The sequence below is a fragment of the Podarcis vaucheri genome (assembly GCF_965113315.1).
Source record: "Podarcis vaucheri genome assembly, chromosome: Z".
NCBI classification, from domain to species: domain Eukaryota; kingdom Metazoa; phylum Chordata; class Lepidosauria; order Squamata; family Lacertidae; genus Podarcis; species Podarcis vaucheri.
In genome coordinates, this window is record NC_138758.1 from 20,077,744 (window position 1) to 20,654,459 (window position 576,716).

General features: G+C 43.6%; 8 protein-coding genes, 4 long non-coding RNA genes and 7 pseudogenes across 34 annotated transcripts in view; 6 read left to right on the plus strand and 13 right to left on the minus strand.

Annotated features, from left to right (window-relative positions):
• LOC309523645 overlaps nucleotides 1–8,882 on the plus strand; it is a 10,755-nt gene extending 1,873 nt beyond the window's left edge. The window contains exons 1-4 of one of the 4 annotated variants that reach the window (XR_014215475.1): nucleotides 798–814; nucleotides 1,781–2,120; nucleotides 5,582–5,711; nucleotides 8,650–8,882. This is a non-coding gene — a long non-coding RNA (uncharacterized lncRNA). Of the gene's footprint in view, nucleotides 1–797; nucleotides 815–1,293; nucleotides 1,313–1,377; nucleotides 1,393–1,780; nucleotides 2,121–5,581; nucleotides 5,712–8,649 lie in introns of those variants that run through there. The other 3 variants (XR_014215476.1, XR_014215477.1, XR_014215474.1) reach the window with 3 other exon arrangements.
• Nucleotides 8,883–11,156: 2,274 nt separating this feature from the next.
• Nucleotides 11,157–45,927, plus strand: MPP1 (MAGUK p55 scaffold protein 1). The gene is made up of 12 exons (XM_082207580.1): nucleotides 11,157–11,498; nucleotides 25,760–25,903; nucleotides 27,269–27,347; nucleotides 29,303–29,388; nucleotides 30,356–30,424; nucleotides 37,085–37,281; nucleotides 39,378–39,484; nucleotides 39,908–39,988; nucleotides 40,749–40,829; nucleotides 41,726–41,928; nucleotides 42,726–42,800; nucleotides 44,635–45,927. The coding sequence occupies exons 1-12, from the start codon at nucleotides 11,397–11,399 to the stop codon at nucleotides 44,809–44,811; spliced, it is 1,401 nt and encodes a 466-aa protein (XP_082063706.1). The 5' UTR covers nucleotides 11,157–11,396; the 3' UTR covers nucleotides 44,812–45,927.
• Nucleotides 45,928–48,461: 2,534 nt separating this feature from the next.
• Nucleotides 48,462–64,381, minus strand: DKC1 (dyskerin pseudouridine synthase 1). The gene is made up of 15 exons (XM_082207579.1): nucleotides 64,266–64,381; nucleotides 62,404–62,468; nucleotides 61,831–61,917; nucleotides 58,370–58,461; nucleotides 57,331–57,515; nucleotides 57,134–57,198; nucleotides 55,701–55,827; nucleotides 54,712–54,842; nucleotides 53,490–53,633; nucleotides 52,885–53,005; nucleotides 51,464–51,582; nucleotides 50,837–50,943; nucleotides 50,409–50,472; nucleotides 49,489–49,647; nucleotides 48,462–48,991 (listed from the first exon to the last, which is right to left on the minus strand). The coding sequence occupies exons 1-15, from the start codon at nucleotides 64,279–64,281 to the stop codon at nucleotides 48,923–48,925; spliced, it is 1,551 nt and encodes a 516-aa protein (XP_082063705.1). The 5' UTR covers nucleotides 64,282–64,381; the 3' UTR covers nucleotides 48,462–48,922.
• Nucleotides 64,382–70,309: 5,928 nt separating this feature from the next.
• LOC309523620 (40-kDa huntingtin-associated protein-like) lies at nucleotides 70,310–80,020 on the minus strand. Its single transcript, XM_082207587.1, has 2 exons — nucleotides 75,577–80,020; nucleotides 70,310–71,163 (listed from the first exon to the last, which is right to left on the minus strand). Exons 1-2 carry the CDS (start codon nucleotides 76,637–76,639, stop codon nucleotides 70,961–70,963), a joined length of 1,266 nt encoding a protein of 421 aa, XP_082063713.1. The 5' UTR covers nucleotides 76,640–80,020; the 3' UTR covers nucleotides 70,310–70,960.
• A 10,925-nt stretch (nucleotides 80,021–90,945) lies between these two features.
• On the plus strand, nucleotides 90,946–394,180 carry LOC309523627 (putative G-protein coupled receptor 34). Of its 12 annotated transcripts, none has more exons than XM_082207603.1 (5): nucleotides 90,966–91,906; nucleotides 93,900–94,047; nucleotides 206,278–206,425; nucleotides 390,420–390,535; nucleotides 393,126–394,180. In XM_082207603.1, exon 5 carries the CDS (start codon nucleotides 393,130–393,132, stop codon nucleotides 394,138–394,140), a length of 1,011 nt encoding a protein of 336 aa, XP_082063729.1. In that variant the 5' UTR covers nucleotides 90,966–91,906; nucleotides 93,900–94,047; nucleotides 206,278–206,425; nucleotides 390,420–390,535; nucleotides 393,126–393,129; the 3' UTR covers nucleotides 394,141–394,180. The 12 variants fall into 12 exon arrangements, with proteins under 12 accessions (XP_082063727.1, XP_082063729.1, XP_082063731.1 ...); XM_082207605.1 differs by having other exon boundaries at nucleotides 90,966–91,735; XM_082207598.1 differs by lacking the exon at nucleotides 90,966–91,906 and adding an exon at nucleotides 92,193–93,489.
• Nucleotides 117,138–117,976, minus strand: LOC309523730 (DNA-binding protein inhibitor ID-3-A-like; annotated as a pseudogene). Its single transcript has 2 exons — nucleotides 117,780–117,976; nucleotides 117,138–117,708 (listed from the first exon to the last, which is right to left on the minus strand). The product of its transcript is annotated as a DNA-binding protein inhibitor ID-3-A-like (transcript).
• Nucleotides 121,186–124,778, minus strand: LOC309524242 (uncharacterized protein; the record flags this gene model as incomplete). The annotated part of the gene is made up of 2 exons (XM_082208707.1): nucleotides 124,162–124,778; nucleotides 121,186–122,256 (listed from the first exon to the last, which is right to left on the minus strand). Exons 1-2 carry the CDS (start codon nucleotides 124,531–124,533, stop codon nucleotides 121,186–121,188), a joined length of 1,443 nt encoding a protein of 480 aa, XP_082064833.1. The 5' UTR covers nucleotides 124,534–124,778.
• Nucleotides 151,188–153,946, minus strand: LOC309523657. Its single transcript, XR_014215500.1, has 2 exons — nucleotides 153,660–153,946; nucleotides 151,188–151,649 (listed from the first exon to the last, which is right to left on the minus strand). It is a non-coding gene; the product is annotated as an uncharacterized lncRNA (long non-coding RNA).
• LOC309524243 (Krueppel-like factor 9 pseudogene) lies at nucleotides 177,600–180,192 on the minus strand (annotated as a pseudogene). Its single transcript has 2 exons — nucleotides 180,160–180,192; nucleotides 177,600–178,251 (listed from the first exon to the last, which is right to left on the minus strand). The product of its transcript is annotated as a Krueppel-like factor 9 pseudogene (transcript).
• LOC309524244 (Krueppel-like factor 9 pseudogene) lies at nucleotides 182,474–183,564 on the minus strand (annotated as a pseudogene). Its single transcript has 2 exons — nucleotides 183,547–183,564; nucleotides 182,474–183,125 (listed from the first exon to the last, which is right to left on the minus strand). The product of its transcript is annotated as a Krueppel-like factor 9 pseudogene (transcript).
• Nucleotides 185,521–191,535, minus strand: LOC309523842. The gene is made up of 3 exons (XR_014215662.1): nucleotides 191,494–191,535; nucleotides 189,413–189,455; nucleotides 185,521–185,654 (listed from the first exon to the last, which is right to left on the minus strand). It is a non-coding gene; the product is annotated as an uncharacterized lncRNA (long non-coding RNA).
• Nucleotides 254,227–255,011, minus strand: LOC309523534 (DNA-binding protein inhibitor ID-3-A-like; annotated as a pseudogene). The gene is made up of 2 exons: nucleotides 254,906–255,011; nucleotides 254,227–254,815 (listed from the first exon to the last, which is right to left on the minus strand). The product of its transcript is annotated as a DNA-binding protein inhibitor ID-3-A-like (transcript).
• On the minus strand, nucleotides 268,314–268,868 carry LOC309523732 (DNA-binding protein inhibitor ID-3-A-like; annotated as a pseudogene). Its single transcript has 2 exons — nucleotides 268,763–268,868; nucleotides 268,314–268,672 (listed from the first exon to the last, which is right to left on the minus strand). The product of its transcript is annotated as a DNA-binding protein inhibitor ID-3-A-like (transcript).
• LOC309523398 (DNA-binding protein inhibitor ID-3-A-like) lies at nucleotides 283,398–283,966 on the minus strand (annotated as a pseudogene). Its single transcript has 2 exons — nucleotides 283,861–283,966; nucleotides 283,398–283,770 (listed from the first exon to the last, which is right to left on the minus strand). The product of its transcript is annotated as a DNA-binding protein inhibitor ID-3-A-like (transcript).
• Nucleotides 370,098–373,526, minus strand: LOC309523626 (RNA binding protein fox-1 homolog 2 pseudogene; annotated as a pseudogene). Its single transcript has one exon. The product of its transcript is annotated as an RNA binding protein fox-1 homolog 2 pseudogene (transcript).
• An 11,114-nt stretch (nucleotides 394,181–405,294) lies between the features above and the next one.
• On the minus strand, nucleotides 405,295–432,294 carry TMLHE (trimethyllysine hydroxylase, epsilon). Of its 2 annotated transcripts, none has more exons than XM_082207585.1 (8): nucleotides 432,033–432,294; nucleotides 421,245–421,426; nucleotides 420,468–420,644; nucleotides 416,771–417,050; nucleotides 414,850–414,969; nucleotides 411,199–411,435; nucleotides 409,742–409,880; nucleotides 405,295–407,031 (listed from the first exon to the last, which is right to left on the minus strand). In XM_082207585.1, the coding sequence occupies exons 2-8, from the start codon at nucleotides 421,423–421,425 to the stop codon at nucleotides 406,900–406,902; spliced, it is 1,266 nt and encodes a 421-aa protein (XP_082063711.1). In that variant the 5' UTR covers nucleotide 421,426; nucleotides 432,033–432,294; the 3' UTR covers nucleotides 405,295–406,899. The 2 variants fall into 2 exon arrangements, with proteins under 2 accessions (XP_082063711.1, XP_082063712.1); XM_082207586.1 differs by lacking the exon at nucleotides 432,033–432,294 and adding an exon at nucleotides 425,457–425,738.
• Nucleotides 432,295–436,618: 4,324 nt separating this feature from the next.
• Nucleotides 436,619–462,776, plus strand: LOC309523636 (uncharacterized protein). Its single transcript, XM_082207619.1, has 4 exons — nucleotides 436,619–436,957; nucleotides 437,123–437,256; nucleotides 438,118–438,205; nucleotides 460,704–462,776. Exons 1-4 carry the CDS (start codon nucleotides 436,814–436,816, stop codon nucleotides 460,881–460,883), a joined length of 546 nt encoding a protein of 181 aa, XP_082063745.1. The 5' UTR covers nucleotides 436,619–436,813; the 3' UTR covers nucleotides 460,884–462,776.
• A 21,348-nt stretch (nucleotides 462,777–484,124) lies between these two features.
• Nucleotides 484,125–496,249, plus strand: SPRY3 (sprouty RTK signaling antagonist 3). Its single transcript, XM_082207614.1, has 2 exons — nucleotides 484,125–484,243; nucleotides 494,139–496,249. The coding sequence occupies exon 2, from the start codon at nucleotides 494,186–494,188 to the stop codon at nucleotides 495,077–495,079; it is 894 nt and encodes a 297-aa protein (XP_082063740.1). The 5' UTR covers nucleotides 484,125–484,243; nucleotides 494,139–494,185; the 3' UTR covers nucleotides 495,080–496,249.
• A 43,845-nt stretch (nucleotides 496,250–540,094) lies between these two features.
• Nucleotides 540,095–546,753, plus strand: LOC309523648. The gene is made up of 3 exons (XR_014215487.1): nucleotides 540,095–541,014; nucleotides 541,234–543,939; nucleotides 544,990–546,753. It is a non-coding gene; the product is annotated as an uncharacterized lncRNA (long non-coding RNA).
• Nucleotides 546,754–576,716: the final 29,963 nt, after the last annotated feature.

Sequence of the window (576,716 nt, forward strand, 5' to 3'; positions counted from 1 at the left end):
ACTCCCGAGCCTCCCCTGATCTGTTAAAACAAAGGGGGAAGGGGGAAGGAGATCGGGGAAGGCTCAGGAGTCACAGGCACGCGGAGTGCCGTTGCCCAGTTTTTTTAAAAAACTCGCATTTATGTTTCACGGTGAGAAAGAAGGGCTTTACTCCTTTATACAATATGCATGTGTGCTTGGGCCCAGGGTCTTTTGCCTCACCATCCCCACTACTGACTCCTTGTTGTTACCCAGCTTCAAAAAAAGAGTGTCCCCCGATTCATTGGGGGAAAAATCTGGTAACCATACTTCAACCATCATGGGCAAGTGTGCTGGTGACCTAGAACTGGACGACAGAGTGCAAGGGTTGCCGGGCCAGGATAGTCCTACACGCTAATATATCAGGGACCAAACCTGAGGCTTAGGGACTGCCCTTGGTGATGACAAGGGGATGCCCCCCTGCTGATGTAATGGGAACAGGCCCTAGAGATGGAGGTTAATTGGGAGAGGGGAGGGCAGAGCCACCCCAGTATCTGTGCTAGAATTTGTAGCTGGTTCCTGCGGAGTTGAAGCTTACTGCATGCACAGCCTTCTTAATAAATGTTATTTTATTTTATTAAAGGCACTCTCACCCACCTGGAGATTCAGGCCTGCCATTTGCCACTTAGAGGGGGCCAGGCAAGCCTGGAGATTCCAGGTCAGACCTTGGAGGTAGGCAATCCTAGTCATGGCCCATTGCCATGCGGTCAGTGGACCAGGGGGACTAGGCAGAGGGCCTTCTCGGTAGTGGCGCCCACCATGTGGAATGCCTTTACATCAGATGTCAAGGAGATGAGTAATTATCATCATCATTTTTATTATTATTATTTGTATGCTGCCTTTCCATAGTTGAAACTATGCTCAAGGCGGCTTACAACATGACACGATTGACATAATTACAAACATAACAGAAGTCATAATAAATAAAACACATCAAAAAGTACACAACCAAGTGGAAACAATTTCCACGTAAATCATAAGATCTAAAACTAAAGATACAACAATAATATCAATAACAGCAACGGCTCTCTCAACCCCCCATAAATAATACGCCAGCCCAAGAATCTGTTCAACAGCCTCAGCTTTTGTAGCTGGAGTCAGTCAGCACTCCACTCTCCCAGGCCAGATGGGAAAAGGCCAGCAAGGCAGGGTGCAGGTCTTCCAGGGCTCACAGCCAAGATGGTCTCATTTAAAACAACACAGATAAAAATAAAAACGATTTAAAAGAGGAGCCCTCCTTGCTAAGCAGCAGCCGCAGTCCTTGTGAGGCCTGACAAGCCCTACCCCAAGCCAGGTGGAAAGAGGCAAGGGGCAGGGCCCTTCAGGCCTTTAGGAGACATCTGAAAGCAGCTCCATATAGGGAAGCTTTTTAAGGTTTGATGTTTTACTATGTTTTTATATGTGCTAGAAGCTGCCCATTTTTTTTTTAAAAAAAACTTCCCTATACAGGATTGCCTTCAGACAGCTCGGGAGTCGAATAAATCCATACCCTCCAAAATTTCTACAATGAAAATAGGGACATCCTAAGGAAAAGGAGGATTTTCCAGGATCCAGTCAGAAACCGGGATGTCTTCTCTAAATCAGGGACACTTGTCTTCCTGATGTTTGGTAGGAGCCTCCTTTCTTGTAACTTGAATCTATTGATTGGAGTCCTACCCTCTAGAAGAGCAGAAGAGAATCTGGCTGTGTCTGCCATGTGGCAGTTGCTGCATTTGTCCTTTCCCTCATCTCCTCCTAACACCCATTCACTTGTGTTTTTTAGATTCTTCTGGCCTCAAAGACGGGGGTTTGCTCAGCCAAGACGGCTGTATGTGTGTTTATGTTTTGTGTGGACAGTCCAGAGAAATCACTAGGCTTGTCAGAATCCCTGCAGCCTGCAAAAGCCATGGATTTGACACGGCACAAAATAGTGCATGCCCACATGCTGTGCCTGGCAGTTTGTACCTCCTGCATCCAGGGCATCTCCTCCCCTGCAAGGATTTCCCGTGCATTTGTCACTCTCAATGGGTTTAGAAGGCGCACCGCTTCAAGACAAATCAGGAGGCCTCCTCTGTCTCTGCAGTTGAACACAAAGGAAATGGATCCGGGCCTTGAAATCCACCGTAAGTTTTTAAATTTTATTTGAAGAACAGCTACATAATAACTAGTGAGGAAATTGCATAGTTGTCTTATTATTTTTTCATTGTTTATTAATTTAAATGCTGCTTTCATGCCCAAATGACTTCCAAGTGGTTTACAGGTATAAAACCACAGGACCGTAGGCTTTATACTGATGGGATGTGGGTGGCACTGTAGTCTAAACCACTGAGCCTCTTGGGCTTGCCAGTCAGAAGGTTGGCAGTTCAAATCCCCAGGGTGAGCTCCCGTTGCTCTGTCCTTGCTCCTGCCAATCTAGCAGTTTCAAAGCATGCCAGCGCAAGTAGATAAATAGGTACCTCTGTGGTGGGAAGGTAGATGGTGTTTCCATGCGCTCTGGCGTCCGTCACGGTGTTCCATTGCACCAGAAGTGGTTTAGTCATGCTGGCCACGTGACCCAGAAAGCTGTCTGCGGACAATTGCCAGCTCCCTTGGCCTGAAAGCGAGATGAGCACCACAACCTCATAGTCGCCTTTGACTGGACTTAACCGTCCAGGGGTCCGTTACCTTTACCTTTTATACTGAGTCAGACCCATTGGCCCATCTAGCTTAGTATTTTCTATAGAAGCAGCCTAAAGTTTACTCGCACCCGATATGTGAATGATCACATGCATCACGCTGAACCCAGAAGTGACCCAGAGACATCATAAAGATGTCATGGAAACATCACCGAAAGGGCGGAATGGGGGCAGACTGGGGTGCTTGCAGGCTTTTTCAATGCATTTCAATTATCTGCAATTTCACTGACTGTAGCAGTGCTCTTCAACCTCGTGTGCAACTCCCACCTTCCCTGACCACTGGCTAAGACCACTGGATGTTGTAATGCAATAATATATGGGCACCTAAGTTTGAAGAACACTGGTCTATACTGACTGGTAGTTGTTCTCCAGGGTTTTAGGCAAGGAACATTCACAGCTCTACCTGGCGGTGCGGGGATCAAACCTTCTTCATGCCAACTTGAAACCTTCGTGCAAAGCTAATACTTTGCCACTAAGCTATGATCCTTCTCCAGTTTTATAAATCAGTTGAAAAGGCAACACATCATTAAAATACAAAATAAAGCACTGAAAACAAAATGTGCCTCAAAGCAAGCCAATTAAAAAGCATAACTATTAAGAGAGGAGGTAAAACAATTAAACCAGGAAGTTTTGCAAGGCGACAGTGGGGAACCTTTGACTCTCCAGATGCTGCTGGACTCCACAGCTTGGATCAGCCCCAGCCAGAGTGTGCAATAGTCCAGGATGATGGACAGTGTAGTCCAGCAACATCTGGAAGGCTGCAGGTTCCCCACCCCCGTAACGAAATCTGGCTCCAGTGTGCTATCATTAGGCACACAGCCAGCCCAGGGCATTTTGCTGCCCTAAGCAAAACTGAAAATGCCTCTGCCCATCCACTCACCTGCTGCTACACACCCACACAGAGCTGCTCACTTGCACGCCACCTGAGGCAGCTCAAGGAGGCAGGTGATGGTGGTGGCAAACAGGCAGAGGGTAGGTCGACCACTGGCAGGTGGGATCTACTGCCTGAGGCCGGTCAGCTCTGCCTTAGGGTTCCATATTGGTCAAGAACGTGCAAAGAATATGAGCTCAGCATTAAAGCCTACACTTTATATAAATACATCTGAAGGCTCAGCAAATGAGATCAAGGATCTCAGGCAGCAGTTCTGGGGAAAAACCTTTGCCTCCTTGAGATGCTGACACTAATAATGGGTCAAAGGTCTTCCAGACTTTGACTTTCATACTGAAAAAACACACACCATGAAATTTCTTTTTAGTTTGTCAATTGGAACCACTCAGTGAGTTTTGAGCCCCTGGCTGTTCCAAGCTTAGGTTGGCCAAAATTCTTCCTGAGCGTAGTTGATTTACACTGTCTTTTGTGATTTTACCTTTGTTTTCTTGTGTTTATTTATTTTTTCTTTCTTTCTCTCTCTCTCCCCCCCCCTTGTGTTTATTTATTTTTTCTGTCCTCTACCACAATATATTTTATGGTGGGCAGTTTATACCATACTTAAAAAAAATACAAGAACTAATAAATAAAAGCCCCAGGAACAAGAGGATGTCTAGGATTCTGCAATCACAAGAGATGTACAGTATTTGTGTCATTCCCTAGTCAGCAGCTATCTTCAGCCAATAACACAAGGGCAGCCAACATGGTGCATTCCAAATGCTGTCGGACTACAACTCCCCAAACCCCCATCAATTGGCCTCACTGACTGGGACTGATGGGAACTGGGGTCCCAACAAAGATGTGAAGGGCACCACGGCTACCTCTGAATTAATACATCTCTCTGGGGAAAATGTATAATTAGGAGCATATACAACCCATCCCCTGGTGCCGCAATGATACTTCTGCTACTATGCGCCTTTTGCCTGTTCTAGAGAAAAAAACCACAACAACAATGGTTTGAATCCAGAGAAGAGCTAGTGGAACTCTGCTTGTGCAATATGCACTTATTTTGCTTTGCGCCAGGCCAAAATCCACTCCTATGGGTTGAGAAACCTCTGGAAAAGAATGGAATGGGGCATGGAGAGTGGAGCAGGGCAAGGAAATCTGAAGAATTTGGATTAAAAAGTTGTTAAAAATCAAACAAACAAACATCTATTGTTTTCAGTAAACAGTATGCCATAACCAAAAAGTAACAAACAGACCACCAAGAAGAAGAACAAAACAAAACAAAACAAAACAAAACAAAACAATAACACCATGTTAGATCACTCATAGAGCTTTTGTATCAGAATTCACGAGATTTTTTTTAAAAAACCCGAATTTGATAGAATCACCTACAAATTTTTATTTTTATTTTTGTATACTTTTCAGATATATACATTTTACTGATTTTACAATCATTTTGACATTTTAAAACTTGACTTCCTTCCCCCTCTTTCTGCGGTTCCTTAAATTTATTTTTAATATCTTCTGCATATCCAAATTAACTTAACTTACTCATTCACTTATCTTCTTTATATATATACTCTTATGTGGCTGCAGGTTGTTACAATAATCCTGCCAGTGTTTTTATCTGTTTACAATTTATCTGCAAATATTCGATAAACCATTTCCATTCTTTTATAAAAAAAATTGTTACCTTGATATCTTATTCTTCCGGTAAGTTTCACCATTTCTCCATATTCCATAAGTTTTTGTATCCATATTCTTTGCTGGGACGACTTCTTTCCATTTTTGGGCAAGTAACATTCTTGCTGCTGCTGTATACATGAATAAATTTCTATAAAATTTAGGTAGAAGGGCTCTAGAATCACCTAGAGATGCAAACAGAATCAAATTTCCTTCCCAACTAGCTCTGGAGGGTGAGTTCTTCAGGTGAGTTCTTCCAGCCACCAGAAGTGGTCACATAGGGAGCCAATGAGACCTGTGTCTGTTCACATTGTCAGTTTTATTTTTTGTGCCTTCACTGTCTCCCCTGCAGGTGTTCGCCGGTCCTGGCTGTCAGATTACCTGGATGATGTCTGGACTCATGTCTTCCACTCTTTCCCAAGGTCGGCTCTGTACGCCTTCCCGGTTGCTTTGGGGATCCTGTTCCTTCTCTGCTGTGCCACGTAAGTGTCATGGAAAGGGATTTATTCCACCTCCCAATGTCTGAACTAAGGTAGGGATGAGGGCCTTGTAGACCCTCCAGCCATTGCTGGATTACAACTCTCTGATCAGATGGGGCTGGTGGGAATTGGGAGTCCAGTCCAGTTCCCTGATCAGTTTAGCAGCCAATCCCTCTTCCCAGGAAATTCTGTGAATTTTAGCTCTGTGAAAGTAATAGAGACCAATTCACAGCATCCTTAATAAATAAACTACAGCTCCCAGAATTCATTCTTTTTCCCCCCGGTGGGTGGAAGGAAACCATGACTGTACTGTATAAAGTGGTATAATATTTATTTAAATGTAAGTGCAGATGGGCCTGAGATATGAAACTTGTTTTCCTCTGAATGACCTGCAGTAACTTTGTCCAAAGGTTGCCCTGGCTTGAACTTCCTCAATTAGACTGTCTTCTTGCGCAATTCTGTCAGATGTCTGTAGTCAGAGGCAACCAGTCAATGCTGCCTTTCTGGTGACCAGCTTTAAATAGCACTCACCTTCAGAGAGAGGGAGGCTCACAGAGGCAGATGGTGGTGGGGAATATTGAAATATAAGTAAAAAAGACCCTAAGGTAGTAGTGAGGCAAAAATACAGGGGACCCACTGCCAGTCAGTACTCAGTATATGGTCTGGCTCAGTATAAGGAAGCTCCCTGTGTTCTTAGGAAATATTTTCTCAGCTTTTATGTACTCCACCTATCATTGCACTTATGCTCAGAGGGTCTCCTGCAGATATCATCACATCAAATGATCTGCCCATGCAATGTAGAAATTAGGCTTTTACTGTAATGTGGTGTTCCCTACCCTTTAGAACTTTTCCCCAGTCCATTGCAGTTGGGCCACATTTCTATTATATTTTTGGTACCTTGTGAAGACTTTACTTTTTCAACGAGCCCTCTAAGTGGAGATTGTTGTTCCTGTTGTCAATATCCTTACGTTTATTACCCTGCCTTCACCAGCAGGTCCCAAGGCGGGTTACAACAATTTAATATTCAGAAATGAAAATCAGTTTCAACAAATTAGTTTCAGGAATAGGCAGTGTTTTTCTCTCCCTCAGGAGGTACTCAGGGGTATGTAGTACCGGTACCTTTTCATTGTTGGTGAAAAGTGTGGCATGTACCTATTTTTCTAGAGAAAAAGCACTGGGAATAGGGTTGTAATTGTATTGGATTTGAAACTTGAACACACACACATTTTTAAAAAAAAATAAATTATTTTTGCTGTTAACCACTTCAGGGTATTAAATTGGATACATAGAGTAAATGAAACATTGAAAAAAAGAAATTCTCTCAAGACAGCAAAAGGCTTTTGTTCTCTCAGAGTACAAGGGAGGGGGTCTTATTTTGCTCTTGTTAAGTTGTGAGTGAACATATCAGACGACACAGTGTTTCTTCAAACAGCTCTTCTTTATTCAGAGGCCACAACAGAAATGAACTGAAGGGCTCAGTCAGCCTATTTATATAGAGCTCCAGTACAATGTTACTGTAGCAACTTTCTAAAACTTTCCAATCACTGAACGTCACTTTCAATCCTTCATTTGCATAACTATCTACAGTATCCATCCAATCACTGAACGTCACTTTCGATCCTTCATTTGCATAACTATCTACAGTATCCCCCTGCTGGCCCAGGGTGAAAACTTCAGTACATAACAGCTCTCAACTGAATAATGTTGGGGAATGCTGTGAAACCAGTGAATTTTGATTTCAGTAAGGCTTCTGACAAAGTCCCTCATGATATTGTATTCTTGCGAAGAAGCTGGTAAAATGTGGGTTGAACGAGGTAACTGTAAGGTGGATTTGTACCTGGTTGACTGACAGAGCCCAAAGAGTGCTTGCTAAAGTGACAAGTGGGGTGCCATAGGGTTCTGTCCTAGGCTCATAGTTGTTCAACGTCTTTATAAATGGCTTAGGTGAAGGAATTGAGGGGGTACTGCTTATTCAATTTGCAGATGACACAAAACCGGGAGGGGTAGGTAATACTGCAGAAGAAAGAATTAGGGTTCAATATGACTTTGACAGATTGAAGAACCAGGCCCCAACTAACAATGAATTTCAGTATGGAGAAATGCAAGGTTCTGCACTTAAGCAGGAAAAAATGAGCAGCACCAGTATAAAATGGGGGACATCTGGATTCTAAGTTCTGCCAGTTTTCAGTACTGTGTGCAGGGCCAAATTTAGGTTTCATGAGGCCCTAAGCTACCGAAGATAATGGGGCCCTTTATATGTCCAGCTGTCCTCTGTCAACAAATTGTCACTGTTTTTTGTGTTGAATACAGTGGTACCTTGGGTTACAGATGCTTCAGGTTACAGACGCTTCAGGTTAAAGAATCCGCTAACCCAGAAGTAGTACCTCGGGTTAAGAACTTTGCTTCAGGGAGAGAACAGAAATCGCACGGTGACGGGGCGGCGGCAGTGGGAGGCCCCATTAGCTAAAGTGGTACTTCAAGTTAAGAACAGTTTCAGGTTAAGAACGGACATCTGGAATGAATTAAGTTCTTAACCCAAGGTACCACTGTATATGCTATATGGTAATTTATGGACCTAATAGGTATCTATAGCCATTTGCACATAACAAAATATGTATTTTATCAAAGTATTTTTTGAACTTCTCTTATATTTTGGAAATGTACATCCAGGTTTTTTTTCCCTTTCATTTTTTTGGGGTGCCCCAAGAGAGTGGGGCCCTAAGCTATAGCTTGTTTAACTTATACGTAAATCTGGCACTGACTGTGTGGTTTGGAAGGAGTTGGTAAAATAAAGAACACTGCCTTCACTCTTCTGTGTATTTCCACAATTCTGGGGGTTCCTGCTTTTTCTTAGGCAATCAGTTTCTATTCTTTTTATAGTCCATTTACGCATACGCGAATGCATTTTTCCTCAGTGTGGCCTTTTGTGTGTGTTTTCCAGAGTCCTTATGGATTAAGGAGGTGCTGCCGGAGGCGATCAGCATATTTCAGCCATCAGTTTGAATATCTTTGTGATCCTTCACCAGGTTTGAAAACTCAGCCCCATCACTAATCTCAGCAAAATCCTGGATGGTCACATTACCTGATCTGATTATTCAGAGGGGGGTGGGGGTGGGAAACCAAACAAACTACTGTTGTTACTCCTTTTGAATAAATGTTGTCATTTCACATGCAGCAGTGCTAGCATAAACTGTGGTTGTTAGGCTGATCACAAAGGGTAAGAAATAAGGAAATTAGGTCATCAATCTACGGTATACGTTTTGTATGAATATTTTGAAAAGGACTGGGGCTTTAAAATGCTGTTGTGATGGTTCCTGTTAATCTCCTCATACATATGGGATAGCTGCATCTTCCCACATTGCAAGGAGTTGGACTTGATGATCCTCAGGGTCCCTTCCAACTCTACAATTCTGTGATTCATACTAATTATGGCAATTGTCGCATGGTTATCAGGAGAGGCCTTTGGGGCAGAAACCAAGCCCCTACTTAGGGGGATGAGGAGGATCTCAAATGGCTGACTACTGCATTTTGAAGTAAGGGAAGTAATGCACATTGCCATCTAAAAATACATTCCCATAAGAACAATAAGCCTAGTAATTAATATTACCTAACTGCACCACCACTGGGCATTTGAGGCCCAGCCAAAACCCCAAGAGTATCTGGCAAACAGGAAGCTGTGTGGCTCTCCCATTACCTGTATCACAACTGTTGCAGTTGCAACAGCTCCCAGGTGTGGAGAAAGTGGTTTCACAGGCTTGCAGTTCCTTGCTGGGGGCTATTGTACTCTGTGCAAAATATACCAACTGTACACCAATTTGGGCTTGTTATGCATGCTTATTACTCTGCTTTTGGGGTGGAGGAAGATTAATACATGGAAATGGTGAATGAAAAAGGATCAAGCTTTCCATTTCAGGATTATGAAAGCATGCATACTTTTCAATAGCTTAAAAAGATGGAAGTTTCCCCATGGATCAAAAACTAAATTTTTCTGCAGCGCAGCTTTTACAAATGAACTACGGAATGATGGAAAATGAACTACAAAATGAACAACAACAAAAAGAGAGCGTTGGGGGTCCCTCAAGACTAAACTAATTTATTATGGCATAATTTTTGGGGGACTAGAGCCCTCTTTATCAGATGCAGGAAGGGTAATCCATGCAGGGCGCTGGTGAGCCAATTTACACATGTAAGATGATAAAGATCCATTGTCCCTATTTAATCCACAAGTGATAGTGTTAAATCTCTTTAATTCAGCAGTTTTACATTTCAGTTTCCCTTTGTTTCAATAAGGTCATTATACCAAATAAGGATATTATACCAAAATCAAGTTGGGGAACATTTCAACATCTCTGCAGTTAAGCATTTCCTTGGGAAAAGGGCCCTGTTCCCACAGGCATACAATACTTAACACCTGATGACAGCCCAACATCAAGTGATGACTTGCACAAGCTGGAAGGTTCACAGCACACAAAAGTTCTTTACACAGTACATAGTTAAACTATGGGATTCACTCCCACAAGAGGGATGACTTTAAAAGATATTAGGCAGATTTATGGACCAGCCACTGACTACTAATCCTGGTGACTGTTCTTTCCTCCACAGTTGGAAGGCAGTAGGTCTTGGAATACTGAGTGCTGATGCACTCAGTTTCTCCTTGCAGCCCCACTGAATTGAATGGGACTTACTCCCAGTAAGTACAGTACAGTACATGGCTCACTGGTAGTGCACATCCTTTGCATGCAGAAGGATCCAGGTTCAATTTCTGACAACTCTAGGTAAGGCGGGGAAGGACCCTGGTTTGAAATAATGGGAGTGCCGCTGCCAGTTCGTGTAGACAGTATTGAGCTAGAATGACCAAGGGTCTGGTTCTGTACAAGTCAGCTTCCTAGATCGCCGATCACCAGTTGAATCGCCGATTGCCACGCAACCACAAAAAGTACCGTATTTATGCATGAATTAATGGGAGAGCGCCTGTTCTGCAGACGTGGAGACCAAGTCCAGTTACGGACACTGTCCACAGAAGGCCGAGGAAGACCCCTGCCTGAGAACCAGGAGAGCCGCTGCTGCCAGCGAGTGTTACTCGCCCGAAGGCAGCCCCCTCTGTTCTTGAGGTGACGTCGCTTATCGGCCCCCAAAACAATCGCTGCTGCTTGCACGGCCCAGCTCGTTCAACACTGCAGACAGAGCCTCGTGCTTTGCGTAAGCGAAGCGGTGGCTCTGGCAGGCAGCAGAAAGACACTCGGCTCTGGCAGGAGGGGGCGCAGGAGGGCGCGCGCGCGGTTTGGAGAGGTTGGATAGGGCTTGCACCGCTGTCCCCAGCGCTCGGCGCTCGGCGGCGCTAAGTGGCTAGGGGAACGTAGGGCTGCTGCTTTGGCAGCCGCTGTGGGCCGGGTGGAGAGATCCCTCCCTATTTAGCCACTCCCAGCGGGCGGGCCTGGTCCTCCCCTCTGCTGCCTTCTCCGGCGCACGGTGACTCTGCAACCCTTTCGGTTTAGGACGCTCCGGCCGGCTGTAGTGCGCGCGCGGGGTCTACTCGGCTCCAAAAGCAGCAGCGGCTTGACAGCGATCGCGCCTTGCGGGTGGAAGCAGAGCCCCTCGGGCCGCTGACGAGACGCCTTTCGACTCCGAGTCCCAGAGCATCACACTACCCCGGGGTGCTTAGCTACTCGCGCCTGGCGCCCACCAACCATGACGCTCAAATCCAGCCGGAGTGACAGCGTGAGCAGCATGAGGACCGCGCTGTCCGACCTGTACCTGGAGCACCTTCTGCAGAACAGGCCTAAGGCCGAGGTGAGAGGCGCTTCTGGAGATCGGGGCATGCGGGGGTGGCCGGTGGGAAGACGTGGCAACGACCGCTGAACGCGCCGTAGCGCTGGAGGTGGGCAAGCCCCTCCCTCCCGCTCATGTTTAAAGCAAGGAGCGGGTTGTTACCTTTCCGATGCAGGGCGGGAGGCCCCCACCCACCCACGTTGTCCACTTACTCTATATGCTGATCAATGCAAATGCATCGCTTGCCTGTTACTTAACACATATCCCTTTGGGGTGGATAAATTTGGGCATGGACTAGGTGGCCCCAACCGGTCTTGAGTTTTATGTGACTTCGCAAGTGAGACTTCGGGCTGCAATTCTGAAACCCATTGACTAGAGAGTAAACGCTGTTGCACGCAGTGGGGTATACGTCCCGTTAAGCATGCGAAGGTCTGCCTATGCCATTTGCGTTACCTGGGTACCAGCAATGCTATCTAGGAAGCAGAATGGACCAGCTTAGGCCAGCTGATGCACGCGGAGATGTACTTTTGAATCCACCTTTTTTTTTTAAAAAAAAAAAAAGGAACGTGGGGAGCTTCTGCCTGATGCGTTGACAGACCAGTGACCCCATGCAGTTTGGTATCACCTAAGCAGAGTAGCAGGCACGGGTCCTTCTTCCAGCCTTGCTAGAGATGTGGTGGGATTGAATTTGGGACCTTCTGTATGCAAAACAGGGAAGAGCTGCAACTTAGTGGCAGAACAACTGCTTGCATGGAGAAGGCACCAGGCTGAATGCCTAGCACTGACTGGGAGAGACCCCTCTCTGAAATCCTGGAGAGCTGCTACCAGTCAGTGTAGGCAGTATTGAGCTAGATGGACCAGTGGTCTGACTCTGTAGACAGCAGTTTCCTATGTTCCTGTCCTCCGTCACTAGGCTAGGTCCCTTCCCTTTGGAAGTGGGAGAGTCTGGTGGGACACGATTGTCTGTGGGATCCAGGTGATGATAGATTTCCCTCTTCCACTTTCATTTCGAATAACTCCAGTGATTTTTGCTCTTGTGGTGGCTGGACACCACCACACTCCTTGCAAGTGGTGGAGGACAGTTGTTTTAAGTGGGTTACAGTACATGGTCTATTGGGGTGCTTCTCAGTTTCATGCTTTTTGGCTGAGATCCGAACACAGTCCCTTGCGTGGAACCAATGTTTTTTCTGCCTGTACTCTGGGGTTTCCGGATTTCTCTTCTAGCAATAGCTCTGATACATTGGATTGAAAGCTGCTGTGGAGGATACCCCATTTTTTTTCTAGAGTGGCACTTTGGAAATCAGTTGGAGAAGACGCATTGGGAAATTTGACCTCTGGACACTTTCGACTAGAGCAGTGTTTTCCAAACTTTTCCAGGTGTTTCAGACTACAATTCTCATCATCCCTAGCTAGCAGGACCAATGGTCAGGGATGATAGGAACTGTAGTCAAAAAACAACTGGAGACCCAAGTTTGGGAAACCCTGGACTAGAGCTATTCCTTGACGCAAAGGTGCTGAGATCTGCAGAACACATTCATGAATGGCTATTCAGAACAGAAAAGCCAGCTGTGGAGCCATCCAGGTAAACAAGAATCCCAGGACAGATTGGGGTGGATATGCTGTGCAGCTCATGCATCCTGCTGCAAACAGCAAAATCCTCTTGCAAGTTGGATCTCTTTTGTGGCTTTCCCTATGCAAAGACCACAGTGGGGGGACAGAAGTGTGAGGACAGACCTCCATCAAAGAGGGTCATGTGCAGGTGTGCAAGGTGTTCCGCACATTGGAAAAACATGATGTGCTGGGTTACTGTTGCCAAGTCCATAGATCATTCAGACAATTTGAATGTAGTTGGTGGAATTGTGGCTCTCAATCCACACTTTTCTTTCTTTCCGGAACTGTTACAGCAAGTACATTTTAAGGGAGACCATGGAGACTGACCCTTTTAAGGGAGGGGGCTTGTTTTTTGCTTGCTTTTCTCTTGTTGCCTGTGTGTCCTCCTCCCTTGTTGCCTATTGGCAAGCTAATAACAAGTATTAAGAGTCTGGGGGCACAGCTGCATCTTGCAGCTGGTCATCTTGTCCCTTTGCTTCTGAGTGGAGCCTGTGCGTATATTGTGTATGTGAGAAGGATTCAGTGCTTTACTTCAGAGGAAGTTGTCTCTCTCTCTCACTCTCGCCCTCTCTCTCTCTGCTGCAAAGTTACATCTGGTCAGAACTGGAAGCGGCAATTGCCTTGTGCTGATTTAGCTGCAGAGCTATCCAGTTTGGGGGAAGTGATGATAGGAACATAAGAAGCTGTCATATACTAGGTCAGTTTTCTTTGTACATCTCTCCCAGCACTTGCTAGCAATGGCTAGAGATGTGAAGGCCTATAAAGAAAATAAGGGGAAACTTCTTTGGGATTTTTCCCCCTTTCTGTTTTTCCATGCCTTCACAATCTCTGACATTGGCTCTTCAGAATCTCATGCAGGGCTCTTCCCCACCATTGATAAGACTATCAGTGTCTGCTAGACATAATGGCTAGCTTCTGCCTCTACTGTTGGGGGATTCACAGGTCCGGAGAATGCTGTTGTACTCAGGTCCAGCATTTGTGCTTTCGAGCAAGTCCAAAACAAGCCAGGACTCTAGGAATGGGGAGCCTGTGGCCTTTCAGTTGCTGTGGAACAACTTCCATCATTCCTGGCCATACATGCTGGGCCTGATGGGAGTTGAAGTCTAATGACATCTGACAGGCCACAGGTTCTCCCACCAATGCACTACTGTTTCAGCTTTTTCTCTCCTTGCCTCCACACTCCGACCTGTGCTATTTAATACGATTGGTCTGCCTTATGAGGCTGTTGTGCGAATGACTGAGTTCACACTTCTGAAGTGCTTTGGATACTTGAACTTGTTGGCATCTGTCTTCCTTGGGAGACAGTGGAGGAGTGTGCCTTTGGGGGAGTGAAGTCAAACTGTTGTGGCTGTAGAGACCGATACGGGAGAGACATGTTTTGTTGCAGCTGGGCCAGATGAAAGCGTCTGGTTTTGCTGCTACAAGTGCACCATGGTGTTCTGTGCTCCTCCCAGCAGTCATTTCTCCTCTAGTCACTGCTTATGGATACACAACCTGACTGTCTCCAGGAACTTGGTTGTCTGTAAGGGATTTGCAGACAGCAGGGTTGAAATTGCCAGCCTTCCTGTCATGTTTGCAGACATATTTGTAACACAGAGTATTATTAAAAATATATAAACACTTTTTTAAAAATGCAGTACAAATCTCTTCTTCCTTTAATCACCAGCTGCTGCTATAAACAAGTCTGAGCAAAAAAATAATTTTGCATTGCTCCTGGACTCTCACAAGGTTCAGGCCCTAACAGGCTTCTTGGTGTGTGTTTTTTATTCTGGGAACTATTGCTGCTTTTGATGCTGTTGATATACAGATTAGGGGCAGTCAAGGAAAGCAAGTTTTCCCAGCAGGTCTCAATGACCACAGTGGAACAATAGTGGGAGGAGTAGATACCTCTCTGATAGCTCACTGATGTGGCACCAATTCATGGTAAGAGAAGTGTTATCTTGAAGTTGTTCCAAAAAAATACTGGCATGGTACAGACAGCAACTTGGGGAGTATTTAGATCAGGGAAATAGCACGGAAGGAAATGGTTGAACACATCCGCTGTTTGAGCTGCTTCTTCTGTCCAATTTTCCTTCCCTCCCCACTGCCTTATAGCTGCTTTTAAGTTAACGTAAATATGTTGGGAGACCCAGTTGCAGATCTCCTGCATAGTAAGTAGTTTAGCTTGGATAATGTCTAGCTTTTATGACTTGGCAATGGGGGAATTTGGCTTTTTATCAAATCTATGTAGTGTACCTTTTGGCAACTTGCCCCTGTGCAACCCTTTTTTCCTTTGAGCTAAAGATACCCAGCTTCTTCGATCTTCTACCACATGACTTGGCATCCTCGAGACACTCATTTTTTGTCACTCTCCTCTGAAAACCTTCTGACTGGTCAGCACCCTCTTTTGAACCGTGTGGCACATGCAGAACTGGAGACAGTGCTGCAAATGAAATCGCCTTGCTGTGAAGAGTAGTCCAGTTGTTGTTTCTTGGGGTTTTTGTGTGATGCTCCTGTTAAATGCACCATTGTTGTATAATGTTTCATGTTTGGCCTGATCTGCACAGAGAATGTCTTTGGATGGTTTGCTTATGATGCCTTAGCTGCGAAAACAGTTGCTGCATGACAGTGGGAGCCATGTGAAGATCCATTTGTCCATAGAATCCAACCATTTGGTGAATTAAAACATGGCTCAGCAGTTCTATATTTCCATTTGGCAGTGACTGAGGATGGGGGAGAAATAGACTATCATATTTTTCTGCTATATGTTAAAACAGCTCTGCTCCATACAATGTGTAGGTCATACAATGAACTAACATAATTCTAGTCAAACTGGGGAGCTAGAATGGATGCCGTACTGTGCAAGTTACATCTAAAATCATGTGAAATGCATGTCAATATGTACACAGGCATCACCCCCCCACATTTTTTAGATACATTTCATGTTATGCCATGTTCATTAATCTATCTGCTGTGCTTATATTCCAATTTTATTCCATAAATCTCAAGGCATGATACATAGTATTCCCAGGCAGTTTCTCATCCAGGCAATGAACAGATCCAGACCTGCTTAGCTTCAGCAAGGTATCATGTGCTTTCAAGAGGGTGCATTGCTGAAGTCAACCCTGAGCCATGCTTTGCTCTTTCTGCAACCTCAGAGTCATCCATGACTGGACCTAATGGTCAAGGGTCCCTTTACCTTTACCTTTTTAATGACTTGGAAATGAATAGTCTTGTTAATGTTTAAATATTTTAATGCACTGCTTTGCATTTGACTGCTTTGTATTATAATGAAATCCTTGATGATGGGAGAAGCTGTTTGTTCCTTTCCAAGGTTTCCATCTTTTGCTGTTTTGCCAGAGCTGCAGAGCATCTCCCGAACTGGGAGCAGCAAGACCTGCATCTGTTTGTTGGATTTACACCTGAGTCAGGTGACCTGACCATTCACATACTGGAGAGAGGCAGCCATTGCCTTTGCTTCTTGAATCTTTTTTTTTTGGGGGGGGGACTGTGTTTACAAGGCAATGCGAATGAAGCACCATCTTTAAAAATCAAAAGCAGCCTTGCTCATTTCTCCTTCCTTGAAAAAAAAGCTGCTGTTTGTTTAAATACCCACCTAAAACTGCACTAGGGTAGCACTTTTGAGTGGTAAATGGCAACAGAGAAAGAAGAAAGCACTATCTTTTGCTGCTGTGCCTCCTCTCATAATAGCCACCAAGGCTGCTTTTGGGTTGTTTGGTTTTTTTAAAACTGCCGCTAAGATGTGTGTAATGAAAAGAAATCTCTAGACCAGCTGTCAGCTTTGGATACACAGCAAAAGTCCTTGGGTTTTGTTTGCAAAAAGACAGCAAGAGCTGGCTGCTGCTGCTGCTGTTATAATTCCTTCCTACAGCAAACTTGGATGGTGAATGCCATTAGAAACTGGGGTCCAAATGAGAAATGAGAAACTGGGGTCCAAATGAGAAATAAGGCAGTGGTATTAGCATACAGTGGTGGCTCGCAAGACGAAAAGAATTCGTTCCGCGAGTCTTTTCGTCTTGCGATATTTTTCGTCTTGCGAAGCACGGTCCGTCGCAACTGCGCCTCTTCAAGCGGCTTTAAAAAAAAAAGCGCAAGACGTTTTCGTCTTGCGAAGCAAGCCCATAGGGAAATTCGTCTAGCGAAGCAACGCAAAACCGAAAAACCCTTTCGTCTAGCAAGTTTTTCGTCTTGCGAGGCATTCGTCTTGCGGGGCACCACTGTAGTCAAGGAAACGCCAAGATTTGCAGAAGTTCAAGAGAACTAACAGAATGAAACATAAACGTGAACGGTCTCAAACCCTCAAAATACATCACAGAGAAGATAGATCATGTTCATCTATTACGGAGTACCGGTTGGTGGTTGGAAAGAAAATAAGAAAATGGAGAAGTCATTGGGGAGAGGAATGCCCTGTTTGGAGTGAATGGCTGGCTTGAACCTTGAATGGGGCACTCCTGCAAAAATCCCCCTTCCCTAGTTCCCACTTCTTTTGTGCAGTTCCTCCTACTGTGAATCCCACTGATAATGTTTTGAAAGTGCTGTATAAATACTAAAGTTTGTCTTGCCTACTCACCTCTGTGAGTAAAAATATGAGGAGAATTCAACATCACTCCTCCCTAAATGTTCTGTTGGCACAAGCATTTCAGCTTGCCCGATGGAATGGGACCTTCCCTCACGTGCTGTTCTAGGAGTTCTCCCAACCCCAACTTGAGGGAGGTCAGGGGAAAGCCCCATTGCACTAGCTGAAGTCCTTACATGGGCTTCCACTAATGGGACTGGTCAGTTCAATAGCCCATTGGATGCCACCATTTCAGTCTTTTCCACCTGTCCATTGTACCGGTGTAGTGAGTGACCAAGGCACTGATTGTCCAGAAGCTTTGATAGAGACCTCCTCGTCTGTTCTTACCCTAGGGTTTCCCTGGGATAGGGAACTTGTGGCTCTCCAGAAAAATTGTGGACTATGACTCCCAGCAACCCATAACCAGTGGGTCATACTGGATCTAATGGGGGTCCAATGAGATCTGGAGGGTCACAGAAGCCGCATCTCTATCCTAGACATAGCAGGGTATCTCAGACCATCTGGACCCTTGGTCACTTCCTCAGTAGCTACTATTTTGCTGCTGCTGCTGAATTCTGCTGAGCTGGCCTGTCTCTGACATGCTTTGTTGCATCTGGCAAGTTCTGGGAGTTGTCTGTGACAGCTGTAACCTCATGCAGCTGTATCCTCCCTTGAAAAAGAAAGCTGGGGGTGGCTGGGTTGGGCACTGGCACAATTGTCTACAATACTTGAGTTTCAGGAAGCCCTGAGAAGATAATCCAAGTGCTTACGGCATCAGCATCACGTTTCTCTGCCTCTTGGCAGAAAAACATATTCCCTTCAGGTCCAACTTCCAAAAGGACAGTGTCAGATCAAAGACTAAACTGTGCAGGAGAAAAACAACTGGTCTGTTTTGGGGGGAGATCATGATGGGAGAAATGGACCCGATTGTGGTGAAAAAGTTTGGAATGCATTTAGATCACGGATGGGAATCGTCTTCTGTCCAAGGAAGGGCCACATTTCATTATGGGCAGCCTCTCAGGGGCCGGATACCAATAGTGAGTGGGACCAGAGGCAAAAATAGTGGAGCAGTGAATGTAAATCTCTACTGAGTTTCAAAACATTTTATTTCAGGAGGCCTTTGTACCTTGAATGCTTTTCAGATTTTTTTTTTTTTTTTACATTTTAAATTCTTGGGGCTTTACGTTTAGGAGTTTTAATTTGTTTTTTTCAATTTTGTGCATTATGTATCTGATTGCCCTAAGCCTCTTTGAAGAAGTGAAACGTGAGATGCAGATTTTAAAATAAAATATATAAATAGATATCACTTTTGTACATTAGGCTGATTTGTACACATACGCCTACACCCCTGTCTATACCGGCAAACAACAGGCATTTTCAGGGTTAAAAGGCACGTTCCGGACTACCAAAATGCTCATGGAGGTTGGTGTTGGGAAGGGTGTGCAGCCTGGAAAGAATCTTGAAGACCAGATAGAGAGAGCGGCATTTGGAACCTCTGATTTAGATGGCAAAGCACAGCACTTTGTATGTTCCACAGAGACTCATCCTTATACTTGCCAGAGTGGCACATGCTCTAATTATCTCTTGCATGGACTACTGCAGTGTACTGTATGTGGAGCTACCTTTGAAAGTGACCCGGAAACTACAACTAATCCAGAATGCAGCAGCTAGGCTGGTGACTGGGAACGGCCGCCAGGACCATATCACACCGGTCCTAAAGGATCTTCACTGTACACTTCTGAGCACAGTTCAAAGTGTTGGTGGTGCTGACCTTTAAAGCCCTCAATGGCCCTATATACCTGAAGGAGTGCTTCTATCCTCATCATTTAGCCCAGACATTGAGGTTCAGCTCCGAGAGTCTTCTGGTGGTTCCCTCACTGCGAGAAGAGAAGTTACAGGGAACCAGTGCATTGATGGGAGAACCTGTGGCCTGTCAGATGTCATTGGGCTTCAATTCCCATCAGCCCCAGCATGCATGGCCAGGAATGATGGGAGTTGTTCTACAACAACTGAAAGGCCACAGGCTCCCCATTCCTGGTTTGTTTTGGCCTTCTCAGTAGTGGCACCCTCCCATCAGATGTCAAGGAAATAAACAACTATCTGACTTTTAGAAGACATCTGAAGCCAACCCCGTTTAGGAAAATTTTTAAAAACAAACAAACAAACAAACAAACAGCTTACTGGTTGTTGTTTTTTTTAAAAATACTATGTCAGAAGCTGCCCAGAGTGCGTGGGTTGTGTGTGCTCTTTTGTGATGGTGAGCAGCTGTTACCCCAGCAAACGCACTAGAGTTTTGATGCCCTAATCACCAGGCATCTGCTGCAAACATGGCAGGGATTCATTCCTTCTTCAAAAGTGAGGCAAAGTTTAAGCTTGTCCGTGCTGTTGATCAAGAGCCAGGAGGTTACAACCTAGAATTGCTTCCCAAGAATTTCAAGCCAAGGAGTTGGAACTGTTTATTGCTCAGGCAAAGTCCTAGCCTGACCCAGAAGGCTTCTACAGTATGTCAGGGGAGTCTGATGGCCGACTAGGGTGGGTGGAGCCACTTCAGAGCCCAGAAACCCTTCTCTGCCCAGAGAAAGGAGGCCTCCTCCTGGTTAGAAAGTGCTCTGAAGTGAGTCCCATTCCATATTGGTGGGAGCCCTTGATGAGGGCTGGCTGCTGCTACACAGGTGCCTAATTTCCCTGGCAATAGCAGCCAGGTCTGAGAATCTGCCCACCATTTCAACAGTCCCTCAGAGTGTTGCTGCGTGACCACCTCTGGGTCATTGTGGGAAATTCAAAATGGAGGGTGGTTTCCCTGCTGCTGCATACTCTTCTGGGAAGGTGCTTGGGTTTCTGCTGCTGCTGCTGAGGTTGCTGACCCTCAAGGATAAGCTTTGTTGTCCACAAATCCCCAAGTTCCTGCTTCTAGCCCTCATTTCTCCTGATTACATCCGGATTATCTTCAGGACAAGGCACTGTTTAGCCAAAAAGCAAAGGTTGGGGACATGAGCTTATCCAATCAATGCAAAATACTTAACTAACTGAGGTTCTGCCTAAAGCCTGCACCCCCCAACATAAATCCTGGCTGCACCGATGGTTGGGGGAAAGACAGTGTAGGGGGTGGGGACATCTTGACTAGGCCAACCTTTGAGCCTAATGGCCTGGAATGTGCTGCACTCTGGGGAAATCTTTGCTGAGCCCAGAGGTCTGGCACTGAACTGTGTGACAGGCTGCTTCAAGGAAGGAAGAACAGATAAGAGATGACTCTAGGCTGAGTCAGCTCCCCTGACGGGCACTTTGAACCCAGGCCAGGGTTGCCACCAGCAACTTCGCTGAGGCAAAGGGAAAGGACATAAGAAGAGTGCTGGATCAGACCAAAGACCCAGCTAGTCCAGCATCCTGTTCTCACATAACCAACTAGTCCATCTTCTTCCGCGCTGTATACCCAGAGGATCTCTGTTCCCTTCTAGATCAGCCCAAAGGCCCACTGCCGCACAATTGTCCATGGGTGTGGTTTTGGTATGAATGTTGTTTCCTTTAGGCCAGGGGTACCCAATGTGACGTCCTCCAGATGTGGTGGACTCCAGTTCCCATCAGCCCCAGCTAGCTTGACCAGTAGTCAGGAATGATGGGAGTTGGAGTCCAAGAACAGCTGGAAGAAAGCACATTGACTTACCTCTGCTTTAGGCTATGTTTGCAGATGTTTAATCACTACTGGTACAAAGCAGTTAAGAATCACCTTCCTAGGCTAGCAACCGTTTCTGTGTGGATGGGCAGAGCCTGCTAAATGAAGCGGTAAAACCCATAGGCTAATATCTAACCAGGAACATCTGGGTTTGTTTGCATTAGCTTGGAGAGGCTCAGATTGGAAGGTCGTGGTTCTTCAGCTATCTCCAGAGGAATGGTAGAAAACACGAGCTGAACACGCAGTGAGATGTATGCCAACAGCCCTGGGCAGGGGTAGGCCAAGGGGGCTAATGAGGAGTGCTGCAAACTGAACCTGGTGAGGTTAGCTCAGAAATAGTAAATGGGCGAGAGTATTGTATTGGTCAGAGAAGTCAGTGAGTGTGTGTGTGTATTCATCCAAATTGGACAGGAGGTAGGAAATCTGTTGACTCTTTAATGGATGTGTGAATAAGACCTGAAGTTGGTTTGAGCTAAATCTGGGGTCTTCAAGGTTTACCTCGCCTGGGCCGGTTCACTCCAGTGGAGATCCCTCCATGGGCCGGATTGTGCATTCACATGAGCGCGTGCACCCGCAATTTCCGGTGTCTGCGTCTGCGCAGATGTGATTTCTGGTGCCGCGGAAGTGCTTCCATGCACCTCACTGGTTTAGTGCAGCAAGCGGGGACTGCCGAGTGGGTGGCTCGTGGGCCAGTTAAACAACCCCTGTGCACCGCTTGTGGCCCATGGACTTTAGGTTGCCGACCCCTGAGCTAAATGTTCGGTGATTGTAAGGGTTGAAGCAGACTCTAATGAGCCTTAGTCAGTGGTGGACTGTCAGTGACAACTGTTATAATTAGACGGAGCCTCCATTCTCCAAGGCAGTATAACTTTGGTTTCTTAGAGAAGTAGTTCCCAAATGCAGTGGTCCCCAGGGGGTCCACGTAACCCACCCAGAGTCTCTGGCAACATTCACATAACAAAAACTACCATAGAAATAGCAACATTTTCAAAAGTAGGGGGCCCGTGGCTTGGCTTTTGAAAGACAAGGGCTCCACAGTACTTACGGTAGCTAATTGGGAACCACTCCCTTAGGGGACAGATGTGCAATCTGCTTACCAGGCCCCCATCTGTTGTGTTACCCTCCACCCCCAGAGAGAGGAAGGGAGAATATGAATGGATGGCAAATGAATAAAGGTGAGAGAAAGAAGGGGTGGTCCACAATTCTGCTTCGACCCTTCTCACTCCCACCAATATGTAGAAACACATCCTGTAGAATTCCATCCATGATATTTTATCTGCACCACCAGAATGAATTTCAGGAACTAAAAAGTCATACTGAAAAGAATGACTTTTGAGCCATCTGGTCAAAAAGTGCAACTAAGCATTTCATTTTGGTGACTAACCCTGGTTTAAGGAGCCATTTGGCGCCTAGCTTATACAGTGGTGCCTCGCAAGACGAAAATAATCCGTTCTGTGATTCTCTTCGGCTAGCGGTTTTTTCGTCTTGCGAAGCAAGCCCATTGACGGATTAGCGCTATTAGCGGCTTTTAGCGGCTTTTAGCGGCTTTTAGCGGCTTATTGACTTATCGGATCAGCTGATAAGCGGCTTAGCAGCTTAGAAAAGGGGGGGAGAGGAAAACCCCCCCGCAGGAACTCGCAAGACATTTTCGTCTTGCGAAGCAAGCCCATAGGAGATTCGTTTTGCGAAGCACCTCCAAAACGGAAAACTCTTTCGTCTAGCAAGTTTTCCGTCTTGCGAGGCATTCGTCTTGGGGGCACCACTGTATATCTGAGTTTCTAACACCACCCCCAACTATTTGCCTCCAAGGGATGTGGCCCTTGATCTCTCCAAAAGATTACCCATCCTTGCTTTAGAGGCCTGGGTTGGTGTAGATGGGTTTACTCTTATCTCTTGAGAGGATGGTGCCATTTTAGCAGAAGTGGGTAGGGGAGGAGAAGACTTTGTCCCCAGTTCCCCCAACAGTCTAGCACCAGCCTAATGAACTAAACATATCCACCTTTCCACCCTGACATTGAGATGGAAAACAGTCAGTGCTGTTTATATATGCTCAGTTGCTTGAAACCAGCTTATAGTCTAGAAGAGATAAGACATTTCCAGGGACTGTTAATATGTTTTTGTTGTGCTTTTGTTCTTTAACAGGCTTTAATCACCAATCCATTGCGTCCTTTGTCTGCTTCTGGAAGATAAGAGCAAGAGCAAGGGCTAAACTATGTGAAAGGACTCTGGTTAGGGGGTATCCTTCAAAATTTGGCTTTGTGCATGGGTGAGCTTGGGCTGCTGTTACTGGAATGAAGCAGAATATATGTTTGTCATCCAGTCTTTTGAAGTTGTTGCTTTTTTACCCTAAAAACAGCCATTCTGAGGTTGACCAGATCTCTGGTTCGTGGTTTGTGTGTGTTAACTCTTCTTCTCCTGGGATTTGCAAGACTCTGGTGACAACTGAGAGTGTAGCGTTTGAAAGCTGGTTCAAGTGCAGGCCTGTTTTTCTTGAGAGAAGGTTCGGTGCCAGACCAGTGCACAATCTGCAGTACTATCCAAGTTCAGGCAGTATGATTGGAGTCCAGAATTCAGCATCTGAGAATCTGGGGTTTCCTCCCCCTCCTCCTTTTCTTTCGTTACACACAACAAGATTCTATCTTATGTATGTAAATTGCAATCATAGGTTTGATGATGTGTGGGCAATTGCTGGCAAAGCCTCAAAAGCTGTAGGAGCTTTTGGAACAGTTGGTTGTTGAACATTAATGCTGACGTGTTTGTACAAAACTTGCACAGAGGTCACATAATGCTGCCTGTTTGTTGAGCGTTCATCCTGGTAGGTTCATGCAGAGGCTTAGAATGATGTTGCCAGCATCTGGTTGTTATTCCACACTTTCCAGCGTGCCATTTCCCTTCACTTTTCTTACCAGACTTTTTACAATTAGAAAATGTGAAGGCATAATTGTGCTAGAAAGTGCAGGTTAGCAACTTCCTTTTTTATTATTAATAAGCAGCCCATCTGCAAGTAGCCCCCATCCCGTCTGTAAAAGAACAACATTTAATGTGGGTTGGGTGGGTGGGGGGTAAGAGCTTAAGTGCATATGTTTTCAAAGCACTGGTTGCAACTGGACACAAGTAAAACTTAATCCCTTTTGTAAGTGCACCTCAGCTTTTAGCTGACAATTCCCCCTAGCCCCATGCCAGTAAAGTGTAAGAGCACAGGAGTGTATAGTTCTTGGACAACCAGAACCCCATGTTCCCCAAAAGCTTCTTACTCAACTTAAAGATAAAATCAAGCAAATGAAATGAAACGGATCAGTCGTTCCTAAACCTTTTCGTCCATAGAGTCTTTGAAAATTGCTGGGGCATGGTGGAGCTGGCTGGTTTGCTCAGACTGCCTGATAGCCCAGTTAGGACAGTACCATCCATGCAGTTGTAGGCTTGTTCCCATGTTACACTGGACACAGGTACAGGATGTCTCCACACATGTACAAATGCTTGTGTGAAAGAGTGCACACTTGTCAGTTTGTACAGCTCAGCTGCTATGTACACAGCCTGCTATGTACACTTGTAGAACATTACATGTTAATAACTGCACAACTGTACAGCTAAATTATTTTAGTATGCAGGTACACATGTTGTAGACTGGTTGAATGTAACATGTGAACAACCACTAGAGCAGTAACAATTTCATGGGAAGGAAAGCTGTTTTGCTTCTGGATTAAGTATGAAGAAAATAAACGTTTCTTCTGCGCCATCTTCATTGTTAAAACTAGCTCAATATTATTAAAATCATGGACTCCAGCCAGGGACTTGCTAGTGTTTTCGATAATCGGGCCCTAAAAGGACCTCGATCTCTGGCAGGAAAAGAAAAGCGTAAAGGCAAGTATGGATATTCTACCCTGTTCTGTGACAGTTTCTGTGAACCACCTGAGTCTCAGAACCGCTGAAACAGATTGTTCTAAAAAGAACTGGTCTTAAATTTGGGCTCTCTTCTGTCTTGGCAGAGTTGGTCATGCATAGAAAGTACACTCCTGATATTTTTGCTGAATATAAGATGAGGAAATAAGCATTCCTTGGTGCAAGATTTTGACTTATTCATTCATGTTAGCCAAGAGTATATGACAGCCATGATTGTGGCCAATTTGACTTGTCATTCCATGGCTGCAATGTTTTCAGAAACAGCTGAGTGCATTGAAGGTGACCGTCTTCAATCACTAAAGGCTAGAAGAGAGAGAACATGTAGCAGCTAGGCAGCCAAAACATAAATCCATGCTGTGTTAGGGCCCAGCAGCTGCCATCATGAGCACGATATTGACTCAGGGATAGGAGCAGGGAATGGATGGCTGAGTTTAATACTTCTTGGGCTAAAGTTTCCAGTTTGGTGTGGCTTCTGGGAGACCAGGATACAGCAGGGCCTGGGTACTGCTCCTAAACTTGGGGTTTTGTTTTGTTTTGCCTTTACAGGCAGTTCCATCCTCAATGAATGCAGTGTCCGAGGATATTTACTCCAATGGCTCAGCCATGCTGGGCAGCCCAGCCCACACAAATGGCCGGGAGATACGGAAAATGAGGTTCATCCAGTTTGAAAAGGTCGCGGAGGAGCCCATGGTGAGCTGGTGAAGCTAGAGTGCTTCAAGTCCTTGCGGTTGTAGGCAGTGGGGTGGTGGTGGTGGAATATTTCTCTTGCTCCTGGGCAAACTCCTGGGCCCACACCAGCGGTTCTCAACCTGTGGGTCCCCAGATGTTGGACTACAAATCCCATCATCCCTGAGCTCTGGCCTTGCTAGCTAGGGGTGATGGGAGTTGTAGTTCAACAACATATGGGGACCCACAGGTTGAGAAAGGCTGGCCTAGACGGACAGAGGTGGAAGACTTTAATGAGCTCAAAGCTTCTGGCTGTGTGCAGCTTGACTGAAATTGAGATTTCCTCTTCACTTGAGAGATGTTCTATCCCTAACTGTCTTGTAGCCACGGAAGGAGTCTCCAGGAGCAAGACCTAGAACATGAGGAACGTGTAGCCCTCTGGATGTAGCTGGATTATAATTCCTATCATGCCTGACTATTGGCCATACTGGCTGGAGCTGTTGGGAGTTGGAGTCCAGCAACATTTGGGGGGCTACAGGTTTCCCCATTCTTGTCCTAGAAGCAGTGCCAGTTCCCATTTTTCGGAATTACCCCCAGTGCCTCCCATCCCCAATGAGTCTAGTTCCTTGTTGCTGCCATCTGCAGCTCCTCCTCCTCCTCTAACCTTATTATTGCTACTGCCAGCCAATTGTAGAATTGTAGAGTTGGAAGGGACCGTGAGGTTCATCTAACCCAATACCCTGCAATGCAGCATTATTTTGCCCAGCTTGGGGCTCAAACCCATGGAAATTAAGAGTTTCACACTCTAGCAACTGACCTATACAGCAGCTATCAACAAGGAGGCAGTGGCATCAACTGCTCCATTGCTGTCTGGGCCAGAGTGAGGCTGCCCATTGGTCCACCTAATTACACTGACTGACAGCATCTCTCCAGGCTTTCAGGCAGGGGACATTCCCAGTCTTATCTAGGGATGCCAGTAATAGAGCCTGGGGCCTTTTGCATTCAAAGCAGATGTTATACTACTGAGCTGGGACCCATTCTCTGTGAAAGGCAGATGAGCAAACAGGTTGCAGCAGTGAAGAGGATGAGCCAGGCTCAGAGTATTCTGGTCAGCTGCATGGATCCCCCGCTGGGGTGCAGGGCCCTTGGCAGATCCCAATCCTTGCCAACCCTTTGTGCAAGTTCTGACCTGGAAAGTGAAGTGTTAGCTGGCAGCTGTTACGTACAAGGGAAATGAACAGAGATTGAGTTTGGCTAGCAGTCTCCCCTCCTGGATGCATCTCCTGGGGCTGCCTCTGGTACAGAGATAGGCCAGGAAGAGCCTCTGCAGAGAAGCAGAGTCTTCACACTGTAGCTTTGATCCAGATTGTCACAGACTTTCTGTTCCAGGGTATCACGCTGAAGCTGAATGAGAAGAAGAGCTGTATGGTGGCCAGAATCCTCCATGGAGGCATGATCCACAGGCAAGGTAAAGAGCAGTAGCAGGCCTGGAAATATATATATTTTTTAATCCCTAGGAACCAGCGCCAATGGAAGCTGATGTCTATTGGGCAGAAAGGAAGGAGACCCAACAGTTGGCAGAGCCTGAGCCCAATTCCACTTTTGGAGCCAACCAGTTCTACTTTTTGTGTCTCTCTTCCTACCTCCTGAGTTCTGCCGGCCAAGCCCACTTATTTATTTAATTTATTAATTTATTGAATTTTATATACCTACTGCCCTTTACCCAGAGGTCTCAGGATGGTTCACAGAACAAAATCAAAATATCAAACCACAAAATGTATATAGTAGTACCTTGGAAGTCGAACACCTTAGTTCCCAAACATTTTGGCTCCCAAAGGTCACAAACCCAGAAGTGACTTTTCCAGTGTGCAAACTATTTTTGGAAGCTGAGAGTCCGATGGGGCTTCGGTTGCTTCCGATTGGCTGCAGGAGCTTCCTGAAGCCAATCAGAAGCCACACTTTGGTTTTCTAATGTTATGGAAGTCGAACAGACTTCCTGAATGGATTCCATTCAACTTCCAAGGTATGACTATAATCAAAATAAAAGCAACCACCCAATAACTTCTTGGGTGACAGTCCTGTCATTTCCTCCTCCAGCTCCTGGTTGCCATAGATGCTTGGAATTTTTTTTGTCCCTCTTCTGAGAATATGATGAGATTTTACACTGCATGGAAAGGCAAATTCTTCCTTTCCCCATTAGATGGAATGGAGAGTTTCCCGTCTGCCTTTAGAATAGAGATGTTTTAGTGGTGGGGGAAGAGAAGGACTTGGACAGCTAAGCACCCCAATGGAGATCAGAGTAGATCTCTCTTCCTTGTACCAGAGAGCAAGGAGTTTGGGCCAGTGGTGGGACCTCTGCCTGGTGCTGCTATTCATTGCTGGACATTTCTCCCTCCATCACCAGTCTCTCAGCTGCCAGGCATCTGGTCATGTTGCACTGGTGAGCAATGGCAGTGGTTTTGAATGGGACCCAAGCCAGTGCCTGGCTTTGACATGCCACCTGCCATGTTAGATTACGAGGTCAGGCATTGCATTTTAGTTATTCCAATATGGTGGGTTGGGGCTCCAACTCCTGGGAGCAGAGCCCTTTTGGGGCCCCCAGTCAGAGGGTGGAGGCGGCCAAGCGCTGTGCCAAGTGCAGAGTGGCTTCAGTGACTAGCTCCTCCTCTTCCTCCTGCTGCTGCTGCTGTGGAGTGGCAGAAGGGTCAAAGCAGCCCCTGCCATTGACAACAGCAGAAGGAGAAGGCAGTGGCCATTGAAGCTGTGCTGCTGTCATATTCAGCTTCATTGATGTTGCACATGTGACATTGGCCTCTCTGTGATGGTGGCACCTGTGATGGTGGGCTTGGCTCTCATTCACAAGTCTTGCCAGCGCCCAGGTGAGTGACTGCTAGAAGCAGCATGGGTTGGCAGAATGAGGCCAGTCAGCGATGAGGGCTTCTGAGTCCTGGAGCCCTTGCGAAGTCCCTGGCCGTGCCTGCTTGAAAGGAGCTACCCTTCCCTCCTGTCCAAAACAGCTGTTAACTCTCCAAGGAAGAACTTAGGAAGTGAGCTCCTTTTGCATGAATAGCAGGAATAGCTCAAGTAGTGGGTTCACAGTGTGTTTTTATAAAAGCAAACCCAATTCTGAAGCATTTCAGGCATATTCACTCATGTGAATTCATAGTTTAGTTTTTTTCAGTTCAATAATGCGAGTTCCACAAGTAGCATGTTTAAACTGCTGCTAGTGATGTGCTTCTTTAAAAAATCATTTTCATTTTTACTGCAATCTAGTAAAAGTGTAGCCTTTGCCTAGTCCCAGGAGTTGCCAGTGTGGTGCCTGTTTATCAGTAGCTGTTGTCCTCTCTAGCTACTATTAAGACTCCTATCTGTTGCTGTTGGCACTGCTTTGCTTCATGAGGTTCATGTCTCCTACTCTGCCAGGCTCCCTTCATGTGGGGGATGAGATCCTAGAAATCAATGGGAAGAGTGTCGCCAACCATTCTGTAGACCAGCTGCAGAAGATACTGGTAGGTACCAAGGATGGAGGGACCTGAGTTTTCTCTTTCAGGAGCAGCAGCCTGCTGTGATTCTTCCTGACCTTTTAAAAGATAATTGAGCATGAATTATTCCAATCTGTAGGAGCCGGTGGACCTTAGGTTCCATCCCCACACCTAACGTGAGGGCTAGCCGGCGAAAAGAGGGCAAGCCCCCTCAGCACCGGCCCTAAATAGGACAGGCCTCGCCCCCCCAGCCAGCTGGTTGGCTGGCTGGGGGGGGGCAGGCCCGGCCGGGATTCCCCTGCTCTCGCGGGGGCTGCAACCAGCCCCCGCTCATGTGGGGTGGGCGTGAAGCCCGCAACCCCACCTCCTGGGCAAGCTGGAAGTGGCTGAAATCAGCAAGGTGTAGAAAAGACGGGGCTCATATGAGAGCCAGAAGCAGGCTCGACTGAAATATCCTGGAGAAACCAAAAGCCGGCAGTAGCCCCAATTCTTTACTGCAGAGATATTTTAATGTTTGTGTAACTGGTTTTTATACTTTGTAAACTGCTTAGAAGCCTAGTTTGGCAACAGGCAGTACATAATTGATGATAATGATCACGGTTATGGAAGTTTTATTTATTTATTTATTAGATTTATTTATTTATTAGAAACCTCTGGGCTGATATTAGTAGTTGTAGTCCAACAAGCGTGGGGAGAGTCAGAGGTTGCACACCTCTGTGGGCACAGAATGCCTGGGCATCTCTGGGCACTGAAAGCTAAGTATAGAAATTTAAGACGGGGAAACTAGAAGTACCATCAAGGAAGCACCATCTCCCTGTCTCTTATGCTTTTCACGGTTGCACTGAAGAGAGAACTTTAGCTGGTGCAGCTTTTCTCAGTTTTAGGAGACAGGTTGCAACTGCAGGAACCCTGAGCTATGCAAGAAGAGGTTGTGATCTGCCTTGTGTGGTTGATTTAGCAGAGGTTGATTCTCTCCTTTTCCTTTGTCCATCAGAAAGAAACTAAGGGAACCATTTCCCTAAAGGTCATTCCCAACCAGCAAAGCCGCATTCCTGCCCTCCAGGTAGGTGGTAGTACTTCCACCTTCAAAGCAGTGGGTTGGTTGCTTGAGCTTAAATTCTGTACCTCTAAGCCAAAACTCTGCATTGCAGAAAGATGAATTCCGCAGCTGGTATGTAAAATAGGTGCATATTCGTATGTTTCCCCCCCCCTCATTCTGCTTTTGCCTAATCATGGAGTGGGAGAAAGAAGCATGTGGTGTCAGGATCTCTGCCTGGGAATCCTATGCAGTCTCCACCACCCCTATCCTAATCCTTTGATCATCTCCACACACTTAGGGCCACATTCACATCATACATTCAAAGCTCTGTGACGCCACTTCAAACAGTTTATGGCTTCCCCTAAAGCAGGGGTCTGCAACCTTTAAGACAAAAAGAGCCACTTGGACCCGTTTTCGAAGAAAAAAAAACCTGGGAGCCGCAAAACCATTGCGACATTTAAAACAAATATATCTCCGGAGCCGCGATCTGACAGCGGGCGGGAAGGTGATGTCAGGACAGTGTGTGACTAACGCACGCACCGGCCCCATGCGATGTCACAGCCAGTACAGCGCCCGCCACAGTGGGGAGTGTCGGGGCGCACAATGCGCCTCCTCCCCTCGCTAGTATCCGCCCCGGAGCCGCAGCAAAGGTGTAAAAGAGCTACATGCGGCTCCGGAGCCGCGGGTTGCAGACCCCTGCCCTAAAGAATCCTCGGTACTGTGGTGATGATGATGATGGTGATGATGGTGATGATGATGATGATAATTTATTACTTATACCCCACCCATCTGGCTGGGTTTCCCTAGCCACTCTGGGTGGCTTCCAACAGGAGATTAAACATACATTAAAACATCAGTCATTAAAAAAACTTCCCTAAACAGGGCTGCCTTCAGATGTCTTCTAAACATCAGATAGTTGTTTATTCCTTTGACATCTGATGGGAGGGCATTCCACAGGGTAGGAGCCACTACCCAGAAGGTCCTCTGCTTGTTTCCCTGTAACTTTGCTTCTCACAATGAGGGAACCACTAGAAGGCCCTCGGTGCTGGACCTCAGTGTCCGGGCAGAACGATGGGGGTGGAGACACTCCTTCAGGTATACTGGGCCAAGGCTGTTTAGGGCTTTAAAGGTTGGCACCAACACTTTGAATTGTGCTCAGAAATGTACTGGGTGCCAATGTACATCTTTCAAGACCAGTGTTATGTGGCCTCAGTGGCTGCTCCCAGTCACCAGTCTAGCTGCCATATTCTGGATTAGTTGTAGTTTCCGGTAGCCCCACATAAAGCGCATTGCAGTAGTCCAAGCGGGAGGTAACTATAGCATGCACCACTCTGGGGAGATAGTTTGTGGGCAGGTAGGGTCTCAGCCTGCGTACCAGATGAGCTGGTAGACAGCTGCCCTGACACAGAATTAACCTGCGCCTCCATGGACAGCTGTGAGTCCAAAATGTAATTTGTTAAGGATGCTGAGAGTTGTTGGGAGACCCCTGTTCCTCTCAAAGAGCTACAGTTCTCAGAGTGGTTTAACAATCTATCCCTCTTCCCAGGGAACTCTGGGAGTTGTTGGAGTAGAGATCTCCTAACAACTCTCAACGCTCTTAACAAACTACAGTTCCCAGGATCCTGGGGGGGGGGGGAGGAAGCCATGGTGTTTAAAGTGTAATAATAGTGCTTTAAATGTAGGGCTTAAGATTGCTTGATAGGGGGAATTTGGTATGTGTATGGAAAATAATTGATCTATCACCCAATTTCTTCCCAAGCTGCACCCACCTGCTTTAATCCTGGTGACATCTCTTGCATCCGGTGCAGGGCAGGTAAAGACTGGTGGGTGTTGGCTACAAACCTCGGTGCCTTTGCCTGATATTGAACTGCGCAGGCAAAGGAGAAAGTGTCACCTGATGTCATGGTGGGTACAGCAAGAGGCAAAAGCGGCCAAGGCAACTGATGTACATATTCCCTGTGTACAGTAGGGTGCTTTGTACACAAGCAAGCAAGAGGCATTATCAATGGACTTCTTTCACCCAGTCAAAAACACTCAAGGTGTGGAGCAAGGCCGATGAGAGGTGTGCTGTCCCTAGGGGCAGACAGAGGTTGGAGGGTCGGATTTGGCCTCTAGGCCTGAGGTTCCCCACACCTGCTTTGGATAGCCAAGGTGGTGCCTTCCAGGTGTTGCTGAATTTCATCTCCCATGACTATTGGCCATGATGGGAGTTGTAGTCCAAAAACCTCATTGGCAACCCCTGGCTTAAAGCTGCAGAAAGCTATAGGTAAAGGTAAAGGGACCCCTGACCATTAGGTCCAGTCGTGGCCAACTCTGGGGTTGCGGCGCTCATCTCGCTTTATTGGCCGAGGGAGCTGGTGTACAGCTTCCGGGTCATGTGGCCAACATGACTAAGCTGCTTCTGGTGAACCAGAGCAGCACACAGAAACACCGTTTACCTTCCCGCCGGAGCGGTACCTATTTATCTACTTGCACTTTGACGTGCTTTTGAACTGCTAGGTTGGCAGGAGCAGGGACCGAGCAACGGGAGCTCACCCCGTTGCAGGGATTTGAACCGCCGACCTTCCGATCAGCAACCCTAGGCTTTGTGGTTTAACCCACAGCACCACCCGCGTCCCCCTGCAGAAAGCTATAGTCACCCATAATTTGCCCAGTAGTCCTTTTAGCCAGACATGTGAGTGAGCAGAAGTTAACACCTGTCATGGTAATATAGATAGCCAGACAGTTCCCAAGTCATCCTCTTTTGCTGGGCCAAACAGGAAATAGCAGGCTTATGGCCTTCTGTGTGTGAGAAAGTGTGTGTTTGGGTGCCTGTTACCTTTGTGCTCAGGTATGGTTGCCTATCAGTTGCCCTCCAAAGCAGGATCTGCTCCACTCTTTCATGCTGTTTTGTCATCCGCTAACACTGTATGGGATGTGGGATTGGTCAATCTCTTCCTGAAGAAATCAGCCCACTCGTGGTACTGTTGAGGCTGTGCAGCTGTTACCAAGACAACGTAGAGGCCTCTGATGTGCTTCTGTTGCTAAGGCAATGCAGATGCCTGAAGTTGTTGGGCTGCTGTTTTCCTCCCCGGGCTGTTAATTTCCCAGGTTCGGGGTAGTTGCATTCCTTTGTTACAGCAAAAACCAGTGGCAAAAATAGGAGACTTGTAGCACTTTAAAGTATAATAGTATTTTATTGTGCCGTATTAAATTCTCCAATAAATCTGTTATAAAATGCCAGGAAATTCTTTCTCTGCACCAATTCAGTTTTTTGAGGGGTGGGTGGGTTCAAGAATGTGTCTCTATTTTGCCATTTTTGTACCCACTTGATGCAGCACAATTATTTTAGTAGCCCTCGTGTGAATTCCACTAGCTGCAGAACATCCAGCCAGTCTCTTTTCTCCTCTCCTTCTGAGTTTGTCTAATCTGAGGCAATTAGACTGCTGTCCTATTTTTAGTGCTCATTCCTCATTAATTACTTCCATATGGCAACAGTGCTGTATTCTTTGCTTTAAAAATAATAGTCAAATTCTGCACCAATAGAACCCACGTTTTAAGCAAAAGAAAATGAAAAGAACAAACTGAATTTCTGCATCTGGGAAAATAATTTGTACAAATTAGACATGCTGTATCTGTATATTGTTGCTCTTCTATCCATTATCAAAATCCGTTCTGCACCTCTCAAAATATTAAAGGTAGTTTACACCAGGAAAAAATGCATGCAGCGGTCATCACATATACTTATTGTGGTCTCCGATCTTTGAGAGCTGGTCCTTATGTAGCCAGCAGGGAACAAATCCCCGCCTCGCCCCCACCCCCCATTGTGGATGACCTGTTGATCATTGGGACTTAATGCCCTGCATGAAATGGAAGACTACTAGAATAAAACTTACCGGTACTCTGCTGCCCACCTTACAGTGAGCAGTGATGGGGCCAGGCAGATTTCTCTTGGAAGGTTGTTCCAAATCTCGGACAGCACCGCTGAAAATATCCTGTTCAGACGCCCACTTTCCATATCTCTTCTGACAGGGGGGCCCAAAGCAAGGCTCTAGAAAGCAAACAGAGTTTTGGGGCAGCAGAGTCACATGCAGAAAGATGACTCTGGAGTCACTTGTGCAATTCTACTCTTCCTACTCGTAGGGAAGGGGAAGTTAGTATTCAAGTAGCTAAAGCCCCACCCACTAACCACTGCTGAACCCTCTGAGGCGATGATGCTGGTTTCTGGGATTACACAATATGTTTCCCATCCACTCCCAAGCCCACAAAATGCATTTTCTCTCACACTTCCCTCCGCCCTTCCTGGCCTATTTAACCATTGCCTGGAAAGCAGAAACTCTGCAGGGGACGCTTTTCCTTAGGCATGGCGACCCAGTGCTGAGAGAAATGCCCCTTCCTTAATGCCCTCTTGCTCTGTAGCTGTTAAGAGGTGCAGTTGGCAACCTTCACTCTACATGAGATGGCCAGGACAAAGGATGGTAGGGAAGAGACCAAAGCAGCAAATGAGACTAGTGTGCATTGAGTGTTGGGCTGGTGTGGAGATTGCAGCCTGGGTCCCCTTTGCACTGTGAGGTCCAAGGGTTCTCACCAACCCATGCACTGAAGGAAGCCTGAGGAAGAAGAAGAAGAAGAAGAAGAAGAAGAGTTTGGATTTGATATCCCGCCTTTCACTCCCTTTAAGGAGTCTCAAAGCGGCTAACATTCTCCTTTCCCTTCCTCCCCCACAACAAACACTCTGTGAGGTGAGTGGGGCTGAGAGACTTCAAAGAAGTGTGACTAGCCCAAGGTCACCCAGCAGCTGCATGTGGAGGAGCGGAGACGCGAACCCGGTTCTCCAGATTACGAGACTACCGCTCTTAACCACTACACCACACTAGCTCTGGAGGAACTGTAGCTCTGTGAGCATATACTTTCCCAGACTTTATCCCTGGCATCTCAGTTTTAAAAGATGTGCCAGGTAGCTGATTACAGTGAGCAATTTTTACCTGGAAACGCCCCGGCCACAGTCCCAACCTGGATCACTCCATCCCTTTCTGCAGTCCCTTTTGTTTGCTTGCTTGCTTGCTTTGAAAGAAACACAGATGGACAAAGTGTCTAACCTGGCAGCTTTCTGTGTTTCCTAAAGTGTAAAGGTAACATGAGAAGGGGGGCGGGGAGGAGTTTGAAAGAGAATGGAATTCCAGTTCTGGCAGTGCTGTTTTTCTAGGAAAAGAGGTGCCAGAACTCAGCATGTATGCCTCTCTTGTTCTCTTATAATGGCAATGGCACCTACCTGAGAGGTGTCGGAACTGAGTGAGTTCTGGCTGAAAAAGGGTCCTGGGTGCTGGAATAGAGAAGGCACATATTGGCACAACTAAAGCTGTGTTCAGATGATACATTTTTCAGAGACAAGACTCCAAGTGCAGCCCTGACATTGCAAATTTCTCAACCTTGCTTAAATACGTTCAGGAGTGGGGCATAAGCTTGCATAATCATTCTTTTACTTTTCCTCCTCCCTTCTCTGGAGGAGTTTCCTCCCTCACTTTCCAGTACCAACCACAGTTTATGTTACACCTATTAATGCTGCAAGCCTTGGCCCACTCAAACAGAGGTTACCATATGAACCAGGTATTATGCACAGGATTCAACTTGTGCAATGGGGCTTCCTCCCCTCTTCTCCTTCCATGGAGCCCTGCTCTCTGCCAAACCCAACCCCAGAAACCCTGAACAGTGCACAGGTGGAGTAGAGGAGGGGTGTTCTGTCTGACAAGCCACAATGCTTGCCCTAACGGAACCACCGCCATTGAAATCTATAGTTTGTGGTGGGTTTGCAAACCAGGGTTTTGAGGGAATGTGGCTTTTGTTAACTGTGGCATGTGCTGGTGTGCATGCAGTGTGAGATCATGATGATGCATAAAGAGCGATCCCCAACGATATTAATTGGACTGAACTTTCAGCGTTTTTGCCTATAGTTGTGGAATTTGTGTTTAATCCAGAGTTTAGCTGTATTAAGGAAGTTCCTGAAAATCCTACAACAACGTAGCCCATGAAGTATGTCCTTTCAAGCGAAAAATAAAAACAAAACCTTGTCTCTAATTTTGAAGGTATCCAAGAATAGGCATTAAGGTCAAGTGGACTCATGTTCTGATTCTGAGACGACAAATTGCTCTCGGCAAATGCGGGTGTTCTTGTTTTTCGTTTTACAATTTTAGCCCATATAGGGAGCCTTTAATACGTGGTTTTTTTTCTGTTCCGGCTAAGCAGTTAAACACAATAGTCCTTGTTCACCCCAGCATGTATTTCATGTTTTACAAGGGAAGTCTTAAGACTTAAGAGGTCAGCTGTGTATCCTGCTAACTTCAGATAATAAGCTGCCCATCTATTTGGCAGCAGCTTTCTCTTTACAATGGGATAAGCAGTGGCTGTATTGCAGATCAGTAACATCATCATCATCATAGAATCATAGAATCATAGAATCATAGAGTTGGAAGAGACCACAAGGGCCATAGAATCATAGAGTTGGAAGAGACCACAAGGGCCATCATCATCATCATCATTTACTGCAGACAGACTTATAAACAATTATTAAAATTTTGGCTGCCCTACATTCCAGTCCTTCTTGCATCCAGTTTAACAACCTTGCCTGCCTAAGCAGTGCTACCTCCTGCAAGTTGAAGGGTATTTCCTGACTTTAATCTTGAGCTCTGGTTCTCTCTTTCGCTACAGATGTTCATGAAAGCCCAGTTTGACTATGACCCCCAGAAGGACAGCCTGATTCCTTGCAAAGAAGCTGGGCTGAAGTTCCAAACAGGAGACATCATTGAGATCATCAACAAGGATGACAGCAATTGGTGGCAGGGCCGGGTGGAGGGCTCCTCCAATGGATCTGCAGGACTCATCCCTTCCCTGGAGCTACAGGAGTGGTATGTCCTTTGGATGAGGCCCCTGCCTGCCTAGTGCCCCTCCCTTCCAGGTTCCCAGCTGGATCTCTTCAGGCTCCTCCCATCTTGTGATAGGATCTCTGGTGTTGCCTACAGCAGGCATCTTCAACCTTTTCTGACCCAGGACCCACTTTTAACCCAAACATGCATTGGGGACCTATTTATTTTTCCATATTTTTTGCTTGGTGGTAGTGCTCCTGTTGTGACCCACTATACAAAGACCAGTGGCCTGAAGCATCTTCATATTGGCATTTGGGTTCCTTGCCTTCTCTTTTCATGAGTATTCAAAACTCTTAATTCCACCCCTTCCAGTTGTTGGTTTTGCATCAGTCCTAGAGCCTGTCTTCGATTTAGCAGAGTGCGCTTCAAATCTCAGAGACAGAAATAATGCTATAGATTTGTTGGCTTCAGAAGAGCTAAGGTGCTCCAAAGGCCAAAACAAGACCTCAAATGTTTGAGGCAACCAATGCGTCCTCATTTTGACCTACGAATCATTACACTTGCCTTTTGATGTTCCTGAAGATCCATGCCTCAGTTCTACAGAAGAGATGTGGGGAACTTTTTGCCCTCCAGATGTTGCTGAGCTTCAATTCTCATCACCCTTGGCCTTTGCTTGCTTGGGCTAATGGGAGTTGTAGTTCTTCCTGTTTGTCGAATGCTTTCCCTGGGGAGGCTTGCCTGGCGCCTTCATTCCATATGTTTTTTTTTTTTTATAAAATTTTTATTGGTTTTACAAAGTTTTTAAATAACAAACAAACACTTAAAAAGACAAACATACACGTATAGTTTCATACCATATTTTCATAAACCTCTTTTCTTGGACTTCCCCTCCCCCCCCCTTTCTGCATCCCAATGTCCATAATTTTTAGCAACTCCCAATTGTTACTTCCAACCTCTGTCATCTTAGTCTTCTCTATATTCTGACCTTATATCACTGTATCCCTTTGTCTCTGAAAACCACAACACTTTAACATTCATTAAGTTTATAATAGTCCTTAAGATAACTTTTAAATTTTCTCCATTCTTCTTCCACCGTCTCCTTTCGTTGGTCGCGGATTCTGCCTGTCATCTCAGCCAATGTCATATAGTCCATCACTTTCATCTGCCATTCTTCCAGAGTGGGTAGATCTTGTGTCTTCCAATACTTCGCGATGAGTATTCTTGCTGCTGTTGTGGCATACATGAAAAAAGTTCTATCCCCTTTGGACACCAATTGGTCGACAATGCCCAAGAGAAAGGCCTCTGGCTTTTTAGGAAAAGTACATTTAAGTACCTTTTTCATTTCATTATAGATCATTTCCCAGAAAGCCTTAATCTTCGGGCACGTCCACCAGAGGTGATAGAAGGTACCTTCAGTCTCTCTACATTTCCAACATTTATTATCGGGTAAATGGTAAATTTTTGCCAGCTTGACTGGGGTCATGTACCACCTATAAACCATTTTCATAATATTTTCCTTTAGGGCATTACATGCCGTGAATTTAATACCGGTGTTCCATAACCATTCCCAGTCAGCTGACATGATATTGTGCCCAACATCCTGTGCCCACTTGATCATAACCGATTTGACTGTTTCGTCCTGTGTACTCCATTTCAGCAACAAGTTATACATTCTAGATAGCCTTCATTCCATATGTTTAGGCACCAGGTGAAAACGTTTTTCTGTAACCAGGCCTTCAGCTGATTAAACATTCTGTGGTCTTTTAAATGTGTTTGTGGCATGGTGATTATTGGTTTCTTTTGTTTTAATTTTATTATGGAATTTGTATCTTTATGTTGTGAACTACCCTGTGATCTTTGGGTGAAGGACACTATAGAAATTAAATGAGGTAATCATCATGACCGTCATTCAGCAATATCTGAAGTGCCAAAGTTTCCCCATGTCTGCCATAGAAAGTCCTCAGACTTGTTGTTCCTCTCCCCCGCCCCCATACTTTGAAGGACAAAGATCATTGCCTTGATTAAGCCATCAGTTTGAAGCACTGCTTCCAGGCTTTGGTCAGGGAAAGGAAAAGAGGAGGCCTGATTTTATCACCACTTTATTTTTACTACAATATACTTTTTCCCTTTTCCCGTAGGCGCGTTGCAAGCATGCCCCAGGGCAACTCCAGCGGAACCCAAAGCTGTAGCCCTTTCGGAAAGAAGAAGAAATGCAAAGACAAGTACCTGGCAAAGCACAGCTCAAGTGAGCACCTCCTTGTCCCCCTCCTCCTCCACTGTTGTCCCACATTCCTTTTTTCCCTGCCTTCAGGGTGAAACCAGGGGTTGGGAGCTTCTAGTCAGTGGGTCAAATTTGGCCCAGAACAGGTGTTAATTCAGCCAAACCACATGCACCATATGAGATGTCTGGTGCAGGGCAGGGAGTGATGCAGCTGTTCGTCAAGAGTTCCTCAGGGGGAAGATCCATGCAGAAGGCAGGCTTTAAGTCACCACCCATTGTTCAAGCCTGTTGAGCCGTGGTGCTTCAAAGATCTTTGCAGTCCCTGCATGGTGCTTTGAAGTCCTGACGTTTGCCTCCTGGTGTCATTGTGATGTCAGGTGATTGACAGGGTGTGGGGACCTTTGGGGCTCAGTGAAGGATCTTATTTTCTGTCTCTCTCTCTCCTAGTTTTTGATCAGTTGGATGTGGTGTCCTATGAGGAGGTGGTGAGGCTGCCAGCTTTCAAGCGGAAGACACTGGTGCTTATAGGTATGACACAGTGCAATCCACAGAGTACTGACTTGTCTCTAAATGATAAAGGAATAATGAAATATGCAACACGTAGTCACAGCTATATGTGCTCTTATACCCAGCCACACTCCAGCAGCCAATGGATTTCAACCCAATGCTAGTTCTGCTCTGAGTAGACGTGGTAAAGTTAATGGACAAAAAAGGATTTTGGAGTGCGGAGAGATCAGAGGCTAGATAAGGTCATTTATATTCTGGTTAAAGCTGGTCAGTGGTGTAGGTTTAAGATAGTCAGATAAGCGCAGGGAATGGATGGATTGGTCTGTGTCTGGTCTATGTCTCCTCTTTGTCAGCTTTAATGAGTGCACCTATAATTGTTCTGTCCCATTTCTGCAAATGATCTTGACATAAAGAAATGTATGAAAATGTTTATTTAACTAAGTATTTTGTGATTACTCATAATTAAGAATTATCTTAATGTACACATTCATTAACACATTACGCACATGCACATGTGCACAAACACAAATTACACACTTTGGTAGTATTTTTGGGTGGGGTATCACAAATATGAAGGATAATAGCATTCTGATCCAGCTCACTTAAAAATATGCAGACGAAAGAAAATTATTCATCCTTAGAGAGAGGGCAAAAGAGGCTGACTTTGACATTACATTGTGATGTGTCCTTTCCCTGATGTAAGTGGAAGTTCTTTGGTTATGAGAAAACGGAGCTGTAGCATCATTTTCCTTTTATTGTTTTTCTCCCTTTCTTGGGCCAGGGGCCAGCGGAGTTGGCCGAAGCCACATTAAGAACACCCTGCTCAGCAAGAACCCGGAGAAGTTTGGATACCCCATTCCATGTAAGTCACCCAGAACGCAAAATTTTCCGCTGTGGCATTTATTTAGCATTGCTTAGCCTCTGTCCCAGCTTCTTCCTAGACTTGTAAGTTAGCATATGTGCTCCTTTCCCCTCTCCATATTATTCTCACAACAGCTCTGTGAGGCAGGTTAGGCTGAGAATTTAGGACTGGCCCAAGGTCACCCAGAGAGCATTGTGGCCAAGTGGGAATTTGAACCCTGGTCTCCCAGACATAATTATGTCCAGCACTTGAACTACAGCACCAGACTGGCTCCATTACACGTTTCTTTCGGTTGCAGTGTGTCCCCAAAGTAGCATATGGTATAGAAGACATTGGGCCGTATCCAGTGCTGCTGTGCTGCTAGTGTAGCAGACCTCCTCTTGCATAATGTAATTTTCCCCTCCTCTCTTCTCTGTCCAAACCTGCTTCAAAGCATTAGAGGACTCTCCAGAGCAGATTTAATAAAACACTACACCTAACCATGCTTATCCAATAATATTTTTTAAAGGACCTCTGTCCACCCCACTGAAAGATGAGCATTAAAATCCCCCCCCCAACACACCCATAACACACAACTCTCTAAATTAACAGTGAAAGGCCTGGGTGAATAAAGTGTTTTAGTCCAGTGTGCTTCCCTGGGGAGAGCATTCCAGAAACGGGGGGCTACCACTGAGAAGGCTGGTTCTCATGTCAGCACTTTCCAACATGCGGAGAAGGTCCTCTGATGACTAATGCACTCTGCTCTTCCTCCTCCACTTGAGATTGTAAAGAATTCCCTCCAGTTGTGTTCTTCCTTCCCCGAGCTCCCAAATAACCCAAACTGGACCTGTAGGCAGATTTGCTATCTCCTTGCAGCAGCCCAGCTCCCATGTCTCTCTGTGCCCCTTCTTCTGCAGACACCACCCGCCCTCAGAAGAAGAACGAGGTGGATGGGAAAGACTACCACTTTGTCACCACGGAGGAGATGACAAAAGACATCTCTGCCAACGAGTTCCTGGAGTTTGGGAGTTACCAGGGCAACATGTTTGGCACCAAATTTGAGACTGTGCACAAGATTCACGAGCAGGACAAAATTGCTATTCTGGACATTGAGCCACAGGTAGGAAAGTGCAGCCTGCTGCTTGGAAAAAATATATGAAGTGTTCTGGGAGCACCTTTGTACCTTTAGCTTCGGGATGGGGAGCGTGTGGTCCTCCAGGTGTTGTTGAACCCCCTCCATCTCAACATCCCCAGCTACTTAGCCCTGCTCTCCCTGCTCCACAGTTTAGCTTGTTGCAAACCTTTGTAAAGGGACAAGAGCTTAGGAGCCAGAGGTGGAGGAGAGGGCAATATTAGCCACAGAATGTTCTATGCTGAAGGTGCACAGGAAGGGAATGGGAGTAGGATCAAAGGGAAGGGGATTGGTAAGTGAACAGCAGCTTGTTTTAGCCTCTCCTCTGCCCCGCTGAGCCCAGGAGAAAGTGCTAAAGAGACAGGTGTATTTAAACTCCTTGAGAACCTGGCATGGGTGAATGAACAGTGCGAAAGTCAGAGTTGTGCACATGTTTACTGAAGTGCAAGGACTGCTGATTTCCTTGCCTCACTTTTTTTGGACACATTCACACTATGTATTCAGAGTGACTTGAAACTGGGGGGTACTGTGCTAGCTTTGTCTCTAAGTCAGATGGGAACTGTAGTAGCATTTTAGATGCTTTAGTGAGAGTGTGTTCCCCATTTCTTGAAGAACAAAACTGAAAGGAAAAGATGCTGCAGGAGCATCTTGCCCTAAAATGAGGTAACACTAGTCTGCAGCATCCTGGACAGGCTTGTCATTCAGGCAGGCAGGGAGGCGTGTGGGTATGCAGCCCTTTAGCTTTGTAGGAACTATGCCCCAATGGCTCTTTTCTTTCCCCCCAGACACTGAAGATCATACACACAGCTGAGTTCTCTCCTTTCATTGTGTTCATCGCTCCCACAGACAAGGCAGATCAGGTAAGAGGTGACAGTGTTACATTAGATGCATGACATCTCCTTATGCTCCACCCTCATAGTACAGTTGTACCTTGGTTTTTGAACAGCTTCATTCTTGAGCGTTTTGGTTCCTGAATGACGCAAACCCAGAAGTGACTGTTCCAGTTTGTGAACTGCTTTTGGAAGTCAAGCATCCAACTGGGCTTCCAATTGGCTGCAGGAGTTTCCTGCAGCCATTCAGGATCCGTGCTTTGGTTTCTGAACATTTTGGAAGTCAAACGGATTTCCGGAATGGATTCTGTTTGACTTCCAAGGTACCTTTAGATAAGTCACACTTAAGCCTCTACTATGGAGTGCCTGCGGGACGCGGGTGGCGCTGTGGGTTAAATCACAGAGCCTAGGGCTTGCTGATCAGAAGGTCGGCGGTTCAAATCCCCGCAACAGGGTGAGCTCCCGTTGCTCGGTCCCTGCTCCTGCCAACCTAGCAGTTTGAAAGCACATCAGTGCAAGGAGATAAATAGGTACTGCTCTGGCGGGAAGGTAAACGGTGTATCCGTGTGCTGCTCTGGTTCGCCAGAAGCGGCTTAGTCATGCTGGCTACATGACCCGGAAGCTGTACGCCGGCTTCCTTGGCCAATAAAGTGAGATGAGCGCCACAACCCCAGAGTCAGCCACAACTGGACCTCATGGTCCCTTTAGCTTTATGGAGTGCCGGCATGTAGCAGTAGATTCTGGGGCATGGTTCCTTAGCAGAACACAATGACAACTTCCCCCCAAATGGGCCATTGGACCAAACAAGAGGGTGGGGGCTGATGACCACTACCTTAACCTTTCTTCCATACGTCTTGCCAGAGAGCAGTTTAATGAAGCCAAGATCTCTTTTCCCTTAAGATGCAACTTTCGGTAGAGTGGGTTTAATCTGGCTATATCCACCCATTCTGCCACACAGCTCCTTTGATTTAGAGCAAGTATGTTGCTTACACCACCAAAATTGTTAGGGATCACCAGATAACCTAGCAGCCAGCCTGGTGCCCTCCAGCTCTTGTTGATTACAGATTGTCTTATTCTTGTCCACATGCCATATGGTGGGTGGGGTTGGACTCAATTATCTAGAAAGTTACAGGTTGCCCACTCCTAACCTGGTGCCTGCTTGGATTCTTGCAGAGGGGGATTAGGTGATTTGACCCAGCAAAGAATGCACTTGGGGGGGGGGGGCGAACTGATTAGTATTAAAAGATCCTAAGTGTTGAGAGGTCTGGTGTTTGTACGCATGAATTAAAATGCATAGAGCTAATGAGTGGACCATGGGAATTTATCACTAAGGCCACCCAGGACTAATCGGCACATTTCAAGAACCACCACCACATATACCGTATTTTGCGCCCCATAGGATGCTCCGGCCCATAGGACGCATCTAGTTTTTTGGGGGGGAAATAAAGAAAAAAAAAATTATTTCCCCCCCAGGTGCGGGGCTGGAAGAACCAGGTCGGGGAACAGTGGGAAGGCACGCTCTGCCTCCCTGCTGTCCCCCGAGCTTGTGAGGCTGGCGATGGGGAGAAGTGCGCAGAGCTTCCTGAAGCCTGGAGAGCGAGAGGGGTCGGTGCGCACCGAAAGCATTCGCCCCATAGGACGCACCCACATTTCCCCTTCATTTTTGGAGGGGAAAAAGTGCGTCCTATAGGGCGAAAAATACCGTATGCAGCCTAGCCATTTTGCAAGGAGTTTAGCAAAGTTCTAGGCTGCATCAAGGCCGTCGCATGCTGAACTGAGAAACCCCGCAAAGTATACAGAGCAGCTTCGGCTAGGCTGTCTACCTGATGTCACTAACTGCGAACAATTCCTCCTTCCTTTGCAGTCGGATACTTTGCTGCAGCTTCAGAAAGATTCAGAGGCCATCCGGAGCAGATATGCTCACTACTTCGACCTGTCGCTGGTGAACAATGGTGTTGACGAGAGCCTTGAGCAACTCCAGGCGGCCTTTGAGCGCGCTTGCAACTCTCCCCAGTGGGTTCCTGTGTCTTGGGTGTACTGAGCTGGCCTGGTAGCTCCCAGATCCCCTCTGCCTGCCCTCATTACAGTAAGTTGAGGACAAAGAGGGTCACCCATTTGCCTGCTCTGTGCTTTGTCCAATGCACAACCCCCTCGTCCTGTCCCCATTCCTCAGGGCAGCTGTTGCTCTGTTACTGCCAGGGCAAGAGCCCCATCCTTCCAGCTGCAAACACCCTCAGAAGAGTATGTGCATGGCTTGTGCTTAGCACAGGGTAGCCCACACATACAAATGTTGGCACATAAGGAGGAAAACCCCTATCCAAAACCATTAAGATGTCTTCAGGAGTGATATTAAGAGCACCTTCTGGTGTGAAAGCCATATGCTGTGAATGCCAAGATGCAGGCTGAGCTGTGTTTTAAACTGAACAGTGCCACCTGTTTTAGAACCCTAATTTCTTTAGATCTTGTCAAGTGAGATTTCCTTACTGTAATACACCACTGCTCCTTCAAGCTCCCCACATATGACACACTAATCTTCTGAGTGGATGCTTCATTGAATTTTACACATCTGCTATCACCCACTGTAGGGTGATCAGGCAGCTAGTGATCAGTATCTCCTTCCCCAGACATGTGGACCATTGTCTCTCTACAGACTTGTACTTGTCCAACTGTTCATGCTCAGAATCAGTAAAGTTGTGAATAACACACTCTTGGGAGCCAGAGTAGATGCTATTAAGTTTTAACTGGCAGCTCATGACGCAAGGAGGGAACAGGAAATAACTCAAGACTCTCAGCACCTGCATGCTGTGCTCTGTAAAGAAATTGATCATGGCACATTTCTCACGTTAGGGTGGCTCACTTGTTATATGCAAAATAACTGCCCTCCCTCCCATATTTGCCTTATCAAAAACGATTTAACAGAGCAAGTTCATTCCACCTCCACCTGCAAGCACAACCTTTGTGGGAGGTTGTTATTCAACTAACTGTCCATGTCTAAAACAAGATTGAGATATGTAAGTAGCGGTTAAGGGTGTAAGCTTGACCTGCATTGAACCTCATACCTTTGAGGATACCAAAAAGACCCAAAAGATGTGCAATAGGGGCCTTTGGTTGAGTCCATTACAGGGAAATCAAGCAGCAATAAAGTGTTGAAATATTGCAGGACTTGTGTTTGTTATTACCCCCACTACTCCCCAGATGGCAGAAGACGCTTACCCACGAGGACCAAAAACGTGCCAATTTAAAAGCTGCCCACCTGCAGCTGGCGGTATCCCCCACTAGACCGGCATGGTCACTCACAACAGCCAACCACCATTGCTCCTAGGAGACAAATGTATGGTTGTCGAGGCAGGCTTGAGAGCCAGGTTCTGATTAAATCTCCATCCCTTGGAGCAATTGTGCCAGCAATTAAAGCAGCCACAAGTGGTACCTTACAGCCTGTCCACTGAACCATGCTAGTTCCCTTTTTACTCTTTCTACCACATTGTGAAAAATACTTGGGGAAAATGGGCTTCTCTGGCAGACATACCTATATTATTTCCCCTCCTCCAATGTTGGACACAGAGGCATCTACATTAGCTTTGGTTGCAGTGGTTAAGCAATTTGGAGAGCCTGCATCACTCCTTTGAGGAATGTCTTGCAGAGCATTATCCCCTACCAACATTAAGCTCTTTTCATCAGAAGGGCAAGGTACACTAGGCTGCTATTCCTGGAACCTAGAAAAGGCCTATTATTTGTCAGTTGATTTGCTAGGCTGTTTCTTTCTCTCTTCTGAGTGAATGTTTTTAGCAAGTTCTTTGATCGCTGCCTGTGTAAACTGTGGGTGCAAGATGAGGGCACAAAGACAACTTATCGAAAGTTAAGCTGGCAGAAGCAGCAGTAGAAACACTATGCCCAAAGCTTGTTTATGTGGCATATCCTCTGGTGGTTATAGTTTTAAGTGTGGCACCATGGCCCAAACAAAACAATACAGCAATTTCCCTTAGCATCAAGCTCTATCTAGACCACCTCCTGACTCAGATCCAAAGAGGTGGTGGCATGAGCTAGCATCCAAATATTTAGGCAGCAGGACCTCAAAGCAAGCCTGGTAAATCCTGCCTTGGGAACCTTGTAGTGGCCATCCTGGTGGTAGTGTAAATTTTGGAGAAGGCATATTCCATTTTCAAAAGTGCACTCCCCAACTGTACAAGCTGCACCTGCTAAGCCCCAGCCTTCTACAGCAGTTGGAGAATCTCAGGACCATCACATAGTCCTTCAAGGCCTCTTAATTGGTTCTGAGGACTTCCCAGGCACACCCTTCTTGAATGCTCTTGGGAGCCCAATGAAGTGGACTAATGCCTGTTGCTTGTTTGGAAGGAGGGTAGTGTGTGGTTTCTGCATAGTTGGAATGTAACCTACTGCCCCAAAAGGTAGGCAGCAAAAGGCCATTGTTCTATTCACTTTGGCATCTGGTTCCACCAACCACTGACATGTGCTCCCCCCCCCCCCAGGTTTTCCACAACAGAATACCACCCTTGGGATGAAAAAAACCCTGCCTAATACAATACTAGATCACAGCGCCACCCTCTTGGGCTTGCCAATCAGAAGCTCGGCAGTTTGAATGCCCGCTATGGGGTGAGTTCCCATCGCTCTATCCCTAGCAGTTTAAAAGCACGCCAGTGCAAGTAAATTAAATAGGTACTGCTGCGGCGAGAAGTTAAACGGTGTTTCCGTGCGCTCTGGTTTCCGTCACGGTGCTCCGTTGTGCCAGAAGCAGTTAAGTCACACTGGCCATGACATGGAAATCTGTCTGCAGACAAAGAGCCAGCTCCCTTGGCCTGAAAGCGAGATGAGCGCCGCATCCCATAGTCACCTTTGACTGTCCAGGGGTCCTTTACTCTTTTAACACATCACTACTGCTTCTACTTCAAGGTTTTGCCTATGTCACTTCACCATTGGCCTGCGACAAAGTCAGTCAACATATAATTCCTTTTAAATGGTTGCACTGTGCGTGGAACCCCCACCGCTTGTGAAAACCCAACATGGAGCAGTTAACTGAAAGCATAACAAAGAAGTCAAGATAGAAACTGGCCTGACTCTCCCCCCACCTTCTGTAGAAGCTTCCACCACCACCACAAGAAACCAAAAGTAAGAGTTGGAAGTTTTGTAATTTAATAAAAAAATTAAGAACCATCCCTCCTTTTAAAATCAACTTTGGTACGCTGGCTAAAAATGGATGTGTGTGGGGAAATAAAAGGAAAACGGGTGGGAATAGACCACACCATCTGCCCCCAAATGTGACAGCCATATGCAGAGGTTCCCTGACCTCATGTGCATGTGAGCACAGGGACAGGTACAGACTTCCAATCGTTTTCTCAGCCCAGTCAAAAAAGCTGGACGGAAGGCTTGATCCCCTATAAAAACTATGTGGGATAAAACACTGATCTGGACTATTGCTCTGCTTCAGCATCTCTTTTCAACAAGCCCCAACCAGATTAGGAAGCAAGACAATTTTGCTGAATGAAAGACATCTGGGACCAAGGAGAATGTGAGCTTGCAAGGACCAGAAGCAAGTCTTCCAAGACTTGTAGGTGTGATCTCTCCTCCCTCCCAAAATCAGTATCTGCTTTAAAAAGCAACAGGAGGCGTTATGGTACCCTGAGGGGAAACGTTTGGATTCTGGCTCATTGAGAGAGTCAAAGTAAGCACAAGGAGGTCAATACAAAAGCATTATTTTTAAAGTGAAGCATCTGACCACTCACAACAAAACCCCTTTTCACCCCCACCCATAGACAAGCTGGCGCTACCATTCAGCAGCTCCTGCACATTCAAGCAGAGGGAAAAACGAAGAAGGCAGGAGGGGCAAAGGAAGACTCTGCTACTAGTGCCAAAATCAGGGGCTGCCTTGTGTTACCCCCAGAAAAGGAGTCTCACAAGCTCAGGGCAACTCCTCACAGTCACCAGGGCCTGAGTGGGTTTGTGGCCTCCAATTCCTCCAGCTATCCTTAGAACAGGACAGAGGGAGCTTGTCATGCTGGCCCCCCCACAAAAGTACATTAATTTGCACAGCAATCAGGTCAAGTCTCTGCTCAATGATCCAGTCTGCACTTTCATGAAGGCCTTCAGATTCTTTCTTATGCTGGCCCAGGCTGCCTGCTCTGGATGGTTCTTGCTGGTTACTCTGAGCTCTCAGTTTCTTCTTGCTTCTTTTTCTTCTTCTTCTTCTTCACACTTGTGTTACTGCCCTGAGAGGAGAAACAACGAGAGTTCAGAAGAGCCACCCTTTTTTTGGCTACCTCTCTGGTATTGGGGATGAGTGTTTTTTTCCTGCTGGGAGTAGGTCGCGCAGGAGTTGGGCAACTGTAAGAATGGCCACGGGTCAAAAACAGAATCATTGCCTTTGTCTCCCTTGTCACCCTATACACAATGGGCTGCAAGAAATTGAATTCATTGCTTGCAGAGGACTCCCCCTCACTTTCTCCTTCTATCATTCCACATATCCATGTCCCTTGCCCCAAAGGAATTAAGAGACACATGCAAACTACATAATTAGAAGCTACTGTGTTCATGAGTTATCAGAAAGCCACAACTGAAAGTGAGATTCTTCCTAAATGGAAGATAAATGCTGAGCTGTTCACAGCCATTGGCATGCACATATGTGTGCAAATCGATTTTTCTTTTAAGTGTGCATATACCAGCTGATTCCTTGGCACACAAGCACAGTGGGTTACACAAGGCCTACCATTTCGCTTAGCTCCCTGCCACTCTCAGAAAGCTCCGACTTCCTCTTCTCTTTCTTTTTCTTCTTCGCTTTCTTGATTTCTGCTTGCAGCTCTGGAGAGGTTGGGGGAGAGGAGGCTGCTGCACCAGGTTCCCCATCACTTTCAATCTCCCGCTTCCGCTGAGTGGGAAACAAGACACATCAGACAGGCTTCAGCCAAGGACAGGGTACTACTATACAGGCTGCTCTATGGGAGCATTTTAAGACAGATCTTGCAAAGGAGCTCATGTTTGGCACCTGCATGTGTCAACAAGAGATAAAACCAGGGATTTCAAGCCATTCACATGCAGTTACCTGCAAAGCAAGGTGCAAAGTGCACTACTTTAGGGTTTTGATTGTACTGTTAGCTGTGAGAGAGAGGATGAAATAAGGCTGCTCACCCAGCACCAGGAGACATCATCTCCTCACTTGACAAAGACTAGGTGGTAACCTGGGCAGAACTGGAGGGTGCTGGGCAAACGTCTAATAAGACGAGAGATCAGCCTGTAACCATGTTACCTATCTATATGATTGAGTAGAAAGAAGAGAGGTGGCAAGAATATTTGCTTGCACACACACACACACACACACACACACACACACACACACACACACCCCTCCAAGAGAACTGACAGGTTTTTCAACCTCCCTTGCCACACAAAACAGTTTGAATTTGACCAAGCTTCAGTGTGAATGATGGTCACCAGTACTGCAGGCAGCTACAGGTGGCAGCAAGCTTTTAATGATCACACCACCCACAGCTACTCTGGAGATCTTTACCTGCTGTCTTCTCAATGCCCCCCCAAGCCCCCCACATTCAAAACAATACTAAAAGGTAGTCTCTAACAGACACTGCCCAAATAAAAATATAATGCTGGAATGCAGTCCTGCAGCAAACAAACCTTTGGTGGCCTTTCTGGCTCCTCTTGGGCGACTTCCTCTTTTACCTTTTCCTTTCCAGCAACCCTGGGAGGAAAACAGGAGCTTGGTTTGCATCTTTCAGCCATCTGGTGCATTATGTACAATTCTACCCTGTTCCACCTAACTTTTTATACTAGAATTGGAACATTGGTGTTGGTGATGTTCGGAAAGCTGGTAAACACACCCAAAATGCATGGGGGGCAAGCTGCAGTTTTCCTTATTTCATTTAGCAGGCTGACTCCCTCTAGAGCCATAGAAAGGAGGCTAGAAAGGGATAACTGCCTGCTTCTCCCGCCCCAAGGAAATAGCAACCCCTGCTCTGCCTTTTCTAGCACAATGCACTTTGTACACCCCAAACCAGCACACCTACCCCACCCCCACTTAAGGCAATGGGAGCTGCAAACATTACCTATTATAATCCACATAATCCGTCTTCCAGGCCTGGGGAGTTTTCTCATTGGGCTTGCCATGTGTGTCCAACAGGCCTTGCTTGATCATCATCTTCTTCTGAGAAGCCTATGGGGAAATAAGCAGAGGAAACACATGCCACAAGGCAAGGACATGTGCTTTCTTATTGCTGCCATTTCCATAACCCTCAAGGTCCACAAGCAGCAATAAAACAAATCTCTCTTGCTCTTATGGGACTTGAGGACCCAACACCCCTTATGTCTACACCCTAACAGAGCCATCAGTCTTGGGTGATAGATCTGGGTCATCTTTGCACAGAGTGCTCTTGAAGTCTACTTTAACATCATTTGGCTCGTCTCACCAACAGCAAAAGCAACCATTTCAAGTGACGAGAGATTCTACCCATTTCTGTGGTAGCAAGGTGCGGCCAAGATCTTTGAAAGTGCAGCCAAGTATGTACAACTTGATACAAAGCTGAGGCACCAAGCAAACAGTTCAAACATACGCCCAGTGGGATGATGCACCCAGTTCCCTGAAAATTCTGTTGCTCCAAGAGCAAGCATCAAGCTGCTCTTCTGAATCTGCTCCCCTGTACAGCCAAATGGCGCAGTGCCATCTCAATACTCACTTTTGGGCCAAGTCCCCACTTGCGAGGGTACGTGTCTCTTTCCATGATCACACGCTTGATTTTTGCTACAACTCCATGGTCACAAGTAGAGATCACTGCAGTTGTCATCAAGGCAATGGCTGCAGGAAGAAGAGTACAGGTTGAGCACCCTAAGGAATGACACAGTACAGAACCTGGCATTGCCCAACACATGCTCTTTCTGTAACCCACCAGAGTGAGACTTACAACAACATCCCCTGTAGCATCCCTATTTACTACTAAAGGAGGTTCTCCCTCTAGAAAGCAGAATATATGTTTTTGGTGCAAACAACACATGCACATGAAGTGTGTAAGCAGGACACAGGTTAACACCCACCCACAAGGGTATTTTAATGCCATTTGCCCATATTCTTGCACTCAGATTTTTTACGTTTGGAAAAGGCACACCAGAGCAATATGTGATCAGACAGTTTCATTCTTCCTGGTTGAGTCAGAGCCCCATAAAGGCCTCTGACCCTGCTTGTTCCACCCAGGCCCTGCCAGCAGCCAGCCAAGCATCCCCATGCCCCCCAGTAGAACACTGGAAGGCTTAAAGGTGCCTGGAGGCCACTCAACACCAAGACCCAAGAACAGGAATCAAGATGTGGCAGGAAGGGCAGAGCAGCAACACTCAGAGAATGGATAAACTTCATCATCACTTCACATGTGGCCCTGAGCAAGTGCAGGCAGGTGGGGAAGTTGAAGAAAGCTGTTTAAAAGGGGAAGGCAATTTGCAAGATTACTATGTAGTTCCAAACACACTTGGGGAGTCAGCAGGAAAGATGGGCCTCATTTCTCAGTGGGAGAGAGCTAAGCTGCATAGTTGTTCCCACTGTTTCACATTCTCATTCACCAAGACACTTTGCTTTTGCCCAACCCAAGGCAGATGTCCATAATCTGAGGTCGCACTTGCAGGACCATTTTTCAAAGCTAGAGTGTGGAGTTGAACACGCATCTTCTCTCCAACAAAATATGTAATGCCGCCCATTCCATTTTTATTTCATTTCATGAGCACTTTCCTACTGAAAGTACCGAACCCAGAGCAGTGCATAATAGGAGACGTAATAGATCGAAAAAAGTACAGTAAGAAAACTATGTTTTGATTAGCCACTAGATGGCACTGTAGCCTCATGTCAAATAGGCATATTGTCACTGCAATCCATTCTAGTACTGGAAGAAGGAAACTGATTGCACTCCACAATTAAGTGTTGATCCATAATCACCCGCCAATGGAGCCTGATAAAAGGGCAGCAGGGGAGAGAAACCTCTGCTGGATATGCTGAAATCTGTGTTGCTAGCTGGAATTCTGTAGGTGTTCGGGCACCCAGGGAGCCAGCACCTATGTTTGCAATAACTCAGTTAAAACAACCTAAGAAGACAAGTGCCTAGCTGCCAGTTCTCACCTGTGCAGATGGCCTCTCCTTTTGTGGTGATAACAACTATTTCCTGATTGAGTTCGATGCCATCTTCATACCGCAGCAGGCCAGGAAGCATGATCTTTGCACCATAGCAAATGGCGTTCACCTGAGCAGAAAACAGTAAAAATGATCATGTTTCAACCAACAGCTATCACTGTAAAATTCTGTTCTTCAGTTTTCAATGCATGTACTCCCAAGTCTTTGGAGTTACGCCCACAAAAATTATACCTCCTCACCAAGAGGCTTGCATGGCGTGGTGGTAAGAAAAGCTCCATACTGGACAGCATCCTGCACCGTCAATACTGTAACTACCAACAGTGGCATTCACTCCCTTAAGGTACCTGCCCCCACCCCTCCCACCTTTAAACAGCCCCGGAAGCAGAAATTAGGACTAAAGCAGTCAGGCTGCATCATTTTCTTAAGATTCTTAAATAAAAATACTTTTGCAGACAGTGAAGCATCATCTTAGAAGGCTGCAATCTAAGAAAATGAGGAATGCCTCTTCTAAGAGACAGTCTGACAAAAAAGTGACGTTGTTAAAGCAGTAGCGATGGATTGTGGTGCCTTGGCTATAAGTCCCGGGAACTCACCGCGCTGTCCTTCATAACAAGTCGCTTGTGGGATGTCAGCAGCTTCTCCAGGGGGAAGATCACCCTCCTGAGGTACGTCTCGTCCTTGTTGTTGTCATATTGCCATTGGGCATCCAGCACATCATGCATAGTCACCATGTGGTCCTAGAAGCAGAAACCACCCCAATATATTATATAACTGGGAATATTGAAAGCAGCCTGACATAAAAGCCAGGGTGTTTTTTTTTACCATCCATCCCAACTATTGCTACTCTGATGGGCAGCAACTCTTAAGTTTCCATCACTGCAATCTGATCCTGCACTGGCTGCAGATGCCAAGCATTTGAGCTAGAACCATCACTGAGCCATAGCCCCTCCCAGCATGCAGGCCACTGCCTAAGGCAAAAGGGCTGGGAGAAAAGAAGATAGTTCCATGTACAAGCTTCATGTCCTGAACACACTGGGAATTGGGGTACAAACACAAAAGCAAGTGTTAGCACAGACAAAAACAAAAGAGTGAATAGTGAAGAGCCACAAGGTAAAGCAACCCCCTCATCTTGGTGCTCTTCCTATGTTTTTGGCTACAATCCTCACCAGCCCCAGCCAACAAGGAATGGTCAGGGATGATGACAGCTGCAGTCTAATATATGCACTGAAGACACCAGATTGGGAAAGACAGCATTAATGCCTCTCCTTTGCAATTCCATACAACTATTTAAGTTTGACCATTCATAAATTCTACAGCATTCTCTTCACATAGCCTAAAGCTCTTTCCCCACGTGGAAGATATCACCAGCAAAGCTAGCCTGCTCTGCAGAACTTTGCAGAAATCACATGCAGGGAAAGGTTTGTACTACTGAGCGGTTGTTTGTTCCCCACTCTAGAGAACTGCAGAGAGCAGCCCCACACAAGAGGACTGAATATGAGTTGGAAGCCAAGTTTCTGCGGAGCTGACATGAGCTTAGCAAACATAAAGTTATCAAAGTTCCAGAAACACTAGTTTTATTCACCTGTAACGAACAGTCAATAATGGATTCTGTGCAATTAGTCTCATAGGGGCCATGGGTAATTTTTGTGGGTTGGGGGGACAGAACTGGCAGAAACAAAGCTTCCTGCCTTTGACATCTCCCAACTACTCACTGTCCCAAAGTTTAATTACCAGAACAGGGGAGTCAGCCCTGTACTGAACTCAACACTTTGGGTAGTGACAATCATATGCTCTGAAGTACACCTTGCAACGTACCTTCTCTCCCATGACCCCGGATCGCACTCGCCGGAGCTCCTGCATCTGACCGCCAACTCCCAGCAACAAGCCCAGGTGCACACACAATGTCCGGATATAGGTCCCAGCTTCACAGCTCACCCAGAAGATACCTGAGAACAGGGCAGAGTCACAGCAGATGTGTGAGTTATGGAGTTCTGTTGACTTAAAGAGTTCGAACAGAAAGCATCCATGAGCCATCAGCATTGGGTGATAGATGTAAGTCATCTTTGCACTGTGTGCTATGCAATCTGTTTTACATCATTTGGCTCAGAAAACACCTCCAACCAGGGGTTGCTAACCTATGGCCTTCCAGATGTTGCTGAGTTGCAACTCCCATTGTACCTGAACATCAACCATGCTGGCTGCGGCTATTGGGAACTGTAGTTCAGGAACAACTGGAGGACCACAAGTTAGCCACCCACGCTTTAAACATCCTAAGAAAACACAAGACTTCAAACTGGTCAAGGAAGTGATCTAGTCACCCAGAGCAATGTATAAAAAATGGGAGAAGAAAGGCTGGAGAGGCTTAGGAAGTAACCTAGAAAGGGTCTCCGTGTTGGGGGGGGTGTCACTTTTTCAATTTCTCAAAGCTCAGCTTCTGCTTTGCAGATGTGATTTGAGCATAAACTCATGATTTAAGGCACATTAACTTGTGGCCCTTCAGATGCTGGTGCACTCTTCAATCAGCAGCAGCTAGCATGGCTAATGGTGGGGGATGAAGAGAACTATAGTCCAACAGTATCTGGAGTGTCCCTGGTTCCCAACCACAGCTCTTCAAGGAGTGCATTAAAGGGAAACCAGTCATACTGCACAGTGGAGGAGCTTCATGTTCCGGTACCGGGGGGCGGAGAGCAGGTGGGGGCGATGGCACCCCACTGGAATAACGCTGCCGGGGGTGGTGCACTGCCCCCGCTCCCCTCTTCCTCCACCAGTGATACTGCAGACCTCATACAAAAGAGTTTCATTACCCAATCTTCTTTCTGGATCATATTCTACCAATTTGCTCTCATAGATTGTTCGGACTCTCAGTTGCCTCTTCACTGCAGCAATGAGTGGGGGCCGCTGGAAGAGGGCACCAGTCAGTGTTTCTATTGCCTGCAGAAGGAAGCAGATCAGACACCACTTTAAAATGCTTGCGCCCTTGTGGTAATACATGATTGACACATGCAAGGAAGGACGAAATTTTATCAATTGCATTCACCAAGTAAATTTAACTTTGGTTTGGTACGATGTGGTCCTAAGGTTATGGTAATGCAAAACCATGAGTTGGCAGAACATCTGGCTAAATCAAGGCAAGCAGGGAGCTGTACTCATCAACTAGTCACCAAGGTTACCAAAGAACAAAATGAACTCCAATTGCTACCTGCAGTGCTGAGCAATGGTACGCACTCTGCTTCACAAGTATGCACAGAATGTTCCTGGGAAATTCCAATTGATCTTTGAAGAAACCACCACCATGCAGGCAGCTCGACTTCTTTAAAGTGGCTATGAACCTGCTCCCAGATCATAGAGACCACTAAATCAATATTTGTTGTTGTTGTCCCCTGCCCCCAGGCATCTCTAGTAATGACAAGGGTAGCTTCAATACCATGCGGCTATAGGCAGTCAGAGCTGTCATTAATCTTAGAAAACCAAGGCCCAAATAAAAGGAGCCTCAATTCTGCTTGCTCTATGTCTACTCTGCAGGCAGCTGGAAGCTGCACAGCACCAAGAACCTAGAACAGGAATCCTGATGTTGCAGGAAGGATAGAACAGCATCACTCAGAGAATGGATAAAACAGCATCATCACTCTGCCCTTCCCATACATGTGAACAGATTTCAAGGGACACAGAACTACAGTCCAAAGTATACTTCCCATAGCAAACAAGTTAGACTGAGACTGACAATTTGAGCTCTGATTCACAACAAAGAGAAACATTCCAAAGATTATAAGCCAAAAAAGTATGCATTCATTTTTAAATATTTATATCCTGCCTTTTTTCCATCATGGAACCCAGAACAGCATACCTCTGGTTCCTAGAAAGGTATCTACCCAGCAGAAAGTGAAACAAGCAGCAATTTGCTTTGTGCTGCCACTTTTGGTCTGAAGAAACAGTCAATTACTCTTGAAAATTGAAACTTACTCTGATTTGTTTTTGCATCTAATTTTTGTTTGTTTTTATTTTAACAGTGATTTATTTCGGCATTTTAAACAACATTCATGCCTGTTGCATGCTACCCTGATATCCATGTGAAGAAATAGTTGCTCTCATCGTAAACCCCTACAGCTAAATTTAATTTGGGAAAAGTTTCTACTGCCATCATTCACACTGATGTTCATGACTACACACACACACACACACACACACACACACACACACACACCTACCTCTCAAATTTTCCTGCCTAGCAGAGACTTACCCTTGACAGCTGAACCTCACTCTCGATTGCATTGTGCAGCCGAACGATTCCCACATACTCTTTGCCTGGAAGACGACAGAAGAGTAGTCAGGAGAGGCCACTTTAATTTACTTTTTTCACCATACCGGTGATTGTGCTGTTTCTATGTCTAGCAATACACTTCTAGGCTTGATAAAGAGACAAAGCAGATGGTATACCTGCACTCTGTTGAGACTTGACCAAGCGTGTTGCTCGCTCAATGCATACAATCAGGCACCCAGTCACTTTGGGGTCCAATGTGCCACTATGCCCTGTCTTCTCAACACGTAGGATGCGGCGGATCCAGGCCACCACTTCGTGGGAAGAAGGGTTAGAAGGTTTGTCCAGATTGATGAAGCCCGTCCTGGAAGAGAACCACAGGGACTGTTAACAATAATTTACATAGGTGTGGACTCTGCTTGCTCTTCAAAGAACAAACCTGAATTAGGACCCAAATCTACCTTAAAACAAGACAGATTTGCATTACCAGCAACTAGGGATTTCAAGCAGGATACAGTGTCCAAGGCAATACTGAATTGTGGTGCTAGTTTTGTGCTTGATATTTATGCCACATTTTTTTGGCATGCGGTTGTAGTAACACAGCTTCAACTCTTTTGTACCTACCCTCCTCCCAGTTTGCTAACTAGCAAACAGTTTGTGACTAACAATTTTTAGATTATAAATTACATGGCACAGTAAAAGTTAAGAGACATTGTGCCAAACAAAAGCATTCATGGATGGAACAAAGAAACAACGGTAACTGGCAGGTATTAAATAAGAATAAAAAACCCTCCAAAACATAATAGTAGGGTCAAGAGAATATCCAGCACCCTAAACTCTGCAGCTGTGATACAAAGCAATATGTAAGGACCAATGTATGCAAGTCACTATACAGGTGGCAATCATTTCAGGCACGTCCAAATGGTGTGCAATTGCCAACATGCAGATCCTTTTGAACCTGGAAAAGGGAAGAATGGGGTCAAAACAAGTTGCACTTATGTGCACTCGGCCGACGTGCATGGAAGACGGTAATGGTTGTCACCTCTAGAGAAAATCCTGGAAGAGTTAAAGTGGGCAGTGGAGGCCCATCCAAAACTTGTGTTCATCTAAGCCTCATTTGTGGCTTTTCCAAGTGTTTAATAACTAACCTACCTCCCCCAGATTACAGAAGGAACACCATGTGGGGGAAATCTACTCTTAAGCTCTATCTTGCCTTACCTTACATATTCGGCAATCTCTCTTTTTAAGGGATTACAACCAGAAGGAAGGGGTGTGTAGTGTGCTGTCCTCACATTCAGCTTGTCAAAGTTCTACAAAAATCCAAAGCAAGCAAGAATTAATGAACAATTAATGCTGTGGAGTTCTTAGGTTGGAGCCAAATCTCAATGTCTTAAAACTCATTGGAACTATTTGATATAGAACAAGTTGCTCGGCCAATTAAAAATCACATAACTGGTTAAGATTTGCTCTCAAAAGGAAAATCAATCCTCCTTTAGATGGAGATTGAATGAAGACATATTAGATGATAAAATGTTTTTGGAAAAAGCAAAAAAGGTTCTGGGAGACTATTTTGATTTGAATCTTAACAAGGTTACCAGGCAGCAAGTAGTGTGGGATGCTAGTAAGGCAATGATGTGGGGACTGTTTGTCCAACAAAATGCAACTCCAAAGATTAAAAGAAAAAAGAAATTAAACGAAAATTAAATGAAAAAAAGAAAAGAGAAAATTTGGATGCAATATTAGAAAAAGAATTAGTTAAAAAACCAAAGAAAGAATCAGTTAAACAAGAAATCAAATTATTACAAATACAATATTCAATTACTATTAATGAAGAAATAGCGTGGAAAATTAAGAGAGTGAAACAGAAATATTTTGAATATGCCAATAAGTCAGGAAAACTGCTGGCATGGCAAATGAGGAAAAATGAACAAAAAATATATAGATAGAATAAAGTTGAATGGAAAATTTACAGACAAAAAGGAAATAAGAGAAGCCTTTGTTACATATTTTACATACTTATATAAGAAAGAATATGAGAGCAAAAGTAAGATAGATCAATATTTAAAAAACAGTAACTTACCAAAAAGAAAAGAAAAACTCAGACTTTAACATAACCAAATAACAGTGCAGGAAGTGTCAGAAGCAATAAACCAAGCAAAAACAAGTAAATCTCTAGGTCTGAGTGTACTCTCAGCAAAGTATTATAAAAAATTGGGTGAACAGCTTGTGATTCCCCTAAAAGACACTATGAATGAGATCTTAAGATCAGGCAAAATCCCAGAGACATGGAAAGAAACATATATAACATTAATTCCAAAGCAAGATTTGGATTTAACCCTAGTAAAAAATTATAGACCTATTTCATTATTAAACAATGATTATAAATTATTTGCATACATATTAGCTAATAGAATGAAAAAAGTCCTGCAAGAATATATTCATCAAGATCAAGCAGGGTTTTTACCAGACAGACAAATTAAAGATAACATCAGGAGTATCTTAAATATAATAGAATATCTTGAAGTAAGAAATGAAAAACAAACTGCCTTAATGTTTATAAATTTGGAAAAAGCATTTGATAATGTCTCATGGGATTTCATGAAAAAAATTCTTGAAGAAATGAATTTTGGAGAAAAACTGGTAAGGGGAGTCCAAGCTGTTTACTCACAGACGATAATACTGTTGATTGTTAATCAGGTGATAACAAATCAATATACAATACAAAACAGAACCAGACATGGTTGCCCCCTATCACCGCTTCTGTTCGTCATGGTCCCAGAGGTATTAGCAAGGAATATAAGAGCTGATAAAGATGTTGTAGGAATAAAAACAGGTAAAAGTGGATTTAAACTGAAAGCATTTGCTGAAGATTTAGTAATTACAGTAGAAGACTGACTGCTTGCGCGCACCCAGAAGCTTGGGGCGCACTGAGCTCCACACGCCCCAAGTTTCTGGATTAGCGCAGCGGTCCGCTAGCCCTGGGAGAGCCGTGCGGCTCTCCCACGGCTAGCGGAGACCTTGCCTGCACCCAGAAGCTAGGGGCGCGCTGAGCTCCGCACGCCCCAAGCTTCTGGGTGCAGGCAAGCTCTCCGCTAGCCCTGGGAGAGCTGGGTCTCCCACAGCTAGCGGATAGCTTCCTGAAGCCTGAGCTCCGCACGCCCCAAGCTTCAGGATTAGCGCAGCGCACCTAGAGGGGAAATAATTTTCCCCCCTTTATTTTCCCCCCAAAAAACTAGATGCGTCTTATGGGCCGGTGCGTCTTATGGGGCGAAAAATACGGTAATAAAAACAAGTCCAAATTATTAGTTAAGAACTTAAAAGAATCAGAGAAGAAAGACTTGTCCCAATCCATAAACATAGAGATTCATAAAAAGGTGAAATATTTAGGAATATGGTTATCAATTAAGAATCTTAATATTTATAAAGATAAATATAAAAGATAAGAAAAACCTCAGCCACAAAAATTTAACAACTTTTCTTTTTGCCAGTAAATTTAATGGAATTTTGAGAGTTAATTATACTGTAAATTAGTTGCTCTAGTTAAATTTAATTACAGTGGTGCCTCGCAAGACGAAAAGAATCCGTTCTGTGATTCTGTTTGTCTAGCGGTTTTTTCGTCTTGCAAAGCAAGCCCATTGATGGATTAGCGGCTTTTAGCAGCTTATCTGCTGATCGGATCGGCTGATAAGCGGCTTAGCAAAAGGGGAGGAAAGGAAAAAAAACAACCAGCAGGAACTCGCAATACATTGTCGTCTTGCGAAGCAAGCCCATAGGAAATGCATTTTGCGAAGCACCTCCAAAACGGAAAACTCTTTCGTCTAGCGAGTTTTCCGTCTTGCGAGGCACCACTGTATATCATAAGCTTTATATAGAACACTAATAAATACAGTGGTGCCTCGCAAGACGAAATTAATCCGTTCCACAAGTTTTTTCTTCTTGCGAGTTTTTCGTCTTGCGATGCACGGTTTCCCATAGGAATGCATTGAAAATCAATTAATGCGTTCCTATGGAAACCGCCTTCAGACCAGGTCCGGGGACAGTCTGTCCCCCGACCTCTTCTGAAGGCTGGGGGGGGGGGCAAGGGCTTTTCTTCCCACCCCCATCATTTTAAAAAACCCCGGGACAGCGGAGGACTTCTCTGAAGGCGGGCGGGGGGCGAAAGTCTTTGCTCCCCACCGCCTGCCTTCCAAAGCCGTCCGGGACAGCGGAGAAACGTGCTGCCTTTCTCCGCTCTCCGGGGAAGGCAGGCAGGGGGGAGCAAAGACTTTCGCCCTGGACCTCTTCTGAAGGCGGGCGGGGGGCAAAAGTCTTTGCTCCCCCCCGCCTGCCTTCAAAAGCCGTCCGCGATAGCGGGAAGCGCTTCCCTGCTATCCCGGACTGCTTTTAAAATGCTGGCGGTGGGGAGCAAAGCCTTTCGGCCCCCGCCGACCTTCCTGGACCTCTTCTGAAGGCCGGAGAGGGGGGGAAGGCTTTGCTCCCCACCACCAGCATTTAAAAGAGGTCCCCAGAGATTTCCCTATGGGCTTTCGTCTTGCGAAGCAAGCCCATAGGGAAATTCGTCTTGCGAAGCGCCTCCAAAACAGAAAACCCTTTCGTCTTGCTGGTTTTCCGTCTTGCGAGGCATTCGTCTTGCGAGGTACCACTGTAAATATGTAGTTCATTTACACAGTTCTGTTTACCTTGAGAAGTAAAGGCCATTGTGATGTGTCCAGTTGAGCCACTCTGGATTCAGGCTTGATAAAGAATTCTTCAGAATACTGTATATCCTAGGAACAATCAAATAGGCAGATTAGCAACTATAACTGCCAATGAAGCATGCTGGCCACCATGTTCCTTTACTCATCAAGTTTGGAAGTTAACAATATTCTCTAGTCTAGACACAAAGAGCAAATAATTAGAACTGCACTCTTCATGTTGCTGTTTTTCCTCATCATGCAACAATTTTATCTATAAGGGGCCTTCTACAAAGAGAGCATACTATCACTATTAGCTCCTGCCCAGAATGCGTGCCTCTACACAATCGATTGCCCTCATCACATATCAGCCAAAGTCATAACTACAGTGCTGAACAGGAGAGGGAATGTTTGCACACCCATGGGAACAGCATATTCCCAGGAAAAAAATGGTGGGAACTGTAGTCCAGCAAAATCTGCAAAGCACCATGTAGGCTACAGGGTGCAGAGGGGTTTAAAAGTTCTTGCCCTAAATAGAATTCTAGTATGGAAATTAAGCAATATCACAAAGCAACTCACAGCAACATCTTCCTCTACCAGATATTTCTGTTCTTTCTTTTTCTTGTGCTTCTTAGAGACAGAGCCTACAGAAAGACAAAAAAATAAAAGCAATGCTACAAATAAATGGAACTAGAAGTAAACTTGGCATTGTTCACCCACCTAAAATCAAACCTAAAATTAGTAATCTGATTTCAAATTTTAGATCAGATAGGAAACTTATGACCTGGAGTCCAAATGCAACCCTCCAGTCTCTCCATCTAGCCCTGTGAACTCTTCCCAGGCCATACATACTCCCCAACCCACAGCCTTGCTTTGTGCTTTTGCCTGTCTGGAACCCATTCTTGAACTTGGCTCATGCTTCTTGCTTGTATCGAGCAAAGCATGAAGAAACTAGCTTACTGTACAAATCTGCATTTAATGCTCTGCCCCCTTTTGCCTCTGGCCCCACCTACCACTAGCACATAACACCTAGAAAGGAATAGGGCATGAAAACGGGTTGTAAGAGTTTACAGTACAGTACAAGATTCCTTATATATGGTGCTATTAGTTAACACCATTATTCTAGGTTTGCAAGAGCACCGTTGCCAGGTGCTGCAAATAACCATCACTCCAACCCAAGAGGAACCAAGAGCGTGCTGTGGGTGACCAAAGAAGCCTGCAAGAGAGGTACTGGAGGAACAGTTGCGTGGGATAAATTGGCTGCAGTCAATGCTCATGCAGGCCACCACGTGGGCAAGCGCCTTAGTGCCTTAAGTGGGCAAACTGGAAAGCACTAGCCCGTTTCCTCAAATGCAATTTTTCCTGCAGCCACGGAATATCGATAGTTCCTGCGAATCTCCCCCCCCCCCTCCAAAAGGAAACAAACATGCTGTGAAAAACTGAACACGTTACAATCGGCTCCAAGGTGGGAGAACAGCAACCTCTCCCCCCCCCCACCGGCGCTGAGAAGCGAACATCCCCCGTAAAAGCGGTTTTTGCCCCGTGCACTCTTACCCGGCGGCGAAGTTTCCCCAACACCCTCCTCCCCAAAAAGAAAGACGGAGGCGCACGAGCGGAGACAGGCGTTAGAGAAGGAGGAAACAACAGAGTTGGAGGGACATGATAACAGATTTGGTTGGCATGCATATCTTTGGTATGGAAAAGGTAAAGTACATAAAGGGTTCTATAATCACATAATAAAAAAATCACTGATGAAAGTGTGGGGGAAATATAAAGATTTATTAGAACCCAAAACCCCATGGTGGATATCTCCTATTGAAACATCACCACTTAAGGAGCTTGGCCAACATACAGAGATTTATTAACATAACAAGAAGGGAAGTGGAAATTGAAGGAATATGAGGACTTAAAGAAGCATGTTCGGACTTGGCAGCACCATGGAGTAAAAACGGTTTTTGCCCCGTGCACCCTTACCCGGCGGCAAAGTTTCCCCAACACCCTCCTCCTCAAAAAGAAAGACGGAGGCGAGGGCCAATCTCGCTTTGTGGAATCGCTCACCCCCCACCCCCCCAAAAAAACCCACTACATCCGAGCATGCACAGAGAGTCGTTTCCAAACACTGTACAAGTAGCCACGTGCTTCGCCACGATCGGACTCAGGACAGGGCTGAGAAAGCTAAACACTACCCTCCGCTAAATCTGTGAACTTCAGCAACTCTTCCTACGCTCTCATTCCCCCCCTTAAAAACTAAGCATTTAATTCCCGTTCTTCCCCGGAGGCGATCCTCTCCGCGACCCGAGAGAAGCGCGATCCCTCCTCATGTTACAGGAGGCCCCACTGCGCCCGCATGGAGGGCACCCGAAAAGATCAGATCCACGCCCGAAGCTCGCCTCAGGTCCGGAGAAAGCAGCCCTCACCCCGAGCGCACACCGCGCACCCACCTGGACCGTCCGCCATCTTTCCCTCGCCACGCGCTGCCTCTGAGAGACGCGCGCACCTCGCCTCCCGCCAGCGAAAAAGGGATCCCCTCGCCCACTTCCGCTCCCTGTCCCGACAAGCAGCGCGGCGCGGCGCGCGGGAAAAGAGGGACGGAGCGGCGATTGGGTGAGCAGGGAGCTGGTGGGCGGGGCGGGCGGGTGCACCATAGAGGGCAGGAAAGCCCTAGAGAGGCAAGGTGCCGTCAGTCCCCCCCCCTCCCCTCCGAGAGGCGGGTTTTTAAACAGCGCCGGAGTTCAGGGTACGAAGGGACTCCAACTCCCAGCAGCCCCCAGCCAGTATAGCCAGAGAACTAGGGAAGATGGGAGCTGTAGTCCAAGAGGCAGAGGCGGGGTTTTTTTTGTAAATTACCCAGGTTTTGCAAGAACCACATGTCAATAAAACCCCGCTGGGGGAGGTGCAGGGCTGTACAGAAAGCGGGGATCGCGTGGAAACAAGGCTCAGGCGGTTTGTCGAAGTGGATAATGGGGGGTGATCCTAGGTGTGTAATCAGGATTGTGTGTTGAGCACGTTATTTTATAGTAGAGAAACGTGGGCAAATTACACCTGCCAGGCGTATTATGAAAATTTCTAGAAATCTCTCACGCTTCCACACATTTTTTATGGTATTTCGGCCAGTCCTCATAACGGTGTCCTAATAAAGATGTTTGATTTTGAAAATGATAGACCAACATATTAGGGTGGGACATCTGTGTGAAAAAGAAACAGCAAATCAAGCGACTTCTTCCAACTGAGCATTTATTGCATTCCCTTTGCAGCCTGGAAATCCAAACCATTCAGCAACATATAATAATCAGATGTGGAGAAGCAAAGTAATCACATCATAGCTGTCAATGTTTCCCTTTTTCTAAAGGAAATTCTCTTATTCCGAATAGGATTCCTCGCAAGAAAAGGGAAAAGTTGACAGCTATGACCTACACTACGTTTTAACACCACTTGCACACCATAAGGCTTAAACTGCACATAATTTTTAAAAATATTTGTCTACTATAAAATGAAAAATCCTCCAGAAAGTGGCCTGAAAAGGAAGATGAGTGCTGCAACCCATAGTCGCCTTTGACTGAACTTAACCGTCCAGGGGTCCTTTACCATTACCTTTTACTTGTACTGTTTTTAAAAACTATTTGCCTTGATGCACATGTTTGTTATAGGAAAATCCTCAGGCTCACTAGGATTACCAAACAAAGACACCAGCCAGGAATATAGGAAAAAAACAGCAGCCAGTAGGCCTGGTCTTCATTGAAATAACTGTTGTAACAGGACTTCCACCCACCACATGGGAGAATGGGGAAGAAGCGGAGAACAAAGGGTGGCTCCCACTTTTATCAGTTTTACAAAGATACCCACAACACCCCTAAAATTACATCATGCATATATCACAAATACATCACATGTTGGAAAGGTCTGGCGACAGAAACTTGAGCATCAGGGCTTGCCCCTCCCTTACCTTGACCTCCACCAAACACAAGAGATGTCCCTTTTCCCCAGCTAAGTTAATCACAGCCTTTTGTCTTGATCTGGGTTTGCTATTGTTTCTGGAATGGCTACCTGCAAGATGGAGCTGTTTCGCCTGGCCTTTGGCATGGACTCACTCTGATCCCGTATATGGGATTTCGCATGTAAATTTCCACTTGGCTTTTTTGCTGGCCCATGTAGGACCAGCATGAATAGCTGGCTCGGGTGAATATCTGATGTTTCCTCCCTTTATGGTCTTGATTTATGGGCTACACTAAAATGAGGCTGTATTTTAAGTTGTATTTTGATTAACTCTTTGCTTTCTATTATTAATAAATTAAAACATTCTCTTTTTCTATTGGTGCAGTAGTGTTGCTTTATCCCATTGCATTTGTATTCCTTCCTTCTCTAGGCAAATCTTAAAAAATGTAGTATAAACATCAACAATTGGGAAACACTTGCCTGCGAGCGCTTCAGTTGGAGAACAGCCTTTACCAAAGGTGTCATGGGCTTTGAAGACACTCAAACTCAGGACGCAAGGGAGAAATGTGCTAAGAGGAAGACACGCTTGGCAAATCCATACCGTGATCAACTCCTGTCTGGAGACTAATGTCCCTACTGTGGAAGGCCGTGTGGTTCCAGAATTGGCCTCCACAGTCACTTACGGACTCATTGTTAAAACCGTGTTTATGGAAGACATTCTTACTCGGCTGTGAGTGATCGCCAATGAAGTATTCCTTCCTTTAAACGTTGCATTGGGAGTTAGAGGAGAAAGCGAGTTCCAGTTCGTATCTGGTTTCCAATAAAAAAAGCCAGTGGTGTGTGCCTCAAATCCAATGTGCAAATGCCGGACTCACAGCCAATGTATAATCAAGAAACTGTTGATTATTAATCTGAGACTTCGTCCTTGAGTATGTGACATTATTGTCATGATTGTTTTCTGATAAGTCATATCCTGTTTGTCTAATCATTGTTCTTGTTAGGAAAAAATAAGATTGAGGAGGGTGCCATTCAGGATATGCAATTGGGCAAATCCCCAGGGCCAGACGGACTGACTTCCAGATATTACAAATCCTTAAAGGAATGGCTAATACAACCGTTAAAGGAAGTTTGTAACGAGATCTTAGAGGGAAAAAAGGCACCCGAATCGTGGAAAGAAGCATATATCTCACTCATACCAAAGACAGAGACTGAAAAGACTCAACTGAAGAACTACCGCCCAATTTCGTTATTGAATGTGGATTACAAAATTTTTGCAGACATTTTAGCAAAAAGATTTAAAAGAGTATTGATGGAGAAGATTCACAGAGACCAAGCAGGCTTTCTCCCAAAAAGACACCTCTCAGACAATGTTAGGAACATAATAGACATTTTGGAAAAGTTAGAGGTGAACATAAATACTAAAGCAGTTTTGATATTTGTGGATGCGGAGAAAGCCTTTGACAATATTTCGTGGAGTTTTATGAAAAAGAATCTTCATGGGATGGGGGTAGGACAAGGATTTGAGAATGGTATGGGTGCAATATATTCAGAACAAAAAGCTAAGTTGATTGTAAATAATGTAATAACTGAGGAACTTAAGATAGAAAAAGGAACACGACAGGGGTGCCCAATTTCCCCATTGCTTTTTATTTCGGTCCTGGAGGTGTTGCTGAACATGATTAGAGATGACCAGCAAGTTAAAGGTGTACAGGTCGGAACTAAACACTATAAGTTAAGAGCGTTCGCAGATGACCTTGTATTGACCTTGCAGGAGCCAAATACTAGTACAAAAAGAGTGTTGGAAATAATTAAACAATTTGGACAGGTAGCCGGATTTAAATTGAATAAACAAAAAACTAAAGTCTTAGGGAAAAATCTAACAGATATGGAAAAGAATAAGTTTCAGGAAGAGACAGGTCTGACGATGGTTAAGAAGGTGAAATACCTAGGGGTTAATTTAACATCTAAAAACTTGAATCTGTATAAGGACAATTATGAAAAATGTTGGTCAGAAATTAAAAAAGATCTAGAAATATGGTCAAATTTGAGATTGTCAATGTTAGGCCGAATTGCAGTGATTAAGATGAATGTATTGCCTAGAATGTTATTTTTATTTCAAACTTTGCAGATTATTGACAAGATGGACTGTTTCAAGAGGTGGCAGAAAGACATTGCGAAATTTGTCTGGCAGGGCAAAAAGCCCAGAATAAAATATAAAATATTAACAGATGCAAAAGAAAGAGGGGGATTTGCCCTGCCGGACTTAAAATTGTACTATGAAGCAGCAGCATTCTGCTGGCTGAAAGAGTGGATGCTCCTCGAGAATACAGATATCTTGGATTTAGAAGGTTTCAATAACGCATTTGGCTGGCATGCATATCTATGGTATGACAAAATCAAAGTGCATAGTGCCTTTAAAAATCACATTGTAAGGAAAGCGTTGTTTAATGTTTGGATGAGATATAAAGATCTGTTGGAAAACAAAACCCCTAGATGGTTGTCACCCTTAGAGGCTAAGGCCCACAAGAAAGTCAATATGGAGGCCGGATGGCCAAAGTATTGCGAGATTCTAGAACAGGATGGAGAGAAACTGAAATTAAAGAGCCATGAAAAACTAAAACCCAAAGTACAAGATTGGCTCCACTATTATCAAATAATGGAGGTTTTTAAACAAGACAGGAAAATTGGCTTCCAGGTGGAAAAATCAAAACTTGAGACAGAATTGTTAGAACCCAATACTAAGAATTTGTCAAGAATGTATAACTTGCTGTTGAAATGGAATACACAAGACGAAACAGTTAAATCAGTTATGATTAAGTGGGCACAGGACATTGGTCATAATATTATGTCTGCTGACTGGGAAAGGTTGTGGAACACCGGTATTAAATTTACGGCATGTAGTGCCTTAAAGGAAAATGTGATGAAAATGGTTTATAGGTGGTACATGACCCCAGTTAAGCTAGCAAAAATTTACCATTTGCCTGATAACAAATGTTGGAAATGTAAGGAAACTGAAGGTACTTTTTATCATCTTTGGTGGACATGCCCGAAGATTAAGGTTTTCTGGGAGATGATATATAATGAAATGAAAAAGGTATTTAAATATACCTTCCTTAAGAAACCAGAGGCCTTTCTCTTGGGCATTGTCGGCCAATTGGTGCCAAAAAAGGATAGAACTTTTTTTATGTATGCAACAACAGCAGCAAGAATACTGATCGCAAAGTATTGGAAGACACAAGATTTACCCACCTTGGAAGAATGGCAGATGAAAGTGATTGACTATATGACATTGGCGGAAATGACGAGCAGAATTCGTGACCAGGGAAAGTAGACTGCGGAAGAAGACTGGAAGAAATTTAAGATTTATCTTAAGAACTATTATAAACTTGATGAAGTTTAGAATGTCGAGTTTTTACAGAGAGAAAGGGTTGCAGTAATATAAGATTAGATTAAGAAAGGACTATGATAAATTAGGGTTGGAAAAAACATTTATAAGTTGCTATAAAATTTGGACATGAGGATGCAGAAAGGGGAGGTATGGGGAAGTCCGAGGAAAGAAGTTTATGAAAGGACATTTTGAAATTATATTTGTTTGTTTGTCTGTTTTTCTTTTATGTTTGTTTGTTATAAAAACTTTTGTAAAACCAATAAAAATTTTATTAAAAAAAAAAAAAAGGAAAAAATAAGATTGAGGAATGGTACCATTCTTCAATCGTTTTTTTCCTGGTCTGTTTTAATTTTGTTATAACTTAGGCCTGGTTTTTTGTTTTGTTTTTTTAAAAACTAGTTTACTTGAGCCGGACAGAAAGTGTAGGCTTCTAAAAAGTTGTTATTGATGCCAGGGGCTTAACTATCCTTTGAGGGTAAAGTATTGGAAAAGTCTCTTGAATGATTAATCTCTTGGGTTCTCATTTCACTTTTATGCTATTAAAAAACCCCTCTGTTGTTTTATTACATGAGTGTTTGAGTTGATTGATTTCATATTCTAATGATTTTGTACTCATGGTGAGCTGCATAGAAAGTTTTCTGAAGTGTCAGGTTATGTGTATATTTAATAAAACAATAGGTAAATGAAGTGCTTTCCCCTTTATTTTTAGCAATGTATATGGACCTAAGGCAGGAGTAGCCAGTAGGTCCAATATAGGGCTATTCAGATGTTGCTGGAATACAAATCTAAGCATCTCTGAGAATTGGCCATGCTGGCTGGGGCTGATGGGCGTTGGAGCAAAATAGAGGAAAAAAGTTTGGCGGAGGGCAGTGTTCACTACCACTGAACAGAATTTTCATTGTATGGGGCTTGGACCCCCTCATTTTTAGATCTTGGAGCTGATGTATTCATCATGGCTGCAGAGACCTCACTGCAACCTAGAACTTCCATGCTTCACATCACAGCATTGAGCATGGCTGTGAGAGAGGTACCAGAAGCAAAGCTTAAAATGATCCTTTGCAGTATTCAAAGGGTAAAGCATTGGCATAAATGATCAGCTCTGCGTAGTTGTGTAGTGGGTTGCCAAAGTCATGGCTTGCAAAAATCAATAACTGCTGTTTTGGGTTGTTATTTTTTAAAATAATCATATTTATTTATTACTTTCACAAACTGACATGAACTTATAAGATACAGAACTAAGAACACAGAATAAGAACTAAGACACAGTTCCTGGGGAAACAGAGGCAGAGAAGGGTTGAATATATGAAGCAGTGAAATCAACCACCCCAAGAGAAACTATTCTCTCTCAAACTCTCTGATCTGCTATCTCTGTAAGCACATTCACCCTACCCAACTCATAAGGGTTTCATCAGTTACAAACACAGTTCCTGCTGCCACCACCAAAATGCCCAAGAGACCAACTCTTCTTCCAGCATATCACATTGAAAACGCCCCCTCTAGGAAGGGCAGGTGCCTAAAGGAAGATGTCCCTTCTGGTCTCCTCAGGCAAATCTTGGAGACCTTGGAGTTCATGCAAGCCCTCTAAAACCATCTTAATATTGGCTTTGAACTTGGCAGAGTCTTTGGTAAGGGCTTCACTGAACTCTATTAGTAGCTTCTTGTTCTTCTCAATGAAGGCAAGCACCCCAGGAAGAGTCAACTCCACAAATAACCCATAACCCAGTGCTACAAATATGGTGGAGACATCAGGCACTTCTACATTGACATAGAAATTGTAGCCTAGATCCACTTGAGTCGTCAGCTCCTGGCTTCCTATCACCTGCAATCACTCAATAATATTCTTGAGCTGAAGTTACTGAGCCACATTTTCATAGACCTGATCTTGCTGCTCCAGAACCCTCTGGAGACCCCTCTGCAGAACTTCACCGACGATAGCTTCGCACTGGAGCACCTTCTCCTGTACCTGCCGCTCACCTGGCATTCTGGCGAGGTTCCCGCGGGAGCTTTCATGCCAGAGCCTGGAGGGGAGATCAGTGGGACTGTTACTCACTGTAACTCTGGGCCCTCCCGCCTTCCTCCCACAGAAACAAGAAGCTGGACGTTCCGCAATCCAGTTGGGAACTGAGGGGCTGGGTGAGGGAGTGGAGGGCCTGGGGGGGGGAGACGTGGGCAGGTGGGCGAGGGAGGCTACCCTCCCTCCACGCGGATGCTTCCACAACTGTTATGCTACTGATGAATTGGTGAATTCACTTTGAGTCCAAGTAAACAGGGAATAATGTAATTCCTCAAAACTTGAAACTCAAGACAATCTTTCCGCCAAGCCAAGCTAGTGCAACTGTAATAAACAGTGATTTGCTTAAATGCATCTCACCACTAGTGTTAAAAATTATCCAGGCACCAGGTGCATTTTGCACCTGACTATCAACCACTTGCAACCAACTGAAGATACCTGGACACCAGGATGGTGCCTGACATCTCCAACATCTGGAGGTACCTGCCTGGAGATCCCTGGATCTTGACTGTTTTCACATACTAATACCACATCCTATATAATTCCATCAGTTATATTTTATCTGCACAATTAGAATGGATTTCAGAAACCAAAATGCTTTTTCTGTGCAGCCTGAGCTGGAGCAGTGGACAACGTTATAGTTAATGGTTGTCACTTGTCTTCATTTACCCCACCCCACTGCCCTGCTCACAACTGTGAAGAATATTCCTACGCTACGAACTGTCTGTGTCACCATTAAGAAAAAGAGGTAGGAATAGCCCAGTGTGGACTGTCTATGAATAAAGTGATTTTTTTCCCTTTTATGTTCTCAAAGTTCTTAACCTAGTTCAAGGTTGTCATCTGAACTAGCCAGATGTTTAACTGAGAATCAATCAGTCTGTCCATCCTTTGAAAAATAAGACTTTTTAGAGCCATCTTGCCCAAAAATGGCAAGATATTCCATTTGGGCAACTGTAACCTTGGCTTAAGAAGCCATTTTGTGCCTAGCTTATATAACTGAATTTATAACACTGCTCACTACAATCTAGTGATAGCTAGGCATTTACACATAAAAGTAGATGCTAGTGCACCTGTTATATAATAAACAGATTTGCTTAAATGCATCTCATTTTGCATCTGGCTATCAGCCACTTGCAACCAAGTGAAGATGCCTAGGTGCCAGGATGGTGCTTGAAGTCTTCTTGGGGTTTTTTTTTTGGCACCTGACATCTCTACCATCTAGGATGCATATGACTGAAGCTGTGTCCCAATAATAAAACAAGGCTGACATTTGAGTTAACTGGTTTAGGATTGGTAAAGGCACAAAATGCTTACCTTACTCTCTGTAAATTCCAAATAAAGCAAGTTATTTTTACAATCAAAGAGGAACAGGAATTCTCTTTAGTTAAGAAGGGTAGAAAAAAAAGACAAAGGAAGTCTCATCATTATAAGCCCCAACATTCTATAGAATATCTGAGGAACACCACATTGTCTGTCCTACATGATCTACCCATTGTGGTCTATGAATATGCCAAATTTCAAACTGATTATTTGTGTGGCACAACACTAAGAATGAAAAAGTTTTTCATTCTGGATTGGAACTGCAACATGAATAAGAAACATTTATTACTTCCATCACATATATGCTGCCAAGATACCTGAGATTGCTTTGGCACTAGAGTTGTTTGGTGGTGATAAAGCAGTCTGGGTGGTATAAAGAAGTGAGTAGAAGCACCCTCTTCCACAGGGGTACCAACTTAAATAAAATATTGGGGTGGGAGCAGGTAAGCCCCACCATGCATAACCAAACACATAACATAGCACACATACACTATTTGAATGGCAAAGTCCATCAATGGGGGTGGGGTGGGGTGTGGACCCCTCAAATATTTTATTACAGGGCCCAAACGGACCTCAGCCCCAAGAAACTGGCTCTTATGCTCTTCCAACACTTCTTTTATTCAGACTCTAAACTCACAACATGGGCTAAGATTTGTGAGCTCAGTTGTCTAACTTGACACTTCATGTAACTTCCAGTGAGTGACTTTTAAAGTAGAAAAGGCATGAGCCTAAAAATGGATTGAAATACAGGGCACCCCCCCCCATTTAAGTGGTGGTTATGTTCTGAGGCACCGCGCATGTTAGTGAAATCATATATTTGAAACACCATTGAAAAAGCCTGTGCACACACCCCCCCCCATTCCACCCCTTTTTTGGAATGTTTTAAGTCATTTCTGGGTTCGATGTGATGCACGTACAGTGGTACCTCGGGTTACATACATCAGGTTACATACACTTCAGGTTAGACTCCGCTAATCCAGAAATAGTACCTCGGGTTAAGAACTTTGCTTCAGGATGAGAACAGAAATTGTGCGGTGGTGGCGGGAGGCCCCATTAGCTAAAGTGGTGCTTCAGGTTAAGAACAGTTTCAGGTTAAGAACGGACCTCTGGAACGAATTACCGTATTTTTTGCACCATAACACTCACTTTTTTCCTCCTAAAAGGTAAGGGGAAATATCTGTGCCTGTTATGGAGGAAATGCCTACGGGTGGCATGCCTACGGATTTTCCTCCTCTAAAAACTACGTGCGTGTTATGGTCGGGTGCGTGTTATAGAGCGAAAAATTCGGTAAGTACGTAACCAGAGGTACCACTGTATGTACAATTGCACACCTACTGAACATGCATAAGTAAGGGGTTGCCTGCATAAATAATTAAGCAACCTATTCCTGTTCAAAATCTGTACTTTAACCACTTCCCAGATGCATCTTTTGCTGTTGCCTCTTTTAAAGTCTATGATATCTATAAAGGGATTATTTTCAAAAGTTACTACATATATTATCATTAGCATCATCAGCGATTACAACAGTACAGTCATACCTCGGAAGTCGAATGGAATCTGTTCCAGAAGTCTGTTCAACTTCCAAAACGTTCGGAAACCAAGGTGTGGCTTCTGATTGGCTGCTGGAAGCTCCTGCAGCCAATTGGAAGGTGGGTTCCAAAGAACGTTTGCAAACCGGAACACTCACTTCCAAGTTTGTGGCATTCAGGAGCCACAACATTCGACTTGTAAGGTGTTCAGGATTCAAGGTACGACTGTACTAGGAAATAAGACTGCACACACCTCAAGCATTACCAGTACCACCCTCATCCTTTTCTGCAGCAGAGAAGACCTCCCCCTCCTACCCATTACTTACTGATATAAGTAATAAATAGGCTTGCTCTCTAACAAAGCTTCATAAGGCAATACAAGACCAGGACTATATGAGGCATTTATGCAAGTCCAAGGCATTTTTACTCTCATCTGGATTTAAGGCTGGAAGGCAAAGGAAAAGTGTGGTGCACTAAGGCTAAGCTTCAAATCAGCAACTTGTGACACTGCACAGTATCATTTTTATTTTGCTCAGTTTTCACCACCAAAGTGATCTGCCTGGGGCACAAGCACACATTAAAGCATCAGCCTTGGTTTTCAATTTGTTGGCTTTATGCAGTCTAGGCCTACATGAAAGTCTCTTAAATCTGATTTTAAACGGACAGGATTTTTTTGATTCTTGAATAATGATTACAGTAAGCCTGCAACTTAAGTGCAATTAACTTCTGTGCATTCAGCTTTACGTGCGACAGCAATTTGTGTATATATGGGGGAAATGACACTGGCAATCCCATCTGCCACTGAACCAGGTGTGAAGCCCGGAATGTAACTCCTGCATATGTTGTGGGCTTACTGTAATGAATTTTGTATTCAAACACTAAAAAAGCCTTCCCCAACTTGGTACTCTCCAGATGTTTTAGACTACACTACAGTTTCCATCAAGCCATGCTGGCTGGGGCTGAGGCAAGTTGGAGTCCAAAGCAATCCAATAACATAAGAAGAAAACTGGCAGCATAGTTTTCAAGCAAGAATCCAGCAGTTCAACACAAAGCCCTGTGCAAAAGAACACAGCTACCTTTCACATGTGTACTTACACTTTAAAATGTAAAATATAAATAAGTATCAACATTTAAAATTTCGCAACATTACTTTCAAGTTTACAATGTGTAATAAATTGTGTAATTTCTGGAACCAACGATGAAGAAAGTGTTTTATAAAGTCCAATATGATAAAATCAGCCCAACAGCGGGGGGAAATGTGGGACACCTCGTGTTTTTCTCTCAAGTCCTTGGTGAAGTCTAAGTAATGTTAGGAAAGAATAGATGTGGGTAGGAAGAAAGTAAGCCCCAATAGAATGAAAGGCAGTGCTTTGCCACCGTGTTTCCTTCATGCAGAGAAAAGGTGCAGTAGACTTAATGGAAAATGCAGGCTGGAAGCTAGGAGGACAGAGACTGAAGTGTCACTTCCATCAGCAAAGCAAACCTTCTTTGCAACACTTCTGTGAAAAACAAAAAAGGGTCGTCTAAGAACCATACGCTATACCAAAGTACCCTTGGTCATATCCCCTGACCTGAGGGACTGATCATTTCCTGTACCACCAGATGGAGGAGGTGATTCTGCTCCGGAGTGAGTAGCGGCCAGAGTTCCTTCTGCAGCACCTTGAGCGCCTCCAAGTCTTTTTCTTGGCAAGCCATGACAGCGGACTGCAGCAGCAGGAAGAGCTCGGAGGGCACGTAGCCCGGCGAGGCATCCAGGGCCTCCCAGGAGTACTTCTCGAGGGTCTTGGCGTGCTCGGGCATCAGCTTGGAAGGCGGAGGCTGGAGCAGTAGGAGGAGAAGGACGCGGGCCACCTCGCAGTGCAGCAGCTCGTCGAGGAAGGCTCCCGGCGGCGGGCTGACCGGAACGGAAGAAGAAACGGCTGCGGCAGCCGAAGACGACGATCCACCGGCAGAGGGTCCTGTGCCGGCCTGAGCCATCAGCTGAGCCTGGGTGAGCACAGCCAAAGCACCATCGTGGTCGCGGCAAAGCAGCAGGCAGGAGGCCACGTCGCGTAGGCAGCGCAGAGCCTCCAGGGGCAGCTGGGCGACCGCCAGGAGGTCGGCGGCGCGCAGGAGGGCCGGCACGGCTTGGCCCGGCTCTCCGCCGGAGCGCAGCTCGTTGCCCAGCTCGAGCCAAAGCCCGGCTGCCAGCGCGGGCTGGCCCAGGTCGAGGCGCAGGCGGGAGCCGAAAGCCACGCAGCTCTGGGCAGCCGGCAGGTGTTCAGACAGTCCCAGCCCGGGGCCTTGGCGCAGGCGGAGCTCCCGCTCGTGCTTGAGCCAGAGGCGCGCCGCTTCGCCCAGCGCCGCCGCTTCTCCAGGCGCGTGCCCGAGGCTCTGGGCGCAGCGCGCCACCGCTAGCTGGCACCAGGCCGCGTACGGGAGGCTCTCCTGGGCCCGCAGCTCCCTGGCCAGCGCCGCGAACTGCTCGGCCGCCTCAGACACGTTCGGCTTGCGCAGGAAGCGCCGGCGGAGCTTGGCCGACACGAGCCGGTAGCGGGTCAGGAAGTCGCCTCCGCCGCCCGATCCCGACCCAGATTCCCCTCCGCTGAAACCAGGCGACAGGCCGCCACCGCCGGTACCCGGGACGGACAGCATCTTCCCGACTCCCTCGGCTTCACCGACAGCTCTCCTATGCTAGGCCCCGCAGGAAATGGCGACAGAGGGTTGCCGGGCGACGGAACAGGAAGTGAAAAAAGGCGTTGCTAAGGGTTGTGTAACCATGGCGACCGCGGAGGCAGCTGTTCCCATCCCTGGGCTCCATCTCTGGGCTCAGCTCAGCGCACTCCTACCTGTACTTTGCTTTCCAGGCGCTGATCCAGGTGGAACAAAAAGGGAAGGTTTTCACAGGGAAAACGCTGGGGCAAAACAACCAACAACATACCAGACGCAGCACTTTAAATCACGGAGCCTGTGCCTAGAAACACAGCACAAAATGATGTGTCTTTCTGGGGAAAATGACTCACTAGCGCTCAGTCGAGTTGAGTTTTCCGCGGGATAGCAGTTGAGTTTTCCGCGGGATAGCCGTTTTCTCCTGTTTGAAGTTAGAGTGGGTTTTCCGTGGGAAAGGAGCAGGGCAAGGGGGTGTTATGGGAATTGTAAGGTTTCAAATATAGAATGAACGTTGATAACTGCACAAGGTAAACACACATACATAAGTATATGAACCACATGTCTAAAACAGTACAGGAAAGCAATCCAAAAGCCATCTTGACTCTCCTAAAGACTCTAAATATTTCCTCTGCCTCCTTAATTCCCCTTGCCTGAGAACATCAGGGGAAGTTCCTGAAAGGATTCCTCTCCTACATCTATGAACCTCCTTTGTATTGTCATTGTCTGCCCAGATGCTCCGCATTGAGGGATGGGCATCCTGATTGTCTCATAAAATGCTAATGTTTTGTGTAAACTGTGTCTCAGAAAAGTAAACGACCCCTGACAGTTAAGCTCAGTCTCCAACGACGCTGGGGTTGCGGCGCTCATATTGCTTTACTGGCCAAGGGAGCCGACATTTGTCCGCAGATAGTTTTTCTGGGTCATGTGGCCAGCATGACTAAGCCGCTTCTGGCAAAATCACAGCAGTGCATGGAAATGCCGTTTACTTTCCTGCTGGAGTGGTACCTATTTACCTACTTGCACTTTGACGTGCTTTCGAACTGCTTGGTTGGCAGGAGCAGGGACTGAACAACGGGAGCTCACACCGCCGATCTTCTGATCAGCAAGCCCAAAGCTTGGTTTGGTTTACACCACAGTGCCACCCGTGTCCCAAACTGTGTCTGGAATTATGCAAAACTTGCTAAATCCTCAAGAATATCACACTTCAGCCTGCCTGAGCCACAGGAACCCCACCTTCTGTGAGATGTAATTTCTGACTGTTTGTAGAGGGGGTTTCTCCTTCTCCACGCCAAAATGCAAACCCTTAAAAGAGATGTTTCTTCTGGGTTCTGGGTCTCTTGCCTCCTTTCTAGGAGGGGAAGGAACTCTGTTGCAACTGAAAAATAAAGATCTGCCTTGCTTTCACTGCATTCTGCCACCATTCATCTCTGACGGTTCATGGACTTAGGGGACTTAGTCCCTTGGGGAGTTGGGCAGCAAAAGCCAACCACCCCTATTTTTTCTATATCAGGGGAAAATGCTGAGACCCGTTCTTTCTTGGCACTGGACAAGTGGAAGTATGGCGGCACCATAAAGTGGCCTGGTCCTCTTAGGTTGCAATTAGACATGTAGGTGATGCTATGTTAGTTTTCCTGATTGCAACACTGGCACTTCTGTCTGAATTTATGTTCTCTTTGTGTTATCTATATTTTCTCTATATATTTTAAAATAATTTTTATTAATATGTTGTGACAATGTGTGACCAAAACCGTTATGCATCAAAAGTTCTTGCTTCTCATGCAAAATAAAATAAAAAAAGAGGGAAGAAATGGAAAGGAAAAACAAGGAAATGGCATATGAAGAGATAAACAACATAATAAAAACTCTATCAAAGTGTGAATAATTTAAAAGAAAAAATATGATTTACTTTCTCATTCCAGAAATATAAAAACAAGACCTACCTTCCCCCAAAACTGTTGTGCCTCCCTGCAAACAATTAAGAATGGTATGCTGACATACTGTTCCAACTCTCATCACCTGACACGTGTGATTTTTTTCTGCGTTAAGGGGGCTGCAAATAGATTTTTTGTGTAGAATCAAATAACACAGAAATGAGTGCTAAACATTCTCTGTTTTCTATTTTCTGGAACTAGTTTTCTCCTTGTGTTAAAGTTCAAAGAGAATGCCATAATTAATAGTTTGTTTCTTAATTTCATTTATATCCCACCTTTTTTCACCAAAGAGCTCAAGATAGCACACATAGTTTTCCACCTCCTCATTTAATTCCCACAACAACCCTGTGGTGTAGGTTAGGCTGAGAGGCAATGGCTGGGCCAATGTCACTCAGTGAGCTTGATGGCTGAGTGAGGATTTGAACCCTGATCTCCTTGGTCCAAGTCCAACCTAACCACTATACCACATTGTCTCTAATAATGTTAGGGAAACACTGGGGAAGTGGAATGAACTGCCATGTGAATGGAGTCTAGATGGGCCATTTGGCTGGTGCAACAGGCTCATTATGTTTGTGAGTGTGTGTTCACAACTGATAATTCTATTATATTTGAATTGTGTTTATCCTTAATGCAATACTGTTGACAAATGGCTGAGATTCTACATATAGAAAACTGATGCAGGAATCTGGGGGTCTCTCCAAACTGTCAGTATTATGCAGGACAGATTTAAGAGTGTACTAGAACTTTAGCTTTCTACAATTGAAATTGATTAAAGCACTCTGGGTTTGTCCACACTTTTGCTTGACCTGTATTTTGATTATGTTGTGTAGCAATTAACTCCAAGACCTTTTCTCATTGCTCCACGACTGTGCCTTGTGAAAATAGGAACTTACTTGCTGAATTGGATTTTAATCAGATGTGCAGAAAATCTGAAGACAGATTTTGCTGGTCAACCTTCTGATTCAGCAGATAATATTGTTTTTTTCCCCTAAGACAGCTGTGGAACAACGAGAAAAGCTCTCAGACCCAGATAAACTGATCAGTACACAAATAGGGTAAAAATACAGGACAAGCAAATTTAAATAAATTGAATGATTATCTAGTTAAATTTGTTAAGTTAAATTAATTGAAAATAGCTTGCAGATACTTAATTGGCTTAGAATTTTATTTAAGTTAAATGATGAATTAATATGTTTAATTCCATAAGGTGAAGATTTAAGGATGTTAATGTTTAAGTTAAATTTCATAAGAATTGGGATTTGGAAAACTGTTAAAAGGACATGCAATGAAATTCAACCAAGGGGAAGCCAGGAAGTCACTTAACGAAGTTAATAAGTGTAATTTTCAATAAGGCTATGATTTATGTTTGTTTGTCTTGTGTGTTTGTTTGTTTGTTTGTTTATAATATTGTGAAAACTAATAAAAATTTTGGAGAAAAAAATACAGGACAAGCAAAGTGTGAATAACAAGTTCATGTTTAAAAAAACAACAAAAAATACACATGTATTTTTCTTCTGTGAGAAAAGTGATGGGAAAATTCACTAGAAAGTGTGGGATGAATGAATGGCTAATGAGAAAACACCCCACAAGCAAATCAGGATGAATGCAGGTCATTGTCATGTAACTCCTACAAACATATCAGAACAAATAGTAGATATTTAACATAGTCGAATTGCTGTGTAAGCAAACCAGGATGACTGCTGAAAAACAAGCACTATGTGATCATGCGCACCTGGCAGAACCATCCAGATTGCGCCCCCCTAGTCAAGGGTACCCCCCTCTGGAAGTCCTTACAGTGGTGGCACTGGCCCTTCCTTCCTTCTCCCCACCCCCAACTTCCTCACACAACTCCCCATCCCCTTTCCTCTTTCAGCAACACCAACATGAAATTTCAGTAGCCCTCTGGGTGATTTTCAGACTTGGGTGTGAGGAAAAGCCTCTCAGCCTAAAAAAGCATGGGGGGGCATGCATATCTGTGGTATGATAAGGTTAAAGCACACAAAACCATATTGTCAGAAAAGCACTGTTTATTGTCTGGATAAGATATAAGGACTTGTTAGAAAATAAAACCCCAAGATGGCTGTCACCAATGGAAGCAAAGGCTCAGAAAAAACTCAATATGGAGGCCAAATGGCCGAAGTTTTGGGACATTCTGGAACAAGAGGGAGACAGATTAAAATTGCAGAGTTTTGAAAAATTAAAAAACAGAGTGCGAGACTGGCTCCATTATTATCAAATAATGGAGGCATATAATTTGGACAAAAAACTAGGCTTCCAGGTGGAAAAATCAAAATTGGAAACAGAATTGTTAGACCCCAAAGTTCAGAATTTGTTAAGAATGTATAACTTGCTGTTGAAATGGAATACTCAGGATGAAACGGTGAAATCTGCTATGATTAAATGGGCACAAGATGTTGGACATAACATTATGATGGCTGACTGGGAACAGTTATGGACCACAGGTATGAAGTTTACGGCATGTAATGCCTTAAAAGAGAATTTAATGAAAATGATTTACAGGTGGTACATAACACCAGTCAAGCTTGCAAAAATCTATCATTTGCCCGATAATAAATGCTGGAAATGTAATGAGACTGAAGGTACATTCTTCCACCTTTGGTGGACATGCCCAAGGATTAAGAACTTCTGGGAGATGATTTATAATGAAATGAAAAAGGTATTCAAATATACCTTCCTGAAGAAACCAGAGGCCTTTCTCCTGGGCATGGTCGGCCAATTGGTGCCAAAAAAGGATAGAACTTTCTCTATGTATGCCACAACAGCAGCAAGAATACTTATCGCAAAGCATTGGAAGACACAAGATCTACCCACCTGGGAAGAATGGCAGATGAAGCTGATGAACTACATGGAATTGACGGAAATGACTGGCAGAATCCGAGACCAGGGAGAAGAGTCGGTGGAAGAAGATTGGAAAAAATTCAAAGTATATTTACAGAAATATTGCAAAATTAATGAATGTTAGAAGGATGCTGGAATGGCTTTAGCAGAAATGTTATAAAGAATTAAGCAAAAATAGATTGTTAATGGGCTAAAGTGGAAATTTAAGGTCAGATTGTGTTAAGATAAATTATAGAACAAAAATTGAGAAAGATGGAAAGGATTTGCTGAAATAGATAACTGAACTAGAATACAAAAAAGGGAGATGTGAGGAGATCGATGAAACAAGTAAATGAAAGGTAAAGATATGGAAATATTGAATGTGTTTTTAAATGTTTTTGTTTTTTGTTGTTGTTTTGTTGTATTGTCTTTTGTTTTTGTTTTTCTTTTTGATGTATTGTATGGTATTGTTTTGTTCTGTTTAACTTTTATTGTTCCTTTCTTATTTTTTCTATAATTATTAAACCTCTAATAAATATCATTTTTTAAAAAAACTTGGGGGGGGGAGGAGGGGAGAAGAGAAGAAGGGGAAAATAATAATAATAATAATAATAATAATAATAATAATAATAATAATAATAATAATAATTTTATTTATACCCTGCCCTCCCCATCCAAGGCAGGGCTCAGGGCGGCTAACAAGCAATAAAAAAATGGATTGAAATAAAACTTAAAAAACAAGATTAAAATACATTAAAAATGCAGCCTAAAAGGTTTGCTGAGGGGTCAAGAGGTGAGGAATTTGAGTCTGGTCCTTCCACAGGTTGGGAAGAAGGAGGTGGGAGGCTGTCTCCAATCTGAGAACAGGACAGCGCTTCCTTCTCTTCCCTCCACCGCCCCCTTCCCGCCACTAGTGTACCTCAGAGCAGCTTGTTATTGGTCCTGGGGAAGGCAGAGAGGAGGTGGGGAGGGGAAACGGGATACTCCCCCCCCTTTCCTTGGGAAAAGTCAGTGGACCCAAAGAGAGGCCGCCAGCGCCCGGCTGTCAAGGAAAGTGAGGAGAAACAACCTGGGAAACCTTTTATTCCTGGGAGAGCGAAGCAACCCGTGTGTGTGTGTGTGTGTGTCTGAGGCACATTTTCGCGGGTGCTCTTGAGGTCCCTTCCAGGCTGGTTGAAGCGGCACATCAGTTCAAGGCGTCCAGGCACTGTTGGAGAGAAAGACTGAGGGAAGGGAAATTTCTCCGCTCACTTGTGGCCCCACTTCTCAGCTTCTTCCCCGCCACTGCCCTCTACCTGAGAGGGTAGCTGAGAGGAGAAGCAGGGCTAGCGGGCAGATGTGGAAGGTTAGTGCAAAGAAACAGTGGACACTTTAAACACTGCAGTTTTTAAGTGCCCTTCCTGGGTTCAGAATGTGTTGGTACTGCACTTATGAAAATGGTATACAGGTGGTACATGACCCCAGTCAAGCTTGCAAAAATCTATCACTTGCCCGATAACAAATGTTGGAAATTTAAAGAAACTGAAGGTACATTCTTTCACCTTTGGTGGACGTGCCCAAGGATTAAGGCTTTCTGGGAGATGATATATAATGAAATGAAAAAGGTATTTAAATATACCTTCTTGAAGAAACCAGAGGCCTTTCTCCTGGGCATAGTCGGCCAATTGGTGCTAAAGAAGGATAAAACTTTTTTTATGTATGCTACAACAGCAGCAAGAATACTTATTGCAAAGTATTGGAAGACACAAGATTTACCCACTCTGGAAGATGAAGGTGATTGACTATATGGAACTGGCGGAAATGACTGGCAGAATCCGAGACCAGGAAGAAGAGTCGGTGGAAGAAGATTGGAAGAAATTTAAAGACTATTTACAGAAATATTGTAAAATTAATGAATGTTAGAATGATGTTGGATAGAAACTAAGTGGTTTTTAGCTGCAATACTATAAGGGAATATGAAAAATGGATTACGAATAGGTAAAGATTTAATGTTACAATATTTTAAGATTAAAGATTAGGATAAACAAAGAGGGGAAGGATTTGCTGAACCAACAAACTGAATTTGAATACAAAAAAGGGAGGCGTGAGGAGGTCCGGGAAACAAGGTAATGAAAAATAAGTAATGGAAAGATTGAGTTGTTTTTAATTGTTTTTATTTTGTATTTTTCTTTTTTCTATTTTTATTTTGTAATATTTTGAAAATTTTAATAAACATCTTATTAAAAAAAAAGAACGTGTTGGTACTGCACAATTACTATTGTTGAGTCCAATGGGGCTTGCTCCCAAGTAATTGTGTGCTGGCAGCTAATTTCAGCCAGGGTCACAAAGTCCCAATGACTACTAGAATGTGCAGAGTGCCACCTTCTCCCACCTGTGTAGTGTCAGCTCCTATTTAGCTGAGATTGGGGGCAGAGAGGCAAATAAGAAACAGAAAAGTTTTACGGGCTTAATTCTTGTTTGTGTGACTGCTGGTTAGAAGACCCAGACGGACAGCTGGTCTTTCCTAGAATCGCCACACTAAACGCCGGATGTTCTTTGGAAATCAGATTATAGATTTTTGCCAAAGCTCCTGTATCTTTCTGCTGTGCCTGTGGCTCCCACCTGCATGCTTAAGTCAGCCTTCGCTAACCTGCTGTCTTTCAGCCTGCCAGGTGTGCCTGTGCCTTTAAGGGAAACGCAGGGCTAGAAAGAAATCTGCAGGTGACAATTCCGGGGACAGAAAGGGAAACAATGGAGCCTCAAGGCAGGGTCTGGAGGAGGCTGAAAAGTTGGCGGTCATGGGGTCTTTTGGATTTCCTTGGGGAACCAGGCTATAAGCTTGAATGCACGTGTATTCGCAAGATATAGGGGCTTTAATTTATTGGAGGGTCCCCGTGGGGGTGAAATGGGGAAGCAGAGTCCCTTTAACTCGCTGGAGTTTAAACTGGCCAGGGGGCGGGGCTGCGGATCTCTGTTTCTAACAGCTGGGGAGTCCTCGGCGTCTTCTCTACTTCCATCTGCCTGGCGCTGCGGGAGGGAGGGTGGCAGTGGGTGCTTGGAGCTCGCTCGCTCCTGCACCTCCTGCACCACCTCCTCCTCCTTGGCGAAGGGTGCGCTCCTGGCCGCGGCTCCGCTCAGCATCCGGGCGGAGCGCATCCGTGCCCTTTTCCAAGTGCGGCGGGACGGCGGAGAGTCCTGGGGTAGGTAGGGTTCTGGCGGGGGTTAGGGGCGGGTGGGGGGGGGTGGGGTAGCCGCCTCGCTCAGCCAAGCAACTTCGTTGTGGCTTTGGGGATGTGTCCGGTCAGGAGGAAGGGCTGCTGCGCGGAGGTAGAGCTTTGCGGTGTGTCTGTGTGTGGGGGGGGGTGGGAGGAGAGGGAGGCCAGGGTTACTTTACCCGCAGTATTTCCAGGCAGGGCTGGGGATAGAGTCGGGTCTGAAAATGCGGAGAGCACGTGTGTATGGACATGGGCGGTGGCGTGTGGGGTTGGGCCGGAGGAGGGTAGTCCCAAGCGGGCAACTTTTAGGGGGCGGGAGCCAGGCGCCCCCACGCAGGGAACCCCGTCCGGCCCTGAGTGCCGCCAGGACTAGCCGTTGCGCGTCCCAGGCCAGCGTGGGGGAGCGGGATTTGCCTGCCGACCAAGCTTCTCCTGGCAAGGGCAGGCAGGGGCGAAGCGCAGCCCCGCTTGGCTCTGGTGGCCAGGCTGAGTTGGCGCGCGGAACCCTTCGCGCCCTGGGCACGTGTGCCCGACAACGTTGGTGGCGAGGGCAGCGCCTGGCGCGGTGGGTTGTGTTGGCCGCGCGCACTCCAACGCAAAAAAAGGGACGCAAAGCCGCTGCGTCTTGGTTTTCCCCCAACCAACCCCCCACTTTTTGGCTTGAGCACCCCACGTCCCATCCCCTCCTCCTCGGTGCCTTTAGCTTCTGTGGGGAAGGTGAGGTGCAGGCAGAAGTTCCACAGGATAATCCCTGCCTCTTTGGCTAGGGTAGATTTCTTCTGGCCATGGAGGTTCTTTTACGTTATCCTTGGTTGTGATGGATGCTAGATGAACCCTATGTCTTCTTATTTGGGAGCAAAGCCTGCTGCGCTCGCTGCAGTTTACTCCTAGGTAAAAATGTGTAGGATTATGTTGCTGCTCTATGATAGTTTCTTTCCTTTTAAAAAACAGCAACACGCTTTTCTGTACACTTAGAGGGGAAAACGTGTGCGAGTACTGCACATGGAAGGCTGGAAGCCATAGCAGCTTCTGTAGGGGAGGGGAGGTGCAGGCAGAAGTTCCACAGGATAAGCCTCGGCCTCCTTGGGTAGGGTTGGGAATGTCCCGTTGTCTGATACTATGGTGGGCTCCGCACAGTCAGTACAGAACTCTGGATGCACCTGTGGTCAGATTTGGTACAACACAGCTCCTCTTTATGTTGTGTTCTTGGTTTTCCTCGAAGTGTTTTTTTTCTAGAGCCTAACTGCTAACCCAGAGCAGCTGCAGAGGAGCAGGAACTTTTGTCACTAGGGGGCACAAGTCTCTAGAAATCTTAAGGGCTGCCTTTCACCAGCCTCTTAGTTCTCCTTAGTCCTTTGAAGTGCAGCAGCCTGTTGGCCCTGGAGAGAGGCTTTCTGCAGTGCAGCTATGCTGTCCATATCCTGCGTATGCTTACTTGGAATTGAGTCCTGCAGTGCTCAGTGGGATGTACTGCCTTGTCAAATGTGCCCAGGAAGAAAGCTGGCATGTGCTCCTGGGTGGCCTGGCTCTCAATATCTGGCTGCTGCTGGGCTCTCCATGGCTGAACTGGGAATAGAGAACTCTCCTGCCTGGACTTTTCTGTTGAGCTGACTAAGATGGTTTGAGTTTTCATCTGGCATTATAGTTCTTCCTCCCTTGCAGGGTTGGAGTGACCATGTTCTGAGGCAAGACGTGCAACTTGTCTTCAGCAGCAGTGTATAGGAATGTCAGAGGAGCCTTTTGCACCAGGCCAAAGGGGGACCATTTAGTTGAGCATCCTGTTCCCACCGTGACCACCAAGATGTCAGCCAAAGACACAGGGGCTGCTCTGTGGATGGGCAGAGCTAATGCACAGGGAAGAAGCCTCTCTGCCTGTCAGCAGTGCTTGCATGGGCAGGACAGGAGTGCTTCTGAATCCCAGCTGCTGAAAACCGCAGGAGGGGAGAGTTGTTCTTGCGCTCCTGTCCTGTTTGTGGGTTTCCCTTAAGTAGCATCCGGGTGGCCACTGTGAACAGGATGATGGAGTAGAGGGGCCAGTGGCCAGATTCAGTAGACTCCTCTTACTTTCTTCCTTAAATACTTTCTTTTCTTTTCAATTTTTTATTGGTTTTTACAACATTATAAACAAACAAACAAACAAACAAACAAACAAACAAACACATAAGACAATCAACCATAAATCATATCCTTATTGAAAATTACACTTATTAACATTGTTAAGTGACTTCCTCGCTTCCCCTTGGTTGGATTTCATTGCATATCCTTTTAACGGTTTTCCAAATCACAGTTCTTATAAAATTTAACTTAAACATTAGCATCCTTAGATCTTCACATTATGAAATTAAACATATTAATTCATCACTTAACATAAATAAAATCCTAAGCCAACTGAGTATCTGCAAGCTGTTTTCAGTTAATTTAACTTAACATATTTTACTTAGTAATCATTAAATTTAATCCACTCTTCCTGATACTCCTCCTCCTTCTGGTCACGGACTCTTCCGGTTAGGTCGGCTAGCTTCGAAAAATTCATCATCTTCATCTGCCATTCTTCTATCGTTGGTAATTCTTGGGTTTTCCACTTTTTAGCTAACAAAATACGAGCAGCAGTTGTGGCACACAAAAATACCATCTTTCGTGGGCAATTCCAAACCTATTATTCCAAGAAGAAAGGCCTCTGGTTTCTTTATAAATGTATATTTCAAGATTTTTTTCAATTCATTATAAATCTTTCCCCAGAAGTCTATCTCCTTGGGACAGGTCTACCACATATGAGAAAAGGTTCCTTCCTTTTCTTTTCTTTACATTTCCAACATAGATTGTCACAGTTATGATATATCTTTGCTAATTTTACAGGAGTCAAATACCATCTGTACATCATTTTCATTGTATTTTCCTTTAACACAGTACATGCAGAGAACCTGACCCCTTTCTTCCACAATCTTTCCCAATCCTCAAACAATATTATGTCCTACATCTCTTGCTCAATCTATCATCACAGATTTAACTTGTTCATCTTTTGTATGCTACTCCAACAATAACTTGTACATTTTTTTATTGTGTTTATAATATTTTTTTAATTTTTTTTATTTTATTCAGGATTTTCTTGTTTTACAGAAGTGTAGTGCCTCGTATTTTTTTCCCATGTAATATTTTTACAAATCCATTTTTCTTATCCAATTTATACAATTCATTAATCTGGTGATAATATAACCAATTTAACTTATCTTTACCTCGATCAAATGGTTTTAATTTCTAACCTTTTTCTTCTTCTATTAATAAATCATAATAGTTCAACCATTTGGTATCCATATTTAGTTTTTTCTGGGTCTTTGCCTCCATTGGTGAAAGCCATCTGGGCATCTTTCTTTCTAAAAGATCTTTATATTTTGTCCAAACATTATACAACAATTTCCTAATTACATGGTTTTTAAATGCATTATGGGCCTTTACTTTGTCATACCATAAATATGCATGCCAACCAAACACATTGTTGAATCCCTCCAGATCTAATACATCTATGTCTTCTAATTGCATCCATTCTTTAATCCAGCAAAGTGCAGCAGCTTCAAAATAAATTTTTAAATCTGGCAAGAAAAATCCCCCTCTTTCTTTAGAGTCTGTAAGTAATTTATATTTAATTCTGCGTTTCTTCCCCTGCCAGATAAATCTGGATAGTGCTTTCTGCCATTCTTAAAAACATTTCACTTATCTATAATTGGGAGGGCTTGAAACAAAAAAAGCATCTTTGGCAGCACATTCATCTTAATCACAGAAATCCGGCCCATTAATGACAATTTTAGGTTCGACCATATCTCCAAATCTCTTTTAATTTTAATCCATAATTTCTCATAATTATCTTTATATAAATTCAAATTTTCCCCAGTCAGGTTCACCGCCAAATATTTAACTTTTTTCACAAAATCTAGGCCCGTTTTTTCTTATAATAGTTTTCTTTCTCCATTATCCAGATTTTTCTCAATTACTTTGGTCTTGCTCTTGTATAATTTGAATCCTGCTACCTGACCAAACTCTTGTATCAGCTCCAGTGCTTTGACTGCACTGGAGTCTGGATCTTGTAATGTCAGGACTAGATAATCAGCAAAGGCTTTTGATTTATATTGTTTTGAACCTACTGTAATACCTTTGACTTGTTCATCCTTTCTAATCATACTTGGCAAGACCTCCAGGACTGAAATAAACAGCAGAGGGGAAAGTGGGTACCCTTGCCTGGTTCCCTTCTAAATTCTAATTTCCTCTGAAACCACATTATTTACAGTAATTTTAGCCTTTTGTTCTAGATAGACAGTTTTAATACCATTTAAAAAAACATGGCCTATCCCCATACTCTCTAAATTATGTAACATAAAACTCCAAGATACATTGTCAAAGGCTTTCTCTGCAACAATAAACATTAATATTGCTCTACAACTCTTTCTTGCTTCTAACTTTTCCAAAATATCCCCAACATTTCTAATGTTGTATTTCATATGTCTTCTGTAAATACTTTCTTATCCACTCTGAATCTTCCTGCATTGGTTCCTGCACGAGTTCTGGTGTTATGAGAGAGGGAGAAAAACACTTTTCCTACCCACTTTCTGCAAGTCTTGCAGGATTTTATAACCTCTGGTTCCATTGCCTCTAACTTGCTTTTCCTCTAAACTTCAAAGTTCTGAAAGCTGCATATTTTCCTCCTAGGGGAGTTGTTCCATTGATAGGGCTGATCTTACGAAAACGTCCTGCTTGCATTCTCTTATGTACCTGGTACTAAAGCAAACGTTTTGCTCGGTTGGGTTAAAGGTGCCACTTGGAAATATTTCCCCTCTTTTCTCCTAGATTATTTCTGTTCAAAGTGCAATAATGCCATTTTTTTCACATACACCCTGTGTTGGACGTTTGCCAACATAGTGCCCCCCCCGAGATGTTTTGGGCTATACCAGGTTGGCGAAGCCTTCTCTAGAACCTGGGTTTGGCTGAGTCTATCAGTGGTCAGTGGCTTGAATAGCCAAATAGAACTTCCTGTTGAAGGAGCAGTCTACCTCTGAATATCAGCTGCTGGGGAGCCACTTAAGAACATCCAGGGGGATCAGGTTAGTCCTTGATGGAAGCAGGGTGCTGGACTAGATACACCTTGGCTCTGACAGAGAAGGGATGCTCTTTTGAGCAGAGGCCTCACTGTGCAGCAGCTTTCACCAAGTTTGTGTCTTCCAAGTGTTTCAGATTGCAAATCCCACAAGGCCCATCATGCTGACTGGACCTGCTGGGAGTTGTTCAAAACATATGAAGAGTGCCATATTCACCATGGTTCTCCTATAAGCCCTTTCTGTTACTCGTTTTGTTAAAAGCAGATTTTGAATACCAACAGACCCATCAGATGGGAATGGGGATTTCATAGAATTAGAAGGGACCTGAGGGGTCATCTAGTCCAACTCCCTGCAATGCAGGAATCCCAATCAATGCATCCATGACTGATGGCCACCCAACCTCTACTGACAAACCTCCCAGCAAGGAGAGCCCACATACCTCCCAAAGCAGGCTGTCCCACTGTCTAAAGAGCTCTTACTGTCAGCAAATTCTTCCGGATGTTTAGTCCGAATCTCCTTTCATGTACCTTGAAGCCATTGGTTTGAGTCCTACCCCCCAGAACAGGAGAAAACAAGCTTGCTCCATCTTCCATGGGGCAGCCCTTCAGATATTTGAAGATGGCTTTTATATCACTTCTAAATCTCCTCTTTTCCAGGCTAGACACACCCAACTGCTTCAACCGTTCCTTCTAAGACTTGGTTTCTAGACCCTTGAAAATCTTGGTTGCCCTCCTTGGCACAGGTTCCAGCTTGTCAACATCCTTCTTAAATTGTAGTGGCCAGAATTGCACAGTATTGCAGGTGTGGTCTGACCAAGGCAGAATAGCAAGGAACTATTCCTTCCCTTGATCTGGACACTATACGTCTGTTGATGCAGCCTGGAACAGTGTTAGCTTTTTTGTTGTTGCTGCTGCATCACACTTTTGATTGGTGTTAAGCATGTGGTCCACCCTTGATTGGTGGAAAGAGAGGAAACTGTGTCAAAAATACAGCCACAGACTAAAGACTTGGCTATACAGATGTGTATACAATGTATTAAGTGCACTATACAAATGTGACACTAGATGGTGAGGGTGAACTTATGGCAAATTCAATATATTTTTCAAAACACTTTAAAATTATTTTCTTTTTTCAATTTTATATTTTCAAAGTTTCAAAAAAACCACAACATTTTTACACACACACACACACACACACACACACACACACACACACACACAGACAAACATGCTTACATTACATCACAGTCCATATCAGTACCTTTATAGTGTTCCCCCGGACTTCCCTCCACCCCTCCCTTGGCTTCCAAGATTTATCTTCCTTTTTAAACTGCATCTAATTGCATTTATCCAAATTATGGTATTTCATTTTTATCCTTTGTTATTTTAAATTACAAGTGCTATGTCAATCCTGCCAACACTTTAAAATGATTACAGTGTTCTTTAATATATTCTTTAGAGGTATGTCATTCTTTAGTAAATTTGTTAAACTCTTGGTGCCTGATTTTCCCGGTCCGCCTTGCCATCTCTGCATAGTCCATCATCTTCATTATCCATTCTCCTTTCGATGGGGCTCTTTCTTCTTTCCATCCCTGGGCAAGTAGCATTATTGCCGTTGTCATCGCATACATAAACAGTACTTTCTTATCCTTTGGTAATTCTTCTCCTACCAAACCTAATAAAAAGGCCTCTGGTATTTTTTAAATATGTGTTTTACTAGTGGTTTTTTATGTGTATCTAGATTCCACCTTAGAGCTGTCCAATATTCCTCTTTGCCAAAGCGCCCCAAGCCTCTGAGCACCCTAGGTTCTGCCTCTCAGTTTAGAGGACAGGCTCTGTGCTAGCAAAACGTTTCCTGGCGTTCTTCTCACAGGACTGTATTTGCAGGGATGTATCCCAAGACGCCTGATGCAGTGCTTCTGGAAGATGGAGGGGAACTCCCAAGCCATGGTCTGTTCCATCATGAAGCTGCTCTTCCCATCGGCCGGTGTGGAGTTGACATTCTTCGCCACCCAGAATGCAGTGGCACTCCCAGGTAGGTGGCATTGTGGCATTGTGGGTCTTCTTCCAGGCAGGTGGAGCTTCTGCTGAGAAGTCCTAAGGCCTTCCAGCTGGATTTAGGCACACAAGGCTGGGTATGTTCAGAGGGTCAGGAAGTACACACACGCCCATCCTTCTTCCTGAGTTTCTGAAATGTGGCAAAAGTGTAAATATTTTTTAATGTCTTTTTTATTAACGATTTCTTGCTTTAAAAAAGTACGTGCAATGTTTCTTTTTTCAAGTTACATTTTCTACAGGTCAGTTTCATTTTTTTTTTAATTTATTTTTAGTAAAGATTTTCTTGCTTTACAAAGATATGTGCAATGTCTCTGTCTTGTATTCCCCCCCCCCCCCCGGATAACACATTATCCCCTCCCCATTTGTTGAGACATTAGGAAGACTAGGGGGAAAGAGGTGGAGGAGGGGAAAGATGAGTGGGGGTGGGGTGGGGGTCATTCTATTTTACTTAATATATGTGGGGTTTTGTGTCAGCGTTGCTTGTGCATGTTCTTTGCTGTTCACTTGTGTTCCTTTGGTGGTGAGAGAGGTTGGGGTTGGCCTAGGGTGTGGCTGTTCATTTGTGGTTGGCTGTGGTGGTCTTTGTTTTCGTGGGGTGGGTGGGTGTTTTGGATCAGGTTAGCCATATTGATTTGTATTCTTTTGGTGGATTTTTGTCATTGTCTTCTTGGGCTATATATGTGATAAAGGGGAGCCATACCGGGGTGAAAGTGTCTTTTTCTATTTGTTCCCGTGTCAGTTTCAGTTTATTGGTTAATTTTTCTAGTAGGGCTAGAAAAATATAGGACGATTTTCCCATAGTTTTTGGTACCATTGGTCCATGTTTACTCCTGACAGGTCTCTCAAGTGTCTGGTTATGATGTTTCTGGCTGCTGAGAGTAGTTGGGTTATGAGTTCTTTGTGGTGTGTTTATGGGGTTTGGTGCTGTCATCTGCAAAGAGTCCTAATTTGTAGGTTTTGCTTTTTATTTCCACCCCCTTCATGTCTGTGGTTGCTCAGATTCAGATTTCTAAAGGTTCCAGAGCCAGGATGAATAAGAAGAGAGACAGTGGGAATCCTTGTTTTGTGCCTTTTGGGAATGCTATGGTATTGGAGTCCCAATTGTTAGTCCTCCATATTGCTGAGGCTTGGAAGTATATTTGTTTGAGGATTTGCAGGAAGTTGGGGCCAAATTTCATGTTAGTACTGCTAATAGGTATTTCCACTCTAAGCAGTCCAAAGCATTGAGGATGTTTATGGACATAATTGTCAGTGGGCATTTAGTTGCAATCATGCACTGTGTGCAATCATGTTCAGTAGTTTCCTGATGGGGTCTGTTATATTGCGACCAGGGACAAATCCAGTCTGGTCTGGGGCTATTAATTTGTGTAGGAAAATTTTTAGGCAGTTAGCCAAGTTTGCTGTGAATATCTTGAAGTCTTGTCGTCTTGGTTTATTAATGAGATTAGGCGGTCTGATTCTACTTTGAGGCTGTCTTTCAGTGTTTTTCGGATGGACAATATTTTGGAGTAGGTCCAGGTTTTGGGAATGTGCCCCCCTTTTATGATATCATTGGATAGGCAGGTCATGTAGGGCATCAGGGGTTCTTTGAATTTCCAGTAGAATTCTGCTGCAAAGCCATCTGGGCCTGGAGCTTTGTGTGGCTTGAGGTTTTTGAGGACCATATCTATTTCCTCTTGGGTGATAGGACTGTCTATGAATTCCTGTTCCTCATAAGTTAAGGTAGGCATAGTCAGTCCTGGTGTTGATATATGAAGTGATGCATTTTCTTTTGATGTGCTTTCCCAATTTATGCCATACAGACATAATTACATGTAATTGCTTTTAAGCTAGCTATCTTGCTTATCTACAGTATAGGGTGATTCCCTGCCAACCCGTCCGGGTTGCCCTGTCTCTCTCACCTTCTATTGTCTATCGAACCAATGGAGTTGTGCTGTCCTAGAGTGTGGTGGGTGGGGGAGTAGGGGGTTAGAATTAGATTTTTGTTAAAGAGTCGGCGGGGGGATAGATTGCAGAAAATATCCTACATGTAGTCATATAGGTTTTTATTTGGGGTTTCTTGGGCCGTCTGGCATTTGGCTGTTTGGTCCTTGGTCTAACCTGGTGTGGAGGGCCTTGTTTTCACAGGACTGTATTCCCAGGTATGTATCCCAAGAAGCCTGATGCGCTACTTCTGGAAGATGGAGAGGCAATACCCAGCCATGGCCTGGTCGATCATGGAGCTGCTCTTCCCATCGGCAGGTATGGAGTTGAAGTTCCTTGCCACCCAGAATGCAGTGGCCCTACAAGGTAGGTGGCATTGTGGGTCTTCTTCCAGGCCGGTGGAGCTTCTGCTGAGAAGTCCTAAGGCCTTCAAGCTGGGGTTAGGCACACGAGGCTAGGTATCTTCAGAGGGTCAGAAAGTACACACACACCCATCCGTCTTCCTGAGTTTCTGAAATGTGGTGAAACTCTTAATATGTGAGCTTAGCAAAATGAGTAATTCCTTTTTAAATAGACCTTCATCTTTTAACCAACTGTGGACTTCTAAGGTGGGCGGGATGTGGGTTTCCTTTCAATTCCCCCCAAACATTTAATATATAGTGATTTGAAACAATAATACGCAATCTAGGTCAAAATCAGTAGAATATCATAAAGGTAAAAGTAGTGGCCCAGGGGCCATTCTAGACAGTATTACCTGAAAGTCGATTTGATTTATTTATCTGGTTATCAAAGCAAACACTGCTGTTTTCTTGCAGGAATTCACATTGCGTGCCCTCTGAATTAAGGGGGGTTTGACCTGTTTCTGGTTCAGTAATGTGAACAGTTCTAGTGTGTGTCCATGTCTTACTAAACACATAACAATGTGCTGTACAAATTCATTGAAACAATGAATTTCGTACAATAGTTTATTGTACAAAACTCACACAGAGATGTACAAAACTCACAGACGTGTACATTATTAACAGATATGACCTCCACTATTTTTAAGCAGCATTTGAACATGGTTTGGCATGGGGTCTACTCATTTTGAACAGTTACTGTTGATTTTCGGATCCCTGTACCACACTTGAATCAGCGCCTGAATGAGTTTCTCCATAGTCATACAATCTACAGCACATAGGTGACTTTTGCATATAGCCCATGAATTCTCAATGGGATGTACATCCGGGGAATTCCCTGGCCAATCAAGTACCTGTATTTGCTGCTCTGTCATGAATTTCTTCCCCACTTTTGATGTGTGACAGGGGGCTAGGTCCTGCTCCAGTATCCCAGTACTCTCAGGATACTGCTTTTCCAGCTCTGGAGTAACTCTTTCATAGTACCATTGGTGGGACATATTTTCAGGATGGAGCGCTACCATGACCAACATTTTAAATTCGCTTGGCACCTTATGACTATACTTCTATTTGGTATTTTGACGTTGCTTATATTAATGTGTATTCTATACCGTTATATTTAAGTTAAAGTTTTGTATGGAAAAGTGGGGAAATTTTTTTTACTCAGAGGGGGAAGGAGGAACAGATTAGCTAAGCATGGAAGAGGTGACCATATTAGACCAAGGGGTGGAGTTTATGGGCAATCTATCCAAAATACATTTGTATTTCGAGGAGTTAGTGATTTGACATGGTTACCCTTCCTGCCTTCTCTTCCTTCTCCCTCTCTATCTCCTGAGCTGTGTATCAGGAGATCTTTACTGCTGGGTGTTTTTAGATATGCTCTAAGCCCCACAGAATCCCTTGGGAAAGCCATGCAAATGGGTGGGTTATAAAGATGATGATGATCATGATGATGATTTATATATACATATAGCTGATGTCCATACAGAAACTGTGCAAAAACTTGCAATGTTTATATTTTAAAAAGATGAATACTAGAGTCATAGTTGCAAATACTTTCTTTTTGCATGGTTCCTAGTCACTGAGCTAAGTGACAGCGGACTTCTGTATAGGAGCTACTGCTGGGTCACACTGGGTTGATGGTATTCACTGTGCCATCAACTCAATATTTTTTTAAAACGACCCCCCCCCATGTGGGGTGGAATTTAGTTCACAAGAATGGTCACTTTAAACTGGACGAAAGAGTAGTGGAATTCCCTCTCCTTGTTCATCTTGCAGAAATAGTCTGTCCTGTGGTTGGCAGCGTAGTCTATGGACCTCAGGGATGTCAGTGAGCCCGTAGAGCTTGCCCGGGAGCCCTGGGAAGACAGTGAAGAAAGCAACCGAGCACTAGATGAAGTTGAAATGGCCTTCCTAGAAATGGGAGATACTTCTTTAGATAGCAGCCTCTGACTGTAAAACTTAATGGTTTAGATGTGGTGATTATTGCTTTGGTGTTCCTGATTATTCTGTTAGCGCTTCTGTTATTTTTTCCAGTGTTTCTTTCACACTACATTACTTGTTTTGCCATGTTTTTCTATCTTTTACAAAGGAAATGGGGCTGCTGCAGTTGGAAAGATGCCTTACTTGGTCATATGGCACAAATGGTTGGAGCCCCATGGTATTAAAGTTTAAGACATGCCTGCAAGGAGCACTCTGAATGTTCTGACATTTGGGTGCAATCAAACTGCAGAATCTGAACTACACATCTGAACTTCCCATTCCTCTTCCTCATCTACGACTAGCGGGCCATTTCCCTTGCCAGTCCCACTTCTCTGTGAAGTTATATCTCTCAATGTGGCCAAGATGTGTCCTTCCACATCTGTTGCATGTCCCGCTCGGCTCCCTATGGCATGTGTCTCTTGCAGCTGATGGTGGCTGTCATTTGCATCCCCCATAACAGTAACCCAACGGGGGATGTTGGCCCCCTCAATATTGGATGGATTGAACCCCCATGGCCAGGATTCAACCCAGATGGGAATGCATTTTATTATCTGTGTTTTCCAATAATTCTTTTTTAATTTTTTTTAAAAAAACATTATTTTATTTTCAATGCAAAATCATTATATAAACTAGCATTTTTAAGATCAAAACCTTAAAAAAAGTATTGAAAGTACCCTTATAAAAAGAGTACAAACAGAATTTAAATAAACCCATCTCAGCATTTTAGTTGATTAGGTTAATATTTTGTATACTATAGCTAAACCTACTAAATAACTATACCATTAGATGAATACATAATATTACAGTTTCACATCTAAGGTTGTTTTCTTTAGAGTGCAGCATAGTACAACATTCAAAATAAATGTATCCTTAAATGGCATTACAATTAAGGCACAATATAACCCACTTAGCATTAACCCTTGAAGAACTGCAATCTCAACAAGCAGCTTCATGAGAGACCTATGCTTTTGTAACAAAAATTACAAACATTAAATCCAAAATAATACTGTATAAACAAGAAAGAAAAACAAAACATACAAAAAAGAAAGAAAAACAAAGTAAAAAACAAGACAAAAAGGCATACATCTACAATTAAAACCATATCATCATTCTAATCTAATCAATACATACATAAAGACATATTGACATCCTTCCTTTGTCCTAAAACCTCAAATTTTTTACTCTTACTGTATTGTTGTGTCTAATGTAGATTACTTCCATCTTTGTACTTTAACCCTGTAAAGCATCATTCATTACATACCGATAAGCTTACTCCAGAGCAGTGTTTTTCATATACTCTTTAGCACATCCCCATTCTTTTAATAATTTCTGGTCCGATTGTCCCCTTATGAATGCTGTGTGTCTTGCCAGATTTATACATTCACAAAATTTAATTTGCCATTCTTTCATTGATGGAATTTTTCTCCCTTTCCAGTTTTTTGCTATAAGCATCCTGGCAGCTGTCGTTGCATAAAGGAATACTTTCCTTTGATTGTCGGGAATATTGTTTGTGATTATACCTAAAAGGAATGCCTCCGGTTTTTTTACTGAAAGATATTTTAAACATCTTTCTGATTTCTTCCTAAATTTCATTCTAGAATTCTTTAATAGGTCGACATTCCCACCACATGTGAAACATTGTTCCTATTTCTTTTTTGCATCTCCAGCAGGTATTTGATTTTAATTTGTAAATTTTAGCCAATTTTACCGGAGTTAAGTACCATTGGTACATTATTTTCATGAAATTTTCTTTGATTGTATAACATGCCGTAAATTTAATATCCCATTTCCATAATTTCTCCCATTGGTCCAGCCGAATTATGTATCCTATATCGCATGCCCATTTAGTCATAACTTCTTTTACTTGTTCATCCTTTAAGTCCCATTCTAATAATAAATTATACATTTTGGTTATATTCTTTTTTGAGTTTTGTAATAATTCTTTTTGTAATTTTGATTCTTCTTTTTCAAATCCTATTGCTTTATCCTGATTGAATATTTGGGCAATTTGGTGATATTGTAACCATGTGGTGCAGTATTGGGTCACCTCTTCGTATGGTCTTAGTTTTAATTGGCCCTGTTCCTCTTTTAGGAGCTGCTGGTATGTCACCATTCTTCCTATCGTATTTTTCTTTTTAACCAATGATACTTCTAACGGTGAGACCCACCATGGGATTTTCGGTTCTAACAACCTTCTATGTCTCACCCAGAGCTTATATAATGAATTTCTAATTACATGACTTAGAAATTCTTTATGTACCGCCACTTTGTTGTAAATTAGATAGGCATGCCAACCGTATCTGTTGTTCCATCCCTGCAAGTCTAAAATGACATTATTATGTAACTTAATCCAGTCTCTGATCCAACTAAAGCATACCGCATCATAATATATTCTCAGGCATTTGACATCTGTCGCATGTCCTGCTCGGCTACCTATGGTGTGTGTCTTGAAGCTGATGGTGGCTGTCATTTGCTTCCCCAAAACAACAACCCAACAGGGGATTTTGACCCCCTCAATATCGGGGAAATTGAGCCCCCATGGCCAGGATTCAACCCAGATGGGAATGCATTTAATTATCTGTGTTTTCTAATAATTCTTGTAGCTTCCCCACCACTATCGTCTCCACCAGTTTGCCCCAGATTTTTTTTGGGGGGAGGTTAACATTCCAATTTCTCCTCCATCTTTGCCTCGCTGGCCAGTCCCATTTCCTTGGCACTGTGTGGTCAAGTTTCTCAATGTGACCTAGATGTGTTCATCCAAATCTGTTGCATGTCCCACTCGGCTGCCTGCACCCTGAGCCAAATTAATTGTTTGGTCCCTTAGGCTGGCTTAAGATGCGGTTTAAAAATACTGAGGATTTTGCTCTAGTTTGCTCTAGTTAGAGTTGCCAATCATTCTGGTTCCTTCCTCTTGGTTAAAAGTTGTTTATTTGTTTGGAAACCTGTTATGGTGAGAGGAATAAATATAGTAAAGGAGGAATAATTCAATCTTGGTGTAGAAAAGCCCCAAAACCTGTGCAAAACCCTGTAATTCTATATTTGAAAAATAGTACCATTGAAGTAGCAAATATTTCCACTGACTGTAAAACTTAGTTAATGACACATGGCCTGAGGGGTTGAGGTTTGCGCTTCATCCTGGGGTTTTAGTTTAGACCTTTGCCACTGCTTTTCTGAGGGGAAGGGGGGGGGAGAGAGACGCAGTGGAATAAAGGGTTGTATATAAGAGTAAGAGAATGCTTGTGCAACCAGTCAAGCAATAAAGAAGCTCTTGACTGTGAATTTGAGTAGGACTCCTCTTCTTGTCTGGGGAAAACACTGCTACAAACAGTGAGAAGCACACCAGAGAAGCAGGAAAGGGCAGAAGAAGTGTGTGGGAGAAACCTCTAATAGTTTCTCCTAGGGTTGACCTCCGTTACTGGCAAGTAGGCGGGTGTGGAGTTAGGAGCCAGTGTTGTGAGTGTGGTTGCTTGCATTGCCTTCTTCTGCCTGTCAGTGACCATCCGGGAGAGGGTGGGAATGAACCACCCCCAAACTGAGCTGCAGCGGAACGAGGGATTACGGTTTGCGAAGGAGAAACAGGACAAGCCATTCCTTGGACCTCCGTCACCCCCCCCACCAGTGCTCTTCCAGTAGGGGAGAGGACATAAGAACTTAGTGGATCCTTTGGGGGGGGGGAAAGAGTTGTAGGGGTTCCTGAAACCTCTAGCTGTCTTTCGAATGGACAGTGTTGAATATGAATGCTGGTCTGTATGATCACTATCAATAGTTTTTATTTTTTCCTCATTTAGTGGGGCTTGAAAATAAAGTTATTTTTTCAATCCAAAAAACAAACAAACAAAAAAGAAAAACATTTATTTGGATTTTCATTCTCTCTGCAAAAGGAAAGAAGAAAGGTTCATTCAGGGATTAATTAACAAAAAAGAGGAGGGCATCCTAACAGCCAGAAAGGGTGCTCTGCTTAGAAAACAGCAAAGAGCTGGCTGCTCCATCCCTTCCCACTGCTGCTGCTGCTGCTAATGGAGGTTTGAAGGAAAACGGGCCGAGTTCTGGGATTCGTCAGGTGGCAGCTGCCATGCCGCCAGATTCCCCCTGTGGTCCGTGCTCTGCCGGTCTATGTGGCCATTTGCAGAGGAGTGATTTCCACAGTCCCTCACCATCACCCCCCCTTCCTCTAGGCGAGGGAAATAAAATTGCAGGAGTTTCCAGTTTCTGTACGTACATCAGCAATAGGTACACTTCAGTCCTTTCTACACCAAAACAGATTCTCTTTCGAACATGCCATCAGGTGGTACCGCCACACAGCTCACACCCGCCCTTTATGAACTTTTCAGCTACTTCAACCACTCCACTTTTTCCACGATCTGCATGTTCTTTTCACTCATTTTCTACAACTAGATGAAATCCTTGCTAGTCTTGCATCAATAGGAGCCCCACAACCACCACCCCGTCCCTCCAAATATTAGAAATATTTATATATATATATATATATATATATATATATATATATATATATATATATCACAAATCCGTATATCTATATATCTAGCAGGGTATCCTCTCCCCTCTTTTCTGCAGCAATGAATCTCTTGTAACTTCAATAATGGAAAGCATTCTGTGGTTACCAATCTTGAGATATTCCTCTTCCTCTTCTTCCTTCTCCTCTTCATCTCAATATTCCAGTGGTTCTTCCTCTCCACCCCCCTTTTGAGAAAAGGTCTTAGTCATCTGAAAAATCTACCTGCAAGACAGAAGTCACTGGCTTGTTGCGTGGCCTGTCCCTTTAGCTTCCTCTGCCCCTATGTGTTCTGAGGTGTGCATCCTCAGAAAAGGTTGAGTGTTTTAAGTGAGACAAAAGTTATTTGATGGCAGGGTGTGAATTGTGGAGGAGATTATACATTAAATATCAATTTTCCTTTAGGCTGGATGAGATTTCCCTTTAGTTTTGATATTTCTCCAGCAAACCCAGCAAACTCAAAACCAGCAGCAGGATGGGACGGAGCAGCCAGCTCTTTGCAGCTTTTCAAGCAGAGCACCCTTTCTGGCTGTTAGGATCCCTTCCTCTTTTTTGTGAATTAATCCCTGAATGCACCTCCCTAATGACTGTGCCAGATGTAGCATTGTCTTTCACTTCTCTCCTCTGGCATACAGAATAATACAGATAAATATGATTGGGATTCTTCAAGTCCAGAATCTGGCTCTTGTGGATCACTTGCTGATTCCAGTGGCTGCAAATGGTTTCATTGTAGGAGGATCCCCTCCTAACAGTCATTCCAGGCTGATGCTGGTAGAAAAGGAATGAGAAAGTACATGAAGATTGTGGAAAAACTTGGAATGTGTCATAATGTACTAATATTGCCGAGCAAAACAAGCCAAGCTAAGAACTCACTCAGGATATTCAGGATTGAACCACACACCTTTGGTGGGACATCTTTTCAGGATAGAGCCCTACTACGGCCAACATTTTAAAATTGGCTTGGCACTCTGTAATTATACGGATTTTTGGTATTTTGATGTTGCTTATATTAGTGTGTATTTTATATGTTAAATTTAAACATTTGTATGGAAAAAAGGTATAGGTATTTTTACTCAGAGGGAAGGAGGAACAGATTAGCTAAGCATGAAAGAGGTAACCGTGTTGGACCAAGGGTGGAGTTTATGGGCAATCTATCCGGAAGACATTTGTATTTCGAGGAGTTAGTGGTCTGATATGGTTACCCTTCCTGCCTTCTCTTTCTTCTCCCTCTCAATCTCCTGAGCCCTGTAACAGGAGATTTTTAATGCTGGATGTTTTTAGATAAAGATGATGATGATGATGTATTTATAAATATACCTGACGGGCATACAGAAACTGTGCAAAAATTTGCAATGTTTATATTTTAAAAGGTGAATACTATAATCATAGTTGCAAACACTTTCTTTTTGCATGGTGCCTAGTCACTGATCTAAGTGACAGCGGATGGCTGTATAGGAGCTACTGCTGGATCACACTAGGTTGATGGCATTCACTGTGCCATTAACCCAATATTTTTTAAAAAACGACCCCCCCCCCAATGTGGGGTAGAATTTAGTTCACAAGAATAGTCAATTTCAACCCGGTGCTTTTCATAAACAAGGGGAATAGTGAAGAGAGAAATGAGAGCCGGTTTCAGCCTTCTCAGCCCATTGAACAAGGCACCTACATAGGTGAAGAGCCACATCCACAACACAAACTTCAGGGATTTCACTAAAAACAATTTTAAAAGGAGCCCTAAGATATGGCAATAGCTGTTGGAAAAGGTACGAGTCACTGCACATTGTTTTTGTCATTGTCTTTTTTTAGCCATCTGTTATCAGGCCATCAACTACAGGGTCATAAACTGGGACAAAAAGAGAGAGGCACTAGTGGGTCTTTTAAACGAACTAAACAGCTAATATTATTGTTCCTTGATAAAACCAAGTTACCCCATGATTTCCTAGACCAAAAAAAGCACCAGAAAAGCAACGTTTGTAAGGGCAGTACAGAATTGACCAAGTGTGAAGGTTGGAGCACTTACAAGTGATGCACACAAAATGTAAGCCACAAAGAGCAACGTGAAGGTGTTTCCATGCGAAGTGTGTCCATGTCTTACTAAACACATAACAATGTGCTGTACAAATTCATTGAAACAATGAATTTCGTACAATATTTTATTGTACAAAACTCACACAGAGATGTACAAAACTCACAGACGTGTACATTATTAACGGATATGACCTCCACTATTTTTAAGCAGCATTTGAACATGGTTTGGCATGGGGTCTACTCATTTTGAACAGTTACTGTTGATTTTCGGATCCCTGTACCACACTTGAATCAGCGCCTGAATGAGTTTCTCCATAGTCATACAATCTACAGCACATAGGTGACTTTTGCATATAGCCCATGAATTCTCAATGGGATGTACATCCGGGGAATTCCCTGGCCAATCAAGTACCTGTATTTGCTGCTCTGTCATGAATTTCTTCCCCACTTTTGATGTGTGACAGGGGGCTAGGTCCTGCTCCAGTATCCCAGTACTCTCAGGATACTGCTTTTCCAGCTCTGGAGTAACTCTTTCATAGTACCATTGGTGGGACATATTTTCAGGATGGAGCGCTACCATGACCAACATTTTAAATTCGCTTGGCACCTTATGACTATACTTCTATTTGGTATTTTGACGTTGCTTATATTAATGTGTATTCTATACCGTTATATTTAAGTTAAAGTTTTGTATGGAAAAGTGGGGAAATTTTTTTTACTCAGAGGGGGAAGGAGGAACAGATTAGCTAAGCATGGAAGAGGTGACCATATTAGACCAAGGGGTGGAGTTTATGGGCAATCTATCCAAAATACATTTGTATTTCGAGGAGTTAGTGATTTGACATGGTTACCCTTCCTGCCTTCTCTTCCTTCTCCCTCTCTATCTCCTGAGCTGTGTATCAGGAGATCTTTACTGCTGGGTGTTTTTAGATATGCTCTAAGCCCCACAGAATCCCTTGGGAAAGCCATGCAAATGGGTGGGTTATAAAGATGATGATGATCATGATGATGATTTATATATACATATAGCTGATGTCCATACAGAAACTGTGCAAAAACTTGCAATGTTTATATTTTAAAAAGATGAATACTAGAGTCATAGTTGCAAATACTTTCTTTTTGCATGGTTCCTAGTCACTGAGCTGACAGCGGACTTCTGTATAGGAGCTACTGCTGGGTCACACTGGGTTGATGGTATTCACTGTGCCATCAACTCAATATTTTTTTAAAACGACCCCCCCCCGATGTGGGGTGGAATTTAGTTCACAAGAATGGTCACTTTAAACTGGACGAAAGAGTAGTGGAATTCCCTCTCCTTGTTCATCTTGCAGAAATAGTCTGTCCTGTGGTTGGCAGCGTAGTCTATGGACCTCAGGGATGTCAGTGAGCCCGTAGAGCTTGCCCGGGAGCCCTGGGAAGACAGTGAAGAAAGAACCGAGCACTAGATGAAGTTGAAATGGCCTTCCTAGAAATGGGAGATACTTCTTTAGATAGCAGCCTCTGACTGTAAAACTTAATGGTTTAGATGTGGTGATTATTGCTTTGGTGTTCCTGATTATTCTGTTAGCGCTTCTGTTATTTTTTCCAGTGTTTCTTTCACACTCCATTACTTGTTTTGCCATGTTTTTCTATCTTTTACAAAGGAAATGGGGCTGCTGCAGTTGGAAAGATGCCTTACTTGGTCATATGGCACAAATAGTTGGAGCCCCATGGTATTAAAGTTTAAGACATGCCTGCAAGGAGCACTCTGAATGTTCTGCCATTTGGGTGCAATCAAACTGCAGAATCTGAACTACACATCTGAACTTCCCATTCCTCTTCCTCATCTACGACTAGCGGGCACAAATGGTTGGAGCCCCATGGTATTAAAGTTTAAGACACGCCTGCAAGGAGCACTCTGAATGTTCTGCCATTGGGGGGCAATCAAGCTGCAGAAAGCTTTAGCTTTCTCTGTCCCTATGTGTTCTAAGGTGATTTTATCTAAGGTGGGCTGCTGCAGTTGGAAAGATGCCTTACTTGGTCATATGGCACAAATGGTTGGAGCCCCATGGTATTAAAGTTTAAGACACGCCTGCAAGGAGCACTCTGAATGTTCTGCCATTGGGGGGCAATCAAGCTGCAGAAAGCTTTAGCTTTCTCTGTCCCTATGTGTTCTAAGGTGATTTTATCTAAGGTGGGCTGCTGCAGTTGGAAAGATGCCTTACTTGGTCATATGGCACAAATGGTTGGAGCCCCATGGTATTAAAGTTTAAGACACGCCTGCAAGGAGCACTCTGAATGTTCTGCCATTGGGGGGCAATCAAGCTGCAGAAAGCTTTAGCTTTCTCTGTCCCTATGTGTTCTAAGGTGATTTTATCTAAGGTGGGCTGCTGCAGTTGGAAAGATGCCTTACTTGGTCATATGGCACAAATGGTTGGAGCCCCATGGTATTAAATTTAAGACATACCTGCAAGGAGCACTCTGAATGTTCTGCCATTTGGGTGCAATCAAACTGCAGAATCTGAACTACACATCTGAACTTCCCATTCCTCTTCCTCATCTACGACTAGCGGGCCATTTCCCTTGCCAGTCCCACTTCTCTGTGAAATTATATCTCTCAATGTGACCAAGATGTGTCCTTCCACATCTGTCGCATGTCCCGCTCGGCTCCCTATGGCGTGTGTCTCTTGTAGCTGATGGTGGCTGTCATTTGCATCCCCATAACAGTAACCCAACGGGGGATGTTGGCCCCCTTAATATTGGATGGATTGAACCCCCATGGCCAGGATTCAACCCAGATAGGAATGCATTTTATTATCTGTGTTTTCCAATAATTCTTTTTTAATTTTTTAAAAAACATTATTTTATTTTCAATGCAAAATCCTTATATAAACTAGCATTTTTAAGATCAAAACCTTAAAAAAAGTATTGAAAGTACCCTTATAAAAAGAGTACAAACAGAATTTAAATAAACCCATCTCAGCATTTTAGTTGATTAGGTTAATATTTTGTATACTATAACTAAACCTACTAAATAACTATACCATTAGATGAATACATAATATTACAGTTTCACATCTAAAGTTGTTTTCTTTAGAGTGCAGCATAGTACAACTTTCAAAATAAATATATCTTTAAATGGCATTACAATTAAGGCACAATATAACCCACTTAGCATTAACCCTTGAAGAACTGCAATCTCAACAAGCAGCTTCATGAGAGACCTATGCTTTTGTAACAAAAATTACAAACATTAAATCCAAAATAATACTGTACAAACAAGAAAGAAAAACAAAACATACAAAAAAGAAAGAAAAACAAAGTAAAAAAAGACAAAAATGCATACATCTACAAATAAAACCATATCATCATTCTAATCTAATCAATACATACATAAAGACATATTGACATCCTTCCTTTGTCCTAAAACCTCAAATTTTTTACTCTTACTGTATTGTTGTGTCTAATGTAGATTACTTCCATCTTTGTACTTTAACCCTGTAAAGCATCATTCATTACACACCGATAAGCTTACTCCAGAACAGTGTTTTTTCATATACTCTTTAGGACATCCTTATTCTTTTAATAATTTCTGGTCCGATTGTCCCCTTATGAATGCTGTGTGTCTTGCCAGATTTATATATTCACAAAATTTAATTTGCCATTCTTTCATTGATGGAATTTTTCTCCCTTTCCAGTTTTTTGCTATAAGCATCCTGGTAGCTGTTATTGCATAAAGGAATACTTTCCTTTGATTGTTGGGAATATTGTTTGTGATTAAACCTAAAAGGAATGCATCTGGTTTTTTTACTGAAAGATTTTAAACATCTTTCTGATTTCTTCCTAAATTTCATTCTAGAATTCTTTAATAGGTCGGCATTCCCACCACATGTGAAACATTGTTCCTATTTCTTTTTTGCATCTCCAGGAGGTATTTGATTTTAATTTGTAAATTTTAGCCAATTTTACCGGAGTTAAGTACCATTGGTACACTATTTTCATGAAATTTTCTTTGATTGTATAACATGCCGTAAATTTAATATCACATTTCCATAATTTCTCCCATTGCTCCCATTGCTCCAGCCGAATTATGTATCCTATATCGCATGCCCATTTAGTCATAACTTCTTTTACTTCTTCATCCTTTAACTCCCATTCTAATAATAAATTATACATTATTATACATTTTGGTTATATTCTTTTTTGAGTTTTGTAATAATTCTTTTTGTAATTTTGATTATTCTTTTTCAAATCCTATTGCTTTATCCTGATTGAATATTTGGGCAATTTGGTGATATTGTAACCATGTGGTGCAGTATTGGGTCACCTCTTCGTATGGTCTTAGTTTTAATTGGCCCTGTTCCTCTTTTAGGAGCTGCTGGTATGTCGCCATTCTTCCTATCGTATTTTTCTTTTTAACCAATGATACTTCTAACGGTGAGACCCACCATGGGATTTTCAGTTCTAACAACCTTCTATGTCTCACCCAGAGCTTATATAATGAATTTCTAATTACATGACTTAGAAATTCTTTATGTACCGCCACTTTGTTGTAAATTAGATAGGCATGCCAACCGTATCTGTTGTTCCATCCCTCCAAGTCTAAAATGTCATTATTATCTAACTTAATCCAGTCTCTGATCCAACTAAAGCATACCACATCATAATATATTCTCAGGCATTTGACATCTGTGGCATGTCCCACTCGGCTATCTATGGTGTGTGTCTTGAAGCTGATGGTGGCTGTCATTTGCTTCCCCAAAACAACAACCCAACAGGGGATTTTGGCCCCCTCAATATTGGGGAAATTGAGCCCCCATGGCCAGGATTGAACCCAGATGGGAATGCATTTAATTATCTGTGTTTTCTAATAATTCTTGTAGCTTCCCCACCACTATCGTCTCCACCAGTTTGCCCCAGATTTTTTTGGGGGGAGGTTAACATTCCAATTTCTCCTCCATCTTTGTCTCGCTGGCCAGTCCCATTTCCTTGGCACTGTGTGGTCAGGTTTCTCAATGTGACCTAGATGTGTTCATCCAAATCTGTTGCATGTCCCACTCGGCTGCCTGCACCCTGAGCCAAATTAATTGTTTGGTCCCTTAGGCTGGCTTAAGATGCGGTTTAAAAATACTGAGGATTTTGCTCTAGTTTGCTCTAGTTAGAGTTGCCAATCATTCTGGTTCCTTCCTCTTGGTTAAAAGTTGTTTATTTGTTTGGAAACCTGTTATGGTGAGAGGAATAAATATAGTAAAGGAGGAATAATTCAATCTTGGTGTAGAAAAGCCCAAAAACCTGTGCAAAACCCTGTAATTCTATATTTGAAAAATAGTACCATTGAAGTAGCAAATATTTCCACTGACTGTAAAACTTAATTAATGACACATGGCCTGAGGGGTTGAGGTTTACGCTTCATCCTGGGGTTTTAGTTTAGACCTTTGCCACTGCTTTTCTGAGGGGAAGGGGGGAGAGAGAGAAGCAGTGGAATAAAGGGTTGTATATAAGAGTAAGAGAATGCTTGTGCAACCAGTCAAGCAATAAAGAAGCTCTTGACTGTGAATTTGAGTAGGACTCCTCTTCTTGTCTGGGGAAAACTCTGCTACAAACAGTGAGAAGCACACCAGAGAAGCAGGAAAGGGCAGAAGAAGTGTGTGGGAGAAACCTCTAATAGTTTCTCCTAGGGTTGACCTTCGTTACTGGCAAGTAGGCGGGTGTGGAGTTAGGAGCCAGTGTTGTGAGTGTGGTTGCTTGCATTGCCTTCTTCTGCCTGTCAGTGACCATCCGGGAGAGGGTGGGCATGAACCACCCCCGAACTGAGCTGCAGCGGAACGAGGGATTACGGTTTGCGAAGGAGAAACGGGACAAGCCATTCCTTGGACCTCCGTCACCCCCCCCACCAGTGCTCTTCCAGTAGGGGAGAGGACATAAGAACTTAGTGGATCCTGGGGGGGGGGAGTTGTAGGGGTTCCTGAAACCTCTAGCTGTCTTTCGAATGGACAGTGTTGAATATGAATGCTGGTCTGTCTGATCACTATCAATAGTTATTTTTTCCTCATTTAGTGGGGCTTGAAAATAAAGTTATTTTTTCAATCCAAAAAGAAAAAAACAAACAAACAAAAAAGAAAAACATTTATTTGGATTTTCATTCTCTCTGCAAAAGGAAAGAAGTGAGATGCTGTACTTCATCTCGCACAATCATTAGAGAGGTTCATTCAGGGATTAATTAACAAAAAAGAGGAGGGCATCCTAACAGCCAGAAAGGGTGCTCTGCTTAGAAAACAGCAAAGAGCTGGCTGCTGCATCCCCTCCCACTGCTGCTGCTGCTGCTGCTAATGGAGGTTTGAAGGAAAACGGGCCGAGTTCTGGGATTCATCAGGTGGCAGCTCTCATGCCGCCAGATTCCCCCTGTGGTCCGTGCTCTGCCGGTCCACGAGGCCATTTGCAGAGGGGTGATTTCCACAGTCCCTCACCATCACCCCCCCTTCCTCTAGGCGAGGGAAATAAAATTGCAGGAGTTTCCAGTTTCTGTACATACATCAGCAATAGGTACGCTTCAGTCCTTTCTACACCAAAACGGATTCTCTTTCGAACATGCCATCAGGTGGTACCGCCACACAGCTCACACCCGCCCTTAATGAACTTTTCAGCTACTTCAACCACTCCACTTTTTCCACGATCTGCATGTTCTTTTCACTCATTTTCTACAACTAGATGAAATCCTTGCTAGTCTCGCATCAATAGGAGCCCCACAACCACCACCCCGTCCCTCCAAATATTATATATATATATATATATATATATATATATATATATATGCAGGTTTTGGTGTCTTCGGGTGTCTTCCCGTGTAAGAGTCGGGGTGTCTGGGCGACGTTTCGACGAGGTCTCACTCGTCATCTTCAGGCTGGTGCTTTCGGCTTCTTGTTACTGGAACAGAGCAGAATCTGGTGTTTGAGTTTCTATAAATACTGTTGAGGGGTGTGGTGTATAGCCTCCAACGTTCTGGGCAGAGAGGAAGTTCCTAGATTAGTGTGCCTTTTCTTCTTTTGTTCCTTAATTACTTGAGGGATATCTTGAGTGATTTCATGAGTGATATTCTGAATACCACTGGGTGGGTCATTAAGTGTAGATTAGTTGCTAAAGCTTTCGTGTCTTGACCTCTTGAGCTTGTGAAGAGTTTTTCTGAGAAGATGGCTGTGCTGCATTTAGTTGTGCTCTGGCTTGGCTTCGTGTATAGGGGCGAGCTGTGATTTTGTGCCTTGTGCCAGCCAGATCTGTGTAGGGATTGCAGGGGGGTGCAGCATCCGGAGGTGCCACTATCTACACTATCTACACTATCTTGCAGGGGGGTGCAGCATCCGGAGGTGCCACTATCTACAAAAAACCTGATGGCTCCCTAGGACACACTATCTACCGGAAAAAAACACACACCAACCGCTACTTACATGCACAATCACACCACCACCCTGCACAAATAAACTCCGTAGCCAAGACTCTCATCTCCAGAACCAAACGCCTGGCTGACAAAGACCACTTGACAACTGAGTTACAGAATCTCTCAAATGTGTTAATCGCCAATGGATACCAGAAAAACAGGGTTACTAAGCTAATCCAAAAAGAAACACCCCCAAAAAACCAAGACACAGAAGAAAACAATGGCATGGCCCTCCTTCCTTATATCAAGGGCACTACAGACAAAATTAGCAAAATCCTCCATAAACACAATATCAAAACAGCCTTCTGCACCAACCAAAAAATAGCCAATAACCTCAGAAACCCAAAAGACAAAATCCAGCTGGAAAACCAAGGGGTCTATGAAATACCCTGCAAAGTCTGCCCAGCCACGTACATTGGACAAACAAACAGACGAATAAATGCACGTATCGCAGAACACAAGAATGCCGTCAAAAAAGAAGAAAAAACTTCCTCTCTTTTCCAACACATGAAAGAAACAGGACACGAAATTAATTTTGCAGATTCCAAATTGCTCTTTAACATGGAACATCACCACAAGAGAATAATCATGGAAGCCATCGAGATAGAGAAACACCCTCACAACATGAACAAGCGTGACGACACGTCCCGCCTGCCAGACATCTGGAAATTAGCCCTCCCCACAAAAACCGACACCAGAACCAGAGGCACACAGAACGCCGTCACCAATCAACCACACCAGACCCAAACCCAGACCCTCTCCACAGACATATTACAGACTCCATCCAGTAGCCAAACTATAGTGGCACCTCCGGATGCTGCACCCCCCTGCAATCCCTACACAGATCTGGCTGGCACAAGGCACAAAATCACAGCTCGCCCCTATACACGAAGCCAAGCCAGAGCACAACTAAATGCAGCACAGCCATCTTCTCAGAAAAACTCTTCACAAGCTCAAGAGGTCAAGACACGAAAGCTTTAGCAACTAATCTACACTTAATGACCCACCCAGTGGTATTCAGAATATCACTCATGAAATCACTCAAGATATCCCTCAAGTAATTAAGGAACAAAAGAAGAAAAGGCACACTAATCTAGGAACTTCCTCTCTGCCCAGAACGTTGGAGGCTATACACCACACCCCTCAACAGTATTTATAGAAACTCAAACACCAGATTCTGCTCTGTTCCAGTAACAAGAAGCGGAAAGCACCAGCCTGAAGATGACGAGTGAGACCTCGTCGAAACGTCGCCCAGACACCCCAACTCTTACACGGGAAGACACCCGAAGACACCAAAACCTGCATATATATATATATATATATATATCTCACAAATCCGTATATCTATATATCTAGCAGGGTATCCTCTCCCCTCTTTTCTGCAGCAATGCATCTCTTGTAACTTCAAGAATGGAAAGCATTCTGTGGTTACCAATCTTGTGATATTCCTCTTCCTCTTCCTCTTCTTCTCCTCTTCATCTCAATATTCCAGTGGTTCTTTCTCTCCACCCCCCTTTTGAGAAAAGGTCTGAGTCATCTGAAAAATCTACCTGCCAGACAGAAGTCACTGGCTTCTTGTGTGGCCTGTCCTTTTAGCTTCCTCTGTCCCTATGTGTTCTGAGGTGTGCATCCTCAGAAAAGGTTGAGCGTTTTAAGTGAGACAAAAGTTCTTCGATGGCAGGGTGTGAATTGTGGAGGAGACTATACATTAAATATCAATTTTCCTTTAGGCTGGATGAGATTTCCCTTTAGTTTTGATATTTCTCCAGCAAACCCAGCAAACTCAAAACCAGCAGCAGGATGGGACGGAGCAGCCAGCTCTTTGCAGCTTTTCAAGCAGAGCACCCTTTCTGGCTGTTAGGATCCCTTCCTCTTTTTTGTGAATTAATCCCTGAATGCACCTCCCTAATGACTGTGCCAGATGTAGCATTGTCTTTCACTTCTCTCCTCTTGCATACAGAATAATACAGATAAATGTGCTTGGGATTCTTCAAGTCCAGAATCTGGCTCTTGTGGATCACTTGCTGATTCCAGTGGCTGCAAATGGTTTCATTGTAGGAGGATCCCCTCCTAACAGTCATTCCAGGCTGATGCTTGTAGAAAAGGAATGAGAAAGTACATGAAGATTGTGGAAAAACTTGGAATGTGTCATAATGTACTAATATTGCCGAGCAAAACAAGCCAAGCTAAGAACTCACTCAGGATATTCAGGATTGAACCACACACCTTTGGTGGGACATCTTTTCAGGATAGAGCCCTACTACGACCAACATTTTAAAATTGGCTTGGCACTCTGTAATTATACGGATTTTTGGTATTTTGATGTTGCTTATATTAGTGTGTATTTTATATGTTAAATTTAAACATTTGTATGGAAAAAAGGTATAGGTATTTTTACTCAGAGAGGGAAGGAGGAACAGATTAGCTAAGCATGAAAGAGGTAACCGTGTTGGACCAAGGGTGGAGTTTATGGGCAATCTATCCGGAAGACATTTGTATTTCGAGGAGTTAGTGGTCTGATATGGTTACCCTTCCTGCCTTCTCTTTCTTCTCCCTCTCAATCTCCTGAGCCCTGTAACAGAAGATTTTTAATGCTGGATGTTTTTAGATAAAGATGATGATGATGATGTATTTATAAATATACCTGACGGGCATACAGAAACTGTGCAAAAATTTGCAATGTTTATATTTTAAAAGGTGAATACTACAATCATAGTTGCAAACACTTTCTTTTTGCATGGTGCCTAGTCACTGATCTAAGTGACAGCGGATGGCTGTATAGGAGCTACTGCTGGATCACACTAGGTTGGTGGCATTCACTGTGCCATTAACCCAATATTTTTTAAAAAACGATCCCCCCCCAATGTGGGGTGGAATTTAGTTCACAAGAATAGTCAATTTCAACCCGGTGCTTTTCATAAACAAGGGGAATAGTGAAGAGAGAAATGAGAGCCGGTTTCAGCCTTCTCAGCCCATTGAACAAGGCACCTACATAGGTGAAGAGCCACATCCACAACACAAACTTCAGGGATTTCACTAAAAACAATTTTAAAAGGAGCCCTAAGATATGGCAATAGCTGTTGGAAAAGTTACGAGTCACTGCACATTGTTTTTGTCATTGTCTTTTGTTAGCCATCTGTTATCAGGCCATCAACTACAGGGTCATAAACTGAAAATATTTTTATATGTTCCTATATTGGGACAAAAAGAGAGAGGCACTAGTGGGTCTTTTAAACGAACTAAACAGCTAATATTATTGTTCCTTGATAAAACCAAGTTACCCCATGATTTCTTAGACCAAAAAAAGCACCAGAAAAGCAGCATTTGTAAGGGCAGTACAGAATTGACCAAGTGTGAAGGCTGGAGCACTTACAAGTGATGCACACAAAATGTAAGCCACAAAGAGCAACATGAAGGTGTTTCCATGTGATGGCTACCTTTTTGCTGCAAGGTATAATGTGCATATTGGTTTGCATTCCAAACCATTCTTCTCCATGGCACGGCAAAGCCTGAGAAAGGCTTGCAGTATCACAATGATGGCTGGGTAGTCAAGTTAAAAAAACAACCACTACCAAGCCAGCAGCACCTCCTGTATGGCAGTTATGTGTGCCAGCTCTCATGATCCTATTTCTCAGAAGCAGTTATTTGATGAATACAGTGCAAAGTCTGAAGTTTATGAGGCTTGTGCTGATCCACTGCTAGGCTTTAACTTGCACCTCATTGGGCGGCAGCCTATGTCATTTTCTGCCGCATTGCCCCTCCTAGACAGCATGGAAACCATGTGATTCAGGTTAGACTGGATGACAGAGTAGTGGAATTCAGTGAGCCCGTAGAGCTTGCCCAGGAGCACTGGGAAGACAGTGAAGAAAGCGACCGAGCACTAGATGAAGTTGAAGTGGCCTTCCTAGAAATGGGAGATACTTCTTTAGATAGCATCCTCTGAGTGTAAAACTTCGTTATGGACACATGACTTGTGGGGTTGAGTTCACCCTGGGGTTTTAGCTTGGACTTTTGCTGAGGGGTCAAGAGGTGAGGAATTTAAGTCTGTTCCTTCCACAGGTTGGGGAGAAGGAGGTGGGAGGCTGTCTCCAATCTGAGAACAGGATGGCATTAGATTTCCCCTTAGTTTTGATATTTCTCCAGCAAACCCTATTTTCCTTGTCTTTCATTCAGTTGGAAGTATTGGAGCCAGCCTGTCAAGTATATATGGATTTCAATGTTCTTAATTTATTAATTTCCCCCCTCTAATAACATTTTATATGTTGCCCAATTTCCCTTCATGTTTTTCTTCTTAACGCCAAAGGCTTCGATGGGTGAAATGCAGCAAGGGGCTGTATGTTCCAGGAGATATTTATATTTTATCTATGGTTTATATAAGGTCTGAGTTGTGTGGCTGCACCTTCTGGTACGGTGTTGGCAAGGGATTGAATCGGGGTGCAGAAAAGGAGAAAGGACAGTTGTGTTGAGGGGTTTTGGAATTCCCAGCTGTGAGTAAAATGTGCTTGGAATTCTTCAAGTTCAGAATCTGGCTCTTGTGGATCACTTGCTGGCTGATTCTAGTGGCTGCAAATGGTGTCATTGTACCTCCTGAAGGAGGCATTCCTGGCTGAGAGGAAGGGTGTGAACTGTGTGGCTATACCACCTGATTGCATGTTTGCAAGGGAATCAATTTTTGTGCCGAAAAGTGCTGAAAAGGACATTTGCCAGTGTTTAATGTGTTTATAAGCCAAACAGTCGCCTTTGTTTAAAGAAACACAAGTACAAAGTCAACAGTAAAATCACAAAAATAATGAACCGCATGTTCATAACATACAAAAAATTGCCGCCTACTCAGTAGGTAACTACAACATTCCAAATGCTGAATATATTTATACATTTTACACTTCTGTAACAAAAATAGACTTTTTGAGAAGTTCGGGGTTTTGTTTTGCTTTGTTTTGCTTTTTTGCTTACATTCTGTCTCCCGGCTCCTTTCCCCCTTTTCCTGTGTGTGTGTGTGTTTGTTTGTTTGTTTTTGAGCCTCAGAGTCCCTTTCCCCCCACTTTCCCTTTTTTCACCTTAAGACTACATGCAAAGCATCCAATCGCAGAGTTGCATGACTTCAGCAGGGCTTCACAAAAAGGCACCAAGACTTGGGACGTGTTTTGTTTTTTTGTTCTCAAAAGGAAAAACAACAAATCAAACCAAACGAAAACTTTTCACCTCGCAAGGGTGTTTCATCCTCTAGGTGATATTTACAAAGAACATCACACTCTGTTGACATGCTCAAATACATAGTTAAGTGCTGCTTTTGTTTGTTTGTTTGATTCCTCCCCCACACCCCCAAACTAAATTGTAAAACCCAGTACAGCTTTGTCATCACGAAAAGAGCGAAAAATTACCATTTATACAAAAAAGAAAGAGCACGCGCAAGAGAGATGGCCCTTCGTACTCCAAAGAATGCAATATGAATATGCAAAGAGGTTGTTCACCTCAAGAACCCAGAAGGAAAGCAAAGCCATGGCACATAATACAATATTACATTGTCTATGCATGGATTCCCCCCCCCCCAAAGTCCCATTGCTCCCCCCTAAGGAATGAATTGGAGGCTGGGGAAAAATCATTGCGGAAGAAAAAACCCCTCTCTCATCCATGCAGAACAGAAGTGGAGAGGACCTCTGGTGTCCGGGAGCTTGTGTCTTCAGGCAGTTGAAGTTGAAAGATAAGTCCCAACCCCAGCCCACCCCCCGGCTGCTGGAAAGCTGGGGGGCCGGGCTGGCTTGCGAGGGAGTCCACTGTTCAAGTGCCGGAGGAAGATTTGTTATTTGCACCCCACCCTCCCTAGACGGGGTGGGTGGGTGTCGCGAAAGTCTTGGTGGTGGTTGTGTGTGTCCCCCCATCACCCCCTTTTCTCCTCTCAGCAGATCTCGATTGTCCTGGGTGAGAAAGTGGAGGCCATGTCAGAAAGTGCAGAAGTCACTTGCGAGCTGAAGGGGCTGCCGAGGCCCCCGGGGATGGGAACGGGGTAGCCACTGCCTGGCTCTGGAAAGTGGAGGAGGCCATGGAAGTGTAGCTGGTGGCCACCAAGGGCGAGGGGAAGGAGGGGAAGGGCAACATCACGGGGGAGGCGTGAGTCCACAAAGTCATCCATTGGGAAGAGGCAGTTGAACTCCTAAACTGTTCTGTTGAAAGGGCCAAGCAGCATAAGGGTGTTTCTTTGGACAAGCAATATCTTAATCTAAGTAAGCCCTTAATGGATAGCCAATCCAAGGGCTTTTCGAAAAGGGGTTTGATCTTGGTGCAGAAAAGGAGTGATGAGTACATATAGCTTTGCTCCTTTCCAGGCAGAGCACCCTCTCTGGCTGTTAGGACCCCCTCCTCTTTTTTGTTAATTAATCCTTAAATGAACCTTCCTAATGACTGTGCCTGATAAAGCACTGCCGTTCACTTCTCTCCTCTTGAAGCATAAACTCTGCTGATGTATGTTGAGAAACTGCAGCAGAAATTGCAATGTATGTGTGTGTGTGTGTGTGTGTGTATTTGGTTTTTTTAAAGAAACACCAGCTTAAGATTTATTATGCAAAAAGCTTTTATGAAAAGTTTTTTTTTTAAAAAAAAACACACACCAAAGGAAGTACAATTCATGGATGAAGAAATCAACCTTCCTGCCAACCTTCCTGTTCTCTCTATTAGGGTTCAGCAACAAAAACCATGAGGCAAAACAGCCCTAAGACACCTCAGTTTTCATGTTCTTGAAAGTCCCCTTCACCCCCAAAAAATGATGTTAAAAAACTATAATCCAAAATATACATAAAAGCTGCATATATGCAAAGTTGTTTTTTGTTGTTGTTGCCCTTTTTTCTGAGCAAATGACAGATCACTCCACATTTGTCACAAGCTGATTCAATGTTGGAAGTGTGCGATTTCAGTAAGAAATCTCCTGACCAGTAAACTAGCATGAAGAAACTGAGTGTTCGGAGCTATAATAATAATAATAATAATAATAATAATAATAATAATAATAATAATAATCCGTCCAGTCTCACTCACACACAAACCCCACAAAATTTCTTCTTGTGCAGTTTCTTCTTGTTTAATACAGCCATACGATAGTTATTAAAAAGTGGGCTTGCTTTCACCGCCCCTCTCCCCGGCCTGCAAATTTTGTTTTCAGGCTGTTGGATGAGAATAACAGATTGAGGGTAGAAGGTTGTTTCTGGAAGACCAGTCAAGGCATCTGAAACTGCCTAGCCAGATCCATGTTCTACAGTTTATCTGGAAGAGAATGGTGGAGTTCTCTCCATTACTGGATGCACAGGGTTAAAACATCTGATACTTTCCCCCTGTTCAGGTCTTTATTTTCTCTCTTCTTCTATCACCTGTCGCACTGGAGAGAACCAAGCGCCAGGATCCCACACTTGCAGTCTGTTTTAAGAGGTTAGTGGCAGAGATTCCTCTCCTCTTTTGAGCAAAGTTTGGATGCCCGCTCTGCAGCTTTTAAAGAGAGTAGGGAAGTCTCGGCTGAGGGCAGATCTTTCCCCTTCTTCGCCTGTTCCTCTAGCATGATCTGCAGGTCAAAGATATAGTCGATGACATGCTGCAAGATTTCCACTTGGCTGACTTTGGGGCCTTGTGGGATCCTCGGCACCAGCTTGCGCAGCTTGGAGTAGCAGTCATTCATGTTGTAAAGGAGGTTCTTGGGCCCCTCCTGAGCCGGGCTCTGGTTTTTTGTGTTTTGTTTTGGCAAGACTCATCACATTTTACTGAAGGCCTTTGCAGCAGGAGTCACTGGCCAAGGGGCTTCGTTCTGTTGTTCGTTCCCTGGGTAATGGTGAGGCTCTGATCAGAGAGGCAGCACACAGCTTGCTTCCTAGCAGATCCTGACTGATCTGACTGGGCTGATTCCTTTCATGGCCATGAAGGAGGAGAAACCAGCAGGGATTTGCAGAAGGGCAAGATTTCCTTCCTTAAGGCAGGAGAAGCAAGCAAGCAACCTCGAGAAAGAGAGAGATCGATACTGCCCCTTGCTTGGCAGCCTTGTTGATTCTCTATTGTGTGCACACAGAAAATGCTTCTCTTTGCAAAAAAAGCCCCATGTATATATTTTAAAAACAGAAATGCTACCTTTGCAGTAGCAAATATTTTCTGATCCTTTCCCCAGTCAAGGTCTTTTCTCTCTCTCTTCTTCTATCTTCTGTACAACTGCAAGATTTCCATGGCTGACTTTGGTGCCTTGCATGTTAAGACCCCCCAAGACCTCCCCAAATAAATACACAATTGATGTTAAATTTAGTTTACGGTTATTGGCATAATTTTGGCCAGAATAAAAAATGAAGATAAATGTGCTTGGAATTCTTCAAGTCCAGAATATGGCTCTTGTGGATCACTTGCTGGCTGATTCCAGTGGCTGCAAATCGTTTCATTGTACCTCCTGAAGGAGGGATTCTTGGCTGAGAGGCATGCAAATGCACCCTCAGCAAATGTGGAGTGGTTGAAGTAACAGAAAAGTTCAGTGCTGGCAGGGTTTGAGTTGTGTGGCTGCTGGTATCTGATGGGGTGTTTGCGAGGGACTCAGTCTGCTTGGAGAAAAGGAATGAGAAAGTACATGAAGATTGTGGAAAAACTTGGAATGTGTCATAATGCAAAGTACTAATATTGCTGTAGTAAAACAAGCCAAGCTAAGAAGAGTCTCTCAGGATATTCAGGATTGAATCACACACCATTGGTGGGACAGCTTTTTAGGATAGAGCCTTACCACGTCCAACATTTTAAAATTGGCTTGGCACCTTGTGATAATACTGGTTTTTGGTATTTTGATGTTGCTTATATTAGTGTGTATTTTATATGCTAAAGTTAAACATTTGTATGGGGGAAAGGTATAGGTTTTTTTCCTCAGAGAGGGAAGGAGGAACAGATTAGCTAAGCATGGAAGAGGTAACCGTGTTGGACCAAGGGTGGAGTTTATGGGCAATCTATCCGGAAGACATTTGTATTTCGAGGAGTTAGTGGTCTGACATGGTTACCCTTCCTGCCTTCTCTTCCTTCTCCCTCTCTATCTCCAGAGCCGTGTATCGGGAGATTTTTAATGCTGGATGTTTTTAGATATGCTGTAAGCCCCCCAGAGTCCCTTGGGAAAGCCAGCCAAATGGGTGGCGTATAAAGATGTTGGTGATAATTTATTTATTACATATAGCTGATGTACATACAGAAACTGTGCAAAAACTTTCAATGTTTAGAAAGACGATCACTACAATCACAGTTGCAAACACTTTTTTTTTTGCACTTTCTAAACTGAAAATATTATTGTTCCTTGAGGAAACCAAGTTAGCCCATGATTTCTTTGACCAAAAAAGCACTAGAAAGCAACATTTGTAAGGACAGTACAAAATTGACCAAGTGTGAAGGCTGGAGCACTTAGAAGTGATGCACACAAAATGTAAGCCACAAAGAGCAACGTGAAGGTGTTTCCATGCGATGGCTACCTTTGTGCCGCAAGGTATAATGTGCATATTGGTTGGCATTCCAAACCATTCTTCTCCATGGCACGGCAAAGCCTGCGAAAGGCTTGCAGTATCACAATGATGGCTGGGTAGCCAAGTTAAAAAAACAACCACCACCAAGCCAGAAGCACCTCCTGTATGGCAGTAATGTGTGCCAGCTCTCACGATCCCATTTCTCAGAAGCAGTCATATGATGAATACAGTGCAAAGTGTCTGAGGTTTATGAGGCTTGTGCTGATCCGCTGCCTAGGCTTTAAGTTGTACCTCACTGGGTGGCAGCCTATGTCGTTTTCTGCCGCATTGCCCCTCCTAGACAGCATGGAAACCATGTGATTCAGCTTGGACTGGATGACAGAGTAGTGGAATTCCCTCTCCTTGTTCAGCTTGCGGAAATAGTCTGTCCTGTGGTTGGCAGCATAGTCTATGGACGTCAGGGATGTCAGCGAGCCCGTAGAGCTTACCCAGGAGCAGTGGGAAGACAGTGAAGAAAGCAACTGAGCGCTAGATGAAGTTGAAGTGGCCTTCCTAGAAATGGGAGATACTTCTTTAGATAGCAGCCTCTGACTGAAAAACTTCGTTATGGACACATGACTTGTGGGGTTGAGTTCACCCTGGGGTTTTAGCTTGGACTTTTGCTGAAGGGTCAAGAGGTGAGGAATTTGAGTCTGTTCCTTCCACAGGTTGGGGAGAAGGAGGTGGGAGGCTGTCTCCAATCTGATAACAGGATGACATTAGATTTCCCTTTAGTTTTGATATTTCTCCAGCAAAGCCTATTTTCCTTGTCTTTCATTCAGTTGGAAATATTGGAGCCAGCCTGTCAAAATATATGGATTTCAAAGTTCTTAATTTATTAATTTCCCCCTCTAATAACATTTTATATGCTTGGACTTTTGCTGAGGGGTGAAGAGGTGTGGAATTTGAGTCTGGTCCTTCCACAGGTTGGGAAGAAGGAGGTGGGAGGCTGTCCCCAATCTGAGAACAGGACAAGGCAGGTTCACGGATGCAAACGTCAGAATGGGCATTGTGATTCTGCTCTCTTCTCCTTCCAGCAGTTTTCTGTAGGTTGCAATCTCAATATCAAGAGCCATCTTTACATTCAGCAGGTCTTGGTACTCGTGCTGATGTTTTGGGTCACCTCCTGGAGTCGAGTATTGTTGTCTTGGTAGTTAGCAGCTTCAAGATTAAAGTTCTCCTCCATCTCTCGCATCTGACATTCCAGGGATTCGTTATTTCCTTTAAGTGCATCCACTTCACAGGTGAGACTCTGAATTTGCCTGCGCTACTTATTCGCTTCTTGTTTGGCCTGGCGCAGGGCATCATTGCTCCTGGCTTGCTTTTAGCAGCCAGGATGGACAAGGATCAAGAAGACAGGTGGTTGGTTTCACTCGTCCAAGCAGCCTGTCTGCATCCTAAGAGGTAACAGATTGGAATTGATCCCATATAACATGACTAGACAGGACTCTAGCACTCTCCTGCCCTGGCCCTGCTCCCACGGTGGAGTCTACCTCCTTCCAAATCTGAGACCCATGTTCTACAGTTTATCTGGAAGAGAATAGTGGAGTTCTCTCCATTACTAGATGCACGGGGTTAAAACATCTGATCCTTTCCCCTGTTCAGGTCTTTATTCTCTCTCTCTTCTATCTCCTGTCTCACTGGAGAGAACCAAGTGCCAGGATCCCACACTTGCAGTCTGTTTTAAGAGGTTAGTGGCAGAGATTCCTCTCCTCTTTTGGACAAAGTTCGGATGCCCGCTCTGCAGCTTTTAAAGAGAGTAGGGAAGTCTCGGCTGCGGGAAAATCTTGCCCCTTCGGTAATGATGCAACCGTTCTTAGGGTATGCACGGTGTGGTTGTTCTCGGGGTTGATTTGCAGAATTTTCCCGATTTCCCGGCATCGATGGTGTTATCTGAATTGCTGGTACCATTGGGGGGTCTTCGTCAAAGATAATTAAATCTGTCTCTGGCTTTCTATGTGTCCCATTTCCCTTGGGAGGGTTGTCACTTGGCATTGGCTGATCAGATTCCAGTTGGGATAGAGGGTGATGAAATTCTGGATCTGCCAAAGGCGCAATAGAGTGTCCTATCTTTGAATTATCTAGATTGGGCTGGCGTTCTTTGTGTGTTTGACCTTTTTGGTCTGATGTTTTCCTCTCCAAGTGAGTGTTGCAGCTGGGTTCACCGCACATATTCATCTTTGACGGCCCTTCCGAATGAATCATGGCCCTATGGCGAAAGCCCTTCGGCAGAGAGGGTGCTGATTGCTTGGGGTCGGTCCAGCTATACGACAAGTTTGGCAGTAGTTGTTTTCGTTCTGTGTCTTTAAAAACACGCCTCAAAACAATATCATAGTCCTGTAAAATGGCCCTATATTTCAGTAGCATTTTAGGGGTAGCTGGGTCAGAAAATGTCAGCATGAGTCTCGTGTGCTGGGGGTCCGTGCAAAGCAAGTTTATCGCGATCAGAGTGTTGCAATGGATATTTAGTAAAAGCTTAAAGTTTCTCTTCACACTGTCGATTGATTTCCAGTAAGGCAGCATACGATTAAAAGGATATATATCTAGAGCTACTTGAGTACTTTGTAGGATCAGGTCCCTACTTTTGCTTTTGTTGTTTTTAGTATTTGTAGTCTCTCTGTTATCAAGTCCAGACTGGTTGCACCCCTGTACATGATGGTCCAGAGGGAGGGCAACGCTATGGTCAGTCTCTTTAGTACTGAGTGGGCTATTTTTGGCTGCCAGGAGCACCAACTCCATCAGGAGAGACGTTACCTTTTCTAATTTTTTTTTTTTTTGCAGCAAGAGTCCCAGTTTTATTTTTATTTTTTTAATACATTTTTATTAAAATTTCACAAATTTTAAACAAACACAAAAACACAAACAAACACAACACAAATAACAAGTATAGTTTCAGATCCTTATTTTCTTAACATCTTTCCCTGACTTCCCCACACCTCCCCTTCTTGTATTCCAATAGTTAGCTCAGCAAGTTCTTGTCCCCAGCTTTAACCTTATTATTATTATACTTAATTCATCTTAATTAACCAATTTTAACTTATAGACCTCAATTTAAACAACAGTACTCATTCTTTACACCCTTTTCTAAGGTCGACCCAAATTCCCTTCCATGAATTTCCCAATTTTTATATTAATTACAAAACACAATAACAGAAAGACAACATATAATTATACACCCTTTGGATTCCAAAACTCTCACCCCCCCTTTCCCGGTTTCGATCCCCAAAGAATGACCATCAGTCCATCAACTATCAGCCTGGAGATCTCACGTCCGAGGCCCTCAAATCTCTCTCAGTCCCCCTCTGCCGGCTTTTTTGGTAGTCCTTTATATTAAACCTCAAGTCTCGGAGAAGCTCTGTCCCCAAAGGGTCTATGTTTCTTCCAACCAGACCTCCATGTTCAAAAGTGGAGCCCAAATCTTGTTTCTTGTTGCTTTTAAGTCCAAATGTCCCAAATGTCCCAAAGGCTCCAACTTTCACCTTGATCAAATTTGTAATCCATAGGTCTTCAACTCTCCCCATAGGGAGATCCCTCCATTCTTCATTCTCCAACTCAAACCAAACTCTCATCATCCAGGTCTTGTTTTTCGCATCTGTCTTAGCAGGCCTCTGGCTCTCCTTTGTCGTCTGCGGCATTTCAGCTCCTCCTTCCCACTCCTCTGGAACAGCACATGTCTCTTCTTGTTCAGCTGCATAGGTTTCTTGAGTCAAGTCCTTGACACATTCAGCAAGTTTGTTTACTTTTAAATTCAAAGTTGTAGCATTTGTAGCCAAAGCTTCACTCTGACCTTGTAACTTTCCCATGAGAAAAAACGTTTCTATCCAGCTCAGCCTGTATTTTTCCACTTGCAGCCATTGTAATGTCTCAGAACCCCCTCTAGAGGGATTCTAGTTACTTAATATTCCTTCCAACTCCAATCCAACATTCAAGTTAATTTGTTTCAATTCTTCTTTATTTTCAACAGTTTAAAGTCAGATTGTAACAAAAATAACCAGCAAAGGTAGCAGAAACCAATTTTTTTTCCTTTTCCAGCTTTGACAGCTAATTTGACAGCTGTCAACCTCTTTATGTCTCCTCAGCAGGCTCTCTCGCGGATCACTCCCGGGTCCCGGGGGGTTGCACTTCAGCTCTTAAAATCAGTTCTTATCCTCCAGCAAAGTTACTTATACTGCCAAGTCGTGGAATTAATATCTTTTATCCCAAAAAGAGAAGGATATTCTCTCAACCTTAATTATCAATTCTTGCTTTAATTTATCTACAGAAAGGGGAGACGGACTTCCTTTTAGCAGCTTCCCCGATCGTGCCAATTTTTTAAAAAATAACTCACGGGTTGTTACTTATAGAGTCCAAATGTTCAAAGAAAGAAGTCAGCGCTCTCTGGCTATGGCATGCAGCTTCGCTCCGTAGAAGAAGCGGTCTACTCTCAGCACCATGCCACTCTCCGTCCCCCGTTCCGAAGCCTTTAAAAAGGCTTCTTTGTGGGTCAGGGAGGGCGCAAATGGTGCCCGCCGAGTCACCAAGTCCACAGGCTTCAGCGCCTGTGGTTTCTGAGGGTCCCCGCGTCGCCACCACGGCAAGATCCATCTTCTACAGAGCCGATTCCCTCCGGAGCTTGGAGGGAATCCGCCATTAGCCTTTCGCGCTAACCCGGATGTCTACCTTTTCTAATTTGATGTTAATTTTCTCCACTGTTCTTGCAGTCAGCAGACAGTGGTCCGCGAGTATTTCTGCATAGAGCAGTGCCCCCTCAGATGGTAGTTCATGGGATAATTCATGAGTGCTCATCTCAGCATTCTCCCCTGGGTGATCTCCACCCATTAAAGCATCCCCACCTACCTGGGAATGAATTCTATTTGGTGTGGTAGGTTCTGAGTTCTGTGCTTTTACAAAATCGTCCATTTTGCTCTGCTTGCTCTTCTGTGGGCTCCCTTCTGGAGATGAGGCCGGTCGTTTCTTTTTCCTAGGCATTTTCCAGGGATAGAGCCGCTGTAAATCAGAGCAGCTTCTGCTGTAAATGAGGAAGCTCGGCATCTACCCACGATAGGGCGTCTAATCTCCACTCCTGCTGAGCCGTAGCTAATTAGGGCCTTCTCCGGAGCTTTCCAGACTTTCTGTAACTCAGGCCCTTGACCTAAGCTTTGTAAATTAATAGCTGCCAAGTAACAAAGATAAAGTACTGAGGTTGATAAAAGCTAATAAAAACTGATAAAAAAGCTAATAAAAACTGATAAAAATAATAAAAACAGCATCAACTGATGCGGAGCTCAAGTCGACGCTACTACTAACCACAACGTCAAATTATATTATAAATGATATTATAGGTTCCCATATGCCCCCTCTCCCCTTCACCCCTGTGTGATCTCAATATTTTACTTCCATCTTTTTGTGTTGTTATAATTTAATAATTATTCAGTTGATTCTATTATTTTCTTGCTTACCCCTGCATGTTTTACACATTCTCTATTAATATTACAATTCCGGAACCATATTTTTTCATGTATTCCTTCACTCCATCCCACTCTCTAATTATTCTCTGTCCCTATGTGTTCTGAGGTGTGCATCCTCAGAAAAGGTTGAGCGTTTTAAGTGAGACAAAAGTTCTTTGATGGCAGGGTGTGAATTGTGGAGGAGGTTATACATTTTAGATAGATATTTTCCTTTAGGCTGGATTAGAGTTCCCTTTAGTTTTGATATTTCTGCAGGAAACCCTATTTTCCTTGTCTTTCATTCAGTTGGAAGTATTGGAGCCAGCCTGTGAAATATACATAGATTTCAAAGCCCTTTCCTCTTTATTTCTTAATTTCCCCCACTAATAACATTTTATATGTTGCCCAATTTCCCTTCATGTTTTTCTTCTTAACGGCAAATGCTTCGATGGGTGAAATGCACCAAGGGCTTGTAGGTTCCAGGAGATATTTATATTTCATCCATGGTTTATATAAGACCTGAGTTGTGTAGCTGCATCTTCTGTTTTGTGCCATAGGCTGTATTTAGATGTGGTGATTATTGCTTTGGTTTTCCTGATTATTCTGTTAGGGCTACTGTTAATTTTTCCAATGTTTCTTTCACAGTACATTACCTGTTCTGCCATGGAACTGTGTTTTTTCCATCTTTTACAAAGGAAATGGGGCTGCTGCAGTTGGAAAGATGCCTTACTTGGTCATATGGCACAAATGGTTGAAGCCCCAGGGTATTAAAGTTTAAGACACACCTGCAAGGAACACTCTGAATGTTCTGCTGTTTGGGTGCAATCGAACTGCAGAATCTGAACTACACAGGGGCTGATAGCCTGGTATGCACCATTGAATTTTTCTGGAAAAATCTGTGGGCGTGGTGTGACACAATATCAAATTTCATTGGACAACATTGCTGTTCACACATGTATGCTTCTCTTCCCCCCTTAAAATGGAAGCAAATAAGTAAAGAGAAGGGCAGGAGGGGAGGTTATCTCTCCTACTGCTTTTCTAACCAATATTCTAAATTGCTAAATCATGGTTTGATTTTTATTAGCTGCTTTGAAGTTTTCAGAAGGAGGGGGAAAGTACAAATACAGTGGTGCCCCGCAAGACGAAATTAATTCGTTCCACAATTTTTGTCGTCTAGCGAATTTTTCGTCTTGCGAAGCACGAAATCCCATAGGAATGCATTGAAAATCAATTAATGCGTTCCTATGGTCAAAAAAAGTCCAAACAAAGCCAAATTTGGTACAACAACAGTTTATTAACTGCTCTTTAAAGTCACACATACTGTAAAGAGCAGTTCAAAAATTTAAGGGAAAATAAATTAACTTTATAAACAAAACATGTCTTTGTTTTTAGTCAAAGAAAAAAAGTTGCGAGACGTTTTCGTCTTGCGAAGCAAGCCCATAGGGGAAATTCGTCTTGCGAGGCAAATCGCGAACGGAAAAAACTTTCGCCTAGCGAGTTTTTTGTATTGTGAGGCATTCGTCTTGCGGGGCACCACTATAAGCCAATACATAAAGATATGAAAGGAACCTATTGTTTCTGTATACAATGTTAATGTTACCATGAAAAAAACCTTTTATTTAATTTTTGTTTATTGGTTTAGAAACATTGTATGAAGCCCTGCAGCATGCAAATAATATACAGATGGATACATTGAATGTTTCCCATTCCTCTCATCTACGACTAGCGGGCCATTTACCTTGCCAGTCCCACTTCTCTGTGAAGTTATATCCCTCGATGTGACCGAGATGTGTACTTCCACATCTGTCACATGTCCCGCTCGGCTACCTATGGGGTGTGGCTCTTGCAACTGATGGTGGCTGTCATTTGCTTCCCCATAACAACAACCTAACGGGGGATGCTGGCCCTCTCAATATTGGGGGGGTTGAGCCCCCATGGCCAGGATTCAACCCAGAGGGGAAAGCATTTAATTATCTGTGTTTTCGCATAATTCTTGTAGCTTCCCCACTGCTATTGTCTCCACCAGTTTTCCCCAGATTTGGGGGGGGGTTAACATTCCAATTTCTTCTCCATCTTTGCCTCGCTGGCCAGTCCCATTTCCTTGGCACTGTGTGGTCAAGTTTCTCTCTCTCTCTTTTTTTTTTTTTATAGAAATATTTATTAAAGTTTCCAATTTTTAACAAACAAAAAGAAAAAAACAAACATAAAAATATTAAAAAACACATTAATTTCACAACTTATTTTCTTGTAACTTGTTTCCCCGACCTCCTCGTACCTCCCCTTCTTGTATACCCAGTTTGAGTTGTTTATACAGCAAATCCTTATCTCAACATCTTAAATTGTTGTAGCTTTAAATTCTTACTTACAAAAAGAAAAAGAAAGTCATTTTATCATAATTACAGCTTGAAACCCCTTAGGTTCAATCCAACATCATTCAACATTCCTTAATTTTACAATATTTTTGTAAATAGTCCTTAATTTTTTTCCAGTCTTCTTCTGCCGACTCTTCTCCCTGGTCACGGATTCTGCCATTTCTCCTCCATCTTTGCCTCACTGGCCAGTCCCATTTCCTTGGCACTGTGTGGTCAAGTTTCTCAATGTGACCTAGATGTGTTCATCTACATCTGTCGTATGTCCCACTCGGCTACCTGCACCCTGAGCCAAATTAATTGTCTGGTCCCATAGGCTGGCTTAAGATGTGGTTTAAAAAACTGAGGATTTTGCTCTAGTTTGCGTTGCCAATCATTCTGGTTCCTTCCTCTTGTTTAAAAGTTGTTTATTCGTTTGGAAACCTGTTATGATGAGAGTTGTAGGGCAAGGAGGAGTAAATGGGGAACATAAGGAGCCTGGGAAGACAGACAACCACACCCACCCGGCATGTTCCAGCCAATGTTCTCAGTTGCAAACACCTTTTCCTTGTATGTTGTCTTGTCTCTGATCCAAGTGACAGCAGACGGCTGCATAGGAGCTGCTGCTGGATCACACTGGGTTGATGGCCTTTCTGGAATTGCACACTTCCCGGAGGTGTCCAGTGTTCTAAAAGTGGGCACTGGCAGTTCAGTGAAATACTTGCAGGACACTTCAAAAGCGTCTTGACAGGAGTTCTTTAATTGCAGGGTTTGAGTTGCGTGGCTGTACCACCTGATGGCATGTTTGTAAGACAATCCTGGTATAGAAAGAGGGAGAAGTGTACATATAGCTGATGTACGTACAGAAAAAGTGGGAAAACGTGCACTTTTATATTTTAAAAAGAAGAATAGTACAATTGCAGTACCAAAGATTTGCACTGACTGTAGAACTTGACTTGAGGGGTTGAGGTTTGCGCTTCATTCCTGGGTTTAACTAGGGACTTTTGCCAGTGCATTTCTGACATTCTGGTTCACAAGAATGGTCAATTTCCACCTGGTGCTTTTCATTAAGAAGGGGAATAGTGAAGAGCGAAATCAGAGCCAGTTGCAGCAGTGTCAGACCATTGAACAAGGCACCCACATAGGTAAACACCCACATTAATTTTTTTTTGGAAATTATTATTTTTTGTGTGTACCACAATACTTTTATTATTACCACTGCCACCACCATTTTGAAGGGAAACCCTTCCAGTCAATTGGTCCTTTAGTCATCTGCAATCCCCACCCCCACAGCAGTATCAATTTTGATATACAAAAGTGCCAAACACACTGAGAATATGTTAAGTTTGCAAAATCATAAAAAAGCCTGGAATACAGAAAATCCATTCATATGCAGCTTGTACAGCCATACAGCTTCTAATAAGTTTGGCATGCCTACTTTCCATTTGCAGCATTGAACATTCGTTCCTTTATCATCAGCTCCAATTTAACTGCATCAGCAGCAAACTTTCTGATTCTACAAGACAACTTCTCCACTGCCATTTGGTCCTCATTATGGAGCCAACGGATTGTCTTTTCATTTGTACTAAGCTTTTCATTTTGTCAGAATGCATCTCTTGTAACTTCAATAATGGTTCAGTGCTGGCAGTTCAGTGCTGGCAGGGTTTGAGTTGTGTGGCTGCAGGTATCCAATGGGGTGTTTGTGAGGGAGGAGGAAGGGACGGAGCAGCCAGCTCTTTGCTGCTTTCCAAGCAGAGCACCCTTTCCGGCTGTTAGGATCCCCTCCTCTTTTTTGGTAATTAATCCCTGAATGCACCTACCTAATGACTGCGCCAGATGTAGCACTGCCTTTCACTTCTCTTGCAGAGAGAATGAAAAATCCAGATAAATGTGCTTGGAATTCTTCAAGTCCAGAATCTGGCTCTTGTGGATCACTTGCTGGCTGAAGAAAAAAAAATTACAAACATCAAATTCAAAATCCATATTCATTTTCTAACTAAGGCCTGTTACGTAATTACCTAAATTAAAATATATAAAAATACTCTCGGCTTCCCTTTGCTGTATGTAAATACAATGCAATCAACAGATTATATTATAAATGATATTATTATTTCCCATATACCCCCTACTTCACCCCCCAAAAATGTTCAGATCAGTCCACATTTGTCACAAGCTGTTGCATGGTTGGAAGTGTGCGATTTCAGTAAGAAATCTCCTGACCAGTAAATTAGCATGAAGAATCTGAGTGTTCAGAGCTTTTTAAAAAAATAAATAATAATCCGCCCAGTCTCTCACACAAACCCCACAAAATTTCTTCTTGTGCAAAGTTTCTTCTTGTTTAATACAGCCATATGATAGTTATTAAAAAGTGGGCTTGCTTTCACCGCCCCCCCCCGGCAAATTTTGTTTTCAGGGCGTTGGAAGAAAATAACAGATTGGCCAGAATGAAAAATGAAGTTAAATGTGCTTGGAATTCTTCAAGTCCAGAATCTGGCTCTTGTGGATCACTTGCTGGCTGATTCCAGTGGCTGCAAATGGCTTCTTGTTCTTTTTTTCTTTTTATTAAAAAAAAAATCAAAGGTCTGGTCACTGTGCCCTGCCTTGTACCTGCAGCGGGAGATTCTGACCAACTGAGGCAACAAGTCCTCAGCAGAGATTTAGCTCTGCTGGGATCAGTAGATTCGGCAAATAGCAGGAGCATGAAAAATTTAATGGTTTTGTGTCATGGGCTGTATTTAGATGTGGTGATTATTGCTTTGGGTTTCCTGATTATTCTATTAGGGCTTCTGTCCCCCCCCATGTTTCTTTCACACTACATTACTTGCTTTGCCATGTTTTTTCTATCTTTTACAAAGGAAATGGGGCTGCTGCAGTTGGAAAGGTGCCTTACTTGGTCATATGGCACAAATGGTTGGAGGCCCATGGTATTAAATTTTAACACATGCCTGCAAGGAGCACTCTGAACGTTCTGCCATTGGGGGACAATCAAGCTGCAGAATGTTTTAGCTTTCTCTGTCCCTATGTGTTCTGAGGTGTGCATCCTCAAAAAAGGTTGAGCGCTTTAAATGAGACAAAAGTTCTTTGATGGCAGGGTGTGAATTGTGGAGGAGATTATACATTCTAGATAGATATTTTCCTTTAGGCTGGATGAGATTTCCCTTTAGTTTTGATATTTCTCCAGCAAACCCAAAACCAGCGGTAGAAGCAGGACAGGAAGGAGCAGCCAGCTCTTTGCTGCTTTCCAAGCAGAGCACCCTTTCTGGTTGTTAGGATCCCTTCCTCTTTTTTGTTGTTAAATCCCTGATTGCACCTCCCTAATGACTGCGCCAGATGTAGCACTGCCTTTCACTTATCCCCTTTTGCAGAGAGAATGAAAAATCCAGATAAATGTGCTTGGGATTCTTCAAGTCCAGAATCTGGCTCTTGTGGATCACTGGCTGGCTGATTCCAGTAGCTGCAAATGGTGTCATTGTACCTCCTGAAGGAGGCATTCCTGGCTGAGAGGAATGCAAATGCACCCTCAGCAAATGTGGAGTGGTTGAAGTAACTGAAAAGTTCAGTGCTGGCAGGGTTTGAGTTGTGTGGCTGCAGGTATCAGATGGGGTGTTTGCGAGGAATTCAGTCTGCTTGGAGAAAAGGAATGAGAAAGTACATGAAGATTGCGGAAAAACTTGGATTGTGTCATAATGCAAAGTACTAATATTGCCGTAGCAAAACAAGCCAAGCTAAGAAGAGTCACTCAGGATATTCAGGATTGAACCACACACCATTGGTGGGACATATTTTCAGGATAGAGCTGTACCATGACCAACATTTTAAAATTGGCTTGGCACCCTGTGATTATAATGGATTTTGGTGTTTTGATGTTGCTTATATTAGTGTGTATTTTAAATGTTAAAGTTAAACATTTGTATGGGGGAAAGGTATAGGTTTTTTTACTCAGAGAGGGAAGGAGGAACAGATTAGCAAAGCATGGAAGAGGTAACCATGTTGGACCAAGGGGTGGAGTTTATGGGCAATCTATCCGGAAGACATTTGTATTTCGAGGAGTTAGCGATCTGACACGGTTACCCTTCCTGCCTTCTCTTTCTTCTCCCTCTCTAGCTCCTGAGCCATGTATTAGGAGATTTTTAATGCTGGATGTTTTTAGATATGCTGTAAGTCCCCCAGAATCCCTTGGGAAAGCCATCCAAATGGGTGGGGTATAAAGATGATGATGATGCAGTGGCGTAGCATGGGTTGTCAGCACCCGGGGCAAGGCAAGTAATTTGGCCCCCTAACCCTAACCCCCAGATGTTGCGCCCGGTGCGGCCGGCCCCCCCTGCACCCCAATGCTACGCCACTGTGATGATGATTTATTTATTACATATAGCTGATGTGCATACAGAAACTGTGGAAGAACTTGCAATGTTTATATTTTAAAAAGATGATTACTATAATCACAGTTGCAAACACTTTCTTTTTGCACTTTCTAAACAGTTAATATTATAGTCCCTTCATGAAACCAAGTCACCCCATGATTTCTTAGACCAAAAAAGCACTAGAAAGCAACATTTGTAAGGGCAGTACAGAATTGGCCAAGTGTGAAGGCTGGAGCACTTAGAAGTGATGCACACAAAATGTAAGCCACAAAGAGCAACGTGAAGTTGTTTCCATGCGATGGCTACCTTTGTGCTGCAAGGTATAATGTGCATATTGATTGGCATTCCAAACCATTCTTCTCAATGGCACAGCAAAGCTTGAGAAAGGCTGCAGTATCACAAAGATGGCTGGGTAGCCAAGTTAAGAAAACAACCACCACCAAGCCTGCAGCACCCCCTGTAAGGCAGTAATGTGTGCCAGTTCTCACGATCCCATTTCTCAGAAGCAGTTATTTGATGAATACAGTGCAAAGTCTGAAGTTTATGAGGCTTGTGCTGATCCGCTGCCTAGGCTTTAAGTTGTACCTCACTGGGCGGCAGCCTATGTATTTTCTTCCACATTGCCCCTCCTAGGCAGCATGGAAACCATGTGATTCAGCTTGGACTGGATGACAGAGTAGTGGAATTCCCTCTCCTTGTTCAGCTTGTGGACATAGTCTGCCCTGTGGTTGGCAGCATAGTCTATGGACCTCAGGGATGTCAGCGAGCCCGTAGAGCTTGCCTGAGAGCACTGGGAAGACAGTGAAGAAAGCGACGGAGTGCTAGATGAAGTTGAAGTGGTCTTCCTAGAAATGGGAGATACTTCTTTAGATAGCAGCCTCTGACTGTAAAACTTCCTTAAGGGCACATGACTTGTGGGGTGAGGTTTTACACTTCACCCTGGGGTTGTAGTTTGGACATTTGCTGAGGGTTCAAGAGGTGAGGAAATTGAGTCTGGTCCTTCCACAGGTTGGGGAGAAGGAGGTGGGAGGCTGTCTCCAATCTGAGAACAGGACAGTGCTTCCATCTCTTACCTCCTTCTTCACCCCCCCCTTATAACATGCGGTGAATCTTATGTCTTCCCTCCACAGCCTTTCCCAGTCATTTTGATATTTCTCCAGGAAACCTCATTGTTCTTGTCTTTTATTCAGTTGGAAGTATAGGAGCCAGTCTGACAAATATTTATGGATTTCAAAATCTTTTGATCTCAGTTTATTATTTTGCCCTCTAATAACATTTTATATGTTGCCCTATTTCCCTTCATGTTTTCCTTCTTAACAGCAAAGGCTTTGATGGGCAAAATGCACCAAGGGGTTTTAGCTTCCAGTAGTTATTTTTATTGTTTTGTCCCATAGGCTGGCTTAAGATGTGATGATAAAACAAAAGATATTGCTCTAGTTGCCTGTCATTCTGGTTTCTTCCTCTTGGTTAAAAGTTTTTGTTTGGAAACCTGTTAAGATGCCCTGCAGTATGCAAATAGATAAAATCCAATGTATCCCCTTCCCTCTCATCCATCTTCGCCTCACCTGCCAGGTGTGGCCATTCACATTTGCCACATGTCCCTTGCTGCTAACAGGCCCTGGGCTTCCCGCGGCTGCTGGTGACAGTCATTTGTGGCCCCATAGCAAGAGCCCGGCAGTGGGGGATGCCGGGGCCCCAATATTGGGGGAACTGAGCACCCTGTCTAGAAATACAGAGGAGGCTAAAGCCCGGGGTGGCCAGGAGGTCTGCTCAGTGTGCCCTGCCTTGTACCTGCAGTCCGTGATTCTGACCAACTGAGGCAACAAGTCCTCAGCAGAGATTTAGCTCTGCTGGGATCAGGAGATTCTGCAAATAGCAGGGGCATGTAGAATTGAATGGTTTTGCGCCGTAGGTTGTATTTAGATGTGGTGATTATTGCTTTGGTGTTCCTGATTATTCTGTTAGGGCTTCTGTCCCCCCCCCCCATGTTTCTTTCACACTCAGTTATTTGTTGTGCCATGGAACTGTGTTTTTTCCATCTTTTACAAAGGAAATGGGGCTGCTGCAGTTGGAAAGATGCCTTACTTGGTCATATGGCACAAATGGTTGGAGCCCCATGGTATTAAAGTTGAAGACATGCCTGCAAGGAGGTGTGGGCCAGCTCTGATGCAGAGCACTCTGCATTTTCTGCCATTTGGGGGCAATCAAACTGCAGAATCTGAACTACACACGGGCTGATAGCCGGGTATGCACCATTGAATTTTTCTTCAAAAGTCTTTGGGTCTGGTGTGACACAGTATCAAATTTCATTGGACAACATTGCTTTTCACACATGCATGCTTCTCTTCCCCCCCTGAAAATGGAAGTGAATAAGTCAAGATAAAGGGAGGAGGGGAGGTTATCTCTGCTGTTGCTTTCCTAACAAATATTCTAAGTTGCTAAATTGGTTGATGCACAAGGTTGTTGTCTTAATTACAAAAAATTCAAATTACAATATAATACAGAGACTTTTTACACACAGAAGATTAGAATGGTTTCCTACCAGAAGGTAAAGAAAAAATATTATTTTTTCCTTTCTTTATTAATAAACCACTTGTTTGTTTTTTAAGCAATTGCTATACAAACTTGCAGGTTCATGCACAATTTTCCCTCAATAGGGTTTGCTCTTTCCCCCACCCCCCTTTTCTTATCTTTTCTTTTTTTGCTAAGTGCAAATACTAGATTTCTCTCTCCACCTTTTAAGGCAAGTTAAATGCAACAGTGCAAATTGAAATTCCTTCTTTATATCTCCAGCACAGTATAATCTCAGTACTTAACAATCCTGAGACAGCAAAACTCACAGTATCAGGGGCACACATTGTCTTACTTCCAACCTTGTTGTCAGCGTGTGTGCTGAGAGTTTGTGTTGTGTGTGTGTGTGTGTGTGTGTGTGTGTGTTGGGTGTGTTGGGTGTGAGTGTGCTTTCCTTGTACGGACATTGCAGCCTGCAACCTCCTTCCTTTATTTGCATCTCTAGTGGACACCAATCAATCCTAGAGTGTCACTCCTACACACTAAAGAAAATTCTGGAACCCTTTAAAAAGTTTTCCAGGAACTTTTATCTGTTTCTTAAAGAACGTTTTCATAACGCTCTGTATTTTGACGTGGTAATTATTGTTTTGGTGTACCTGATTATTCTTTTAGGGCTTCTGCCCCCCCCCCGTTTCTTTCACACTGCATTACTTGTTTTGCCATGTTTTTCTATCTTTTACAAAGGAAATGGGGCTGCTGCAGTTGGAAAGATGCCTTACTTGGTCATATGGCACAAAGGTTGGAGCCCCATGGTATTAAAGTTTAAGACACGCCTGCAAGGAGCACTCTGAATGTTCTGCCATTGGGGGGCAATCAAGCTGCAGAAAGCTTTAGCTTTCTCTGTCCCTATGTGTTCTAAGGTGATTTTATCTAAGGTGGGCTGCTGCAGTTGGAAAGATGCCTTACTTGGTCATATGGCACAAATGGTTGGAGCCCCATGGTATTAAATTTAAGACATGCCTGCAAGGAGCACTCTGAATGTTCTGCCATTTGGGTGCAATCAAACTGCAGAATCTGAACTACACATCTGAACTTCCCATTCCTCTTCCTCATCTACGACTAGCAGGCCATTTCCCTTGCCAGTCCCACTTCTCCGTGAAGTTATATCTCTCAATGTGACCAAGATGTGTCCTTCCACATCTGTCGCATGTCCCGCTCGGCTCCCTATGGCGTGTGTCTCTTGCAGCTGATGGTGGCTGTCATTTGCATCCCCCATAACAGTAACCCAACGGGGGATGTTGGCCCCCTTAATATTGGATGGATTGAACCCCCATGGCCAGGATTCAACCCAGATGGGAATGCATTTTATTATCTGTGTTTTCCAATAATTCTTTTTTAATTTTTTTAAAAAAACATTATTTTATTTTCAATGCAAAATCCTTATATAAACTAGCATTTTTAAGATCAAAACCTTAAAAAAAGTATTGAAAGTACCCTTATAAAAAGAGTACAAACAGAATTTAAATAAACCCATCTCAGCATTTTAGTTGATTAGGTTAATATTTTGTATACTATAGCTAAACCTACTAAATAACTATACCATTAGATGAATACATAATATTACAGTTTCACATCTAAAGTTGTTTTCTTTAGAGTGCAGCATAGTACAACATTCAAAATAAATGTATCCTTAAATGGCATTACAATTAAGGCACAATATAACCCACTTAGCATTAACCCTTGAAGAACTGCAATCTCAACAAGCAGTTTCATGAGAGACCTATGCTTTTGTAACAAAAATTACAAACATTAAATCCAAAATAATACTGTATAAACAAGAAAGAAAAACAAAACATACAAAAAAGAAAGAAAAACAAAGTAAAAAACAAGACAAAAAGGCATACAACTACAAATAAAACCATATCATCATTCTAATCTAATCAATACATACATAAAGACATATTGACTTCCTTCCTTTGTCCTAAAACCTCAAATTTTTTACTCTTACTGTATTGTTGTGTCTAATGTAAATTACTTCCATCTTTGTACTTTAACCCTGTAAAGCATCATTCATTACATACCGATAAGCTTACTCCAGAGCAGTGTTTTTCATATACTCTTTAGCACATCCCCATTCTTTTAATAATTTCTGGTCCGATTGTCCCCTTATGAATGCTGTGTGTCTTGCCAGATTTATACATTCACAAAATTTAATTTGCCATTCTTTCATTGATGGAATTTTTCTGCCTTTCCAGTTTTTTGCTATAAGCATCCTGGCAGCTGTCGTTGCATAAAGGAATACTTTCCTTTGATTGTCGGGAATATTGTTTGTGATTATACCTAAAAGGAATGCCTCCGGTTTTTTTTACTGAAAGATATTTTAAACATCTTTCTGATTTCTTCCTAAATTTCATTCTAGAATTCTTTAATAGGTCGACATTCCCACCACATGTGAAACATTGTTCCTATTTCTTTTTTGCATCTCCAGCAGGTATTTGATTTTAATTTGTAAATTTTAGCCAATTTTACCAGAGTTAAGTACCATTGGTACACTATTTTCATGAAATTTTCTTTGATTGTATAACATGCCGTAAATTTAATATCCCATTTCCATAATTTCTCCCATTGGTCCAGCCGAATTATGTATCCTATATCGCATGCCCATTTAGTCATAACTTCTTTTACTTGTTCATCCTTTAAGTCCCATTCTAATAATAAATTATACATTTTGGTTATATTCTTTTTTGAGTTTTGTAATAATTCTTTTTGTAATTTTGATTCTTCTTTTTCAAATCCTATTGCTTTATCCTGATTGAATATTTGGGCAATTTGGTGATATTGTAACCATGTGGTGCAGTATTGGGTCACCTCTTCGTATGGTCTTAGTTTTAATTGGCCCTGTTCCTCTTTTAGGAGCTGCTGGTATGTCGCCATTCATCCTATCGTATTTTTCTTTTTAACCAATGATACTTCTAACGGTGAGACCCACCATGCTATTTTCGGTTCTAACAACCTTCTATGTCTCACCCAGAGCTTATATAATGAATTTCTAATTACATGACTTAGAAATTCTTTATTTACCGCCACTTTGTTGTAAATTAGATAGGCATGCCAACCGTATCTGTTGTTCCATCCCTCCAAGTCTAAAATGACATTATTATGTAACTTAATCCAGTCTCTGATCCAACTAAAGCATACCGCATCATAATATATTCTCAGGCATTTGACATCTGTCGCATGTCCCGCTCGGCTACCTATGGTGTGTGTCTTGAAGCTGATGGTGGCTGTCATTTGCTTCCCCAAAACAACAACCCAACGGGGGATTTTGGCCCCCTCAATATTGGGGAAATTGAGCCCCCATGGCCAGGATTCAACCCAGATGGGAATGCATTTAATTATCTGTGTTTTCTAATAATTCTTGTAGCTTCCCCACCACTATCGTCTCCACCAGTTTGCCCCAGATTTTTTTTTTGGGGGGGTTAACATTCCAATTTCTCCTCCATCTTTGCCTCGCTGGCCAGTCCCATTTCCTTGGCACTGTGTGGTCAAGTTTCTCAATGTGACCTAGATGTGTTCATCCAAATCTGTTGCATGTCCCACTCGGCTGCCTGCACCCTGAGCCAAATTAATTGTTTGGTCCCTTAGGCTGGCTTAAGATGCGGTTTAAAAATACTGAGGATTTTGCTCTAGTTTGCTCTAGTTAGAGTTGCCAATCATTCTGGTTCCTTCCTCTTGGTTAAAAGTTGTTTATTTGTTTGGAAACCTGTTATGGTGAGAGGAATAAATATAGTAAAGGAGGAATAATTCAACCTTGGTGTAGAAAAGCCCAAAAAACTGTGCAAAACCCTGTAATTCTATATTTGAAAAATAGTACCATTGAAGTAGCAAATATTTCCACTGACTGTAAAACTTAGTTAATGACACATGGCCTGAGGGGTTGAGGTTTACGCTTCATCCTGGGGTTTTAGTTTAGACCTTTGCCACTGCTTTTCTGAGGGGAAGGGGGGAGAGAGAGAAGCAGTGGAATAAAGGGTTGTATATAAGAGTAAGAGAATGCTTGTGCAACCAGTCAAGCAATAAAGAAGCTCTTGACTGTGAATTTGAGTAGGACTCCTCTTCTTGTCTGGGGAAAACTCTGCTACAAACAGTGAGAAGCACACCAGAGAAGCAGGAAAGGGCAGAAGAAGTGTGTGGGAGAAACCTCTAATAGTTTCTCCTAGGGTTGACCTCCGTTACTGGCAAGTAGGCGGGTGTGGAGTTAGGAGCCAGTGTTGTGAGTGTGGTTGCTTGCATTGCCTTCTTCTGCCTGTCAGTGACCATCTGGGAGAGGGTGGGAACAAACCACCCCCAAACTGAGCTGCAGCGGAACGAGGGATTACGGTTTGCGAAGGAGAAACGGGACAAGCCATTCCTTGGACCTCCGTCACCCCCCCACCAGTGCTCTTCCAGTAGGGGAGAGGACATAAGAACTTAGTGGATCCTGGGGGGGGGGAGAGTTGTAGGGGTTCCTGAAACCTTTAGCTGTCTTTCGAATGGACAGTGTTGAATATGAATGCTGGTCTGTCTGATCACTATCAATAGTTGTTATTTTTTCCTCATTTAGTGGGGCTTGAAAATAAAGTTATTTTTTCAATCAAAAAAAAAAAAAAGAAAGAAAAAAAAAAGAAAAACATTTATTTGGATTTTCATTCTCTCTGCAAAAGGAAAGAAGTGAGATGAGGGCATCCTAACAGCCAGAAAGGGTGCTCTGCTTAGAAAACAGCAAAGAGCTGGCTGCTGCATCCCTTCCCACTGCTGCTGTTGCTGCTAATGGAGGTTTGAAGGAAAACGGGCCGAGTTCTGGGATTCATCAGGTGGCAGCTGCCATGCCGCCAGATTCCCCCTGTCTTCCGTGCTCTGCCGGTACACGAGGCCATTTGCAGAGGGGTGATTTCCACAGTCCCTCACCATCACCCCCCCTTCCTCTAGACGAGGGAAATAAAATTGCAGGAGTTTCCAGTTTCTGTACATACATCAGCAATAGGTACGCTTCAGTCCTTTCTACACCAAAACGGATTCTCTTTCGAACATGCCATCAGGTGGTACCGCCACACAGCTCACACCCGCCCTTAATGAACTTTTCAGCTACTTCAACCACTCCACTTTTTCCACGATCTGCATGTTCTTTTCACTCATTTTCTACAACTAGATGAAATCCTTGCTAGTCTCGCATCAATAGGAGCCCCACAACCACCACCCCGTCCCTCCAAATATTAGAAATATTATATATATATATATATATATATATATATATATATATATATATATCTCACAAATCCGTATATCTATATATCTAGCAGGGTATCCTCTCCCCTCTTTTCTGCAGCAATGCATCTCTTGTAACTTCAAGAATGGAAAGCATTCTGTGGTTACCAATCTTGTGATATTCCTCTTCCTCTTCCTCTTCTTCCTTCTCCTCTTCATCTCAATATTCCAGTGGTTCTTCCTCTCCACCCCCCTTTTGAGAAAAGGTCTGAGTCATCTGAAAAATCTACCTGCAAGATAGAAGTCACTGGCTTCTTGTGTGGCCTGTCCTTTTAGCTTCCTCTGTCCCTATGTGTTCTGAGGTGTTTTAAGTGAGACAAAAGTTCTTTGATGGCAGGGTGTGAATTGTGGAGGAGACTATACATTAAATATCAATTTTCCTTTAGGCTGGATGAGATTTCCCTTTAGTTTTGATATTTCTCCAGCAAACCCAGCAAACTCAAAACCAGCAGCAGGATGGGACGGAGCAGCCAGCTCTTTGCAGCTTTTCAAGCAGAGCACCCTTTCTGGCTGTTAGGATCCCTTCCTCTTTTTTGTGAATTAATCCCTGAATGCACCTCCCTAATGGCTGTGCCAGATGTAGCATTGTCTTTCACTTCTCTCCTCTTGCATACAGAATAATACAGATAAATGTGCTTGGGATTCTTCAAGTCCAGAATCTGGCTCTTGTGGATCACTTGCTGATTCCAGTGGCTGCAAATGGTTTCATTGTAGGAGGATCCCCTCCTAACAGTCATTCCAGGCTGATGCTTGTAGAAAAGCAATGAGAAAGTACATGAAGATTGTGGAAAAACTTGGAATGTGTCATAATGTACTAATATTGCCGAGCAAAACAAGCCAAGCTAAGAACTCACTCAGGATATTCAGGATTGAACCACACACCTTTGGTGGGACATCTTTTCAGGATAGAGCCCTACTACGACCAACATTTTAAAATTGGCTTGGCACTCTGTAATTATACTGATTTTTGGTATTTTGATGTTGCTTATATTAGTGTGTATTTTATATGTTAAATTTAAACATTTGTATGGAAAAAAGGTATAGGTATTTTTACTCAGAGAGGGAAGGAGGAACAGATTAGCTAAGCATGAAAGAGGTAACCGTGTTGGACCAAGGGTGGAGTTTATGGGCAATCTATCCGGAAGACATTTGTATTTCGAGGAGTTAGTGGTCTGATATGGTTACCCTTCCTGCCTTCTCTTTCTTCTCCCTCTCAATCTCCTGAGCCCTGTAACAGGAGATTTTTAATGCTGGATGTTTTTAGATAAAGATGATGATGATGATGTATTTATAAATATACCTGACGGGCATACAGAAACTGTGCAAAAATTTGCAATGTTTATATTTTAAAAGGTGAATACTACAATCATAGTTGCAAACACTTTCTTTTTGCATGGTGCCTAGTCACTGATCTAAGTGACAGCGGATGGCTGTATAGGAGCTACTGCTTTATCACACTAGGTTGGTGGCATTCACTGTGCCATTAACCCAATATTTTTTTAAAAAACTATCCCCCCCCAATGTGGGGTGGAATTTAGTTCACAAGAATAGTCAATTTCAACCCGGTGCTTTTCATAAACAAGGGGAATAGTGAAGAGAGAAATGAGAGCCGGTTTCAGCCTTCTCAGCCCATTGAACAAGGCACCTACATAGGTGAAGAGCCACATCCACAACACAAACTTCAGGGATTTCACTAAAAACAATTTTAAAAGGAGCCCTAAGATATGGCAATAGCTGTTGGAAAAGTTACGAGTCACTGCACATTGTTTTTGTCATTGTCTTTTGTTAGCCATCTGTTATCAGGCCATCAACTACAGGGTCATAAACTGAAAATATTTTTATATGTTCCTATATTGGGACAAAAAGAGAGAGGCACTAGTGGGTCTTTTAAACGAACTAAACAGCTAATATTATTGTCCCTTGATAAAACCAAGTTACCCCATGATTTCTTAGACCAAAAAAAGCACCAGAAAAGCAACGTTTGTAAGGGCAGTACAGAATTGACCAAGTGTGAAGGCTGGAGCACTTACAAGTGATGCACACAAAATGTAAGCCACAAAGAGCAACATGAAGGTGTTTCCATGCGATGGCTACCTTTTTGCTGCAAGGTATAATGTGCATATTGGTTGGCATTCCAAACCATTCTTCTCCATGGCACGGCAAAGCCTGAGAAAGGCTTGCAGTATCACAATGATGGCTGGGTAGTCAAGTTAAAAAAACAACCACTACCAAGCCAGCAGCACCTCCTGTATGGCAGTAATGTGTGCCAGCTCTCACGATCCCATTTCTCAGAAGCAGTCATTTGATGAATACAGTGCAAAGTCTCTGAGGTTTATGAGGCTTGTGCTGATCCGCTGCCTAGGCTTTAAGTTGTACCTCACTGGGTGGCAGCCTATGTCGTTTTCTGCCGCATTGCCCCTCCTAGACAGCATGGAAACCATGTGATTCAGCTTGGACTGGATGACAGAGTAGTGGAATTCCCTCTCCTTGTTCAGCTTGAGGAAATAGTCTCCCCTGTGGTTGGCAGCATAGTCTATGGACCTCAGGGATGTCAGCGAGCCCATAGAGCTTGCCCAGGAGCACTGGGAAGACAGTGAAGAAAGCGACCGAGCACTAGATGAAGTTGAAGTGGCCTTCCGAGAAATGGGAGATACTTCTTTAGATAGCATCATCTGACTGTAAAACTTCGTTATGGACACATGACTTGTGGGGTTGAGTTCACCCTGGGGTTTTAGCTTGGACTTTTGCTGAAGGGTCAAGAGGTGAGGAATTTGAGTCTGTTCCTTCCACAGGTTGGGGAGAAGGAGGTGGGAGGCTGTCTCCAATCTGAGAACAGGATGGCATTAGATTTCCCTTTAGTTTTGATATTTCTCCAGCAAACCCTATTTTCCTTGTCTTTCATTCAGTTGGAAATATTGGAGCCAGCCTGTCAAAATATATGGATTTCAAAGTTCTTAATTTATTAATTTCCCCCTCTAATAACATTTTATATGCTTGGACTTTTGCTGAGGGGTCAATAGGTGTGGAATTTGAGTCTGGTCCTTCCACAGGTTGGGAAGAAGGAGGTGGGAGGCTGTCCCCAATCTGAGAACAGGACAAGGCAGGTTCACGGATGCAAACGTCGGAATGGGCATTGTGATTCTGCTCTCTTCTCCTTCCAGCAGTTTTCTGTAGGTTGCAATCTCAATATCAAGAGCCATCTTTACATTCAGCAGGTCTTGGTACTCGTGCTGATGTTTTGGGTCACCTCCTGGAGTCGAGTATTGTTGTCTTGGTAGTTAGCAGCTTCAAGATTAAAGTTCTCCTCCATCTCTCGCATCTGACATTCCAGGGATTCGTTAGTTCCTTTAAGTGCATCCACTTCACAGGTGAGACTCTGAATTTGCCTGCGCTACTTATTCGCTTCTTGTTTGGCCTGGCGCAGGGCATCATTGCTCCCGGCTTGCTTTTAGCAGCCAGGATGGACAAGGATCAAGAAGACAGGTGGTTGGTTTCACTCGTCCAAGCAGCCTGTCCGCATCCTAAGAGGTAACAGATTGGAATTGATCCCATAAACATGACTAGACAGGACTCTAGCACTCTCCTGCCCTGGCCCTGCTCCCACGGTGGAGTCTACCTCCTTCCAAATCTGAGACCCATGTTCTACAGTTTATCTGGAAGAGAATAGTGGAGTTCTCTCCATTACTAGATGCACGGGGTTAAAACATCTGATCCTTTCCCCTGTTCAGGTCTTTATTCTCTCTCTCTTCTATCTCCTGTCTCACTGGAGAGAACCAAGTGCCAGGATCCCACACTTGCAGTCTGTTTTAAGAGGTTAGTGGCAGAGATTCCTCTCCTCTTTTGGACAAAGTTCGGATGCCCGCTCTGCAGCTTTTAAAGAGAGTAGGGAAGTCTCGGCTGCGGGAAAATCTTGCCCCTTCGGTAATGATGCAACCGTTCTTAGGGTATGCACGGTGTGGTTGTTCTCGGGGTTGATTTGCAGAATTTTCCCGATTTCCCGGCATCGATGGTGTTATCTGAATTGCTGGTACCATTGGGGGGTCTTCGTCAAAGATAATTAAATCTGTCTCTGGCTTTCTATGTGTCCCATTTCCCTTGGGAGGGTTGTCACTTGGCATTGGCTGATCAGATTCCAGTTGGGATAGAGGGTGATGAAATTCTGGATCTGCCAAAGGCGCAATAGAGTGTCCTATCTTTGAATTATCTAGATTGGGCTGGCGTTCTTTGTGTGTTTGACCTTTTTGGTCTGATGTTTTCCTCTCCAAGTGAGTGTTGCAGCTGGGTTCACCGCACATATTCATCTTTGACGGCCCTTCTGAATGAATCATGGCCCTATGGCGAAAGCCCTTCGGCAGAGAGGGTGCTGATTGCTTGGGGTCGGTCCAGCTATACGACAAGTTTGGCAGTAGTTGTTTTCGTTCTGTGTCTTTAAAAACACGCCTCAAAACAATATCATAGTCCTGTAAAATGGCCCTATATTTCAGTAGCATTTTAGGGGTAGCTGGGTCAGAAAATGTCAGCATGAGTCTCGTGTGCTGGGGGTCCGTGCAAAGCAAGTTTATCGCGATCAGAGTGTTGCAATGGATATTTAGTAAAAGCTTAAAGTTTCTCTTCACACTGTCGATTGATTTCCAGTAAGGCAGCATACGATTAAAAGGATATATATCTAGAGCTACTTGAGTACTTTGTAGGATCAGGTCCCTACTTTTGCTTTTGTTGTTTTTAGTATTTGTAGTCTCTCTGTTATCAAGTCCAGACTGGTTGCACCCCTGTACATGATGGTCCAGAGGGAGGGCAACGCTATGGTCAGTCTCTTTAGTACTGAGTGGGCTATTTTTGGCTGCCAGGAGCACCAACTCCATCAGGAGAGACGTTACCTTTTCTAATTTTTTTTTTTTTTGCAGCAAGAGTCCCAGTTTTATTTTTATTTTTTTAATACATTTTTATTAAAATTTCACAAATTTTAAACAAACACAAAAACACAAACAAACACAACACAAATAACAAGTATAGTTTCAGATCCTTATTTTCTTAACATCTTTCCCTGACTTCCCCACACCTCCCCTTCTTGTATTCCAATTCCAATAGTTAGCTCAGCAAGTTCTTGTCCCCAGCTTTAACCTTATTATTATTATACTTAATTCATCTTAATTAACCAATTTTAACTTATAGACCTCAATTTAAACAACAGTACTCATTCTTTACACCCTTTTCTAAGGTCGACCCAAATTCCCTTCCATGAATTTCCCAATTTTTATATTAATTACAAAACACAATAACAGAAAGACAACATATAATTATACACCCTTTGGATTCCAAAACTCTCACCCCCCCTTTCCCGGTTTCGATCCCCAAAGAATGTCCATCAGTCCATCAACTATCAGCCTGGAGATCTCACGTCCGAGGCCCTCAAATCTCTCTCAGCCCCCCCTCTGCCGGTTTTTTTGGTAGTCCTTTATATTAAACCTCAAGTCTCGGAGAAGCTCTGTCCCCAAAGGGTCTATGTTTCTTCCAACCAGACCTCCATGTTCAAAAGTGGAGCCCAAATCTTGTTTCTTGTTGCTTTTAAGTCCAAATGTCCCAAATGTCCCAAAGGCTCCAACTTTCACCTTGATCAAATTTGTAATCCATAGGTCTTCAACTCTCCCCATAGGGAGATCCCTCCATTCTTCATTCTCCAACTCAAACCAAACTCTCATCATCCAGGTCTTGTTTTTCGCATCTGTCTTAGCAGGCCTCTGGCTCTCCTTTGTCGTCTGCGGCATTTCAGCTCCACCTTCCCACTCCTCTGGAACAGCACATATCTCTTCTTGTTCAGCTGCATAGGTTTCTTGAGTCAAGTCCTTGACACATTCAGCAAGTTTGTTTATTTTTAAATTCAAAGTTGTAGCATTTGTAGCCAAAGCTTCACTCTGACCTTGTAACTTTCCCAGGAGAAAAAAACATTCTATCCAGCTCAGCCTGTATTTTTCCACTTGCAGCCATTGTAATGTCTCAGAACCCCCTCTAGAGGGATTCTAGTTACTTAATATTCCTTCCAACTCCAATCCAACATTCAAGTTAATTTGTTTCAATTCTTCTTTATTTTCAACAGTTTAAAGTCAGATTGTAACAAAAATAACCAGCAAAGGTAGCAGAAACCAATTTTTTTTTCCTTTTCCAGCTTTGACAGCTAATTTGACAGCTGTCAAACTCTTTATGTCTCCTCACCAGGCTCTCTCGTGGATCACTCCCGGATCCCGGGGGGTTGCACTTCAGCTCTTAAAATCAGTTCTTATCCTCCAGCAAAGTTACTTATACTGCCAAGTTGTGGAATTAATATCTTTTATCCCAAAAAGAGAAGGATATTCTCTCAACCTTAATTATCAGTTCTTGGTTTAATTTATCTACAGAAAGGGGAGACGGACTTCCTTTTAGCACCTCCCCCGATCGTGCCAAATTTTTTTAAAAAAGGATTTTTAGTTCCAATTTCCGTACTACTCACGGGTTGTTACTTTTAGAGTCCAAATGTTCAAAGAAAGAAGTCAGCGCTCTTCGGCCATGGCATGCAGCTTCGCTCTGTAGAAGAAGCGGTCTACTCTCAGCACCACGCCACTCTCCGTCCCCCGTTCCGAAGCCTTTAAAAAGGCTTCTTCGCGGGTGAGGGAGGGCGCAAATGGTGCCCGCCGAGTCACCAAGTCCACAGGCTTCAGCGCCTGTGGTTTCTGAGTGTCCCCGCGTCGCCACCACGGCAAGATCCGTCTTCTACAGAGCCGATTCCCTCCGGAGTTCGGAGGGAATCCGCCATTAGCCTTTCGCGCTAACCCGGAAGTCTACCTTTTCTAATTTGATGTTAATTTCCTCCACTGTTCTTGCAGTCAGCAGACAGTGGTCCGCGAGTATTTCTGCATAGAGCAGTGCCCCCTCAGATGGTAGTTCATGGGATAATTCATGAGTGCTCATCTCAGCATTCTCCCCTGGGTGATCTCCACCCATTAAAGCATCCCCACCTACCTGGGAATGAATTCTACTTGGTGTGGTAGGTTCTGAGTTCTGTGCTTTTACAAAATCGTCCATTTTGCTCTGCTTGATCTTTTGTGGGCTCCCTTCTGGAGATGAGGCCGGCCGTTTCTTTTTCCTAGGCATTTTCCAGGGATAGAGCCGCTGTAAATCAGAGCAGCTTCTGCTGTAAATCAGGAAGTTCGGCATCTACCCACGATAGGGCGTCTAATCTCCACTCCTGCTGAGCCGTAGCTAATCAGGGCCTTCTCTGGAGCTTTCCAGACTTTCTGTAACTCAGGCCCTTGACCTAAGCTTTGTAAATTAATAGCTGCCAAGTAACAAAGATAAAGTACTGAGGTTGATAAAAGCTAATAAAAACTGATAAAAAAGCTAATAAAAACTGATAAAAATAATAAAAACAACATCAACTGATGCGGAGCTCAAGTCGACGCTACTACTAACAACAACGTCAAATTATATTATAAATGATATTATAGGTTCCCATATGCCCCCTCTCCCCTTCACCCCTGTGTGATCTCAATATTTTACTTCCATCTTTTTGTGTTGTTATAATTTAATAATTATTCAGTTGATTCTATTATTTTCTTGCTTACCCCTGCATGTTTTACACATTCTCTATTAATATTACAATTCCGGAACCATATTTTTTCATGTATTCCTTCACTCCGTCCCACTCTCTAATTATTCTCTGATTTGAGTGGCCTCTAATAATTGCCGTCAATTTTGCCGTTTCTGCAAACTCGCCGAGTTTGTTTTGCCATTTTGATAGTGATGGGATTTTATCCTCCTTCCAGTTTTTTTGCAATTGTTGTTGCAAAAAGCTGTTGTTGTGTAAAGGAGTAGATTTTTCTTGTCTTTGGGGATGTCATTAGATATTTGGCCGAAAGCTTTCATGAGGTGATCTACAGCAGGGTTGAGCAGGATAATAGCCCAAAATCTTTGACAAAGAACTTGTTCCATGGAACTGTGTTTTTTCCATCATTTACAAAGGAAATGGGGCTGCTGCAGTTGGAAAGATGCCTTACTTGGTCATATGGCACAAATGGTTGGAGCCCCATGGTATTAAAGTTTAAGACATGCCTGCAAGGAGCACTCTGAATGTTCTGCCACTTGGGGACAATCAAGCTGCAGAATGTTTTAGCTTTCTCTCTTTTTTTAATAAGATATTTATTAAAGGTTTTTAACAATATAACCAACTTCACATTCACAACCAAAGAAAAAAAACACCATCACAATCAATACAAGAAAAACATACAAAACATACAAAAAAAACAGAGAAAAAGCATAAAAAAACATGAAAAAAGAAAAAGATTCAATTTCTTAAGTATTATTTCCATAACCCTCTTTCTTGACTCCCTCACATCTCCCTTTTCTGTGTTCTCATTTACAAGATCTTATTCACCTTCTTTCAAATCTTATTTTATATTATACATTTCAACTATTTATGTCTCCAACTTTTCCCCCTTTATTATCAATTATTTGAGCTTGACATAATATTGTTCGGATTTCAACTTTGTTCTTATAAACCACTTTTGCATACTCCTTTCAAATATGTTACTAATGCCATGTTATCTTCACATCCTGCATCATTCTAACATTCATACAGTTTACAATACTTTTGCAAATAGTCTTTAAATTTCTTCCAGTCCTGTTCCACTATTTCTTCTCCCAGGTCTCGGATTCTGCCAGTCAATTCTGCCAAGAATGTTTTAGCTTCCTCTGTCCCTATGTGTTCTGAGGTGTGCATCCTCAGAAAAGGTTGAGCGTTTTAAGTGAGACAAAAGTTCTTTTATGGTAGGGTGTGAATTGTGGAGGAGGTTATACATTTTAGATAGATATTTTCCTTTATGCTGGATTAGAGTTCCCTTTAGTATTGATATTTCTCCAGCAAACCCTATTTTCCTTGTCTTTCATTCAGTTGGAAGTATTGGAGCCAGCCTGTGAAATATACATAGATTTCAAAGCCCTTTCCTCTTTATTTATTAATTTCCCCCTCTAATAACATTTTATATGTTGCCCAATTTCCCTTCATGTTTTTCTTCTTAACGGCAAATGCTTCGATGGGTGAAATGCACCAAGGGCTTGTAGGTTCCAGGAGATATTTATATTTCATCCATGGTTTATATAAGACCTGAGTTGTGTAGCTGCATCTTCTGTTTTGTGCTATAGGCTGTATTTAGATGTGGTGATTATTGCTTTGGTTTTCCTGATTATTCTGTTAGGGCTACTGTTATTTTTTCCAATGTTTCTTTCACAGTACATTACCTGTTCTGCCATGGAACTGTGTTTTTTCCATCTTTTACAAAGGAAATGGGGCTGCTGCAGTTGGAAAGATGCCTTACTTGGTCATATGGCACAAATGGTTGGAGCCCCAGGGTATTAAAGTTTAAGACACACCTGCAAGGAACACTCTGAATGTTCTGCCGTTTGGGTGCAATTGAACTGCAGAATCTGAACTACACAGGGGCTGATAACCTGGTATGCACCATTGAATTTTTCTGGAAAAATCTGTGGGCGTGGTGTGACACAATATCAAATTTCATTGGACAACATTGCTGTTCACACATGTATGCTTCTCTTCCCCCCTTAAAATGGAAGCAAATAAGTAAAGAGAAGGCGAGGAGGGGAGGGGAGGTTATCTCTCCTACTGCTTTTCTAACCAATATTCTAAATTGCTAAATCATGGTTTGATTTTTATTAGCTTCTTTGAAGTTTTCAGAAGGAGGGGGAAAGTACAAATACTTTAAATAAGCCAATACATAAAGATATGAAAGGAACCTATTGTTTCTGTATACAATGCTAATGTTACCATGAACAAAACCTTTTATTTATTTTTGTTTATTGGTTTAGAAACATTGTATGAAGCCCTGCAGCATGCAAATAATATACAGATGGATACATTGAATGTTTCCCATTCCTCTCATCTACGACTAGCGGGCCATTTCCCTTGCCAGTCCCACTTCTCTGTGAAGTTATATCTCTCGATGTGACCGAGATGTGTCCTTCCACATCTGTCACATGTCCCGCTCGGCTCCCTATGGCGTGTGTCTCTTGCAGCAGATGGTGGCTGTCATTTGCTTCCCCATAACAACAACCTAATGGGGGGATGCTGGCCCTCTCAATATTGGGGGGATTGAGCCCCCATGGCCAGGATTCAACCCAGAGGGGAATGCATTTAATTATCTGTGTTTTCCCATAATTATTGTAGCTTCCCCACTGCTATTGTATCCACCAGTTTTCCCCAGATTTGGGGGGGGGGGTTAACATTCCAATTTCTTCTCCATCTTTGCCTCGCTGGCCAGTCCCATTTCCTTGGCACTGTGTGGTCAAGTTTCTCTCTCTCTCTTTTTTTAAAAGAAATATTTATTAAAGTTTCCAATTTTTAACAAACAAAAAGAAAAAACAAACATAAAAATATTAAAAAACACATTAATTTCACAACTTATTTTCTTGTAACTTGTTTCCCCGACCTCCTCGTACCTCCCCTTCTTGTATACCCAGTTTGAGTTGTTTATACAGCAAATCCTTATCTCAACATCTTAAATTGTTGTAGCTTTAAATTCTTACTTACAAAAAGAAAAAGAAAGTCATTTTATCATAATTACAGCTTGAAACCCCTTAAGTTCAATCCAACATCATTCAACATTCCTTAATTTTACAATATTTTTGTAAATAGTCATTAATTTTTTCCCAGTCTTCTTCTGCCGACTCTTCTCCCTGGTCACGGATTCTGCCCTTTCTCCTCCATCTTTGCCTCGCTGGCCAGTCCCATTTCCTTGGCACTGTGTTTTCAAGTTTCTCAATGTGACCTAGATGTGTTCATCCACATCTGTTGTATGTCCCACTTGGCTACCTGCACCCTGAGCCAAATTAATTGTCTGGTCCCATAGGCTGGCTTAAGATGTGGTTTAAAAAACTGAGGATTTTGCTCTAGTTTGAGTTACCAATCATTCTGGTTCCTTCCTCTTGGTTAAAAGTTGTTTATTTGTTTGGAAACCTGTTATGAGGAGAGTTGTAGGGCAAGGAGGAGTAAATGGGGAGCATAAGGAGCCTGGGAAGACAGACAACCACACCCACCCGGCATGTTCCAGCCAATGTTCTCAGTTGCAAACACCTTTTCCTTGTATGTTGTCTTGTCTCTGATCCAAGTGACAGCAGACGGCTGCATAGGAGCTGCTGCTGGATCACACTGGGTTGATGGCCTTTCTGGAATTGCACACTTCCCGGAGGTGTCCAGTGTTCTAAAAGTGGGCACTGGCAGTTCAGTGAAATACTTGCAGGACACTTCAAAAGCGTCTTGACAGGAGTTCTTTTATTGCAGGGTTTGAGTTGTGTGGCTGTACCACCTGATGGCATGTTTGTAAGACAATCCTGGTATAGAAAGAGGGAGAAGTGTACATATAGCTGATGTACGTACAGAAAAAGTGGGAAAACGTGCACTTTTATATTTTAAAAAGAAGAATAGTACAATTGCAGTACCAAAGATTTGCACTGACTGTAGAACTTGACTTGAGGGGTTGAGGTTTGCGCTTCATCCCTGGGTTTAACTAGGGACTTTTGCCAGTGCATTTCTGAGATTCTGGTTCACAGGAATGGTCAATTTCCACCTGGTGCTTTTCATTAAGAAGGGAATAGTGAAGAGCGAAATCAGAGCCAGTTGCAGCAGTGTCAGACCATTGAACAAGGCACCCACATAGGTAAACACCCACATTAAAAGTTTTTTTGAAATTAAATTTTTTTTTGTGTGTACCACAATACTTTTATTATTACCACTGCCACCACCATTTTGAAGGGAAACCCTTCCAGTCAATTGGTCCTTTAGTCATCTGCAATCCCCACCCCCACAGCAGTATCAATTTTGATATACAAAAGTGCCAAACACACTGAGAATATGTTAAGTTTGCAAAATCATAAAAAAGCCTGAAATACAGAAAATCCATTCATATGCAGCTTGTACAGCCATACAGCTTCTAATAAGTTTGGCATGCCTACTTTCCATTTGCAGCATTGAACATTCGTTCCTTTATCATCAGCTCCAGTTTAACTGCATCAGCAGCAAACTTTCTGATTCCACAAGACAACTTCTCCACTGCCATTTGGTCCTCATTATGGAGCCAACGGATTGTCTTCTCATTTGTACTAAGCTTTTCATTTTGTCAGAATGCACCTCTTGTAACTTCAATAATAGTTCAGTGCTGGCAGGGTTTGAGTTGTGTGGCTGCAGGTATCCAATGGGGTGTTTGTGAGGGAGGAGGAGGAGGAAGGGATGGAGCAGCCATCTCTTTGCTGCTTTCCAAGCAGAGCACCCTTTCTGGCTGTTAGGATCCCCTCCTCTTTTTTGGTAATTAATCCCTGAATGCACCTACCTAATGACTGAGCCAGATGTAGCACTGCCTTTCACTTCTCTCCTCTTGCAGAATGAAAAATGAAGATAAATGTGCTTGGGATTCTTCAAGTCCAGAATCTGGCTCTTGTGGATCACTTGCTGGCTGAAGAAAAAAAAATTACAAACATCAAATTCAAAATCCATATTCATTTTCTAACTAAAGCCTATTACGTAGATTACCTAAATTAAAATATATATAAATACTCTAGGCTTCCCTTTGCTGTATGTAAATACAATGCAATCAACAGATTATATTATAAATGATATTATTGGTTCCCATATACCCCCTACTTCACCCCAAAAAAATGTTGTTAAAAAACTATATTCCAAAATATACATACAAGCTGCATATATGCAAAGTTGTTGTTTATTTGTTGCCCTTTTTCTGAGCAAACGACAGATCAGTCCACATTTGTCACAAGCTGTTGCATGGTTGGAAGTGTGCGATTTCAGTAAGAAATCTCCTGACCAGTAAATTAGCATGAAGAATCTGAGTGTTCAGAGCTTTTTAAAAAATAAATAATAATCCGCCCAGTCTCTCACACAAACCCCACAAAATTTCTTCTTGTGCAAAGTTTCTTCTTGTTTAATACAGCCATATGATAGTTATTAAAAAGTGGGCTTGCTTTCACCGCCCCCCCCCCCCGCCCGGCAAATTTTGTTTTCAGGGTGTTGGAAGAAAATAACAGATTGGCCAGAATTAAAAATGAAGTTAAATGTGCTTGGAATTCTTCAAGTCCAGAATCTGGCTCTTGTGGATCACTTGCTGGCTGATTCCAGTGGCTGCAAATGGTTTCTTTTTCTTTTTTTCTTTTTATTAAAATAATAATATCAAAGGTCTGGTCACTGTGTCCTGCCTTGTAACTGCAGCGGGTGATTCTGACCAACTGAGGCAACAAGTCCTCAGCAGAGATTTAGCTCTGCTGGGATCAGTAGATTTGGCAAATAGCAGGAGCATGAAGAATTTAATGGTTTTGTGTCATGGGCTGTATTTAGATGTGGTGATTATTGTTTTGGGTTTCCTGATGATTCTTTTAGGGGTTTCTGTCCGCCCCCCCCCAATGTTTCTTTCACACTCCGTTACTTGTTTTGCCATGGAACTGTGTTTTTTCCTTCTTTTACAAAGGAAATGGGGCTGCTGCAGTTGGAAAGGTGCCTTTCTTGGTCATATGGCACAAATGGTTGGAGGCCCATGGTATTAGATTTAAAGACATGCCTGCAAGGAGCACTCTGAAGGTTCTGCCATTGGGGGACAATCAACCTGCAGAATGTTTTAGCTTTCTCTGTCCCTATGTGTTCTGAGGTGTGCATCCTCAAAAAAGGTTGAGCGTTTTAAGTGAGGCAAAAGTTCTTAGATGTCAGGGTGTGAATTGTGGAGGAGATTATACATTCTAGATAGATATTTTCCTTTAGGCTGGATGAGATTTCCCTTTAGTTTTGATATTTCTCCAGCAAACCCAAAACCAGTGGCAGAAGCAGGACAGGATGGAGCAGCCATCTCTTTGCTGCTTTTCAGGCAGAGCACCCTTTCTGGTTGTTAGGATCCCTTCCTCTTTTTTGTTGTTAAATCCCTGATTGCACCTCCCTAATGACTGCGCCAGATGTAGCACTGCCTTTCACTTATCCCCTTTTGCAGAGAGAATGAAAAATCCAGATAAATGTGCTTGGGATTCTTCAAGTCCAGAATCTGGCTCTTGTGGATCACTGGCTGGCTGATTCCAGTGGCTGCAAATGGTGTCATTGTACCTCCTGAAGGAGGCATTCCTGGCTGAGAGGAATGCAAATGCACCCTCAGCAAATGTGGAGTGGTTGAAGTAACTGAAAAGTTCAGTGCTGGCAGGGTTTGAGTTGTGTGGCTGCAGGTATCAGATGGGGTGTTTGCGAGGAATTCAGTCTGCTTGGAGAAAAGGAATGAGAAAGTACATGAAGATTGCGGAAAAACTTGGAATGTGTCATAATGCAAAGTACTAATATTGCTGTAGCAAAACAAGCCAAGCTAAGAAGAGTCACTCAGGATATTCAGGATTGAACCACACACCATTGGTGGGACATATTTTCAGGATAGAGCTCTACCATGACCAACATTTTAAAATTGGCTTGGCACCCTGTGATTATAATGGATTTTGGTGTTTTGATGTTGCTTATATTAGTGTGTATTTTAAATGTTAAAGTTAAACATTTGCATGGGGAAAACGTATAGGTTTTTTTCCTCAGAGAGGGAAGGAGGAACAGATTAGCAAAGCATGGAAGAGGTAACCATGTTGGACCAAGGGGTGGAGTTTATGGGCAATCTATCCGGAAGACATTTGTATTTCGAGGAGTTAGCGATCTGACATGGTTACCCTTCCTGCCTTCTCTTTCTTCTCCCTCCCTAGCTCCTGAGCCATGTATTAGGAGATTTTTAATGCTGGATGTTTTTAGATATGCTGTAAGTCCCCCAGAATCCCTTGGGAAAGCCATCCAAATGGGTGGGGTATAAAGATGATGATGATGCAGTGGCGTAGCATGGGTTGCCAGCACCCGGGGCAAGGCAAGTTATTTGCGCCCCCTAACCCTAACCCCCAGATGTTGCGCCCGGTGCGGCCGGCCCCCCCTGCACCCCAATGCTACGCCACTGTGATGATGATTTATTTATTACATATAGCTGATGTGCATACAGAAACTGTGGAAGAACTTGCAATGTTTATATTTTAAAAAGACGATCACTACAATCACAGTTGCAAACACTTTCTTTTTGCACTTTCTAAACAGTTAATATTATAGTCCCTTGATGAAACCAAGTCACCCCATGATTTCTTAGACCAAAAAAGCACTAGAAAGCAACATTTGTAAGGGCAGTACAGAATTGGCCAAGCGTGAAGGCTGGAGCACTTACAAGTGACGCACACAAAATGTAAGCCACAAAGAGCAACGTGAGGGTGTTTCCATGCGATGGCTACCTTTGTGCTGCAAGGCATAATGTGCATATTGGTTGGCATTCCAAACCATTCTTCTCCATGGCACGGCAAAGCCTGAGAAAGGCTGCAGTATCACAAAGATGGCTGGGCAGCCAAGTTAAAAAAACAACCACCACCAAGCCTGCCGCACCCCCTGTATGGCAGTTATGTGTGCCAGCTCTCACGATCCCATTTCTCAGAAGCAGTTATTTGATGAATACAGTGCAAAGTCTCTGAGGTTTATGAGGCTTCTGCTGATCCACTGCCTAGGCTTTAAGTTGTACCTCATTGGGCGGCAGCCTATGTATTTTCTTCCACATTGCCCCTCCTAGGCAGCATGGAAACCATGTGATTCAACTTGGACCAGATGGCAAAGTAGCGGAATTCCCTCTCCTTGTTCAGCTTGTGGACATAGTCTGCCCTGTGGTTGGCAGCATAGTCTATGGACCTCAGGGATGTCAGCGAGCCCATAGAGCTTGCCCAGGAGCACTGGGAAGACAGTGAAGAAAGCAACTGAGCGCTAGATGAAGTTGAAGTGGCCTTCCGACAAATGGGAGATACTTCTTTAGATAGCATCCTCTGACTGTAAAACTTCCTTAAGGGCACATTATCCCCTTCCCTCTCATCCATCTTCGCCTCACCTGCCAGGTGTGGCCATTCACATTTGCCACATGTCCCTTGCTGCTAACAGGCCCTGGGCTTCCCGCGGCTGCTGGTGACAGTCATTTGCGGCCCCATAGCAAGAGCCCGGCAGTGGGGGATGCCGGGCCCCCCAATATTGGGGGAACTGAGCACCCTGTCTAGAAATACTGAGGGGGCTAAAGCCCTGGGTGGCCAGGAGGTCTGCTCAGTGTGCCCTGCCTTGTACCTGCAGTCCGTGATTCTGACCAACTGAGGCAACAAGTCCTCAGCAGAGATTTAGCTCTGCTGGGATCAGGAGATTCTGCAAATAGCAGGGGCATGTAGAATTGAATGGTTTTGCGCCGTAGGTTGTATTTAGATGTGGTGATTATTGCTTTGGTGTTCCTGATTATTCTGTTAGGGCTTTTGTCCCCCCCCCCATGTTTCTTTCACACTCAGTTACTTGTTGTGCCACGGAACAGTGTTTTTTCCATCTTTTACAAAGGAAATGGGGCTGCTGCAGTTGGAAAGATGCCTTACTTGGTCATATGGCACAAATGGTTGGAGCCCCATGGTATTAAAGTTTAAGGCACGCCTGCAAGGAGCACCTTGAATATTCTGCATGCTTCTCTTCCCTCCTGAAAATGGAAGTGAATAAGTCAAGATAAAGGGAGGAGGGGAGGTTATCTCTGCTGTTGCTTTCCTAACAAATATTCTAAGTTGCTAAATTGGTTGATGCACAAGGTTGTTGTCTTAATTACAAAAAAATTCAAATTACAATATAATACAGAGACTTTTTACACACAGAAGATTAGAATGGTTTCCTACCAGAATGTAAAGAAAAAATATTATTTTTTCCTTTCTTTATTAATAAACCACTTGTTTGTTTTTTAAGCAATTGCTATACAAACTTGCAGGTTCATGCACAATTTTCCCTCAATAGGGTTTGCTCTTTCCCCCACCCCCCTTTTCTTATCTTTTCTTTTTTTGCTAAGTGCAAATACTAGATTTCTCTCTCCACCTTTTAAGGCAAGTTAAATGCAACAGTGCAAATTGAAATTCCTTCTTTATATCTCCAGCACAGTATAATCTCAGTACTTAACAATCCTGAGACAGCAAAACTCACAGTATCAGGAGCACACATTGTCTTACTTCCAACCTTGTTGTCAGCGTGTGTGCTGAGAGTTTGTGTTTTTGTGTGTGTGTGTGTTGGGTGTGTTGGGTGTGAGTGTGCTTTCCTTGTACGGACATTGCAGCCTGCAACCTCCTTCCTTTATTTGCATCTCTAGTGGACACCAATCAATCCTAGAGTGTCACTCCTACACACTAAAGAAAATTCTGGAACCCTTTAAAAAGTTTTCCAGGAACTTTTATCTGTTTCTTAAAGAAAATTTTCATAACGTTCTGTATTTTGACGTAGTAATTATTGTTTTGGTGTACCTGATTATTCTTTTAGGGCTTCTGCCCCCCCCCTGTTTCTTTCACACTACATTACTTGTTTTGCCATGTTTTTCTATCTTTTACAAAGGAAATGGGGCTGCTGCAGTTGGAAAGATGCCTTACTTGGTCATATGGCACAAATGCTGGAGCCCCATAGTATTCAAGCTTAAGACATGCCTGCAAGGAGCACTCTGAATGTTCTGCCATTGGGGGGCAATCAAGCTGCAGAAAGCTTTAGCTTTCTCTGTCCATATGTGTTCTAAGGTGATTTTATCTAAGGTGGGCTGCTGCAGTTGGAAAGATGCCTTACTTGGTCATATGGCACAAATGGTTGGAGCCCCAGGGTATTAAATTTAAGACATGCCTGCAAGGAGCACTCTGAATGTTCTGCCATTTGGGTGCAATCAAACTGCAGAATCTGAACTACACATCTGAACTTCCCATTCCTCTTCCTCATCTACGACTAGCAGGCCATTTCCCTTGCCAGTCCCACTTCTCTGTGAAGTTATATCTCTCAATGTGGCCAAGATGTGTCCTTCCACATCTGTCGCATGTCCCGCTCGGCTCCCTATGGCGTGTGTCTCTTGTAGCTGATGGTGGCTGTCATTTGCATCCCCCATAACAGTAACCCAACGGGGGATGTTGGCCCCCTCAATATTGGATGGATTGAACCCCCATGGCCAGGATTCAACCCAGATGGGAATGCATTTTATTATCTGTGTTTTCCAATAATTCTATTTTAATTTTTTTAAAAAAACATTATTTTATTTTCAATGCAAAATCATTATATAAACTAGCATTTTTAAGGTCAAAACCTTAAAAAAAGTATTGAAAGTACCCTTATAAAAAGAGTACAAACAGAATTTAAATAAACCCATCTCAGCATTTTAGTTGATTAGGTTAATATTTTGTATACTATAGCTAAACCTACTAAATAACTATACCATTAGATGAATACATAATATTACAGTTTCACATCTAAAGTTGTTTTCTTTAGAGTGCAGCATAGTACAACATTCAAAATAAATGTATCCTTAAATGGCATTACAATTAAGGCACAATATAACCCACTTAGCATTAACCCTTGAAGAACTGCAATCTCAACAAGCAGCTTCATGAGAGACCTATGCTTTTGTAACAAAAATTACAAACATTAAATCCAAAATAATACTGTATAAACAAGAAAGAAAAACAAAACATACAAAAAAGAAAGAAAAACAAAGTAAAAAACAAGACAAAAAGGCATACATCTACAATTAAAACCATATCATCATTCTAATCTAATCAATACATACATAAAGACATATTGACTTCCTTCCTTTGTCCTAAAACCTCAAATTTTTTACTCTTACTGTATTGTTGTGTCTAATGTAGATTACTTCCATCTTTGTACTTTAACCCTGTAAAGCATCATTCATTACATACCGATAAGCTTACTCCAGAGCAGTGTTTTTCATATACTCTTTAGCACATCCCCATTCTTTTAATAATTTCTGGTCCGATTGTCCCCTTATGAATGCTGTGTGTCTTGCCAGATTTATACATTCACAAAATTTAATTTGCCATTCTTTCATTGATGGAATTTTTCTGCCTTTCCAGTTTTTTGCTATAAGCATCCTGGCAGCTGTCGTTGCATAAAGGAATACTTTCCTTTGATTGTCGGGAATATTGTTTGTGATTATACCTAAAAGGAATGCCTCCGGTTTTTTTACTGAAAGATATTTTAAACATCTTTCTGATTTCTTCCTAAATTTCATTCTAGAATTCTTTAATAGGTCGACATTCCCACCACATGTGAAACATTGTTCCTATTTCTTTTTTGCATCTCCAGCAGGTATTTGATTTTAATTTGTAAATTTTAGCCAATTTTACCGGAGTTAAGTACCATTGGTACACTATTTTCATGAAATTTTCTTTGATTGTATAACATGCCGTAAATTTAATATCCCATTTCCATAATTTCTCCCATTGGTCCAGCCGAATTATGTATCCTATATCGCATGCCCATTTAGTCATAACTTCTTTTACTTGTTCATCCTTTAAGTCCCATTCTAATAATAAATTATACATTTTGGTTATATTCTTTTTTGAGTTTTGTAATAATTCTTTTTGTAATTTTGATTCTTCTTTTTCAAATCCTATTGCTTTATCCTGATTGAATATTTGGGCAATTTGGTGATATTGTAACTATGTGGTGCAGTATTGGGTCACCTCTTCGTATGGTCTTAGTTTTAATTGGCCCTGTTCCTCTTTTAGGAGCTGCTGGTATGTCGCCATTCATCCTATCGTATTTTTCTTTTTAACCAATGATACTTCTAACGGTGAGACCCACCATGGGATTTTCGGTTCTAACAACCTTCTATGTCTCACCCAGAGCTTATATAATGAATTTCTAATTACATGACTTAGAAATTCTTTATGTACTGCCACTTTGTTGTAAATTAGATAGGCATGCCAACCGTATCTGTTGTTCCATCCCTCCAAGTCTAAAATTACATTATTATGTAACTTAATCCAGTCTCTGATCCAACTAAAGCATACCGCATCATAATATATTCTCAGGCATTTGACATCTGTCGCATGTCCCGCTCGGCTACCTATGGTGTGTGTCTTGAAGCTGATGGTGGCTGTCATTTGCTTCCCCAAAACAACAACCCAACGGGGGATTTTGGCCCCCTCAATATTGGGGAAATTGAGCCCCCATGGCCAGGATTCAACCCAGATGGGAATGCATTTAATTATCTGTGTTTTCTAATAATTCTTGTAGCTTCCCCACCACTATCGTCTCCACCAGTTTGCCCCAGATTTTTTTTTTTTTTGGGGGGGTTAACATTCCAATTTCTCCTCCATCTTTGCCTCGCTGGCCAGTCCCATTTCCTTGGCACTGTGTGGTCAAGTTTCTCAATGTGACCTAGATGTGTTCATCCAAATCTGTTGCATGTCCCACTCGGCTACCTGCACCCTGAGCCAAATTAATTGTTTGGTCCCTTAGGCTGGCTTAAGATGCGGTTTAAAAATACTGAGGATTTTGCTCTAGTTTGCTCTAGTTAGAGTTGCCAATCATTCTGGTTCCTTCCTCTTGGTTAAAAGTTGTTTATTTGTTTGGAAACCTGTTATGGTGAGAGGAATAAATATAGTAAAGGAGGAATAATTCAATCTTGGTGTAGAAAAGCCCAAAAAACTGTGCAAAACCCTGTAATTCTATATTTGAAAAATAGTACCATTGAAGTAGCAAATATTTCCACTGACTGTAAAACTTAGTTAATGACACATGGCCTGAGGGGTTGAGGTTTACGCTTCATCCTGGGGTTTTAGTTTAGACCTTTGCCACTGGTTTTCTGAGGGGAAGGGGGGGGAGAGAGAGAAGCAGTGGAATAAAGGGTTGTATATAAGAGTAAGAGAATGCTTGTGCAACCAGTCAAGCAATAAAGAAGCTCTTGACTGTGAATTTGAGTAGGACTCCTCTTCTTGTCTGGGGAAAACTCTGCTACAAACAGTGAGAAGCACACCAGAGAAGCAGGAAAGGGCAGAAGAAGTGTGTGGGAGAAACCTCTAATAGTTTCTCCTAGGGTTGACCTTCGTTACTGGCAAGTAGGCGGGTGTGGAGTTAGGAGCCAGTGTTGTGAGTGTGGTTGCTTGCATTGCCTTCTTCTGCCTGTCAGTGACCATCCGGGAGAGGGTGGGAACAAACCACCCCCAAACTGAGCTGCAGCGGAACGAGGGGTTACGGTTTGCGAAGGAGAAACGGGACAAGCCATTCCTTGGACCTCCGTCACCCCCCCCCCCACCAGTGCTCTTCCAGTAGGGGAGAGGACATAAGAACTTAGTGGATCCTGGGGGGGGGGGAGAGTTGTAGGGGTTCCTGAAACCTCTAGCTGTCTTTCGAATGGACAGTGTTGAATATGAATGCTGGTCTGTCTGATCACTATCAATAGTTGTTATTTTTTCCTCATTTAGTGGGGCTTGAAAATAAAGTTATTTTTTCAATCCAAAAAACAAACAAACAAAAAAGAAAAACATTTATTTGGATTTTCATTCTCTCTGCAAAAGGAAAGAAGTGAGATGCTGTACTTCATCTCGCACAATCATTAGAGAGGTTCATTCAGGGATTAATTAACAAAAAAGAGGAGGGCATCCTAACAGCCAGAAAGGGTGCTCTGCTTAGAAAACAGCAAAGAGCTGGCTGCTCCATCCCTTCCCACTGCTGCTGCTGCTGCTAATGGAGGTTTGAAGGAAAACGGGCCGAGTTCTGGGATTCATCAGGTGGCAGCTGCCATGCCGCCAGATTCCCCCTGTCTTCCGTGCTCTGCCGGTCCACGAGGCCATTTGCAGAGGGGTGATTTCCACAGTCCCTCACCATCACACCCCCCCTTCCTCTAGGCGAGGGAAATAAAATTGCAGGAGTTTCCAGTTTCTGTACATACATCAGCAATAGGTACGCTTCAGTCCTTTCTACACCAAAACGGATTCTCTTTCGAACATGCCATCAGGTGGTACCGCCACACAGCTCACACCCGCCCTTAATGAACTTTTCAGCTACTTCAACCACTCCACTTTTTCCATGATCTGCATGTTCTTTTCACTCATTTTCTACAACTAGATGAAATCCTTGCTAGTCTCGCATCAATAGGAGCCCCACAACCACCACCCCGTCCCTCCAAATATTAGAAATATATATATATATATATATATATATATATATATATATATATATATATATATATATTTGCTTTCGTAGATTTTCACGGGTACAGGAATGCAGGTTTTGGTGTCTTCGGGTGTCTTCCCGTGTAAGAGTCGGGGTTCCAGTAACAAGAAGCCGAAAGCACCAGCCTGAAGATGACGAGTGAGACCTCGTCGAAACGTCGCACAGACACCCCGACTCTTACACGGGAAGACACCCGAAGACACCAAAACCTGCATTCCTGTACCCGTGAAAATCTACGAAAGCATATATATATATATATATATATATATATATATATATATATATATATATATATATATCACAAATCCGTATATCTATATATCTAGCAGGGTATCCTCTCCCCTCTTTTCTGCAGCAATGCATCTCTTGTAACTTCAAGAATGGAAAGCATTCTGTGGTTACCAATCTTGTGATATTCCTTTTCCTCTTCCTCTTCTTCCTTCTCCTCTTCATCTCAATATTCCAGTGGTTCTTCCTCTCCACCCCCCTTTTGAGAAAAGGTCTGAGTCATCTGAAAAATCTACCTGCAAGACAGAAGTCACTGGCTTGTTGTGTGGCCTGTCCTTTTAGCTTCCTCTGTCCCTATGTGTTCTGAGGTGTGCATCCTCAGAAAAGGTTGAGCGTTTTAAGTGAGACAAAAGTTCTTCGATGGCAGGGTGTGAATTGTGGAGGAGACTATACATTAAATATCAATTTTCCTTTAGGCTGGATGAGATTTCCATTTAGTTTTGATATTTCTCCAGCAAACCCAGCAAACTTAAAACCAGCAGCAGGATGGGATGGAGCAGCCAGCTCTTTGCAGCTTTTCAAGCAGAGCACCCTTTGTGGCTCTTAGGATCCCTTCCTCTTTTTTTGTGAATTAATCCCTGAATGCACCTCCCTAATGACTGTGCTAGATGTAGCATTGTCTTTCACTTTTCTCCTCTTGCATACAGAATAATACAGATAAATGTGCTTGGGTTTCTTCAAGTCCAGAATCTGGCTCTTGTGGATCACTAGCTGATTCCAGTGGCTGCAAATGGTTTCATTGTAGGAGGATCCCCTCCTAACAGTCATTCCAGGCTGATGCTTGTAGAAAAGGAATGAGAAAGTACATGAAGATTGTGGAAAAACTTGGAATGTGTCATAATGTACTAATATTGCCGAGCAAAACAAGCCAAGCTAAGAACTCACTCAGGATATTCAGGATTGAACCACACACCTTTGGTGGGACATCTTTTCAGGATAGAGCCCTACTACGACCAACATTTTAAAATTGGCTTGGCACTCTGTAATTATACTGATTTTTGGTATTTTGATGTTGCTTATATTAGTGTGTATTTTATATGCTAAAGTTAAACATTTGTATGGGGAAAAGGTATAGGGTTTTTTACTCAGAAAGGGAAGGAGGAACAGATTAGCTAAGCATGGAAGAGGTAACCATGTTGGACCAAGGGGTGGAGTTTATGGGCAATCTATCCGGAAGACATTTGTATTTCGAGGAGTTAGTGATCTGACATGGTTACCCTTCCTGCCTTCTCTTTCTTCTCCCTCTCAATCTCCTGAGCCCTGTAACAGGAGATTTTTAATGCTGGATGTTTTTAGATAAAGATGATGATGATGATGTATTTATAAATATACCTGACGGGCATACAGAAACTGTGCAAAAATTTGCAATGTTTATATTTTAAAAGGTGAATACTACAATCATAGTTGCAAACACTTTCTTTTTGCATGGTGCCTAGTCACTGATCTAAGTGACAGCGGATGGCTGTATAGGAGCTACTGCTGGATCACACTAGGTTGGTGGCATTCACTGTGCCATTAACCCAATATTTTTTAAAAAACGATCCCCCCCCCAATGTGGGGTGGAATTTAGTTCACAAGAATAGTCAATTTCAACCCGGTGCTTTTCATAAACAAGGGGAATAGTGAAGAGAGAAATGAGAGCCGGTTTCAGCCTTCTCAGCCCATTGAACAAGGCACCTACATAGGTGAAGAGCCACATCCACAACACAAACTTCAGGGATTTCACTAAAAACAATTTTAAAAGGAGCCCTAAGATATGGCAATAGCTGTTGGAAAAGTTACGAGTCACTGCACATTGTTTTTGTCATTGTCTTTTGTTAGCCATCTGTTATCAGGCCATCAACTACAGGGTCATAAACTGAAAATATTTTTATATGTTCCTATATTGGGACAAAAAGAGAGAGGCACTAGTGGGTCTTTTAAACGAACTAAACAGCTAATATTATTGTCCCTTGATAAAACCAAGTTACCCCATGATTTCTTAGACCAAAAAAAGCACCAGAAAAGCAACGTTTGTAAGGGCAGTACAGAATTGACCAAGTGTGAAGGCTGGAGCACTTACAAGTGATGCACACAAAATGTAAGCCACAAAGAGCAACATGAAGGTGTTTCCATGCGATGGCTACCTTTTTGCTGCAAGGTATAATGTGCATATTGGTTGGCATTCCAAACCATTCTTCTCCATGGCACGGCAAAGCCTGAGAAAGGCTTGCAGTATCACAATGATGGCTGGGTAGTCAAGTTAAAAAAACAACCACTACCAAGCCAGCAGCACCTCCTGTATGGCAGTAATGTGTGCCAGCTCTCACGATCCTATTTCTCAGAAGCAGTTATTTGATGAATACAGTGCAAAGTCTGAAGTTTATGAGGCTTGTGCTGATCCACTGCTAGGCTTTAAGTTGCACCTCATTGGGCGGCAGCCTATGTCGTTTTCTGCTGCATTGCCCCTCCTAGACAGCATGGAAACCATGTGATTCAGGTTAGACTGGATGACAGAGTAGTGGAATTCCCTCTCCTTGTTCAGCTTGCGGAAATAGTCTGTCCTGTGGTTGGCAGCATAGTCTGTGGACCTCAGGGATGTCAGTGAGCCATAGAGCTTGCCCAGGAGCACTGGGAAGACAGTGAAGAAAGCGACCGAGCACTAGATGAAGTTGAAGTGGCCTTCCTAGAAATGGGAGATACTTCTTTAGATAGCATCCTCTGAGTGTAAAACTTCGTTATGGACACATGACTTGTGGGGTTGAGTTCACCCTGGGGTTGTAGCTTGGACTTTTGCTGAGGGGTCAAGAGGTGAGGAATTTAAGTCTGTTCCTTCCACAGGTTGGGGAGATGGAGGTGGGAGGCTGTCTCCAATCTGAGAACAGGATGGCATTAGATTTCCCCTTAGTTTTGATATTTCTCCAGCAAACCCTATTTTCCTTGTCTTTCATTCAGTTGGAAGTATTGGAGCCAGCCTGTCAAGTATATATGGATTTCAATGTTCTTAATTTATTAATTTCCCCCCTCTAATAACATTTTATATGTTGCCCAATTTCCCTTCATGTTTTTCTTCTTAACGCCAAAGGCTTCGATGGGTGAAATGCAGCAAGGGGTTGTATGTTCCAGGAGATATTTATATTTTATCTATGGTTTATATAAGGTCTGAGTTGTGTGGCTGCAGCTTCTGGTAAGGTGTTGGCAAGGGTTTGAATCTGGGTGCAGAAAAGGAGAAAGGACACTTGTGTTGAGGGGTTTTGGAATTCCCAGCTATGAGTAAAATGTGCTTGGAATTCTTCAAGTCCAGAATCTGGCTCTTGTGGATCACTTGCTGGCTGATTCTAGTGGCTGCAAATGGTGTCATTGTACCTCCTGAAGGAGGCATTCCTGGCTGAGAGGAAGGGTGTGAACTGTGTGGCTATACCACCTGATTGCATGTTTGCAAGGGAATCAATTTTTGTGCCGAAAAGTGCTGAAAAGGACATTTGCCAGTGTTTAATGTGTTTATAAGCCAAACAGTCGCCTTTGTTTAAAGAAACACAAGTACAAAGTCAACAGTAAAATCACAAAAATAATGAACCGCATGTTCATAACATACAAAAAATTGCCGCCTACTCAGTAGGTAACTACAACATTCCAAATGCTGAATATATTTATACATTTTACACTTCTGTAACAAAAATAGACTTTTTGAGAAGTTCGGGGTTTTGTTTTGCTTTGTTTTGCTTTTTTGCTTACATTCTGTCTCCCGGCTCCTTTCCCCCTTTTCCTGTGTGTGTGTGTGTGTGTGTGTTTGTTTGTTTGTTTTTGAGCCTCAGAGTCCCTTTCCCCCCACTTTCCCTTTTTTCACCTTAAGACTAGATGCAAAGCATCCAATCGCAGAGTTGCATGACTTCAGCAGGGCTTCACAACAAGGCACCAAGACTTGGGACGTGTTTTGTTTTTTTGTTCTCAAAAGGAAAAACAACAAATCAAACCAAACGAAAACTTTTCACCACGCGAGAGTGTTTCATCCTCTAGGTGATATTTACAAAGAACATCACACTCTGTTGACATGCTCAAATACATAGTTAAGTGCTGCTTTTGTTTGTTTGTTTGATTCCTCCCCCACACCCCCCAAACTAAATTGTAAAACCCAGTACATCTTTGTCATCACGAAAAGAGCGAAAAATTACCATTTATACAAAAAAGAAAGAGCACGCGCAAGAGAGATGGCCCTTCGTACTCCAAAGAATGCAATATGAATATGCAAAGAGGTTGTTCACCTCAAGAACCCAGAAGGAAAGCAAAGCCATGGCACATAATACAATATTACATTGTCTATGCATGGATTCCCCCCCCCAAAGTCCCATTGCTCCCCCCTAAGGAATGAATTGCGGGCTGGGGAAAAATCATTGCGGAAGAAAAAAGCCCTCTCTCATCCATGCAGAACAGAAGTGGAGAGGACCTCTGGTGTCCGGGAGCTTGTGTCTTCAGGCAGTTGAAGTTGAAAGATAAGTCCCAACCCCAGCCCACCCCCCGGCTGCTGGAAAGCTGGGGGGCCGGGCTGGCTTGCGAGGGAGTCCACTGTTCAAGTGCCGGAGGAAGATTTGTTATTTGCACCCCACCCTCCCTAGATGGGGTGGGTGGGTGTCGCGAAAGTCTTGGTGGTGGTTGTGTGTGTCCCCCCATCACCCCCTTTTCTCCTCTCAGCAGATCTCGATTGTCCTGGGCGAGAAAGTGGAGGCCATGTCAGAAAGTGCAGAAGTCACTTGCGAGCTGAAGGGGCTGCCGAGGCCCCCGGGGATGGGAACGGGGTAGCCACTGCCTGGCTCTGGAAAGTGGAGGAGGCCATGGAATTGTAGCTGGTGGCCACCAAGGGCGAGGGGAAGGAGGGGAAGGGCAACATCACGGGGGAGGCGTATAAAGTCACGGGAGAGACATAGGACATCACGGGGGGAGAGTAGGAGGTCGGCCCCGGCAATGGGTAAGAGGAGACGGAGGCGGGGGATGGCTAGGAGGCCGGCGAGGCGGAGAAGGGTGCCAGGGAGGAGGCGGCCACAGAAGGTGCCATCGGGGTGCATTTGCCAGTGCCTTTTTGAGATGCAGTTTCACTAGAATGGTCACTTTTAACCTGGTGCTTTTCATAAATAAGGGGAATAGTAAAGAGTGAAATCAGAGCCTTTGAATAAGACACAAACGCAGGTGAACAGCCACATCCACACCAGAAACTTTAGTGAGTCCACAAAGTCATCCATTGGGAAGAGGCAGTTGAACTCCTAAACTGTTCTGTTGAAAGGGCTAAGCAGCATAAGGGTGTATCTTTGGACAAGCAACATCTTAATCTAAGTAACCCCTTATGGATAGCCAATCTAAGGGCTTTTCGAAAAGGGGTTTGATCTTGGTGCAGAAAAGGAGTGATGAGTACATATAGCTTTGCTCCTTTCCAGGCAGAGCACCCTCTCTGGCTGTTAGGACCCCCTCCTCTTTTTTGTTAATTAATCCTTAAATGAACCTTCCTAATGACTGTGCCTGATAAAGCACTGCCGTTCACTTCTCTCCTCTTGAAGCATAAACTCTGCTGATGTATGTTGAGAAACTGCAGCAGAAATTGCAATGTGTGTGTGTGTGTGTGTGTGTGTGTGTGTATTTGGTTTTTTTAAAGAAACACCAGCTTAAGATTTATTATGCAAAAAGCTTTTATGAAAAGTTTTTTTAAAAAACACACACCAAAGGAAGTACAATTCATGGATGAAGAAATCAACCTTCCTGCCAAATAAGATGCATGTGTTCTCTCTATTAGGGTTCAGCAACAAAAACCATGAGGCAAAACAGCCCTAAGACACCTCAGTTTTCATGTTCTTGAAAGTCCCCTTCACCCCCAAAAAATGATGTTAAAAAACTATAATCCAAAATATACATAAAAGCTGCATATATGCAAAGTTGTTTTTTGTTGTTGTTGCCCTTTTTTCTGAGCAAATGACAGATCACTCCACATTTGTCACAAGCTGATTCAATGTTGGAAGTGTGCGATTTCAGTAAGAAATCTCCTGACCAGTAAACTAGCATGAAGAATCTGAGTGTTCGGAGCAATAATAATAATAATAATAATAATAATAATAATAATAATCCGCCCAGTCTCACTCACACACAAACCCCACAAAATTTCTTCTTGTGCAGTTTCTTCTTGTTTAATACAGCCATACAATAGTTATTAAAAAGTGGGCTTGATTTCACCGCCCCCCTCCCCGGCCTGCAAATTTTGTTTTCAGGCTGTTGGATGAGAATAACAGATTGAGGGTAGAAGGTTGTTTCTGGAAGACCAGTCAAGGCATCTGAAACTGCCTAGCCAGATCCATGTTCTACAGTTTATCTGGAAGAGAATGGTGGAGTTCTCTCCATTACTGGATGCACAGGGTTAAACATCTGATACTTTCCCCCTGTTCAGGTCTTTATTTTCTCTCTTCTTCTATCTCCTGTCTCACTGGAGAGAACCAAGCGCCAGGATCCCACACTTGCAGTCTGTTTTAAGAGGTTAGTTGCAGAGATTCCTCTCCTCTTTTGAGCAAAGTTTGGATGCCCGCTCTGCAGCTTTTAAAGAGACTAGGGAAGTCTCAGCTGCGGGAAAATCTTGCCCCTTCTTCGCCTGTTCCTCTAACACGATCTGCAGGTCAAAGATATAGTCGATGACGTGCTGCATGATTTCCACTTGGCTGACTTTGGTGCCTTGCGGGATCCTCGGCACCAGTTCACGCAGCTTGGAGTAGCAGTCATTCATGTTGTAAAGGAGGTTCTTGGGCCCCTCCTGAGCCGGGCTCTTGTTTTTTTGTTTTTTGTTTTGGCAAGACTCATCACATTTTACTGAAGGCCTTTGCAGCAGAAGTCACGGGCCGAGGGGCTTCGTTCTGTTGTTCGTTCCCTGGGTGATGGTGAGGCTCTGATCAGAGAGGCAGCACACAGCTTGCTTCCTAGCAGATCCTGACTGATCTGACGGGGCTGATTCCTTTCATGGCCATGAAGGAGGAGAAACCAGCAGGGATTTGCAGAAGGGTAAGATGTCCTTCTTTAAGGCGGGAGAAGCAAGCAAGCAACCTCGAGAAAGAGAGAGATCGATACTGCCCCTTGCTTGGCAGCCTGGTTGATTCTCTATTGTGTGCACACAGAAAATGCTTCTCTTTGCAAAAAAAGCCCCATGTATATATTTTAAAAACAGAAATGCTACCTTTGCAGTAGCAAATATTTTCTGATCCTTTCCCCAGTCAAGGTCTTTTCTCTCTCTCTTCTTCTATCTTCTGTACAACTGGAGAGGACCTATGGAATCTATGATGTGCTGCAAGATTTCCATGGCTGACTTTGGTGCCTTGCGTGTTAAGACCCCCAAGACCTCCCCAAATAAATACACAATTGATGCCAAATTTAGTTTACGGTTATTGGCATAATTTTGGCCAGAATGAAAAATGAAGATAAATGTGCTTGGAATTCTTCAAGTCCAGAATATGGCTCTTCTGGATCACTTGAAGCTGATTCCAGTGGCTGCAAATCGTTTCATTCTACCTCCTGAAGGAGGGATTCTTGGCTGAGAGGCATGCAAATGCACCCTCAGCAAATGTGGAGTGGTTGAAGTAACTGAAAAGTTCAGTGCTGGCAGGGTTTGAGTTGTGTGGCTGCAGGTATCAGATGGGGTGTTTGCGAGGAATTCAGTCTGCTTGGAGAAAAGGAATGAGAAAGTACATGAAGATTGTGGAAAAACTTGGATTGTGTCATAATGCAAAGTACTAATATTGCCGTAGTAAAACAAGCCAAGCTAAGAAGAGTCTCTCAGGATATTCAGGATAGAATCACACACCATTGGTGGGACAGCTTTTCAGGATAGAGCCTTACCACGACCAACATTTTAAAATTGGCTTGGCACCCTGTGATAATACTGGTTTTTGGTATTTTGGTGTTCCTTATATTCGTGTGTATTTTATATGTTAAAGGTATAAAAGGGGAAAAGGTATAGGTTTTTTTCCTCAGAGAGGGAAGGAGGAACAGATTAGCTAAGCATGGAAGAGGTAACCGTGTTGGACCAAGGGTGGAGTTTATGGGCAATCTATCCGGAAGACATTTGTATTTCGAGGAGTTAGTGGTCTGACATGGTTACCCTTCCTGCCTTCTCTTCCTTCTCCCTCTATATCTCCAGAGCCGTGTATTGGGAGATTTTTAATGCTGGATGTTTTTAGATATGCTCTAAGCCCCCCAGAGTCCCTTGGGAAAGCCAGCCAAATGGGTGGCGTATAAAGATGTTGGTGATGATTTATTTATTACATATAGCTGATGTCCATACAGAAACTGTGCAAAAACTTTCAGTGTTTAGAAAGACGATCACTACAATCACAGTTGCAAACACTTTCTTTTTGCACTTTCTAAACTGCTAATATTATTGCTCCTAGATGAAACCAAGTTAGCCCATGATTTCTTTGACAAAAAAAGCACTAGAAAGCAACATTTGTAAGGGCAGTACAGAACTGGCCAAGTGTGAAGGCTGGAGCACTTAGAAGTGACGCACACAAAATGTAAGCCACAAAGAGCAACGTGAAGGTGTTTCCATGCGATGGCTACCTTTGTGCCGCAAGGTATAATGTGCATATTGGTTGGCATTCCAAACCATTCTTCTCCATGGCACGGCAAAGCCTGAGAAAGGCTTGCAGTATCACAATGATGTCTGGGCAGCCAAGCTAAAAAAACAACCACCACCAAGCCAGAGGCACCCCCTGTATGGCAGTAATGTGTGCCAGCTCTCACGATCCCATTTCTCAGAAGCAGTCATTTGATGAATACAGTGCAAAGTCTCTGAGGTTTATGAGGCTTGTGCTGATCCGCTGCCTAGGCTTTAAGTTGTACCTCACTGGGTGGCAGCCTATGTCGTTTTCTGCCGCATTGCCCCTCCTAGACAGCATGGAAACCATGTGATTCAGCTTGGACTGGATGACAGAGTAGTGGAATTCCCTCTCCTTGTTCAGCTTGCGGAAATATTCTGTCCTGTGGCTGGCAGCATAGTCTATGGACCTCAGGGATGTCAGCGAGCCCATAGAGCTTGCCCAGGAGCACTGGGAAGACAGTGAATAAAGCGACCGAGCGCTAGATGAAGTTGAAGTGGCCTTCCGAGAAATGGGAGATACTTCTTTAGATAGCATCCTCTGACTGTAAAACTTCGTTATGGACACATGACTTGTGGGGTTGAGTTCACCCTGGGGTTTTAGCTTGGACTTTTGCTGAGGAGTCAAGAGGTGAGGAATTTGAGTCTGTTCCTTCCACAGGTTGGGGAGAAGGAGGTGGGAGGCTGTCTCCAATCTGAGAACAGGATGGCATTAGGTTTCCCTTTAGTTTTGATATTTCTCCAGCAAACCCTATTTTCCTTGTCTTTCATTCAGTTGGAAATATTGGAGCCAGCCTGTCAAAATATATGGATTTCAAAGTTCTTAATTTATTAATTTCCCCCTCTAATAACATTTTATATGCTTGGACTTCTGCTGAGGGGTCAAGAGGTGTGGAATTTGAGACTGGTCCTTCCACAGGTTGGTAAGAAGGAGGTGGGAGGCTGTCCCCAATCTGAGAACAGGACAAGGCAGGTTCACGGATGCAAACGTCGGAATGGGCATTGTGATTCTGCTCTCTTCTCCTTCCAGCAGTTTTCTGTAGGTTGCGATCTCAATATCAAGAGCCATCTTTACATTCAGCAGGTCTTGGTACTCGTGCTGATGTTTTGGGTCACCTCCTGGAGTCGAGTATTGTTGTCTTGGTAGTTAGCAGCTTCAAGATTAAAGTTCTCCTCCATCTCTCACATCTGACATTCCAGGGATTCCGCAGTTCCTTTAAGTGCATCCACTTCACAGTTGAGACTCTGAATTTGCCTGCGCTACTTATTCGCTTCTTGTTTGGCCTGGCGCAGGGCATCATTGCTCCCGGCTTGCTTTTAGCAGCCAGGATGGACAAGGATCAAGAAGACAGGTGGTTGGTTTCACTCGTCCAAGCAGCCTGTCCGCATCCTAAGAGGTAACAGATTGGAATTGATCCCATATAACATGACTAGACAGGACTCTAGCACTCTCCTGCCCTGGCCCTGCTCCCACGGTGGAGTCTACCGCCTTCCAAATCTGAGACCCATGTTCTACAGTTTATCTGGAAGAGAATAGTGGAGTTCTCTCCATTACTAGATGCACGGGGTTAAAACATCTGATCCTTTCCCCTGTTCAGGTCTTTATTCTCTCTCTCTTCTATCTCCTGTCTCACTGGAGAGAACCAAGTGCCAGGATCCCACACTTGCAGTCTGTTTTAAGAGGTTAGTGGCAGAGATTCCTCTCCTCTTTTGGACAAAGTTTGGATGCCCGCTCTGCAGCTTTTAAAGAGAGTAGGAAAGTCTCGGTTGTGGGAAAATCTTGCCCCTTCTTTGCCTGTTCCTCTCTAGCACAATCTGTAGCTCAAAGATATAGTCAATTACATGCTGCAAGATTTCCACTTGGCTGACTTTGGTGCCTTGCGGGATCCTCAGCACCAGCTTGCGCAGCTTGGAGTAGCAGTCATTCATGTCGTAAATGAGGTTCTTGGACTCCTCCTGAGCTGGGCTGTGGTGTTTTGATTTGGCAAGACTCATCACATTTTATTGAAGGTCTGTGCAGAAGTCACGGGCTGAGGGGCTTCATTCTGTTGTTCGTTCCCTGGGTGATGGTGAGGCTCTGATCAGAGAGGCAGCACAAAGCTTGCTTCCTAGCAGATCCTGACTGATCTGACGGGGCTGATTCTGTTCATGGCCATGAAGGAGGAGAAAGCAGCAGGGATTTGCAGAAGGGCAAGATTTCCTTCCTTAAGGCAGGAGAAGCAAGCAAGCAACCTCGAGATACTGCCCCTTGCTTGCCAGCCTGGTTGATTCTCTATTGTGTACACACAGAAAATGCTTCTCTTTGCAAAAAAGCCCCATGTATATATTTTAAAAACAGAAATGCTACCTTTGCAGTAGCAAATATTTTCACTGATCATAAAGTTGAGCAGTAGTATTCCTCCTCTTCCTCTTCCTTTTTTAATTTTTTTAATTGGGTTTTACAGTTATACAATGTTAAAATCAGCATAATCATCTTAAACATAAGAAGAGAAAAGGATGAAATAAAATCCAGTTCTCCCCCCACCCAAAGACTCCCCTCAACTTCCCCTTCTGGTTCTTTAAGTATTTACTGATTCTGCTTACATTATTTTATCTCAATTTGAGTCTTCTAACTAAATGCTCTTATAGTATCATTTTTATACAATATTATTCGATTTCCATTGTACACCTGGTTGTTTGCCCCTCTTCCTCTTCTTCTTCTTTTAAGGGTTTTTTTATTTTTTTATTTTTCAAAGAACAAACTCTTCCATGGCTGCAGTTTAGGATTCAAAATAACATCAACCATCGTGCTCTGACCCTCTCCCCAGCTTGCCGCCTTTACCAGACTGCAACTTCTTTCCCCTAGGTCACCCATTGTAAAGACTCTCCTTTCAAACTTTGCTTTGTTTTCTGAACTAACTCTGAACTGCAGGAAGGGCCCCACCCAACAGTTATCTGGTCCAGAAACCCATTCTCCTTTACTTTTCTTAATGGCTCATTCCTTCCTTCTTTTCTTCCTTCCACCACATAATTATTTTCTTATTAACATTTTAAAGTTTTTCAGTTGCAGAAAATAAAGTTGTACAAAATAAAGTTGTACAAAACAATGGTGTGGGAGCCATGGCTCATCTCCCAGGCACTTTCTCAACATGGGGAAGCTGGCCTGGCTTGTATTTTAATACTTGCTAAACCTACTGTCTGGCATCCTGGGCTCATAAGTCAAGCTCAAAGGGGTCTGCTCAGGGTGGGTTGAAGCTCAGAAGGGATCAGATGAGGCTGACTCTGCCTTCCCAATGGCCCAGATCCCCTCAGAAGGAAGCATGCTGACAAAGCCTTTGCACTTGACAGACTCTTTTGCAACCCCTACGGCCCAGGTGGCCCATTCCCTTTACTCCTTCTCCTCCTCTTCCACCACCACCTCCCACCAATATCATCCTGAGGTGAATTTTGCATGGCCCAGCACGTAGAGCATGCTGTCGAATCTCCCAGGGTTGTCCAGCGCGTCCTGCCTTTTTTCTTCTTCTCAAACTCTTCAGGTTATAACAAGAAAAGGGTGTTCTGTTACTGGCTCCAGAGTGACACTCACTTTGTTCAGTGCCTGCATTGGTAGCCCTTTGCATTTCTCCATTATATCCTTCAGAAATGAATTTTTCTGAGTGTAAATTATGAGTCTCTCTTCCATGCCTGGAGAGAGTCCCAGCAGTGTCCGCCTTCTTTTCAACTCCTGCAACCTGGTCGCCGTTGTCCCGATGCCCTTTGGAACTCAATAGCGGCCAGTTGGCAATTCTTCTCCATTTCTGTGCGTCTCACACTGAGACCGGCGATATCCTCCAAGAGCTTGATGATATTTATTTCCTTTTTCTTCTTCATCTCCTTCTCCAGATCCTCCAGTTCGGTCAGCCAAAAGCGCTACAGCTCCTCCAGGAAGTTGCACATCTGCTCAAAAGCGCCCATGATCTTGTTCTTCTCCTCCTCTAGCTCTGCTGGATATGCCTGGCTCTTTCTTCTTCAGCCAGTTTCAATTCCACAATCACTCGTCTCTCTTGCACCAGAAACTGGACTATTTGCTTCAACCACTGTGAAGCCTGGTCCAGATTAATCAGTTCATGTGTTCTTTCGACCTCTTGCAAACAATGCAGATGGGGGCCGCACAAGCCCTGCAGAAAAGGTGCAAGGGTTCCCCATGTCACTCACAACCGGCTCTCCCCACCTGATGGGTTAAGTTCTTCTTTTCCCCCAATTTTTTAAAATTAATTTTCAACATTTATCACAAACATAACATATAACACACACACACACAAAATATACATTACAATACTAAAGAAAAAAACACCACAAAAATAATAGACTTATTACTTCTAAAACCCAATTTTAAATACAACGCAATTAACAGATTATATTATAAATTATATTATAGGTTCCCATATACCCCCCACTTCACCCCAAAAAATGTTGTTTATTTCAAAATCAAAAAATATTACAAACGTCAAATTCAAAATCCATATTTGTTTTCTAACACAAGCTTATTACATAGATTACCTAAATCAAAATATATCTAATTCCTCTAGGCTTCACTTTGCTCTACATAAATACAGCACAATTAACAGCAGGGTTAGGCAGGATAATAGTCCAAATACCTAGAAACATAATCAATTATAACACAAATATATTGCTTCCCAGTACCGGTTTTAATGGTTTTGTGCCATAGACTGTATCTAGATGTGGTGATTATTGCTTTGGTTTTCCTGATTATTCTGTTAGGGCTTCTGTTATTTTTTCCAATGTTTCTTTCACATGACATTACTTCTTGTGCCATGGAACTGAGTTCTTCCATCTTTTACAAAGGAAATGGGGCCACTGCCGTTGGAAAGATGCCTTACTTGGTCATATGGCACAAATGGTTGGAGCCCCATGGTAATAAGTTGAAGACATGCCTGCAAGGAGGTGTGGGCCAGCTCTGATGCAGAGCACTCTGCATTTTCTGCCATTTGGGGGCAATCAAACTGCAGAATCTGAACTACACACGGGCTGATAGCCGGGTATGCACCATTGAATTTTTCTTCAAAAGTCTTTGGGTCTGGTGTGACACAATATCAAATTTCATTGGACAACATTGCTTTTCACACATGCATGCTTCTCTTCCCCCCTGAAAATGGAAGTGAATAAGTCAAGATAAAGGGAGGAGGGGAGGTTATCTCTGCTGTTGCTTTCCTAACAAATATTCTAAGTTGCTAAATTGGTTGATGCACAAGGTTGTTGTCTTAATTACAAAAAATTCAAATTACAATATAATACAGAGACTTTTTACACACAGAAGATTAGAATGGTTTCCTACCAGAAGGTAAAGAAAAAATATTATTTTTTCCTTTCTTTATTAATAAACCACTTGTTTGTTTTTTAAGCAATTGTTATGCAAAGTTGCAGGTTCATGCACAATTTTCCCTCAATAGGGTTTGCTCTATCCCCCACCCCCCTTTTCTTATCTTTTCTTTTTTTGCTAAGTGCAAATACTAGATTTCTCTCTCCACCTTTTAAGGCAAGTTAAATGCAACAGTGCAAATTGAAATTCCTTCTTTATATCTCCAGCACAGTATAATCTCAGTACTTAACAATCCTGAGACAGCAAAACTCACAGTATCAGGAGCACACATTGTCTTACTTCCAACCTTGTTGTCAGCGTGTGTGCTGAGAGTTTGTGTTTTTGTGTGTGTGTGTGTTGGGTGTGTTGGGTGTGAGTGTGCTTTCCTTGTACGGACATTGCAGCCTGCAACCTCCTTCCTTTATTTGCACCTCTAGTGGACACCAATCAATCCTAGAGTGTCACTCCTACACACTAAAGAAAATTCTGGAACCCTTTTTAAAGTTTTCCAGGAACTTTTATCTGTTTCTTAAAGAACATTTTCATAACGTTCTGTATTTTGATGTGGTAATTATTGTTTTGGTGTACCTGATTATTCTTTTAGGGCTTCTGTCCCTCCCCCCCCATGTTTCTTTCACACTACATTACTTGTTGTGCCATTGAACTGTGTTTTTTCCATCTTTTACAAAGGAAATGGGGCTGCTGCAGTTGGAAAGATGCCTTATTTGGTCACATGGCACAAATGCTGGAGCCCCATAGTATTAAAGCTTAAGACATGCCTGCAAGGAGCACTCTGAAGGTTCTGCCATTGGGGGGCAATCAGACTGCAGAATGTCTTAGCTTTCTCTGTCCCTATGTGTTCTGAGGTGATTTTATCTAAGGTGGGCTGCTGCAGTTGGAAAGATGCCTTACTTGGTCATATGGCACAAATGCTGGAGCCCCATGGTATTAAAGCTTAAGACATGCCTGCAAGGAACACTCTGAAGGTTCTGCCATTGGGGGGAAATCAGACTGCAGAATGTCTTAGCTTTCTCTGTCCCTATGTGTTCTGAGGTGATTTTATCTAAGGTGGGCTGCTGCAGTTGGAAAGATGCCTTACTTGGTCATATGGCACAAATGCTGGAGCCCCATGGTATTAAAGCTTAAGACATGCCTGCAAGGAGCACTCTGAAGGTTCTGCCATTGGGGGGAAATCAGACTGCAGAATGTCTTAGCTTTCTCTGTCCCTATGTGTTCTGAGGTGTGCATCCTCAGAAAAGGTTGAGCGTTTTAAGTGAGACAAAAGTTCTTTGATGGCAGGGTGTGAATTGTGGAGGAGATTATACATTCTAGATAGATATTTTCCTTTAGGCTGGTTGAGATTTCCCTTTAGTTTTGATATTTCTCCAGCAAACCCAAAACCAGCAGCAGAAGCAGGACGGGATGGAGCAGCCAGCTCTTTGCTGCTTTTCAGGCAGAGCACCCTTTCTGGCTGTTAGGATCCCCTCCTCTTTTTTGTTGTTAAATCCCTGATTGCACCTTCCTAATACATTTTAGATAGTTATTTTCCTTTAGGCTGTATTAGAGTTCTCTTTTGTTTTGATATTTCTCCAGCAAACCCTATTTTCATTGTCTTTCATTCAGTTGGAAGTATAGGAGCCAGCCTGTCAAATATATATGGATTTCAAAGTACTTTCATCTTAATTTATTAATTTCCCCCTCTAATAATAACATTTGATATGTTGCCCAATTTCCCTTCATGTTTTTCTTCTTAACGCCAAAGGCTTTGATGGGTGAAATGCACCAAAGTTTTGTAGGTTCCAGTATGCCTTTCTCGACAATGGTTGTCTCCCCACCCCCACTGTAGTCTGTTATTCAAAAGGAGGCAGAGCTGGCCTTTTTAGATCGCTTGATCATGCTGGGGTGGAACTCGGTGTGGCAACGCGCATGCTTTGTCAGGTGGTTGCTCCTCATGAACCGCTTCTCACAGAGCGGGTATCGGAACTGCTTCTCCCCAGTGTGGGTTCGGTAGTGTCGCGTCAACTCATCAGAGCGTGAGAACTTTTTAAGGCAATCGGGCCATGTGCAAGGGAACGGTCGCTCACCTGTGTGCACTCGGTAGTGGGCTTTCAGGTGGGACGACTTGCCGTAGACCTTGCCACACCCACTGTAGGGGCACTTGTGTCTCTTTTCGGCGGCCAGCTTCCCCTTGGCGGGCGCCGCGCCACACAGCAGCGAGAGTGGGTGGGACCCGCCGCCTGCCTCCTGCCCCTCGGCGGGGCTGTGCGAAGGGCTGGAGCCGGACTCAATGGTCACGTCGCTGTTGGATCCCGCGTCCTCGTCGGGGCTCTCCACGCTGTCGCTGCAGATGGAGGGGGTGGGCAGGGGCCGGTACTTGTTCAGGTCCAACAAGCTTTTGGCAATGGTCACCAAAGTGCAATAATCCTTCCAGGCATCCCGGGGGTCGTTAGGAAAATGGTCAGAATCATCAAATCTTCCAACGACCCCCTAACCCACGCAAAGCTCATAGATATTAAAAGGACATAAAGAAATATGATTCATCGCAAGAAACAGCAGCACATCCTTGAGGCTTGGTCCATTCTTCGTTCGGCTGTAGAGAGGCATGACTCCCGCTCCTTCTGGTGCTTAGTTAGACCTTCGGCACCATTCAATCCAGCTACCCAGATTTCCGTTGATGAATGGATTGCCTATTATTCAACCAGTTTCGCACACACACACACAAAATATACATTACAATACTAAAGAAAAAAACACCACAAAAATAATAGACTTATTACTTCTAAAACCCAATTTTAAATACAACACAATTAACAGATTATATTATAAATTATATTATAGGTTCCCATATACCCCCCACTTCACCCCCCAAAAAATGTTGTTTATTTCAAAATCAAAAAATATTACAAACGTCAAATTCAAAATCCATATTTGTTTTCTAACACAAGCTTATTACATAGATTACCTAAATCAAAATATATCTAATTCCTCTAGGCTTCACTTTGCTCTACATAAATACAGCGCAATTAACAAATTATATTATAAATGATATTATAGGTTCCCATATACCCCCCACTCCCCTTCACCAATGTGTGATCTCAATATTTTACTTCTTCCATCTTGTTGTGTTGTTATAATTTAATACTTATTCAATTGCTTCTATTATTATTTTCTTGCTTACCCCTGCAAGTTTTACACATTCTCTATTAATATTTCAATTCCAGGACCATATTTTTTCATGTTTTCCTTCACTCTATCCCACTTTCTAATTATTCTCTGATTTGAGTGGCCTTGCCGAATTTGTTTTGCCATTCTAATAGTGATGGGATATTCTGGCAGCTGCTGTTGTGTAAAGGAATAGATTTTTCTTGTCTATGGGGATGTCATTAGATATTAGGCTGAAAGATTTCATGAGGTGATCTACAGCAGGGTTGGGCAGGATAATAGTCCAAATACCTAGAAACATAATCAATTATAACACAAATATATTGCTTCCCAGTACCGGTTTTAATGGTTTTGTGCCATAGACTGTATCTAGATGTGGTGATTATTGCTTTGGTTTTCCTGATTATTCTGTTAGGGCTTCTGTTCGTTTTGTAGGTTTGTAGAGATGAATAAAGACAGACAACAAGATATTTTCTTTCAGAGAGCTTGCGTGTGTGCCAGATGAAGGTGAGAGAGAGAGAGAGAGAGAGATCTTTTTTTTTCTCCGGCCCACAGCATCTCCTTTTATTCAGAGTTACAAAAGCATGGCCACGAATGTGCTAGTGGCTGATTGGCTTAACACAAGACAAAGAAACTGAAATCTTATTGGCTCATTTGTATGTAAGGCGGGCTTACATCGTTCCATAGATCTTTGGCACATGAAAGCCAGAATGTTAGAGCTGTATTTAGACAGGCATATAAGCTCTTAATCCACCTATGACTAAGATTGATAATGTTATAACGAAGGTGTTTACTAATGTTTAGATTGTTATATAAACTCACACAATTAATTATACATTGAGGATTAACACATCATTGTGATTTATACATCATTGTGAACTAAAGGTGAACTAGAAGAGAAAAAAGTGTGGTATGCAAAGAATGATATACAAAAGGATCTGTGCCAGGCACAGACTTGTAGCTCTGTGTATGCAAGAGAGAGGAAGCGTGATTGATTATAAACAGGTCTTATAGTCTGTTTTAGAAGCAAAGGAGCTAGAAAGAATTCCCAAAATGCAGGGGGGGAAATAACCCGTGTTTTACTACACTGGGACATAGAAATAACATGTCTACAGGCTTCTGTTATTTTTTCCAATGTTTCTTTCACATGGCATTACTTGTTGTGCCATGGAACTGAGTTTTTCCATCTTTTACAAAGGAAATGGGGCCGCTGCCGTTGGAAAGATGCCTTACTTGGTCATATGGCACAAATGGTTGGAGCCCCATGGTATTAAAGTTGAAGACATGCCTGCAAGGAGGTGTGGGCCAGCTCTGATGCAGAGCACTCTGCATTTTCTGCCATTTGGGGGCAATCAAACTGCAGAATCTGAACTACACACGGGCTGATAGCCGGGTATGCACCATTGAATTTTTCTTCAAAAGTCTTTGGGTCTGGTGTGACACAATATCAAATTTCATTGGACAACATTGCTTTTCACACATGCATGCTTCTCTTCCCCCCTGAAAATGGAAGTGAATAAGTCAAGATAAAGGGAGGAGGGGAGGTTATCTCTGCTGTTGCTTTCCTAACAAATATTCTAAGTTGCTAAATTGGTTGATGCACAAGGTTGTTGTCTTAATTACAAAAAATTCAAATTACAATATAATACAGAGACTTTTTACACACAGAAGATTAGAATGGTTTCCTACCAGAAGGTAAAGAAAAAATATTATTTTTTCCTTTCTTTATTAATAAACCACTTGTTTGTTTTTTAAGCAATTGTTATGCAAAGTTGCAGGTTCATGCACAATTTTCCCTCAATAGGGTTTGCTCTATCCCCCACCCCCCTTTTCTTATCTTTTCTTTTTTTGCTAAGTGCAAATACTAGATTTCTCTCTCCACCTTTTAAGGCAAGTTAAATGCAACAGTGCAAATTGAAATTCCTTCTTTATATCTCCAGCACAGTATAATCTCAGTACTTAACAATCCTGAGACAGCAAAACTCACAGTATCAGGAGCACACATTGTCTTACTTCCAACCTTGTTGTCAGCGTGTGTGCTGAGAGTTTGTGTTTTTGTGTGTGTGTGTGTTGGGTGTGTTGGGTGTGAGTGTGCTTTCCTTGTACGGACATTGCAGCCTGCAACCTCCTTCCTTTATTTGCACCTCTAGTGGACACCAATCAATCCTAGAGTGTCACTCCTACACACTAAAGAAAATTCTGGAACCCTTTTTAAAGTTTTCCAGGAACTTTTATCTGTTTCTTAAAGAACATTTTCATAACGTTCTGTATTTTGATGTGGTAATTATTGTTTTGGTGTACCTGATTATTCTTTTAGGGCTTCTGTCCCTCCCCCCCCATGTTTCTTTCACACTACATTACTTGTTGTGCCATTGAACTGTGTTTTTTCCATCTTTTACAAAGGAAATGGGGCTGCTGCAGTTGGAAAGATGCCTTATTTGGTCACATGGCACAAATGCTGGAGCCCCATAGTATTAAAGCTTAAGACATGCCTGCAAGGAGCACTCTGAAGGTTCTGCCATTGGGGGGAATCAGACTGCAGAATGTCTTAGCTTTCTCTGTCCCTATGTGTTCTGAGGTGATTTTATCTAAGGTGGGCTGCTGCAGTTGGAAAGATGCCTTACTTGGTCATATGGCACAAATGCTGGAGCCCCATGGTATTAAAGCTTAAGACATGCCTGCAAGGAGCACTCTGAAGGTTCTGCCATTGGGGGGAAATCAGACTGCAGAATGTCTTAGCTTTCTCTGTCCCTATGTGTTCTGAGGTGATTTTATCTAAGGTGGGCTGCTGCAGTTGGAAAGATGCCTTACTTGGTCATATGGCACAAATGCTGGAGCCCCATGGTATTAAAGCTTAAGACATGCCTGCAAGGAGCACTCTGAAGGTTCTGCCATTGGGGGGAAATCAGACTGCAGAATGTCTTAGCTTTCTCTGTCCCTATGTGTTCTGAGGTGTGCATCCTCAGAAAAGGTTGAGCGTTTTAAGTGAGACAAAAGTTCTTTGATGGCAGGGTGTGAATTGTGGAGGAGATTATACATTCTAGATAGATATTTTCCTTTAGGCTGGTTGAGATTTCCCTTTAGTTTTGATATTTCTCCAGCAAACCCAAAACCAGCAGCAGAAGCAGGACGGGATGGAGCAGCCAGCTCTTTGCTGCTTTTCAGGCAGAGCACCCTTTCTGGCTGTTAGGATCCCCTCCTCTTTTTTGTTGTTAAATCCCTGATTGCACCTTCCTAATACATTTTAGATAGTTATTTTCCTTTAGGCTGTATTAGAGTTCTCTTTTGTTTTGATATTTCTCCAGCAAACCCTATTTTCATTGTCTTTCATTCAGTTGGAAGTATAGGAGCCAGCCTGTCAAATATATATGGATTTCAAAGTACTTTCATCTTAATTTATTAATTTCCCCCTCTAATAATAACATTTGATATGTTGCCCAATTTCCCTTCATGTTTTTCTTCTTAACGCCAAAGGCTTTGATGGGTGAAATGCACCAAAGTTTTGTAGGTTCCAGTATGCCTTTCTCGACAATGGTTGTCTCCCCACCCCCACTGTAGTCTGTTATTCAAAAGGAGGCAGAGCTGGCCTTTTTAGATCGCTTGATCATGCTGGGGTGGAACTCGGTGTGGCAACGCGCATGCTTTGTCAGGTGGTTGCTCCTCATGAACCGCTTCTCACAGAGCGGGTATCGGAACTGCTTCTCCCCAGTGTGGGTTCGGTAGTGTCGCGTCAACTCATCAGAGCGTGAGAACTTTTTAAGGCAATCGGGCCATGTGCAAGGGAACGGTCGCTCACCTGTGTGCACTCGGTAGTGGGCTTTCAGGTGGGACGACTTGCCGTAGACCTTGCCACACCCACTGTAGGGGCACTTGTGTCTCTTTTCGGCGGCCAGCTTCCCCTTGGCGGGCGCCGCGCCACACAGCAGCGAGAGTGGGTGGGACCCGCCGCCTGCCTCCTGCCCCTCGGCGGGGCTGTGCGAAGGGCTGGAGCCGGACTCAATGGTCACGTCGCTGTTGGATCCCGCGTCCTCGTCGGGGCTCTCCACGCTGTCGCTGCAGATGGAGGGGGTGGGCAGGGGCCGGTACTTGTTCAGGTCCAACAAGCTTTTGGCAATGGTCACCAAAGTGCAATAATCCTTCCAGGCATCCCGGGGGTCGTTAGGAAAATGGTCAGAATCATCAAATCTTCCAACGACCCCCTAACCCACACAAAGCTCATAGATATTAAAAGGACATAAAGAAATATGATTCATCGCAAGAAACAGCAGCACATCCTTGAGGCTTGGTCCATTCTTCGTTCGGCTGTAGAGAGGCATGACTCCCGCTCCTTCTGGTGCTTAGTTAGACCTTCGGCACCATTCAATCCAGCTACCCAGATTTCCGTTGATGAATGGATTGCCTATTATTCAACCAGTTTCGCACACACACACACAAAATATACATTACAATACTAAAGAAAAAAACACCACAAAAATAATAGACTTATTACTTCTAAAACCCAATTTTAAATACAACACAATTAACAGATTATATTATAAATTATATTATAGGTTCCCATATACCCCCCACTTCACCCCCCAAAAAATGTTGTTTATTTCAAAATCAAAAAATATTACAAACGTCAAATTCAAAATCCATATTTGTTTTCTAACACAAGCTTATTACATAGATTACCTAAATCAAAATATATCTAATTCCTCTAGGCTTCACTTTGCTCTACATAAATACAGCGCAATTAACAAATTATATTATAAATGATATTATAGGTTCCCATATACCCCCCACTCCCCTTCACCAATGTGTGATCTCAATATTTTACTTCTTCCATCTTGTTGTGTTGTTATAATTTAATACTTATTCAATTGCTTCTATTATTATTTTCTTGCTTACCCCTGCAAGTTTTACACATTCTCTATTAATATTTCAATTCCAGGACCATATTTTTTCATGTTTTCCTTCACTCTATCCCACTTTCTAATTATTCTCTGATTTGAGTGGCCTTGCCGAATTTGTTTTGCCATTCTAATAGTGATGGGATATTCTGGCAGCTGCTGTTGTGTAAAGGAATAGATTTTTCTTGTCTATGGGGATGTCATTAGATATTAGGCTGAAAGATTTCATGAGGTGATCTACAGCAGGGTTGGGCAGGATAATAGTCCAAATACCTAGAAACATAATCAATTATAACACAAATATATTGCTTCCCAGTACCGGTTTTAATGGTTTTGTGCCATAGACTGTATCTAGATGTGGTGATTATTGCTTTGGTTTTCCTGATTATTCTGTTAGGGCTTCTGTTCGTTTTGTAGGTTTGTAGAGATGAATAAAGACAGACAACAAGATATTTTCTTTCAGAGAGCTTGCGTGTGTGCCAGATGAAGGTGAGAGAGAGAGAGAGAGAGAGATCTTTTTTTTTCTCCGGCCCACAGCATCTCCTTTTATTCAGAGTTACAAAAGCATGGCCACGAATGTGCTAGTGGCTGATTGGCTTAACACAAGACAAAGAAACTGAAATCTTATTGGCTCATTTGTATGTAAGGCGGGCTTACATCGTTCCATAGATCTTTGGCACATGAAAGCCAGAATGTTAGAGCTGTATTTAGACAGGCATATAAGCTCTTAATCCACCTATGACTAAGATTGATAATGTTATAACGAAGGTGTTTACTAATGTTTAGATTGTTATATAAACTCACACAATTAATTATACATTGAGGATTAACACATCATTGTGATTTATACATCATTGTGAACTAAAGGTGAACTAGAAGAGAAAAAAGTGTGGTATGCAAAGAATGATATACAAAAGGATCTGTGCCAGGCACAGACTTGTAGCTCTGTGTATGCAAGAGAGAGGAAGCGTGATTGATTATAAACAGGTCTTATAGTCTGTTTTAGAAGCAAAGGAGCTAGAAAGAATTCCCAAAATGCAGGGGGGAAAATAACCCGTGTTTTACTACACTGGGACATAGAAATAACATGTCTACATCTCCTCCTTTTTTTTCTTCTTTGCGAGGTAAGGCAACTAGGTGAATAATAAAGCAACAATACTTCCGGATTAGTGGTTTGCCATCAAATGCCGGAAATAAAACTGTTAGGGTGGATGGGGCAAAAGTACTTCAAGATTAGTGGTGTGCCAACGAATCTCAAAATAATCTTACCCACATCTCCCCTTTTGTTTTTGTTTTTTTCTTACTGGTGGCGTTGCCATTTCGCATAATAGGCTGCAAGGAGCGCGCTAGGTGGTGGTGGAGGAGAGAGAAGGCGAGAAAAAAGATTTGTAAGGTTAGGAATGCATTGGAGAAGGCAACAAAACAAAATTAATATACATACAATAACAATGGTATAATAAAAGACATCGCGTAGCCATTTGAGATTAGGTAGCCACGCCGTCGACCACAAGGAAAAGGAATCCCAGAGTCCTGAAAATCCGATATCCTTTTTAATGTGGTGAGTGAGATTTTGTAAATGAGAAATTTGCCTTTGAACGGCCTTAGAATTATCAGTGATGTTAAAACAGCACATCTCCTCGAATTGTTCGCAACCATAATGATGTACCATGAGTAGGTAGTCCAAAGTAGCTTTCGACTTTAATAAACCATTGCGAAGTTCAGCTTGCTCTGTGTTGAGAAGATGAAGCGCCTTAGACGTAATATTCAGGGATTTTGCTGCAGAGCAAGCTAAAGAATTAATATTTGCGCTATTACGTACAGCCAAACCTGGAACACCTAAGAGAGAAACAGCTAAAGAGATGTATTCAGACCTGCTAGGGAGAGAGACAAGATCATCACAGTCCTCAGACAGTTCAACACTGCGCTGATATCTAGAGTAAGAGAAATGATGTTTCTCGGGCAATATGATAGACAGACGGCTTAAGCAGCAAGGTGTACCGTGGTTAATGTTCGCTGGAATGTAATTGAATGTGTAACCTGGGCAGGACCAAAACCAGCCTGCTGGTAGTTCTGTGTACTTATATACATAAGAAATGTTTACATAATCAGAGCAATTGAAGTTATTTTTGCCCATTTTTATGCAATTTGTCTTTTTACAATTTACCATACGGGCGCAGCTGACGTTGTAAGAAGCCACATATGGTGTTGTCAAGTCAATTGCTAACGGTGGGCGTTGGCGCACTTGAGTGCCCCAATTATGGTAGCCAGTATATCCAAGAGTGCGAAGTGAATCATTTTGAGGTAGGGATGTGTAAAACCAAGTATCATTTTGTATGTCATGAGGATCATGGCAAACAGGAATGAGACAAGATCCAAGGATATCACCAATGGCTACTTGCTGAGTAAGGCAAAATGCTGAGACATTGAGCGTTCTTGCAAACGATTCCCATACATTTAACGATGTGGAATCACCAATAGGGAGAGCTGAAGTAGAGAGAGGCAAAATTAAAATACTGAAAATGAGAATTATCATGGAATTCATATTAAGACAAGCAATGAGGGATAGAAGCTGATTAGTAGGGCTTGCTTCCAGCTGCTGTTCTCTCCTATACTGTTCAGCTTGAAGAGAGAGTGATTTTATTTGGCCCCACGTCACTGGGGGATTGCGATGTCCCCGCTTACGAATCCTGGGGGGGCTGGACGTCACATCGCTGGTGATCTGGAGTTGGTGGTTGAATTGAGGCAGTGGATCTAGAAGAGCCTGTCGCCATGCCATGGTGCAGTCGAATACAACGTGCAGGAACCCACCGAGCACCCTGTGGAGTAGAAACTGCAGCGTAACCCTTACCCCATGTAATCAATTTCACTGGTTCACTCCACTCATTAGAGGGTAGAATTTTATAGCGCACCAGTGGAGCTGGAAGAATTTCCTTTTGCTGGAAATGCTTTTGAAGACGTGTGTAAGAGTGATGATCCTGTATGGAGATATTCAAATGATTAAGAGTGAAAAGCACACTAGACAACCAACTTTCCTTTTCTGAAAGTGAGTTTGGAATGCCTGCTTTCTTTTCCTGCCTGATCAGTGCAGTTTTCAGGGTACGATGAGAGCGTTCAACTATAGCTTGGCCTTGAGAATTATAAGGGATGCCAAACAGATGATGAATATCCCAAGTTTCACAAAACTGAGCAAAGCCTTTTGCACAATATGCTGGGGCATTGTCAGTCTTTATAGAATGAGGCTTGCCCATAACTGACATTGCACGAACAAGATGATTGCAAACATGCTTAACTTGCTCACCTTTTTGAGGCGTGGCCCAAAGGTAGCCAGAGTATGTGTCGACAGAGACATGCAGAAACTTCCAGGGTGAAAAAGGGGCAAAATGAGTTACATCCATTTGCCACAACTGATTTGCTTCCAGTCCACGGGGATTAACCCCAGGGCTGGGATGGCCAATCTGATTGCTGCACTGGGGACACTGCTGAATTATAGCTCTTGCCGCTTCCAATGAAATTTGAAATTGGCGGCTAAGGGCTTTTGCATTCTGATGATGAAAGGCATGACTTTCAATAGGAGAGACAGGCAAAATTTTTAGCAAGGAATCTGCTTTTGCATTTCCATCTGATATGAAACCTGGAAAAGGTTGGTGAGAGCGAATGTGGACTACAAAGAGTGGGTGAGAGCGAGCAGAAAGAAGCATTTGTAAAGATAGGAAAAGACTCAACAAGTTATCATCCAATAAAGGACTTACATAACTGCCTTGCATTCTACATATGACGTTTGAAACATATAAGCTGTCAACAATCAAGTTAATTGGTTGTGAAGAAAAATGATGCAGAGCTTTTACAGCAGCTGCAAGTTCAGAACGCTGAGCAGATTTTTGTGGGAGAGTGTACAGGCTATGCCACTCCTCATTCTGTTGCCAAGCAACAACTCCCCTAGACGGAGCCCCGTCAGTGAAAACAGTCAGGGCATTCAAAGGAACAGGGGACAAAATAGAAGAAAAAGACATAGGAAATTGCTTGCTCATTTGCAGGCGAGTATCGGGTGGAATATGACAATCCACCTGACCCACAAAATCAGCTAAAGCACACTGCAAATCCATGCTAGTGGAGAGAGCAGTTTCCCATTGTTCTAAAGGCATAGGCACAATGATCTGATTACAGTCAATACCAAAAAGATGCTTACAACGCCGTCGTCCCTTGCAAATGAGCTGAGCAAGGAGATCCACTAAAGGGTTTATTGTATTCCTTGGTGCATGATGTAAATAAAGCCATTCTAGTATGTGAATTTTAGATGGACCCATCTGTATAATTGCAGCAAAAGGTTGTACAGAATCTGTCATTATGACTACATCAGGCATAACATTAGGGATTGCTCTATCAACCCATTGAGTACGCATGATTCCTTTCAACTGTGCAACAGTGTTCAGTTGATCAGAGGTCAAGGTGATTTGCTCACCAGGAGACCGATGGCCTTTTAAAGCTGAGAACAATGGCTTTAGCACTTCAAGAGGGATTTTAAAATAAGGCCTTATCCAGTTAATATTTCCCAGCAATTGTTGCAGTTGTACATATTTCATTGTTTTTGAAATATGAAGTTCAGGGATTATTGGAATAGAATAGCTAGCTATCATTTTATGTCCTAGATACTGAAAGGGGGGGGATTCCTGGACTTTCTCTGGAGCAATTTTTAAGCCATACATAGACAAACAGATTATTAAATCATGTTTCCAATTAGGGGGAAGGACTGGAGAATAGAAAACAAGATCGTCCGTATAATGACATATCTGAAGATGTGGATACTTAAGACGGAAGGATTGAAGTGCCTTATCCACAAAATATTGACACATAGTGGGGGAATTTATCATGCCTTGAGGCAGAACCTTCCAGTGATATCTCTCAGATGGTCTACAATTATTTAATTCTGGAATTGTAAAAGCAAAAAATTTGCGATCCTTTTCATGCAGGGGAATAGAGAAAAAACAATCCTGCAGATCTACTATAGCCAATTGATATGAATGTGGAATCATATTTGGATTAGGCATACCACATTGCAAAGGCCCCATGGGTTCAATAATACTATTTATGGACCTCAGATCGTGCAAAAATCTATATTTTCCATTTTTCTTCTTTATTACGAAAACTGGGCTATTGAAAGGGCTGACAGAAGGTTCTATATGGTCAGCTAATAATTGCTGATCGACCAATTGTCTCAAAGCAATCAATTTCTCTGTAGTAAGAGGCCATTGCGGAATCCATATAGGATCAGTGGACTTCCAAGTAAGTGGAAGCACAAACTTACTCATTTATTTGAATCGTTGCTTGTAATTGTTGCAACAAATCTCTTCCCCACAAATTAAGATGGATTTTGAGCACACAGGGCTGAATATATGCAATAACTTCAGAGCTATCGGGCAAAGAGACAGGCAGCCACTGTGCGCTTTTGTAAGAAGTCTGATTACCTCCCACGCCCCACACTTCAGGAGAAGTTTCAAGCTGCCAAGTTTGTTCCCAAAAATTACTGGAAATAACCGAAACTTCCGCACCAGTGTCTATCAGACCCTCTAATATTTTTCCATTAATTTTATACTTACGAAGGAGTTTCTCTCTTCCAATACGTTGGGTCACAGCTAGAAGCTGTGGGGAAAAAGATAAAGAGAGCCTGTGAAAATTAGTGTCAACAGCAGAAACAGCATCAGGTGGAGAAGGCAGCATCACCAATTGCGCCCAAGATTCTCCTTTTGTTAACTGCATGGGCATATGGCTCCAAAATTGAACCATGATTGTGCCCACATAGTCAGGAGACAGGACACCTGGGATGACCTGAATGCCTTGTTTTGCAGCAGAAAATTTTGGTAAAATTAAACCTGTGACTTTAGAAGGAAGTGGGCCTGCCATTTGGCTGGCCATCATTACAATTTCACCAGGTAATGCAGTGTATTTGGTCTCTTGATTTATCAAATCAATAACAAATTCAGAAGGCACATTTTTAGAAACCTTTGCAGCAGCAGAAACTAAAGGCTGACAACTCTCTATTCTTGGGGGCCCGAGAGTTGGGGCCCTAAGGAGTTTCCCTGAGACCTACATTGATTTGCCCAATGATATCCTTTCCCACACTTTGGGCATTTTTTGGAAGGCCTGGTCGTGGTATTTGCAGTATTATCCTTACGTGCAGTTCCCCTTGGGGCTGTGCACTGTCTGGCAAAATGACCCGGACGCAGGCAGTTAAAACAATTTCCTGTTGGTTTCGCTGAAGCTTGGATTGCAGAAGCAAGCAATGACATTGTATGTGAATGCGTTCCAATTTCTGCACACGCCTGTATCATGTCTGCAAGACTAAATTTTGAGCGAGTTACAACAGACTGCAGTAGTTTTTTAGAATCAGAATTAGAATTCTCATAAGCCAATTTTTTCAGCAACTCATCCTGAGCTGTCACATTGTCAATTTCTCTAGTAATCGATTCTTTTAATCTATCTATAAATTGATGGTAAGGTTCTGTATTATGTTGTTTAACATTTACAAAGGAACTCTGGGGCTGTCCTGAAACAGGAATTTTACGGAATGCACGCTGTACACAAGTTGCTGTGCGTTGAAAGTGTGAAGGTGACAACACGGCTTGGGCAGCCAAGGTATCAAAAGGTGGAGCACCAAAAAGCTGGCTTGCTGTATGCATTGGATCAGCCAGAGCTATGGCAGCATGTTTAAATTCATTTTCAAAAACTAAAAATTGCGCTGCAGTCAGCATCATCCTCATTAGATCTTTCCAGTCACCCGGAATCATTGTATAAGAGGTGGATATGCCCTCTATGATACCCGTAACATAAGAAGATTTAAGACCTGAATCACTAATGGCTTTCCTTAGGTCCTTCATTACAGCATAAGGCAATTTCTCATGATATACCTGTAGCTGATTACCTCCAGGAGCATTTTGATAAGTGAGAGGAAAAATTAATGGCATTTCACCAGCCCAAGCAGCTGTTTCTTCCAATGAAAAAAGCCCATCTTGCTTAGCTTGTAAAAGCCCAGCACGGACGGCTCCATATTGTTTTGGCAAAGCAGCATGTTCAGAAGACAAAGAGGAAGGGACAAAGGCATGCTGATTTGCTTGTTTAGGCAAAGAAGGGGGGTGAGGGGGGATGGGGGGGAATTTGTAAACTGAGACGGTTCAGGAGCAATGGAAGGAGAGGAAAAAGGAGGGGGGTTTTGGCTGGGTGATGAAGGAGATAAAGGAGGCAAAATCAGAGGGTATGGTGGGGGAGGTGTTTCTGCAGTTGCCAGCAATGGAGAAATTGAAAGAGAGGCCTGTTCTAATTTCGCAATGGCCGTTGTGCATTTTTGCCATGTGAGTAGACAGCTGATTGGAGCGCGTGGCTCAGAAAATAAAATTTTGCCGATTTTCTCCCATGTGCTAATTTGCAATGAGCCTTCTGCTTGATAAAAAGGACATTGATGATTTATTTCCTGTATTAGCTGTTCAATCTCTTTTAGAGAAATTTGAACTTTGTCTATTGTCTGTCTTACTAACGAAAGAAGTTCTTTCGCGTGAGCCATTTGCACCTTACTTAAATCCCCTCCCATACTAACGAATTAAGCGCTTTAGACTTTTCCCAGTCGGATTAGTATGAGGAATGCTTTTGGCTTTAAAGGGATCTCTATGGGGATCTGATTACTTACCTTTCTTCAGAATCACGTCGGGGTCACCAGATGTTCGTTTTGTAGGTTTGTAGAGATGAATAAAGACAGACAACAAGATATTTTCTTTCAGAGAGCTTGCGTGTGTGCCAGATGAAGGTGAGAGAGAGAGAGAGAGAGAGAGATCTTTTTTTTTTCTCCGGCCCACAGCATCTCCTTTTATTCAGAGTTACAAAAGCATGGCCACGAATGTGCTAGTGGCTGATTGGCTTAACACAAGACAAAGAAACTGAAATCTTATTGGCTCATTTGTATGTAAGGCGGGCTTACATCGTTCCATAGATCTTTGGCACATGAAAGCCAGAATGTTAGAGCTGTATTTAGACAGGCATATAAGCTCTTAATCCACCTATGACTAAGATTGATAATGTTATAACGAAGGTGTTTACTAATGTTTAGATTGTTATATAAACTCACACAATTAATTATACATTGAGGATTAACACATCATTGTGATTTATACATCATTGTGAACTAAAGGTGAACTAGAAGAGAAAAAAGTGTGGTATGCAAAGAATGATATACAAAAGGATCTGTGCCAGGCACAGACTTGTAGCTCTGTGTATGCAAGAGAGAGGAAGCGTGATTGATTATAAACAGGTCTTATAGTCTGTTTTAGAAGCAAAGGAGCTAGAAAGAATTCCCAAAATGCAGGGGGGGAAATAACCCGTGTTTTACTACACTGGGACATAGAAATAACATGTCTACAGGCTTCTGTTATTTTTTCCAATGTTTCTTTCACATGGCATTACTTGTTGTGCCATGGAACTGAGTTTTTCCATCTTTTACAAAGGAAATGGGGCCGCTGCCGTTGGAAAGATGCCTTACTTGGTCATATGGCACAAATGGTTGGAGCCCCATGGTATTAAAGTTGAAGACATGCCTGCAAGGAGGTGTGGGCCAGCTCTGATGCAGAGCACTCTGCATTTTCTGCCATTTGGGGGCAATCAAACTGCAGAATCTGAACTACACACGGGCTGATAGCCGGGTATGCACCATTGAATTTTTCTTCAAAAGTCTTTGGGTCTGGTGTGACACAATATCAAATTTCATTGGACAACATTGCTTTTCACACATGCATGCTTCTCTTCCCCCCTGAAAATGGAAGTGAATAAGTCAAGATAAAGGGAGGAGGGGAGGTTATCTCTGCTGTTGCTTTCCTAACAAATATTCTAAGTTGCTAAATTGGTTGATGCACAAGGTTGTTGTCTTAATTACAAAAAATTCAAATTACAATATAATACAGAGACTTTTTACACACAGAAGATTAGAATGGTTTCCTACCAGAAGGTAAAGAAAAAATATTATTTTTTCCTTTCTTTATTAATAAACCACTTGTTTGTTTTTTAAGCAATTGCTATACAAACTTGCAGGTTCATGCACAATTTTCCCTCAATAGGGTTTGCTCTTTCCCCCACCCCCCTTTTCTTATCTTTTCTTTTTTTGCTAAGTGCAAATACTAGTTTTCTCTCTCCACCTTTTAAGGCAAGTTAAATGCAACAGTGCAAATTGAAATTCCTTCTTTATATCTCCAGCACAGTATAATCTCAGTACTTAACAATCCTGAGACAGCAAAACTCACAGTATCAGCAGCACACATTGTCTTACTTCCAATCTTGTTGTCAGCGTGTGTGCTGAGAGTTTTTGTTTTTGTGTGTGTGTGTGTTGGGTGTGTTGGGTGTGAGTGTGCTTTCCTTGTACGGACATTGCAGCCTGCAACCTCCTTCCTTTATTTGCACCTCTAGTGGACACCAATCAATCCTAGAGTGTCACTCCTACACACTAAAGAAAATTCTGGAACCCTTTTTAAAGTTTTCCAGGAACTTTTATCTGTTTCTTAAAGAACATTTTCATAACGTTCTGTATTTTGATGTGGTAATTATTGTTTTGGTGTACCTGATTATTCTTTTAGGGCTTCTGTCCCCCCCCCCCCATGTTTCTTTCACACTACATTACTTGTTGTGCCATTGAACTGTGTTTTTTCCATCTTTTACAAAGGAAATGGGGCTGCTGCAGTTGGAAAGATGCCTTATTTGGTCACATGGCACAAATGCTGGAGCCCCATAGTATTAAAGCTTAAGACATGCCTGCAAGGAGCACTCTGAACGTTCTGCCATTGGGGGGGAATCAGACTGCAGAATGTCTTAGCTTTCTCTGTCCCTATGTGTTCTGAGGTGTGCATCCTCAGAAAAGGTTGAGCGTTTTAAGTGAGACAAAAGTTCTTTGACGGCAGGGTGTGAATTGTGGAGGAGATTATACATTCTAGATAGATATTTTCCTTTAGCCTGGATGAGATTTCCCTTTAGTTTTGATATTTCTCCAGCAAACCCCAAACCAGCAGCAGAAGCAGGACAGGACGGAGCAGCCAGCTCTTTGCTGCTTTTCAGGCAGAGCACCCTTTCTGGCTGTTAGGATCCCTTCCTCTTTTTTGTTAATTAATCCCTGATTGCACCTCCCTAATGACTACGCCAGATGTAGCATTGTCTTTCACTTCTCTCCTCTTGCAGAGAGAATGAAAAATCCAGATAAATGTGCTTGGTATTCTTCAAGTCCAGAATCTGGCTCTTGTGGATCACTGGCTGGCTGATTCCAGTGGCTGGAAATGGTTTCATTGTACCTCCTGAAGGAGGCATTCCTGGCTGAGAGGAATGGAAATGCACCCTCAGCAAATGTGGAATGGTTGATGTTACTGAAAAGTTCAGTGCTGGCAGGGTTTGAGTTGTGTGGCTGCAGGTATCAGATGGGGTGTTTGCGAGTGATTCAGTCTGCTTGGAGAAAAGGAATGAGAAAGTACATGAAGATTGGGGAAAAACCTGGAATGTGTCATAATGCAAAATACTAATATTGCCGTAGTAAAACAAGCCAAGTTAAGAAGAGTCACTCAGGACATTCAGGATTGAACCACACACCATTGGTTTGACATCTTTTCAGGAAAGAGCCCTACCATAGTATGTATTTTAATGTTAAAGTTAAACATTTGTATGGGAAAAAGGTATAGGTTTTTTTACTCAGAGAGGGAAGGAGGAACAGATTAGCTAAGCATGAAAGAGGTAACCGTGTTGGACCAAGGGGTGGAGTTTATGGGCAATCTATCCGGAAGACATTTGTATTTCGAGGAGTTAGTGGTCTGACATGGTTACCCTTCCTGCCTTCTCTTCCTTCTCCCTCTCTATTTCCAGAGCCGTGTATCGGGAGATTTTTAATGCTGGATGTTTTTAGATATGCTGTAAGCCCCCCAGAGTCCCTTGGGAAAGCCAGCCAAATGGGTGGCGTATAAAGATGTTGGTGATGATTTATTTATTACATATAGCTGATGTCCGTACAGAAACTGTGCAAAAACTTTCAGTGTTTAGAAAGACGATCACTACAATCACAGTTGCAAACTTTCTTTTTGCAATTTCCAAACTGCTGATATTATTGTTCCTTGATGAAACCAAGTTAGCCCATGATTTCTTTGACCAAAAAAGCACTAGAAAGCAACATTTGTAAGGACAGTACAAAATTGACCAAGTGTGAAGGCTGGAGCACTTAGAAGTGATGCACACAAAATGTAAGCAACGTGAAGGTGTTTCCATGCGATGGCTACCTTTGTGCCGCAAGGTATAATGTGCATATTGGTTGGCATTCCAAACCATTCTTCTCCATGGCACGGCAAAGCCTGAGAAAGGCTTGCAGTATCACAACGATGGCTGGGCAGCCAAGTTAAAAAAACAACCACCAAGCCAGAAGCACCTCCTGTATGGCAGTAATGTGTGCCAGCTCTCACGATCCCATTTCTCAGAAGCAGGCATTTGATGAATACAGTGCAAAGTCTCTGAGGTTTATGAGGCTTGTGCTGATCCGCTGTCTAGGCTTTAAGTTGCACTTCACTGGGCGGCAGCCTATGTACCATATTTTTCGCTCTATAGGACGCACCTAGTTTGGGGAGACCAAACAAGAAAAAAAAAATAATTCTGAATCCCAGAAGCCAGAACAGCAAGAGGGATCTGGCTTCTGGGATAGCCTCTTGCTGTTCTGGCTTCTGGGATAGCCACTGGGATACCCATGCCCTGCGGAGGCTTTTTTTTTTTTTATAAAATTTTTATTGGTTTTACAAAAGTTTTTATAACAAACAAACATTAAAAAAAAAGACAAACAAACAAGTATAATTTCATAATGTCCTTTCATGAACTTCTTTCCTCGGACTTCCCCATACCTCCCCTTTCTGCATCCTCATGTCCAAATTTTTATAGCAACTTGTAAATGTTTTTTCCCGTCCTAATTCATCATAGTCCTTTCTTGATCTAATCTTATATTACTGCAACCCTTTCTCTCTGTAAAATCTCGACATTCTAAGATTCATCAAGTTTATAATAGTCCTTAAGGTAAATCTTAAATTTCTTCCAGTCTTCTTCCGCAGTCTCCTTTCCCTGGTCACGAATTCTGCTCGTCATTTCCGCCAATGTCATATAGTCAATCACTTTCATCTGCCATTCTTCCAAGGTGGGTAAGTCTTGTGTCTTCCAATACTTTGCGATCAGTATTCTTGCTGCTGTTGTTGCATACATGAAAAAAGTTCTATCCTTCTTTGGCACCAATTGGCCGACAATGCCCAAGAGAAAGGCCTCTGGTTTCTTAAGGAAGGTATATTTAAATACCTTTTTCATTTCATTATATATCATTTCCCAGAAAGCCTTAATCTTCGGGCATGTCCACCAAAGATGATAGAAAGTACCTTCAGTTTCCTTACATTTCCAACATTTGTTATCAGGCAAATGGTAAATTTTTGCTAGCTTAACTGGGGTCATGTACCACCTATAGATCATTTTCATCACGTTTCATGCCCTGCGGAGGCTTCGTGGGGCTATCCAAAAGCCAGAATAGCTAGAGGGAGGACTGCGCAGCACTTCCTCTAGCTGTTCTAGCTTCGTGCGAAGCCTCCGCAGGGCACGGGGAGCCTTCATCCCCGTGCCCTGAGGAGGCTTCTGGGACAGTCCATGAAGCCTCTGGAGGGCAGCTGGATGAAGGCACCCCGCTGCCCTGCGGAGGCTTTGTACAGCTAACCCTGAAGCTTTTGGAGTGCAGTGCGAGTTCCTGCTGTGCTTTGAAGGCTTTGGGTTCCTTTCGCTGAAGCCAGGAGTCCCTGGCAATGCGTAGCCTCCGGAGTGTGGAGGGAGCGCTCCCTCTGCGCTTTGGAGGCTTTGCGTTGCTTTCGCTGAAGCCAAGGAGCCTGCATTCGCTCCATAGGATGCACAAATATTTCCCCTTAATTTTTGGAGGGGGAAAAGTGTGTCCTATAGAGTGAAAAATACGGTAGTTTTCTGGCACTTTGCCCCTCCTAGGCAGCATGGAAACCATGTGATTCAGCTTGAACTGGATGACAGAGTAGTGGAATTCCCTCTCCTTGTTCAGCTTGCAGAAATAGTCTGCCCTGTACTTGGCAGAATAGTCTATGGACCTCAGGTATGTCAGTGAGCCCGTAGAGCTTGCCCAGGAGCACTGGGAAGACAGTGAAGAAAGCGACTGAGTGCTAGATGAAGTTGAAGTGGCCTTCCTAGAAATGGGAGTATGGGATGCTGCAGGAAAAGGAATAGCAAGGCTGCTACTTTTCAGGGGAAAGCGGTGCTTTAAACAGCTGCGCAGCAGAACTGGAAGGGGAGGAGTGTTTTATTTGCATAGAGGTGCTAAGGAGTATTACCTGTGGGTTCCTGATCATCAAAATAGGATGGCTGCCTCAGGCAGCTGATTTTAGATGCCCTGAGAGGGGTAACAGGTTGTTCCTGATTTTAATTTATTATTATTGTATGTTTTATGGACAAGGACCAGGAGAGCACTGTCCCTCAGACCTTGTGGGGGGCTGGACTAATTTTTTTGGGGGGAAGGAATTCCTATGCCCCACAAATAACCTAGAGAGGCATTTTTAATAAAAGGACACATTCTACTCATGTGAAAACACACAGATTCCCGGTCCGTCAGCAGGCCAGATTTAGAAGGCGATTGGGCTGGATCCGGCACCCGGGCCTTAGTTTGCCTACCCATTGTTTGTTGCTTTTCTGCCTTGTGTGCTAGAAGAAACTGGCCACTCCCTTTCCCTCAGCAAAATGTCTTAGATCAGCTCTCAAAAGTTCAGTAGGCAAGCATGATTTCATAAAGTGGATATTCCTCAAGTTTGTGCTTCTTCAGATTAATTCAAAGAGTGAAAAGTAGTGTGGCCCTTACCTGTTCTGATTCTCTCCCTATCCTCCACTTTTGCAAAGAAACAGTGGACATTTTAAACATTGCAGTTTGGTTAATTCTTAGAATTTAAGTGCCCTTCCTGCGTTCAGAAGGTGTTGGAGCTTCACAATTACTATTGTTTTTTTGTTTTTGATTTTTAATTGAAGATTCTTACTGGAAGGTTTTTATTTTATGGGAATCACTCTGCAATTTTCTAAATTCAAAGCAGTGTAACCTAGTCTCTCTAATCCCCCAGCAGAACTACAAAACCTGAGGGATCTTTAGTGGAGTTGTTAATTAAGACGTAGCTACCATCTTTAATGCTGCTTTTAGACAACAAATTGTGGTCATGATGCTATAGCTAAATGGTTATGTCAAGATTCAATCTCTAACATGAACAGGCTTCCACAGAAACAAGAGGTGGCATTAAATTTAGCATTTCACAGCCTTACTAGCAGATCAGTAGTCTCAATATATGTAACGATGTATGAAATTAAATTGGTCAGTTCTCCTCCTTACAGCCAGTTGCTTTGAAAGCATCACATCCCCAAACTGGCATTTCATTCTCTCATTCAAACATCTGACACCTTTGCAGTTGAAGGATTATTGTTGTTGGAGCCTCCTTTGGAATTCATTTGTTCCTGAATTTGCCCTCTCTTGTTCCAGTGTGGGTAATGTGTCCAAAGTTCATGGGTTCTCCTAGCATGTTTCTGTCAAGGCTTGGAGGCTTCTTCACTTTGAGCTGGTCACCAATGCAACAATTAAAACAAACCAGGAGCATTGTAGCACTCAGTGGCAGCCAAGTCTGCTAAACCAGCCACTCCTCTAAACACTGTAGTTTTTCTAAAATCTATTGTTGAGTCCAATGGGACTTACTCCCAAGTACAGTGGTACCTCGGGTTAAGTACTTAATTCGTTCTGGAGGTCCGTTCTTAACCTGGAACTGTTCTTAACCTGAAGCACCACTTTAGCTAATGGGGCCTCCTGCTGCCGCCGGAGCACGATTTCTATTCTCATCCTGAAGCAAAGTTCTTAACCCGAGGTACTATTCTGTGTTAGCGGAGTCTATAACCTGAAGCGTATGTAACCTGAAGCGTATGTAACCTGAGGGACCACTGTAATTGTGTGCTGAAAGCCAATTTCAGCCAGGTACCCAAAGTCCCATTGACTACGAGAATGTGCAGAGTGCCATCTTCTCCCACCTGCGTAGTGTCAGCTCCTATTTAGCTGAGATTGGGGGCAGAGAAGTGAGTAAGAAACAGAAAAGTTTTACGGTTCTTAATTCTTGTTTGTTTGGCTGCTGGTTAGAAGACCCAGATGGACAGCTGGTCTTTCCTAGAATCGCCGCACTAAACGCCGGATGTTCTTTGGAAATCAGATTATAGATTTTTGCCAAAGCTCCTGTATCTTTCTGCTGTGCCTGTGGCTCCCACCTGCATGCTTAAGTCAGCCTTCGCTAACCTGCTGTCTTTCAGCCTGCCAGGTGTGCCTGTGCCTTTAAGGGAAACGCAGGGCTAGAAAGAAATCTGCAGGTGACAATTCCGGGGACAGAAAGGGAAACAATGGAGCCTCAAGGCAGGGTCTGGAGGAGGCTGAAAAGTTGGCGGCCATGGGGTCTTTTGGATTTCCTTGGGGAACCAGGCTATAAGCTTGAATGCACGTGTATTCGCAAGATATAGGGAGTTTAATTTATTGGAGGGTCCCCGTGGGGGTGAAATGGGGAAGCAGAGTCCCTTTAACTCGCTGGAGTTTAAACTGGCCAGGGGGCGGGGCTGCGGATCTCTGTTTCTAACAGCTGGGGAGTCCTCGGCGTCTTCTCTACTTCCATCTGCCTGGCGCTGCGGGAGGGAGGGTGGCAGTGGGTGCTTGGAGCTCGCTCGCTCCTGCACCTCCTGCACCACCTCCTCCTCCTTGGCGAAGGGTGCGCTCCTGGCCGCGGCTCCGCTCAGCATCCGGGCGGAGCGCATCCGTGCCCTTTTCCAAGTGCTGCGGGACGGCGGAGAGTCCTGGGGTAGGTAGGGTTCTGGCGGGGGTTAGGGGCGGGTGGGGGGGGGTGGGGTAGCCGCCTCGCTCAGCCAAGCAACTTCGTTGTGGCTTTGGGGATGTGTCCGGTCAGGAGGAAGGGCTGCTGCGCGGAGGTAGAGCTTTGCGGTGTGTCTGTGTGTGTGGGGGGGGGGGTGGGTGGGAGGAGAGGGAGGCCAGGGTTACTTTACCCGCAGTATTTCCAGGCAGGGCTGGGGATAGAGTCGGGTCTGAAAATGCGGAGAGCACGTGTGTATGGACATGGGCGGTGGCGTGTGGGGTTGGGCCGGAGGAGGGTAGTCCCAAGCGGGCAACTTTTAGGGGGCGGGAGCCAGGCGCCCCCACGCAGGGAACCCCGTCCGGCCCTGAGTGCCGCCAGGACTAGCCGTTGCGCGTCCCAGGCCAGCGTGGGGGAGCGGGATTTGCCTGCCGACCAAGCTTCTCCTGGCAAGGGCAGGCAGGGGCGAAGCGCAGCCCCGCTTGGCTCTGGTGGCCAGGCTGAGTTGGCGCGCGGAACCCTTCGCGCCCTGGGCACGTGTGCCCGACAACGTTGGTGGCGAGGGCAGCGCCTGGCGCGGTGGGTTGTGTTGGCCGCGCGCACTCCAACGCAAAAAAAGGGACGCAAAGCCGCTGCGTCTTGGTTTTCCCCCAACCAACCCCCCACTTTTTGGCTTGAGCACCCCACGTCCCATCCCCTCCTCCTCGGTGCCTTTAGCTTCTGTGGGGAAGGTGAGGTGCAGGCAGAAGTTCCACAGGATAATCCCTGGCTTTTTGGGTAGGGTAGATTTCTTCTGGCCATGGAGGTTCTTTTACGTTATCCTTGGTTGTGATGGATGTTAGATGAATCCTATGTCTTCTTATTTGGGAGCGAAGCCTGCTGCGCTCGCTGCAGTTTACTCCTACGTAAAAATGTGTAGGATCATGTTGCTGCTCTATGATGGTTTCCTTCCTTTTAAAAAACAACAACACACTTTTCTGTACACTTAGAGGGGAAAACGTGTGTGAGTACTGCACATGGAAGGCTGGAAGCCATAGCAGCTTCTGTAGGGGAGGGGAGGTGCAGGCAGAAGTTCCACAGGATAAGCCTCGGCCTCCTTGGGTAGGGTTGGGAATGTCCCGTTGTCTGATACTATGGTGGGCTCCTCACAGTCAGTACAGAACTCTGGATGCACCTGTGGTCAGATTTGGTACAACACAGCTCCTCTTTATGTTGTGTTCTTGGTTTTCCTCGAAGTGTTTTTTTCTAGAGCCCAACTGCTAACCCAGAGCAGCTGCAGAGGAGCAGGAACTTTTGTCACTAGGGGGCGCAAGTCTCTAGAAATCTTAAGGGCTGCCTTTCACCAGCATCTTAGTTCTCCTTAGTTCATCTTAGTGCAGCAGACTGCCTGGCCCTGGAGAGAGACTTTCAGCAGTGCAGCTATGCTGTCCATATCCTGCGTATGCTTACTTGGAATTGAGTCCTGCAGTGCTCAGTGGGATGTACTGCCTTGTCAAATGTGCCCAGGAAGAAAGCTGGCATGTGCTCCCGGGTGGCCTGGCTCTCAATATCTGGCTGCTGCTGGGCTCTCCATGGCTGAACTGGGAAGTGGGAACTCTCCTGCCTGGACTTTTCTGTTGAGCTGACTAAGATGGTTTGAGTTTTCATCTGGCATTATATTTATTCCTCCCTTGCAGGGTTGGAGTGACCATGTTCTGAGGCAAGACGTGCAACTTGTCTTCAGCAGCAGTGTATAGGAATGTCAGAGGAGACTTCTGCACCAGGCCAAAGGGGGACCATCTAGTTGAGCATCCTGTTCCCACCGTGACCACCAAGATGTCAGCCAAAGACACAGGGCTTCTCTGTGGATGGGCAGAGCTAATGCACAGGGAAGAAGCCTCTCTGCCCGTCAGCACTGCTTGCATGGGCAGGACAGGAGTGCTTCTGAATCCCAGCTGCTGCAAACCGCAGGAGGGGAGAGTTGCTCTTGCGCTCCTGTCCTGTTTGTGGGTTTCCCTTAAGTAGCATCCGGGTGGCCACTGTGAACAGGATGATGGAATAGAGGGGCCAGTGGCCAGATTCAGTAGACTCCTCTTACTTTCTTCTGTAAATACTTTCTTATCTGCTCTGAATCTTCCTGCATTGGTTCCAGCACAAGTTCTGGTGTTATGAGAGAGGGAGAAAAACATTTTTCTTACCCACTTTCTGCAAGTCTTGCAGGATTTTATAACCTCTGGTTCCATTGCCTCTAACTTGCTTTTCCTCTAAACTTCAAAGTTCTGAAAGCTGCATATTTTCCTCCTAGGGGAGTTGTTCCATTGATAGGGCTGATCTTACGAAAATGTCCTGCTTGCATTCTCTTATGTACCTGGTACTAAAGCAAGCGTTTTGCTCGGTTGGGTTAAAGGTGCCACTTGAAAATAATTCCCCTCTTTTTCTCCTAGATTATTTCCGTTCAAAGTGCAATAATGCCATTTTTTTTCACATACACCCTGTGTTGGACCTTTGCCAACATAGTGCCACCCCCCCCCCCCGAGATGTTTTGGGCTATACCAGGTTGGCGAAGCCTTTTCTAGAACCTGGGTTTGGCTGAGTCTATCAGTGGTCAGTGGCTTGAATAGCCAAATAGAACTTCCTGTTGAAGGAGCAGTCTACCTCTGAATATCAGCTGCTGGGGAGCCACTTAAGAACATCCAGGGGGATCAGGTTAGTCCTTGATGGAAGCAGGGTGCTGGACTAGATACACCTTGGCTCTGACAGAGAAGGGATGCTCTTTTGAGCAGAGGCCTCACTGTGCAGCAGCTTTCACCAAGTTTGTGTCATTTAGATGTTTCAGATTGCAACTCCCACAAGGCCCATCATGTTGACTGGACCTGCTGGGAGTTGTTCAAAACATATGAAGAGTGCCATATTCACCATGGTTCTCCTATAAGCCCTTTCTGTTACTCGTTTTGTTAAAAGCAGATTTTGAATACCAACAGACCCATCAGATGGGAATGGGGATTTCATAGAATTAGAAGGGACCTGAGGGGTCATCTAGTCCAACTCCCTGCAATGCAGAAATCCCAATCAATGCATCCATGACCGATGGCCACCCAACCTCTACTGACAAACCTCCCAGCAAGGAGAGCCCACATACCTCCCAAAGCAGGCTGTCCCACTGTCTAAAGAGCTCTTACTGTCAGCAAATTCTTCCGGATGTTTAGTCCGAATCTCCTTTCATGTACCTTGAAGCCATTGGTTTGAGTCCTACCCCCCAGAACAGGAGAAAACAAGCTTGCTCCATCTTCCATGGGGCAGCCCTTCAGATATTTGAAGATGGCTATCATATCGCTTCTAAATCTCCTCTTTTCCAGGCTAGACATACCCAGCTGCTTCAACCGTTCCTTCTAAGACTTGGTTTCTAGACCCTTGAAAATTTTGGTTGCCCTCCTTGGCACAGGTTCCAGCTTGTCAACATCCTTCTTAAATTGTGGTGGCCAGAATTGCACAGTATTGCAGGTGTGGTCTGACCAAGGCAGAATAGCAAGGAACTATTCCTTCCCTTGATCTGGACACTATACGTCTGTTGATGCAGCCTGGAACAGTGTTAGCTTTTTTGTTGTTGCTGCTGCATCACACTGTTGATTGGTGTTAAGCATTTGGTCCACCCTTGATTGGTGGAAAGAGAGGAAACTGTGTCAAAAATACAGCCACAGACTAAAGACTTGGCTATACAGATGCATATACAATGTATTAAGTGCACTATACAAATGTGACACTAGATGGTGAGGGTGAACTTATGGCAAATTCAATATATTTTTCAAAACACTTTAAAAAAGTATTTTATTTTTTAACTTTTTATTTTCAAAGTTTCAAAAAGAAAAAACACATTTTTTACACACACAGAGAGAGAGAGAGAGAGAGAGAGAGAGAGAAACATGCTTACATTACATCACACTCCATATCAGTACCTTTATCGTGTTCCCCCGGACTTCCCTCCACCCCTCCCTTGGCTTCCAAAATTTATCTTCCTTTTTAAACTGCATCTAATTGCATTTATCCAAATTATTGTGCTTCATTTTTATCCTTTGTTTTTTTAAATTACAAGTGCTATGTCAATCCTGCCAACATTTAAAAATGTTGACAGTGTTCTTTACTATATTCTTTAGAAGTATGTCGTTCTTTAGTAAATTTGTTAAACTCTTGGTGCCTGATTTTCCCGGTCCGCCTTGCCATCTCTGCATAGTCCATCATCTTCATTGTCCATTCTCCTTTCAATGGGGCTCTTTCTTCTTTCCATCCCTGGGCAAGTAGTATTCTTGCTGTTGTCATCGCATACATAAACAGTACTTTCTTATCCTTCGGTAATTCTTTTCCTACCAAACCTAATAAAAAGGTCTCTGGTATTTTTAAAATACAGTGGTGCCTCACAAGACGAAAATAATCCGTTCCGCCAGTCTCTTCATCTAGTGGTTTTTTTGTCTTGCGAAGCAACCCTATTAGCGGCTTAGCGGATTAGCGCTATTAGCGGTTTAGCGGATTAGCGGCTATTAAAGGCTTAGCAGCTTAGCGGCTAAAAGGCTATTAGCGGCTTAGCGGCTTAGAAAAAGGGGGGAGCAAAAAAAATCGAAACACTTGCAAGACGTTTTCGTCTTGCGAAGCAAGCCCATAGGGAAATTCGTCTTGCGAAGCAGCTCAAAAATGGGAAACCCTTTCGTCTAGCGGGTTTTCTGTCTTGTGAGGCATTCGTCTTGCAGCGCACCACTGTATGTGTTTTATTAGTGGGTTTTTTATGTGTATCTAGATTCCTCCGCAGAGCTGCCCAATATCCCTCTTTTACTTTGCCAAAGCGCCCCAAGCCTCTGAGCACCCTAGGTTCTGCCTCTCAGTTTAGAGGACAGGCTCTGTGCTAGCAAAACATTTCCTGGCGTTCTTCTCACAGGACTGTATCTGCGGCTTAGTCATGCTGGCCACATGACCTGGAAGCTGTACGCTGGCTCCCTCGGCCAGTAAAGCGAGATGAGCGCCGCAACCCTAGAGTCAGTCATGACTGGACCTAATGGTCAGGAATCCATTTACCCTTTCCCTATTTTGTCTGAGAGAGTGAAGTTGATGTTGTTCCATCTCTTTAGGTCTTTGTTAATTTGCCACCAACAAGGGGTTGTAATTGTGAAGGTATACTTTATTGAGGTTTCTGGTTCTTTGTACCCTATGGTATCTGAACTTGGTGTGGCAAAGTTTTATCTTGGTGACGTTAGCGAGGCCTTTTTGTGTGTGGGAAGCACATAGCTTCCGACTATGCAAAATTTACCTGTAGGCCCAACACCATTGCAAATGTGTTGAGTTCTCTGATTAAGGAGGTTGCTGTGTTTATGGGGTCTGGTGCTGTCATCTGCAAAGAGTCCTAATTTGTAGGTTTTGCCTTTTATTTCCACTCCCTTGATCTCTGTGGCTGCTCAGATTCAGATTGCTAAAGGTTCCAGAGGCAGGATGAATAAGAAGAGAGACCGTGGAAATCCTTGTTTTGTGCCTTTTTGGATTGCTATGGTATTAGAGTCCCTATTGTTAGTCCTCCATATTGCTGAGGCTTGGGAGTATATTTGTTGGTGGATTTGCAGGAAGTTGGGGCCAAATTCCACGCTAGTACTGCTAATAGGTATTTCCACTCTAAGCAACCCAAAGCATTGAGGATGTTTAGGGACATAATTGTCAGTGGGCATTTAGTTGCCGTGCTGTGTTCAAACACGTTCAGTAGTTTCCTGATGGGGCCTGTTATATTGCAACCAGGGACAAAGCCAGTCTGGTCTGGGGCTACTAACTTGCGTAGGAAAATTTTTAGGCGGTTGGCCAAGTTTGATGTGAATATATTGTCGTCTTGGTTTATTAATGAGACTGGGCGGTCTGATTCTACTTTGAGGCTGTCTTTAAGTGGTTTTGGGATGGAGACTATTTTGGAGTAGGTCCATGTTTTGGGGATGGGCCCCCCTTTTATGATACCATTGAATAGGCAGGTCATGTAGGGCATCAGGGGTTCTTTGAATTTCCTATAGAATTCTGCTGTAAAGCCATCTGGGCCTGGAGCTTTATGTGGCTTCAGGTTTTTGAGGACCATATCTATTTCCTCTGGGGTGATAGGACTGTCTATGAATTCCTGTTCCTCACAAGTTAAGGTAGGCATGCTCAGTCCTGGTGTTTATATATGAAGTGATGCATTTTCCTTTGATGAGTTTTCCAAATTTATGCCATACAGACATAATTACATGTAATGTAATTGCTTTTAAGCTATCTTGCTTATCTACAGTATAGGGTGATTCCCTGCCAACCCGTCCGGGTTGCCCTGTCTCTCTCACCTTCTATTGTCTATTGAACCAATGGAGTTGTGCTGTCCTAGAGTGTGGTGGGTGGGGGAGTAGGGGGTTAGAATTAGATTTGGGTTAAAGAGTCGGCGGGGGGATAGATTGCAGAAAATATCCTACATGTAGTCATATAGGTTTTTATTTGGGGTTTCTTGGGCCGTCTGGCATTTGGCTGTTTGGTCCTTGGTCTAACCTGGTGTGGAGGGCCTTGTTTTCACAGGACTGTATTCCCAGGTATGTATCCCAAGAAGCCTGATGCGCTACTTCTGGAAGATGGAGAGGCAATACCCAGCCATGGCCTGGTCGATCATGGAGCTGCTCTTCCCATCGGCCGGTATGGAGTTGAAGTTCCTTGGCACCCAGAATGCAGTGGCCCTACAAGGTAGGTGGCATTGTGGGTCTTCTTCCAGGAGGGTGGAGCTTCTGCTGAGAAGTCCTAAGGCCTTCCAGCTGGGGTTAGGCACACGAGGCTGGGTATCTTCAGAGGGTCAGGAAGTACACACCCACCCACCCATCCTTCTTCCTGAGTTTGTGAAATGTGTTGAAACTGTTAATATGAGAGCTTAGCAAAATGAGTAATTCCTTTTTAATTCGGCCTTCATCTTTTAACCAACTGTGGACTACTAAAGTGGGTGGGATGTGGATTTCCTTTCAATTCCCCCCAAACATTTATTATATACTGATTTGAAAGAAAAATATTCAGTCTAGGTCAAAATCGGTAGAACATCATAAATCTAGAAGCAATGGCCCAGGGGCCATACTATATAGTATTACTTGAAAGTCAACTTGATTTATTTATCTGGTTATCAAAGCAAACACTGCTGTTTTAGTGCAGGAACTCACATTGTGCGCCTCTGAATTAAGGGGGGTTTGACCTGTTTCAGGTTCAGTAATGTGAACAGTTCTAGTGTGTGTCCATGTCTTACTAAACACATAACAATGTGCTGTACAAAATAATTGAAACAATGAATTTTGTACAATAGTTTATTGTACAAAACTCACACAGAGATGTACAAAACTCACAGACATGTACATTATTAACAGATATGACCGCCACTATTTTTAAGCAGCATTTGAACATGGTTTGGCATGGGGTCTACTCATTTCGAACAGTCACTGTTGATTTTCGGATCCCTGTACCATACTTGAATCAGCGCCTGAATGAGTTTCTCCATAGTCATACCATCTACAGCAGAGAGGCGACTTTTGAATATAGCCCACGAATTCTCAATGGGATGTACATCCGGGGAATTCCCTGGCCAATCAAGTACCTGTATTTGCTGCTCTGTCATGAATTTCTTCCCCACTTTTGATGTGTGACAGGGGTCTAGGTCCTGCTCCAGTATCCCAGTACTGTCAGGATACTACTTTTCCAGCTCTGGAGTAACTCTTTCATAGTACCATTGGTGTGAAATCCTTTCAGGATGGAGCCCAACCATGACCAACATTTAAAATTGGCTTGGCACCTTGTGATTATACTTCTATTTGGTATTTTGACGTTGCTTATATTAATGTGTATTTTATACCGTTATATTTAAGTTAAACGTTTGTATGGAAAAGTGGTGAAATTTTTTTTTTACTCAAAAAGGGAAGGAGGAACAGATTAGCTAAGCATGGAAGAGGTAACCGTGTTAGACCAAGGGTGGAGTTTATGGGCAATCTATCCGGAAGACATTTGTATTTCGAGGAGTTAGTGATCTGACATGGTTACCCTTCCTGCCTTCTCTTCCTTCTCCCTCTCGATCTCCTGAGCCGTGTATCAGGAGATCTTTAATGCTGGATGTTTTTAGATATGCTGTAAGCCCCCCAGAATCCCTTCGGAAAGCCAGCCAAATGGGTGGGGTATAAAGATGATGATGATGATGGTGTTGATAATTTATTTATACATATAGCTGATGTCCATACAGAAACTGTGCAGAAACTTGCAATGTTTATATTTTAAAAAGATGAATACTACAATCACGGTTGCAAACCCTTTCTTTTTGCATGGTGCCTAGTCACTGATCTAAGTGACAGCGGATGGCTGTAAAGGAGCTACTGCTGGATCACACTGGGTTGATGGCATTCACTGTGCCATAAACTAAATATTTTTTTAAAAAATGACACCCCCCCCCCGATGTGGGGTGGAATTTAGTTCACAAGAATGGTCAATTTCAACCCGGTGCTTTTCATAAGGGGAATAGTGAATAGAGAAATGAGAGCCAGTTTCAGCCTTCTCAGCCCATTGAACAAGGCACCTACATAGGTGAACAGCCACATCCACACCACAAACCTCAGGGATTTCACTAAAAACACATTAAAAAGGAGCCCTAAGAGATGGCAATAGCTGTTGGAAAAGTTACAAGTCACTGCACATTGTCTTTGTCATTGTCTTTTGTTAGCCATCTGTTATCAGGCCATCAGCTGCACGGTCATACACTGAAAATATTTTTCTATGTTCCTATATTGGGACAAAAAAAGAAGAGGCACTAGCGGGTTATTGTCTCTTGGTAAAACCTAGTTAGCCCATGATTTATTAGACCAAAAAAGCACTAGAAAGCAACATTTGTAAGGGCAGCACAGAATTGACCAAGTGTGAAGGCTGGAGCACTTAGAAGTGATGCACACAAAATGTAAGCCACAAAGAGCAACGTGAAGGTGTTTCCATGCGATGGCTACCTTTGTGCCGCAAGGTATAATGTGCATATTGGTTGGCATTCCAAAACATTCTTCTCCATGGCACGGCAAAGCCTGAGAAAGGCTTGCACTATCACAAAGATGGCTGGGTAGCCAAGTTAAAAAAACAACCACCACCAAGCCAGCAGCACCTCCTGTAAGGCAGTTATGTGTGCCAGCTCTCACAATCCCATTTCTCAGAAGCAGTCATTTGATGAATACAGTGCAAAGTCTCTGAGGTTTATGAGGCTTGTGCTGATCCACTGCCTAGCCTTTAAGTTGCACGTCACTGGGCGGCAGCCTATGTCATTTTCTGCCACTTTGCCCCTCCTAGGCAGCATGGAAACCATGTGATTCAGCTTGGACCAGATGACAGAGTAGTGGAATTCCCTCTCCTTGTTCAGCTTGCGGAAATAGTCTCCCCTGTGGCTGGCAGCATAGTCTATGGACCTCAGGGTTGTCAGCGAGCCCGTAGAGCTTGCCCGGGAGTACTGGGAAGACAGTGAAGAAAGCGACCGAGTGCTAGATGAAGTTGAAGTGGCCTTCCTAGAAATGGGAGATACTTCTTTAGACAGCACCCTCTGACTGTATAACTTAGTTAAGAACACATGATTTGTGGGGTTGAGGTTTACACTTCACCCTGGGGTTGTAGCTTGGACTTTTGCTGAGGGGTCAAGAGGTGAGGCATTTGAGTCTGGTCCTTCCACAGGTTGGGGAGAAGGAGGTGGGAGGCTGTCCCCAATCTGAGAACAGGACAGCACTTCCTTCTCTTACCTCCTCATTCACCACCCCCTTATAACATGCAGTGAATCTTCCCTCCACAGCCTTTCGCACTCATTTTGATATTTCTACGGGATATTTCTACAAGTCCTCAGCACAGATTTAGCTCTGCTGAGATCAGGAGATTCTGCAGATAGCAGGGGATTACCTATATTAAAATATATCTAATTGCTCTAGGCTTCCCTTTGCTCTATATAAATACAGCACAATTAACAAATTATATTATAAATGATATTATAGGTTCCCATATACCCCCCACTCCCCTTCACTCATGTGTGATCTCAATATTTTACTTCTTCCACTTTGTTGTGTTGTTATAATTTAATAATTATTCAATTGCTTCTATTATTTTCTTGCTTACCTTCAAGTTTTACACATTCTCTATTAATATTTCAATTCTGGGACAATATTTTTTCATGTTTTCCTTCACTCCATCCCACTTTCTAGTTATTCTCTGATTTGAGTGGCCTCTAATAATTGCCGTCAATTTTGCCGTTTCTACAAACTCGATGAGTTTGTTTTGCCATTTTAATAGTGATGGGATATTCTGGCAGCTGCTGTTATGTAAAGGAATAGATTTTTCTTGTCTTTGGGACTGTCATTAGATACTAGGCCGAAAGATTTCATTAGGTGATCTACACAGCAGGGTTGGGCAGGATAATAGCCCAAATACCTAGAAACATAATCAATTTATTTTTATTTCAAAACCAAAAAAAATAAAATAAAAATCAAAGGTCTGCTCAGTGTGCCCTGCCTTGTACCTGCAGTCCGTGATTCCGACCAACTAAGGCACCAAGTCCTCAGCAGAGATTTAGCTCTGCTGGGAATAGGAGATTCTGCAAATAGCAGGAGCATGAAGAATTTAATGGTTTTGCGCCAAAACTGTATTTAGATGTGGTGATAATTGCTTTGGTGTTCCTGATTATTCTGTTAGGGCTTCTGCCCCCCCCCAAGTTTCTTTCATATTACATTACCTGTTCTGCGTTGGAACAGTTTCCTCGCCATCTTTTACAAAGGAAATGGGTCTGCTGCAGTTGGAAAGATGCCTTACTTGGTCATATGGCACAAATGGTTGGAGCCCCATGGTATTAAAGTTTAAGATATGCCTGCAAGAACTCTGAATTTTCTGCCATTTGGGGGCAATCAGATTGCAGAATGTTTTAGCTTTCTCTGTCCCTATGTGTTCTGAGGTGTGCATCCTCAGGAAAGGTTGAGCGTTTTAAGTGAGGCAAAAGTTCTTTGATGGCAGGGTGTAAATTGTGGAGGAGAATATACATTTTAGATAGATATTTTCCTTTGGGCTGGATTAGAGTTCTCTTTAGTTTTGATATTTCTCCAGCCAACCCTATTTTCCTTGTCTTTAATCCAGTTTGAAGTATCGGAGCCAGTCTGTCAAATATATATGGATTTCAAAGTTCTTAATTTATTAATTTCCGCCCCTAATAACATTTTATATGTTGCCCAATTTCCCTTCATGTTTTTCTTCTTAATGCCAAAGGCTTCGATGGGTGAAATGCAGCAAGGGGTTCTAGGTTCCAGGAGATATTTGTATTTTATCCATGGTTTATATAAGGTCTGAGTTGTGTGGCTGCATCTTTTGGTAAGGTGTTGGCAAGGGATTGAATCTGGGTGCAGAAAAGGAGAAAGGACACTTTTGTTGAGCGGTTTTTAAGCGTTCATATTTCTGTACAGACATCAGCTACATGAACGCTTCCAAAACCCCTTAACACAGAGAAAGCTAAAACATTCTGCAGCTTGATTGCTTCCCAATGGCAGAACATTCAGAGTGCTCCTTGCAGGCGTATCTTAAACTTTAGTACCATGGGGCTCCAACCATTTGTGCCATATGACCAAGTAAGCAGCCCCATTTCCTTTGTAAAAGAAGGAAAAAACACAGTTCCATGGAACAACAGGTAATGTAGTGTGAAAGAAACATGGGGGGGGGGGGGACAGAAGCGCTAACAGAATAATCAGGAACACCAAAACAATAATACCACATCTAAATACAGCCTATGGCACAGAACCATTCAATTCTACATGCTCCTGCTATTTGCAGAATCTCCTGATCCCAGCAGAGCTAAATCTCTGCTGAGGACTTCTTGCCTCTGTTGGTTAGAAACACTGACTGCAGGTACAAGGCAGGGCACACTGAGCAGACCTCCTGGCCACCCAGGGCTTTAGCCCCCTCAGTATTTCTAGACAGGGTGCTCCATTTCCCCAATATTGAGTGATGCACAAGAGCCAGATTCTGGACTTGAAGAATTCCAAGCACATATATCTTCATTTTTCATTTTGGCCAAAATTATGCCAATGACCTTTAACTAAATTTGACATCAATTGTGTCTTTATTTGGGGAGGTCTTGGGGGTCTTAACATGCAAAGCACCAAAGTCAGCCATGGAAATCTTGCAACACGTCATAGATTCCATAGGTCCTCTCCAGTTGTACAGAAGATGGAAGAAGAGAGAGAGAAAATATCTTGACTGGGGAAAGGATCAGATGTATTCTTCATGCTAATTTACTGGTCAGGAGATTTCCTACTGAAATCCAACATTGCAACAGCTTGTGACAAATGTGGACAGATCTTTTGTTTGCTCAGAAAAAAGGGCAACACAAAAAACCAACAACTTTGCATATATGCAGCTTGTATGCATATTTTGGATTATAGTTTTTTAGCATCATTTTGAAAGGGGACATTCAACAACATGAAAACTAAGGTGTCTTAGGGCTCTTTTGCCTCATGGCTTTTGTTGCTGAACTCTAATAGAGAGAACACATGTATACAACCTTTGGACTGTGCCTGATGAAGCACTGCCGTTCACTTCTCTCCTCTTGAAGCATAAACTCTGCTGATATATGTTGAGAAACTGCAGCAGAAATTGCAATGTATGTATGTGTGTGTGTGTGTGTGTGTGTATTTGGTTTTTTAAAGAAACACCAGCTTAAGATTTATTATGCAAAAAGCTTTTATGAAAAGTTTTTTTTAAAAAAACACTCACCAAAGGAAGTACAATTCATGGATGAAGAAATCAACCTTCCTGCCAAATAAGATACATGTGTTCTCTCTATTAGGGTTCAGCAACAAAAACCATGAGGCAAAACAGCCCTAAGACACCTCAGTTTTCATGTTCTTGAAAGTCCCCTTCACCCCAAAAAAATTATGTTAAAAAATTATAATCCAAAATATACATAAAAGCTGCATATATGCAAAGTTGTTTTTCGTTGTTGTTGCCCTTTTTTCTGAGCAAATGACAGACTAGTCCACATTTGTCACAAGCTGATTCAATGTTGGAAGTGTGCGATTTCAGTAAGAAATCTCATGACCAGTAAACTAGTATGAAGAATCTGAGTGTTCGGAGCTTTTAAAAAAAATAATAAATAATCCGCCCAGTTTCACACACAAACCCCACAAAATTTCTTCTTGTGCAAAGTTTCTTCTTGTTTAATACAGCAATATGATAGTTATTAAAAAGTGGGCTTGCTTTCACTGCCCCCCCCTCCCTGGCCTGCAAATTTTGTTTTCAGGCCGTTGGAAGAGAATAAAAGATTGAGGGCAGAAAGTTGTTTCTGGAAGACCAGTCAAGGCATCAGCAACTGGCTGGCCAGATCCATGTTCTACAGTTTATCTGGAAGTGAATGATGGTGGTCTCTTCATTACTGGATGCACAGAGTTAAGACATCTGATCCTTTTCCCAGTCAAGGTCTTTTTTCTCTCTCTCCTTCTATCTTCTGTACAACTGGAGAGAACCTATGGAATCTATGACGTGTTGCAAGATTTCCACGGCTGACTTTGGTGCCTTGGTGACCATCTGGTAGAGGGTGGGAACGAACCGCCCCCAAACCAAGCTGCATCGGAACGAGGTATTACGGTTTGCCAAGGAGAGACGGGACAAACCATTCCTTGGACATCCGCCAGGATCCAGGAGGAGTCACCCCCCCCACCAGTGCTCTTCCAGTAGGGGAGAGGACATAAGAACTTAGTGGATCCTTGCGGGGGGGGGGGAGTTGTAGGGGTTCCCGAAACCTCTAACTGCCTTTCGAATGGACAGTGTTGAATATGAATGCTGGTCTGTATGATCACTATCAATAGTTGTTATTTTTTCCTCATTCAGTGGGGCTTGAAAATAGTTGTGACAAATCACATGTACAAAAAACTAAAAAGAAAAAGAAAAGCATTTATTTGGATTTTCATTCTCTCTGCAAAAGGAAAGAAGGGAGAGGCAGTACTTCATCTCGCACAATCATTAGAGAGGTTCATTCAGGGATTAATTAACCAAAATGAGGAGGGTGCTCTGCTTAGAAAGCAGCAAAGAGCTGGCTGCTCCATCCCTTCCCACTGCTGCTGCTAATGGAGGTTTGGAGGAAAATGGGCCGAGTTCTGGGATTCGTCAGTGGCAGCTGCCATGCCGCCAGATTCCCCCTGTCCTCCGTACTCTTCCGGTCCATGTGGCCATTTGCAGAGGGGTGATTTCCACAGTCCCTCACCATCACACACCCCCTTCCTCTAGGCGAGGGAAATAAAATTGCAGGAGTTTCCAGTTTCTGTACGTACATCAGCAATAGGTACGCTTCAGTCCTTTCTACACCAAAACGGATTCATTTTCGAACATGCCATCAGGTGGTACCACCACACAGCTCACACCCGCCCTTAATGAACTTTTCAGCTAATTCAACCACTCCACTTTTTCCACGATCTGCATGTTCTTTTCACTCATTTTCTACAACTAGATGAAATCCATGCTACTCTTGCATCAGTAGGAGCCCCACAACCACCACCCCGTCCCTCCAAATATTATATATAATATTTTATATATATATATGATTAATCCGAAAGTCTATATATCTAGCAGGGTAATCTCTCTCCTCTTTTCTGCAGCAAGATTGAACAAGGCACCAACAAAGGTGAACACCCACACTACAAACTAAGTACTAAGCTTTTCATTTTGTCAGAATGCATCTCTTGTAACTTCAATAATGGAAAGCATTCTGTGTTTACCAATCTTGTCGTACTCCTCTTCTTCTTCCTCCTCCTCTTCATCATCTCAATATTCCTGCGGTTCTTCCTCCCCCCCCCTTTTGAGAAAAGGTTTGGGTCATCTGAAAAATCTACCTGCAAGACAGAAGTCACTGGCTTCTTGTGTGGCTTGTCTTTAGCTTCCTCTAGCTTCTTTTTTTTCTGTACTAAGCTTTTCCAAAACCAGCAGCAGAAGCAGGACGGGACGGAGCAGCCAGCTCTTTGCTCCTTTCCAAGCAGAGCACCCTTTCTGGCTGTTAGGACCCCTTCCACTTTTTTGTTGTTAAATCCCTGATTGCACCTCCCTAATGACTGCGCCAGATGTAGCACTGCCTTTCACTTATCCCCTTTTGCAGAGAGAATGAAAAATCCATTTGTGGGACATCTTTTCAGGCTAGTGCCCTACCATGACCAACATTTTAAATTTGGCTTGGCGCCCTGTGATTATACTGGTTTTTGGTATTTTGATGTTCCTTATATTAGTGTGTATTTTATATGTTAAAGTTAAACATTTGTATGGGGAAAAGGTATAGGGTTTTTTACTCAGAGAGGGAAGGAGGAACAGATTAGCTAAGCATGAAAGAGGTAACCGTGTTGGACCAAGGGTGGAGTTTATGGGCAATCTATCCGGAAGACATTTGTATTTCGAGGAGTTAGTGGTCTGACATGGTTACCCTTCCTGCCTTCTCTTCCTTCTCCCTTTCTATCTCCAGAGCTGTGTATCAGGAGATTTTTAATGCTGGATGTTTTTAGATATGCTCTAAGCCCCCCAGAGTCCCTTGGGAAAGCCAGCCAAATGGGTGGGGTATAAAGATGATGATGATGATTTATTTATTACATATAGCTGATGTCCATACAGAAACTGTGACAAAATTGCAAAGTTTATACTTTAAAAAGATGAATACTACAATCACAGTTGCAAACAATTTCTTTTTGTACTTTCTAAACGGCTAATATTATTGTCCCTTGATGAAACCAAGTTAGCCCATTATTTCTTTTACCAAAAAAGCACTAGAAAGCAACATTTGTAAGGGCAGTACAGAATTGGCCAAGTGTGAAGGCTGGAGCATTTACAAGTGACACACACAAAATGTAAGCTACAAAGAGCAACGTGAAGGTCTTTTCATGTGATGGCTACCTTTGCGCCACAAGGTATAATGTGCATATTCTTCTCCATGGCATTGCAAAGCCTGAGAAAGGCTTGCAGTATCACCAAGATGGCTGGGCAGCTAGGTTAAAAAAACCACCACCACCAAGCTTGCAGCACCTCCTGTGTGGCAGTAATGTGTGCCAGCTCTCACGATCCCATTTCTCAGAAGCAGTTATTTGATGAATACAGTGCAAAGTCTCTGAGGTTTATGAGGCTCTTGCTGATCCTCTGCCTAGGTTTTAAGTTGCACCTCACTGGGTGGCAGCCTATGTAGTTTTCTGCCGCATTGCCCCTCCTAGGCAGCATGGAAACCATGTGATTCAACTTGGACCAGATGGCAAAGTAGCGGAATTCCCTCTCCTTGTTCAGCTTGTGGACATAGTCTGTCCTGTACTTGGCAGAATGGTCTATGGACCTCAGGGATGTCAGCGAGCCCATAGAGCTTGCCCAGGAGCACTGGGAAGACAGTGAAGAAAGCGACTGAGTGCTAGATGAAGTTGAAGTGGCCTTCCGAGAAATGGGAGATGCTTCTTTAGACAGCAGCCTCTGACTGTAAAACTTCCTTAAGGGCACATGACTTGTGGGGTGAGGTTTGCACTTCACCCTGGGGTTGTAGCTTGGACATTTGCTGGGGGGTCAAGAGGTGAGGAAATTGAGTCTGGTCCTTCCACAGGTTGGGGAGAAGGAGGTGGGAGGCTGTCCCCAATTTGAGAACAGGACAGTGCTTCCATCTCTTACCTCCTTCTTCACCCCCCCCCTATAACATGCGGTGAATCTTATGTCTTCCCTCCACAGCTTTTCCCAGTCATTTTGATATTTCTCCAGGGAACCTCATTGTTCTTGTCTTTTATTCAGTTGGAAGTATTGGAGCCAGTCTGACAAATATTTATGGATTTCAATGTCTTTTCATCTCAATTTATTAATTTGCCCTCTAATAACATTTTATATGTTGCCCAATTTCCCTTCATGTTTTCCTTCTTAACAGCAAAGGCTTTGATGGGCAAAATGCACCAAGGGGTTTTCATCATCATCAACCTTTTATTCGACCGTCAGTCAGAAAAAAGTACATTTGTCAAAACACAGTTAAAAGCTCCAGGAAGATTTTAGAACTTAGCCAACACTAAAATGGGCTAAACAGATAGCCCCATGTCAACACAGTCAATTATAGTCTTGCGACGCTTAAAAGCTAAAAAAAGAAATTTGGCCACCAAGGAAGGTATAGCTCTAGTGACGTTATTCAGCAAGTATAAAACCTGGTTTTCTCCGGATAGGAAGCTAGATTGACATAGGAGTGGGTCTATAAAGTTTTGTCTAAGCTCTGCATAAGAAGGGCAAGTCAAGAGGATGTGTTCGGTGGACTCAACCACACTCACGGCACAATGACAGGTTCTCTGGGCATATGGTACTCCCCTGTACCTTCCCCACAATATCGCAGATCAAGGACATTTAATCTAGCCACTGTAAGAAGTCTACAGTATTCCACATAGTGAATTTCTGCAAAGTAGGGGGCTGGTATGGTCCGATAAATCTGGTCCCCTAGGAACATCCCTGGTTCACTCAGTCTCCGGGAGATCAGAACTCTAGCTTGATTGTACGTCATAGACTCAAAGTAAAGATGAGACAATCCGCAGGATTGAACCTCGTTAGTGACCTCCCTTTCCCACGATGATTGGAAATCGTCCCTCAATATCAAGGGGGCAATACCCACTGGTTTAAAACAAAGCTTGAGCCATAGCCAGAGCTTCGTCTTCAAGGCCACATGCCGTAGAGCTTGCCAGCCGACCTCTAATCTCATAACCGCACCCACTACCGAGGGGGAGAATCCTAAGGATGGCTTTAAGGAATCGCATTTGGTTAGAATCCAATTTCAAAAAATCCCTACGGGAGCCTAAAGAGATGCCCACCAAAAGAAGGGGGAGGACTTTCATTTGAAAGAGTCTCAACGCTATCTTCACTGATTGAGCCTGATTCTTAGCATATAGGGATCTAATCTGGATGGCTGCTTTAGATGCATTAGTTGTTATATAGTCTCCCTTCATGTTTTCCTTCTTAACAGCAAAGGCTTTGATGGGCAAAATGCACCAAGGGGTTTTAGCTTCCAGTACTTATTTTTGTGGGAATGTTCAGGGATGCAAGAGAGGATATATTGTCTGATTATATCCTTTTCCAACTTGCGTTAACAAGTTCCACAATTTAGCAGAGTAGCATTCCCCTTTTTTAAAACTTGCAGCGGATGCGTTTGCTCAGGCTCACTAAAGTATAAAAAGGTTTACTCACACATTCTGTTTATAATTGGATCCCAGAGGGCAGACTTAGAAAAGTAACATCTACTTGGAAACTATTCCATAAGAAGACAGTCCTTTTGTCTTGGCTGGAAGTCAAGAGGGCATCTTTGGCTAAGCAAATGTGGCTTCTTCGGTGCATGTGGAGAAAGAGAGAGAGATGGCTGCCCTGCCCTGCCCATATTTTTTCATCTATTCCTTCACTCCATCCCTCTCTCTAATTATTCTCTGATTTGAGTGGCCTCTAATAATTGCTGTCAATTTTGCCATTTCTACAAACTCACCAAGTTTGTTTTGCCATTCTAATAGTGATGGGATTTTGTCCCCCTTCCAGTATTTTGCAATCAATATCCTGGCAGCTGCTGATTCACAAAGGAATACATGAATACATTTTTATTGTGTTTGGGGATGTCATAAGATATTAGGCGGCCTAACAGAAAAGCCTCTGGCTTTTTTTGTAAACAAAATCTTAAACAATTTTTTCAGCTCCTCCTATACCTCATTCTAGATTTTTTTTTACAATTTTAGCATTTTGAAGGGGCAGGCACAGCCAATCCATACCTCTCCACCAACCAATTCCTAAACCAATGCCTAACTGCCAATCAAGCACTGAAGCTCGCCGCCCAAACCACTCACAATTTCAACCCTTCCTTCAAACCCAATGCAACAGCAGCCAACCAGGTGTTTTTTCCTGAAGGGAAAGGTGCACCCCATCAGCTCTAAAGAGGGCAGCAGCCTTGAAGGTAATCACAGGGTGGTGATTATTGCTTTGGTGTTGCTGATTATTCTGTTAGGGGTTCTGTTATTTTTTCCAATGTTGCTTTCACATGACATTACTTGTTGTTCCATGGAACTGTGTTTTTTCCATCTTTTACAAAGGAAATGGGTCTGCTGCAGTTGGAAAGATGCCTTACTTGGTCATATGGCACAAATGGTTGGAGCCCAATGGTATTAAAGTTTGAGATACACCTGCAAGGAGCACTCTGAATGTTCTGCCATTGGGAGACAATCAAGCTGCAGAAAGTTTTAGCTTTCTCTGGCTCTATGTGTTCTGAGGTGTGCATCCTCAGAAAAGGTTGAGCGCTTTAAGTGAAACAAAAGTTATTTGATGGCAGGGTGTGGATTGTGGAGCAGATTATACATTTTAGATAGATATTTTCCTTTAGACTGGATTAGAGTTCCCTTTTGTTTTGATATTTGGTATTAAAGTTTAAGACATGCCTGCAAGGAGGTGTGGGCCAGCTCTGACGCAGAGCACTCTGCATTTTCTGCCATTTAGGTGCAATCAAACTGCAGAATCTGAACTACACACGGGCTGATAGCCCGGTAATGCACCATTGAATTTTTCTTGAAAAATCTGTGGGCCTGATGTGAAACAATACCAAATTTCATTGGACAACATTGCTTTTCACACATGCATGCTTCTCTTCCCCCCTTAAAATGGAAGAAAATAAATAAAGATGAGAGGAGGAGGGGAGGTTATCTCTGCTGCTGCTTTCCTAACAAATATTCACAATTGCTAAATCATGGTTTGATTTTTTGTTAGCTGCTTTGAGCTTTTCAGAAGGAAAGGAGAGAGAAAGTACAACCAATTTAAATGAACCAATACATAAAGATATGAAAGGAACACGTTGTTTCTGTATACAATGCTAATGTTACAATGAACAAAACATTTTGTTCATGTTTTGTTTATTTGTTTAGAAACATTGTATGAAGCCCTGCAGCATGCAAATGATCTACAGATGGATACATTGAATGTTTCCCATTCCTCTCCCTCATCCACGACTAGCGGGCCATTTCCCTTGCCAGTCCCACTTTTCTGTGAAGTTATATATCTCCATGTGACCGAGATGTGTCCTTCCACATCTGTCGCATTTCCCACTCGGCTCCCTATGGCATGTGTCTCTTGCAGCTGATGGTGGCTGTCATTTGCTTCCCCATAACAACAACCTGACGGGGGATGTGGGCCCCCTCAATATTGGGGGCATTGAGCCCCCATAGCCAGGATTCAACCCAGAGGGGAATGCATTTAATTATCTGTGTTTTCCAATAATTCTTGTTGCTTCCCCACCGCTATCGTCTCCACCAGTTTGCCCCAGATTTGGAGGGGGGTAATTTATTATATACATAATTTGCTTTCAGACTGCACTTCAAATGTGCAAAAGCATACACTCTGACACCACCAGGGGAAAAAAAAGGTTAACAGTTTTTACCTGATTAGTCACATTGTGTTAAACACAATGAGCTTCATAAAAAAACAGAACATGGAACCTAGAAGCATCCTAAGTTATATGCTAGCACTTGATTGTAGTCATCACAATTAATTTACTAGTCTCTTCAAGACTGTATTTTCTTTCCAGTGTTTTGGTCTCCTGCTATAAATGTAGAAATACACTTTGGGTAATTAAATTTACAGAAAGCCAAAGCCAAATAAAAATTAGTTATGCTGGGGAAAAATCGGGGGCTTATAAAAAGTAAGATTTTCTTCATAGCTTCCCCACCGCTATTGTCTCCACCAGTTTGCCCCAGATTTGGAGGGGGCGGTATTAACATTCCAGTTACTCCTCCATCTTTGCCTCGCTGGCCAGTCCCATTTCCTTGGCACTGTGTGGTCAATTTTCTCAATGTGACCTAGATGTGTTCATCCAAATCTGTCGCATGTCCCACTCGGCTGCCTGTGCCCTGAGCCAAATTAATTGTTTGGTCCCTTAGGCTGGCTTAAGATGTGGTTTAAAAAAACCAGGATTTTGCTCTAGTTTGCTCTAGTTTGAGTTGCCAATCATTCTGGTTCCTTCCTCTTGGTTAGAAGTAATATATTTGTTTGGAAACCTGTTATGAGGAGAGTTGTAGGGCAAGGAGGAGTAAATGGGGAGCATAAGGAGCCTGGGAAGACAGACAGCCATGCACACCCGACATGTTCCAGCCAATGTTCTCAGTTGCAAACACCTTTTCTTGTATGTTGTCTTGTCTCTGATCCAAGTGACAGCAGACGGCTGCATAGGAGCTGCTGCTGGATCACACTGGGTTGATGCCCTTTCTGTAATTGCACACTTCCCGGAGGTGGCCAGTGTTCCAAAGTGGGCACTGGCAGTTCAGTGAAATACTTGCAGGCCACTTCAGAAGTGTCTTGACAGGAGTTCTTTAATTGCAGGGTTTGAGTTCTGTGGCTGTACCTCCTCATGCTGTGTTTTTAAGACAATCCTCGGATAGAAAGAGGGAGAAGTGGACATATAGCTGATGTACGTGCAGAAACTGTGGGAAAACCTGCAATTTTATATTTTAAAAAGAACAATAGTACAATTGCAGTACCAAATATTTGCACTGACTGTATAACTTGACTTGAGGGGTTGAAGTTTGCGTTTCACCCCTGGGTTTAACTTGTGACTTTTGCCAGTGCATTTCTGAGATTCTGGTTCACAAGAGTGGTCAATTTCTACCTGGTGCTATTCATTAAGAAGGGGAATAGTGAAGAGTGAAATCGGAGCCATTTGCAGGAGTGTCAGACCATTGAACAAGGCACCTACATAGGTGAACACCCAAACTATAAACTTTTTTTTTGTACTAAGCTTTTCGTTTTGTCAGAATGCATCTCTTGTAACTTCAATACTGGAAAGCATTCGGTGGTTACCAATCTTGTACTCCTCTTCTTCCTCCTCCTCTTCATCTCAATATTCCAGTGGTTCTTCCTCTTCCACCCCTTTCGAGAAATGGTCTGGGTCATCCGAGAAATCTACCTGCAAGACAGAAGTCACTGGCTTGTTGTGTGGCCTGTCCTTTTAGCTTCTTCTGTCCCTTTGTGTTCTGAGGTGTGCATTCTCAGAAAAGGTTGAGTGCTTTGAGTGAGACAAAAGTTCTTTGATGGCAGGATGTGAATTGTGGAGGAGATTAAACATTGAATGGTTTTGCGCCATAGGCTGTATTTAGACGTGTTGATTATTGTTTTGGTGTACCTGATTATTCTGTTAGTGCTTCTGTCCCCCTCGCAATGTTTCTTTCACACTACATTACCTGTTGTTTCATGGAACTGTGTTTTTTTTCATCTTTTACAAAGGAAATGGGGCTGCTGCAGTTGGAAAGATACCTTGCTTGGTCATATGGCACAAATTGTTGGAGCCCCATGGTATCAAATTTTAAGACACGCCTGCAAGGAGCACTCTAAATGTTCTGCCATTTGGGTGCAATCAAAACTGCAGAATCTTTTAGCTTTCTCTGTCCCTATGTGTTCTGAGGTGTTTTAAGTGAGACAAAAGTTCTATAATGGCAGGGTGTGAATTGTGGAGGAGATTATACATTTTAGATAGATATTTTCCTTTAGGCTGGATTAGAGTTCCCTTTAGTTTTGATATTTCTCCAGCAAACCCTATTTTCCTTGTCTTTCATTCAGTTGGAAGTATTGGAGCCAGCCTGACAAATACATATGGATGTCAAAGTCCTTTCCTCTTAATTTATTAATTTCCTCCTCTAATAACATTTTATATGTTGCCCGATTTCCCTTCATGTTTTTCTTCCTCAAGCCAAAGGCTTCAATGTGTGAAATGCACCAAGGGCTTGTAGGTTCCAGGAGATATTTATATTTCATCCATGGATTATATAAGGTCTGAGTTGTGTAGCTGCATCTTCTGGTAAGGTGTCGGCAAGGGATTGAATCTTGGAGCAGAAAATGAGAAAGGACACTTGTGTTGAGGGGTTTGGGAATACCTGGCTGCGAGTAACACAGGTGCATCCTCCGCAAATTTGGAGTGTGTGCAGTAACTGAAAAGTTCATTAAGGGCAGGGTGTGAACTGTCTGGCTGTACCACCTGAAGGCATGTTTGGAGAGGAATACATATTGGTGTAGGAAAGGCTGAAGCATACAGATTGCTGATGTATGTACAGAAACTGTGGAGAAGCCTGCAATTTTTTATTTCAAAAGGAAAGATAGTACTTGAGCAGCAGCTATGAAGAGGAAAGCAGAAACTGGGGGAAATCCTGTAATTCTATTTACATAGTATAGAGGAAGGGGGTGGGATGGTGGGGGGCTGCGGAAACCACCCTTCTGCAAATGGCACCGATGATGAAGCCAGGAACTCGGCCTGCTTTGCTCCAGGTCTCATTAGCAGCAGAAGAAGAAGGAGGAGGAGGAGGAGGAAGAGGAGGAGGAGGAGGACAGGACGGAGCAGCCAGCTCTTTGCTGCTTTCCAAGCAGAGCACCCTTTCTGGCTGTTAGGATCCCCTCCTCTTCTTTGTGAATTAATCCCTGAATGCACCTCCCTAATGACTGCGCCAGATGTAGCACTGCCTTTCACTTCTCTCCTCTTGCAGAGAGAATGAAAAAGCCAGATAAATGTGCTTGAGATTCTTCAAGTCCATAATCTGGCTCTTGTGGATCACTTGCTGGCTGATTCCAGAGGCTGCACAATGTGTTAGGTTTCTCTGTCCCTATGTGTTCAGAGGTGTTCATCCTCAGAGAAGGTTGAGCGTTTTAAGTGAGACAAAAGTTCTATAATGGCAGGGTGTGAATTGTGGAGCAGATTATACATTTTAGATAGATATTTTCCTTTAGGCTGGATTAGAGTTCCCTTTAGTTTTGATATTTCTCCAGCAAACCCTATTTTCCTTGTCTTTCATTCAGTTGGAAGTATTGGAGCCAGCCTGACAAATACATATGGATGTCAAAGTCCTTTCCTCTTAATTTATTAATTTCCTCCTCTAATAACATTTTATATGTTGCCCGATTTCCCTTCATGTTTTTCTTCCTCAAGCCAAAGGCTTCAATGTGTGAAATGCACCAAGGGCTTGTAGGTTCCAGGAGATATTTATATTTCATCCATGGATTATATAAGGTCTGAGTTGTGTGGCTGCATCTTCTGGTAAGGTGTCGGCAAGGGATTGAATCGGGGTGCAGAAAATGAGAAAGGACACTTGTGTTGAGGGGTTTGGGAATACCTGGCTGTGAGTAACACAGGTGCATCCTCCGCAAATTTGGAGTATGTGCAGTAACTGAAAGGTTCATTAAGGGCAGGGTCGGAACTGTGTGGCTGTACCACCTGAAGGCATGTTTGGAAAGGAATCCATATTGCTGTAGGAGAGGCTGAAACATACGTATTGCTGATGTATGTACAGAAACTGTGGAGAAACCTGCATTTTTTTATTTCAAAAGGATAGTACTATAGCAGAAGCAATGAAGAGGAAAGTTTTATCATATGGAGGAGGAAAGTGGGAGTAAAAGAGGGTGGGGGGAGGCAGAAAACCACAGATGTCCAGCACAATCAAGTTGACGGTTTTGCTGCCACCGTAGCAAATGTGGAGTTGTTTAAGTAATGGAAAAGTTCTTGAATCACAAGCTTTGCTTTGTATGCCTGTAGCACTTGATGGCGTGAATCCATCTTGCTATAGAAGAGGGCTGAAGCGTTCATGTAGCTGGTGTCTGTACAGAAACTGTGGGAAATCCTTGAATTCTATTTACCTAGCATAGAAGAAGGGGGGTGGGATGGTGGGGGTCTGCGGAAACCACCCCTCTGCAAATGGCCACATGGACCAGCAGAGCAGGGAGGACGGGGTGAATGTGGCCCCATGGCAGCCATGATGAAGCCGAGAACTCGGCCGGCCTTGTTCCAGGCCTCCACTAGCAGCAGCAGAAGAAGAAGAAGGAGGAGGAGGAGGAGGAAGGGACGGAGCAGCCATCTCTTTGCTGCTTTCCAAGCAGAGCACCCTTTCTGGCTGTTAGGATTCCCTCCTCTGTTTTTGGTAATTAATCCCTGAATGCACCTCCCTAATGACTGAGCCAGATGTAGCACTGCCTTTCACTTCTCTTCTCTTGCAGGGAGAATGAAAAATCCAGATAAATGTGCTTGGAATTCTTCAAGTCCATAATCTGGCTCTTGTGGATCACTTGCTGGCTGATTCCAGTGGCTGCAAATGGTGTCATTGTACCTCCTGAAGGAGGCATTCCTGCCTGAGAGGAAGGGTGTGAACTGTGTGGCTATACCACCTGATTGCATGTTTGCAAGGGAATCAATTTTTGTGCAGAAAAGTGCTGAAAAGGATATTTGCCAATGCCCTTTTTGAGATGCAGTTTCACTAGAATGGTCACTTCTAACCTGGTGCTTTTCATAAATAAGGGGAATACTGAAGAGGTGAAATCAGAGTCTTTGAATAAGACAGAAACGCAGGTGAACAGCCACATCCACACCAGAAACTTTAGTGAGTCCACAAAGTCATCCATTGGGAAGAGGCAGTTGAACTCCTAAACTGTTCTGTTGAAGGGGCCAAGCAGCATAAGGGTGTATCTTTGGACAAGCAACATCTTAATCTAAGTAAGCCCTTAATGGATAGCCAATCTAAGGGCTTTTCGAATAGGGGTTTGATCTTGGTGCAGAAAAGGAGTGATGAGTACATATAGCTTTGCTCCTTTCCAAGCAGAGCGCCCTCTCTGGCTGTTAGGACCCCCTCCACACACCAAAGGAAGTACAATTCATGGATGAAGAAATCAACCTTCCTGCCAAATAAGATGCATGTGTTCTCTCTATTAGGGTTCAGCAACAAAAACCATGAGGCAAAACAGCCCTCAGTTTTCATGTTCTTGAAAGTCCCCTTCACCCCCCCAAAAAAGATGTTAAAAAACTATAATCCAAAATATACATACAAGCTGCATATATGTAAATTGGGGTTTTTTGTTGTTGCTGCCCTTTTTTCTGAGCAAATGACAGATCAGTCCACATTTGTCACAAGTTGCTGCATTGTTGAAAGTGTGTGATTTCAGTAAGAAATCTCCTGACCAGTAAACTAGCATGAAGAATCTGAGTGTTCAGAGCTTTAATAATAATAATCCGCCCAGTCTGACACACAAATGCCACAAAATTTCTTCTTCTGCAATGTTTCTTCTTGTTTAATACAGCCATACGATAGTTATTGAAAAGTGGGCTTACTTTCAATGCCCCCCTCCCCGGCCTGCAAATTTTGTTTTCAGGCCGTTGGAAGAGAATAACAGATTGAGGGCAGAAAGTTGTTTCTGGAAGACCAGTCAAGGCATCAGCAACTGGCTGGCCAGACCCATGTTCTACAGTTTATCTGGAAGAGAAAGATGGTGGTCTCTTCATTACTGGGTGCACGGGGTTAAAACATCTAATCCTTTCCCCTGTTCAGGTCTTTATTTTTTCTCTCTTCTTCTATCTCCTGTCTCACTGGAGAGAACCAAGCGCCAGGATCCCACACTTGCAGTCTGTTTTAAGAGGTTAGTGGCAGAGATTCCTCTCCTCTTTTGAGCAAAGTTTGGATGCCCGCTCTGCAGCTTTTAAAGAGAGTAGGGAAGTTTCGGCTGCGGGCGGATCTTGCCCCTTCTTCGCCTGTTCCTCTAGCATGATCTGCAGGTCAGAGATATAGTTGATAAGGTGCTGCAAGATTTCCACTTGGCTGACTTTGGGGCCTTGTGGGATCCTCAGCACCAGCTCGCGCAGCTTGGAGTAGCAGTCATTCATGTTGTAAAGGAGGTTCTTGGGCTCCTCCTGAGCCAGGCTCTGGTTTTTTTGTTTTGGCAAGACTCATGGCATTTTACTGAAGGCCTTTGCAGCAGGAGTCACTGGCCAAGGGGCTTCATTCTGTTGTTCGTTCCCTGGGTGATGGTGAGGCTCTGATCAGAGAGGCAGCACACAGCTTGCTTCCTAGCAGATCCTGACTGATCTGACTGGGCTGATTCCTTTCATGGCCATGAAGGAGGAGAAACCAGCAGGGATTTTCAGAAGGGCAAGATTTCCTTCCTTAAGGCGGGAGAAGCAAGCAAGCAACCTCGAGAAAGAGAGAGATCGATACTGCCCCTTGCTTGGCAGCCTGGTTGATTATTGTGTGCACACAGAAAATGCTTCTCTTTGCAAAAAAGCCCCATGTATATATTTTAAAAACAAAAATGCTACCTTTGCAGCAGCAAATATTTTCTGATCCTTTCCCCAGTCAAGGTCTTTTCTCTCTCTCTCCTTCTATCTTCTGTACAACTGGAGAGGACCTATGGAATCTATGACATGTTGCAAGATTTCCACAGCTGACTTTGGTCCTTTGCGTGTTAAGACCCACAAGACCTCCCCAAATAAAGACACAATTGATGCCAAATTTAGTTTAAGGTTATTGGCATAATTTTGGCCAGAATGAAAAATGAAGATAAATGTGCTTGGAATTCTTCAATTCCAGAATCTGGCTCTTGTGGATCACTTGCTGGCTGATTCCAGTGGATTCAAATGGTTTCTTTTTCTTTTCTTTTTCTTTTTATTTCAAAAAAAAAAAAAATTACAAACATCAAATTCAAAATCCATATTCATTTTATAATTTAAGCCTATTATATAGATTACCTAAATTAAAATATATCTAAATACTCTAGGCTTCCAATTGTTGTATGTAAATACAACACAATTAACAAATTATATTATAAATGATATTATTGGTTCCCAAATACCCCCACTCCCCTTCACCCATGTGTGATCTTAGTATTTTACTTCTTCCATCTTGTTGTGTTGTTAAAAATTTAATAATTATTCAATTGATTTTATTATTATTTTCTTGCTTACCCCTGCATGTTTTACACATTCTCTATTAATATTTCAATTCCGGAACCATATTTTTTCATTTATTCCTTCACTCCATCCCACTCTCTAATTATTCTCTGATTTGAGTGGCCTCTAATAATTGCCGTCAATTTTGCCGTTTCTACAAACTTGCCGAGTTTGTTTTGCCATTTTATTAGTGATGGGATATTCTGGCAGCTACTGTTGTGTAAAGGAATAGATTTTTCTTGTCTTTGGGAATGTCATTAGATATTAGGCCGAAAGCTTTCATTAGGTGATATACAGTATTGTTGGGCAGGATAGTAGCCCAAACCTATCTAGAAACATAATCAGTTATAACAGAAACATATTGCTTCCCAGTACTGGTTTTCTGCAAGGGACCCGACCAACCAAATCCATCCCTGTTCTTTTTTTATACTAAGCTTTTCAGAGAGGGACAGGTGCGCAAAAGGGTTGCAAAACATGAGTCAAACAGTAGTATGATACAGCCTTTTTTGCTGTTAGGTTCCACTCTTTTGTTGTTGTTAATTAATCCCTGAATGAACCTCTCTAATGATTGTTGTGCCTGATAAAGCAATGCATCTTTCTTCTCTTCTTTTGCAGACAGAATGAAAAAACAAATGTTTTTCTTTTTCTTTGTGTTTTTGGATGTGAATAATAACTTTATTTTCAAGCCCCACTGAGTGAAGAAATAAGAAGAACTATCAATAGGGATCATACAGACCAGCATTCATATTTGATAAAGCTCTGTTTCAACATTGTCCATTCGAAAGATTACTAGAGGTCTCAGGAGCCTTCCCGTCAATTGGTCCTTTAGTCATCTGCAATCCCCCCCCCCGCACAGCAGTATCAATTTTAATATACAAAAGTGCCAAACAGAATATGTTAAGTTTGCAAATTCATATAAAAAGCCTGGAATACAGAAGATCCATTCATATGCAGCTTGTACAGCCATACAACTTCCAAAACAAGGTGTTTATACCGTTCATAGTCTAGCGCGTGGGACAAAGGAAGATGCCCCATGAGATCCACCAACTCCCCACTAATCAACGTCTTCAGAATAGACATATACAGTCTTGAAGGGAGCTCCAGTTCCCGGCAGGTTAGTTCGAATAAAGTCAGATAGCTCAGGACATGCATGGGGGGTTTATACGCAGGGAAAAGACGTAAGTCAAAATCCCTCAGGGTAAACTCACGAGTAATGCGCCTTGGAACCACATCTCGTGGCTCTTGGTCATAGCTGTACCTTGGGGCAGGGCGATAACTCAGGCTCGTCCATCCGGACGCTGAGGTTCCTGCCCTTCATACCTGTAAGAGGGTCTGGGATGCAGCCCGTACACCTCCTCTTCTTCGTACCACCGAACCGGCTCGTGGGGCTCCCAAGACCTTTCTGGCGAATATATCTGGGCTGCGCTAGGCGGTCGATACTTCATTGGTCAGCGACTTTCCTGGGGTGGGCGCTCCGGCTCTCAATAGTCGTCCTCTGCCCGAATCTCCCTTGGTCATTGCGGTGGTCCCTTGTAGTCATACTCCTGCCGTCTAGTCTGTGGGGCTGCAACAATGGAGTGACCCACTCGGGGATACTTTTCCCAACATAGGAATCCTCCCTGGGTACGGCCCTGCACCCACTTGACTGCTTGGCCAGGCAAAAGCTCCATTCCCCTCAGCTGGGCCATCGGCTCTGAACTTTACTTGAGGGGTTGAGGTTTGCGCTTCACCCCTGGGTTTAACTAGGGACTTTTGCCAGTGCATTTCTGAGATTCTTGTTCACAAGAATGGTCAATTTCAACCTGGTGCTTTTCATTAAGAAGGGGAATAGTGAAGAGCGAAACCAGAGCCAGTTGCAGCAGTGTCACGCCATTGAACAAGGCAACAACATAGGTGAACACCCACACTATAAACCTTTTTGTTTGTACTAAGCTTTTCATTATTTTGTACTAAGCTTTCCTGAGAGGGACAGGCACACGAAAGGGTTGTGAAACACGAGTCAAACAGTAGTATGATGCAGCCTTTTTTGCTGTTAGGATCCCCTCTTCTTTTTTGTGAATTTATCCCTGAATGAACCTCTCTAATGATTGTGCCAGATGAAGCACTGCATCTTTCTTCTCTCCTTTTGCAGACAGAATGAAAATTCAAATGTTTTTCTTTTTCTTGGTTTTTTTGGATGTGAAAAATATCTTCATTTTCAAGTCGCACTGAATGAAGAATTGTCCCAGGAATGGCTTGTCCCACCCTCTACTGGATGGTCCCTGAGAGGCGGACCAAGGCAATGCAAGCCACCACACTCACAACACTCAACACGGTGAATGAGAGCGGCAGGAAAAAGCTCTTTAAATTCTTTTTTGTTCTTTTTTCTGAAAGTGCACAAGGTTCTTGTCTTAATTAGAAAAAAATCAAATTACAATATAATGCAGAGACTTTTTACACACAGAATATTAGATTGGTTTCCTACCAGAAGATAAAGAAAAAGTGTTCTTCTTTACTTTCTTTATTAATAAAACACTTATTTGTTTTAAAGCTATTGTTATACAAAGTTGCAGGGCATACACAAATTTCCTTCGATAGGATTTGCTCTTTCCCCCGCCCCCATTTCTTATCTTTTCTTTGCTAAGTGCAAATACTAGATTTCTCTCTCCACCTTTTAAGACAAGTTAAATGCGACCCTGCAAATTTAAATTACTTCTTTATATCTCCAGCACAGTATAATCTCAGTCCAGGAATTAACAATCCTGACACAGCAAAACTCACAGTATCAGCAGCACACATTGTCTTACTTCCAACCTTGTTGTCAGCGTGTGTTCTGGGAATTTTTGTGTGTTGGGTTTGTGTTTGTGTGTTTGGAGTGAGTGTGCTGTCCTTCTACGGACATTGCAGCCTGCAACTTCCTCCCTTTATTTGCACCACCAGTGGACACCAATCAATCCTAGAGTGCCACTCCTAGGCACTAAAGAAAATTCTGCAACCCTTTTTAAAGCCTCCAGGAACTTTTATCTGTTTCTTAAAGAATGTATTCCTAACACCCCCTATCATTTGAACAGAAACAATACAGTATTATAAACATATTCAAAAGTATTCACAGATCATACAACACAATTCCCAAATTTATAGCCATTTGTGCATGTTGTTGCTTTCAGTGGTTGTCTTTCTTTCACTTAACAAAAATCTTCCATCACTGGATCTCTTGACCAAGATAGTTTTTTGCTGGTCCACATTCATTTTCTAACATAAGCCTATTGCATAGATTACCTAAATTAAAATATATCTAAATACTCTAGGCTTCCATTTGTTGTATGTAAATACAACACAATTAACAAATTATATTATAAATGATATTATAGGTTCCCATATGCCCCCTCTCCCCTTCACCCATGTGTGATCTCAATATTTTACTTCCATCTTTTTGTGTTGTTATAATTTAATAATTATTCAGTTGATACAATTATTTTCTTGCTTACCCCTGCATGTTTTACACATTCTCTATTAATAATTTTAATAATTAATTTTTACTTTTTAATCATTAATATTTCAATTCCGGGACCATATTTTTTCATGTATTCCTTCACTCCATCCCACTCTCTAATTATTCTCTGATTTGAGTGGCCTCTAATAATTGCCGTCAATTTTGCCGTTTCTGCAAACTTGCCGAGTTTGTTTTGCCATTTTGATAGTGATGGGATTTTCTCCTCCTTCCAGTTTTTTTGCAATTGTTGTTGCAAAATGCTGTTGTTGTGTAAAGGAGTAGATTTTTCTTGTCTTTGGGGATGTCATTAGATATTTGGCCGAAAGCTTTCATGAGGTGATCTACAGCAGGGTTGGGCAGGATAATAGCCCAAAATCTTTTACAAAGAACTTGTTGTTTCATGGAACTGTGTTTTTTTCATCTTTTACAAAGCAAATGGGGCTGCTGCAGTTGGAAAGATGCCTTACCTCGTCATATGGCACAAATGGTTGGAGCCCCATGGTATTAAAGTTTAAGACACGCCTGCAAGGAGCACTCTGAATGTTCTGCCGTTTGGGTGCAATCAAACTGCAGAATCTGAACTACACACGGGCTGATAGCCTGCTATGCACCATTGAATTTTTCTTGAAAAATCTGAGGGCCTGGTGTGACACAATATCAAATTTCATTGGACAACATTGCTTTTCACACATGCATGCTTCTCTTCCCCCATTAAAATGGAAGAAAATAAATAAAGATAAGAGGAGGAGGGGAGGTTATCTCTGCTGCTGCTTTCCTAACAAATATTCTCAATTGCTAAATCATGGTTTGATTTTTTGTTAGCTGCTTTGAGCTTTTCAGAAGGAAAGGAGAGGGAAAGTACAACTACCTTTGTTTAGAATGTGGAGTGGAACGGCTGAAGTGAAAGTGATGGCGGGGCTGACAGGTTTCACCATGCTACGTGTCTGTAGTGTTTCTTTAGGCATGTTTGGTGGTCTTTCCCTGGCAGCCATTTTGAATTCCTTTCTGGGATCTTCTAAATGCACAGTGCAGAAACATGTATATTAAGCACAATGAATAGCAGATGATGCTAGGAATCGGGAGGTTAGCAGCAGCAGCAGCAGTGCTTCATTTCACAGCTCATTAAATAAGCACGGTGTTTTTTTCTTCCTTTTTTTCTCCAAAAATAAGTAAAGATAAGGGAGGAGGGGAAGTTATCTGTGCTCCTGCTGTTGGCCCCCTCAATATTGGGGGAGATTGAGCCCCCATGGCCAGGATTCAACACAGATGAGAATGCATTTAATTATCTGTGTTTTCCAATAATTCTTGTAGCTTCCCCACTTCTATCATCTCCACCAACACAGGTGAACAGCCACACTATAAACTTATTTTTTTGTACTAAGCTTTTGATTTTGTCAGAATGCATCTCTTGTAACTTAAATAATGGAAAGCATTCTGTGGTTACCAATCATGTCACAGTCCTCTTCTTCCCCCTCCTCTTCATCTCAATATTCTAGTGGTTCTTCCTCCCCCCCCTTTTGAAAAAAGGTCTGGGTCATCTGAAACATTTACCTGCAAGACAGAGGTCACTGCCTTGTTGTGTGGCCAGTCCTTTTAGCTTCCTCTGTCCCTATGTGTTCTGAGGTGTGCATCATCAGAAAAGGTTGAACGCTTTAAGTGAGACAAAAGTTCTTTGATGGCAGGGGGTGAATAGTGGAGGAGATTATACATTTTAGATAGATATTTTCCTTTAGGCTGGATTAGAGTTCCCTTTAGTTTTGATATTTCTCCAGCAAACCCTATTTTCCTTGTCTTTCATTCATTTGGAAGTATTGGAGCCAGTCTGTCAAATATATATGGGTTTCAAAATTCTTAATTTTTTTTAAGAATATATATTTATTAGCATTTTATATAATGAAACAAAAACAAAAATAAACAACCACAACAAAAAAAAAACAAACATACAAAAATGTAAACCTTAAAAACAATTAAAAACACATAAAGTTTCAATTGCTTATTTCTTTTAACTTATTTCTCAGACCTCCTCACACCTTCCCTTCTTGTATTCCAATTCCAATGATTAGCTCAGCAAATCCTTATTACTTATTTCTTAACTTTAACTTAATAATTTAATTTAACATATTATTATTTTACTTTTTCTCTTTCATCCCTTTCCTCAATTTATTTTTGCTAACCTTATTTTCATTTAATTTAGTTCATTTAAAAAAAAACCAATTTTACCTTATCCAAACTTAAACATCAATACTTATACATCAATACTCATTCTTAAAACATTTTTTCTAAAGTTGATCCAAATTCCCTTCCACGAATTTCCCAATTTTCATACAAATAACAAAACAAAATAAAAACAAAACAAATTATAATTATAATTATATACCCTTTGGATTCCCAAACTGCACCCCCCCTTTCCCGGTTTCAGTCCCCAATAAATGTCTATCAGTCTTAATCTACTATCAGCCTGGAGATCTCACATCTGAGGCTCTTAATTCTCTCTCAATTCCTCTCTGCCGTTTTTTTTGATAGTCCTTAATATTGAACACCAAATCTCAGAGAAGCTCTGGCCCAACGGGATCCATATTTCTTCCAGCCAGACCTCCATACTTAAAAGTGGAGCCCAAATCTTGTTTCTTATTCCTTTCAAGTCCAAATGTCCCCAAAGCTCCAACTTCCACCTTAAGCAAGTTTGTAATCCTTAGGTCTTCGGATCTCCACATAAGGAGATCTCTCGATTTTTCAATCTCCAGTTCAGGCCAGATTTTCCACATCAAGTTTTTATTTTTCTTTGTTGCCATCATGTCTGGCCTCAAGCTCTCCTTTGTCATCTGCAAAATTACAGCTCCTCCATCCTTTTCTTCAGGGACAACATATATCTCCTTCTCCAAATTCTCAAAGCTCTCAAGTTTCTCTTTTTGTCCAGTTGAATAGACTTCCTGATTCAAATCCTTATCAAATTCAATAATGTTATTTACTGTTAAGTCCAGAGTTGTAACATTTGTAGCCAAAACATCAATTTGGCCTTATAACTTTCCCAAGAAAACAAAAACTCTGTCCAGTTCAGCCTGAATTTGCCCTCCTCCAGCCATTCTTGTAATGTCCCAGAACCCCCTCTAGAGGGATTTTGGTTCCTTGATATTGCTTCCAGTTTGAATCCAAAAATCAAGTTAGTATGTATCAGCTCTTCCTTGTTTTCAACAAATTGTAAGAAAATTGTAACAATATAACCAGCAGGAGCAACAGAAACAAAGCTCGCTTTTTCTGTCTTGACAGCTAATTTGACAGCTGTCAAACTCTTCAGTAGCTCATCAACAGGCTTTCCCACGGAGCACTCCCGGGTTCAGGGGGGTGGCACATCAGCTCCCAAAATCAGCTCTTTATCCTCCAGTAAAATTTCTTAAACTGCCAAACCATGAAATTAAAATCTTTTATCAAAAAAGTGGGGGGGAACGGGTTCACTTGACCTTAGTTAGCAGGTCCTTGCTTTAAATTATTTACAAGGAGGGGAGGTGGAATTCCTGTTTACACCTTCCCCGATCGTGCCTAATTCATAAAAATTTTCTTTACAATTCCAATTTCCGTACTACTCACGGGTTATTTTAAAGTCCAATTGCTCACAAGAAGAAGTCAGCGCTCTCCGACAACGGCAGTGCGGCTTCACTCCGCAGGAGAAGCAGTCGACTCTCAGCACAGCGCCGCTCACCCCGTCCCTGTTCTGAAGCCTTTAAAAAGGCTCCTTCGCAGCTTGGGGGCGCAAATGGTGCCCGCTGAGTCACCACACTCACAGGCTTCACCGCCTGTGATTTTTGAGGGTCCCCGCGTCGCCGCAGCAGCAAGACCCGATCCTGCGGAGCCGATTCCCTCCAGAGCGCAGAGGGAATCCGCCATTAGTCGATCACGCTAACCCGGAAGTCCTCCAAAATTCTTAATTTATTAATTCCCCCCGCCCAATACCATTTTATATGTTGCCCAATTTCCCTTCATGTTTTTCTTCCTAATGCCAAAGGCTTCGATGAGTGATATGTACCAAGGGGTTGTAGGTTCCAGGAGATATTTATATTTTATCCATGATTGAAGGTCTGAGTTGTGTGGCTGCATCTTCTGGTCAGGTGTTGGCAAGGGATGAATCTGGGTGCAGAAAAGGAGAAAGGACATTTGTTTTGAGGGGTTTGGGGATACCTGGCTGCAATATAATACAGAGACTTTTTACTCACAGAATATTAGAATGGTTTCCTACCAGAAGGTAAAGAAAAAACATTCCTTAGGCTGTTTTTATCTGTTTCTTAAAGAACATTTTCCTAACACCCCCTCTCATTCGAACAGAACCAATACAGTATTGTAAACATATACAAAAGTATTCACACATCATACAACACAATTCCCAACTTTATAACCAGTTGTGCATGTTGTTGCTTTCAATTATTGTCTTTCTTTCACTTAACAAAAATCTTCCATCACTGGATCTCTTGACCAAGATAGTTCTTTGCTGGTCCTAAATATTTTACTTTGAACCATTTCCTTAATTGTTTTGCAAACTTCTTTCCCCCAAGAATTCTTGTAGCTGCCCCATTGCTATCGCCTCCACCAGTTTGTCCCAAATTGGGGGCGGGGTTAATTAACATTCCAATTTCTCCTCCATTTTGCCTTGCTAGCCAGTCCCATTTCCTTGGCTCTTTGTGGTGAAATTCCTCAATGTGACCTAGATGTGTTCATCCACATCTGTCATACGTTCCACTCGGCTGTCTGTGCTCTACACTAAATTTATTGTTTTGTCCCATAGGCTGGCTTAAGATGTGATGATAAAACTAAAGATTTTGCTTTAGTTGCCAATCATTCTGGTTCCGTCTTCTTCGTTAAAAATTGTTTATTTGTTTGGAAGCCTGTTATGATGCCCTGCAGTATGCAAATAGATAAAATCAAATGTTTCCCCTCCTGTCTCCTCCATCTTTGCCTCTCCAGCCAGGCGTGGCCATTCATATTTGTCGCATGTCCCTTGCTGCTAACAGGGCCCTGGGCTTCCCGCGGCTGATGGTGACAGTCATTTGCAAACAAACATCAAATTCAAAATCCATACTCATTTTCTAACACAAGCCTATTACATAGATTACCTAAATTAAAATATATCTAATTGCACTAGGCTTCCCTTTGCTGTATGTAAATACAATGCAATCAACAGATTATATTATAAATGATATTATAGGTTCCCATATACCCCCCACTTCACCCCCCAAAAATGTTGTTAAAAAACTATATTCCAAAATATACATACAAGCTGCATATATGCAAAGTTGTTTTTTTTTTTGTTGCCCTTATTTCTGAGCAAACGACAGATCAGTCCACATTTGTCACAAGCTGTTGCAATGTTGGAAGTGTGCGATTTGAGTAAGAAATCTCTTGACCAGTAAATTAGCATGAAGAATCTGAGTGTTCAGAGCTTTAAAAATAATAATAATAATTGCAAGGGATTCAGTCTGCTTGGAGAAAAGGAATGAGAAAGTACATGAAGATTGTGGAAAAACTTGGAATGTGTCATTCTGCAAAGTACTAATATTGCCGTAGTAAAACAAGCCAAGCTAAGAAGAGTCACTCAGGATATTCAGGATTGAACCACACACCATTGGAGGGACATCTTTTCAGCATAGAATCCTACCATGACCAACCTTTTAAATTTGGCTAGGCACCCTGTGATTATACTGGATTTTGGTGTTTTGATGTTTTGATGTTGCTTATATTAGTGTGTATTTTCTATGTTAAAGTTAAACATTTGTATGGGGAAAAGGTATAGGTTTTTTTCCTCAGAGAGGGAAGGAGGAACAGATTAGCTAAGCATGGAAGAGGTAACCGTGTTGGACCAAGGGGTGGAGTTTATGGGCAATCTATCCGGAAGACATTTGTATTTCGAGGAGTTAGTGGTCTGACATGGTTACCCTTCCTGCCTTCTCTTCCTTCTCCCTCTTGATCTCCTGAGCCGTGTTGTTCGGATGCCCGCTCTGCAGCTTTTATTTTATTTTATTTTATTTTATTTTATTATTAATGATTTTTATTGAAATTTACAATCACCAACCAACCCCCACCACCCACCACCAAAACATCACATCTTGTTACATGTATCCTACTTTGTGTTTCATAGATCCATTAGCTTCCGTCCTTCCCTTCCACCAGTTTTCCTATTCCATTCTATAGTTTACAGATTCTTTAATTATAAATTATACCATAACATGAGATTTATTTCAATCCTTCCAACGTTTTCATATTTGTACTATTCTCACTTACATAAACCATAAATTTACTCCATTCTTTTTGGTGCTTTGTCTCCTCCTGATTGCGAATTCTCTGTGTCAATTTAGCCCTCTCAGCATACTCAACTAACTTTATCTGCCATTCTCTTATCATCGTCATCTCCTGTTGCTTCCACTTTTGAGCTATCAAAACTCTGGCTGCAGTTGTTGCATATAAATATAATCTTTGATTTATCTTTTTAATCCCTTCTCCCACCAAACCTAGCAAAAATTCTTCCGGCTTTTTGGGAAAACTGTACTTAAACATCTTTTTTAACTCACTGTAAACCTCATCCCAAAATTCTTTTATTTTATTGCAAGACCACCACATATGATAGAAGTCGCCGTCTTCTTCCTTGCACTTTCAGCAGGTTTTACTACTTGTTCTATACATTTTTGTCAATTTGGTGGGAGTGAGATACCAACAATAAACCATCTTCTTAACTTTTTCTTTTAAGGCAGAACAAGAAGTGAATTTTATGCTCTCATTCCAGAGTTTGGCCCATACATCATATTCTATGTTATGTCCTAAATCAATAGCCCATTTTATCATAGCCTCTTTTATGAATTTATCTTTTGTGTTCCATTCTAGTAAGAGATTGTACATTTTTGATAATAGCTTGGATTTACTCTCTAAAATATATATTTGAAATTTTGATTTTTTATCCTCAAATCCTATTTTTTATCCTCTTTAAAGACATCATTGACTTGATGGTATTGCAACCATCCTGTCAATTTTTCAGCAATACACTCGTAGGGCTTTAATTTCCAACCTTTTTCGGCCTTCATCAAAATTTCCTCATATGTATCCCCTCTCCCTAGTATGTTCATGTTAATATATCAATTGGTGAGAGCCACCACGGTGTTTTCCTTTCCAACAAATTCTTGTTTCTTTCCCAGGCTTCAAATAAGGCACCTCTTATCACTTGATATGTAAACCCCTTATGCACTTTTGCCTTACCACATACAAATCTATTGTAGAACCCCTCCAAATCTAACAAGTCTAGGTTCTCCTGAGTTATCCAGTCCTTTGTCCAACATAAACATGGCTTTTAAAGAGAGTAGGGAAGTCTTGGCTGCGGGCGGATCTTGCCCCTTCTTCGTCTGTTCGTCTAGCACGATCTGCAGGTCAGAGATATAGTTGATAACGTGCTGCAAGATTTCCACTTGGCTGACTTTGGGGCCTTGTGGGATCCTCGGCACCTGCTTGCGCAGCTTGGAGTAGCAGTCATTCATGTTGTAAAGGAGGTTCTTGGGCTCCTCCTGAGCCGGGCTCTGGTTTTTTTGTTTTGGCAAGACTCATGGCATTTTATTGAAGGCCTGTGCAGCAGAAGTCACTGGCCGAGGGGCTTCGTTTTGTTGTTCGTTCCCTGGGTGATGGTGAGGCTCTGATCAGAGAGGCAGCACACAGCTTGCTTCCTAGCAGATCCTGACTGATCTGACTGGGCTGATTCCTTTCATGGCCATGAAGGAGGAGAAACCAGCAGGGATTTGCAGAAGGGCAAGATTTCCTTCCTTAAGGTGGGAAAAGCAAGCAAGCAACCTCGAGAGAGAGAGATTGATACTGCCCCTTGCTTGCCAGCCTGGTTGATTCTCTTGGTCCAACACGGTTACCTCTTCCATGCTTTGCTTTTCATTCTGTCTGCTTCATCAACTCTAGGACACACAGAAATGGAGAAGAAGTGCCAACTGCCCGCTATTGAGTTCCTGAAGGGCATCGGGACTATGGTGACCAGGTTTCAGGAGTTGAAAAGGCGGCGGACACTGCTGGGAATCTCTCCAGGCATGGAAGAGAGACTCATAATTTACGCTCAGAAAAATTCATTTCTGAAGGATACCATGGAGAAATGCAAAGGGCTACCGATAGAGAACTTTGGCTCTGACCTCCATTACTGGCAAGTAGGCGAGCGTGGTGTTAGGAGCCAGTGTTGAGAGTGTGGTTGCTTGCATTGCCTTCTTCCGCCTGTCAGTGACCAGGAGAGGGGTGGGAACGAACCACTCCCAAACCAAGGTGCAGCAGAACGAGGGATTACACTTTGCCAAGGAGAGACAAGACAAACCATTCCTTGGACATTCCTTTGGAGGAAAATGGGCCGAGTTCTGGGATTCATCAGGTGGCAGCTGCCATGCCGCCAGATTCCCCCGTCCTCCACGCTCTGCCGGTCCATGTGGCCATTTGCAGAGGGGTGATTTCCACAGTCCTCCACCATCACCCCCCCCTTCCTCTATGCTAGGGAAATATAATTGCAAGAGTTCCCAGTTTCTATACATACATCAGTAATACGTACGCTTCAGTCGTTTCCTACACCAAAACGGATTCTCTTTCAAACATGCCATCAGGTGGTACCGCCACACAGCTCACACCCTGCCCTTAATGAACTTTTCAGCTACTTCAACCACTCCACTTTTTCCACGATCTGCATGTTCTTTTCACTCATTTTCTACAACTAGATGAAATCCGTGCTACTCTCGCATCAATAGGAGCCCCACAACCACCACCCCGTCCCTTCAAATATTATACACACAGACACACACACACATATATATATATGATTAATCCATATATCTATATATCTAGCAGGGTATCCTTTCCCCTCTTTTCTGCAGCAAGTTTCAACAAGGCACCACCATAGATGAACACCCACACTACAAACTTTTTTTTGTGTACTAAGCTTTTCATTCTGTCAGAATGCATCTCTTGCAACTTCAATAATGGAAAGCATTCTATGGTTACCAATCTTGTTGTACTCCTCTTCTTTCTCCTCCTCTTCATCTCAATATTCCAGCAGTTCTTCCTCTCTCCCCCCCCCTTTTGAGAAAAGGTCTGGGTCATCCGAAAAATTTACCTGCAAGACAGAAGTCACTGGCTTGTTGTGCAGCCTGTCTTTTTAGCTTCCTCTGTCCCTATGTGTTCTGAGGTGTGCATCCTCAGAAAAGGTTGAGCGCTTTAAGTGAGACAAAGGTTCTTTGATGGCAGAGTGTGAATTGTGGAGGAGATTATACATTTTAGATAGATATTTTCCTTTAGGCTGGATTAGATTTCCCTTTAGTTTTGATATTTCTCCAGCAAACCCAAAACCAGCGGCAGAAGCAGGACAAGACGGAGCAGCCAGCTCCTTGCTCCTTTCCAAACAGAGCACCCTTTCTGACTGTTAGTATCTTTTCCTCTTTTTTGTTAATTAATCCCTGAATGCACCTCCTTAATGACTGCGGAGATGTAGAACTACCTTTCACTTCTCTCCTCTTGCAAAGAGAATGAAAAATCAAGATAAATGTGCTTGGGATTCTTCAAGTCCAGAATCTGGCTCTTGTGGATCACTTGCTGGCTGATTCCAGTGGCTGCAAATGGTTTCATTGTACCTCCTGAAGGAGGCATTCCTGGCTGAGAGTAATGCAAATGCACCCTCAGCAAATGTGGAGTGGTTGAAGTAACTGAAAAGTTCAGTGCTGGCAGGGTTTGAGTTGTGTGGCTGCAGGTATCCGATGGGGTGTTTGCGAGGGATTCAGTCTGCTTGGAGAAAAGGAATGAGAAAGCACATGAAGATTGGGGAAAAACCTGGAATGTGTCATAATGCAAAGTACTAATATTGCCGTAGCAAAACAAGCCAAGCTAAGAAGAGTCACTCAGGATATTCAGGATTGAACCACACACCATTGGCGGGACATCTTTTCAGCATAGAATCCTACCATGACCAACATTTTAAATTTGGCTTGGCACCCTGCGATAATACTGGTTTTTTGGTATTTTGATATTGCTTATATTAGTGTATATTTTATATGTTAAAGTTAAACATTTGTATGGGGAAAAGGTATAGGTTTTTTTCCTCAGAGAGGGAAGGAGGAACAGATTAGCTAAGCATGGAAGAGGTAACCGTGTTGGACCAAGGGGTGGAGTTTATGGGCAATCTATCCGGAAGGCATTTGTATTTCGAGGAGTTAGTGGTCTGACATGGTTACCCTTCCTGCCTTCTCTTCCTTCTCCCTCTTGATCTCCTGAGCCATGTATCAGAAGATTTTTAATGCTGGATGTTTTTAGATATGCTGTAAGCCCCCCCCCCCCGAGTCCCTTGGGAAAGCCAGCCAAATGGGTGGGGTATAAAGATGATGATGATGATAATTTATTTATACATATAGCTGATGTCCATACAGAAACTGTGCAAAAACTTCAAATGTTTATATTTTTAAAGGTGAATACTACAATCACGGTTGCAAACCCTTTCTTTTTGCATGGTGCCTAGTCACTGATCTAAGTGACAGCGGATGGCTGTATAGGAGCTACTGCTGGATCATGCTAGGTTGATGGCATTCACTGTGCCATCAACCCAATATTTTTTTTAAAAAATCCCCCCCCTATGTTGGGTGGAATTTAGTTCACAAGAATGGTCAATTTCAATCCAATGGTTTTCATAAGGGGAATAGTGAAGAGAGAAATGAGAGCCGGTTTCAGCCTTGTCAGCCCATTGAACAAGGCACCTACATAGGTTAACAGCCACATTCAGACCACAAACGTCAGTGATTTCACTAAAAACAATTTTAAATGGAGCCCTAAGATATGGCCATGCATGTTGGAAAAGTTACAAGTCACTGTACATTGTTTTTGTCATTGTCTTTTATTAGCCATCTGTTATCAGGCCATCAGCTACAGGGTCATACAATGAAAATATTTTTCTATGCTCCTATTTTGGGACAAAAAAAGAGAGGCCCTAGCGGTTTTTTAAACAAACTAAACAGCTAATATTATCGTCCCTTGGTAAAACCAAGTCACCCCATGATTTCTTAGACTAAAAAAGCACTAGAAATCAACATTTGTTAGGGCAGTACAGAATTGACCAAGTGTGAAGCCTGGAGCACTTACAAGTGGCGCACACAAAATGTAAGCCACAAAGAGCAACGTGAAGGTGTTTCCATGCGATGGCTACCTTTGTGCCGCAAGGTATAATGTGCATATTGGTTGGCATTCCAAACCATTCTTCTCCATGGCAAGGCAAAGCCTGAGAAAGGCTTGCAGTATCACAACGATGGCTGGGCAGCCAAGTTAAAAAAACAACCACCACCAAGCCTGCCGCACCCCCTGTGTGGCAGTAATGTGTGCCAGCTCTCACAATTCCATTTCTCAGAAGCAGTCATTTGATGAATACAGTGCAAAGTCTCTGAGGTTTATGAGGCTTGTGCTAATCCGCAGCCTAGGCTTTAAGTTGCACCTCACTGGGTGGCAGCCTATGTAGTTTTCTGCCGCATTGCCCCTCCTAGGCAGCCTGGAAACCATGTGATTCAGCTTGGACTGGATGACAGAGTAGTGGAATTCCCTCTCCTTGTTCAGCTTGCGGAAATAGTCTCCCCTGTGGTTAGCAGCATAGTCTATGGACCTCAGGGATGTCAGCGAGCCCGTAGAGCTTGCCCAGGAGCAGTGGGAAGACAGTGAAGAAAGCAACTGAGCGCTAGATGAAGTTGAAGTGGCCTTCCGACAAATGGGAGATACTTCTTTAGATAGCAGCCTCTGACTGTAAAACTTAGTTAAGGGCACATGACTTGTGGGGTGAGGTTTACACTTCACCCTGGGGTTGTAGCTTGGACATTTGCTGAGGGGTCAAGAGGTGAGGAAATTGAGTCTGATCCTTCCACAGTTTGGCAAGAAGGAAGTGGGAGGCTGTCCCCAATCTGAGAACAGGACAGCGCTTCCTTCTCTTCCCTCTTTCTTCACTGCCCCCTTATAACATGCATTTCCCTCCACAGCCTTTCCCAGTCATTTTGATATTTCTCCAGGAAACCCCATTTTTCTTGTCTTTCATTCAGTTGGAAGTATTGGAGCTAGTCTGCCAAATATATATGGATTTCAAAGTTCTTAATTTATTAATTTTCATTAGATTCTGCAAATCATTAGATTCTGCAAATAGCAGGAGCATGAAGAATTTATTTTCTCCGTTTCCGTTTCCAGCAATCTATAAATAAGGACATTCAATGAACCACGTCAAGAAGTCATTCAAATAAGTTTGCAGGCTGCATGCAGTTCCAGGCTTTCTCTTGTTAATGTTTTTCTTTATTAAAAAAATAATAATATCACAGAGCCCAAGAGAGAATCTCAAGGAGGAAGTATCTCTTTGCTTCAGTTTCACGTTGACTCCTGAGTTGTTTGGTTCACACAAGTGCTTGTTCCAACGGCGGCTGCTTCGCACTGCAGATCTGGAAGACGGGATTTTGCTGTGTAACGCTTTTGTGGAAATGTCACTTACTGGCAACATTCACTGGGCACTGAGAGAGATAAAAAGCTGCAATCCAGTGACCACCTGGATAGTACACGGGGGGGACGGACCCTGCTCACGGACCTGCACTGGATCCCACCATGCAGGGGAGAGGGAGAAAAAGGAGAGAGCCATAGCACTCTGACTGGGGATCCTTGCCCAGGGAAAACGAGATGCCAAACTGCACCCACATCCAACGTCTGGGTTGACATTCACCAAGTACATCTGTCTGCATGCAAGCATCCTTGGATCCTGGCCTGTAGCTTTTCCGGCTAGTCCTTTATTTAGATATGGTGTGTGACTATGGGTTTTTTGGGGGGGTGGGTGGGGGCGAGGGTGTTCCTCTTTTCTTTTCCATTGTGAAGTACAAAAACAACAACAACAAACATTTAACCATTTCTCCCCTACGTACATGTTCAAGTAGAATCGATAACTGGTTAGCATATGTACAAAATCTTTACAGAATTCTATCTTGTAGCTTTAAAAAAATATAAATATGGATATTGTTCAAGACAGCAGGTCTCTCATTAATATTTCAATTAAGGCTTCATTATTGTATATCCGCCATTATTTTAACGACTGTCAGGGGCTCAGAGGGGGGAGGGGGGCAAGACTCCTTCAGCAGGGACAGCTTGAGTTTGTTTATAATTAGCTACTGACCTCCCCCGTAGAACCTGCAGCCAGTCTCTTCTGCATCTTTCTTGGCCACAAGAATCCAATGTATTCCAAACAGATTTAAATCGTGATCTCTGGGAGACGATGAAGAAGAAAAAGAAATCTTACTGTGCTGTTTATTTCCCCCGCACCCCAACATTAATTAAATAATAATAATTTAATCCTCCCTCTATTCTTTTTTTAATAAAAAAGTTAAAAGAGGTTTCTGATTAAATAATTCTGAGAAGAAAAGGTTTGATGCAGCCGCGTCTGGAAGGGTCAGAGCGAAGATGCTGGTGCGGGAGGTCGGCTGGTCCCGGTGGCTGATGGAGGTTCTGCTCCCCTTCTGCTGCTAAGCACGAAGTCCGTGGGGAGGCTCTCCAGAAGGCACTTGAGCTGTTCCTGCCCTAGCTTGATCTTGCTGGCCAACTCGCGCTGTTCCAGATTTCATCTTCACGAAATGCTGGTAGTCTCGGAGCTGCTCCCCCGAGAGGTAATTGCATAGGATGTCCAAGACCACGTGCTTTCGCCGGTCCAGGTTCTCCTTCAGCTCGCGGGCGTCTTCGTGCTGGCCAGCCAGCATCTTCCGCTTCTTGTTCAGAGAGCTCCATTCTTGGTTATCCACATCCTCACTGTCGCATGTCCCGCTCCGCTACCTATGGCGTGTGTCTCTTGCAGCTGATGGTGGTTGTAATTTGATTCCCCATAACAACAACCCAACGGGGGATGTTGGCCCCCTCAATATTGGGGGGATTGAGCTCCCATGGCCAGGATTCAACCCAGAGGGGAATGCATTTTATTATCTGTGTTTTCCAATAATTCTTGTAGCTTCCCCACCGCTATCGTCTCCACCAGTTTGCCCCAGATTTGGAAGGGGGAGGGTAATTTATTATATACATAATTTGCTTTCAGGCTGCACTTCAAATGTGCAAAAGCATACACTCTGACAGCACCAGAAAAAAAAGGTTAACAGTTTTTACCTGATTTGTCACATTGTGTTAAACACAATGAGCTTCACAAAAAAAGAACATGGAATCTAGAAGCATCCTAAATTATATGCTAGCACTTGATTGTAGTACTCTGACCCAACAAAAGAAATAGAAACCCAACATAGTCATCACAATTAATTTACTAGTCTCTTCAAGACTGTATTTTCTTTCCAGTGTTTTGGTCTCCTGCTATACATGTAGAAATACACTTTGGGTAATTAAATTTACAGAAAGCCAAAGCCAAATAAAAATTAGTTATGCTGGGGAAAAATCGGGGGCTTATAAGAAATATGATTTTAAGATTTTCTACATAGCTTCCCCAATGCTATCGTCTCCACCAATTTTTCCCAGATTTGGAGGGGGGTATTAACATTCCAATTTCTCCTCCATCTTTCTTCCTCTCCCCCCCTTTTGAGAAAAGGTTTGGCTCATCCGAAAATTTTACTTGCAAGACAGAAGTTATTGGCCTGTCCTTTTAGCTTCTGTTGTCCCTTTGTGTTCTGAGGTGTTCAACCTCAGAAAAGGTTGAGTGCTTTAAGTGAGGCAAACGTTCTTTGATGGCAGGATGTGAATTGTGGAGGAGATTAAACATTGAATGGTTTTGTGCCATAGGCTGTATTTAGAAGTGTTAATTATTGTTTTTGTGTGCCTGATTATTCTGTTAGGGCTTCTGTCCCCCTCGCCATGTTTCTTTCACACTACATTACCTGTTGTTTCATGGAACTGTGTTTTTTCCATCTTTTACAAAGGAAATGGGGCTGCTGCAGTTGGAAAGATGCCTTGCTTGGTCATATGGCACAAATGGTTGGAGCCCCATGGTATTAAAGTTTAAAACACGCCTGCAAGGAGCACTCTAAATGTTCTGCCATTTGGGTGCAATCAAACTGTAGAATCTTTTAGCTTTCTCTGTCCCTATGTGTTTTGAGATGTTCATCCTCAGAAAAGGTTGAGCGTTTTAAGTGAGACAAAAGTTCTTTGATGGCAGGGTGTGAATTGTGGAGCAGATTATACATTTTAGATAGATATTTTCCTTTAGGCTGGATTAGAGTTCCCTTTAGTTTTGATATTTCTCCAGCAAACCCTATTTTCTTTGTTTTTCATTCAGTTGGAAGTATTGGAGCCAGCCTGACAAATACATATGGATGTCAAAGTCCTTTCCTCTTAATTTATTAATTTCCCCCTCTAATAACATTTTATATGTTGCCCGATTTCCCTTCATGTTTTTCTTCCTCAAGCCAAAGGCTTCAATGTGTGAAATGCACCAAGGGCTTGTAGGTTCTAGGAGACATTTATATTTCATCCATGGATTATATAAGGTCTGAGTTGTGTGGCTGCATATTCTGGTAAGGTGTCGGCAAGGGATTGAATCTTGGTGCAGAAAATGAGAAAGGACACTTGTGTTGAGGGGTTTTGGGATACCCCGCTGCGAGTAACACAGGTGCATCCTCCGCAAATTTGGAGTGTGTGCAGTAACTGAAAAGTTCATTAAGGGCAGGGTGTGAACTGTCTGGCTGTACCACCAGAAGGCATGTTTGGAACGGAATCCATTTTGGTGTAGGAAAGGCTGAAGCATACAGATTGCTGATGTATGTACAGAAACTGTGGAGAAACCGGCAATTTTTTATTTCAAAAGGAAAGATAGTACTTGAGCAGCAGCTATGAAGAGGAAAGCAGAAACTGTGGGAAATCCTGTAATTCTATTTACATAGTATAGAGGAAGGGGGTGGGATGGTGGGGGGCTGCGGAAACCACCCTTCTGGAAATGGCACCGATGATGAAGCCAGGAACTCGGCCTGCTTTGCTCCATGTCTCATTAGAAGCAGAAGAAGAAGGAGGAGGAGGAGGAAGAGGAGGAGGACAGGACGGAGCAGCCAGCTCTTTGCTGCTTTCCAAGCAGAGCACCCTTTCTGGCTGTTAGGATCACCTCCTCTTCTTTGTGAATTAATCCCTGAATGCACCTCCCTAATGACTGCGCCAGATGTAGCACTGCCTTTCACTTCTCTCCTCTTGCAGAGAGAATGAAAAAGCCAGATAAATGTGCTTGGGATTCTTCAAGTCCAGAATCTGGCTCTTGTGGATCACTTGCTGGCTGATTCCAGAGGCTGCACAATGTGTTAGGTTTCTCTGTCCCTATGTGTTCAGAGGTGTTCATCCTCAGAGAAGGTTGAGCGTTTTAAGTGAGACAAAAGTTCTATAATGGCAGGGTGTGAATTATGGAGGAGATTATACATTTTAGATAGAAATTTTCCTTTATGCTGGATTAGAGTTCCCTTTAGTTTTGATATTTCTCCAGCAAACCCTATTTTCCTTGTCTTTCATTCAGTTGGAAGTATTGGAGCCAGCCTGACAAATACATATGGATGTCAAAGTCCTTTCCTCTTAATTTATTAATTTCCCTCTCTAATAACATTTTATATGTTGCCCGATTTCCCTTCATGTTTTTCTTCCTCAAGCCAAAGGCTTCAATGTGTGAAATGTACCAAGGGCTTGTAGGTTCCAGGAGATATTTATATTTCATCCATGGATTATATAAGGTCTGAGTTGTGTGGCTGCATCTTCTGGTAAGGTGTCGGCAAGGGATTGAATCTTGGTGCAGAAAAGGAGAAAGGACACTTGTGTTGAGGGGTTTTGGGATACCCCGCTGCGAGTAACACAGGTGCATCCTCCGCAAATTTGGAGTGTGTGCAGTAACTGAAAAGTTCATTAAGCGCAGGGTGTGAACTGTCTGGCTGTACCACCTGAAGGCATGTTTGGAAAGGAATACATATTGGTGTAGGAAAGGCTGAAGCATACATATTGCTGATGTATGTACAGAAACTGTGGAGAAACCTGCAATTTTTTATTTCAAAAGGAAAGATAGTACTTGAGCAGCAGCTATGAAGAGGAAAGCAGAAACTGTGGGAAATCCTGTAATTCTATTTACATAGTATAGAGGAGGGGGGTGGGATGGTGGGGGGCTGCGGAAATCACCCTTCTGCAAATGGCACCGATGATGAAGCCAGGAACTCGGCCTGCTTTGCTCCAGGTCTCATTAGCAGCAGAAGAAGAAGGAGGAGGAGGAGGAAGAGGAGGAGGAGGAGGAGGAGGAGGAGGAGGAGGACAGGACGGAGCAGCCAGCTCTTTGCTGCTTTCCAAGCAGAGCACCCTTTCTGGCTGTTAGGATCACCTCCTCTTCTTTGTGAATTAATCCCTGAATGCACCTCCCTAATGACTGTGCCAGATGTAGCACTGCCTTTCACTTCTCTCCTCTTGCAGAGAGAATGAAAAAGCGAGATAAATGTGCTTGGGATTCTTCAAGTCCAGAATCTGGCTCTTGTGGATCACTTGCTGGCTGATTCCAGAGGCTGCACAATGTGTTAGGTTTCTCTGTCCCTATGTGTTCAGAGGTGTTCATCCTCAGAGAAGGTTGAGCGTTTTAAGTGAGACAAAAGTTCTATAATGGCAGGGTGTGAATTGTGGAGGAGATTATACATTTTAGATAGATATTTTCCTTTAGGCTGGATTAGAGTTCCCTTTAGTTTTGATATTTCTCCAGCAAACCCTATTTTCCTTGTCTTTCATTCAGTTGGAAGTATTGGAGCCAGCCTGACAAATACATATGGATGTCAAAGTCCTTTCCTCTTAATTTATTAATTTCCCCCTCTAATAACATTTTATATGTTGCCCGATTTCCCTTCATGTTTTTCTTCCTCAAGCCAAAGGCTTCAATGTGTGAAATGTACCAAGGGCTTGTAGGTTCCAGGAGATATTTATATTTCATCCATGGATTATATAAGGTCTGAGTTGTGTGGCTGCATCTTCTGGTAAGGTGTTGGCAAGGGATTGAATCTTGGTGCAGAAAAGGAGAAAGGACACTTGTGTTGAGGGGTTTTGGGATACCCCGCTGCGAGTAACACAGGTGCATCCTCCGCAAATTTGGAGTGTGTGCAGTAACTGAAAAGTTCATTAAGCGCAGGGTGTGAACTGTCTGGCTGTACCACCTGAAGGCATGTTTGGAAAGGAATACATATTGGTGTAGGAAAGGCTGAAGCATACATATTGCTGATGTATGTACAGAAACTGTGGAGAAACCTGCAATTTTTTATTTCAAAAGGAAAGATAGTACTTGAGCAGCAGCTATGAAGAGGAAAGCAGAAACTGTGGGAAATCCTGTAATTCTATTTACATAGTATAGAGGAGGGGGGTGGGATGGTGGGGGGCTGCGGAAATCACCCTTCTGCAAATGGCACCGATGATGAAGCCAGGAACTCGGCCTGCTTTGCTCCAGGTCTCATTAGCAGCAGAAGAAGAAGAAGGAGGAGGAGGAAGAGGAGGAGGAGGAGGAGGAGGAGGACAGGACGGAGCAGCCAGCTCTTTGCTGCTTTCCAAGCAGAGCACCCTTTCTGGCTGTTAGGATCCCCTCTTCTTCTTTGTGAATTAATCCCTGAATGCACCTCCCTAATGACTGTGCCAGATGTAGCACTGCCTTTCACTTCTCTCCTCTTGCAGAGAGAATGAAAAGGCCAGATAAATGTGCTTGGCATTCTTCAAGTCCAGAATCTGGCTCTTGTGGATCACTTGCTGGCTGATTCCAGAGGCTGCACAATGTGTTAGGTTTCTCTGTCCCTATGTGTTCAGAGGTGTTCATCCTCAGAGAAGGTTGAGCGTTTTAAGTGAGACAAAAGTTCTATAATGGCAGGGTGTGAATTGTGGAGGAGATTATACATTTTAGATAGATATTTTCCTTTAGGCTGGATTAGAGTTCCCTTTAGTTTTGATATTTCTCCAGCAAACCCTATTTTCCTTGTCTTTCATTCAGTTGGAAGTATTGGAGCCAGCCTGACAAATACATATGGATGTTTTTATTTTAAAAGGAAAGATAGTATTCTGGCTCTTGTGGATCACTTGCTGGCTGATTCCAGTGGCTGCAAATGGTGTCATTGTACCTCCTGAAGGAGGCATTCCTGCCTGAGAGGAAGGGTGTGAACTGTGTGGCTATACCACCTGATTGCATGTTTGCAAGGGAATCAATTTTTGTGCAGAAAAGTGCTGAAAAGGACATTTGCCAATGCCCTTTTTGAGATGCAGTTTCACTAGAATGGTCACTTCTAACCTGGTGCTTTTCATAAATAAAGGGAATACTGAAGAGGTGAAATCAGAGTCTTTGAATAAGACAGAAACGCAGGTGAACAGCCACATCCACACCAGAAACTTTAGTGAGTCCACAAAGTCATCCATTGGGAAGAGGCAGTTGAACTCCTAAACTGTTCTGTTGAAGGGGCCAAGCAGCATAAGGGTGTATCTTTGGACAAGCAACATCTTAATCTAAGTAAGCCCTTAATGGGTAGCCAATCTAAGGGCTTTTCAAAAAGGGGTTTGATCTTGGTGCAGAAAAGGAGTGATGAGTACATATAGCTTTGCTCCTTTCCAAGCAGTGCGCCCTCTCTGGCTGCTAGGAGCCCCTCCTCTTTTTTGTTAATTAGTCCCTAAATGAACCTTCCTAATGACTGTGCCTGATGAAGCACTGCTGTTCACACACACACATATGTGTGTGTGTGTGTGTGTGTGTGTGTATGTATATGTAGATATATATGTGTGTGTTTGTGTGAGCAAATATATATATATATATATATATATATATATATATATATATATATATATGCAGGTTTTGGTGTCTTCGGGTGTCTTCCCGTGTAAGAGTCGGGGTGTCTGTGCGACGTTTCGACGAGGTCTCACTCGTCATCTTCAGGCTGGTGCTTTCGGCTTCTTGTTACTGGAACAGAGCAGAGTCTGGTGTTTGAGTTCCTATAAATACTGTTGAGGGGTGTGGTGTATAGCCTCCAACGTTCTGGGCAGAGAGGAAGTTCCTAGATTAGTGTGCCTTTTCTTCTTTTGTTCCTTAATTACTTGAGGGATATCTTGGGTGATTTCATGAGTGATATTCTGAATATCACTGGGTGGGTCATTAAGTGTAGATTAGTTGCTAAAGCTTTCGTGTCTTGACCTCTTGAGCTTGTGAAGAGTTTTTCTGAGAAGATGGCTGTGCTGCATTTAGTTGTGCTCTGGCTTGGCTTCGTGTATAGTGGCGAGCTGTGGTTTTGTGCCTTGTGCCAGCCAGATCTGTGTAGGGATTGCAGGGGGGTGCAGCATCCGGAGGTGCCACTATAGTTTGGCTACTGGATGGAGTCTGTAATATGTCTGTGGAGAGGGTCTGGGTTTGGGTCTGGTGTGGTTGATTGGTGACGGCGTTCTGTGTGCCTCTGGTTCTGGTGTCGGTTTTTGTGGGGAGGGCTAATTTCCAGATGTCTGGCAGGCGGGACGTGTCGTCACGCTTGTTCATGTTGTGAGGGTGTTTCTCTATCTCGATGGCTTCCATGATTATTCTCTTGTGGTGATGTTCCATGTTAAAGAGCAATTTGGAATCTGCAAAATTAATTTCGTGTCCTGTTTCTTTCATGTGTTGGAAAAGAGAGGAAGTTTTTTCTTCTTTTTTGACGGCATTCTTGTGTTCTGCAATACGTGCATTTATTCGTCTGTTTGTTTGTCCAATGTACGTGGCTGGGCAGACTTTGCAGGGTATTTCATAGACCCCTTGGTTTTCCAGCTGGATTTTGTCTTTTGGGTTTCTGAGGATATTGGCTATTTTTTGGTTGGTGCAGAAGGCTGTTTTGATATTGTGTTTATGGAGGATTTTGCTGATTTTGTCTGTAGTGCCCTTGATATAAGGAAGGAGGGCCATGCCATTGTTTTCTTCTGTGTCTTGGTTTTTGGGGGGTGTTTCTTTTTGGATTAGCTTCGTAACCCTGTTTTTCTGGTATCCATTGGCGATTAACACATTTGAGAGATTCTGTAACTCAGTTGTCAAGTGGTCTTTGTCAGCCAGGCGTTTGGTTCTGGAGATGAGAGTCTTGGCTACGGAGTTTATTTGTGCAGGGTGGTGGTGTGATTGTGCATGTAAGTAGCGGTTGGTGTGTGTTTTTTTCCGGTAGATAGTGTGTCCTAGGGAGCCATCAGGTTTTTTGTAGATTAGGACGTCAAGAAAGGGGAGTTGGTTGTTGTCTTCTATTTCCATAGTGAATTGTATTTTGGGGTGTAGGCTGTTGAGATGTGTGAGGAAGCTATCTAGTTTTTCTTTCCCGTGTTGCCAAATTACAAAGGTGTCGTCAACATATCTGAGCCAAAGTTTGGGTTTGTGTTCTGACTTGTCTAAAGCATTGGTTTCAAAGTGTTCCATGTACAAATTTGCGATGACCGGTGAGAGGGGTGATCCCATAGGTGCTCCTTCTATCTGTTTGTATCTTTGTCCATTGTGGATGAAGTACGTGTTGGTTAGGCAGTGGTTGGTCAGGTCCAGGATGTATTTGGGGGGGTTGTATTTGTTTTGAATGGCTGTCAAGGCTTCATTAATGGGCACTTGAGTGAAGAGAGATACAACATCGAAGCTCACAAGTAGGTCATCGGGATGTAGGTATTGTTTCTTTATTGTTTCTATGAACTGGAAGGAGTTAGTAACGTGTGAAGCGATGGATTCTGCATAGGGCTGAAGTTGCTTAGCGAGAAATTTAGCGAGATTTTGTAGAGGTGAGCCTATGGAGCTGACTATTGGTCTGAGTGGTGTTCCTTCTTTGTGTATCTTGGGGAGACCGTAGAGTTTGGGGCATCTGGATGATTTTTCTCTGGGGATGATTCTTAGCTGGATTTCTTCACTGATAGGAGAGGCTTTTATTTTGGATTTGGTGGTTTTTTCCAGATAGGTGGTGGGATCTGTTCTTATAGGTTGGTAGGTAGGGTCTTGGAGTAGATTTGATAGTTTTGCTTGGTAGTCCGATGTGTTCATCACAACAGTGGCGTTGCCTTTGTCTGCTGGGAGAATGATTATGTTGTTGTCTTTCCTCAGGTTGGTGAGTGCTTTCTGTTCTTCTTTGTGTAAATTGCTTCTGGGTGGTTTGCTGGAGCAGAGGATGTTGGTGACTTCAAGTCTGATTTTATTGGCTTCATCTGGGTCGATTTTGGTCAGGCTAGCTTCGACTCCGCATATGATGTTTTACAGACTCCATCCAGTAGCCAAACTATAGTGGCACCTCCGGATGCTGCACCCCCCTGCAATCCCTACACAGATCTGGCTGGCACAAGGCACAAAACCACAGCTCGCCCCTATACACGAAGCCAAGCCAGAGCACAACTAAATGCAGCACAGCCATCTTCTCAGAAAAACTCTTCACAAGCTCAAGAGGTCAAGACACGAAAGCTTTAGCAACTAATCTACACTTAATGACCCACCCAGTGATATTCAGAATATCACTCATGAAATCACCCAAGATATCCCTCAAGTAATTAAGGAACAAAAGAAGAAAAGGCACACTAATCTAGGAACTTCCTCTCTGCCCAGAACGTTGGAGGCTATACACCACACCCCTCAACAGTATTTATAGGAACTCAAACACCAGACTCTGCTCTGTTCCAGTAACAAGAAGCCGAAAGCACCAGCCTGAAGATGACGAGTGAGACCTCGTCGAAACGTCGCACAGACACCCCGACTCTTACACGGGAAGACACCCGAAGACACCAAAACCTGCATTCCTGTACCCGTGAAAATCTACGAAAGCAAATATATATATATATATATATATATGGTTTTTTTAAAGAAACACCAGCTTAAGATTTATTATGCAAAAAGCTTTTATGAAAAGTTTTTTTAAAAAAACCACACACCAAAGGAAGTACAATTCATGGATGAAGAAATCAACCTTCCTGCCAAATAAGATGCATGTGTTCTCTCTATTAGGGTTCAGCAACAAAAACCATGAGGCAAAACAGCCCTCAGTTTTCATGTTCTTGAAAGTCCCCTTCACCCCCCAAAAAAAGATGTTAAAAAACTATAATCCAAAATATACATACAAGCTGCATATATGTAAATTGGGGTTTTTTGTTATTGCTGCCCTTTTTTCTGAGCAAATGACAGATCAGTCCACATTTGTCACAAGTTGCTGCATTGTTGAAAGTGTGTGATTTCAGTAAGAAATCTCCTGACCAGTAAACTAGCATGAAGAATCTGAGTGTTCAGAGCTTTAATAATAATAATCCGCCCAGTCTGACACACAAACGCCACAAAATTTCTTCCTCTGCAAAGTTTCTTCTTGTTTAATACAGCCATACGATAGTTATTGAAAAGTGGGCTTACTTTCAATGCCCCCCTCCCCGGCCTGCAAATTTTGTTTTCAGGCCATTGGAAGAGAATAACAGATTGAGGGCAGAAAGTTGTTTCTGGAAGACCAGTCAAGGCATCAGCAACTGGCTGGCCAGACCCATGTTCTACAGTTTATCTGGAAGAGAAAGATGGTGGTCTCTTCATTACTGGGTGCACGGGGTTAAAACATGTAATCCTTTCCCCTGTTCAGGTCTTTATTTTTTCTCTCTTCTTCTATCTCCTGTCTCACTGGAGAGAACCAAGCGCCAGGATCCCACACTTGCAGTCTGTTTTAAGAGGTTAGTGGCAGAGATTCCTCTCCTCTTTTGAGCAAAGTTTGGATGCCCGCTCTGCAGCTTTTAAAGAGAGTAGGGAAGTTTCGGCTGTGGGCGGATCTTGCCCCTTCTTCGCCTGTTCCTCTAGCATGATCTGCAGGTCAAAGATATAGTTGATAAGGTGCTGCAAGATTTCCACTTGGCTGACTTTGGTGCCTTGCGGGATCCTCTGCACCAGCTCGCGCAGCTTGGAGTAGCAGTCATTCATGTTGTAAAGGAGGTTCTTGGGCCCCTCCTGAGCCGGGCTCTGGTTTTTTGTCTTTTTTTTGTTTTGGCAAGACTTGTTGCCTTTTTCTGAAGGCCTGTGAAGCAGGAGTCACGGGCTGAGGGGCTTCATTCTGTTGTTCGTTCCCTGGGTGATGGTGAGGCTCTGATCAGAGAGGCAGCACAAAGCTTGCTTCCTAGCAGATCCTGACTGATCTGACTGGGCTGATTCCTTTCATGGCCATGAAGGAGGAGAAACCAGCAGGGATTTTCAGAAGGGCAAGATTTCCTTCCTTAAGGCGGGAGAAGCAAGCAAGCAACCTCAGGAGAGAGAGAGATCGATACTGCCCCTTGCTTGGCAGCCTGGTTGATTCTCTATTGTGTGCACACAGAAAATGCTTCTCTTTGCAAAAAAAGCCCCATGTATATATTTTAAAAACAGAAATGCTACCTTTGCAGCAGCAAATATTTTCTGATCCTTTCCCCAGTCAAGGTCTTTTCTCTCTCTCTCCTTCTATCTTCTCTACAACAGGAGAGGACCTATGGAATCTATGACATGTTGCAAGATTTCCACGGCTGACTTTGGTGCTTTGTGTGTTAAGACCCACAAGACCTCCCCAAATAAAGACACAATTGATGCCAAATTTAGTTTAAGGTTATTGGCATAATTTTGGCCAGAATGAAAAATGAAGATAAATGTGCTTGGAATTCTTCAAGTCCAGAATCTGGCTCTTGTGGATCACTTGCTGGCTGATTATAGTGGATTCAAATTGTTTCTTTTTCTTTTCTTTTTCTTTTTATTTCAAAACCAAAAAAAATTTACAAACATCAAATTCAAAATCCATATTCATTTTATAATTTAAGCCTATTATATAGATTACCTAAATTAAAATATATCTAAATACTCTAGGCTTCCAATTGTTGTATGTAAATACAACACAATTAACAAATTATATTATAAATGATATTATTAGTTCCCAAATACCCCCACTCCCCTTCACCCATGTGTGATCTCAGTATTTTACTTCTTCCATCTTGTTGTGTTGTTAATAATTTAATAATTATTCAATTGATTTTATTATTATTTTCTTGCTTACCCCTGCATGTTTTACACATTCTCTATTAATATTTCAATTCCGGAACCGGGGGGCCGAAAGCTTTCATTAGGTGATATACAGCATTGTTGGGCAGGATAGTAGCCCAAACATACCTAGAAACATAATGAATTATAACAGAAACATATTGCTTCCCAGTACTGGTTTTCTGCAAGGGACCCACCAAATCCATCCCTTTTCTTTTTTTATACTAAGCTTTTCAGAGTGGGACAGGTGCACAAAAGGGTTGCAAAACATGAGTCAAACAGTAGTATGATGCAGCCTTTTTTGCTGTTAGGATCCCCTCTTTTTTTTGTTAATTAATCCCTGAATGAACCTCTCTAATGATTGTTGTGCCTGATAAAGCACTGCATCTTCACTTCTTTTGCAGACAGAATGAAAAAACAAATGTTTTTCTTTTTCTTTGTGTTTTTGGATGTGAAAAATAACTTTATTTTCAAGCCCCACTGAGTGAAGAAATAAGAAGAACTATCAATAGGGATCATACAGACCAGCATTCATATTTGATAAAGCTCTGTTTCAACATTGTCCATTCAAAAGATGACTAGAGGTCTCAGGAGCCTTCCCGTCAATTGGTCCTTTAGTCATCTGCAATCCCCCCCCCCCACAGCAGTATCAATTTTGATATACAAAAGTGCCAAACAGAATATGTTAAGTTTGCAAATTCATATAAAAAGCCTGGAATACAGAAGATCCATTCATATGCAGCTTGTACAGCCATACAGCTTCCAAAACAAGGCATTTATACCGTTCATAGTCTAGCGCGTGGGACAAAGGAAGATGCCCCACGAGATCCGCCAACTCCCCACTAATCAACATCTTCAGAATAGACATATACAGTCTTGAAGGGAGCTCCAGTTCCCGGCAGGTTAGTTCGAATAAAGTCAGATAGCTCAGGACATGCATGGGGGGTTTATACGCAGGGAAAAGATGTAAGTCAAAATCCCTCAGGGTAAACTCACGAGTAATGCGCCTTGGAACCACATCTCGTGGCTCTTGGTCATAGCTGTACCTTGGGGCAGGGCGATAACTCAGGCTCGTCCATCCGGACGCTGAGGTTCCTGCCCTTCATACCTGTAAGAGGGTCTGGGATGCAGCCCGTACCCCTCCTCTTCTTCGTACCACCGAACCGGCCCGTGGGGCTCCCAAGACCTTTCTGGCGAATATATCTGGGCTGCGCTAGGCGGTCGATACTTCATTGGTCAGCGACTTTCCTGGGGTGGGCGCTCCGGCTCTCAATAGTCGTCCTCTGCCCGAATCTCCCTTGGTCATTGCGGTGGTCCCTTGTAGTCATACTCCTGCCGTCTAGTCTGTGGGGCTGCAACAATGGAGTGACCCACTCGGGGATACTTTTCCCGACATAGGAATCCTCCCCGGGTACGACCCTGCACCCACTTGACTGCTTGGCCAGGCAAAAGCTCCATTCCCCTCGGCTGGGCCAACGGCTTTGAACTTGACTCGAGGAGTTGAGGTTTGCGCTTCATTCCTGGGTTTAACTTGGGACTTTTGCCAGTGTATTTCTGAGATTCTGGTTCACAAGAATGGTCAATTTCAACCTGGTGCTTTTCATTAAGAAGGGGAATAGTGAAGAGCGAAATCAGAGCCAGTTGCAGCAGTGTCAGACCATTGAACAAGGCAACAACATAGGTGAACACCCACACTATAAACTTTTTGTTTGTACTAAACTTTTCAATTTTTTGTACTAAGCTTTTCAGAGAGGGAAAGGCACGTGAAAGGGTTGTGAAACACGAATATGATGCAGCCTTTTTGGCTGTTAGGATCCCCTCTTCTTTTTTGTTAATTAATCCCTGAATGAACCTCTCTAATGATTGTGCCTGATGAAACACTGCGTCTTTCTTCTCTTCTTTTGCAGACCGAATGAAAATCCAAATAAATGTTTTTCTTTTTCTTGGTTTTTTTGGATGTGAAAAATGACTTTTCTTTCAATCCCCACTGAATGAAGAAATAATAAGAACTATCGATAGGGATCATACAGACCAGAATTCATATTTGATAAAGCTCTGTTTCAACGTTGTCCATTCGAAAGATGACTAGAGGTCTCAGGAGCCCCTGCCACTCACGCGCACCCGGATCCACTACTCTCCCCTACTGGAAGAGCACTGGTGGTGGGGTGACTCCTCCTGGATCCTGGCTGAGGTCCAAGGAATGGCTTGTCCCACCCCCTACTGGATGGTCCCTGAGAGGTGGACCAAGGCAATGCAAGCCACCACACTCACAACACTCAACACGGTGAATGAGAGCGGCAGGAAAAAGCTGTTTAAATTCTTTCTTGTTCTTTTTTGGGAGAGTGCATGAGGTTGTTGTCTTAATTACAAAAAAATCAAATTACAATATCATACAGAGACTTTTTACACACAGAATATTAGAATGGTTTCTTACCAGAAGGTAAAGAAAAGATATTCTTTTTTCCTTTCTTTATTGATAAGCCACTTACAAGTTTTTAAGCTATTGTTATACAAAGTTGCAGGGCATGCACAATTTTCCTTCGATAGGGTTTGCTCTTTCCCCCGCCCCCCATTTCTTATCTTTTCATTTTTTGCTAAGTGCAAATACTAGATTTCTTTCTCCACCTTTTAAGGCAAGTTAAATGCGACACTGCAAATTGAAAGTCCTTCTTTATATCTCCACCACAGTACAATCTTAGTCCAGTACTTCACAATCCTGACCAGCAAAACTCACAGTATCAGCAGCACACATTGTCTTACTTCCAACCTTGTCAGCGTGTGTGCTGAGAGTTTGTGTTTTTGTGTGTGTGTGTTTGGAGTGAGTGTGCTTTCCTTGTATGGACATTGCAGCCTGCAACTTCCTCTCTTTATTTGCACCTCCAAGGGACACCAATCAATCCTAGAGTGCCACTCCTACGCACTAAAGAGAATTCTGGAACACTTTTTAAAGCTTCCAGGAACTTTTATCTTTTTCTTAAATAACCTTTTCCAAACACCCCCTCTCATTCGAACAGAACCAATACAGTATTGTAAACATATACAAAAGTATTCACACATCATACAACACAATTCCCAACTTTATAACCAGTTGTGCATGTTGTTGCTTTCAATTATGGTCTTTCTTTCACTTAACAAAAATCTTCCATCACTGGATCTCTGGACCAAGATAGTTCTTTGCTGGTCCTAAATATTTTACTTTGAACCATTTCCTTAATTGTGTTGCAAACTCCTTTCCCCCAAGAATTCTTGTAGCTGCCCCATCGCTATCGCCTCCACCAGTTTGTCCCAAATTGGGGGGGGGGTTAATTAACATTCCAATTTCTCCTCCATTTTGCCTTGCTAGCCAGTCCCATTTCCTTGGCTCTTTGTGGTGAAATTCCTCAATGTGACCTAGATGTGTTCATCCACATCTGTCATACGTTCCACTCGGCTGTCTGTGCTCTACACTAAATTTATTGTTTTGTCCCATAGGCTGGCTTAAGATGTGATGATAAAACTAAAGATTTTGCTTTAGTTGCCAATCATTCTGGTTCCGTCTTCTTCGTTAAAAATTATTTATTTGTTTGGAAGCCTGTTATGATGCCCTGCAGTATGCAAATAGATAAAATCAAATGTTTCCCCTCCGTCTCCTCCATCTTTGCCTCTCCAGTCTGGCGTGGCCATTCATATTTGTCGCATGTCCCTTGCTGCTAACAGGGCCCTGGGCTTCCCGCGGCTGATGGTGACAGTCATTTGCAAACAAACATCAAATTCAAAATCCATACTCATTTTCTAACACAAGCCTATTACATAGATTACCTAAATTAAAATATATCTAATTGCACTAGGCTTCCCTTTGCTGTATGTAAATACAATGCAATCAACAGATTATATTATAAATGATATTATAGGTTCCCATATACCCCCCACTTCACCCCCCAAAAATGTTGTTAAAAAACTATATTCCAAAATATACATACAAGCTGCATATATGCAAAGTTGTTTTTTTTTTGTTGCCCTTATTTCTGAGCAAACGACAGATCAGTCCACATTTGTCACAAGCTGTTGCAATGTTGGAAGTGTGTGATTTGAGTAAGAAATCTCCTGACCAGTAAATTAGCATGAAGAATCTGAGTGTTCAGAGCTTTAATAATAATAATTGCGAGGGATACAGTCTGCTTGGAGAAAAGGAATGAGAAAGTACATGAAGATTGTGGAAAAACTTGGAAAGTGTCATTCTGCAAAGTACTAATATTGCCGTAGTAAAACAAGCCAAGCTAAGAAGAGTCACTCAGGATATTCAGGATTGAACCACACACCATTGGTGGGACATCTTTTCAGGATAGAGCTCTACCATGACCAACATTTTAAATTTGGCTTGGCACCCTGTGATTATACTGGATTTTGGTGTTTTGATGTTGCTTATATTAGTGTGTATTTTCTATGTTAAAGTTAAACATTTGTATGGGGAAAAGGTATAGGTTTTTTTCCTCAGAGAGGGAAGGAGGAACAGATTAGCTAAGCATGGAAGAGGTAACCGTGTTGGACCAAGGGGTGGAGTTTATGGGCAATCTATCCGGAAGACATTTGTATTTCGAGGAGTTAGTGGTCTGACATGGTTACCCTTCATGCCTTCTCTTCCTTCTCCCTCTCGATCTCCTGAGCCATGTATCAGAAGATTTTTAATGCTGGATGTTTTTAGATATGCTGTAAGCCCTCCAGAGTCCCTTGGGAAAGCCAGCCAAATGGGTGGGGTATAAAGATGGTGATGATGATGGTGATGGTGATGATAATTTATACATATAGCTGATGCACAGAAACTGTGCAAAATCTTGCAATGTTTATATTTTGAAAGGTGAATACTACAATCACGGTTGCAAACCCTTTCTTTTTGCATGGTGCCTAGTCACTGATCTAAGTGACAGCGGACTTCTGTATAAGAGCTACTGCTGGGTCACACTAGGTTGATGGCATTCACTGTGCCATCAACCCAATATTTTTTTTAAAAAAGATCTCCCCAATGTTGGGTGGAATTTAGTTCACAAGAATGGTCAATTTCAATCCGGTAGTTTTCATAAGGGGAATAGTGAAGAGAGAAATGAGAGCCGGTTTCAGCCTTGTCAGCCCATTGAACAAGGCACCTACATAGGTGAACAGCCACATTCACACCACTAACGTCAGTGATTTCACTAAAAACAATTTTAAAAGGAGCCCTAAGATATGGCCATGGCTGTTGGAAAAGTTACGAGTCACTGCACATTGTTTTTGTCATTGTCTTTTGTTAGCCATCTGTTATCAGGCCATCAGCTACAGGGTCATACAATGAAAATATTTTTCTATGCTCCTATTTTGGGACAAAAAAAGAGAGGCCCTAGCAGTTTTTTAAACAAACTAAACAGCTAATATTATCGTCCCTTGGTAAAACCAAGTCACCCTATGATTTCTTAGACTAAAAAAGCACTAGAAATCAACATTTGTAAGGGCAGTACAGAATTGACCAAGTGTGAAGCCTGGAGCACTTACAAGTGGCACACACAAAATGTAAGCCACAAAGAGCAACGTGAAGGGGTTTCCATGCGATGGCTACCATTTCTCCCTTACGTACATGTTGAAGTAGAATCGATAACTGGTTAGCATATGTACAAAATCTTTACAGAATTCTATCTTGTAGCTTTAAAAAAATAAAAATATGGATATTGTTGAAGACAGCAGGTCTCTCATTAATATTTCAATTAAGGCTTCATTATTGTATATCCGCCATTATTCTAATGACTGTCAGGGGCTCAGAGGTGGGAGGGGGGCAAGACTCCTTCAGCAGGGACAGCTTGAGTTTGTTTATAATTAGCTACTGACTTCCCCCGTAGAACCTGCTGCCAGTCTCTTCTGCATCTTGCTTGGCCACAAGAATCCAATGTATTCCAAACAGATTTAAATCGTGATCTCTGGGAGACGATGAAGAAGAAAAAGAAATCTTACTGTGCTGTTTATTTCCCCCGCACCCCAACATTAATTAAATAATAATAATTTAATCCTCCCTCTATTCTTTTTTTTATAAAAAAGTTAAAAGAGGTTTCTGATTAAATAATTCTGAGAAGAAAAGGTTTGATGCAGCCGCGTCTGGAAGGGTCAGAGCGAAGATGCTGGTGCGGGAGGTCGGCTGGTCCCGGTGGCTGATGGAGGTTCTGCTCCCCTTCTGCTGCTAAGCACGAAGTCCGTGGGGAGGCTCTCCAGAAGGCACTTGAGCTGTTCCTGCCCTAGCTTGATCTTGCTGGCCAACTCGCGCTGTTCCAGATTTCATCTTCACGAAATGCTGGTAGTCTCGGAGCTGCTCCCCCGAGAGGTAATTGCATAGGATGTCCAAGACCACGTGCTTTCGCCGGTCCAGGTTCTCCTTCAGCTCGCGGGCGTCTTCGTGCTGGCCAGCCAGCATCTTCCGCTTCTTGTTCAGAGAGCTCCATTCTTGGTTATCCACATCCTCACTGTCGCATGTCCCGGTCCGCTACCTATGGCGTGTGTCTCTTGCAGCTGATGGTGGTTGTAATTTGATTCCCCATAACAACAACCCAACGGGGGATGTTGGCCCCCTCAATATTGGGGGGATTGAGCTCCCATGGCCAGGATTCAACCCAGAGGGGAATGCATTTTATTATCTGTGTTTTCCAATAATTCTTGTAGCTTCCCCACCGCTATCGTCTCCACCAGTTTGCCCCAGATTTGGAAGGGGGAGGGTAATTTATTATATACATAATTTGCTTTCAGGCTGCACTTCAAATGTGCAAAAGCATACACTCTGACAGCACCAGAAAAAAAAAGGTTAACAGTTTTTACCTGATTTGTCACATTGTGTTAAACACAATGAGCTTCACAAAAAAAGAACATGGAATCTAGAAGCATCCTAAGTTATATGCTAGCACTTGATTGTAGTACTCTGACCCAACAAAAGAAATAGAAACCCAACATAGTCATCACAATTAATTTACTAGTCTCTTCAAGACTGTATTTTCTTTCCAGTGTTTTGGTCTCCTGCTATACATGTAGAAATACACTTTGGGTAATTAAATTTACAGAAAGCCAAAGCCAAATAAAAATTAGTTATGCTGGGGAAAAATCGGGGGCTTATAAGAAATAAGATTTTAAGATTTTCTACATAGCTTCCCCACTGCTATCGTCTCCACCAATTTTTCCCAGATTTGGAGGGGGGTATTAACATTCCAATTTCTCCTCCATCTTTCTTCCTCTCCCCCCCCTTTTGAGAAAAGGTTTGGCTCATCCGAAAATTTTACTTGCAAGACAGAAGTTATTGGCCTGTCCTTTTAGCTTCTGTTGTCCCTTTGTGTTCTGAGGTGTTCAACCTCAGAAAAGGTTGAGTGCTTTAAGTGAGGCAAACGTTCTTTGATGGCAGGATGTGAATTGTGGAGGAGATTAAACATTGAATGGTTTTGTGCCATAGGCTGTATTTAGAAGTGTTAATTATTGTTTTTGTGTGCCTGATTATTCTGTTAGGGCTTCTGTCCCCCTCGCCATGTTTCTTTCACACTACATTACCTGTTGTTTCATGGCACTGTGTTTTTTCCATCTTTTACAAAGGAAATGGGGCTGCTGCATTTGGAAAGATGCCTTGCTTGGTCATATGGCACAAATGGTTGGAGCCCCATGGTATTAAAGTTTAAAACACGCCTGCAAGGAGCACTCTAAATGTTCTGCCATTTGGGTGCAATCAAACTGTAGAATCTTTTAGCTTTCTCTGTCCCTATGTGTTTTGAGATGTTCATCCTCAGAAAAGGTTGAGCGTTTTAAGTGAGACAAAAGTTCTTTGATGGCAGGGTGTGAATTGTGGAGCAGATTATACATTTTATATAGATATTTTCCTTTAGGCTGGATTAGAGTTCCCTTTAGTTTTGATATTTCTCCAGCAAACCCTATTTTCTTTGTTTTTCATTCAGTTGGAAGTATTGGAGCCAGCCTGACAAATACATATGGATGTCAAAGTCCTTTCCTCTTAATTTATTAATTTCCCCCTCTAATAACATTTTATATGTTGCCCGATTTCCCTTCATGTTTTTCTTCCTCAAGCCAAAGGCTTCAATGTGTGAAATGCACCAAGGGCTTGTAGGTTCTAGGAGACATTTATATTTCATCCATGGATTATATAAGGTCTGAGTTGTGTGGCTGCATATTCTGGTAAGGTGTCGGCAAGGGATTGAATCTTGGTGCAGAAAATGAGAAAGGACACTTGTGTTGAGGGGTTTTGGGATACCCCGCTGCGAGTAACACAGGTGCATCCTCCGCAAATTTGGAGTGTGTGCAGTAACTGAAAAGTTCATTAAGGGCAGGGTGTGAACTGTCTGGCTGTACCACCTGAAGGCATGTTTGGAAAGGAATACATATTGGTGTAGGAAAGGCTGAAGCATACAGATTGCTGATGTATGTACAGAAACTGTGGAGAAACCGGCAATTTTTTATTTCAAAAGGAAAGATAGTACTTGAGCAGCAGCTATGAAGAGGAAAGCAGAAACTGTGGGAAATCCTGTAATTCTATTTACATAGTATAGAGGAAGGGGGTGGGATGGTGGGGGGCTGCGGAAACCACCCTTCTGCAAATGGCACCGATGATGAAGCCAGGAACTCGGCCTGCTTTGCTCCATGTCTCATTAGAAGCAGAACAAGAAGGAGGAGGAGGAGGAAGAGGAGGAGGACAGGACGGAGCAGCCAGCTCTTTGCTGCTTTCCAAGCAGAGCACCCTTTCTGGCTGTTAGGATCACCTCCTCTTCTTTGTGAATTAATCCCTGAATGCACCTCCCTAATGACTGCGCCAGATGTAGCACTGCCTTTCACTTCTCTCCTCTTGCAGAGAGAATGAAAAAGCGAGATAAATGTGCTTGGGATTCTTCAAGTCCAGAATCTGGCTCTTGTGGATCACTTGCTGGCTGATTCCAGAGGCTGCACAATGTGTTAGGTTTCTCTGTCCCTATGTGTTCAGAGGTGTTCATCCTCAGAGAAGGTTGAGCGTTTTAAGTGAGACAAAAGTTCTATAATGGCAGGGTGTGAATTATGGAGGAGATTATACATTTTAGATAGAAATTTTCCTTTATGCTGGATTAGAGTTCCCTTTAGTTTTGATATTTCTCCAGCAAACCCTATTTTCCTTGTCTTTCATTCAGTTGGAAGTATTGGAGCCAGCCTGACAAATACATATGGATGTCAAAGTCCTTTCCTCTTAATTTATTAATTTCCCCCTCTAATAACATTTTATATGTTGCCCGATTTCCCTTCATGTTTTTCTTCCTCAAGCCAAAGGCTTCAATGTGTGAAATGTACCAAGGGCTTGTAGGTTCCAGGAGATATTTATATTTCATCCATGGATTATATAAGGTCTGAGTTGTGTGGCTGCATCTTCTGGTAAGGTGTTGGCAAGGGATTGAATCTTGGTGCAGAAAAGGAGAAAGGACACTTGTGTTGAGGGGTTTTGGGATACCCCGCTGCGAGTAACACAGGTGCATCCTCCGCAAATTTGGAGTGTGTGCAGTAACTGAAAAGTTCATTAAGCGCAGGGTGTGAACTGTCTGGCTGTACCACCTGAAGGCATGTTTGGAAAGGAATACATATTGGTGTAGGAAAGGCTGAAGCATACATATTGCTGATGTATGTACAGAAACTGTGGAGAAACCTGCAATTTTTTATTTCAAAAGGAAAGATAGTACTTGAGCAGCAGCTATGAAGAGGAAAGCAGAAACTGTGGGAAATCCTGTAATTCTATTTACATAGTATAGAGGAGGGGGGTGGGATGGTGGGGGGCTGCGGAAATCACCCTTCTGCAAATGGCACCGATGATGAAGCCAGGAACTCGGCCTGCTTTGCTCCAGGTCTCATTAGCAGCAGAAGAAGAAGAAGGAGGAGGAGGAAGAGGAGGAGGAGGAGGAGGAGGAGGACAGGACGGAGCAGCCAGCTCTTTGCTGCTTTCCAAGCAGAGCACCCTTTCTGGCTGTTAGGATCCCCTCTTCTTCTTTGTGAATTAATCCCTGAATGCACCTCCCTAATGACTGTGCCAGATGTAGCACTGCCTTTCACTTCTCTCCTCTTGCAGAGAGAATGAAAAGGCCAGATAAATGTGCTTGGCATTCTTCAAGTCCAGAATCTGGCTCTTGTGGATCACTTGCTGGCTGATTCCAGAGGCTGCACAATGTGTTAGGTTTCTCTGTCCCTATGTGTTCAGAGGTGTTCATCCTCAGAGAAGGTTGAGCGTTTTAAGTGAGACAAAAGTTCTATAATGGCAGGGTGTGAATTGTGGAGGAGATTATACATTTTAGATAGATATTTTCCTTTAGGCTGGATTAGAGTTCCCTTTAGTTTTGATATTTCTCCAGCAAACCCTATTTTCCTTGTCTTTCATTCAGTTGGAAGTATTGGAGCCAGCCTGACAAATACATATGGATGTCAAAGTCATTTCCTCTTAATTTATTAATTTCCCCCTCTAATAACATTTTATATGTTGCCCGATTTCCCTTCATGTTTTTCTTCCTCAAGCCAAAGGCTTCAATGTGTGAAATGCACCAAGGGCTTGTAGGTTCTAGGAGATATTTATATTTCATCCATGGATTATATAAGGTCTGAGTTGTGTGGCTGCATCTTCTGGTAAGGTGTCGGCAAGGGATTGAATCTTGGAGCAGAAAATGAGAAAGGACACTTGTGTTGAGGGGTTTGGGAATACCTGGCTGCGAGTAACACAGGTGCATCCTCCGCAAATTTGGAGTATGTGCAGTAACTGAAAGGTTCATTAAGGGCAGGGTGTGAACTGTGTGGCTGTACCACCAGAAGGCATGTTTGGAACGGAATCCATTTTGGTGTAGGAAAGGCTGAAGTATACATATTGCTGATGTATGTACAGAAATTGTGGAGAAACCTGCATGTTTTTATTTTAAAAGGAAAGATAGTATTCTGGCTCTTGTGGATCACTTGCTGGCTGATTCCAGTGGCTGCAAATGGTGTCATTGTACCTCCTGAAGGAGGCATTCCTGCCTGAGAGGAAGGGTGTGAACTGTGTGGCTATACCACCTGATTGCATGTTTGCAAGGGAATCAATTTTTGTGCAGAAAAGTGCTGAAAAGGACATTTGCCAATGCCCTTTTTGAGATGCAGTTTCACTAGAATGGTCACTTCTAACCTGGTGCTTTTCATAAATAAGGGGAATACTGAAGAGGTGAAATCAGAGTCTTTGAATAAGACAGAAACGCAGGTGAACAGCCACATCCACACCAGAAACTTTAGTGAGTCCACAAAGTCATCCATTGGGAAGAGGCAGTTGAACTCCTAAACTGTTCTGTTGAAGGGGCCAAGCAGCATAAGGGTGTATCTTTGGACAAGCAACATCTTAATCTAAGTAAGCCCTTAATGGGTAGCCAATCTAAGGGCTTTTCAAAAAGGGGTTTGATCTTGGTGCAGAAAAGGAGTGATGAGTACATATAGCTTTGCTCCTTTCCAAGCAGTGCGCCCTCTCTGGCTGCTAGGAGCCCCTCCTCTTTTTTGTTAATTAGTCCCTAAATGAACCTTCCTAATGACTGTGCCTGATGAAGCACTGCTGTTCACACACACACACATGTGTGTGTGTGTGTGTGTGTGTGTATATGTATATGTAGATATATATGTGTGTGTTTGTGTGTGTGTATATATATATATATATATATATATATATATATATATATATATGGTTTTTTTAAAGAAACACCAGCTTAAGATTTATTATGCAAAAAGCTTTTATGAAAAGTTTTTTTAAAAAAACCACACACCAAAGGAAGTACAATTCATGGATGAAGAAATCAACCTTCCTGCCAAATAAGATGCATGTGTTCTCTCTATTAGGGTTCAGCAACAAAAACCATGAGGCAAAACAGCCCTCAGTTTTCATGTTCTTGAAAGTCCCCTTCACCCCCCAAAAAAAGATGTTAAAAAACTATAATCCAAAATATACATACAAGCTGCATATATGTAAATTGGGGTTTTTTGTTATTGCTGCCCTTTTTTCTGAGCAAATGACAGATCAGTCCACATTTGTCACAAGTTGCTGCATTGTTGAAAGTGTGTGATTTCAGTAAGAAATCTCCTGACCAGTAAACTAGCATGAAGAATCTGAGTGTTCAGAGCTTTAATAATAATAATCCGCCCAGTCTGACACACAAACGCCACAAAATTTCTTCCTCTGCAAAGTTTCTTCTTGTTTAATACAGCCATACGATAGTTATTGAAAAGTGGGCTTACTTTCAATGCCCCCCTCTCCGGCCTGCAAATTTTGTTTTCAGGCCATTGGAAGAGAATAACAGATTGAGGGCAGAAAGTTGTTTCTGGAAGACCAGTCAAGGCATCAGCAACTGGCTGGCCAGACCCATGTTCTACAGTTTATCTGGAAGAGAAAGTTGGTGGTCTCTTCATTACTGGGTGCACGGGGTTAAAACATGTAATCCTTTCCCCTGTTCAGGTCTTTATTTTTTCTCTCTTCTTCTATCTCCTGTCTCACTGGAGAGAACCAAGCGCCAGGATCCCACACTTGCAGTCTGTTTTAAGAGGTTAGTGGCAGAGATTCCTCTCCTCTTTTGAGCAAAGTTTGGATGCCCGCTCTGCAGCTTTTAAAGAGAGTAGGGAAGTTTCGGCTGTGGGCGGATCTTGCCCCTTCTTCGCCTGTTCCTCTAGCATGATCTGCAGGTCAAAGATATAGTTGATAAGGTGCTGCAAGATTTCCACTTGGCTGACTTTGGTGCCTTGCGGGATCCTCTGCACCAGCTCGCGCAGCTTGGAGTAGCAGTCATTCATGTTGTAAAGGAGGTTCTTGGGCCCCTCCTGAGCCGGGCTCTGTTTTTTTGTCTTTTTTTTGTTTTGGCAAGACTTGTTGCCTTTTTCTGAAGGCCTGTGAAGCAGGAGTCACGGGCTGAGGGGCTTCATTCTGTTGTTCGTTCCCTGGGTGATGGTGAGGCTCTGATCAGAGAGGCAGCACAAAGCTTGCTTCCTAGCAGATCCTGACTGATCTGACTGGGCTGATTCCTTTCATGGCCATGAAGGAGGAGAAACCAGCAGGGATTTTCAGAAGGGCAAGATTTCCTTCCTTAAGGCGGGAGAAGCAAGCAAGCAACCTCAAGAGAGAGAGAGATCGATACTGCCCCTTGCTTGGCAGCCTGGTTGATTCTCTATTGTGTGCACACAGAAAATGCTTCTCTTTGCAAAAAAAGCCCCATGTATATATTTTAAAAACAGAAATGCTACCTTTGCAGCAGCAAATATTTTCTGATCCTTTCCCCAGTCAAGGTCTTTTCTCTCTCTCTCCTTCTATCTTCTGTACAACTGGAGAGGCTATGGAATCTATGACATGTTGCAAGATTTCCACGGCTGACTTTGGTGCTTTGTGTGTTAAGACCCACAAGACCTCCCCAAATAAAGACACAATTGATGCCAAATTTAGTTTAAGGTTATTGGCATAATTTTGGCCAGAATGAAAAATGAAGATAAATGTGCTTGGAATTCTTCAAGTCCAGAATCTGGCTCTTGTGGATCACTTGCTGGCTGATTATAGTGGATTCAAATTGTTTCTTTTTCTTTTCTTTTTCTTTTTATTTCAAAACCAAAAAAAATTTACAAACATCAAATTCAAAATCCATATTCATTTTATAATTTAAGCCTATTATATAGATTACCTAAATTAAAATATATCTAAATACTCTAGGCTTCCAATTGTTGTATGTAAATACAACACAATTAACAAATTATATTATAAATGATATTATTAGTTCCCAAATACCCCCACTCCCCTTCACCCATGTGTGATCTCAGTATTTTACTTCTTCCATCTTGTTGTGTTGTTAATAATTTAATAATTATTCAATTGATTTTATTATTATTTTCTTGCTTACCCCTGCATGTTTTACACATTCTCTATTAATATTTCAATTCCGGAACCGGGGGGCCGAAAGCTTTCATTAGGTGATATACAGCATTGTTGGGCAGGATAGTAGCCCAAACATACCTAGAAACATAATGAATTATAACAGAAACATATTGCTTCCCAGTACTGGTTTTCTGCAAGGGACCCACCAAATCCATCCCTTTTCTTTTTTTATACTAAGCTTTTCAGAGTGGGACAGGTGCACAAAAGGGTTGCAAAACATGAGTCAAACAGTAGTATGATGCAGCCTTTTTTGCTGTTAGGATCCCCTCTTTTTTTTTGTTAATTAATCCCTGAATGAACCTCTCTAATGATTGTTGTGCCTGATAAAGCACTGCATCTTCACTTCTTTTGCAGACAGAATGAAAAAACAAATGTTTTTCTTTTTCTTTGTGTTTTTGGGTGTGAAAAATAACTTTATTTTCAAGCCCCACTGAGTGAAGAAATAAGAAGAACTATCAATAGGGATCATACAGACCAGCATTCATATTTGATAAAGCTCTGTTTCAACATTGTCCATTCAAAAGATGACTAGAGGTCTCAGGAGCCTTCCCGTCAATTGGTCCTTTAGTCATCTGCAATCCCCCCCCCACAGCAGTATCAATTTTGATATACAAAAGTGCCAAACAGAATATGTTAAGTTTGCAAATTCATATAAAAAGCCTGGAATACAGAAGATCCATTCATATGCAGCTTGTACAGCCATACAGCTTCCAAAACAAGGCATTTATACCGTTCATAGTCTAGCGCGTGGGACAAAGGAAGATGCCCCACGAGATCCGCCAACTCCCCACTAATCAACATCTTCAGAATAGACATATACAGTCTTGAAGGGAGCTCCAGTTCCCGGCAGGTTAGTTCGAATAAAGTCAGATAGCTCAGGACATGCATGGGGGGTTTATACGCAGGGAAAAGACGTAAGTCAAAATCCCTCAGGGTAAACTCACGAGTAATGCGCCTTGGAACCACATCTCGTGGCTCTTGGTCATAGCTGTACCTTGGGGCAGAGCGATAACTCAGGCTCGTCCATCCGGACGCTGAGGTTCCTGCCCTTCATACCTGTAAGAGGGTCTGGGATGCAGCCCGTACCCCTCCTCTTCTTCGTACCACCGAACCGGCCCGTGGGGCTCCCAAGACCTTTCTGGCGAATATATCTGGGCTGCGCTAGGCGGTCGATACTTCATTGGTCAGCGACTTTCCTGGGGTGGGCGCTCCGGCTCTCAATAGTCGTCCTCTGCCCGAATCTCCCTTGGTCATTGCGGTGGTCCCTTGTAGTCATACTCCTGCCGTCTAGTCTGTGGGGCTGCAACAATGGAGTGACCCACTCGGGGATACTTTTCCCGACATAGGAATCCTCCCCGGGTACGACCCTGCACCCACTTGACTGCTTGGCCAGGCAAAAGCTCCATTCCCCTCGGCTGGGCCAACGGCTTTGAACTTGACTCGAGGAGTTGAGGTTTGCGCTTCATTCCTGGGTTTAACTTGGGACTTTTGCCAGTGTATTTCTGAGATTCTGGTTCACAAGAATGGTCAATTTCAACCTGGTGCTTTTCATTAAGAAGGGGAATAGTGAAGAGCGAAATCAGAGCCAGTTGCAGCAGTGTCAGACCATTGAACAAGGCAACAACATAGGTGAACACCCACACTATAAACTTTTTGTTTGTACTAAACTTTTCAATTTTTTGTACTAAGCTTTTCAGAGAGGGAAAGGCACGTGAAAGGGTTGTGAAACACGAATATGATGCAGCCTTTTTGGCTGTTAGGATCCCCTCTTCTTTTTTGTTAATTAATCCCTGAATGAACCTCTCTAATGATTGTGCCTGATGAAACACTGCGTCTTTCTTCTCTTCTTTTGCAGACCGAATGAAAATCCAAATAAATGTTTTTCTTTTTCTTGGTTTTTTTGGATGTGAAAAATGACTTTTCTTTCAATCCCCACTGAATGAAGAAATAATAAGAACTATCGATAGGGATCATACAGACCAGAATTCATATTTGATAAAGCTCTGTTTCAACGTTGTCCATTCGAAAGATGACTAGAGGTCTCAGGAGCCCCTGCCACTCACGCGCACCCGGATCCACTACTCTCCCCTACTGGAAGAGCACTGGTGGTGGGGTGACTCCTCCTGGATCCTGGCTGAGGTCCAAGGAATGGCTTGTCCCACCCCCTACTGGATGGTCCCTGAGAGGCGGACCAAGGCAATGCAAGCCACCACACTCACAACACTCAACACGGTGAATGAGAGCGGCAGGAAAAAGCTGTTTAAATTCTTTCTTGTTCTTTTTTGGGAGAGTGCATGAGGTTGTTGTCTTAATTACAAAAAAATCAAATTACAATATCATACAGAGACTTTTTACACACAGAATATTAGAATGGTTTCTTACCAGAAGGTAAAGAAAATATATTCTTTTTTCCTTTCTTTATTGATAAGCCACTTACAAGTTTTTAAGCTATTGTTATACAAAGTTGCAGGGCATGCACAATTTTCCTTCGATAGGGTTTGCTCTTTTCACCGCCCCCCATTTCTTATCTTTTCATTTTTTGCTAAGTGCAAATACTAGATTTCTTTCTCCACCTTTTAAGGCAAGTTAAATGCGACACTGCAAATTGAAAGTCCTTCTTTATATCTCCAGCACAGTACAATCTCAGTCCAGTACTTCACAATCCTGACCAGCAAAACTCACAGTATCAGCAGCACACATTGTCTTACTTCCAACCTTGTTGTCAGCGTGTGTGCTGAGAGTTTGTGTTTTTGTGTGTGTGTGTTTGGAGTGAGTGTGCTTTCCTTGTATGGACATTGCAGCCTGCAACTTCCTCTCTTTATTTGCACCTCCAGGGGACACCAATCAATCCTAGAGTGCCACTCCTAGGCACTAAAGAGAATTCTGGAACACTTTTTAAAGCTTCCAGGAACTTTTATCTTTTTCTTAAAGAACCTTTTCCAAACACCCCCTCTCATTTGAACAGAACCAATACAGTATTGTAAACATATACAAAAGTATTCACACATCATACAACACAATTCCCAACTTTATAACCAGTTGTGCATGTTGTTGCTTTCAATTATTGTCTTTCTTTCACTTAACAAAAATCTTCCATCACTGGATCTCTTGACCAAGATAGTTCTTTGCTGGTCCTAAATATTTTACTTTGAACCATTTCCTTAATTGTGTTGCAAACTCCTTTCCCCCAAGAATTCTTGTAGCTGCCCCATCGCTATCGCCTCCACCAGTTTGTCCCAAATTGCGGGGGGGGGGGGGGTTAATTAACATTCCAATTTCTCCTCCATTTTGCCTTGCTAGCCAGTCCCATTTCCTTGGCTCTTTGTGGTGAAATTCCTCAATGTGACCTAGATGTGTTCATCCACATCTGTCATACGTTCCACTCGGCTGTCTGTGCTCTACGCTAAATTTATTGTTTTGTCCCATAGGCTGGCTTAAGATGTGATGATAAAACTAAAGATTTTGCTTTAGTTGCCAATCATTCTGGTTCCGTCTTCTTCGTTAAAAATTGTTTATTTGTTTGGAAGCCTGTTATGATGCCCTGCAGTATGCAAATAGATAAAATCAAATGTTTCCCCTCCCGTCTCCTCCATCTTTGCCTCTCCAGCCTGGCGTGGCCATTCATATTTGTCGCATGTCCCTTGCTGCTAACAGGGCCCTGGGCTTCCCGCGGCTGATGGTGACAGTCATTTGCAAACAAACATCAAATTCAAAATCCATACTCATTTTCTAACACAAGCCTATTACATAGATTACCTAAATTAAAATATATCTAATTGCACTAGGCTTCCCTTTGCTGTATGTAAATACAATGCAATCAACAGATTATATTATAAATGATATTATAGGTTCCCATATACCCCCCACTTCACCCCCCAAAAATGTTGTTAAAAAACTATATTCCAAAATATACATACAAGCTGCATATATGCAAAGTTGTTTTTTTTTTGTTGCCCTTATTTCTGAGTAAACGACAGATCAGTCCACATTTGTCACAAGCTGTTGCAATGTTGGAAGTGTGCGATTTGAGTAAGAAATCTCTTGACCAGTAAATTAGCATGAAGAATCTGAGTGTTCAGAGCTTTAATAATAATAATAATAATAATAATAATAATTGCAAGGGATTCAGTCTGCTTGGAGAAAAGGAATGAGAAAGTACATGAAGATTGTGGAAAAACTTGGAATGTGTCATTCTGCAAAGTACTAATATTGCCGTAGTAAAACAAGCCAAGCTAAGAAGAGTCACTCAGGATATTCAGGATTGAAACACACACCATTGGAGGGACATCTTTTCAGCATAGAATCCTACCATGACCAACATTTTAAATTTGGCTAGGCACCCTGTGATTATACTGGATTTTGGTGTTTTGATGTTGCTTATATTAGTGTGTATTTTATATGCTAAAGTTCAACATTTGTATGGGGGAAAGGTATAGGTTTTTTTCCTCAGAGAGGGAAGGAGGAACAGATTAGCTAAGCATGGAAGAGGTAACCGTGTTGGACCAAGGGGTGGAGTTTATGGGCAATCTATCCGGAAGACATTTGTATTTCGAGGAGTTAGTGGTCTGACATGGTTACCCTTCCTGCCTTCTCTTTCTTCTCCCTCTCTAGCTCCTGAGCCATGTATCAGAAGATTTTTAATGCTGGATGTTTTTAGATATGCTGTAAGCCCTCCAGAGTCCCTTGGGAAAGCCAGCCAAATGGGTGGGGTATAAAGATGATGATGATGGTGGTGATGATAATTTATACATATAGCTGATGCACAGAAACTGTGCAAAATCTTGCAATGTTTATATTTTGAAAGGTGAATTCTACAATCACGGTTGCAAACCCTTTCTTTTTGCATGGTGCCTAGTCACTGATCTAAGTGACAGCGGACTTCTGTATAAGAGCTACTGCTGGATCACACTAGGTTGATGGCATTCACTGTACCATCAACCCAATATTTTTTTTAAAAAATCCCCCCCTATGTTGGGTGGAATTTAGTTCACAAGAATGGTCAATTTCAATCCAATGGTTTTCATAAGGGGAATAGTGAAGAGAGAAATGAGAGCCGGTTTCAGCCTTGTCAGCCCATTGAACAAGGCACCTACATAGGTGAACAGCCACATTCACACCACTAACGTCAGTGATTTCACTAAAAACAATTTTAAAAGGAGCCCTAAGATATGGCCATGGCTGTTGGAAAAGTTACGAGTCACTGCACATTGTTTTTGTCATTGTCTTTTGTTAGCCATCTGTTATCAGGCCATCAGCTACAGGGTCATACAATGAAAATATTTTTCTATGCTCCTATTTTGGGACAAAAAAAGAGAGGCCCTAGCGGTTTTTTAAACAAACTAAACAGCTAATATTATCGTCCCTTGGTAAAACCAAGTCACCCCATGATTTCTTAGACTAAAAAAGCACTAGAAATCAACATTTGTAAGGGCAGTACAGAATTGACCAAGTGTGAAGCCTGGAGCACTTACAAGTGGCACACACAAAATGTAAGCCACAAAGAGCAACGTGAAGGTGTTTCCATGCGATGGCTACCTTTGTGCCGCAAGGTATAATGTGCATATTGGTTGGCATTCCAAACCATTCTTCTCCATGGCACGGCAAAGCCTGAGAAAGGCTTGCAGTATCACAACAAGGCTGGGTAGCCAAGTTAAAAAAACAACCACCACCAAGCCTGCCGCACCCCCTGTGTGGCAGTAATGTGTGCCAGCTCTCACAATTCCATTTCTCAGAAGCAGTCATTTGATGAATACAGTGCAAAGTCTCTGAGGTTTATGAGGCTCTTGCTAATCCGCAGCCTAGGCTTTAAGTTGCACCTCACTGGGTGGCAGCCTATGTAGTTTTCAGCCGCATTGCCCCTCCTAGGCAGCCTGGAAACCATGTGATTCAGCTTGGACTGGATGACAGAGTAGTGGAATTCCCTCTCCTTGTTCAGCTTGCGGAAATAGTCTGTCCTGTGGTTGGCAGCATAGTCTATGGACCTCAGGGATGTCAGCGAGCCCGTAGAGCTTGCCCAGGAGCAGTGGGAAGACAGTGAAGAAAGCCACCGAGCGCTAGATGAAGTTGAAGTGGCCTTCCGAGAAATGGGAGATACTTCTTTAGATAGCATCCTCTGAGTGTAAAACTTCGTTATGGACACATGACTTGTGGGGTTTAGTTCACCCTGGGGTTTTAGCTTGGACATTTGCTGAGGGGTCAAGAGGTGTGGAATTTGAGTCTGGTCCTTCCACAGGTTGGGAAGAAGGAGGTGGGAGGCTGTCCCCAATCTGAGAACAGGACAGCACTTCCTTCTCTTCCCTCTTTCTTCACTGCCCCCTTATAACATGCATTTCCCTCCACAGCCTTTCCCAGTCATTTTGATATTTCTCCAGGAAACCCCATTTTTCTTGTCTTTCATTCAGTTGGAAGTATTGGAGCTAGTCTGCCAAATATATATGGATTTCAAAGTTCTTAATTTATTAATTTTCATTAGATTCTGCAAATCATTAGATTCTGCAAATAGCAGGAGCATGAAGAATTTATTTTCTCTGTTTCCGTTTCCAGCAATCTATAAATAAGGACATTCAATGAACCACGTCAAGAAGTCATTCAAATAAGTTTGCAGGCTGCATGCAGTTCCAGGCTTTCTCTTGCTAATGTTTTTCTTTATTAAAAAAATAATAATATCACAGAGCCCAAGACAGAATCTCAAGGAGGAAGTATCTCTTTGTTTCAGTTTCACGTTGACTCCTGAGTTGTTTGGTTCACACAAGTGCTTGTTCCAATGGCGGCTGCTTCGCACTGCAGATCTGGAAGACGGGATTTTGCTGTGTAACGCTTTTGTGGAAATGTCACTTACTGGCAACATTCACTGGGCACTGAGAGAGATAAAAAGCTGCAATCCAGTGACCACCTGGATAGTACACGGGGGGGACGGACCCTGCTCACGGACCTGCACTGGATCCCACCATGCAGGGGAGAGGGAGAAAAAGGAGAGAGCCATAGCACTCTGACTGGGGATCCTTGCCCAGGGAAAACGAGATGCCAAACTGCACCCACATCCAACGTCTGGGTTGACATTCACCAAGTACATCTGTCTGCATGCAGGCATCCTTGGATCCTGGCCTGTAGCTTTTCCGGCTAGTCCTTTATTTAGATATGGTGTGTGACTATGGGTTTTTTTGGGGGGTGGGTGGGGGCGAGGGTGTTCCTCTTTTCTTTTCCATTGTGAAGTACAAAAAAACAACAAAAAACATTTAACCATTTCTCCCTTACGTACATGTTGAAGTAGAATCGATAACTGGTTAGCATATGTACAAAATCTTTACAGAATTCTATCTTGTAGCTTTAAAAAAATAAAAATATGGATATTGTTCAAGACAGCAGGTCTCTCATTAATATTTCAATTAAGGCTTCATTATTGTATATCCGCCATTATTTTAACGACTGTCAGGGGCTCAGAGGGGGGAGGGGGGCAAGACTCCTTCAGCAGGGACAGCTTGAGTTTGTTTATAATTAGCTACTGACTTCCCCCGTAGAACCTGCTGCCAGTCTCTTCTGCATCTTTCTTGGCCACAAGAATCCAATGTATTCCAAACAGATTTAAATCGTGATCTCCGGGAGAAGATGAAGAAGAAAAAGAAATCTTACTGTGCTGTTTATTTCCCCCCCACACCCCAACATTAATTAAAAAATAATAATTTAATCCTCCCTCTATTCTTTTTTTTTAATAAAAAAGTTAAAAGAGGTTTCTGATTAAATAATTCTGAGAAGAAAAGGTTTGATGCAGCCGCGTCTGGAAGGGTCAGAGCGAAGATGCTGGTGCGGGAGGTCGGCTGGTCCCGGTGGCTGATGGAGGTTCTGCTCCCCTTCTGCTGCTAAGCACGAAGTCCGTGGGGAGGCTCTCCAGAAGGCACTTGAGCTGTTCCTGCCCTAGCTTGATCTTGCTGGCCAACTCGCGCTGTTCCAGATTTCATCTTCACGAAATGCTGGTAGTCTCGGAGCTGCTCCCCCGAGAGGTAATTGCATAGGATGTCCAAGACCACGTGCTTTCGCCGGTCCAGGTTCTCCTTCAGCTCGCGGGCGTCTTCGTGCTGGCCAGCCAGCATCTTCCGCTTCTTGTTCAGAGAGCTCCATTCTTGGTTATCCACATCCTCACTGTCGCATGTCCCGCTCCGCTACCTATGGCGTGTGTCTCTTGCAGCTGATGGTGGTTGTAATTTGATTCCCCATAACAACAACCCAACGGGGGATGTTGGCCCCCTCAATATTGGGGGGATTGAGCCCCCATGGCCAGGATTCAACCCAGAGGGGAATGCATTTTATTATCTGTGTTTTCCAATAATTCTTGTAGCTTCCCCACCGCTATCGTCTCCACCAGTTTGCCCCAGATTTGGAAGGGGGAGGGTAATTTATTATATACATAATTTGCTTTCAGGCTGCACTTCAAATGTGCAAAAGCATACACTCTGACAGCACCAGAAAAAAAAGGTTAACAGTTTTTACCTGATTTGTCACATTGTGTTAAACACAATGAGCTTCACAAAAAAAGAACATGGAATCTAGAAGCATCCTAAGTTATATGCTAGCACTTGATTGTAGTACTCTGACCCAACAAAAGAAATAGAAACCCAACATAGTCATCACAATTAATTTACTAGTCTCTTCAAGACTGTATTTTCTTTCCAGTGTTTTGGTCTCCTGCTATACATGTAGAAATACACTTTGGGTAATTAAATTTACAGAAAGCCAAAGCCAAATAAAAATTAGTTATGCTGGGGAAAAATCGGGGGCTTATAAGAAATATGATTTTAAGATTTTCTACATAGCTTCCCCACTGCTATCGTCTCCACCAATTTTTCCCAGATTTGGAGGGGGTATTAACATTCCAATTTCTCCTCCATCTTTCTTCCTCTCCCCCCCTTTTGAGAAAAGGTTTGGCTCATCCGAAAATTTTACTTGCAAGACAGAAGTTATTGGCCTGTCCTTTTAGCTTCTGTTGTCCCTTTGTGTTCTGAGGTGTTCAACCTCAGAAAAGGTTGAGTGCTTTAAGTGAGGCAAACGTTCTTTGATGGCAGGATGTGAATTGTGGAGGAGATTAAACATTGAATGGTTTTGTGCCATAGGCTGTATTTAGAAGTGTTAATTATTGTTTTTGTGTGCCTGATTATTCTGTTAGGGCTTCTGTCCCCCTCGCCATGTTTCTTTCACACTACATTACCTGTTGTTTCATGGAACTGTGTTTTTTCCATCTTTTACAAAGGAAATGGGGCTGCTGCAGTTGGAAAGATGCCTTGCTTGGTCATATGGCACAAATGGTTGGAGCCCCATGGTATTAAAGTTTAAAACACGCCTGCAAGGAGCACTCTAAATGTTCTGCCATTTGGGTGCAATCAAACTGTAGAATCTTTTAGCTTTCTCTGTCCCTATGTGTTTTGAGATGTTCATCCTCAGAAAAGGTTGAGCGTTTTAAGTGAGACAAAAGTTCTTTGATGGCAGGGTGTGAATTGTGGAGCAGATTATACATTTTAGATAGATATTTTCCTTTAGGCTGGATTAGAGTTCCCTTTAGTTTTGATATTTCTCCAGCAAACCCTATTTTCTTTGTTTTTCATTCAGTTGGAAGTATTGGAGCCAGCCTGACAAATACATATGGATGTCAAAGTCCTTTCCTCTTAATTTATTAATTTCCCCCTCTAATAACATTTTATATGTTGCCCGATTTCCCTTCATGTTTTTCTTCCTCAAGCCAAAGGCTTCAATGTGTGAAATGCACCAAGGGCTTGTAGGTTCTAGGAGACATTTATATTTCATCCATGGATTATATAAGGTCTGAGTTGTGTGGCTGCATATTCTGGTAAGGTGTCGGCAAGGGATTGAATCTTGGTGCAGAAAATGAGAAAGGACACTTGTGTTGAGGGGTTTTGGGATACCCCGCTGCGAGTAACACAGGTGCATCCTCCGCAAATTTGGAGTGTGTGCAGTAACTGAAAAGTTCATTAAGGGCAGGGTGTGAACTGTCTGGCTGTACCACCAGAAGGCATGTTTGGAACGGAATCCATTTTGGTGTAGGAAAGGCTGAAGCATACAGATTGCTGATGTATGTACAGAAACTGTGGAGAAACCGGCAATTTTTTATTTCAAAAGGAAAGATAGTACTTGAGCAGCAGCTATGAAGAGGAAAGCAGAAACTGTGGGAAATCCTGTAATTCTATTTACATAGTATAGAGGAAGGGGGTGGGATGGTGGGGGGCTGCGGAAACCACCCTTCTGGAAATGGCACCGATGATGAAGCCAGGAACTCGGCCTGCTTTGCTCCATGTCTCATTAGAAGCAGAAGAAGAAGGAGGAGGAGGAGGAAGAGGAGGAGGACAGGACGGAGCAGCCAGCTCTTTGCTGCTTTCCAAGCAGAGCACCCTTTCTGGCTGTTAGGATCACCTCCTCTTCTTTGTGAATTAATCCCTGAATGCACCTCCCTAATGACTGTGCCAGATGTAGCACTGCCTTTCACTTCTCTCCTCTTGCAGAGAGAATGAAAAAGCCAGATAAATGTGCTTGGGATTCTTCAAGTCCAGAATCTGGCTCTTGTGGATCACTTGCTGGCTGATTCCAGAGGCTGCACAATGTGTTAGGTTTCTCTGTCCCTATGTGTTCAGAGGTGTTCATCCTCAGAGAAGGTTGAGCGTTTTAAGTGAGACAAAAGTTCTATAATGGCAGGGTGTGAATTATGGAGGAGATTATACATTTTAGATAGAAATTTTCCTTTATGCTGGATTAGAGTTCCCTTTAGTTTTGATATTTCTCCAGCAAACCCTATTTTCCTTGTCTTTCATTCAGTTGGAAGTATTGGAGCCAGCCTGACAAATACATATGGATGTCAAAGTCCTTTCCTCTTAATTTATTAATTTCCCCCTCTAATAACATTTTATATGTTGCCCGATTTCCCTTCATGTTTTTCTTCCTCAAGCCAAAGGCTTCAATGTGTGAAATGTACCAAGGGCTTGTAGGTTCCAGGAGATATTTATATTTCATCCATGGATTATATAAGGTCTGAGTTGTGTGGCTGCATCTTCTGGTAAGGTGTTGGCAAGGGATTGAATCTTGGTGCAGAAAAGGAGAAAGGACACTTGTGTTGAGGGGTTTTGGGATACCCCGCTGCGAGTAACACAGGTGCATCCTCCACAAATTTGGAGTGTGTGCAGTAACTGAAAAGTTCATTAAGCGCAGGGTGTGAACTGTCTGGCTGTACCACCTGAAGGCATGTTTGGAAAGGAATACATATTGGTGTAGGAAAGGCTGAAGCATACATATTGCTGATGTATGTACAGAAACTGTGGAGAAACCTGCAATTTTTTATTTCAAAAGGAAAGATAGTACTTGAGCAGCAGCTATGAAGAGGAAAGCAGAAACTGTGGGAAATCCTGTAATTCTATTTACATAGTATAGAGGAGGGGGGTGGGATGGTGGGGGGCTGCGGAAATCACCCTTCTGCAAATGGCACCGATGATGAAGCCAGGAACTCGGCCTGCTTTGCTCCAGGTCTCATTAGCAGCAGAAGAAGAAGGAGGAGGAGGAGGAAGAGGAGGAGGAGGAGGAGGAGGAGGACAGGACGGAGCAGCCAGCTCTTTGCTGCTTTCCAAGCAGAGCACCCTTTCTGGCTGTTAGGATCCCCTCTTCTTCTTTGTGAATTAATCCCTGAATGCACCTCCCTAATGACTGTGCCAGATGTAGCACTGCCTTTCACTTCTCTCCTCTTGCAGAGAGAATGAAAAGGCCAGATAAATGTGCTTGGCATTCTTCAAGTCCAGAATCTGGCTCTTGTGGATCACTTGCTGGCTGATTCCAGAGGCTGCACAATGTGTTAGGTTTCTCTGTCCCTATGTGTTCAGAGGTGTTCATCCTCAGAGAAGGTTGAGCGTTTTAAGTGAGACAAAAGTTCTATAATGGCAGGGTGTGAATTGTGGAGGAGATTATACATTTTAGATAGATATTTTCCTTTAGGCTGGATTAGAGTTCCCTTTAGTTTTGATATTTCTCCAGCAAACCCTATTTTCCTTGTCTTTCATTCAGTTGGAAGTATTGGAGCCAGCCTGACAAATACATATGGATGTTTTTATTTTAAAAGGAAAGATAGTATTCTGGCTCTTGTGGATCACTTGCTGGCTGATTCCAGTGGCTGCAAATGGTGTCATTGTACCTCCTGAAGGAGGCATTCCTGCCTGAGAGGAAGGGTGTGAACTGTGTGGCTATACCACCTGATTGCATGTTTGCAAGGGAATCAATTTTTGTGCAGAAAAGTGCTGAAAAGGACATTTGCCAATGCCCTTTTTGAGATGCAGTTTCACTAGAATGGTCACTTCTAACCTGGTGCTTTTCATAAATAAGGGGAATACTGAAGAGGTGAAATCAGAGTCTTTGAATAAGACAGAAACGCAGGTGAACAGCCACATCCACACCAGAAACTTTAGTGAGTCCACAAAGTCATCCATTGGGAAGAGGCAGTTGAACTCCTAAACTGTTCTGTTGAAGGGGCCAAGCAGCATAAGGGTGTATCTTTGGACAAGCAACATCTTAATCTAAGTAAGCCCTTAATGGGTAGCCAATCTAAGGGCTTTTCAAAAAGGGGTTTGATCTTGGTGCAGAAAAGGAGTGATGAGTACATATAGCTTTGCTCCTTTCCAAGCAGTGCGCCCTCTCTGGCTGCTAGGAGCCCCTCCTCTTTTTTGTTAATTAGTCCCTAAATGAACCTTCCTAATGACTGTGCCTGATGAAGCACTGCTGTTCACACACACACATATGTGTGTGTGTGTGTGTGTGTGTGTGTGTATGTATATGTAGATATATATGTGTGTGTATATATATATATATATATATATATATATATATATATATATATGGTTTTTTTAAAGAAACACCAGCTTAAGATTTATTATGCAAAAAGCTTTTATGAAAAGTTTTTTTAAAAAAACCACACACCAAAGGAAGTACAATTCATGGATGAAGAAATCAACCTTCCTGCCAAATAAGATGCATGTGTTCTCTCTATTAGGGTTCAGCAACAAAAACCATGAGGCAAAACAGCCCTCAGTTTTCATGTTCTTGAAAGTCCCCTTCACCCCCCCAAAAAAGATGTTAAAAAACTATAATCCAAAATATACATACAAGCTGCATATATGTAAATTGGGGTTTTTTGTTATTGCTGCCCTTTTTTCTGAGCAAATGACAGATCAGTCCACATTTGTCACAAGTTGCTGCATTGTTGAAAGTGTGTGATTTCAGTAAGAAATCTCCTGACCAGTAAACTAGCATGAAGAATCTGAGTGTTCAGAGCTTTAATAATAATAATCCGCCCAGTCTGACACACAAACGCCACAAAATTTCTTCCTCTGCAAAGTTTCTTCTTGTTTAATACAGCCATACGATAGTTATTGAAAAGTGGGCTTACTTTCAATGCCCCCCTCCCCGGCCTGCAAATTTTGTTTTCAGGCCATTGGAAGAGAATAACAGATTGAGGGCAGAAAGTTGTTTCTGGAAGACCAGTCAAGGCATCAGCAACTGGCTGGCCAGACCCATGTTCTACAGTTTATCTGGAAGAGAAAGATGGTGGTCTCTTCATTACTGGGTGCACGGGGTTAAAACATGTAATCCTTTCCCCTGTTCAGGTCTTTATTTTTTCTCTCTTCTTCTATCTCCTGTCTCACTGGAGAGAACCAAGCGCCAGGATCCCACACTTGCAGTCTGTTTTAAGAGGTTAGTGGCAGAGATTCCTCTCCTCTTTTGAGCAAAGTTTGGATGCCCGCTCTGCAGCTTTTAAAGAGAGTAGGGAAGTTTCGGCTGTGGGCGGATCTTGCCCCTTCTTCGCCTGTTCCTCTAGCATGATCTGCAGGTCAAAGATATAGTTGATAAGGTGCTGCAAGATTTCCACTTGGCTGACTTTGGTGCCTTGCGGGATCCTCTGCACCAGCTCGCGCAGCTTGGAGTAGCAGTCATTCATGTTGTAAAGGAGGTTCTTGGGCCCCTCCTGAGCCGGGCTCTGGTTTTTTGTCTTTTTTTTGTTTTGGCAAGACTTGTTGCCTTTTTCTGAAGGCCTGTGAAGCAGGAGTCACGGGCTGAGGGGCTTCATTCTGTTGTTCGTTCCCTGGGTGATGGTGAGGCTCTGATCAGAGAGGCAGCACAAAGCTTGCTTCCTAGCAGATCCTGACTGATCTGACTGGGCTGATTCCTTTCATGGCCATGAAGGAGGAGAAACCAGCAGGGATTTTCAGAAGGGCAAGATTTCCTTCCTTAAGGCGGGAGAAGCAAGCAAGCAACCTCAAGAGAGAGAGAGATTGATACTGCCCCTTGCTTGGCAGCCTGGTTGATTCTCTATTGTGTGCACACAGAAAATGCTTCTCTTTGCAAAAAAAGCCCCATGTATATATTTTAAAAACAGAAATGCTACCTTTGCAGCAGCAAATATTTTCTGATCCTTTCCCCAGTCAAGGTCTTTTCTCTCTCTCTCCTTCTATCTTCTGTACAACTGGAGAGGACCTATGGAATCTATGACATGTTGCAAGATTTCCACGGCTGACTTTGGTGCTTTGTGTGTTAAGACCCACAAGACCTCCCCAAATAAAGACACAATTGATGCCAAATTTAGTTTAAGGTTATTGGCATAATTTTGGCCAGAATGAAAAATGAAGATAAATGTGCTTGGAATTCTTCAAGTCCAGAATCTGGCTCTTGTGGATCACTTGCTGGCTGATTATAGTGGATTCAAATTGTTTCTTTTTCTTTTCTTTTTCTTTTTATTTCAAAACCAAAAAAAATTTACAAACATCAAATTCAAAATCCATATTCATTTTATAATTTAAGCCTATTATATAGATTACCTAAATTAAAATATATCTAAATACTCTAGGCTTCCAATTGTTGTATGTAAATACAACACAATTAACAAATTATATTATAAATGATATTATTAGTTCCCAAATACCCCCACTCCCCTTCACCCATGTGTGATCTCAGTATTTTACTTCTTCCATCTTGTTGTGTTGTTAATAATTTAATAATTATTCAATTGATTTTATTATTATTTTCTTGCTTACCCCTGCATGTTTTACACATTCTCTATTAATATTTCAATTCCGGAACCGGGGGGCCGAAAGCTTTCATTAGGTGATATACAGCATTGTTGGGCAGGATAGTAGCCCAAACATACCTAGAAACATAATGAATTATAACAGAAACATATTGCTTCCCAGTACTGGTTTTCTGCAAGGGACCCACCAAATCCATCCCTTTTCTTTTTTTATACTAAGCTTTTCAGAGTGGGACAGGTGCACAAAAGGGTTGCAAAACATGAGTCAAACAGTAGTATGATGCAGCCTTTTTTGCTGTTAGGATCCCCTCTTTTTTTTGTTAATTAATCCCTGAATGAACCTCTCTAATGATTGTTGTGCCTGATAAAGCACTGCATCTTCACTTCTTTTGCAGACAGAATGAAAAAACAAATGTTTTTCTTTTTCTTTGTGTTTTTGGATGTGAAAAATAACTTTATTTTCAAGCCCCACTGAGTGAAGAAATAAGAAGAACTATCAATAGGGATCATACAGACCAGCATTCATATTTGATAAAGCTCTGTTTCAACATTGTCCATTCAAAAGATGACTAGAGGTCTCAGGAGCCTTCCCGTCAATTGGTCCTTTAGTCATCTGCAATCCCCCCCCCCACAGCAGTATCAATTTTGATATACAAAAGTGCCAAACAGAATATGTTAAGTTTGCAAATTCATATAAAAAGCCTGGAATACAGAAGATCCATTCATATGCAGCTTGTACAGCCATACAGCTTCCAAAACAAGGCATTTATACCGTTCATAGTCTAGCGCGTGGGACAAAGGAAGATGCCCCACGAGATCCGCCAACTCCCCACTAATCAACATCTTCAGAATAGACATATACAGTCTTGAAGGGAGCTCCAGTTCCCGGCAGGTTAGTTCGAATAAAGTCAGATAGCTCAGGACATGCATGGGGGGTTTATACGCAGGGAAAAGATGTAAGTCAAAATCCCTCAGGGTAAACTCACGAGTAATGCGCCTTGGAACCACATCTCGTGGCTCTTGGTCATAGCTGTACCTTGGGGCAGAGCGATAACTCAGGCTCGTCCATCCGGACGCTGAGGTTCCTGCCCTTCATACCTGTAAGAGGGTCTGGGATGCAGCCCGTACCCCTCCTCTTCTTCGTACCACCGAACCGGCCCGTGGGGCTCCCAAGACCTTTCTGGCGAATATATCTGGGCTGCGCTAGGCGGTCGATACTTCATTGGTCAGCGACTTTCCTGGGGTGGGCGCTCCGGCTCTCAATAGTCGTCCTCTGCCCGAATCTCCCTTGGTCATTGCGGTGGTCCCTTGTAGTCATACTCCTGCCGTCTAGTCTGTGGGGCTGCAACAATGGAGTGACCCACTCGGGGATACTTTTCCCGACATAGGAATCCTCCCCGGGTACGACCCTGCACCCACTTGACTGCTTGGCCAGGCAAAAGCTCCATTCCCCTCGGCTGGGCCAACGGCTTTGAACTTGACTCGAGGAGTTGAGGTTTGCGCTTCATTCCTGGGTTTAACTTGGGACTTTTGCCAGTGTATTTCTGAGATTCTGGTTCACAAGAATGGTCAATTTCAACCTGGTGCTTTTCATTAAGAAGGGGAATAGTGAAGAGCGAAATCAGAGCCAGTTGCAGCAGTGTCAGACCATTGAACAAGGCAACAACATAGGTGAACACCCACACTATAAACTTTTTGTTTGTACTAAACTTTTCAATTTTTTGTACTAAGCTTTTCAGAGAGGGAAAGGCACGTGAAAGGGTTGTGAAACACGAATATGATGCAGCCTTTTTGGCTGTTAGGATCCCCTCTTCTTTTTTGTTAATTAATCCCTGAATGAACCTCTCTAATGATTGTGCCTGATGAAACACTGCGTCTTTCTTCTCTTCTTTTGCAGACCGAATGAAAATCCAAATAAATGTTTTTCTTTTTCTTGGTTTTTTTGGATGTGAAAAATGACTTTTCTTTCAATCCCCACTGAATGAAGAAATAATAAGAACTATCGATAGGGATCATACAGACCAGAATTCATATTTGATAAAGCTCTGTTTCAACGTTGTCCATTCGAAAGATGACTAGAGGTCTCAGGAGCCCCTGCCACTCACGCGCACCCGGATCCACTACTCTCCCCTACTGGAAGAGCACTGGTGGTGGGGTGACTTCTCCTGGATCCTGGCTGAGGTCCAAGGAATGGCTTGTCCCACCCCCTACTGGATGGTCCCTGAGAGGCGGACCAAGGCAATGCAAGCCACCACACTCACAACACTCAACACGGTGAATGAGAGCGGCAGGAAAAAGCTGTTTAAATTCTTTCTTGTTCTTTTTTGGGAGAGTGCATGAGGTTGTTGTCTTAATTACAAAAAAATCAAATTACAATATCATACAGAGACTTTTTACACACAGAATATTAGAATGGTTTCTTACCAGAAGGTAAAGAAAAGATATTCTTTTTTCCTTTCTTTATTGATAAGCCACTTACAAGTTTTTAAGCTATTGTTATACAAAGTTGCAGGGCATGCACAATTTTCCTTCGATAGGGTTTGCTCTTTCCCCCGCCCCCCATTTCTTATCTTTTCATTTTTTGCTAAGTGCAAATACTAGATTTCTTTCTCCACCTTTTAAGGCAAGTTAAATGCGACACTGCAAATTGAAAGTCCTTCTTTATATCTCCACCACAGTACAATCTTAGTCCAGTACTTCACAATCCTGACCAGCAAAACTCACAGTATCAGCAGCACACATTGTCTTACTTCCAACCTTGTCAGCGTGTGTGCTGAGAGTTTGTGTTTTTGTGTGTGTGTGTTTGGAGTGAGTGTGCTTTCCTTGTATGGACATTGCAGCCTGCAACTTCCTCTCTTTATTTGCACCTCCAAGGGACACCAATCAATCCTAGAGTGCCACTCCTACGCACTAAAGAGAATTCTGGAACACTTTTTAAAGCTTCCAGGAACTTTTATCTTTTTCTTAAATAACCTTTTCCAAACACCCCCTCTCATTCGAACAGAACCAATACAGTATTGTAAACATATACAAAAGTATTCACACATCATACAACACAATTCCCAACTTTATAACCAGTTGTGCATGTTGTTGCTTTCAATTATGGTCTTTCTTTCACTTAACAAAAATCTTCCATCACTGGATCTCTGGACCAAGATAGTTCTTTGTGGTCCTAAATATTTTACTTTGAACCATTTCCTTAATTGTGTTGCAAACTCCTTTCCCCCAAGAATTCTTGTAGCTGCCCCATCGCTATCGCCTCCACCAGTTTGTCCCAAATTGCGGGGGGGGGGGTTAATTAACATTCCAATTTCTCCTCCATTTTGCCTTGCTAGCCAGTCCCATTTCCTTGGCTCTTTGTGGTGAAATTCCTCAATGTGACCTAGATGTGTTCATCCACATCTGTCATACGTTCCACTCGGCTGTCTGTGCTCTACACTAAATTTATTGTTTTGTCCCATAGGCTGGCTTAAGATGTGATGATAAAACTAAAGATTTTGCTTTAGTTGCCAATCATTCTGGTTCCGTCTTCTTCGTTAAAAATTATTTATTTATTTGGAAGCCTGTTATGATGCCCTGCAGTATGCAAATAGATAAAATCAAATGTTTCCCCTCCGTCTCCTCCATCTTTGCCTCTCCAGTCTGGCGTGGCCATTCATATTTGTCACATGTCCCTTGCTGCTAACAGGGCCCTGGGCTTCCCGCGGCTGATGGTGACAGTCATTTGCAAACAAACATCAAATTCAAAATCTATACTCATTTTCTAACACAAGCCTATTACATAGATTACCTAAATTAAAATATATCTAATTGCACTAGGCTTCCCTTTGCTGTATGTAAATACAATGCAATCAACAGATTATATTATAAATGATATTATAGGTTCCCATATACCCCCCACTTCACCCCCCAAAAATGTTGTTAAAAAACTATATTCCAAAATATACATACAAGCTGCATATATGCAAAGTTGTTTTTTTTTTGTTGCCCTTATTTCTGAGCAAACGACAGATCAGTCCACATTTGTCACAAGCTGTTGCAATGTTGGAAGTGTGTGATTTGAGTAAGAAATCTCCTGACCAGTAAATTAGCATGAAGAATCTGAGTGTTCAGAGCTTTAATAATAATAATTGCGAGGGATACAGTCTGCTTGGAGAAAAGGAATGAGAAAGTACATGAAGATTGTGGAAAAACTTGGAAAGTGTCATTCTGCAAAGTACTAATATTGCCGTAGTAAAACAAGCCAAGCTAAGAAGAGTCACTCAGGATATTCAGGATTGAACCACACACAATTGGTGGGACATCTTTTCAGGATAGAGCTCTACCATGACCAACATTTTAAATTTGGCTTGGCACCCTGTGATTATACTGGATTTTGGTGTTTTGATGTTGCTTATATTAGTGTGTATTTTCTATGTTAAAGTTAAACATTTGTATGGGGAAAAGGTATAGGTTTTTTTCCTCAGAGAGGGAAGGAGGAACAGATTAGCTAAGCATGGAAGAGGTAACCGTGTTGGACCAAGGGGTGGAGTTTATGGGCAATCTATCCGGAAGACATTTGTATTTCGAGGAGTTAGTGGTCTGACATGGTTACCCTTCCTGCCTTCTCTTCCTTCTCCCTCTCGATCTCCTGAGCCATGTATCAGAAGATTTTTAATGCTGGATGTTTTTAGATATGCTGTAAGCCCTCCAGAGTCCCTTGGGAAAGCCAGCCAAATGGGTGGGGTATAAAGATGGTGATGATGATGGTGATGGTGATGATAATTTATACATATAGCTGATGCACAGAAACTGTGCAAAATCTTGCAATGTTTATATTTTGAAAGGTGAATACTACAATCACGGTTGCAAACCCTTTCTTTTTGCATGGTGCCTAGTCACTGATCTAAGTGACAGCGGACTTCTGTATAAGAGCTACTGCTGGGTCACACTAGGTTGATGGCATTCACTGTGCCATCAACCCAATATTTTTTTTAAAAAAGATCTCCCCAATGTTGGGTGGAATTTAGTTCACAAGAATGGTCAATTTCAATCCGGTAGTTTTCATAAGGGGAATAGTGAAGAGAGAAATGAGAGCCGGTTTCAGCCTTGTCAGCCCATTGAACAAGGCACCTACATAGGTGAACAGCCACATTCACACCACTAACGTCAGTGATTTCACTAAAAACAATTTTAAAAGGAGCCCTAAGATATGGCCATGGCTGTTGGAAAAGTTACGAGTCACTGCACATTGTTTTTGTCATTGTCTTTTGTTAGCCATCTGTTATCAGGCCATCAGCTACAGGGTCATACAATGAAAATATTTTTCTATGCTCCTATTTTGGGACAAAAAAAGAGAGGCCCTAGCAGTTTTTTAAACAAACTAAACAGCTAATATTATCGTCCCTTGGTAAAACCAAGTCACCCTATGATTTCTTAGACTAAAAAAGCACTAGAAATCAACATTTGTAAGGGCAGTACAGAATTGACCAAGTGTGAAGCCTGGAGCACTTACAAGTGGCACACACAAAATGTAAGCCACAAAGAGCAACGTGAAGGGGTTTCCATGCGATGGCTACCATTTCTCCCTTACGTACATGTTGAAGTAGAATCGATAACTGGTTAGCATATGTACAAAATCTTTACAGAATTCTATCTTGTAGCTTTAAAAAAATAAAAATATGGATATTGTTGAAGACAGCAGGTCTCTCATTAATATTTCAATTAAGGCTTCATTATTGTATATCCGCCATTATTCTAATGACTGTCAGGGGCTCAGAGGTAGGAGGGGGGCAAGACTCCTTCAGCAGGGACAGCTTGAGTTTGTTTATAATTAGCTACTGACTTCCCCCGTAGAACCTGCAGCCAGTCTCTTCTGCATCTTTCTTGGCCACAAGAATCCAATGTATTCCAAACAGATTTAAATCGTGATCTCCGGGAGAAGATGAAGAAGAAAAAGAAATCTTACTGTGCTGTTTATTTCCCCCCCACACCCCAACATTAATTAAAAAATAATAATTTAATCCTCCCTCTATTCTTTTTTTTTAATAAAAAAGTTAAAAGAGGTTTCTGATTAAATAATTCTGAGAAGAAAAGGTTTGATGCAGCCGCGTCTGGAAGGGTCAGAGCGAAGATGCTGGTGCGGGAGGTCGGCTGGTCCCGGTGGCTGATGGAGGTTCTGCTCCCCTTCTGCTGCTAAGCACGAAGTCCGTGGGGAGGCTCTCCAGAAGGCACTTGAGCTGTTCCTGCCCTAGCTTGATCTTGCTGGCCAACTCGCGCTGTTCCAGATTTCATCTTCACGAAATGCTGGTAGTCTCGGAGCTGCTCCCCCGAGAGGTAATTGCATAGGATGTCCAAGACCACGTGCTTTCGCCGGTCCAGGTTCTCCTTCAGCTCGCGGGCGTCTTCGTGCTGGCCAGCCAGCATCTTCCGCTTCTTGTTCAGAGAGCTCCATTCTTGGTTATCCACATCCTCACTGTCGCATGTCCCGCTCCGCTACCTATGGCGTGTGTCTCTTGCAGCTGATGGTGGTTGTAATTTGATTCCCCATAACAACAACCCAACGGGGGATGTTGGCCCCCTCAATATTGGGGGGATTGAGCCCCCATGGCCAGGATTCAACCCAGAGGGGAATGCATTTTATTATCTGTGTTTTCCAATAATTCTTGTAGCTTCCCCACCGCTATCGTCTCCACCAGTTTGCCCCAGATTTGGAAGGGGGAGGGTAATTTATTATATACATAATTTGCTTTCAGGCTGCACTTCAAATGTGCAAAAGCATACACTCTGACAGCACCAGAAAAAAAAGGTTAACAGTTTTTACCTGATTTGTCACATTGTGTTAAACACAATGAGCTTCACAAAAAAAGAACATGGAATCTAGAAGCATCCTAAGTTATATGCTAGCACTTGATTGTAGTACTCTGACCCAACAAAAGAAATAGAAACCCAACATAGTCATCACAATTAATTTACTAGTCTCTTCAAGACTGTATTTTCTTTCCAGTGTTTTGGTCTCCTGCTATACATGTAGAAATACACTTTGGGTAATTAAATTTACAGAAAGCCAAAGCCAAATAAAAATTAGTTATGCTGGGGAAAAATCGGGGGCTTATAAGAAATAAGATTTTAAGATTTTCTACATAGCTTCCCCACTGCTATCGTCTCCACCAATTTTTCCCAGATTTGGAGGGGGGTATTAACATTCCAATTTCTCCTCCATCTTTCTTCCTCTCCCCCCCCTTTTGAGAAAAGGTTTGGCTCATCCGAAAATTTTACTTGCAAGACAGAAGTTATTGGCCTGTCCTTTTAGCTTCTGTTGTCCCTTTGTGTTCTGAGGTGTTCAACCTCAGAAAAGGTTGAGTGCTTTAAGTGAGGCAAACGTTCTTTGATGGCAGGATGTGAATTGTGGAGGAGATTAAACATTGAATGGTTTTGTGCCATAGGCTGTATTTAGAAGTGTTAATTATTGTTTTTGTGTGCCTGATTATTCTGTTAGGGCTTCTGTCCCCCTCGCCATGTTTCTTTCACACTACATTACCTGTTGTTTCATGGCACTGTGTTTTTTCCATCTTTTACAAAGGAAATGGGGCTGCTGCATTTGGAAAGATGCCTTGCTTGGTCATATGGCACAAATGGTTGGAGCCCCATGGTATTAAAGTTTAAAACACACCTGCAAGGAGCACTCTAAATGTTCTGCCATTTGGGTGCAATCAAACTGTAGAATCTTTTAGCTTTCTCTGTCCCTATGTGTTTTGAGATGTTCATCCTCAGAAAAGGTTGAGCGTTTTAAGTGACACAAAAGTTCTTTGATGGCAGGGTGTGAATTGTGGAGCAGATTATACATTTTAGATAGATATTTTCCTTTAGGCTGGATTAGAGTTCCCTTTAGTTTTGATATTTCTCCAGCAAACCCTATTTTCTTTGTTTTTCATTCAGTTGGAAGTATTGGAGCCAGCCTGACAAATACATATGGATGTCAAAGTCCTTTCCTCTTAATTTATTAATTTCCCCCTCTAATAACATTTTATATGTTGCCCGATTTCCCTTCATGTTTTTCTTCCTCAAGCCAAAGGCTTCAATGTGTGAAATGCACCAAGGGCTTGTAGGTTCTAGGAGACATTTATATTTCATCCATGGATTATATAAGGTCTGAGTTGTGTGGCTGCATATTCTGGTAAGGTGTCGGCAAGGGATTGAATCTTGGTGCAGAAAATGAGAAAGGACACTTGTGTTGAGGGGTTTTGGGATACCCCGCTGCGAGTAACACAGGTGCATCCTCCGCAAATTTGGAGTGTGTGCAGTAACTGAAAAGTTCATTAAGGGCAGGGTGTGAACTGTCTGGCTGTACCACCTGAAGGCATGTTTGGAAAGGAATACATATTGGTGTAGGAAAGGCTGAAGCATACAGATTGCTGATGTATGTACAGAAACTGTGGAGAAACCGGCAATTTTTTATTTCAAAAGGAAAGATAGTACTTGAGCAGCAGCTATGAAGAGGAAAGCAGAAACTGTGGGAAATCCTGTAATTCTATTTACATAGTATAGAGGAAGGGGGTGGGATGGTGGGGGGCTGCGGAAACCACCCTTCTGCAAATGGGACCGATGATGAAGCCAGGAACTCGGCCTGCTTTGCTCCATGTCTCATTAGAAGCAGAAGAAGAAGGAGGAGGAGGAGGAAGAGGAGGAGGACAGGACGGAGCAGCCAGCTCTTTGCTGCTTTCCAAGCAGAGCACCCTTTCTGGCTGTTAGGATCACCTCCTCTTCTTTGTGAATTAATCCCTGAATGCACCTCCCTAATGACTGCGCCAGATGTAGCACTGCCTTTCACTTCTCTCCTCTTGCAGAGAGAATGAAAAAGCGAGATAAATGTGCTTGGGATTCTTCAAGTCCAGAATCTGGCTCTTGTGGATCACTTGCTGGCTGATTCCAGAGGCTGCACAATGTGTTAGGTTTCTCTGTCCCTATGTGTTCAGAGGTGTTCATCCTCAGAGAAGGTTGAGCGTTTTAAGTGAGACAAAAGTTCTATAATGGCAGGGTGTGAATTATGGAGGAGATTATACATTTTAGATAGAAATTTTCCTTTATGCTGGATTAGAGTTCCCTTTAGTTTTGATATTTCTCCAGCAAACCTTATTTTCCTTGTCTTTCATTCAGTTGGAAGTATTGGAGCCAGCCTGACAAATACATATGGATGTCAAAGTCCTTTCCTCTTAATTTATTAATTTCCCCCTCTAATAACATTTTATATGTTGCCCGATTTCCCTTCATGTTTTTCTTCCTCAAGCCAAAGGCTTCAATGTGTGAAATGTACCAAGGGCTTGTAGGTTCCAGGAGATATTTATATTTCATCCATGGATTATATAAGGTCTGAGTTGTGTGGCTGCATCTTCTGGTAAGGTGTTGGCAAGGGATTGAATCTTGGTGCAGAAAAGGAGAAAGGACACTTGTGTTGAGGGGTTTTGGGATACCCCGCTGCGAGTAACACAGGTGGATCCTCCGCAAATTTGGAGTGTGTGCAGTAACTGAAAAGTTCATTAAGCGCAGGGTGTGAACTGTCTGGCTGTACCACCTGAAGGCATGTTTGGAAAGGAATACATATTGGTGTAGGAAAGGCTGAAGCATACATATTGCTGAAGTATGTACAGAAACTGTGGAGAAACCTGCAATTTTTTATTTCAAAAGGAAAGATAGTACTTGAGCAGCAGCTATGAAGAGGAAAGCAGAAACTGTGGGAAATCCTGTAATTCTATTTACATAGTATAGAGGAGGGGGGTGGGATGGTGGGGGGCTGCGGAAATCACCCTTCTGCAAATGGCACCGATGATGAAGCCAGGAACTCGGCCTGCTTTGCTCCAGGTCTCATTAGCAGCAGAAGAAGAAGAAGGAGGAGGAGGAAGAGGAGGAGGAGGAGGAGGAGGAGGACAGGACGGAGCAGCCAGCTCTTTGCTGCTTTCCAAGCAGAGCACCCTTTCTGGCTGTTAGGATCCCCTCTTCTTCTTTGTGAATTAATCCCTGAATGCACCTCCCTAATGACTGTGCCAGATGTAGCACTGCCTTTCACTTCTCTCCTCTTGCAGAGAGAATGAAAAGGCCAGATAAATGTGCTTGGCATTCTTCAAGTCCAGAATCTGGCTCTTGTGGATCACTTGCTGGCTGATTCCAGAGGCTGCACAATGTGTTAGGTTTCTCTGTCCCTATGTGTTCAGAGGTGTTCATCCTCAGAGAAGGTTGAGCGTTTTAAGTGAGACAAAAGTTCTATAATGGCAGGGTGTGAATTGTGGAGGAGATTATACATTTTAGATAGATATTTTCCTTTAGGCTGGATTAGAGTTCCCTTTAGTTTTGATATTTCTCCAGCAAACCCTATTTTCCTTGTCTTTCATTCAGTTGGAAGTATTGGAGCCAGCCTGACAAATACATATGGATGTCAAAGTCCTTTCCTCTTAATTTATTAATTTCCCCCTCTAATAACATTTTATATGTTGCCCGATTTCCCTTCATGTTTTTCTTCCTCAAGCCAAAGGCTTCAATGTGTGAAATGCACCAAGGGCTTGTAGGTTCCAGGAGATATTTATATTTCATCCATGGATTATATAAGGTCTGAGTTGTGTGGCTGCATCTTCTGGTAAGGTGTCGGCAAGGGATTGAATCTTGGTGCAGAAAATGAGAAAGGACACTATTTTGAGGGGTTTGGGAATACCTGGCTGCGAGTAACACAGGTGCATCCTCCGCAAATTTGGAGTATGTGCAGTAACTGAAAGGTTCATTAAGGGCAGGGTGTGAACTGTGTGGCTGTACCACCAGAAGGCATGTTTGGAACGGAATCCATTTTGGTGTAGGAAAGGCTGAAGTATACATATTGCTGATGTATGTACAGAAATTGTGGAGAAACCTGCATGTTTTTATTTTAAAAGGAAAGATAGTATTCTGGCTCTTGTGGATCACTTGCTGGCTGATTCCAGTGGCTGCAAATGGTGTCATTGTACCTCCTGAAGGAGGCATTCCTGCCTGAGAGGAAGGGTGTGAACTGTGTGGCTATACCACCTGATTGCATGTTTGCAAGGGAATCAATTTTTGTGCAGAAAAGTGCTGAAAAGGACATTTGCCAATGCCCTTTTTGAGATGCAGTTTCACTAGAATGGTCACTTCTAACCTGGTGCTTTTCATAAATAAGGGGAATACTGAAGAGGTGAAATCAGAGTCTTTGAATAAGACAGAAACGCAGGTGAACAGCCACATCCACACCAGAAACTTTAGTGAGTCCACAAAGTCATCCATTGGGAAGAGGCAGTTGAACTCCTAAACTGTTCTGTTGAAGGGGCCAAGCAGCATAAGGGTGTATCTTTGGACAAGCAACATCTTAATCTAAGTAAGCCCTTAATGGGCAGCCAATCTAAGGGCTTTTCAAAAAGGGGTTTGATCTTGGTGCAGAAAAGGAGTGATGAGTACATATAGCTTTGCTCCTTTCCAAGCAGTGCGCCCTCTCTGGCTGCTAGGAGCCCCTCCTCTTTTTTGTTAATTAGTCCCTAAATGAACCTTCCTAATGACTGTGCCTGATGAAGCACTGCTGTTCACACACACACATATGTGTGTGTGTGTGTGTGTGTGTGTGTATATGTATATGTAGATATATATGTGTGTGTTTGTGTGTATATATATATATATATATATATATATATATATATATATGGTTTTTTTAAAGAAACACCAGCTTAAGATTTATTATGCAAAAAGCTTTTATGAAAAGTTTTTTTAAAAAAACCACACACCAAAGGAAGTACAATTCATGGATGAAGAAATCAACCTTCCTGCCAAATAAGATGCATGTGTTCTCTCTATTAGGGTTCAGCAACAAAAACCATGAGGCAAAACAGCCCTCAGTTTTCATGTTCTTGAAAGTCCCCTTCACCCCCCAAAAAAAGATGTTAAAAAACTATAATCCAAAATATACATACAAGCTGCATATATGTAAATTGGGGTTTTTTGTTATTGCTGCCCTTTTTTCTGAGCAAATGACAGATCAGTCCACATTTGTCACAAGTTGCTGCATTGTTGAAAGTGTGTGATTTCAGTAAGAAATCTCCTGACCAGTAAACTAGCATGAAGAATCTGAGTGTTCAGAGCTTTAATAATAATAATCCGCCCAGTCTGACACACAAACGCCACAAAATTTCTTCCTCTGCAAAGTTTCTTCTTGTTTAATACAGCCATACGATAGTTATTGAAAAGTGGGCTTACTTTCAATGCCCCCCTCCCCGGCCTGCAAATTTTGTTTTCAGGCCATTGGAAGAGAATAACAGATTGAGGGCAGAAAGTTGTTTCTGGAAGACCAGTCAAGGCATCAGCAACTGGCTGGCCAGACCCATGTTCTACAGTTTATCTGGAAGAGAAAGATGGTGGTCTCTTCATTACTGGGTGCACGGGGTTAAAACATGTAATCCTTTCCCCTGTTCAGGTCTTTATTTTTTCTCTCTTCTTCTATCTCCTGTCTCACTGGAGAGAACCAAGCGCCAGGATCCCACACTTGCAGTCTGTTTTAAGAGGTTAGTGGCAGAGATTCCTCTCCTCTTTTGAGCAAAGTTTGGATGCCCGCTCTGCAGCTTTTAAAGAGAGTAGGGAAGTTTCGGCTGTGGGCGGATCTTGCCCCTTCTTCGCCTGTTCCTCTAGCATGATCTGCAGGTCAAAGATATAGTTGATAAGGTGCTGCAAGATTTCCACTTGGCTGACTTTGGTGCCTTGCGGGATCCTCTGCACCAGCTCGCGCAGCTTGGAGTAGCAGTCATTCATGTTGGGTTCTTGGGCCCCTCCTGAGCCGGGCTCTGGTTTTTTGTCTTTTTTTTGTTTTGGCAAGACTTGTTGCCTTTTTCTGAAGGCCTGTGAAGCAGGAGTCACGGGCTGAGGGGCTTCATTCTGTTGTTCGTTCCATGGGTGATGGTGAGGCTCTGATCAGAGAGGCAGCACAAAGCTTGCTTCCTAGCAGATCCTGACTGATCTGACTGGGCTGATTCCTTTCATGGCCATGAAGGAGGAGAAACCAGCAGGGATTTTCAGAAGGGCAAGATTTCCTTCCTTAAGGCGGGAGAAGCAAGCAAGCAACCTCAAGAGAGAGAGAGATTGATACTGCCCCTTGCTTGGCAGCCTGGTTGATTCTCTATTGTGTGCACACAGAAAATGCTTCTCTTTGCAAAAAAAGCCCCATGTATATATTTTAAAAACAGAAATGCTACCTTTGCAGCAGCAAATATTTTCTGATCCTTTCCCCAGTCAAGGTCTTTTCTCTCTCTCTCCTTCTATCTTCTGTACAACTGGAGAGGACCTATGGAATCTATGACATGTTGCAAGATTTCCACGGCTGACTTTGGTGCTTTGTGTGTTAAGACCCACAAGACCTCCCCAAATAAAGACACAATTGATGCCAAATTTAGTTTAAGGTTATTGGCATAATTTTGGCCAGAATGAAAAATGAAGATAAATGTGCTTGGAATTCTTCAAGTCCAGAATCTGGCTCTTGTGGATCACTTGCTGGCTGATTATAGTGGATTCAAATTGTTTCTTTTTCTTTTCTTTTTCTTTTTATTTCAAAACCAAAAAAAATTTACAAACATCAAATTCAAAATCCATATTCATTTTATAATTTAAGCCTATTATATAGATTACCTAAATTAAAATATATCTAAATACTCTAGGCTTCCAATTGTTGTATGTAAATACAACACAATTAACAAATTATATTATAAATGATATTATTAGTTCCCAAATACCCCCACTCCCCTTCACCCATGTGTGATCTCAGTATTTTACTTCTTCCATCTTGTTGTGTTGTTAATAATTTAATAATTATTCAATTGATTTTATTATTATTTTCTTGCTTACCCCTGCATGTTTTACACATTCTCTATTAATATTTCAATTCCGGAACCGGGGGGCCGAAAGCTTTCATTAGGTGATATACAGCATTGTTGGGCAGGATAGTAGCCCAAACATACCTAGAAACATAATGAATTATAACAGAAACATATTGCTTCCCAGTACTGGTTTTCTGCAAGGGACCCACCAAATCCATCCCTTTTCTTTTTTTATACTAAGCTTTTCAGAGTGGGACAGGTGCACAAAAGGGTTGCAAAACATGAGTCAAACAGTAGTATGATGCAGCCTTTTTTGCTGTTAGGATCCCCTCTTTTTTTTGTTAATTAATCCCTGAATGAACCTCTCTAATGATTGTTGTGCCTGATAAAGCACTGCATCTTCACTTCTTTTGCAGACAGAATGAAAAAACAAATGTTTTTCTTTTTCTTTGTGTTTTTGGGTGTGAAAAATAACTTTATTTTCAAGCCCCACTGAGTGAAGAAATAAGAAGAACTATCAATAGGGATCATACAGACCAGCATTCATATTTGATAAAGCTCTGTTTCAACATTGTCCATTCAAAAGATGACTAGAGGTCTCAGGAGCCTTCCCGTCAATTGGTCCTTTAGTCATCTGCAATCCCCCCCCCACAGCAGTATCAATTTTGATATACAAAAGTGCCAAACAGAATATGTTAAGTTTGCAAATTCATATAAAAAGCCTGGAATACAGAAGATCCATTCATATGCAGCTTGTACAGCCATACAGCTTCCAAAACAAGGCATTTATACCGTTCATAGTCTAGCGCGTGGGACAAAGGAAGATGCCCCACGAGATCCGCCAACTCCCCACTAATCAACATCTTCAGAATAGACATATACAGTCTTGAAGGGAGCTCCAGTTCCCGGCAGGTTAGTTCGAATAAAGTCAGATAGCTCAGGACATGCATGGGGGGTTTATACGCAGGGAAAAGACGTAAGTCAAAATCCCTCAGGGTAAACTCACGAGTAATGCGCCTTGGAACCACATCTCGTGGCTCTTGGTCATAGCTGTACCTTGGGGCAGAGCGATAACTCAGGCTCGTCCATCCGGACGCTGAGGTTCCTGCCCTTCATACCTGTAAGAGGGTCTGGGATGCAGCCCGTACCCCTCCTCTTCTTCGTACCACCGAACCGGCCCGTGGGGCTCCCAAGACCTTTCTGGCGAATATATCTGGGCTGCGCTAGGCGGTCGATACTTCATTGGTCAGCGACTTTCCTGGGGTGGGCGCTCCGGCTCTCAATAGTCGTCCTCTGCCCGAATCTCCCTTGGTCATTGCGGTGGTCCCTTGTAGTCATACTCCTGCCGTCTAGTCTGTGGGGCTGCAACAATGGAGTGACCCACTCGGGGATACTTTTCCCGACATAGGAATCCTCCCCGGGTACGACCCTGCACCCACTTGACTGCTTGGCCAGGCAAAAGCTCCATTCCCCTCGGCTGGGCCAACGGCTTTGAACTTGACTCGAGGAGTTGAGGTTTGCGCTTCATTCCTGGGTTTAACTTGGGACTTTTGCCAGTGTATTTCTGAGATTCTGGTTCACAAGAATGGTCAATTTCAACCTGGTGCTTTTCATTAAGAAGGGGAATAGTGAAGAGCGAAATCAGAGCCAGTTGCAGCAGTGTCAGACCATTGAACAAGGCAACAACATAGGTGAACACCCACACTATAAACTTTTTGTTTGTACTAAACTTTTCAATTTTTTGTACTAAGCTTTTCAGAGAGGGAAAGGCACGTGAAAGGGTTGTGAAACACGAATATGATGCAGCCTTTTTGGCTGTTAGGATCCCCTCTTCTTTTTTGTTAATTAATCCCTGAATGAACCTCTCTAATGATTGTGCCTGATGAAACACTGCGTCTTTCTTCTCTTCTTTTGCAGACCGAATGAAAATCCAAATAAATGTTTTTCTTTTTCTTGGTTTTTTTGGATGTGAAAAATGACTTTTCTTTCAATCCCCACTGAATGAAGAAATAATAAGAACTATCGATAGGGATCATACAGACCAGAATTCATATTTGATAAAGCTCTGTTTCAACGTTGTCCATTCGAAAGATGACTAGAGGTCTCAGGAGCCCCTGCCACTCACGCGCACCCGGATCCACTACTCTCCCCTACTGGAAGAGCACTGGTGGTGGGGTGACTCCTCCTGGATCCTGGCTGAGGTCCAAGGAATGGCTTGTCCCACCCCCTACTGGATGGTCCCTGAGAGGCGGACCAAGGCAATGCAAGCCACCACACTCACAACACTCAACACGGTGAATGAGAGCGGCAGGAAAAAGCTGTTTAAATTCTTTCTTGTTCTTTTTTGGGAGAGTGCATGAGGTTGTTGTCTTAATTACAAAAAAAATCAAATTACAATATCATACAGAGACTTTTTACACACAGAATATTAGAATGGTTTCTTACCAGAAGGTAAAGAAAAGATATTCTTTTTTCCTTTCTTAATTGATAAGCCACTTACAAGTTTTTAAGCTATTGTTATACAAAGTTGCAGGGCATGCACAATTTTCGGTCGATAGGGTTTGCTCTTTTCACCGCCCCCCATTTCTTATCTTTTCATTTTTTGCTAAGTGCAAATACTAGATTTCTTTCTCCACCTTTTAAGGCAAGTTAAATGCGACACTGCAAATTGAAAGTCCTTCTTTATATCTCCAGCACAGTACAATCTCAGTCCAGTACTTCACAATCCTGACCAGCAAAACTCACAGTATCAGCAGCACACATTGTCTTACTTCCAACCTTGTTGTCAGCGTGTGTGCTGAGAGTTTGTGTTTTTGTGTGTGTGTGTTTGGAGTGAGTGTGCTTTCCTTGTATGGACATTGCAGCCTGCAACTTCCTCTCTTTATTTGCACCTCCAGGGGACACCAATCAATCCTAGAGTGCCACTCCTAGGCACTAAAGAGAATTCTGGAACACTTTTTAAAGCTTCCAGGAACTTTTATCTTTTTCTTAAAGAACCTTTTCCAAACACCCCCTCTCATTTGAACAGAACCAATACAGTATTGTAAACATATACAAAAGTATTCACACATCATACAACACAATTCCCAACTTTATAACCAGTTGTGCATGTTGTTGCTTTCAATTATTGTCTTTCTTTCACTTAACAAAAATCTTCCATCACTGGATCTCTTGACCAAGATAGTTCTTTGCTGGTCCTAAATATTTTACTTTGAACCATTTCCTTAATTGTGTTGCAAACTCCTTTCCCCCAAGAATTCTTGTAGCTGCCCCATCGCTATCGCCTCCACCAGTTTGTCCCAAATTGCGGGGGGGGGGGGGTTAATTAACATTCCAATTTCTCCTCCATTTTGCCTTGCTAGCCAGTCCCATTTCCTTGGCTCTTTGTGGTGAAATTCCTCAATGTGACCTAGATGTGTTCATCCACATCTGTCATACGTTCCACTCGGCTGTCTGTGCTCTACACTAAATTTATTGTTTTGTCCCATAGGCTGGCTTAAGATGTGATGATAAAACTAAAGATTTTGCTTTAGTTGCCAATTATTCTGGTTCCGTCTTCTTCGTTAAAAATTGTTTATTTGTTTGGAAGCCTGTTATGATGCCCTGCAGTATGCAAATAGATAAAATCAAATGTTTCCCCTCCCGTCTCCTCCATCTTTGCCTCTCCAGCCTGGCGTGGCCATTCATATTTGTCGCATGTCCCTTGCTGCTAACAGGGCCCTGGGCTTCCCGCGGCTGATGGTGACAGTCATTTGCAAACAAACATCAAATTCAAAATCCATACTCATTTTCTAACACAAGCCTATTACATAGATTACCTAAATTAAAATATATCTAATTGCACTAGGCTTCCCTTTGCTGTATGTAAATACAATGCAATCAACAGATTATATTATAAATGATATTATAGGTTCCCATATACCCCCCACTTCACCCCCCAAAAATGTTGTTAAAAAACTATATTCCAAAATATACATACAAGCTGCATATATGCAAAGTTGTTTTTTTTGTTGCCCTTATTTCTGAGTAAACGACAGATCAGTCCACATTTGTCACAAGCTGTTGCAATGTTGGAAGTGTGCGATTTGAGTAAGAAATCTCTTGACCAGTAAATTAGCATGAAGAATCTGAGTGTTCAGAGCTTTAATAATAATAATAATAATAATAATAATAATAATTGCAAGGGATTCAGTCTGCTTGGAGAAAAGGAATGAGAAAGTACATGAAGATTGTGGAAAAACTTGGAATGTGTCATTCTGCAAAGTACTAATATTGCCGTAGTAAAACAAGCCAAGCTAAGAAGAGTCACTCAGGATATTCAGGATTGAAACACACACCATTGGAGGGACATCTTTTCAGCATAGAATCCTACCATGACCAACATTTTAAATTTGGCTAGGCACCCTGTGATTATACTGGATTTTGGTGTTTTGATGTTGCTTATATTAGTGTGTATTTTCTATGTTAAAGTTAAACATTTGTATGGGGAAAAGGTATAGGTTTTTTTCCTCAGAGAGGGAAGGAGGAACAGATTAGCTAAGCATGGAAGAGGTAACCGTGTTGGACCAAGGGGTGGAGTTTATGGGCAATCTATCCGGAAGACATTTGTATTTCGAGGAGTTAGTGGTCTGACATGGTTACCCTTCCTGCCTTCTCTTTCTTCTCCCTCTCTAGCTCCTGAGCCATGTATCAGAAGATTTTTAATGCTGGATGTTTTTAGATATGCTGTAAGCCCTCCAGAGTCCCTTGGGAAAGCCAGCCAAATGGGTGGGGTATAAAGATGATGATGATGGTGGTGATGATAATTTATACATATAGCTGATGCACAGAAACTGTGCAAAATCTTGCAATGTTTATATTTTGAAAGGTGAATTCTACAATCACGGTTGCAAACCCTTTCTTTTTGCATGGTGCCTAGTCACTGATCTAAGTGACAGCGGACTTCTGTATAAGAGCTACTGCTGGATCACACTAGGTTGATGGCATTCACTGTACCATCAACCCAATATTTTTTTAAAAAAATCCCCCCCTATGTTGGGTGGAATTTAGTTCACAAGAATGGTCAATTTCAATCCAATGGTTTTCATAAGGGGAATAGTGAAGAGAGAAATGAGAGCCGGTTTCAGCCTTGTCAGCCCATTGAACAAGGCACCTACATAGGTGAACAGCCACATTCACACCACTAACGTCAGTGATTTCACTAAAAACAATTTTAAAAGGAGCCCTAAGATATGGCCATGGCTGTTGGAAAAGTTACGAGTCACTGCACATTGTTTTTGTCATTGTCTTTTGTTAGCCATCTGTTATCAGGCCATCAGCTACAGGGTCATACAATGAAAATATTTTTCTATGCTCCTATTTTGGGACAAAAAAAGAGAGGCCCTAGCGGTTTTTTAAACAAACTAAACAGCTAATATTATCGTCCCTTGGTAAAACCAAGTCACCCCATGATTTCTTAGACTAAAAAAGCACTAGAAATCAACATTTGTAAGGGCAGTACAGAATTGACCAAGTGTGAAGCCTGGAGCACTTACAAGTGGCACACACAAAATGTAAGCCACAAAGAGCAACGTGAAGGTGTTTCCATGCGATGGCTACCTTTGTGCCGCAAGGTATAATGTGCATATTGGTTGGCATTCCAAACCATTCTTCTCCATGGCACGGCAAAGCCTGAGAAAGGCTTGCAGTATCACAACAAGGCTGGGTAGCCAAGTTAAAAAAACAACCACCACCAAGCCTGCCGCACCCCTTGTGTGGCAGTAATGTGTGCCAGCTCTCACAATTCCATTTCTCAGAAGCAGTCATTTGATGAATACAGTGCAAAGTCTCTGAGGTTTATGAGGCTCTTGCTAATCCGCAGCCTAGGCTTTAAGTTGCACCTCACTGGGTGGCAGCCTATGTAGTTTTCAGCCGCATTGCCCCTCCTAGGCAGCCTGGAAACCATGTGATTCAGCTTGGACTGGATGACAGAGTAGTGGAATTCCCTCTCCTTGTTCAGCTTGCGGAAATAGTCTGTCCTGTGGTTGGCAGCATAGTCTATGGACCTCAGGGATGTCAGCGAGCCCGTAGAGCTTGCCCAGGAGCAGTGGGAAGACAGTGAAGAAAGCCACCGAGCGCTAGATGAAGTTGAAGTGGCCTTCCGAGAAATGGGAGATACTTCTTTAGATAGCATCCTCTGAGTGTAAAACTTTGTTATGGACACATGACTTGTGGGGTTTAGTTCACCCTGGGGTTTTAGCTTGGACATTTGCTGAGGGGTCAAGAGGTGTGGAATTTGAGTCTGGTCCTTCCACAGGTTGGGAAGAAGGAGGTGGGAGGCTGTCCCCAATCTGAGAACAGGACAGCGCTTCCTTCTCTTCCCTCTTTCTTCACTGCCCCCTTATAACATGCATTTCCCTCCACAGCCTTTCCCAGTCATTTTGATATTTCTCCAGGAAACCCCATTTTTCTTGTCTTTCATTCAGTTGGAAGTATTGGAGCTAGTCTGCCAAATATATATGGATTTCAAAGTTCTTAATTTATTAATTTTCATTAGATTCTGCAAATCATTAGATTCTGCAAATAGCAGGAGCATGAAGAATTTATTTTCTCTGTTTCCGTTTCCAGCAATCTATAAATAAGGACATTCAATGAACCACGTCAAGAAGTCATTCAAATAAGTTTGCAGGCTGCATGCAGTTCCAGGCTTTCTCTTGCTAATGTTTTTCTTTATTAAAAAAATAATAATATCACAGAGCCCAAGACAGAATCTCAAGGAGGAAGTATCTCTTTGTTTCAGTTTCACGTTGACTCCTGAGTTGTTTGGTTCACACAAGTGCTTGTTCCAATGGCGGCTGCTTCGCACTGCAGATCTGGAAGACGGGATTTTGCTGTGTAACGCTTTTGTGGAAATGTCACTTACTGGCAACATTCACTGGGCACTGAGAGAGATAAAAAGCTGCAATCCAGTGACCACCTGGATGGTACACGGGGGGGGACGGACCCTGCTCACGGACCTGCACTGGATCCCACCATGCAGGGGAGAGGGAGAAAAAGGAGAGAGCCATAGCACTCTGACTGGGGATCCTTGCCCAGGGAAAACGAGATGCCAAACTGCACCCACATCCAACGTCTGGGTTGACATTCACCAAGTACATCTGTCTGCATGCAGGCATCCTTGGATCCTGGCCTGTAGCTTTTCCGGCTAGTCCTTTATTTAGATATGGTGTGTGACTATGGGTTTTTTGGGGGGGTGGGTGGGGGCGAGGGTGTTCCTCTTTTCTTTTCCATTGTGAAGTACAAAAAAACAACAAAAAACATTTAACCATTTCTCCCTTACGTACATGTTGAAGTAGAATCGATAACTGGTTAGCATATGTACAAAATCTATACAGAATTCTATCTTGTAGCTTTAAAAAAATATAAATATGGATATTGTTCAAGACAGCAGGTCTCTCATTAATATTTCAGTTAAGGCTTCATTATTGTATATCCGCCATTATTTTAATGACTATCAGGGGCTCAGAGGGGGGAGGGGGGCAAGACTCCTTCATCAGGGACAGCTTGAGTTTGTTTATAATTAGCTACTGACCTCCCCCGTAGAACCTGCAGCCAGTCTCTTCTGCATCTTGCTTGGCCACAAGAATCCAATGTATTCCAAACAGATTTAAATCGTGATCTCTGGGAGACGATGAAGAAGAAAAAGAAATCTTACTGTGCTGTTTATTTCCCCCGCACCCCAACATTAATTAAATAATAATAATTTAATCCTCCCTCTATTCTTTTTTTAATAAAAAAGTTAAAAGAGGTTTCTGATTAAATAATTCTGAGAAGAAAAGGTTTGATGCAGCCGCGTCTGGAAGGGTCAGAGCGAAGATGCTGGTGCGGGAGGTCGGCTGGTCCCGGTGGCTGATGGAGGTTCTGCTCCCCTTCTGCTGCTAAGCACGAAGTCCGTGGGGAGGCTCTCCAGAAGGCACTTGAGCTGTTCCTGCCCTAGCTTGATCTTGCTGGCCAACTCGCGCTGTTCCAGATTTCATCTTCACGAAATGCTGGTAGTCTCGGAGCTGCTCCCCCGAGAGGTAATTGCATAGGATGTCCAAGACCACGTGCTTTCGCCGGTCCAGGTTCTCCTTCAGCTCGCGGGCGTCTTCGTGCTGGCCAGCCAGCATCTTCCGCTTCTTGTTCAGAGAGCTCCATTCTTGGTTATCCACATCCTCACTGTCGCATGTCCCGCTCCGCTACCTATGGCGTGTGTCTCTTGCAGCTGATGGTGGTTGTAATTTGCTTCCCCATAACAACAACCCAACGGGGGATGTTGGCCCCCTCAATATTGGGGGGATTCAGCCCCCATGGCAAGGATTCAACCCAGAGGGGGATGCATTTTATTATCTGTGTTTTCCAATAATTCTTGTAGCTTCCCCACCGCTATCGTCTCCACCAGTTTGCCCCAGATTTGGAAGGGGGAGGGTAATTTATTATATACATAATTTGCTTTCAGGCTGCACTTCAAATGTGCAAAAGCATACACTCTGACAGCACCAGAAAAAAAAGGTTAACAGTTCTTACCTGATTAGTCACATTGTGTTAAACACAATGAGCTTCACGAAAAACAGAACATGGAATCTAGAAGCATCCTAAGTTATATGCTAGCACTTGATTGTAGTACTCTGACTCAACAAAAGAAATAGAAATCCAACATAGTCATCACAATTAATTTACTAGTCTCTTCAAGACTGTATTTTCTTTCCAGTGTTTTGGTCTCCTGCTATACATGTAGAAATACACTTTGGGTAATTAAATTTACAGAAAGCCAAAGCCAAATAAAAATTAGTTATGCTGGGGAAAAATTGGGAGCTTATAAAAAACAAGATTTTCTACATAGCTTCCCCACTGCTATCGTCTCCACCAGTTTGCCCCAGATTTGGAGGGGGTATTAACATTCCAATTTCTCCTCCATCTTTCTTCCTCTCCCCCCCCCCCTTTTGAGAAAAGGTCTGGGTTATCCAAAAAAATTACTTGCAAGACAGAAGTCACTGGCCTGTCCTTTTAGCTTCCTCTGTCCCTATGTGTTCTGAGGTGTGCATCCTCAGAAAAGGTTGAATGTTTTAAGTGAGACAAAAGTTCTGGCTGTTAGGATCCCTTCCCTAATGAGTGCGTCAGATGTAGCACTGCCTTTCACTTCTCTTCCCTTGCGGAGAGAATGAAAAATCCAGATAAATGTGCTTGGGATTCTTCAAGTCCAGAATCTGGCTCTTGTGGATCACTTGCTGGCAGATTCCAGTGGCTGCAAATGGTTTCTTTTTTTTCCTATCCTTTTTTCTTTCAAAACCATTTTTTTTTTACAAAGATCAAATTCAAAATCCATATTCATTTTCTAACATAAGCCTATTGCATCGATTACCTAAATTAAAATATATCTAAATACTCTAGGCTTCCATTTGTTGTATGTAAATACAATACAATTAACAAATTATATTATAAATAATAGTATAGGTTCCAATATACCCCCACTCCCCGTCACCCATGTGTGATCTCAATATTTTACTTCGATCTTTTTGTGTTGTTATGATTTAATACTTATTCAGTTGATTCTATTATTTTCTTGCTTACCCTTGCATGTTTTACACATTCTCTATTAATATTTCAATTCCGGAACCATATTTTTTCATGTATTTCTTTACTCCATTCCACTCTCTAATTATTCTCTGATTTGGGTGGCCTCTAATAATTGCCGTCAATTTTGCCATTTCTGCAAACGCGCCGAGTTTGTTTTGCCATTTTGATAGTGATAGGATTTTCTCCCCCTTCCAGTATTTTTGCAGTCAATATTCTGGCAGCTGTTGCTGTGTAAAGGAGTAGATTTTTCTTGTCCTTGGGGATGTCATTAGATATTTGGCCGAAAGCTTTCATGAGGTGATCTACAGCAGGGTTGGGCAGGATAATAGCCCGAAATCTTTTACAAAGAACTTGTTTTGCCATGGAACTGTGTTTTTTCCATCATTTACAAAGGAAATGGGGCTGCTGCAGTTGGAAAGATGCCTTACTTGGTCATATGGCACAAGTGGTTGGAACCCCATGGTATTAAAGTTTAAGACACGCCTGCAAGGAGCATTCTGAATGTTCTGCCATTTGGGTGCAATCAAACTGCAGAATCTTTTAGCTTCCTCTGTCCCTATGTGTTCTAAGGTGTGCATCCTCAGAAAAGGTTGAGCGTTTTAAGTGAGACAAAAGTTCTTTGATGGCAGGGTGTGAATTGTGGAGCAGATTATACATTTTAGATAGATATTTTCCTTTAGGCTGGATTAGAGTTCCCTTTAGTTTTGATACTTCTCCAGCAAACCCTATTTTCCTTGTCTTTCATTCAGTTGGAAGTATTGGAGCCAGCCTGTCAAATATATATGGATTTCAAAGTCCTTTCCTCTTAATTTATTAATTTCCCCCTCTAATAACATTTTATATGTTGCCCAAATTCTCTTCATGTTTTTCTTCTTAACGGCAATAGCTTCAATGTGTGAAATGCACCAAGGGGTTGTAGGTTCCAGGAGATATTTATATTTCATCCATGGTTTATATAAGACCTGAGTTGTGTAGCTGCATCTTCTGTTTTGTGCTATAGGCTGTATTTAGATGTGGTGATTATTGTTTTCCTGATTATTCTGTTAGGGCTTCTGTTTTTCCCCCCAATGTTTCTTTCACAGTACATTACCCATTCTGCCATGGAACTGTGTTTTTTCCATCTTTTACAAAGCAAATGGGGCTGCTGCAGTTGGAAAGATGCCTTACTTGGTCATATGGCACAAATGGTTGGAGCCCCATGGTATTAAAGTTAAAGACACGCCTGCAAGGAGCACTCTGAATGTTCTGCCATTGGGGGAAATCAAACTGCAGAATCAGAACTACACACGGGCTGAATGGCTTGTCCCACCCTGTACTGGATGGTCCCTGAGAGGCGGACCAAGGCAATGCAATCCACCACACTCACAACACTCAACACGGTGAATGAGAGCGGCAGGAAAAAGCTGTTTAAATTCTTTCTTGTTCTTTTTTTTTTTGCAGAGTGCACAAGTTGTTGTCTTAATTACAAAAAAAATCAATTTACAATGTAATAGAGACTTTTTACACAGAGAATATTAGAATGGTTTCCTACCAGAAGGTAAAGAAAAAATATTCTTTTTTCCTTTCTTTATTAATAAACCACTTATTCGTTTTTAAGCTATTGTTATACAAAGTTGCAGGACATGCACAATTTTCCCTCGATAGGGTTTGCTCTTATCCCCGCCCCCATTTCTTATCTTTTCTTTTTTTGCTAAGTGCAAATACTAGATTTCTCTCTCCACCTTTTAAGGAAGTTGAATGTGACACTATAAATTTAAATTCCTTCTTTATATCTCCAGCACAGTATAATCTCAGTCCAGGAATAAACAATCCTAACACAGCAAAACTCACAGTATCAGCTGCACACATTGTCTTACTTCCAATCTTGTTGTCAGCGTGTGTGCTGAGAGTTTTTGTGTGTGTGTTTTGGGTGTGAGTGTGCTGTCCTTCTACGGACATTGCAGCCTGCAACTTCTCTTTGTTTGGACCTCCAGTGGACACCAATCAATCCTAGAGGTCCACTCCTACGCACTAAAGAAAATTTTGGAACCCTTTTTAAAGCTTCCAGGAACTTTTATCTGTTTCTTAAAGAATGTTTTCCTAACACCCCCTCTCATTCGAACAGAAACAATACAGCATTATAAATATATACAAAAGTATCCACACATCATACAACACAATTCCCAACTTTATAACCAGTTGTGCATGTTGTTGCTTTCAATGCTTGTCTTTCTTTCTCTTAACAAAAAACTTCCATCACTGGTTCTCCAGTTATTTGCTTGTCCTAAATATTTTACTTTGTTCTCTTAGTTGTTTTGCAAACTCATTTTCCTCAAAATTCTTGTAGCTGCCCCATCACTATCACCTCCACCAGTTTGTCCCAAATGGGGGGGGAGGGGTATTAACATTCCAATTTCTCCTCCATTTTGCCTTGCTAGCCAGTCCCATTTCCTTGTCACTGTGTGGTCAAATTCCTCAATGTGACCGAAATCTGTCCCACTCGGCTACTTGTGCCCTGCACCAAATTTATTGTTTTGTCCCATAGGCTGCCTTAAGATGTGATGAAAAAACTAAGGATTTTGCTCTAGTTGACTATCATTCCTTCCTCTTGGTTAAAAATTGTTTATTTGTTTAGAAACTTGTTATGATGCCCTGCAGTATGCAAATAGATATAATCAAATGTTTCCCCTTCGCTCTCATCCATCTTCGCCTCATCTACCAGGCGCAGCCATTTATATTTGTTGCATGTCCCTTGCTGCCTACAGGCCCCTGGGCTTCCCGCGGCTGCTGGTGACCGTCATTTGCGGCCCCATAGCAAGAGCCCGGCAGTGGGGGATGCCGGGCCCCCCAATATTGGGGGAACTGAGCACCCTGTCTAGAAATACAGAGGAGGCTAAAGCCCTGGGTGGCCAGGAGGTCTGCTCAGTGTGCCCTGCCTTGTACCTGCAGTCCGTGATTCCGACCAACTGAGGCAACAAGTCCTCAGCAGAGATTTAGCTCTGCTGGGATCAGGAGATTCTGCAGATAGCAGGAGCATGAAGAATTGAATGGTTTTGTGCCAAAACTGTATTTAGATGTGGTGATAATTGCTTTGGTGTTCCTGATTATTCTGTTAGGGCTTCTGTCCCCCCCCCCCCATGTTTCTTTCACACTACATTACCTGTTGTTCCATGGAACTGTGTTTTTTCCATCTTTTACAAAGGAAATGGGGCTGCTGCCGTTGGAAAGATGCCTTACTTGGTTATATGGCACAAATGGTTTGAGGCCCATGGTATTAAATCTTAAGACATGCCTGCAAGGAGGTGTGGGCCAGTTCTGACACAGAGCACTCTGCATCTTCTGTCTTTTGGGTGCAATCAAACTGCAGAATCTGAACTACACACGGGCTGATAGCCTGGTATGCACCATTGAATTTTTCTTGAAAAATCTGTGGGCATGGTGTGACACAATATCAAATTTCATTGGACAACATTGTTTTTCACACATGCATGCTTCTCTTCCCCCCTTAAAATGGAAGCAAGTAAGTAAAGATACACTGCCTCCGATTCTCATAACCCTTAGTTTTTCATAGGCACCTGTCTGCAAAGGTCATCCATCAGGGTGACCAAGACTGACTCAGTTCTTCAGCCAGGATTGAACCCAGATGGGAATGGATGTAAATCATCTGTGTTTTCCAAGAATTCTTGTAGCTGCCCCACTGCTATCACCTCCTATGTCTAGGTGGACAATGACTTTTTAACACACTGAAGGCTCCCAAGTCCAAAAGGTGTGAAGGGGGCCAACTCCCACTTGCACTGGCAAAGGCACTTTATCTGCGACTGGTGCCACCCACTCAAGTCACTGTTTGAAAGGCTGAGATGTAGGAGACATCACAATATCATACTCTGGGAAGGTACTGTCAGTACAGAACTGGACCAGAGCAGGCAGTCTGAATTGTCAACCATTTTGCATTCTATATTCCCTATCTTGTAAACAACCCTCGTTTGTTGCGGTTGTTGCAGCAGTTGCTCGAACAGATCCAGCACCTCTCAGGTGGGCACCACTAGAGAACAAGGGAAGTGCTCATGAGTTCTGGCACTTTTAAAAAAATAGAAAAAAATATTATACGCATAACAAAACATGAAGCTGAAATATATTGACCAGACAAAATGTCAATGAGTAACAGTTTTTTTTAATAATTCACATACATAGTGAAAAGGTGCCATGATGCCATTCTGCGAGCTATGGTAAAATAGCATGCATATCTGCAGCAAAGCAAAAGGAAAAAAGTGCCCCATTTCTGCTTTCAGTTGTATACTAGGAATCCGTTTTGTGAACTTTATGATACAAAAAGCTAACCATTTTTTTTTAAAAAAGCAGCAACCCAAATATAACTATGAAACAAAACTTATCAAGAACTATACAACCACTACACCTCATTTGGATGCTGTGCCAATGAAGTAGCTCATTTATTAACTTATTAAAAGAAAAGCCACTCCTAATATATTTTCTCTTTTTTAAAAAAAGTATTTTTTATTGAGTTTTCCATTAAATCATATTCACCTTTTGTTTCATAATTCTATGACTTAATATATTACTCTGTAAGAGCATTGACCTCCTGCCCTCCCTCTTTCTGACTTCCACATAACTTTACATATTCTTCGCATTTCTATAAGCACTTATTTACCCTTTGTCAAATTATAATATTTCACCTTATTATCAGTAAATCACTTCCTTATAGTTACATTACAAAACATTTCAACTCAAGCCTACAAACATTTTCAAATGTTTACAATTTTCTTTCATATAAAATATAAATTTATTCCAGGCCTTTTGAAACAGTCCGTCACTCTGAGTCCAGATTATGTCTTCAAACTCCATCATCTTGACCTGCCGGTCTTCCAGTGTTGGAAGTTCCTGCTGCTTCCATTTCTGAGCCAGAAGTGTCCTTGCAGCCATTATGGCATACATAAACATGGCACAGCCAGGAGGGCCAGGCTGTGGAAGAAGTGGTATTTGTTGGCCGTCTCATAGAGCTCTTTCAAGTAGTCATCTCGGTCGCTGGGACGGAAATTGTGAGCCCCGCAGGCTGCCGTCCTGACGGCCGCAGCCCAGCTCAGCGCTCCGAGCCGTCGGAAAAATGCCCCGGCGCCCGCCATATCAATTATATTTCTAACATTGTCCTTCATCTGTTTACCAGGTAGAAATCCAGTTTGGTTCTTTCCAATCTCCTCTCCCAATACATCTTTAAGTCTATTGGCCAATATACTGGCGAATAATTTGTAATCATTATTTAGGAGCGAGATTGGCCTATAATTTTTCACCTGCCTTATGTCCGTGTCTTGTTTGTAAATTAGTGTAATATGGGCTTCTTTCCAAGTAATATATTTTCTTTTTTTAAGAGGGAAAACACATTGGTTTAAAACGTTATATATTTCCAGCCTGATGTAGGGGCTGTGTTGTTGTTTTTTAAGCCAAATTCAATGGAAGTGTATTGTTTGAAGAGTGAATAGATGTATATGCAGAATATGTAAACGTGCACTGCGAAAGCTTTGTAATATTACTTTTGTGATTTGGGGTAAAATTGATGGATGAAGAAAGTGTTGAACTAAAAGCAAACTGTGTGCTTAACTTGTGTTTGTATCTTTTCGTTTCTAAAAGGACCTTTACAAATTGAATTTAAAATAAACAAGCAAACTCCAAAATTTTAAAAAATAATAATAGAAAAAATAATACTGGTTGGAGCTTTTCTCTGCTTCCTCTAGCTACTCTCCCACAATATATACTGCTGGGGAGGACAAAGCATATGCACAGCTCTGCCACCCATCTCTCAATATGCCCTATTCATTTTACTTCTGGTTGGGCTGGAGCTGGCATTTTTCTGATGTCAGCACATTCTGTCATAGTTGCCTCAAAGCCAATAATTGTTATGCTTTAAAATGCAGAGGAAAAGAACAATAATAGTTATTTTATATGGGTACATGGACAAAGTCTTGTTTGCTATGGCAAGTAAAAATTGCACAAAAGAAGAAAAAGTAATTCTACCAGACTTAAGAAATCCATCTTAATATCATTCATAGAGCAATAAATAGCATTAAGTGGGCCAATCCAGACATAGATCATACAACCCTAAACCACTTGGAGACACAAGATGTATTTTGTTCCAGTCAAATAAATCACTTATTTTCTAAGGGAGCAATATTTACAGCAGTGGAAGGGGAACAAATTAACACTATTTTCAGTATAGAAAAGGCCCAGGGGTGGAATTAGGAAGTATAGGCACATCGATCCCACCCACCCCTCACACCCTTTATTTATTTTTTATTAATGAGAACCTACAAATCCAGTCTGTCAAGACTGGCCTGTATGGGCAGGGGTACCTTTACAAATCCACTGTTTTATGGAATTGTAGTTGAACAAGGGAAACAAGAAAATAGTATTGCCGCTCTCTTTCATTGGTTTTGTTAAAATAGGATTTTCCATTCTGACTGGCCAATTTGACTGCAGCTGCCTGCTGCTGATATTATGGATAATGTTTTCTTAATGAAACTTGGATCAGAATGCTATGCTGTCCTGCATTTCAGATGGAAATAGGAACACTCTTCCTGGCCCAGTCAATTACCACCCCCTACTAGTTTTTATCAGCCAAGAAGGTCAAGAGTCCGAAGCACAAGTCGTTGCCCTGACTAATACAAACACCTTGTCCACGTCCTCAAGCCTTACTATCTGAAAATTATCCAAAACAACAGGACTAGACAGTGCTCTGGACACCCATGAGACTCATCTGCTATAACAGCAGAGTCAAGATCTCAGGGGATGCAAGTGGTTTTATCCTCAAAATGCTTTGCAAACAAGTCACAGTGGTTACACATAGCTACCACCTCCTTGAGTCGGACTGTCTTTCTTCTTCTTTGGCGATCACTTGTAGCTGAGTAGTATTGCTAACTTCAATACCACTATGTATGCTTAATGATGAGCCCACACCACTGTTCAGATGTATGCAGCCAGATCTTTCCTCCACTTGCGTGGAGCCATCTTTCAACTTGTTTCCTTTCCCTAAGTTCTGCAGTATACCAAGGAGTCAAGTGGGAGAGGATGCTCAGAAGTGATCATGTCAAAAGCCTGAGCCATTCAGATGTACTAGAGGCTGGCCAGGGCTTTGATAGGAGTGCCAGTCATATCAAACAGAAAAAAACCCTCAGCGTTACCTGGAAACCCATTAGATACATCAGCCTCCAGGGGTGGATGATCCTAATAGGTCCCTTGCCTCTAGAAAGGGAAAAAGTGGGTTGAAAGTATAAATCTCAACAGAAAAAATGGAATGAAAATGGAAGCAAATAAGTAAAGGGAAGGGGAGGAGGGGAGGTAATCTCTGCTGCTGTTTCCTAACAAATATTCTCAATTGCTAAGTCATGGTTTGATTTTTTGTTACCTCCTTTGAGCTTTTCAGAAGGAAAGGAGAGGGAAGGTACAACCAATTTAAATGAACCAATACATAAAGATATGAAAGGAACCCGCTGTTTCTGTATACAATGCTAATGTTACCATGAAAAAAACTTTTTATTTATGTTTGGTTTATTTGTTTAGAAACATTGTATGAAGCCCTGCAGCATACAAATGATCTACAGATGAATACAGTGGTGCCTCGCAAGACGAAAAGAATCCGTTCTGTGATTCTCTTCGTCTAGCGGTTTTTTCGTCTTGCGAAGCAAGCCCATTGACGGATTAGCGGATTAGCGCTATTAGCAGCTTTTAGTGGCTTATCTGCTGATCGGATCAGGTGATAAGCAGCTTAGCGGCTTAGAAAAAGGGGGGAAGGGAAAAAACCAACAGGAACTCGCAAGACATTGTCATCTTGCGAAGCAAGCCCATAGGAAATTCGTTTTGCGAAGCACCTCCAAAACGGAAAACCCTTTCGTCTAGCGGGTTTTCCGTCTTGCGAGGCATTCATCTTGCGGGGCACCACTGTACATTGAATGTTTCCCATTCCTCTTCCTCATCCACGACTAGCGGGCCATTTCCCTTGCCAGTCCCACTTTTCTGTGAAGTTATATCTCTCGATGTGACCAAGATGTGTCCGTCCACATCTGTCGCATGTCCCGCTCGGCTACCTATGGGGTGTGTCTCTTGCAACTGATGGTGGCTGTCATTTGCTTCCCCATAACAACAACCCAATGGGGGATGTTGGCCCTCTCAATATTGTGGGGATTGAGCCCCCATGGCCAGGATTCAATCCAGAGGGGAATGCATTTAATTATCTGTGTTTTCCAATAATTCTTGTAGCTTCCCCACCAGTTTCGTCTCCACCAGATTTGACTGTTTGGTTAAGTTTCTCAGTGTGACCTAGATGTGTTCATCCATATCTGTCGTACGTCCCACTCGGCTACCTGCACCCTGAGTCAAATTGATTGTCTGGTCCCATAGGCTGGCTTAAGATGTGGTTTAAAAAAACAGGATTTTGCTCTAGTTTGCTCTAGTTTGAGTTGCCAATCATTCTGGTTCCTTCCTCTTGGTTAAAAGTTGTTTATTTGTTTGGAAACCTGATGAGAGTTGTAGGGCAAGGAGGAGTAAATGGGGAACATAAGGAGCCTGGGAAGACAGACAACCACACACACCCTGCATGTTCCAGCCAATGTTCTCAGTTGCAAACACCTTTTCCTTGTATGTTGTCTTGTCTCTGATCCAAGTGACAGCAGACAGCTGCATAGGAGCTGCTGCTGGATCACACTGGGTTGATGGCCTTTCTGGAATTGCACACTTCCCGGAGGTGTCCAGTGTTCTAAAAGTGGGCACTGGCAGTTCAGTGAAATACTTGCAGGACACTTCAGAAGTGTCTTGACAGGAGTTCTTTAATTGCAGGGTTTGAGTTGCGTGGCTGTACCACCTGATGGCGCGTTTGTAAGACAATCCTGGTATAGAAAGAGGGAGAAGTGTACATATAGCTGATGTACGTACAGAAACTGTGGGAAAACGTGCACTTTTATATTTTAAAAAGAAGAATAGTACAATTGCAGTACCAAAGATTTGCACTGACTGTAGAACTTGACTTGAGGGGTTGAGGTTTGCGCTTCACCCCTGGGTTTAACTTGGGACTTTTGCCAGTGCATTTCTGACATTCTGGTTCACAAGAATGGTCAATTTCCACCTGGTGCTTTTCATTAAGAAGGGGAATAGTGAAGAGCAGAATCAGAGCCAGTTGCAGCAGTGTCAGACCATTGAACAAGGCACCAACAAACGTGAGCACCGACACTATAAACTTTTTTTTTTTTTGGTACTAAGCTTTTTGTTTTGTCAGAATGCATCTCTTATAACTTCAATACTGGAAAGCATTCTGTGGTTACCAATCTTGTTGTACTCCTCTTCTTCATCCTCCTCTTCACCTCGGTATTCCAGCGGTTCTTCCTCTTCCAGCCCCCCTTTGAGAAAAGGTCTGGGTCATCCGAAAAATCTACAGAAGCCACTGGCTTGTTGTGCAGCCTGTCCTTTTAGCTTTCTCTGTCCCTATGTGTTCTGAGGTGTGCATCCTCAGAAAAGGTTGAGTGCTTTAAGTGAGACAAGAGTTCTTTGATGGCAGGGTGTGAATTGTGGCGGAGATTATACATTTCAGATAGATATTTCCTTTAGGCTGGGTTAGAGTTCCCTTTAGCTTTGATATTTCTCCAGCAAACCCTATTTTCCTTGTCTTTCATTCAGTTGGAAGTATTGGAGCCAGCCTGTCAAATATATATGGATTTCAAATTCCATTCCTCTTTATTTATTCATTTCCCCCTCTAATAACATTTTATATGTTGCCCGATTTCCCTTCATGTTTTTCTTAACGCCAAAGGCTTCGATTGGTGAAATGCACCAATATATATTTCATCCATGGATTAGATAAGGTCTGAGTTGTGTGGCTGCATCTTCTGGTCAGGTGTTGGCAAGGGATTGAATCTGGGTGCAGAAAAGGAGAAAGGACACTTGGGTTGAGGGGTTTTGGGAATACCTGGCTGCGAGTAACACAGGTGCTTCCTCCGCAAATTTGGAGTGTGTGCAGTAACTGAAAAGTTCGTTAAGGGCAGGGTGTGAACTGTGTGGCTGTACCACCTGAAGGCATGTTTGGAAAGGAATACATATTGGTGTAGGAAAGGCTGAAGCATACATATCGCTGATGTATGTACAGAAACTGTGGAGAAACCTGCAATTTTTTATTTTCAAAGGAATGATAGTACTTGAGCAGCAGCTATGAAGAGGAAAGCAGAAACTGTGGGAAATATTGTAATTCTATTTACCTAACATAGAGGAAGAGGGGTGGGATGGTGGGGGGCTACGGAAATCACCCCTCTGCAAATGGCCACGTGGACCAGCAGGGCAGGGAGGACGGGGTGAATGTGGCGCCATGGCAGCCATGACGAAGCCAAGAACTCGGCCCGCCTTGTTCCAGGCCTCCACTAGCAGCAGCAGAAGAAGATGGAGGAGGAGGAGGAGGAGGAGGAAGGGACGGAGCAGCCAGCTCTTTGCTGCTTTCCAAGCAGAGCACCCTTTCTGGATGTTAGGATCCCCTCCTCTTTTTTGTTAATTAATCCCTGAATGCACCTCCCTAATGAGTGCGCCAGATGTAGCACTGCCTTTCACTTCTCTCCTCTTGCAGAGAGAATGAAAAATCCAGATAAATGTGCTTGGGATTCTTCAAGTCCAGAATCTGGCTCTTGTGGATCACTTGCTGGCTGATTCCAGAGGCTGCAAATGGTTTCTTTTTCTTTCTTTTTTTAATTTTTATTTCAAAACCAAAAAATATTACAAATATCAAATTCAAAATCCATACTCATTTTCTGACACAATCCTACTACATAGATTACCTAAATTATAATATATCTAATTGTTTTAGGCTTGCTTTGCTCTATGTATATACAATACAATTAACAAATTATATTATAAATGATATTATAGGTTCCCATATACCCCCCACTCCCCTTCACCAATGTGTGATCTCAATATTTTACTTCTTCCATCTTGTTGGTTTGTTATAATTTAATAATTATTCAATTGCTTCTATTATTATTTTCTTGTTTACCCTGCATGTTTTACACATTCTCTATTAATATTTCAAATCCGGAACCATATTTTTTCATGTTTTCCTTCACTCCATCCCACTTACTAATTATTCTCTGATTTGAGTGGCCTCTAATAATTGCTTTCAATTTTGCCATTTCTACAAACTTGCTGAGTTGTTTTTTTTTTTTGCCATTCTGATAGTGATGGGATATTCTGGCAGCTGCTGTTGTGTAAAGGAATAGATTTTTCTTGTCTTTGGGAATGTCATTAGATATTAGGCCAAAAGATTTCACGAGGTGATCTACAGCAGGGTTGGGCAGGATAATAGCCCCAAAAAGAAACTGTTCTTTAATCAGGAACTGCCTCAGTCCCTCAAATGTATCTACCTCCTTGCAGACAGCCAAAAGTTGAAATTTTGCGCCACCTTCGCAGCTACCAAGGGGAGACTCATAAGAGGCAGTTTTATCAACCTTCTGGAAAGCGCGGATGTAGCTTTCCACATACAGTCCATATCTTTGCAAAACAAGGTGTTTATACCGTTCATAGTCTAGCACGTGGGACAAAGGAAGATGGCCCATGAGATCCGCCAACTCCCCACTAATCAATGTATTCAGAATAGACATATAAAGTCTTGAAGGGAGCTCCAGTTCCCGGCAGGTTAGTTCGAATAAAGTCAGATAGCTCAGGACATGCATGGGGGGTTTATACGCAGGGAAAAGACGTAAGTCAAAATCCCTCAGGGTAAACTCACGAGTAATGCGCCTTGGAACCACATCTCGTGGCTCTTGGTCATAGCTGTACCTTGGGGCAGGGCGATAACTCAGGCTCGTCCATCCGGACGCTGAGGTTCCTGCCCTTCATACCTGTAAGAGGGTGTGGGATGCTGGCCGTAGGCCTCCTCTTCCTCGTACCGTCGAACCAACCCGCGGGTCTCCCAGGACCGTTCTGGCGAGTAAACCAGGGCTGGGCTAGGCGGTCGATACATCGTTGGTCAGCGACTTTCCTGGGGTGGGTGCTCCGGCTCTCAATAGTCGTCCTCTGCCCGAACCTCCCTTGGTCATTGCGGTGGTCCCTTGTAGTCATACTCCTGCCGTCTAGTCTCTGGGGGTGCAACAATGGAGTGACCCACTCGGGGATACTTTTCCCGACATAGGAACCCTCCCTGGGGGCGACCCAGAACCCACTCAACGGCTTGGCCAGGCAAAAGCTCCATTCCACTCGGCTGGGCCATTGGCAATGAACTTTACTTGAGGGGTTGAGGTTTGCACTTCACCCCTGGGTTTAACTTGGGACTTTTGCCAAGTACTAAGCTTTTTTTTTTAAGTACTAAGCTTTTCAATATTTTGTACTAAGCTTTTCAGAGAGGGACAGGCATGAGAAAGGGTTGCGAAACACGAGTCAAACAATAGTATGATGCAGCCTTTTTGGCTGTTAGGATCCCATCTTCTTTTTTTGTTAATTAATCCCTGAATGAACCTCTCTAATGATTGTGCCTGATGAAGCACTGCGTCTTTCTTCTCTCCTTTTGCAGACAGAATGAAAATTCATATAAATGTTTTTCTTTTTCTTGGTTTTTTGGATGTGAAAAATATCTTTATTTTCAAGTCCCACTGAATGAGGAACTGTCCCAGGAATGGCTTGTCCCACCCTCTACTTGATGGTCCCTGGGAGGCGGACCAAGGTAATGCAAGCCACCACACTCACAACACTCAACACGGTGAATGAGAGCAGCAGGAAGAAGCTCTTTAAATTCTTTCTTGGTCTTGTTTTTCCAAAGTGCACAAGGTTGTTGTTTTAATTACAAAAAAATCAAATTTACAACGGAAATGGGGCTGCTGCAGTTGGAAAGATGCCTTACTTGGTCATATGGCACAAATGGTTGGAACCCCATGGTATTAAAGTTTAAGACACGCCTGCAAGGAGCACTCTGAATGTTCTGCCATTTGGGTGCAATAAAACTGCAGAATCTGAACTACACACGGGCTGATAGCCCGCTATGCACTATTGATTTTTTCTGGAAGAATCTGAGGACCTGGTGTGACACAATATCAAATTTCATTGGACAACATTGCTTTTCACACATGCATGCTTCTCTTCCCCCATTAAAATGGAAGCAAATAAGTAAAGAGAAGGGGAGGAGGGGAGGTTATTTCTGCTGCTGCTTTCCTAACAAATATTCTAAATTGCTAAATCATGGTTTGATTTTTATTAGCTGCTTTGAACTTTTCAGAAGGAAAGGAGAGGGAAAGTACAAATATTTAAATAAGCCAATATATAAACATATGATAGGAACACATTGTTTCTGTATACAATGCTAATGTTACCATGAAAAAAACTTTTTATTTATTTTTTGTTTACTTGTTTAGAAACATTGTTTGAAGCCCTGCAGCATGAAACTGATCTACAGATGGATACATTGAATGTTTCCCATTCCTCTCCCTCATCTATGACTAGCGGGCCATTTCCCTTGCCAGTTCCACTTCTCTGTGAAGTTATATCTCTCAATGTGACAGAGATGTGTACTTCCACATCTGTCACATGTCCCGCTCGGCTACCTATAGGGTGTGTCTCTTGTAACTGATGGTGGCTGTCATTTGCTTCCCCATAACAACAACCCAACGGGGGATGTTGGCCCCCTCAATATTGGGGGGATTGAGCCCCCATGGCCAGGATTCAACCCAGATGGGAATGCATTTAATTATCTGTGTTTTCCCATATTTCTTGTAGCTTCCCCACCGCTATTGTCTCCACCAGTTTGCCCCAGAATTGGGGGGGGGGGTAACATCCCAATTTTTCCTCCATCTTTGCCTCACTGGCCAGTCCCATTTCCTTATCACTGTGTGGTCAAGTTTTCTCAGTGTGACCTAGATGTGTTCATCTACATCTGTCATATGTCCCACTCGGCTACCTGCACCCTGAGCCAAATTAATTGTTCGGGTCCATAGGCTGGCTTAAGATGTGGTTTAAAAAACTGAGGATTTTGCTCTAGTTTGAGTTGCCAATCATTCTGGTTCCTTCCTCTTAGTTAAAAGTTGTTTATTTGTTTGGAAACCTGTTATGAGGGGAGTTGTAGGCCAAGGAGGAGTAAATGGGGAGCATAAGGAGCCTGGGAAGACAGACAGCCATGCACACCCGGCATGTTCCAGCCAATGTTCTCAGTTGCAAACACCTTTTCCTTGTATGTTGTCTTGTCTCTGATCCAAGTGACAGCAGACGGCTGCATAGGAGCTGCTGCATCACACTGGGTTGATGGCCTTTCTGGAATTGCACACTTCCCGGAGGTGGCCAGTGTTCCAAAAGCGGGCACTGGCAGTTCAGTGAAATACTTGCAGGCCACTTCAGGAGTTCTTTAATTGCAGGGTTTGAGTTGCGTGGCTGTACCACCTGATGGCGTGTTTGTAAGACAATCCTGGTATAGAAAGAGGGAGAAGTGTACATATAGCTGATGTACGTACAGAAACTGTGGGAAAACCTGCAATTTTATATTTTAAAAAGAACAATACTACAATTGCAGTACCAAATATTTGCACTGACTGTATAACTTGACTTGAGGGGTTGAGGTTTGCTTGACTGTAGAACTTGACTTGAGGGGTGAGGTCACATGGCACAAATGGTTGGAGCCCCATGGTATTAAAGACATGCCTGCAAGGAGGTGTGGGCCAGCTCTGACGCAGAGCACTCTGCATTTTCTGCCATTTAGGTGCAATCAAACTGCAGAATCTGAACTACACACGGGCTGATAGCCTGCTATGCACCATTGAATTTTTCTTGAAAAATCTGTGCGCCTGGTGTGATACAATATCAGATTTTATTGGACAACATTGCTTTTCACACATGCATGCTTCTATTCCCCCCTGAAAATGGAAGTGAATAAGGCAAGATAAGGGGAGGAGGGGAGGTTATCTCTGCTGTTGCTTTCCTAACAAATATTCTCAATTGCTAAATCATGGTTTGATTTTTTGTTAGCTGCTTTGAGCTTTTCAGAAGGAAAGGAGAGGGAAAGTACAACTACCTTTGTTTAGAATGTAGAGTGGAACGGCTGAAGTGAAAGTGATGGCGGGGCTGACAGGTTTCACCATGCTACCTGTCTGTAGTGTTTCTGTAGGCATGTTTGGTGGTCTTTCCCCGGCAGCCGTTTTGAATTCCTTTCTGGGATCTTCTAAATGCACAGTGCAGAAACATGTATATTAAGCACAATGAATAGCAGATGAATCTAGGAATTGGGAGGTTAGCAGCAGCAGCGCTTTATTTCACAGCTCATTAAATAAGCACGGTGTTTTTTTTCTTCCTTCTTCCCCCACCCTCGAAGGCAGCCTTTGTATAAGAAGACCCCCAGAAACAATCCTCTATTAATCCTGCTCTGCTGGCTTCTTTCTTCTCAATGAAGGACATGGAAGTCTCAGCTCCCGCGGAAAGGGGAGACGAGGCGGTGAACCGCTGAGCGGGCGCGGCAGCAGTGCAGCCCGCTAAGCTGTCGCGCGCGGGACTCCCTCCACGCGCTGAATGAAACTCTCCCACGACCGAGCTGCTGCTTCTGCCACAGCTAGGGCCGCTGGCTGCGGCGGTGGCGCCGAGCTCCGTCCTTCCCACTGCCTCGCCAACGCGGAGGGGGAGTCGAGGGAAAGATGTGAGGGCGGTCTGGCGGCAACATCTGTCACCCCATTGATCACCAGGGTTGATTCGGCTGATCTGGCTGGCTAGGCGGGTGTCCCCTTCCTCCCTCACCGCTCCATGTGCGTCTCTCCCGAAGCTGCGCGCTCGGTGGAAGAGGACGACCATCCCAGATAGAAGGAGTGTACCCTTCTTCGGTCAAGGGTATACGATAGCTGCGCACCCCTGCTAGAACCTCCAAACAAGCTCAAGGTACAACTACCTTAAATAAACCAATACTTCAAGATATGAAAGAAACCCACTGTTTCTGTATACAATGCTAATGTTACCATGAAAAAAAACTTTTTATTTATGTTTTGTTTATTGGTTTAGAAACATTGTATGAAGCCCTGCAGCATGCAAATGATCTACAGATGGATACATTGAATGTTTCCCATTCCTCTCCCTCATCCACGACCAGCGGGCCATTTCCCTTGCCAGTCCCACTTCTCCGTGAAGTTATATCTCTCGATGAGACCGAGATGTGTCTGTCCACATCTGTCACATGTCCCGCTCGGCTCCCTATGGTGTGTGTCTCTTGCAGCTGAAGGTGGCTGTCATTTGCTTCCCCCATAACAGTAACCCAACGGGGGATGTTGGCCCCCTTAATATTGGATGGATTGAACCTCCATGGCCAGGATTCAACCCAGATGGGAATGCATTTTATTATCTGTGTTTTCCAATAATTCTTTTATTTTTTTTAAGAAACATTATTTTATTTTCAATGCAAAATCATTGTATAAACCAGCATTTTTAAGATCAAAAGCTTTTTAAAAAAGTATTGAAAGTACCCTTATAAAAAGAGTACTAACATAATTTAAATAAACCCATTTCAGCATTTTAGTTGATTAGGTTAATATTTCTATACTGTAGCTAAACCTACTAAATAACTTATACCATGAGATGAATACATAATTTTACAGTTTCACATCTAAAGTTGTTTTCTTTAGAGTGCAGCATAGTACAACTTTCAAAATAAATATATCTTTAAATGGCATTACAATTAAGGCACAATATAACCCACTTAGCATTAACCCTAGAAGAACACTGCAATCTCAACAAGCAGTCTCATGAGACACCTATGCTTTTGTAAGAAAAAATACAAATATTAAATCCAAAATAATACTGTATAAACAAGAAAGAAAAACAAAACATACAAAAAAGAAAGAAAAACAAAGTAAAAAACAAGACAAAAAAGCATACATCTACAAATAAAACCATATCATCTTTCTAATCTAATCAATACATACATAAAGACATATTGACTTCCTTCCTTTGTTCTAAGATCTCAAAAATTTTACTCTTACTGTATTGTTGTGTCTAATGTAGATTACTTCCATCTTTGTACTTTAACCCTGTAAAGCATCATTCATTACATACCGATAAACTTACTCCAGAAGAGTGTTTTTTCATATACTCTTTAGCACATCCCCATTCTTTTAATAATTTCTGGTCTGATTGTCCCCTTATGAATGCTGTGTGTCTTGCCAGATTTATATATTCACAAAATTTGATTTGCCATTCTTTCATTGATGGAATTTTTCTCCCTTTCCAGTTTTTTGCTATAAGCATCCTGGCAGCTGTCATTGCATAAAGGAATACTTTCTTTGATTGTCGGGAATATCGTTTGTGATTATACCTAAAAGGAATGCCTCCGGTCTTATACTGAAAAATATTTTAAACATCTTTTTGATTTCTTCCTAAATTTCATTCCAGAATTCTTTAATAGGTCGGCATTCCCACCACATGTGAATCATTGTTCCTATTTCTTTTTTGCATCTCCAGCAGGTATTTGATTTCAATTTGTAAATTTTAGCCAATTTTACCAGAGTTAAGTACCATTGGTACACCATTTTCATGAAATTTTCTCTCATTGTATAACATGCCGTAAATTTATTATCACATTGCCATAATTTCTCCCATTGGTCCAGCCGAATTACGTATCCTATATCACATGCCCATTTAGTCATAACTTGTTTTACTTCTTCATCCTTTAACTCCAAATCTAATAATAAATTATACATTTTGGATATATTCTTTTTTGAGTTTTGTAATAATACTTTTTGTAATTTCATTCTTCTTTTTCAAATCCTATTTTTTATCCTGATTGAATATTTGGGCATTTTGGTGATATTGTAACCATGTGGTGCAGTATTGGGTCACCTCTTTGTATGGTCTTAGTTTTAATTGGCCCTGTTCCTCTTTAAGGAGCGCCTGGTATGTTGCCATTCTTCCGATCGTATCTTTCTTTTTAAATGATATTACTTCTAACGGTGAGACCCACCATGGTGTTTTCGGTTCTAACAGCCTTCTATGTCTCACCCAGACCTTATATAATGAATTTCTAATTACATGACTTAGAAATTCTTTATGTACCACCACTTTGTTGTAAATTAGATAGGCATGCCAATCGTATCTGTTGTTCCATCCCTCCAAGTCTAAAATGTCATTTTATCTAACTTAATCCAGTCTCTGATCCAACTAAAGCATGACACATCATAGCATATTCTCAGGCCTTCTACATCTGTCGCATGTCCTGCATGTCGCATGTCGGCTACCTATGGTGTGTGTCTTGCAGCTGAGGGTGGCTGTCATTTGCTTCCCCATGACAACAACCCAAAGGGAGATGTTGGCCTTCTCAATATTGGGTGGATTCAGCCCCCATGGCCAGGATTCAGCCTACATGGGAATGCATTTAATTATCTGTGTTTTCCAATAATATTTGTAGCTTCCCCACCGCTATCGTCTCCACCAGTTTCCCCCAGATTTGGGGGGGGGGGTTAACATTCCAATTTCTTCTCCATCTTTGCCTCGCTGGCCAGTCCCATTTCCTTATCACTGTATGGTCAAGTTTTCTCAGTGCGACCTAGATATGTTCATCTACATCTATCTTATGTCCCACTCGGCTACGTGCACCCTGAGCCAAATTAATAGTTTGAGTTGCCAATCATTCTGGTTCCTTCCTCTTGGTTAAAAGTTGTTTATTTGTTTGGAAAGCTGTTATGATGAGAGTTGTAGGGCAAGGAGGAGTAAATGGGGAGCATAAGGAGCCTGGGTAGACAGACAACCACACCCACCTGGCATGTTCCAGCCAATGTTCTCAGTTGCAAACACCTTTTTCTTGTATGTAGTCTTGTCTCTGATCCAAGTGACAGCAGATGGCTGCATAGGAGCTGCTGCTGCATCACACTGAGTTGATGGCCTTTCTGGAATCACACATGTCCCGGAGGTGGCCATTGTTCTAAAAGTGGGCACTGGGAGTTCAGTGAAATACTTGCAGGCCACCTCAGAAGTGTCTTGACAGGAGTTCTTTAATTGCAGGGTTTGAGTTCTGTGGCTGTACCACCTGATGGCGTGTTTGTAAGACAATCCTGGTATAGAAAGAGGGAGAAGTGTACATATAGCTGATGTACGTACAGAAACTGTGGGAAAACCTGCAATTTTATATTTTAAAAAGAACAATACTACAATTGCAGTACCAAATATTTGCACTGACTGTAGAACTTGACTTGAGGGGTTGAGGTTTGCGCTTTACCCCTGGGTTTAACTTGGGACTTTTGCCAGTGCATTTCTGAGATTCTGGTTCACAAGAATGGTCAATTTCAACCTGGTGCTTTTCATTAAGAAGGGGAATAGTGAAGAGCGAAATCGGAGCCAGTTGCAGCAGTGTCAGGCCATTGAACAAGGCATCAACATAGGTGAACACCCACACTAGAAACTTTTTTTTTGTACTAAGCTTTTCAGAGAGGGACAGGCACACAAAAGGGTTGCGAAACACGAATATGATGCAGACTTTTTGGCTGTGAGAATCCCCTCTTCTTTTTTGTGAATTTATCCCTGAATGAACCTCTCTAATGATTGTGCTTGATGAAGCGCTGCATCTTTCTTCTCTCCTTTTGCAGACAGAATGAAAATTCAAATGTTTTTCTTTTTCTTGGTTTTTTTGGATGTGAAAAATATTTTTATTTTCAAGTCTCACTGAATGAAGAACTGTCCCAGGAATGGCTTGTCCCACCCCCTACTGGATGGTCCCTGGGAGGCGGACCAAGGCAATGCAAGGCACCACAATCACAACACTCAACACGGTGAATGAGAGCGGCAGGAAGAAGCTCTTTAAATTCTTTTTTGTTCTTTTTTCTGAGAGTGCACAAGGTTCTTGTCTTAATTACAAAAAAATCAAATTACAATATAATGCAGAGGCTTTTTACACACAGAATATTAGAATGGTTTTCTACCAGAAGGTAAAAAAAAAGTGTTCTTTTTTACTTTCTTTATTAATAAACCACTTATTCGTTTTAAAGCTATTGTTATACAAAGTTGCAGGACATACACAATTTTCCTTCGATAGGGTTTGCTCTTTCCCCCGCCCCCCATTTCTTATCTTTTCTTTTTTTGCTAAGTGCAAATACTAGATTTCTCTCTCCACCTTTTAAGGCAAGTTAAATGCGACCCTGCAAATTTAAATTACTTCTTTATATCTCCAGCATAGTATAATCTCAGTCCAGGAATTAACAATCCTGACACAGCAAAATTCACAGTATCAGCAGCACACATTGTCTTACTTCCAACCTTGTTGTCAGCGTGTGTTCTGAGAGTTTTTGTGTGTTGTGTGTTGTGCTTGTGTGTGTTGGGTGTGAGTGTGCTGTCCTTCTACGGACATTGCAGCCTGCAACTTCCCCCCTTTATTTGCACCACCAGTGGACACCAATCAATCCTAGAGTGCCACTCCTAGGCACTAAAGAAAATTCTGGAACCCTTTTTAAAGCCTCCAGGAACTTTTATCTTAAAGAATGTATTCCTAACACCCCCTCTCATTCGAACAGAATACAGTATTATAAACATATTCAAAAGTATTCACAGATCATACAACACAATTCCCAAATTTATAGCCATTTGTGCATGTTGTTGCTTTCAATGATTGTCTTTCTTTCACTTAAAAAAAATCTTCCATCACTGGATCTCTTGACCAAGATAGTTTTTTGCTGGTCCTAAATATTTTACTTTGAACTGTTTCCTTAGTTGTTTTGCAAACGCCTTTTCCGCAAGAATTCTTGTAGCTGCCCCATCGCTATCACCTCCACCAGTTTGTCCCAAATGGGGGCGGGTATTAAAATCCCAATTTCCCCCCCATCTTGCCTTGCTAGCCAGTCCCATTAGCTTGGCCCTTTGCGGTCAAATTCCTCAATGTAACCTAGAAGTGTTCATCCACATCTGCCATACGTTCCACTTGGCTATCTGTGCTCTACACCAAATATATTGTTTTGTCTCATAGGCTGGCTTAAGATGTGAAGATAAAACTAAAGATTTTGCTCTAGTTGCCGATCATTCTTGTTCCTTCCTCCTGGTTAAAAGTTGTTTATTTGTTTGGAAGCCTGTTATGATGCCCTGCCCTGAGTTGTGTGGCTGTACCACCTGATGGCGTGTTTCTAAGACAATCCTCGTATAGAAAGAGGGCAAAGCGTACATATAGCTGATGTACGTATAGAAACTGGGAAAACCAGCAATTTTATATTTTAAAAAGAACAATACTACAATTGCAGTATCAAATATTTGCACTGACTGTAGAACTTGACTTGAGGGGTTGAGGTTTGCGCTTTACCCCTGGGTTTAACTTGGGACTTTTGCCAGTGCATTTCTGAGATTCTGGTTCACAAGAATGGTCAATTTCAACCTGGTGCTTTTCATTAAGAAGGGGAATAGTGAAGAGCGAAATCGGAGCCAGTTGCAGGAGTGTCAGACCATTGAACAAGGCAACAACATAGGTGAACACCCACACTATAAACCTTTTTTTTTTCTTTTTTCTCTAAGCTTTTCGTTTTGTCAGAATGCATTTCTTGTAACTTCAATACTGGTAAGCATTCTTTGTTTTCCAATCTTGTCGTACTCCTCTTCTTCCTCCTCCTCTTTATCTCGGTATTCCAGCGGTTCTTCCTCTCCCCCCCCCCTTTGAGAAAAGGTCTGGGTCATCCGAAAAATCTAGTGAAGAGTGAAATCAGAGCCAGTTGCAGCAATGTCAGGCCATTGAACAAGGCATCAACATAGGTGAACACCCACACTATAAACTTTTTTTTTTTGTAGTAAGCTTTTCAATTTTTTGTACTAAGCTTTTCAGAGAGGGACAGGCACACGAAAGGGTTGCGAAACATGAATATGATGCAGCCTTTTTGGCTGTTAGAATCCCCTCTTCTTTTTTGTTAATTAATCCCTGAATGAACCTCTCTAATGATTGTGACTGATGAAGCACTTCATCTTTCTTCTCTTCTTTTGCAGACCGAATGAAAATCCAAATAAATGTTTTTCTTTTTCTTGGTTTTTTTGGATGTGAAAATTGACTTTTCTTTCAATCCCCACTGAATGAAGAAATCATAACAACTATCAATATGGATCATAGAGACCAGCATTCATATTCGATAAAGCTCTGTTTCAACATTGTCCATTCGAAAGATGACTAGAGGTCTCAGGAGCCCCTGCCACTCACGCGCACCCGGATCCACTACTCTCCCCTACTGGAAGAGCACTGGTGGTGGGGTGACTCCTCCTGGATCCTGGCTGAGGTCCAAGGAATGGCTTGTCCCACCCCCTACTGGATGGTCCCTGAGAGGCGGACCAAGGCAATGCAAGCCACCACACTCACAACACTCAACACGGTGAATGAGAGCGGCAGGAAAAAGCTGTTTAAATTCTTTCTTGTTCTTTTTTGGGAGAGTGCATGAGGTTGTTGTCTTAATTACAAAAAAATCAAATTACAATATCATACAGAGACTTTTTACACACAGAATATTAGAATGGTTTCTTACCAGAAGGTAAAGAAAAGATATTCTTTTTTCCTTTCTTTATTGATAAGCCACTTACAAGTTTTTAAGCTATCGTTATACAAAGCTGCAGGGCATGCACAATTTTCCCTCAATAGGGTTTGCTCTTTCCCCCGCCCCCCTTTTCTTTTCTTTTCTTTTCTTTTTTTGCTAAGTTCAAATACTAGATTTCTCTCTCCACCTTTTAAGGGAAGTTAAATGTGACACTGCTAATTGAAAGTCCTTCTTTACATTTCCAGCACAGTATAATCTCAGCACTCTGAAAGTTCTGCCGTTTGGGTGCAATCAAACTGCAGAATCTGAACTACACATGGACTGATAGCCCGCTATGCACCATTGAATTTTTCTTCAAAAATCTGTCGGCCTGGAATGACACAATATCAAATTTCATTGGACAACATTGCTTTTCACACATGCATGCTTCTCTTCCCCCCTTATAATGGAAGCAAATAAGTCAAGATAAGGGGAGGATATCTCTACTGCTGCTTTCCTAACAAATATTCTAAATTGCTAAGGGTTCATTTTGGCACAAGGAAGCTCTTCTTTTCTTCACTCCAGTTCATCATGGTGAGAAGTGTCATTGATAACTTCTCCATCTCTAGTTTCAACAGTCTTGATAAGAAGTGTTCTCTTGGAGTGCGTGTCTATTTGGATAGACTCAAGGTTTGTTTCTCTCAGGTTCAGGGATGCAAAAGTCGGAATGGGCATTGTGATTCTGCTCTCTTCTCCCTCCAGCAGTTTCCTGTAAGTGGCAATCTCAATATCAAGAGCCATCTTTACATTCAGAAGGTCTTGGTACTTGTGCAGATGGCGAGCCATTTCTTCCTTCATGTTTTGGCTGACTTTCAATCAGACTTTATCTGCAAAAAACTATTCAAAAGCATAGCAGGAGATCTTGGGGTCCCTACCTGGCCCCGATAACAAAGGTGGTTCCGATAGGTTAGTGGCAGAGTTTCCTCTCCTCTTTTGAGCAAAGTTCGGATGCCCGTTCTGCAGCTTTTAAAGAGAGTAGGGAAGTCTCGGCTGCGGGAGGATCTTGCCCCTTCTTCGCCCCTTCCTCTAACACGATCTGCAGGTCATAGATCTAGTCGATAACGTGCTGCAAGATTTCCACTTGGCTGGCTTGGGTGCCTTGCGGGATCCTCGGCACCAGCTCGCGCAGCATGGAGTAGCAGTCATTCATGTTGTAAAGGAGGTTCTTGGGCCCCTCCTGAGCCGGGCTGTGGTTTTTTTGTTTTGGGAAGACTCATCACATTTTATTGAAGGCCTGTGCAGCAGGAGTCACTGGCCAAGGGGCTTCGTTCTGTTGTTCGTTCCCTGGGTGATGGTGAGGCTCTGATCAGAGAGGCAGCACACAGCTTGCTTCCTAGCAGATCCTGACTGATATGAGTGGGGCTGATTCCTTTCATGGCCATGTATATATTTTAAAAACAGAAATGCTACCTTTGCAATAGCAAATATTTTCACTGATCATAAAGTTGAGCGGTAGTTTTCCTCCTCTTCCTCTTCCTTTTTATTTTTTTTTAATTGGGTTTTACAGTCATACAATGTTAAAATCAGCATAATCATCTTAAACATAAGAAGAGAAAAGGGTGAAATAAAATCCAGTTCTCCCCCCACCCAAAGACCCCTCAACTTCCCCAGGTGGCCCATTCCCTTTCCTCCTCCTCCTCTTACACCACCACCTCCCACCAATATCTTCCTGAGGTGAATTTTGCATGGCCCAGCACGTAGAGCATGCTGTCGAATCTCCCAGGGTTGTCCAGCGCGTCCTGCCTTTCTTCTTCTTCTCAAACTCTTCAGGTTATAACAAGAAAAGGGTGTTCTGTTCCTGACTCCAGAGTGATATACACTTTGTTCAGTGCCTGCATTGGTAGCCCTTTGCAATTCTCCATGGTATCCTTCAGAAATGAATTTTTCTGAGTGTAAATTATGAGTCTCTCTTCCATGCCTGGAGAGATTCCCAGCAGTGTCCGCCTTCTTTTCAACTCCTGAAACCTGGTCACCATAGTCCCGATGCCCTTCAGGATCTCAATAGCGGGCAGGTGGCACTTCTTCTCCATTTCTGTGCGTCTCACACCGAGACCGGCGATATCCTCCGAGAGCTTGGCAATATTTATTTCCTTTTTCTTCTTCATCTCCTTCTCCAGATCCTCCAGCTCGGTCAGCCAAAAGCGATGCAGCTCCTCCAGGAAGTTGCGCATCTGCTCAAAAGCGCCCAGGATCTTGTTCTTCTCCTCCTCTAGCTCCGCCGGATATGCCTGGCTCTTTCTTCTTCAGCCAGTTTCAATTTCTCCTCCATTTTGCCTTGCTAGCCAGTCCCATTTCCTTGGCTCTTTGTAGTGAAATTCCTCAGTGTGACCAAGATGTGTTCATCCACATCTGTCATACGTTCCACTCGGCTGTCTGTGCTCAACACTAAATTTATTGTTTGGTCCCATAGGCTGGCTTAAGATGTGATGATAAAACTATAGATTTTGCTTTAGTTGCCAATCATTCTGGTTCCGTCTTCTTCGTTAAAAATTGTTTATTTGTTTGGAAACCTGTTATGATGCCCTGCAGTATGCAAATAGATAAAATCAAATGTTTCCCCTTCCGTCTCCTCCATCTTCGCCTCTCCTGCCAGGCGTGGCCATTCATATTTGTCGCATGTCCCTTGCTGCTAACATGGCCCTGGGCTTCCCGCGGCTGATGGTGACAGTCATTTGCAAACAAACATCAAATTCAAAATCCATACTCATTTTCTAACACAAGCCTATTACATAGATTACCTAAATTAAAATATATCTAATTGCACTAGGCTTCCCTTTGCTGTATGTAAATACAATGCAATCAACAGATTATATTATAAATGATATTATAGGTTCCTATATACCCCCCACTTCACCCCCAAAAAATGTTGTTAAAAAACTATAATCCAAAATATACATACAAGCTGCATATATGCAAAGTTGTTGTTTTTTTGTTGCCCTTATTTCTGAGCAAACGACAGATCAGTCCACATTTGTCACAAGCTGTTGCAATGTTGGAAGTGTGTGATTTGAGTAAGAAATCTCCTGACCAGTAAATTAGCATGAAGAATCTGAGTGTTCAGAGCTTTAAAAATAATAATTGCGAGGGATTCAGTCTGCTTGGAGAAAAGGAATGAGAAAGTACATGAAGATTGCGGAAAAACTTGGAATGTGTCATAATGCAAAGTACTAATATTGTCGTAGTAAAACAAGCCAAGCTAAGAAGAGTCACTCAGGATATTCAGGATTGAACCACACACCATTGGTGGGACATCTTTTCAGGATAGAGCCTTGCCACGACCAACATTTTAAATTTGGCTTGGCACCCTGCGATAATACTGGTTTTTGGTATTTTGATGTTGCTTATATTAGTGTGCATTTTCTATGTTAAAGTTCAACATTTGTATGGAAAAAAGGTATAGGGTTTTTTCCTCAGAGAGGGAAGGAGGAACAGATTAGCTAAGCATGGAAGAGGTAACCATGTTGGACCAAGGGGTGGAGTTTATGGGCAATCTATCCGGAAGACATTTGTATTTCGAGGAGTTAGTGGTCTGATATGGTTACCCTTCCTGCCTTCTCTTTCTTCTCCCTCTCGATCTCCTGAGCCATGTATCAGAAGATTTTTAATGCTGGATTGTAATGGTTCTAGGGGTTGCTCGTGCATAAAGCGGCGCCACACCTGGCGGGGTTGCCTGAGTGAACCCTTTCTGTCTGGACAGCCACTCGCCCGTGGCTGTCTCAGTCACTGGCAGAATCCGTCAGTGGGCGTTTCTTGAACTTCTTCCAGCAAAGAAGCTCTTTGACGCTAGTCTGCGCCTACTTTCCCTGCGCGGAAGCCTTCTGCGCGGGGAGGGTGTGGGCATCGGAGGACTCGTGCTCTCCCCGCTGGTCCCCCGGGAGGAGTCTTGGAGCCACCTCACCGATTTCCCCATCTGCCCCCCTTCTCTTCTGGTGTTACGCTGATTTCCTTCCCCAGAAGATGTGCTGCTTCTCTCCCTCCCGGGACGCTCTCCAGAACCCCTCTGGAGCCCTCCCTCTCCCTCTGGCTCCGATGGCAGTTCCCTGACATCCACCTCCTCCCCAGGGCCCCCTCGACCCCCGACGCGGTTTTCTGATACAACCTCGTCTCTTTCCTCGGCCGACGATGCAGGCAATCCCCTGAAGGAGCTATCACCATCCTCTGAGGATTCAAAACCAGCCTCCCACCCACTCCGATCTCTCCCCGCAGGGTGGACCTCCCAGTCTGATTCTTCTCACTCTGACACCTCTCCTCCCTCCTCTTTGGAGGCAGGAAAACCCACAAAGTCCCCTTCGTCGTCTGTGGTTCCAAATTCTTCCTCCCAGAATCTCGCTAGTGGTTTTGGCTTATCCGGGAACAAACTGTGGAATTCTTCCACCAGATACCTGTCATTGATTGACTCAGCAGGGACCCACGTGTTTTCTGACCTGGGTTCTCCCTCTCAAGCTACCAAGTACTCCACCTGCCGACCTCGCCACCTTGAATCGAGGATTTCCGTGGCTTAGTTGTGGTGTTCCCTCTCCTCTACCTGCGGGTGGGTGGTGACTCCTCCCTCCCACCCCAGAAACTCTCGCCCCTCTCTGTACGGTGTGAGTAGGGGCCTATGGAACACCAGATGTATCTTCATGCTGTCTGGCAACTGGAGTTTGAACGCCACTGGGTTCACCTGCTGTGCTACCTCAAAAGGCCCCAGCCACCTCGGCTGCAACTTCTTGCACCCTCCCTTTAGGGGTAACCCTTGGGTTGACAACCACACCCGGTCTCCTACCCATATGGCCTCCCCCTCCCGATGGTGCTTGTCCGCCTGCCTCTTGTAAACTTCCTTGGCCCGCTCCAAGTTCATCTTGAGTTGTTGGTGCAAGGCCTCCATTTCTTCTAGAAACTGCTCAGCCACGGGTACACTCCATGGTTCCTCCCCCCCCCCGGAAGGCCCTGGGGTGACACCCATAATTGGCCATTCCCGTGGACACGTGTTCAGCGTTATTGTGCGCAAATTCAGCCAAAGCTAATTTCTCTACCCAATCATTCCGTCTCTCACTGACATAGCAGCGTAGGTATTGCTGGAGTATACTGTTCGCTCTCTCTGCTTGTCCGTTGGTTTCTGGGTGTCTCGCCGTCGAGAAGCTCACCTCGACCTGTAGCAAGCTCATGAGTTTTCTCCAGAACCTGGAAGTAAATTATTTCCCACGATCCAAGATTACCCTCGAGGGAGCCCCATGCAGTCTGAAAATGTGATCCACAAACAACCTGGCTGTCTCCTCTGCCGTCACCGCGTGTGAGCAAGCTATGAAATGGCACATTTTTGTCAGTAGATCAACTACTACCATGACTGCTGTCTTCCCCCTTGACTTGGGCAAATCTGTCATAAAATCAATGGACACCACCTCCCAGGGCCTTCCCGGTGTAGGCAAGGGTTCCAGTAACCCTGCAGGGGCAGCCCTCTCTCCCTTTGGCATCGGTCACACCCCCGTACATATTCCCGTACGTCTTCCCTCACCTTTGGCCACCAGAACTGCCTGGTGACGAGCAGCATGGTCTTGTGCTGTCCAAAGTGCCCCGCTGTTGGATTGTCATGGAGCTGTTTAAGTACCTTCCCCCTCAAGGTCTCCCCCGGTACGTACAGTGCCCCCTTATAGTACAGTAGCACTTCCTTTTCCTCAAACCCTCCATGGTCTTCCCTTCCGTCCCGGAGTTCCCTGATTTTTGCTTGAGCGAATGCGTCGTCTCTAGTAAGCTCTGCCAGTTCTCGTTTCCCAACCAACGTTCCCCCACACACCCACCAGTCCTCGGGAAACACGTGTCGGGTCTCTGGTGGTCCCTCTCCCTCTAGGTATTCCGGTTTCCGGGAGAGAGCATCTGCTCAAAATCAAATATCTTTAATATGGTCAATGACCAGCAAGCAATTTATAAAATAAAATATGACAATATAAGTACTATTGTACTACAAATAACAGTGGAGATATGGCCAAATCACAAGATTGGTACTTATGTTTATGACCAGGTTTCGACTTTTAAAGTTTTAAGGATTCAATTCAAATGTCACTACTGTTTATTATCGTTCCTTCGATGTTTGCAGTTTGAACTCCGTTGCTGTCATCATTGCTCGTCTTATTCTTGTTGCAATGTAACAGTACTTCGCCACAGGCCTGTTGATTTCGGGGTCTTTGTCAGCTAAGAGGTGTCTGATATAGGTGTCGTCTGTACTACGCGGTATTTTCCTCAGAATCTGCTCGATCAGCTCTTTTCTTGAGTCTCGATACAATTGGCAATATAAGATGACATGCCCGATGGTTTCAATTTCATTGCTATTACAGGGACATAATCTTTGTTCGATCGATATTTTGTTGTATCTTCCCTCTAGAAGAGCTGAAGGGAAAGCATTAAAGTGGGCCCTGGTAAATGCCCATCGATGTTTAGCATTATGTAGAACTTTGAGATACTTTGCTAGATGGAGGCTTTGGGAATCGAATAGAAGTTTATGAGTTATCAGAAGTTGACTAAAGTCATTTTGAGCTTCCATGTCCCTGAGTCTTTCTTTGATTATATTCTTGGCCCTTCCCCTTTCTAAACTTAATAAATACTCTGGGGAGAGACCATATGTGGCCAATTTTCTGAGAGTGCCCTTCAACCAACTAGATTGGAATTTGTCAAGAAGCATCAGGGAAAGTAGTCCAACCGGCGAGTTAAGTCTTAGCCAAGTGCATAAGGTTCTTATCCATACTTTGGTTTTGATGCTGTATAAGCCCGCTTCCAGTCGTAGGACGGCGTTTGGGACGCATTTAGGTGTTTGCAGGAGTGATCTAAGGAAACCTGATTGTATCTTTTCGTATGGGTCTAGATTGGAGAGGGAGACGAGTGGTGCGCCGTATAGTATTTGTGCTGTTGGTTTTGCAGCGAATAGTTTAATTGTGGCAAGAATAAAATTTCCTCCCATTGTACGATGGTATCTTAGAATTGCTGTTGTACTTTTTTGTGCTGTAGAGGAACTGAAATTTATGTGGGAAGTCTTCTTCCTTGATGCTTGGAATATAACTCCTAGGTATTTAAAGCATGTCACTTGTTCAATCTCCTAATTGTCTAATTTCCATCTATATATTTTTCTTTTGTTAGAGAAAACACTGATTTTTGTTTTTTGGTAGTTCACTACTAGTTTCTCTTCTCTACAATATTGGGATAAGCTGTTAAGAGCTCTTTTAAGGCCCTTCTGAGTCTGAGACAGTATAACCGCATTGTCTGCATAGAGTAGGATAGGCAGTTTTTTGTCTGCTAATTTTGGGGCGTGTGTATCCGCTCCTTGTAGGTGGTCTGTTAGGGAGTTTATATAGATGTTGAACAAAAAGGGGGCCAAGATGCATCCTTGTTTAACTCCCTTTGTCGTTCTAATGGGATTAGAGAGTTGACCTTCTTGGCTACATCTTATACGAAGTTGTGTGTTGTTGTACAGTTTGGATATTAATAGCAGGAGATGTCGGTCTATGGATGATTTGTTGAGTTTGTCCCAGAGTCGGGGTCTTGAGATGGAGTCAAAGGCTGCTTTAAAATCTACAAATGCTGCGAAAAGGTGGTGATTATGATGCAGCGTGTATTTCTCAGCTAGGTGCTGTAAGATCAAGCAGTGATCCATTGTGGATCTCCCCTTTCTAAATCCCACCTGTGCATCATCAAGAATCTTCGCTCTTTCTATCCATTCGCACAGTTTCTCGCTGAGGTGTTTAGCATATAATTTGCTTATTATATTCAGGAGGCTTATAGGTCTGTAGTTAGAGGGATCATCCCTCAGGCCTTTTTTTGTAAATGGGAATAATGATGGAAGTCCCCCAGTCGTATGGAATCTGTGCAGTTCTATCTATATATGTGAACAGGGAGGCTAACAGGGGGGCCCACCAGATCGCGTTGGTTTTAAAAAGTTCCGCTGGTATACAGTCAATTCCGGGAGCTTTCCCGTTCTTTAGTTGGTCAATCAGCAGGTGAGTCTCTGTTATTGAAACTGCTGGCCATGGCTGTATCTGGTCTTCCGGTATGTCTAATGCATAGGACTCATCGCTAGATTCCTCTGATACGGCTCTGATACGGCTACACTGACTCATAACCTTGGGGCTCCCGGCTCCCGGCTCCCGGACGACGGATCGGCTTGAAATACAGCCAAAGAAGCTGAGGAAACCGCTGAACTCCTTTGAGCCTAACTTCAATAAGATAAGTCCAATAATTCCCCCATGAATTCCCTCACAAATACCCCCCGCCCCAAGCTAAGGCTTAAGGAGGGAAGGGTAGGGAGGCTTCCTGATCTAACAGCCTGGATGCAGGATGTTCAACTCTACCTCTACCCTTATTTCTACAATAAACTTCCCAATAAAGGAAGCTTTCAACTTAGGGAATGGTGTTCACCAGGCAGAGCTATAAAGAGCTGGGAATCCCCCTCACTAAAGCGGCTGAACCCTCTACAAGAGGAAGACAGGTGAAAATCTCACACTACTTTAAACCAAAAACATATAAAATAAGTAATGCTGAGAAACGTCACCCCCACGAATGGTCCATACACCTCACTAGGTACGGGGAGCTCATGGAAATAGATGAAGAAGGGGTGGGAGTCAATCTGGCAACGGAAATAAAACAAGTCACTATAGAAAATGAAACTTTAGTGAATCAATCGGGGCTGGAGCAGGAGCAGGAACAAGAGTCACAAGAGGAAAGCTCAGTAATTAAGACAAACGAGCCCTCCCAAAGTCCCAGACCCGGGGAGAAGATGGGGTTACAAACTGTGACAAATGAGGACTTGGAGGTCACAAGAGCCCAATATCTGGACTTGGAATGCCTCCCCTACATACTAACAGAGCTATATAATGATTTGTTAAATGAAAGTTGCAGATAGGCAGAGAACTGGGACACATCAAAGACTTCCTCTCAGAATGCTTGGGCCTACTTACTGCCCTAACTGAAATAACTAGAAGAATAGACAACTTGCATACACACAAAGTTCTCTCTAGTACACCAAACGATAACAGCATTAAGGAAAATAAATCCCAATATGATGCGGAAGAAAGGAAAACATCTAAGGTCAAATTAAACCAAAAGGGAAACTTAGTCGACCCTAAGAAACCCCTCTTAAAGGGGAAGTGTCCGAGGAATAAAGAGAAGAAGCCCAAGAACGTAAAAATGGGAAGGAAGAAAAAGCTCCCATCCCGAACAAAGGAAACGAACCTCACAAGACTATTTAAGCTATTAGAGAATTCAAATTCAATGAGCCCAGCTAACCCAGTTCTGCCTCCCTTTGATAAAAGCCCAAGCCCAAGCTCAAATAAAAACCCCCATAAGGCTGGACTCTCCAATCTAACAGAGGAACTCCATAAGCCTGGGCTTCACAATACAACAGAGCAAGTAGTGCTCCCGAATGGATCCGCGAGAAATTCAAGGGAAAACCCAATCCCTAAGCAAGAAACTCCTTCTAAAACAATATACTCTCGTAGAAACCTAATTCTAAACAAACAAAAACTTATCATCTTACCCGTATACATGCACAAAGATCTCCTTTCCCCAGCACAACAGAGAATCTATATTCTCAAGAAAACTGAATTAGCCGTTAGAGGGTTTGTCCCAGCAGAAAACATCATCAGTGTTAAATTTCTGCCATCAGACAAGGACCTAAACAGAGTTGTGGTAACATTCAGAGACTGGCACACAACCAAACTAGAGCATCTGCTCTTATGTTTTCCTCTCCCGGCACGTATCTGATCTCGAAGGAAAACTTGGCGAACTCCTGGACCCATCGAATCTGTCTCTGGTTGAGCACTCGCGTGGTCCGCCAGTATTCCAAGTTCTTGTGATCAGTACAAACCTGGATCTTGTGCCGCGCCCCTATCAACAGATGTCTCCATTGCCGAAACGCCGTGTAGATCGCAAGCAGTTCACGGTCATACACTGTGTAGTTTTGCTCTGACTTGCTCAGCTTCCTTTTGCTTGGCCCCGGGCTGCAAAAGGACCGCTCCAACAGCTCGGTCGGATGTGTCCGTCTCCAGTCTCATGGGCTTCTCCAGATCAATGTGCAGGAGCTGCTCTTCCGAAGCGAACGCCTTCTTCAGCCTTTCAAAGGATTGCTGGGCACTTTCTGTCCATGTGAACTTCTTTTTGCTACTGAGACAATCTGTTATGGGTGCTGTCAAGTGAGCGAAGTTCTTTATGAACTTCCTGTAGAAGTTGCTGAAGCCTAAGAACCTTTGCACATCTTTCCGGGTTTGGGGGGCTTTCCATTCCAGCACTGCCTTCACCTTGCCTGGGTCCATAGCTAGGACCTTGTCTGACAACTTGTACCCCAGAAACTCGACCTCCCTGGCATGAAATTGGCATTTTTTCAGCTTGACCCACAACTGATGCTTCTGCAGTCTCTGTAGCACTTCCCTGATGTCTCTGACGTGTTGCTTCTCATTGTCCGAATAGATTAAGACGTCATCCAAAAAGGCTACGCAATTCTTGTACAGCAGGGGCCCCAACACGTGGTGCATGAATGCTTGAAAGCAGGCAGAGCTCAATTGTAATCCAAATGGCATGACTAAGTACTCGAAGGCCCCCGGGGGGGTGGACATGGTAGTTTTCCATTCGTCCCCCTCCCTTATTCTAATTAAATTGTATGCCCCCCTGAGGTCCAGCTTGGTAAAAATCTTCCCCTGCCTCACCCGGGTTAAAATGTCGTCAATCCTTGGCATTGGGAAAGTCATGGGTTCTGACACCAGGTTCAAGGCCCTATAATCTACGACCAACCTGGGCTGATTTGTCTCCTTTTTGTCCACAAAGAACACCGGACTGCCCCCCACCGCCTTTGATTCCCTTATGAACTCCCTCTTCAGGTTCTTGCCAATAAACTGCCGCAACTCCTGCCTCTCCCGGTCGGACATGGCATACAGCTTGCCCACCGGCAACTGAGCCCCTGGGAGCAGGTTGATTTGGCAGTCAAAGGGCCTGTGGGGAGGTAGTCTATCTGCCTCCCTCTTGCTGAAGACCTCCTTCAGATCAGCATATTGTGGTGGCACCTCCCCTTTTTGTTCCACGGCCAGCCCAGCCACCCTAGCCAACATCATTCTTGGGTTCTCCCCTCCCAGATAGTGTCCTAAGCAGTAAGCTGACCCAAAGGTGACTGACCACTGATGCCATGACACTACTGGATCATGAAGTGCCAGCCAGCTCATTCCCAGTATTATTGGGGGTCCTGCCAGTGTGGCCATGTGAAAGGCAATGGTCTCCATGTGCCTGGAAACCCTCATTTGCATTGGCGGGGTCTGGTGTGTCACTTCCCCTCCCAGTAGTTCCCTGCCATCGATGGTTGTCACCTGCAAGGGAAAATCCAGAGGCAACAGGTGGAGTTGGTGCTCCAGAGCGAAGTCCCTGCTGAAGAAATTACATGAACTGCCCGAATCCAACAGTCCCTTAACTTTGACAGGGTGCCCATTCGGGAGTTCTAGCACCACTTCTATGGCTATAGCTGCCTTGGGGGGGTCAGGCTGGGGCACTTCTATTGGTTGCTGGCCTGGCGTTGTCGTTTCCCTGTGCCTGCCCTTCCTCCCCCCCTCGTCGTGGCCTGCAGCCCCCACCATCCCTTGCCAGGCTTTTTGTTGAGGGCAGACCTTAGCAAAATGTCCTGGTCGTTGACAGAGGAAACACTTCTTGGTAGTTTTCCACTCCTTTCCCTCCCTTTTATGACCTTCACCAGTAGTCATGGAAACGTTCCCCTCTCATTTCCCGCTTCTCCTGAGCCCGCGCTTCTTGGCGTATGCCTATTGCGAGCACAGCCTTTGTGAGCTCGTCCATCGACCGTGGCCGGGGCGCTTGGGACAACTCATCTTTCACTTCGGGGGACAGACCCGCCTCGAACAACATTTGTATCAGTTCAGAGTCCAGATCCCATCCGAGCCGGTGTACTAACATCACAAAACGCGACCAATAGCTTCTGACGGACTGGCTTCCCTACTTGCACCCAATCAGTTCCCGCCGTGTCACGCTTTGTTCCACCTCACTGGAGAACATCGCGTCCATTCCCTGAAGGAATTTCTTAAGGTCCTTCAAGGCTCCGATGGCAGTTCCCTGACATGGATGTTTTTAGATATGCTGTAAGCCCCCCAGAGTCACTTGGGAAAGCCAGCTAAATGGGTGGGGTATAAAGATGTTGATGCTGATGCTGTTTTATTTATTATATATAGCTGATGTGCATACAGAAACTGTGCAAAAACTTGCAATGTTTATATTTTAAAAAGATGATTACTACAATCACAGTTGCAAACACTTTCTGTTTGCATTTTCTAAACGGCTAATATTATAGTCCCTTGATGAAACCAAGTTAGCCCATGATATCTCAGACCAAAAAAAGCAACATTTGTAAGGGCAGTACAGAATTGACCAAGTGTGAAGGCTGGAGCGCTTATGACGCACACAAAATGTAAGCCACAAAGAGCAACGTGAAGGTGTTTCTATGTGATGGCTACCTTTGTGCCGCAAGGTATAATGTGCATATTGGTTGGCATTCCAAACCATTCTTCTCCATGGCACGGCAAAGCCTGAGAAAGGCCTGAAGTATCACAAAGATGGCTGGGCAGCCAAATTAAAAAACCCACCACCACCAAGCCAGTATGGCAATTATGTGTCCCAGCCCTCATGATCCCATTTCTCAGAAGCAGTCATTAGATGAATACAATGCAAAGTCTCTGAGGTTTATGAGGCTCTTGCTGATCCGCTGCCTAGGCTTTAAGTTGTACCTCACTGAGTGGCAGCCTATGTAGTTTTCTGCCGCATTGCCCCTCCTAGACAGAATGGACACCATGTGATTTAGCTTGGACCAGATGGCAGAGTAGTGGAATTCCCTCTCCTTGCAGAAATCGTCTGCCCTGTGGTTGGCAGCATAGTCTATGGACCTCAGGGTTGTCAGCGAGTCCGGGTTGTCAGCGAGTGGCACTGGGAAGACAGTGAAGAAAGCGACTGAGCGCTAGATGAAGTTGAAGTGGCCTTCCTAGAAATGGGAGATACTTCTTTAGAGAGCATCCTCTGACTGTAAAACTTCCTTAAGGGCCCATGACTTGTGGGGCGAGGTTTGCACTTCACCCTGGGGTTGTAGCTTGGACATTTGCTGAGGGGTCAAGAGGTGAGGAAATTGAGTCTGGTCCTTCCACAGGTTGGGAAGAAGGAGGTGGGAGGCTGTCCCCAATCTGAGAACAGGACAGCGCTTCCTTCTCTTACCTCCTCGTTCACCAGCCCCTTATAACATGCATTTCCCTCCACAGCCTTTCCCAGTCATTTTGATATTTCTCCAGGAAACCCCATATTTCTTGTCTGTCAATCAGTTGGAAATATTAGAGCTAGTCTGCCAAATATATATGGGAGGCTGTCCCCAATCTGAGAACAGGACAAGTCAGGTTCACGGATGCAAATGGGCATTGTGATTCTGCTCTCTTCTCCTTCCAGCCGTTTCCTGTAGGTGGAAATCTCAATATCAAGAGCCATCTTTACATTCAGCAGGTCTTGGTACTCATGCCGATGGCGAGCCATTTCTCCCTTCATGTTTTGGATCACTTCCTGGAGTCGGGCAGTGTTATCTTCATAGTTAGCAGCTTCAAGATTAAAGTTCTCCTCCATCTCACGCATCTGACGTTCCAGGGATTTGTTAGTTCCTTTAAGTGCATCCACTTCACAGGTGAGACTCTGAATTTGCCTGCGCTACTTATTCGCTTCTTGTTTGGCCTGGCGCAGGGCATCATTGCTCCCGAAGACAGGTGGTTGGTTTCACTCGTCCAAGCAGCCTGTCCACATCCTAAGAGGTAACAGATTGGAATTGATCCCATATAACATGACTAGACAGGACTCTAGTACTCTCCCGGCCCGGCCCTGCTCCCACGGTGGAGTCTACCTCCTTCCGAATCTGAGCGACTTTATCTGCAAAAAACTATTCAAAAGCATAGCAGGAGATCTTGGGGTCCCTACCTGGCCCCGATAACGAAGGTGGTTCCGATAGGTTAGTGGCAGAGTTTCCTCTCCTCTTTTGAGCAAAGTTCGGATGCCCGTTCTGCAGCTTTTAAAGAGAGTAGGGAAGTCTCGGCTGCGGGAGGATCTTGCCCCTTCTTCGCCCCTTCCTCTAACACGATCTGCAGGTCATAGATCTAGTCGATAACGTGCTGCAAGATTTCCACTTGGCTGACTTTGGTGCCTTGCGGGATCCTCGGCACCAGCTCGCGCAGCTTGGAGTAGCAGTCATTCATGTTGTAAAGGAGGTTCTTGAGCTCCTCCTGAGCCAGGCTCTGGTTTTTTTGTTTTGGGAAGACTCATCACATTTTATTGAAGGCCTGTGCAGCAGGAGTCACTGGCCAAGGGGCTTTGTTCTGTTGTTCGTTCCCTGGGTGATGGTGAGGCTCTGATCAGAGAGGCAGCACACAGCTTGCTTCCTAGCAGATCCTGACTGATATGAGTGGGGCTGATTCCTTTCATGGCCATGTATATATTTTAAAAACAGAAGCAAAACAAAATGAAACAAAATCCAGTTCTCCCCCCACCCAAAGACTCCCCTCAACTTCCCCAGGTGGCCCATTCCCTTTCCTCCTTCTCCTCTTCCACCACCACCTCCCACCAATATCTTCCTGAGGTGAATTTTGCATGGCCCAGCACGTAGAGCATGCTGCCGAATCTCCCAGGGTTGTCCAGCGCGTCTTGCCTTTCTTCTTCTTCTCCTCAAACTCTTCAGGTTATAAGAAGAAAAGGTGTTCTGTTCCTGGCTCCAGAGTGATATTCACTTTGTTCAGTGCCTGCATTTGTAGCCCTTTGCATTTCTCCATGGTATCCTTCAGAAATGAATTTTTCTGAGTGTAAATTATGAGTCTCTCTTCCATGCCTGGAGAGATTCCCAGCAGTGTTCACCTTCTTTTCAACTCCTGAAACCTGGTCACCGTAGTCCCGATGCCCTTCAGGAACTCAATAGCGGCCAGTTGGCAATTCTTCTCCATTTCTGTGAGTCTCACACCGAGACCGGCGATATCCTCCGAGAGTTTGGCAATATTTATTTCCTTTTTCTTCTTCATCTCCTTCTCCAGATCCTCCAGTTCGGTCAGCCAAAAGCGCTGCAGCTCCTCCAGGAAGTTGCACATCTGCTCAAAAGCGCCCATGATCTTGTTCTTCACCTCCTCTAGCTCCGCCGGATATGCCTGGCTCTTTCTTCTTCAGCCAGTTTCAATTCCACAATCACTCGTCTCTCTTGCACCAGAAACTGGACTGTTTGCTTCAACCACTGTGAAGCCTGGTCCAGATTGATCAGTTCATGTGTTCTTTCAACATCTTGCAAACAATGCAGATGGGGGCCGAACAAGCCCTGCAGAAAAGGTGCAAGGGTTCCCCATGTCCCTCACAACCGGCTCTCCCCACCTGATGGGTTAAGTTCTTCTTTCCCCCCAAATTTTTAAAATTAATTTTCAACATTTATCACAAACATAACATATAATACACACACACAAAATATACATTACAATACTAAAGAAAAAAACACCACAAAATAATAGACTTATTACTTCTAAAACCCAATTTTAAATACAACGCAATTAACAGATTATATTATAAATTATATTATAGGTTCCCATATACCCCCACTTCACCCCCCAAAAAATGTTGTTAAAAAACTATAATCCAAAATATACATACAAGCTGCATATATGCAAAGTTGTTGTTTTTTGTTGCCCTTTTTCTGAGCAAACGACAGATCAGTCCACATTTGTCACTAGCTGTTTCAATGTTGGAAGTGTGCAATTTCAGTAAGAAATCTCCTGACCAGTAAATTAGCATAAAGAATCTGAGTGTTCAGATTAATAATAATAATAATAATAATAATAATAATAATAACCTGCCCAGTATCACACACAAACTCCACAGAATTTCTTCTTGTGCAAAGTTTCTTCTTGTTTAATACAGCAATACGATAGTTATTAAAAAGTGGGCTTGCTTTCACTGTCCCCCTCCCCGGCCTGCAAATTTTGTTTTCAGGCCTTTGGAAGAGAATAATAGATTGAGGGCAGAAAGTTGTTTCTGGAAGACCAGTCAAGGCATCAGCAACTGGGTGGCCAGACCCATGGTCTACAATTTATCTGGAAGAGAAAGATGGTGTTCTCTTCATTACTGGATGCACGGGGTAAAAACATCTGATCCTTTCCCCAGTCAAGGTCTTTTTTCTCTCTCTCCTTCTATCTTCTATACAACTGGAGAGGACCTATGGAATCTATGACGTGTTGCAAGATTTCCACGGCTGACTTTGGTGCTTTGTGTGTTAAGGCCCCCAAGACCTCCCCAAATAATGACACAAATGATGCCAAATTTAGTTTAAGGTAATTGGCATAATTTTGGTCAGAATGAAAAATGAAGATAAATGTGCTTGGAATTCTTCAAGTCTAGAATTTGCCTCTTGTGGATCACTTGCTGGCTGATTCCAGTGGCTGCAAATGATTTCTTTTTCTTTTTTCTTTCAAAACCATTTTTTTTTTTACAAAGATCAAATTCAAAATCCATATTTTGTATTCCTTCACTCCATCCCACTCTCTAATTATTCTCTGATTTGGGTGGCCTCTAATAATTGCCGTCAATTTTGCCGTTTCTGCAAACTTGCCGAGTTTGTTTTGCCATTCTGATAGTGATGGGATTTTCTCCCCCTTCCAGTTTTTTTGCAATCAATATTCTGGCAGCTGTTGTTGTGTAAAGGAGTAGATTTTTCTTGTCTTTGAGGATGTCATTGGATATTTGGCCGAAAGCTTTCATGAGGTGATCTACAGCAGGGTTGAGCAGGATAATAGCCCGAAATCTTTTACAAATAACTTGTTTTGCTATGGAACTGTGTTTTCCCTATCTTTTACAAAGGAAATGGGGCTGCTGCAGTTGGAAAGCCCTGCTTGGTCATATGGCACAAATGGTTGGAGCCCCATGGTATTAAAGTTCAAGACATGCCTGCAAGGAGCACTTTGAAAGTTCTGCCATTTGGGTGCAATCAAACTGCAGACTCTTTTAGCTTTCTGTGTCCCTATGTATTCTAAGGCGTGCATCCTCAGAAAAGGTTGAGCGTTTTAAGTGAGACAAAAGTTCTTTGATGGCAGGGTGTGAATTGTGGAGGAGGTTATACATTTTAGATAGATATTTTCCTTTAGGCTGGATTAGAGTTCGCTTTAGTTTTGATATATCTGCAGGAAACCCTATTTTCCTTGTCTTTCATTCAGTTGGAAGTATTGGAGCCAGCCTGTCAAATATATATGGATGTCAAAGTCCTTTCCTCTTAATTTATTAATTTCCCCCTCTAATAACATTTTATATGTTGCCCAATTTCCCTTCATGTTTTTCTTCTTAACGGCAATGGCTTCAATGTGTGAAATGCACCAAGGGCTTGTAGGTTCCAGGAGATATTTATATTTCATCCATGGTTTATATAAGACCTGAGTTGTGTAGCTGCATCTTCGGTTTTGTGCTATAGGCTGTATTTAGATGTGGTGATTATTGCTTTTGTTTTCCTGATTATTCTGTTAGGGCTTCTGTTATTTTTTCCAATGTTTCTTTCACAGTACATTACCTGTTCTGCCAGGGAACTGTGTTTGTTCCATCTTTTATAACGGAAATGGGGCTGCTGCCGTTGGAAAGATGCCTTACTTGGTCATATGGCACAAATGGTTGGAGCCCCATTGTATTAAAGTTGAAGACATGCCTGCAAGGAGGTGTGGGCCAGCTCTGATGCAGAGCACTCTGCATTTTCTGCCATTTGGGGGCAATCAAACTGCAGAATCTGAACTACACAGGGGCTGATAGCCTGGTATGCACCATTGAATTTTTCTGGAAAAATTTGTGGGCGTGGTGTAACACAATATCAAATTTCATTGGACAACATTGCTTTTCACACATGCATGCTTCTCTTCCCCCCTTAAAATGGAAGCAAATAAGTCAAGATAAGGGGAGGAGGGGAGGTTATCTCTGCTGCTGTTTCCTAACAAATATTCTCAATTGCTAAGTCATGGTTTGATTTTTTGTTAGCTGCTTTGAGCTTTTCAGAAGGAAAGGAGAGGGAAAGTGCAACCAATTTAAATGAACCAATACATAAAGATATGAAAGGAACCCATTGTTTCTGTATACAATGCTAATGTTACTATGAAAAAATCTTTTTATTTATGTTTTGTTTATTGGTTTAGAAACATTGTATGAAGCCCTGCAGCATGCAAATGATCTACAGATGGATACATTGAATGTTTCCCATTCCTCTCCCTCATCCACGACCAGCGGGCCATTTCCCTTGCCAGTCCCACTTCTCTGTGAAGTTATATCTCTTGATGTGACAGAGATGTGTCTGTCCACATCTGTCGCATGTCCCGCTCGGCTACCTCTGGCGTGTGTCTCTTGCAGCTGATGGTGGCTGTCGTTTGTATCCCCATAACAGCAACCCCACCGCTATCATCTCCACCAGTTTGCCCCAGATTAGGACGGGGGTGTGTGTGTGTTAATTTATTATATACATAATTTTCTTTCAGACTGCACTTCAAATGTGCAAAAGCATACACTCTGACAGCACCAGAAAAAAACAATAAGGTTAAAAGTTTTTACCTGATTTCTCATATTGTTTTAAACACAATGAGCTTCACAGAAAACAGAACATGGAATCTAGAAGCATCCTAAGTTATATGCTAACACTTGATTGTAGTACTCTGACACAACAAAATAAATAGAAATCCAACATAGTCATCACAATTAATTTACTAGTCTCTTCAAGACTGTATTTTCTTTCCAGTGTTTTGATCTCCTGCTTTATATATAGAAATACAGTTTGGGGTAATTAAATTTACAGAAAGCTAAAGCCAAATAAAAATTAGTTATGCTGGGGAAAAATCGGGGGTTTATAAAAAAATAAGATTTTCTACATAGCTTCCCTACCGCTATTGTCTCCACCAATTTGCCCCAGATTTGGAGGGGGTGGTATTAACATTCTGATCACTCCTCCATCTTTGCCTCGCTGGCCAGCCCCATTTCCTTATCACTGTGTGGTCAAGTTTTCTCAGTGTGACCTAGATGTGTTCATCTACATCTGTCGTATGTCCCACTCAGCTACCTGCACCCTGAGCCAAATTAATTGTCTGGTCCCATAGGCTGGCTTAAGATGTGGTTTAAAAAACTGAGGATTTTGCTCTAGTTTGAGTTGCCAATCATTCTGGTTCCTTCCTCTTGGTTAAAAGTTGTTTATTTGTTTGGAAACCTGTTATGGGGAGAGTTGTAGGGCAAGGAGGAGTAAATGGGGAGCATAAGGAGCCTGGGAAGACAGACAACCACACCCACCCGGCATGTTCCAGCCAATGTTCTCAGTTGCAAACACCTTTTCCTTGTATGTTGTCTTGTCTCTGATCCAAGGGACAGCAGACGGCTGCATAGGAGCTGCTGCTGGATCACACTGGGTTGATGGCCTTTCTTGAATTGCACACTTTCCGGAGGTGTCCAGTGTTCCAAAAGTGGGCACTGGCAGTTCAGTGAAATACTTGCAGGACACTTCAGAAGTGTCTTGACAGGAGTTCTTTAATAGCAGGGTTTGAGTTGCGTGGCTGTACCACCTGATGGCGTGTTTGTAAGACAATCCTCGTATAGAAAGAGGGAGAAGTGTACATATAGCTGATGTACGTACAAAAACTATGGGAAAACCTGAAATTATATAGTTTAAAAAGAACAATAGTACAATTGCAGTACCAAATATTTGCACTGACTGTAGAACTTGACTTGAGGGGTTGAGGTTTGCGCTTCATCCCTGGGTTTAACTTGGGACTTTGGCCAGTGCATTTCTGAGATTCTGGTTCACAAGAATGGTCAATTTCCCCCTGGTGCTTTTCATTAAGAAGGGGAATAGTGAAGAGCGAAATGTGAGCCAGTTGCAGCAGTGTCAGACCATTGAATAAGGCACCAACAAAGGTGAGCACCTACACTATAAACTTTGGTGGGGTTTTTTGTACTAAGCTTTTCGTTTTGTCAGAATGCATCTCTTGTAATTTCAATACTGGAAAGCATTCTGTGATTACCAATTTTGTCGTACTCCTCTTCTTCCTCCTACTCTTCATCTCAATATTCCAGTGGTTCTTCCTCTTCCCCCCTTTTGAGGAAAGGTCTGGGTCATCCAAAAATTTTACTTGCAAGACAGAAGTCACTGGCTTGTTAAGTGGCCTGTCCTTTTTGCTTCCTCTGTCCCTCTGTGTTCTGAGGTGTGCATCCTCAGAAAAGGTTGAGTGCTTTAAGTGAGACAAAAGTTATTTGATGGCAGGATGTGAATTGTGGAGGAGATTATACATTGAATGGTTTTGCGCCATAGGCTGTTTTTAGAAGTGTTGATTATTGTTTTGGTTTTCCTGTCCACCACCCCCCATGTTTCTTTCGCATGGCATTACATGTTGTGCCATGGAACTGTGTATTTTCCAACTTTTACAAAAGAAATAGGGCTGCTGCAGTTGGAAAGATGCCTTACTTGGTCATATGGCACAAATGGTTGGAGCCCCATGGTATTAAAGTTTAAGATACGCCTGCAAGGAGCACTCTGAATGTTCTGCCATTTGGGTGCAATCAAGCTGCAGAATGTGTTAGCTTTCTCTGTCCCTATGTGTTCTGAGGTGTTCATCCTCAAAAAAGGTTGATGTTTTAAGTGAGACAAAAGTTCTTTGATGGCAGTGTGTGAATTGTGGAGGAGATTATACATTTTAGATAGATATTTTCCTTTAGGCTGGATTAGAGTTCCCTTTAGTTTTGATATTTCTCCAGCAAACCCTATTTTCCTTGTCTTTCATTCAGTTGGAAGTATTGGAGCCAGCCTGTCAAATATATATGGATGTCAAAGTCCTTTCCTCTTAATTTATTAATTTCCCCCTCTAATAACATTTTATATGTTGCCCGATTTCCCTTCATGTTTTTCTTCCTCAAGCCAAAGGCTTCAATGTGTGAAATGCACCAAGGGCTTGTAGGTTCTAGGAGATATTTATATTTCATCCATGGATTATATAAGGTCTGAGTTGTGTGGCTGCATCTTCTGGTAAGGTGTTGGCAAGGGATTGAATCGTGATGCAGAAAGGACACTTGTGTTGAGGGGTTTGGGAATACCTGGCTGCGAGTAACACAGGTGCATCCTCCGCAAATTTGGAGTGTGTGCAGTAACTGAAAAGTTCATTAAAGGCTGGGTGTGAACTGTGTGGCTGTACCACCTGAAGGCATGTTTGGAAAGGAATCCATATTGGTGTAGGAAAGGCTGAAGCATACATATTGCTGATGTATGTAAACAAACTGTGGAGAAACCTGCAATTTTTTATTTCAAAAGGAAAGATAGTACTTGAGCAGCAGCTATGAAAAGGAAAGCAGAATCTGTGGGAAATCCTGTAATTCTATTTACATAGTATAGAGGAAGGGGGTGGGATGGTGGGGGGCTGCGGAAACCACCCTTTTGCAAATGGCACCAATGACGAAGCCGGGAACTTGGCCTGCTTTTCTCCAGGTCTCATTAGCAGCAGAAGGAGGAGGAGGAGGAGGAGGAGGAGGAGGAGGAGGAGGAGGAGGAAGAGGAAGGGACGAGCAGCCAGCTCCTTGCTGCTTTCCAAGCAGAGCACCCTTTCTGGCTGTTAGGATCCCCTCCTCTTCTTTGTGAATTAATCCCTGAATGCACCTCCCTAATGACTGTGCCAGATGTAGCACTCCCTTTCTCTTCTCTTCTCTTCTCTTCTCTTCTCTTCTCTTCTCTTCTCTTCTCTTGCAGAGAGAATGAAAAATCCATTTTTTTCCTTTCAAAATCTTTTTTTTTTACAAACATCAAATTCAAAATACATATTCATTTTCTAACATAAGCCTATTACATAGATTACCTAAATTAAAATATATCTAAATAATCTAGGCTTCCATTTGTTGTATGTAAATACAACACAATTAACAAATTATATTATAAATGATATTATAGATTCCCATATACCCCCACTCCCCTTCACCCATGTGTGAACCCAATATTTTACTTCTTCCATCTTGTTGTGTTGTTATTATTTAATAATTATTCAATTGATTCTATTATTTTCTTGCTTACCCCTGCATGTTTTACACATTCTCTATTAACATTTGAATTCCGGGACCATATTTTTTCATTTATTCCTTCACTCCATCCCACTAATTATTCTCTGATTTGAGTGGCCTCTAATAATTGCTGTCAATTTTGCCGTTTCTACAAACTCGCCGATTTTGTTCTGCCATTCTGATACTGATGGAATTTTTACTCCCTTCAGTTTTTTTGCAATCAATATTCTGGCAGCTGTTGTGGTGTAAAGGAATAGATTTTTCTTGTCTTTGGGGATGTCATTAGATATTTGGCCGAAAGCTTTCACGAGGTGATCTACAGCAGGGTTGGGCAGGATAATAGCCCAAAATCTTTTACAAAGGAAATGGGGCTGCTGCAGTTGGAAAGATGCCTTACTTGGTCATATGGCACAAATGGTTGGAGCCCCATGGTATTAAAGTTTAAGACACGCCTGCAAGGAGCACTCTGAATGTTCTGCCATTGGGGGGCAATCAAACTGCAGAATCTGAACTACACATCTGAACTTCCCATTCCTCTACCTCATCCACGACCAGCGGGCCATTTCCCTTGTTAGTCCCACTTCTCTGTGTAGTTATATCCCTCGATGTGACCGAGATGTGTCCTTTCACATCTGTCGCATGTCCCGCTCGGCTTCCTATGGCGTGTGTCTCTTGCAGCTGATGGTGGCTGTCATTTGTATCCCCATAACAGCAACCCAACGGAGGGTGTTGGCCCCCTCAATATTGGATGGATTGAACCCCCATGGCCAGGATTCAACCCAGATGGGAATGCATTTTATTATCTGTGTTTTCCAATAATTCTTTTTTTAATTTTTTAATATTCTTTTATTTTCAATGCAAAATCATAACAAAAATTACAAACATTAAATCCAAAATAATACTGTACAAACAAGAAAGAAAAACAAAACATACAAAAAAAGAAAAGAAAAACAAAGTAAAAAACAAGACAAAAAAGCATACATCTACAAATATAACCATAGCATCATTTTTTATTTTTTTTTCAAGCAGCACACCCAAAGCACACACACAGACACGCAAGCTTCAGTGCTTCTTAAAAACAACAGGAGAAAAGGGTGTGTGGGATATTGGCAATTTCTCAAATCATTCACTCCATCCCCACCACAATGCATGGGTTTTTTAAGACCTGGAGAAGGGAACACGTTGTCAAATAAATACATTGCATAATCCACCATTTGCACAAGTCGTATGGGAGGGTTTGCCAGCTGTTTTGGCAAATTTTCGGCTGCTGAGCGGGTGGCCAGACCCTCTGGCCATGTCTCTCCCATGCCTGACAAGACAGGAAAAAAAGTGCATGCACACCCAACTCTTCCGTTCCCAACGGATCTTGAGAAAAGACCTAGGTGGATTATCCAAGCCTCGAAAAAGCCCCATAGAGACGAGAAAGGAATTTTGAAAGATTGGCACTCTCCCCAACTTCCACCTTCAGCACCCTGTGCTTTTCAAGGGAGAAAAACGACAGCCATGGGGCTTTGTGTGGGTCTCAGAGGGGGAAGATATCTCAGTTGAAGAACTTCCCAAGTTTTCTCAGAAGCAGCCTGAGGTCGCATAACCCTACTTTTAAAAACACCGGCCAGTTCAATGTTACTAGTGCAATCATAGCCACAGCTATGCAGGAGGAGAAATCCTATTTAATTCAATGGGGTTTGCTCCCGGGTAATAAGAGGCTTTAGGAATGCAACCTCAGGTTTTGGGGTTGTTGCTTTTTTGTTTAGAAAGAAAATGCAATGAAGGCATTTGTGCTCGCTGTTTCTCGTAATAAACATAAGATGGATGGATTAGGACTTTGGACGCAGTCAGCCTCCTGTCGGCGCATGGAAATCGCCAGGTGGGTGCGGATTTCTCGGCCGTAAAGGAAAAAATACGTCGCGCCTCCAACCAAAACCAACATTTCCCCTCTTAAAGCCTGCACTGCGATTCTAATCCGCATTGCAAACAGACCAAACAAACCCTGAACACTCAACGGACACAGATTCCCGTTAATTTGCACGTTATTCTTTTTAACCAAAAATAAATAAATCTACTTGCTTTCATTTAAATTATATTTCTTGCTTAATTACAAAGGGAGGAGGGAAGGGAGATCATAAATATATAATCTCCCCAGATAACAGGAATTTGAGGGGGGCAAGGGAATTACAGTTCCCTTATTAGTCCCCGAGAACTCAGGAAATTTTAAGATGGGGGTCAGGAGGAAGATTATCCCAGCTGAGCAGGACGGAGCAGCCAGCTCTTTGCTGCTTTCCAAGCAGAGCACCCTTTCTGGCTGTTAGGATCCCCTCCTCTTTTTTGTGAATTAATCCCTGAATGCACTTCCCTAATGAGTGTGTCAGATGTAGCACTGCCTTTCACTTCTCTCCTCTTGCAGAGAGAATGAAAAATCCAGATAAATGTGCTTGGGATTCTTCAAGTCCAGAATCTGGCTCTTGTGGATCACTTGCTGGCTGATTCCAGTGGCTGCAAATGGTTTCATTGTACCTCCTGAAGGAGGCATTCCTGGCTGAGAGGAATGCAAATGCACCCTCAGCAAATGTGGAGTGGTTGAAGTAACTGAAAAGTTCAGTGCTGGCAGGGTTTGAGTTGTGTGGCTGCAGGTATCCGATGGGGTGTTTGCGAGGGACTCAGTCTGCTTGGAGAAAAGGAATGAGAAAGTGGAAAAACTTGGAATGTGTCATAATGCAAAGTACTAATATTGCCGTAGCAAAACAAGCCAAGCTAAGAAGAATCACTCAGGATATTCAGGATTGAACCACACACCTTTGGTGGGACATCTTTTCAGGATAGAGCCCTACCACGACCAACATTTTTAAAATTGGCTTGGCACCCTGGTTTTTGGTATTTTAATACCAAATATAATAATACTGGTTTTTGGTATTTTGATGTTGCTTATATTAGTGTGTATTTTATATGCTAAAGTTAAACATTTGTATGGGGAAAAGGTATAGGGTTTTTTCCTCAGAGAGGGAAGGAGGAACAGATTAGCTAAGCATGGAAGAGGTAACCGTGTTGGACCAAGGGGTGGAGTTTATGGGCAATCTATCCGGAAGAGATTTGTATTTCGAGGAGTTAGTGGTCTGACATGGTTACCCTTCCTGCCTTCTCTTCCTTCTCCCTCTCGATCTCCTGAGCCGTGTATCAGGAGATTTTTAATGCTGGATGTTTCTAGATATGCTGTAAGTCCCCAAAGTCCCTTGGGAAAGCCATCCAAATGGGTGGGGTATAAAGATGATGATGTTTGCGGAAATCTTCTGCCCTGTGGTTGGCAGCATAGTCTATGGACCTCAGGGATGTCAGCGAGCCCGTAGAGCTTGCCCAAGAGCCCTTGGAAGACTGTAAAGAAAGCAACTGAGCGCTAGATGAAGTTGAAGTGGCCTTCCTAGAAATGGGAGATACTTCTTTAGAGAGCAGCCTCTGACTGTAAAACTTCCTTAAGGGCCCATGACTTGTGGGGTTGAGGTTTGCACTTCACCCTGGGGTTGTAGTTTGAGGGGTCAAGAGGTGAGGAATTTCAGTCTGGTCCTTCCACAGGTTGGGGAGAAGGAGGTGGGAGGCTGTCCCCAATCTGAGAACAGGACAGCGCTTCCTTCTCTTCCCTCCTTCTTCACCGCCCCCTTATAACATGGAGTGAATCTTATGTCTTCCCTCCACAGCCTTTCCCAGTCATTTTGATATTTCTCCAGGAAACCCCATTGTTCTTGTCTTTTATTCAGTTGGAAGTATTGGAGCCAGTCTGTCAAATATTTATGGATTTCAATGTCTCAATTTATTAATTTGCCCTCTAATAACATTTTATATGTTGCCCAATTTCCCTTCATGTTTTCCTTCTTAAGAGCGAAGGCTTTGATCGGCAAAATGCACCAAGGGGTTTTAGCTTCCAGTACTTATTTTTGTGGGAATGTTCAGGGATGCAAGAGAGGATATATTGTCTGATTATTTCCTTTTCCAACTTGTGTTAACAAGTTCCCCAATTTAGCAGAGTAACATTTCCCCTTTTTAAGACTTGCAGCGGATGCGTTTGCTCAGGCTCACTAAAGCCTCTATAATAACTGTTCTGGTATTTCCCCCTTTTTCCTTCATAAAAGATAAGACACGACACAGTCTTCTATAAAAGTATAATAGGTTTACTCTTACATTCTGTTTACAATCGGATCCCAGAGGGCAGACTTAGAAACTATTCCATAAGAAGACAGTCCTTTTGTCTTGGCTGGAAGTCAAGAGGGCATCTTTGGCTAAGAAGATGTTGCTTCCTCGATGAGTGTGGAGAAAGAGAGAGAGATGGGTGCCCTGCCCTGTGCTTATGTCTTTACCATAGTTTTTCATCTATTCCTTCACTCCATCCCTCTCTCTAATTATTCTCTGATTTGAGTGGCCTCTAATAATTCCATATACAAAAGTATTCACACATCATGCAACACAATTCACAACTTTATAACCAGTTGTGCTTGTTGTTCCATTCAAGCAACTCAATTATTGTCTTTCTTTCCATCACTGGTTCTCTAGATCAAGATAGTTGTTTCCTGGTCCTAAATATTTTACATTGAACTGTTTCCTTAATTGTTCTGCAAACTCCTTTTCCCCAAGAATTCTTGTAGCTGCCCCATTGCTATCGCCTCCACCAGTTTGTCCCAAATGGGGGGGGCGGTATTAACATTCCGATTTCTCCTCCATTTTGCCTCACTAGCCAGTCCCATTTCCTTGGCACTATGTGGTCAAATTCCTCGATGTGAGCTAAATGTATTCATCCATATCTGCTATACATCCCACTCGGCTACTTGTGCCCTGCACCAAATTTATTGTTTTGTCCCATAGGCTGGCTTAAGATGTGATGATAAAACAAAAGATTTTGCTCTAATTGCCAATCATTCTGGTTCCTTCTGCTTGGTTAAAAATTGTTTATTTGTTTGGAAACCTGTTATTAGGTCCTGCAGTATGCAAAAAGATAAAATCAAATGTTTCCACTTCGCTCTCATCCATCTTTGCCTCACCTGCCAGGTGTGGCCATTCATATTTGTTGCATGTCCCTTGCTGCTAACAGGGCCCTGGGCTTCCTGCGGCTGCTGGTGACATTCATTTGCGGCCCCATAGCAAGAGCCCGGCAGTGGGGGATGCCGGGCCCCCCAATATTGGGGGAACTGAGCACCCTGTCTAGAAATACAGAGGAGGCTAAAGCCCTGGGTGGCCAGGAGGTCTGCTCAGTGTGCCCTGCCTTGTACCTGCAGTCCGTGATTCTGACCAACTGAGGCAACAAGTCCTCAGCAGAGATTTAGCTCTTCTGGGATCAGGAGATTCTGCAAATAGCAAGGGGCTATTAATGGTTTTGCGCCATAGGCTGTATTTAGATGTGGTGATTATTGTTTTGGTTTTCCTTATTATTCTGTTAGGGCTTCTGTCCCCCCTCCTCCCAATGTTTCTTTCACACTACGTTACTTCTTGTGCCATGGAACTGTGTTTTGCAAAGGAAATGGGGCTGCTGCAGTTGGAAAGATGCCTTACTTGGTCATATGGCACAAATGGTTGGAGCCCCATGGTATTAAAGTTTAAGACATGCTTGCAAGGAGCACTCTGAATGTTCTGCCATTTGGGTGCAATCAAACTGCAGAATCTGAACTACACACGGGCTAATAGCCCGGTATGCACCATTGAATTTTTCTTTAAAAATCTGTGGGCCTGGTGTGACACAGTATCAAATTTCACTGGACAACATTGCTTTCACACATGCATGCTTCCCTCCCCCACTTAAAATGGAAGCAAATAAGTCAAGATAAGGGGAGGAGGGGAGGTTATCTCTGCTGCTGCTTTCCTAACAAATATTCTAAATTGCTAAGGGTTCATTTTGGCACAGGAAGATGTGCTGTTCTCTTCTTCACTCCAGTTCATCATGGTGAAGGCGATCTTGGGGTCCCTACCTGGCCCCGATGACAAAGGTGGTTCCAATAGATTGCGAACCACCTGAAAGAGTCTCCTGCTGCTGTTTTCTGCAGATGCAATAGAGGCGCTGAAGAAAGTTCTCTTCGCCGTCACCACTTGGTAGGCTCAATGTTGAGCTCTAACCCATGTCCAGTCCGATTCAGAGTGAGTTTTCCGCCACCGGCGCTCTAGCCATCTCAGCAATTGTTTCATCACCCTCAGCTCCAGGTAAAACCACGGGGCTGTCCGGGCTCCATGCAATCAGAGAGGACGCTTTGGAACCAGACAGTCAATAGCCCTGGTTAATTCCGTATTCCAACTAGGGAATCAGCTGAAAGGCCATCAACATGGGATAAAACATCCCCTACCACACTCTGGAAACCATTTGGATCCATTAAGTGGCAGGAGCGGACCATCTGAATCGGTCCCACCTCCCTGCAGAGGGGAAGGGTCATGGAGAAGTCCAGTTGCACCCGGAAGTGATCTGACCATGGCACTTCTTTTGTTTCACTTTTACTTAATGTCAGATCACCAACATCCATAGAGGTCAACACCAGGTCTAAGGCATGTCCGCGGCTATGATCTGGGCCAAACTTATTCAGAGACAGCCGCATGGAGGCCATGCTTTCCACGAAGTCCCGAGCAGCCCCTTGTAAGGTCGTGTCGGCATGGATGTTACAAACTCTTCCATGGCTGCAGTTTAGGATTCAAAATAACATCAACCATCGTGCTCTGAACCTCTCCCCAGCTTGCCACCTTTACCAGACGTCAACTTCTTCCCCCAGGTCACCAATTGTAAAGACTCTCCTTTCAAACTCTGCTTTGTTTTCTGAACCAACTCAGAACTGCAGAAAGGGCCCCACGCAACAGTTCTAACACACCACACACAGATTAAATTCTAACATTTACTGGATACCATTCCCAACAGAATGAAAATTCAAATGTTTTTCTTTTTCTTGGTTTTTTTGGATGAGAAAAATATCTTTATTTTCAAGTCCCACTGAATGAAGAACTGTCCCAGGAATGGCTTCTCCCACCCTCTACTGGATGGTCCCTGAGAGGCGGACCAAGGCAATGCAAGCCACCACACTCACAACACTCAACACGGTGAATGAGAGCAGCAGGAAGAAGCTCTTTAAATTCTTTTTTGTTCTTTTTTCTGAAAGTGCACAAGGTTCTTGTCTTAATTACAAAAAATCGAATTACAATATAATGCAGAGACTTTTTATACACAGAATATTAGAATGGTTTCCTACCAGAAGGTAAAGAAAAAGTGTTCTTTTTTACTTTCTTTATTAATAAACCACTTATTCGTTTTAAAGCTATTGTTATACAAAGTTGCAGGACATACACAATTTTCCTTCGATAGGATTTGCTCTTTCCCCCGCCCCCCATTTCTTATCTTTTCTTTGAAGTGCAAATACTAGATTTCTCTCTCCACCTTTTAAGACAAGTTAAATGTGACCCTGCAAATTTAAATTACTTCTTTATATCTCCAGCATAGTATAATCTCAGTCCAGGAATTAACAATCCTGACACAGCAAAACTCACAGTATCAGCAGCACACATTGTCTTACTTCCAACCTTGTTGTCAGCGTGTGTTCTGGGTTTGGGTTTGTGTGTGTTGGGTGTGAGTGTGCTGTCCTTCTACGGACATTGCAGCCTGCAACTTCCTCCCTTTATTTGCACCGCCAGTGGACACCAATCAATCCTAGAGTGCCACTCCTAGGCACTAAAGAAAATTCTGGAACCCTTTTTAAAGCCTCCAGGAACTTTTATCTGTTTCTTAAAGAATGTATTCCTAACACCCCCTATCATTTGAACAGAAACAATACAGTATTATAAACATATTCAAAAGTATTCACACATCATACAACACAATTCCCAAATTTATAGCCATTTGTGCATGTTGTTGCTTTCAATGATTGTCTTTCTTTCACTTAACAAAAATCTTCCATCACTGAATCTCTTGACCAAGATAGTTTTTTGCTGGTCCTAAATATTTTACTTTGAACTGTTTCCTTGGTTGTTTTGCAAACTCCTTTTCCGCAAGAATTCTTGTAGCTGCCCCATCGCTATCGCCTCCACCAGTTTGTCCCAAATGGGGGCGGGTATTAAAATTCCAATCCACCCCCCCCCCATTTTGCCGCGCTAGCCAGTCCCATTTCCTTGGCTCTTTGCGGTCAAATTCCTCAATGTAACCTAGAAGTGTTCATCCACATCTGCCATACGTTCCACTTGGCTATCTGTGCTCTACACCAAATTTATTGTTTTGTCTCACAGGCTGGCTTAAGATGTGATGATAAAACTAAAGATTTTGCTCTAGTTGCCAATCATTCTTGTTCCTCCCTCCTAGTTAAAAGTTGTTTATTTGTTTGGAAGCCTGTTATGATGCCCTGCAGTATGCAAATAGATAAAATCAAATGTTTTCCCTTTTTACATACAGAATATTAGAATGGTTTCCTAACAGAAGGTAAAGAAATTTTTTTTGCTTTCTTTATTAATAAACCACTTATTCATTTTTAAGCTATTGTTATACAAAGTTGCAGGATATTCACAATTTTCCCTCGATAGGGTTTGCTCTTTCCCCCGCCCCCCTTTTCTTTTCTTTTCTTTTTTTGCTAAGTTCAAATACTAGATTTCTCTCTCCACCTTTTAAGGGAAGTTAAATGTGACACTGCAAATTTAAATTCATTCTTTATATTTCCAGCACAGTATAATCTCAGCACTCTGAAAGTTCTGCCATTTGGGTGCAATCAAACTGCAGAATCTGAACTACACACGGACTGATAGCCCGCTATGCACCATTGAATTTTTCTTCAAAAATCTGTCGGCCTGGAATGACACAATATCAAATTTCATTGGACAACATTGCTTTTCACACATGCACGCTTCTCTTCCCCCCTTATAATGGAAGCAAATAAGTCAAGATAAGGGGAGGATATCTCTACTGCTGCTTTCCTAACAAATATTCTAAATTGCTAAGGGTTCATTTTGGCACAAGGAAGATGTGCTCTTCTTTTCTTCACTCCAGTTCACCATGGTGAGAAGTGTCATTGATAACTTCTCCATCTCTAGTTTCAACAGTCTTGATAAGAAGTGTTCTCTTGGAGTGCGTGTCTATTTGGATAGACTCAAGGTTTGTTTCTCTCAGGTTCAGGGATGCAAAAGTCGGAATGGGCATTGTGATTCTGCTCTCTTCTCCCTCCAGCAGTTTCCTGTAAGTGGCAATCGCAATATCAAGAGCCATCTTTACATTCAGAAGGTCTTGGTACTTGTGCAGATGGCGAGCCATTTCTTCCTTCATGTTTTGGATCACTTCCAATCAGACTTTATCTGCAAAAAACTTTTCAAAAGCATTGCAGGAGATCTTGGGGCCCCTACGTGGCCCCGATAACGAAGGTGTTTCCGATAGGTTAGTGGCAGAGTTTCCTCTCCTCTTTTGAGCAAAGTTCGGATGCCCGTTCTGCAGCTTTAAAAGAGAGTAGGGAAGTCTCGGCTGCGGGAGGATCTTGCCCCTTCTTCACCTCTTCCTCTAACGCGACCTGCAGGTCATAGATATAGTCGCAGCACTTCATTTCACAGCTCATTAAATAAGCACGGTGTTTTTTTCTTCCTTCTTCCCCCACCCTCGAAGGCAGCCTATAAGAAGACCACCAGAAACAATCCTCTATTAATCCTGCTCTGCTGGCTTCTTTCTTCTCAATGAAGGACATGGAAGTCTCAGCTCCCGCGGAAAGGGGAGACGAGGCGGCAAACCGCTGAGCGGGCGCGGCAGCAGTGCAGCCCGCTAAGCTGTTGCGCACGGGGCTCCCTCCACGCGCTGAATGAAACTCTGCCATGACCGAGCTGCTGCTTCTGCGGGTGTCCCCTTCCTCCCTCACCGCTCCATGTGCGTCTCTCCCATAGCTGCGCGCTCGGTGGAAGAGGACGACCATCCCAGATAGAAGGAGTGTACCCTTCTTCGGTCAAGGGTATACGATAGCTGCGCACCCCTGCTAGAACCTCCAAACAAGCTCAAGGTACAACTACCTTAAATAAACCAATACTTCAAGATATGAAAGAAACCCACTGTTTCTGTATACAATGCTAATGTTACCATGAAAAAAACCTTTTTATTTATGTTTTGTTTATTGGTTTAGAAACATTGTATGAAGCCCTGCAGCATGCAAATGATCTACAGATGGATGCATTGAATGTTTCCCATTCCTCTCCCTCATCCACGACCAGCGGGCCATTTCCCTTGCCAGTCCCACTTCTCTGTGAAGTTCTATATCTTGATGAGACCGAGATGTGTCCTTCCACATCTGTCACATGGCCCGCTCGGCTCCCTATGGTGTGTGTCTCTTGCAGCTGATGGTGGCTGTCATTTGCATCCCCATGACAGTAACCCAAAGGGGGAGATGGCCCCCCTTAATATTGGATGGATTGAACCTCCATGGCCAGGATTCAACCCAGATGGGAATGCATTTTATTATCTGTGTTTTCCAATAATTCTTTTTTTATATATAAAAAAAGAAACATTATTTTATTTTCAATGCAAAATCATTGTATAAACTAGCATTTTTAAGATCAAAAGCTTTAAAAAAAGTATTGAAAGTACCCTTATAAAAAGAGTACTAACAGAATTTAAATAAACCCATTTCAGCATTTCAGTTGATTAGGTTAATATTTCTATACTGTAGCTAAACCTACTAAATAACTTATACCATGAGATGAATACATAATTTTACAGTTTCACATTTAAAATTGTTTTCTTTAGAGTGCAGCATAGTACAACTTTCAAAATAAATATATCTTTAAATAGCATTACAATTAAGGCACAATATAACCCCTAGGTCACCAATTGTAAAGACTGTCCTTTCAAACTTTGCTTGGTTTTCTGAACTAACTCTGAACTGCAGGAAGGGCCCCACCCAACAGTTATCTGGTCCAGAATCCCATTCTCCTTGACTTTTCTTAATGGCTCATTCCTTCCTTCTTTTCTTCCTTCCACCATGTAGTTCTTTTATTATTAACATTTTAAAGTTTTTCAGTTGCACAGAATAAAGTTGTACAAAATAAAGTTGAAACATAATGGTGTGGGAGCCATGGCTCGTCTCCCAGGCACTTTCTCAACATGGGGAAGCTGGCCTGGCTTGTATTTTAATGCTTGCTAAACCTACTGTCTGGCATCCAGTTTTAACACACCACACACAGATTAAATTCTAACATTTGCTGGATCCAGAAATTTAGGATGTCTGGCACCCACAAACTAATAACTCTGCGGAGAAAATGCTAGGTGCCACCTCCTCTCAGGGTGAGGGTGACAGAGCTGGGAGCGGTGAGGATCGTCCTCAGGACTCAACACTTCAGACCAACTCCCCACCAAGCATGGGAAAAGGGCTGGACCTTCTCCCCAGAGACTGAGGCTTGTTGGAAATTGAAGATCAAACCATTAGTGTGGGCATCATGGAATTCCACATGACCCTCATCATAGTCTAGGGACCCCTGGATCTTCCTGGGCTCATAAGTCAAGCTCAAAGGGGTCCGCTCAGGGTGGGTTGAAGCCCAGAAGGGATCAGATGAGGCTGACTCATCCTTTGCCTTCCCAGTGGCCCAGATCCCCTCAGAAGGAGGCATGCTGACAACGCTTTTGCACCTGACACTCTTTTGCAACCCCTATGGCCCAGGTGGCCCATTCCCTTTCCTCCTTCTCCTCTTCCACCACCACCTCCCACCAATATCACCCTGAGGTGAATTTTGCATGGCCCAGCATGTAGAGCATGCTGTCGAATCTCCCAGGGTTGTCCAGCGTATCCTGCCTTTCTTCTTCTTCTCAAACTCTTCAGGTTATCACAAGAAAAGGGTGTTCTGTTCCTGGCTCCAGAATGACATTCACTTTGTTCAGTGCCTGCATTGGCAGCCCTTTGCATTTCTGCATGGTATCCTTCAGAAATGAATTTTTCTGAGTGTAAATTATAATCAACAACAAATTTGTTGTCTGAGTATTTTCAGTTGATTAGGATGAATCTGATGCGCTGAATCCAAAAATCTCATTGTTTTTTCTCAGTCAGGTCAAGTTTTTGAGCTATGGCCACATGTCTTTTTTTACATTTTTGTTCACATGTACGCTTGTGTGGAGCAGTTTAGAAGAAGCTGGTGGGGGTAAAATGCCATGTCGAATAATTGTTTTGATTGGAAATGATTATTTTAATGACAAGTAGTATTCAGGTCCGATAGTTCTGTGTGATTATGTCGAAAAGGGATCAGTTTGAAGTCATAAAACCTCGAAATCTTTCATAAATTGGTGCGGCAAAGCATAAAGTTGGGGGATCAAAACTAAGTTAATGGGGCAGCCGCCCCACGAAGTATCCTGATCTTCAATCAGCACGTCGTACTGTAGCTCATTGTGATGAAATTCCAGTGCCTATCTTCGGAGAACTTCCTGACATTAGTGACGAAGATGCCTCCAGTGTTGAAGGACATGAAGAAGAAGTGGTTCTTGAAAATGATGCTCCACATCCATTTTCCCAAAAGGAGTTGAATGATCTAGTTCGCGACCTCAGCTTATTAAAGGACTCTGCCAAACTGTTGGAATCCGGATTGAAGGGGAGAAACCTCCTCTCTGACAGTGCTCGCATCAGCTTCTTCCGCAACAGGCATCAAGAGTACTTCCGTTTTTTCTCGGAAGAGAAGGACTTGGTGTACTGTGCAGATATTGCGCAGCTTCTGCTCAAGCTTGGAGTGCCACAGTACGAACCCAAAGATTGGAGACTGTTCATTGACAGCAGCAAGCGATCACTGAAATGTGTTCTGCTACACAACGGCAACCAGTTTGCCTCTATACCCCTGGCTCACTCGAGTACACAGAAGGAGAACTATGAACTATGTGTTGACCTGAAGATAGTGAACTTTTTGTTGGGACAACAGTCTGGCTTCACCAAGTACCCATGTTTTCTGTGCATGTGGGATAGTAGGGACCGTGCTCAGCATTACACGAAGGAGGACTGGCCTGCGCGGGAGGAATTGGTGCCTTCCAAAGAAAGGAATGTCATCAATGACCCTCTGGTGGACAGAGACAGAATACTCTTCCCACCGCTGCACATCAAGCTCGGCTTAATCAAGCAGTTCACAAAGGTTCTGGACAACGATGGTGACTGCTTCACTTACTTGTGCCAGGCTTTTCCAGGACTGACCATGGAGAAGTTGAAAGCTGGCATCTTTGACGGTCCTCAGATCCGTCAGCTCATCAGAGATTCAGAGTTCAGAAACTCAATGAACGAAGTGGAACTGGAAGCGTGGAAGGCATTTGTTCTGGTAGTGAAGAACTTTCTTGGCAACAATAAGGCCAGAAACTACGCAGAACTTGTCAACAACATGCTGACTGCTTTCAGAAACCTGGGCTGCAACATGAGCGTCAAGATGCACTACCTATTTTCACATATGGACCGGTTTCCTGAGAAACTGGGTTCAATGAGTGACGAGCAGGGGGAGAGATTCCATCAGGACATGAAAGAGATGGAGACCAGGTATCAGGGTCGCTAGGATGCAGTCATGATGGCTGACTACTGTTGGACTCTGAAAAGAAACCTCCCTGCCACTGAGCATTCCAGGAGTTCCAAGAAATGGAAGTTCAAGCCCTGAAGTTTGAAAAATGGTGAAGCAACATGCAATTTACATGTACTTACCTTTATCAATGCCCACCATTCAGTTTACAGTAAACCTGACCTGATGGAGAGAAACAGATGCCATGTCCTGATTCAGCAGTGCAAAAATACCCTAAATCAGTTGTAGAAATCTAGACAACATTCAAAAAGTAAAAAATTGTTGCCCAGTGTAATAATTGGAGCAGTAGGGTAGGTAGATTCGAGAGGCTCTGCCCATGTGGCCTTAATTACCGATTTTTTTTTGACAGGGGGAAAAAATAGGAATTACAGGATTGGAATTGCCCTAAAAAGATGTTAGATTGTTTTTGTATGCTGCTACAGCGACAAGATTGCTATTAGCTAAAAATTGGAAATCTCAAGAAATACCAACAGAAGAAGAATGGCAGATGAAGATGTTGGACTTTTTGGAGCTGGCAGACCCGAATGGAAGAATCCATGACCAGAAGAAAGAGGAGCATCAGGAAGACTTGAAGAAATTCAAAGAATATTTAACCAAATATTGTAATATAAGATGTTAGAAGTTACTGGAAAGTACCAAACAGGCCTAGGACTAGAATAAGAATAAGAATGAATTGTCAAATATCATGGGCTAGATTATTAAGAAAAGAGAATAGTAAATTGAAGGAGTTAATTTTATGAGAAATATGATTTTGGAGAGCTGTTACAAAGTGACTCAATGAAATTCAGTTAGGGGGGGATTTGAGAAAGTCAGTTAACAATGAAAGTTAAATTGGGTTTTAGAAGTAATAAGTCTATTATTTTTGTGTGTTTTTTCTTTAGTATTGTAATGTATATTTTGTGTGTGTGTGTTATATGTTACATTTGTGATAAATGTTGAAAATTAATTTTAAAAAATTGGGGGAAAAGAAGAACTTAACCCATCAGGTGGGGAGAGCCGGTTGCGAGGGACATGGGGAACCCTTGCACCTTTTCTGCAGGGCTTGTGCGGTCCCCATCTGTATTGTTTGCAAGAGGTCGAAAGAGCACAGCGAACATGAACTGATTAATCTGGACCAGGCTTCACAGTGGTTGAAGCAAATAGTCCAGTTTCTGGTGCAAGAGAGACGAGTGATTATGGCATTGAAACTGGCTGAAGAAGAAAGAGCCAGGCATATCCGGCGGAGCTAGAGGAGGAGGAGAACAAGATCATGGACGCTTTTGAGCAGATGCGCAACTTCCTGGAGGAGCTGCAGCGCTTTTGGCTGACCGAACTGGAGGCTCTGGAGAAGGAGATGAAGAAGAAAAAGGAAATAAATATCATCAAGCTCTCGGAGGATATCGCTGGTCTTAGTGTGAGAAGCACAGAAATGGAGAAGTAGTGCCACCTGCCCGCTATTGAGTTCCTGAAGGGCATCGGGACTATGGTGACCAGGTTTCAGGAGTTGAAAAGAAGGTGGACACTGCTGGGAATCTCTCCAGGCATGGAAGAGAGACTCATTGGTGGAGACTTCAATGCCCGAATGGGAACAGATGATAACTGTCTATACACTCAGTACAAGCAGTTCCTGGACCATGATAGCCAGACAGATATAGGCGTTACACGCCTCTCTAACGATTGCAGATGCAACTTTTTAGGGCTCTGCTTAGCCCTGGTCTCAAAATGGAGGGAACTGTTGATATTAAACAACATTTTTCCAAGGCAGGTGGAAGCGTTATAGATTATATTCTAATTTCAAGATTCGCGTATGGCTTTGTCATGAAGTTCCAAGTGGGCCATAAAACTGAGAGTGACCATCTCCCTCTAACTTTAGTGTTTGAAGGCCCGCCTTTTGAAAAACCAATTGCCAACCCACAATATACTCCCACGATGAATTTGGGTATACCGGCTCCCAAAAGAATTAAATGGTCCCCTGTGCTGAATGCAGACTTAATCCTCCTCCTTCAATCAGTGGAGCTAAAGAATATACATTCTGTTATTGTTTCGACTAATTCCACAGCTGTGGTCCTAGAGCTTTTTAAGATACTTATAGAAAAGCTGAAAACACAATTATCATCTGCGATACAGAATACAGCCACAAAGGGAGCAAGGGATCTAGCAAGCTGGTTCAATGCAGAGTGCAGACAAACAAGGAAGCATTTGAGAACTATTTATCACAAATATAGGAATACTGGGGCACTCCCTTTATTTATTGCATATATCTCCATAAGACGGAACTACAAACAACTATTAAAGAAAACAAAAACAAAAAGCCAAGCGAATTGCATGGCAAAGCCTGGTCACGGCTTCGCACGAGAAAGACCCAACTTGCTTTTGGTGTACCTTCAAGTCTCAGTCAGTTTTATTGCACATAGGCAAAGGCTGGCGCAATGTACACAGAATGATTTGACAATTAAAAGAAAATATACTGAATTGGTAAAAAAAGACTTAAAACATTTATATTATTAAAACATTACGTACTCTAAACAAAGCTATAAAAGTACCCCAATGTACAAATAAAAACATTAAACAATAAAATTCATAAGCTAAAATCATCACATGGTCACTAATGTTAAAAACAGTATCAATTAATACAGTGAGCAATTTATACTCAGAGTTTGGTGACAAAGATAGAGCATAGCCTGAGGTAGATAGATGGGATCAAATAAATTCATCTCCTTTACAGTTAATGGCTACCTTGGCTATATAATTTGCTCTAATCTTCCTAGCAGCAGTTGCAAAAAGTGCTACCTGCCAGGTCACATACTTATCTGTGTCTGCAAGGAGATATAACATCATGTCAAGGGGGTTCTGGCCAGGGGACCCTGTCATTATAGGTACCAAAAATCTTTTTCTTGCATCATTATATAACGGACTGTGCAAGATATAATGCATAAGGTCCTCTACTTCAGAACATCCCCTAATGCAAACATGTTTGTTTTTTGGTATGCCTCTGTGTCTCCCATCTCTAATCAGAGCTTATTGTATTTAGTCGTAACTCTGTAAAAGCTTTTCGAAGCTGTGCAAAAGTAATTCATTAAAATAAGATATGTGTTCATTGACCTCTCTAAGTTTAAAATACAATGGGGCGCATGTAGATGTGCACATAGAGTTTAGATCGTTTTTAGTTGCCACTGCCCTTATGGTTCGTTTAAAAATATTTTTCTGTGAATATAAGGGGAGTTCTTTAATCTCAGTCACTGAGAGGTCATATTTGCTCATCAGTTGGGCAGCATGATGTACCCAGTTTTTAAGGGGTAAACCATTTGAGAGCTCAATCAGGCATTTTTTTTGGTAGCCTACTGTTGTCCATCTGTTGAACTCTAAACCAGTAACAGAGAATTCTTTTATCTATTTGGCTCTCTATGTTCAACATGCGAGTTTCCAACCTGACCATGGCAGATTGCATGTCTTTGGGTAAACCTAAAAGAACTCTTAAAAAATAATTCTGTGGGGGTTCCAGACCGGAGACCTTTGAGGTACCCCAAACCTCTGCACCATATAAAATCTGGGTCATTGTTTTTGCTTTATACACAGATAGAGCTGGGTTGACCAGATTTCCACCTTTACAGGCAGCGAATTTCAGAATAGCTTTTGCTGATTTAAAGGCTTGCAATTTAATATTGGATAGCTGTGTATTCCAAGAGGCCGTTTCTGAATAAGTCAATCCCAGATATTTAAACGTATTTACTTGGTTTATGATGTATTCATCCAGGTGCCAAACATGCTTTTTAGAATGCTTCCCAAATAAAATGACCTGCGTCTTATCATAGTTTATAGATAAAGCATTCTTCGTGCAATATGAACTCAATTTTGCAAGCAGCTGTCTCAGGCCCACCTGGGTTCTAGATACAAGTACTAGGTCATCAGCATTGCTTCTCGGCCTTTTGGCTAAGATCAAGTGTAGCTTTTGGTGTACCATATCTGGCCTACTGGACCAGGAGTGTAACGGACTCATTTGTACTGTTGAACTCCAAGAGTGGATCTGATACTTTCAATCATTGTATTATGACAAGGAAGCTCAGTTTAACAAGCCAAGCATTCAACCAGAGTGTTCACATCACTGGCCACCTGTAACCACAGTGGAGGTAGAGAATTTTATTGCATACCTAAAGAACAACAAGGCCCCTGGGCATAGATTATAGTTTACTACCAGCTGTTCTATCCTGCAGTATGGTGAGAATTCTCCTATCAACCTTTTTAGGCCTATTTTTGTTCAGGATAGGAGGACCGCATCATCAGCATATGAAATATATTTCTGCTTGTCCCCAGACGCTGAAGCTACACAAGGATTACTTTAAGTATAGTTTTGCAACAAAAAATATCGTTCCCACTGCCTCTGCTGCTTTTCTAGGTTCATTATCCAGGCCATATTCTTCTCTTCATGCATTTGTTTTGGTGGCATACTTGCAGCAAAGCTAAGTATCTTAGGGTGAAAAGAAGAAGGATCTTGGAAACTGAGTGACTGATTAGCTCAGAGTGGCACTGGTGCAAGCTCCCCCCCCCCCAAATCGTTCTTCTATAACTTCAGGGTGTGCACGACATGGCCATCAGATTCCTTGTTATTGGAGATGTAACTCTCCACCATGGCTTCAAGTTCTGCAGTTGTTGTCCCACATCTGCTGCTCCTCCAGAAAAGAAAAGAGGGGAAGGAGAGGAAGAGAGGAAGACCATAGCAAGTGAAAGAAACTAAGGACAGCCTTGGTAGTGGACGTTAATCACTAAAGGGGGGGGCTTATATATAGAAGCAGTAAGACCATAAATGTATTTCAAGTCTTGTCCCCCTAAAACCATTAACAGACGAAGTCTTTGGGCAGTTTTGAGGAGTCTTGTCTTGAAAACTCTAAAATTTTGACACTTCTAGAATCGTCCTGAGCCCATGTTTGTCAGGTGATGATAAAAAGGGAACATTTTGCGTTTCCAAACAGCATGCAGGTTCCAGCTGCAGCCAATCAGCACTGCCCTTTGCAGGCAGAGGGGGCTATTCCTTGTGTATCGCAGGCCTCAGGCACCAGACCCAGGTAAAATAAAACGTGTGCATGTTCCTGATTTAGTTTCATGATACTGGTTCCTAATGGTGCTCCTTAGCACTATTCATTTCTTTTTATGATTGGTAGGATAAGCTACGCATATACACACATGGAAATGCATTATGTTTACCACAGTTTTTAAAAAACCAAAACCAAAAATGCACAATCTTTGGAACAAAAGAATTAAAGGCAGAAATTTAAAGGAAAAATACATATTCAAAGAACATAGTGAGGTGTAAAAAAGTATTTCTCGTTTTTTTCCCTTTTGTTTTCCTCCTCTTCTTGCTATAGAGTTCCTCTACTAGTAAATCTTACAATAGCCAGGCCTCATGAACTGGGGGGGCGGGCGGTCCCACTTGCAGGGGGCTCATGTCACTTCAGTAAGGGGCGAATCGGCTGTAGCCACCTCGGTATAAACTTGCCACAGCGCCAACTCCATAGCTAGCGGCAGGGGCAAGGGTGTGGTAAGGGTCTGCTGGGTACACCCTGCCATAACCATCGCTGTAAGCCGCTGCAGCGGCTGCAGCAGCAGCGGCTGCCGTTGCGGTAGCAGGCTGTGCATATCTGTAGGCTGCATATCCACCATAGAGGTCAGCACTGTAAAATCCATCCTGGTAAACCACACCTGGGTAAGCTGGGATGGCTGTTGGAGGTACTGCTCTCACTGCGCCATACACTGTCCGCCCTCGGCTCCTCTGAATGCGGCTGCTGTGCTGGCTGCAGTTGGGTAAGGGAAGCCTGGAACTGCATATAATTCAGGGCCATACACTGCTCCAACCACAGGGCTCAGCTTCCAACCGTTTGCATACAGTGTGACCATCTTCTTATTAGTCATCACACGGGCGGTGGCATTATTAACCTCGATTTTACGGCCCTCTACCACAGTGCCGTGTAATTTCTCCCTAGCCCTGTCTGCATCAGCACTATTCTCGAAAGTTACGAACCCGAATCCCTTGGAGCCACGTTCATTGAAGATTATCTCTACATCAAGGATTTTGCCAAATTGCCCAAACATCTGCCTGAGATCAGGATCCCGAAAGCGGAAGGGAATGTTGGAGACATGCAGCCGCTTTGGAGTAGATTTGTTCTCAGTACTCTCGCTGCTTTGTGTCTGTGACGGCTGGCCATCCGTCTGTGCCCCTCCTTCTGTCTGCATAAGAGATCCATTCTGTGTAGTGGCTGTGTTCGTGTTCTGTTCTCCGTGCGCCTGTGTACTCCCGTAGATTGTCAGATTGTGCTCGCTGGTCTGGCCTGCATAGTCCTGAGTGTGGGGTACGCCATACTCTGGGGGGATCCCATTCTGTGGGGGAGGTGGGAATAGGATTGTTGTGAATGGCTGGACCATTGTGTCAGGAGTGGCTGTCGGCTCCTGGTTACCCTGAGTGACCATTTTCTTTTTCTCCATAAACCAAAACGGGGGGAGGGAGGTGTTGGAGAAAGGGGAAAGAAAGACCCTTCCACCAGGTGGGGCTGTGGCAGAACCCTTTGCCTATTTGCTTTGCGCCCTGTCTCCGAATGGCGACCCAGAGGGAGCGGGGGGGTTCCCCTTGATCCTGGTTTTCCTCCCTTTCTTCTCTCGTGTTTCTTCCTTTCTTTTCTCTTCCTCTCTGGCTGTCTCTTCCCCGCCCGCCCTCTCCGCAGCTCCCTCATCAGCATATAAGAGCACTGAGATTGGTTTTGTGGCCAATTTAGGAGCATGGAACTCCGGAGATGTTAGGTTTTTAACCATGTCATTGATATATAGGTTAAATGAAGCTGAGGCTAAAATGCAGCCTTGCTTAACCCCCTTGGTGGCTGGTACAGGGCCTATGAGTTGGCCATTTGTGGAGGATCTTATGTACAACACAGTATCTTTATATAGGCCATTAGTCAAAAATAATAATCTTTTATCTATATTGGATGTATTCAATTTGGCCCAGAGTCTTACTCGTGAAATTGAATCAAAGGCAGCCTTCAAATCAATGAAGGCTGCATATAAGACCCCACAGGTTTTCTTGGCGTATTTGTCAATAAGATGTGCTAAGACAAAACAGTGATCTATGGTAGATCTGCCTTGCCTAAATCCAGCTTTCTCCTCCACCAAGATAGCCTCAGCGTACATCCAACTGGTTAATTTGATATAGAGGTGTTTTGCATATAATTTGCTAGGTATAGGTGAAAGACTAATAGGTCTGTAACTTACCAGGTGTGCTGGTCCCAGGGGGCGGTTACTGTGGGGCGAGGTCCAGGACCTGGGTTGAGGGTCGGCAGACAGTCCTCCACGGGCGAAGTGGGGTCCAAAGCGAGGAGCCGGACAAGGACAGGAACTCTGGAGGAATAGGACTGGATGCTGGCCGAAACAGCTCTTCGACGACGTTGCTCCCGCAACCTGGGACCGGGCTGACTGGCCTTTATCTTCTGAGGCCAGGGGCGGTCCCAGCCCCCAGGAGACCCGCCTCTCCTGGCCTTAAGGCGAGCACTCCTCCTGGGAGAAACCAGTTCCCTCCACCTCTCTGCCCTGAGCCTCTGCAGCTCAGGAGAGGCTGGAGGGTAAATGGACCCAGGGGGAGACTCACCTTCCCCTGACAGGGCTGGGAGAGGCACACCTGTAGGCACTGTGTCCTCAACCACCTCCGGAGCCAGAGTGGATTCACCTGGTGCCTGCTCCTGAGGACCCGGCACAGGTGCAGGCACTTCAGAATCAAGGCCCTGCCCCAGTTCAGCTGGTCCTGGAGGCGGGGACTCCTGTGCAGGCTGGGATTCCTCCAGTTCAGCCTCTGAATCGAATTCCCAGGCCATCACACCGGGTCTGATGTGGGGCCCTTTTTATAAATTGGGATGATTATCGCCTCGGCCCACCCTTCAGGAAATTGACCTGTTGAATCAATGTGGTAGAGCATTGGCCTGGTCTTCAGAAAGCTCCAGGAGGCTTCTACAGGTAGTGCTGGAAGAGATTCCTGTCTGAAACCCTAGAGAGAAGCTGAAAAGTGAGTGCAAACAATCTGAGCAAGATGGTCCATGAGTAGGAAGCTTCACTGTTGAGCCCTAGACTTGGCCACTCTCTGCCCCCATCAAGCCCCAGGGTCCTCTAGGTGTGCCTTTCCTGTCCCCTGCTTTCCTGCCAGCAGTGCACAGTCCCCGTTTCTTTTTCTTCCATCCTATTTTGGTCCGGCTTTTTGGGACTGCTAAATGGTCTAAATCCAAAGACTAATTAATTGAGGATTGAAGTACTTCAGTTGCAGCACAGTGTTCATTTCACCAGATCCTCCTTACCACTAACTGACAAAGTTCCTGTTCCTGTTCCTTGTTGAGATAGCAATGGCAGCTGACAAGATATCCAGAGGTCGGTGGTTGATTCATTTCAAATCTAACCCAAGGAGGTGCCTGGCTTCTTCTCTATTACTGCCTGCAAGGCACTGAGGTGCAACAGCAACACTGGACTGCTGATGGTGATGACCCAATTGCCAGCAAGCACACCATAAAGAAGAGTCAGGACAACCAAATGTGGATAATATAACAACTTGAGGATCTGCAAAACTAATTAACTAGTCAGATTCAACAAATGCAACTGAACAAGCATAAATATACTGTCATCACCTCTCCCCATTGGGTGAAATAATCCTCTCCTCTTCTTCCAGGGGAGGAGGGGTATGGCAAATTCATCCCCTCCAAAAAATGGCGGGAATGGCATTCTTCATGTGTGGAGAAACTGAGGTGTGGAGCATCTTCTTTCATTTCCCCAGAGTGAAGGCTGTTCCTGGGAGCAAATATGCCTTCTTGAGAAGCAAGACTTGCTCAAAAGATGCGCCTGGAAGCACCAAGCCCGCCTCTGGCAGCTCCAGCAAAAGGGAGTGCAACAAAGCAGAGCACCACAGCCTCAAAACAACCACATGGTTGTTCAGTGGGGGATGTGCTTTGCTGACTCCAGATGCTGAAGAGATGATTCCTGTTACTAACGTGCTCCAGTTTTTTTTAAAAAAACCCAACCAACACACAATCTTCCACATGCTGTGAACAGGACTTGAATGCCGCTTCTGTAACAGTCTTGATCAGTAAGACGCTGGAGAGCTGCTGCCAGCCAAAATAGACATTATGGGACTTGGATGGGCAAATAGACTGAGCTGCCATAAGCCAACTTCATATGAGCTTAATGGAATTTAATGTGGTATCTGATCGCAACTTGATAGAGCATCACTCTCATCTAGCACCCTTTAGGTGTCTGCCTTGAGGAAATTTTAGCTGTCTGCATTGTGTGTTTGTTGTCATCTTCCTATGCTACAAAATGCCCCCTGCTCATTGGTGCCTGATCTTTGCTTCAGAAGACAGCCCTGTTCACACCTTGTTCTTGGTTTCTGCAAGTGATCTGTGTCATTGCCACACCACCCACAAATGCCTGTGTGTTTGTGGCTTTTAGACAAGTTGCAAGTATTCTGGTTTATTAACTGGTGGCTACAGCAAGTCCTTGCCTATCCTGATCTCCTTTATCTGGTGGATATAAACTGAGGCTCCCTGTGGGTACTTTTACTGGGAACATGGCACTTACCCCAACCTGGGGCTGAAACTGGGCCATATAGTCTGTTCTGCAGTAGCAAAAGTTATTTGGACTGGTACTTAGTAAGAACAACTCATTCCCAACCATGTGCCTTGTAGCTGAAAGTGAAATGTGCAAGGGACTATGTTGCTTTCGTGTATGACATGGGAGAGTAGGCTGCAATTTGAAGGAGCTAAACCTGGAGCTAAATTTCCACTAGGAGGTGTCTGTGTCTTCTCTGTTAAGGTGTTCCTGTGGCCACTGCCGTTCATCTTTACCACTGGCTTTGAGATATGGTCTACACACCAACTTCCCCTGAGCAAGAACTAAAACAGTCCAATCTGGGAACAGCAGGGTGAAACATCTCCTGCTGCGAGATGAAAGTGATGTAGAACTCTGGCAAGGTGTGATGTTGAGAATCGTCTTGGGTGCTTTCAGCCCTCTTCGGTTTCCAGTGCTTTTTGCGCAGGCAGGGTGAATTTATGCAAATCCAAGAAACTGACAGCCCCAAGCAGATGCAAGGCACTGAGGTGCAACAGCAACTTTGGACCACCAATAGTGGCTTGCCTTGCAAGCTTTGTGGTGATGGTCCAATTCTTCATGTGTGGAGAGGCTGAGGTGCAGAGCATATTGTTTCATTTCCCCAGAGTGAAGGCTGCCCCCAGGAGCCAAGTTGCTCTCTTGAGAAGACTTGCTCAAAAGATGCCTATGGAAGCCCCAAGTCCACTTCTGGCAGCTCTTGCAAAGGGAAGTGTGACAAAGCAGAACACCACAAGATCAAAGAACCACACGGTTGTTCAGTGGTGGATGTGTTTTGCTGAATCCAGATAATGAAGAGATGGTTCCTGTCATGAATGTGCTCCAGTTTAACATGCAATTCACCCAATGCTGTGAACAGGACTTGGGAGATCAGAGCATATTTCTGTGCTGCAAGTTGAAAGTCTCTTGGAGCCAAACTGGTTTGTGGCTCTGTAGGCTATAGTTTCCCATGACCTTGATGAAAATCTCTATTGTTTTGCCTTTGGAGTGTCTTTATCGTTTTCAGTCATCAGCCATTGCTTCCTGTCACGTTTTCCCAGTTGAAGACTTAGTTTTATTTATTTGCAAAAATGTCTATACCTCCAACATTACTACTACTACTACTACTACTACTAATAATAATAATAATAATAATAATAAGCAGCAGCACGTGGCTGAAGAGCATAAAGTGGACAATAAAATTACATTCAGAAACAAGTACAAAACACATCTGCTGGCATCTGTCTTTCTCAGGAGACAATGGTGGAGGGGGCCTTTGGGGAGAAACTCGAACTGTTGGATAAATTGCAGCACCTGCTATGGCTGCAGAGACCAATATGAGAGAGACATGCTTTGTTGCAGCAGGGACAGATGAAGGTGTCCAGTTGTGCTGCTGCACCATGATATTTCTTCTCTCTGCACTGCATCACAAATCAGCTTAATACACCTAGTTAACTGGATTGGCCTTTCCAGGAAAGCCTGCATGAACATTTTACCTTGCCATCTCCACCTTACAGATCTCATGTCCTTAAGCCCTGTGAAGCTGTTCCATGAGCCCCTTTGTTTCTTGTCGTCTCCAGCATCTACCTATCCCTTAGTTGCTGTCCCTTGCTACACTGCAGCTTTCCTCTGCAGCTTCAGTTAAGTGGGGCTGGAAGCTTCAGTGCCACAAGCAGAATGCAACAGAGATCTACTCTTATATATGAGCATTGGTGCAGATTTTCAGAGCTTCCACACCACCCAAGTGTCCCACTTTGGCCGGGACATCCTGGGTTCACAGAAGCCCTTCTGTTTGAAATTCTGGATGTCCTGCTCTGCCACCACTACCACCACTGTCATGGCCTCTGCCATGCTCCCAGAAATGGGCTCAGCACTTCTTTGAAGCACACTTCCAAAGTGGGTGCACCACTTCCTGCAGCTGCAGCAAGTCCGAGTAGGTTGCAAGAAGACATATGGCCGAAGTCTAGCCACTGCTGCCACAGTGGCGGAGGAAAGACAGCTGGCAAAGGCAAGGGGGGCGGGCGGGGGCAACTGTGGCATGAAGATTGGGCAAGTAGGGTGAGAAAGAGGACAGAGCTCAGGCAGGTGGGTGGGATAAAGATTGTGGAGATTGGGCAGGGTGAGTTGGGGAAAGAGCGTGGAGTTCAGGTGGGGTGGGAGAAGCATCACAGAGTTGGGGTGGGGTGGGTAAAGGTCTTGCAGTTTGGGTGGGTCAAGTTGGGGGGAAATGTGGGGGTTGGGCAGGGTGGGTTGGGGAAAGATCATGGAGAGCATTCCACAAATGGGGAGCCACTTCAGAAAAGGCCCTTTATTGTGTTGCCACCCTCCAGACCTCTTGAGGAGGAGACACACAAAGAAGGGCCTCAGAAGCTTATTGCAGGGTCGAGGTAGATTTATATGGAAAGAGGCAGTCCTTGAAGTATTGCGGCCCTGAGCCAATTAAGGCCTTACAGGTCAAAACCAGCACTTTGAATTGGGCCCAGAAGCTAATTGGCAGCCAGTGCTGTCAGGCCAGTAATATGCTCAAACTGTCTTGTCCTGGTGAGCAACCAGGCCACCAAATTCTCCACCAGCTGAAGTGTCTTCAGAGGCAACCCTATGTATAAAGCATTGCAGTAATCTGTCCTACAGGTTACTAGAGCATAGACAACAGTAATAAGGCTATATCTATCCAGAAAGTGGTGCAGGTGGACCATGAACCAAAGGTCATGACAGCATGTTGATGAAAGGGAAGAGGTGATGGCAGCTTTTGAATGATCTGGCTCTAGCAGTGTAACTATGTCAGGATTATATAAAAACAACCTAGATAGATAACAGCATTTCTGTTGAATAAAAACAACAAAATTTAAAAAATGTATGTTAACTAGAGAAGGTTCAGCATATTTAACAGCAACATTATAAAAAATGTGGTCAACCAAAACAGAAATGACAAAGCCAAGCCACATAGCTGTTACGTCATTTGTGTTGGAGCATACTGGCATATATTAACTGTTCACTGGAGAAGGAAGGGTCGCCTATCCCCCAAACAAGGTTCAGTAATGGTCTGATTTTGCTTCTGTCTAGGGAGAGAAGATAGTTGGGTGGGCTGGGTAGTGTTGAAATGTTTCTCATTTGGGAGAATTACACACTTCTTTGAGGTTGCTTTCGATCTGCTGTCGATTTCATAGTCGAAGACACACCTCTTAGAAGAAGACCCTCATTCTCTCTCCCCTATTTCTGCTTTCTGGAAACATGGTTGACCGACCCCTACTTTTTTCTTTAATTTTTCCAGAAGCCTTTGAAATTATAGAGCAGCATGCAAGAAACTACACCAACTCCTTTTATATCTGTGGGGGATATTTTTGTGGACATCTCATTGTGCATCCTGAGCTCAGACATCAACGTCAAGGACATGATAAACGAATGGTTTCACAGCTTGTTCCCAGAGGTCTGCCCATGCCTGGTGAACTCTGGCTCCATTGATCTTTCACTGGAAAGGACAGGCTTGATTTTACATTTAAAATATTAATACATGCAAAAAAAGTACTATGAGGAAGTGTGAAGGATGAAGGCATTTTGGATCTAGAAGAGTTTGATCTGGTGTTTGGTTGTTGTTGTTGTTGTTTAGTCGTTTAGTCGTGTCCGACTCTTCGTGACCCCATGGACCAGAGCACGCCAGGCACTTCTGTCCTCCACTGCCTCCCGCAGTTTGATCAAACTCATGCTAGTAGCTTCAAGAACACCATCCAACCATCTCATTCTCTGTCGTCCCCTTCTCCTTGTGCCCTCCATCTTTCCCAACATCAGGGTCTTTTCCAGGGAGTCCTCTCTTCTCATGAGGTGGCCAAAGTATTGGAGCCTCAGCTTCACGATCTGTCCTTCCAGTGACCACTCAGGGCTGATTTCCTTCAGAATGGATAGGTTTGATCTTCTTGCAGTCCATGGGACTCTCAAGAGTCTCCTCCAGCACCATAATTCAAAAGCATCAATTCTTTGGCGATCAGCCTTCTTTATGGTCCAGCTCTCACTTCCATACATCACTACTGGGAAAACCATGGCTTTTACTATACGGACCTTTGTTGGCAAGGTGATGTCTCTGCTTTTTAAGATGTTGTCTAGGTTTGCCATCGCCTTTCTCCCAAGGAGCAGGCGTCTTTTAATTTCGTAACTGCTGTCACCATCTGCAGTGATCATGGAGCCCAAGAAAGTAAAATCTCTCACTGCCTCCATTTCTTCCCCATCTATTTGCCAGGAGGTGATGGGCCCAGTGGCCATGATCTTCGTTTTTTTGATGTTGAGCTTCAGACCATATTTTGCGCTCTCCTCTTTCACCCTCATTAAAAGGTTCTTTAATTCCTCTTCACTTTCTGCCATCAAGGTTGTGTCATCTGCATATATGAGGTTGTTGATATTTCTTCCGGCAATCTTAATTCCGGCTTGGGATTCATCCAGCCCAGCCTTTCGCATGATGAATTCTGCATATAAGTTAAATAAGCAGGGAGACAATATACAGCCTTGCCGTACTCCTTTCCCAATTTGGAACCAATCAGTTGTTCCATATCCAGTTCTAACTGTAGCTTCTTGTCCCACATAGAGATTTCGCAGGAGACAGATGAGGTGATCAGGCACTCCCATTTCTTTAAGAACTTGCCATAGTTTGCTGTGGTCAACACAGTCAAAGGCTTTTGCATAGTCAATGAAGCAGAAGTAGATGTCTTTCTGGAACTCTCTGGCTTTCTCCATAATCCAGCGCATGTTTGCAATTTGGTCTCTGGTTCCTCTGCCTCTTCTAAATCCAGCTTGCACTTCTGGGAGTTCTCGGTCCACATACTGCTTGAGCCTTCCTAGTAGAATTTTAAGCATAACCTTGCTAGCATGTGAAATGAGTGAAATTGTGCGGTAGTTGGAGCATTCTTTGGCACTGCCTTTCTTTGGGATTGGAATGTAGACTGATCTTCTCCAATCCTCTGGCCACTGCTGAGTTTTCCAAACTTGCTGGCATATTGAGTGTAGCACCTTAACAGCATCATCTTTTAAAATTTTAAACAGTTCAGCTGGAATACCATCACTTCCACTGGCCTTGTTATTTGCAGTGCTTTCTAAGGCCCATTTGACTTCACTCTCCAGGATGTCTGGCTCAAGGTCAGCAACCACACTACCTGGGGTGTACGAGACATCCATATCTTTCTGGTATAATTCCTCTGTGTATTCTTGCCACCTCTTCTTGATGTCTTCTGCTTCAGTTAGATCTTTACCACTTTTGTCCTTTATTATAGTAATCTTTGTACGAAATGTTCCTTTCATATTTCCGATTTTCTTGAACAGATCTCTGGTTCTTCCCATTCTGTTGCTTTCCTCTATTTCTTTGCATTGCTCGTTTAAGAAGGCCTTCTTGTCTCTCCTTGCTGTTCTTTGGAAATCTGCATTCAATTTCCTGTATCTTTCACTATCTCCCTCGCATTTTGCTTGCCTTCTCTCCTCCGCTATTTGTAAGGCCTCGTTGGACAGCCACTTTGCTTTCTTGCATTTCTTTTTCATTGGGATGGTTTTAGTTGCTGCCTCCTGTATAATGTTGCGAGCCTCCATCCATAGTTCTTCAGGCACTCTGTCCAGCAAATCTAAATCCTTAAACCTGTTCCTCACTTCCACTGTGTATTCATAAGGGATTTGGTTTAGATTGTATCTTACCTGTCCAGTGGTTTTTCCTACTTTCTTCAGTTTAAGCTTGAATTTTGCTATAAGGAGCTGATGATCTGAGCCACAGTCAGCTCCAGGTCTTGTTTTTGCTGACTGTATAGAGCTTCTCCATCTTTGGCTGCAGAGAATATAATCAATCTGATTTCGATGTTGCCCATCTGGGGATGTCCATGTGTAGAGTCGTCTCTTGTGTTGTTGGAAAAGCGTGTTTGTGATGACCAGCTTGTTCTCTTGACAGAACTCTATTAGCCTTTGCCCTGCTTCGTTTTGATCTCCAAGGCCAAACTTGCCAGTTGTTCCTTTTATCTCTTGATTCCCTACTTTAGCATTCCAATCCCCTATAATGAGCAGAACATCCTTCTTTGGTGTCACTTCGATAAGGTTTTGTAAGTCTTCATAGAACTGGTCAATTTCAGTTTCTTCAGCACCAGTAGTTGGTGCATAAACTTGGATTACTGTGATGTTAAAAGGTCTGCCTTGGATTCGTATCGAGATCATTCTATCATTTTTGAGACTGCATCCCAGTACAGCTTTCGCCACTCTTTTGTTGACTATGAGGGCCACTCCATTTCTCTTACGGGTTTCTTGCCCACAGTAGTAGATATGGTATTCATCCGAACTGAATTCGCCCATTCCCGTCCATTTTAGCTCACTGATGCCCAGGATGTCAATATTTATTCTTGCCATCTCATTTTTGACCACATCCAACTTACCCAGGTTCATGGTTCTTACATTCCAGGTTCCTATGCAATATTTTTCTTTACAGCATTGGACTTTCCTTTCGCTTCCATGCATATCCACAACTGAGCGTCCTTTCGGCTTTGGCCCAGCCGCTTCATCAGCTCTGGATCTACTTGTACTTGTCCTCCGCTCTTCCCCAGTAGCATGTTGGACACCTTCCGACCTGAGGGGCTCATCTTCCAGTGTCATAACTTTTATATGCCTGTTGTCTTTGTCCATGGAGTTTTCTTGGCAGGGATACTGGAGTGGCTTGCCGATTCCTACTCCAGGTGGATCACGTTTGGTCAAAACTCTCCACTATGACCTGTTCATCTTGTGTGCCCTGCTCGGCGTAGTTCATAGCTTCTCTGAGTTCTTCAAGCCCCTTCGCCACGGCAAGGCAGTGATCCATGAAGGGGCTGGTGTTTGGAGGGCATGGTTATCTATATTATGATAAAACCAAAGCCCACAATATATTTTTTTTCAACCATGTGATTAGGAAAGGTTGAAGGAAAATGGCAGATTAAGTTGATGGACTATGCTGAAATGGCAAAAATGGCTGGAATAATCACAAATCAGGAAGACTAAAATTTTAGTAAGGAATGGGGAAAATATATAAATTATCTTAAAAACCACTGTAAATAATTAAAATTATTAGTAGAATTGGAATAACAGTTGTAGTTTAATGTTGAATTTTGGTTAGAATGGAAATTTAATAGATTTGGATTAATAGACAATATGCAGGAGGAAAAGGTTAATATAAGGACCCAGAAAGGGGAAGAGCGAAGTCCAGAAGATTCTTCAGAATTCTCTTTCTATGTTCGTTGTTTGATAATTGTTCGTAAATTTCAAAATCTGAAAAAAATAAATAATATATTATTACACTGGTCAACAACAAATTTGTTGTCTGCGTTTTTTTCAGTTGATTTAGGATGAATCTGATGCGCTGAATCCAAAAATCACATTGGTTTTGCTCAATCAGGTCAAGTTTTTGAGCTATGGCCACATGTTGTTTTTTTACGTTTTTGTTCACATGTACGCTTGTGTGGAGCATTTTTGAAGAAGTTGGTGGGGGTAAAATGCCATGTCGAATAACTGTTTTGCTTGGAAATGATTATTTTAATGACAAGAAGTATTCAGGTCCAATAGTTCTGGGTGATTATGTCGAAAAGGGATCAGTTTGAAGTCATAAAACCTGCGTTTTTTCTCGGAAGAGAAGGACTTGGTGTATTGTGCAGATATTGCGCAGCTTCTGCTCAAGCTTGGAGTGCCACAGTATGAACCCAAAGATTGGAGACTATTCATTGACAGCAGCAAGCTATCACTGAAATGTGTTCTGCTACACAACGGCAACCAGTTTGCCTCTATACCCCTGGCTCACTCGAGTACACTGAAGGGGAACTATGAAGCGGTGAAGTATGTGCTGGAGAAAATTGGTTATGATCAGCATAAGTGGTTTATTTGTGTTGACCTGAAGATGGTGAACTTTTTGTTGGGACAACAGTCTAGCTTCACCAAGTACCCATGTTTTCTGTGCATGTGGGATAGTAGGGACCGTGCTCAGCATTACACGAAGAAGGACTGGCCTGTGCAGGAGGAATTGGTGCCTTGCAAAGAAAGGAACGTCATCAATGACCCTCTTGTGGACAGAGACAGAATACTCTTCCCACCGCTGCACATCAAGCTCGGCTTAATCAAGCAGTTCACCAAGGCTCTGGACAAGGATGGTGACTGCTTCACTTACTTGTGCCAGGCTTTTCCAGGATTGACCATGGAGAAGTTGAAAGCTGGCATCTTTGACAGTCCTCAGATCCGTCAGCTCATCAGAGATCCAGAGTTCGGAAACTCAGTGAACGAAGTGGAACTGGAAGCATGGAAGGCATTTGTTCTGGTAGTGAAGAACTTCCTTGGCAACAATAAGGCCAAAAACTACACATAACTTGTCAACAACATGCTGACTGCTTTCAGAAACCTGGGCTGCAACATGAGCGTCAAGATGTACTACCTATTTTCACATATGGACCGGTTTCCTGAGAACCTGGGTTCAATGAGTGACGAGCAGGGGGAGAGATTCCATCAGGACATGAAAGAGATGGAGACCAGGTATCAGGGTCGCTGGGACGCAGTCATGATGGCTGACTACTATTGGACTCTGAAGAGAGACCTCCCTGCCACTGAGCATTCCAGGAGTTCCAAGAAACGGAAGTTCAAGCCCTGAAGTTTGAAAAATGGTGAAGCAACATGCAATTTACGTGTACTTACCTTTATCAATGCCCACCATTCAGTTTACAGTAAACCTGACCTGATGGAGAGAAACGGATGCCATGTCCTGATTCAGCAGTGCAAAAATACCCTAAATCAGCTGTAGAAATCTAGACAACATTCAAAAAGTAAAAAATTGTTGCCCAGTGTTATTATTTTAAAAAAGGAAAGTCTATATAATGTTTGGGCAAGATATAAGGACCTTTTAGAAAGAAAGACCCAGGCTGGGTATTGCCTATGGAAGCAGTGGCAGTAAAAAGGCTAAATATGGACAAAGTCTAGGGAACATACAAAGACCTCCTAGACTTTAAGTACGATTTGGTACAATTGAAAAAGAGGTAAGAAACAGGAAAAATATTTACAGACTGGTTCCAATATATGCAAGTGAGTAAGAGCTTTAGAAAAGAGAAAGAGAAAGTATTTGCTGAAGAGGGCTCAGAATTTGAAAAGATACTAATGGGAAACAACAATATATATATATATATATATATATATATATATATATATATATATGCTTTCGTAGATTTTCACGGGTACAGGAATGCAGGTTTTGGTGTCTTCGGGTGTCTTCCCGTGTAAGAGTCGGGGTGTCTGTGCGACGTTTCGACGAGGTCTCACTCGTCATCTTCAGGCTGGTGCTTTCGGCTTCTTGTTACTGGAACAGAGCAGAGTCTGGTGTTTGAGTTCCTATAAATACTGTTGAGGGGTGTGGTGTATAGCCTCCAACGTTCTGGGCAGAGAGGAAGTTCCTAGATTAGTGTGCCTTTTCTTCTTTTGTTCCTTAATTACTTGAGGGATATCTTGGGTGATTTCATGAGTGATATTCTGAATACCACTGGGTGGGTCATTAAGTGTAGATTAGTTGCTAAAGCTTTCGTGTCTTGACCTCTTGAGCTTGTGAAGAGTTTTTCTGAGAAGATGGCTGTGCTGCATTTAGTTGTGCTCTGGCTTGGCTTCGTGTATAGGGGCGAGCTGTGGTTTTGTGCCTTGTGCCAGCCAGATCTGTGTAGGGATATATATATATATATATATATATATATATATATATATATATATGCTTTCGTAGATTTTCACGGGTACAGGAATGCAGGTTTTGGTGTCTTCGGGTGTCTTCCTGTGTAAGAGTCGGGGTGTCTGTGCGACGTTTCGACGAGGTCTCACTCGTCATCTTCAGGCTGGTGCTTTCGGCTTCTTGTTACTGGAACAGAGCAGAGTCTGGTGTTTGAGTTCCTATAAATATTGTTGAGGGGTGTGGTGTATAGCCTCCAACGTTCTGGGCAGAGAGGAAGTTCCTAGATTAGTGTGCCTTTTCTTCTTTTGTTCCTTAATTACTTGAGGGATATCTTGGGTGATTTCATGAGTGATATTCTGAATACCACTGGGTGGGTCATTAAGTGTAGATTAGTTGCTAAAGCTTTCGTGTCTTGACCTCTTGAGCTTGTGAAGAGTTTTTCTGAGAAGATGGCTGTGCTGCATTTAGTTGTGCTCTGGCTTGGCTTCGTGTATAGGGGCGAGCTGTGGTTTTGTGCCTTGTGCCAGCCAGATCTGTGTAGGGATATATATATATATATATATATATATATATATATATATATATATATATAATATAAAATCCTACTGGACTGGGAAAGCAAAGATGAGCTAGTCAAAGCTGTGAAGATACATTGGGTGATTGACATTGGGTATAATATTGAGCTTACCGATTAGGAGAAACTTTGGAATAAAATGATTTTTTTTCCTGCTCGCTTTGCAGTAAAAGAAAATATACAAAAAATGTTGTACAGATGGTATCTGACAGCATCAAAACTTGCTGAAATGAATAGAAGAGGGTCCAATCTCTGTTGGAAGTGCTCTGAGGCAGAAGGCTCCCTGATGCAAATATGGTGGCAATGTAAACACGCCAAAAGATATTGGGGCATGGTATACAAGGAATTTTTTAAAAAATGTTTGGCTACTGCAAGAAAACAGGATGTTGGACTAGATGGGCCATTGTCTTGATCTAGCAGGTGGTTCTTATGTTCCTAATGGAAACACATTCACTGCCACAGGGGTGGGAAGACTATATATAACCTCCTAAGATTATACAATAATCTTATAATTATGTGAGGAGGAGGAGGAGGAGGAGGGATGCATTGTGGTGATCAGTGCAGAATTCTGTGAGTTGCCTTTCAGATGGATCTACTAATTTCTGTGCATGTAAATGGGCAAATGATTTGGTGCATTCCAATGTCTTCTTCCACTGTGACTTCAAGTTGTGTTTCCCATGAACTTCTGTTGTACATAATAGGACTTGCACACTTTTCCCTGGAAAGGGAAAGCCAAGTCCCCTTTGCTTTTCAGTTCCTGGAAATCCTTAGCTGTGGCACATATGGAGACCTCCTTGAAGATCTTCTTGCTTGCCTTCTCCACAGGACCCTGGTAGCCCATCCTCAATGGCTGACTATTTTCACTCTGATTGGTTCCTATCAGCACAAAGGGTCAGGCATCTTATTAGTGGTAAAAAATCTCCCCTTTCCTGCTCATTAGGTGGCTTCATGATGCTGGAGACAGGGACCTTGCAGGGAACCTACTGCAGAAATAATCATGGGTCTTCAACCCTTGGCGCCACACCTGCATCATGTTTTACTGAGAAATCTCTGGGTGAATTGTGCTGTATTGGGAAAGGATTCTGCCGCCCAGTTGTTGAATGATCAGAAATAAAATTTCCCATTAAAACATCCTGGTTGCTTATTTCTCAGTCTCACCCATCCTTGCCTATGTCCACACCACCTTGAGCTTACCTGATTTTGGAAACTTAGAAGGATCAGCCTTGCTGAGTACTTGGATGGGAGGAGAGCCTGGAAATAATAATAATAATAATAATAATAATAATAATAATAATAATAATAATAATTTATATCCCGCCCTCCCCAGCCGAAGCCGGGCTCAGAGCGGCTAACAACAGTAAAATAATACAACATTCTAAAACCATTTCATTATAAAATCAGTTCAAATAAAATTAATGGCAACCATTGGGCTAGAGTTCTGTGAGGATTGCCAAAGGAGGGTGTCAGGCTGTAGCTTGGCCAAAGGCCTGGTGGAACAGCTCTGTCTTGCAGGCCCCGCGGAAAGATGTCAAGTCCCAAAGGGCCCCAGTCTCTTGTGACAGAGCGTTCAACCAGATCGGAGCCACAGCCAAAAAAGCCCTGGCTCTGCGTGCTTTAATGGGGGAAGGGCTGTAGCTCAGTAGCAGAGCTCCAACCTTGCATGCAGGAAGTATCACGTTGAATCCCCAAAATCTCCAAGTGGGGCTGGAAGAGGTTCCCTGCCTCCAGCCCTGGAGAGTCACCCCTAATCTGCCTAAATGAACCAATGGTTAACTTGGGATACATCAGATTCCTCTCTACAACCTAACAATATGCAGTCAACAGCTGAAGCTATACAAAAACACACCCACTTGCTGGATGGGAGAACGGGCCAGGAGGGTACACAGCCAACCTTGCCCTGCCCTTCTGTAGGCCTGCCCTTCTAACTTTTATACAAATTGAAACGTCCATATAACATATAATACCATGCAATTCAAGCAATTTAAGTTCCATCTAATACATGGCTTAAAAACAAACACAAACCACAAACTGTGCCAAAAGTAGATTCTGACAATTATTCTAGCACTGCACCACTCACACCAATATTATATTTTAAACAATAAGCAAGAGCTCTACTTCAAACCACTGTGAGGGTCAGGGAGTTAACCTCAGCCAGCCCACATTTCACCAGCTTCTCTGCAAAAATATCATTTGTCAAAAGGCTTACTGAAATAAATATACAAGATACACTGCAGGGGGTTGGACTAAATGAGCCTTAGGGTCCCTTCCAACTCTACAATTCTATGATACTATGTCCACAGTATTCCCCTGATCCATGAAGCTTGTGGCTCATTCTTTTTGGGTGAAGACAGAGGCAAAGTAGGGGTCCAACAATTCTGCCTTCTCTCTGTCATTGAATAGCATTGAATAGCTCATACTGTGTTTTGGCTCACCTGAACCTTCTCCCTGCAACTGTTGGCTGGTTGTGTATATTTTTCTTTCATGATTTCTCTTTTCTTCCATCCATAAGAGCCAACTCCTAGGGGCTATGGGGGCTTTGGCCCCCACAATATAATATTTGAGGGGGCTGAGCCTCCACCAAGTGGATGGGCATTCCCATTCAAATGGTGTGCAAGGTGGGTTACCTGGCCCAACAATATTTTATTCAAGTTGTCACCCCAGCTTCCATCTCTTACATTGCAGCTCATCTGGGAGCTACTTATGCAGCCACACTGGTTTCTTTAGGTGTTGCATACACACCATTTCATTAAAATAATTTGTTATAGAAAATAAAGCGATGAAAGAACAAAGAAGGAGAAAAAAATGCAAAAAAAATACATGGGATTTCACTCAGTAGTTCCTTAAGCTTTTTGAAATCAGCCTTCTTAATTGCCTGCTTATAATGAAACCCAAGAGGAAATGATTACTTCCTCCCAAGCTCCCCAGTACTTTCACTTTGTCAATCAGTTCCTCCCTGTTGGTAAGGATCCCCTTGTTGCTTCTTCCACCTTCTGGGAAATGAAATTGTTAGTGAAGCAATTGAGGAATTTGTTGGACCTTGCATTCTTGGCAGAGTTTGAGTTCCAGCAGATATTGGGGTAGCTGAAGTCTTCCATGACCACTACCTCTCTTCTTTCTGAATGTTTGGTAAGGTGCTCTAGGAAGGCATCATCCAAGTCCTCAGTCTGGCTTGGAGGTCTATAGCCAACAGTCATAGTAAGATCACTGTTGCTTCTTACTCCTACCATTTTTACCCATAGACTTTGAGTCTGCTTTCCATGATCCAGGTCATGGATCTCTTTACAAACATACACGCCCTTTATATATAACGCTACTCCTACTCCTTTCCTATTTGGTCTATCCCTTTTGAATAGGTTGTACCCAGTGCTGTTTTTCTAGAAAAAGGGATGCTGGAGCTTACCGTGAACTCCCTTGTTCTCTGAGAATGGCAATGGCGCCCATCTGAGAGGTGCCAGAGCAGAATTCTGGAGAGCTCCAGCTGGAGGTGGGGGGAGGCACCAGTTTCTATATTCCAGTCTTAAGTCTCATCTCACCAGGATTCAGTAATGACTATTAGGTCATATTTGCCACCCTGTATTAAGAGCTCAAGTTCCTCTTGCTTGTTTCCTGTACTCTGTGTATTAGTGTAGAGACAGCTAAAATGAACAACTAATATAAAGGTGGTTGCTAAGAGGTTGCTTTATTAAAATTACATTTTGTTTTCATTGTATCATTTCAAAAGGCCAAATGTGCTACCCTTTAAATAGGCCAGTTACAATTTTTATCAAGGAAAGACTGGACTACAACCAACACAACATCCACCCTAGCAACTCCACTCCCCCCTGTCCCTAAATCCCACATCAGATAGTAAGAATTCTGAAGCCTCACTGGGCTGTTTTTGAGGTCTCCCAATGGGTAGGTTGTGGGGGGGGGGTTGGGGTGTGTTTTTTTGCACTTTGTAAAAATTGAGGTTTCTCCAAGCCTCTTGTATATGTTTGTGGCTATGTAAGCAATGAAACTTGCAGCTTTTAACATTGAAAACAGAAGGAATTTTGATAATTGCATGCTCAGATGCATATGTATCTCACCCCAAGACACACATGCGGTATACAAAGCGCACAAGGAAAACACCATCGCCTCTCATCCTAAGCCCAAGTGTCCACTCCCTACCCCCTCTCCATCAAATTGCTTCTGTTTCCCTTTGCTGAAAAGCAAGCAAGCAAGCACACTCTTTCACTTCTGCTCTTCCTGCAGCAGGCTCAGACACTGTTAGATGTGGGCTGATTTTTGTAGATTTGCTCTTTTTATATATATTAAAAACCCTCCCACATACCAAACCACTTCCATCTCTTTGCTGACAGTATAGCATCTTGACATTAGAGGTGAAAGAGGCAGAGACGCTACATGAAATTCTGTCACGAGCTCGTTGGACTTTTTAAAAGAGCTGGGACGAGTGAAAGAAGCCAAAGCTGCAAAGGTAGGCAAAAGTTGTTGGTTTCTTTTTAAGCCTAGAATAGTTAGTTTAAGCTATAAGCTGGAAAACCAGGCATAGGTATGTTATTTGATAACCTTCATATTACTTGGAGCTTTATGATTTCAATATGTCTGATTTCTGAAACTCTTGGGTATTTTTTCGCTTCTGTCCTGGATAGTGTTGTTTTCTTGTTTCTTGTTTTTGTCTTTGTGGATTTTTGTAAATAAAAAGCAAATATTTTTGTTTTTCAGATTGTAAATAAAACTGAAAAATGAGAGATGGTATAGAAATGGGGGGGTAGCTTTTGCTTACAAACATTAATAGTTAAGATACCCAAAGATGCTGGTATTTAAAGGAAATTGCAAAACCTTCTTCTAAGATAAAAATGTGCTTCGTAATGGCATGTTTTGCTCCTACCATAGGAACACATGAAGGTGCCTTATATGAAGTCAGACAATTTTTTCCATGTAGCTCAGAGTTGTTCAAACTAACCAGTAGAAGAAGAAGAAGAAGAGTTTGGATTTGATATCCCGCCTTTCACTCCCCTTCAGGAGTCTCAAAGCGGCTAACATTCTCCTTTCCCTTCCTCCCCCACAACAAACACTCTGTGAGGTGAGTGGGGCTGAGAGACTTCACAGAAGTGTGACTGGCCCAAGGTCACCCAGCAGCTGCATGTGGAGGAGCGGAGACACGAACCCGGTTTCCCAGATTACGTGACTACCGTTCTTAACCACTACACCACACTGGCTCACCAGTGGCTCTTCTGTTTTCAATGTTAAAACCGTGAAGAGTAGTGGCTCTTCACGGTTTCAAGCAGGGGTCCCTTCCAGCCTTATCTGGAGAAGCAGGGCATTGAACCAGGGGCCTTCTGCATCCAAAGCAGATGCTGTACCACTGAGCTCTTGCCCACTCCCATATATTGGCAGAGATATACAAATATAGAACCAATTCTGGGTTTGCTTGTCAGTTTGGAAGTTTCTGCTGGCAAATCTCTGTCCACAGACATTAGACACTCTGAAACAGTAAGTTCATCATCAGGGCCGGTTTTAGGTTTAATGAAGCCCTAAGCTACTGAAGGTAATGGGGCCCTTTATATGTCCAGCTGTCCTTTGTCAGCAACAAATTGTCGCTGTTTTTTGTGTTGAATATATGCTATATGGTAATTTATGGACCTAGTAGGTATCTAAAGCCATTTCCACATAACAAAATATGTATTTTATCAAAGTAATTGTTGAACTGAAATTACAATTAAGATGAAGTGATATTTTAGGGAGCAGGCTAGCAGGTGGGGCCCATTACTTACATCATGGGAGTCTACACAACATAAAACACTGTTGCTGTATGAAGGTTTTTATTTTATTTGTTCTTTATCTTATATTTTGGAAATGTACTCCAATTTTTTTCTTTAAATGTTTTTGGGGGCCTCAAGAGAGTGGGGCCTTAAGCTATAGCTTGTTTAGCTTATACATAAATCCGGCACTGTTCATCATTAAATAATGTGATTAAATAGTTGGGGTTCTGAGAAAGTGGTGGGAGGGCAGAGGGGCAGTGGATCCCGGGTGCATTGGGGGAGTGCATCTTGCTCCTTCTGCCCTGCCAGCCCTGTGCTACAGGGGTGTGTGAAGAGGACACAACAGGAAGGGTGCATGCCTGTTGCATCCTCCTCCACATAGCGCTGCAGTATCACAAAGTGGTGCAGCGCTGGAAGGGCAGTGTGAGTGTTCCCTTTGTGCCTGCTAAGGGCTGCTGGTGCACAGGGGTGCAGCGTGGCCCCACTTGGCCCAGGTGAGCGGCAGGTTGGAGATGAGGGCTTGACACAGGCTCCATTCACCCTCCGCAGCCTGTCCCCAGGGTATGCATGCGCCCACCAGCAGCTCATGCAGTGCCCCTGGTCTGAGAGGTTCCTTTTTTTGTTTTTGTTTTGGTTCTGTCACTTTCCCCAGGAAGATCTGCTGTTTACTGTTGAAATGGAACAAATGTCTATTGGGTTTTCTGTGGATTGATGTTCTGATTCAGCAGTGAAACGGTGAGTTTTCCTGGGGAAAGCAATGGGACAAAGAAAACCCCTCTTGGACGCATGACTAGAAATCATGGGACAAACAGAATAAATCACAGGACAAAGTAAGTGCACATGAAACACTAGTTATGCACAGATGCATTCATTCTGTGCAACTTTGGTTCTGGTGTGTTAAAACATAGCACTTAAAACATTTAATTGTGAATTTTAGATTTCCTTTAATTTCTTAAACAAAACACATACTGAGGTTTTGTCAAAATTTAAATGATTAGCTAAAAGTCAGGTGGACTAAAAATGATTTAAAATAACATGACTGCACTGTCAGGTTTCTTTACAAAAATGGCATCTAGTACAGCAATCAGATATGCAATTTCCACCTATGAGATCCATCTGGTTGAGCCAAACTGGCTCAACAAACTATTGCAGTGCCTTTCATTGCATAATAGGCAGATATGAATCAGCAACATGCCTGAGAAGTTACCAGAGATGTTTGCAGCTAAAGCAAAGATGGACCAAGTTGTTTGTGGAATCAGCTAATCATCTGCACCTTGGTCCCACCCCCCTTTTCTTTTGCAGAACTATGAATTTCCTTTCCCCTAATGACCATCTCCCAAGGAATGATTCTAATGGATCAACTTGTGAAATCCAAGATGGCTTTCTTGCAGGGACTCTGCCTGTGATGTACTCAGTCATCTCCACATTTGGTTTCTTCAGCAACATGCTGGCCCTCTGGGTGTTCCAGTTTGGCACACAGAAGACAAACTCCATCATGGTGTACATGAAGAACCTTGCCATCTCAGACCTCTTGCTTGCCCTCTGCCTGCCCTTCCGGGCTGCTTATCAAAATGAGAGTGGCCCTCCCATCCTGTGCAAAGTGGTTGGCACAGTCTTCTATATCACCATGTACATCAGCATCCTGCTCCTCAGCCTGATCTGCCTGGACCGCTACCTGAAGATCATCTGGCCCCTCCAGCAGTTCCGGATCCACAAAGTACCTCACAGCACTTCTGCCTCCAGAGTGGTATGGCTGCTCTGCATTGCCCTAATGCTGCCATACTTTTTCAACAAGGGCAACAGCAACGACCCCTGCAGCCACAAATGCTTCCACTTCAAGAAGAGAGGAGCTCTGGCAGCAGTGCTCAACATGACAGCCGTGCTCCTTTTCTTCTTCCTGTTGCTGTTTTTCCTTTACTCTTACAGCAAAATCTCTCTTAAACTCCACACAGCATCCTTAAGGAGAAGTAAGCGGATTAGCAGCAGAGCCACTCTGAAGATCTCTGTGGTCCTGCTCGTCTTCACAATATGCTTTGCCCCCTACCACGTGGTCCGAGTGCCCTACATCTTTGCCCAGGTAGGGGTCTTTTCTGCTGCAGAGAGTGTTCAGGCCCTCCACTTTGCCAATGAAGTTGTCCTTTGCATCTCAGCCCTCAACTGCTGCTTCGACCCCATTATTTTCTTTTTTCTGTCCAGAAATTTCAAGAGGGCTCTGCTGGCAGCCACCCATGAGAAACTGAAAAGAGCTCTTCAGAAGAACCCAGACATGTCAGGCAACAGAAAATCCATCACAGACTCCAGAATGCAGGAGAGCTGAGGTACAGGATGAGCGACTGGTTGTTGGGCAGTATGGAAGATATGCAGCAAATATGTACCACATTTCAAGGAAGCCAGACGCTAGGCTAGGGAATGGACATATATGCACAATCCAAACAGGGGTGCAGAAACCTCTTCTATGTGGCTGGAATGCATCCCATTGTTCAAAGGTAGGAGTCGCATCCATTGCTCCTTCTGCTTTTGCCTATAACCCCAGCCATCTCTGGTTTGTGGTTCCATGAGAGAATGCAGCCCTCAGGCTGAAAACGGCTCCTCGTCCCAAATTCAAGCAACTGAGTCCTATTACCATGCCTCTTTGTTTTCATATAGATTCAGTAATACCTTCCTTGGCTGGTGGCTTGTTTTTAACTGGTTTTAAATGTTGCCCTACAATGAAAACGTTGCATTTTTCTTTAAGACGTTGTGGTGGTGGTGGTAGGATCGAAGACCCAGTGCTGAAATTGTATGCTTAGTTACACCACACTCACAGGTTCAACAGTACATTCTAGGACCAGAGGCAGTTTTAGGGTAGCACAACAGCACTGTATATTGCATTGCAAGGGGTGCCACAAAAATGCTGCAGAATAGAGCGCAAGAAGAGTTTGTCTCACACAGGGCGCCACTGAAAGTTGAGAGCCCAAAGTCCGCCACTGCCAGGATGTATACGGAAAAAGCAGCAGCTACAGGTGCTGAAGCATAAAATGGTCAGTTACACTTGCATGTATCATAGGGTGGAAGCATGACTGGGTCACACTAAAAGCTCATAGTTTGGAAACCACTTTTTATCTGTTTTCCTCAATGGTTTCCCTATGAATTTGCCTGGCCTGGAGAACTCAGGCCTTCACAGAGCAACAGTATTTATAGTTCTGCCAATGCTTTACTATTCAACTAGCCTCTCTCCCTCCCACACTGAGATTCCAGTGCCTTTTTTGTTCTCACAAACTTTTAACTTGTTTGATTTTATAGTTTTAACTGACCATTGTTTGGTTTTTTTTGTCCTGCAAACTGTTGAAAGACTATTGTAATTAAGCAGTATATGCATTGTTTAATTAAATATATAAATAAACGACTGCATAATCAGAGAAATGTATATTTATGGATCATTTACCTTACTTCTGCAATTAAACAGGCATTTCTTTCAGTTTATATATATTATAATTGCTTCATATGGGATTACATATTTATTATTCTTCAAAGTAACAAGGAGAAAGTTTTATTAATTTTTTAAAAAATATTTTTATTTATTTTTAACATATATATAACATATTTATTTAGTATATTAATAGCTGCACAGAGCTTCTCGACTTTCCTCCATCCCATTGTCTGGTTTTTTTAATATCTATTTCATATTCACACACATTTGTATCGTCTCCATTCTACCTTTTCCCTTAGATATTTTAAACTTTAAACATCAGTAGATAGATCCATCTGTTTGACGATACAAGATTAATCTCAGTCCTGCTAGTGTCTTTAGATGTTTACAATGATTGTCTATATATTGAATAAATTTAGTCCAGTCACTCTGGAACGTTTGGTTGCTCTCGTTTCCGATTTTTACCGTCAACTTTGCTAGTTCTGCATAGTCCATCATCTTAGTCTGCCATTCTTCTATTATTGGTAATTCTTGTTGTTTCTTGTTGGGGGCAGTAAAGTCCTAGCTGCCATTGTGGCATACATAAACAGTCTCTTATATACCTTTGGAATGTCTTCTCCTGTCATACCTAACAAGAACGCGTCAGGGTTTGTACTCTCTTTCAGCCTCAGCCCTCTGCCGATCTATGCATTTGGTGTTTTGAATAAGAATAGCTTGCCTTCACTGTGGCATTTCTGGTCATATTTTGAAACCAGCATTTTCTGCATCTCTCTCTCTCTGCTAATAAAAAAAAGTGGCATTTCTTTTCAGAGCAGCTGGCTTGTGGCTTAATATTCCATTCAACAGGTGGTTTCATGTATAATGCAACCATAGCTTTCTCAGTTCCAGCTAACTTTCTGTAGATACAGTGGTACCTCGGGTTACATATGCTTCAGATTACATACACTTCAGGTTACAGACTCCACTAACACAGAAATAGTACCTCAGGTTAAGAACTTTGCTTCAGGATGAGAACATTTTAGCTAATTTAGTTAAATACCACCTATGCATCATTGCAAGGAGCAAGTTTTAGGGAGCATAAATGTCAGAATGCCTGAATACAAATTGGTGAGACATCGAACACCCTTTAAAAGTATGTTTGGCAGGGACATCGTTTCCAAGATTAAATGACAATAGTACAGCATTGAGTTCTGTTTAGCAGCAGCAACCGCTCTGTTTCTGATGTTCGGGTTGGGAATTTGATTGTGTATGTAACCAAAAGTGGCCCAACAAGGAATGAGCATGCTTGGATGACTTGAAATGGTGAGCGCTGTGCTGGCTTCCACCCATTTGTAGGGTGCAAGGCAAGATACCCAACTGAGCCAGAGTGCAACCTCAGCCGACAGGTGCAACCTCAGCCGATGTCAGACAGAGCCAATTCCTTCTGGTTTTTGTCCCTATCCTTCTCTTCCCTGCCGAAGGGCAACGTTGAGGCTAAGGAGGAGGAAGCTGACAGGCAGGGCAAGAAGGTAGTAAGTAAGAAGGTAGGCAGATGGGACCTGCCTGGAGACAGATTAAGGCTGTTGGAGCAGCGCCCCCATCGCCCCAATGGACTAGCCTCCTTTGGGTGAGTGACACTCATTGGGAAAGCAAGAAAGGGGGAATGCAATGGAGGAGCTGGAATCCTGAACAGGAGCATCGAATGCTGTTGATGTTTTGTTGCAGTTCCTACTTGTTTTGCCTATTTCCCTTTTCATCAGTCTAACCAGCTGCAACCCTCACATCTAGCAGGCCAGCTGATGGCCTTCTATGGGCTAGATAATTAATTTAATTTGTAGATTTATGCTCCGCCTTTCGATCAAGCAATCTGCAAAACAGCTGTCAACTGAATACAAATAAACATGCACAACCAAACCTATATCCAGAAGCTCTTGTTTGCATGGCTGCTGGCAGGTGCCTGTGTCCTTCCCCTCACTTCTACAACCCCAAGACAGATGCGGAAAGGGCAGCAGGCCAAAGGTGGAACATCTGCTTCGGACACAGAAGGTCCCTTGTTCAATCTCTCCTTCTCGATGATATAGATTTAAGGGGGAGTTTAGACCACATTCTGGTCCACTGAGTGGGGTTAATCTTGTTATTGGTTTCAGAACTCACAGGGGTAAGGAGTTCTGGTGACGTCTCTTCCCTGAGGCGTGGTTAGAAACTCTTATGGGAGTGGATTGACTCTAAGTGTTTCAGTCTGGTTTCGCTTTTGCGGAGAGAGGATGCAAGATGGGTGAGCTTTCACCAGGTTTGAAGTTATGCTGTTAAACTTCATGATTAAAGGCAAAGCAAGATAAGGAACGCCTTTGTGTCTGAATTTATTACTGCAATTGCTTCACCGCTGTGTTTATCTCTGCTACCGGCAAGAGGGAGAGGCAGGAAGGATTTTTGGATCAGCACGGACAGACAGCAGAGCAAAGAGATTGTCCTTGCCCTCTACGTTGACAAGCAGCTTCCCCCCTCTGGAAATAGAACAGGTGTTATTTTCAAAACAAATTTTGTAGCCCTGTTTCGCCAAAGCAGGTATCGATAACAGGCAACACTTCATCCCTGGTACAATGAAACACTCCAGCTCCGCCTGCAAAACAGAAACATATACATTTGCAGCATTAGAAACTTTCCGTTTTGTCCCGTCAGCTAATGTGACAGCAGTTCCAGTTAATACACACCCTTTTGTCTTTATCTGGGTTTGTTATTTCTGGAATGGCTAACTGTCTGGCACTCAGGTATCAGGATATCTGCTGGAGGGGCAACCCCCCCCCAACCTATACATAAATTCCTGCAACAGTGTGAGGAGGGGTGTTGAAGCACACAGCTTCCGACTTTGCAAAATTTACCGATACCATTGCAAATGTGTTGAGTTCTCTGATTAGGGAGGTTGCTGTGTTTATGGGGTCTGGTGTTCTGAAGGACTGTTTGTTCTAGCACTGGGAAAGGGGGGTGGGAATGAAAACAACCAGCAGCTTCTGCTTCTCTGGATGATTGACAGTGTTTCTCCTGAAAGAAGGTATGTGTGTGTGGAGTTGGCCTTTCTCCTCTGAATGGCCGAAGAGTACCCGTCCTCTGACTTCTAAAGAATAATAATCTCCAGGATTATTCCTGGTGTTTCCACATTAGGAGTTTACTCTGGAACTGCTGCACTTTGCTCCTTCATTTTGTTTACAGGGCATCTACACAACATTAGCATCAAATCATCATCATCTTGTTTCCCCAAGGTTTTCCTTTCTCTTTGGGGAACTCTGAAAATCTGACACAGACACTGCATGGGTAGATCACCCTAGCTACTTGGAAGATGTGTGGTTTTAAATGTGCATAGCACCATTTTAGTGGCAGGTTTTTGTTCTAAATAATAATAATAAGTCAGTGGGTGGTGTTCAATGCTAGTCACACTCAGAGTAGACCCATCAAAGTTAATGGAAATGACAAACAGGTTCATTAGAGTAGTGGGTTTACTCTAAGAAGGGCTTAGGTAAATATTGCCCCAACTTTAAAGTTGCACTGAAACACTCTTTCATGTAAACACTAATCCTTAAGAGATTCACATGATACACACCTAAATAAACTCGTATTTTAAAAACTGTTTTGAAATAAACACACATTTCTAAAAGGACGTGCTTGGTATACATGCAGAGACACACTGGAAAAACTGTTTCACTTCCACATTTGCATCTGTGCACATTGCTTACAGAAGAAGAGCAATGACCAGGCGACAATAAAACAGGAACAGGAAACCTCTAGCCTATGAGTCAAATTAGGCCCTCCAAGAGTCTTAATTAGCCACACAATGTTGTCATGCCCACGTGTCCCTGCTGGGTGCCCTATAATGTCAGATGTGGGAATAGGTAGAGGTGCAGCTGCAAATGAACAATCAAGCACATTAAACCATGGTGCCAATTATCCCTTGGCATGTGGAGCTTTTGCAATTGCCCTCAAATATAGCCCCAGTTACGGTTGGTTTCACTTGGGACCTCCCAACTGCTGCTCCTGAGTGGAGCTGATCCCTGCTAGAATCAGCTCCATTTGAGCACTCCCAAATGAAACCAATCCCAGGCCAGCTTGCAATTAGGGCCTAATGCAGTTCAATCAATTTTTATCCTCTCCCCAATGCTTTTTAACATCTTTATGCACCCTCTTGCCCAGATTGTCTGGAGCTTTGGGCTGGGTTGTCACCAATATGCTGATGACACTCAGCTCTATCTGCTGATGGATGGCCACACTGACTCGGCCCCGAACACACTGACCAGATGCTTGGAAGCTGTGACTGGATGGTTTCGTGGGAGCCGATTAAAACTAAATCCTTCGAAGACAGAGGTCCTCTGGCTGGGTTGGGATGGTATGGGGATGAGGGACCAACTCCCTTCTCTTGCGGGGGCCCAATTAGTGCCATTGCCTTCTGTTAAGAGTTTGGGTGTATTCCTTGACGCCTCCCTTTCCATGGAGGCGCAGGTTACACCAACAGCCAAGGTGACATTTTTCCACCTTCTCTGCATCAAGCAGTTAGTCCCTTACCTTTCCTGTCCCAACCTGGCCACAGTGATCCATGCGACGGTCATCTCCAGGCTTGATTACTGTAATTCACTCTACGCGGGGCTGCCCTTGAAGCTGTCCCAGAAACTCCAGCGGGTGAAGAATGCTGCAGCGAGGCTTCTCACTGGGTCTCTGCCATGGGAGCATATTCACCCAGTGCTTTTCAAGCTGCACTGGCTCCCGGTGGAGTACAGGGTCAGATTTAAGGTGCTGCTTTTGACCTTTAAAGCCCTTCAAGGTCTAGGACCCTCGTACCTACAAGACCGCCTCTCCTGGTATGCCCCACAGAGGACCTTAAGGTCCATAAATAGCAACACCCTAGAGGTCCCGGGCCCAAAGGAAGTTAGATTAGCCTCACCCAGAGCCAGGGCCTTTTCAACTCTGGCTCCGGCCTGGTGGAACGCTCTGCCTCATGAGACCAGGGCCCTGCGGGATCTGATTTCTTTCCACAGGGCCTGTAAGACAGAGTTGTTCCACCTGGCCTTTGGCTTAGAATCAGTTTGATTCCCTCCCCCTCTTTCTTTTTCCTTTCTCCTCCTGTGAAGAGGCTGCATCTTAATGTTTTAATGTTGTATTTTAATCTTGTTTTTAAATTGTATTTTAATCAACTTGTTTTTATTATTGGTTGTTAACCGCCCTGAACCCGGTCTTGGCTGGGGTATAAATAATTTAGTAGTAGTAGTAAAGGTAAAGGTACCCCTGCCCGAACGGGCCAGTCTTGACAGACTCTGGGGTTTGTGCGCCCATCTCACATCTAGAGGCCGGGGGCCAGCGCTGTCCGGAGACACTTCCGGGTCACGTGGCCAGCGTGACAAAGCTGCATCTGGCGAGCCAGCGCAGCACACGGAACGCCGTTTACCTTCCCGCTGGTAAGCGGTCCCTATTTATCTACTTGCACCCGGGGGTGCTTTCGAACTGCTAGGTTGGCAGGCACTGGGACCGAGCAGCGGGAGCGCACCCCGCCGCGGGGATTCGAACCGCCGACCTTTCGATCGGCAAGCCCTAGGCGCTGAGGCTTTTACCCACAGCGCCACCCGCGTCCCCAGTAGTAGTAGTAGTAGTAGCCAAAGGCCTTCACAATGAATAGCAGGAGACAAAAGCATGGCTTTCCTCTAAAATCAAACAACTGAAATCTATAAAGGGCTACAGCATAAAAGTTTACGAACACAAAATTTAAAATTAAGAATACATTTTTTATAAATTATCTGGGTGAATGCAAAAGCCCTACTTGCTGAGGCACAATGCGGGGAGAATGAAAGCTGCCACCTCGGAAACACCCAAGTTGTCATTTTTTGTTATGAAACCTTGGGTCCTAAGAGGGTGCCATTGTTGGATGATCTTTCTGATATAGGGTAGCCATGCGTCCTACTTTAGAGAGGAATCATGGAATTGGAAGGGACCCTGAGGATCATCTAGTCCAACCCCCTGCAATGCAGGGATATGCAGCTGCCCCATACGGGGATCGAACCTGCAACCTTGGCGTTATCAGCACCACACTTTAACCAACTGAGCTATCTTGTGAAGTTCTTAATTGGAGTATTTAAATACAGTATAGAGGGTGCTGTGCTGTGTTCAGATTATGGAAATGAAGTCATTTTCTTGCGAAACAAGAGGCAATGTTATATTTGGCTAGATGAGGTTTACCACAAGCTTCTGTGTGGTTTCTATGCAGAATTAATGTCATTGCAATAAAGCAAGCACTGCCTTGTTTTCACACACCCCAAATGTCACTTGTCTTTCATTTCTTAACTGTGCTGCAGGGAAAGGATGGGTGGGAAACAAGATCTGACCAGTAGGCCAGATCCTCAGCTGTCCTACAGTCCAAAGGCATGCTGCTGCTCATCTTCTCTAGGCTACTTCATCTATGCTAAGAAAGATGGTGAGGGTTAAAAATAGGTGTGCATGAACTGTGTAGAACAGGTAAGCGGAATCTAGCAGGGTTGATGGGCTTTGGGAGCCCAGGAACTTCCAGAGGGCCATAGGTTCCCCATACCTGATGTAGAAAAGATGAAAACTTCTCTCCCGTCTTGTAACATTTGGAATTTCGAGATCATTTAACAAAGCTGATTGGCAATAGGGTTCAGTATCAACAAGAGGAAAAAGTACTTTCCCAACACACTAAGCATAATTTATGGAATTTGCAAGTATAAGATGAGGTTGTGATAGTCGCAGGCTTAGAAAGCATTTGTAAAGGATTCTTAGACAGGTTCGTGGAGGACAACTGTGAAAGTGATTATTAAGCCATGCAGAAATAGTGGAACATGTGGCCCTCCACATGTTGCTGGACCCCCATCACCCCTGAGCACTGGCTGTCCTGGCTAGTGCTGATGGGAATTGGGAGTCCAGCAACATCTGGGAGGACCACAGGTTAGCTTACCTTGAAGTAAATGGATTTTGATCTGATGTAACAATCCAAGTTTTTGTGTTCTGCATGCTGTTTCCCAACAAAACTCTGCACATAGATTAACCCAGAGCTAGTGAAAAGGAACACTGAATTCCACCAGATGTATAATTTTACTTACATTTAGTTAGCTTCTGCCCAGTAGGGAGACAGCAAGCACCTAGGAAAGGCTTATTCCCTATTCTTGGCCCCCCGCCCCCCCCCCGATTGAGACAGAAATGGGAAAAGTCATTGGGGAAAGGTGAAAGAGCTTTCATCGTATCTACAGAAAGTTAGCTGGAACTGAGAAAGCTATGGTTGCATTATACATGAAACCACCTGTTGAATAGAATATTAAGCCACAAGCCAGCTGCTCTGAAAAGAAATGCCACATTTTTTTATTAGCAGAGAGAGAGAGATGCAGAAAATTCTGGTTTCAAAATATGACCAGAAATGCCACAGTTGAAGGCAAGCTATTCTTATTCAAAACACCAAATGCATAGATCGGCAGAGGGCTGAGGCTGAAAGAGAGTACAAACTACATCAGCCGTTTCTGATGTTATAATTTCCCTGTTTGCAAAAATGTGTGCAGGGAAGCGCCTAGGCAACAGCAGAAAGCACCGCTCTAGATCTGCATCTTGGAGCAAACACACTTGGCATTTGCCTTTCAACCTTCTTTTCTTGCTGCAAAACCAGGTTCCACTTCAGAAAGTCGCCAGCTTCTAGGCAACAGGCCTCAGGAGCACGTATGGCTGGTGGTGAGGTTTATGACTCAGAAAGATTCACAGAAAGATGGTGTGTTTGCATGAAAAGGTGCCTCCGTATTGGGCTATTGCATCACAATCAGCTTGATCATGATGTTCCACACTTTTTAAAAGAGCTAACACAAGCAGGGAAATTATGTGTGTTGCCCTACTCACTCCCCCAAACCTGAATGGTCCTGTATGCTAACAAATGTCAAATAAAAAGTTCATAGAGGAATTAGAACCATTTTAGGTCACTGAGGAAGCCCCACAAAGGGCTGAGGAACTTACACCCTCTAGATGTTGTTGCACTACAACTCCCACCAGCCCCAGCCAGCATAACCAACAGTCAGAGGTGATTGGAGTTAGGAGTCCAGCAGTTACTGTATTTTTCGCTCTATAGGATGCACCCGACCATAGGACACACCTTGTTTAAGGGGAGAACAAAGGGGAAAAAATCTCCCCCTCTCTGCTCAGCGCCCCTTCAGCGAAGCGGCAGGAGAAACGGAGCCCCTTCCATTTCTCCTCCCGCTTAGCTGAAGGGGCGCTGCGCAGCTCTCCCTCTCTGCTGAAGCCAGGAGAGTCTTGCTCTCCCGGTTTCAGCGAAAGGAACCCGAAGCCTGCAGAGCGCAGCGGGAACTCGCGCTGTGCTCCAAAGGCTTCAGGCGGCCATCCCTGAAGCCTGGAGAGCGAGAGGGGTCGGTGCGCACCAACCCCTCTCGCTCTCCAGGCTTCAGCGAAAGCAACGCGAAGCCTCCGAAGCACTGAAGCCAAGGAGCCTGCGTTCGCTCCATAGGATGCACACACATTTCCCTTTAATTTTTGGAGGGGGAAAAGTGTGTCCTATAGAGTGAAAAATACGGTATATTGAGGGTCACAGTCGACCAGCCGTACCAGACAGCAATGATGTGGTACAAGTACTAGCCTCCTGTGGTCTTCAAGTACCATACAAGTTGGTCACCAGCAAAGTGTCCAGAGCTGGTTGTTTCCAGCTGGTAGGGTTGGTAGGGTAATGGAAACAACCAGCTCTGGACACTTTGCTGGTGACCAACTTGTATGGTACTTGAAGACCACAGGAGGCTAGGCTACAATCTATACTCTTGCCCTGGATTTGTGTTTTCCCGGAGAAGCATTAAATGACACAAGTCTCCCCATCCTCCCTCACTTTCCGCTGCAGCAGTACTGTCCAAAATACATCACTTCTATGCAGAACTCAGCTTTAGATCTTTATTTTTGGCACTCCTGGAGGAATCTAGCAGCTTATCTTACTTTGATGCATGAAGGGAAAGCCACCAAGCACCAAAAATGCCAGGGAAGCACAGCATCACTTCCTGTTTACTAATACAGAGACCAGGCTTTCACAGCTGCTTAATGGGTCTCTCTCTCTTCAGTTTGGGATGTCAAAGTTCAGTTATAGCAATGACCCTGTGTACCTGATTCTGGTCATACCTCAGATCATGTGCAGAGGGGAGCTGCTTTCCTTTTCCCAGGAAAAAAAAAGTCCACTGGCCTAGCTAGCTGAAGCCGGTTGCCAACCCCTATTTGACAAAAAGGTGTTCCAGATACAGGAAATGGATTTGGCCCAGATCTTGCCAGATTCAGCAGTGGAAATATGTGAAACCACAGCAGACCTCTTTCAGCTCTTTCAACATCTCCCTCTGCCTGAGATTAAAAACATATAAAATATTTTCAGGCATTTACTCTCAAATACATTGTGATGCTAATTTCACAGAAACAGAAACATGCACAAAACTTTTTTTTTCTTTTTTAAAAAAGACTGAACTGCGTGAACTGAAGACATAGGCAAGGAGTCTGCATCTGAAAATAAGTGTTGCATTGTTAGCCATGATTAATAACTGAAGCATGGATGCAAATCCAATGTGGGCTGGGTGGCAGGAAGTTTACATTCAATTCAGGGACAGAAAAAGTGGGTCTTTAGATGCTACTTGAGGGGCTCGTGCAATGGCAGGTAATGACTTCCTGTGTCACCAGAAATAGCAGCCCTTGATATCCCAACTTTGTCCTGGCCAAGAACAGCAACATGAGAGGAAGAAGTCCCACTGTGCTGGTAGGACCCATAGGAAGGTACTCCTGGTAAATGGCTTACATTCATACCTCATCTGCACATACACAGAATCCTTTGTTTGTGGCCAAAAAAAGCTATTTTGTATAGGCAGTGAGGTGGTTGGGCACAGTTTCTTCACTTAAGACATTCACTTGAATTCTAGCAGAAGTGTCCTCCATGTGCTATTCCTATTCCTACTGGTACAAAAGGCAGCTACTGAGAAAGGCCCATAGTAGAAAAACAAAACTGGTAAGTTGCTCAGCCAGCAGAGAGATTCCCAACTCAAGGAGTGCAGAATTTAAGGAAGTTGGCTTTGTTTCTCCCCCCCCCCTTGAGATATTTTCTGGAACAGGGCTCAACTGCTTTAGGCCTTCCCTCGAAACAGCAGTGCTGGTGGTTAATTTTAGATGCTGGACTTAATGGTCTTATGCAGGGGCCAATCTACTATGAAACAAATGAAGCTTAAGCTTCAGGACCCTTAATCCCAGAGGGGCTCCAGAAGGGACTTTAGTGCAGCTGCACAAGTCAAATCAATTACTTTTTCAACAATCCCAAATTTTGAGAGTCAGTAGCACAAACGCTGCAAAGGTGGAGTGTCGCGGGATAGGAATTTCAATCAAAATATGAGATGCAGTAGTTGAATTATTATTTTTTAATTGCAGTGATTGTCGTGAAACAACCCCATTGAGGAAGACAACCGTGGTTACCCATACCTGGTTGCAAAGGGCCCCCCCATAACAGAGCAAGCATCAGGGCCCCCCAAACGTCGGCCCACCACTGGTCTTATGGGAAGTCAGTGCTTTTCCCCACCTGTATGGAGGAACATTGCCTTGTTTTGTTCTGGCATCCTTGGTACTAGATATGAGTACCAGCACCTCTATTTTTTTAAACCAAAGAAACCACAGCTGGGAACCCCTTCCTCACTTTAGATGGTCATTCATCTTGTTCCAGTAACTTCAAAAACGTGGAAAGTCAGTCCTGCTGCCATGTCTGTCGGCCTCCATGCTCATTTTGCTGTAGGGACCATGACCTCTGCCCCAGAGTCCTGCCCTGACAGTGCCACTGCTCCTAATTCAATTACTTTCCTATTGCTCACAAGGTGAGAGGCTATCAACGAAGTAGGAGTAAATCCTTGGAAGGCTAAAGCAAAAAGAAAAGAAAAGAAAAGAAAAGAAAAAGCACAAGGCAAAAAACAAAATATTCAAGAACCAAAATATGGACTAGGAGGAGCTATCATGGCAAAAGAAAAACAATGCAGGATATGGGGAAGGGGAAGATATCACTGCGCACAAACTGTCGTTTGCAGTTCTGGTAAAGAAGGACCCCCAGCATAACTACCTGGCCCTAGCCATGCAGCTCTCCTCCCTCGCCACAAAATTTCCTGTAGCTGCTTTCCTATCAATATGGCAAGTTTGAGCCATCAGCAGGCAATGGGGACAGCCCTAAAAGCTTCCAACACCTGGCACTTGTGTATTTTTGAAGGTGTTTGAAGACTGGTGTTGGGTGGAGAGTTCTCTCCCCACACTTCTAAGGACACTCACTAGTCCTGTGGTCAGCAAAACTATGGAGTGCCAGTGTAAAAAATGCCCACTGACCAAAGTTAGCATTATAGTTCAGTTACAACAGCAAAAAGGCACAACAAGATCTGGCACCTCGAGTGCTGCAGTGGACTTTCCTTCCTGCACCAAATGTGTCCATTGTGCCGTGAAAGCCAAAGGGAGTTGAACAACAAAAGACCAAAAAACTGGGATAGTGTATGTGTGGGGTGGGGGGAAAGGCAAATAAACTGCATGGGCTGGCTGACAATCAAGTAATCCCATGGGGAACTCTCCTCCTCTTGCGAGCAGAAGGTCAAGTCTGTGAGGTATATTGCGCAAAGCTCTCTCATTCCTGGATCCGCAATTCCCTAAATTCCGGAAGCCCAGGTCAAGCTAGGCTTGTAGCCCCAGGAAGCGGGCTGTATTCAGCACGTCATCTCTCGTCAGGTAGCAGCCGCAGAGCTGGCGGTAACCTGTGAAAGACTCCCGGCCGTGCAGAACTCGCCAGTTGTCCACAAACAGGGCCTGCAGAAAGAACGAATGGGAAATTTGTGTCCACGCTGCAAGACTCTTCCTATACCTGTTACATCATTGGCGTCTGGTTAGGTAATCTTAGCAGGAACAGACATGTAGCTCGTCTCCCCCATTCTTTTGGAAATGGAAGACAAGTGAAGAGGCTGCTTTATACAAGGGTCAGAAGATATGTCCACCCAACCCAGGGTTGTCTGCACAGCTTTGCATTACAACTCTCTTAGTGGGGGGTAGGAAAGCTGAAAATAATGCCAATATATTTTGCATCTGGCAACCCATGAGCCCCTTTGGTTTCAGACAGTACATGGGTATGAGAGTCCAGAGAAGCGGACACGGAGCAATGGATCCAAACTACAAGAAAGAAGATTCCACCTAAACATTAGGAAGAACTTCCTGACAGTAAGAGCTGTTCGACAGTGGAATTTGCTGCCAAGGAGTGTGGTGGAGTCTCCTACTTTGGAGGTCTTTAAGCAGAGGCTTGACAACCATATGTCAGGAGTGCTCTGATGGTGTTTCCTGCTTGGCAGGGGGTTGGACTCGATGGCCCTTGTGGTCTCTTCCAACTCTATGATTCTATGAAAAAGCCTGGAACACAAGTTTTTATAGCCCTCTAGTGGCTATGGTGGCTCATTGACCACAAGTAATGTATTTACTAGACGTGTATACCCGATTCTGACCAAACTAAGCCTCCTGATGTATATTGTGCTCTAGAAGTACGTTTCCGAGCACAATTCAAAGTGTTGGTGCTGACCTTTAAAGCCCTAAACGGCCTCGGTCCAGTATGCCTGAAGCAGCGTCTCCACCTCCATTGTTCTGCCCGTACACTGAGGTCCAGAGCTGAGGGCCTTCTGGCAGTTCCCTCACTGCGAGAAGCCAAGTTACAGGGAACCAGGCAGAGGGCCTTCTCGGTAGCGTCACCCGCCCTGTGGAACACCCTCCCACCAGATGTCAAAGAGAAAAACAACTACCAGACTTTTAGAAGACATCTGAAGGCAGCCCTGTTTAAGGAAGATTTAATGTTTAACAGACCACTGTATTTTAATATTTTGTTGGAAGCTGCCCAGAGTGGCTGGGGAAACCCAGGCAGATGGGAGGGGTATAAATTAATAATAATAATAATTAATAATAATAATAATAATAATAATAATAATAATAAAAATAAAACTGTGTGTAGTCATGATGGGCTACTTATTACAGCAACGATGGGGGGAAGTCAGCTGGCTCCTTTCTCCCTTCACCCCAACTTTGAAAGGTGGGTGGGTCCACACACCTGTCAATCATCTCGAGTCATTTGTGACATCACAGAGGGCCTTCTTGGCATTTGCGCTCGCTCTGTAGAACGCCCTCTTGTCAGATGTCAAAGAAACAGACAACTATCTGACTTTTAGAAAACATCTGAAGGCAGCCCTGCATAGGGAAGTTTTTAAATATTTGATGTTTTACTGTGCTAAATGCTTTTACTTTGTTGGAAGACACCCAGAGTGGCTGGGGCAACCCAGTCAAGATGGGCAGCATATAAATAATAAATTATCACCATAACCATCATCAGAGGATGACTTCAGAAGGTCTCCCTCTCAGCACCCTCAACTGACGGGGGCTGAGAGCAGCCCCAATCTGAGCCACATCTTTCCTTGCTCTACACCTTATGCCACATATGATGTCAGACCTTGGACAGAGGGGTGTACAGCCTCATGGGCTAAACTGGCCCGTGGATTTGAAGTTCCCCACAATATGAACATAAAAAGCTACTTTATACAGAGAATTGAGTATCTGTTGCCCACTTCACTCTTGAGCAGATGTTAGTTTGGTGTTAAATTAGTGCTGGGAGCCTCAGTATGTTCCCTTCATGTTTCCCTTGAGATACTTGAAAGAGATAACAAGGATGGTTCAGATGTAGCACACATATATTTCTGCCCTCCTGCATGGAAGAGGTTGGACACAAAGTGAAGAACAGCCCTGCTGGATCAAGCCAAAAAAAGCACCACAAGTCCAGCATCTTGCTATCACTGTGTTCAACCAGATGCCTATGAGAAGCTTGCAGGGAAGACCAGAGCAGCCCTCTCCCCACCTGCGATTCCTAGCAAGTGGCAGAGGCTCTGGCAGTCGGGGTAGAACACAGCCATTGTTGTCACTAAGAGACATGAATAGCTCTCTCCTCTGTGAACACGTCCAACCCTCTTTTAGTAGATGTAAAGGGACCCCTGACCATTAGGTCCAGTCGTGACCGACTCTGGGGTTGCTCACTCATCTTGCTCTATAGGCCGAGGGTGCCGGTGTTTGTCTGCAGACAGCTTCCGGGTCATGTGGCCAGCATGACTAAGCCACTTCTGGCGAACCAGAGCAGCACACGGAAACACCGTTTACCTTCCCGCCAGGGCGGTACCTATTTATCTACTTGCACTTTGACGTGCTTTCGAACTGCTAGGTTGGCAGGAACTGGGACTGAGCAACGGGAGCTCACCCCGTCGCGGGGATTCGAACCGCCAACCTTCTGATCGGCAAGTCCTAAGCTCTGTGGTTTAGACCACAGTGCCACCCACGTCCCTTTAACCCTCTGTTAGTGCCATCCAAATTGCTTGCAATCTCTACTTCTTCTGGGGGCTAATTCTGTAGTTTAGCAGTGGAAGAGCACTTAACTCTGAGCTGCTAGTACCAAATGCCTCCACACCAAAGCCACATGCCAATCTGCTTGCCATGACTTTACCTTGCCCGGCTTCAGCTTCACCCAGAGCTCATTCTCTGGTCTCCTTAGCTCGGCGGTGAGAGTGCGGTGTGCGCTGTACCAGCGGTGCACAGTGTCATAAGGCACCGTGTTAATGACGGCTCGGTCGTAGTTGTTGTACCTAAAATAAAGCAGCAGAAGGGAACATCCACAGTGCACTACTTAAGGATTGCAATCCCCACATGGGAACCAGTAAGTCTCTAAGGATCCGCATGGGCATGACTGCTAGAAGTGATATCTATTTATCAGTGGGAGCAAACGCTTTGTGTATATCAGATGAAGGGAGCCTGTTGTTAAGGCTTCAGTTTCCACCAGCCAGTAAGGCTAATGGTCATGAATGATGGGAACTGTAGTATAGGAACATCTGTGAAGCCAAAAGTTCCCTATACCTGTGCACACATAAATTGGACTTGGGTTTTCTGCAGAAATTACGGGGAAGTACAGGAATGGTGTAAGGTGTGCACAGCCAGTAAATTTGCTCAAATGGTGCATCTTTTAGTAGCTTCACCCCTGTGATTTTTTTAAAAAAGCAAACGTTAATTTTTTGGGGGGTCATTCAGTAGGAACTTGCCAGGGGAAGGTAATTTTGCAGCACAACTTGATTTTCCTTCTTGACCAGCCAGATTCCGTAATAAAGTGGTAACTATTTTATCAGCACAAGATCCACAATGAAGCATTGCCTGGGCTCTGGTACAGGACTATTTGCTGGGATGGCTAGAGGAACAAACAAGGACTGTAGATATATCTAGGATCACATCCCTGCTCAGCTCTGGCTGAACTCTGACTGCTTAAGGCCTCATCTGCACTATACATTTAAAGCAGTATGGTGTCACTTTAAAACAGTCACTGCTTCCTCCAAAGAATCCTGGGAACTGTAGTTTGGTAAGTGTGCTGAGTTTTTAGGAGAACAACTATTCCCTTCACAGAACTACAATTCCCAGTGCTTCCCAGGAAGAGGTACTGGTGGTTAAATCACTTGGGTATCTCTTCTGGTGGTGGAACATGCAATTTGACCATGTTTGCATGAACACAAACTGCTCCAACTGATGTTGTCACAACCCTAGAATCCAGCAGCACCCAGCATACCAAGTAAGAGGTTGCAGAGTCACCCCCTAAGGAGCCAGAATGGGTTCTTGACACAAAGCCTGATGCTGGAGACCAGCGGGGCTGCTAAACTGGAGTCTGGTGTGCAAGAGCACCCCTGGACCAGATTCCTCAACGACAGATCCAGGACCCTCACAGGTGCTTTCCCTGGGCCTGAGAAGAACTGCCTGTCCACAGGCCCAAGTGTAGCCCCTTTAAGGACTGTAGCTATCACAAAGGAGGTGAAGCCTAGGACTGGCGACAGAGGCTCAAATGGCCTCAGTCCACCTCTAGCTTTGTTCACTTGGAGTGCTCTGTGGTGCTGCAAAGACCAGGGCAGACACTGGCCATCTCACCTGATCAAGTAGATCTCGTTGTTCCAGGGGTAGACATTCAAGACAGGGCCAACCCCAATCATGTGGTTGTGGCAGCCCCCCACATTCTCGATATATTCGTGCTTCAGTGGCACCTTGGTGAGGAGCTCAAAGTCATCCGGGGCTTGCTGGAGCACCTGCTCTGCTGCGTAGAAGCCATCCACAAGCAATGTACGACCACCTGTCCCTTCGTGCCGGAGGCAGTGAAACACCTGGATGCTGTGGAGGGCAAGGAAGGAGCCGGTCACTTGGTGGCAATAAGTACATTCAGATGTGGGGGGGGGGGTATCCTGTTAATGCTCCTGTATTGTTCCTTTCACAATGCATTACCTGTTGCAATATGGAACTTTGGCTTTTTGACCAATATACTGTACCAGCTAAACGTTGTGCTAAATGTCACCGGGTGTGGTGTGACCCAACTATGGACATTATTGTAGAAAATCACTCTTTCTGCATGTGTACTTCCATTTCCCCATGGAAACCACAGGAAAGAAATGTAGGCTGGCATTATCACCCCAAATTTTCCCAATTACTCCCACGATCTTCTGGGTTAATGCAGTTGCATGCTGATTTTGTTCTGGAAGTAATTAACATGGAAATGAGCACCAAACTTCCACTATGTTTCACTTGATTTCTAGAAATGGCCTTTATGTCATGCGAAAGTTCAAATATAATGTGGAAATTAACAGGGAAACTGAATGTAGCCTGGAAAGTGATTCTGCTGTGGCTCTAAGAGTGGCCTGACAGGTCAGATCAACAAACTCTCTTGTGGTCCTTTGCAGTGGCCTTGTTCTAAACCAGGTGTGGGACACTAGAGCTGGCCAACAGTTAGAATTCTTATCTCTCTCCTTGCCCCCAATATAACAGATGAGCAGAGCCGGCCACCTGCCAATCACAATGTCAGATTCACATTCTTGTCTGTGTGCTTTGAAACCAAATAGTGCAGGTGAAAAGCAAAGCCCTGTGCTCTGTTAAGCATGGAAAATGAGCTGCGTGTTGGTGCTTCAAAGCCCCATGCACAGGGCTTTTCAGACACCATTGATCAGCTAACTGGCAGTGCCTACAACCTCTCTTTTGGCTCAGCCATGTCATATGTGGCATCAGGTGTAGAGCAGGTAGGTAAGGCTTGGTGGGCCAAATGGGGAGGCCTAACAGGCATAACTAGGTCTGTGGGCCAGGGGTTCCCCATTGCTGTTTTTGACATTACTCTTGTCATTACCGATTTGGCTCCTGGCTCATTAAAAGAAGTCTAGCCCCTGGGAGGAAATGAGTAGAAAGCACAGCATCCATTCCCTGATACAGAGGGTATCTCAACTCAGCACCTGGTTCCTCCTTGCTTTGGGCTCCTGGAACATCAGACTTCAGGTTGCTGCCAAAAGGTTACTGAATCTGCATTTCTGGATGCAAACCACTGAATGCCTCTCATATGCACCTGGTTCAGTCACCTGGATTTAGTTAGGGAATAAGGCTAAAACTTCCACTGCTGCATCTAGTTTGGAATTGGCCTAAATAATATAGGCCTGCAATGGACCTGGACCTAAGCCTTCTGTATATAAAACACAGACTATGCCAGCAACCTACAGTTCCTGTCCACTTGTCTATTTATGTAGAGAAATGTGTTTAAACGCTCTCCCTCTCTATTGCTTCTGTTAGTTATTAGAAGGGGCAAAACTAATATTGCAAGGTCTCTGAAGTTCAGCTGGCTTCTGAGATTCTACAAAGCATTTTTGTTTCCCTTTACTATCTTGAGGTCTAGAAACCTGCTTCTTGTTTTTTGATCATAACATATTACATATAGCGGTGAATATAATGGTGCATCCTCAGCTTTTTAACTTCTTTTTTTTTTTACCCTTAGAGAGATTTTAAACTTCGCAGTCTCTGTGCTGGATACGTTCTCCCAAAATCTTGTCCAACGTCAATGTTTGCAGGACCTGTTCAGAACGCTATTCAAGCAGGCTCAGGCTGTTTGGAATTGCCACAGGTTAAAGGGACTTAAATTCCTCTATACTAGAGCTCTCTGCAATGTGGCTATATTAGGGTGATGGCCAGGTTTTGAAATTCACGTAACTGGGTAATAAAAACATCAAACTGCTGTCACTGGTAATAAAGGCAGGACTGCTTAGTTTCCTGTTGGTTTTCTGAAGCACTCTGAGAAGCTGGAAGAGATGATCACAGCTGGGGAGTCCCTTGATGCCCTGTGCTGTTGCATTCTTCACGGTAAAGGTAAAGGTAAAGGTAAAGGGACCCCTGACCATTAGGTCCAGTTGTGGCCGACTCTGGGGTTTTGGTGCTCATCTCACTTTATTGGCCGAGGGAGCCGGCATACAGCTTCCGGGTCATGTGGCCAGCATGACTAAGCCACTTCTGGCGAACCAGAGCAGCACACGGAAACGCCATTTACCTTCCCGCCGGAGTGGTACCTATTTATCTACTTGCACTCTGACATGCTTTCAAACTGCTAGGTTGGCAGGAGCAGGGACCGAGCAACGGGAGCTCACCCCGTCGCAGGGATTTGAACTGCCGACCTTCTGATCAGCAAGTCCTAGGCTCTGTGGTTTAACCCACAGCACCACCCGTGTCCCTCCGTTCTTCACTGTACTCCTTTCAAAAATAATCAAGAAGCAGGTGATGCGAAGGACCTTTAGATAACCACTGCCACAGAGTTGACACTACTGACCTAGATGGGAAAGTAGTTTGATCTGATACCTTATACCAAGGCAGATCATTGGTTCATCTAACTCAGTACTGTCAACACTGACTGGCAGCAGCTCTTGGGGTTTCAGACAGGGTTCTCTCCCAGCCTTACCTAGAGACGTCAGGGGTTGAACCAGGGACCTTCCTCGTGCAAAGCAGATCCTCTACCACTGAGCTACGTCTCTAACTGATGTAAAAACAGCTTCCTGGGATTCTTAATAGGCTGGCTCCTAATTGCAGGTGCAGCCACTGTTAATGAGCTCAGGGGAGCCTGCCCTACTGACAGTGACTGAAGTCATAGCAGACTCAAAATGTGAATGCCCCACAAACTCTACAGCATTTGTTGAGGTAAAGTGAACCTGACTACTCTGGCAGGGTGGGTTCCCTGAACCCTGTAAGGTGGGGTGGGAATGGGGTAGTTATTGGAAGATTTAGCACAGGTTAAAAAAAGTGTTTCACGCAGCTCAGAGTCAAACTATGGAACTCTCTCTCCCAGGAGGCAGTGGTGGAGGGCTTTAAAAGAGGATTAGGCAAATTCATAGAGGAGAAGGCTATCAATGGCTTCTCGCTCCACAGTCAGAGGCAGCAATACCAGCTGTTGGAAACCACAGGAGGGGAGAGTTGCCCTTGTGCTCATGCTCTGCTCCCTGGGATACCACAGGCATCTGCTTGGCCGCTATGAGAAAAAGGATGCTCGACTAGATGGGCCATGTAAATTTGTTAAGCAATTCAGGCCTCAGGATAACTTAAAATACATCTGCATTACTTACTTAATCACCTAGACAACGCTTGGATGGAAGCCCAATGTAGGCTGTTCTAAAGATGTAACCGGGATAGAAGTATTAAACATAATAATGTGCTTAAACCTAATCATGACAAAAAGGAGCAGTGCATTTGTGACTCATGTCAGTCCCTGCCTCTTAGGCCATTGGAACATACCCACAGGGTTCCTGGAAATAAGTGGTATCTGTGTGACGGTCCAAAGCCAGCTTGGTGTAGGCTGTGTCTCCCCGGGAGAAGTCAGAGGTGAAGTGCCACATCCTGCCGTAGATAGTCTCCCTGGAAAAGGAGAGAGAGAGAAGCACACACATAAAGGCCTCTGTGTTGGCACCAACCACTAAAGCCACTGCAGGTGGGCCTGATGATAATTCATGCGAATGGGCAGGTGAAGCAACACCTGCGCAGACCAATTCTATCTATGCTTGCTCAGACGTAATTTCCATGGACTTGGAAGCGTGCATGGAGTTAGATCTTTCGACGAAGGGGCAAATAGATAAATAAATTACAAGAACAGGTGAGTTCCTGAAAATACACATCTCGGGTATCAAAGTCTGGGCAAAAGAGGAGTGTCTTCAGCATAAGGCAGAAACAATATCTTGAAGGTTCCAGACAGCTTAAAAGGCTGTCAAAGAGAATGCCCTTTCCTGGGCCACTGAACTTCTGAGTGTGATGGAACTGCCAAGAGGGTCTCCCTCTGCTTATCTAAACACCCGCAATCAGCTATTTCTCTACTTCAGCTATTTCTCTCTGAACCCAGCCCTGAATTTCCTTCTGGGGTTAAGGATAGCAAGTCCGAATGTTGCCTGCACATGCCAATCTTTCAGAAGTAATAATATTTACTAAAGCGAGAAAGAATCTGGGTGGATTTGAGAAGATGAAAAGAGAATCCAGCCTTAAGAACAAGCCACACATGGGAGGGGTTGAAAGGAACAATTATCAGACACAGCAGCAAGACAGACTAGAAGCTCCCAGGCCAAAGAGGCTGCTCAGGCCACTTCCAGGCTGGAGAGAAAGGGAGCCGGCAGGCAGGCAGCTGGTATAAATCCCTTCTTTCCTAATCCCCCAGGGCAATCCAGGGTCAGCCTGACAACTGCAGTTTAAATTGGAAGGGGAGGAGAAGAGAAACATTCCTTGTACTTTCCTCTGACGTCCCAAGCACTGCTTTGGTCTTTGGGTCTCCAGGGGCTGAAGCTGTTTCTCCTAACCTTTGCAGGGAAAACAGGAAGCAGTGATTGGCGTGAACACTAAAATGTTCCCAGCCTGCCAAAAGAACTTGCTCCTTGTTCTATGCTCAGCTCCGGCAGCTCTTGAACAAATGCTAAAGGAAAAGATGGTACTCTTCCCCCCACCTTCTTTATTGTGAGCAGGAAGAAAAAGAAACATTTCCCCCCAGTTCTGCGCAGCCACACAATAATCCTCAATAGACATCAGCATGGAGCACATTATCTAGTGCATGAGAAGAAATGCCACAACCACCACGGCCCAGATGCAACTGATGCAGGTAGACAAGGACTAAACAAACCTGGAACACTCCAGATTTTTTTTGACTGCAACTCCCATCAGCCTCATCTAGCACAGGAGCTGATGGGCATTGCAGCCTAAAACACCTAGAGGGCACCAGGCATCTGAAGGCTGGATTAAACCATATCTCAGTGGTAGAACACACATTTTGCATTTAGAAGGTGCTTTGCAAGATAATAAATAAAATGTGCTTTTTAAAAAGTACCCTTCTTTGGATATATAAAGTGCTTTGCAACTCTCGTCCTGCCTAAATTCTTTTAACACAGGGGTGGAGAAGATGCAGCACTTCATAGGTCTCTGGACTAAAATAATCCATAGCCACTGGCTGGGTCTGATGAGAGCTGGAGTCCAACAACTTCTGCAGGGTCAGAGGTCAATGCTTCCGAGTCTCTTTCCAGCCCTATGAGCATCAGCAGGAGATGCTGAATGCAAAGGCTGCAGACTCCGGAATGCTACATTCCTTTCTCAGCTCAGTCAGAGGAGAAGTACAGCAGTGTTGTGACCCAACCCAGGCAAGCACCTGACATATTTCCACTTACCAAAACACCCACACAGTTACCTGATCAAGCTGATCCTCTCTGCTAAGATCTCAGTGTCTTCTTTGGTTGGGGGGACGTTTTCCACAAATGCGATCCCGTAGAGCAAGAAGTTTTGCAGGAACTCTCTCAGGCCCTCGTTGGTCTCCAGGAAGCTCTGGCACTCCACTGAGGGCACCTGGGCTTCCTGGTAGATCTGAGCATTCCAGAGAATGCGTGGCTGCATGACCTGCTGCTTCTGCCCTTCGTAGCTGTTCTTCAGCAGCCATTCCAACCCGTACCTCGTCACGTGGCCATCTGGCCCTGGGAGACAGACAGGATTAGTGCAAACATTTTTCGAAATGATAAAGGCAGATCTGGGTAACTGGTAAGCCTTTTATGATCAGAGAAAAAGAGAGAGAAACACACAGAGAGTCCACAGTCTGTTTCTTCCAGCAGCCTTTTGTGCAATCCTTTGATCTTCTATGTAGCGTCAATGCAACCCAGGGCTAGGGAAAGCTGTTGTTGGGATTCCAGATGTTGTTGGATTCCAACTTCCATCAGCCCCTGACAGCACAACCAATGATCAGGGGTGATGGAAGCTGGACTCTAAACAACAGAAAAAGCCACAGGCTCCCCAGTCCTGATCAAACCTAAAGGCTCACCTTCTTCTATGTGAAGAAGTCCTGCATTAACTCCTCAATATTTTCCTGGGTTGGTTCTACGCCTAGATTTATGCAACTGGAATTTGGTTGCATACTGAGGTTATTTTGAGTGCACGTTGGGATTTTCTGGGGCTTATGCTTGTTTTGCCTTTACTACTTTTAGCTTCTTTGCAGAATAAAGTAGAACATGAGTTTTAAAAATAAAACAAAACTGAATGAAATACTGAAAGAGTGGTTTGGTTTGATAAGGTTTAGCATATGGCTGAAATGACCAAACTTGCTGATCTTGTTGTTCTTGTATATTTTTAATGAAAATATTCAATCCAAGTAAATAAGCAGTAACAACTTCACTTTCATCTAAAACCAGAGCCAGCCCGAGGGCAGTTATTTCTCATGCCCTCGGTTTACAGAAGGGCTTCTTCTCAAAACAACACTTAATCAAGGGAGAAGCTTGCATGCTTCCCATAGGCGTTTGGTTGGGCCCTGTGAGAACAGAATGCTGGACGAGTTGGGCTTTTGGCTTAAACACAGCAGGACTCTTATCAGCTTATGTGGATACAGGAAAACGCATATAACGATCACAGGGTCTCTTCTAGGGCTGTTCTCTAAGAATTAAACCTCTGTATTATGCTTTACCTAAGTAAGAAATTACTTTTTAGTTATTAGGTACTAGCTAAATATTAAATAGAAGGAGACTAGAGGATGTATTGATGTTCTGTTGAAGTTTCCAAATATCAATTTCCTGTAACCAAGCAGCTAACAGCACATTATGTCGTTAAAAACAAGGAGGTGATTAATCTTTCTAAAAACACGCGCAAATCATACCTGGAACAACAGAATGCCCAAGGAGCTATAGGTTTCATGCATGGGCGGAATCATCAAAAGCAGGAAATAATGCTGGATATTTTAAGACCCGTTGCCATTTTAAGAATGAAAATTAATAGTCATAGGAGGAGAGACAAGGAAGTATAAAGGTGGGGCTCAAATTCTGTGCTGCTGTGATTTAGACTGGTTGTGGTGCTTCATCAATGGAGATTTGTTTTCTTAACACTGCTTCTGAGTTTGTAAGTCTAGAAGCTTTTGCTGTGAAAGGGTGTGACTGGTTTACTTGTTTTTGTTTATTTATTTTGCTATTAAATAAAAATCCTTATTGGACATTTGTCTGCAGCGACGTGGTATGTGACATTTGCTGAAGCTCGAAAGCCTATGTCTTGGGAAAAATTGCTGAGTTCTCAGCAACCTTTGACCCCAGCAGTCTCCCATGAACGCTGGTTACTCATTGACTAGAAGGAGTCTTTAAATGGTTTTGGCTGTTATTTTGTACTAAGAATTGTTAGGAGACAGAATAAGAATATCGCTCAGTCAGTTCAGAAAGACAGCTCAGTGAAGTAAGCCTGAAGTCCAAATTAATAGGAGTTCAGAAGTGCCTAGTAAATATAGTATACAGTACAGTAAAAAGCAATAAAAGCAACTGAATAAACATAGGAAAGGGTCTATTTTTAGGATCTATTTATATCTATTTGTATTATTTAATAGCAAATTTTGATTAAACCTACTTTTGACAATTAAGCTTGCTTTTTAATCCAAGAACACGTGAAACAGTATGAGGGTGTGAGAATGTGTGAAGTTGCAATTGGATAGGTGTATAACGAGAATGGAAACTTGATGACTATATAAGGCAACATCTAAATGGATTCCTATGAGAAGGCGATACCAACAATTAAGCTCAATAATTGATCAATATTTAAGATAACATCTAAATGGATTCAAAGAAGAAGAAGGTATAATAATTTTAAATTGTGCACATAGTTAACACTGCCTGTCTGGATGCTCTTAAGTATTTGTTTAAATGTCCTACAGAATTTTTATGGTTTTGAGTATGGAATCAGCTGTTTGCTGAAATGATGTTGCTTATTTGGTTTAGCTACTTCCCATGGTTAAAGTACAAAAGCTATTTACAGGACAGTATTACTGAGTTTTGAAGAATAATAACTGAGAAAAATGGAAAATGTGATTAAGTTTCTCAAAAATATTAATTACTGTAATCCAAAATCATAGTTGCATACTATTTGAGAATACTTCTTCGTTAATTCCTGATTCCTGCCAGGAATATCCTTTCTGTTTTTGCTTCTTTGCCGATTTTGTAGACCTGCCTCAGCAAAAGGTCAACAAGAGCAACAAAGAAAACAACCATTTATGTTTTATGATATGTCTTATTTACCGTATTTTTCGCCCTATAGGACCCACTTTTTCCCCTCCAAAAATGAAGGGGAAATGTGTGTGTGTCCTATGGGGCAAATGCAGGCTTTCGCTGAAGCCTGGAGAGAGAGAGGCGTCAGTGCGCACCGACCCCTCTTGCTCTCCAGGTTTCAGCAAAAGCCTGCATTCGCCCCTCTTGCGGAGAGCTGCCTGCATCCATAAGCCTGGGGCGCGCTGAGATCAGCGCCCCCCCAGGCTTCGGGCAGCTCTCCGCAAGCCGTGGGTGAGCTGCACGAAGTCACGCAGCTCTCCCACGGCTTGCAGATAGCAGCCTGTTCTGGGGGCTGGGGTTGGGGGAAGCTCGGGATTCCCCCGCCCCAGCCCCACGCCTGGGGGGGAAATAATTTTTTTCCCTTTATTTCCCCCCCAAAAAACTAGGTGCACCCTATGGGCCAGTGCGCCCTATGGGGCGAAAAATACGGTACTTGCTATTAGTGTTCTGGCTGTAACAGAACCATATTTGAACTTATTTTATTATGACTTACTTTTAAATCCTTAAGAAACCCTATGGACTCCTTCTGTGTTGGATTTCTTTTTTTATTAAAAAAAATTACTTTGTAGGAATCTTTAAGAAGCAAATTCTTGGTATCAGGATCGCTAGCAAAGTCATGAAGACGGGTGTGAACCCATCTTTTTCAGGTTCCTTTTCTTTAGATGGTCAAAGAACTTCAAGGTTCCTCTTCTTTTACCACAAGTAAACGGAAAAAGCCTCTTGGTTTCTTCTTTACTCAAGTTGTGCTCTTGAGAAATCCTTCTCTGCATCCTCCCCTGCTCCCTCCTCGTCTAAACCCCAGAAAACAACGCTCCATGGACTCACAGGTAAGAAAGAGTGTTGTTTCATCCACACGGACGCTCTTTGGCCTGATGCACAGATCCACACTGGCTGTGTCCAAGCTGCGCTGGTTGGTCTTGGTATTGTAGCAGGAAGCAGAGCGGCAGTGATCACGTAGCCAGACGTAGTCAAAGCGCATGAGGACATCCCCATATTTCAGCTCTAGGAAAGACACATGCACACACCACTGGCTAAATGCAAGAAACAATAAGGAGGATTTTCTTCCAAATGAAATCCCATTCTTTGCCAGAAACATTTAATAGCAGTTAATTTAGGTCACATGTATCCCACACATTTAAAGCAACCCCAAAGAATCCCAGGACCTGGAGCTCCCACAGCCATGACTATTATACAGTGGCATGAATGTGCTTCAAATGCACAATATGGATGTGACCTTCTAATAACGAACACATTCTGCAAGCGTGCATGGCAACACAGCCAAGACGGCAACAACTGACTCGCAAGAAGTCAGCTTCAAGCAAGCTTGGGGGAATTCTGAGGTTTACAAAAGTACAAAAAACTCTGGGGGAGGGAGACCCTAAAGAAAAAGAGGACTCACACAGCTCAGTGAAGGCTGAGTTTGCTCTACAGGCATGGAATGCTGATTGACTAACTGCATGGAGGGGAAAACTGAATGTCCTAAGAAAGCAGCACGGCTGGCTGGCATCTTGAATGGAAGCGCTTTTGCCCAGGAAGCCACTCACATGCTCTGACTTTCATCCGTCCCAGCCCTTCAAAGCCCCTCACCCCCAGCGTACTTACCCAAGTGATCATCGTTTAACTGCCAGGCACACTTCAGCGACTCTGGGGCTGTGTGATGCCAACGGGTCAGACTTGGAAGGGTTTTCCTGAAGTTGAGCAGCCATGGCACCCGGCATCTGGGACTTTTCTTCAGTAGCCACTGGGAGCTAGAGAGCAGGTGAATCAGCTGACGACCCCACATCCTGGAAAAGGGAGACCAAACAGAGAGAGACCCTCACTCACATGTGCCATTGTTAGAAAGAGTTTTGAAACCACACTGCAATTCATGCTTGACGCTCTGCATGCAAGGAGCTGTGTGTGAGAGACGATATAAGAAGAGAAAGACACTTTGGGTGAAACCCTGGGTTACAGCTGCGCCACCTGATATGCAGCTGGTCTCTTGGGGGGGGGAGAACCTGCAGCATCCTCAGCCAAGATGCTGATTTGGGGGGGGGTTGCTGCTGGGTTTTGTCCTTTTCATATGAACAGGTAAGCAGGGCTGTTGTGCAACAGAATTCCATGCAGCTGAAAATACCTGACCTCCCTCCCAACCAACCCTGTGTGGGGTTTATCCGCATTCACCTGGAGGGGAACCTTTAGAACAATCAAGAGTTCTGTGCAATGAAGAGATAAGGACAAGGCCATGCTGTGGGTTAATGATCACACCCACATCTCAGACACTTGCTAAATCAGACTGCAATTGGGAGACTGCTGTTCTGGGTGGTAATGGGACTTGAGTGTGTCAGCTGCTAGGTTGTGTGATGACAGCAGGAAAGAGAATTAGGCCAGTAGCTCTTGGGTCTTTTGCTGGCAATAGTCACGCAAACGGCCTGCTGCAATCAATCAGTCCTCTGCACCTGGCAATTATATGCTAGGAACCATGGTGTGGCACGGCAGCACACGTCCTGCTAACTTGATCTGCTGGGACACATGATTGAGTAGAGAGTGGCTGCAAATAAGCACCTGCTGAAGTGGATTTAGGAACATACAGGGTTGTCAGATTATCAAGTCAGAGTACTTGTTCATATAGTTCATTATTGCCTATTCTGACTGGCAGAGCTGTACAGGGTCTCAGGAAGAGAGGAACAGATTATAGCCCAGTGGTTAAACACATGCTTTTCATACAGAAGGTGTCAATCTCCATCATCTCCAAGTAAGGCAGGGAAAGATTCCTGCCTGAAACCCTTGAGAGCTACTGCCAGTCAGTGCAGACAACACTGAGTTAGATGGATCAATAGTCTGGCTTGGGGTAAAGCAGCTTCCCATGTTCTCATATGTGGTGTCCCTACCTGCAAGAACACTCCCACTCTTCCCAAATCCTAGTGACAACCAAGCAGGGATTTCTCAATGCCAGCAGCATCCTTACTTGACTACTGGTTTAGGTCACACAACAGAGAGGTCAAATAGGTATTTTAATCTTTATGGCGGTATTTCACAAAGTTATGCAAGTGACTTTATATCTCAGCTCAAGGCAAAAACCAGAACTGGTATGTTAGTGATGGAAAGAAAACACAACAGGAGGGGGGGAAGGAGGGCTGCAGAAAGTTGCTCATAACTGTAGAAAAACTCCAAAAGCAGGACCCAGAACACTAATTCAAGCATTCTCACAGCAATTATTTTGTGACGTGCTAGCATGAGATGTAAGGTTTGGCAGGGTCTAAACATTCATTTCATCCAAGGCTGGTTCAAGACATTTTGGCACTTGAGATGAACCACAAAGATTTACACTGGGAACAAGGGGGGAATGCAGCCGCAGCAATACTGAGCAATGCATTCACTGCAGGTTTGATCTGCTGCCCCTATGGATTCTGCCACCTGAGGCGGTCACCTCATCTTGCCTCATGGGTGGACCAACCCTCCTTTCATCTACTAAGAACTTCAATCCTAGGTACATTTACTGGCCAGCTGCAATTCCCAGCATTTTAATCTTATCCGTATTATAATTTTGTTGTTGTTTATTAAATTTCTATACCGCCCTTCATCTGAGGATCACGGGGCAGTTTACAATATGCATTGTTGGTACAGCACCACTAGAACACGAGAACCAAGTTAAACAGACCAAAACAACCAACTGGGTTCAATTCCCAGCATCTCTAGGTATGGCTGAGAATAATTCCCTGCCTGAAACCCTGAGATCCACACTGCCAGGCAGCTAGATGAACCAATGTATAGTAGATGAACTCAGTACAGTGGTACCTCGGGTTACATATGCTTCAGGTTACATACGCTTCAGGTTACACACTCTGCTAACCCAGAAATAGTGCTTCAGGTTAAGAACTTTGATTCAGGATAAGAACAGAAATCGTGCTCTGGCGGCGCGGCGGCAGCAGGAGGCCCCATTAGCTAAAGTGGTGCTTCAGGTTAAGAACAGTTTCAGATTAAGAACGGACCTCCGGAACGAATTAAGTACTTAACCCGAGGTACCACTGTATAGTATAAGGAAGCTCCCTATGTTTGTAGTGTAACAGGCAGCTCAGTGGTAGATGCATCATTTGCATTTCACGTTCAAGCCCTGATATCCCCAGATAGGTTTCCTGCCTGAAACCCTGGAGAACAGCTGCCAGTTAGTGCAGACAAAACCAAGCTAGATAGACCAAAGGTTCAACTGTATACAAGTCAGTTTCCTATTACAGCTTTTTAAAGAGAGTTGACAAAGAAGATACCATGAAGCAATTCACATGAAGAGCATAACATACACATCAGAGTTCACATTTATCATCAACAGTTAAGTTAGCAAGAATGAGTCTTACCTTTGCTCAAAGCTGACCCTTTGAGACTCTCAATTATCAATGAGTGGTTACCTGCTAGACTGTGACTATGATGCTGCTCTCAAAGCATAAAGCAGGGGACATGATATACTTTTATCAGACTGATTTTTGCTGCTACAAGAAGTTGCAAACTTTCAAGTTTCAGGTGAATTGCCTGTTGGCAGCAAAGACGTATTTTTCAACCACCTGCTTTCTATTGCCGAGGTTCTGCGCCTTTTCTTGTTTTGTTTAACCAAGAGTGCTGTGAAATGCAAAAGCTTGCATTTTTTCCCCAATGCCAACTTAAGCTTGTCTGATAAAAAAGTCCCTTTAATTAAAGACAGCAAGAAAAACCACTTCTGCTATGTTCTCCTAATGCATTTGCTCCCAAAACTCTTTCCAAAGGGAAAAGAAACTAATTCACACATGGGTAAAATGCAAACATAAAACACAGAGAAAAATATGATCCTTGTGTTAAATCAAGAGAGGAACAAATCAACAGAGCACTCAGTACTATAAACTGCAGAATTAGCTCTTAGATCCCCACTTTTGATTCCTAGAAAGCAGCTCAAGAGAGAGAAAAACAAACCTGAAGAGTGGAATTGCTCATTTCGACATGAACTTTCTCTAAGCATCAATGAGATATTTGAATGACTATAATTCCAAGAGCCTAACGGGCATGAATGCGTGTGCAGAAACTGAACAGAAAGTTGTTACAAACCTATGCTTGCTCCAACAAACCTGCCAACAAGACTCTCCTGCGTTGCCAAGAGCCTGGAGTTAAAAGCTGTTATCTCCTTCCCCACACACAGTCTCTGTCACCTTTACTGTTCCAGTATCAAAGGTTGCCAGAGACGGACTGAATATATTTCACAGCTAAAGGGCTCGCAGCCCTTGATCTAATCAGTCCAGGCGATTCTGTATATTCAATTCCATGCATCAGAGGCTGGTTACCAGGGGAAGATTGGGCAGAGCCCAACCATTATTTTTGCTCCTGCACTGCTTAAGTGCCCACAGTATCTTTGCAAGGGAGGAAAATGGGGAGAAAAGCAGAACTAAATGACCACACGTCTGGCGACCCCTTGGCTACCCCCACCAGGTCCAGTGATTACCAGCTGGCACTGATCCCAGGTGCTCGTGGCTCACATCCAGAGATTTTGCATGCACCTTTAACCTTTACAATAATTCAGCATGTTTAAGGAGCCAAAGGCTGGCAGACACACAGAGATCAACGATGGAAATTTGCATCAGCCACCAATCATGGCAATTTACATACAATGTACAAACATATACACAACTGAGGAGATAAAATTGCCAAATTAAATTTAGAATTAGAAATCAAGGGGAACAACATGGCTCTTACAATGACCAGTAGGTAACAGAAACAGTTCAGAGGTAAATTTTCTGTTATCCTCAACATCCCTGAACACTTCCTTGTTTTTTAGGGAAAGGCTGAGCAATTACTTTGTCGTCAAGCAAAGTTTACCTCCGAGCTTCAGCTGAACATAAGCAGGATGAAATCCGCAGCTCATTCCAACCAAGTACAAACTCAGTGATGATCTGGAGTGTTTAAGGGAATGAAGTGGTCATCTCCTTTGTGCGGACAAGAGACTCTTGCTTCAAGGGGGACAGACTGTGCTGGGTCTGACCCAAGAGGTGAAAGGTGAGACGGAATAAAGGAGAGTGATCAAGAATTGTCAGAAAATCCAAAAACAGCAGAAAGGACCAGCCATGCCTAGGGCATGTATTCTTGGGGCAAGAGCAGAATTTGAGGAAAAGGCAGGAAGGCAGTGCAGCTGCAGCCCGTGGGAAGCTGCTGAGAAACAGAACAGCTTCCCTGTGATGATCTAAGGAGGGGGAAACTGTCCTTCAGCTACCAGTATATCCCCTCCCTGAAGTTGGTCAGAGGTCAAGGCAGCTTATTGGTGCTTTTAAAAAAAAAAAATTGAAAAAGCAAAGCAAGCAAAGAGCTAAGTGCTTTCCAAGGGGGAAAAAATGAAATAAAATAAAAGGAAGGCCATGGTGACTTCAGGTCTCCAGAGAGGCTTTCTGCTCTGTTTGCACAGAGGATGCTGTGACTACGAAAAATACAGCATGATAGGTTCCAAGAGTCTCACATATAAACAAAAACACATATATTCAAACACTTGGAACCAACTATCCTCGCACAAGCAACCTGAGGCTTCTGGAGCTTGCTTACCAAAAGATTTACACCCCTAACCAAGACAGAAAGCTTAAAAGCTCCTTTCCAACTGGTTTCCCCATCTCTCTGCCAAGATATCCTGGCAAGGCTATCTGCAGAGGCAAATTTAGGGTAGTATGGCTGGTTCAGTTAAACTGGCTGCAGACCATCAAGGGTGCTGCAACTATGATGCAGAATGGAAGGGGGTGGTATTTGTCAAATTTTGGCATCCCACATAGGATCTGCTGAAATTTGAGACCCCCCAGGTCTGTCACTGAAATCCAAGTTCCTGCACACTCTTGCAACTGCATCCTAGACCTGGTGCATAGAGAGGGCCTTGCTTCTCCAGCAAGGCAAAACGAAAAAACAAAACAAATCCTGCACAAAACGAGATTTGAAGCTCTCTGATTTTCTTGCACTTAAAATGAGAAATTTCAACTGCACATGGTTAAAATTGCACAAGTTAAATGTGCATAAGATGCGATCATATTGTATAACAACTGGGCTGCTGCAAAGCTACAACACCACTGCAGTATATACTAACATAGATGCATGCACCCACCTCCAACTCCAAAGGCGCTTTCTAGGTCAGGGTTCCACTCAGCTCACATTTCATACCTTCCTCTGAGATACTACAGGGTAGCCCAAAAGTAGGTATACTTTTAAGAAAAAAGAATGATTTTTTTTCTTTACTGATATCGTGAATGATGAAAACAAAGAAAGTGGATTCCAAAGCAGTACCTGTACACTTACTTTTGGTTCATCCTGTATCAGATGTTAAGATAGGCGGAATTAGAACCTTTATCCATAGAGCAAGACTGGCCCTCCCTTGAGGGCGTCTAGTGCTGGGTAGGTTCAGAAGCAAAAGCAGGCACAGCAACAGAATTGACTTCTTGTGTGGCTGGTACGTTCCAGCCACACAAGTCCAAGGTTTCTACACCGCTCACATCTCTTCAACTTTTATCCAATTGAGCAAATTTCAGTCAGGAAAAAGAGTGGAGAGTAGGGCTGGTAAGGGGTGTGGCCTGAGGCGAATCTTAAGGGCCAGATCGAGAGGTTTGGAGGGCCACACCCATGAAAGGGGCTTAAGCAAGCCAGTGCCTTCCCCTTTAATGTAATATTTAAACTGACCCTCAACATTTCACGGATCCTGGAGACCACAACTTTCCTTTTTAGTGCAGCTTTTGAGCCATAGTGGTTGCTCATTTTCCAAAGTGGTATTCACTGCTATGGTTAAATTATTTTGGTGGCTCTGTCTCTCTCTCGTTTTTCAGCATTTAATGGCTGCCTTTCTGTATTTATTAGAGTCTTCAAACTGTTTTTTAAGTTGTTAAGTTAGGCATAGGTATGAAAAGGAATAAACAAGTAAAAACCTATGGGTGCTTTTACTAGAGAACTGATTACGTTTGCAAGCATAGGTGTCACCATCCAGTTACTGTTGAATTGCTGTTTCATCATGAAGGGTTCAGATGTCTGGATGGCTGACAGCACACAACTAGTGATGTGGCTTTGCCCCCCAAAAAACCAATTGGAAAATTGCCGGGGGAACCACCTATGTAAATCAGGCTAATTTGCATGGACTGATTTGAGTGATTTACATATTTTTTTGGTTTGTATCAGAAAATCTTCTGATGCCATCCACAAGCAGTCAAATTCACCATGTTTATTTTAGCTGTATTTAGTAAGCAAAGATTTCAAAAAGTACTCTGTGCCAGTCTTTTGTAGGGATGCACAAAAGCATTTGAGCTCAAATATCTGAAGGGTAAATTGAAAGCTTACTTAATGTGGTTTAAATGTTACATTTTGCAGAATGTTTTACTGGAACGTTTGTGAAAATGAAATGACAATAGCAAGGGTTTCCTTTACATTGTTTAAAAACTACTAAAGTACTGAAAGCCGTTGACACACTAATAAGCTTTAGCAACCCAAAGAACTGTGTGTGATATGCTGACTCGCAAATTTGCTAGGGATAATCACCTGAAAAACATTAATTACAGCTCTGGAGCTGCCAAGTTTGCCTAATATTATCCATTGTTACTAATAAACTTATGAAACACAATTTTCGGCAGGGGGGGGGGGAAGCACTGGAATTTTCCTGCCTCAAATCACTGACTGCCATGATGGTTCAGGTTGATGAGAGTTGGGAGTCCAATAACATCAGCAAGACTAGAGATTCTTCACTCCTGATTACACATATACAAAATTTAAAAACCCAGCCACGGACTGATGGCAAAAGAAAACCATGCCAAGAAGATTAACATGTCATCATGTATTACAAGAAGTTTATTTAGTACCGGCAGTGTGTTAAATACTTCATAGAACACAGAAGTTATCTAGCAATGCCTAGAGGATTTAGGAATATAGGAAACTGTCTTAGACCATTTGTCCATCTAGCTCAATATTCTCTACACTGACTGGAAGAGAGTTTCAGGCAGAAGAGGCTCCCAAACGCACCTGGAAATGCCATGGTTTGAACCTGGGACCTTCTGCCTAACTTCTGGATGTATGATCAAGGATTGTCAAAGTGTAATCAGAATGGGGAGTCCTCTTATAGCAATGGAGGGGCAGGTAAACTATGACGAGGTGGTTCAGCCACAAGCTTTCACAACCTGGGACCTTCCAGGTGTTTTGGACTACAACTCTCACCATTCCTGACCATGGAATGGACCATGTTTGCTGGGACCGATGGGAGTTGGATTCTAGGACATTTGGATGGCTCCAGGGTTGGGGAGGGCTGTGTACACTCTGTTCTGATCTGCAATTAAAGCAAGCCACAGCTAAGATGATAGAAGGGTACACTGATAACTTAGCAGATGGCAAGGCACCTGCAGAGCACAGAGAAGCTACATTAGGATCAGGCCAGTAAGTCTGGACTGACTCACAGTGACACTAAAAGCCACGTAACATTCAGCAGAGCTCAGATTTACTTCCAGGTGCTTCAGCAGTTCAAAAAAATTATGTGCCAGACAAACATAAAAAAAGCCAGGCAAGTCTTTGTTCCTGCCTGACATCCCTTCTCTGGTGAAGGCCTGAAAGCCAAAAGGCAACTTCAAACACACTTTCCAATTGCTTACAGGCAACCACCATTTTGCACGGGGGTTCCTTTCCTGACCCCCACAGGCATTGGCAGAGCAAGTGTAAGCCAGCATGATGCTTGCGTGCACAGTGTGCATCAATTGGGCATGCCTGAAATGGTTGCTGCCTGTAATTTATTTTTAAACACTGTATATACCGCTTAATTGTAAAAAAACCACAAAGCCAATTGGGGTAGCCAACATGGTACCCTTCAGAAGTTGTTGAACTCCAATTCCCATCAGTCCTACCAAGCATTACCATTAATCAGGGATGATGGGAGTTGTAGTCCAACAACACCTGGAGGGCACCACGTTGGGTACTTCTAGCAAGAAGGCAACTTAATGTCCTTTCCTGTTCATAGGGCATTAAGTTGCCTTCTTGCTAGAAGCCATATATTTTTATTTCAACAGTTACTCATCTAGATCAGGGTGCACAACCTGTGGCATTCCAGATGTTTCTGGACTACAACTCCCATCAACCCCAGCCAGCCTAGCCAGTGATCAGGGATTATGAGGGTCTCAGGTTGTGCACCCCTGTTCTGGAAGTTCCCTATGTTGGGAAACTGTGTACGTGCAGCTACTCACATAGAGTCAATTAAGGTTTGGCAGCCAGCCAGAAGGCAATCTGAAGGAGTAACTCTGCCTGGAGATAACAGAGGCATTGAGACCGCTCCCTGATTGGTCAAGCTCTCTCAAGGGAGTGATAATTAATGGCCTACTAATTGGTAGTGGAGAGTTTTGGAGTTCAGTACTTCAGTGTGTCAGTCAGTGTAGGAGTTGTGAGTCATGTATGAGAGAGCTAGCTAAAGATCCATGTTCTGTTCCTGTAAATAGTCCACTGTATATAATAAACACCTAACTATAAGTTCCTGGCTCCTGCTTCGTCTATCCTGTCTGCAGCCAAGTTGCCAATTGCTTCCGTGGATTCTGTGTGTACTCTGCTAGGTCTGGCTAAGGTCCTGCAACTAGTCAGAAAGTTGTGAAACACCAATAGGTTTTGCCAATACCCTATCCCTGGTATGAAGAGTGGGATAATGGCTTGGAAATCAGGGGAAACAAGGAATAAATCATTCGGTTGTGGCAAAGGCTACTTCAGTGATGGGAGATGCATGCTGCACGCAAATGATTCTAGTCCAATTCCTGAGTTAGCAGATTAAAAGGTGCTAGGAAGGAAGCCCACGAAAGACCTTTGTTCAAATCTCAAAGAGCCATAACCCAACATCTGTCATGTTCTTCTCCTCATCAGAGTTGTGCCATGTGCCTTAATGCAGTAGAAAGCTAGCAGGTCGTAGTTCTTGGCACCCAGCAGTTCCTTATATGCAGATGGAAAAGAGTGGAAGGGAAAGAATAGTGTCAAATGTATTAGAGGGGAAGAAATAAAAGCTGCTTGTAGAATGCTAGGCTGAAGCAAACAGGCTTTTGCAGTAGTCAAAATGAGTACAGTGGTACCTCGGGTTAAGAACTTAATTTGTTCTGGAGGTCCGTTCTTAACCTGAAACTGTTCTTAACCTGAGGCACCACTTTAGCCAATGGGGCCTCCCGCCGCCGCCACGCAATTTCTGTTCTCATCCTGAAGCAAAGCTCTTAACCTGAGGTACTATTTCTGGGTTAACGGAGTCAGTAAACTGAAGCGTCTGTAACCTGAGGTACCACTGTATTCCGCTTGCACAAAACGTCCTAGTGAAATGCTGGTAGAAATGACATTTTGTTAGAGCCAAGGTACATAGCAGAAAGAGTTATACATATTTATTTCCATTGAAAATAGTCAAGAGGGGAGCATGGCTACTCCGTTAAACAAATATGGACTACACAAGTCGTTAGCATGAGTGCAGAGGCACCTCAGCCAATCTCTTTGTGTGGCCCCTGACAATATACCGTAAACATATAGCCCACAACTTGAACAAATGACAAAAAACCCTCCTTTCTCAGTTCTGACTTGCATTGGAGACAGCAGCAGAGGAGGTACAGAGGGAGCATGATTCATCCCAAGCAGATACAGTACATTGTGGGGAACGTATTTGATGCTAATAAAAACATGAGTACATCCGTTAGAATTGCAAGGGAGAGCTTCCCAGGCAAACCCTTCCATCTAGATATGCCCCAGGATCGACATCTCAGCATTCCTTTCGAGAATCAAGCAACAGGTTTGGTAGGATTTGATTTTTTTGTGCCAGATTCAGCTATACAAACATGCCACCAAGTCATGAAATTTGGCTTTCATGATGTGTTTTTCTGCCTTTATTTCCTCTCATTATCTGCTATCTATTTATTTGGAAAATACTATCTCTGCACTGCTCCTATGATTATGTTTTCTTCTTTGTACTTTTGAATTTACATTAATAAAACCCCCACCCCTTGTAAAACCCACCAACAGATACCACTACAAGAAGTGGCGGTGGGGGGGGGCGTAGAGCGCTGTCTGCCTATGGGCTGCAATTCTGCAACTTACTCGGGAGTAACCCTCAGTGACTGACAATAGGACTTACTTCTGAGGAAACTGAACAAACACGCACGGCGCTCTACACCAGCTGCCCTTTTCTCTCTCACCCCCCCCCAATCCCTTATGAGTTGTGACTTTTTTTCGGCGTGGGAAATGCACTCTGAGCGAGTTCAGAGGCACTTTCTCCTGGGGGCTCACATGTCCTACCGGCGAGCGGTCTCAATTAAGCGCAATAAAAGGCACCCCCACGAATGCTTCCGAAGTTCTGTACCCCCCTCCCCACCCCAGCTCCCCTTTCCCCTTCACTGCTACTGCTGCGCGCACACGCCCCCCCCCACCCCCCGCTTTCAGCTCAGCATCCCTTACCTTCAAAGGTATCCGCACCTCTAGAAGACCGACCCGCCCCTGCAAGAGGAGGAGGAGGAACCCAGCGACCATAGAGTGCGCGGGGCAGAGTGGTCTCAGGAAAATAACTCTTTTGGGAGAAGCAAAGAGGAAAGTCATAATAAAACTGTTCAGTCACGTCCGGTTGCTATTTTAACAGTTGGTGCGACCAAGGCTCAGAGACAGAACGGGGTTGGGGGGCGCTCCACCGTGTGGCATTGCTGTCCGTGCCCCGCACATGGCGGCCATCCCACGGGAGAAGGAACACCTGGCTGTAATCCTGCCCCCTATGTAGATCGATGATTGTAGGGCTCTTTGGAGTTAGTTGGCCGCTAGGTTCAAGGGGCTGCAGTCTCTGCGTATCGGTTTCCGGTTCTTGACAGCAGCTGTTAGGCTCCTCCATGTGCGGGGCAGGAGCTGCGGGAAAGGCATAGGGAGTTAACGATAAAATGTAAGGATTTGGCGAAGCCGGCGTAATCGGAGGCACTTTGTTGTTGTTGTTGCTCCAGTGTTCCCGGGACATTTTTTCGTTTCGTGTTTGCTTCAGTGTTTGCATTCTGTTTTTGCCGAAGAGCAATCCCAGACTGGTTGTCAATAACATAGGCCATAGAAACTCCCTTCAGAACACTACCAAAAACTTTGTCACGTAAATGCAAAACTAAACAACACACACAACGTGACAGGCTGTATGTAACTATATAAATTCTTTTTAAAAATAAAAATAAAAATACGATTCAACATATCATATCAAAGTATGTGGTTCTGGAGACTGACTTATCATACAAACAAAACATATTATAAGAAATTAAGAGTCCAGCAGTTTGACCAGGAGATACAATCTATTTAGTTCTTATGTTAGCAATATCCACGATGTGGAATTCTTATATCAATCTTGTAATGTTCCACGTGAAGATGCTTTTAAGAATTCTAGTGTTCCTTGTATACAGGTGTAAGACGAAAGACTTAGAACTTTTGTCTGAAACCTGCATACAAGGAACACCAGAATTCTTAAAAGATTGATATAAGAATTGTATCTCCTGGTCAATGATATGATACAGTATGTTGAATTGTATTTTTTAAAGAATTAAAAAGAATTAAAAAGAATTTATATAGTTACATACAGCCTGTCACGTTGTGTGTGTTGCATAGAAACTCCCTGGCAAGGAGGGGAAGCTCCATTTTGTGGTTCAGCTCCTGCCGAAATGTCTTGGGCTGGCCCTGGTCATAGGCCATTGCCATCATCAGGCTGCCATACTCCTGCACAGAGCAGGTCCTCCTCTTCCTCCTGGTTGCTGCCTGTTCACTTTCCTTCTCCCAAACATGCAAAATCCTGGGTGAGCTGAGCAGGGGTGCAAATGGAGCCCTGTGGGAATGGGCAAGGTGGTGGTTCCATAGCAGTGGTTACAGCAGCAAAGAGGCTCTGTGAATGACCACAGCATCTACAGGAGCACTTCCATGTGGGATAATGAGCTGGCAGAAGTTGACCAGTCCTTACAGAAAAACTGGCACTCCATACACTTGTTTCCTACCGCTGGTCAGCCGTCTGTTCCCCTTCTGCTCAGTACCACTGTCCTCTGCCTCCTTGTGGGCATCTGCGCCAGCGGCAAAAGGGAAGAGGAAGGGCAGCAGCAACTGCCCCAGGGTGTGTGAAAGGAGGAGGCTGAGTCACTTTTACTCTATCACCTCCTGACTCTAGGTGAGGTTTGGGCCCAGACCATTGAACAAGCCAGGGGAAGACGCAACAGTGTGATGTAGTGGTTAGAGTGTGGGTCCAGGACATGAGAGGGTTCAAATCCCCTCTGCACCAAAAAAACTCACAGGGGTAACCTTGGGCCGGGAGTGGCCTCTCAGCCCTATGCCTACCTCACAGGGCTGAATGAGGAGAGGATCATGGAGCCACCTTATTTATTTCATTTCATTTCATTTATTTATACCCCCCCTTCCCTGGCCAAGACCAGGCTCAGGGCAGCTAACATCAAGTACAAAAACAATTAATTAAAATACAACTTAAAAGCAGGATTAAAGTACAACTTAAAATGCAGCATCATTTCAGTGGAAGCCCTTGAGCTCCTTGGAGATGAAAGTGGGATATGTATGCAATAAATAATAACGAGAAGGGGGGGGGGCGATAACACAAAGGGAAGAATTCTCTGGGAAAGCCAAGCAACACCCTTGACAACCCCAATTTTTATGGCTGCCTGCCATCCCCGCCCCCCGCCCCCCAGTGCAAGGCTCTGCCTTGGCTCTGCTGACCAGCAGTAGGAGAGAGACAGAGGCGAACAGGCAGCAGAGGCAGCCCGGTAGGGCCTCCATGGAGGTCTGGTTTTTTTTGGGGGGAGAGGGGTCTCCAGGGAACAAAACGGGAGAAAACGGCTCCAAGCACAGCACAGCTGACTGTCCCCCCTGTGGACGTCCGTGAAAAAAAGCCACAGAGTAAAAAATGACTCGGTTGCTCCACTAGGAGGCAGTAGCAGCAGCAGTGACTGCTGGTCCCCTCCACCCCCTTTGTCCATCGCCCACCCTCGGCCACTGTCCCACCAGCAGGGATGGCAGTTGTGGGGGCAGCAGGGAGGGAGAGTTGCAGGGAGGACTGGCAGCCAACACCTTCCCCCGGGCCTGGGCGATGGGAGGGTTAAGGAGCTTTCCTGCCTTTCAGCAAGGCTTGCACAGGTTTGGAGGGGACCCCACTTTGCGGGGGGGTGGGGGGTGTTCGTAGTAAATTACCCTTTTCAGCAACTGATGTTGGTTGAATGGTAGTCTGGTTTTGCTGTAAGAACCGCAAACCTCTCGGCAGGTCAGGAGCCCTATATGCACAAGTGCTAAGGACATCCTCCACCCCTGCTTTTGCTGCAATTATTGATTATTGTTTTTGCAGATTGCTATCTTGTAAAAATGAAATGATGTTTTAAATACATCCTAACTCTCTGCATATTCAATTTTGTTTGTCAGGCTATAATGCAAAAAAAGTGCTAAGAGTGTTGTGGGCTCAGGTAGATCCTAATTCACGTAATGCCTCAGACATTATTTGTATGGGCATTTTAATGCACTGTAAGATATATGTTCTACCACGTTACTGTTATTTATTGTTTGTAAGCCGCTTTGGGATCTTTTGAATGAAAAGTGTCATAGAAATAAAATCCATCCGTCCAAACCCTCTGCCTATTTATATGGTCTTCCAAGCGTGCATTGAATTACAACATGGGTGGGTGTTTCTGTTCTTATACTTGGCGTGCTATTAACATTACTTTGCAGGAAGTTGACGCATAAACATGCTGAAGGAAAAAGGATTTAAATATGCCGCAGAACACTATTCTCTCGTAGAATTATCTGTGGCATCATTGCATTGTGCCTGTAATTGTCCCTGCGGTCTGCTACTGGATGGGCAGCTACATGGAGCTGTAACGTGCCACGAATATCTCTATTTTGCGGCAACTTTTTCTTCTTCTTCTGGCTATTGTATACAATGCAGTGGCATTTTAAATACAGCGCTGGCAACCCAATATTTATATCAGGCTAAAATGCAAAAATGAAATAAAATACTTTTCTTTCTTTTTACTGGGACTGTGATGTGCTACGTTCGGGCAGTTCCTTCTCACCACAGTAGGAGGTGCTGTGCTGATGTAAGAAATCATGACTATTTTTTTTTAAATGATATTTATTGAGATTTTACAGACAATAAAAAGTTACAAGATTAAAAATTAAAAATAAAAAGAATGACAATAATAAAAGAAAAAATACAAAAATACAAAAACAAAACACATAAAAAGTAAGAAAAAGTTAAAAAGAAATCAATATTTTCATGTCTTATATTTCATTTACTTGTTTCCTGACCTCCTCACACCCCCCTTTTTGTATTCCAATTCACATAATTAATTCAGCAAATCCTTACCCTCTATCATTTACTCAATATCTTAACCTATTATGACTATATATTTTAAATCATTGTCAATCTGTATTCACATATTCTTGTTAATCATTTTACCAATACCGCTTATTTTCAATCCAACATCCCTTTAACATTCATTGATTTTACAGTATTTCTGCAAGTAGTCTTTAAATTTCTTCCAGTCTTCTTCCACCACCTCTTCTCCCTGATCTCGGATTCTGCCAGTCATTTCTGCCAGTTCCATGTAGTCCATGACCTTCATCTGCCATTCTTCCAGTGTGGGTAAATCTTGTGTCTTCCAATACTTTGCAATCAATATTCTTGCTGGAAATCATGACTATTTAATGGTAAAACAGATACTCTGCTGCGGTCCTTATTTGTGTGTGGTTATGCTTGTCAAGAACCTTGGCTCTGGGGCGTACGAAGGGTGGGGGCAGGTTGCCCCAGGTGCCATCGCAGAGCGGGGTGACAAAATTATCAAGAACAATTACTGCCCTACCCTCTGAGGTGGTTTGGGACCCAGCGCTGGGCTTCCTGGGTCCCAGAAAACCAGCCTGTGTGAAGGAAGTGAGACAAGATGAGTAGATTCGGCCTTGCCTTTGCCTCACCTCCTGCACGCAGCCGATTGGCCAGCTGGGTTGGGGGCGGGGCGAAGGCAAGGCCGAATCTACAAGGCCTAGTCTCATTTTCTTCACATAGGCCGACTTTCTGGGCTGCTGAGGAGGCCTGCCAAGGCCGATGCCTGTCCTGCTCAACCTGTTCAGGCCCTGATCCCCCTTTGAAAAGCCTCTGCTGCCCCCAAAAGCAAAGCGTGCGGAACGATGGCGCCGGGAGGAGCAGCTCACTGCCACCCTGGGTGCTCGACAAGCACCGTATCATGGGTTTCCTGGTGGTCTCCCATCTGGGCACCTCAGGAGACCTGCCAAGTGTCCCTATTTTCAAGGGACAGCCCCAGATTTACAGAAGCCATTGTGAGCCCTCCTCTGTTGGCTCACTGGTCACCAGAGTGCAAAAAGGCCTGGTAAGCTCCTGTGGTTATATCATTTCGCGTTTGTTACAGGAAGTAGACAGACATGGAAGTAGGATTACTCTCAGCATCTGCATTCTGTGATTATAGTGAATTCCTCTTGAGTGTAAAGGCATTAGAGAGTACTAACTGTGAGTTCCATTTCTCTTTCTTTTCTAGACTTTCAAGGCTGAGAAAGGTTTTCCCATCTGGGAAGGAGGGGAAAAAAATCTCCTCTCCCAGAGACCTCCCCCTCCCCCGCTACCTCTCCCTCCGCCTCTCCCTCTGGACCCACCTTCGAGAGGACACAAAAGGTAAAATCCTTCAGACATTTCTTTCTTTCTTTCAGACATTGCTTCCATAGTAATTTTATTCCCTAAGGTTTCTTAGGAAAGGTCTGAGGTTCAGAAAATAAACATATTCCAAGTGGCTCTTTGTTTCCCTGTAGGCTCTGCAGACCTCCCCCCTCACAAAGATGGCCCAGGACAACATGAAGGTAATGTCTATTTCCATGCATATATTCCCTGTACATTGGTACCTCAGGTTACATACGCTTCAGGTTACATACACTTCAGGTTACACACTCCGCTAACCCAGAAATAGTGCTTCAGGTTAAGAACTTTGCTTCAGGATAAGAACAGAAATCGGGCTCCGGTGGCGCGGCGGCACCAGGAGGCCCCATTAGCTAAAGTGGTGCTTCAGGTTAAGAACAGTTTCAGGTTAAGAACGGACCTCCGGAACAAATTAAGTACTTAACCCGAGGTACCACTGTATAAGGGTGGCGCTGTGGGTAAAACCTCAGCGCCTAGGACTTGCCGATCACATGGTCGCCGGTTCGAATCCCCGCGGCAGGGTGCGCTCCCGTCGTTCAGTCCCAGCGCCTGCCAACCTAGCAGTTCGAAAGCACCCCCGGGTGCAAGTTGATAAATAGGGACCGCTTACCAGCGGGAAGGTAAACGGCGTTCCGTGTGCCAGATGCAGCTTGTCACGCTGGCCACGTGACCCGGAAGTGTCTGCGGACAGCACTGGCTCCCGGCCTATAGAGTGAGATGAGTGCACAACCCTAGAGTCTGGCAAAACTGGCCCGTACGGGCAGGGGTACCTTTACCTTTACCTTTACCACTGTATATAAGAAAGTTTCTCTAACTGGCAGCCTTCTCTGATTTTCCTTTCAGAAGATCTAATTGTAGAAGACCTCAAGGAAGAGCAGGAAGAGACTGGAGGGAGATGGCAGGAGGAAAAAACATCAAGGAAAACATGAAGGTAATGTCGATTTCCAAGGATATGTTCAGGGTACTGTATATAGGAAAGTCCCTAAAACAGTTTTAATTTCTAGCCTTATCTTTTCCATTTAGATGACATAATATTTGAAGACCTGGAGGAAGAGCAAGGCAGGAAAGGTTTTATACAGTGGATGCTGGGGTTGCGAACGTGATCCGTGTGGGAAGCACATCCACAACCCACAGCATCCTCAACCCGCAGCGCCACGTCTGCGCACACGTGGGTTGCTATTTAGCGCTTCTGCACATGCACAAGCGCCGAAACCTGGAAGTTACCAGTTCCTGTACTTCTGGATTTGGTGCGGTGCGCAACCTGAAATCACGCAACCCGAAGCGCCTGTAACCCGAGGTATGACTGTACTGACACCATGAACCACAGAACCTGAGCACAGAGTTTGCCATCACTCTCTACAAACACTGAGCAGAGCTCCACCATGGAATGAACCTCACCATTTCCCCAGTGAGCATGTCTCTTTCTTGGGGGTGCAAGAGAGCACATTGGCCCAACTGCAGCATGCTCTGAGATACAGCACTCATGGTAAGGCAACCTTCTGAGAAACAGCTTTTCGGTGAGCAGTGCATGCTGTCGTGAACTTCACCTTACAGTTTGGACTGTCCTGGTAGGGAAAACATATATATATATATAAAGCAAGTCATACAAGGGGCCTTACTTCTGAGTTAACCCCCTTTCGTGCCATGTTCTTCACTTCAGTGGGCTTTGCAATGTGCATGCTACACCTTTAAAGTACATTCTTTCCCCCAAAGAATTCTGGGCACTGTAGTTTACTCCTCAGTCCCAGCAACACTTAATGAACTGCAGTGCCCAAAATTCTTTAAGGAAAGAATGTGCCTCAGGGGTTGGACTAGATGACCCTTAGGTCCCTTCTAACTCTACAATTCTATGATTCTGTGAATGCACATGGAACCATGTGTATGCTAAAAGCCACACTTTGGTTCTGTTGAAATCAGTTACAGCTAGCTAAGTCCGATTGATTTATGAAAGTGTGGCTAATTTACAGCACAATCCTATGCATGTCTACTCAGAAGTAAGCCCTGTTGACTTCAGTGGGGGTTACTCCCAAATAAGTGGGTATAGAATTGTGGATTCATATCAACAGAGGAGGAGCTTTTGATTTAACTGTCTCACCTGCTATAGACTATTTAATGCAAAAAAGTGACTAACAGTATAGACTTAATGATGTCTACTCAGAACTAAGTCCTTGTGAATTCCATGGGGCTTACTCCCAAGTAAATGGACGGAGAAGTACAGTGGTGCCCCGCAAGACGAATGCCTTGCAAAACGGAAAACTCGCTAGACGAAAGGGGTTTCCGTTTTTGAGCTGCTTTGCAAGACGAATTTCCCTATGGGCTTGCTTCGCAAGACGAAAACGTCTTGCAAGTTTGTTTCCTTTTTCTTAACACCGTTAATACAGTTGGACTTGACTTCGAGGAGCAACTCATAGAACGCAGTGTACATAGTAGCCTTTTTTGAGGTTTTTAAAGACTTTGGTGATTTTTGAAACTTTTCCAAAACTTCTTTTACAGCCATTTGGTAAGTTAAGCTTTTAAAACTTTTTGTGGGGTGTTGGATTTTGGGTTGGCGTGTTTGGAATTCAAGGACTTGGTGTTGGGAAGGGGTTTGCAAGAATCTGGAAGCTTATGTGTTTTTTCTGCATTTTTATGATTTTCTGTGACCATTGGGCCACTCTGCTGTTTTTTAAAAAAAATTCTGGGTTTGAATTTTGAAATGCTCTTTACAGGATATGTGATTTAAAGAGCACTTAATAAACTCTTGTTGTACCAAATTTGGCTTTGTTTGGACTTTTTTTGACCATAGGAACGCATTAATTGATTTTCAGTGCATTCCTATGGGAAACCGTGCTTCGCAAGACGAAAAATTCGCTAGACGAAAAAATTCACGGAACGAATTAATTTCGTCTTGTGAGGCACCACTGTACTTTGAATGAAACAGTGGATGTATGATTTTTGTGGTCCATGCTGTGGCCACAGACATGTGATTTGATGGTGAGTTTGGGGTAGCCCAATGCAAAAATCCCAAGCATCCATGTGGATCTGTGCTTTGTAACTATGTTTTTGCGCCATTGTGGCCCTATGAAGCAGTGGGTGCATTTTTTTTGGGGGGGGGGTGCAGGCTGTAGCCATGGACATGCTATGTGATCTGATGGTGAATTTGGGGTGCCCCAATGCAAAAATCCTGAGGATCCATGTGGATCTGTGCTTTGTAACCACGTTTTTGTGCCATTGTGACCCCACACAATAGTGGGTGCGTGATTTTTTTGGTGCAGGCTGTAGCCATGGATATGCTATGTGATCTGATGGTGAATTTGGGGTGACCCAATGTAAAAATCCTGAGGATCCATGGGCTTTTACCTCCCCCCTCCCAGGCAGCCTCCTTTATCACTAGCGTCCCTTATCTCCCTCCTGATCCCTTACCGATCAGCTGCTTTCTTTCAACACTCCCTCCCCTCTTATTTGCCTTAGTGTCTTTTCCTTAGCTGGAGCAGTTTTTTTCTCCTCCTTTTCTTCTAATTTCTCTCCTCATTGCTTTAGTCTTCCTGTCTCCTCTCCTTGCACGTTCACTGTCTTTACCTCCCCACTCCCAGACAGCCTCCTTTATTGCTAGTCTCCCTTATCTCCCTACAGATCGCTTGCTGGTCAGTAGCTTTGTTTCAACACACACTTCCCTCTTTCAAAAAAAAAGAGAGAAAAAAGCATGATCTGCTTTTTGCCTCTGGGCGATTCGGCTCCAGGGACCACACATGCACTCCATAAGACGCACAGACATTTCCCCTTACTTTTTAGGAAGAAAAAAGTGTGTCTTATGGAGCGAAAAAGATGGTAATTACATGTTAAGAATGCCAGGTAAAACGAAGAGAATAATCTCAGAATAATTGCTACCACTAAAGTATTCAAACCACTGTAGAATGCAGCAATAAACAGCAAACAAAACAGGAACAGAACAGTGTTTCTGGGATAAATCAACTGTTTCAATGATGATTCTTCATCAGCTGATAATAAAATTGGATACATTACATTCAGTTATGAAAACAGAAATAGCAGTGGTTTGAAATAGGTCACCGGATTTGCAATCAAAGAACTGCCTGAGAAGGTCATTAAGAAAAAACACCGAGTGCGAGACTAAGGCAAAAAGAGAGAGAACACATCGCCACCTACTGGTGGGAAAGAAAATTACAGGAATAATTTTGAATTAGGTTTGAATTAACACTTAAAGTACACCAAGGCTCCAAAACAGTAAAAAATTGTATAGAACAGCAGAGACTGCAGAGATTATATTTTGGCTTTTGTGACTGTGGCTCGTGACTTCATTTTTGTGGTTGTTTTTGTGACTGTGTGGAACCCAGTTCAGCTACTGGTTGATTGTGTGACTTCAGAAATGGATAAAAGCCCCCCATCCAAATTGACTATCATCAGTGCACGTAAGGGGGGGGGGAATGTTAATTTTTTTCATCTAAAATACTGTCTTATTTCTAGTATAGTACATTGATTAAGGAACGCAGGTGGCGCTGTGGGTTAAACCACAGAGTCTAGGACTTGCTGATCAGAAGGTCGGCGGTTCGAATCCCCTCGACGGGGTGAGCTCCCGTTGCTCAGTCCCTGCTCCTGCCAGCCTAGCAGTTCGAAAGCATGTCAAAGTGCAAGTAGATAAATAGGTACTGCTCTGGCGGGAAGGTAAACGGCATTTCCGTGCACTGCTCTGGTTCGCCAGAAGCAGCTTAGTCATGCTGGCCACATGCTGTACGCCGGCTCCCTCGGCCAACAAAGCGAGATAAGCACTGCAACCCCAGAGTCGGCCACGACTGGACCTAATGGTCAGGGGTCCCGTTACAGTACATTGATTATTGCCTTCATTTTATGGATCAACGGTATCGTTAGACAGTAAAATTCATGTTAAATTGTTGTTTTAGGGGGGTGTTTTTCATCGTCTGGAATGGATCAATCCATTTTCCATTACTTTCAATGGGAAAGTCCGCTTCAGGTTAAGAACGCTTCAGGTTAAGAACGGACTTCCGGAACCAATAAAGTACTTAACCTGAGGCACCAGGTAAAGCTCCATTAGTAGATAAATATTGGTCATAAAACCCAACTGAATTTTTTTTCAATTTTTCAAAGAACATTAACTGAATTACAGGTTAGACATGGGCTCTGAGAAAAACCAAACACGGACTTCCATTCTGTTGTGGAGAGGAATGGTGGCGCCCAGCGCTTCGTCCCACTAAATACGAGCATTTTGGGGGTTGGTGGACGAAGAGGGGAGGTAGCCAGGACTAGGCATCCCCCTGAAAAAAACCTGCAGAAGAGCAGGGCTTCAAAAGGGTTCAGCAGAATCCATTCTTTCCTACTGCCAGGACCCGGCTCTCGCAACTGCTTCGGCAGTAAGCGAGGGGGGTCAGTTGAGGGGGATTCAAGGCTCCAACGCATGCTCACCGACCAAAGTCACTGGTCGCCTCCAGAAGCAACAGATATACCAAAATAAGGTAATTAAAAATAAACTTTCTCTGAAGAATTGAAATCAGAACTTAATTGGGCTAAAATTAGAGGAGAAGTATTAAACAGGAAGTCATACTTCCTCTTTTGTGGCCTGGAGCTGTGAGGATCTCTTTGTGAATAAGAGAGGTTTCCTTTATTTATTTATTTTGTAGCGTTTGATGAATAATAACAGCTTTAGAGACTGGAGAGCCTTCCCTTCTCAATGGACAGAAATTAACTTATTGGATTGTTAGAACCTTTATTGGATTGAGAGGTGTTGATTGGATCTTATTTAGAGCTGCATATTGGAACTGATAAAATTTTGATGAAATTCTGGATCTTTCAGAACAACTACCAAAGCCTGGCAGGGGTTCTGCTCAGCCGACTGAGGTGGGGAGACCCCTAAGAAGGTAGAGCACCTTGTCTGCTGGAGTGGAATAAATTACATCCATTGTGTTTTTGAAAGACCAGGACAAGTACTTCAAAGTTTAAATCTTTAGAAAGTTGACCTACTGTCTGAAAATATGTTAGAGCTACATGGACACTGGTGGACTAACTGGACTTTTTTTTGAGTTATAGACTGTTTCAAGCCTGGATATTTGGAAGTCGATCAAAATCTTAAAAGGATTACAACTGGGAATTACTGGATACTTGGACATTCAAAATATCACAGTATTGATTATTAATAAGGTGATAATGAACCAATTCAAAATAGAAAAAGGAACGAGGCAAGGATGTCCGCTATCACCTTTATTATTCATTTTGGTCCTGGAGGTTCTGAATAGAAATATAAGAAAAGATAAACTGATTATGGGAATAAAAACAGGGAAAAATGAATTTAAGTTGAAAGCATTTGCAGATGACTTGGTAATTACAGTAGAAGAGCCAAAAAATTGTCTCCCTAAGGTCTTAGGAAAAATACAAGAGTTTGGGCGAGTGGCAGGGTTTAAATTAAACAAATAATAATAATAATAATAATAATAATAATAATAATAATAATAATAATTTATTATTTATACCCCGCCCATCTGGCTGAGTTTCCCCAGCCACTCTGGGCGGCTTCCAATCAAATGTTAAAAACAATACAGTATTAAATATTAAAAACTTCCTTGAACAGGGCTGCCTTCAAATGTCTTTTAAAGATAGGATACCTCCACATCTGAAGGGAGGGTGTTCCACAGTGTGGGCGCCACTACCGAGAAGGCCCTCTGTCTGGTTCCCTGTAACTTCACTTCTCGCAGTGAGGGAACCGCCAAAAGGCCCTCGGCGCTGGATCTCAGTGTCCGGGCTGAACGATGGGGGTGGAGACACTCCTTCAGGTATACAGGACCAAGGCCATTTAGGGCTTTAAAGGTCAGCACCAACACTTTGAATTGTGCTCAGAAACGTACTGGGAGCCAATGCAGATGTCTCAGGACCGGTGTTATGTGGTCCCGGCAGCCACTCCCAGTCACCAATCTAGCTGCCACATTCTGGATTAATTGCAGTTTCCGGGTCACCTTCAAAGGTAGCCCCACGTAGAGCGCGTTGCAGTAGTCCAAGCATGAGATAACTAGAGTATGCACCACTCTGGCAAGACAGTCCATGGGCAGGTAGGGTCTTAGCCTGCGTACCAGGTGGAGCTGGTAGACAGGTGCTCTGGACACATAATTAACCTGTGCCTCCATGGACAGCTATGAGTCCAAAATGACTCGCAGGCTGCGCACCTGGTCCTTCAGTGGCAGTTACCCCATTCAGGACCAGGGAGTCCCCCACACCCGCCCACTCCCTGTCCCCCAAAACAGTACTTTTGTCTTGTCAGGATTCAACCTCTATCTGTTAGCCGCCATCCATCCTCCAACCGCCTCCAGGCACTCACACAGGACCTTCACCGCCTTCATTGGTTCTGATTTAAAGGAGAGGTAGAGCTGGGTGTCATCTGCATACTGATGAACACCCAGCCCAAACCCTCTGATGATCTCTCCCAGCAGCTTCATATAGATATTAAAAAGCATGGGGGAGAGGACGGAACCCTGAGGCACCCCACAAGTAAGAGCCCAGAGGTCTGAACACTCATCCCCGGACACTACTTTCTGGACACGGCCCAGGAGGAAGGAGCGGAACCACTGTATGACAGTGCCCCCAACTCCCAGCCCCTCTAGACGGTCCAGAAGGATGTTATGGAAACAAAGGAAAGACAAAAGTATTAACAGAAAATGTGACCAAAATGGGGAAAAAGGAGTTGCAGGAGATCACAAAGATAGAAATCCATAAAAAGTTAAATACCTAGGAATCTGGCTTACCAATAAAAACTTGAATTTGTATAAAGACAATTGTGAGAAAGCTTGGAATGAGATCAAGAAAGATTTGGACACTTGGAACAGAATGAACCTTCCCTGATGGGAAGGATAGCAGCAATAAAGATGAATGCACTACCAAAGACTTTTTAAAAAAATTTCAATCAATACCAATAATAAGTAATCTTGTCTGCTTCAGAAACTGGCAAAAGATATTTCAAAGTTTGTCTGGAACGGGGAAAAGCCTAGAATAAAATATAAAATACTTATAGATACAAAAGACAGAGGAGGCTTTTTCCGCCCAGACTTTAAACTCTACTATGAAGCAGCATGCATTACGTGGATTCGGGACTGGATTAAATTAAAGAAAGATGAAATACTGGACTTGGAAGGACACGATAATAGACTTGGTTGGCATTCATATTTATGATATGGGAAAGATAAAAAACGCAAAGACTTTCATAACCATATAATAAGAAAAACACTTATAAGAATCTGGAACAAATATAAATATTTTTTAGAACCCAAAACCCCATGGTGACTTTCACCAGTGGAGGCATTAGTATTAAAACCACTGAACAGGAGAGGCAGCTGGCCGACATATAGAAAATTATTGATGGCGGGGGGAGGGTTGAAACTAAAAGAGTATGAAGAATTGAAAGTCGTTTTGCAAAGTTGGCTACATCATAGACAGTTGAATGAACAGCTCAATAAGAAAGGTTTTAGTTACATAGTTTCAAATTTTCAAAAAGAAATTATTGAGAGTGATACAAAATTACTTTAAAAGATGTACAATCTCCTGCTATATGGGGAAATGTTGGATGAGATGGTAACGTCAGCACAAATAAAGCCTAAATAAAGATTTAGGTCATAATATACAATTGAGGATTGGAAAAGCATGTGGAAGGCGCCGCAGGATGCAACCTGAAAGAACGTAACATGAAGCAAACGTAACATGGTATGACTGTCTAAAAAAACAAAAAAATGAGGAAGCTATACAAAAAATAAAGGTATTACAAATCCAAATTTCATCAATACTGAGTCAGGAAATAGAAATCAATATGAAATGGATGAAGCAAATACCATTTTAATTTGCAAATAAGCCAGGGAAAATGTTAGCATGGCAACTAAAATAATCAAAAAGAGAGAATGATTGACAAAATAAATGTAAAAGGGAAGGTGTTAGATAAACCGGAAGAAATAAAGGAAAGCTTTGTTAGACACTTTAAAAGTGTCCACAAGGCTGGTAGTGAAACAGAAGAAGAAATAACAAAATATTTACAACAGAAAGACATACATAAGGTATTAACTGACAATATTGAATATCTAAACTCCCCTGTATCCATAATGGAAATACATCAAGAGATAGCAAAGTCTAAAATAGGAAAGTCCCCAGGGGCAGACAGTCTCACTACAATGCATTATAAAAAAAATAGAGGACTCCCTAGTGCTACCCATGAATCTATTGATAAAATTTTGGAGGAAGGGAAAATTCCAAAAGCATGGCAGCAAGCACATATAGAATTGATACTAAAACAGGGTAGAAACAGAGAACTTATAACAATTGCAGACCAATCTCCCTACTTAATAATGATTATAAAATATACACGGACATTTTAGCCACTAGATTAAAAAAAGTATTGGGCATAACATGTTCCGTTTTGGAGGTGCTTCGCAAAACGAATTTCCTATGGGCTTGCTTCGCAAGACGAAAATGTCTTGCGAGTTCCTGCGGTTTTTTCCCTCCCCCCCCTTTTCCCCAAGCCGCTAAGCCGCTTATCAGCTGATCCTAAGCCACTTAACAGCTGATCCGCTAAGCCGCTTATCAGCTGATCCGCTAAGCCGCTTAACAGCTGATCCGCTAAGCCTCTTATCAGCTGATCCGCTAAGCCGCTAAACCGCTTATCAGCTGAACCGCTAAGCCCGCTAAGCCGCTAATAGCGCTAATCCGCTAAGCTGCTAATGGGCTTGCTTCGCAAGACGAAAAAACCGCAAGACGAAGAGACTCGCGGAACGGATTCTTTTTGTCTTGCGAGGCACCACTGTAATCTGTTTAGGACCTTTTCTGGTATCAATGTCAAGCTCACCAGTCAGCAATTACCTGGGTCTTCCTAGTTCCTTTTGAAGATGGGGACAACATTTGCCTACTTTCAGTCTGAAGGGACCTCCCCTGTTCTCCAATAATTCTCAAGATTATTGGCAGAGGCTCTGAGATTACATCCACGAGCTCCTTTAGTACCCTTGGGTGCAGCTTATTAGACTCTGGAGTTTTGAATTCATTTAAAGTAGCTAGGTGTTCCCTTATCACCTCTTTTCCTATCTTGGGCTGCAGCTCCCTCCTTGCATCATTTATTTTGGTAACCGCCAGGTTGGGCACTGCTTTTCCTTAGGGTGAAGATAGTGGCAAAGTAGGTGTTGAGTAGTTCTGCCTTCTTTCTGTCACCCAACAGCATTTCTCCCATCTTCTCCATGCAGAGGACCTACTAGCTTGTTCTTCCTCCTGCTATGGACATAGCCAAACAACCATTTTTCTTATTTTTAACTTTGCATGCAAGCCTGAGTTCATTCTGAGCTGTAGCCCGCCTGAATCTTTGTGCTCATGTTGGTGAGCTGGATGGGAGTTGGACCTTCACAATATCTGGAAGGCATCATGCTGTCCACCTACTATCTGGGAAGGCAGTGGCCAGGTGGTCTGTGTGCCTGCTCAGTCTGCAGTCCAAGTGTCTATTGTGAACAAGTGACATAAAAACCCATCCCCCATTCTTAGGGTTATGTTTCAACTGCACTTGGAGCAGACAGCCTTCAAATACAGCAGTCTTCAAAGAAAGTATTGTCTTCCAGCTGTCATTTACATGGAGGACTGTCCTCCTAGCACTGCAGTAAGATACATGGCCACTTATTTTCTTTATTTCCAGTTATGGAAAATAGAATGCATCCATCCAAGTGGCAACCCTGGCTTAGCCTATTCCTGCCCACTAGAGGTCCTCCTAAGTCAAAGAATGAGAACAGTTCCAATATTTCCTCCTATTTGCATGGAACTACAGCAAACTGGCAAGTTCTTAAAGAAATGGGAGTGCCTGATCACCTTATCTGTCTCCTGAGAAATCTCTATGTGGGACAAGAAGCTGCAGTTAGAACTGGATATGGAACAACTGATTGATTCAAAATTGGGAAAGGAGTAAGGCAAGGCTGTATATTCTCTCCCTGCTTATTTAACTTATATGCAGAATTCATCATGCGAAAGACTGGACTGGAGGAATCCCAAATCGGAATTAAGATTGCCAGAAGAAATATCAACAACCTCAGATATACAGATGATACAACTTTGATGGCAGAAAGTGAGGAGGAATTAAAGAACCTCTTAATGAGGGAGAAAGAGGAGAGCACAAAATATGGTCTGAAGCTTTTTTTTCTTTAATGAAGATCATGGCCACTGGTCCCATCACCTAGAAGGGGAAGAAATGGAGGCAGTGAAAGATTTTACTTTCTTGGGCTCCATGATCACTGCAGATGGTGACAGCAGTCACAAAATTAAAAGACACCTCCTTTTTGGGAGAAAAGCAATGGCAAACCTAGACAGCATCTTAAAAAGCAGAGACATCACCTTGCCAACAAAGGTCCGTATAGTAAAAGCTATGGTTTTCCCAGTAGTGATGTATGGAAGTGAGAGCTGGACCATAAAGAAGGCTGATCGCCGAAGAATTGATTCTTTTGAATTATGGTGCTCGAGGAGACTCTTGAGAGTCCCATGGACTGCAAGAAGATCAAACCTCTCCATTCTGAAGGAAATCAGCCCTGAGTGCTCACTGGAAGGACAGATCCTGAAGCTGAGGCTCCAATACTTTGGCCGCCTCATGAGAAGAGAAGACTCCCTGGAAAAGACCCTGATGTTGGGAAAGATTGAGGGCACAAGGATCTGTGCGGAACCTGCAGTGTTCCAACCCGCAGAGCGGCATCTGCACACCCGCAATTCGGCGCTTCTGCGCATGCACAAAGCATGATTTAGCACTTCTGCGCATGCACAAGTACCAAAACCCGGAAGTAAGCCGTTCCAGTACTTCCGGGTTCGGCACAGTGTGCAACCCGAAAACACGCAACCTGAAGCGTCTGTAACCCGAAGTATGACTGTACTTGCTTCTCTCTCTCTCTCTCTCTCTCTCTCTCTCTCTCTCTCTCTCTCTCCATAATCCACACATGTTGTAGATCTATTGCATATTTCCCTGCTACTCACAAAAATTCTCATTGAAAATGAAAACTCATTGCAGATTGATTCAGTGTTACCCCACAATGTGTCTATTTGAAAAGAGTCCTACATAGTCCCAGCAATGGGGTGTGTGAATGTATTCACACCTGCTTAAGATTGCAGTCACCACTTCCTTCTCCGTTCACTTGGGGCATGTGCAGGGAGGAAAAGGCATGGATATCCTAACCAGGGGGTAGGTTTTTCAAATGTGTATCAAGTAACTACACTCACCTTTCTGGGTGGCAAGAACCATGGCAAGAACCATGGCCATAGCCAGGATTTTTGTTTGGGGGGGCAGGCCTTTAGTTGTGAGGGGCAGGCCTTTTGTTCGGGGGCGGGGCGGCAGAACCTCAGTTAGCTGTGTGTTTTTGTTTATTTTTATTGATGGGGAGGCAGCTGCCCCCCCTGGACACTCCCATGGCAACAGCCCAAATCAATCTTGATTGAAAGCATCATGACTGGGCCACACATGAATGATACCTGTTCGAGAGAAAACAACTACATTTTTAAGGCTACAAATGTATTAGCATGTATTAGGCCATAGCCAAGCATCAAACAGTGACATTTGAGGCATTGCCTAAATTACAGGGGTTCAGATCATCCTGTTTTGCTGCACCGCCCACAAAGCGGCAACCAAAGCAGCTGTTTCCGGTGAGATCTCACATGCTCTGTGAGATTACAGCAAGATATCTCTGGGAACCAGCATCACTGCCAGTGCCATCAGTGCCGTCTTTTGCTGGTGACAAGGAGGGTAGGGTACCTGGAGGGGATGCTCCCTCTCAGAATTCTGCCACCTGAGGTGGCTGCTTCACCCCACCTCATGGGCAGCCTGGCCCTGGTTCCATTAGAGCCTTGTTCTCTTAGCTACTGTTTTTAGAAGGCTTCATGAGTATGGTTAAAATTAGGGAAAATCAGAGGTGGGACACATGGATTTCATCCCTGTCACTGCTCCCACTCTCATAATTTGCACACTGATTTCATGCATGTACTGTATAAGTGATTATTCCAGAAAACGGTTCAGTTTGATTCATTTCCAATGCCTGCCTTGGTAGACGGCACCCAACTGTAACATGTGGGGTGAGAGAAAGAGCGATGACTTGCAAACAGCTGTAAAGACCTGGTCAGACATGTTTTTTAATCATTATATATTTGGAGTGTGTTGTTTGGGGCAGAAGGGCTAGAGAAAAGTTCATGGGCTCTCATGCCGAGTGGCTCCCAGAGGAACAAAAACGAGTGAGTCACTCAGTGACTTCAGAACTGAGGCATTTTGGCATCCATGAGAATTTATCTCTGGCCCTTCCTGGGATTCCTGAAGGCCGCTCGCTCTTCTCCATGGGGGTCACAGAGGAGACCCTTTTCAGCCAATGGCAGATGGCAGCAGTCTTGGCATTGCTGGGAATGACTCCATGCCCCTTGATGTAATCTTTCCTCCCCAGTCTTCACTTTTCTTCAGGGATAATTTGAGAGCAAACCTCCCAGGCATTTCTCGCCCCCTGCCCCCAATTTCCCTTTTAAAGGGGTGGGGGAGGAAAGGAAGCAGGAGGGAAGCTGAAAGGAAGATACAGTGGTACCTCTGGTCACATACGCTTCAGGTCACATATGCTTCAGGTTACAGACTCCGCTAACCCAGCACGGCGGCAGCAGGAGGCCCCATTAGCTAAAGTGGTGCTTCAGGTTAAGAACAGTTTCAGGTTAAGAACGGACTTCCAGAACGAATTAAGTCCTTAACCCGAGGTACCACTGTATAAAAAAGCCTTCTGTCTGCTAAGGTAGGAGCAAGGAACCCTTTTCATTCAGAGGGCCACATTATCTTGTGACCACCTTCCTGGACAGGAATTGCATACCAATGGTGGGCATGGCAAAATTGGGTGCGGCCAGACACACACTGCTCTTCATCTTCCATCCAGGCAAACCACAGGCATCACAGTCCTAGAATATTGTTGCATGCCACCCCAATCACCGACTGAGATTCCAGGGGTTCCAGGCGCTTACCCAGGGTTCGTGTTTCCTCTGGAATGAGGCACAACAGAGACTGTGGTGTCTTTAGCATATAGGGTTATTTACAAATATATGCAACCTGAGTCTACGGTGGAGGGGTTCGCAGAATTAGCACCCCAAGAAGGACTTGCTTCTTCCATAGTTGCGGCCTTGGATTCACCCACTACCATTGCAATTTTTGCTATTGCGTTTAAGTCAATGTACAATTTAAAAATAAGTCAGGTTGTTTAGGTGGCCTGAGGCAGGAAATCTCACAAGCTCCTCTCCTTGGGAGTAAAAACAAAGTCAGACTAAATTAAATAAGCAACTATTTGCCTGAAACTATATTGTGGACAATGGGACGCAGGTGGCGCTGTGGGTTAAAGCCTCGGGCTTGCTGATCGAAAGGTCGGCAGTTTGAATCCCCGCGGCGGGGTGCGCTCCTGTTGCTCGGTCCCAGCGCCTGCCAACCTAGCAGTTTGAAAGCACCCTCGGGTGCTAGTAGATAAATAGGGACCGCTTACTAGCGGGAAGGTAAACGGCGTTCCGTGTGCTGTGCTGGTTCGCCAGATGCAGCTTGTCACGCTGGCCACGTGACCCGGAAGTGTCTGCGGACAGCGCTGGCTCCTGGCCTCTAGAGTGAGATGAGCGCACAACCCTAGAGTCTGTCAAGACTGTCAAGACTGGCCCGTACAGGCAGGGGTACCTTTACTTTTACCTTTACCTATATTGTGGACAATCCATAAAAGGGGCAAGGGGAGGGGAAGGGAAGGGGAGAAGGGGCAAACTCTTACATAGGACTCAGCTACATTAGTAAAGAAACAGCAATTTGAATGCACTAAAATATGCAAACCAGATGGTGCCAAAGAGCAGGAAATTTTAAAGCGTGATTTTCCACAGAGATTTCTTTCTTTTGTTAAAGCAATATAATTTCTGACTTCTTTATAGCATTTCTCCCCCCTGTGTTTAGATGCACCCATAGTATCATAGAAAGCTATCTTATACATATTGCAGTGGGTTTTTTAAATGAAAAAAGTGTTGCAACTGAGGACTCAGCTATACAGTTGCAAATAAAATGTTTTAAATGCAATATACAATGTGACACTAGATGGTGATGGAGAGCCTTTTGGAAAATTCAATGTATTTTAAAAAAAACGCTTTAAAAAAAAAACATTTCCAGGGCTATTTTTATATGTGTGTAGACTCTACCTAGGACTCATTAGTAAACTGGTGGTGTACCTGTTGAAGTAAGTAGCTCCAATTTATTATATTGTGCAGAGAATTGGGTCCAGTTCTACCTCCAAGCAGCAGAATGCAGGGGTAGAGCCTTGATGTGGGGTAGTGAACTGTGCCACTTCAGACTTCACGTTTGGGATGCCATTTTGAATACTCCCCCACATTTTAAGAACAAAAAAGTATTTGCAAGCCAAAAACTAGTTACTGATGGGGAGTGGGTGGGAAATCCCTGTTCTAATATTCTTCTAATATAGGGATCTTTTATGCCCTCAATACTCTCCCAGGGCAACACATACTCTCAGGCCACATCCACTCCCTCCAAGTTCTTGCTCTGTGCTAACTTTGAGTGCTTTTACCTGGCTTGAATGTGCCCCCTTGAACTGTGATAATTCCCCTCACTTGCCTGGATGGAGAAATGTGTGGGTAGAATCTCTCAACGTTTGCACGGGTGGAGTGTAACCTACTGTACAAAGAGAGCCACCTCTGCTGCTCCAACTACTATTGCCCCTGACCCCACCCACCACTGTCATGCAGCCCTTGAAAGGTTTTGCACATGACACTGTGGTCCTCAGCCTGGAAAATTTCCCAATCACTGCCTTGCCGCTATGCCATCCCATTCCTACTCTGGCCTCAGCTTGTACCGTAGTCCCTGTGTGATTCAAAAGTCTGCTTATTCTTCCCCCAACCAAAGTTGACCCAACCAACACGGTCATCACCTTGTCAGTTTCCTCATGACAACAGGACTCACATCTTCCTCCCAAAGCCCACAGATTTTCAACTCGATTACCATGGAGACATAATCACTTATTTATTTGTGTTGATTTTTTTGGCATGTAATTAAGGTTCCCCTTAAACTTGCCCCCTCCCCTTTATTCATGGTAAGAAGGAAGCCTTGGCTCAGATGTTTATATTCATTCTGTCCTTGCTGATATTCTCTTGGTCTCACTCCAATGACCGATAAACTAGCCAGGAATGGGTATGATGAGAACAGCAGAGCCTGGGAGAGGTCAGACTTCCATCCCTCCCCCTAGCACTTCATGTCATAGCCGTTCTCTGGTCCATTTTAGTCCTGGGATGTTATTTCCCTTCTCTGTTGCAGAAGGACTTTCTTTTCTTTTCTTTTTTCCGGGTGTGGGGGGATCAACAGGCCCTCCTGAGTTAGGGAGTGGGTGGAAACAGCTTTCAGCAAAGGCTGTCCATCTTGCTATGTGGAAATTCCCAGAGGAAAAAAATAACATTGAACCAAAGGCTGGGCAGACTAATCTGTTAGTGGTCTAGCATTCAGAAGTGGGTTTAGAGGGACAAACAGCTGTGCAGGATCTGGAAATGGTGCTTTTGAGTGGGTGCTGGGTTAAATGTCCCCTGCTTGGCCCTCTCCTCTGTCCAAGGGCAGTAGTGTGCTTTTTCTGCTTGGAGGCACAGCCTCAGCATACGGTGGCTGTGTCAGCCCTCAAACCAGAGAACTGTTCCCTGACACACAATACCTGCACAGTCATACCTCGGGTTGCAGACACTTCAGGTTGCATTTTTTCAGGTTACGGGCGCGTCGAAACCTGGAAGTACCGGAACAGGTTACTTCCAGGTTTCAGCAGTTGCGCATGCTCAGAAACACTGAATCACAACCTGCGTGCGCAGACGCGGTGCTGCAGGTTGCAAACACTGTGGGTTGTGAATGTGCCTCCTGCACGGATCACGTTCGCAACCCGAGTGTCCACTGTACATTTGTAAATAAGAAGAGCATTCAGAATACAGCATCAGTTCTCTCTTGCTCAAAGGACAGTAAAGCTGATTCGAAATTCCTGCCTCTTGGGAGAATCTAGAAATGTGCATTTGGCCGAATGAATATGTGGCTGATCGTTTGTGCCATCAACGGCAACATCAAAGAGGCACTGGCTATTAGTAGCTCTAGGAGAAGAAAATCCATTGTGTGTGTGGAGGGGGGTGGGAGTCCTTCTGCAGCTCTCAACTCAAGCAATTAGGTTGTAAACTCTGTGCTTCCTACATGGTATAATATATGTCCGACATGGCCCATAATGGGCAGATATTTATGGAGTATTGAATATATGCCATGCAGGAATGGATAAAGGAGGAACATCATTTGCTCGTGGAATTCGGACCAGTTTGGGATGGGCTTCTCAGTGCCTTTGATGTCTTGACTAAGGCCTAATAGGATCCCACTGGGTTCAGAGGGGAAAGGGTGGGTAGGGTGACAAGCTCTTAATTTGCACAGAACCATTTTGTGCACACCAAACACACAAACGTAAGGATGCCTCCAGGCTGTCAGCATTTGGTGGGACGTATGTGGTTTGGAAATTTGCAAAGAAATGCACTGAAATTGTGTGGAATGAGTGAATGATTTTTAAACAATCTGAAAGCAAATCAGGATGAATGCTCACCATTGATAAACAATCATGACGACTGCTCAATAAACAGGATATCTGGAGTTGGACCCCTTTAAAAGTATTTCTGAGTCATTTTCGTAACATAAGAATCTTATCATATCATAATCCCATTACTTGGAGCGGAAGGGTATTCAGTGTGGAAAGGTTTTGTTATTATCCTTCATACCTCAGATTGAGAGATGGGGTGGGTTCGGAATCTAGATTATATTCTTAGTTCAGTGGTGCTGATTGTGTGTGGGCTCTTCTTGAGAGAAGGGAGAGGACACATGAAGGAGGAGGCACAGAGTTTCAAGAACGGCAAAACTAGCTGCAGGTTTGAGGTTTCCCTTTCCCCACAGAGTATCCTCTGCTAGACTTTTTCCTGTGTTGGCAGGACCTAGGGTTTAACTGGCAGTGGTGTCAGCAGGTGGATGCCACCTAAATTTCTCACAATGCTCTCAACATAGCATCACTGTGGGGCACTGAGTGAAATTTAAGTAGTCACTGCCTGGATCCAAGTGCCTAGTGCTAAGGGAAGCCATGGGGCATCATAAGCAGTGCTTGAAAAAAAAACCTATGTGGTTTTAATAAATTAAACAGGGTAAGTATCTTCTAGTATGGAAACACAATTATGGGGAAAGCTTCATCCTGACCCCTGATTTACTTTTGGACCTTATACTTCAGCACACCAGTTTGGAACAATCTGAATGTTGGAAAAAATGGCAGAGGACAATGAACCAAAAATGATGAACCAAAAAGTTCATTTGAATGAACCTGATCTGAAATAGTTGAATTTGACCTAGGTTTTGTTTGTTTGTTTGTTTGTTTGTTTGGACAGAATGAACTAGAAAAAGAAATAGTTCCTTTTAAAAATGAATTTTCCAAGCACTGGGCATCAGCTTTGCCAGGGTGCTAAGTAATTAATAACAGGAGTAGATAGCCCTGAATAAATAATAATCCTATGCCATTTAAAAAAATAGTTTTGGGATGTCTGGGTAAGATATAAAGACTTAATGGAAAATAAAACCCCAAGGTGGTTGTCACCAATGGAAGCAAAAGCTCAGAAAAGGCCCAATATGGAGGCCAAATGGCTGACATATTGGGAAATTTTGGAACAAGAAGGAGACAAATTGAAATTGCAGAGTTCGAAAAATTAAAAAACAAAGTGAGAGAGTGAAACAAATTTCTCTCATTCATGTTTTTCAATGGGATAAGATGACAAATTCAGCAAAAGCTCATTACATGTGCACATGAATCACTTGGCTCCTCTGCACGTGATGACTGGTTGCTGAGTGCATTAACTGGCTCTGTTGGTCAAGTTTACGGGCCTTCAGCACCTTCAAGCCTGAGACGCAAAAGGGGGTGGTTGCTGGCGTCATGGAATGTGGCTTGGTGATGTCACAGCATTGCCAGCTCTGCAAAGTAAGGTCGTCTCTGAGCTCTGGCCCTCTCAAATATTTTTTTGTCAGCTAGGACTTAGAAAACCACTGTGTGTTGTTCCTTCCCTGACCCAGCCGTGCCTGGTTTGCAGCAACAACAGCTCTTTGGAAATCTTGCAGCAGTGCTGCTAAAGCTGTTTGTCCCACATTGGGTCTTTCTTGCCCACACCTTTTCCAACACTGCCCTCTTCCTACCAAGTCCTTCGGATGGAAAGGATATGTTCGCCCTGAAGTCAAATTGCTGCAGATAAATATGGCCACAAGGGGGCAGATGTGCAGTGAAATACAAATCCTCAAGAAATGCTTCCAGCCTGAAGCCTTTTTCCCCCACAAGTGACTATTCATTATTCATTATTACTATTATTACTATCATCAACTTGCCATTTCCCCCATCAGAACTGGAAATATGGTTAGGAAACATATGCACAATTTTTCTTTGGCTTTCTATTCTGGATCACAGTTATGCACGACTCGGCAACTCCCAGATTTGAGTACTGCAATATGCTCTACATGGGGCTGTCTTTGAAGACTGTTTGGAAGCTACACTTAGTTCAAAATCTAGTTGCTATGGGGCTAATTGGGACTAGTTGATAAGAACACATCTCAGCAATGCCTAAGCAACAGGTTCCTGGGCAATTTTCTGAGCACAATTTATGTGCTTTAAAACCTCAGGTGGCTTGGCAACTGCGTGCCTGAAAAAAATGCCTAATCTTATATCTACCTGCTTATGCACAAATATAAATCCACAAGAGCCTGCCTCTAGATTCGTTCTCAATTGAAACTGGGGATAAGGCTTTCTCATCTAAAGCATTCTGCTCTTAGGGCAGGGTTGTGGTCAGCAGACTGAGGTGAGCCAGAAACAAGAAGATAGTAGTTTGGAACTGAGGACAGAGGAGTTAGGTGGTGGAGTTGAGGGACTTGCCAGAAATCAGGACTGAAGAACCACCAATGATTCAGGAATACTCCACAATCCAGGAAAACTTTGTTGCTTAAGCAACGCTCAAGCGGAACAGGAGACCTTCTTCCATTCTATACAGTCCTGTAGCACCTAGTGACCAACCTGAGCAGGTACGCTCAGTCCAAGGCCAGAAGGTACTTCAATGAGAAGGTACTACCTGCCTCTGAAATGTTCTCTCAGTACCTATCCTTAGATCTTATTTGCAGGCCTAATTTCCTCGTCCTTGTCAACTTCTTTCTCTATTTTGTCCCTAGTTTTACCTTTATTGGGGATGACATGTTACAATGTTATTAGTGTGAGTTACTAGATTTCCCACGCTTCAGGATCCAGCTCCCTTTCTAGCCACTAAGTCTTGTGCCTAGTGCCCAAGCTGGTAAATGTATGCACATGAGCATTAAGGTTCCATTACATTCAGTTTGCATGCTGATGGAGCTGATTTTGAACTGTTGAAAACAGAAGGGCTCTTTCTGTTAAGTTCCTTGCACATGTGGATAGTAGGCAGTGATAGCTTTCAGTGCCAGCTGTTCATGCTGCCATGTGTCCTGTATATATGTCCCAATGCCACCCCGAGAAGGACTCAGATGAATCACAGATAACCTCACTTGGGGTGAACCCTCAGCACTCTGTCAATACCCTCCCAGCCTGAGGAAACAACTCTTTCACCATCCTCATACTCTGGGAACAACCCCACTGTCATTTTCTCTATTACACAGCCATGAAGGAGCATGCAACTTCAGAATCAATGGCAGGTCCTCACAGATATCCTGGGCATGGGCAAAGATTTCAGATGAATCTGGTTCTTTGCTGAGACAACACTATTCTACTACTCAGCTAACAGAGCAGACTTAGTTCTATCCATGGTTCTGATTGCTGCTCACCCGAACCTGCTGTGCAAACCCAGCAATGAACTGACATGCCTTGACCTGACTCATGCCTAAATTCACCCCAAACAGAATGACTCTGACCTGATTTACCACCACCTGACTCAGCCTTGCCATACCCTAATAGCAGCTCTACTTGAGTGCACCTGACGTACTTCCACCTTAATCTGCACAACTCAGTTTGCTTCTTCACTAGCAGGCCCCAACTCTCAACAAAACTGGATGCAGGCACAGAAAAAGATGTCTGCGATCCGCCTGTGCACATATAAGTGTATGCAAGGTGGCAGAGCACCTTGCAATTGGACCCCTTCTTATGTATAGATGCTGAGATGTACAGATGTCCTTTTCAATATACAGTCTGCATTAGGCTGGGAACTTTTTACAAACTAAGGGCAGCATCCTCCTACAGTAGATTAGTTTCTGCACACATTTACACACCACTCTCTGTTCTCCATCAAGGCAAGCAAGTGGGTTTACTGAAGTTCAAGGACACATTCCTCCAAGCAAAAGCACTCAAGGAGGGTATGAAGAAAGGCTGGTGAGGGGTGTGGCCTGGGGAGAGTTCACCCCACAGTAAATGCATGGAAAAAAGCCCAACAGGAAGAGGGCTGGAGCTGTACAGTTGTCCCCTCCTAGTGCACAAGGTTGGTAAAGACTGTCCTAGTGCATCCTTACACAAAAGAACAAACACTTAATTGGTTTTGAAAGCATAGGAAACAGCCTTATACTAAGTATCTCTTTGGCTCAATATTGTCTAGCAATTCTCCTGGAGTTGCCAGGGGTTGAACCTAGGACCATTAGCATGCAAAACAGATGCGCTAACACCGAGCCACAGCCCTTTCCCGAGGGCCTTGCCAACTCTTGATAGTATCCTTAACAGTGAAGGCTGAGCCATCATGCACTCTGCAGATGATTTTAGGCCCTTTCCTGCATGCACACACAAACACACCTGGATTTACACAGAACATATAACAGCAGGAAACATTAGAGGGCCTCACAATGAGGGAGATCACAGAGAACATGCAGCTGGGAAGATGCTGGCTTCAGATAACAAGCCTCAGCCTTTAATTCCTGTGGGCTCCGCCTTGCAACCATCTGTTTGCCTGCTGTAACTCTAGCCTCAAGTCTCCTTCTGCTTCCCAACCCCTCGAGCTTGCTGACTCAGGTGCTGCTAATTGAAATGGTAGAGCAGAGAGATTGGCAGGCCAACGGAAACTGGTCTGATGGGAACTAAATGTGCTGTTAAAACCCAATTAAATTAAGACATTTCCTCTGTCTAGCTCTCTTTCTCTCGACTTGGGTCCATGTGCCTCTTAATGCTTGGAGCACTCAGCTTTTTTTCTTCTTCTAAAGGGCCCCTATTGAGGCTGCACTGCCGACTGCTCCTGCCCCCGCTTAGAAGATGCTGGATTTACAATGGTGGTGACTCAGGGATGCTAGACACTCTTTGCAGCAGTTGCGTTTGCGTTGGCCACACAAGGATTTCCTGCAGTGCACAAATAAATTATATGCGTCCTTCAAGCATTCTGTTGACATGACTCAGGGAACAGAGGGAATGGTTTAAATGATTGCCCCCCCTTTGCACTACTGCAAATGTTGGGGTGTCCCCAAATCAGCTAAAGCCTCCCCTGAGTGCAGAGATGGTGCCATTTTGTCTGCAAATGTACTGGCACTCAGCCCTGAATTTCACAAATAGAGGAAACTCTTAAAATTGTTACACAATTGCTCTATATGCTTTGGACCTGAGACTCAGGTTTGAGGCATCCATTTTTAAGAGCAGCAAGTTTTAATCTCAGGAACATCAGCCAGTCTAAGGCTATTACCTTTGAATCTTGGGCCTAGGGTAGGGGTGGGGAACTTTAGCCCCAAGCCCCAAATGTCGACCTTGAGGCCTCTATTTCTGCCCCTCAGAACTCTTCCCATGCAACACCCCCTATGCCAAGACCATGATGCTCACTGGGCCTGCTTTACACCTTGAGAGTTTTTGCCCAGCTGAGATGTGTCATTGAACTGTGATAATGCCTCATGCTTGGCAGGATGGAGGGGTGTGTGTGTGTGTGTGTGTGTGTGTGTGTGTGTAGAAACTAGCCTGCTGTACAAGGATACAAGTTGCATTTGTTGCTCTGCCTATTTCTGCCTCAGGTCCCACCCACTACTGGCAATGGAACAGATGGTCTCAGACGTTGCTGGTCTCTCCTTCACTAGAAGTTTTGAAGCAGAGGTTGAATAGTCACCTATCAGGGATGGGTTCCCCAAATTTGCAGAACAATAGATGACGCTTGTGGTCCATTCTAACTCAATAACTTCTATAGCAGGAGACAGCAACATAAGCCTCAGTAAGTATGACTGTCATAGGAACATTGGAAGCTGCTTTATCCTGGGCCAAACCATTGGTCCATCATTGTCCACACTGGTTGGCAGCAGCTCTCCAAGGTTTCAGGCAGGGGATCTCGACCAGCCCTATCTGCCATCAGGGAGTGAACCTGGGACCTTCTGCAGGCAAAAGCAGGTACAGAGCTTTACCCTAAATAGATAGGCCAATGGTCTGACGGTTCTAGCTTGTTATTTACTCTCAACACAGTCTGACAACAGCTTTCTGGGGGCTCAGGCCGGAAGGAGTTTTTACCAGAAATTCCGGGGTTTAGTCCTGGGATGTTCCGTATGCAAAGTGGGTGCTGTTCCACTGAGATATGGCCCTTTTTGCCCTGAAGTGACTGAGCCTGGATACAAATCAAGTGCTGACGAGATGAGAGGAAAGTGAGAAGAGGTGGGAGGAGGAGCAGCTGACCAGCCTAGGTTTGCACTGTCCTAGAGTCTGCTTCCATCACCACAGCACAGCTGTATGGGGGGGGACACATACAATGACCTCTTGTGGGATGTATTATAAATATTTGATAGGCCTAATGTAATCATATACAATCAATAAGGGCAGGAATATATCCCCCCCCCAGTCTCCCTCCTACTCGCCCCCGCCTTCTCTGGCCTTCTCTCTCCTGCTCTGCCTCATCCTTCCTTTCCTCTCCTCCCTTTTGTTCTGCCTTTCATTAATGCATTCTCCAGTTTACATTATTTATCAACTTCCTCCCCCGCCTTTTTCCTTTTGAAAAAATAAATTAAATAACATTGGTTATCTGTCGTCTCGGACACTCAGGCTAAGCAGTTTAGGGGGTGTGGCGGGGAGGGCTTTGCTGCTCTTCTCTTTGGCTTTCCTGATTCAGATAGCTTAGGTGGGGGGCGGGGGAGCCCATTGTCCAACTCACATCCCTACAGGCTTGTTCGCACGTCACTCTGAGCACAGGTACAAACTGTATCTGCACATGCGCAAGTGTTTGGGTAGAAAAGCACACACTTGTTGATTACTACAACTTCAGCCCCTGTGCTTACAGAGAGTATGCACTCACTGAAGGTCGCACGTGAACAACTGTACATTGCGGCGCCAAATTGGGTGCCCATGGCACACGTGACGTGACACAATGTTATGATGGTGCAGCGCGACATGACATCATGGTGTGACGTCACAGCATCATGACAGCATGGCAGGTGGGTGTGTGCGTGCTCTAGCACTATGGTGGTGACTGGGCTGGGGCCTGCACCTCTGCTGCAGGGCCTCTGTTGGGGCCCACTGTGGCTAAAGATATGACCGTGGCTGCAGTGGGGTGCAATAGAGGAGCCAAGGCAGGGGCACAGGCCCTGGCCCAGTCACCACTATGGCACCAGAGCACCAGATGTAAGGGAGCAGATGGTGACAGCAGTGGGGGGGGGCGGAGGCTGGGCACCCACAGCAAAATGTTTGTGGGTGCCCGGGCCCCCAGGAGCTCCTGGAGTTGGTACCTCTGACTGTACAAGTGTACAGGTCAGTTGTTTGTGTGCATATAGTTACACGGGCTGTGCACTTCTTTAATGAGGGATGTGAACACCCCTCCACTAAGCCCATAATGTTCTCAGGTTCCTTCTGCTGATTTGCAGGGACAGAGGAAGCTGTTTTACATGGGCTGCAAGCAGCTCTCCAGGATTTCAGGCAGGGGAATATCCCAGGCCCAGCTAAAAATACTGGGAGCTGAACCTATCACCATTTGCATGCTAACCACATGCCCTACCACTGAGTCATGGCTATTCCCTTGGTGGTGGCAGCGGCAGCAAATTGGCAAAAAGAGCTGGCATGATGGTGTAGTTAGCCTGCTGGGCTTGGACTGGAGAGGCCCAGTTTCGATTCCTCGCTGAGTCATAAAGCTCACTGGATGTCCTAGGGCAGGTGGAAGCTCGGGTTCAGGGGCTGAATGTGCCTCCCCCAGACCTCTCTAGCTTACCCTCAAGACAGCTCCCAAGTCACACCCCTTACTGGTCCAACCTCTCTATCCCCACCACCCTGCTTCAGTCATACTCTCCCCAAACTTTTTGGCTGACTGGAATGAATCCCTGAACTCTATTAGTGCTGCTTGATTGCCTGGATGGAGGATAGATAGTGAGGTGTGAACATGTGCAGAAATGCAGACACAGGTCCTGCTGTCCAAATGTTCATTATATGTGCATTCATTTATCCAAACCCAAGGAATTAGTACCTAAAACCTCACTATATACACTGCAGTTTCAGATATCCAAACAGCCGGACCTGCATGTGGTACTCCAAACAAATAAACTATAATAATAAGCCTTACTTTTTGTGTTTTGTTAGTCTGTGACAGCTGTTTCACCAGAAACCTGGGTGGGGGGAAGAGAGATCGGACAAATAAGAAAGGATTTCCCCCTCTCTTGTTTGCCTTTTGCAAGGTTTCAGAGGGCTTTCCTGGATTTTCTCATCGCTTTGGAGTCAAGATTCTGTGGCCAGGAACACACTAGAAATTTTCCCACAGGAGTCGATGGAACTTGTTGAGTCATTATGCGAAAGCTCACCTAACAAATGACTTCCTGAGGATGTGTTGTGTTTGGGTAGCAAGACCAATGTTTGTGTGTATGGCTGCATCCACATTTGCACTTGGCCCTGCCCACCATGCGGCCCCCAAGAAGTTGCTCAGAAGGGAATGCAGCTCTTGGCTGGGATGGAAAAAATACTCAGCTCTGCCCGATGGCCAGTCATCATATTCAGCCTAGTCTACTGCACAGAGTTATCGTGAGGGTCAAACATCATGCCAGGTGTGTGGGGATAGAGATCATGTATGTTGCCCTGAGCTGCTTCAAGGAAGACTAGAGTGAAAAATCAACCCTGCTCCTGTTGCTGAGTAATTTGGCTTTTGCTGCCAAGAACCCCATTTATATGTTGTTGTGTCTCTGTGTGCAGACACCACCACTTGGCACTTCAATAATAACAAAGATCCTGTGAGCATGTGCAGAGTACTTTTCATAGCCAACTGCTTCCCAAGTGGGACTAAGAGGCAAAGCTTGCAAGTAAGAGGCTGTAATTTTAGAGACATGCAGAGTTTTTATTTCAGCAATGAACAGCTGGCTGAAGTGATCCTTGGGTTGTTTCAGTATATATGAAACGACAACACAGTACACTTATTATTGAATCAAGCACCCCAACACCACCACACAGCCAACCTCAGACAGCCCCCACCTCCCCACCTTTTCCCTTACAAACAGTCTAGGGGGTGGCCCTGCTTCATCCTCCTTTGCCTTAGAGTTTCTCTTTGAATAATTTTCAAGGAGGAGGTTAGGGACAGATGTAAAATTATTTGACTCTGCCTGTCATTGTTTCTGGCTCCACCTACCATTGGCCTCACTGTTTTTGACCCCACCAGTCCCAATGGTCACCAGCCATCACATTGCGCATGCATGCATACACACATGCACACACACACACACACACACACACACACACCAGTAATACCAATGCATGCCAGTGGTAAGAGGCTTGTCTAAATAAGCAAGCCTTTGGAGCCTGTTTAAAGTGACCAAGACCTCAAATGCAGCAAACCACAACAGACTGCTCCATCTAAAATCTGGGCCCAATACTAAGCAGATCTTCTCTGTTTGCCACCCTCGAACAATGGAGCCATCAAAAGGGTAGCTGTTCTAGTACATATAGGGCAGGGCCCCATGTACTGAAGGAGACCCTCTTGTTAGATCCTCTTGTGCTCCCAGTTTCATCTCAGTCCACACACCTCCCAGTTCAGGAATCTGGAGTCAGGAGCTCCTGGATATGATGCTGCCATCCCAGACAGCAGCGGATGGAAATGCAAAGCAAATGCAACGGCTTGCAGCTGGCACTAAATAATTCATGGGCTGATGGTACGGTGTTCCGGTTGCCTCTGTCTTCAATCTGCAGAAGCAGCCATAATGAGTTGAATGGCTTGACATGGAGCATTTAAACAGAGAAAGAGGTTGCTCCTCCCTCTTACCCTTCCTTTTCAAGGGAGTGCTTAAGGAGCTTCAAAAAACTCACCACCATCTCCCAAGTGAGGTTATAGCCACCCAAACATGTTAATACACAGAGTAACTGGCATTAAGTGAGGCTAATGGAGAATGGGAGGGTGTGTGTGTGTGTGTAGGTTTGGATTGGTTTCTAGCTGAGCATTTCTGTTCTTTCCCAGGTCATAATTTGAGGGCTGGATTTGTCTGAGGAAGGACCAGAGCGCCTGCTTTGTGTGCAGAAGGTCTCCAGTTCAATCCCTGACACCTCCAGGTAGGGCTGGGGAAGACCCCTGCCTGAAATCCAGAAGAGCTGCTGCCAGTCAGTGTAGACAAGACAAGGCTGTTGGTGTGTCTTAGTATAATGTCTCATATTGATGCTGCCTCTGGTACAAAAATGTCAGATAAGGCTGGCATTGGGTGCCATGCATTGGGTGCCATCATGGCACCACCCTCTTCCTCCAGAAAAGAATTATACATTGATGATGATGATGATGATGATGATGATAAATTCAACTTATACACTGCCCTATACCCGGAGACCTCAGGGCAATTCACAACAAGACCACAACATATAAAATCAAACCAAAAGCAGAAACCTAATACCCCCCAAAGCCACATTCTAAAAGAGTGTTGGATGTCAATAAGATAAACCAAAGGCCTGGTTAAAAAGGAATGGTTTTGCCTGGCGCCTAAAGGTGTATAATGAAGGTACCAGGCAAACATTCCTGGGGAGAGCATTCCATAGACGGGGAGCCACTGCAGAGAAGGTCCATTCTCATACAGAATGCTTACTTTACATTTATATTGCATGTGGAAGTATACAGCACCTCACAAAAATGAATCTGTTGAAATTCCTACAACAACCCCATGAGGCTGGTCAATATGATTATGTTTGCATTGCAGACTAGGGTTGCAAAGACTGGGAGAGAGTAACCTGAGCTCACAGAAGTGGTGAAAGCAGACCAGGAGATCCCTAATTAGCAGTTCATACTCTTAGCCACCATGTTACACCAGCTACCTTACCCTATGAGAAATGCAATGGAACTTCCCCTTCTCTTAAAGCATCACCACCATCACCATATTTGCTGCTTTCTTCTTACCACAAGCTGATTTGAAAAGCCCCTTATACAGTTAGAACTTGCGTCTGATCTCTCTCTCTCTCTCTCTCTCTCTCTCTCTCTCTCATTAAGGTCATCAGCAATTTCCTCTAGTTCCCAAGAGGCAGATCAGAACTCAGGGCTCTAATTAAGGCACAGCCCAATTTACTTTGCTCTTTGTTTAAATGTCACTCATCCCAACTGCAAACACCAGTCAGCCCTGTTTATCGTGCCATTCCCCTCTTTGTTACTCTCACCATTGTCTCTATTCCCTGTGTTCAGGGTGCATATCCATTGCATAGGCAGCCAAAACAGTACTCCCCATGCACAAGGGAGAGGTGCTAACAGGTTTAGTGGAACACCAGGGTTTGCAGAAGGTAGCTATGGAATGCTGACTGTTGGGTAAAAATATTAAACTTGGATGAGAGCAGAATAGAATAAGGAGAGCATGACTTTCTAATTGTCAAGGCAATCCTAAATGTGCCTACTAAGAAGTACATGTTACTGAGTTCAATGAGACTTATTGCTCTCATGTCCCATCAGCATATGGTTTGCCACTATATAAAACAGGATGCTGAACTCAATAAGCATTTGGTTGGATCCAATAGACCTCTTCTTATGATCTTATGCATTGCTGCCTGAAACACCCAAAAGTAACACACCATGCTGCAACATTTTGTTGAAAGTTCCACTTATCATTTTATGAATGCACAGAAGTGCTTTTTTTTACACTGCCTGTTTACAAATAGCACATCCAGCTCTGCATTGCTTACTTCAAAATGTGGTGATTTGACACTGTGGTTTTGGGAGGCACTGCTGTTCATGTTGCTGAGCTTCTGGACATCCTTGAGTTCCCCCAGACTGCTCTTGGGGAACAAGCCTTGACTGGAGTAGACGTTTTCCAGCACCAGTCCTCAAGCAGCAAAGAACCTCAGGTGCCAGAGAAAGGTTAAGGTTTCAGGACCTAGGAGAGCTCCCAGTGAAAGCACTCTAGTTAAGGCAGCCGCTCCTAGCACCCTGCACTCAACTGAGCACTTAAATAACCTAGTGACTTGTTGACTCTCCAAGCCACACCCCTTTAGCCAAAATCTGAAATGTAAAGGGGGGGGGAGAGGGAAGCTCAAGAATGGAGCTTGAGAACTCTGGTGTTTGGGAGTGTCTTTTAAGTGTGTCGTCTGTTATCTCCATACCAAGTTGTCTCTTTCTTTAGTCTGGTACAGTGCACAAAGATGCTCTATGAAATATAGATTAAAACTGAGTAGAACTGCACCCCCCCGCAATAGTTAATACTATTGTTTTCCACAAATGGGTGGCGGAAGCACCAACCATTGTACAGGTATGTTTCTTCATCCCAGTGGTCCTGGTGATGGTCCTTGGTGCAACCTGAAAATCAATCTATTCAACTGTCAAATGTATTATTGATTTGGATCCAGACTGACTGAGCAAGCCTAATCATGTCTGCTCAGATATAAGTCCTATTGGATTCAATAGGGTTTACTGCCAGTTAAGTGGTGGTTAGGATTGCAGCCTAAGATAGCTGCACTTAATACCCACTAAAACCCAATGATATGTAAGCTAAGATATGACTTTGTAAAGGACTCCCTCTGATGGTAGTGGACTCTCCTTCATTGGTGGTTTTAAGCAGAAGTTGAATGGTCATCTATCATTGATGCTTTAGCTGAGATTCCTGTATTGAAGGGGTTGGACTAGATGACCCTCAGGGTCCCTCCCAACTCTACAATTCTGTTGGGAGCCACCCAGAGTGGCTGGGGAAACCTGGCCAGATGGGTGGGGTATTAATAATAATAATAATAATAATAATAATAATAATAATAATTGACTAACTTACTCCATTGATGTCAATGGGATCTCAGTGCAACTAAGGTTGCAATCCTATATATACTTACCTGGCAGTAATACTGCAATCCTAACCCCACTTACTCAGGAGTAAGTCCCACACAATTTAATTTACATAATAGATAAAGGGCTTGTGCTGTAACAGAGGAAACTTATTTATGTTTACTCAGAAGTAAGTTCCACAATGCCTGTGGCCATTGGGATTTACTCCCTATGTAAATTGCTTAGTATGGCATCCTTAGTTTGAATCTAGTCAATCATCTGCAGAATTACTGTTCATATGAAAGTGGGCTACTGTCCATTTAGGATTTTCCCAGTGAAGGAAAGGGGAAAAAACAACAGCAACAGGCCAAAACTCTGTCCATTACAAGGATGGACAGATCTTCTGAAATATAAACCACTCATAAAAATTATGAATGGGTAAAGAAGCCAAATGGGCAAAAATGGGGTTGGCTTTATTTTTTGTTGTGGGGGGTGTGTGTGAAAAAGAAGAAATGAATTGTGTGGTTAAGAGATAGCACTGCACTATGTTCTGCAGCAATCCTGCACACGGGGACCCCCTAGTACTGCTGTCTAGAACCAGCATGGCATAGTGAATCTCTTCAACTGCCTCACCGCCCACCACTCTGTGCACCCTCCTCTGCTCTGCAATCAGTCGCAACAGCAGCAGCAGCAGCAAAAGCACCAGGAGCCACCAATGCAGCCAAAACCAGAAGTGCATATTCTCCTGTTACATAAATAAAATTTTTACAGCGGGGTGGCAGGAAATGCAGGGGGGTGGCAGGAAATGCATTTTCAGTTCATCTGCAGCTATTAGATTACCAGGAAATGGCTGGCTGGCCAGAAGCCAGGCCTCTGGCTTAGAGGGAGAAAGGAGGCAGGAGGTGGAGAGAGAGAGAGATTTCTGGCTAATGGGCACTCTGCTGAGGTACCTGCAAGGCAGCAGCCTCTGACCAGTGAGGAAGAGAGACTCAGTATGTGCATGTGCCTGGTTCCTGTTGGGACTGAAGGCAGGGAGGCATAAAAGCAAAAGGAGGAGCCAGAGCCAATGAGAGCCAGAGCCAACTAAACCTAGTTTTGTTCCCCTCCTCCTCCTGCTGCTCCTCCTCCTCCCTGCTGACTTCCACAAGAGAAATTAAGGAGAAAGAAGCTGGCAGCCCTTGGACTCATTGGAAGGGGTAGGAAAGTGGGCGCCACCTAATGGTGGACTGAGTTTGGTGGGGCAGTGCCCCATTTGTCCTAATGGACCATCCCCTGCCCCCTGCATCCCTTCTGTGCAAAAGAGGGGAATAAAAAATAGAGACCCTCTCCCCCTCTATGCAGGCCTTCAAAACTGAAAAGGTGGCAAGTGTGATGGGTTAGCAGAATAAGAGGGAGGCCAAAGGTGAGTTCTTCATGTCCATCTAAGGTTGTTGTCTGTATTTATGGCAGGGGTTCTATATCAGCCATGCCATGGATATGGACATTTCCCAGTGCATGGCAATGGGATGAGGAGTAAGTGGTAGGAAAGCTTCTCCTGCTGAATTTCTGCCCAGCACGCAGCTGTTAAAAACACAGGACCCATGCTGGGAATAGAAGTAAAGAACCATAATGGTGATTATAACAGCATTTATACCACTGTTTTGTCTCTTGCAGCCCAAGGTGGCATACATGATATCTCCAAAGCCTAAGGGGTAGGTTAGCCCAAGAACACCCAGTGAGCTTCATGGCAGAGAAGGGATTCCAACCCTGGTCTCTCATGCCTTCGTCCAACTACATCCTACTGGCTCTCTAAATGCTGCAACTCTACTTTCACCATGCACATTTTTATCAGCACCATTATCAGCATCAGAGTTTTATATTTGATCAAATAGCATATAGTGTATGCCGAGTTCTTTCTGCACCTACCCTGATTTTCTCTTAACAGCAACCCTGTGAGGTAGTTTAGGTGGAGAGGGAGACAGTGACTAGTCCAAAGAGGTTCATGGCTGAGGCAGGATTAGAATCCAGGTATCTCCAGCCCTCGTTTGATGTGCTGCTCTCATTAGTAAGAAGGGGAATGGCATGGGGGGACGACACATGGCCCAATGAACAAAGTGAGTTGTTGCTGCATCTGGAAGACTTTGGTTTGACTCAAATCTCTACCAGGGACTTTCCAGCCTAACCCTAACTCCCAACACACCACCACCAGGAAGCTTGCTAGCCTGAGAGAAAAAAACACTTTTTGCTATAGAAATCATGAACATGGGAAGCTGCCGTCTGAGTCTATGAAGAAGACATCTGAAATAGTTAACTTTTCATACAGAACAGGGAAGCCTGTAGGTGAGGCTGATCTATTAATACCTTCAAGGTAACTCTTAATGAGGATTGGGAATTGCCACCACCCCCCCTCCACAACTTGGAGAAATTTAGGTAAGAAACATCTTTTCTTTTTGTTCTTAGAATGAATTCCTCCTCCCACCCAATCTCTTAGAGGTGACCGTAGTAGGGATGCCCTATATCAACTTCAGTCATAACTTCCAGCAGCTTTCTTATCTGTAATAAGTGTTTGATTTTTTTTAATTTAAAGAAGCTAAATCTAGAAGCAGTGGGTTTCTGTTCAGATGGGTTTCTAAGGAGCAATGGGAAGGTGGGGTAGAAAAGGGGTATCAACTAGGGAGATTAACAGTTTTATACATGCCTAACCATAAGATGGGATGCGGGTGGCACTGTGGGTTAAACCACAGGGCCTAGGACTTGCCGATCAGAAGGTCAGCAGTTCGAATCCCCGCGATGGGGTGAGCTCCCGTTGCTCGGTCCCTGCTCCTGCCAACCTAGCAGTTTGAAAGCACGTCAAAGTGCAAGTAGATAAATAGGTACTGCTCCGGCGGGAAGGTAAACAGCGTTTCCGTGTGCTGCTCTGGTTCACCAGAAGTGGCTTAGTCATGCTGGCCACATGACCTGGAAGCTATACGCCGGCTCCCTCGGCCAATAAAGCGAGATTAGTGCCGCAACCCCAGAGTCAGTCATGACTGGACCTAATGGTCAGGGGTCCCTTGACCTTTACCTTTAACCATAAGATATGGGAAGCGGGTGGCGCTGTGGGTTAAACCACTGTGCTGCTTGGGCTTGCCAAAGGTTGGCGGTTTGAATCCCCACAACGGGATGAGCTCCCGTTGTTCGGTCCCAGCTCCTGCCAACCCAGCAGTTTGAAAGCATGCAGTGCAAGTAGATAAATAGGTACCGCTCCGGCAGGAAGGCAAACGGCGTTTCCATGCACTGCTCTGGTTTCGCTGGCCACATGACCTGGAAAAACTGTTTGCAGAAGTGGACTGGCTCCCTTGGCCTGTAAAGCGAGATGAGCGCCACAACCCCAGAGTCGTTTGCAACTGGACTTAATTGTCAGGGGTCCCTTTACCTTTAACCATAAGATGGGACAATTGTTGGAGATGTGTGGAGACACAGGTAAGCCCTGGACCTTTTGCATTCAGTCACACCTCCCCACCTTTAAAATTTTTAAACCCCCCTCTTTGTTTACAGAGTGCTTTCCCCTCTGACACTTGGCACCTATACATGTAAATTAGCACCTGCAAATATATACACATTTGCAAATATATATACAATTTGCATCTGCAAATTCTATAGAGATTCATGGCCTATGACCCAAATATTTTAAGAACTGAGCAGCACAATGATTTGGGAGCTTTGAAGTTGCCCATCAAGCAGTTTAAACCTGATCACTCAGTGACCTGTGTTGCACTTCTATTTAGACCGATAGAAATAATTTTAAAAATTGCATCTAAACATATAGGTACATTAATATCGTCTATTGGAGCCAATAGAAGACTGCTGCTCTGCCCCCAAATTTTGTCCTTGGGTGGCAAAACCTTCTGTTGGCAATAAAAGGCTTCCTCCAACAATGAAAACACTGTGGGTACCATGGAAGTTCTCTGTAGCTGCACAGGCGTTTACATGTATTACATTCACAAGCCATGAAGTAATGCTTGCAGTTAAGCTTTTTCCAGTATGTTTGCTCCCATGTTAAAAAGGGGGGGGGGAGTTGAGAAGTGGAAGCATGTCCTCTATATTTTTGATGATGATGACATTTTCAAAAAAAATAATTAATGTATATATCGCTGCACAAAATATAGGCTTGTCTTCAATTCAGTTTTTCTGAGATTAGACCCATAAAAATTAAGAAACCTAGAATCATAGAACTGTAGAGTTGGAAGGGACCCCAAGAGTCATCTGGTCCAACCCCTTGAAATGCAGGAATCTCAGCTAAAGCTTCCATGATGGATAGCCATTCAACCTCTGCTTAAAAACCTCCAAGGAAGGAGAGTCCAAAACCTCCCGAGGGAGACTGTTCCACCTAAGTGAGCCATGTTCATAATTTCAGTGGGTCTACTCTGTGTAGGACTAGCATTGGCTATAACTCATTTTGTCTTCCCACAGCAGCTTATCACTGAAAATGAAAAAACAAACCCAAACCAAACATTAAACTACTTGATGAATAATAAGATGATGATGACGGGAGCCACAAAACATTTTACGTCTAACCCCAATTCCACCACTTACAGCTTTAACCTATATGGTTCCCCCAAAAAACATTTTGGATCACCGGGGCTGGTGGGAGTTGTTGCCCCAAACATCAGGAAAGTACCAGGATGGTGAGAGTTGCCTTAATTTACCCCAATAAAAATAGGTGCCCCTACTTTTCCCCACCTAAAAGCAGTCATGAATTCAAACATGTTTAGAGCCCATCTAAATGATAACAAGGAGGAGGTTGATCATATGTCTTGGGGAAGAGTGTTCCACATCCATAGAAATGGCCCTATCCTTCTCTCCCTGGTGGCCAGAAGGGTATGACCTCCATCACTGATCTTATAGGTCTAGCAGGTTTGTATGAGTGCAGGTGATCCTTCAGCTCACTTGGTCCCAAGCTGTTAAGAGCTTTAAAGGTTGTGACCAGCACTTTGGATCAGGCCTGGTATCATACAGCCTGTGCAGGTGACACACCCATTTGTGTAATATGATCAAAGTGTTTAGCCCTTGCCAACACAAGGGACCTGTATATCTGTCAGTGTAGGTTTCTCTCAAATTCTCCTTTATCCAATCTCAAGTTTAGTTCTCCAGATTTTCACATCATTTTGCAGTTTTTTTTAAAAAAAGAGTCCTTGTGAAAATTCACCACCATTTTAGTGTGTGCTTTGCCTACTTTACACATTTTTATATGCAATTTTACCTAATGATACATTTTTCTGAAAAGCAATTTCCCTTAATACAATACACTTTTAATGCTCTTTTTACTAATATTTGCATTTTGATGCACACTTCACCCAAGTATATGCATTTTTGTATACATTACTTGGGCTGGACTGCATTGCAAAATTTGCAGAAGTGTGAATTTCAAAGGGTGACTGTGTTTTGGTTCACATGTCTATTAAGACAGGGACGCGGGTGGCGCTGTGGCTAAAACCTCAGCGCCTAGGACTTGCCAATCGCATGGTCGGCGGTTCGAATCCCCATGGCGGGGTGCGCTCCCATCGTTTGGTCCCAGCTCCTGCCACCTAGCAGTTCGAAAGCACCCCTGGGTGCGAGTAGATAAATAGGGACCGCTTACCAGCGGGAAGGTAACCGGCATTCCGTGTGGTGCGCTGGCTTGCCAGATGCAGCTTGTCACGCTGGCCACGTGACAGCGCTGGCTCCCGGCCTATAGAGTGAGATGAGCGCACAACCCTAGAGTCTGTCAAGACTGGCCCGTATGGGCAGGGGTACCTTTACCTTTACCTTACATCTATTAAGAAAGTGTGAATTTGGTAGGTTCACTTTTAAATACTGTATAAGCTGAATTAGATTTCTGCTCCATCCCCAGTAAGCAATGTCTGGGTTGCTGTATTCTGCATCGGCTGAAGCTTCCAAGCCATCCTCAAAGACACCTGGAACCCACTGAAATCACTGTAACCAGGGAATCCTTAACTCCCAGTTCACACCTTCACCAATGTCCTTCATTCTTTTAAAGAAGAATAGTGACCATTTAAAACAAACTGGCCTCTTTTTGTCCAACTCCTGAGATGGGTACAAAGTAAATTGCTTCCACTCTCCATCCCGCCCCCTATACCATTTCAAGCACCCTGGTGCTGGGCATTTAACACCCAGAGTAAAATAAGCTGACAAATGCTTGCTTCTTACTCACTCTGCAACATCACTGGGGGATTCTTGGCTTTTTCCTCACCACAGCTTCCTCAATTCCCTTTCAGGCAACACTTAGCTCCTCAGCACAATGTGGGTTTGGCAAATCTTTCCACAGCTTACTTGGCCATTGACTGCTAAAATGCTGAGTCCTCTAGATGTCCACTCTCTGCTTTGTTATCGTTCAACTCATCAACAGCTGCCTGAAACAGTGTGCACATCATTCCATGCTCTCACTGACTGAGACTGCAATCTCATGCTCACTTGCCTTGGAGTAAGCTCCAGTGAATTCAATGGGACTTTCTTCTAAGTCAACTGTAAGTGTCCATTCCATCCATGACAGGTGTAGGGAATGGATCTTTGTGTTTGGATGGATCATGACCTGCCCCCATGGACTACTTTGACAGGTGGGTGACCTCTCTCTTCCCCCATCGAGGCAATGAAGAGGCATTATTGGAATACAAGGACACATTCCAGCCAGGCAAAAGCACTTTGGGTGCAAAGCAGAGCCAGTGAGGGGTTTGACTGGGGGGGGGAGTCCCAAGGGCTAGATAGAGAGGCCTGGAGCACAACATTTGGCCCCCTCGGCCTATGGTTCCTCCCCACTGAGTTATATTTTTGGGGCAGGACCTTCTCAGTGTTGACCCTTCATTTGTGGAATTCCTTCCATCCAAGGATATTCAGCTGGCCCTATTAGTTCCATTCAAGATACTTTTATTTAATAAGTAGACAAGCAATCTAAGGTTTGCCTACTTAATTTTTTATTTTTATTTTTGCTAGTTTAAAATCCTCTACCTAATTAATTTACGAAATGTTTTATCTGATTTTACCAAATGGTTGGCTCAACGTTTGGGATATGTTGTTAACGGACAACTTTAAAATGCTGGTAATATTGTGAGGGAGGGCTTCTCAGTCTGTGAAGAGGCTGCAATTATCTAGAAAAATAAAGTTATCCACTATTGTTGCACTCTGGATTTTTGTAACACCAGGGTTTTCTGCAACAGCTGCCCAAAGCAGCATCTATGGGAATCACTAGGAAGAGAAATGAAAAGGAGTGAATGTGAAAGAGAAGGGAAGGAAATGTGATTGAGAGTAGAGAGGTTTATTAAAGTTTAACAGGCAAGAAGCCCCAAATGCCTATATTTAGCCCCAGCTAGGATGTCAGCTGTGAAAATAGTGTGCTGGCAGATGCTGGTGGGGGCCCATCATCCCCCTCCCAGAGGAGCAGGATGCTATCACACACACCCCACCCCAGCCGCTTGCCCGAATTGCCCTCCTCACTTTTCCAGCTGCTCCTAGCCCTGATGTTTGCAGTCACAAAAGCAAATGTGAGGGCAGCTATCAGCACTGAGTGCTTGCCAAATCCCAGGGCCACTGACCAGGACAATCTTATGCCAACACACCACACCAACACAATGAACTCTCAGTGACATTGAGACACTTGCTATTGGGTGCTGAGGGCAACAGAAATTCATTGGTCTCCTGACTTCAGTTGATGGAGTTCAAAGCTGCTCCAGAAGGCCATGGGCCAGCACAGGTCATAGTTTTGGGGGCTAGGTTGGAACAAGACGTATCCTTATCACAGTGATACAGATGCCTTTGCTTGTGGGAACACTTTTGCATGAACCCGCAGTAGCTTGCTCATGGGTATCAATAGCTTACAGACATGGGTATCAGTGCAGCTGTTCAGTATAATGGCCGTTCAAAACATTTATACTGGGGAAACCTGGAACGCTATTTAATAAGGACAATGCAGGAACCAGAGAGTAGTGGCAGAGCACAGAAACACCACCCCACCAGCCACCAGGTGGTGAAGGAGAGAGATGGAGGGACAAAAAGGGATGTCACAAAGAGACAGAGAGACAAAGAAGAGAGTGGCCTATCCTTATCAGGTGCAGAAAGAAAACTACCAAAATGATCAGGCAACTAGTGCAACTGCCCCATGAGGAACTGTTACAATGTTTGGGAATTTTAGTTTAGAAAGTAGGTAAGTAAGGAGGGAGGGAAATTATAGAAGGGTATAAAATTATGCATGATGTGGAGAAAGTGGACAGAAGTTTTGTGTGATATCCAACTTCATATAACCAACAGGCTTAACTCTAATTAATGCATGAAGGGGTTAAGACCATAGAGTAAGCTGTCCTGTCAGACCTAGCTATGTCACTCCCCTTCACCTTGCGAGGAAGGATTACCAAACTTTGTATTCTCATTTCTTCTTCCACCATGTGAACCTGACCAGTAAGGAGGTCTGAGCTGGATGCTCCAAGCTTTAGACCATATGGCTTTAGCAAGCCATCTTTGTGTTTCCATACAAATAATAAAGAACCATTTACCATTTTGGAAATTAATGTTATACTGCCTTGTTTTTTCTTGCTTCTGTATGGAAAAGCAAATGAATCTGATCTTTGAAGAGTTTGTATGTAAACCAATTTTAACCTCCAAAACATGTGGTCTCTTTCTATGCTATGGAAAGTGGGGAACTTTGGAACCAACTTAGAAAGGGATGTTTTAAAGGTTTGTTTTTCCATCCTTTACTTTGCTGCATGTTTTGTAATCGTAATTGTCTTCTGGGGTTCTCTCACCAAAGAGTACTTGCTCCAAATCTGGATCTAGGCATCCAGGGAATTCTACTTTATTTATACCATTTTTTATTATTGGTTAACCAAATAAACTAACATGTTTTTCTCTGTCAATCACAATAATACAAGAACCTGGGGTCATCCAATGAAGCTGAATGTTGAAAGTTTCAGGACAGATAAAAGGAAGTACATAGTTGAACTTTGGAATTAGCTACCCCAAGTTGTAGTGATGGTCATCACCTTTGAATGGCTTTGAAAGGATGTTAGACAAAATCACAGAGGACAAGGTTGTCTGTAGCTGCCATTCATGACTGTTGTGTGTTATCTCTAGTATTGGAGGTGTTATGACTCTGAATACCAGTTGCTGGGGAGCACAAGTGGGGGGGGGTACTGCTCTTATGCTTATTTCCTGCTTGTGGGCTTCCTGTTGGCATCTTGGTTTGCCACTGTGCCAGACAGGATGCTGGACTAGGTTGGCCTTTGGTCTGACCCAGCAGGGCTCTTCTTTTGAATACATACAATAAAAAAAGGACCATCAGACCTTGGGTCACCTGGTTCTTGCTGAGAACCAGGTGGTTCTCATTGGAAGCTGCAATGTTACTCTCTGGGGCCATTTGTAATGGTGTTGTGTTGAAACAAAGGTGAACTGGAAACTCTGGAAGCTCTGCAAACGCCATCTTGGTAGTCAAAATAACCCCACAATTAATTGGTAGATGTCGTAACAATGAGCTGAAATATGTTAATCTTCACTCGCTTTGATATAAGCTAATTGGCTTCCTTTGATGTTGCCCTTATCTGTGGAGTTTGGGATACTGGACTCTGACCCAGAAAGGAAAACTACCTGCAAGATTTGGGTATGTGCCACCTATGCCTTCATCTAGTCAGGTTTAATGATGGGAAGTCTTGGGCAAAGTGATGTATGGTGCTTTGTATTTAAAGAATGTATAAACATTTGCTTGGGTATGGACAAGCTCTTCCCTCACTGCAGATATTGTATCTGTAGAGGCTGGGAGACCTGTCATGCTGATTTGTTGTAAGTCTACACCTTTCTTTTAATAAAGCACTTGAAGTGATCACTCTGGCATTTTTGGCATCCTTCTTTGGTGCACCTGCACCCAACCACTCCCACAAGCCCTCCTTTGCGCTGGTGGATCAGGACATGGTGACCCACAGCAAAAGGAGAGAAGACCTGGAGCAGCATCTTCTTCCTTGGGCAAGCTATCACAATGGTTCAGACACCATGGCGCCTACATCCTGCTGCCAGGGGCTGCCTCCTCCCATTCAAGACCTTTGTGCCTCCCGAAAATGAGCTTTGTAATTAAAATCCCTGCCTGACTGTTTCTAAAGGTAAAAGAAGTGCCTAGCTCCAGGGTAAGGCTCACACCTAGAATGTGTTAAAGAGGAAAAGGGGAGGATGAGACTATGAAGCTGTTTTGATTTACAGCAGTACATAGCTAGCACAAGCCCTTCAAAGGGTAAGTGCAAAGTTCCCCATACCACTCTGCGGCTTGCCTTGCTCAAATATTTGGGGGCACTGGCACTGATAAGCACCGGTAGGCACTGAGTAACATGCCTCTGAAACAAATATGCACAAAAATGGCACATGCTAATTTATTAGTACAGACGCCCCCTGGTTAATTAACATGATGGATGACCATAGGAACGAAGGAAGCTGCCTCTAGCTCAGTATAGTCAACACTGACTGTCAGTCTCAAGGTCTCAAGGTCCAAGGTCTCAAGGCATGGGAAACTCCCAGTCATACCTAGAGATGCCAATGACCGAACATGGAACTTTCCATGTTCCAGGGAGATGCTCTGCCACTGAGCTACTCTCCTTCATGAGAGGCTGTAGTTCTTCCTCAAGAGCTGTCTCAGTAGTGTACCCAGGCACCCTAACAGCACAGTAAAACAGATTGTGGTTTTTTCTTTTCTTTTAAAGAAGGAGCAGGAGATCTGGAGCCTCTTGCTAAAGACCCTGGAAGGGTAACAATTCCACTGTCTCTGAGCAAGGCTACCAGGTCAGAAAAGGTGTTAAAAGCCCCATCCACCCCTTTTTTTCCTGCTGTCTATGGTGTGGTGATGGCAGAAGATGAACCCATCCCCAGAGCATTTGAGCTGATTCATGGCAGTTAATTATTGGACTGGAAAGGCAGAACCAGAGTTGGTGAGTCTGGAAGGTAAATGGAGAGGCTGTGGGGCTGTGGGCGAGGGGAAAGAGCAAGCTAATGGATCTCGGAAATAGCTATATGCTCTCCTTTTCCCTTGTTAGTCTGACAAGGAAACTTGGAAGTAGGGAGGATTCTTTGCTCCAAAATTAACTGCATTGTCTTCCCCCACCCCTGCATTCCTCTCCTGAAACAAAATGAAAATAGAGCAAAGGGAATTGTTAACATTGAAATGTCAAAGATCAAGCCAGCCTACCTAATCATGAGATTGGTTTGGGGGAATCGTACAATTTAAATCATTTCATTGTTAAAATTGTTATTTAGAATTAACAATAAAAGTATTTTCTTTGGGTCACCTTATTTAAACTAGGGACAGAATGGAACATTTGGTTCTGTTTGCATTTGAAGGCAAATCTATGAAGCCTGCACTTCCCAAAACAAAATGCAGTCATCATTTGAAAAAAGGGGGATTTTCATAGATAGCTACTGCCCAGTTTTACTCACTGTTTCTCATTTTAGGTAGCTTTTTCAAAAGCTCCTGTTTTAAGAGTCATGGGATTCAATAAAAACAAAGGTGGGCTTCTTTTTACAGCAGGGGAGGGGAATCTGTGGCCCTCCAAATGCTGCTGGACTCTCAGCTCCCACCTGCCAGCATGGCTAGTGACCAGTGACAGCAAGTGTTGCAGCCTCACAACATCTGGAGGGCCACAGGTTCCCCATTCCTGATTTACAGGGGTGGGGAACCTATGGGACTTCATGTGTTGTTGGGTTACAGTTTCCATCATCCCTGACTACTGTGCATGCCTGGAGTGGATGAGATATTCTCACCCCTGGTTAAAAAGACTGTGGTAAAAATTAGGAAAAGCAAATTGGTCAGCTTCAGTCTGGTTCTCATCCCCCCCCCCCATCTTAGATTCAGTTCTGCACATCTTTACAGCAGTTCACATTTAATTATTTGCTTATATTACAAAAAGTTGCTTGTGAGAATTAATTTAAAAGCAAATTTCTCCTACAGTCCACATTTCGTATGCCATTTTGCCTAATATGTACACTTTGGCAAGCGCTTTTCACTATTATAATGCATTTTTGTATGTTATTTTCATTAATATGTGCATCTTGAGGCTCGCTTCCCCCTGGTAGCTGTGTTTTCATGAACATCACACAAATACACATTACACTGCTTAGCAAAATTTATAGAAATTTTATCTCTTCTAGACAATCGTATGGAAGTCTGTTCAAAGTGAAGCCTCGCTTGATTTGTTAGCTCTTTCTCCAAGCTTAAGTATACTTGGGCAGCCAGCAAGTGCATTTGAAAGATTGCTTATCAGGACCCAAGTCCCATTGAACTCCATGGGGCTTTACTTCTAAGTAAACATTATGTTACAAAAATGAGGATATTACAAACCGACAACCCTTCATCACTATCCCTTCAGTGGAAATTTGTTTTTTCTCCCTCCGGTCTTCTGTTTTCTCACCTTCATGCACTCAGGCAAAAATATTTACCGTTTTTGTCACTCTGACCCTGTTCCCCCCACGCTTCTTAAACCCATTCACTGGCTTCCTATCCGCTCCTGGCTCCTACACAATATTCCTGTCCTCCTCTTGAAAGCTCTCAATGGCTTTGCCCCTTTTTTTATCTCCCTGACCTTATTTCCTGACATGTCCCTTCCTGTGACCTTCCCTCCTCCAGCTCTACTACCCTGAGCCAGCCAAAGGTCTTCTGCTTCCTGAGATGATGCCTCCCATTTTCTGTTGTTGCCATAATTCCTCCAACCACTTCCTGAAATTGCTCTAGGCAACTACCTCCCTTATTTCCTTCGCTAAAGCTTAACTGTTCCAGAAGTCCCGTGGGACATCTCCCTATTCCACCAACGGGGAACTATTTTTTAACCTGAAGGCCACATTCCCTCATGGGATGGAACCAACAACAAAAGGACCAACGACCAACAACAAAAGTGGTTTGGGCAGTAGAATGGATTCTTACCTTGGGCACAAACACCAGAGGGGTTTACACACACACACACACACACACACACACACACACACACACACACCTCTCTTTCCAGGGGTGCAATAGGTGTTATCATTGTTGAGAGTTATATGCCAATCAGGTAAAAGTAGTCAAGGAAGGCAAAGGCAGAACTGGTGAGGAGTGTGGCCCATGGAGAGATGCAAGGGATGACCTCTCCCCACATTTTCCCAATTCCCATTGTAACTAAGCCAGGGTATGCATTATGATCTAATCTCATAGGGTTGCATTCAACAGAGTTCTAAGGCTATGACTCCATCAGTCATGATATCTTCTTCTTCTTTGATGATCACTTGTAGCAGAGTAAGATTTTCTTCCATGAACATGGTCTTAACAGTGAATCCATAAGTGACTGTGGAGGCCAATTCTGGATCCACAAGTCTTTCCAGTGGGGGCTTAGGTTTCTGGGCAGGAGTTTGAGTGTCTTCAAACTCCATGACACTTTTGGCAAAGGCTGTTCTCCAACTGGAGCACTTGCAGGCCAGTGTTTCCCTGTTGTTGGTGTTTATACTACATTTTAAAATAATTGTCTTGAGAGAGTCTTTAAACCACTTTTGTTGACCACCAGCATTACACTTTCCATTTTTAAGTTTGGAATAGAGTATTTGCTTCAGAAGACGATAATCAGGCATCCGAACAACATGACCAATCCAACGAAGTTGATGTTGAAGAATCATTGCTTTGACACAGGTGATCTTTGCTTCTTCCAGTACACTGGCATTGGTTCGCCTGTCTCCCCAAGTGATGTGTAAAATTATCTGGAGCCACTGTTGATGGAATCTTTCGAGGAGCTGGAGATGGCAATTATAAGTGGTCCACCTGTCACAAGCATACAGTAAGGTTGGTAGAGGTGGTAGTATGATAGGTTTGTAAACAAGCGCTTTGGTTTCCCTGTGAATGTCCCCGTCCTCAGACACTCTGCTCTTCAATCAGGAGAAAGCTGCACTTGCAGTTCTCAGGTGATACTGGATTTCGGCATCAATGTTGGCCCTTGTGGAATGATAACTGCCCAGGTAGGAGAAGTGATCAACACTTTCCAACATTACACCACTGAGTTGGATTTGTGGCACTACAAAGGGGCTGTTTTGTGCTCGTTGGTGCAGCACTTTGGTTTTTGGGATGGTTGAAATATAATTCTCTTAGAATCATAGAATTGTAGTATTGTAAGGAACACCAAGGGCCCTAATCACAGAACTGTAGAGTTGGAGTGGACCACAAGGATAATCTAGTCCAACTTCCTGCAATGCAGGAATATTTTGCCCAACATGGTGCTTGAGCCCATGTTCTACCAATGGAGCTATCTGGAGAGTGCCTTCTACTCCAACCCTCTGCAGTACAGGAGTCTCAACTAAAGCATCCATGACAGATGGTCCTCCAACCTCTGCTTAGAAGAAGTCCACAACCTCCCAAGGGAGACTGTTCCACTACTGAACAGTTCTCACTATCAGAAAGTTTTTCCTGATGTGTAGTCAGAATTTCCTTTCTTGTAACTTGAAGCCATTGGTTCAAGCCCTACCCTCCAGAGCAGGAGAAAACAAGCTTGCTCCATCTTCCATGTGACAGCCCTTTAGATGTTTGAATATGGCTATCATATCTCCTCTCAGCCTCCTCCTTTCCAGACTAAACATACCCAGCTGCCTCAACCATTCCTCATCAGGCTTGGTTTCCACTCCCTTGATCATCTTAGTCACCCTTCTCTGTACACATTCAAGCTTGTCAATATCCTTCTAAAAGAGTATTCCAGAATTCTCCTACAGGACTGAGCATTCTTTCCTTCTTCTCTCCCTGTGTGCCCTCTAATCTGTTTTGTAGGCTCCTCTAGAGGAGATTTGGGGATGGTAAATATGCACATTGGGGGAAGGAGAGGATTGATCTCTATTGCCCTCACAGGAATCCTTACTCTGGCTCCCACTAGCGTAATGAGTTTATTCAACAATACGGTCCTTATTCTTGACATGCCTCCATTTCTCTGTGGTTTCCCTGAATATATTGTAGATTGCAAGCTCCTTGGGGCAGAGATCTGTCACACCTGTTCTTTGTAAAGTACTATCTACAGAGATGGCAATATATAGACAATGTTAATACTAATGCTAATAATAACAGAGAGGCGTAGGACTGAACTGTAAAACTGCACACTGACAACATTCCTCTGCACAAGTACCTGAAAGAAAACTCCACTGAACACAGTAGAGTTTATGAGCATACTTGCTTACGGCTGAGTGTGCCTTTCCCCTCTTCCTCCCCTGTCCCTTTTCCTCTTATGTATCATGTTTCTTAGATTGTCTTGTTTTTAATTTATTGTACACAAGCTATTATAAGAGCCTTTTTGGTTGAACAGTGGGTAGTACAAATGCTCCAAATAAATAAATAAATAAATAAATAAATAAAGGAGAGGATGGCATTTTGTTGCAGGCTGTTTCACACAAAATATAAAGAGTGGTGCCTATTTGGGTGCCTGTGTGAACACATAGCAATGCTACTGTTAAAACATGCACCGGGTAGAATGAACAGTAGGTTTGGCTCCCACAGCACTGTTATTCACAAACATATTGCACAAACAGTGTACTTTAGGCACAAAGTTGTGGAAATGTTTTTTGGGTGCCACATGTGAAAATGTCTTAAGATAAATATGATTTTTTTGGGGGGGTGGCCTTCTTGGTTGCAGAGCCAAACCCTGCTGGTTTTTGAAAGATGCTGCCAGAGACAATCTCTCTAGGAAGACAAGTGTCCCAGCTGCATTCCTGATGACAGCTATCAGGATGTTAGATACCAATATCATCCAGATCCAGCACTGAAATGCTTACAACAGAAACACTGCATCTCTAAGCCTGCCTTGGAAGGTCTCCTGTTCACACATTACAGGTTTATGTGGATAGAGTACATTTTTTGATTTGGACAGTTCAACTGCTGTGTGCACAGGTAAACACTCTGCACACTTGTTGAATGTATGTGAACATACCTCTGAAACAGATGGAAATTTTTCCTCCAATTTTAATTTTAGGTGTGATTTCTGCATAGACCTATGGAACTCCGTGTAAGCTCAGAAGTACTCTCACCTTTTATTTTTACTGTAGGTGAGGCAGACGTGACTGAAAGCAGGTTATGGAAGGTGCAACCAGGTACCAGGGTATGAGTGCCTAACTTCCTAGAAAACTGGGATAACTTCTAATAAAATGCCTTTTGAGAACTCAAGTTCTGAGGATAGGCAGAGTGTTGACGGAATTTCTCTCTTCTTAAAAAAAGACATCCTAGAAGCCTTTCCCTCAACCACTCAGATTAGTTTTAATGACTCGGGAGAGGGACTCTGTACATGCTCAGAGGCAAGCTCGCCTTAAAAAAAACTTGCTATGTTCCAAAATTGAACATTGGATCTTGGACCTTCTGGATTTCGGGGTTGTAGAGAGGTTGGTTTGAGCTCTTGAAGCTGCTTCCTCCACCGCCTCTCTTTCACTCTCTGCTGCAAGGCTGGTTGGAATCAGCGGGCGAGCAGCAGCGAGATCCCTTTAGGGACGTCTAATGGGCCGATTCCATTTCAATTGGATGACGCCACTTGGGTAGCATTAAGAGCTACGGGAAAGGAAGAGCAGGGAAGGTGGGGGGGAGAACAGGGGGAGGAGCTAAAAACCCAACCCGCCCCCTCCGCTCCCTCCATTCACAAGCGCGCAGGCTAGAGCGGCTACATTCACAAAAACAGCTCCACGCGCTGTAACCAGAGCCCGCCCCGAAGGAGACTCGCCCCGCCCCGAAGGAGGGGTCTTGCCTTGTTTCATCCGGAACGGCTCCGGTCGCTCTCCCGGCGACTGTACTTAAAACCACGGACGCGGCTTCTCCCCAGGGCGTCCCTTGGATGGAGTCCGCAGGAGCGCATCTGATAACAGCTCTTGCATCCCAGTCGAGGTGAGTGCCCGCGGAAGGGATGGATGGAGCCATCCAACCTTCTTCTGCGTCCTACTCCGAAGGGTTTATCGGTACCAAGGGAGTGCCGGCGCAACTTGCGATCTTTTTCTTACCCCCAGCACCTGCGCTACTGAGAGGTCCTGTGTTTTTTACACGGGGTGCTGGTGGTGGCGAGGGATGCTCCGCGCTCCTTCAGGTGTTGGGAGGGAGCGTCGCTTTTCCCTTCTTGCCTGACGCGCGAGCTTTCGCGTTCAATAGAGTTCCTCGTCAGGAAGGTTGAGCAGGGGCTGTGGGGCGAGCGTGGGTCGCGCTGGCTGACAGTCGCTGCCCCTGTTCAGGTCCATCAGCTTTGCTGCTGGGGGAGCGGCGGGTTTTCCTCTCTTGTCTCTTCAAGAAACGGCGACGGCGGCGGCGGCAGCAGCAGCAGCTTCCCGAAGCGAAGAGTTGCTTAAAGCAGCAGCGTGGCGCCGGTCTTCTGCCTAGGCGGGACTCGACGGCGCTCTGACCCATAATCGGGCAGCCGCCGGATCGTTTCTTCCTGCCTGGCCTGGGGGATCGCCCTGGGCACGCTTTGAGGGGGGCCTGGCGGAGATGGAATGGAGCGACGCAGGAGGTACCTAGCCAGTAAAGACATGAGAAGATATTTCAGTTGTTGGAAGGGGTCTCTTTGTGAATGCGGGGTGGGGGGAAGGCGACCTTGATTTGTGTTGCCTCGTCTCAGGGTAGAGTTGCTTGTATGTATCTGTGGACGATCTATTCGTTGGCTGGGCGGGGTCGCTCTTTGATGCAGGGGTCGGCGATGGAGTGCTGTCTCGGAACAGCTTCTTCTTATGTGATGGAACCAACCTGACGTCCCCGCAGAACTGCCACTTTTAGAAAAGCGGCTTCTCTCGACCGGAGGGGCTCGGTTCCCTCCCGGGATAAAATGATTGATAACGTTAACACGATTAATAATTAGTTAATAATCCATTAAACGGGGGTGGGCAGTGGTAGGTAATTTCAGACTCTGGACGCAAGGACCCTATGCAACCCCCTCTTTAGAGGGTACCGTAAATGTGTATTGCTTCACTTCGGTAAGCCAAAATGTGCTGGTTGGGGCGAACTCCTGCTTGTTCGGCTTAATGGGGCTTCGGAACTGCTTATCCTGTTCATTCCCCCGCCCCTCTCCACCACAGTATATTAAGGTATATTTAGAAAGAGTACGGAGTTGTTGAGACTTCAAGAATTTGTTAGACTACTGAGGTCCACCAACCAGAGGTAGCTACAAAATTGTGACAAGGGGGTGGGGGAGCCATAAGCAAAAAGGTGTGTGGGGAAGCCATTTATCTCCTGCACCCATAATTCACACATTGCAAATCTACATCTGAGTTAACACAGAATTGTACAATCTGCACCAGGATCTGGTTTAATGCTCCTGTTTCACAGGTGAGGAACACTGAGGCTAAAAAGAAGTGTTTAGCAAAATACCCCCCCCCAAGAGGGTTCACCACCTCTATTGTTCAGGTTCACTAATTGTTGGGTAAATAGTAGGAGTTGAAAATCCTTGCAGACCTGCTGAAAATTGTGCAGTCGATTCCCACCTACCTTCAACCCAAAACTGCTGTAGATTGCATAACAAAATCCTTGCTCCCCTAATAATAGTCTTTGCCATGCCTTCATTTTCCCCAGATTAGTTTGGCAGATTCACCTTTGGTCAAAGTGCTCAAAAATAGGCATTTATATATGTGTGTGCATGTGTTAAAGGGTTGGGCAAAGTCACGGGTGATAGAAGTCTCCACGGCTATTCACTGTGGTAGCTAGGTGAAACCTCCAAGTTCAGAAGCAGTATACCTCTGAAAATCAAATGATTGAGGCAAACCACAAATGGAAGGGTCCTTGCCTCTTAGAAGCTTAAAAGCCTTCAAGCTGTGTTGGCTAGCTTGGGAATGTTTGAACGAGGGGCTCCTTGGTCTGGTCAGCAATGCTGCCCTTTTAAATTATTTGCAGGAGTGATGAAGGGTTCATATCCAGAAAACATAAACTTGGGGAGGTGTTAGATGTGCCAGAGAAGGGAGAACAGGTTTTTTTGGGGGGGGCAGGGGATGACAGGTGTGTGATGTTTATTATGTCCATTGTAGCTAGAGTAGGATTTGAGGGATAATTAGGGTTGGAGATGCATGGTATCAAACAGCATACCTGATTATACCTGCCAGCTGCAGCAAGTGACATGTGATCTGGTAAAAGGTGTAGATGTGGGGCTTTCCTTGTTCTTCTTCTTCTTTTTTTTTTTTTAAGGAGATCATGAACTCATTTAGGGAAAGGGCTGAACTCATTCAATAGCAGAGCACATGCTTTGAATGCAGAATGCCCCATATTCAATCACCAGCATCTTCAGGCAGTGCTGCTGCTTGCCAGTGTGGACAGTGCAGAGATAGGTGGACCAGTTGTAGAAGGCATCCTCCTGTGTTCCTAACTCCTACAGGCAGCTGGGAAGCAAAACCTGAAAGGGGGCTGATGGACTGGAGGGAGAGATTCAGTACTGGGGCTGGGGGAGGAGGGATTGAACCATCAAGGGTGGTGATGAAAGGATGCAAGAATGCTTGATGAGGCAAAGGGAAACTTGTTAGCAGTAACACACCTAGATAATTTAAATTCCATGGGCAAGGGATGTGTTGGAAAATAATAAAAGAAATTAAGCAAGGAAATTGGCTTGCCTCCTTAATTGGGGTGAGAGGGTAGGCAGAGTGGTTATTTCTAGCTAGCCAAAAAGCTTCCAGTTACTGAAAGATCTTTTACTCCTTAACTCCTTTGCCATTACAGCAACTTGGTGGAGTTGCTGCCCATTAATAATGCTTTAACTACATAGTATTTGTATTGCATATTGCAGGTGCTAAAATTGCTTTGCAGGCATGGCACTGAGAAATCCTTGCAAGGTAGGGAGGTAGCATTACTCCCTATGGCAGGTGGGGGGCTGAGGCTGGGATGTAGTGGTTCCAAGGAACCTTCAGTGCAGGCGAGCCCAGGAGTAAGTTTTCCTATGTTCACTGGGGTCTGCTTTTGGGATAAGATTGCAGCACTTGTGAGTTTGTGACTGAGGCAAGGATTTCATTGAGGGCTTTTGAAGCTGCAACTAGCGTTTTTTAGCCCTGTGCTACGCAGGCATCCACCCCACACAAGAGAGATCAGTATTGTTTTAAAAATCTAAAATTCTTTTTTAATTAGGCCACACCCTCCTGGATGGGACCAGGTTGCTGCTGGAAAAGATGCTCCTGGGATAAAGCAGGGCTATCTTGTTGAATAGAGTTGAATAAGGAGAACAATTATATATATGCATGCATGTGGTTTGCGTGCTTGAATGGAAGGAAATGGTTTATGTGCAGGCTCCAACCTGTCTGTATCAGAATATTCACACTCAAATCCATGTCAATCTCCCTGTTTCAGGAAGAAAACAAACAAACTGCTTATCAGTTCTGCCTAAATAGAAGCATTTTGTGTAAATCAAAAGTGTATATCTTCTTCGACCAACTCTTCCACTGGCATAGAAGATTACCTGCTTATTCATTTGTTTCTAATGATAAGGTAACCAGGTAACAGTAGTCTTCATGAAAAATTGGGATGGGATAAATAGTTCCTTGGATGATTTTAGTTTTGGGGTTAACAGTTGGGGAAACAATCACTTTCTCTTCCCTTCTCCTGATCTGTGTAGGAACAATGAATTGCCAGTTTCTAGCTGCCCCATAGATCTGTGGGGACTAACATTAGGGTGAGCAAATCTAACCTAGGGCTAAATCAAAATTGCAGCCCAGCCAACAAATCATCTTTGCTGGACAGTATTTGGGTAGCATATGAAATGGCTGCTCCAGTGTCCGCACTCATTGCCTCGGTTTGTAAAAATCAAGGCTGCACAAGGATTTACTAAGCCTGCCATGAAACTGCACGCTGTGTGCCCTTCTGTGCAATATCTTGTGGGTGTGTTGGGCTGAGCATCACAAGAAATGATGGGGGAGTACAGTCAGAAGCATTTTCTTCTTCTTCTTCTTTAAAGTGCCCAGGTGCTCTGTGGGGTGGCAAAGGAGGAAATAGGTCCCCAAGTTGAGTCATGGCTTGAGTGAAGCCTTTTTTTTTTTTTTTTGTAAATTGGGAGGGCCACACTTAAACTTGCTTTCCACCTTGCTTCATCACTTTGGTGTCGGGGAATCATGATAGCTGGTTGGCAGAGGTGTGTGACTTGCCCTCTGCCGAAGAGCGAAGGGGGTCATTAGCTCCTCTTGTCTGTCAGGCGCTGCTTTGCCATCCTTTTTCAATGGCTTGCTCTGTAGTGTGGCTTCCCCACTCAGCTGCTGCGACTGCCAACTCCTTTCTATTCACCCTCTCTGCCTCTCTCCCCTTTTCCCTTCACTGCAGTATCTATTTCAGTCCCTCCTGCCGGCTGGATTGGATTCATCGCATCCGGAATGGCAAACAATTTATTGTCATTCAATCCTCTTTTCTCTCTTCTTCATCTTCTCCCTCCCTCCCCTCCCTCCATCAATCCTGTTTGGTGCTGGAGAATCTTGCTGGGTCCTAAAGGTTGTCCAGTCAAAATTTGGGCTCAACTAGGCTAGCATGTGAATAATAGCTTTTACAGAAAGGTTGTGCTTCTGGAAATTTAAGATGTTGCCTTATACGGAGCCAGACCATTGATCCATCTAGTTCAGTATCATCTTCACTGATGAGCAGTGGCTTTGAGGACATTCCCCTTCTCTATCTGGAGATGCTGGGGGGTGGAATCAGGTACCTGCTGTGTGAAAAGCATGGTCTCCACCACTCAGGTGGGCCATCTGCACATTGGTGGCTGAAATTCTATGCTGAGAGAAGCTGAAATTGTGCATTCAAACCTCCCTTGGTGGTCTTAAGGACTAGAAGCACTGTGTGTTTCATTGCTTAACAAAAAATGAAGATTCTTAGGCTACCCAATCTGATGAGTCCTGTCTGTGCATCCTGTTCAAAGTTTCAAATTGGGCAGAGTAAATTTGCAGGACTACAGAATGGTGCTTATTGGTTCAAAGTTGTGGCATTGAACCCATGCCCAACAAACAGCTTTTCAGCTTAAAAAAAAAAAATCATCCTTGCAATTGCCTACTTGGAGAGGCTACTTGGAGAGTTAGCGATATGTCTGACCAACCCAGATGAATGGGATATTTTACTTGCATCTATATAGAAAGACAGCTTTTTTTTTGGGGGGGGGGGTTCCTGGTTGATAAGATTGGTTGTCAACCAGATCAAGCATTGCACTTCTGGCCCAGAATAGGGGCTGTGAGGCTCCAAGTCAGGCAAGCCTGCCCTTGCTGGCTGTATTGCTCTGAGCTCATTTCACTGTGATGATTGTGGTTATGGTTGTTACATTAATAGCCCACCTTTCCTCTAAGGTGTTGAAGGCAGCATACATAGCTCTCCCTCCTTCCCATGTTATCTCCACAACAACCCCGGGGGAGGCTGAGAGAACAGTGACTGGCCCAACGTCACCCAGTGGGCTTCATGACTCAGTGAGGATTTGAACTCTGCTCTCTCAGGTCCTAGACTAAAACTCTAATCACTGCACCAGCTCACTCTCTGAAGCACCTGATCCGAAGTTCAAACTTGTGCCAGAGGCAGGGCTTAGTTTATCTACCCATTTAGCTTAGCTTCCTCTTCACTGTGCTTTTCTGCTGGATTGCATCTCATGCTAACTATACAGTCCTATACATGTCTTCTCTGAAGTACCATAGAGGGCACTGACTCCCAGGTAAGAGGGTATTGGATTTTCAGTCTTCACACAAGAGTTTACATGTGCTTCTTTCTCCCCTCTCTGCCAGCTAGCAGTACTTAATGCAGCTTGTCAACATGAGGCAGAATACAGAAAAGAAATAGTATACACTCTGTAGTAGTCAATGTAGATTTTTAATCTTGCATGGGAAGCTGATTTAAGAAAAGGTCCATGTCAGCATTGTGAAAGTGGGGCAAATCCTCCATCGGAGGAATAGGTAAAAACATGCTGGGTTTTGCAAGCAGGAACAAAGCCATGCAAATTCCCCAATATGCATATGGAGAGAGATAACCCTTTTCCTTTGCACAAGGAGGACCTTGCCCTCTGTGCAATGCCTGTTTCAGCTTCTATGCATTAGCAAAACTTTCCTCAACCTGGATGCCCTCCAGATATTGTTGGACTACATCCCTCATTGGCCAGAGCTAGTCTGATCAATGGTTAAGGACAATGGGAGTGGTAATCCAAAACATTTGGAGGGTACCAGGTTGAGGAGGGCTGCTCTAGTACTGAGATGCTTCCACCACCATCCAGAATGGGGGTATACTTCAGCAGAGCCCTGCAGGTAACTATGGCTCTCTCCTTGTCTGTTTACAGTCCAACAGATAAACTCTACATACCGAATGCTTGCAGCTCTTTCCTGAACAATCATGAGAACAGTGATGTATAATGGGTATGGGGAACGAGACAATGTTGCTGTATCCAGTGGTGGAAAATTTCCCAGTGCACTGTTTTTCCATAGAAAAATTTCCATTTCACATGTTCATAAGCAACAATTAATGGGTGCCAATTGCAAAAGCAATATTAGGCAAGCTTTGCAACTTCAGAGCTTTAAACTCCGGTTTCCTAAATGCAAGTAAAATAAAAGCATGCTAAATTAGATCACACTCCAGGGCAGCAGAATTCACACACACACCCAAGCAAAATGCCTCAATTTGCATAGGAAATATTTACAACTCAACGTCTTCCAGGAAACTCACATCATGGCATCTCCTCCTCCCTGGATTTAGAGGTGCATGATAGAGCTGGTATTGCTTTTCTCAGCCTCTTGCAGCCAGCCAGCCAGCCATGCTGCATCACCCAGCTGCATCCAGGAGCTTTACTGCCATGAATTTCTTGAAGAGTGAAAGCCTTGTGCTCTTTGCCTGCCAAACTTGGTGAGCATGAGAAGGGGGCGGGGGGCGGGTGTTGCGTGTGTGTGAAAGGAACGGAAATGGAGAAGAAGAAGAAAAAGAAGAAAAGGGGAGGGGAGAAATGAGGGTGTAGAAAGATTGAATGCAGGGAAAGAAAAGATGCTGTTAAAGAAAATGGTCCTTTGCCGTGGGTTCCCCCTCTCTGAGTTCACACCTCACCATAGACGCTATTATCCACTTGTTGCCACACTCCGTGGTCAGCGATTGTACCATTTTCCAGCAGGAGTGAACCAAGGTATGTGCTCTTTACTCTTCCCACTGCTTGCTTGTTTGGCGAAAGGGAGTGAACAGGCAGAAACCACAAGGAGCAGTAGCCAGGAGGCCCTGGGAATTGTGTGAGTGGGCTTTGATGGATACCCAATAATGCTGACCCCTGATGTTGGCTTCCTAATGGAGAATGTGTTGCAAAGAAAATGCTGAGCTGAAAACAGAAAGCACATGTTGTGGGTGAGGTAGCACCCTTCACTTGGTAGGCAATGAGCCTCCTGGGTGATTTTGTGTACTCTGGCTTCCAAACTTTTGGGGCATAGAGTTACAATTCCCAGCACCCTTAACAAACTACAGTCCCCAGGATTATTCAGGGGAAGCCATGTGTGTTAAATGTATGGTAAATCTGGCAGTCGTTACAGTTTCCTCTCCTGTATTATATATTTAAGGTTCCTGTGTATTTAAAGTTCCTGTGTTTACTCTGGTAAAAAAAAAGAAGCCGCTTTCTGCACATGCTCAGTTGCTGAAGACACATTATGACACATGGGCCTGATTCGAAGAAAGCTCTGGTCCCTCTTCTCTTCGCACCTGCCACCCCCACTCCCCCAACCTAATCCTACAACTCTTTCCAAGCTCATCTTGCCTTGCCTGGAAGCTCAACTTTGCTTTAAATGAATGTGGGCTAGCTGTTTTTTTCCCCTTTGGCAGGAGGAACACCCAAAGTAGTGCTGGCTTTTAGCAATCAAAGGAAGATGGCTCTTGATCTTCACTCTTCTTCAAGGTCGACCTGGCTAACAAAAATCAATCTTCCCACTGCTCTTTTCCTCGTTTCATCCTGCTCAGGCAGCATTTGTTACCAGCTTCTCTGGCTTCATTGACTCACTTGCCTATATAGAGACTAGTTTGCTGACCTTAAAAATGGGGGGGGGGGAGAGACCAGTCCCCTCCTCTAAGGAGGGAGAGACTCCTAAAATTGTAGGGAAGAATAGGCAGTGTGGGACTTTTTTTGGCTTAAACCATAAATAGCCCCCTACAGTGATTTTGTCTTGGCTCCTGAGAGCCATGGGTAGGGATGGATGACTCTTTTCATTTCTCATTTTCCCAGTCATAAGTTCAGTTCTCCAAATTTCTGCATGAACCTGTGACATATAGCACTTTTATATGTAATTTTGCCAGCTGTACACATTTTTGCAAGCCATTTATCCTAATGTTGTGTTGTTGTATTATATTGTTACCAGTTCTTGCATTATTATGCACACTGTCCCTTAATGTGTGTATTTTGGTCTGAGAACTGCAGTGCAAAATTCAGAGAAGTGTTAATTTTGAAGGATGGCTGCATTTCAGTTCCAGTATAATTTCAGAAAGTGTGGCTTTTAGATGGGCTTGCATTAAAAATTAACCAAATTGATATTTTTCTTCTTCTACTAGCCTTGGTGTTCTGGACCCTAGTTTGAGTAGCCGTCTATTGCCCCATACTGAATAACTTTTTCTCAATCTATCTCCCCCCTCCCTGTCTTCTGGGGATTCTAGGGCACTTCTAGCATGGGCTTGGTTTGCAGATGGGTTGTTGAGATATTGCAGATGGGGTTGTGGGCAACTCCCCCCCCACCAACCTTGCCAGATTTTCTCTGGAAAGGGTCAATCTGAATTAAATGGTGGTAGGGATATGGGCTGGGTCTCCTACACTGTGAGAAGGTTGGCATTGCTCTGTGGCTGGAAAGAGGAGCCTCCAGATGCTACTGGACTGCAACTCTCATCATCCCTGATCAATGGCCATGCTGACTGTGGCTGTTAGGAGTTGCAGTTCAGCAGCCTCTGGAGGGCCCAAAGTTCCCCATACCTGCTGTATGGGCAGGTAAAGGAAAGAGTACCCAGTCCCACTGTGCACAAAGTAGCAGATGAATCAGGGGATTCATGTTGTTTTTCAGATCAGATGCCTTGTACAAGCCAGGTGCCACCTTGCCTGAAAGGGAGGGTTGCAATTTTAAGCCACAAGATTTCCAGAGGCTCCCAACATTAGGTGATAGCAATGCTTAAAAAATGAATTGCCTGATGTGTGTTAATAGGCACAATATTTCTTCATGAGTACCAGCTGTGCCTTGCTGTTTTTTAATTGGTAGTTCCAGCCCACTGCAAGAGATGCATGTCCCACCCCTCCCTCCATAAAAGTTCCTGATCCAAGACTATCTATCAGCCAGACAAAGCGTTTCTCAACGTTGGGCTGCCAAATGTGGCTGGACTATGACTCTTACCATACCTAGCTAGCTGGACCAGTGGTCAGGGATGAATCATAGAATTGCTGAGTCAGAAGGGCCCCAAAGCACCATCTAGTCCAATCTCCTGCAATGTAGGAATCTCAGCTAAAGCATCCCTGACAGATGAACATCCAACCTCTGCTTTAAAACCTTCAATGTAGGAGAGTCTACAACCTCCTTGGGAAGTCCATTCAAACAGCTCTTACTGTCAGAAAGTTCTCCCTGATGTTTAGTCAGAATCTCTTGTAACTTGAATCCATTGGTTCAGGTCCTATCTTCAGAGCAGGAGAAATCAAGCTTGCTCCATCTTCCATGTGACAGTCTAACATTTGGGGACCAAAAGTTGAGAAAGGCTGCTAGAGCATAGATGTCTCAATTTCTCCTCTGCCCCAACAAAATGTCTCGATTGGTCTTTTACTGTTGTGATTTAACAGTGGGGTGGACTCCCCCCCCTTTGCTTTTTGTTTCTTCTCCTGCAGGACCTTCTGATGTTCCCTGCTGACTGGAGCCTTCATCCTTCCCCAGAATGCCCTTTCCGGCCAGCACCACTGAGCGCAGCTCTGAAGACACCATGGCTTCAGCGCCTGAGGATTTGCAGCAAGTCCTTTCCATCGACCAGATTTGTGCCATCCGTGCCACCAATGACTACGTGGAGAGACCTGCCTCATCCAAGCAAGCTCCCTCCACTCCATCCCAGTCGCAAGCAGCCCACAAGCAGGAGGTGGCTCAGGAACGCCTGGTGCCTACCACCACCCAGGACCTTCAGCCTGGCCAGCCACCCCTCCTGCAGCCTCTGAGCCATTCCAGCACTGCCAGCTCCATCTCCCACAGCACCACAGCCTCAGAGCAGAGGCTCATCACACCATCGCACTCAAGGCACTCGCTTGTCCGGAATCAGCCCCAAGCAGGCGACCCAAAGCCTGAGGAGCTGCGGAAGGGGACATCTGAGAAGCCTCGTGCCGCCCATGCTGGCCACCTCTTCATCTGCGAGGAATGCGGCCGCTGCAAGTGTGCCCGCTGCATGGCGACACGCAGCTTGCCCTCTTGCTGGCTTTGCAACAAGCGCTGCTTCTGCTCACCAGAGAACCTCATTGACTATGGGACTTGCCTCTGCTGTGTCAAGGGCATTTTCTACCACTGCTCCTCAGATGATGAGGACACCTGTGCCGATGACCCCTGCTCTTGTGGCCCGGGATCCTGCTGTGCCCGCTGGGCTGCCATGAGTTTCCTCTCTTTGTTCATGCCCTGCCTGTGCTGTTACTTTCCCACCTTGGGGTGCCTCAAACTTTGCCAGTGGGGTTACGATGCCTTTAAGCGGCCTGGTTGTCGCTGCCAGAACCACACCAATACTGTCTGCAGGAAGATCTCCACCACAACCAGTGGAGCCACTCTCCCTAAGACTTTGGACAAGCCAGTATAACTTCCCACAGGAAGTGGGCAGGGGGGGAGGGGGGAACACCTGGCTGTTCATCATTGTGTTGTTCCTTCAGGTTCCCCTGCTGGAATCTTACAGCTTGGGAACAAAGCAATGATGGAATAGCCAGCCAGCTATGCAAGCTCCCTTTGGAGCTTGTTCCATGATAGATATAAATTGTCCCTGTGAGCAAGATTAGGCTCTAGGGCTTTTAAGGTGTCCTCAACATTGGACAAGTAGAGTGGGAAGCTGAGGCATGCACTAAATCAGCATGGTTGGTGGTGGTGGATGGGGGGGGGGAGGGTATAGTTTTGCTATAGGATGGCTCAGGATTCTGACCTCCAGAATGCCTTATGAGTTGCTCTCCTGTGGTGGGTTTTAAAAACAAAACAAAACCAGAAAGGAAAAGGGTATTTCACCCAAAGCACTATGATAGCCTGAGAAACAGTCTATTGTAAAAACAAAACAAAAAAACCAAAACCCATTATTTTTTCACTTCTGGTACCCATCCCTATGGCTTGTATTCTGCTCCTTCTGCCATGCACAATTTGCAGATGGGGGAGAGGCTAGCAAAACTGTAGCAAATGCCAGGTAGCTGGGCCAAGTGTGGGATGGGCACCTTCGGTAGTTCCTGGCTGGGGAGATGCAAAACTGTTGAGGGTTGATAGCCTCCCTAAAAGGAGGAGAAAGCCCAAAAGCTTATGTGTTTTTTTTTAAAGGAAGGAAGGAAGGAAGGTTGGTTCACCCATTTAGGGTAAAACCTCATTACTTTTTGTAGGGGTGGCAAAAGTTGGAATCATCATTCACTGTAGCAACAAAGGGGTAGTGTAAAGAGTCTTGCTAGCCTAAAACAAAGCAAGCCCTCAATCTCCATTTCCTCCTAAGCTTATCTGGTACCAGATACCATGGACAGTCACTGTGAGTCTAAAGCCAGAAGTGACTCCTGTGGCTGATCTTAAACTGCAAGGCATTTCTGGTGTCTTGCAGACAAAAGTCACTTCTATGGTTGATGTATCCTTTCTCCCATCTCTTCAAGAGCAGAGGCCTTCTCAACCCAGTCAGATGGCCGGAGTACAAGAAGTATATTATTATTATTATCATCATTATTTTAAAATTTAGCACCCACGACACAGTTTCTCTTTGAAACAGTGAGTGTTGTTTTTTGTTTTTGTTTTTGTTTTTTAAAAAAAGCTCAAGGGAAAAGAGTTATGGTTTCCTTTGCCTGAAAACCTTAGCTTTCAGTTAGGTATATCCTGCAATTTGAATAGAGGGCGGGACATATGCAGTGCAATGGGTTATGTTTGTCATTGACTCCTCCCTGCCTAACCCAAAGCACTTTGGTTCCACTTGAGTACAGAAGGATGATGTAGGTATGGCTCAGAAAGTTTTATGCTATGACTTTTAGGAGAGACTGACCCAGGAGCTAAGGAGCAGACATTGTGTGCAGGAGGTTCCATACTTGGCACCTCCAGGAAGGGCTCGGGAAGGCTCCTGTGTGAAACTTGGAAGATGTGCTGCCTGTCAATGCAGATAGCACTTTGCTGGCTGGATGGCTGATCTGATGAGGTATGAAGAAGGTGTGATAGCTCAAAGCATTATATATACCTTTTCAGGTAGCAGGCAAACCTGTGGGTTATATCCAAGACTAGTCCTATGTAGAGAATAGGACTGTTGACATAGAGCAAGCTGTTGCCATTAATGGACATGACTACCTTGGGTTCATTACTTTTAATGGGTCTACTCTGAGTAAAACTTGGTAAGGTACAACCCCATGTCTCCTGTGGTCAAAGGAGCAGTCCCTCTGATCCCCTGCAACTCTCTAGATATTGACTTAAAACATTTGTCATCCTTGACCACAGTCTGTGCTGGTGGGGGTTAATGGGACAACAACATATGGAGGGCAGCAGGTTCCCCACCCTAGCCTTATAAAAAAATGGGTGGGGAGAGGGTGGTGGTGACAAAATGTGTGTTACTCAGACCCTTTGGTTCACATTCTTGTTCCTAAATTTGCATGTTGCTTCTGCTTATTTTCATATTAGTTTTGTAAATGTTTAACCAAGGCGGGGATGAGAAACCTTTTTCAGCAAGAAGGCTGCATTCCCATGTTGGACAACCTTTCGGGGGGCCACATACCAGTGGTGGTGGGTTCAGCTGCAAAAGTGGGTGGAGCATGTGGATGTGGCTGATCTGTGTAGATTCCAAGTCTGCAAAAGCTACATACGACATCTCATCATCCTTGGTCTAGGCAAGCAAATGACATTAATTATAGTTCAAGGACACATTCCAGCCTAGCAAAATCATTCAAGGGTCGTGTGGTCCCAAGGACCATATACAGAGGTGTGGAGGGCCACATTTAATCCTTAGGCTTCAGGTTACCAGACCTGGACCTAGGGAGTGAAAAGGAGATGAAAACGGCCCACACACATTGCCATCCCAGATGAATGCATGATAGGTAGACGCCAAAGCTAGGCCTGCTCAGCATGTTCTCTGCTGCTCAGATTGCAAACCTGTGGCCTGTTAGTCAGGGTTCTGCAATCCAGCAAAGAATGGTGACTGAGCCACTGTTGGGTTAAGTTGTCCTTCTACCAGGCATGCCTTAGACCCACCAAAGGGAATGGTCTTAGAGTTGGGTGTGGTGCTGCTTCCTTTTGAGGGCACTGCAAGTTGGGTGCTCAAGCATGCAGACCAGAGAAAACACCCCGCCAATTTCTTCTCATTGTTTTAGAAGTTGCTTTGATTATATTTTTGAGTGTGCAATTGTTAGTGACATACATTTATGATGGCTTGTGATAACCTGCTATGAATGGTGCCATAGACAAGATCTGGCTTCTTGGTACATTTCTGCTAATGCCAAAGGACTCTCTTAAGCTGTGTGCATTATGCCAGTTTTGGGCTGCTTTGTTTATTGGAGTACTTTAGAGGCTTCTTTCCAGGGGTTTCTTGCACTGTGTTAAGTGGAATGTGGAAAGTGCCAGAGGCTGTTTTTCGTCCAAATCTTGGTTGCCACTTCTGATCATAGTGGCCTCCTTTTTGTGGACTTGGAAGCATTAATGCCTCTTATTTTTTCCCTTCTATAACTTTTTTCCTACCCCCCCCCAAAAAAAAAGAACCCTGGTAAAAGGGTGGCTTCTTTTTCGAAAGTGGGTGAGAACAGGGCATGGTTTTTTGCAAAGGTCAGAACAACATACCCTCCAACATTTCTCTGATGAAAATAGGGACGTCCCATTCCATAATGATAATTTTACTATTTATACCCCACACACCTTACTGGGTTGCACCCAGCTACTCTGGGCAGCTTCCAACATATATAAAAACATAATAAAACATTTTAAAAACTTCCCTATACAGGATTGCCGTCAGGTGGCTTGGGGGGTCGGATAACTCCATACCCTCCTACATTTCTCCGACGAAAATAGCGACATCCCAAGGGAAAGTGAGACATTCCGGGATCAAATCAGAAACTGGGATGGCTTCTCTAAATCAGGGACGTCCCTAGAAAATAGGGACACTTGGAGGGTCTGCAGAACAACAGAGATGGTTCTTGTCTGACCCAGTCAAGTGAAAATAATCACTCATGTGTAGCAGTAGAGTCCTTCTGAAAGACTCTCTTGCTGCCTAGGCACGGTCATTAGGGGTGTAAGGGGGCTCCGTTTTCCATTCCTCCCTATGTTCATTGTATGAAGCACTGTTTCCACTGCACTGCAGTTCCTCTTCTACCAAAACCTGTGTTAATCGTCTTGCTGTCCACTGTGGTGAAATTAAGTAACTTATGTAAATCACATTGTCATTAGTTATTCCACGTCATCCATTTCAATACAAAGCAAATGTAATGCATATATGGGAGGTGGTGATGGGGGGACGCAAACAGTTGGGTATGGCTAGTAAACTGAAAACAAAGACAGTGAATACTGATTGTATTTGTTAAAATGGTTTCTTTTCCGGATATGGGATTAATAAGTGAACACCAGCAATTTCTGCTCCCGTTTCTGTTGCGAGGGTGAAACAGCATTGTATTTGGTCCCATTAGTTTGCATAGCCGCCAAAAAAAGAATATTTTGGGTCTTTGGGCCCATGCAACTCCCTGAAGTAATGTTGCCTGCTTTCTCCCTTGACTCCTTGTTACAACAAGGTTATCTCCTCTGTTTGAAAGCACCTGCCCTTTGTCAGGATGCTTTGAGTAGGTTTATTTCCTCCTCCAGAAAGTCCCTTGCATTTGAGATCCAAAAGGACCACAATACTATGGGATTCAAGACACTCTCACCCTCTGTTGGGTAAAAAAAAAAAAAAAAGGCATTTTGTATAGTGTGTCCTCTAAAATTGTGTCCTCCCCCTCACCTCATACAAAGCATAATACCTGCTCATAATCTACCATCTCATTGTGTATAGATATATTTTTACCACACTTTTACCATTAAAAAAAATATTTATTTGAAATGTTTATTTTAAAGTTATTAAAAATTGCATCTTAATGTATTTATTATAACGCTCTTAGTTGTGTGCCTCTTTTCCTCTCTTTCTCTCGCAAATCTAATTAAGCTGTTGCTCAAACAATGCTGAAATTTGAAAAAAATTAATTCTATGGGTGGTGTTCGAAACCACTTCAATGCAGCTATTCAATAAAATATATATTAATTTTGAATCCGTTTCTTGTTCTGGTCTTTGTGGAAGGTGTAGTGCAACTACTGAAAAGGCCCTGTTACAAGTCTTTGTGGGAGGTGTAATGCCACTACTGAAAAGACCCTGTCAGACCTCAGACAGTGGCCGGAAGCCCTGGGGCTAGCTTATGAGAGGGCAGGGGGAACCTGTAACTGCCCAGATGTTGTTGGTCTCTGACTCCTGTTCATACCAAGCCAGAGCCTTGCCAATAGTCAGGATGATGGGAATTGTAGTCCAACAACACCTGAAGGGCCACAGGTTCCCCACCCCTGCTGGAGAACAATGCTGAGTTAGATGGAACCACTTTGCATATAGCCATTTTAGAGATGCTGAGTTCCTTGACACATGTCTAGCTCAGTAACTTGGGATGTGGGCACTTGCGGGTACAACCCCTGTAAAGCACCCACCACTCTCTTTTTGGCGGGTGTAAGAATGAAGTTACCTTTAATACAAGGAGAAAAGTTCCTACTACTTCAGGCACACTGGACTAGGCATTCCTGTTACCCACGGGGGAATTTATAACGCTTCTTTACAACAATAATATACCATTTTTATAAGGCAGCTTCTTGTACCCAAGACTACAGAATTCAAACCTCTCAGGACCTGGGAAGACAGAGAGACAGACACCCCTGTCTCTTTCAAGCAACCTGTTTATCATTCATTTGTCCTGATTTGTTTGGCGGAAGTTATTTCATACCAGCTTTTCATCCAGTCCGATACATTTGTGGGAAGGTTAGGTGACATTTCACATAGCAAGTGCCATTGCCCACTATTCTGTGCATTTTCCACAAAAAAGGCCAATTTCCTAAGAGGCTGGAAGAAGCTTTGTTGTGCAAGAGTGTGGATTCAAACTTGTAAGGATGCAGCCTGAAATTTTCCAGGATGTGCTTGAGTCCAACCCAGAAATAGCAGCAGTCCACTTTGGTGTTTGGAGAGGGGTTATAGCTAAGTGGTGGAGCACAATACCATGTACTCAGAAGATCCTAGGTTCCATTCCTAGCATCTTCATTTAAAGGGACCAGGCTGGAGGTGATGGGAAAGACTTTCTGCTTGACTGTTATTTTGACACTTAATATTGGGCTAGCTAAGTAGCCTGAATTGATATTAGGTAGCTTCCTGTGTTGCGTCCCTGCTAGAGTAGTTTACCTAAAGCCCTGAAGATCTTGCTGAACTACAACTCCTGTCATTCCTGGTCATTAGCCCTGCTTGCTGGGGGAGTTGTAGTTTCCTAAATAATAAAAATAAAAAAATCAGAGGGGAACCACAGGAAGCGATTACAATAAAACCAATCACCAGAGCACAATAATAACAATTTTGACAACCATTCACATTAGTTAATATAATCAAATTCATATCTTTAATATATTTTAAAGCATATCTTCTCACAGTTCTCTATGATTTTTGGTGGTCTCCCCCCTCCTGTTTCTTGAGAAAACAAATAAAATCAGATCAATTTTCACAAAATGAATCTATTCCCTTTTGCTCTCTTTATGCCTGGACTTGAGCAGCTAGTATTGCTGCAAATATAATTGTTCATATTTTATTATACCATGCTTCTAGATCTTTAGAGTTCCTTTTTTAAAAAACAACAACAATCTTATATGGGATTTTTGTCATTTTGGCCACTGAATAATAGCAATGCTAATTTGTACCCTTCTATATTTCCTTCTTCAATATAATACCACATTTTTCAAAGATATTGTTCTAAAATCCATTCATACGTCCATACATGCTTCCTGCATTGTATTTCTGCCTGGGTAGTTTACCTAAAGCAGGTGTGAGGATCTTTGATGCTCCAGACATTGCCAAATTACAATTCCCATCATCCCTGGCTACTGGGCATTCTTCCTGGGACTGAGGGAATTGCAGTTCAGCAACATTTGGAGGGCCAAAAGTCCCCCCCCTCCTGGCCTAAAGCAGCAGGTGGCACAGGCTGCTGATGTTTATGTTATAGTGTATGGGGAAAATTGGTCCACCGATTGCTGCCCACTCCCTCTTTTGCAATCAGGCATCGTGAGCACTTTAGCTCAGAAGCGGACAATCTTGGAGTGCAGGAGCTCATTGTCATAGCTCCCCTCGCTCCCCTGTCCCCACTCCAAAGGAGAGCTGAGCTGTCCTGATCCGCTGTTATTTTTAACTGATAGCTGGGTGAAATGAGCTGCCCTTTTCCAGGACAAATAATCTCTATGAGGAGAGGGTGAAAGCTTATAAGATTGTCCAAAAAGTGTGTGTGGGGGGGAAGCAGGGCAGAACCAGGAGACTACAACAGCCTTTCAGAGAGGCCAAAGTGCCAATGGGTAATGGTCCCTAGAGACATCATTTTTATTGGGCATTATTCATGATTTGAGCTATACACGATTCACTAACAATACGGTTAGTGCCTGCAAATATTTGGGAAGTGTTCATACTGCCTCATTTCCCTGCTATTGCCCTGCTGAAATCCTGTCCAGTATGGTTGGGTTTTTTTGCAAGAGTGCCCCTCTTGATATCAATAAAGCAGTAACATAGCATAACAACCAGTGCTGCATTATCCAGTAGGCAGAGTCAAGCACCAGCCAAGCAGAGGCACAAAATGCAGAAGAATTTTTGAGAAAGAACCTGACATTCTATAGTAAAAAATAAATAAATGAAACAAACAAACCAAAACCCTTCAAAGCATCAGAGTAGTCACCATGGGGAAAAACAAAACTTTGCTAGACTTCCGTACTCGCCACCAAACTCTTCCCCCATTTCTCTGTTCTCTTTTTATTACTTATCCCCACCTAAACCACAGGGCGCCCCACTGAGGTTGACAGAAGTAATGCAAGGAAAGCATATCTTGCCTTGCGCTGCATGCGACATACATGCATGTACATTTCAGCATGCGTCATTTCAAAAAGTTTCATTTTACAGTTTAGTATTTTTTACTTTTATTTTGAATTACATATGGGTAGCACTGCAGTCTTAAAGCATCTAAAGGTCTTAATCCTGCCCTGGAAACCAATTAATAAAGCAGAATGATGTGCAGATGCTTCAGTACCAATCTATCAAAATTGTGCCAGTGATATGTTGCAGAATGCAGCTGCAGCCCCCTCACCCCATTGGGGGAGAGAAATAGAATCATAGAATTCTGGAGTTGGAAGGGGCCACGAAGGTCACCTGGCACAAACCCCTGCAATGCAGGAATCTTTTTCCCTAATGCAGGGCTTGAAGCATATATACATGCTTATATAGGTGAGCTAGAGCTGGAAGGACAACATAGAGTAGGCATTTCAAAATACTAGTGGAATGGAGAAAACCAATGGGACACACTTATTACTGGATACAAGCGCAGGGAAGGGCTCACTGGAGGTAGTGCCACTCTGTATGTCAAGAAAGGCATTGAGCTCATCAAGCTTGCAGTCTGAAAAAGGGGCAGACTCTTTCACAGAACTGCTGTAGGTGGTGATACCAGGTCCCAAGAGCAATTGAGTACTGGGGATCAACTATTGCCCTCCCCCCCGCACCCTGACCAAAATGTCCAGGATTACCGTATTTTTTGCTCTATAAGACTCACTTTTTCCCTCCTAAAAAGTAAGGGGAAATGTGTGTGCACCTTATAAAGTGAATGCAGGCTGTGCAGCTATCCAAGAAGTCAGAACAGCAAGAGGGACCACTGCTTTCGCTGTGCAGTGATCCCTCTTGCTGTTCTGGCTTCTGGGATTCAGAATATTTTTTTTTCTTGTTTTCCTCCTCCAAAAACCAGGTGCGTCTTGTGGTCTGGTGCGTCTTATAGAGCGAAAAATATGGTATGTTGAGCTGGAGAATGAAATCAAGGGCCATCCAAAGTAGGAACTGCTGTAGTAATGGGTGACTTCAATTACCCTCAAGTGGGTACATGTGTGCTCTGGTTAACACAAGATGTAAAATTTCTTCATATCTAAATAGACTGTGACCTGGTCATTGAATCAGCCAGAAGGGTGATGACCCTGGACTTTATTCCGAGTGGTGCCCAGGACTTGGTATGAGATTTATTTATTATTAATTAAATTTCTATACTGCCCTTCAGTTTGCAATATAAAAAGACAAACATGCATACCATAATAACAAATGAAAACAATAACCCACCCACTTGCAGTTTAAAAGCTCACAGACTGTTTTATTAACCAAAGGCTAATGTGTTGAAAACAGTGACTACAGTTCTTTCAAATGCAATATACAGGTAAGTGGGCAAGGGCCAAGGACATCCAACACAGTCACATTTGACTTCAAACGAAGAAACTTTTTTTCTAAAAAATAAATCAGGAGATGAGTAAAAAGGAGGCTGTCAGGGAAAGTGAAGAGGGTCAAATATGTTTGCCGGTGGGGGGCGGGGGAGTGGTCATCATGCTCACAAGAAGAGAAGCTCAGTTTGCAGATCGGGAAAGGTGGCATCAGAATCAGCAGGATGCCTGTGTGGTTAATGAGAAGAGTCAAGGAAGCCATTAGAGGGAAGAAGACTTCCTTTAGAAGGCAGAATTAGGAGAATAAAAAAGAACGCAAACTCTGGCAAAAGTAACACAAGCAGAAAGCAACACATGCAAAAAGAGAAGAAAAAGAAAGAATTTGAAGAGCACACTGCTAAAAACAAAGACCAAAATAAATAAATAAAATTTAACATATATCAGAAGCAGGAAACATAAATCAGAAGTAGGAAGTGGTTGGACCTTTGGACAACAAAGGAGTCAAAGGTGTGCTAAAGGAAGGAAAGGAGATTACAGAGAAGCTGAATGAATTGGTCAGTTCACCAGGTGCTGTTGGATGTTGGATTCTAACAACATCTGGAGGCCAAAAGTTCCCCATTCCTATGTAAATAATAAATTACGCATGGCAGCCTTGGACGCAAACCTTATTTCACATTATTGCCTTGGATGGATTTCCAGGATCTACAATTCCTAAATTATGCATGTGTTTTTTAAGGAAGGCCCCAGGAAAGTCCACAGCATTTTTGTGCAAATCGTAATATGTACATGTTTGCATGCAATGTTGCCTAACATGCATGTTTTTGCAAAGCAATTTTCCTTAATATAATGCAGTTTTGTATGTTATTTTCACTACTATATGCATTCTCATGCACACTTCACCTCAGGTGGTGCATTATTATTTTTTTGTACACACTACTTAGCTGGAGAATGACATTGGAAAATGTGAGTTTTAAGAAGTGGCATTGTTTTCTGCTCATGCATTGTTTTGAAAAGTGTGGATTACCTAGACTAGCCTTTAAATGTGAACTCATTTCTTTCCAGCACCGCAAAGCCAAATTTCTGCATTTGACATTCATCACAATGAAAAAGTGAAGACTCTTCATAGGCTATACCACTGCAGTTTGTGGTAGTGGAGGAAAGCATTTTTAAAAAGCTCCCCCTCTTCAAATATCTGAACATAGAGAACTAGCAAGGAGATAGATTAAGCCTAGCTTGACATGCTGTTTTTCTGTCTGTAGGTATGAGTGTATTTTTGTGTGAAGTGAAAGACAGAGCATTGTTCTCTGTTAAGTAGTACAGATACAGGTCGGCCAAATGGTGCCAAAGAAGGATAGAACTTTTTTATGTATGCAACAACAGCAGCAAGAATACTTATTGCGAAGTATTGGAAGACACAAGATTTACCCACCTGGGAAGAATGGCAGATGAAGTTGATGGACTATATGGAACTGGCGGAAATGACTGGAAGAATCCGAGACCAGGGAGAAGAGTCAGTGGAAGAAGATTGGAAAAAGTTTAAAGACTATTTACAGTAATACTGTAAAATTAATGAATGTTAGAAAAATGTTGGAATGAAGTTATATGGCTTTAGTAGAAATGTTATAAGGAACTAAGTATAAATAGATTAATAGAGTATTAAAGGAAAAAATAAGGTTAGAATGTGTCAAGATAATTATAGGATAGAAAATAGAGGAAGATGGAAAAGAATTGCTGAAACAATTAACAGAAGTGGAATACAAAAAGGGAGGTGTGAGGAGGTCGTTGAAATAAGTGAATGAAAGATAAGATATTGAAATTGTTTGATGTGTTTTAAACGGTTTTTGTTTTGTTTTGTTAGTTTAATGTGTTAGTGTTATGTAGTGTCTTTGTATTGTATTGTATTGTCTTTTTTGTTGTTGTTGTGTATAAATTGTTGGAAAAGTAATAAATATTATTTTTTAAAAAAATTAAGTAGTACAGATACACACATGCACATACACACACCACTAGGGATGGATGAGTCTGTCAGTTTTGGTTTCTCTAACTTTCCCACCCTAAAGTTCAGTTCCCCATACTTACACATCACTTTGCTTATTTTTTAAGGCCTCCTTAAAATTCATTAACATTTTAATGTGACTTTCTCCTAATATACACATGTTTGTTTACCATTTTACTTAATATGCAGTTTTTGCAAAACTATGTTTGCCAACATAATGCATTTTGTATATTATTTTCAACAGTAGATGCATTTTCACTTTACTCTGGTATATGCATTTTCACACACATTACTTGGTTGGAGAACTGCATTACAAAATTCAGAGAAGTGCAAATTTCAAAGGACTGCTGTGTGTAAATGTGAACTGAAACAATATTTCCCCTCCATGCTTACCCCCCACCCAGTTCCTACACTCCACCTGGCTTCACGAGCATTTTTACCTGTTGATTTCACTTAGGAACAAAGTTGTGATCAAGCTAGAAGGGAGCACTGCTGTGAACCAGAAAGGGGAGTGTTTTGTAACCATCTTGGCCAGGGAGCTGATAACGCTTTGCTCTTTCTCTCTGTGCAGATACCATCCTGTGTCAGGCTCAGAATGGGGGTGAATGAAGAAGCTGGCAGGAGGGAATTCTCACTGCAGTTAACGCTACAAGCTAATTGAAAGAAAATGACACCTTGCTTGCAGTTTAGTTATCTATAGCACACCTTGCCTGAAATAACTGTCTGCTGCACATCATATGCCAAGGTGATGCTGCTGATTCATAGTGAAATAAAATAAAATAGGCCACTTCAACAGGGACCTAAAAACCCTTTATTTTTAAATCAGGGCTTCAGAAGGGTTAATTAGCAAGAGGTCCTGCTACCTTCAAGATCAGTTCATGCATTCTTAATTTGGCACTAAGGCATATTTGTTCACTCTATGTTTCATTTGCCTTGTGTCCTTGGGTGTATGTTCAAGACTTGGTGCTCTCTCACCCCTTCAAGCAAGATCCCATTTCTGTTCCTACAAACTGCAATGAAAATAGGAGCCTGCCTTGCAGTGAGCACGACTATTGATCCACCTAGCTTAGCATTGTCCATACTGATCAGCTGTGCCTCCCCAGAATTTCAGAGGGGTTCTCTCCCAGCCCGACCTGAAGATTGATCCTAGCACCTTCTCCATGTAAGCACTGAACCATAGCATTTTCCCTGTGCGTGGGGAGCAGAGCTGGATTGCTTCTTTCTTTACCCAAACTGGACAAGATGCCCAATTGTAGTTTTTAACTCAGCAACCCACTAAGCCAGAAAATCCCTGTTTTTTGTATGGTGGTCTGACCTCTTACTTTTTGCCATAGGAGTCAACTCCTAGGGGCCATGGGGGCTTTGGTCCCCTATAATAAAATACTTGTGGGGGCTGGACCCCCACAAAGTTGATGGGCATTGCCATTCAAATGGTGTGTGTGCACTGCGTCATGTGATCGATTATGTGGGATGGAGCTTACCTGGGCCCCCACAATACTTTATTTAACTTGACACCCCTGCTTTAAATATCTTTAGCAAAGCAAAGATGCTGTGTTCCATTCCTTGTCTTTTCCTTTGGTTCCACTGATAGAGGGAAAGGTAAAGGGACCCCTAACCGTTAGGTCCAGTCGTGGAAGACTCTGGGGTTGTAGCGCTCATCTCGCTCTATAGGCCGAGGGAGCCGACATACAGCTTCCGGGTCATGTGGCCAGCATGACTAAGCCGCTTCTGGTGAACCAGAGCAGTGCACAGAAACGCCGTTTACCTTCCCGCCGGAGTGGTACCTATTTATCTACTTGCACTTTGACGTGCTTTCGAACTGCTAGGTTAGCAGGAGCAGGGACCAAGCAATGGGAGCTCACCCCGTCGTTGGGATTCGAACTGCCGACCTTCTGATTGGCAAGTCCTAGCTCTGTGGTTTAGACCACAGTGCCACCCGCATCTGATATAAATAGGTATAGTTATCTAAAGATGCTTTCACCTGTTCCATCTCAATGCTGGTGTTGGCTGGTGGCCAATGTATTATAGAGGGAACGCTGAGGGACATAGCTCTGGCATTTTCTTTTTAGAGCAGGGCTGATGGTGTCATTTGCCTGGGTGCCAGTCTAATTGATGGGACCCCCTTGCTCTGGAAAGTGAATGAGGAGATAATGAGGCTTTCAAATTTTTATGTTGCCTGTGACAAATTAGTATAGAGAAAATCTGATAAAGTGGAAAACATTCAAGCAGAAGCTGGATACTTCATCGCACTTTTTTGATGGGGTTCCTATTTCATTTTAGCACTCAAATTTTGCTTTGTAAGATTGCATGTCTAATTAAAGGTTGCACTTGCCTGAATTTGGCAATGTTGTTCTCCAGCCAAGTAGTATGTAAAAAGGAAATGCACACACTAGGGTAAAGTGTGCATAAAATGCACATATTATTGAAAATAATATACAAAAATACTTCTAATTAATGGGAAAGTGCTTTACATAAATGTGTATATTGGGATAGATTAGCACTAAAATGCTTATGAATTTTCATGCAGACTTAAAATAAAATAGCAAAATGATGTGGAAATGTGGAGAGGTGAATCTTAGAGTGGAAACTATGAGGAAAACCAGAATTGACAGATACACTGTTTACAAGTTGCACCTATGCAATTAGAAGTATGCACTACTGAGCTGGCTCTGAGGACACTGTGCATAAGATTGCAGTCATGCTAATCCTTATAAATTGGGTATTAAGCTGTGTATGTGTGTGCTGGTGCTCTTTATAGAGTGAGATATAATAATGGATCAACACAGCTGTTATTTTGTGACTCTCCTTGATAGAGGGGCTATGAGGGTTGCCACAATGAGCTCCAGCTCTTCAAAATCTACCACTAACAGATTGGTGGCTGTTAGTACAATGCATTGGAGTATGGCCATGGCTGGAATGAGAGCACCCACAGTAATGCTATCAACAGGGTGCGTGAACACCCCCCCCCCAAAAAAAAAATTGCCCTGGCAATAGGAGTAACAAGATTGAGGGCACCTCCAGCCTCCCAGTATTCTGTGAAGGATTCAAAAGCTTACTGAAAAGCTTGTGCAATCAAAATAGATTATTGCCCAAGAGCAAGAATGGAGAACCTGTTACTGGACTACGAGTCCCATCATCCATGATCACTGGCCATGTTGCTTGTGGCTGAAGAAAGTCTGCAGAGCCTCATGCTCCCCAGCCCTGACCTAGCACCAAAAAACAACTATTTTACAGTCAATAATGTGATGGGCAAATTAATTGAAAAGTGCAGAATGAATGAATGATAAACTGGAAAATGCATTATCACCCCACAGACAATGAGGAAGAATTCAGGATGAATGGTCATTGCAGGTTGGAGCTAAACAGTACAAATTGAAAGCTTTTGCAGATGATTTAGTATTGACGTTACAGGAGCCAGAATCTAGTACTAAAAGAGTATTAGAATTGATTCAGGAATTTGGTCACTTGGCAGGATTTAAGTTGAACAAGTTAAAAACTAAGGTGCTTGAGAAAAATTTAACACCGATTGAAAAAGAGAGGTTTCAGAAGGAGACAGGTTTAACACTGGTTAAGAAAGTAAAATACCTGGGGGTTAATATGACCGCTAAGAACTTAAACCTATTTAAAGACAATTATGAGAAATGTTGGTCAGAAGTGAAAAAGGACTTAGAGATATGGTCAAACCTGAAGCTTTCCTTGTTAGGTCAAATTGCTGTTATAAAGATGAATGTATTGCCAAGAATGTTATTTTTGTTTCAATCATTGCAAATCTTGGACAAAATGGACTGTTTCAAGAAGTGGCAGAGAGACATTTCTAGATTTGTCTGGCAGGGCAAGAAGCCCAGAATAAAATTTAAAATATTAACTGATGCAAAGGACAGAGGTGGATTTGCCCTGCCAGACCTTAAACTTTATTATGAATCAGCAGCATTCTGCTGGCTGAAAGAATGGCTGCTTCTTGAGAACACAGACATTTTGGATTTAGAAGGTTTCAATAATGTTTTTGGGTGGCATGCATATTTGTGGTATGACAAGGTTAAAGCACATAAAGCATTTAAAAACCATATTGTTAGGAAAGCATTGTTAAATGTTTGGATAAGATATAAGGACTTACTTGAAAATAAAACCCAAGGTGGTTGTCACTGATGGAAGCAAAGGCTCAGAAAAAGCTCAGTGTGGAGGCCAAATGGCCGAAATATTGGGAAATTCTGGAACAAGAAGGAGACAAATTGAAACTGCAGAGTTTTGAGAAATTAAAATATAAAGTGTGAGACTGGCTTCATTATTATCAGATAATGGAGGCATATAATTTGGACAAGAAAATTGGTTTCCAGGTGGAGAAATCAAAATTAGAAACAGAACTGTTAGAACCTAAAACTAAGATTTTGTCAAAGATGTATAACTTGCTGTTGAAATGGAATACTCAGGATGAAATGGTGAAATCTGCTATGATTAAATTTGCACAAGATGTTGGACATAACATCATGTTTGCTGACTGGGAACAGTTGTGGGCCACAGGTATGAAATTTACGGCATGTAATGCCCTAAGAGAGAATATTATGAAAATGATATACATGACTGGTACATGACACCAGTCAAGCGTGCAAAAATCTATCACTTGCCCGATAATAAATGTTGGAAATGTAAAGAAACTGAAGGTACATTCTTTCACCTTTGGTGGACGTGCCCGAGGATTAAGGCTTTCTGGGAGATGGTATATAATGAAATGAAAAAGGTATTTAAATATACCTTCCTGAAGAAACCAGAGGCCTTTCTCCTGGGCATGGTCGGCCAATTGGTGCCAAAGAAGGATAGAACTTTCTATATGTATGCCACAACAGCAGCAAGAATACTTATCGCAAAGTATTGGAAGACACAAGATCTACCCACCTTGGAAGAATGGCAGATGAAGGTAATGGACTATATGGAACTGGCAGAAATGACTGGCAGAATCCGAGACCAGGGAGAAGAGTCGGTGGAAGAAGATTGGAAAAAGTTTAAAGACTATTTACAGAAATATTGTAAAATTAATGAATGTTAGAATGATGTTGGATAGAAACTAAGTGGTTTATAGCTGTAATGTTATAAGGGAATATGAGAAAATTGACTATTAATAGGTAAAAATCCAATGTTACAATACTTTAAGATTGAAGACTAGGATAAATAAAGAGGGGGGGATTTGCTGAACTAACAAACTGAACTGGAATACAGAAAAGGGAGGCGTGAGGAGGTCCGGGAAATAAGCAAATGAAAGATAAGTCATTGAAAGATTGAATTGTTTTTAACTATTTTTATTTTGTATTTTTCTTTTCTCTTTTTTATTTTGTAATACTTTGAAAATCTTAATAAATATCTTTTTTAAAAAACAAAAAAACAGGATGAATGGTCATTGTTGTATACTCTTCCTGCAAACAAATCAGAATGAATGTTCAATAAAGACTGGATATAATCTAACCTCTATGTAAGCTTTGTGCAAACAAATCAGGATGAATGTTCAATAGCTGAGTTCTCTGGCGGAGCCCTGGTTTTTCAGACATTCTCTTGACCAGTCAACAGATTGCCCATCATCCTCTATTAGACTGATTCCATTTACATCCTTCTGCTTCCACCCACAAGAGACAATTAGCACCAAGCCTGGCACAAACACAAGCAGATGACACCCTTGGGTGGCAGGATCCACTGCTGTGTGGGCAGGAAGGGTGAAAGTTCAGCAATAGAAGAGGGAAATTTGGCAGCTGCAGCTTATTAAGCAGATGTGAGACAGTGTGAAAATATCAATACTTCCTTTCTATGCAACTGTTGAAAACAGTCAATATGCAACCCTCCAGATAGAATCATAAATTTGGAAGGGACCTCAAGGGTCACCTAGTTCAACCCCTGCAATGCAGGAATCACAGCTAAGGAATGTCTGGCACATGGCCAACCAACTTCTGTTTAAAAACGTCCAATAAAGGAGAGCCCATCACCTTTTGAGGCAGTCCATTTCACTGTTGAACAGTTCTTACCATCAGAAAGTTATTCCTAATGTTTAGTTGGAATCTCCTTTCTTGTAACATGAATCTATTGACTGGGGTCCTACCCTCTGGAGTGGCAGAAAATAAGCTTGCTCCTATATCTTCCGTGTGGCAGCCCTTGGAAATGGCTGCGATATCACCTCTCAGTCTTCTCTTCTCCAGGCAAAACATACCCAACCCTCTTAATAGCTCCACAAAGGTATTGGTTTCCAGAACCTTTATTGTGTTGGTTGCCCTCTTCTGAAAATGTACCTGCTTGGCGAAAAGGTTTTTTTAAAACTTTATGTTTCAGTTTCTGAAAATTCTCGTAGCAAACATTCCTCGCATGCCACTTCCGAAAAACATTCCAGGGGTATACAATGTAAATGATACAGTCAAATGTAAATGATGCAGTCAAGCAGGGTTGCATAGTAGTTTAAAGTTGATTGTATCAGTTAAGTGTTGTCTACTGTCTGTCTTAACAGATTGCCAATGGCCCTGCAGATGTTATAGTACATTGTTGTATTGACCAAAGGCAGTGCTGACTGGGGCTGATGGGAGCTGGAGGGTCATAAGTTCTGCATCTCTGCTATAACAGTAACCATATCATGAAGCAGGTTCCTTCACTTTTTATAACTGGGAATTGCCCTTCAGATGTTGCTGGACTCTAAGCTTCATTTGGCTCCAGCAAGCATTGCCAGGAAAAAAATGGGAGTTGTGTGACAACATCTGGAGGGCAGCCACAGGTTCTCCATTCCTGACTCCACATGTTGCTCTGATCAGTGATAATAATAGGCAAAGCGGAAGCACTTTCCTACAGAAGCACTTCCTGTTGTGGGGATTCAGAGCAACCATCACTGTTCTGTTGTCATGGAGACCATCTCCCAGAATGATTCCACTACCAACCTATCTGGGCTAGCCTCACAGACAGGAATTGTGCTTTCCTCTAGAAACAGCTGGACCTGTCTCAGACAGAGCACCAATTGCCCTCAAATCTGTACCAGCCTTCCCTGGTTCAATTTGTTTGGATGAGAGGTTTTTTTTGGGGGGGCAGTCAAGAATGTGAGGGGCGAAGCTGAAAGAAACTCACACTGGAAAACTTAGCAATTAAAAACATGGCCTAGCATTCCGCTCTGCCCTTTGACCTTCTGAAGGCAGGTTGCAAGGTCACAAGGCTTGGTTGCACTGTATTGATTAGGCCTCTTTCTGCCTAGTAGCCAGCACTGAGGGCTGAAAGAAAGAGAAGCCAAAAAGGAAGAATTAACAGAGGAGGGGGAGAAAGTGGAACGTATCAGTTGATCTCTTGGCCTCCTGAGGGTCAAAGATCATCACACATAAGCCTGGGTAAGCAATTGTCTGTGTGATATCTCAAAATAAATAAATCAATACATTGAGTTCAGTGGAAAAAAGAAACCACTTTGCTGATTCTAAGGAATAAGGCTCTGAAAAGTCCATCTTGGCCAAATTCAGGAAGCTGTGTAGGTTTGGGGTCACTGAAATAGCAGCATCTTCGGTGGCAACCTGGAGCATGACCTTTACAATCAAGAGCATTTCCAAAGACACAAAAAGCTACCTAGGCTTTCCTTATAGTACATCCCCCACAATGGCCTGTTGATGTTTGTTTTTAAATTCTTCTTGCTATTAACTAGTTTTTAACTTTCTAGAACTGTATTGTCTGATTTTATGTTATAAACTGCTGGGTTTTTTTATATAGCAGTATATAAATATTTTTATCAACCAACCAACCAACCAACCAACCAACCAATCAGTATAACCTGTTCCTCTCACACACACAAAAGGGTATGTACATGTGTGTTGCAAACTACCCAGGTGGTGCACATGCACATTGCTATTTAATGTTTATATAATTTAAATGGGTAATTTCACAACCATAGGGCTTAAAAATCTAATATAGTTCTCTGACTGGGCAATAACCCAAATTTCCCCAAAACAACGAAGGCAAAATCTTTACAGAATTCTTTTAAGATTTCAAAGTGAATCCTCACATTGTGGAAGAACAGTAATTTTCAGTGCCATATAGTAACCACCTTTGTTTGCAAACCCACCAGCACCACCAACCTCCCCCCCCCCCACATTTCCTACATCTTGATGACTGAAAGTGCCATATGTCTCACTTGATACAACGCCAGTGCACACACTGAGGTGCTGCCTCTGGCAGCCCCACTTTAAATACCTGAGGGAAGAGGAGAAGTTGTTGGGCATCTGCGAGGTAGGAGGAGAGGACAAATATAAAAGGTCTCTAGCAATTCCACCCAGTTCACTCCCTGGAATATAGTTTGTGCAAGTGTCACTCCTCAATGGACAGTGCTCAATGAAGAGGCAATTTAACTCTGCCAAAGCAGCAAAAGTTTAGCTCTGCAAGCTTTGGGAGTGAGACTAGCAGTGGGTGCAGTGGGAAGTTGTGTCGCTGACTACCAAGAGACATTATAGGTGCAAACTGATGCTTTCAGAACTGCAACTTCCTATGCGGCAAACTAATCACAATAAAAATGGTTGCTCCCTTGGAAAGTCTCCATTCACCAGCATTGAATTTCATCACCCATCTCGCAGCTTGCTTTGATGAGTTATTGCCAGAGAATGAGAGATGGACAGAGGTAAGATGATGCTGGAGTTGGGGCAATAAAAAGTATCGCCTTCCCTCATCTGTGTCTTGTTCTCTGCAACATTGCATTTAAATACTCTAGATGGAAAAGGATATCATAAAGGAACACAGAATGTGCACTCAATATGTTGCATTTTGGAGAGTGTTCCAAAATATATTCATGCAAATTGACCCCTGGCTGCAAATATCTTTGTTGGGTTAACAACTATCTGAGTAAAAGAATCTTTTGCATGATTATTCAGAAATAATATCCAATAAGCTCAGTGAGACAGAGCCAAGGACAGAGTTGCCAATACGGGCCTCTCCAGATGTTATTGGGCTACAATTCCCATCGTCCCCAACCATTGGCCATGGTTGACGGAGTTGTACTCTAACAGTATCAGAAAGGCACCATTTTGGCTAGCCCTAGTACAGCAGCAGCATATCCGACTTCGCTGCTTGAAGTGAAACAGGAAGTCCCACCCCACCCTGCTGCCACCACCTGGCAGCAGTATCCCTTAGCTAGGTTGTGCAGCGGCAGCACAAAGCAGGCATTTTATTTAGAGCCACCTGGTCAGTTTTACTGTATATAGCCAAATGCCTTTACAATGGACGACAGAGAATAAAAGGAAAACTTTCCTCTAAGATCCTACAACATAGTTTGTAGCAGTTTACAACATAAAAATAAATTTACAACATTAAATTTTAATGTTTATCTGCTAGGAGTTTAACTGTCGACCTGGAAGCCAATTGAGAACTGGCGATATAAATTTTCCTCTGGGCATTGTATACAGGGGGCAAATCAGCAGATACGGTGTGATGTCCTCTACCTGATTCCATCCATACGTATACATCCATACGTATCTGGAAATAGAGTATGGATTCCCTGCTTCACTTCCTAGGGATTTGATATGGACTTCAGAAAGAGAATTTTAGGTGACTGAACAGTCTTATCCAGTTTCCTGCTGGGTTCATGGTGGAGGAGCAATGTGAGGACAGAGTGGTATTCTTCCACTTTCCCCACCCTTTTCTGTTTCCTTCTTCTTGAGCAATTTCCCTCCCATTGGAAGCAATGGGAAGAAATAAAAATCTACTATACCAGATTCAGGAATGGAACGGTTTCCCCCCCTCCGTTCCAGGTGCACAGGAACACAATGGGATAATGGGGTGGCCACAGATCCAGCAGATTCACAACTTTTTGGGGGGAATGTCCCTGTGACATCTCTAAACATTTCCACCACCAAAGCTCTGACACCAGTGAGGAACTGGTTGTAGACCTTTCCACAGCCAGCCAGAGGAGGCTTTTGATGTTGAATTTGCCTCTCCATGAGTGGACTTCTCTCTCTGCCCTTGGCCCACATGCCTTGACCCACATTAAAAAAACCCAACCAAAAGCAACATTTGTTCAAACTTGTCCCAATAGGCATTTTTGTATGAGATTCTGCCTGTTATATACATTTTTTAAACTGTTATTTCCTAATGCACACTTTACCCCAGTATATGCATTTTTGTTCACATTACTTGGCTGGAGAACTGCATCACAAGATTCAGAGATGTTGAAATTTGAAGGATGCCTATGCTTCAGTTCATATCTTGTTTTGGAATGGTGAATTAGATCATCTCGCCTTTAAAGGCAAACTGAACTTAATTTCTCATCCATGCCTAGATTCCAACCAGGCAAACTATGTGCGAACAGAACATTCTACCCTTCTGCTGCATCCTTTTTGCCCGAACTCATGGGGAGCATCATTGTTTTTTAAAAATGCAGAGGTGACTGAGTCACACAAATCATGTTTCTTAGAAAAGGGATGATGAAATTTTGTTGGCTCAGGGGCCATATTCCTCTAGGGGCTTAATTACAGTTGGTGGGGCAGGGTGAGGAAGAGACACAGTGGGCCAGATGGTGCACCCCCCCCAGGAGTCTCATCCAGCCCATGGGCTGGCAGTTTCTATCCCATCCCTGTCCTAAAATTTTCCAAACTTTATTTTCCTTTTTGTTAATTATAAGCAGTTCTTTTAAGGATACTGATGAATGAGGAGAGAGAAAGGAAGAAGGGTTGGATTGGACCACCTTTTGGGGTGTGTTTGGTTTTTTTTTTTTTTGAAGGGGCAGTAAATCCTTGATCCATAAAACCACAAAGGTGTTTGCTATTCTATATTTCATTTATTAAATTTACTGTTCTTTATTGCATATTTCGTTTGCAATAATAATAATAATAGTAATAATAATAATAATAGTAATAATAGTAGTAGTAATAATAATAATAATAATAATAATAGTAGTAATAATAATAGTAGTAGTAATAATAGTAGTAATAGTAATAGTAATTTTTTATTATTTATACCCCACCCATCTAGCTGGGTTTCCCCAGCCACTCTGCATGGCTTACTGCACATATAAAAACACAGTAAAACCTCAAACATTAAAAACATCAAGAAGCACTTTTATTTGTTAATGTATTGTTATTATTGTGAGTTGCTTTCAGCTCAGTGTGGTTGTTGGAAAAGCAGAATTCAAGTATAAAATTGGCTCTTCCTGTTGTTGTGCCTTGAAGTGTTGGCCTGAAGTTCAGCAGTAAAAAGTTTTGTAGTTCTACTCATTTTCAATTAAAAGTGCATACAACACACCAAAACCAAAAAAAATCCCAGCAACCCCGGTACATTTCTCCCCAGTGTGATGCCTCTTGTATTTCTTTCACATGTAAAATGGAAGGCACACTTATCAGAAAATTTTATTTCCTTGCTTCTCTCTACCCTTCAATTCTTTTCACTGAAGTGGTCAGCCATTTTTAAATTTTGTTTCATAAGGACATAAAAATAGCCCGCTGGCTCAAGCCAGTGTTCCATCTGGTACATTTAATAAATGTACATTATTTATTTAAATATAGAGATCACATCTGACATCCTTGGGTGCTGCAAGGACCTGAATTCCCCAAGAAAGCTCATCTCTGAAGCTTGTTTTGGAACATTCATTCTTTTCTTCTTGGTTGCCTGACAATCTCAGCTGGGTCACAATGCCCTATTAATTTCCCGCAATACCCCTGAAATGAGTCATTCCGAAGGATTGTGGGAAATTAAAATGTGGATAGACTCAGCTAGCCATTGTTGCTTGAAGTGCTCTTAGCTTTGGGCCACCTGCTCCAACCAAGGATGCCCCAAAACAGAAGAGGGGGCCCCTCAAACCAGGGATGAAAAACATTCATTTAAACTCATGCACGCACAAACCTTTTAAAAAACTTTGCAAAAGTTCTGGGGAGGGGGAGATGGCTTCGCAATGTCTCCAGTTTACAGCTAACCAATTTGTGCACAACAGGCTTCTGCTTTAAACCGATTTTACCCAAACTTGATCACGAAAGGGGCAAACCTTGCCAAGTCCACTTGCAAAACACAGTGTGTTCACAAATCAAACTATGGATCTCTGTAAACCCTCATGGTAGATGGCCAAGCTCACATTTACAAACTGTGTGGACATTTTTATGGCACAAAGCCATACTACACCTTGAAGAGAAGACCAATAAAAAATAAATCGACCTATCTCCCCCTAAATAGGTTCATCATGCCTTCTGTTTCTAAGGTTCAGGAGTGGGTGTCTATTTTTATGTTGGCACCACCCAAAGGAATGTAGGAAGCTGCCTTATGCTGAAGCAGACCATTGGTCCATCTAGCTCAGGGTTGTGTATACTGACTAGCTGCAGCTCTCCAAGGTTTTAGAGAGGTAGTCTCTCCCAGCTCTACTTGGAGAAACTGGGGATTGAACCCGAGCCTTTCTTTTCTTTCTTTCTTTTTTATAAAATTTTATTGATTTTAACATACACATTATAAAACATACCACACAATTTATCACTTTCTTATTGGACTTCCATCAGCACCTCTGATGATCCTCCGTCTTAACCACTTCTTATTCATTTCTTAACTTTATATTGCCTTTACATCTCTTAACTTATCATCCCCCCTTCTCCATTTTTGCAATACTTCCAATAATACTCCTCACAAAACTTCTTGCAAACCTACAAACATTGTCTGGTCTTCACACATACTTTTCAGATAGTCCGTAAATTTACTCTAGTCTTCGGTAAACTTCTGGTCCCGCCAGTTTCGAATCCTTCCTGTTAGTTTATCTAGTTCTGCACAGTCCATTAACTTCATCCTCCATTCTTCAATCGTCGGCAATTCTTCTTGCTTCCATTTCTGAGCCAATAATATTCTTGCTGCTGTTATCGCATATAAAAAAAGCTTACATTCCTTTCGATTTATATCACTTCCAACAATTCCCAATAGAAATGCTTCTGGTTTCTTTATAAATGTATATTTCAACATTTTTTTTCAACTCATTATAAATCATCTCCCAGAAGCATTTCACCTTTTTACATTCCCACCACATGTGATAAAATGTTCCCTCTTTTTCTTTACATTTCCAACATTTATTACTAACTTTATATATTTTCACTAACTTAACTGGTGTAATATATCATCTATACATCATTTTCATCACATTTTCTTTTAGGGCATTGCATGCAGTAAATTTTAAGCCTTCTTTCCATAGTTTTACCCATTCACTCAACTGTATATTATACCCAAAGTCTTTGGCCCAGTGAATCATAACCGACTTAACCTCCTCATGAACCCAAGCCTTTCTACATGCAAACTAGATGCTGTACCACTGAGCTACAGCTCTTACTTGTATACATAGACTGGTGAGAGTCTTATGTTTTTCAAAAGCACATTCTTTGGGGGTTAAAATCCCAAAGTGCGACACACCCCACCTCCACACAGCTCAATGAAGACTGAGCATGCTCTGTGACCCAAGGAAGCTGACTACAGTGATACCTCGGGTTAAGAACTTAATTCATTCTGGAGGTCTGTTCTTAACCTGAAACTGTTCTTAACCTGAGATACCACTTTAGCAGAAAGGACTGTAAGCTGTTTTTATATGCAATGATGGCAGCAAGAATATTATTGGCACAAAAATGGAAGCACGAAGAATTACCGACGAAAGAAGACTGGAGGATGAAATTGATGGACTATGCAGAATTAGACAAACTAACAGGAAGAATTCGAAACTGGCGGAACCAGAGATTCACAGAAGATTGGTGTAAATTTACAGACTATTTGAAAAGTAGTTGTGATGGCCAGGTTACATTTGTAGGTTTGCAAGAAGTTTTGTGAGGTGAATAATTTGAATTATTGCATAATTGGATAAAAAGGGAGACATTAGTTAAGATAATTAAAGGCAATATGAATTAAAGAAATGCAGAAGAAATGATAAAAATGGGGGATCATCAGAGGTGTTGATGGAAGTCCAAAAAGATTGTATAAGATGTGAAATTTTGTGGTATGTATGGCAATTAATATGTTTAAAAATGATTTAAAGAGAGAGAGAGAGAGAGAGAGAGAGAGAGAGAGAGAGAGAGAGACCACTTTGGCTAATGGGGCCTCCTGCTGCTGCCGTGCTGCTGCTGTGTGATTTCTGTTGCTGATCCTAAAGCAAAGTTCTTAACCCGAGGTACTATTCCTGGGTTAGCAGAGTCTGTAACCTGAAGCGTCTGTAACCTGAAGTGTCTGTAACCTGAGGTACCACTGTATTTGACAATATGGTGTGGAGGCAAGAGACACATAGAGAAAGAACAGAAAAATGGGTGGCTGCGGAATGGAGTCTCTTGGAATAGCGCATAGCTGACTGGCTGGAACCAAGAAGGAGCATCCAACGTTGTAACAGTTTGTTGCAGTTCCCCTTCATTGACAGAGAATTCCCAAGCACTGAAAAAGGCCCACAGTGTGTCATACACCTTCCTCCTTGCTTCCTCGGTTCTCCTTGGGTTGTCCTGGAAACAGAGGCCGTGACACCTTGGCCAGAGTGACAGGGCCATGACAAAGCCTTCTGTCATGGTACCAATTGGATTGAAATGTCCTGCCTTCCCCTCCCCCTCCTTTCCATGGACACAATGTGAGGGGCAAGAGTGCTGGGGGTGGCCCAGCATAGCAGGGGGACTCCAAACATTGACCAACTGTGGAGAGTCCTGACTTTCTTCCCCCCATAGCTGCCTTGTTCCTTTGGCTTTCTCTGGGTCAGGAGGACAAGGTTCACTGACTCCTCTTAGTTGCAAAGCGAAGGTGGATTAAAGAGAGGGCAATGGCCTTTTCTTGTTACTATTGGCAGGCGGAGGCTGGGTCAGCCATCCTCAAAACCCCTCACACACTCTGTTGGGTCCGCAAGTGTCATTCAGCATGAAGGTAGCTGTCTATCAAGCCCCAGGGCCTTGTGGGAGCATGTACGGTACAGCAATAGCAAATGGACAGATCAGGAGGCAAAAGTGTTTTTAAAAACCTTGCATTCCCTCCACCCACCCTGTCCTGTGGATAGATGGATAATAAAAACGTTTTAAAAGGGCTCAAATTGTCAACTGCGTGGAGCTAAAAGCATGTCATTTGTCAACAGTGATGACATGGCTACTAACCAATTGGCTCACAACAGTGAATCAGACACACTCCAAAATGTAAGAGGCATGCTAATTCAGAGGCGGGGGGTAGTTGGGGGAAGATATTTACATCTCTTGCAACAATGGACTGTGTATTTATTCAGCAATAAGGCCCCCATCTGCACTCAGAACCAGAGGACAACCTAGGAGTCTGGTGCAAGGAGCATAGCTCAGTGATACATCCATTGCTTTGCTTGCATAAGGGTGCAGGTTCAATCCATGACATGTCCAGGTTGGCTTGGGAGAGACTCCTGCCTGAGTTACTGCCTGACAGTGTAGACAATACTGAGCTAGCAGGACCAATGGTCTGACTCATTATAAGGCAGCTTCCTGAGTCCATCTCCTCACTTCCACAGTCCCAGGGAAACTGGCAGCTCCTTCTGGCAGGGACAGGGTGGGAAGAAAGCTCCCTGTAGAAACATAGGCACATAGGAAGCTGCTGCCTTAGTCAGAGCAATAGTCAGTCTAAGTCAACATTGTCTATACAGGCTCTCTAATAATTTGGACAAGGCTATCTCCCAGTGTGACTGAACCTGCCAGGGATTGAACCTGGGACCTTGTGCATGCAAAACTGATGCCCTACCACTGAGCTACAGCCCTTCTTCTAAAGGGAAAGGGTATTTTCTCCACCAAAATCCTCTGGCCCATGAATGACTCCATGCATCTCCTAGATCTAGATTTCTTCTTCTAGCTGCTGCCTGGAAAGCATTTTTTTTAAAAGACTTTTTGTAGAAAGTGATGAATCAATGCAAGTAACACCGCAGCAGCAGCAGCAGCAGCAACAACAACAACAACAACAACAACAACAACAACAACAACCTGCCTGACCAGCAGGTCTTCCCTCTCTTTCTCTCTGAGGCGGCTGTTTATAGGCACTTTGCTGCATGAGCGACAGAGGAAGGAGCCACGGTGGCTGGAGTCTGAGAGGTCCTTTGTTTCCACATTTCAGCTCCTTCCGATGGTGCTAAACTCTGCTCTCTGGCGCATAAATCTACTCTCCAACACATTTCTCTCTCCTGCCCTCTGACACCGATAGTTCCCTCCTCTCGCATCTCTAACTTGCAGGCCTAATAATAACTTGTCAGTCCGTGGGCTCTTCCGGCTTTAAGTTCTGCCACTGAGCCAGAGGTGAGATAACTGACACATGGACCTGCTTCCTTTGCAGGCAGTCACACGCAGCTACAGCATTGTGGGAGACTAGTTGGGCCCCGCTAGATTGCATTTGACCACTAGGGATGCTCAAGGAAGAGGCTTGGACAACTTCTGCATGTAGCCAAGGCACAGAAGGGGCCAATGTGTCTATTCCAGTTCTCTCAGTTTCTCATTTCCCCCATCATGTGTTCTCCACATTTCCACATCAGTTTGTGATTTTTTTTAAGTCCTCATGAAAATTCATCAGCACCTTAGTGTGAATTTCTACTAATACGTTTGTATGCAATTTTGCCTCATATACACATTTTTGCAAATTGATTTTACTAATAAAATGATTTTGGGAGGAGGGATATGCTCTTTTCACCAGTAGATGCATTTTAATGTAAACTTTACCCCAATGCATACAATTTTGTACATACCAGTTGGTTGGAGAACTGCACTGTGAAATTCGGAGAAAAGGCATTTTTGAATGATGGCTGTGTTTTGGTTCACATTTTGTTTTGGCAAGTGCACATTAGGAAAGTTCACATTTATATGCTAATTGAATCAAAATTCTCCATCCTCCTTAAGCCAGACTGGTGGTGTCTATGGACCACTGAGAGATAGGGCCACCTTTGTTCTGGCAAAATACAGAACAGGATGGGATTGGGGGCGATTTTTTTTCTACCCGGTGCTGAAACAACTTCAAAGCAGTCCATTACAGGCTAACAGGATGGTCCCGCTCAAATCTGACACACACACACACACACACACACACACACACACACACACACAATTTGTAAATCTGTCTGTGCTTTTCTACTCAGAGTTTTAAATACATGGGGAGGGCAAGCCTTGTGGGGATTCTCCCCCACTCTCATCTCTCAAATATCATGCAGATAACTATGTTCAGAAGTGGGGCTTCTGGTTTACAATGGCACAGAAACGCTTGTTTCTAGAGCCCCAGAACCTGGTACTCTCTGAGAGACGAGGCCTGGCACTACCCAGGCTGCAGTTCTGCAGATGGGAACTAGAAGCAACAACATGAAAGCCTTGCCCTGGCTTGCTCCTCCTTGGGGGTGGGATGAAGAGATTGAGCGAGGAGAAAAATGGAAAGAAAAGAAGCAAGAGGCAGTTTCTCCAGCCAAGCCAGCAATGCCTTCCCTGTAGGAGTGAGGACGGGCATTTGGAGAGGATAGTGTCCTGTACTGAAGCATTTTACAGTGAAATATGGGATGATTCCTTATTATATGGGACAGGTGGCTGCCTCCCCTGCCTTCCAGCAAGATCAGCAAGATCAGCACAGCGGGGAGGGGGGAGGGGAGAAAGAGTAACCTGGCTCCATCCATCAGTCATTGAAGGGGCAGCTGTGAGCTTGTGCTGCCCCTTCACGCCAGAAAAAAAGCCCCACTTTGCTTCATGTTATGGTTCCCCTGGGACTGCAAAGCTGAAGGAGAACACACTCTGGCCTCTGGCGTTGGTCAATGGACCCAGTGCCCATCACTACTGTGATGGACAAACCATTCAGCCACCATCTTGGAGACCATTAGGCAGTCATGGCAAGGAGGAGAAACAGCCAATCAAGAGAGAGAGAGCGTATGGTAAAGAGAGAATCTGACAAATAGGACCTGGCTACAGAAGTAGTTGTGGTATGCGAGTGCCACTGTGGGTTAAACCACAGAGCCTAGGACTTGTTGATCAGAAGGTTGGTGGTTCGAATCCCCACGACAGGGTGAGCTCCCGTTTGGTCCCAGCTCCTGCCAACCTAGCAGTTCGAAAGCATGTCAAAGTGCAAGTAGATAAATAGGTACCGCTCTGGCGGGAAGGTAAACAGCATTTCTGTGCGCTGCTCTGGTTCGCCAGAAGTGGCTTAGTCATGCTGGCCACACGACCCGGAAGCTGTATGCTGGCTCCCTTGGCCAATAAAGCAAGATGAGTGCCGCAACCCCAGAGTCAGCCACGACTGGACCTAATGGTCAGGGGTCCCTTTACCTTTACCTTACAGAAGTAGTTAGGTGTGCTTAAGCCTTTGTCAGGCAGAACAAACCTGTTTAATTTCCTCAGGTGGAGGAAAAAGCTCTACAAAGGGGCTAAAGTTGCTTTTACAGGAGGAGAAAAATCAAACAGCCATTCTAGGAGGAGATAGCTTTAACAGAAAAAGTTTTCTGGAGAATTGCAAGTAAAGTTTGTGTTTAAACCTGAAGCAATCTTTCTGACAGAAAACAAGGGCTGTGCCTTTAATAGTGGAGGACTTCAACTTTATTTTTCTTTGAATGTTTGCTAATAAAAATAGAATCTTCAATTCCGTTGTGTATCATCTTTAATTTAATTCAATTCATATCAACTTAAGGAAATAAGTTATTGCAGGAATCCCAGATGTCAAGTGCCCTTACTGTGGGTTTCTATTACGCACCACCCGCATATAGAAAGTCCATTAATTCTTGGTATCTATAGATAGGGAGTGACCAAGGTTATACCATCCCACACTCGGTCACGGTGCCCTGTTCCCATCTTCACTGAGGGAGTATGTAGCAGCTGCTTCCCTTGACGTCCATGGAGGGAACAAAAGCTCTGCAGAGGAAAGACTGTATGTCCCCCTCCATTGGACAAAGAAGGAGCAGCCTCTTTTAGCCCAAGGACATAGCTCAGTGGTAAACAAATTGTTTTGCACACTGAAGGTTCATCCCGCAGCATCTCTAGGTAGGCTTAGAATCTTGCCTGCCTCAGCCCCTGGTGAGTCACTGCCAGTCCATGTTCTATTATGCACTGAGCAATGGTTATGGAAAAGCCATAGCTCAGTGGGACAGCATTTGGTTTGCATGCAGAGATCCCAGGTTCAATCTCTGGCATTTTTGGGTGTAGGGATCTGAACTTCCCTTGCCTGAAACTCTGGAGACCTGCTGCTAGTAGACAATACAAAGCCAGACATCCTGATTCAAGATAAGACAGCTTCCTATGCTCCTACCAGAGAGCTTGTTTATCCCTTCCCCACCAGAAAGATGACAAGGAACCAATGGACACTTGCCCTGGGACTACAGAGCTGAAAGGCAGAATGCTCTAGGCCAGGGGAGCAAGGTCCTCCAGGAGGCTACTGTCCCCTGCTTCCTAGGAAGAATATCAAGGCAAGGAGGAGACACACAAATCAGCCAAAGAAGGAGCACCTGCAGGAAGCTCCCCCCCCCAAAAAATGCTTATAAGAACTTTATAACTTGGAACTGGGGTGCAGTTTATTGTGGACTCAGCATCAAAGATTAAGCTGTGCATGTCTAAGTACATATCCTCAGTCTCAACCCCAATAATAATCATCAGCCTAAGTACTCAGAGTGTGTTGCAGATGTTTTAGCAGTATAGTGGTACCTCAGGTTAAGTACTTAATTCGTTCTGGAGGTCTGTTCTTAACCTGAAACTGTTCTTAACCTGAAGCACCACTTTAGCTAATGAGGCCTCCCGCTGCTGCCGCACCGCTGGAGCACAATTTCTGTTCTCATCCTGAAGCAAAGTTCTTAACCCGAGGTACTATTTCTGGGTTAGCGGAGTCTGTAACCTGAAGCGTATGTAACCTGAAGCATATGTAACCCGAGGTACCACTGTAATCCTTATAACAGTCTTGTAAGGTAGACTAATATCACCACCTCCATACTACAGGTGGGGGCCCAGGCTCCAAGAAATAATATTTAAACACACATTTCATATGGATTCTGTTTTTTTAAACAAAATGTTGAAACAGGACAGGATGGATATCAATCCCTGTTGTCTTCAGGTAGAGCTAAGAAAGACCCCTGCCTCAATCCCCAGAGAGGCACTGATAGGCTGGATCTAGACACATCAAAAAGGTTCTTCAGGAAAACGCATTGTAAACTTCATAATGGGAAATCACATTGACAAAAGACAGGACTCTACAGCGCCATCTGGTGTCTCAGTGTTACAACACATATAAAATGCTTTTTCTTTACTAACGTAGCTGAGTCCATAGTCAGTGTCAACAACACTGAGGTAGACGGACCAATGGTGTGCCTTGGGGGCAAGCAGCTTCTTGTGTTCCTGTCAAATAATGAATGAACACATACACAGTTGACATGGACCTGGGGGAAAGTGGGGTGCTGCAGGGTTCTGTCCTTGGCCTGTTGTTATTATGAAATCTTGTCAGAAGCTCTGGGGGTGGGGCAGAACCTTCCCATTGTGCCTCAGGCAGCAAAAAGGGATGGGCCACCCCTGTCCCTAGTCACTGTTAAGGAGCATTTGTGCTTCTGGAAGTTCATGGAACTCTTAACCTTTTAATTGGAAATAAGGCTAATCAAACCAGGGAACTTTCGCATGCAAAATTGGTATTCTGCCCCACAGCTACAGCTCCTCTCTGTCATTCCTTACAGCACAATCCTTGGTATTAAGAAGTAACAGTTGTGCAGAAGAGCGAATTTCAGTCATTGCAACCAGTTGTTGTGCAGGGCTAAGAGAAACTGCACCTCCCAAAATTGTATTTTCTTCCACAACACACACTGGAAAGAGGTGCTTGATCAAAAAGGGTGTTTGAGCTGAAGTTCTGCACCCTTCCCTGAGCTCCTGACAGGGGTGTCTTGCTGCTCTGCAGGCCCAGGTCCAGAATAGAAGCCAGGAGACTGTAATCATCTGGCCGCTGCTGCAGCTCCCCTGCAGCTATTTTCTTGCCTTATTAGACAGGGATTGTCTACCTTCCAGGAACAGCGGGGTTGTTAATGGGTTTATCAGGCGGAGGTTAGACTAAGCAAATTACCCTTCTATCCCTGAGCCAGCTTGAGTGCAATGGATTGCCATGGTGGATGGCGGGGTAGGGGGGGGAGAGAAGAGGGAGGGAGAAGAGGGTGAGACTGCTTTTGTGGCCAGCCAGAGAGAGCTGTGCCTAAAGGGAGTCTGCTTCCACTGTGTATCGACCAGCTGTCAGGCCTTTAAGAACCACACTCCTTCCAGAGTTGGGATTCAAGGAGCCTGCATCAACCCAGGCTACTGACTGCATTTAAACACAGGGTGTTTAATCTCTTCTTCCAAATATGATGTCCCTCAGATCCCAGAAATTGGTGGGGAGACTCTTCTTCTATAATATTCCCAATGCTTTGTCTCAGTCTTGAGTGTATCATAGCTGAAGTTTTAAATCATTGCAAGGATAGCTCTTTTAAATTATGTAAAGTGATTTCAAGAAGTGCTCGTGTTAACAACAACAGTGACCCTCCCACCACATTCACAAAGAGCTGCACATGCCATGTGCTTATGTGTGAATTCCCCTATTGACTTGGAACTACAGCTGTGCACAAATGGCTTCTCAAAATACTCCATCTCATTTATGAGCGGAGAGGAAGAGGACACAATTTCACTGATTTTTTTTTTCTGGCCTATGGGCAGGGACGGGGGCTGAGTATTTCATAGTTTCTTGAGATTGGGGCTCTCCACTAGCAATGTCAGCAGCACAGATTATCTGTGCTGGTAGCCTCCACCAATTTGCATCCTCCACAAAAGAAAGGTCATTGCCCAGTGGTGGAGCATCTGTTTTGCATGCAGAAGGTCCTTGGTTCAATCCCCAGCATTTCCAGGTAGGGCTTGGAGAAAGCCCCACTGTTAACCCTAAAGAGTTGCTGCTAGTCAATGTGAGATGAGCTCTCCTTGGTCTTCAATGGTGGGTCACGTGGACTCCTCTCAAGGTCACAGCCTGATCTAAGATGGGTCACAACAACAGTGTCACCGTCATATAAACACATTGCATACCAGCACATAACTCTCGTGCACAAAAGCTTGCACAAGCTGCCTATTCTGTACTAGACCAGCTCCAAACTTCTTGCATTAGTCTACAAGGCCCTTACTAACTTGAGTCCAGGATATGTCAAGGATCACCTAATCCTTTGTATCCCTACCTGATCCCCAAGGTCTTGTAGTGGGACGTCGACTGTTGGTGGTCCCACATGGCCTTGATCCTGTTTTATGGGACTCCTTCCTGTTGAGATCAGTCAGCTCCCCTCCCTGTTGAACTTCCAATGCCTACTTAATACTTTTTAAAAAATACAATCTAGCAGGAATTTTAATTGAAGTCTGATTTTGTAGTTGTAACCAATTTTCACTTTTTTCTATATTGTATTTCTTGTACACCACCTAGAGATGATTCTAGTTAAGTGGTATATTGTTCAAATGAATGAATAAATAAAACGGTAAAAATAAATGGTTCCTCACATTCATGAGTGGGTTCTGGGTCTGAAAAGGTCAGTGAGCTAGAAGGACCATTGGTCTGATTCAGTTTAAGGCAGCATCCTGGCATCATTCTGTTCATGTGATTGGCATCTGTGAAAAATAGGTGGAGGAGTGATCAGTGAGAATTCTGCAAAGCAGCATTCTTTTTCCCCAGCATTGTTTTGATCAGAAAAAAATGCCTTGTGAGAAACTTCAGTTCATCTTTAGTTAGGATCTTCTTTGCCTAGCCTCCAAAATACTATCCTTTCCAGCTTCAGAAATGTACCTTCTTTGCTAGGTTAGACTGGCTACCACATTTCCAAGTGGGGATTGCAAGTAATGAATAGAGAAACTGGTGACTTTCTCACAGTCAACAAAAAAAAATCTATTATCTTTTCACAAATCCGATGGTTCTATGTCTGTTTTATTGTCTATGATGAATAGTGTCTGTCATGGCAATGAAATCTTCAACATGTATGTAAGGAAGCTCTGCCCCATGGGGATTGAACGCCATGGGGCTTTCTTCCCAGTAAACTTGTGTAAGATTTCTCTGGAAGCCAAATTACTTGTGTATTCAACAGCAGCAACAAGCTTTTTTTAAAAAAATAATAATGAGCCACTTCCTTAAATCAGCAACAGCACATTAAGTTACATAACAGCAAAGAACACTGCCTTATGCTGAGGTCCCACCTTTGCTATACATTTGAAACAGTTTCATACCACTGCTCCCCTCAAATAATCCTTGGGACTATTATAGTTTATTAAGGGTGCTAAGAGCTATTAGGAGACCCACCCACCCCAATTTCCTCCACAGAGCAACAATATCTAGATTTCATTAGGAAGAGAGATTAGCCGTTAAACCACAGGACTCACATGAGGAATGCAAGGTGTTCCTGGCTGGGGGGGGGAAAGGGGGGCATGCACACACACTATACATACTCAGAGGCGCTACTCTTCATTACTTCACACATTACCGGGCAGGACCCTAGCACTGGGTACCAGCCCCCTTTTCCCTTCCCACACACCCTCTGCACTATTGTACTAGCTGCTCAAGACTCACCCACCACTGCTGCTGACTCCAACCTACACCTTGGCCCTTTAACGCCCGTGGCCATGCTCCCTCTGTCTCTCTGCCTCCAGCCCCTAGTGGTGCCTTTGCAAAAGACATCACCAGGCCATACCACTGAGCTTAGAGGCAGCCACGTCGGGCAGAGAGGCAGGATCCGTGAGGATCAGATCCAAAGCAGCTACCTCAAAGAGTCCAGCCTATCACAGGGATGGCAAGTGAGCCTCAGGCGCCATGTGACCTTCGTGATCTGCTGCTGCTCTCTCACTCACTCACCACCAGAGCAGTGCTGTGTGTGGGGAGAACAAAGCCTTTAAATTGGGATCCCCCAATTTCAAGTCAGAAGCTGTAATGCCTTTACCAATTCTGGGGCAGGGAGAGACACTGGAGGGATATGAAACCACTGTGAGAATTGTAGCTCTGTGAGGGGAATAGAGGTCTCCTCACAACTTCCAGCCATCTTAACAAACTACAGTTCCCGGGATTCTTCAGGGGGAACCATTACTGTTTGGAGCAATATGATATTGCTTTAAAAATGTATTGTGCACATAGGGCTTGAGTCTTCCTAGCTCAATATTGTTTACCCTCTCCAGGGTTTTGGACAGGCTCCCCCAGCCTTATTTGGAGATGCTGGAAGTTGAATTTGCACACAAAACAGAAGCTCTGTCATGGAGCAATGGCCCTTCCCCAGTGCTGCACCTTACTCCTTTTTAAGCAACCATCATGCATAATGTCCATAGTAGCTAAAACAAGAGTTTGTGCAGGACCTTGGTAGGTGATAGCATTTTTCAGTTAAATAAGGTGACACAAGGAAAACAGCTTTACTATAATTCCTAATAATAATAACAACAATAATATTTAGATTGTGTAGTTCCCCCAACAATCTCCCAGTTAGGTGGACTGGATTTTTTACCTCTCCCTTTGCTCTATTTTCATTTTGTTTTTTGGGAGGAATGCAGGAAAAAAGACAAAGCAGTAATTTTGGAGCCAGGAATCCTCCTTAGTTCCAAGTTCATTGTCAAACTAACAAGGGAAAAGGGGAGCCTAGAGCCATTTCCGAGACCCATTAGCCTTTTCAGATTGCAATCTTTTTTTAATTGTTATTTAAAAAAAGCTCTTCATGAGAATTTGTCAGTATGTTAGTATACATTTTTGCTAATATGCTATTTTCTTCTGTGATTTTGCCTAATACGCACAGCATTTGTGAAGCATTTCCCCCTGATATAAATGCATTTTGGATGGCATTTTAACTACTATATGCATCTAGATGCATGCTTTACTCTAGTACAGTATTTGCATTTCTGTACACATTATTTGGCTGGAGAACCAGATTGCAAAATTTAGAGAAGTTCACCTGTGAATTGAAATTTTCAATTCAGAGAAAGAATGTTAGCTCTTTCAAAGCTCGCATCTTACTACCCTGAAGTCATTAGATGAAGAGAGGAACACTACCTTGTCCCTCCCTCTCTCTTAAAATTTGTTTCAGCAGCTCCTATATGATTTAAGGGACAAGGTAAAACTGCCCTCGCTTTCAAGAATGCTTTAAGTAGTGAGGTCCCAGGAAGTACAGAGAATCACTGAGGTTAGGTGCTGGGACATAGCATTGTAAAAGCTGCAAGGGCCTCGGGCTGATCTGACCTTATCAACAGTGGAAGCAAACAGGAAGCCCCAATGCATTCCTGGCATATTCTTGCGCAGCACTAAGTGAAAAAGCAAAGCTTGAACAACAGGGGAATGCATTGTGCTTCTCTGCACTTAACCCTCCTCTGGTCTGTGTGCAATATGCTGCATCAGGAACCAAATGTAGCCCAGCCAGTGCTATAAAGGGAAGAATTTGATGGGCTGGCAATGGCTGGTATAGACAGACAGACTCTTTTTACATACTCTCATACACATATCCTGGGCTGTAGCCCAGTGGTGATAGTCACCTTTCCCAGTGTGTACTGCTGCATTGCCAGATGCTGCTGGTACCTTTAAGACGTCCATTCACTTGTTTTGTTATTTCATAATGCTTTCATTTTCATTCACTTATCATGTGTGTGTGAAAAAAGGCCATTCATGAAGATGTTCTGGTAAGCCATAGGGGGATGGGAATCTTTAACTCAGTTCATCTTGCAGCAATGAAATCATGCTCAGCACCAGCAGCTGAATTTCTTGGGCACCTATTGATGCCCATGTCCTAATAGAGGGGGCCCACAGATAATCCTCTGGAACTCCTTAGCCCTGTGGATCCTTTCTCATGCTTCTGCTGCCTGTTCCCTCATCTTCTCAAAGTGAGAAGGCTATGGCAAGAAGAAGGAGAAATAGCAAGAGCTTCAATTTGCCTCTCCCCCCCCCCTCGGGCAATGGTGCAATTTCAACCCAGAGAGAGGCCCTCATCAGATGTTACTGTCCTGCCAAGGGATTCTTTTGGATTCAGGCTGGTAATGAAAGAAATATCAATTGTGCACTTTAACAGGTTTTATTTGTTAGATTAAAGCATGAAGCAAAAGCCATGGGGAAGCAGGTATCTTATAGCCCTTTCAGTTGCTAAGGACAACTGATGGAAAACTGACTTTTCCTGATAAAAAGAGTCATATCTTCTTAAGGCCTCTTCTTCTCAAGATCCATGATGGGATCTTCAAGTGACTTGCCAATTGCCAAGGGAGGTAGCTCACCTCTCTTATGCTAGCTTGACATTTCTGGTGGCAGTCCATTGACATATCTTGGTTGCATTGAAGTTGCTTGATTGATTCTGGGTGCAGCTGGCAAGGTGAGGGCACTGCTTGAGGCTGCGGAAGTCCCCAAGGTGGCACCTCTGTGGTGCCCTGCCTGCACCACCACCTCCATCATTTTGGTTGAGATTTCACCTCAAATTGGCACTAATGCTGGTGCTGCTTCACCACTGTTGTTGGAGGCAACAGGGCAGATGGGGCACATGGTGCAGGTGGCAGCAGCAGAGTGGAGGGTGTAGGTGGCAATGGCAGCCTCAGGTATGGTGAAGCTGCTGGTGGTTGACAGCAGTAGCAGTGGAGCAGCTGGGCAGGGGGGCACTTCCCATTTTGCCACAAGTGGCAGAATGGGCTGCAGTGCCCCTGCATCTGCTGGCTGTATCCTATTCTGCGGTGCCAGTTGTGCAAGCTGGTGCCATGTGTTTCTTGCCTTTGCACCGTCTGTTGCAACAACAAGCTTTTAAATATCACTGTCTCCAGGGATATTTATCAGTGACACAAAGGACTGGGGTTAACTGCATAATGTGATAGCCATCATGTGGTTGTCCTTAATATCCTCACTGACTTCTCTCAATTGCTGAACCATTTCTAGGATGGCATTCGGGTTAGTTTGCATATCTGCATCCTGTTTCAGCTTAATTGAATGCACTGTCCTCAAGAGGAACAACTATGAATTCAAAGTGGAATGCTGAGGTAAAGGGCAGAGCGCATCTCAAACCTGTTTGGCATGTTGCAATCTTCTGTTATCCCATAGTTCAAATTAGCAGCTGGGCACAGTTTAACAACAGCCTGCCACAAATGTTCCTCAGCTATGAATTTCTCTATTTTGAACTTTCACAGTTGAAAATTCTGAAAATTCACCTTGGGGAATTACTGCATTTGCAAACATTCAACCACTGTTCTCTGTCTCTCTGCAACTCCCAGTTCTCTGCAATGCAAACAATCTCCTTCTGGGGTTGGCTCTGGCTCTGCATAGTCTTGGCCTCCCTGCTTTCTTCCCTACAAGTCCAAATAGGCACCTGGCACCACTGGAGAGGGCAGTACAGTAAGAAGATGCCTAATAAATAGGAATGGACAAATCGGTCAATTTCAGTTTCTCAGTGTTTCTACTTTTTCTAATTTTAGGTTCAGTTCTCCACATTCCCACATCAGTTAGTGAATTGGTTGGTGTTTGTTTGCTTGTTTTAAAAAGTCCTTGTGAAAAGTCACCAGCATTTTTGTTTGAATTCCTTCTAACACATATTTGCATGCCGTATCCCCTAATACACACATTTTTTTAAACAAGTAATTTCCCATAACACAACACATTTTTGGCATGTTATTTTTACTAATATGTTCTCTTTCTTTAATTCATTCCTTACCCTCTTGTGAACATTTTTATATGTATTACTTGGCTGGAGTACTGTATTACAAAATTCATAGAAGTGCAAATTTCAAATGATAGCTGTGTTCTGGTTCATTTACTGTTTCAGAACGTTCAAATTAGTTATGTTTGCCTAATTGTCTTTCAATGCAAACTGAATCTAGTTTCTTCCCCACCCCTACCAATGTGCTTCACAGTTCAACATCCATGTAATACGATGCTGATTTTTGTTTTCAGCGCTAGCAAGATTAGATCTAATATCATCTTCAGGAAAAGCAGTCAGTTTTGATGCAATCACATTCCTTTCCAACTGGGGAGTGTTGGCTGAGATCCGAAGGCCTCTGTGCCAGCTATAACAACGCAGGTGAGCAGTGACTCTAGCCCCCCTCTCAAGGAACTGATGCCTCCTTCTTAATTCCCTGCACAGTGCCTGGTGGGAGAAAAGGGAACAGAGCACGTTCTTTATTTAGCTGGAGCTTCCTGTTTCCGATTCACATTTTTCCAAAGAACGGGCAGCTTAAGCGGGATTTTTCTTCTTCGGTGTGTGTTTTGTTTTGTTATAGTTGTTCTGGGAAAAACCAGGCAGGATCTGCATTGTCAGAGCTTTGATGTCTTTCCTCTAGGCCGTTTCCTGTTCACTTGAGCACAGGTTAAAAATATGCATCTGCTGACATCATCACTGCCAACCTCCTCCTGCCTGATTTGAGCCACGCAAGTCCCCGAGCTGTTGCATTTCTGGATATGATTATGGGGAAAGTCTCAGTAGCCATTCCTGTGAACAGCTGAGTTCTCAGCTGCAAGAAATGTTGAGAAGCAGGCAAGTTGTTCAAGAGGAATAGGAGAAAATGGACCATCATCTTATTATTGCAGGCCATTTCTTTTACATCACCCAGTACCATTTCTATCATTACTGCCCTCCCCAGACCATTTGGGACAGATGAATCTGTCATGGGCAATTCCTTATATTCCCTTACCAAAACTCAGCTCATCAGATTTCCACAGCAGTCAATTATTATTATTTTTCAGTCCTCATAAAAATTCACCAACATTTTTACTGTGCATTTTAAAACATTTAAATAGACTTTTTTTTTTTTACAAATCCACATATTTTTGCAAGCAGCTTTTATCTAATACAAGGCCTTCCTAATAGTATTTTCAGTAATAAATGCATTTCTGTGCACACTTTTCCATATTAAAACACTTTTATACAGTGGTGCCCCACAAGACGAATGCCTCGCAAGACGGAAAACTCACTAGACGAAAGAGTTTTCCGTTTTGGAGGTGCTTCGCAAAACGAATCTCCTATGGGCTTGCTTCGCAAGGCGAAAATGTCTTGTGAGTTCCTGCGGGGTTTTTTTCCTCCCCCCCCTTTTTCTGAGCCGATAAGCCGCTTATCAGCTGATCCGATAAGCCGATAAGCCTCTAAAAGCCGCTAATAGCGCTAATAGCGCTAATCCGCTAATCTGTCAATGGGCTTGCTTTGCAAGACGAAAAAACTGCTAGACGAAGAGAATCACAGAACAGATTATTTTCGTCTTGCGAGGCACCACTGTACTCAGCTTTGGTTGGAGAACTGAATCTCATAATTTGAATAAGAGTGAATTTCAAAGGATGGCTGTGTTTTGGTTCACTTTTTTTTTTGGAAAGTGTCAATCAGATAGTTTTATACCAAATGTGAATCAGACCTAATTCATTCCCCCTCCCTGCCCATCACCACTGCCCTCAGACCACGGTCCTGCTACAAACTGAACACAGAAGTAGGCAATTCTATGCATGCTTACCTGGGAGCAGGGATGTAGTTTGCCATATGTTTTCATCCCAGGTGCTATCCAATGGACCATTTATATTTCCCAGTCTGCAAAGCCATATCTTTAATGATCCACTGAGTTACAGTAGCAGAAACTAATGTTATTGCTTATGCCTAGCCTAACAGAAGTTTAACAGTCTTTCTGGTATGCCCCACAGAGGACCTTAAGGTCCACACATGACAACATTTTGGAGGTCCCAGGTCGCAAGGTGGTTAGATTGGTCTCAACTAGGGCCAGGGCCTTTTCAGTACTGGCCCCGACTTGGTGGAACGCTCTGTCACAAAAGACTAGGGCCCTGCAGGACTTGACATCTTTCTGCAGGGCCTGCAAGATAGAGCTGTTCTGCCTGGCCTTTGGTTTGGACTCAGTCTGACCCTTATGTTTCCCTCCCCTTATGGTCTTGATTTATCGGCCATTTTAAAATGAGGCTGTATTTTAAATTGCATTTTAACCTGTATTTTAAATTTTTTTTTCCTTCTTCTTTTTCCCCTATTATGTTTTTACTGTGATTTTATTGGTATTGTTAGCTGCCCTGAGCCCAGCTCTGGCTGGGGAGGGCGGGGTATAAATAAAATTTATTATTATTATTATTATTATTATTATTATTATTATTATTATTATTACACAGGAATCTAATGTACCGTATTTTTCTGTGTTTTTTCTTAAAAAAATAGCTGTAAAAATTTCCCTCATATTATACATGGGTAGTGCAGGGTGGGGGGGACGGGGTTGGGTGATTTGTTGCATCTGCAAGCAGGACATTTTCTGCGGCGACAGGGCAGGTGATTGGTGGCTGTGTGAAGGGTTGTTTGCGATTGGCTGTCTCTGTGTCAATAGCACAGATGATTGGCTTCTGCAGTTCTTCGGCGACACGCGTGATTGTCAGTTGTGGGTGAGCGATTTTTGTCAATCCCCCCTAAAAAAAACCCTGGGCAATCCTCTGCAAAAAAGGTAAATAACTCTGTGCCATCTCCCCCTATTTTCTTAAATTGGAGTCCCCCAAAATAGGGGGCATCTTATACATGAGGGGCATCCTATAGACGGAAAATTACGGTACCTTCCATACTGCTGATGTCATCTCCATATGTTTCTTGATTGTTTATTTTCACAAATTAATCAAGTTGTCATCTGCCCACAGGGTTATTGTCTGTGACATGAATGATTGAAGTGCACAAATAACATGTTTCGGTCCCTGTCCCCCTGCAATCACTGTCATCTTCACTATTATCACTATGAAATGATGGGGCTTCCTGAACTAAACAGGATTGTTTTTAAGTGTTTTGAGATGGTGTAACTGAACGCAACGGCCAACCTCATAAGGTTGTGGTGTCCCTGAAAAGGGGACACATGGAAAGTTTACTCCAATTCCAAATTGATTATTATCAGCAGCAGTGCCCTGCTGAACTGTTCTGTTGCGTTTTCATGATTTCCCTAAACATATTGCTCAGTGTTTGGATTGCAATCCATGCACTCTGTTCTTCTGACCTGACTCTTAAGAGCATAAAAACATAAGAAACATAAGGCGAGCTGGATAAGGCCAATGGTCCACCTATTCTGTCCAGCATTCTGTTTACACAGTGGATGTCCAGATGTCCGTGGGATGAACTGCAAGCAGGAGCTGGACTCAACAGTACTCTCCCCTTCTGCACTTCCCAGCAACTGGAATTTAGAAGCATTACTGACACCATCTGTTGAAGCAGAGCAATAGTCACCGATAGCCTTGTCCTCAGCCTTATCTTTATTGCTCAGTCCTCTTCTAAAGCCATCTCTTGGCCCACATCCTCTTAGCATGTGAACAAGATGTCCATGTATCTGACTGTGAGTGAAACATTCACTAGTCCTCAAGCATCCAGCAGTCACCACACATCCTTCACAACTCTGTGAGTTATTATAGCACACTTCAGGGGGTTTTAACCATCCCAAAGCCACAAGTTCCGCTTCAAGCTTGAATGTGCATTTATCAAAGGACATAAGCCACGGTAAAGGGACCCCTGACCATTAGGTCCAGGCGTGACTGACTCTGGGGTTGCGGCACTCATCTCGCTTTATTGGCCGAGGGAGCCGGTGTACAGCTTCCAGGTCATGTGGCCAGCATGACTAAGCTGCTTCTGGCGAACCAGAACAGCGCACGGAAACACCGTTTACCTTCTCACTGGAGCGGTACCTATTTATCCACTTGCACTTTGACGTGCTTTCGAACTGCTAGGTTGGCAGGAGCAAGGACCAAGCAACGGGAGCTCACCCCGTTACGGGGATTTGAACCACCAACCTACTGATCGGCAAGTCCTAGGCTCTGTGGTTTAACCCACAGCACCACCCGCATCCCTCATCAAAGGACATAGCCTTTGTTAAAAACTGATTATTGCTGCAAAGCATACCTTGATTTGGACTTTGTTAAATAATGGAATATATAATTATCCATAATAGGGGCTCCCAATCTGTGGTCTGTGGACCATCAGCGGTCCACAAGTTTCATCCAGGTGGTCCGTGGCGTGTCTGCATTTAATATTCATATTGGGTTTAAAAAAATAGAATTCAATTGCAATGTAAATAAGCACTTAAATGACTCAAAGATGATGAGTGGTAGTGGAGGAGAGTCAAATGGGTGTGGTACTTCATCCTTTTTTCTTTCTTACCCTTTCCTTTTACTCTCTTTGATTTTTGGAGTAAAGTGTTTGTAATTTATTGTTTGTTTGTTTGTTTGTTTGTTTGTTTGCCTGTCTGTCTGTCTGTTTGTAAATATGCTTAAATAAAACATTAAATAAAAAAATGAATTCAAATTGTAATATAATAAGATACAATGCATGGAATAAAAGAAGCAATGACAATACAATTAAATTAATGCAGCACCTAGCACAGTACATTACAATGGCTACTACAGGCCAAAAAATCATTGAGTGGTCTGCAAAGACTCACAGTAATTTTCATTTGGTGGTGGTGGGAGTTTGGGAATCACTGAGCTATAAGATAATTATCCCTCAAAATCTTTAAAAAATGTATTTTTTCTTGAGAAGTAAACATTAATGAAGTGTGGTGTGGGCCAAGAGAATAAAATAAAATACAATTCAACCTGTAATTGTATGTAGGCATACCTGGGAGTAAGCCCAAATGAAAACAATCCAGATTACTTTTGAGTACACGTGTACAGGATTGCTCTGTTAGCCATTCTGGCAGAATAGTAATGCCAGTGAGTACAAACCAGAATGATAAGAAAAAATAATCTGTTGGTAGTGGATCCGCTGCCATGAATGAAATGTTGCTTGCCTTCACCTCTGTTCTTTTTGTAAACCAGCAAATATTTCAAAACACTATAACTCTCCAGTGCTCTCCTGAAAAAGAAACCAAATTTGAAGTACTGTTGTCCCTGGAAACTGCCGCCATTCAGGGAATGGTGAGTAGGAAACAATATATGTAGGCCAAGTTCAAAATCAATTAGTCTAAAATGAGTAACAAGAAAAACCAGGAATGTGTAAGGTTTAATGTAGTTCTGTTCTGCAGTTTTGGTTGACAGCGGAAGAAGGAACACTGGTGGTAGAAGATAGGTCAAAATACAGTGGTACCTCGGGTTACATACGCTTCAGGTTACATACGCTTCAGGTTACAGAATCCGCTAACCCAGAAATAGTGCTTCAGGTTAAGAACTTTGCTTCAGGATGAGAACAGAAATTGTGCTCTGGTGGCGCGGCTGCAGCGGGAGGCCCCATTAGCTAAAGTGGTCTTCAGGTTAAGAACAGACCTCCAAAACAAATTAAGTACTTAACCCGAGGTACCACTGTATACAGTATTTCTGGGTGATCTGCAGAATAGAAGCACCAGGGAGTTATGGGAAAGTAAAACTGCAAGTTAAATAATAATAATAATAACCAAGGTTGTTTTTTTCCAGCCAGAACTCGCCAGAACTCAGTTCTGGCACTTCTCAGGTGGATGCCATTGCCAATCTAAGAGAACAAGGGAGGTGTTAATGGAGAGTTCCAGAACCTCTTTTTTTTAAATAGAAAAATAGCACTGATAATAACATATCTCATTCTTAACCTGCAAAACATCCATATTGCTTGTGCCGAAAGTTCCTTTTTTATTTTTATATATTGTCTCTAACAGTAAACAATTTAATAGCGGAACCAGCCTAACCTAAGGATGTGTGAGAAAGGGAAGATGTCTTATTTCAGGCAAAGGGAGGGAAAGGAAATATATGAATATAGAACAGGAATGCAGATAACCATTTTTTAAAAATAAAAAACAATAATTGCTCAGGGATGCAGATTTGAAATAAGGAAATCTAAAATATAAAGAAACATTCAAACACATTGTGATGCATAGCGTTTCCTGTTTTTCTTACCCCCCACAATTAGCTGTTAGACCAAGTTGGCAGTCCTTGAATTTCAGATTACTTAAGGATGCCAAGGTAGCCTCATCATCCAAACAATTGTTATGAATGTACTGGGGTTAGACTCCCCTAAACCCAATAAATTAATGAATGTCAGAATCTAGATAATATTTGGGATACTGATGCAGAATAGAATGTCCTGACTCTCATCCGAGGAATTTTGGAGGGTACGTCACTGAGTTGTCGCCATGGTATATTAAAGCTGTTCTACTGTGGTGGCTATTTTATGTTGGGCAGACGGAGATGTATCTATATTCTTGTATGAATTTTGCATAACAATAAACAGCCATTACTTCATTTCGGGGTGGAGCTGGGGGGAAGGTAGGGTTTAGAAGCTTTAAAATTAATGCTTCTTTTGCTTAAGGATATATTCAAAAAACAACAACAACAACATCTGCACTCTCCTATTTTTAATATTTTTAAAATAAATTTTATTAGTATTTGCCACACAACAACAGCATGAAAGATATCAGAAAATAACAATACACAACACACAAAAATCAACATTCAAAAACTAAAAAAAGCAACAACAAACACCAAGCAAAAAAAACAAATCCATATCTTACAAGTTAATATTATAAACACTAAAACAACAACCACAAGACATTGACTGCAATCTCTTTGTTCATGTTGCTATTTTCACGCACTGCTTGGATAGGATATGTGAATAGGTGGCAGCAGCAAGGATAACTCAATTGGTAGATCACGTGACACTTAATCAGAGTTGTGAGTTCAAGCCCCACGTTGGGCAAAAAGATTGCTGCATTGCTGGGGGTTAGACTAGATAACCCTCGTGGTCCCTTCCAGCTCCACAATTCTATTATTCTAAGGAAGGGAGGAACAGGATATCAACAGTAGGAACCTTTGCTTGCGTATGTAGGGTTGCCAGGTGTCCTCCTTTTTCAGGAGTAAAATTTCTGCCCAGGTAGATTTTTCAAATTTGCCAAAATGTCTCTGGCTATACTTTCTGGATGAGACATAGATATAACTGGTGGTTGAAGACTTGGTTTTTCTCTTCTCTTCTCCTGACCCCCTCAGCAATATATCACAGCTTCTATAGTGTGGGATACAAAGCTGTCAGTCAAGTCCAACATTCTGAGAGGACTAACTGCCTCTATGTGGCAGGCAGTTTTGTCAGTTGATTGGTTGATTGGTCGGTCGGTCAGTTGCTGCAAGGACTGGTCACTGATAACTGCTCGGATGCAGTCTTCTCATGACTCACTTCTATCTAGTATATAGTTTGTCTGTTATGTAACCTAAGCCTGCCTTCAGGAACAACTGTGTAAACCTGAATGAATCTGATAGCAAAGTAGTTTATGTTAATATGATTCAGATTCATGTGTGTTTTCTTTAAGAGGGACAGAAAGGGATTATCAACCAGGAAGGTATAATTATTGAGAGGGTAAGGATTTGCTGAGCCAACAAATTGAACTGGAATACAAAAAAGGGAGGTATAAGGAGGTCCGAGAAACAAGCTAAGGAAAATAAGTAATAGAAAAATGAAGTGGTTTTTAATCATTTTTATTTTGTATTTTTTTTCCTTTTTCATTTTGTATTGTAATATCTTAAAAAAAATCTTAATAAATATCTTATAAAAAAGGAAGGTATAATTATTGATAGGACTCAAATGACTTAGCAACCCGCTTGTTACTGCATAAACTCAAACAGGGGATGATTTAAACTCTGCTAAATTATATAAACGTTCCCACATATAGCCTACATATAGTAAAGGTAAAGGTAAAGGGACCCCTGACCATTAGGTCCAGTCATGGCCAACTCTGGGGTTGCGGCTCTCATCTCACTTTATTGGCCGAGGGAGCCAGCGTACAGCTTCCGGGTCATGTGGCTAGCATGACTGAGCCGCTTCTGGTGAACCAGAGCAGCGCACGGAAACACCGTTTACCTTTCCGCCAGAGTGGTACCTATTTATATACTTGCACTTTGATGTGCTTTCAAACTGCTAGGTTGGCAGGAGCAGGGACCAAGCAATGGGAGCTCACCCCATCACAGGGATTCGAACTGCCAACCTTCTGATCGGCAAGTCCTAGGCTCTGTAGAGGTATTTAAAATGAGAGTCGTAATAGTGTCCTTTTTTGTGCTCTTCAAAATATGGCAACCCTATGGTCATGGGCCTTGGCAGCTGTTGTCCTACAGTGCTAACCTCTGATGCCAGCTTTGAGAGGAGAGACTGTGAGCAGTTTCTGGGAATGTGCTTATTCACAATGTGTGGAGGCAGGGTGACTGTGCAGTGTGACGTCCTGGAATTCCCACTGTTGCATCATGCTGATAGGTGCTTTCCCTACAGGGGAAAGTAGTCAGTGTGCAATGTTGGGTTTGGTGAGTAGGGGTAGAGTTTCTAAGGATGGGTTGACAGAGGGGTGGTCTATGCTAGCTTTTGCACCTACGCCATGTGCAGTTGACAGCACTGCTGGGTGAGCATGAGACCACGATGACATTGGCCAGCTTTGATGCCAGTGCAGTGGCCACATAGCACTGCAATGCCATAGAACAGGCATAGGCAAACTTGGCCCTCCAGATGTTTTGGGACTACAACTCCCTTCATCCCTAGCTAACAGGACCAGTGGTCAGGGATGATGGGAACTGTAGTCTCAAAACATCTGGAGGCGGAGTTTGCCTATGCTTGCCATAGAATTTCCATACAGTAAAAAAAAAGGTGAAGGACTCCTGGAAGGTAAAGCCCAGTTAAAGGCGACTATGGGGTTGCAACACTCATCTCTGCTTTCAGACTGAGGAAGCCAGCGTTTGTCCACAGACAACTTTCCGGGTCATGTGGCCAGCATGACTAAACTGCTCCTGGTGCACAGAGGACAGTGACGGACACCAGAGCGCATGGAAATGCCGTTTACCTTCCTGCTGCAGCGGTACCTATTTATCTACTCATGCTAGTATGCTTTCAAGCTGCTAGGTTGGCAGGAGGTGGGACAAAGCAACAGGAGCTCACCTCGTCATGGGGATTCAAACTGTCAACCTTATGATTGGCAAGCCCAAGAGACTCGGCGGTTTAGACCACAGAGCTACCCATGTGCCGCATGCAATGCCATAGAATTGCCATACCCAACAAGTGCAAACAATAGGCCCCTTCCTTGCCTGCCTCTTTGTGTGTGTGCGTGCACATGTGTGCACATGCATAAGTTTGAATGGGTATGTGTCTAGATATATTGGGATTTAAGCTGAACTGAATTTCTTTCTCAAGGCTTCTCAAGCCACAATACTGTAAGTACTGTATTGTATAACAAGTGGCAGGGAAGGCACTCCCTCTTGTGGCCTAAGAGGGAAATGGGATTTGAGAGTCCAGTCATTCATGGGGTTTGGGGCAGCAACTACCTGACAGGAGATCCTACTGAGGTTATTATATTGAATTGTTGCAGTATCATATCAGCCAATTGTTGCAATATCATATCAGCCAATTGTTGCAGTATCATATCAGCCAACAATGCACCATGTACTTGATTGTATTTGGTGTTTTTGGTTGTTATTTACCAAGAGTTAATTTGAATATGGGAATATGGAAATGGAATGATATTGAGTAACTAATATGTAGGACCAAGTTTTTTAGTATTGAGTGTTACCAGTCCCTGTTTATATAAGATGTACAGATTAACTAAATTGTTCCCCTTGGTTACAAATTTCGATAGAAAGTACATATAATTTACATGTATACATACATTTAATAATAAAAAAGTTTGTGTGTCTGTGTGTAAATGCATCTGTAGAGACTATCCCACCCCCATTCAGATTGGCTTTGGGAGAGATGACTCACCCTTTCCTTCTACTGTCCCCACTTTGATCAGAATAGCTCTGCTCCATCTCCGGCTCCTTTATTTACCCCCCAGGACAAAACAAACAGGTATTATATGGGCAAGGGAGAAAGCAGCCTAGAGCTTTCTTCAGGGTAGGAGCAACAGCGTCACAAACCAAGGACCCAGAGAAATTGAGTCCTCTTTGCTCCGGCAAGTGAACAATAACAAGGCTTTCACTGTTGGGACAAATAAAGATGAAGAAGGTTAAAGAATGAGAAAAGCAATCAAGCAGATGCTAGATAGCTTTTTATTTTGCTTGATGATGTTCTGTGCCCACATCTGAAATAGTAACTCTTATTTGCAAGGTTTTCCCCCCCCTGCCCCTTTCTTTTCATTTTTATCAAAAGCTAAAGGTTTCGCTTGAAAGATCTTTCATTAAAGGTCAACGGTTGCGCAACTCGAACATATTTCAATAGAGCTTACAAGCCACTCCAAGGAAACTATGCACAGGACCGCTGTCATGTTGATACTAATAAATTGGGTATTATGGTATGTACCGATGTCATTTGGCTTGTGTCCTCATGTCCTTATGTGTAGTTATAAATATATTGATGACATTTAGAGATTTGAGAAAGCAGCAGCTGTACACAGAATGCCTCTTGCATGTAAACATGCTGAGGCTCCGGAAGATAAGAAAGTTAATTAAAGGAAATATATTGCTCATAGGAAAGTTCCAAGTTCTGTGCAACTTGCTCTTTGTTGTCAGCAGGATGGGCATACAAAGATGGCAGTTCTTCCAAGGTGAGGATGAAGAAGAAAAAGAAGAGGAGGAGTAGGCAATGAAATCAGCATCCCTGAGAGTCTTAGTCTAGCACCTAAGGCAGTGGTTCTCAAAGGGTGTGGTGCACCACACTGGTGTGGTAGGAGAGGATGGGAATTGTGGCAGAGGTCCCATTATCACATTAGAACATGTTCTATGTTCTAAATCAAGCACCAATGTTTTCCAGTGAATTTTTAAAATCAAAATAATAATAATAATCAGCTTGGCACAAGCAAATTTTTATTCTTGAAAGTGTGGCCCTGAGAAAAAAGTTGGAGAACCTCTGACCTAAGGGAAGGTCAGCACAGGTTAAAGGACAGTATAGTAAATTTGGAATGTATAATTTGTTGTTGGAGTGGCATACAAAGGATGAACAAGTTAAATCGGTTATGATTGATTGGGCAAGAGATGTGGGACATAAAATAATGATGGAGGATTGGGAGAGGCTATGGAAGAAAGGGGTTAAGTTCACTGCATGTACGATGTTAAAGGAAAATATTATGAAGATGATGTATAGATGGTACTTAACCCCTGTAAAACTAGCAAAGATTTATCACAATAGTGATAACCTTTGTTGGAAATGTAAAGAAAAAGAAGGTACTTTTTTCATATGTGGTGGACTTGTCCCAAGGTGAAAGACTTCTGGGAGAAGATATATAATGAACTGAAAAAAATGTTGAAATATACATTTATTAAGAAACCAGAGGCCTTTCTTCTTGGAATAGCAGGTTTGGAATTGCCCAAGAAAGATGTTAAATTATTTTTGTATGCCACAACAGCCGCTTGAATATTACTTGCTAAAAATTGGAAACACAAGAACTACCAACAGTGGAAGATTGGCAGATGAAGATGATGGACTTTTTGGAGCTAGCTGACCTGATTGGAAGAATCCACAACCAGAAAAAAGAGGAGTTTCAAGAGGACTGGAGGAAATTTAAGGATTATTTGAACAAATATTGTAATATATTATATTGTAATATAAAATATTATATTGTAATATAAAAAATTAGAAATTACTTGAAAGAAAGAAATAGGCCTAGGATTAGCTATAATTAACTAAGCTATAATTAAATAAATGGGATTTAGAATATTAAGAAATGTGAATAAGATGGACTATAATTGAAAATTGTTTTAGTTTAATAATGATATTGGAAAGCTGTTACCTTCAACTACAAGGAAACTCAGAAGGGAGGCACTAGAGGAAGTCAACCAAGATGTTTAAAAGGTTGGATTTGTAAAGAATTAAGTTTGTTGTTATTGTTTATCTGTTTATTGTTCCTTTTTTCTTTTCCTTTTTTCCTTTTTTCATTCATTGATGTATTTTTCTTTTTTTCTGTTTTTGTGTATCATTCTGCTTTGTGGTTTTTGTTTTCATTGTGGAAAATCTAATATATATATTTTTAAAAAAGTATAGTAAATTTGGAGGTTCCTCCCATCATCTACTTTCTCCCTGTGCAGACCTACCCTCCTCTAGACAAGCTGAGTTGTATCCCAGCATGTCAAACACATATCTCAACACAGCTGCCTGCATTTTTGGACTTTCCTTCAGCTGTGGGGACTTCAGAATTTACCACAGTGCCCCTAACCACCACTCAGAAAGGAGAATACTGCTGATCTGCAGCATACAATGAACCTATGAAACAGCTTTAAACCTCTTCTGGTCACTTCTGTATCTATTTGATTATGTCCTTCCCGCTGGAAACTTTAGCGGCTGAGGGTTCTTCAAGATGAGCAAAATTCACACAAATTTTTTGTTGCTATCTTGCCCTTCCAGTGCAACTATCCCATCACTTTTCTAGCTACAAATAAGAAAGGGATGGAAAATTGCACTGCGAAGTGCGGGATAACAATCCCTAGCTGGCACAAACATATCAGGATCAATGTTCAGTATACAGGCAACATTTTAAGACCTCTGCACAAGTTTTGTGTGAACCTATCAGCATGAATCCTCAGTAGAACACTGGTTTGGAAGCTCCCTGAACCTTGAGATACATGTGGGGTTATACCTAGATCAAATAGCACTACAGCACCATTGGTACTCCCCCTCCAAGCATATTGGACATTTATTGGGATGGCAGGGACCACAGGGACTGAAGGGGGTTGCCCCCTTAGTACTAATTTCATGGCATTGGTACATCATTTATCCCTCTTGCATAAGACATTTGCACACACAGAACTGATCACAGTCACTTGCACCGTTTGTGTACCATTTGTTAAAAACAGGCACCAGTGTTCGGCATTTTCCTGTGAATATTAAACACAAGTATAGTAACACAGAGATAACCATGCAAGTCAGCACTGCCCACTTTACAAGTGAAAATAATTTGCTTGTTTCAGCTGTTGAGTAACCAAAGGTGCTCTTTAATGTTGGGTTCTCCCAGCACCCAGGCAGTCCTATGGGTGGGGAGAGGAAAACTCATACATGACTATGTAACAAGTGTCTAAAAGCAGCTGACATATTTTATTTCAAGTTATTTTAATATAATTTTATTTGTACCCCACCCATCTGACTGGGTTGCCCCAGGCACTCTGGGCTGCTTCCAACATATATAAAATCAATAAAACATTAACAATTAAAAAACTTCCCTATACGGGACTTCCTTCAGATGTCTTCTAAAGGTTGTATAGTTACTTATTTCCTTGACCTTTGATGGGACAGCATACCACAGGGAGGGTGCCACTACTGAAAAGTAAGGCTATAGCGAGCCCTCTGCCTGGTTCCCTGTAACCTCATTTCTCGAAGGGATACAAGGCCAAGGCCATTTAGGGCTTTAAGGGTCAGCACCAACACTTTGAATTGTGCTCAGAAGTGTACTGGGAGCCAATGTAAGTCTTTCAGGACTGGTGTCATATGGTCCCAGAGGCACCAATCTGTTGCTTCAGTTTGCTGTATGGCAGGACCAGCTCAGCTGCAGGAGCTGAAGGTGGGGAAAGGTCACAGATCAGTGGCAAAGAAACTGTTTTGAATGCAGAAGGTTCAGTCCCCAACATATCCATTTAGGATTGGGAATGTCCTCAGCCTGAAACCCTGGAGAGCCTCAACTAGTCCCTGAGGGTAGTACTCAACTATGATTGACTGATGGTCTAACTCAGTATAAGGGCTCATCCATACTTTTGCTTGACCTGTATTTCAATCATATTATGTACCAATTAATTCCCTTGGGTCCAATAGACTTTCTCGTTGTTTTGCAGTTGTGCATTGTGAAAATCTTATCTTACAGGCTGAATCAGATGAGCAGAAAATCCAAAGAGATTTTGCTTAAACAAGTTTCTGCAGCAGGTAAGATTGTTGTTTTGTTTTGTTTTGTTTTGTTTTTTTGCAAGGCACAGTCCTGGAACAAGAAGAAAAGACCTTGGTCATGGGGGAATTAATCAGTACAAAATACAATCAAAATACGGGTTGAGCGAAAGTGTAGATGTTTCTATGTGGGGAACAGCTTAGCTTCGAACGCCTTTCCACAACTGGATGCAAAGAAAAATGAAACCAGCAGAGGGCAGCTAAGTCCAGCAGAAAAGGCAAGCAGCTGCTGTGTGTGCAAAACCAGTAGATCCCACTCCTAATGCAATTTGACTGACCCTTCCAGTTCCATACTTAATGACTGATTTGAATGGTGATTAATGCCCGTGCAGGTAGTGATTAGAATGTCAGAAAGAGACTTCAGCTGTGGCTGCATGGTTAGGGAGCCAATCCATGAAGTTTGTGGTGTGGATCCTAGCCCTGGGAAGCACCCCTCCCATTCTTTGAGAGGAAAAGTGCAGCTCAGTAGTGGAACACATGCTTTGCATACAGAATGCCCTAGGTCCAATCCCTAGCGGAGGGACAGGTTGCTCCAGACCTTTACCAGACTGCTGACTCGCCTACATGGAGTTCCAGGGCACCTATGGTAACTAGGTAAAGGTAAAGGGATCCCTGACCATTAGGTTCAGTCGTGGCCGACTCTGGGGTTGTGGCGCTCATCTCGCTTTATTGGCTGAGGGAGCCGGCTGAGGGAGCTTCCGGGTCATGTGGCCAGCATGACTAAGAACCAGAGCAGCGCACAGAAACGCCGTTTGTCTTTCCACCGGAGCGGTACCTATTTATTTACTTGCACTTTGACATGCTTTCGAACTGCTAGGTTGGCAGGAGCAGGGACCGAGTAATGGGAGCTCACCCCCTCGTGGGGATTCAAACTGCTGACCTTCTAATTGGCAAGTCCTAGGCTCTGTGGTTTAACCCACAGCACAACCCTCGTCCCATAACTAGGCAAATGCTTAAATACAAGGCTGTAAATGAGCCTCTTTCTTTAAAGGTCAGGCTGATGGTGACTTGTTATTTGGTTTATTTTCTGATGTAATGCTTATGGGACTCTCTTCCAAGGGAAACCAAGCAGACTCTGTCTCTGGGGAATTTTTAAATTAAAAAAAGGCCAACTGACTTTTTTTTCTGCCAGAAAGCAAGCTAATATGCTTCCATGTTTCTAGTTTACAAACTGTTTTATGGGTATCACCGTGTTGTTCTAAGGCAAGGATGGGGAACCTTTGCCTTGGCAGATGTTGCTGGACTACAGCTCCTATCACCCTTGACCTTTGGCAAAACTGGATGAGGCTGATGGGAGTTGGAGTCCATTGAGATCTGGAGGGCCACATGTTCCCCACACCCCTTCTAAAGTTTGTTTGTTTGTTTTTTTAAAAAAACACGCTGTTGGTTACCTGCTTTGGGTTCTCATTTAATAATAATACTTCAAAAGTACATGTGTCAAAACTCAGTGGCAGAATTGCAAAAGGTCCCAGATTCACTCTCCAGCATCTTCATCTAGCAATGCAAATTTCCCCCAACCCCAGAGACACAACGCCCCTTGTTATAGAACTAAAGTATCCAGCTTGAACCACACTTTTTTGTTTGTCTGTGTTTAATTTTTCTGTGGTGGGTGCTGTTGTTTTGCCTCCTCTTTTTTTCTGGCAGGGGGAGGCAGTTCTGAGGACCACCCCCCCCCATGAAATGCATGATTTGTGGTGCCAGTGACATTTAATTTCCCAATGTGCCCATGAAGGCTAAATTAGACAGCAATGAGGTAAATGGACTAGGAGTCTGACTTGGTATAAGGCAGCTTCTTATGTTTGGGGAGAGCAAGAATCAACCCCCCCCCCGGCTGCCTCAGCTACAGGTAGGTGACCAAATTTTCTAAAGGCCTGAATATACTTTGCATTCAAGACTCAGTTGTGTGTAATCATATTTACCTTGATTGTTTTGTAAAACATTAGGAGATGAGGGGGAGCAATCAGGTTGGCGGCATTGGTGTGTAGGATGATGTACCTAATCTGCCCTGCAAGGTGAGCAAGGTGAACATTTTATTGTTCAGGGAAGGAGAACCTCAGCTCCAGGATCCGAATGTGGCCCTGCAGGCCTTCAGTCTGGCCCTTGGGACATTCCCCAGCCCCACACAGCCTCTGACAGTGGAGGTGGATCATAACCATCATCTGTTCACCCCAGCATCCTTTAATGCTTCCCCGTAGTCCACGGTTCTGCTTGAATCCCTTTTCTCAAATGGCCAGGAGGCAGATTTCTTCCTGCTGCAAAAAGCAACATGGCTGGGGGGGGGGGGGTAATCACTGGGACCATGAGGTAGGACTTTGGGGAGCAAAAGTCCATCATTTCTCTCAGCAATATGAGCAAAGCGGGGTGGGAGGTGGGGTAGGTGGGTGGGTGGGTGGAAAATAGGCAAAGACATCAGAACATGTCTCCCCCCTCTCATTTTGAAGTAAAGTGAGCAGGATAGCACCTAAAGAGGAAGGGGGCCTGTTAACCCTAAAATTACCTAACCCCACCACTGATGCAGAGGAGTCCCTGCTCACATAGTATGGTGCTAATTCTGATCATTGCCCCGTTTTCTTTTTCTAAGCATACAGTTTGGTCCTAAGCTATACCCGGTGAAAGTGATGACACTTCTTCCAGGTAGGGCCAGGCTGCATTAAGCTAGAGGTGGAGAACCTGTGAGCCTTTAGATGTTGCTGGACCCCAGCTCCCATCAGTCAAAGCTACCAGGGCCAATGGTGGGAGATGTAGTCCAGCAACAACTGGAAGGCTGCAGGGTTCCTCGTTTCTTGCATAAGTGGACTAGGCAGCTGTTTGCCACCATTCATGAAGCACCAGTCCTGTTGCAGTCAATGCACACTGATAGAGATCCCCATGCAAAGTGGGAGGGAATTCTTTGATATCTTTTGCAAAGTCAGGGGGGAATTGAGGGCTCCCTAATTTACCTAAGGCAGGAAAAACCTGGGCCTGGCCAGCAGGCTCATTTGCTCAAGTAAGAATTGATGTCCCTTACAGGGCACCACCTCCAGCACAGGACATAAGCTCAGTCTCTCGGATTGACAACGAGCATCTTTGGCATTGCTTTCAAGCAGGCCATTAAAGTGGAAGAAGAAGGCGGAGGGGTGGAAAAGAAGACAGACCCCAATGGGAGGGGCACATATCTGGGAAAATGGACAGCCGTCTCTGTGCTATAGATCACACTGAGGCATCCCTCCCTGAAGAGACGCAAAATGGAAACCATTTACGAGAAAACTCTGCCTCGGATGATTTATGGCCCTCGGCTCTCTGGAGCCACGTCTCGGAGAAGGTCAGCACTGCAGTGTGGCTGGCAATTCCTCCCTGCCTTCCCCCCTCCTTCCCTTCCTCCCTCATCTTGACTCTGTAAAAAAGAGTCAGTCAGGTGAAATGGGTCATCATACCCAGGCCAAACTGAAACGGGTTTAGCCCCTGAGCGTGTACTCAGTATTAAGGGTCAGTCCTCCTGGAGTAAGTGGAGAGATGATGAAGAACATGCCAGTTCCTCTGAGTATACAGAGAAGGGATGGATGAATCTGGTGGTTTGAATTTCTCTCAGGTTCTGGTTTTTCCTATCACCTCCACATCACTTTGAAGTTGTTGCTGTTTTAAATTCTACGTGAGATTTCCTAAGTATTTTGGTTTGTCTTTCTCTTTTTGGTAAACTATTTATTTTCCAAAACAAATGCAATCATGTATGCTGTTTTCACCGATATATAAGCCTTTGCACACTATTCACCTATTTTGCATGTTGTTGGTTTTTACCTATTCACACTTATTTTGCATGTTGTTGGTTTTTACCTATTCACACTTATTTTGCATGTTGTTGGTTTTTACATTGCAAAATTCAGAGAAATGCACACTGCTCCTGGCAATAGCAGTGGAACATACTCATGACTATTAGCCATTGATATCCTCATACATCTGTCTACATCTTACCCAAGGCCAGCCTATGCATGAGGCCAGTGAGGTAACCATCTCAGGCAACAGGGTCTCTCCTACCCCACTCTTGTTCCTGATGTAGATCTTCACTTACCCCTTCTTCCCTGGAGGGGAGGGTGAGGGACATCATTTTGGGGTTTGCCTTGGGTGGCAAAATGTCTTGGGCCAGCCCTGATCCTTCCTCTGTCATGAAGCTTCCTAAAATTGTTTGTGAGAGGCAGAGCCATGTCTGTTGAAGTGGTATAGGAGTGTCTTAGATGTATGCATATAGCTAAACTATGGAACTCACACCCAAAGGAGGCAGTGGTGGTCACCAACTTTGAAAAGAGGATGAGGCGAATTCATGGAAGACACAACTATCAATGTCTACTATGCACAGTGGCTATGTTGTACTTTCAAGGCCAGAGGCAGCAATGCTTTTGAAAACCAGTTGCTGGGAATCACAGGTGGGCAGAGTGCTCCTGTGCTCATGTCTAGCTTGCTGGCTTCCCCTGAGCATCTGGATGGTTGCTGTGAGAACAAGAGGCTGGATTAGATGTGCCATTGGCCTAATTCAGCAGGCTCGTTTTATGTCCTTCTGGTGTGGATGTGGCATAAGTTAGTTGAACTTGGGTCACACTGAAATCAGTGGGGCAACTTGATAATCACTTAACTCAAAGCCCCCATTGATTGCAATGCAAACTAAGTGCCACTAACAAAGTCTGTATCCAGCGCATTCAACTTGTTCAAGAACACCTGAGTAATCATGCATAAGACTGTGTTGTAAGTCTTTCTAACCTGTCAGTCACACAACAACAAAAAAACGTTGCGTTTTCTCAAAGGAGTTTTTAGGGAAACAGTTGATTGCAGACTTGCTGATCCTCCTATTGCCTCTGTTTTTGAGATGGGAAACATTGTTCCAGTAAGTGATGGGAGTCCTGTGGGGGCTCTGCAGAGCAGAAGAGGCACCGATGCAGAAAACACACTGGTGTCACCGAGCAGGAGAACATGGCACAACTCATGAATCACAGGCCAGAATGCCGTTCCTCTTATTGAGATAAATGGGGCAGCAAGCCCTTGGGATTGCAGGACGTCACTTTCACTTAGGAACTTGGCACCAAAGCTGGAGTCCAATGGACAGGAACCCATCACCCTTTGACCTAGGCAGAAGGGAGATTTGGAGACTGAAAGCAGCCGCTGAGGGTCACTGGCCATGTTGAGAAACTTCTGCAGGACAAATGTAGATGTGAGCGCATCATTCTTATAAAGGTAAAGGGACCCCTGACCATTAGGTCCAGTCGTGACTGACTCTGGCATTGCAGCGCTCATCTCGCTTTATTGGCCGAGGGAGCCGGTGTACAGCTTCTGGGTCATGTGGCCAGCATAACTAAGTCACTTCTGGTGAACCAGAGCAGCGCACAGAAACGCCGTTTACCTTCCTGCCAGAGCGGTACCTATTTAGCTACTTGCACTCTGACATGCTTTTGAACTGCTAGGTTGGGAGGAGTAGGGACCGAGCAACGGGAGCCCACCCCGTCGCAGGGATTCAAACCACTGACCTTCTGATCAGCAAGCCCTAGGCTCAGTGGTTTAACCCACAGCACCACCCGCGTTCCCATCATTCTTATAGGCTGCCACTAATTCACTCACTTAATTGCACTTTGAATACGCACTCCACTGAGGCCACTTGCCACAGACCCAGGAACCTGATCTAGTTACATCACAGGTGGGGGGACCTTTAACAACCCAGGGCCCACATTCCTTTCTGGGCAACCCCTCGAAGGGCCACACACCCGTGGTGGGTGGGACCAGAGGCAAAAGGGGCAGAGCAATGAGTGCAAATTCTACCCTTGTACCACTGGCTAGTTTCTGCACACACAACATTTAACATTTCCCACAGTGCCCCAGAGTAATGGAAAGTGTGGTGCTGTGCAGCATTGTGGGAAGTTTAGAACCAAGGTTTCCCATCCATCTGGCAGTGCTGCCATACGGTGAGCAATGTGTTTGTTGGGAGGCACCAAACAGCACTTTGCTTGAGGTAGATTTATTGGTAGAACTTGAGTTATTTGGTTTTCAAGATCAATCCATGGTCATGGCACATTTCGCTGAGACTCAGTGTTCTCTGGCTGTAAAATAGGACTTTATGCTTAGGATGACGACAACAACAACAACAACAACAACAGTTTTTCAACTTTCTTAATAGCAATTTGGGTCAGCTATGAACCCCAAAGCATAGGAGGATTAAGCAAACTTGCATACAAACAGGTAGTTTTAGGGCACTGCAACCAATTCCTCTGCACTGGGCGCCAAGCAGAGAGGGCATCCAGTAAGCACTTGCCAGGCTACAAGAAGAAGGTGTGAGGGTTCTGACAAGGCCCTAGAGTCCTACCTCTTCCTTCCTAAAGCCTAGTTAGCACTTGCTCAGCTTTGAGAAGGAGGGCTCTAGGACCCAGCCAGAGCATCACATCTCCTTTCAAAAGTTCAGCATGGCACGAGGGTTGGGGGTGTGCGCGCCAAATTTTGGCCTAGCTCAGGGCACCATAGTAGTAGAAGAAGAAGAGTTTGGATTTGATATCCCGCTTTATCACTACCTGAAGGAGTCTCAAAGCGGCTAACATTCTCCTTTCCCTTCCTCCCCCACAACAAACACTCTGTGAGGTGAGTGGGGCTGAGAGACTTCAGAGAAGTGTGACTGGCCCAAGGTCACCCAGCAGCTGCATGTGGAGGAGCGGAGACGCGAACCCAGTTCCCCAGATTACGAGTCTATCGCTCTTAACCACTACACCACACTGGCTCTCAGTATCAATAGTACCAATGTCTGCCCATGACATAAAGCTGTTTTATACAGAATCAGATCCCTGTTTCAGTCTGTAGCGGCTTTCTGTAATGCCTTCACCAGAAGACTTCCCTGGTCCTGCTAATATCATTTTCACGTAAAGATTGCCTTCTGTATAGCAAAGAATTTTGCTCTCTTATAAGTTTCATGATTATATTCAGTCCAGAGAGCTGTTGGCACTCTATCATTTATTTATATATAGGCAGGTAGCATTGACTATAGTACTATTAGGTAAAGGGACCCCTGACCACTAGGTCCAGTCGTGGCCGACTCTGGGGTTGCGGCGCTCATCTCGCTTTATTGGCCGAGGGAGCCAGCGTAGCAGCTTCCAGGTCATGTGGTCAGCATGACTAAGCCGCTTCTAGCGAACCAGAGCAGCGCACGGAAACGCCGTTTACCTTCCCGCTGGAGCGGTACCTATTTATCTACTTGCACTTTGACGTGCTTTCGAACTGCTAGGTTGGCAGGAGCTGGGACCGAGCAACGGGAGCTCACCCTGTCGCGGGGATTCGAACTGCTGACCTTCTGATCGGCAAGTCCTAGGCTCTGTGGTTTAGCCCACAATGCCACTCGCATCCCTATAGTACTATTACCAATCTTTTTAAAAACCACTGCGAGGTTTGTTTCGAAAGGTGTAAAATTTTAATGAAATAAATAATAATAAATAATATTATATGTACTTAGGATGCCCTAGGAAGCAGCCTAGAAGTGTAAATTAATTTTTTTTTTATAATATTTTTTATTAGTTTTACAAAAGTTTTTATAACAGACAAACACAAAAAAGAAAACAAACAAACAAACAAGTATAATTTCATAATGTCATTTCATAAACTTCTTTCCTCGGACTTCCCCATACCTCCCCTTTCTGCATCCTCATGTCCAAATTTTATAGCAACTTATAAATGTTTTTTCCAACTCTAATTCGTCATAGTCCTTTCTTATTCTAATCTTATATTACTGCAACCCTTTCTCTCTATAGAATCTCGACATTCTAAACTTCATCAAGTTTATAGTAGTCCTTAAGATAAATCTTGAATTTCTTCCAATCTTCTTCCGCAGTCTCCTTTCCCTGGTCTCGAATTCTGCTCGTCATTTCCGCCAATGTCATATAGTCAATCACTTTCATCTGCCATTCTTCCACGGTGGGTAGATCTTGTGTCTTCCAATACTTTGCGATCAGTATTCTTGCTGCTGTTGTTGCGTACATAAAGAAAGTTCTATCCTTTTTTTGCACCCTAGAAGTGTAAATTAATTCACAATTCAGCACAAAATCAAAAATTCAAAGTGGGCCTTATGGTTAGAATCTCGTTAAGTTTCAAGGTGTTAAATTATTTTGTTTTCCTCCCCCCCTTACTGAAATGTCTAAATCCAACAGTATTTTGGGGAGGTAGGGTGGGGATCAAATTAGGAGAATGTGAATATTAAGTTCAGCAAGCAAATTTGATGTAGGATAAGTTGCTGGGGGATTTTTACCCCTCCCTGAGTGCATTTCAGCTCAAGTTTCTGTTTACTTTTTTGGGCCACACTCAGCTCACGTCTCTTTGGAGGTGATAGGAGAAGATTCCTTGAACATTTCAGCTGATGGCAGACTCTAATGAGGATATATGGCCAGCCACCAAGAACATGTATATTTAATGATCTCTGTTAAGGAAGTTTTAGAAGTGCTTTCCCCATAGACTCAGTGATGGCTTCTTTGTTTATGTGCATAATCCACTTTTCCTGACACCACAAGTAACAAATTCTCAGTTCCCCAGTGCCACTGTTGGACAATCCTGGTGATGTGCTGATTGACTGACTGATTGATTGTGCATTGGGCTATTGCCTGCGGGGCATTTTGCAACTCACTCATGCCAAAAGAGAAAATGAATGGAAAAGAAGAGAAATTGCGGAAGAACTTGGAGCAAACAGGAGGAAGGGAAAGTGTGGATGTGAGAGTATGTGTGGCCCTCCTTATGTTGTTGGACTCCCACCTCATAGAGCCCTTTCTGAGCAAGCTGTCTGGGTTCGCTAGGTTCGCTCTCTGGGACTTCCACAGGAAAAATGGAGACAAAATCTATCCACTGCAGCCTATGGACTCCCAGAGAGAGTAAGGTGAAGCAACACTGCCTTCTTGTTCTCCCTCTGGAAAGTTGTTTCCAGAAAGAATGGCTGGGGGCCTTTGTTTGAAGCGTAGTGATTGGAGCTGGGCCCAATCAGACAGACCCAATGAGGGCAACTTTCCTCAGAGTCCACCAAAACCTGGAGCTAGTCCTGGAGTCTACGAGACCTTGATCCCTGGAGAGATATTCAGGATTCTTTCTCTGAATTTGCCACTTGTCATTAAAAACAAACCTGTGGGTGCCATCCAGTGCTGGTCCTACTCACAGAAAGCCTATTAAGTTAATACATATGGATAGCTTTGGTTTTCTTAATTTCAAAGGTTCTACTCTACATAGGACTCAGTTGGCTACAACCCCAATAAGTCTCACATCTTTTTACAATTGTTTGTGTTGTAGCCAGTTACTCAAGAAAAGGGTCAGACTGTGCTCACCTCCTCAGGGCTCTGGAGAATGAGTACAAAGGCATTGGAATAACTGATGAGAACAAGCAACTTTAAAAAAAACCCCAACAACAGCATGCTATTTTTTTAATATTGAAATCAACATACCGTGCAATTTGTATTTCAGATCTGACTAGATTGCATGACTCTATCTATACCTCTCTCACCCTTTTAGGTATAGATGAATCCAGTGCTTTTTAAAAAGGAAAAGGGAAATAAAGGTGCCAGTGTTCACTCTGAACACTGTTATACTAAGTTATACTCAGTGCCACACTTTTAACCTTTGGAAAAATGGTGCAAGGACTGTGGCCCCTTGCGTACCTCCATAAAAAACAAACTACAGTGGAACTTTGGGTTGCAAACGTGATCTGTGCGGGAGGCACGTTTGCAACCAGCAGCGTTCGCAACCTGCAGCACATGCGGGTCGCGATTCGGCACTTCTGCGCATGCACAAAGCGTGATTTAGCACTTCTGTGCATGCGCGAGCGCTGAAACCCGGAAGTAACCCGTTTTGGTACTTCCGGGTTCAGCGCGGTGTGCAACCCGAAAATGCGTAATCTGAAGCATCTGTAACCCGAGGTACCACTGTAGATAAATCTGTTATTGATGGTATCTCTTAGTTTCTCATTTTCCAAATGTTAAGTTCAGTACATATCTCTATCAGCAATTTTTTAAATTTAGAAACGTACTCACAAAAGTTCATATTCATTAATTCATTTGCTGTTAATGCTAAATTTATATCCTGTCCTGCCTTCTAAAGGAGCCCACAGTGGGAAACACATCAGTGTGATAAAACATTACAATTAAAAAAAAAATTTAAATGAACACGAGAGATAATTTAAAATAATTCCAGCACAAATGTGGGCTGGGGAAAAGGTATTTTACTTAAAGGGCTTGTTGAAAGAATGAGGTCTTCAGAAGGTGTAGAAAGGACAATAGAGACGGTCCCTGACTAATATTTAATGTGAGGGAATTCCAAATGGAACATTTTACTGAGCATTTTTTCCAAAAACAACTTTCATACATAATTTTGGTGAGCAATTTTGCATAAGAAAATACATGGTGTATGTATGTTGTTGTTTTTTTTAATGCGTATTTCCCCCTAACATAGACATTTTTTTGCTTGGAGAAAAGTACGACTTTCAAAGGATAGTTGTATTTTGGCTCATGTATAGTTTGGGGGAAGTGTGAGTTAGGTAATTTTAAATTAAAATGAGAAATGTAACTGGTAAACTGGTCCCAGGTTGCTAAGGGCTTTCTGTGCTAAAAGCAACACCTTGAACCTGGCCAGTACAAATCTCGGAGCACAAGTGTTATATGCTGACAACGCCTCAGTCTTGTCAGCAGTTATTCTGCAGCTTTCTGCACTAACTGCAGCTTCTGGATCAAATGCAAGGGAAGCCTCACACAGAGTGCATTGCAATAATACAGCTAGATTGACCCATGGGATAAGGCAGTTTCTTATGTTCCTTAGAATTACAAAATAGTAGAGTTGGAAAGGACCATGAGGGTCATCTAGTCCAACCCCCTGCAATGCTGAAATATTTTGCCTAATGTAGGGCTCGAACCCACAACCCTGAGTTTAAGAGTCTTATTCTTTACCAACTGAGCCAGCTCAGCCTAAATGAAACACGAAAATAAACAAACAGAAGAAACCTGAGACATTCTACATGCAAAACATGTGTGCACAGCTGCAGCTCCTTCTCACTATGCACCAAATTTATTACTGCTTCTAGGACAGTAGTAAAAGGAGCAGCCCTGAGCAAAGTTTTCCGTCTCCAGTTGCAAAGCCCTAGTTGAGAGGGATAAAGGGTGCAAGGAGTGTAGTCTCCCGAGAGAAGCTATATGTTCACCTCTCTGCTCTCTACTGCTTCTGCCAAGCCTGCTTTGGAAAGAGTCATGCCATTCGGCAGGCAGGGGAAGTTGTGCACTGAAGCTAATGGCACAGGGGAAAGCCATTAAAGGAGGAAGAGTTGAGGTTACAGAAAACTTTATTGCTGCCTATAGAGACATCAGGTCTGTGATTCCAGGATTAGTCAGTGCTTTAATGGCGAGCCACTGGCCCATTAATTGTGCCGGGAAGCCCATTTGGGGTTCTTCCAAAATGGAAAGGGGGGAAAAAGAGAGAGAGAGAGAGAGAAAGGGGATGGGTGAGGAAGGGCTATCCTAACGCACATGCTTATTCGCCAGACCAAATGGCCCAACACAATAAAGGCTACCTGACAGATCTCCAGGTGGAGGAAAAGCAGAGGTGGCTGAGGGACAGATTAAATCTTATAACAATATTGACAACCTGATTCTAATGTTCAGTGAAGATGGACTCTGCCTCAAAAATCGGGAGACACTGCTTTATACATTGAATCAAATCCATCAAGTTCTGGGTGGTCTACACTGCCTGGCAGCAGCTTTCCAGAGTATCAGGTAAGGCTCTCCCAGTCCTACCTGGCACTTTGGGGGACTGAACCTAAGACTCTTCTGCATGCAAAGCAGATGCTGTCTTCCAGCTACACCTGGGGTCTGCAACCTTTAAGACAAAAAGAGCCACTTGGACCCGTTTCCAAAGAAAAAAAAACTGGGAGCCGCAAAACTCGTCATTATAAAAATAACTTTTTTGTCACTTTTTTATTATCTCTTTGTTTGACCCCTCAGAATTACTCCTCCTCATAGAAATAAACGTTAAATTAACAAGTTCCCTTTTTGTGAGTGTGTGTTCTTCACTCCCCTTCAAGACAGTGACCACTGTACATGCCCCCTTTCAATGCAGTGACCAGCGTACATGCCCCTTACAATGTAGCGGGTGGGAAGGTGACGTCGGGATGGTGCGTGACTAACGCACGCACCGCCCCCATGCGACGTCACAGCCAGTACAGCGCCCGCCACAGTGGGGAGTGTCGGGGCGCACAATGCGCCTCCTCTCCTCGCTAGTATCTGCCCCGGAGCCGCGGCAAAGGTGTAAAAGAGCCACATGTGGCTCCAGAGCCGTGGGTTGCAGACCCCTGAGCTACACCATTGTATTTAGTTGCAGCCCCTTCCAGCTACACCGTTGTATTTAGATGGGCTCTGATATTTCTCCTATTCCCTGGCACATGCAGCAATGCCAATATTATAATAATACCAGTAGGAAAACACACACAGTAATTTCTTGCAGTAATGACTGTCTTGCAGTATTTCTTACTGCAAGACAGTCATTATTGTCTTACTGCATTTCTTGCAGTAATGACTGTCACAGCCAATCTCTGGCAACTAAGCTTCTCCCCTCTACCAGCTGTGACAATGCTGGCTGATTATGTGTCCACATTAGCCATGCGCGGAAGGCACCCATCACTACACTGCGTCATTGGGATCCCCATAATCACTTCATGGAAGCAACTCTCTTGTCTTTTCCTAACCACAATGCAAGAAGTGGGCTGTCATAGATAGATAATAGTACCTCTTCTGTTATTTGAGTCAGTAGAATTCCAAGGTGGTTGGGGAGCTTCCCCAGCACTGGCCTGTTGTATTTATTAAAACATTTGCATGCCCTTTCTGGGGTAGAAACACCACTCAAAGTTGGTTTACCACATTGCATATGGCATTAGGTTATATATAGAGAGAGGTAAAGGACCCCTGGATAGTTAAGTCCAGTCAAAGGCAACTGTGGGATGCGGTACTCATCTCACTTCAGGCTGAGGCAGCCAGTGTTTGTCTACAGACACACATGGCATCACAATTTCATAAAGCAACAGAAAGCAATTGAAGAGAGAGAATAATTTTTTAGAAGGCTCTTCAACAACCAGCAAAATAACAACAACAGAGAGTGGAGCAACTATGCTTCATTGAGCAAAGTGCAGGTAGCCACCAGTGGAGGTTGGTCAGTTAGGGTGAAAGAGGCATTGTCCCACCAACCTCAGCTCTACCTCTTCCTCTGCCTGCCTTCTTACATACAATCAGTCCAGAGGGTGATGCTATCAGCCTTCTCCTCCTTAGGGTCAATGTGCACATCCACAGACATCCCACCCACCACCAGAGAAGTGAGGAGAAGTGGCTGCAGCAATGGGTTCTGGGTTCCAAAGAGATCCCATGGACCTCTCGTGAGAACTTGCTAAAACCCAGAACCCACTGCCCACAACCCTAGTAAGCAAGGCTTGGGCAGGGAAACAGCAGCTGGTGATGACACCTTCCTGTTTTGCCTCAGGCAGTAAAACAGGACAGGAAGCCCTGAACTACCTGTCCCAATGAGCACCAGCCACCAACAGCAGCCACTGAACACCGAGGAGGACCTCTCTCTCTCTTTCTCTCTTCTTGTCCCACCCAGCTGGGCTTCCACTTTAAGCAGGACACATTCATTACTCACCTCTGGCAGCATCTAGTACCAAGCTGCTACCATAAAGCGCTTCCTTTACAAATGGACTCCCCACCTTTCATTTATTGGAGTATGACCGCACTTTAAAACCAGCCATTTCCTCTTCCACACTCAAACACTTGTTGCCACTCACTGCTGGTTTCTGACTTGAGAATGTAGACTTACAGTCCGGGCAGGTCTGTTTCCCTCCCCAACCCCAACACTTTTAATTCCAATCAATGCAGGTTAACTGAGAGCAGCTTATTTTTACTTCTGCTGGCCTCTTGTCGGCCAGAATCAATACCAGTCATTTCCACTTAAACCATTGTGCCTTTACTGGAATTGTGATCGCATCCTGCCTTCCAAACCAGCATATTGCTGTTGTCTTGTGTGTGTGGTTTCTTCTGCATTAAAGCTGAAACCAGGAGTCTTTTCATCCTTGCTACAAAAATCTCTCCTTGCATATGGAAATGTGCTTATTTAATTACCCTAAACTGGTAGATGGATTAAATAAAAAATGAACACAGAAGGTGGAGATGCAAGTGGGAGGGAGGGTGGGAGGGAGGGAGAAATCACCCTGAAAATATTCTACCCATTGATCTCTTTAGTTTTAACAGGACCCTAGAGAGGTTGTTGGTATTACTCCTTTCTACCACTAGATGGGGCAGCATGAGCAGTGAGTGACAATATCGAAAAGCAGCAACCAGTTGAGTAAAAACCACATACTTCACAACCATGTCATAATCCAAGAAGGGAATCAGTTAGGGCACTTTCCCCTGTTCCAGAATGATTATTCACTGCTTGGCATGGGAGCTTGGTTGATGGCTAGAGCAAACCCAGTTCTCTCTCTTTGAGAGAACTGGGTTTGCTCTCTTGGGCTGCTTTGAGTCTTTAGTGCACTGGCTCTTGCAAGTTTGGTCAAAATGGCTCACAAACAGGACTGTCAATTGACTAAAGAGTGTGTGGGGTTGATTGCTCACCTGCCTTTTAACTGATTCATTGAACTGAAGTAACTAAATTTCATTATTTGCATTATTAACAAAACCTCAATGGAAGGTGCTTCTTTGGGACACTGAAAAAAGTATAGTCATGTTGTTGTTTAGTTGTTTAGTCGTGTCCGACTCTTTGTGACCCCATGGACCAGAGCACGCCAGGCACTCCTGTCTTCCACTGCCTCCTGCAGTTTGGTCAGACTCATGTTTGTAGCTTCGAGAACACTGTCCAACCACCTCGTTCTCTGTCCTCCCCTTCTCCTTGTGCCCTCCATCTTTCCCAACATCAGGGTCTTTTCCAGGGAGTCTTCTCTTCTCATGAGGTGGCCAAAGTATTGGAGCCTCAGCTTCAGGATCTGTCCTTCCAGTGAGCACTCAGGGCTGATTTCCTTCAGAATGGAGAGGTTTGATCTTCTTGCTGTCCATGGGACTCTCAAGAGTCTCCTCCAGCACCATAATTCAAAAGTATCAATTCTTTGGCGATCGGCCTTCTTTATGGTCCAGCTCTCACTTCCATACATCACTACTGGGAAAACCGTAGCTTTCACTATATGGACCTTTGTTGGCAAGGTGATGTCTCTGCTTTTTAAGATGCTGTCTAGGTTTGTCATTGCTTATGGGAAAACCATAGCTTGAAATATACGGACCTTTTACAGTCCAGACCTTTTACAGTACAGTCATATCTCAGGTTATACCTCGGGTTAAATATGCTTCAGGTTGAGCATTTTCAGGTTACACTCTGCGGTGACCAGGGAGTAACGGAACGCTCTGCGGTGACCTGGGTTTCACCGCTCGCGCAGGCGCAGGCACTCAAAATGACATCACACGCATGCGCAGAAGCGGCGAATCGTGACCCGCGCACGCGCAGGCGCAGGTTGAGTTCTACTCAGGATGTGAACGGGGCTCCGGAATGGATCCCATTCGCATCCAGAGGTACCACTGTACAAGGACAACTTAAGTTCACAAGCAAAAGTTCCCACATGCCTGTAGAAGAAAAGGATGTCTTTCTCACTTCTTATTACAGCAATGCAAGAGAACCAAGAAATTATCAGGTTCAAACAAAGCTGCCCTTAGCTTGCAGCCCTACCTGGGTTGACACACCTGCCAACCAGACCAGTGGGGTGGCACTGGGTGTCAGATCCCCCAGTCTCAGTTTCGACCTTGTCAGACTCAGCAGGAGGATGCAGATAGAACTAGAATTAGTTGGTCCTGCCTGACATTGGCTATGGCTCCTCCTACTGTTGGCCTCCCTGCATTCTGCCCAACTCGTCCAAGTGGGCACTAGGCCCCATGGACCTTCACCAAGCCCACTGCGAAGAAGACCGATGGGTGGAGGTGGGAGAATCTGTCACTTTTGTTTTCTCCCCATTTCTCATTTTTCCAAGCTTAAGTTCAGTTCTCCACACTCCTGTGTTAGTTTTCCTTTATATATATAAAAAAAAAATCCCCGCACAAAAAATAATAATCAGTGTACATTCATTTCTGTGCACCTTGGACTAACAAACACACATTTTTTGCAGGCATTTCTCCCTAATATGGTGTGCTTGCATGTTATTTTTTTGCAAAAATGTATGCACGCTTTCCACTACTGTACACAGCTTTTTTCTACCAAAAAATCACACAAAACAGCAAACACTTGGAGGGTGAATCTTGAAGAATAGCTGCATTTCAGGCTGCATGCTGTTTTGTAGAGTGTTAGGTAGGTTCCCTTTAAAATCACACTGGTTGAAAATGCCCCCATTTGATTAATCAGCTGAAACTTCAGCTGACAGTGATCAACCTCTCAGTCAAACCAGGCAGGAGTGACGGGGTGTGTGTGTGTGCCCGGGAACATGGGTGCCCATGCAGCATGCATGGCCTTGGCATTGAAATTTGTGGGTGACTGGAGCCTCCGTGAAGAATTTTGTGGGTGCTTTGGCATCCAGGGCCCCAGGGAGTTGGCACCTAATGAAACTAGGGGTGGGAAAATGTAGAATTGCTTCTTCACAGAAATGCACTCCTCTCTGCCCTCTATCCAGGCAAGCAAAAGGCATTATCAGAGCTCAAATACACATTCTAGAAAGATAAAAATATTTAGGCTGTGAAGAAAGGTCAGTGAGGGGTGTCTCTGCTGCCTTTGTAGAACTCAGCAGGGGAGGCAAAGATAAGGACAAAATCAGAATGAGTTGGCTCTGCCTGTCATAGGCTCTGGCTCCACTTACTCTTGGGCTTCTTGCCTTCTGATTTTCTAGCCCCAATGGGCAGCAGCCTCCATTGTCTGCAAAATGCCTCCACCTCTCTGTGGTTACCTGTTTCTATAAAGTCTAGCAAAGTAACAGGTTGCTCTGCCTGCCCCAGCCTCCTGGCCCCCACCAGCAAACCCACTTAGGCAAGGAATGCCATTACCTATTGAAATTAAACAATGTTCTATGTAAAAGCGAGCTTTTGAAGTGGGGGAAGTGAGCAGGGGGGCAGGCAGAAGGAGCAACAACAGAATCCTTGTAACAGCTCTGTCTGTATTGCGTTGCACTACTTATCTTCCCTTGGTCGTTTTATATTTGCCCTGTGGGTATACGCGGTGAAAGCAGGTAATTGCAGAAGGATCTCCTCCCTGCTTGACAGCTGACACTCTGTCATGTGACCTCACAGGTCCAAGCATGACATGCCCAGCCATCTATCTTCCCTCCCCACATGTCTGACATTTACTGTTGTGGCTCCAGCCCGGGTAGTGGTGTGTGTGTCTGTGTGTGCGTGTGTGCGTGTGTGCGCGCACATGATTTGCCTCCAGCAAAACTGGCTGAGGGATACTTTTCATCTCCTTTTCTGAGAAGGGCAGGGCTAGCTGCCGGCTGTCAGGGTGTTGTCTGTGGAGAATAGCTCTACGGAGTGAGTTTGGGCAGTGAAATGCTGGGTTAGAACTGCCTGCAAGATGGTAGACGTGTCCAGGCCTAGCCCCCACCACATGCTGGCAAGCAGATGGGAATCCTGACTGGGGGCGAGGCCACAGATCAGTGGTAGAGCATCTGCTTTGCACACAGAAGGTACAGGGTTCAATCCCAGGCATCTCCAGGTAGGTCTAAGAAAGATTCCCTATCTCAAACCCTGGAGAGATGCTACTAGTCAGTGCAGGCAATACTGACCTAGATGAAGGGAGGGTGGCGTTGTGGTCTAAACAACTGAGCCTGTTGGACTTGCCAATCAGAAGGTCACCGGTTCAAATCCCCATGACAGGGTGAGCTCCCATTGCTCTGTCCCATCTCCTGCCAATCTAGCAGTTTGAAAGCACACCAGTGCAAGTAGATAAATAGGTACTGCTGCAGTGGGAAGGTAAACAGCGTTTCCATGTACTCTGGCTTCCGTTACGGTGTCCCATTGCGCCAGAAGTGGCTTAGTCATGCTGGCCACATGACCCAGAAGGCTGTCTGCGGACAAATGCTGGCTCCCTTGGCCTGAAAAGCGAGGTGAATGCCGCAACCCCATAGTTGCCTTTGACACGACTTAACTGTCCAGGGGCCTTTTACCTTTGCTTTACTGACCTAGATAGACTGATGAACTGGCTCATTGTAAGACAGCCTCTTATGTTTCTGAATCCATTACATAGTGCTAGGGGAGAGGGGTAGGGTACCAAGGCCTGATAACCATTTGAATCACAAGGTTTTATTATCAGAGACACCTTCATTCAATATTATTTGAGGGGGGGGTGGAGAGAGGAAAGAGAATGGACAAGGAAGTACAATATCAAATAAGTAAATTGATGGAGAAAGATGCAACGCCAAGTACGGCACTAGCAAGAGCTAGAATGACCCTCGCTTGGAAGAATGATCTTTGTCATTAAAACACCCTCTGATTAGCTCCTGCCCCCTTGGGACATGACCCCTTTCTTCCCATTTCTGCCACTGGTGCTGATTCTTATTCCAAGCTCATTGAACCTTATCCCTCTGGACTCGGAGGCGATCAGCTCCAGCGGTGAGAGCTGCTTTCTTAAACATCGCTGGTTGTGACTGGCATACAGCGTTGTGATGGTGACATGCAAAAACCACTCACTGCCTTACACTATTGATGGGCATGCTGTGGTGGCAAGGGCAGGCCCTGGCAAGGATACTTTGCTGGATCTGCAATGCACCCAGCTGCTGGGGAGTGCTTGATTTTTGTGATGGAAGGCACCATTAAAATGCAAAGGGGAGTCCCCGACTTCTGAGGCTGTCTGCTCACTATTGAACAGCTTGTACAACATGAAGTTTTTCCTAATGTTCAGTAAAAATCCTTTTCTTGCCATTTGAATCTGTTAACTGGGGTTCTAGCCTCTGGTGTAAGAGGAATAAATCAGTTCCATTATCCATGTGACAGTCTTTCAAGTACAGTGGTACCTCGGGTTACATACTCTTCAGGTTACAGACGCTTCAGGTTACAGACTCCGCTAACCCAGAAATAGTACCTCAGGTTAAGAACATAGGCGCCGACTCCATGGGGCCTGAGGGGGCCCGAGCCCCCTCAAAAATTCACTTGGGGGGGCTCTGCCCCCCCAATAATCTCGGGCGCCCCTCCAGCAGAGCGCCGCCGCCGTCCCCCGCCTCCTCCCCACCTGCTCCCTCGCCAGCCAGCCAGCCAGCCAGCCGCGCGCCCTAGCCGGAGAGCCCCGGCCGTCCCCGTCGTGCAATCGGCTGGATCTCCCTTCAGCAGGCCGTGCTCACAACTCGGCCCAGGGACCCCCCAGCAGCGGATCTCCGGCCCAGCTGAAGAATCCGGCAACAAGCCCCCTCCTCCCCAATTGCTCCGGCTCCGCCGAAATACTTTAAAACTCACTAATTTTCATTTAAAATTTAGAAAACTTCCCGGGGCAGGACCCTAGTATGCCCCCCCCAATATTTTTTATAAGTCGGCACCCCTGGTTAAGAACTTCACTTCAGGATGAAAACAGAAATTGTGTGATGGTGGTGCGGCAGCAGCAGGAGGCCCCATTAGCTAAAGTGGTGCTTCAGGTTAAGAACAGTTTCAGGTTAAGAACGGACCACTGGAATGAATTAAGTATGTAACCAGAAGTACCACTGTATCCCTTCCTCAGGCTAAACACACCTAACTCCACTAACCTTTCCTCCTTGGACCTTGAGACCACCCACCATATTGTTCTATGTAGTCAGGGCATGATCCAGTTTGTCTAAGGATGGAGGAGGAATGTGCCCTATTACAATTCCAAAGTGGACTCAACTGATCTGATAAATGGTCTACTTCAGAATGGGCAATCTGGTGGATTCTATTAGGAGATGCCGTGAGGTCTGCATGCCCTTGTGTTTGATACTGTATTGTGTTTTTACTATTTTTTGTTGAGAGCTACCCAGAGTGGCTGGGGCAACCCAGTCAAATGGGTGGATGATGGTGATGGTGATGGTGATGGTGATGGTGATGGTGATGGTGATGGTGATGGTGATGGTGATGGTGATGATTCCTCCACCCCCTACCCATTTTCCCCACCCCCTTACCCATTCCCCCCCACTTTAAAACTTCAGCAAGTTTTATCCTGCTGCCCACAGGGCCCTTGGGGTAGTTATGTTCCTTGCCCCCCCATACTGTTCCAACTGGGAGCAATGGAATGTCATAATCAATGCTGCATTCACATAGCACTTTACTTTCATTTTCATGACATTTCCACATCTGTCAATTTCCGCATTATATCTGAGCTTTCACACAATGCAAAAGTTACTTCTAGAAGTATAGTGGAATATAGTGCAATTTTCCCCACACTCGCTTCCATGTTATTTGCAAATTGGAAGCAAACAATACACATATGAGTGCTAAACTTGTGACATATTTCACTGTGTTTTTTATTTTTGTCTTTTGAAGTGGCTTTTATGTTGTGTGAAAGCTTAGATATAATGTGGATTTAATCTTTGGGGAAATGTTGCGGGAACGCAATAAACTGCCATGTGAATGCAGTCCGAGTCCTGCCAGCTCCCAGAAGGACTTGCTCTATGTGCATTGAAAAACATGTAAGAAACAGTTGGAAACCCCATGCACTAGCTGCTCTGGCTGTGTGTGGCTTGATACTCTCTTTCTGAAGTCTGGAGGGAGAAAATAGGGGTAGGGGGAATGGAAGCAGTGTGCAGCTTGTAATTCACAAATACTTTTAACACTGTCTTTCTGGGTGGATTATTAGGGATTCTCCATTTAAAATCTACCTGGAAGTAGAGGAAGGAAGATTTAGCGTCCTCTGAGAACTCAGACAGACTGAACTGCATGTCAATACCCTTCTTAAAGTGTGGTGGCCAGAACTGGATGCTGTACTCAGTGTATCCTATTTAAAGGCGACCCTACCACATCTGCATTTTCTGAAGCAAGTTGTGAACTGAAACACAGACGCTGCCCTTAGAAACTCTCCCTTCTCCTAATTCTACAGTGTAGTTCTCCAAACAAGTAAGGTAAAGCATGCATACAAATGCATATATTAGTAGCATACCAAAAAAAATGCATTAAGGAAAATGGTTATGCAAAGCTGTGTATATTAGGTTAGGGAAAGATTCATAACAATGAGAAATTCACACAGAGCTGCTGGCAAATTTTCATGAGGGCTTTTTTGTTTTTTAACTGCAAACTGGCACAGAAATGTGGAGAACTCTACTTAATATGGGTGGAGCATGGGAATGAGAAAGTGAGAGCATTCCTCATCTCAGACTACAGGTGTGGTCTGACCAAAGCAGAAGAGACTTGTGGTATTACTTCTCATGATCCAGAAAGGGCACTGAGGTTTGAAATTTCCCTCTGAATTAAAAACAATAAATGCTAATGCAGGTCATTATGGCCAGCTGTCTGCAACATTTATCTTTTTCCAGGTATGGAGGGTATAATCAAGTCAATAGCTGCCAGGTGCCTTCCCCAGGCCCTGTGACCCCCCACTCCACCCCACCCCCCATACACACTGGCATACCCCGAGGCAATTGCCTGAGTCTTCTGCCCCTAAATCAGCCCTGATGGGAGAAAGGGGTACAAGCTGACATCCCTGCTGCCTTCTTTTGTGCAACAGCCTTCTGGGCAAAGGGGTATGTGCATGTCTGTCCCAGCGCTATTCTCTTGAGGCTTGGGTTTCCATTTCCTCCTTGTCACAGGCCCCTTTGGACGCACACCAGCTTGCATTCAAGGGACGGCCTTAGGCTGTATCAAGTGACTGTGCCTGGCATTGTTGGGTGGCTGCTCCCCCCCCTTTGAGCCCCCCTGGGCTGCATCTCTGCCCATGTGTCTCTGGGCTGGAGATCACGTTACACAGTCCTTCGCAAAAGCAGCCCAGCATCTATTATTCAGCCATTGTGTACTTCCTCCTCTACTGTATTTCCCAAGACACAGGTTGCACCCGCTCAGAGCGAGCTGTGTGTGTGTGTGTGTGTGTGTGTGTGTGTGAAGGTGAGTAGATGACACACACATTGCTGGGCAGAACTGGGCATTAATCAAAGGGAAAGCTGCATAAATCACTCTTGGTGAATCATTAGGGTCTGGGCAGGACACAAGCGGAAACCACTCCGAGACTCCCTCTTACTCCCGTAATGCTTTATATAGTGGCAGCAAAAAAACCAGAAACACCAATTCCCGTCAGAGGAAATCTAAAGGGGCATTAAACCAACCTATTTCCTGAAACACACGGAGAGGGAGGCAGAGGGAACCTCTTGCAGAATAAACTCCCAGGTTCCCAGTGAAAACACAGAAGAACGCCGGAGGTCTGCAAGTAGCAGGGCTGTTTATTCTTGCGGTTCGATCCCACTTTCTTGCCAAGCTATTATGTGTGGTTCTCTCCATTTTATGCTCATGGCAGCCCTGCGAGGCAGGTTAGGCTGAGGCAGAGAGTGACTGGCTGAAGGTAATCCAGGGAGTTTGATGGCTGAGAGGGAATATATCTGTGGGTGTCCAAGGTCCTAGTCTGACACCCAGACTTCCACATTGGACTTAGAACTCTTCATTCCTAACTTGACTCTACAGAAGGGTATCGTTTGCAGAAGCTTCTTAAAAGGAATTTCAAACTGACAATATCTTGTCTCAGTTTATTAATATTACCATCCTCTTCACCACCATCATCAACATCATTATCATCAGAACAGCCTGCTGGAACAGGCGAATGGCCTGTTTAGCATCCTGTTCTTACAGTGCCCAACCAGAGGCCTATGAGAAATCCCCAAGCAGGATCTGAGCACAAGGCCACACTCCCTTCCCATGGCATTTCTACCCCCAGCTTTGGACGCACAGCATAGCCATCATGGCTAGTGGCTAGTGATAGTCTTCTCCTCCTTGATCTTTTTCTAATCCTCTTTTAAAACCATCCAAGTTGGTGGCTTCCTGTGCGAATGAGTTCCATAGTTTAACTATGCACTGCATGATAGGAAGATGCCTTGTCCTATCAGACCATCCGCTCCCACATACGTAATGCCTTCGCTGATTGGTAGCAGTTCTCCAAGGTTTTGGGCAGGGATCCTTCCCCCTACCTGGAGTTGCTGCAGATTGGACCTGGCATGGGCTCTGCCACTGAGCTTTGTGGCACAAAAGCATGTGCCTGGAATGCTATGGGTGGAGATTGTGATGATGAAATCTTCCTATTTAATTTCAATCTTCCCTTTCGGCACAGAAGGATATCCAAAACAGCTGAAATAGAACAATATAGTATAAATACATTACCGCTATTTCTACTTTCTCCAACATAGCATTGCTCCAGGGATAGCGTCTCTGCCATCCCAAAACCCACTTACTAGGTTGCTAGATAAGATAGCCATTTTCCTACCTGGAATGCCCTTTAGAATACATACCATACATTTAAAGCACCATAATATCAGTGGAGATTCTGGGGAACTGTAGTTGAGTGCTGGTCTCTCAGAACTATAATTCCCAGCATGCTTAATTTTGTAAGTTATGCCATTTCAACACAGTGGACGGCTGTTTTTGGTGGAAAATGAACTGCGGTAGAAACTGCTGCATGTGATGAATGCAGGGCAGAACCAAAAGCAACACCAACTTAAGTCCCTAATGAAGTGTTATACACATGGATGCAACAGATTAACGCAGCTACCCCTCTGGAACTGAATATTCATTATACTTTTACAGTAAAATGTAGGCAAAAATCACAGTTCTCCTGCCATTAAACAGCTTAGAATCTAAATTTCTGCCATAGAAGAGAGAACAAAGGAAATGAAGAGGAGGAAGAAAAAGGCAGATAGCCAAGGCAGCATGCAGTATGCAGGTTGGTGTTTGCTGGGGTTTCCCTTTTGGAATATCCTTCATCTTTATCTTCTCATGGAAGAGAGCAATGGTGAGCTCTTGGCTTTTAAAAATAGTTAACATTTAAATATTAATTGAATCGTTTAGTTACATCAGAGCCCATGAACAAAAAACAGCCATGCATGATTCATGGAGGCCAATGGTGAGCGTCTCTAATCATTTACAAACAGGGGTGGGCATTTCCCATTCTATTGAAGGGAGGGAGGTTGTGTGAAAGCTTGAAAAGAAGCACACAGACATGTGATAGGCTGGACAGGTGAATCCATCCATTTCAGTTTTTCAGTTTCTCACTTTTCTATGCTTATGTTCAGTTCTCCACATTTCCATCTGCTTCCATCTTCTTTAAAAGTCCTCATTAAAATTCGCCAGGATTTCAGTGTGAATTTCTGCCTAGACATACATCTTTAGGTATGTTTGCCTAACGTGCAGATTTCTGCAAAGCAAATTTTGCATGCTATTTCCACAAATATACACATTTTGATGCATACTTCAGCCAAGTATACACAATTGTATACACATCACATAGCTGGATGATTTCCATTGCAAAGTTCGGAAAAGTGCAAATTCTGAAGGATAGCTGTGTTCAAATTCATATATTATTTTGGAAAGTGTGAATTAAATGAGAAGTTAATTCAATTTCTTTCCCATCCCTAGTGATAGAGCACCCAAGTAAGAACATATTGCCAACAGGCTACCCTTCATAAGGTATTTGATATCCTCCAAGCTGAGGCCAGCCCAATTCAATTGGAGGGAGTTTTTACTACAAAAACAGTCTTTGGATAAAGCAAGTGAGACCTGCAAAACATTTTATGTTGTTTTGTTTTAATATTGCTGCTTTACTAAGAGATGGTTACATTCTAAATGTTGCAAGGCACTCCAAGTAATAGAAATCATCAGAAGGACAGGATATAAATATTTGAATGAAATTGTTGAATGAATGAATGAAAAACACCTGCAGGACACATTTCAATCTGAGGGCCATATTCGCCTTCTGAGGGCCACATGACAATGGTGGGCAGGGCCAGAGGGTAAGGTGGGTAGAGTGATCAATGTGAATTTTATCTTTGTACAGCATGCTAATTTCTGCACACTCCTGCACCTTACTTGCTATTCTCCGCCCAGAGAGAGCAAGAGGCATTATCAGAGTTCTTCTAGCCAAGCAAAAACATTTAAGGAGGGTGCAAAGGGAGGGTGATAAGAGATGTGGCCTGGGGAGTGGGTATAGATTGGAGAGAGTCTGAGGGGCCAGACAGAGAGTCCCAGAGGGCTACATTAGCCCCAGACCTGAGGTTCTTCATGCCTGATTTAAAAGCATTCAAATATATTTTGTTCTTCTTCTTGTTGTTGTTAGTATATAAAGCTGTAATAGTTGGCGGTCTGCTTTGATACAGCTTAGCTTAATATCTCAAGCAGGAAACCTCCAGCTTTGTATATAACAATAAGCAATTTGAAGTACAGAGGCTAAAAGAGGGCTTGGGCAAGCCAATAGATTAAAAACCTCACTTACCACAGCAGTTTCCTGCATGCAATAGACAGGAGTGCAAGAAATGCACATGCACACAAAATTAATATCCTTGGGTATTGAAACCCATGGTCCATGTTGGCCTTTTCTTTTGTGCGGCAGAAGAATCACTATCTGTCTTCATCACCATAACTTGCATCTTGGGCAGGACATTGTGTTAGCTCCCCTGGAAGTATTTAGAAGCAACCAGCAGGAGATAGCATGGGCCAATCACTTGCATCAGGGGAGAAGCCATGCATAGTGGCAGTGCTGTCACATCACAGTGCCCCCTGCAGGAGCAAGTCTGCTGCTGAAATGGCACCACCCTGCAAAGGCTTCCCAAACTTTTATTTTTATCTCATCAATTTTGTCTAGGGGAGAAGGAGGATAGGAAAAATTTCATATTTGAGAGAGAAGAAGTGGGGCATAGGTTACCTGCAGATGCATGCAACATCATCCAGATACCCTTCATTAAACTGGGATAATTGCTTTTACAGAATCACTTAGCAATGAGAAATGTGGGAGAGGAGGAGGTGTGCTTAACCCTTAACCAACTTGCTGTTTTCCTCATTTCAAATTACTTCCTCAAAGCTGACAGTCATTTACACATACAGACCAAACTGTATATGCTACATTGACAAATATATAGGCCCTCTGGGCCTCCCTACCCTTTCCCTAGGACTCTCCAAACCATGCCTCACCAACTCTGCTCCAGCCCCTCTTCAGTTGTTTTTGCCTGGCTGGAATATGCTCTTTCACTTTGATAACAGTTTTGTACGTCTGAATGGAGAAGGAAGATATATGTGCATGGCTGGAGTTCAATATACCGTACAAAGGTAATATTTATTGCTCCACCCACGTTTGCTTCTGATCAACTCATTTTTGCCTTTGGCCACATCCACTCCTCACATGCAGCCCCCCCCCAATGCTCCCCATGAGGAATGCAGCCCACCAGTTGGGGGGGGGGAGTTACCCACCCTTGGTATGCACATTCATTAACTTATGTGCAGTGCCCCATTCCAAACTCAAACACGCCTACAAGAACCCTTCTGTATGGCATTTCTGAATTAACCAAAATGACGCAAATCCACATAACTAGCTAGCCTTGCTCCTAATGCTTTCAATTTGTTCTAATAGACGTTTAATGAATACTTTATAAAGCTTTGAGTGGGGGTATTTTAAAATCAATGGTGCTATTTTATTGCCATTTGTATTATCTTTAGCTGGATAGTGTCTTGGCTCCCTGGTGCCCATTGATTGAAAGCTCTGATCAATGGGCCAAGTTCAGATCTGCAGTATATGTGCATAGCGAAGGCTCGGTGAAATCTCGGCCCAGTGGTGGCATTGGCAGTGGGGCAGTGGGCAGGTGTTGCACTGGCAGTGGAGGCTGGTGCTCATTGGGACTGGCAGGGTGAGAGGCAAGGAGGACAACGGTTGTTGGAGTCGGAGCCAATGAAATTCAGAGCCAAACAACTCTAGTTTTGAGTTCTGTTTTGCTTTTGAGAGGAGGCTGACAGCCAGCGCCCACCTTCCTGGTACTGATTGCAAGTAAGGAAGTAGACTGGGGGGGGGGCGACTGAGAGCAGACTGTGCTTGGTGGGGCAGTGCCCCATTCACCTGAATGCAGCAGCCTCCTATACATCTTACCAATGGGCTTAGGGCAAAGAGAGATGTCTATATTCATTCTTCTTGATTGGGACATTTTTTTTACAATGAACTCAGGATTTCCAGAAAAACATTCAACCCGATGGAGAAAGGAAGACCCACCATCCCAAGGGAAGGGATAACATTTTCTGAGAGGCTGGATGGGGGATGATAGAATTGGTGAGGAAGGTGGTTGTATTGCTGTCAGTATGTTTTTTGTTTGTTTGTTTCAGTAAGTGCCACACTTTTTAACAACAGCAAAAAAATAGGTGCTGGTACTGCATACCCCTGAGTACCCCTAGAAAAAAGGATTGATTGATGTTTATGGAATCATAAGCATTGTGTTTATTTACTGCTCCTTTTCCCTGTGAAAAAAGGGCTCCCTTTTCTTTCGGAGTGTAGCCTTACACTGATTCAGATCATTCTTCCATCTTGATCAAGTTTGTCTACACTGACTGGCAGCAGCTCTCCAGGGTTTCAACACAGAGCTTAGCTCTCCACCCTGCTTGCGCCATTGAGGCAAAGACTCCAGGCTGCTCTTTCCCACCAGGAAGCAACAGCTGTTAAGAAAATGAAAATATTCCAGACAAGCTTGGATTCTGTCCCCACCCACCTTTTAAATGGAACAAAGGAAGGGAAGGGATGGCGCATTGCATACTATTAAAAATTGGACTGGTGAACTTGGAACGGCAGAAGAGTCTAGAAACATAAAGAGTCTTGCTGGACTTGACTGATACCCTAGCCAAGTCCAACTTCTTGTTCCCTATATTCACCAAGTAGAAGCCTCTGAAAAGTCCACAGGCAAGGCATGAAGGCAATTGTGCTCTCCTATTGCTTTCCAGCAATTAGTACCAAAAATGCACATTGCCTCTGATCCAGGAGGTAGACTGGGTGGGTGGGATTAGTCCAGAGCCTGCAGATACAACAGTACTGTATTCCAAGAGCTGCAACTTGCCGTTCAGCATCTCACCACATGGGGCAGCCATTCCCAATACGAAATCTAGTTCAAGCAAAGGCAGGTCCTGATTAAAAAGAAAAACCACAGCTCAATGTAGTTGGCCACAGATGGTGCCAGCTCCGTGTGGCCTCCACATATATGTGGTGGACTATGTGTGAGTCCCTGGGCTGGAAACATGCAGCAAATGCTAATTTATACTTTCTCGTTTAATATGCTGTATGATGCTTGGGAACATTTTGCATTAGTAACCTGTGAATTCTCATAAGTGAATTAAATGAAATGCACCAGATAGCTTGCAGTTGTTGACTGTGTAGCTTTAGTGTATACAGTCATACCTCGGGTTACAGAGGCTTCAGGTTGGGTGTGGGGTTTTTTTGTTGGTTTTTTTTTTTGGGTTACGGACTGCCAAAACCGGAATGGGTTACTTCCGGGTTTCGATGGTCACGCATGTGCAGAAGTGCCAAATCGCAACCCACGCATGCGCAGACATGCCGCTGTGGGTTGTGGATGCTGCAGGTTGTGAACGTGCATCCTGCATGGATCACATTCGCAACCCGAGCGTCCACTGTACTGGGGGCCTTGTCAGTGGTGGTGGTTTGGTCGTGTTGGGGTTGTAGGGGCGCCTGCTCCCTGACCTATCTTTCAATATTGGTTCTAGGAAGCTGCCTGATACTCTGTCAGACCATTGGTCTGTCTAGCTCAGTACTGTCTACATTAATTGACAGTGGTTCTACTGGATTTCAAGCGGGTGTTCTCTCCCAGTCCTACCTGGAGATACTGGGGACTGAACCTGGGACATTCTGCCTACAAACAGATTAACACTGAGCTACAGTCCTTTCCTTGATAGTGGCAGGTATTCTGTGAGCCAAATTAAATACTTGGCTGCTTAAAGGAATGTCCCTTTTCTCTAATTGGCTGGCAGCGGTTGCATTCATATGGCAATTTAATCCTTTCCCCTGAACTTTTCCTACCTGTTGATTTCAGCATTATATTTGAGATTTTACACAAAGTAAAAGGCACTTCTGGAAAACTACTCAATGAAATGCATGTTTAGTGCTCATTTTCATGTTATTTGATTCCACACACACACATACAAAATATGTTTTCTGTCCTTTTAACACAGAATAGCTCAGGGGTAGAGTGATGAAATTTGGGAGTGTTAGACTGGCATACATCTCCTCCTCACACACTGGGGTTATCATGGGGGAACAGAAGCACACATGTGCGGAAAGGTTGGGGGCTGTGTGTGCCCCCCAGGCGTG

Bases quoted from the DNA above. Each gene is read 5' to 3' on its own strand.
- LOC309523620 (XM_082207587.1), bottom strand. From the start codon at position 76,639: ATGCTGTCCGTCCCGGGTACCGGCGGTGGCGGCCTGTCGCCTGGTTTC. The intron at 71,164-75,576 runs GTCAGGGGATAT...TCTCCCCTCCAG, and splicing joins GGAAATGATCAGTCCCTCAG to GCTCTGGCATGAAAGCTCCC.
- SPRY3 (XM_082207614.1), top strand. From the start codon at position 494,186: ATGCCCTTTCCGGCCAGCACCACTGAGCGCAGCTCTGAAGACACCATG.
- DKC1 (XM_082207579.1), bottom strand. The intron at 50,944-51,463 runs GTGAGTATTGAG...ATTTCCCCATAG, and splicing joins AGTGGGGACTTGGCCCAAAA to GCTTCTCAGAAGAAGATGAT. The intron at 50,473-50,836 runs GTAATGTTTGCA...TTTTCCTCCCAG, and splicing joins GATTATGTGGATTATAATAG to GGTTGCTGGAAAGGAAAAGG.
- MPP1 (XM_082207580.1), top strand. From the start codon at position 11,397: ATGACGCTCAAATCCAGCCGGAGTGACAGCGTGAGCAGCATGAGGACC. The intron at 25,904-27,268 runs GTGAGCTGGTGA...TTTCTGTTCCAG, and splicing joins AGGTCGCGGAGGAGCCCATG to GGTATCACGCTGAAGCTGAA. The intron at 37,282-39,377 runs GTATGTCCTTTG...CTTTTCCCGTAG, and splicing joins TCCCTGGAGCTACAGGAGTG to GCGCGTTGCAAGCATGCCCC.
- LOC309523636 (XM_082207619.1), top strand. From the start codon at position 436,814: ATGGGTTTCCTGGTGGTCTCCCATCTGGGCACCTCAGGAGACCTGCCA. The intron at 436,958-437,122 runs GTAAGCTCCTGT...TTTCTTTTCTAG, and splicing joins CCAGAGTGCAAAAAGGCCTG to ACTTTCAAGGCTGAGAAAGG. The intron at 437,257-438,117 runs GTAAAATCCTTC...TTTTCCTTTCAG, and splicing joins CCTTCGAGAGGACACAAAAG to AAGATCTAATTGTAGAAGAC.
- TMLHE (XM_082207585.1), bottom strand. From the start codon at position 421,425: ATGTGGGGTCGTCAGCTGATTCACCTGCTCTCTAGCTCCCAGTGGCTA. The intron at 417,051-420,467 runs GTGAGTCCATGG...TCTGTCTCCCAG, and splicing joins AACAACACTCTTTCTTACCT to GGCCAGATGGCCACGTGACG. The intron at 411,436-414,849 runs GTATGTTCCAAT...TGCCCTCCACAG, and splicing joins TATTTCCAGGAACCCTGTGG to CATCCAGGTGTTTCACTGCC.
- LOC309523627 (XM_082207603.1), top strand. From the start codon at position 393,130: ATGAATTTCCTTTCCCCTAATGACCATCTCCCAAGGAATGATTCTAAT.